This window comes from Elgaria multicarinata, chromosome 5 (assembly GCF_023053635.1).
Source record: "Elgaria multicarinata webbii isolate HBS135686 ecotype San Diego chromosome 5, rElgMul1.1.pri, whole genome shotgun sequence".
Lineage (NCBI taxonomy): Eukaryota > Metazoa > Chordata > Lepidosauria > Squamata > Anguidae > Elgaria > Elgaria multicarinata.
In genome coordinates this window covers 106,949,267-107,525,982 of record NC_086175.1, presented here as the reverse complement: position 1 = coordinate 107,525,982, position 576,716 = coordinate 106,949,267, and the positions used below count along the sequence as shown (strand labels likewise).

The 576,716-nt window shown below is 40.3% G+C and overlaps 2 protein-coding genes across 2 annotated transcripts; one reads left to right on the top strand and one right to left on the bottom strand.

Moving 5' to 3' along the window:
- Nucleotides 1–93,057: 93,057 nt before the first annotated feature.
- Nucleotides 93,058–552,482, top strand: NBEA (neurobeachin). Its single transcript, XM_063126967.1, has 58 exons — nt 93,058–93,221; nt 150,581–150,812; nt 153,416–153,516; nt 153,730–153,825; nt 154,298–154,419; nt 156,366–156,492; nt 160,562–160,681; nt 162,149–162,295; nt 165,193–165,390; nt 166,774–166,907; nt 181,243–181,351; nt 183,638–183,790; nt 187,594–187,762; nt 188,441–188,520; nt 190,229–190,291; nt 190,462–190,559; nt 194,360–194,452; nt 195,378–195,486; nt 198,589–198,670; nt 200,108–200,231; nt 201,601–201,793; nt 202,003–203,019; nt 213,497–213,714; nt 219,487–219,640; nt 226,526–226,706; nt 228,918–229,048; nt 229,943–230,050; nt 234,913–235,081; nt 237,925–238,020; nt 249,432–249,870; nt 259,361–259,515; nt 261,219–261,345; nt 269,310–269,437; nt 284,337–284,398; nt 307,160–307,224; nt 311,206–311,314; nt 315,493–315,659; nt 344,906–345,030; nt 362,684–362,827; nt 379,110–379,246; nt 443,816–443,933; nt 445,027–445,129; nt 451,876–451,991; nt 457,198–457,310; nt 469,632–469,772; nt 483,638–483,757; nt 490,485–490,637; nt 501,763–501,930; nt 526,885–526,947; nt 527,265–527,354; nt 530,528–530,720; nt 532,557–532,628; nt 535,335–535,496; nt 537,346–537,510; nt 547,395–547,496; nt 549,146–549,342; nt 550,917–551,068; nt 551,393–552,482. The coding sequence occupies exons 1-58, from the start codon at nt 93,105–93,107 to the stop codon at nt 551,481–551,483; spliced, it is 8,718 nt and encodes a 2,905-aa protein (XP_062983037.1). The 5' UTR covers nt 93,058–93,104; the 3' UTR covers nt 551,484–552,482.
- Nucleotides 380,918–383,130, bottom strand: MAB21L1 (mab-21 like 1). Its single transcript, XM_063126966.1, has one exon. It carries the CDS (start codon nt 382,864–382,866, stop codon nt 381,787–381,789), a length of 1,080 nt encoding a protein of 359 aa, XP_062983036.1. The 5' UTR covers nt 382,867–383,130; the 3' UTR covers nt 380,918–381,786.
- Nucleotides 552,483–576,716: the final 24,234 nt, after the last annotated feature.

Below are 576,716 nucleotides of genomic sequence, written 5' to 3'. Positions count from 1 at the left end.
TAGGAGGGAAGAGTGAAAAGCTGCTGCTTGTGCCTGCAGGCTGCATTATACAGCAGGCTAGCATGATAAGCAGGCATCCGGAGGACAGAGATGTAGCATCTCATAGTCACTGGCAAGAGATGTCAGGAATCGGTGGGTTTTTTGTTTTGTTCTTTTACGTTTCCTTTCAGTTTTACAAACGGATTTTACAGCCACTTCAAACTATTTCCTACTAGCACTAACCCTCCACTGTTTTAATTAATAGCATTTCCCTCTCCCCTTATGCTTGATATTGGCATTTCAAGAATGCTCAAAATGCAGAGAAAAATTGCACCTTCAGAAATGCAGGAGCAACACAAAGGCCACACAAAAAATATGCTAGGATGTTGCCTTTACTGAAAATTCAAGGGGGGGGGGCGCAGTGGCAAGGCCTTTAGTGCGCACCCCCAAGCCCTTCCTCACTGCTGCCAAAATTCTCCACTATCAATTCCCTCATACAGATCCCTGAATGCTAGCGGCAAGGAAAGAATAATCTGTGTCAACCCCAAGTTAGCATCACATGTGGCCCTCAAGGGCAAAATCTTTGTGCCCCCATCCTCAAAATAAATATCAAGACACAAGAAGGGTTTGGATGAACAATTACCCAGTTGCATAGCCCTGGCTTTTTCCGCCCCCTTTCCTTTCTTTTTTTTTTTTTTTTTTTTTAGCACATTTACCATGGAGAATGTCATACATACCAAAATCTGTGGGGTTTTCACATGGGGGGCGTACACCTGATGTCTGCCTCAGCCTGGATGATTTAATTTTATTCTTTTGAACTGCTTGTGTCTATTGTTAAATATTAAAACTGTCAAAAATATGAAACAATGCTAGAAAGAAGCAAAGTGTTAAGAGAAACTCAGATGCTGTCAACTTGACAGACTGGCTTGCTATGACACTATTTGAAAGAAAATAGTTACGAAACCATGCGTGTGTCTTTTGCTTTCTCCTTTCATATGCTTTCCTCTTCTTTCGGGTATTGACATGGGAATAATTACAAGGCTCAGACAGGGAATAGATTTTTTAAAAAAAGTTGGTTACATAATTTTTAAGATTTCGAGTTCTCTTTTGTTGCTTTGAATAGTTTCCATGGCTCATTGTGTACCAGGCCAAGGCTTCTGGGTTTTCTAGCTTCTTCTAAAAAAGTTGTGTTGGGTTTTTTTTTCCCTGACTCTGGGCCTCCCACTCATAACAAAGGGATCACATCCAAAATTCCCTTTCTCCAGAGGAAGCTCCTTCATCAGAGGAAAGGAACCTTTAGATGCAACTCTTAAATTCTTTTTTTAAAAAACCTGGTGTTGCAATGGAATAAGTAAGAAGAAAAACAATATAACACCATCATTATGTTTGTAGAGGAACAGAAGTCCCAAGGAGATTACTAGTTACTATCTAAGTTATTGCTTTCACTCAGTGGACGTGTTCTACCCAACATTCCGAGAACAGAGTGAAGGCACACAATGCCGTTGCAATTTTGGCTCTATCTGCTTCCGGGATTATCAGGGTTGCCAACTGGAAAGAAAAAGAAAATAACACTAGTCTGACTGGGTTTTTGATTTTACCTCTCTCTGGGCAAGTTGCCAACATGAGTGTGTATACAAGTCAGCATTTGAGCTCAGATTGTTTGAGCAAAAATTAGAGGCATCATTTTCACTTAGGGCTGGCCATCCCATTAGACAGGGTGGATTAACCATCTCAGGCAGCAGATGCTGGGGAGGGGTTACAGTCCCCAAGCCATGCTCCCTGGGGCCCCTGGCTGTGACCAGCCTGCTGAGCTGGTGCCCCAGCAACAGCTTGTTGCTGGCTGGCTGGCAAGGTGTCTCACTTAGTTGCCTGCTCACAATGTAACATAGGGCATGCCTACACCAGTCTTTTTCCCGGGGGTCATCCCTGGATCATCCCCAGGAGCAGGTAGGTATGATCCCTCCTTTTCCCCAGGATATCTGCAGACACTTCCCCCCCCCCAGTTTTTCCCACAGTCCTGGGACAACCCTGAGGACCGCAGGTGTTGTGGGCACCCATCCCGGCTTCTTCCCTCATCCCTGCGAATAGCGGGGGTCAGCAGAGGGAAGGAGCTGGGCCAGGGAGAGTCTAGGGACATTGGGGGAGAGCAGGGTTTAGGCTTCTTTTTTTCCCCACTTACTTTTTCACTGGAGTGCAAGTGTGCTCCAGCTCCTGTCTGTTTTTTTTTTAAAAAAAAACGGAGGCGTGATGTCCTTCTTCCCTTCTAGGATGTCATGCTTTGGTGTAGACATCCTGAGATAATCCTGGAAACAGTTAAGTCCGGGATCATCCCCCCTCTACCCCCTATGGTATAGACATGCCCTCAATGTATTTCCAAGTTGAAGAAAGCCCCTGACAAAATGAGCAGGCCGCATGCTGCAGTAGGCACAGTGGCCGAACAGCTGTTGATCAGGGACCAACAAGCAGAACATGGTGCAACAGCATCCTCCCATCCTCGTTCCCCAGCAACTGGTGCACACAGGCTTACTGCCTCGGATACTAGAGGTAGCACACAACCATCAGGGCTAGTAGCCATTGATAGCCTTCTCCTCCAGGAAATTATCCAAACTCCTTTAAAGCCATCCAAATTGGTGGCCATCATTATAGCTTGTGGTAGTGAATTCCATAATTTAACTATGTGCTGTGTCCTGAATCTCCCACCAATCAGCTTCATGGGATGACCCTGGGTTCTAGTGTGTGTGTTTTTAATCTGCTACTGTTTCATTTTTAAAATGTTTTTAATTTTATTGCAGGTTTAATTCTATTTTAACATATATATATATATATATATATATATATATATATATATGTTTTAATTGGACTCGATGGCCTTATAGGCCCCTTCCAACTCTACTATTCTATGATTCAATGATTCTATGTTTTAATCTTGTAAACCATCTTGAGTCCCAGTACTGGGGAAAAGGCAGGAAATTAATAATAATAATAATAATAATAATAATAATAATAATAATAATAATTTGAGAAAGGGAGAAAAATGTCTCCCTATCCACATTCTCCACACCATGCATTACTCTGATTACAGTGACATTGCAGTTTTTGCTTAAGTGGGTGTCAGGCAGAGCAGCGAGCAAGCAGCAGCTAGGTCCTGAGGAGAACGAAGCTGTGTGTGCGCGCCATGTGCCCCCTAAACTAGCTGGCTGCCCTGACGTGTAGTGGAAGATGGTGTTCTGAATGTGGACAGGAGGGCTGCTATGTTATTAGGGTGGCCACGTGGATGTTGCCAAAAAAGAGAGATTGCATCACCAAAAAAAGAGGACATCGATTTGCCAGTGGGGTCTGGTGGTTCCGATTTCGGTGAGGCTGTGGATCCATCCTGGGTTTAGTCAGAAGCAGCCTGAATTCTAAAAGAATTATCCAAGGTGCAGAATCTACCTTGGGATAGGGTTCAGCACCTTGGATAGCTCCTGTAGCATTCTGACTGGTTCTGACTAAAACCCAAAATGGATCTACAGTCATACCTAAATCGGAGCCACCTGGCACCACTACAATTTGCATCGTATTTGCATATACAAACTTTTTTATATAGGTGACCATTTATGGGTGCACTCATTAATATAAATTTACATATGCAAATGTCATGCAATTTGGTGTCCTCTTTCGTTCGTGTGGACACCTTAATATGACCATGGGGATTGCTCCTACCTATATGCCCTTCCCGCACAACTCTTTCAACCCACAGCAGTAGAATTCAGACATAGGCTCCGCCCATTGTCTATGTCAGCATGTGCCACAGGAGCAAACAGAAAGCTTTTGCTATTGGCTATGCTTCTTCTGCAGTCTACAAGTTTCCACCTGTCCCATGTCCCAGTCCCTATCCTGCCCAGGCACTAGAACCTTTGAAACCCAAAATCAGCAAGCTGAAAGAGGAACTGGGAAGCAGATAAAACTTGCGCTGAACTCCTTGGAGGAACAGCAGCATAAAATAAAATGTGCAGATAAATAAAACAACAACTGGCTAGTACAGATTGAACACCAACCTGGAGGTGTACAGATGGATGTTCTCTCAACCTCATAGGAAACAGCATGAGATGAGACAACTTAATTTCCATTAAAAGACAAGAAGCTTCAATTAAAGATTGTAGTAGCTGAGCATATGGTGCTCACCTGGAGAATCATATGTAGTTTGGGGACACTGTGGGTGAACTTGGTCATAACTCTAGGAAAGAACCATGTGCTTAACTTCCATAATGATCTTCACACTGAGAATATAATCACAAAGATCGTGGGAGAGTTGGCAACAAGTCTAAATAACAAAAAGTTTAACTGGTGTCTGCAAACAAATAAAGAGGGGGGCTAACTTGTATATGCAGTATGCAAAATCAAAGGGGATACTAACTAATGTCCATGTGCCATTTAGGACCTAGATCCTGGAAGGACCACTTCTGTCCATACTTCTTTAGAGAAGACCCTGCTACCTGCTCCACCAATATCTGAGTTGTTGTTGGAGTGCACAAAGAACAGGGCCTTCCTGGTAATGGTCACTGAGCTTATGGACCGCCTTACTATTTGAGATCCAGCAAAGCTCCTCTTTACATGCCAATTTAAAATGTTGTCATTTAGGCTTGGCTTTCAGCAATGTGTTTATGGTTTAATTCTGGTTATTTTGATGGCTGCTTAGTGTACATTTGTTTCATGTTTTTATTATGCTTGTTCCATTGATTGTTTTCATTGAAGCTGCAAGACACAATGTGGGCTCTATTATAATGCCAAAGGATGGAATAAAATATTTTACTGAATGAATGAAATGTAGGATTGTGAACTCTTCAGCCAAAACAGGAATTATCACAGGGTTGCCCTCCCCCACTCACCACACCTTTTAATTGAAGAGGGAAAGGGGGACAGCACCAAACACAAGTAAACACAAAAAGTGTGTGTGAGAGAGTGTGTGTTTGTGGGTGTGAAAAACCTCAAAATTGTACTAGAAAATAAAAATTCATAAAAGACTAAAATGCCTTTGTAAAATGGTCAATGTATTTCATTAAAACTTTACCTTTTCAAGAAAGGAAGGAAGAAATCAACACTAATGGAGATTTTAAAATACATAATACGGCTTGGGGCCAGGTTATCTGAAGGAACGCCTCCTCCCATATGTACCTGCCCGGACCCTAAGGTCATCTTCAGGGGTCCTTCTCCGTGAGCCCCTGCCAAAGGAAGTGAGGCAGGTGGCTACCAGGAGGAGGGCCTTCTCTACTGTGGCACCCCGGCTGTGGAATGAGCTCCCTAAGGAGGTTCGCTTGGCACCTACATTATATGCTTTTAGACACCAGGTGAAGACCTTTTTATTCTCCCAACATTTTAACAATCAATAAATTTTAAATAACATGGTTTTAAATTTGTAATTTTGCATTGCTGCTGTTTTTATCTGGTTGAGTTTTTATATTGTATTTTATATTATGGTTTTATACTGTTGTTTTATACTTTGAATGGTTTTAATTTTTGTGAACCGCCCAGAGAGCTCCGGCTATTGGGCTGTATAGAAATGTAATAAATAAATAAAATAATACGTGCAGTCTGTTACTAAAATGCATTGGGCATTTTATAGGAGCATTATGCTATTCTATAAAGTTTTCTAGTAATATTTTGAGGTTTTTTCCTCCCCTGTTTAGCAAACAATCCTGCCATTTATTATAACAGTGGGGCAAATCCAGAAGGGCACTGCAGAGGTTTACTGGGATCAAAATATACCACAGGTATTGTGACATATTGAACCTGTTCAGACGACACACTAAGCCACGGCGGTTAAGCATTTTGAACTAAACATTATGGCTTAGCGTGTTTTGTGAACCATGACTTATCATGTCATGTGAACCATTGCTAACCATAGTGGCTACATAACCACAGTTTAAACATGCTTACTAACCATTTTCTACAAAAGGATTACTGGCTTAAGCATGACTTAGTGTATTGTCTGAACAGGCCCATTGTTTTTATAGATTAAATGTGGAGTTGGAAAAATGTTAATTATGACTAATAGTTATTATAGGTCCTTTGTCTACAGAGCATTTCCCCCCTCCCCGATTGGGTACATGAACAGACTTATATTTGTAAAAACAACTTTTCCCATGTTAGTTATTTTTAATACAGATTTCCTGTTACCCTTTGCTGCTTCCAGAACCCATCCCCCCAACATGAGCATATTTTTTGAAACTGAAGGTAGGACTAATCGAGGTGTGTTTCTGCCTCCTTGACAAAAAAATATGGCCACTGTCCTGTTCATAATCTATTTTCTTCTTATTGTGAACAGAACTCCCAAAATATAAAATGGCTACTATCATACTGCCCTTATACAAATCAATGGTGCGACCACACTTAGAATACTGTATACAGTTCTGGTCACCACACCTTAAAAAAGGATACTATAGAGCTGGAAAAAGTGTAGAAAAGGGAACTGAAATGATTAAGGGCCTGGAGCATCTCCCCTATGAGGGAAGGTTACATCAACTGGGATTGTTTAGCTTGGAAAAAAGGAGGCTAAGCGGAGACATGATAGAGGTGAACAAAATTGTGCATGGTATGGAGAATGTGGACAGGGAGACATTTTTCTCCCTCTCTCAAAATACTAGAGCCCGGGGTCATCTCCCTGGTGGGAGATCCAGGACAGATAAAAGGAAGTACTTCTTCACACAGCACATAGTTAAATTACGGAACTCAATACCACAAGAAGTAGTGATGGCCATCAATCTGGATGGCTTCAAAAGGAGGTTGGATAAATTCCTGGAGGCAAAGACTGAATCGCATGTATTGCTGCACAGCTGAATCTGCTCTGAGAAAAGTGGTGGGTGTTTTTTCCCCTTTCTTTTTACTGTCTCTTCACATCTTCAGAAACCCACTGTTTTTCCTTCTGCAAAAACTGCTGACCACTAGAGCCAAGTCCTTATACTCCAAGTAGCCACTTCATTAAGTGATATTGAAAACAGTTTCAGTGGGAGCTTAATAAATCATTCCCCGAGCTGCGGCATTATAAGGAGAGAAGAAAGCACTTAAAGGCCTTGGTGGCTCATCTTGGCTAGATAAATAAACAAGCTATCAACGTTAGCTAATGTCTTTTTTTTTTACAGGAAGGATTGGGCCTCACTCAGAGGAGAATATGGAGGGGAGGGACAGCTTAGCAAGAAGGGTAAATTTAAGATGGAAAATGCAATCTGAAATGATAGTACTCAGGAGAGTTTGCTTGCTAACGAAAAGACTAAGTCTGAATTACTTTCAGCCAGAAAAGCAGAACACTTTCATAATATATAATTCATTGAAGACCCTAAAATCTGTGGAACTTCACATTTTTATTAATCCTGCTGCTCAGTATTTATTTCAAAGTGGAATAGTTATAGAAAAAAATAATTCAGGATGGCACCTATAAAATTGATATTTACATTCTTATTACACTCCAGTATGTCATAACTAGGTAGTAATGTCAGGAAAGTACATAATGAGAAAGTGATCTGAAAGTACACAATAAAAAAAAATCTTATTATACACTATGGGGAATGGAAATCACTCTGCAAATGAAACTGTCAAACCTTTGGATATGGGTGGGGGAAGTGTGGCAGCACAAAGGCAACAGAATATGCTAGCGGGTTCAATAATCTACTGAAGATTTGCATTCATAGTATCAGAAGTCCTTGACTATGGAACAAGGCTGTAAGTAATTTGCAGGGTGCTGCAACTTACATGACTCTTTTAACATACACTGGCTATGATAACAGGATGGAGAAATCCAAGTTGTGATGGAGGAAGAAATTATATATAAATAGAAAAATAGGTGAGTGTTGCTGTAGCTATTCTACAGGAGACTCCCACTGGAGGAAGGAGGGGAAATGATTTTGCCGATTGCTCCTTCCCACTCCAGCCCTTCTGCCCCCTGCAAATGTTCTCCAGAGTGCTAAAGGATGCTCTGCTAAGAACATGCCATGACAGGGTGGCAACTGGGAAAAATTGCTTCCTCCTTTCCTCCAGCAGTCGCCTCTGGTGGAGTGCAGTCCTTTCCAGGAATGGAGGGAGCACTTCCAGTCATGCATAGGGCAACTCAAGATTAGGGTTGTATACGAATTTTGTTAAATCTATTCCAATGGTGTTTCACAGATTGTCAGGCATTTTTCATTCCATCAGCCACCCATTGACACAATCAGATTCATTTTAACCAGATTTTTTTTTTAACCAATCCTGGGCCTGGATTGTTGAATCTGTTGGTTTCGTTTTCTTGCACGTTCAATTTTAAAAATCTCAAATTCTTACTATCCTAAAAACAAAGTTTTTTGCAAATTTTGGGAAATTCTTATTAAAAATGAACTAAAATGAAATTCTTGTCCTACTCTACTTGTATTGAGGTTTGGAAATCACCAAGCTATTTTCTGATTTTATAGGAAAATAAGTCAGTTATGGGTTTGTCCATCCCAACTTTTCAGGCATTGCCAATTTGCTAATTCCTCCTAACTCACCAGTATGCTTCTGAGAGCCAAACTAGATGTTATGCTAATCATGTAGCAGTGGGTTGTCTTACTTTTTACTCTCATGTAAGTGTATGTGGCCCTGATTCAGAGCAGGACTATGGTACTCCAGGACAGGAGGCATAAACCTTCCCTCACCTGTTTTTCCCCTGAAATCCCACCACCACCAATAGGAGACAAGTAAGGCATTAAAAAAATCCCTTCCAACTGTGAGGGATTTGGGGTTGGGGAAGTGCGGGGGAGTTTAACCCTCCCCTCTTGGAGTGCCTTGGTCCCAATCCAAATCAGGGCCATGTGCTCTTTCATGAGAGTAAAAAGTAAGGCAAACCTCAGCTACATGCTTCTTCATTAAAATAATGTGTGGTATGGCCCTGAGTTCCAGCTGCCAGGGAAAGGGGGGCCTCCCTCCCTTCATATCCTGTTGTGGGCTCCTTGGACACATCTGGCTAGCCTCTGTACAAAAGAGGATGCTAGAACACATGGGCCTTTGGACTGACCCACCAAGGCTTTCTTCTTATGCCTGTCATGACCTACTGAAGATGTCAGAAATGCTACATGAATTGAGTTCACTGAAGAAGCCCCCTAAAGTCAGGTTCATGGAGAATGTTGTGCCAGAGAAACCTGTGCAGAATTCAAACTATTCCAAGCCGGAAGCAAAGCCATTTTTTAAATACATGTAAACAAATAATACTTCAAAACTGTTATTAGGGTTGCCCAGCAACCATACTAATTGCCAATCTCTGCGCAAAGCCTTAATAAATCAGTCTTTTATTTAAGGAATAAAAAGGATTTCTTTGCAAGTAAAAAAACTCTCGAAAAAGCTGTCAGTCCATAACAAGGTATAAATGGCTTTCTAGATTAATTGCTGTTCTTTAATGCCCTTCACATTGGCATAAATAAAGGAAAGAAATGTCTGCATAAGGAAGACCCATTGCATCAATCCGCCTATCTACTTATAAAAGCAATGAACTTGAGTTTGCGTCAAACTATATTGGAAAAGGGGGCATTTAATACATTGGCTACTTGGTCAACTGTCTCTCTGCATTAATGTTAAAACTTCCATAGAATCAAGGAGTTGGAAGGCAACTTTGAGTTCCTCTACTCCAGCCACCTGAGCAGGACCTATACTACTGCTTTATAACGGTTTATAATGGTATTGACAACTGTTGGGGCCCTGGACACGTTCCATATACTGTTTTCAAACTGCTTTCAAAGTGTTATATCCTGCTGGTATAGAACTGGCCTTGCTCATTGCAGGATCTGTAATCCAGGATCCTGACTAATGGCTATCCAACCAGTGGAGGCTGGTGGCTCTGGTGTCAGTGGGGGAGTGAAACTGTTCCAGGCTTCAATCAGAACTCTTAAGAAGCTGTCCAAGGTACAGACATTCTGAATGGTTCTGATTGAAACCTCAAGCAGATTCACTGCAGCACTGACTTCGAAGCCACCAGCCTCCACTGTTTCTAGCACTTAAATGCCTCCAGTGAGGCATTTGCACATGCTGAGGAAGCCTGTTTTGCTGTTGAATTGTGCTTACCATTAAAAAGATTCTCTTGGTGTTCAGCCAAAATCTGCTGGCCTGCAATATCCATCCATTGGTTGTAGTCCTGCTCATCAAAGAACAAATCTCTCCCATCTTCTGCAGGACAGCTTCTCCTTCACTTTCTCTTTTCCAGGCTAAGCATACCTCATTCTTCCAGACATTTCTTATAGGACTTGATCTACACTACTGTGTACGGTGTTGAAGTGCACTGACAACTGTTGGGGCCCATGACCCTGCTGAAGAAGCTTCTCTGAGTCTGATCTGCTAATTGAAGCTTTACACAGATACTCAACGTTCAGGAGAGCATTGTCCCAAAGGCTTGGATTGGGCGGCTCTGCCAGGGATCCTGTCTTGCTCAGAGTAATCCAGAACAGACAGTGAACGCTGTGGGCGCACTGCTTCCCCTGGGCCAAGTGAGGACAGCCATTCCTAGAGCTTCAGGGGAGGAAGTATTTCCAGCCAATGCCCCTCTATTTGTCCAGTTCAAGGGAACATCTCCATCCTCTTCCCTCGTCTCTGTCTGCATGTGGCACAAGGAAAGGTACTTGGCATTGGGAGAGCCTGCAATGGGAGACAGAATGAAAAGGTCAAGAGACCCTTGGAAAGGCTACCTCACATCAAACTGTAAGCCCTCCCCCTTATTCAAAGGGGGTTTAGCCCCACATCTGCCAGAAGCTGTTAAGTATATGAAAAGAAATACTTGCTTAGTCATTAAAATTGTGTGTGTATGGCTATCTCAGGGTTAAACAGAGAAAGACTATCTGTGGGTAATTACCTTGAGATAGAGGCTGTTCTGGGAACCTTGCCAAGATTCTAAGTTAGCCTCATCACAGCTGTATGTAATGTAGATAAGAATTGTGTAGATCTGTATATAGTTTCTCACTTGTGTAAAATGGAACTGATCAATGCTTACTGATCACTGCTCTATGATCACTGCTCTCTGTGTATGCCTCAGTGTGCTGATCTGAACTGATCTGAATTGAACTGCACAGAAGCCTGAAGGAAATAAACCAGCTCTGCTGTGTAAGACCTGCGTGATGTGTGTTTGTTTCTGAGCACAAACAGAGTTCCAGAAGGAGAAAAGTTCTGGCAATAACCCAACAAAGGTTATGGGCCCAGTCCAGTCTAGCCTAGACCAGCCTACGCCAGCCTAACCCAGGCAGAAGAACCAGAACTTGGTGGGAACGGTGCAGTATCAGAACCAGAACCAGGAGTCTGCTAAAACAGAAAACTGTTGATGAAGGAAGACATCAAGCTAAAGCCAGTGCTGCAAAGCGAGGAAAAATCTCAGTCGGCTGACTCTGAGGAGGACTCTGAGCAGAAGGACGGTGAGATACCAATTCCTAAAGCAGAGGGAATGGCAGGAGCTAATATGTCTGGTTTGCATCAATTGTTGGAAAAGCTGAATGACTCTAACTATGCATTATGGTCTTACAAAATGCAAATGTATCTGATTCAGGCTGAACTGTGGTATGTAGTCACAGATGATCCACCAGATAGAGCAGATCCACAGAATGCTAAATGGTTTAAGGACGATGCAAAAGCAATGGCAGTTATTGCATTAGCTGTGGAAGACTCTCAAATTTCCTTCATTCAGTTTTTGAATACATCAAAAGAGTGCTGGAATGCGCTACAAGCTGTATATCAAAGAGAAACAGCGGGCAGTAAAATAATTCTAACCCGGAAGCTGTATGGAATGAAGCTGAAACCAGGGGAGTCTATGTCAAACCATTTGAAAAGCATGAGAGAAATCTTCAATCAACTCAGGGCACGAGGGATGGAGTTTACAACTATACACCAAGTCTATGTGATTTTGTCAAGTCTTGATTCATCGTACGACGCGGTTGTCACCATGATGGAAAGTCAAGAGGAGAAAAATTTAACCCTCGAGTATGTAGCTGGAAAACTACTGGAAACCTATGAAAGAAGACAAGCTTCAAAACAACAGAGCTTTAAACATCCTGTGGCTGAATTTCAACAAAGCCATAAATCTTCTGACGTGGTGGCTGCATTAAAGGCAAGGAAATGCTTTAACTGTGGTTCCACAGGACACTTAAGGCGGGATTGCAACAACAAGAAGAAAAAGCAGTCAACAGCAAAGTGGAGAGAAGAAAACAACATGAATGAAGCTGAATCAACAAAGAAGTGTCTTCTAGCAAGAGTCAAAGAAACAATGAATCCTTGGTTTTTGGACTCTGGGGCTTCAATAAGTATGGCAAAAGACAAACTTTCATTTGTAACATTGGAAACTTCTACTTCAAAGCAAAAGTGTGTTACCCTTGCAAATGGATCAAAAATCCAGATTTGTGGTGTGGGTAATGTATATTTTGATTGTCTGGGAGTTGAACTACAAAGTGTTTTATATGTACCAGAATTAGAAACAAACCTTCTAAGTGTGTTTCAGTTAACAGAAATGGGATATGAGGTTTGTTTTACTGAAGAAAATTGTACTATAAAACAGGGAAACAAGGTGTGTGTGCAGGGAATAATGAAATAATCTTTGTATGTGATTAATACTTGTACAGAAAATGAAGTTGTAGCCAGCAAAGTCACAACAAAAACAATAGCCAATTGCAAACCACACCAAGAGTGTATCCATTTAACTCATAAAAGGTTTGGTCATGCTAACTATAAAACAATTTCTAAGATTCCAGAATTGTGTGAAGGGGTGAAAATCAAACCATGTTCTAACTATCTAGAATGTAATGTATGCAGTGAAACCAAGTGTCATAAGTCAAACATTCCAAAACAAAGTGAGAGAACAACAAAAAGAATTTTTGAATTAATTCATGCAGATCTTGCAGGTCCTTTTGAGACAAGTCAAGGAGGAAACAGATTTTTCTTGTCTATTGTTGATGATTACAGTAGATTTGGATTTGTGTATGTGTTAAAACAGAAGAGTGAAACTTTTGGAAAGTTTAAAGCGTTTGTTAAGTGGAGTAAAAATAGATTTAAAGAACCTATAGCTAATCTAAGAACGGACCGGGGAGGTGAATTTCTTAGCAACCAATTTAAAAAATTCCTCAGTGATGAGGGTATACAACATGACCTTACTGCTCCATATTCACCATTTCAAAATGGAGTTGCAGAAAGGAAAAACAGAACCTTGCAGAACATGTTAAGAGCTCTATTGAAAGAGTCAGGATTGTCTAATCTGTTCTGGGCAGAAGCTTTGTCCACATCAAATTATTTGTTAAACAGGCTTTACCACTCTGTACATGAAAAAACCCCATATGAAATGTTTTACAAAAGAAAACCTAGAGTGTCACATATAAGGGTTTTTGGAAGTAAATGTTTTGCTCATATTCAGAAAGAAAACAGACCAGGAAAGCTAGCTCAAAGAGGTTTGGAATGTAAACTGTTGGGATATGATACACAAACAAAAGGCTACCGTTTGTGGTCTCCATATCACAAAAGTGTAATTGTAAGCAGAGATGTAGTTTTTCATGAACAAATGCAGGAAACAAAACAGTATGTAAGTTTGCCTGTGGAACAGAAAGCTGTAGAAATAGAAGAAATTCCTGAACAATCTCAGCAAGAGAGGGAGGGGGAAGAAACTGTGGAGGAGGAAACTATGCCTGTAACTATGCCAAGACGATCAGAAAGGGAACGCAAAGCTCCAATTCATTATTCAGATGAATACCAAAGCAAACAGGTTTCTCATAGAGCATTACTAATAGCCTATGAACCTACTTCATTTGAGGAAATTCAGGAAATGGAACCTACAGAAGCTCAGGGCTGGCATGAAGCAATGTCAGAGGAAATCAGAGCAATGGAAAAAAATGAAACGTGGGAGCTAGTACCTTTACCTGAAGGTCGTAAAGCCATTACCTGTAAATGGGTATTCAAAGTAAAACAAAATGAGAAAGGACAGGTGGAACGTGTCAATGGTAAAACACAAAGAGATGCTTTTAAAGCTGGGTCTCAGATTGTAACACAATTTAAACAACATGCGCAAGAGGAGTGTTAGACAAATATCTGGTTCTTTCTTCCTAAGGGCGGATCCCATAGAAATGCACAGATCAAGTTTGGAGGATATATATATATATTTATTCAGGCTGCAGCGCTGGGTGCGAAAAGCTCTAAAGCTATTCGGACCCTGAATACAAGAAATTACAATTATTTATACTGTTAACATCACATATGCTTCTTTTCCTGCCATTATTCTAAAAATGTATACGTGGTATAGTTAGCATTACATATGCCTCTCTCCCACCATTGTTCTAAAAATGTGTACATTGTACTGGTTCTGACTAAATGTCAGCAGGCATCCGGGTTTGGTTCAAACCGATTCCTCAGCTGCTGATTCTGAAAAACAACTTACATAGGACAGGGGGTTTGGGTGAAACAGAGTTCATTCCCAAGTCACACAGCAAGATTTTTCTAAAATGGAGTTACATTTGCTAACAGGAGGACTGTTAAGTATATGAAAAGAAATACTTGCTTAGTCATTAAAATTGTGTGTGTATGGCTATCTCAGGGTTAAACAGAGAAAGACTATCTGTGGGTAATTACCTTGAGATAGAGGCTGTTCTGGGAACCTTGCCAAGATTCTAAGTTAGCCTCATCACAGCTGTATGTAATGTAGATAAGAATTGTGTAGATCTGTATATAGTTTCTCACTTGTGTAAAATGGAACTGATCAATGCTTACTGATCACTGCTCTATGATCACTGCTCTCTGTGTATGCCTCAGTGTGCTGATCTGAACTGATCTGAATTGAACTGCACAGAAGCCTGAAGGAAATAAACCAGCTCTGCTGTGTAAGACCTGCGTGATGTGTGTTTGTTTCTGAGCACAAACAGAGTTCCAGAAGGAGAAAAGTTCTGGCAATAACCCAACAGAAGCCCCACCCCATCCATGGACATCCCAGATTGAGGCATCACCTGATGGGGGTCATGTCACTCCTCTATGAATTTGTCCATTAAGCCCCTGCCATACATGTGCGGCACTGGAAGCAGTTAGATACAGGGGTTAGGGATGTCTGTCGCAGAGAAATCCGGCCCTTTTTGGCTTGCTGGACTTACGCGGCACGCCTGACTTTGTGACCTGAGTTGCGCAGGTTTACAGATTTTTTGGGTTTGACTTAATTTGTGCAAATAGGGATTTGCATACATTTTGCCTGTAAATTATGCAGATTTGCGTAATTTGCAGCCAAATTTGGGCAAAAAATGTTTTTAACAGAGAATTCCACCAGCTGGCCTGACTCATTGTATACTGAGTGGGGCCAGTTGGTGGAAGACACAACGGAATCCATGGGGCTGAGCTGACAAAAGCTTGTGAAGCTCCACCTCCCAACATGGATTCCCCGACATCCCTAGCTGGGGTGCAGCCTTAAGCAGAAGGAGTCAACATAGCAGTCAGGGCACAAAACACAGTCAGGCACTCATATACGTTACACAGTCCAGAAGCAGAGTCACAGAGGAGTTAAATGGTGAGTAGAACAGAATATCTAGCACAGGGCAAAGTCTGGGGGGCAAGGTAGCAGACATGGGATCATTTCCAACCCCATCCCAAGAATTCCCAATTTCAAAAGGCCTGGCCTGGATGGAAAGTTTACTTGATAGGATTGTGTGACCCCTCTACAAACTCCTAAAGCTATGGTGGCTGGAGAGGACGAGGTGGCAGGATGAGTTTGTAGACAGGTTACATGACCTCATCAGATGATCCCTTCCTTCAGGGTAGGACTTCTGGGCATGGGGTTGAAAATGGCCCCTCTGGGGTCACTTCCAGCCCCCCGCATGTACAGCAGGGGTCTCCACCCCCATCCTATTGGTCCATGGAGGTATGATGACTTCATCTAAGAGTCATATGACCCCCATCCAGTGATCCCTCCTTCCAGGGCAGGACTCTGGAAATGGGACTTCCAGGGTTGGGTTCGGACTTCCAGCAGGGGCAGAGTTAACCACCTCTCCCATTAAAATAAGGCGCAAGGCTTCCAGTTTGATGTGACATAGCCTTTTTCACTCCTCTGGCACATGTTGTGCCCAGGACCTGTATCGGGTTAAGACCTCTGTCTGCCCCATTGCAGGCTCAATGAGCCACAGGGATGGTGTCCTGTTGAGGCACCTTATGGGCACTGTAGACCTGCACCAGTACCCAAGACCCAGTGGAGGGTGGCACTACTGGCATGCAGAATCCCATCTTGCTCTGAGAGGAGAAGAAACAGAATTAGCTTCTCCAAGACAAAGAGTTGTTCATCTTTTTGTTTTTGATTGCATAATTTTATTGATTTCATTGCTTTAAAAATGTCATGTAAACTGCTTTGTGAGGTCAGTCTATAAAGCAATATATAAAAATCTTTAATAAATCAATACCTAGTTGCTCATTGTGTGAATGGATTCATGGCTTTTTTGGCCCTCAGATTGACAGTTTCTGGAAGGTCACTGTATCTGCAATGACTGGTTTTTCTCCCCAATGTAATCCCACACTTCCTTACTACAACCCTGTGGGGTGGAAATCATGGGATCTTGGTTCATACAGTAGTGAAATGGGTGAGGGAGGCACTTGCTGAACCCAAACCAGACTGAACAGTCCTTGTAAGTGAGGGGATGGCAGTTTTAGTGTGTGATATACCATTATTTTTCTTTCAGAGATCTGAACATGTGGGATACAGCCCACCCACCTAGAAATATGCTTTGCCCCTTCTGTGCCCCCCCCCAGATTTTTTCTGGTGCCACCACTGCATTCCATACACCCACCTTGACTGACACCGCAATCTATACACATCTACTCAAAAGTAAGTCCTATTCAGTTCGATGGGGCTTACTCCCAGGTAATAGGATTGCAGCTTGATTTGATTATTCATTTGGAATCCCCAAGCTTTCTTATTAGTCGTGTAATCCTTTACAGGAGCTGATATCCACAGGATTTTGAATTTATTATCTGAAGCTGCACAAAAGGACAAGATAACCTCCTCTCCTGCCATTCTTTCATGGCAGATAGTAGCTTTGAACATTAGGTTAATGGAAAGGATGACAGCTCTGCTGAAAGGGAGTGTGTGTGTGTGTGTGTGTGTGTGTACGCATGCGTGTACATATAAAGACGTTACAGCAAGAAAAAGGGTGGATATGGGAATTGTCGGAAGTGAATAACTGTCTAGTGTGCTAAGATACTGAACTCCCCCAAAATTGAGAAAATATAAAACATAGAAAAAGTGAGCAAAAGAAAAAAATAAATAGTAAAAAAGAGTATTTCAGGAAACACAAAGTTTTGTAAGGGAGCAATCCTATGGGCCCTAAACATTGTCTGAAGGGCCATAGAATACCAGGTGTTCAACAGCACTCTGACCTCAGAAGGAGGCCTCAGAGACCCAGCCTTTGTCACCCATCCCCTTGCAGCAGGCCTGGAAAGAACTACATTAGCAAGCTGCTGAGGTGGGAAAATAAACTCAGAGGGGGGGGAGGGGTGTTCCTGTGTGCAGGGAAAAAACTGGAGAGGCCAGGATAGGACTTCTCCTTAGAAATGTTGTGGGTGCCCAACTGGGTCCAGGAGTCTGGTGGGCTACCCCACGCCCATCCCCGTGGACCCAGCTCGCTGAGCTGTGGCACATTTGCCAGTGTGAATGAAGTTGCCAGCCCAACGTCGTCCAGAGCTGCCACGTGCACAGCAATGGTGGCTCCAAAAATTGTGCATTTCCAAAATTGCTGAAATGGCAACCGTAAAAGCCACATTTATGCAACATTAAAGACTGCAAAGAAGCCATGGTGCCAGCTTGGTGGGCACCTGATGGAGCTGAATGCAGGTGACTCTATCCATTCCTAGTTCTCCTGAGCCTCTTCCACCCTCTTTCCTTCTCCTCTAGGGCAAAAAGGTCTGTTTAACAAAAACAAGCAACATTCGGAGGACAGGGAATCAAAGAGCGCCTCTTCCTACCAGCTTCAGCCCAGCTCCACCAGGGCATTTATTAAGGGCCACCTGCCCTGTGACATGCAGGTGGCCCTTAATAAATGAGCATCAATGTTCAAACCCATAAGGAGTTACATTATTATTTAATTAGCTTGATGGGAGAAGATACAACACACACACACACCCAAAAAAACTAAACCCTGATTAATCTAAGGTTACCAGGCAACAATCTGGAGATATTGAAAATGCTGTATGTCTCTTTAAGATCTCCACACCCACAAAGGATAATGGAGCTTCAGGTTTCCTGTCCCAGACTTCTCTCGGTCCCTTCAGAGTCACAACTGAGACAAGAGAACCCTTATTTGGGCTCCTAGCAGGTGTGGTAAGGAGAGTAGATTTCAAATCTTCATATCAATAAACATACAATCTCAGGAAATAAGATGTGTTCAATTTTGCATTTAGTATAATCAGTACAATTTTGCCATAGCAGTGTTATTTGTTCATACATTTCAATCCCTACAGAAAGAGACTACTTTAAAAACAGGACCTCATTCTCCATCAGATTATGCACAAGTCAATGGCCTTGTTTGGAAGACATCTTAAACCATGGTGGTTAAGGCTTTTTTTGTTCGCAAAAAAGCCTTAACCACCGTGGTTTAAAGTGTCTTCCGAACAGGGCCAATGAAAATCTTCTAGCAGTTTAGAATTAGATTAGCTCATCTCTTGAAATCAATGGGCTTAAAAATTCTTAGCTTTGGGCCTTTGTGTACTTTTTGGAGGATACTATTCCCATGGACTACTGTTATCACATCCTCCAAATGTTTGTTGTAAAACAGATGAGCTAAAATATATAGCACTAGTTTTCAGCATTTCTGTAGCTAAATTTATTGTCATTAATTTCCAAAGGAATGAACTCGAGCCTCCTCCTTATTTACACAAATGGCTTCATTTGAGGAAGCTAATACCTTTGTTTAATGCTCCGTTTCAATTACTAGTGCATGTGCCGTTGCTAATACTGTGGTGTCTGTCACCTGTATGATGCCAGAATTCCATCTTGTTGTTTTTGTCAAATCAGTCTTCCCTCACCACGCTTTGGCAGTTGTCATGCCTGAACTAAACATAAAGAATGGGAACAAATCTTCTTACAGCCAGGTACTACATTCAACTATTTCCCTAAAAATGAACAGGTGATCCTATCCCCAAGTTATCTCCGCTGACTGAGCAGAGGCAAGATTGCCACTAAATTCTCTTGCAGTGAGGGAACCCCAAAATATCCTGGCATACCAAATCTAAAGACACTATTGTGTTGGTGGTAGGCAACTGCCACAAGAATCCCAGTCTGGCAGGATATCACCACCAGTGCAAGCATGACTCTGTCCTGATTTAAGTGGGGCCCTCAGAAAAGTCATTCAGCCCCCTCATTCAGGAGTAGGCTTTTCTTTAGTTCAGGAGTGCACAATCTTTTCAGGCTTATGGGCCGGGACTTACTTCTGAGTAAACACACTTCAGAATTGTACTGTGGCCTTATCTATACCTACAGCCCTTTCACAAGGGAGGAGGGGTGGTTGCGAGTTTTCCTGCTTCTGGGATCGGCACTCACAGGGCACACATGAGAGAAGTTTCCCACATTTTCAGGAGTGCCATTGCGGGAGGACATGTGCCCTGTGAAGGTGCTTCTGTATGTGGATTGGGACAAGTGGGTGGGGATTAGCAGATTATGCGGCTACAGGGATGGGGTTTTTTATGACTCATCAGAGATGTGCACCAATGCAAATGCACAGCTATGCATCAGGCATAGGGAGTCCATTGAAAGTGCGATGCTGTGTGCATACGTTTGTGTTTAAAAAAAAAAGACGCTCAGCGGTGAAACATGCCAATATCCATGCACACGCCCCTCACAAGTCATTGGCTGTTTGCAGATCCCTGAACTCATGCAAAAAGCAACAACATCGCATAGGGGGTGGGCACACCAGCCGTGGACTTCAAGACTAGTGAAAGGGGTGAGGGAGTGTGACAAAACCAGTCAGCAAAATCCCAGAATAACTGAATGGTGGAGCCAAGATCACAGCAGGATCAGCTGTGTGTCATGTGGCCCGGTAGGGACGACTTTGATATTATTCTGTAATAATCAGCTGGTGTAGACACAGCCTATGACTCTCCAAAAGTGTTGCCGCATTTTATTAGCCAAGATGCTACGGTTTATGCACAGAACGTCTGTCATTAAATTCAGGCTGTGGAGAACTTCTCTGACAAGGATTGATTTCTGCTTCATTCTGTTGAGCTTAATTTAAGACAGAGAAGCCGCTTCAGAGTAACTGAACAGAAGGTATTTTATTTAAGCACAGTAATATCCATGCAATCAGGAAACACCAGTAGATGGGACTTTTGTTCTGATTAAGATGCATCCCTGATTAAAGGGCTCAGTCCAACTCCCACTGAAATCAATGGGAGACTTTTCATTGATTGAAATGAGCATTGGATTAAGCTCTCGGAGAGGTTGCCCTTTCCCACATAAAACAGCACTACAGTTCCTATATACTCAGATGCAGCCTGATAACTCACTTTTCAAAGCAATTTTCTAAGGTGGATCCTTGCTGTCTTGTGAGGGGTTATCGGTGGAAGATGGATTTATGAAGATTTTGGGAAGGAACTTAGAAAACACTGTTCTGGCCAACACAATTAGAAATATAGTATAAACATTTTGAAATAAAATTTACAAAATGAGGAAAAATCAAAATTGAAGCTGTACAGTAAAGATGAGCATTTTGCTTCTGTTCACAAATCATGCAAACATGCCCCATTCACAACTCTGAATGCAAGCTGGAGCACTTTTTTCTGAGAAATATTCCCAAATATCCTAATTTGCTATTGCGTTTGAAAAAAATGTATTTTTAAACGCACATTTTTTTAAAAAACCGCATTTCACACTTTAGTCAATGGGAAAAACTGCACATTTTCAGAAAATACTCACAAATGTACACTTTCGTTATTTGAAATGAACATTTTCTTGTTTGAATGAGCTGAAAAACAGGTTAAAAATGAAGAGGGGGCAAAATGAGCTTCAAAGTGATTTTCGTAGTATTTAGACAAGCTCAAAAAATGCTAATTCTTCCATTTCTACTATAGAGTTTAAGCAGTTTAATGTATATCGTCTTATTACTATTTCATCTGAAGCTTTGTTAATGTTTTTATCTCCACTTGTTTATTGAATTTTGTCTTTGAATTCAATCTCCTAATTAGTACTTTTTATTTATATAGTACCATCAGTATGCATGATGATCACCAAAGAGTTTGGTAATTTTAGCTGATTTTTTTTTAATTGTTTGATGGCTTCATCAGTATTTTTGTACTTTGCACCTTGTCTTGACTCATGAAAGGTGGTATATAAATGGTTTAAAATTAATGAACAAATTAATAAATCTTAACTACATCATTATGTTCTTTTCCCTGATAATGTCAGTGCCCACCACCAACTGTTTTACAAATTCAGCAAGATGCAACTGTACCAGGAAAGGATAAAGGCACAAGATTTTTGAGGAATCATTTGTTTGCACCAATTGGAAAAGAGTAATCTTAAAAAGGAATTGGAAATAACTTAATAGGGATAATAAACCAGCATTTCTCTTTAGGGAGCACATGCAACCATTTTATTCATAGGAGGAAATAGAAAAACACTGTCAGCTTTGAAGCAGTTTTGTGTGAGTGCTCCTTGCAGGTGGTCTAATTAGTTGGGATTGCCAAATCAATTAGGCTTTTGTAGAATATTACTGTGGCACTGGACTTAAATCCCTTCCCTAGAAAACACGCCAGTCAAGCAGCATTTCCTAGTTATGGGCCTGTTGAGTCAAGCTTTGACTCAGGATCGCAGCACTGATAGCACTGTCACTACTACTGCCTGCTTGCCTTTAGACAAAATAGTTCTGAAGGGAGCAAGAATGATGTGTCAGGTGCATTTCACCTGTTCTGTCCACTGCATGTATTGAAGTATGAGACTGGCATTTCAGGTATGACAAAGTGGCATGATGCAAACGAAGTCTGGGTTCTTGTATGTGTTTGCTTTTCTAATCCACAAGCCACTCCTGTCAAAATTCTGGCTTTTAACCAACAGGGTAAGAACTCCTCTGTCTTGTCTGTTATCTTCTCCCTAAAGAGCCAAATCTACTATAACCAGGAGTGAAGGGAATACAATAGGAATCGGAGAATCCTCCTATCTCCACATTCTCTTCGTCTGGGGTTAGAAGGCTATTGATCATTGAGACTGGAGAACGTTCTAGATCTGAAATGAACAACTATGCCCTCAGATGTTGTTAGACTCCAACACCCATCAGCCCCAGCCACCATGGCTAATGGTTGGGGATGATTGGAATTGCAGTCCAACAACATCTGGAAGGCACCAAGTTCCTCAGCCCTACATTAGACTCCAGCTGTCACTTTGCCCACTCATTGCATATGGTAAATACTATACAAATCCCATCTATTTGATTTTTAAAGAATTTTTATTCCTTGAGTCCCTATCTGACTTCATAGTGCAAAGGAGCCACTTATGGAGCCTTAGAGCTGATCAGAAGGGAGGTGCAGGAGACATCCTCCATTGCACTGGGAAAGAAGGTGGGTAGGAAAAATATTTCGAGGAAAGTCTCCCCCTCCTTTGCCCACCCCACTCTGGCAATCCAGACTGACTGGGAATTACAATATGGGTATATACTGCTCAAGCTCCTATGAGCTATGATGGGGTTTAATGTTGATAACTGGGGAGGAAGATATAGTGTAGGGAGAGGTTTGGAGCTGCAGAGACTTATCTTGAAAGAAAAGCAATATCAATTTTAAAAAATCGTTAACATTTGGGAAAGCACTTGAGCTCCAAACAGTGTTCTTCTATTTTGCCTTGACTAGGACATGTAGCTTTGTCAAGATACAGGAGGTCGCCACTTGATTTTTGACTGCCTGGGGTTAGTTGTAGTTAAGTAAGATCCCTACGCCCAGTGCTAAAAGCAAAGGTAAAGCTAATCTATCCTCTGCATCATTTCCATCCCACAGAAATAAAGCTTCTACCCACAGTCTGTCTTTTGTAAAAATCTGTAATCCAATGCTTGGGTGCAGGATCTTCCTCATTAAGAATGTGACACTTCTGTTGGTTCAGAACACAATGCTAAGGTTTTAGTGTTAGGCTAATAATGCATGCTTCCTCAGAAGCAATTCCTACCAATTTCAAAAGGCATGGAGTGTCTCTAAGTGTCTCCCTCCTTCTGATGGCTATAATGGGCTGTTTATTCCAACTGTAAAAGTCCCATTCTCTTCAATGGGGCTCACTTCCAAGTAAGTGTGCTGAGCTTACATCTACTCAGAAGTGCCATTGACTTCAATGGAATGTACTCCTAAATAAGTGTTCTGAGCATCTTATGTCTACTCAGAAGTAAGCCCCATTGTCTTCAATGGGGCTTACTCCCAAGTAAATGTGCTGAGGGTCTTATGTCTACCCGGAGTAAGTCCTGGCTTTCCTGGGGGCTGCAATGGAACAGTACAGCACATGTCCCCTCTCATCCTTTGCACACATTTCAGGGAAGAAGGGAGGCACTTAGAGGTCCTGTATGTCTTTTGAAATTGGTAGGACTTGCTTCTGAGGAAGCATGCATTATTAGCACAACACTAAAACCTTAGCATTGCAAACACTTCATTCTGAACCAACAGAAGTGTCCCATTCTTAATGAGGAGGATCCTGCACCCAAACTTGATCAAGCAGCAGCACTGATCAAATGAATAAAAGGACACACACACTGTCCTGCACTGGCTGTAGCATTCTAGATTATACAGCTGACCACCAGGCCAAGTAATACCCCAGACTAATGTTCCAGCAGACAAGCTTTAAGTTCAGGCAAACGCAAAAGTAGTGAAACAGTCAAGGGGTCAAACACAGTGAGGCAGTCCATTACATACATAATCTGGTAGCAGGGTCAAGCAGAGATCCAAGAGCATAGCACAGAGGTTCAGGAACAAGGCACAATCAGAAGGCACAAGACATTATTTCCAGCAACCAGCAAGCTCTCACTGCTGGCTTTTATTCACAAAGGCTGCCGAGCCCCATCCAGTCTCAGCTGCTGTCCATCAGAGCTCTCTGGCCAGAGACCTACTCCAAAGGAGTTGCTTTCTCCCAAGGAGACCATTTTTGCAACCGAGCAGTCACGATGGTGCTCCTGAGGGTCAGGGGTTTGCTCAGCCTCTGTCAGGGAAGGACCTGGAGCCATCTCTCCCAAAGGCCCTGCAGCCATCTCCCCTAAAGGCCCAGGCTCTTGATGTGTCACCCTGGTTTCTTGGGGCACTGCTTCCTCCTCTGAGGAGGATTCCTCTAGCAAGGGCATGACACACACATACACACACACAGTAAGCAAGTTGTTAATTGTAGGATTATTGTGCTGGAAAGGAGAAGATATTCTCAGTAACGTCTCTCACTCTCATCTTCCAAGGTTCCAGGCAGTTTTAAAAAGGCTACAATCCCCTACACACTTACCTGGGAGTAAGACCATTACATTCAATGGAGCTTACTTCTGAGAAGATGCTGATGATTCTACTAAGGAAATGTCTGTGTTTCAACATTCTAATCTATCTGAGGCAGGAGGGAGTGGGAAAGCGATGCTACTGAGCATGTATTGCACTATCCTTGAAGAAGGTATTTGTATACACTCTAATAGGATGAATGAATAGTAATTAATAATCAACTGAAGTGAACTTTTTAAAAAGAAAAGCCATTCCACCAACTACAATGAAGGAGGCAGAAGACACCACCATTGGATTAATGGGTAAGGGGCTGAACATCCCAAATTTCGTGGATAAAAAAATTTCCAGCCTAAATTATCAGAACCATTTTTATTCAGAGTTTTTCTTTTTTCTTTTGTACTTTAAACTCCCCTCCTTCCCTCAATCTTTCACCAATCTCCTTGAAATTTTCAGGGTATGTAAAACCAACTATTCTTTCTTGCACATGTAAATTTCAGAAGGATTGGTGAAACATTTTCATTTTATGAATGTTAGAATGACACCCCCCATTACCCCTTTATAATGGTAGAATGCTTTATCTGCTCTCCAACCTTAACTACAGGGACAATGCCATGTCCCTGTAAATATATACTGTATTCCTTCGATTCTAAGACGCCATCGATTGTAAGACGCACACTAATTTCAGTATCACCAACAGAAAAAAAAGTTTTGATTCTAAGAAACAATAAACGCATCCGCGATTCTAAGACGCACCCTGTTTTTAGAGATGTTTATATGGGGGGAAAAGTGCATCTTAGAATCGAAGAAATACAGTATAATCAGAAGGCACCAATTATAACCACTCTTATAGGAAATAACTCCTAATGAACTCACAGTAAGGAGTGCATGGTAAGGAGTAAACAACCATATATTTTGAGGGTTCTTTCATATCTATTGCTGCTTTGGTCCTAATAAAGATTTTGGAATGTCATCATCAATAGGAGATAAAGGCCTAATCTACACCAAGCAGGATATTGCACTATGAAAGCAGTATGAAAGCAGTATATAAAAGGCAGGAGCCACACTACTGCTTTATAGCAGTATTGAAGTGCACTGACAACTGTTGGGGCCCATTGACACATACCATATACCACTTGCATAACACTATATTCTGCTTGGTGTGGCTCCTGCCTTTTACATGCCACTTTCATACTGCTTTCATAGCGCAACATCCTGCTTGGTGTAGATTAGGCCAAAGAGGAAGTAAGCAGAGCTCAGACTATACAGTCAAGAACTGATGAATAAGCCCTGCTAGGGTCAAGGTGAACAGTGAACAAATGTGAATGATGCAGCCATTTTGTATCAGTCCAATTCCTCTGTTGTATTGTTTTAAAACAACACATCCCAGCCTTCAGCCTAGATTGGGTTCCAGAGAATTTAATCAGCCCTAGGAAACATATCCGTCGACTTCTGTCAGCCCTGCCTTTCCTGGTTTTCTCTGTGTGGCTAACATGCACTGTTTGTAACATGGGGAATGGCTGTTCCAGGGCTTCTTTCCACCTTATTGATTGATTACATTTCTGTACTGCCCAGTCGCCAAAGCTTTCTGGGCAGATCACAAAAGAAAACTTTAAAACCATAAAATACAATAGAATAAACCTTGTTTTGCACCATGAAGCACCTGATGAGGACTGGGTTCCTGATATGGGAAAAAAACCTGGTATAAACATTTCCATGTTATACAACAACAACAACAACAACAACAACCCACTACAGATGTGAGAGTGGAACATGAGCTCAGTTCAGGTGACTATGTTGGTGGCTTCGCCCACCTCAGTTCAGACCTTGCCATGTTGAATCAGCAAAATCTGAAAGGGAGTTCTAGGCCTTTGCTAGACCTACCTTAAAAAGCGTGACGGAGGAGGGGAGAGCACGCGATGCAACTGTCACAGGCTGTCGCGCTAGTCTATACGTCAGGCGTGACGAGCTCACAAAGAGAGCTGTTGCACCCACCATTATTATTTTTTGTTCTTAAAGGGCCAGATGCGCACGAACACTCGTACACCCAGGTAAGTTTTTTTTAAAAATCATTTTCCCTCTCCCCCCACCCTGCGCCCTGTAAGCGGCTCCCAGCTATGTGCGAGTAATCATGTGAAGCCAGGGTCAAGCCGCAAAAAAGGGCCACATGCCCCGCGGTCTCGGGCTCAGCCCGAGACCACGGAATATACCAGGCCCAAAGGGATTGGCTATATCCAAGGGCCAGGGAGGGTTGATCCCTCCCTGAGCCTGGGATCCCCTACTCATCTTTGCTTGAATGTGAATAGAGTTCTCCTAGGGTGACAATATGAAAAGGAGGACAGGGGTCCTGTATCTTTAACAGTTGTATAGAAAAGGGAATTTCAGCAGATGTCAATTGTATGCATGCAGCACCTGGTGAAATTCCCTCTTAATCACAACAGTAAAAGCTGTAGGAGCCCTGCCCTCTTTTGTATCTGGTCAAGAGGGTCACCCTAGCTCTCCATATGATCCGGGACCTGACAGGACAGGGTCTGTAATTTCATGAGTAGAACTCCCTTTTAGATTTTGCTGATCTGACATGACAAGTTCAGAACTGAGTGGGCGGAGCTGGCACACATGGAAACATAGGGGCGGGGCCAGCATGCACACCTGTGGCGTTACACCCCCACAAGTCAGTTCCCAAAGGTATGTCTGCAGTTTGTAAGTCTGTGGTTTTTAGAATGTTGGCCTGAGTGGGCGGAGTTAGAATGTCTTGGGAGGGGGGAGGAGTGATATATAAGGGAATGAATGAGGAGATTGAAAAAACTTTTTGGGGAGACTTGTTAGGTACTCTTAGAGTCTGTAGTGCTCTCTGTGTTTATGGTACGTAAGTTCTGGGAGATTTGAGGGTCAGTGTAGTGAGTGGTGTCTTTAGAGTGTGGTGTGCACGTAGTGGATGTATATTAATACTGAGAAAAAAGAAAGTTCAAGAGTGATTGTGTGAGAAAAAGGAAAGCGCGTATGTGAATGAGTGACAGGATTGTATGAAAAATTTCAAAAAGGTTTTTAAATGTTGTTATTTAAAACAAAGCTTGTGAACTTTTAAAAATAAATTTTGATTGTTTTGTTTTTAAACTACCACAAAAATCCCACGTGTCTGTTTGGCATTTATCATCTTAAGTTTACACATTTAACACCCACTCTGACAATCATTCACCTCAGCAGATATAACTCACAGCGCATTATTATATATATTAAAATCCTTCTCCATTTTAAACCCCTTTCTCCACATAGTTTGGAGGAAGGTGGATTTTATCCCTTGCCTCAGGCGTATCAAGCGGTGGTGCTTGGCTTGAGCAGGGAGTAGCTGCGGCCGGGTCTGTTGTTCAAAGCCTGTGTCGTGGCAACACCCCTCATCCATTCATCTGTGGAAGCCAAAGAACCTGCACAGAAAATGTAGCTGGAATTATCCACTGATGTCAGTGGATACCTCTGTTCCACTAATTGAAGACTATGCTTGAAAAGTATAGATACTCTTATCCATAGCAAATGGTCAAAAGTCCAATCAATTTATTATTATTATTATTATTATTATTATTATTATTATTATTAATAATAATAATAATAATAATAATAATAATTTATATAGCACCATTAATGTACATGGTGCTGTACAGAGTAAAACAATAAATAGCAATTGAAACAAATAGCTCTGGGAGATGAACTTTTCCATCCATAGGAGCTACCATTTGCCTTGGTATATTGTCCCTCTACTCAATGAGTGCTCAAGATAAATTACAATCTATATAAATAAAAATGAAAAAGACCGTTCGTTACTGTCGTTATATCTCCAAAAGTTCTTCACCGATTGCTTTGAAATTTTGACACAGCGTTGCGTCCGAATACACGAGCGTTGTTATGTAACTATGTTCTCTATGGGGTCAAAGGTTTGTCTTAAAATCGAAGAAATAGGCCTCCTCAAAACCAGTCCTGCTGATCATTGTGACATCACCAACCAGTAGGCCAATCCGCTGCCTCTGCCTCCTCTCCTATTTGCATGTACTCTCACAATTGGCTGAGTGAATATAGATGTCACACCTGTGACAGTTACACGTTCTGAAGAAAGGTAACTGCCAGGAGTTTCCAGTAACCTCCTCACCGTAAAAACATGCTTTTATATCTCCAAAAGTTCTTCACCGATTGCTTTGAAATTTTGACACAGCGTTGCGTTCGAATACACGAGCGTTGTTATGTAACTATGTTCTCTATGGGGTCAAAGGTTTGTCTTAAAATCGAAGAAATAGGCCTCCTCAAAACCAGTCCTGCTGATCATTGTGACATCGCCAACCAGTAGGCCAATCCGCTGCCTCTGCCTTCTCTCTTATTTGCATGTTCTCTCACAATTGGCTGAGTGAATATAGATGTCACACCTGTGACAGTTACATGTTCTGAAGAAAGGTAACTGCCATGAGTTTCCGCTAACCTCCTCACCGTAAAAACATCCTTTTTTAAAAACCAAACAATTTGCTTTACTTCATCCAAATAATGCCTCGCAGAAGATCACACTTAGGTTGTCGTACTCGTGGAGCGGAAGCACTGTGACGAGAAATTGCAAATCAGACTCAGGAAGAACGGGCATCAGCAAACGAGAAAAAAAGAAAAAGAATGCTTCAAATACGTGCCAAGGAACCAGCCAAGCAACGTTCAGCCAGACTTGAGGATGCACGGTTGCGAGCACGGCAATCGCGTTCTACAGCTTCAGATCTGCTTTGTTCTCAACAGAATGAACGCGACAGGCTGAGAGCGGCTGAAAGACATCAACGAGAAACAGCACATCAGCGTCAAACACGACTCTGTGGTAAACAATCACACGATTACAATCGCCTTGCATTCCGGTACAACCCAGCTGATGATTATAGTTTGAGGCGGCATGTTCTCATCGGCACTGTGTCTGAAGTGTGTCCTTATTGCAGGGCTCTTAAATTTAATGGAGAAACAAAAGGAATGTGTTGCGCTGCTGGAAAAATTAAACTGCCTCAACTTGGAGGACCACCAGAGCCATTACAAACTTTGCTTGCCGGATATACCGCAGAATCAAAGCATTTCCTATCTAACATCAGGAAATACAACTCATGCTTCCAAATGACGTCGTTCGGCGCAGAAATCATCACAGCTCCATTTATGCCAACTTTCAAAGTCAAAGGACAAATTTATCATAAAGCCGGCTCCTTCCTTCCGTTTCAAGATAGTCAACATAAATTCCTACAAATGTATTTCATTGGTGATGGCAATGATGAATTGAATGCACGCTGCGGAATTTATACCGGCATAAAAAGGTCCATCGTTTCAAAACTGCAACAGCTACTTCACGAAAAAAACAATTTAGTACATTTGTTCAAAACAGCAATTGACATGATGCCATCTGATACACACAAGATTGTTATTCATGCTGACAAAACGCCTGCTGGAGAACATGTGCGAAGATTCAATGCTCCAACTATAGACGAAGTGGCAATTGTTATAGTCAGAGATCAATCTTGATAGGACCTTTCAAAGGTGAAGATGTCCTCATTCCTCGCATTCCTATGATTCCAACAGATATGCCATTTCAATTTAAGAGATTGCAATTCCCAATTTGATTGGCGTTTGCAATCACCATCAACAAAGCTCAGGGCCAATCTTTAGAATTGTGCGGTTTAGATCTAGACACAGATTGCTTCTCACATGGACAATTATATGTTGCGTGTTCTAGAGTCGGCAAACCAGACAATCTCTATATCTACACAGACAATGGAACAACTAAAAATATTGTATATCCACAAGCATTGTGAAATTAAACATATTAGAAACATCCGCTTTGTCTTTTCTTTCTTTTCAATTTAACCAGAGTGAGCCACAGCAACGCGTGGCAGGGTACAGCTAGTAAAATCATAAAAACAACATACTTGATAAAGTAAGCCTCTATCGCGTAACAGTATTTAAGACTGTAGCAGTGTAGCATCCTTTCCCTAAATGCATAGGAACGTAGGAATTTATCTTACTCTGGGTCAGACCATGGTCCATCTATTCCAGTATTGTCGACACAGACTGGCAGCGGCTTTCTTGGGTTTTAGGCAGGAGTTTTTCCAGCTCTAGCTGCAGATGCAGGGCATTGAACCTGGGATCTTCTGCATGCAAAGAGGTGCTCTAACACTGAGCTACATTCTCTCTCCTCACATGATAAACTATACTGAAACTGTGAAAATACCTAACTAGTGGGAAGAAAAACTTGACTCCCTTTTTCTTTTCATTGTGGCCCTGGGCTGCTATTAATGTTGGTTGCCTGTCATGTTGAACATGAAGACTGGTGTCCTATAACACAGGGGTGCTGTGATTTTGTTTGTTTTATAGTCCCCCCCCCTCCACCGCCCAATAAGTATCATATGAATTAGCAACCCTAATTTTTTTCCTGGAATTTATTTACTGTTCTCACCATCTCCTGCTGTCACTTGTTTTATTTTCCATCTGTGACAGCCATCTGGCCATATCTAATAAAACTGAGAAGTATGGCAGACTGGGTGGGGGGGAAGGTGACACCCCTAAATAAGCCTTAGATTTTCCCTAAATATGAGGATACTTTTCAACAGCTATCTTCCCAGGCCTGTTCCATACATTGCCTCAAGCTGGACTTTGGCTAGATCCCTACATTGCCTTTGACTGGAGTATGTAGTCCAATCCCACTTTGGTAATGGTTGCCAACAGGGAAAAAATGTCCTAGTCTTCTTCTGTGCCTTTAACAACTACCTGATCTGCAGAAATCAGCATGTGAAGCTTTTCATGTCATGGAGATGGGTTACCATTTGCTAATGTCTGCAGATCAAGCTATTGTTAGAAGGTACAAAAGTAGTGCTTTAAAAATAACAGCAATACCACATTCCTAGCTAGGAATGAGAGACAATTTTGCTTGGAAAAGCTGCAACAAGTAACAAAGGTGGGCTACTAGTAACCTAGGTGGACTGGAGGCAGGGAGGGAATCAAGATGAATCCACAGGACATAGGGATAGGACACTCCATTGACTAGGTCATATGTCTTAATGATAATTATGCTTCAGGGCTATTTCCCACACTATGAAATTAAAGTTTAAAAAAATCTAATATACTGATATTGAATTCAGGTGCTGAGTTATTATGGCTACATAGCCAAAATGGGAGGGGTTACTCTCACCCAGCTTTGCCCTCCTGGGTACTCGGTGCAGCACCAGCACCGACTTGAGGGCCGGGGAGGGGGGGTTGCCGTGGTCTATAGAAATACAATCTCCCTCTCTAGGCTTCCTGTTCAGTCGAGTGCTGGTCTGGAGTGTTTGTATTTTGTGTTGGGTACTCGAGACAGATTAGGGATTCTGTTGGTGTACCGTCGACCCCGTTGCCCAACAGTCTCCCTGCCTGAGCTGACGGAGGTTGTCTCAGATCTGGTGTTGAGGACCCCCAGGATGATGGTTCTGGGGGATCTCAACTTCCATGCTGAGGCTCCTGTATCCGGGGTGGCTCAGGACTTCATGGCCACCATGACAACCATGCAGCTGTCTCAACATGTCATTGGCCCAACAAATGCAAAGGGACACACACTTGACTTGGTTTTCTCGACTGGGCAGGAGGATGGTGATCTGAAAGTGGGGGAATTAACATCTACCCCCTTGTCATGGTCAAATAACATCCTATTGAGGTTTAGACTCTCGGCGGCCTTTCTCCTCTGCAAGGGTGGGGGGCCTATTAAAATAGTCTGCCCCTGGAGGCTAATGGACTCCGAAGGATTCCAGAGGGCTCTGGGGGATATTCCTGGTGGTATGGCTGGTGCTCCTGTCAAAGCCCAGGTCGCTCTGTGGAATGCAGAGATGACTCGGGCGGTTGACACGATCGCGCCCAAGCAGAGCCCGGTCAGCTCCTTGGTATACACCTGAGCTGAGGGCAATGAAGCAAGAGGGGAGACGGCTAGAATGCAGGTGGAGGAAAACTCGTGCTGTGTCTGATCGAACACGGGTTAGAGCTCACTATCGAGCCTACTCTGTGGCGGTGAGGATGGCAAAGAGATAGTTCTTTTCCACCAGCATTACATCTTCTCAGTGTCATCCGGCAGAGCTTTTCCTGGTGGTTCGCGGCCTGTTACACTCTGGGCCAGGGCGTGAGATAGTTGAATCCTCGGTAGCACACTGTGACGAGTGTGCACAGCATTTTGAAGATAAAGTCGCTCAGATTCATCATGAATTGGACACCACACTTAATGCAGCTCCACTAGTAGAGGCGTTCAGAGCCGTCTGGTTCAGTTTTATTGGATGAGTTTCAGTTATTGAGGCCCGAGGATGTGGACAAGGTGCTTGGCCAAGTCCAGTCAACCACCTGTGTGCTTGCCCCTTGCCCCTCATGGCTCATTACATCAAATAAGGAGGGGATCGCCAGCTGGGTCCAGGAGGTTGTAAATGCCTCCTTGAGAGAGGAAGTGGTGCCGGCCTCTTTAAAAGAGGCGGTAATTAGACCACTCCTAAAGAAGCCTAACCTGGACCCAGAGGATGTTAACAACTACAGGCTGGTGGCTAATATCCCCTTCCTGGGCAAGGTGCTTGAGCGGGTGGTTGCAGGACAACTCCAGGCATTCTTGAATGAAACGGATTATCTAGATCCATTTCAATCGGGTTTCAGGCCTGGTTTTGGAACGGAAACTGCCTTGGTCGCCCTGTGGGATGACCTCTGTCAGGAGAGAGACAGGGGGAGTGCGACCCTGTTGGTTCTCCTGGACCTCTCAGCGGCCTTCGATACCATCAACCATGGTATCCTTCTGGATAGGTTGTCTGAGCTGGGAGTTGGAGGTACTGCGCTGCAGTGGTTCCGCTCCTACTTGGATGGCTGATTCCAGAAGGTGGTGCTGGGGGATTATTGCTCTGTGCCATGGCTCCTAAGCCATGGGGTTCTGCAGGGCTCTATCTTATCCCCTATACTGTTTAACATATACATGAAGCCGCTGCGGGAGGTTATCTGGAAGTGTGGACTGAGGTGTCATCAATATGCGGATGATACCCAGCTCTACCTTTCCTTTTCATCAAACCCAGGTGAGGCAGTGGCTGTTCTGAACCAGTGCCTGGGCATGGTCATGGACTGGATGAGGGCTAATAAACTGAAACTCAATCCAGACAAGACGGAGGTACTGTTAGCGGGTGGTTCATCTGTCCGGCGAGGTGATGTTTGCCCTGTCCTGGACGGGGTTGCACTCTCCCTAAAGGATCGGGTCCGTAGTTTGGGGGTGCTCTTTGGATCCAGAACTGTCACTTGACGCACAGGTGAACTATAGTGGCAAAGAGCACCTTTTATCAGCTTAGGCTGATATACCAGCTGCGCCCTTATCTGGACAGAGATAGCCTAGCTACAGTTATCCATGCTCTGATAACCTCTCGTTTGGATTACTGCAATGCTTTATACGTGGGGCTGCCTTTGAAAATGGTCCAGAAACTTCAGTTGGTACAAAACAGGGCAACACATTTACTAACAGGGACTGGCCAACGAGACCACATTACGCCAGTCCTTTTCCAGCTTCATTGGCTGCCAGTCCAGGCCTGGGCCCGATTCAAAGTGCTGGTATTAACATTTAAAGCCCTAAACAGCTTGAGGCCAGGTTATCTGAAGGAACGCCTTCTCCCATATGTACCTGCCCGGACCCTAAGGTCATCCTCAGGAAGTGAGGCAGGTGGCTACCAGGAGGAGGGCCTTCTCTGCTGTGGCAACCCGGCTGTGGAATGAGCTCCCTAAGGAAGTTCGCTTGACACCTACATAATATGCTTTTAGATGCCAGGTGAAGACCTTTTTATTCTCCCAGTATTTTAACTGTCTATAAATAAATTTTAACTTGGTGTTTTAAATTTGTAATTTTGCATTGCTGCTGTTTTTATCTGGTTGAGCTTTTATATTGTATTTTATATTACGGTTTTATACTGTTGTATAAAGCTTTGTGTGTGCATGTATATCAGCTCAGGTGGATGCCTTAGAGATATCAACTGTGATTAGTAATGATCTTGTGACATTTGTGTTTGCTTACAAACAAATTGTGCTCACTCACAGGCAACAATGGGTCAACAGGATGATTCCTCTAGCAATATGGTGAGGCTCAAATGCTTCAAAGGGCAAGACAGGATTAGTGAGGCATCCTTGCTGCTTCCACATACTCCAGCCAACCCAAAATGAGAAAACTGTTCCAAGTTCAGACATCCTGACAAGCTGCTCTGGAGCAACCTGTGGTGACAACCTATTATAGCTTATTGTGTTGTGAGAATCAGGTGAGAAACTCAGGACACCCTATTGAATAAGGTGAGCTGGGGTATCGCCAAAAACTCAGGAGAAGGAACCTTATGCAAGTAGTGTCATTCCTCTTGTAGAAGGGCCTTCCTTCTTTCAGAAGACACATCCTGGACCCAACCTCCTAAAACATAACATGTGGATGTGAAAAACACATCACAGACATGGAGAATGGCTGTGGCTCCCTAGTGAGTGTACTCTGTTTAGCAAACATGGATTAAATTTTAGCTGCTTAATATGTGAAATGGACCTTAGGGGCAAGAAACATGGAAATCAGTCCTGTCCGATGCTGTTGTTAAGATCTTAGCAACAAGAAAACTCTGTCCAAGAGAGATTGTAGATAGGCCATAAACCTGTTCTTGTAACACTGTCATATAGAATTTCTGTTTATGGCAGCCAAGTGGAAGAGCTTTATCAGCATTGAGCTGAAGCCACAAAATACAAAGTTCTATCATGGCAATTAAAGGCAGATATCTTCCAAAGACTCACACGCGCAATATTAAAATGATCCAATTACTACTAAGTGGCTTAAAAAAGTTATAGTATGTAAAAGGTATGAAGGGAATTGTTATCTGAATATTAACAACTTCCATTTCTAGCTCCATTCATTTTTAATGTGCTTTAAAGCATCTAATTGCCTCTCCATCGAGAAACACTTTTATTGCCATTTACTCTGTGCTAGCCTTTTCCCATAATGGTGGGTGCCAGTTCAATCTTTTACTAAATAGGAGAGTTGCTGGATCATTTATTTTATTTATTGCTGTTGTATTCCTTCCTCCTTCCAAGGAGCTCAAAGCAGTGTTATATGGTAGACACAAAGCAAGCATGTGGGATAGATTAGACCATAGGTGGCCAACTTGCAGACCTTGGCCTAATTTCAAAAGCCCCCTGCAAGACAACAATTCACCACTGGCAAGAGAGATCTATCTCTTATCTGGCAGCTCTCTGAGTGGAGAGGCTGAGGAGCGGGGAGAGAGAGAGAGAGAAAGAGAGAGAGCACAGGGTGGCAGAAAAAGGGTTGACCACTTTGGCCCCAGCAACTGAAGGAATGCAACCCAAGCCAGATTACCACCTGCTCTGGAAGGAAAACATCTCAGAACAGAAAAAGGGCTTCCCATCCCTGGATTAGATGAAGGATACTGAGCAAGCTTCATCACCGAGCAAGATTTGGACGTGTGGTTCCCACCTGCAAGACAAACATTCCAGCCACTCCACCAAGTGCTTTGATGAGATCATGGTCAGCAGCTTGATGGGCGAAATGGATAGTCTCCCATCCCCATTTTCCCACACCACTAGGGCTGCATTGTTGGGGTTTGATCTTGCCCTCCCTTTTTTCTGTTTGATTTAGAGTTGTTGCTTTTTACGTACTTTTCTTTTGTATTCTGAGATTGACTAACCATTTCTCTTTGGGGGAGGATGAGCTGTTTATAAAGAGCCACCACCACCGCCACTCAATCCTCATTGTTTGCTTAGTTCCTTTTGATGGATTTATTGCGTGTAGAAAAACTTCCATTTCAAAGCAAGGTACAGTCAATTAGCAGAGGAATAATATCCTTACATTTACCTAAAGCTTAAACTTCTCCTGCTCCAGTTTTTAAGAATCAGAATAGAAGACTCTGGTCTGTTGCCCAACACTGTGACTCCTACAACTGTAGAACAAGGGTTAGAGTCATCTCACTGAAAATGGCAGCAGTGGTACTTGTGAGCATTCCTGTCGATCTAAGACTGGCTTCTTCAGTCATCATAGAAAATGGATTCTGACAGAATCCAGGTCACCTAGAGGACCCTGGCAGGCCCCTCTGTTTTATGAAGATGAGTAGTTGCCAATGATGTGTATATATTGGAGATTGCTGATTTGCCAAATATTGAAGCTGAGCTGCAAAGAAAACAAAGCAAGCAAAAAACATGATAAGAAAACAGAAGGCAGGAAAAAAAAATCAAGACAGTCCAAACACAGGAAGGTACCAACTCTAGTGAGTTTTCTTAATGAAATATTTGGGAACGCAATGTGCTAAGTCTACACACTCTACAAAATAACTTGATTTTAAACAAAGCTTTTACATTCAGCTCTCAGGCTGAGAAGACCATGTGATAAACACAGGAAAGGAGGGGGAAGGCTGGAATTTAGCAGATTATATGTACATAAAGACAGAGTTCCGGTTGTTAGCAGGATGGATGACGACTCTGGAATTCTTCCAGAGCTTTCTACTCCTGTGAGTCATTTCTGATTTGTCTACCTAATGTCCATTTTAAAGTAGCTGCAAAATTGGAGCTTGGTTAGACTAGGAAATATGCTATTTGGACTATTTCAATGAATCTCTCTCCTTGAAAAGAAATAATTCACTCTGAACTGAGAAGTCAGAAACAGGGATGGCAGCAGCAGCACCGAAGATTGTGAAGGGAATAACAGCCAAAGGCGATGAAAGAAGTGGGATTTCTTTCTGGGGGAAAAAAAAGAAAATGGAGTTTGTCATTCTTGCGAGAGCTAAAAATTGAGATAGGAAGAGGTTTCCCCAATGTGATTAAATGCTGGCATTAACATTCCGCCAAAGGAATGAAAAGGCAGCATGGCAGGTAGCCAAGGGGAGGGATCAGGAGCATGTGATCCTTCTAACTAGACACAGTAGTAGCCTGGTATTTATTATAAAGTAGGATTTAAAGCTCAATATTCTGAACCCGCTATCAAAACAAGGTAGCAAAGGTGACTGGGACACGATGATGAACAGATTATGCTCCTATGTGCAGAAGGATGGATTTATAAGGCAATGGTTTTTCTTTAATCTTTTACTAGGCAGCAGATTCTTTGTTGTTTCCATATGATCCCAGACATACACATTTTGACTGAGAAAAACAGAACACGTTGGATGGAAGGCTAAGAGAGATTCATGAATGAGCTTAGGGATGCCGCTTTTTAATAGTTCTGCTCCTGTATATTTAACAGTAGTTTTTTGTAAACCGTCCAGAGAGCTTTGGCTATGGGGTGGTATATAAACGTAATAAATAAATAATAAATAATAAATACACAAATATGTAGCCATGAAGACCCCTCCTCCACCTCTTCCTCGTCACCTGCCTCCATGCCAGGAAAAGGTTCACAAGCAAAAAGGGAAAACGTAAGCAATCTCAGAGAATGTGAGGAAATCTTGTGCTTTAAGGAACTTAAGTGTTGTGTTATAAGTCAGTGTTTCTTTCCTTATTATCATTATTATGTCTCCAAGGCATTAGGATGCTCCAGGTCTAAATTCAGCTGGACTCTGCTGAAGTCACTGGCCCTTTCTACACCTAAGGATTATCCCAGGCAAATGGAGGGATCATCCCTGCCTGCTCCCGGGATCCCCTGTGTGGCATCTGCATGCACAGGGATGATCCCAGGACGATCCCTAGAAAAAAGGCAGGTGTGGAAATGGCCACTATCTGAGTTTTGTGATAGAAGAGCTTAGGGTTGTGAACGGTTTTTGTTGGCCTTAAGGTATTTTTTCTTTCTTTAATGAGCCAGCAACGGAATTACATTGGCTATAGAACAATAGATGAAGGAAAGCTATTTGGCCTCTAGCATATCACATTCTCACACATGTCATATTCTGTTCTGAAAATGACAGCAGCTTCTCAATATCTTTTACAATTTTGGATATGTTACCATAAAAAGAAACATGATTGGCTTTGGAAACTTAGCTCTAGACATTCAGATTCAAGAGATGGGGCCAGTACAAAAATCGGGGGATTAGTGACATTGAACGTCTCTCCTGACACAAACTTGACAAGATGCAAATTGTAATAACTATTTAATGCATGCCTTAGGGAAACAGGGAAAAGGCACTACAAAGAGGGCTTTTGAACAAACATGGTGCAATATTATTGAAACCATCCTACTTCCACTTTCCAAAAGAAGGAAGGAAGGAACCCATGTGGCTTATAAGTTTATTTTGCAAATAGTCTACCATGCCCTAACAGACAATTGGACAAATAAGCTATACAACATCATTTATTTCCTCCCTCATTCCTTCACCCCTGTTGTTCTCCTGCCCGGCTGGCTAGGTATCACAGCTTTCTTTGTGGATTTTCAAGCCTGTCCTAGGTCTCCTTTCTGCACCCATGCACAACAAAAAAGGGATCTCTTAATTGCTTGAAAATTTGCAGGAAGGGGACAAAATGTAATATATAGGGGAGCCAACAAATGGATAAATGCAGGACTTTGCATTTTCATGGGAAAGTGAGGATTTATTCACACATGAAACCATTTGGATACCACATGCAAGGGAGGAGATTTATTTGGATTTGGAGATACAGCTGAATTTGGCAGGAAAACAAGTTTGCTCAGAGAGCAGAGCAGTGGCATCATTTTTGGCCGCTATTACAAAGTGGCTCTATATTCAATCTCTGTAACCTACACTGGTACAACAGATGACACTTTAACCCACCATAGGTAAAATAACCCTTACTGCAGCCTGTGGTTTCCCAGGGTGGCTTATTTGGATCCACTCTGCATAGGCTGCCGCAAGCCCCTGTTGTTGGCCGCCACCTATCACAGCCGCCCCATCCTGCTTCCAGCCTTCCTTTCCCCAAGACAACTCCAATTCCCCAGGTAGAATGGGGCACCCCTTACCCCTTCCTGCCTCTCCTGCACAGTTTGCCCACTTGCCCTTCAGGCGCCCCAACCGCTCTCAACCACTTGCGCTCTGCGTGCCTTCTCAGCCATCCGCCCTGGTGCCGCACCACCCAGCAGGCCTCCCAGGCATCCATTCACATCTCCCCCTGTTCTTCCCCACTCCTCCTCTTCCCCAAGCCCAGCCAAATGCAAAGGAGCCAATGAGGTATGAGCAGCATTGTTTCCTGTTTGGCGATGGCAGCCACAATGGATTTTGGGCTGCAATGGATGCTGGAATAGCACAGGGAGGACTGAGGTAGAAGCGAGGGCGGGGGCTCTGTCAGTCAAGAGCCGCGTGACTATCAGTCCACTCAACGCGAAGCTCAACCGTTCCACGGGGGCGTGGCAACATGTTGTGTGGGAAGTACCCCCTCATTAGCCATCTGAAGAGTTGGCTATTCCCCCCTCCACTGACTAAAGTGTCATCTGAACACAACCACTAAGTCATCGTGAGTTAAATTAACCCATCATGAGTTAATGTGTCATCCGAACCCAGTCACAGTTTTGTTATCACTTTGTTGTGATTTACATTTGCTGTGCTAGTTTATGTACTATTTACAGACTACAGTGTATTTGTTAATGATGGCTAAGAATCAATAAGATGGACCAGATCCTCTGCCCACTCTAACAATGCCCATCTGTTACAGAAAAGGGTCTTTCTTAATCTTTGTATTTGTAATATTAAACCTTTGTCAGGAGCTGGATCTATTCCTGAGCAGTTGAGGGAAACAGCTACCCTATATTGCATTTCAGCTGCTCCTGGCTCATGACAAGCCAGCTGAGTGTGTTCATCACCACATGCTGAATTCAACTGTTTGCAGGCCACTGTGTAACCTACATTCAGGGACGTTTGCCTCTGGGTGCCAAATGTTGAATTTAGAAAGTGGAGGAGCTGAGTATGAACAACTGGTTTGACATGAACTGAGTGATGGCATAGCCTAAACCTTACCTGCAGGCAGCTACATGCATAAACTACACATTCAGTGAAAAGCCAACCCTGTGAACAATGGTCCCATCATACAGATGAAAAGCAGCTGTGGGAGGTGTAATTTGAAATGGAGAAGCAGCAGATGGGAGAGGGAATTCTTGACTGTTTTCCTGCCCACCACTTTTCCTCAGCAACTGCTTCCCTACAGAGCTACTGAATGTATTAGGAATGATGTCATGCATTCATGCTGTATTCAAAAGCTAGAAGCATAAGTGTGCTCCTGTTTGTTCTTTTAACTACACGCTGCTACTGTGAAAAGATGCATGGACTATAGATATATTCGGAGCACATGTCTCTCTTCCCAGGGAAGATGCTTACGTTTTCTTTTAGACTTAAGAACTTTTCAATGAATGTTGCAATTTCCAAAACCACCTTAAAATGAAAATGTTTAGAAGGTCATTCCAATGACTAGTGGTGCCTAAAACCTTTAAAGTAACAGAGCCGATAAGGTCCCCTAAATACAGACAATCCCACACCCGAAATCTCACAAAATCCATACCTAGAGGTGTTTCTCCTCCTCTGCTGGATTCCTTAAGATTCTTTTATATAACCACCTCATAAACTTCTTGAATGCCAAACTTCATTAGCTGATACCAAAGCTAATAACCAACAGTGTCATTTGCAAACTCAAAAAGCACTATTGGAGCTCTGCTGAATCTTTCCATTGTTCAAGCGGCTGCCCATTACACTTGTGCAACCACTTTAATCTTATATCAATTTTGCTGTGTGGTTTTGTCCTGGTTGTACTTTTTATACTGTATTTTGTATTTGTGTTTTTAACCTGTTGGTTGTTTTATTATGGTTTTAATTTTTGTGAACCGCCCAGAGAGCTTCAGCTATTGGGCGGTATAAAAACGTAATAAATAAATAAAATAAATAAATAAATTGTGGAACCAGTTGCACAATAAGTTGCACAAGCAGAATGTGCAATAGCTTGTACAAAGGGTTGCACAAGCATAATTCACAACCGCTTGTGTGACTGCGCTTGCACAAACGTAACTTTAGTTGGATTCTTCTCTTGCACATAGTTCAGAACCTAGTTTCTGGTTGTGCAACATCATTTGCACTAATGGAATGAGTTGGATACTGCCCCAAGTAAGTGAGATTCTAGAAGATTGTGGCTGGCTGGTGCTAATCACAGAATAGTGTCTGATCCAGCAAGGCGATTTCCCATATTCTTAACCTCCCCTCAGTGCATCTGCCTGCCTGGGGAAGCCTTCATTCAGGAAAGGTCAGGAAAAGATGCGAGTGGGCCAGAGTATCAGCATTTGTGACTCTTCTTCTTCTTCTTCTTCTTCTTCTTCTTCTTCTTCTTCTTCTAGGGTGACCTGTAAAAAGGAAGAAGCATAAGCATAGCCATCTCAAAATCTGCCGCCTTCTACTTAAAGTGCAGGTTATTTGAAGTGTTTTGAAGTTAACTCCAAACATTGTTTTGGATTTGTCCACAGATAGAATTTGCTTGCTTGTTAAGTACTGTTAATGATATCTCTTATACAGCAATCTGTAAAACACAGTAAAAAAACCACTTTATGGTTGCTTTCATTAAGCTGCACTTTAAATAAACATTTCTCATACCTTATATATAGTCTTTACTTCCAAGCTGCCAATAAACGCTCAGAAAAAGGTATAGAGAGAGCCATTAACTTTCTTTGCCTCTACCACCTATATCACAATACTATCATTGGCAGGGCTGGCCCTATCATGAGGTGGGATGAATCACCAGCCTCAGGCAGCAGAGTAGAGGGAGCAGCAAATTACATGCTCCTACCTACCTGCTGGCTGCTCTCCCTTGGCATTTGCCATAACAAAAGGGTGGAGTCGGCAGGGCTCTCTGGAGCAGCCACTCACCTTCTGGCTCACTTTGAGAACCTCAGAGTGAGTCCGAGGCTGAGTTCTCTGTTGAATTGCATTGGCCAGAGAAAACAGCTAGCATAGCTCTTCATGGAGCCACCCAGGTCCAAATACCTGCTTTTGAGGAAGTCCTTCCAGAGAGCCAGACACTATGGGAGAGGAAGTTCTAGGAGATCTTCTCTATGCTAGTTTGACCCTTTTGTGAACAACCCAGAGAGCTTCGGCTATTGGGCGGTATAAAAATGTAATAAATAAAATAAAATAAAATAAAAATAATTTTATTCAGCAGTGAAGAAATTCAGCAGATTGAAACACTCATTTCCAGAACAGAACAAGTTAGTGGAACTCTCAGAAGGAAGCTCTGCTGACCTTTCCTGTTCCAGAAATCTGTGTTCTGGCTCATTTCTGGGGTTGCTCTAGGCAGTAGGTCTTGCAGTGGCTCCCACTGATACAACACAAACAGCAGAGGCATAGTGGCAGCATTGGATACTGCCCTGTTTTACCTCAAATGCAATGCCTTTCAATAGAGTCAATTCATAATTCCTACATTCCATTCATATAAACTTTAAGTGTAGAGTCAACAATGAATGTTTATGCTCCTGTGAATCAACCCATAAGAATAAAAGAGCTGCTATATGATAAACACTGTAGCTTTCTGTATACACAAACCACAACATACTGAATATCCAAATCATTGTTCTCTCAATTGAAAACAAATGTTCTGCAACAAGAATGGAAGGATAACATATTTTGAAGTATAGAAAAAGTATTTCCCCCCATGATTAAATTGGCACTTCTTTAATATATCAAGAAATAAAATGTCACAAGTGCTTGTAGAAATAGCCCTCCTGTGAAGTTTGGATATTCATGTGGAAAATTAGCTTAGGTATGACTGAGTTGTCAGCATTTCAAAATCCCATTGGTGAACATGTTCAGTGAATTTATAACCGTGATGATACTGAATGCTCATAAAGACCTGATCCCAAAGCTTATTGAGAATGGAAATAATCTAGTCAGCAACAATGGATTTTATTCAGCCCCAATACACAGGCCTGTGCATAAATGTATGTAAAACAAAGTGAATGGAAGTGAATGAACCATGTGGATAAACTATAGTAGTAGTAATAGTAATCCCAATACTAATACTAATATTATTTGATTTCTGGACTGCCTGAATTCACCACAGTGAAGTTAAAAACAGTGAACATTAAGAAGTATACAAAATTTTAAACCATCAAAAATATATAAACAACAGTATAAAACAACAGTATGCATTTAAATAACAACAGTTCTGGGGTCCATTAAAAAACCAAACTTAGCATATGTATTTATTTATTGGCAGAACATAAGCGCCTTGTTGAATTCTGCCCTCTGTAATCAGAAAGCGATAATAAAAAAGTTTTTGTGACTATTTCAGTGTCTGAGCTACAGTTTTAGAATTTAGGGGATCTTGTCACCTTTCTCTTTTAGGACCATTTAAAATCATGCAGAAGGATATGGGGATTATATTTTATCCACCCACATAAGGAGACATATGCTGCACAAGAATGCAGTGCAGTGGCACTGCCAGGGGAAGGTTCAGTGAAAAATGGCATTAGGCGATTCAGGAAACACTGAAAAGCAAGCTATGCAGGCACATAAATACAATTGTACTGTCTGGAAAACTTGGTGGTGGCCCTGCAACATAGGCTGTGGCTTTATGCAAGTTCATCTAGGTGGACAAATAGTCCACCTAGATGGACTATAACCTCCCCTAGGGAGGTTGTGGGCTCTCCCACACTAGAGGCATTAGGGTGGATTCCTGCATTGAGCAGGGGGTTGGACTCGATGGCCTTGTAGGCCCCTTCCAACTCTGCTATTCTATGATTCTATGATTCTGGGTCAGCACTGTCTTCTCAGGCTGACAATAGTTATCCAGGGCTTCGGGCCAAAGTCTTTCCATCACCAGCTACCTGATGTTTTTTACTGGAGGTGCCATGGAGTAAACTTGGGGCCTTCTGCGTACAGAGTTGAACTATGGTCCTTCCCTGACAGTGAGGGGCCAGAACTACACCAAGCAGGATATGTCACTTTGAAAATGGTTTGAAAACTGTATATGGAGTGTGTCCTGAGCCCCAACAATTGTCAATACTGTTATACACCATTTTAAAGCAGAAGTGTAGATCCTGCCTCTTGTCATCAGAGACTCTATGGTTACAGAAGCCAAAACACTGTTTAAGCTTTCCTGAAAGGACTTAATTAAAGATGTGGATGGGGAGGCACACCATGTAACCCCACTCTCTGATGACACTCCCAAGACTTGGTTCCAAGCAACTGCATGTATAGCGCAATATGTGTACAGAGGCCCTCCATCCAGATGTTTGCACTACATGTGTGGGTGCCTAGGGGGCAAAGTCACATGCACAATGGCAGGAAGCAGGAGTATGTGGCACTGCACAGGCCCATAACCCGCTCACATGTTTAATTCATCCCTTCCAGGAATGCAGAACAGAATGAGCATTTACCAGTCCCATATGCACACAAGGCTTGCACAAGGCTAAAAAAGGAGATCACATCCTTCTTTAGAGAAGAAAAAGTAAAACTGCCTATTCATAATTTCTTGCATAAAAGTGCAGGTACAACATATAGGGCAGAAGTAACATCGGGGCCTGCTCCTCTTGGACTCTTCCCCCACCCCCACAGGGCAAACTGCCATCTTGGCCCTGTGGGGAAGAAGAAAGACCGAGGGGACAGGAGCAGGCAGAAGTAACATCGGGGCCTGCTCCTGTTGGACTCTCTCTCTCTCTCTCTCTCTCTCTCTCTCTCTCTCTTTCTCTCTCCTCCCTCCTGGACTCCTTTTCCTTGTGTGTCATGTCTTTATTAGACTGTAAGCCTGAGGGCAGGGACTGTCTTTTTTGCTAAGTGTAAGCCGCTCCGAGAGCCTTTTTTGGCTGAGGAGCGGGGTATAAGTATGATAAATAAATAAATAAATAAATAAATAAATAAAATTCAGTCCCTTTCTTTGTGTTCTATAACACTGACAGGAGAGAGAAAGAGAGAGAGCGCAAACAGCAATGGAGGAGGTCAGAAAGGGTGGGGAAGGGGAGGAGCTTGAAACCACAGTGTAGGCTATAGAGAGATCCTAGTACTAGCTATGCCCCAAAATTCCCTTGTATTAACTAGCTAACTTCAACTCTGCCCCCTTCCTGTAACCTGCAGATGAGGTTGCAATATTCCCATCAAGTTTTAGGTCTACCACATCCTGCCAAAAAGATACATAACATTCAGTTTCTGGCCTGCCGCTACTAATCCATCTTTAGGCTAGTTAATAGTAGTGTACCAAAGGCCAAATCCTTTGCATGCTGCTTCATATACATGACCACTTCACTAGAGACAAGCTTTTCTATGAGCGCCACACACCAAACTGCTCATGAGAACAGGCCCTGAGTTCCCATCCTTCCCTTTCCTATAAAGATATTCGACCTCTCTGAAAAAAAATAGGGCTTTGTTTGCCAGAGAGAACAGAAGTTCGCTATTGCAGAGCAGAGTTCTTTTGACCACTATAAGGACTTTAAATATGGAAACATGGTTTGAACAAAATAGGAAGGTGTTATTTATGGATTAAACAAAGTAAAGGAAATAGAATCCAGAAAATGCTAATAAAAACTTCCCACTGTGCCTTCTGCTTGAGTCAATTTTAAATAAGGGAGTGCAGAATTGCCAGTCAAAAAATACTGATCAAGAGCACCATTCAACATTAGCCAGAAAACGACCTGTTTGTCTCTTTCAATTGGTAAGTATGCTAGAAAATCCTCCCACACACATCTGTTTGTTTGAAACCCAAGCCACATACTGATAGGTGTCCCGTGGAACTGGCAGGTCTCTTTGAAGACAAAGGAAAAAGTGGTGTTACGCCCACAAGGAACTGCTTGGAATATATAGAGATGAATGAGATCCTCAGCACTTCATAGGAAATGCAAGAGGAAATAAGCATGTTTAATAGGTTCCTTTTTTTGGGTGAGACATCCCTAGCCCCCTTTTGAAGGCTGGGTTGGACAATCATTACAATATTTTAAAACCACATTTCGTCATTAAGGTTTTTGTAGGAGTTTATATTGTAAAATGAGGCAGCAATGAAAGCATTCCACTTGAGTTTTATGAGGCAGGTTGTATCAGCAGCTCCTACTTTTTGGAACATTTAGTTAGACTGGCGGTGCCAGGCAGGCGTCAGTGGGAAACTCATTCCATAGTCAGGGGGCCACCACTCAGAAGGCCTTCTCCTTTGTTGCCACCCTCTGAGCCTCCGTAGTGTCTGGGTATGTTGAGAACATAAGAAGTGTCACCCTGGATCAGACTAAGGGCGTTACTAGACGAGGCTGTAGCGCGCGTTACCTTCGGCAGTCGCGTCGAGGCTTCCAGATGACATTCACGACGATCCGTCGTTATCCTGGGGTGAAGCCTCTTTATCCCGACTTTAAAAAAGTGAGTTCAAGTGCGCCTTTTCCTACCGGGCCGCGGTAATTCGGAGTACGTGTGGGAGGATGTGAGGTCACTGCGGTCCGCACTGGTCAGGAAAAGGCGTGCTTAGGGGAGTGGCCAGCGGCTTCGGTCAAGCCGCCTCCGCCATTTGCGCCCAGCCCGCCAGCTGGGGCAGCGCGGCGGAGCAGCTTTTTTTTATTATTTCCACAGTGACAGTTAGCGCAGGACCGGAGGACCGGAAAAGTGGCTGGTGTGCTGCTGGGGCATGTGCGCCTGTTTTTTCTACTGCAACCTCTGCGTGGGTCAGTTTTCGGAAAGCCGGGCATCCCACAGTCCGCCTTCATGGGGAGTTGGTGACTCCTCGCGGTGGGCAGCCACCGTGGCCGCATAATGGCGGTGCTGTACGCTGCCTGTTGGTGTGGGTACCAGGCTGGCAGAGGGCAGAGCTGTTTGTGGGCTGCTGCCATGGCTACGGCCAGATGTGGGTTGGCTCCTTGGGATGGGGCAGAGGGCACAGAGGCGGTCATCGGCACCGACACCTCAGAGGCATGATGGGAGATGTAGGCACAGAGTGCCCATGCAGACGATTGACCTCGGGTCATATTACACCCGCCACGACCCCCATCAGGAAGTGACCGCATCAATGTTGATCCTCAACAGCACCAGCAGCACTTCAGCTGGCACTGGCACTGCCGGCTCCGCCGGGGCCGGCGGCAGCATCACTGACAGCTGCGCAAGTTTGCGGTCTTTCGGACTTGCGCAAACCGTGCGGCGAGCGAAAAAAAAAGCCGCAGCAATCAGGCCGGTGTGGCTGCGCAACCGTGCTCGTGGCGGCAGCAGCACAACCGGCGCAAACTTCCGCCACAAATCGAAGGCAGGTGTGGATGATGAGGCGTCACGGCTGAACGGGAAAATCCGCTTTCACCGCTCCTCAACGGCAGAACACCCGGTAGGTCTAGCAAAGCCCTAAGAGTTCATCTAGTCCTGGATTCTGATCACACAGTGGCCAACCAGCTGTTGATCAAGGAATCACAAGCAAGACATAGTGCAACACCACCCTCCCACTCATGTTCCCCAGCAACTGGTGCACTTAACCATCAGGGTTAGTAGCCATTGATAGCCTTCTCCTCCAAGACTTCAGGTTGAGAGAGGCGCTCTGTCAGGCATTGCAGTTCTGAGCCATGTTAGGTTCCTGCTCCTAGCAAGTTTCCACAGGGCCCAACCCTTCCTTGCAATGCCCACACAGGGGTTCATAAACTGCACATAAAATGTGAGAGCCAATGTGGGGTAGTGGTTAAAGTGTTGGACTGTGAGTTGGGAGATCCGGGTTCTAGTCCCCACTCGGCCATGGAAACCCACTGGGTGACTTTGGGCCAGTCCAAAGTCTAACCTACCTCACAAGGTTATTGTTGTGAGGATAAAAATGGAGAGGAGGAGGATTATGTACGCTGCCTTGGGTTCGTTGGAGGGAAAAAGGTGGGATATATATGTAATAATAAATAAATAATGAAGTGGCAGCTGTGGGGCTGGCAGTGCAGTGCAATTGCTTGTAGTGTCCATTTATTTATTTATTACATTTGTTACATTTATATCTATCCCACCTTTTTTCCTCCAAGGAACCCATGGTGGCGTACATAATCTTCCTCCTCTGCATTTCCTGTTTAGAGGAAAGATTGGGACTACATATCTTGGCATCCCCAATTTCCTCTGGGAGCCCCAGTGAAAAATGGAGATGAACGGTGCTGTTGTTTTGGGAAGGGGAGTGAGCAGAGGCTGCGGGGAGACAGCAGTGGAGGTGGGGGCTGGTGTTTCAAACACCCATAGAAGTTTGATACACACTCCCTTAGAGCACGTGCAAAACACAGTACATGCTCACTGAAATGCATGCAATGGATTGAGACTGTTTTAGAGTGTCTCTGCTTACTACATATTATCTCTTTACTCTCCCCCCCCCCCTTAGGTCATGCAGTCAGGACAATCTGTGTTGCATCAGCTACTCCCCTTGGGCCATGCCATCCTGCAGAGGGAGAGCATGAAATCATCTCAGTGTACAGATAAGCTGGGCAGATGAGATATTCTAAACCAGTGCTTTTCAATACTGCATCCTGAGAAGCCCCAGATTTCTCAGAAACTTATTAGATGTTGTTAGTCAGTGAGATGTTTAGCAATAGTGGATAAGGTTTCCTAAAATCTATCCTGATCACATCTGCCATTCTGGCCAACAATACTCAGCTGTTGTCAGGAACCATCCACTCCTGGATCCTGGATTTATTTATTTATATTTTTATTTATTTATTTATTTATTTAAGACGTTTCTTGGCAGCAGGCCTCACAAGGTAGCTTATAACACAGGGACAACCATGGAGAATAAGCTTACTGTAGCATTCAGTCCAGGTGATGGACAGGTGTCAGCACATCCTAGTGGGGTCACAAAGGACTCCCGTTTTGGAGTTACCAAACCCAGAAACTCTCCCTATACCACAGGATAACACACTCTGATGGCTTCCGGGACCCAAGAGTAATCTGGAGTAATTGCTCTATTACAAGACAGGCCCAGAAGAGAAAGCAACAGAACACCACTTGTTTCCAGCTAAGACCACTCAAACTTATCATCAGTGATCTACAACTAGAGATGGATGGACTCATTCATAACTATGCTCAGCGGGCACTTGAGGAGCCACCACTGCCACCCGCCCGAGGCCTCTAATTTGTGGAAATGGCAGTTTACAGCTGCTGCTGAATGCAACATTAGGTATACAAAACTATAATGCAAGCCCCCACCTTGCATTAAAATGACAGGAGTGAGCAATTGTGGGGCACTCCCAGATGGGTCTGGAAAGTCCTGGCCACTCATGCAGCTTGGCAGGTGGGAGCAGCGGCTCACTGATGGTCTCCAGGACTCAGTCAGGCACCTGCAACATCCCTATCTACAACTCATCCTGGTCAAGGACACTTGCCTGCCACAGGTTGGTAGATTCTCGCCATCACCAGCAGAACTCGCAATGGAAATAAACACAAAGGAAACAGACTCTGTGGCAGACCCAGGTGCCAACTCTGTCCTCATATCTACCCTGGCAACAGGACCTAATAATGCCATCCACAACATCAGGAGTTCACACACCAGCTTATCCTCTATTGTGATATATGCCACTATTTGCCACCAATGCCCCACTGCATTCTACATGAGACAAATATGCCAGTCTCTACACAAAAGAACAAATGGACACAAATCTGACATAATGGCAATGTCTTGGAACATTTTAACCTCCAAGGACACTTTGCAAAAGACCTTAAAGTGGCCCTTCTGGAATAAAGGAATTTCAAAGACAGACACCAACATGAAATTCCTGAAGTACATTTCATTAAGAAATTGAACTCTATTCCCTGTGGTTTCAATAAGGATAAAGAGTTTTCTTTATTACAGTATGTACGTTAATCTGCTTACCATTGCAATGATGCCATTTGTAAATAATCATTTTCTGTAGTTTTTACATTTCAATTTTGTATTTCAATATGTTAATCAGCTCAATATAGCAATGATGTCTGTGTGATTGCCCAACAAAGTTTCGTGAATGACAAGTGTTAAGCTAATTATCATTGTCTGTACTTTTTTTGCATTTCAGTCCCTTTTGCATTTCAGTCACCATTTACCTCTCCCCACCACCACCTCACCACATGTGTATATAGATCGGCCAAATTAAGCTTGACTCTTCATACATCTGATGAAGTGGACAGTGTCCATAAAAGCTTAGGCTGGAATAAATACATCTGTTAGAGCATCATCAGAGGAGCATTTTATAGCACGCTCATGACTGGCCACTCACAGATTTTTATACGTCCTTTTCCTTTTCATGATGCCATCCATCTTCCACTCCTTCTGGTTATTTTTCCATTAAAAAAAAAAAAAAAAAAGCTTGGAAAATCCCCCCTCTTTTTCCCCCCTGTAATGAAATTTGCCACCATTTCCTGCTATGTGCAGGAGAAGCAGTGTGATAAAAATGCCCACTGAATGGGCCATGTAGTCGTTGTTGGCTTCCTCTTTCTTCCCCTTGTGAAGAAAGAGGAAGCTGTTCATCCCTATTATGGGACAGAAGCAGGGGACAAAGCATGATTCTGCCCCCCCCCGGTCTGCTGATGCTCGTACCTGCTTCCCTCGGATTGTCCCTGTAGTGCTAAGCTTTCGCAGTTGTTGTTGTTTTTGCTACTGGGTGACAGCGATCCTATGCATACTGGGAAGTGAGTTTAAGGGGGGAAATGTAAAAAAATCATTAAAAAATCAACGGATGACCCAATTCAATTCAAATCTGGTATGCTTAAAGCTCTCCCTAATATTTATTGCTGTGCCAATTTTGGTGACTTTATCTTTAAAGCTTACGCAGATGTAAGCATTTATTTAAAATCCTGCTCCTGCGCCCCAGTGGCAGCAAGAAGATACGCTCAAAAAGTAGAGGCTAAATATGGTGAATCTTTTGGCTTTATAGCACAATTAAGGCAGGATGCATGGGAGTACTTCACAATCAAAGCAGATTATAAGGTGGAAAACTTCTGAGTCTATTATTATTATTATTATTTATATAGCACCATCAATGTACATGGTGCTGTACAGAGTAAAACAGTAAATAGCAAGACCCTGCCGCATAGGCTTACATTCTAATAAAATAATAATAAAACAATGAGTTGGGGAAGAGAATGCAAACAGGCACAGGGTAGGATAGGCACTGGGTAGGGTAAAACTAACAGTATAAAGTCAGAACAAAATCAAGTTTTAAAAGCTTTAGGAAAAAGAAAAGTTTTTAGCTGAGCTTTAAAAGCTGCAGTTGAACTTGTAGTTCTCAAATGTTCTGGAAGAGCGTTCCAGACGTAAGGGGCAGCAGAAGAAAATGGACGAAGCCGGGCAAGGGAAGTAGAGACCCTTGGGCAGGTGAGAAACATGGCATCAGAGGAGCGAAGAGCACGAGCGGGGCAATAGTGTGAGATGAGAGAGGAGAGATAGGAAGGAGCTAGACCGTGAAAAGCTTTGAAGGTCAACAGGAGAAGTTTATATTGGATTCTGAAGTGAATTGGAAGCCAGTGAAGAGATTTCAGAAGTGGAGTTACATGGTCAGAGCGGCGAGCCAAGAAGATGATCTTAGCAGCAGAGTGGTGAACAGAAACCAACGGACTGATGTGAGAAGAAGGAAGGCCAGTGAGAAGAAGGTTGCAGTAGTCCAACCGAGAAATAACCAATGCATGAACAAGAGTCTTGGCAGAAGAGACAGACAAAAATGATCGAATCCTGGCAATATTATACAGGAAAAAACGACAGGATTTAGCTACTGCCTCAATGTGAGGAATAAAGGAGAGCGAGGAATCTAATATAAAGCCAAGACTACGAGCTTCCTTGACTGGAGTAAGTGTAACATCATTGACAGTAAGAGAGAATGAGAGATGAGGAGAAGGTTTAGGAGGAAAAACAAGCAATTCAGTCTTTGCCATATTAAGTTTCAAACGACGATGAAGCAACCAAGCTGAGATATCTGAAAGACATGCGAGATACGATCGTGAACATCAGGAGAAAGATCCGGAGAAGATATAATTGTGTATCATCGGCGTACAGATGATATTGGAGGCCATGAGATTGAATAAGATTACCCAAGGGCAACATGTATAAAGAAAACAACAACGGACCAAGCACCGAGCCTTGCGGAACCCCTACTGAAAGGGGAAAAGAGGAAGACGAGCTGCCATTAGCCAACACGCTGAAAGAGCGACCCGCTAGATAGGAGGCAAACCAGTTATAGACAGAGCCACAAAATCCAAGGTCATGAAGGGAATCTAAAAGAAGATCATGATCAAACGTGTCAAAGGCTGCAGTTAGATCAAGGAGAATAAGAACAGAATAAAGGCCTTTAGACTTGGCAATAAGAAGATCATTGGTAATCTTAGTAAGGGCTGTTTCAGTGGAATGCAAAGGACGGAATCCAGATTGAAAAGGATCCAGAGCAGAGTTACTAGACAGAAAATCAAGACAACGAGAGCAGACCACACGCTCCAGGATCTTTGAAACAAACGGCAACAAAGAGACAGGTCGGTAGTAAGACAGAGAAAGCACATCAAGAGTAGATTTCTTGAGAATAGGAGAGACTGTAGCATGTTTAAAAGCAGAAGGAAATGAACCAGAGGACAGAGAAAAATTAATAATATGAAGCAAGGGAGGGAGGATAGCAGGGATAAGATTAATAAAGATGCGAGAAGGAATCGGATCACGAGAACAAGTGGAAGGCTTCGAAGAGCGCAGTATTGTAGACAGTTCATCAGCTGAGACCGAAGGAAACGCAGAGAAATTTGCAGGAGGAACTGACAGATGAGGAACAGGAACTGGAAGAGGAGCAGAGCTGGCCAGATCAGAGCGAATAGTTTGGATTTTAGCATTGAAAAAAGAGGCAAAGTTATTAGCAGACAGAGAGGCGGGGCGAGATGGTGGATTAGGCTTCAGAAGAGAATTGAAGGACGCAAAGAGCCACTGAGGATGCCTAGCATTTGACTGGATCAATGTTGAGTAATACTGCTGTTTGGCCAATGAAATGGCAGAAGAGAAAGAGGAGAGTACAAATTTGTAATGGACAAAGTCCGCCCAGTCCCTGGTCCTGCACCAAAGGCGTTCAGCTGCCCGGGAACAAGAGCGAAGGTAGCAGAGGAAAGAGGTGAGCCACGGTTGGGGTTGAGAAGGGCGAACTATCCGAGTTGTAGATGGAACAAGATTATCAAGAGTTGAAGATAAGGAGGAATTAAAGAAGGAGACAGCTGAGTCCAAGGAGACAGCCGAAAAGACAGAAGGAAAAGAGGAGGCTAGAGACTGAGAAAAAGCCTCATAATTGATAGATTGCAAGTCACGACAAGAGCGAGAAGCGGGACGTGAAGGAGGAGGATTATGAGTAATATTGAAAGAAACTAGGTGATGATCTGACAACGGAAAGTGAGCAGTAGAAAAGTCCAAAACAGAGCAATTCCGAGTGAGAACAAGATTCAGACAGTGTCCAAGGGAATGTGTGGGTACATCAGACCAAAGCTTAAGATCATAAGAGGAAGATAATGAGTGAAATCGTAGAGCTGCAGCGTCTTGAGGGTCATCCACATGAATATTGAAATCACCCAAAATAAGAGTAGGACAGTTATCAGAGAGGAAAAAGGACAGCCACGAATCAAAATCAGAGATAAATTTAGAGGACGAGCCTGGGGGGCGATACAGAACTGCAATCCGCAGTCGCAATGGAGCGAAAAGCCTCACCACATGTACCTCAAAGGAGGAAAAACAATGTGAAGGTGGAATGGAAAGAGGCTGGAACTGGCACAAACTAGATAATAAAAGACCCACACCACCACCATGACCCTCTGGGCGACTAGTGTGAGAGAAAGAGAGTCCTCCAAGAGAGAGGGCAGCAGAGATGGTGGTATCATGGGCAGGAAGCCAGGTTTCAGTAAGAGCAAGGAGGTGGAGAGACCTAGAGATAAACAAGTCCTGAATGACAGGGGCCTTAGAAGCAACAGAGCGACAGTTCCATAATGAACATGAAAAAGGCAGCTGAGAAGAGGGGAGACACCGAATAGGAACTAAGTTGGGAGAGACGAAATTGGAACGAGCCATAAGGAACAGATATGAGGAGAAAAGAATTGAGAGGAGAAAATGAGAAGATTGTGTCCTGAATCAGAAAGTAGCAGCGACCGGACCGCGGCTGAGGTTTTTCCTCCGGAGAAGAAGTTCCGCTTGACCGGCTTCGCGCCCACGGCAGAGAGCCTCAGGCCGAGAGCCCTTGTGCTCTCGCCCTTGTGCTCTCACCCTTCGGCTCGCGCCTCCAGCAAACTGGAGGCTGGAAAACCTAAAAGAGGCGGAGCAGATGCTGAAATTCAAACAGACCAATCAATGTTGCTCAACAGCTTCTCTGCTGAATTTGCATGCAATTTTGCATGCAATTCACTGTGATTGCACAGTATAACGCTGGTGTGATAAAGCTCGTAGTCTTTAAGGTACCCAATGACTCTTTTTTTGGTTTTGCTTCAACAAACACAGCTACCTCTCTGGAAATTATGATGATGCTATCATTACACAATGTTAAGAAACAGCTTGTTAGTAACCTCCAGCTTTCTCTGGCCAAATGAACCCCTGTGTATGTTATAGCAGCTAATCGCCTATGCCTCTTGGAGCAGTCAGGAAAGTTTTGCATCATGCTGTGAACATGATGGTGTCTGTAACTGGACCACACAACATCCTGGACTCAGAGCTGACCCCTTTCCAAGTCTCATTTAACTCAAAGGGGTTTATTTAGCTCTTTTTGCTATACAATAGAAGAAGCTGCAGGCCCTGGCATGCCAACAAAGCGGATGTTTGAATGAAAGTGAAAATCTGCTGTCTGAATGGCAGGATTTGAATGGTGTTTTGTGTGTGTGTGGGGAGGACAGTTGATTGTTCAAATGTATCATTTTGGGGGGTCGCAGTGTATGTGGACTGCTCTAATTCAAACTGCTCTTGCAGCATCACAGCCGAGTCAGATGTTGTGTTTAATGGAACATCTGAGAACCAGCAGCCCAGTCGGCTTCACCTTCTAATCTAGTGAATGTTAGAAAGACTCTCGCTGTGTTTTATACATGCTGATGATTTCCCCCCTACACTGTACCAAGAGCTTGCAGGTGCTCAAAGAAAGAACTGATGAAGTGACCTTGAAAGGCATAGGAGGGTAGCAGTGGGGAGAATCAGAGATATGATGTAGAAACAGACCTAGACTACTTGGAAAGGAGCCAGGTCTGAACACAGCGCCTCCAATGCCCACTAAAGTCAGAATACCCAGATGGGTTTAGCAACCCCCAAAAGAAATCAATTTCTTAAAAAGACAGACAGCAAAGATATGTTTTGAAGAGTAACCTTATTTTCTGGGCATTTTAAGCTGTCCTGCCAAATTATTTACACACACATGCACACCCAGCACTCAAAGGCATATCTTTGAAATTTCCTCCCTAAATGTTTTGTTCAAGGTCACTTAATTTGGCCATTTTTACCAATGCCCACTCCCGGCCTTAGCTTTCCCAAGGATCCATTTGTGCATCCATAATTGTTCATGTTATCTCTGCCAGACTAACAGAACTTCTGTTAAAAGCAAACACAGCATCAGCAGGTGTGCTGCTTAGAATTGCAGCCACTTCAAAATGCTATCAATAGGAGGGCAAAGTTGGGTGATCATGTGCTTTCAAAGACAGAACAAAAAAGTCACGGAAAACAAAACAGAAGAAAACAAAAGGCTCTCTCTAAAACGCAAACTAGGAGAATCGTGGAAATGGGAACATTCTTGTCAAAGTGATTGTTCAAATGAAATATAACTGATTTAGACTTTATTTTTAAAATCATGTTGTCTTTTTCCAAATGGATGGAAATACACATGCACATGCACACGCATGCACACACAAGTGTGTGTGTGTGCCTGTAAATGGGAGAGCATATAAAAAGCTATGACAATGAGTGTGCACACACATGGCTGAATGGTCTTCTGGGCCTTTTAAAGTTGGCAGTATGACCTCTAGACTTAAATATTTTCTCTACTCCAATTGAAATATAATTTGCATTGGAGAGAGCAATCCTATAGTCCTTGAGTGAGCATCCCATGGCTCAGAAAACACCTCCGAGGTTGGAGATGGCATTCCAACTTTGGAAGGGAGAATCAGAGATCTGACCCCAGAATCTTCCCTCTCACAGCCAGCACTAAGAGAACTGCACCAGGAGGAAGAAAGAAAGGAGGTGTTCCAGTGGATGGGAAGGGAAGGAAAACAGAGAGGCCAGGAGATGCGATATCCTGAGCCTCCTCAAGCTTTCTTCCACCCCCTTCCAAACAGCCCCTGTAGATGGTTTACAAAAATCCCATCTAGCAAAAATCACCCAAGACTTGAGGACAGGGACGTGAACTTGGAAGGCAAGAAGCCTCCAAGTTTGAAGGTTTCCAAATAGCGAGGGTGCAATCAATAGGCTTGCACCCTTAGGGAGCAATCCAAATCTCACCTGAAAAGCTTCACAAATCCCCCTGCCCTGGAAGAAACTATGGTACCCTGGCAGAATGAAAAGTCCCCAGCCCACCTATGGAAAACTCTGCTGGCATATCCGTTCTACCAGTGGACCAGAGGGAATGAAGCAGGCTGGTGCAGGGGCAGAGGCACCTTATCCCAAGCCCCATCATTTCCATGATATGTCACAGAAATCAGTGTCACTCAATGCCAGTTTTATTTCAGTCAATGGGAAGAGAAAAGGAAAGTCTGGATGCTCCCACGCCTCTCCCCCTGTTCATAGCGAAACAGCACAGCACAGCGTGTGGAAGCTGCTTCACCAGCAAACCTCCCCATATCTGCTTGCCCTCACTCTCAATGCAAGGTAGGATCGCTCTGCTAACCCCCTTAAATGTAGGGTCTCAATGTTCTGCAAAGATCACTAGCAGACCAATAACTAATTTTATTTTAAAATGCATGGATTAGTCCATTTAAATATTCACAGATGTTAATGAAAAAGGCACGTTTGACTTCCTCTTTGACAAGAGTGATAAGAATTAAAATAATTTCAATTACTTCATTGTCAAAAGCCTCCAGTTAAATGCACTTAATTCTATCACACACACACACACACACACACACACACATTTTTCTACAAGCAAATAGAAGTGGGCAAATATTATCCCAATAACCATAGAATTCCTACACAAAGAAGGAGGCAGGATTCTGTGACAGCTGAACTATGTTTTCAGGATGCATGTTTTCTCTCTCCTTTTTCTATACAAAATGCCCCCTAAGAAACATGATTCTACAACCTCCTTCAGCAACCTCTACCATTGCCAACTGCTATAATTGGCAAGCTTTGTTTAATAGAAGAACAGGAGGGAGCCATAGCTCAGTGCTAGAGTACATAGTTTGTATGCAAAACATCCCAAGTGTAATCTAGTTAAACAACCTGAAAAGCAGCAGTGCTGAGGAACACATCTGTGACAGATCCAGACTGAGATCTTTTCTGTTCTTAAAGTGCTTCAGTCAGCCACCTGACCTCAGCGCTGGTCTAAACATGACTTTTTATGACCAGGGACAACTCAAGACATTTTGGTGTATGTGGCAAAAAATCCAAATAGACCCTTCTCCCATGGCTGTAAAAATATGATAATCTGTAATACTAAATGAGGTTGTGTATCCATCCGTCTATCTATCAGCACCATAGTTTCAACACCATGAAACGTAGGCACCTGAAACTAGCCATGCATACTAAGAGGACCCTACAGGTGGGCATCTGAGGGTTATTTTTTAAAAAAAACATCACTTAATTTTAATTAATTAAATTGTGTCCATGTAGTTGAAGCCTGCAGCAATATCTCCTTCTTCAAACACTGTGGAAGACTTCCCTAAGCAGCACAGAGCTTTGCAGTTCATACAGTTTAAAGCCATGGGAGATTAGTAGGCTGAGGGACTGAGTGAGATACCATCCCCTTCAGGGAAATGGAGTGGGAAGACCTCTCTCTTTAGGGGCTATAGGGGTGCATAAGGGCAGGGGCCAGACCTAGCCGTGCCAGTGGCTATGGCGTCATTCAGGCAGAGTGGATAGAGTGTGTCCCGCTCTGACAGCTGGGTAAGTTTCATTGAAGGCTTTGCTGTATCCAACTACAGTCTACTCCAATTATGGATGTCAGGGAAATCTGCAATGGAATCAAATCAAATTTTTATGAATCCAAGTTGCAGATTCCATAGCGGACTGGCTTTTCCCAAGTGGCACAGATTCCCTGGAGTTGCAGACCAATCCCTACCCCACCCCATGCACGTGGGCTAAAGAGAGAGAGAAAACTATATGGATGCCAATTGAATTTCCCCCCTTTCTTTAACCCTCACATGGGATGTTGAATTTAGGGGGTGAAGCAGCTGGGTGGGTAAGGTTTAACCCACACCACCACCTGCACATGATGGTCCTGATCCAGGGTTAGCTACAGGCCACACATTTAATTGTAGTGTATAGTTTATCCCTGTGTTATACTGTATTTTGTTATCCATCTTTTTGTCACTTATCTTTGGAGGTTTTAACTAAAGTGTGGCATATAAGGTTTTTTTAACATATAAATAAGTCTAGGGATATCCCTATTTACAAACTGATAGATATTTTGTAGTTTTGCTGAATTAATGGAATATTAGGCTGACTCTTTGGGGTTTTATAGAACGGGGCCTGGCCCTACCATTAGGCAGTGTGAGGTGGTTGCCTCAGGCAGCAGATGCTGAGAGGCAGCAGCAAGGTATTGGAGGCAAGAATCAAGTGTCACGTGGCCTGCCGTGTGTTCCAGTGCTAGCTGGATGCATTCAGGTACAATGAAGAACACTCTCCCATCACCAGTGTTGAAGAAAGATTCAATTGCCAATAGACTTGGAGGAGGCGCCATCTTGCTTTTCGCCTCAGGCAGCAAAATAACTTGGGCCAGCCCTGTATAGAAGTATCCTTTCACCAGAAGATATTCTGATTATGGGTACTTATATCTACTTATGGGTATTTATCTAAGCCTATATTATTATTCTAGGTTAGTAGCTATCTATATTTTAGTAATAGTAGTATACTCATGATAACTTGTAGTAGGCTACTTCTGTGCCAGATCAGATAAGCAATAGTTATTATTATCACAATAGCTGTAACTTATATTAGTATTTTCATCTTTTACACCCCTCTCACATCAAATAATGGAAGTCTGGAATGTGGCTGTGTGGTGATATTATGAGGGATAAGTGTGAACTAGAAGAATTGCTGGAGGAAATGTAGTTCACACATGGATGTTGCAGCACTAATGTGCATGTGTAGAGATGTCACTATGCTTCATTCCAGGTATGAAAAGTTTAGTTCCAGGATATTTAGGCAGGCTTGATTTTTCCCCTCCATTGGTAACTCAGGTGGGCAAAGGAAAAACATCTCAGATGAAAACAAAGGATTGGATTCACACTTATTCATGGTTAGAGTAGACCCTCTGAAATCAGTTGGACTTAAGTAAATCATGACTAACTTAAAACCCATTTATTTCAATGGCTCTGCTTTAAGCGTGATGAACTGTGGATGTAACCCAATGTATTTTATTTTCATGAGTTTAAAAACTACCTTAAGATTTCACTCCCAAAATATGCATTGCGGGTTGTGGGGAACGACATGCGAAGTGGATATGTTATTTGGCAGTGAATAAGATGAAAGCCTTTGCCCACATCCTAAAACATGGATCTTGGGTTGTGAGGTGAAAAAAAGTTTACACCTCAAGCAGCCACTCTTTGTAATTCTGTAAGACTGTAAACCATATGAGTAGATACAGCCAGAGATATCATATCTGACTTCTTTTATTTTGAGAAATGCTTTGTTTGCTTTCTGAATGTTTCCCATATCCTTTATGTCATCATAAAAGGGTTACTCTCTTTTTGCATTGCACAAAACAACATCAAAACAGCACAGTAATGCACCGTACTTCTCCCCTCATAGTTGGTTTGTTGCAAAACTGGAATTCTATATCCATTCAGTCTCCATGGTAACTTTATTTCTTATTAAATGGAAAAGGAAATGACATAATTAACTTATGTGACCTCATACTTCGCCAAAGAGTTCAGCTGTATCTTTGGTGGCTGTGTGGCATGCTTGAAGACTATTCACTTTTGATTATTATTATTATTTTTCATTACTGAAGACTCTCCACCTTAAAAATAACAGCATCCCTCTGGAAATGGAGAAAAGGGATATCAAGAGAGAATGTCACGTAGTGTATACTTTGCCCTTTTCAAGCATCGTTTTGGAGCTCCTCTTAACATCCGCATATAAAAAAACTACTTTACCTTGTCTCTGCGGGAAATCCCATTATATTCATCACGTTTGGGTTATAGAGTTCTAAATGGTAGGCTTCCAGCAATGATATGTGATGTGAAACAGTTGCACTCCTTAAATGCGCTTACACAGAATTAGGGGAGTGTTTGCGTTCAACAGATAACACAAATGTCCATTTGTATCTATTGAAAACATAGAGCACGATCCATTATTTATTATTATTATTTATTTATATAGCACCATCAATGTACATAGTGCTGTACAGATTACACAGTAAATAGCAAGACCCTGCCACATAGGCTTACAATCCATGGGAAGGTGTTCCTGTATGAGCCCCACTGAAATGGATTGTGCCTGTAAAAGGCTATTTTACAAACAGTCCTACATGGATACAATATCTGGGATCTCACTCAAAGCATCACCCCCTCCTGATTTTAGAAGTAGGGCTTATATATTACTTGTACATGCTTATAGGACTTTGCGAATGTTAACTGTGGCCTCGTCTACACCAAGTAGATATTCCACTATGAAAGTGGTATGAAAGCAGTATATAAAAGGCGGGAGCCACACTACTGCTTTATAGCGGTATTGAAGTGCACTGAGAACTGTTGGGGCCCATTGACACAGACCATATACTGCTTTCATACCACTATATCCTGCTTGGTGTGGCTCCTGCTTTTTATATACCACTTTCATAGTGCAATATCCTGCTTGGTGTAGATGAAGCCTCTGTTGCTCTGCTTTCAGCATCTGCTGAAGACATTCTTATTTAAACAAGCCTTTCCAGAGTGAAAGGCCAGCCATGAGTTTATTGATAAAAATTTATCTTAAACGTTATTCTATTGTATTTTGATTTTTTTTATTACAATGCACTGCTCGCTCCCTGCCCCCCGCCCAGTTGTAGAGCAGTTTATAAATGCTGTAAATAAAGAAACATCAAAATGGGCACCCCCACCACACCAGCTCCAGTATCCATTGCATTGACTCGTTCAGTTTTTGGCAAATGAGCAAAGAGCCCTTATGTCAGGTGAAAAACCTCCTGTAACATAATAACATCTACTATTTTGCATCTGAACATAAAGGAAATGATTAAAGCAAACCAGCTTTATTGACTTAAGGAAATGCAAAGTTCAAACGGTATCTGTTTTGCAACTTCCATTTTTCATTGAAGAGAAACAAGAAGAAACAATCTCCTGATAGAGTTTATAAGGCCGGCCCTACCATTAGGCGAAATGAGGTGGCCGCTTCAGGCAGCTCAGTTTGAGTGCCACAAAAGGACCCTAAATGGTTAATTCTTTAACGTATTATTATTGTGGGGGTGTTACTCCCATGGAAAAGCACTTGTGGGATTTCCTGCCTCAGGAGCCAAAATAACCTGGCCAGTCTTGGGTACTGTGCACCTGGACTTAGCACAGGGGAGGGGGGTATGTGTGAGGAAGGCACCATTTGCTGTTCTGTCTCAAGCAAGCAAAATGCCTCCAGCGGGCTTGTCTTGCAGTCCAATGCTTTACATAATTTTTGCATATCCTCTATAAAGGCAGTTCCAGGTGGAGAAATTCATAGATGCCAGATGCTGTGCTTTAGTGCATCCAAGGCGCACAGGGAATGTGCTGACCACTGCTGGTTTAAATGGAGAACTGTGGGATTAGCAAAGTCCACACAGGAGGGGCACTGCAAAGAAGAGATTGTGGTGGGATTCCTGTATAAGAACATAAAATGAGCCATGTTGGATCAGACCAAGGGCCCATAAAGTCCCGCATTCTGTTCACAGCACCATCATTCCCCAGCAAATGGTGTACACAGGCATACTGCCTCTGATACTGGAAGTAGCATATAGCCATCAGGACTAGTAGCCTTATCTTCCATGAATTTGTATAAGATCTCCTTTTGCTTCCCTCCTATAAACTGACTCTTATTTTCCTTTCACTCTACCCCAAAATTCAGACCAATAGGCTAGCTGGGTCTGAACTGGCAGTGCTGTTCAGCTAAGCAGCAAATGTGCCAGTGCTAGGAGAAGCAGAGAGAGGTGGAAGGTCAGGTCCCATCAGAAACAACGTAGGAGAGTAGCAGTATTTGAGGTGATGAGATGGGTGTCCTATAACCACTGTCATGTATGGGATTAGGTTTTGCAACCCAGCCAATGCTCTAATGAAAAGCTGAACCTTGACAGCTGCGCACAATGAACCGACACATTCAAGAATGCCATGTGATTGTTATATTTGCCCAGCAGTCATATGACTTGTCCTGCAGAGTCACAGTAATGTGGAATGAGCAGTAAGATGTGATCATAGTGGAGCAATGGTGTAATGCACTTCAGCATGAGTGCATCTCAGGATGCCAAGAGCATTTAGTCCACATTATGTGTGAGCCAATTTGGTCATGGGAACTGGTGCTCCTGCAATCCTATGCAATGTGGAAGCCCCATTGAACAAAATCGGACTGAACCTCTGAATAAAAGCACATAGGATCAGGCTGCACAAGTGTACTACACAAGGATGTTCTTTTATGCATTCCCCTCAGTGACAGCGAACTGTCATGTCATCTGTTCATTCTGGGTGCAGAGAAAACTGTCAACTTGATCTTTTTAGAAAGACTAATATAGCCTGCAATTCTCTTGTTGTTTGATATAAGAGATGGTGGAAAAACTCGTATTCTGAGACACAGACACAAGTTTAGGGGGGTCTTGTAATAAGTACTGTAGTAAATTGTATCGTTTTAAATCATCATACTTCTCCTTGATGCCTTTTTAGCAGATAAGGCAATAAATAAATGCTAATAATAAATAAATAATACTGTAATGAAGTGAGTATTAGGAGACCCACATTCTTCTCTGCCTTGGATTAAATTCCAAGCTGGAAAAAAGTTCCCATCCAAACACACTTCCCCTGCCCACAGCCCTCGATCTCACACACACACACACACCTCCACCTCCACCTCACTTACCAGAAGGGCCCAGGTGATGGCAACAAGTAGCCACGTTCCTGGCATGCTGTGTTGCAGCAGACCAGGATGAAAAGCCCAAATTCCCCTGAGATATCTATATGACCAAAGTTGCCTCTAGTCGCTCATTAACAGTATAATCCTGTTCATGTTTATTCAGAAGTAGGTCCCACTTTATTTTAATGAGTTCTACTCTCAGATAAAAGTGCATAGTGGCAGAGTGTGAACCTGGGGAGTGACTAAGCACTTATTTATATCTCAGGGTTATGAAATGTTTTTTCACCTCTTTCAGGTTTCTCAGGTACATAGCAAAATTATCTAGGTACCATATCTGTACTGCACCCTTCCTCCAAAAACCTCAGGAAAGGATAACAGTGTCATCCCTCTCATTTTAGGTAAGCCAAGCTGAAAGATAACGGTGGCCCAAGGTCACACACTGAGCTTCACGACTGGATGGAAATTTGAACCTAGATCTTCCTAATCCAAATCTATCAATTAGATCCCACTCTCTCCAAAATATAGATGTCTAATTGTTTACCGTCATGGTGAAGTGATAGAACCTTGGTTTGTTTGTTTGTTTGGTTATGAATGATATTTAATCCTTTCAATAATAATGTACTATGGGAAGATTTTAAACAGTTAAAATAATAAAATTTAATACTAATAGTTAAAAATATAATACACTTCTCACGTCTATGAATTATACCAGATAAATTTAAAGAAACACATTTCAGCATAGTTTTGTGCTTGAAGACAAATATTTTCTCAGATTTTTTTAAAAACCAGTCTAATAACTTGTGTGACTCCTGAATCCCTTGCTGATTGTAAATGGGATGAACCAGCTTGAGCTATAGTAACAGTGGCACAATGTTTCATGATGCTACACATGAATAATTAGCATTCAATGAAGAAAAGGTTGCTTTGAGCCAAGACGATGACTCAGCAGGTTGTGGAACATGAAGCTTTGGAGTTTGACATCTGTGTGAAATCTGTTAGGTTGTACATTGCAATTACACTAATGGTGAGTTCCTAAGTGTTGATGTAGCATGCAAGACCAAAATAGCCTTGCTTTCTCTTGGGAATAACCAAAAATGAGAGAGCTCTTCCAATTAAATCTGGTCTAAAGTGATGGCCAGCTTGGTGGAGCAAGTACTACTTCTAACTGGGAAAGACAAAAAATGTTATTGAAGACAACTCTCCAAGGCTTTGTTTTATTTATTTGTGTAACAACAAAGATGCCATTCTTCAAGGCAGATGCTGAGAGCTGGAAGTCTAAGCAGATGAGTTATGAATTGAGAAATCTGCCTGCCTGAGACCTGAGATCTGTTGGAGGAGCCCTCCTCCATGCCCCACCAACGCAAGATACACGCTATGGTTCGGGTGACCATATGAAAAGGAAGACAGGGATCCTGTATCTTTAACAGTTGCACAGAAAAGGGAATTTCAGCAGGTGTCATTTGTATATATGGAGAACCTGGTGAAATTCCCTCTTCATCACAACAGTTAAAGCTGCAGGAGCTATACTAGAGTGACCAAGTTTAAAAGAGGGCAGGGCACCTGCAGCTTTAACTATTGTGATGAAGAGCAGGGGTCCCCAACCCCCGGGCCATGGACCGGTACCAGTCCATGGCCTGTTAGGAACCGGGCCGCGTTCTCATTGACAACAATGCAATTTCTGCACTGACAACAACCAAAATGAGATTATGGAGTAGACTGGACATAAGCAACATACTTCGGGTGTCACTGTCTCCCATCACCCCCAGATGGGACCGTCTAGTTGCAGGAAAACAAGCTCAGGGCTCCCACTGATTCTGCATTATGGTGAGTTGTATAATTATTTCATTATATATTACAACGTAATAATAATAGAAATAAAGTGCACAATAAATGTAATGTGCTTGAATCATCCCAAAACCATCCCCTCAACACCCCCCCACCCGGTCCGTGGAAAAATTGTCTTCCACGAAACCGGTCCCTGGTGCCAAAAAGGTTGGGGACTGCTGATGAAGAGGATATTTCACCAGGTTCCCCATATATACAAATGACACCTGCTGAAATTTCCTTTTCAATACAACTGTTAAAGATACAGGAGCCCTGTCCTCCTTTTCATATGGTCACCCTAGCTATGGTAGGACATGGGAGAGGGCTTTCTCTGTTGTGGCACCTCGGCTGTGGAATGACCTCCTCCTGGAGGCCCGACTGGCACCAGCACTGGCTTCATTTCAGTGCCAGGTTAAGACATGGCTTTTTAACAAAGCCCTTGATGGCTAAATCCACCAGCCTGCACACTGTCTTGTTTAAATTGGATTTTACTGTTTTAAAATTGTAATTGGGCATGAAAGAAGAGGTGAGATGATGTTTGGAGAATCCTGGTGATCTTGAACATCACTTCTTTACCCATCCCTAAGTGGATCATACATCTCCCAGCCACGAGAGGCAGATGTTGGCTAGCTGAGAATAGGAAATGGTTCATTTGCATTCCCTTGTGTATTGAAAATCAAAATTACACATGTCCTTCAAGTAGCTTGGTCCCAAACCATTTCAGTCTTTCAAGGTCAAAACCAGTACTTTGAACTGGGCTCAGAAATACACAGGTATTTTCGTAATTGTGTTTTAAAATGTTGGGTGTTTTACTGTGGTTTTAATTTTTGTGAACCGCCCAGAGAGCTTCGGCTATTGGGCGGTATAAAAATGTAATAAATAAATAAATAAATAAATAAATAAACAAACAGGTAACCAGTGCAACTGGTGCAGTGTAGGCATTATGTGATCAAGTAACCTTGTCCCCACCAGTACTCAGGTGGCCACATTCTGCACCAGCTGAAGTTTCCAAACTGACTTCAAAGGCAGCCCCACATACAGCACATTACAATAGTCCAGCCTGGGTGTGACTAGTGCGTGGATAACTGAGGCAAGGTCCTCTCCAGATAGGGCTGCAGTTGATGTGACAGTCTAAACTGGTAGAATGCACTCCAGGACATCACATCCACCCGAGCTTCCCCAGTTAGCTCAGAGGGGATCTGCACTAGTACATGAAACATTGTTTTTACAGTCATTGAACGTTTTGTTTTTTAAACATTTACTTAAAAACGTGGGAATGCATTCCTTTTGGCCACACTAAGAAAACAAATCCGTTTGTTCTCTCCCCATCCACCCCAGTCTGCCAATTTCCCCTCCCACTTCCTCTTCTCTCCATCGGCAAACAAACCAGGAAGCAGCCTCTCAAAACTGAAACTAAAAAATGTCTGCAAAAAAGAGGCTTGGGGGGAAAAAACAGCTCCAAATTTGGGCACGGAAATTACATAAACATGCCCCCAGGGATGCGATTGGCTAATTAAGAACTACAGGAAACCCATTTAATACGATGAAATCGGCCACATCATACCAAATAGAACGACTTATTTCAGAGAAGTTCAAAATAAAAACCGGAGAACAGACAACAATAAAACGTCTCAAACTGAATGTTATGTGGTGAAATACTACCAAATGCACACTTAAAAATGGTAAGACACATTCTAACTTGACTAGTGTAGATCCCTTCTCAGAGTCCAGCAGGACTCCCAGACTGTGCAACCCTTTCTAAGACTAAGCTGAATGCACTTTGTAAACCTCAATCCAAAATAGTTGATTTCCCAACCCACAATACCTTCATCTTATCTGGATTAAGCTTCACCTTGTTCAACCTCATTCATCCCCAAACAGCCTTCAGACACTGCGTCAAGAGTTCCATGGCCTCCATGGGATGTGAAGATGAAAATGAGAGATAGAGCTGAGTATCATCCGCATACTGATGACATTTCAGCCAAAAACCTCCTGATGATTTCCCCAGTTATATCATATTGTGTTTTATGGGGAAGAATAGAGTAAGGGCCTTTCTAGACGAGGCCTTAGCGCGCTTTGAGGGCCGGTTTCCCCGTTGTGCGTCCACATGACGCACAGGAGAATCCGGCCCCAGGCCGCACTAAAGCCTCCCTTAATGCGCCATAAGCGAAGTCGCTTATGGCACGCCTTTTCCGCAGCTCCGGCCTGAGGCCGGGGCTGCGGAACGTCTAGCGACTTCCGTGGTTCAGCACTGTGCCCATCGGGCCGGGGGGGATCCCGGGGGGCGACACAGGAGAGGGGGAGGGAGGGCTGGCACAGGGTGACGAGGGGGAGGGAGGGCTGGCACAGGACGACGAGGGGGAGGGAGGGCTGCCACAGGGCGACGAGGGGGAGGGAGGGCTGGCACAGGGTGACGAGGGGGGGAGGGCTGGCACAAAGCGACGAGGGGGAGGGAGGGCTGGCACAAGGCGACACGGTAGAGGGGGAGGGAGGGCTGGCACAGGGCAACACGGGAGAGGGGGAGGGAGGGAGGGGAAAGGGGGCTTAATTTTTAAAAAAAACCTTACCTTGTCCGCAGTCTTCGGGGCGCATGTGGCCCCTTTAACAAAACAAAAAATGGCCGATGCTGCAGGGCTTCCGTCGTCCCTGCGCGTCGGCCGTCTAGGAGGCAGGGCGGCGCGCGCTAAAGTTAACGCGCCGTCTCCCTGCCGGCTTATCCGGCAGGGTCTAGCAAGGCCCTAAGTGGACAAAGTAAGAAGCAGCAGGATATATTTAGAATATATGTAGGCATATATTTGTACAGGCAACATCTGCATCCATTTGTATATATCCATCATATTATACATTTGCAAAGTAGTTGGAGTAAAAAATCCTCTTAAGTAGACTTCTTTTGTAGCTCCATTAAACTAGGAAAGAAACATTTCAAGGATTAAATAAGCTTTAATATTGACTTTACACAGCAGCTGAATATTTGCTGATTGCAGCTGGCTAGATTCTACCTTATTTACAGTACTAAGTAATATCTTTGTTACTAAGAAACCATTATTGAATTACATAAAATATGGAATGCTCTGCAGCAAACATTTCTCTTATGAAAATCTGTTGTTTGGTTGCTTAAATCCTTGTGATACTGATCTTTTTAATTAAAAAAAATGGGAAAGGTACCAAAGAAATAACTCTAGGATGACCCAGTCCCTACTCTAGGCATGCAATGGGCAGAAGCTCTGTGTAAGAAAGAGCACAAGCGGAATCAGGAAGGAGCAACCAAGGATGTCTCTACAGCATGCATGGGGGGTCTCTGCCACAATGCCATGACCATGTGGGAATCTACACTGGTGTTATTATAACATTTTGAATGGGTTACTGTGACGCATAGCGTCACGTGACCCGGGTCTCCAACGTTGTAAATGAGTCGTACTTACAGGTTCTGTTTCTTAGTTCCAGCGTGGCTGCAGATTCAAGTGCCTCCTTATACCAGTAATTCTCTTGTCCCTGTCTCAGAGCTGCTGGGTTTGCTCTGCCCACTTCCTGTTCTCCTTCCTTCGCCCCGTTTGCTATCTTATCTGCTACAGCAGATAAATCACACCAGCCTTATACTGTGCAATCACTGACAATTGTATGCAAAGGACTCTGAAGTTTTCCACCTTAGAATCTGCTTTTATTGTGAAGTACTCCCATGCATCCTCCCTTAAAATTTGAATCAAATTGGGTCATCGGGTGATTTTTTTATGATTTTTAAAAAAACATTCCCTCCCCCTTTGCAAAGGAACTGTAGTTCCCTGTAGGAAAATGAACAAGGGTCCAAAGTCCAAAACTCATGACCAGCGGGGCTTAAATGCGGCTGCTGCTAAAACTTTTCAATTTGGTCTCCCATCTAAATCCTGACCTGACCCCACCCTGCTTAACTTCAGCAAAGTGCCTGGCTCCTGTGCGTTCAGGCAGTTCCCTGGGACTTGGGTTAAGATGTTTTGGGAGGGAGGCAGTTTGTGTGTGCTTATGACTTGCCCTTCTCTGCTGGCTAGGAATGAGGCAGGCAGTGGGCGGAGCAAACCCAGCAACGAAAGGATTGAACCATGTGCCCTGCAGTAACGTTACAGGTACAGAGAACCGATACAGAGAACCACGTTAGAAAGGGACACTAGCAACGTTTTATAACTAGTGTAGAACCGGCCCATGTCTTTGACCATGGGGAGGAGCACTGCTGTGCCCTATTTGCTGATTGGCAACAAAAGGGAGACTGGGAGAAGCTTTAACATTTACTGGAGGCAGCTGATGATAGAAGGGGTTGGGTGGAAAGTGGGCCAGCTTGCATTGACTCAGGGATCCATCACGGCCAGAAACGAAGAACACCAGTTGTACTGGATACTGGGACTGGACCATCCATCCCTGGCAGCGATCACTTGCCTGCCTCTTTCCCAGTTGCCATAAGCCAGGGGTGGGCGACTACTTCTGAGAGCTGAATTCAATTTCAAAGAAGCTCTTGGAGGCCAGCATTCCAGTGGCAGGTGAGGCCCAAGACAAATGGATGGAGCCCCAAAGTTTGGGTGAAATATTCTGCTTTTGCATGTGGCCTAAAAAGCTGAATATTTTTTGCTTATAGCCTCTCCGAAGCCCAAGGCTTGAGAGGCTTTTCAATCTTTTAGAATGGGAAAAACACTGCACAAAACCCAGGAAACCACCCAGCAATTTGGGGAAAGGGGAAATGGCAATCTGGGAAACCCAGAGGGCCAGATTAAGACCTAAGGAAGGCTGCCTGGTATCTCACCTCCACAAGCAATGAGGGCCTAGCCATGCCCCCTCTAATAACAATTGCATGACTTGCCTTGCCTGCATAGGTAGGACTTGTACAGTCTAGTAATGGATATAGCATAGAAAGGGCCCATGCTTGAACTACAGGGAGATCCTAGTCTTCTTCCCTCTGGAACCTCCTCTCCAGATGGTATACAGGATGGCCACTTGTGAATCCCCCCTGGAGAGGACATGCATTGCCAAATGAGAGGGATCTGATTTCCATAAGATCTGCATGTTCTAATATCTATGTATAGATGCAGATTTGGATGTGACTATTGTAATTAACATAGAAACACATCTAACCATAGTGACTGTGACCAGGTGACCTGTGTCCCTTGCTCAGACCACTGTCCAAGTGCTAACTGTGGATGGGCAACTTCAAGGCCGAGCTCTTCCTTCTGATGGTCCTTTAACTTAATTCCAGACTAGGGGGGCTTCCACACACAGTCTTCGGGGCGCCCCGAAAGCGCTTCAGTGCACCCCGAAAGTCCTAGTGTAGCTACCTGGTCAGAAGAGACGGAGGAAGAGGCGGCGGCGGCGGCGGCTTTCTTCCGCCGAGCTCTCCAACCCGGGTGGCTCTTTTGCTGGCAGCAGGAGGCAGGCAGGGAGTTGGGCTCGGCGGCAAGGAAGCCGCCGAGCCCTGGGAACTTTTCGCTGCCGCCGCCGCCGCCTCTTCCTCCGTCTCTTCTGACCAGGTAGCTACACTAGGACTTTCGGGGCGCCCTGAAGCGCTTTCGGGGCGCCCCGAAGACTGTGTGTGGAAGCCCCCTAGGACTGGACAGCCCTTCAAAACAGAGGACAGTCCTTTGGCAACTCTTCAAACAGAGGACTGTCCTCTGTAAAAGAAGTTATATGGTCACATCATAACACATGAAGCAGTCACATCAATGTGATGTGGTCAATTCTGACTTCTCTTAAAGCTATGTCACCCTATGGAGTCTTGCTAATTCACCATAGCCCAGTAGAAAATCACAGAGTTTTCATGCAGAACATCCCAATCCCTGGCATCTGTATCACATCACACACACACACACACACACACACACACGCAGAGAGAGAGAGAGAGAGAGAGAGAGAGAGAGAGAGAGAGAGAGAGAGAGAGAAATATGTTGTTTGCCTTGTAAAGTATCAGCCCTCATTAATGCCATTCCTTTAATGATTTGCTTGTTGTTCCTTACCGCTCAGATTATGTATTTGTAGGAGTAAATTGCACTTTCCTCCATAAATTGTTACCAGCATTCAAAACACTTTTCCTGCAATGATTACCCTCTGAGCAGGGAGGGATGGATGGAGAATACCACAGTACAGGGTGGTGCTTCTTGTAAAGAAAAAAAATAAAAATAAATCAAATTGAAGAGTTTAATAATCCATTATATAGAGGATAATGCAAAGTAAGGAATTATTAATCATTTGTCCATTTTCAAAAACTTAAACATTCACGGATGAGTGACTTCCACACCAAAGCAATATTTCACCCCTCCACCCCCATCTGAGACCTGTTAAAGCGAAACAAGGTCTTCAGTCCAGTGAATCTTATAGAAATGTGTGTACACATGCATCTAGGCATTCTGCCTTTTTAGTAAATACAGAATATTTATTTTTGGATTAAGCAGTGAGCTGCTATGAATATTACAACCTAGTATTTGCTTTTTTTGATGCACAGGTACATGAATGGAAAGCCAAATAGCTTCCTATTACCAGTATGGATTTGAAAAGAGCTCTCCTCTCTGCTTATTAAACAAAAATGTCACACTCATATCTCAACCCTGAGAAAAGATAGCTGTTAATGAAAGTGGGGGAACAATCTTGGCAGCAGATTGGTTATTCTCCCTGAGGTTTTGAGCTATACGTTCATCCTATGTCAGGTGTCTCACACTGACATTTACAACATTAGCTCTTGTAGACAGGTGAGGACTTATGATTTTAAACTCACTAGAGCTGATTCATATAACTACTTTGTGAATGATGGTTTTTCAATCCTTAGCCTGAAATTTGAGCCCATATCTAAAATAGGATTTCGGAGCTGCAGTCCAGGGATCACACCGTTACCTGTAGCAATACATATGCAGTGGGAGAAGATGCTGCACCTCCCACAGCTGTGTTCGTTTCCCAGGTCCCATCATTTCTCTTTAACCCCTGGCCCATCTGCTGTGAAGTCACACTTTCTTTAATAGGCAAGGGAGAAAGATGAGTGATGGGAACAGGACAGGAGGCATAGGACAGGAGGCACAGTGGTTGCAGCCACTCACACATGAGTTGTTTAAACTTGAAAGGTGTGGTCTCAGGGTTACAATTTCAACCATTCACATGATGAAGAAGTGTTGGATCATTTACCGCATGTGCATACTGCAAAAATCTAAGAAAGAATTCCTTTCCCTTCCCTTTTCCCTGCAGAGATCCAAAACCATACAGCTGCAAATACCATCCACAGTTTATTTTTTCTTTACACTATTATTAACATGAGACTGAAGCCTTAGCTAGACCTAAGGTTTATTCCGGGGTCGTCCCGGGGTCGTCCCTGTTCATGTAAATGACACATAGGGGATCCCGGGAGCAGGCAGGGACGATCCCCGGACGATCCCGGGATAAACCTTAAGTCTAGCTAAGGCCTGAGTGAGTAATCTTAGTCAGTACCTCAGTCAGATATGGAAATGGTGCCGAAAAGAGGCAACCAAAATGATCAAGGGGAAGGAGCAACTCCACTATGAGGAACGGTTACAACGTCGGAAACTGTTTAGCTTAGGGGAAAAAAGGCAAATAAGGGGAGACATGATAGAACGTGTTCAAAAGTATGCATGGTGTGGAGAAAGTGGATAGGGGGATATTTTTCTCCCTCTCTCATAATGCCAGAACCTGGGGTGGGAGATCTAGGACAGATAAAAGGAAGTGCTTCTTCACACAGCACACAGTTGAAGTGTGGAATTTTCTACCACAAGATGTATTGATGGCCACCAATTTAGATGGCTTTAAAAGACAATTAGACCAATTCTTGGATGAGAATGGCTACTAGTCATGATGTCTATATGCTATCTCCAGTATCAGAGGCAGTAGGCCTCTCTCTATGAGTTGCTGGGGAACATGGGCATTGGGCAAGAGGGTGCTGTTGCACTCATATCCCACTTGTGGATTCCTCCCAACCAGCTGGTTGGCCATTGTATGAACAGAATGCTCAAGATGGACCATTGGTCTGATCCAGCATGGCTCTTCATATGTTCTTACCTGAACATATGAAGGTTTGGTAAATACTGTCTACAAGTGAACTTCTTCCCTTTACTTGTGTTGCACTATCGTGTTGATTGTATTAATCCAGGGAGGTACTAGTGGCTGTATGGTCTTGCCCTTTGGATGGGGAAGATCATCAACCAAATCATGTTTGTTTGGCCTTTTCTTCCAATTGTATGGTTCTAAGTTTCTATATCCACTCTATGTTGACCAAGAAAGCTCACTTCATCTTAATGAAATTCATGTAAATCCATGCTTTGGTGTTGTGAAGGGGAGAAAGTTGATCTCACATATAATCCTATTGTTCATTGACTGACATTATTTAAAACTAATGTAATTTTACTGTTAGTTCCTGTCAATCAGTGTAAAAGCTTTTCTGTTTAGTTAGGGAAAATGGATTTCATTGAGATGAAGCTTTACAGGAAACATACAGAACTGGTTTATCTAGCGGTTTTCATGCAATTATGATTTGAAGAGAAGACTGCTATATTCAAAGTTTTCAATTCTGTACCCATTTACTTAATATAAAATAACTAGGATTTATCCACCTGTAGCTGACATCAGGACTGTATTTGAAATCTAGTGGAAATTAAAGTTATCCATGGCTACTAGCTCTGATGGCTAAGTGCTACCTCTAGTATCAGAGCCAATAAGCCTGTATACATCAGTTGCTGGGGAACATGGGTGGGAGGGTGCTGCTGCACTGTGTCCTGCTTGTGGGTCCTTGGTCAACAGTTGGTTGGCCAATGTATGAACAATATTCTGGACTAGATGGGCTCTTGGACTGATACAGCATGGCTGTTCTTATGTTCTTGTGCTCTTAAAGCTAGTCTAAACACATTAATAGTGCAATCCTAAGCATGTATATTCAGAAGTACTGTTCTTCTGAGTTCAATGGTGTGTTTAAGTTTGCAACCTAGTTTACCTATTTGCAGTCTATGGTGACGTATGTACCTGCCTGGACCCTAAGGTCATCCTCAGGGGTCCTTCTCCACAAGCCCCTGCCAAAGGAAGTGAGGCAGGTGGCTACCAGGAGGAGGGCCTTCTCTGCTGTGGCACCCCGGCTGTAGAATGAGCTCCCTAAGGAGGTTCGCTTGGCACCTACATTATATGCTTTTAGATGCCAGGTGAAGACCTTTTTATTTTCCCAGCATTTTAACAGTCTATAAATACATTTTAACTTGGTGTTTTAAATTTGTAATTTTGCATTGCTGCTATTTTTATCTGGTTGAGCTTTTATATTGTATTTTATATTGTGGATTTATACTGTTGTTTTACACGTTGAATGTTTTTAATTTTTGTGAACTGCCCAGAGAACTCCAGCTACTGGGTGGTATAGAAATGTAATAAATAAATAAATAAAAAATGCATCCTACTTGGTGTAATCTGGCCCCTGTGGGATTTAAGAAGCCCAGCTGTGTGCAGTTTTACCCAGTTGTGAATGTGGCATTCAGATACTTTTCTTAATGTTTTGTTCTCCAGCCACATTTATCAGCAGCTGATAAGGATGTGATTGCATTCACTACCATAAGATGTGGTGGTGGGCCCCAACAGTTTTCAGTGCACTTCATTATCGCTATAAAGCAGTAGTGTGGCTCCTGCCTCCATATACTGCTTTCATTCTGCTTTCTGGGTGCTATATCCTGTTTGGTGTAAATCTGCCCTCTGTCTACAATCTTTTGTTTGCTTAAAGTTCACTTTTCTTGATGTAAACATCCCCACTCAGAATGTTTGCAGCACAGATCAAATGGAATAGATTTCACAGGTTCATGTAGCAGGAAGTTCAAATCTCAGCACTTGTCAAAGAAAATGAATGTCCCAATTAGACTGGCAACGTTTTTAATACACATGGTGAACTTGTTTCCGCTGCAATCAAGAGCTTGTCCATCCAAGCACTGTTTCTGCTTTTCTCACACCCAGTAGGAAAAGCTTCCATATACAGCAAAACACTCAACTTGTTGTGTGTGTATATTCCATTAGTCTGTTTTCTATGATATCTACAACTATCGTCAGCTACAAGGTTAAGCAACTCAAGCCTTTCAAGTGTTGTATTCATTTCATGTCCAACTTTTATCGCTAGTTCTAATTTTAGCAGTGGTGTAGTGGAGCGAAGGTTCACACGGGCACAGTGCTGGCACACTTTGATCAGCTGGGATGCTGGCATCACCTGGCAGTGGCACAACTGGCAGTATTCTCCATTCCCTCTGACCTTAGCTGCAATCCTTGCACTAGCTGAGGGTGGAGACTTAATTTTCCCAGCAACAATATATTGTACCTGTTATAATGGAATATATTTTGGCGTGGCCTGGTCTTGAATGGGAAATTAAGGTCCATTCACTTTGCAAAAGACCTGCTTTGGGTGGTAATGGAAACTACTAGAATTGGTGTGTGTTGATATGGATCAACACAATTGCCTTCGTTTTCAGAGTCTCCTTGGGAGCGTGGTTATGGACACTGCCATTATGACTATTCACATTCGAAAATGTACCTCCACACCACTGAATTTTAATCTGATAATTCTGTGGCAAAGTCAGCAACATTCTTTGTTGTTCATGTTCTTCTTATGATGCAACATGGTGATGGGACTCAAGAAACCCTCTCTCCTGTAATTTCGCTGCAGAATGGTTTCATGCCTGGTCTACATATGTAGCAGTGGGAAAGAGGTGCTAGAAAGAACTGGGCTACTTCAGGCTGCAGACAGGAGACTACATTTTGAATGCTCCTTTGGGGTTTTCAAAAGACAAATGTCCTTTCAGATAGGAAAGTAGCACAGTAAGGAACACCCTGGCCTAGAACTTTTCACCTGATATACCAATTTTCCTACTTGCAGTGAGATGTTTATACGGTGGAACATTCAAAAATAGCACACACACATATACCTGCAGCATGAAGTTGTCTTGAGATGAAAAACTTATTCTTGCTCCATCTTGTTTCCTAAACTTGAACTGGTGCATCTGAGGCCTTAGCTAGACTTAAGGTTTATCCCGGGATCATCCCTGCCTGCTCCCGGGATATCCTGTGTGCCATTTACATGAACAGGGATGACCCCGGGACAATCCCGGGATAAACCTTAGGTCTAGCTAAGGCCTGAGATTCACCAGATCATGAGAGAATACAGCAGCTTTAAAGGACAGACCTCGCTCAGTGATAGATTTACAAATCTTTACCAAGGGGCTGTCTATACATGATGAAAGCCCCGGGGTGGGTGCGCGATGGCTCAGGGTCAATGCTATGACACAGAAGCCACTGCTCAGGCATCCCGGGACTTTCCTCCGAAGCGTTGAAGCAAAAAAGTGGGGATTTACCTCAACTTTTTTGTTTGGAGCACTGCAAGGATGGCGCAACGCTGTCTGTCACCACTCCAGGGTTGCGTCGGAGGTGCGGCCGGGCAGATGGTGATCCCAAATGGCCACTGGAACACCCCTGCACTGCCTCCATGGGGAGAAGATGGGGGATACTTGGCTCAGCAATACTACAAACGAGAAGTATCTTGGAATTGTTGTAGATTGCAAGCTGAATATGAGCCAACAGTGCGATATGGCTGTAAGAAAGGCAAATGCTATTTTGGGCTGCATTAATAGAAGTATAGCTTCCAAATCACGTGAGGTACTGGTTCCTCTCTATTCAGCCCTGGTTAGGCCTCATCTAGAGTATTGTGTCCAGTTCTGGGCTCCACAATTCAAGAAGGATGGAGCGTGTTCAGAGGAGGGCAACCAGGATGATCAGGGGTCTGGAAACAAAGCCCTATGAAGAGAGACTGAAAGAACTGGGCATGTTTAGCCTGGAGAAGAGAAGATTGAGGGGAGACATGATAGCACTCTTCAAATACTTAAAAGGTTGTCACACAGAGGAGGGCCAGGATCTCTTCTCGATCCTCCCAGAGTGCAGGACATGGAATAATGGGCTCAAGTTAAAGGAAGCCATATTCCAGCTGGACATCAGGAAAAACTTCCTGACTGTAGAGCAGTGCGACAATGGAATCAGTTACCTAGGCAGGTTGTGGGCTCTCCCACACTAGAGGCCTTCAAGAGGCAGCTGGACAAGCATCTTTCAGGGATGCTTTAGGGTGGATTCCTGCATTGAGCAGGGGGTTGGACTCGATGGCCTTGTAGGCCCCTTCCAGCTCTGCTATTCTATGATTCTATGATTCTAAGAGTCTCCCTTTAGCTGGGGAGAAGGTTCTCCCTTCCCCTGGCTACAATCCCTGGGAAAAAGCCAGGGAGGGATGGTAGCAGCGGTGGCGGCAGCAGTGACTCCCCCTCCCATGATCCATATAAGCCCAGCGCAGTCTCCTTTGCATGGGGTAACAGGGTGCAACCCTGCAGAAGTGAAAGCGTAGGGTTTGGGGGGAATACAGTGCCAACTCAGCACCGTGAAGACACTCCCTATGTGTTTTGGGCTTCAAAAGTTAATATATGGGTAGTAGTCCCTGAAACTTCTCTCAAACCAAACAACACAAATTTGGTATTAAAGAATATATGTTTATTGCTCAAACACTCTAAAAGAATTTAGCTCAAATGAGGCAGGTTACAAACATTCCTAAATACACACAAGTTATATTCACTAAAAGTATAATGAAAATAGTAGCAAGCAAATTATTAACATAGTAAAAAATTATTAACATAGTAGGTTCCTCTCGATCTAACAGTCAATATCAAAGTTTCATATTTCATATCAAAGTTTCGTATGGAAGGCATGGTGGGTGAAGCCAGCCCAAGCATGTAGACTGTGTTTCTTTTTCTCCCAGGATCTCTCTCCAAAACTAATAAAACCCTTGTCTTTTTTAACCTCCATGATATCAAAGATCTCATCCCTAGTTTCGAACTTGATCATACCACTGTTCCCATTTTTTTTTCTATGTAGCCTCATCTGCCACTGACACCACTAACACCCAGATGAAGGTATCCCAGCTAAGCTAAGCAACATGCTGCTTGACTGACCCATTCATGGCAGCCTCCCTCCATTTCCAAGAATACATTGCATTACTCATGGTTATCTCACAACACACACACACAGAACTAGTCATACCTACAAGATACAATAATTTTTTATCAGTTCTACACACTACAATGCATATTCTACTGCAGTCTAGTCCAATCTGCTGCTTCAGGATTCGGTCTAGTCCACCTCACTACCTTAGGATTCTACCACCTGCTGGGGAGCAGCTGTGGCTCAGTGGTAAGGTAGATGCTTTGTATGTAGAAGGTCCCAGTTTGATCCCCAGCATCTCTAAGTAGGACTAGGAATACTGCTGCCTTAAAGTGACTGGCAATCATTGTTGACAATACTGAGCAAGATGGCGCAATGGTCTGACTTACTATAAGTCAGCTTTCAATGTTCCTAAGTGTAGACTAGGGGTCTGTCTACACATCTTCTAAGCCCCACAATGGCTCCGCAGGGGGGCTGGGTCAGTTATATGAATGCAACCACCAACTTGCAGCCACCATGGGACTTTTTTTCGAAGCAGTGTGGTAAAAAAGTCAGGAACCTCAACTTTTTTCTTCAAAGTGAGGTCACCATGGCCCTTCCGCCATGTGACCTTGCTCCAGGGTCAAGCCAGGGATGGATGGCGACCCCAGATTGGTTGCTTGAACCCAGGCACAGGGCAGTGTTGTGTTCATTAACGTCTCTGATGCTGCATTAATTCGCCCCAATTTATATTTGAAACTGCACATTTGTGCAGGGAGCTTTTATCCTTTAGTTTGCTGATGCACAGCTGTGCATCTCAAGTTTATAAAAATAGAGATCTGCTGCGTTCCCTGACAGGTTGCTCTAATGTGGCAAAATTGGAGCAGGGATGCTCTCATAGGGAGAGTGTCCACCCCATTTCACCCTATTCCAGCAAACTGTGAGGGAACACAGCAGATCTCTATTTTTGTAAACTGGAGATGCACAGCTGTGCATCAGCAAAGTAAAGGATAAAAGCTCCCTCCACAAATGTGCACATTCTCCCTTGAGTTCCTGCCCTGGATAACTTGGGAGCTATACTAGAGTGACCAGATACAAAAGAGGGCAAGGCTCCTGCAGCTTTAACTGTTGTGATGAAGAGGGAATTTCTGGGCCAGATCTACACTAAGCAGGATATAACACTTTGAAAACATTTTGAAGACTGTATGGGGAGTGTATCCTGGGCCTCAACAGTTGTCACTACTGTTATAAACTGTTTTAAAGAAGTAGTGTAGATCCTGCCTAGGTGCTGCATGCATGCAAATGATAGCGGCTGAAATTCCCTTTTCTATACAACTGTTAAAGATACAGGAGATCCACCTAATATTTGCAAGGTCAGGAAAACTCTGTTCATGCCATATAATACATTTTAGCTTATTTGACATTAACAGGGGAAAGATGGGGAGGAAATGTAGGCCTTGCTGCTTTCAGTAGCAGCAGCCATATGATCTCCATGACATCTAGTTTCAGTCTCATTTTTAAGTTTTTACTATTATGAGCTAGTTTTGTTCTTTTTGTTTTGGAACTGAGCAATATTTTGCTATAGAAATGAAATGAAATACTGTACCTTTAACAACTTCATAATAAGCTATGGCCATTTCAGCAGGAAACTCTCCTGCATGCTTCCCATTCACTACAATGGGACATATCCATGGCAACTTCCTGCCGGATTTTGCCCTCTGTCGATCAGCAACATTATGCTGTAGAACAACAGAATCTTTCATCGTCTTGACTCTCCACTCTTCCTTAGCAAGCTGTACTCCTTTCCACCCCCTTAACAAACTGCACTAATTCAATATATAAACAGAAATTTTGGCAGGCTACCAAAAATAATAATTCTTAGGCATTATTAAACGGAGACATCCACTGGTTAGCAAACACAAACAGGTAATTTGGGACATTGCTCTTCTGTTCATTTTCAGACATACAATTCCAAGCATTTTCCAGAGGGATGGGCATGTTAGTCTGTTGCAGAAAAAACAACAGCGAGTCTTGGGGCACATTCAAGATACAGGATATAACATTTCCAGCACTAGAAATCAGAAGGCATTGTGGCAGCTGTATTGTGTGTGTTTTTTGTCTTTAACAGAAAAGAAAAAAAGATGGAAGAAGTGGTGGGAAAATGTGTGATGGTTATGAGTGAAAAACAACGTCGTCCAGAACACCACCCACCCACCCCACCATACAAATCTGTGAATGAGGCAAAGTGATGGTGCAAAACAACAACTGGTGGGGGGAGAACCTGGTCTGGAAACACCCTAACACATTTCCTATAGCGTAATAGTTGTTAGTCTCTAAGGTGCCACTAGACCCAAAAAATAAAGCCATTAATCTGAATTAAAAAACAACCCAAGGAATAGATCAGAGCCAAGACTTTGTTTCTCAGCCCAAACAGGAAGCCTTTTACAGCCCTTCCTGTTCAGGAGGGTCCAATAGCCATACTGAGTGGGTAGGAACAATTCAGAGCCTGACATCCTCCTTGCTCATCCTTGGGCTCATTTCATGGGGCAGCTGTACACAAAACTAGTTCAAATTTTCTAGTTTAAGCCCCAGGAGCTCCTGGTTTTATTTGTATACTAAAACAGTGGTGGGTCCAATTTTGGTTGGTCTATGAGTCCAATCTGGGTTTCAGTCAGAGCCAGACAGAACTCTAAAGGAGCTATCCAAGGTGCTGAATCTATTTGGATGATAGGGTTTAGCACCTTGGATAGATCTGGCTGGTTCTGGCTGAAACCCAGAATGGATTTACAGCCCCATCAAAATTGGAGCCAACACCCCACGCTGTACTAACGATATGTCTATTAATTATTGTGAACTAATATTGTAAATTATTACTTCTCTCAGGATAAGCTAAATATGTGAGAGTAATATCTCCTCCCATAATAAGGGAATGGGGAAATAAACTCCCTGGCTATTTCTTCATGTCAAAATGTATTATGTCAGGGCAAAGGGGCAATGGCACCAACGCAATAGGTTATTCAGAATTGAATAGTATGTATTAATTATTGGAAGAATGAGTTTCATACATCTTACAAATGTCTAATATCTTTAATTTACTGCAAAACATAGTTGCCACAAAGATACTAGATAATTTTTATACCCAATGTTATTTGCTTTCACTGTTATCATGACATATTTAACTCCCCCCACACCTTCCAATCAATATATACAGAGAGAGAGAGAGAGAGAGAGAGAGAGAGAGAGAGAGAGAGAGAGAGAGAGAGAAGGAAATTGTAGTACATTCTTTCAATGACAAAACACAACTTAGATTCAGGGTTACATTTCAGATTTCAGTAAGAAGGAACAAAGACATTGGTCAGGGGTGACTGAAATTTCCAGCATGGTTCAATTGCCTACTTTTGGATATATTCAAGATTAATTGCAAAAGAGCAATTTTATATGCATCATAATAACTATGGCAATGTTATTAACACATCAAGACATTTTTAAAGCAAAGGGATTTGTGACCTCTAACAGGTATATTAGTACATAGGCTTATTACACTGTTTATATTACCATAGTCAAAGTGCAGAAGCAGTGAGTTGCTGTGCAGCACTCTAGCAAGAGGGGTAAAACAGCCTTTCTCAAAGGCACTTTTTATGTGCAGAAGAACACCTTTGGTTCCAGCTTTGTCTATGATGCTTATTGTAAAAAGGATAATTACCCTGAGTGAACTTTCTAGGCCTTTTAGCAGCAATTCACATACATAACTGCAAAGTGTTGGTGGTATGCCTGCAGCTGAAGTGATCTGCCTTGTAGTGAAGTGCTTTCAGTTGATTTCGTGAATTCCTAATAGAGAGAAACTTCAGAAAACGGTGATGGCTGATGGTTTTCCTTCTGTTCAGGACATTTTCTCAGATTTCTAAAAAGCAGCATGAAGAAAGAATTGGAAAGAGCTCTGGGGACGTTTGGCCTCAGCCCAAAGGAAAGGGGTTGTTACTTCCTTTCTGTCTTTTTCAAACAAGATTTATTTATTTATTTATTTATTTATTTATTTATTTATTTATTTATTTATTTATGCTCCTTCTTTCTTAGCCTCCCCCTTCCTCTGCCTTGTGTATGCACTTCCCCAACCATGCCCATTTCTTGGCTCCCTTACCTTCCTCATGAGAAGGTATATGAGTAGCCTATTACTCATGAGGAGGCTTCTCTCAGGGTCAAAGAAATTTGCCAACAGAGGGAACCAAGTACTTACTGGTTCCACAGCAGGGCTGCTGCTTTTCCTATATCTGCCTTCTTTGCCCAGGCCTTCACCTTCAGTTCCTTCTCCTGCTGCATTAGAGATGCTCACTAGACATCCATGCAATATTTCAGGCTATGGGTTCTGTTGGTGTCTTGCACTATAGTCTGGGTTGCAGGGTTCTGCTGTGGTCCAAACTTGAACAGAAGTCAGAATAGGCAACTTTCGTAAGGAAGCCAGGCAGTAATAGATCAGCACCATGGAAAGCTCCAAGTAGTGATGGAGCTGGAAGCCAGACAGGATTGGCTCTAGGTTGCACCAACAAGAAGCAGAGTAAGACTGAGCCTTAAATAGGAGTTTCAATACTTTTAGGCTGGCTGTGCCACCATACTGTCTCTTAAAGAGCCCTGGCTAGGTTTAGCACTTTCAGGCTGCAACAAGCTGTGGTATTCTAGTTTCCTCATGCTCCATGTCCTCAGAGTCTGAGGATGGTGATGCAACCTCCTCTGGATGCAGGGAAATCAGTCCCTGGGGACCTTTTTGGAGAACTGGGTTCTGAGATGGTGAAAGCTTTATGATGTCTTTTGGTAGCTGAGTCCCTTGAACCATTAACTCTGGATCCTCTTCTGATGACAAGGGGTTTGAATACTCTGAAGATGAGGGTTTAGGGTTTTAGTCAAGACATTCCATAGATAGCTTTCTCTGAAATGCTACCAGTTCCATGTGCAGGGAAAGCTAGAAAGGCGCAGCTGAGAAGTCTCAATGTGTGGATGAGATGATGGTGCAGAGAGGACGGGTTCAGATTTGTTATGCACTAGGGAACATTTGTCCCGTATTCTCCCTTATGAGCCTGCCCATACCATGAGCTCTTCAGGGAAGGCCCTTCTCTCGGTCCCACCATCATAGGGTGACCATATTTGGAAAACCAAAAAAGAGGACACCCAGTGGGGTGGGGTGGGTGGAAAAGTGGCTTTCTGGGGCTTCTAGAAAGAACAACATCCCCCTTGCCACCTCAAAAGCCCCAATTGGAGTGGAGGAGGGGAAAGCATGTCATTTCCACCCCCGCCTCCACTGCTCCAATCAGGGTCTTTTCTATAATATTTGGGAATTACACGTTTTCCCCCTTAAGGCACCAATTGGCACAGTGGTGGGGAATGATGCGCCTCTAGAAAGTGTGTCATCCCCCCTACCATGCTAATGGTGGTTTTAAAGGGGAACGCATGTCATTCCAGGACATTATTGAAAATTACAGAAAATCCTCCCTGATACCAAGGATAGATAAAAAAAACCCAGGACAAATGCAGGGAAATCCTGACAGTTAGTCACCCTACACCATCATCACAGGCACGGCTGGTAGGAATGCAGGAGAGGGCCTTTTTGGTGTCTATTCCAAAGATTCTGGACTCCCTTCCCAGGGAGGCTAGATTCGCTCCCTCCTTGCACTGTTTCTGGAGGTAGGCAAAACATTTTGTTTCAGCAGGCTTTGGGAATAGTCTAGACCTGTTAATGCACTGGATATTTTAATTGTCATTTGTCTTTTACATTTTTAAATGTTTAATATTCCTGCTGGTTTAATTATATTTCTAACTTTTGTATATTTGTATTTATATGTTTTAATTGTATATGTTTCAATTTTGTAAAGCCACCTTGAATCCCAGCATTGGGGATAATAATAATAATAATAATAATAATAATAATAATAATACTGCTGTCCTGTGATCCTTTTTGGTGGATGCATTTAATTCCAAATTGTGACTTTTCAGCATTTTTTTCAACTGGTAATTGTAACATGTTATAATGGGGGGGGGGGGCCTTTGAGCCCCTTTATGTTAAAGTTTGTATTAAGATATGATTGAAGTTCTAAATTTTAGGACCTTGTTTGGTAAGGAACAACTACCCACAAACACTAGTCTGGGTGTTGTACTGGAGGCCAAAATGTGACACAACCGGCTATAAATTTGTCTGTGGAATGCTATTACATACTGTGAAAAAAGATGGAACAACAAGGCCCCAAATAGTGCATTATTGTTGTTATTACTGCAACTTGTCTTTTTCATTTTCCTTCCTGTACTGAACTTACAAAGAAGAACAAAATGTCCATTATGTCTCAATGAAATTGTAAAGCACGGCTGTTTACTTGCATATACATGCACCCATCTTTTATTAGAACTCTTTACAAGTAGAGCCTAGCACAAAACTAACTAAAAAGACACACACACACCCAAAAGGCTCTATTCTGGTATTGGAAGAAATAGTTTTTGGTTGTTTATTTTTTAACAACCAGGATAATATTCAGACAGTTAAAGACACTAGTTACATGTGTGCTTATAACAGAAGAGGACTATCGTTGTAGTAATTCAGCTTTTGCCCTTCCATTACATCACAGAGGCAGAGCAGTCTTATGATCCTTAGGACAGCTTCCCAGGGGTCATAGGATAGATAAGAAATCCCCCTGAGGTCAGAGACAGAACTCTGATCTTGGAGGAGGAGATGCAATATCAGGTTTCCCCCAGCCTCCCTGTGTCTGTGGAAAGATCGATGTTCCTCACCTTTATAGAAACGGGGAGGATGGGGTCATGGTGTGGGTGGATTCTAAAAATCCAAAGTCCTTCCAGTCCCCAACCATGGCTCCAACACTGGAAAGCATTTACACCAGCACTGGAGGTAGTCTAAATGATTTCTAAGCCATTGCAAACAATGGGACAGAATTATTATTTTTTTTAAAAAAAAAATTAAGCAACAGTAGCAAATGCTGCTCCTCCCTGATTTCCGCCCTGCTTGCAGGAGCCTGGGAGGGCTTTGGAAATATCAGAGCACTCCGACCTCCATTATGTTTTCTATTAACTGTTAACATAAGAAAAGAAAAGCATAAAATATTACATGTTCAAAACATTTAATAATCTTTTTTTTTTTTTTTACACTGCTTGGACGTTGAGGTGAAGAAGATGCTAATATAACAGTAGTAAGACTGTTTGTTCTTTTGGATTCTACCTGATAATTGTGTTGCTAAGTCTGCATCTTAACAAAAAATGAATTTCTGCACGTTGTGAGACTTTTTGATTATAGATAATAACTACTCCAGTAGTTACTTTACTTGATTTAAATGCTTTTTCTTCAGTGAATTATGTTGGCAATATAACATTAGATACCACAGAAATAGTAAAAGATTATAGTGAATTTCTAACATGACTATAATCTCACTTAAATGGTTGAAGTCTTTGAAATTTCACCAGCTATGCAGAAAACACTCGATCAGCATGAAAAAGCAGGAAACCAAACTTGTGGGGACAAATTAAAAAATATGCAACAGGAAAAAAATGACTCAGTTTTTCACAGTTGTACACTTTTTCATGGAATTGCCAAATTTACACCATTTGTGGTCTACAGTGGTATTTTTTTAAAAATATTAGGGCGTGTAATATTGCATATGTGTGTGCATGCACAGCCAATTGAAATAATGTTCTATTTGAGCATGGTATAACACACAGTGGCTCCCATATGCAATCTATTCCTTTTGTTGTTATGATTTTAATTGTGTTTTAATAGTTCCATTTTTGTTATGTTGTATGATTTTCTTTTTAATCTGTATTTTATTGTTTTTAGGCACCTTGAGTACCGGTTTTGGTGGAAAGGCAGGATATAAATAAATTAAATAACAAATAAACACACACCTTTTCATAAAAGTATAAAATTTACAATTTTATGGCACAGGTGGGCAACTTGTGACCCTCCAGACATTTTGGCCTTCCATCAGCCCTAGCCAGCATAGCTAATGGCGAGGAATCATGGGAGTTGTAGGCCAAGCATCTGGAAGGTCACAAGCTGCCCACCCCAATTTATGGTATAATACATGGATAATTTTTAGATATTGGATTTTAGATATTAGATTTTAGATATTGGTATGTGGTATTGTACATGCTTGCTGTGCAGCTGACATTATGAGTTACACAAAGGGATACATATTCAAATTGCATGTTTTACATACTAGCACAAAATTTGCACCATTTGGGAATAATACATACCTTTCATTTTCAGATATTGGAGCATGTGTGATACTGCATATGTGTGTGAATGTGCAGCCAGTTGAATGAATGTTTCTATTTTATCATGGTAGAACACAGTGACAAATAGGAAACAAGATATGATGAGTGTTTATTAAGTCATGAAAAACATTAGGATAGCTTTGACTAATACATTTGTATTTTAAAGATTATTATTTTTTACATAATACATATGTGCACATGCACAAACATTTGAAATTTTCCAATAGGTTTGCATTGTAAGCATATTTACTGGGATGTAAGTTTCATTAAATTCACTAAGACTTCTGATAAAACAAGTTTTGGACATTGTACATGCCAATGAGCATGTTAAATGACATTGGGGAGGAAAGATATTTAAAAATCTGAATAAGTCATTAATCTAATGTTGGCTCTGTTTGGAAAAGCCCATTCACCCTTCTCTCTAGGCTCACTTCCATTCTTGGCAGAATCAGTTGTAATAAAGCTTTAGGCAACTAATTTGCAGGTTGAGCAGCAGGCGATTCATTACTGAATCATCTATAAGGTCTACTCAAAATGAAGTTCATTGAATACAATGTGACTTACTCCCAGGTAAGTGTGTGTAGCAGGAGGAAGAACTCTACCAGGACCTAGGACTTCTTATACAGAAAATGGAAGTATGGTTATTGTTGCCAGAGACTGGATTTAATATAACTGCAGATAATGGATTTGACATAACCCCAATATGTTATTAGGCTGTAAGTGGAGGATGCTGATTATCCAGCCTCCAGCATAGTATATATCCTTAAGGCATTTCTGGACTTTTTATTCACAACCCTCTTGTTTCATTCATGAATGTATTCTGTCTTGTGTGTTCAAAATGCATGTAATTCTCAAGTAATTATCCCAGAGCTTTCAGAAAATGAATCGAACACATTTCTATGGATAGGAGAGAGAAAAGAGCATAACCAAAGGGCCACTTATTTCAAATTCTATTAAGGGCCATCGTACTGTCTACTGTCACCTCTTAGTCATCCTTTATGATTTTTGTACACTCAAAGGTCCCTAAAACTTTTTTTTCTCTTCCAACACAAGTAAGATGCGCTAACCCCTGATGATTGTGGGATCTCTTTGTGTGGAAGTGGCATCTTTTTTTCTTTCTTTCCCTCTATGGGTTTGTGGGCAGTGGATATATAAAAGCAGAATCCCTAATTGAAGCTTGAAAAGCAGTTTGGGGAATTGCTTTTTATACAAGTAGATCAATATCTGTCTCCTTTCCTACTGACATTTTTGAGTACTTGTTCAGAAAGGTATTATTATTATTATTATTATTATTATTATTATTATTATTATTTCAGAGCCATGTCTGCACAAAGTGACATACACAAAATAAAGATACAGTAGACACATCAAATTAGTTTACACTTCAGCACTGTACTTTTAAATTGGGGTGGACAGCTTTGAGGACTCTGGGGCCAATTTCAACCACCCCAGCATCCTCACTTTTGCTGCTGTGTACTGCTGAATTTCAGCAGCAGCAGCAGCAAAACAATTATCAATTCACCTTTAAACCAAGGCTTTAAAGCTAAATTTGGCCTTTTAAAGTTACCATTGTGGTTTGCTGCCGAAATTCAGGGGTAAACTGACATTTGCAACTGCCGCCAGAGCAGCAAATTCAGCAGTGGCAGGGAGTTACATGGGCCACACTTAAAGCCAGGGAGCTGGTCCCATGGGCCATATATTGCCCATCCCTGTTTGAAATAGTACCATAGATTCCAATAAATATAAGAAATAACTTAAAATCATGGGGCTTAGACAGTGTTACAGCAGGTGAATTAGGAGAGGTATCCAGAGCACACTCTTGGCCAGTTTTGTTGAATAACCTTCAGTTGGTACAGCTTGAGGACATTGACAAAGTTCTTGGACAGGTTTGTGTGACCACTTCTGTATTGGATTCCCGCCTCTCTTGGCTTAAACCGCCCCCCCCCCCAAAAAAAAAACAGCAGGGAGGGAATAGCCAGCTGGGCCAGGGAGGTGATTAATGCCTCCTTGTGAGAGGGAGAGGTCTTCAGCCACCTGAAAACAGTAGTATGAGGAAAGAAGAAATCCTCCCTGGACCTGGAAGATCTTAACAACTTTAGAATGGTGACAAATGTTCTTTTCCTGGACAAGGCCAACCAACTCCAGATGCTCATGGATGGGACTGATTATCTGAATCTATTTCAGTTAGGGATCAGGCCAGTCTTTGGCATGGAAACAACCTTAGTCACTCTGTATGATGACCTATATCAGGAGAGAAAAAGGGGGAGTGTGACCCTGTTGATTCTCCTTAATCTCTAGATGACTTTTGATACTATTGACCATGGTATCTTTCTAGGGTGATTGTCTGAACTGGGACTGTGGGTTACTGCATTGCAGTGGTTTCACTTCTATGTAGATGGTTGGCTGCAGAATGTGGCGGTTGGGGGATATTGCCCAGCCCTGTGGATTCTCCAGTATGGAGTTCTGGAGGGATTGGTTTTGTCCCCTGTGCCATTTAACATCTACATCAAATCTTTGAGTGGGGTCACCAAGAATTTTAGAGTGCATAACACACAGCTCTATTTCTCCTTTTCGTCTTCATCAAATGAGGGTGTGGATGTGCTATGCCTGGATGCAACAATAAACTGGATGAGGGATAAAAAAAAAATGAAGCTTAATCCAGAGAAGACTGAGATCGTGGTGGTGGGTGGTTCTTCTGACCAGAAGGAGAATGTTCAACCTGTTCTGGATGGTGTTGCACTCCCACTGAAGGAGTAAGTTCTTCTAGAGTCATTGCTGCCACTTGAGGCTCAGGTAGCCTCATTGGCACTAAGTACCTTTTATTGGCTTCAGTTATTGGCCCAGCTACACCCCTATCTGTACTGGGTTAATCTGGCTTCAGTACTCTCAGTTCTGGTCACCTCCAAGTTAGATTACTGCAATGCACTCTACATTGGGCTGTCTTTATCCTGCTTGTGAGTTCCTGGTTAAGAGCTGGTTGGTCATTATGTTAACAGGAAGAGGGAGTAGATGGCTCCTTGGTCTGATCTGCATGGCTCTTACATTCTTATGTAGAAGCTGCAATGGCCAGATTGACAGAAGAGACCAGGAGGTCTGAACTTATGCACAGGCTTCCTATTTGTTTCCAAGCCCAATTCAAGGTATTGGTTTTACCTATAAAGCATTACATGGCTCAGGACTGATGGAGTGCCTCTACCAGTATGAACCTACCCATACACTATGATCAACATCTGAGGCCCTCCTCCAGGTGCATCCTCTGAGGATGGGAACAAGGAGAGAGCTTTCTCTGTGGAGGCACCCCAATTGTGGAATACTCTCCCCATTGAGGTCTGCCTGGCACTAACATTGCCATCTTTTCTGTGTCAAGTTAGCACTGTCCTCTAGTCCCAGACATTTGCCAGCATATAATGAAGTTTTAATGTCAGTTAAATATGATGGGGTTTTAATATCAGTTCCTGGTATCTTATTGTCAATGGGATTTTTGTTTTTAGCTGTTTCAAATTGTTTTTATATTATGTATGTTGATCTTTTATATATGTGTTTGTTTTGTAATTTTTGTGAACTGCCCAGAGAGCTTTGGGTAATATAGAAAGCAGTTGCACAAGAAACACTCTCAGGGAAAAGCAGCCTGGACGAGATAGATTTTAAAGGATCATATAAAGGCTGTACTGTGCAGACCAAGTGTAATTCATTCAGAAAAGAGTTCCAGTGAGTGAGCCCTGTCTCTTAGGTGAACCTTGTTGATCCTACTGGTGAGCATACAAACAGGGAAAAGCAGAGAATCAGCTTTACTATATATTATTTGTAACATAATTTCATGTCAGATTGATAGAGGATTAGCAGTGTTCTCATGAAAAAAGTCATGAGGATCCATGCCTTAGATCCATGTTTTTGTGCCATGGAGGTGCAAGACAATGAGTCTGTAATCTATAGAGAAGGATTTGAACAGTGATTTGTTTGATTTGGAAGGATGCCATGTTAAAAGCATGGGGACCTATGCTCTGGATCAATTTTTGTTATCATGACAGTGCTACAAAGCACTGAATCCAATAATTTTACTATGTAGTTTAGGGAAATTGGTGCAAGTTGTGATTTCATATGATTTTTTTTACAGTGCAATCCCCCGAACAACAATCCAATCACAGAGCACACATAAACTGTGACTGGATTGTGTTTTGGGGTATTTTTCATGTAAAAATCATGAAGATCCCTGCCTCATGGAGGCACCCACAAGTGCCAGATCCATGATTTTTCTGGTTCAGTCTGTGGAGGCAGATGCACTCTTTGATTTCATGATGTTTTGGGGTATTTTGCTTGTAAAAGTCATGAGGATCCCTGTGGATCCCTGCTTCAGATCCATGTTTTTGCGCTGTGGCTGTGCCCACAAGTGGCAGACCTCAGTTTTTACTGGTGCAGTACATGAAGGCACATATGCTGTGTGATTGGATTTGGGAGATATTTTCCATGTAAAAATCGCGAAGATCCTCAGATCCATGTTTTTTCATTGTGGAGGCACATGAATGGTGGATATGCGATTTTTCTGGTTCAGTCCATGGAGGCATATGTGCTCTGTGACTGGATGGTGGTTTTGTGGGTGCCCTCTTTAATAATAATAATAATAATAATAATAATAATAATAATAATTGTATTTCTTACCCGCCTCTCCATTTTGATCGAGGCAGGGAACAACAGTAAGTATAAAATACATAAAATACTGATTAAAAACGTAGTATACATTGTTAAAACATCCCAAAAGGATCCTAAAATTAAACTGGATAGGCCTGCCGGAAGAGATCAGTCTTTATAGCTTTCTTAAATGCTAAAAGACTGTTAAGTTGTCGAATCTTCTCTGATAGGCCATTCCACAGCCTGGGAACAGCAGAAGAGAAGGTCCTCTGGGTAATCGTTGTCAGCCTAATTTTGGCTGCCTGAAGGAAATTCTTTCCAGAGGACCTGAGTGTGCGGGGCAGGTTGTACAGAAGGTGATCCCGCAGGTTGCCTAGACCCAAACTGTGTAGGGCTTTAAAGGTGATAACCAACACTTTATACTTCACCGGGAAACTAATTGGCAGCCAGTGAAGAGATTTTAAAACTGGTGTAATGTGGTCCCCCCTAGGTGTACCAGCCTGGCTGCCATATTTTGAACTAGTTTACTTATGTAAACTATGTAGAGCACATTGCAGAAGTCGAGCCTCGAAGTTACCATAAGAAACCTTTTTTATTTCATGGATCCTTGTTTTACTTTCTTTCCGGATCTGTTGTTTCTTATTATTTATTTATTATTAATTATTTTATCCTGCAGTCCATGGAGAGCAAGGTGAGGTATGATGTGATGGTGGTTTTGGAGGGATATCATGTATAAGGTGCCAAGCCACCGATCCATGCTTTTGCACCACAAACCGGGGTGTTGTTTTTTTTTTGCAGTGCAGCACATGAGCAGGAATGTAAACTGTGATTCGATTACAGATTTCGGAAGCCTCCACCTAAACAGAGAGGACTCCTGTAGATACTTTGAGTTTTCTCCCACCACGCAGAAGTCCGCGCTTTCGGCAGGCATCTGGATCCCCCTCATGCGGGTGATTCTCCCTCAGGCAAGCGGGGAGAGCGGACGCGCGCAGCAGACACCTGATCCTTCCGCCGCGGTCGGTGGGACCGTAGCAAAGTGAGACCAACACCCCCCCGCCCCACACACACACCCTTTGCCTCCCAGTCTTCTTATGCCACCGTTGCCGCGTCGGCGGGTAGAGGTTGGGACGACCGGCGCGCCGGCGCGGGAATCCAAAACAACACCCCACCCTAATCCCCCCACCCCCTCACAGCCGCAACAGCTCGGTCTAGTCTCCGCGGCCGCTGCGAAGCCAGAGCTGAAAGGCAAGGCAGCTAGGGAGGCCGCCCGGCCGGCAAACGAGCGGGCTCTCTTCTTCGCCCGTCTGTCTTTCTCGGCGAGTGTGAGGGACGCGACGAAGGGAAGGCGGGGGAAAGGGGCTGCTGAGGGAGCGCGGCCACTCCCCCCACGGGCTCCGCAGCGCAGGCGCCCTGGCGGCTACCGCAGGCAGGGGGCGGCAACATGGCGGAGTGAGCGGCGGCAGAAGCAGTAGCGGGCTCTGGTTCCATAACAACAGCGAGGCGAGCTTCCCGGTCTCCATCGCTGCCTTCCATCCTCTCCCTCGCCCGGCCGGCTGTGGGCCCCTGTGCTGCGGCGCTCGCCGCCGCTGCTCGAGGGGGCCGCGGGCGAGAAGCGGCTTCGGCTAACGGGGCAGCAGCGCCCATAATAACCGCTCATTATAGAGGCGAGCGCGGGAGCGGCTCCCGGGACGGCTCCTTTGGCGGCGGCGGCGGTGGCTCGGGACCGCTCTCTGCGGCCCCGCCGGGCGCTGCTGCTGCTGCGGCGGCGGCGGCAGCAGTTTGGGCGCTGCGGTGGATGCGCAGCTCCTCGGCCAGGGCGGAGCGCGGCGGCAGGTAGGGTTGGCAGCAGCCGGGGCTGAATGGCGAGCGAGAAGCCGGTGTCGGGGCCGGAGCCGCAGCCGGCGGGGCTCATTCCTGTCGGGGCCAGCAGCAGCGGCGGAGTTGGCGGTACTGGAGGAACAGCAGCAACAGCAGTAGCAGCACCGCCACCGACGACGACGACGACGGGAGGAGGAGGTAGTGGTGGTGGTGGTGGCGGCGGCGGCAGCGGATCGGCGGCCGTGATGGGGGAGCTGAGGGCGTCGAGCTCCGGGTCTGTGGTGCTGCCCGCGGGGATGATTAATCCGTCCGTTCCCATCCGCAACATCCGCATGAAATTCGCCGTCTTGATCGGACTCATTCAAGTCGGGGAGGTCAGCAACCGGGACATCGTGGAGACCGTGTTGAACCTGGTAAGGGCGCGCCGCCCAAACCTGCCGCAGCTCCAGCACAGAGGGCTCTGGGCATATGGGCAGCCTTTCCCCACCGCCGCCCCCTCCCCAAAAGAGAGGCAAAAAGGGTTCCCCCAGGCGCCCCCTCCCCAAGAGACCCTCTTTCTCATTGCACCTGCCCTCCCTGGCTGGCACACGCACTCGCCTAGCTCTGGAAGTCCCTAACTACTCTTGTGCCCTCTAACTGCTCCGTCATCCTCTATCCCCCCTCTTGCGCCCTCTCCCACTTCCTCATTTTGGTCCTGATGCCTGTTCTCTTCCTGAGTTCTTTTTTCATCCTTTTCCCCAGTACAAAAACTCAGGGGAGGGGCTTCCCCCCCCCAAGCTACTTTGTCATTTACCCGGGGGAGGGCTCCCTTCCACTGGTCCTTGAGACTTCCCTGTAGCCGTATGTGCTGGCTCTGCCTCCTCACCTATGGGTAGCATCCTTGGTGCCTCCTCCTGGCAGACTTCTCATATTCCCCCACTGATCCTTCCCAAGGCCTGAGGCAGACAAATCCCTCAGCTCCGGAAGTGTTACCTTTTTACTTTACTGTGAATTATTGGTGATCCTTCTTTTGTAACGATAGAGATTGACTCCCCACTTCCCCCCTCCCCTCAGTTTCTGTGACCAAACTCTCTTCAGATTCCAAATCCCCCCCTCCCCACTGCACATTCACTCAATCTCTGTCCAGCCTACTGGTTCTTTTCAGTTGAGTTTCTTGTTTTTCCCAAGACTAGAAGAGTATATAGAATACTGCTCTGTCACATAGGGCCACACAGTTCCATTCACTGATTTTTGAAATGCCACCTTCTGTAAAAGTGGATTTAATTTTATTCTCAACTTCAGGTGGTAGCTGTATAATCTAGTGACTATAGTCTGCTGCCAGGCAGAGGATTTGATAGTACATCTATTTTTAATTGTATAAGATTAAAGAACAGCCCCAGATGGCGTCTTTCCTCTGTAGCTGAAATGTGTGAATGATTTAACCCTATTACCTTGCAGCCAGTTGGGTTAGACGTGTTGAAGAGAGGTTTTGTCTCTTACAATCTGTTGATGGGGTGGGCTTGTATTACTTTGTTGCTCTGGGTAGTTTATTTGCCTTATGGTTTGGAATAGCTTTCTTGCCCACTCTCCATCTCTAAACCGTGCTGATTCCCTCCTCCCCCAATATAGAAAAAGCAACATTTCATATTAGTTAAATGTAGCTCTTAGTCACTTTGTGGTATGAGAGAGTTACTGCAGAGCTGTATGTTTTAGCTCTACCTACCTCAGAGGTTCGGTAATATATGGAAGCTAAAAAAGAGGGGGGGAGAAGGGGGCTAGAAATGAATCACTTCCAATTATGTGCGATTTGGTGCCTCTCCTGAATGCGAGATTTGCTGCGGCAAAGCCGATGGAATAGCTGAATGAATAGGAACATCCTATTCTGGGTGTAAAGTGAAAAGCAAAGCTACTGCATGGCAGATAACTTAAATTGCTTTTGTGACAAAGTTTTAACCAGCCTATACTAATCTGATGGCAAAAGCTAGAACTGTAATAGAGTTAAGCCGGTCACTTTGTGTTGTCTTGATGTTTGGTAAATATTTACATCTGACCTAGTCTGACAGAGTGGAAGAGCTGCTGCACACACTCAGAGATGGGTTGTTTAATATTGGTATCTTTATGAATATTTAATTTATGGATATTTAATATTGGTGTCTTTAAAGCTCTGCTAGCTTCATGATGGGCCTGAGTTAAAGATAATAAACTATTTACAGTTCCTCAATATTCACATATGTTTGTTGTTTGCAGAATTATTTAACGAAGTGTTTGTTATTTCAAATGCTGTAACTAGGTATTTGTGCTGAAATACTGTCCATGTCTTTCAACATGGCCGTGGAATAAAGTAATAAATAACAAGATTTCATTAGGCAGCTGCAGGTAGATCATGCCCTGGAGGCAAGGTGTTAAATCCATTTCCTGGAGTTTTCCTCCTCATTTATTGTTTTGGCAGTTGAGGAAGCTTAAACCTCTGGGAACCTGTTGATGTATCAGGAAACACTTCATCCATTCATAATCCTGTCATTGGTTTTGTTGAGGAGAGTCTTTTGCTACTCCTTATAAATATTGTAGAATACTACTACAAATGCACTTGTTGGGTTTTTGTTTTTTACAGTTTCTGTTATTGACATGTACATGCTTAACGTCTTCAGCAATATCCATAGGATATATTTCCAGTAAAGGTGGGGGTGGGTGAGTTGAGAAGCTGTTGCAGTAAAAATATACTTTGCATTGGAATTATTTACTTCAAATATGCAGTGGCATAGGAAAGAATATTATGAAAAGAGCACGTAGTTTTCTTTTAGTACAGTAAATTCCAGCTGAGAACAGCTGTCAGTCTGATATAATTTAAAAAGTGCGTACATTCCTTGCAAGAAAAACACATCCTAGTTTGAAAACCAGGAAGCAAAAATATAGTAGTCTATTTCCAGTTACCATAAAGGTCACTGCTGCTGCTTTATTGATTTAAGTTTTATGTAGTTAACATACAATTAATTTATTTGTGTATTTGTATAGGGGAAGCTGGCAAGTTAGGTGGAATGGTTTTCCTGCAGTTGTAATATAAGAATGATAGAATCACTGTCCTATGTGACTGGCTTTTTGGATTATTATACAATACTATTATGCATTCATTTGACAATCATATCGTCAGTGGTTGCATATCAGTAATGCCAAGTACTCTGTATGAAACATTTTGGTTGTAATTGATATTAGAAAAGCCCTCTAAGATGTTATTAGACGTTAACAACTGATAAATAGCAAAGGTAATCATGTTGGCCATAAGAAAAATTCCAAAATCCATGTTTGGGCAATACGGTTATTAGGCCAACTAAAGATCACAAAACAGTGTAGTCCAGAACTCTTGGTTTCCACTGACATTTTAAACTTAGTACACTATTTGAAATTATCAAATTACCTTTATTAATATAAAACTGTTGAGTCTTTCCCCCTTCCTTTTCTACCTACCAAAGTACCTGTGTGTTTCACCGGATGGAGCTGGTTCTGAGTAACAGTGGATTTTATATTTTCAGAATTAGGCCTCATCCAATATTTGAAGTGGCAGAAGTGGCACCAGCAGCACTACTCAGCAGTTATTTCTTGGGGGGGGGGGGCACAGATACCACTGGCAACCATAAATGTAATTCTAGCAAATGCCTACATCAAATTCTGAAAAACTGCCTGGACTAAGAGACTAGCTACTAAAAAGATTTTATTTACTAGAAAATCATTAGGTTAAGTATTGAAACATTTCTTAATCCAGTGTAGAGTGGCTGCTTGATTTGCACTATTAGCACTATAACAGGATAATCACAAAAGTCCCCTACTGCGAGGCTGAAGAGTTCTTAACTATCCTGAACTTCCATAACTCAGCTATGAAGACATGAAGATACTGGTTGACAAACCAAAAGTAGAGGTCAACAAGTTTTGGCTGGCTTGTAGCCATACATTATTTCCCACTACAAAATCATCATCATCATCATCCTTCTCCCAAGTCCTATGTCACATGTCAAGGAAGCCAGAAGCAGTGTCATCTCTTGTTACTTTCAACCTTCCTCAATCTTCGCCTGACTGCATTGGGGGAGATAGCTCAATCTTTCATCCCCATCCTCCACATCTCAAAGGGTGGCAGGACGCTTAGAAGATGATTACTTATGTGGGTAGGATCATACAGGAGGAGATGGTCTTTCAGGTATCTTGCTCCAAAACATGCTGACATGTGAGGTGCACAGAGAACTGGGTGGATGGGGGAGGTTTCTGGCCACGATGGGTATTTAAAGAAGAAGCTTTAGCAGTAGGTCTGGCCCTCTGTTTCTTCATAAAAGTGCAGTTTACAGTAAAGTTGGTGGGTGTCATTTTTCTTTGCTCGTGATTGTTTTACTCATTCAACCATGTGTACTTATGACTGATGGGATGCTAGGATAACGTCTCTTGACTCCTTCCTTGCTTTTTGTCAAAGTCTCTGTTGTGCTGTTCCTCCTTAGATGTAGAAAAATAGAGACTGGTGTATTTCTGTGTCTTCTGACACCTCACATCTCTGTCTTAGTTCATGTATTCATTCGTTTAATTCTGTAGCCAGATCTGTAGCCACTCCCGATGCCATTTAATGTTTTTAAATTATTTTTCTTTGTTTTTCTTTTTTGCTGCTGTAGTGGGGGTGGGTGGGTGGGTGGAGAGTGTGGCCTGCAGTGGAGTAAGGGTCTGGACCACGAAAATTGCCCCTGGACTTCCCAGGGTTGTCCATCCCTAGTTTAATTGCTAGATTTCTCACAACTTGATATTTCTACTTAGTGTGGTCTAAGTGCAAATAATGTACCAGACCCAGAAAATGCTGGTGGCAGCAAGCCAGTTATCATTACTTGGGGGATGTTAATTTATCTCAGCATGGATATGGCCCACCTTCTCGCATTGACAAAGCTCCATCTGTCTCTTCATATATATTGTAACCTCTTTTGTGTATCAGTCTTGCTTGATTGGTCTGGGCCCCCAAAGAAAAAAACAACAACCCACTTATGCAGAGTACTAAACCAACATCTAAAACAATCAAAAAAGTTTCTTAGGTTTTTTTGTTTAAGTGTGACATCTTGTATATAAACTAAAGCAGAGAAGCATCCAAGGACTTATATTAATTTTGTACTCTTTACTATGTTCTCCTTTTAAGCACTTCTTTCATAAACAGCCACTTAATATGCTATATTTAACTGAACCATAGAACACAAGTAAGAAGTGACAAAGCCTATATGACTTATTGTGAATGTATGTACAAGACATGTATTCCATTTGACAGTCCATTCAAAAATAGCTTTGAAATGTTCAGTTTCTTCTAAAAATGAGACAAAAAAATGTAGACTTGAAAATGGACAATTCATAGGAAATAAATATAATAAAATGTGTTTAAAAGTCAGCAAAGCAAATTTGATGTATCATACAATCTTTGTATAGTAGAGAAAGCTTGTTTATGACCTTATGGGAGCAAAAGCACCTTTCCACATTAGCATTTGTAATGAAAATGATATGTCATTTTTTAAAAAATAAAAGCTTTTTGGGGTAGTTCCTGATTAATTGTTGATATCTTACTATTTTGTCTTTGATAAGATGCCACTAAGCAACGTATGTCAATACTTGATAGTTAATGTTCACCGTAGAATGTATTATGTCTTGTCAAGTTACTATTTAATTTCAACAAGAGAATGGTGAAAGCAGAAACATTGGGAGATGTTGGTTGCGTTGGCATGTCACGATAAGCCATGGTGGCTTATAAGCTACTCACAGTAGTTTATAAGCCACTGTGCCTGTCACACGATTGGGCCAATAAGCTACTGTGTGTAGCTTATTTTCCTCCCCTCACTCCTCCCTCCCATCTCAGTCCTCCAGCCTGCATCCCAGGAGACCTGGTGGCAGTCCCGACTTACTGTATCTCTTCAATTCTAAGACACACTTTTTTCCCCATATAAACATCTCTAAAAATGGGGTGCGTCTTAGAATCGCAGGTGTGTCTTATGGGTTTTTTTTTTCTGTTGGTGGTACTGAAATTAGTGTGCGTCTTACAATCGATGGCATCTTACAGTCGAAGAAATACGGTATCTGCCTCTAAGGCCTTAGCTCGACCTAAGGTTTATTCCGGGATCGTCCCGGATTCATCCCTGCCTGCTCCCTGGATCCCCTGTGTGTCATTTACATGAACAGGGATAACTCTGGGACGATCCCGGGATAAACCTTAGGTCTATCTAAGGCCTAAGGCCTCCTTCTGTCAGGGATGCTTTAGGGTGGATTCCTGCATTGAGCAGGGGGTTGGACTCGATGGCCTTGTAGGTCCCTTCCAACTCTGCTATTCTATGATTCCTAGCCCTGGTCGTGATCCTCATGAAACTCAGGGATGGGGGGCAAAATCCACCCCCTTGCCCCCACAGTCTTTTTTGGGGGCGGGGGCTTGGATTTCACCTCCACCTTCGAGTTCTGGATTTTTATTTATTTATTTAAGTCCTGTTTTGCACAAAATGGGGCTGGGGAAATTTTTTTAAAAAGGGATTGTGAACTCCAATTGTGATTGGAGCCAAGAAGGGGGCATGAATAGTGGATTGGGCATGATCACAAATGGCCAAGCTGGCCAATGCCCTTTAACCACAGTGGAGCACCAGATGACACAATAAGCTGCAGTGGTTTAATTAAACCTTACTGCATCCTGTGGCTTATTTGGAAAACTGTTGCCAGATGACATGATAAACCACAGTGGTTTATAAGCTACAGTGAATAGCTTATACACCGTGGCTTACCGTGACGTGTGAATCCAGTCAGTGTGTCTGAAATTTATGGCCATTAAGGGAGATGATGAGCAAAAATCTCCATTGCAAAATGGGGGGAGAACTAGGATAGGTGTGAAGGTAAGTTAGGGAAAAAATAAACGTTGAGTAGTATTCACCAGTGTTCCAGTGCTATTGCTAATGATGTTGCGCCGGCATAAACCAACTAGCGCGATGGACATAAACGGCAATTTGCTGCTGAAATGTTGCAGTGCAGAAGCAAAAAGGGGGTCAATTTTGGGGTCAGCAAATTTCTGCTGCAAATCAGAGCTTTTTCCCATTGCACTTGCAAGTGCTTGTTACATTGAGTAAGCATTTGCTTACACTCGCACTAGGACACCGTTGGATACTCCCCTGGGCTGTTAAAAGTACTTTTGCTATGCAAATTATTGTTCGAAGTAACTACTTGTGTGAAAGTTTCTTTCAAAAATTGTATGGGAACTGCTTGAACAGAGTCTCTCTTAATAATTTCTAATAGCGGAGGCAGTGTCAGACTGGTGAAATACAGGTTCAAATTCCCACCCAGTACTGAAGCTCATTGGGTGACCTCTGGCCAGTCATGATCTCTCAGCCTAACTTCATAGGATTGTTATGAAAATATGTTGGAGGGGAAAGGACCATAAATACTACCTTAAGGTCCTAGGAAAGATGGAATCTAAATAAAATAAAGACACAGAGAGAGCAATCCTATCGCCCCTATACAGTGAGGGGCCCATAGGATAATAGGGATTCTTCCCTCTAAGGTTGGAGACCGTGGTCTGACCATGGAAGAGGGAGTTGGAGATCTGACCCTCTGTCCACCGCCCCTCACAGCTGGTGCAGAAAGAACCACACAGGCTACCCTCCAAGGTTGGAAAGGTACCCTGAGGCTCTTCCAGCTTCCAAAGCGCCATTGCTAAATGGGCAATAAAAGCACAACTAGTGAAAAAATCAGCAATCTGATGATGGGGAAGCAAAGATCGTTTCTGCCGTCCTCCTATGCTGACAGCTTCAGCCTGATAGGGCATTGGATGCACAGAAGCCTTTGCGTTTGGGGGCGTTTGCTTTTAGTGATGTTACAGAGCAATCCTATGGCCCCTGGGAGAGCATTCCAGGGACCATAGAATATGGATGATCCCTTCTCCTGAAACTTGTAGACACTGCTACAAGCTTGGGAAGGGGAATCTGAGATTGGACCTTTCACACACCTGTTCCCCCTCATAGCCACTGCAGAAAGCACTGTGGCAGCTGCTCTTCCAACAGTGATGTCAGAAAAGCTCAGAGAGAGGGGCAGGGGGGCAGGATGATGGACAGGGACAGGGTAGGAGAGGTGAGGATCCACTGGATCCTAAAGCTTCTCAGTTACCTGTCCTGCCCACAACAAAGTAAGTCAGCTAGATGAGCTGAGAGGAAAATGTTAAGAAAAGGAGGAATGGGAAGCATTTTTGCCTCTGTTTTCCTCTTGCCCTGCTTAGCTTCTGCTGACAGGTCATAGGGTACCTGGAGTCCTCTGTGAATAGTCTTAAATAAATTTTTCTTGTAAATACTTGGCCCAAGACTTTTTTTTAACTAGTCAACTTGTCAACACATAACTAGGTTTTTGGCATATTAATAATATTTCAGCTTAGTTTACCTTATTTATATGCTACTTTTCTGTTGTGGACCATGCCCAGAGCAACTCGGAATAAACATCAAATTTAAAAGTGTATATAGTTTAAAATACTTCAGTGCCTGGTCCCCAGGAGGCAATTGTTACTCATCAAAGATGGGCAGATGAGTGAGTATAAACAAGCTTGATTTCTAGACTGAATTGCATGTGTAATTAATAGGATAAGAATGTAAACCAACAATTAGTAGCAAAAGAGAGACTGCAGACTTAGGCCACAGCTAGACCTAAGGTTTATCCTGGGATCATCCAGGGTTCGCCCCTGCCTGAGCACTGGATCCCCTGTGTGTCACCTAGATGAACAGGTTTGACCCCTGGATGATCCAGGGATAAACCTTAGGTCTAGCTAAGGCCTAAGGCCTAATCTACACCAAGCAGAATATTACACTCTGAAAGCAGTATATAAAAGTCAGGAGCTACACCAAGCAGGATATAGCACTATGAAAGCGGTATATAGTATGTGTCAATGGGCCCCAACAGTTTTCAGTGCACTGCAATACTGCTATAAACCAGTAGTGTGACTCTTGCCTTTTATATATCGCTTTCATGCCGCTTTCATAGTGCAATATCCTGCTTGGTGTAGATTAGGCCTAAGATTTGACAGGGGAAGAGGTGGCTTTGATATGAATGTCTCAAGTCCTTCTAGGGAGAAGAAACTTGTATACCCAACAGTTAAGGGTTAGGGTTAGGGTTAGGATGTGGACAAGGTGCTTGGCCAAGTCCGGTCGACCACCTGTGTGCTTGACCCTTGACCCTCGTGGCTCATTACATCAAGTAAGGAGGGGATCGCCGGCTGGGTCCAGGAGGTTGTAAATGCCTCCTTGAGAGAGGGAGTAGTGCCGGCCTCTTTAAAAGAGGCGGTAATTAGACCACTCCTGAAGAAGCCTAACCTGGACCCGGAGGATGTTAACAACTACAGGCCGGTGGCTAATATCCCTTTCCTGGGCAAGGTGCTTGAGCGGGTGGTTGCAGGACAACTCCAGGCACTCTTGAATGAAACAGATTATCTAGATCCATTTCAATCGGGTTTCAGGCCTGGTTTTGGAACGGAAACTGCCTTGGTCGCCCTGTGGGATGACCTCTGTCGGGAGAGAGACAGGGGGAGTGCGACCCTGTTGGTTCTCCTGGACCTCTCAGCGGCCTTCGATACCATCGACCATGGTATCCTTCTGGATAGGTTGTCTGAGCTGGGAGTTGGAGGTACTGCGCTGCAGTGGTTCCGCTCCTACTTGGATGGCCGATTCCAGAAGGTGGTGCTGTGGGATTATTGCTCTGTGCCGTGGCTCCTAAGCCATGGGGTTCCGCAGGGCTCTATCTTATCCCCTATGCTGTTTAACATATACATGAAGCCACTGGGGGAGGTTATCCGGAGATGTGGACTGACGTGTCATCAATATGCGGATGATACCCAGCTCTACCTTTCCTTTTCATCAAATCCAGGTGAGGCAGTGACTGTTCTGAACCAGTGCCTGGGCATGGTAATGGACTGGATGAGGGCTAACAAACTGAGACTCAATCCAGACAAGACGGAGGTACTGTTAGCGGGTGGTTCATCTGTCCGGCAAGGTGATGTTTGCCCTGTCCTGGACGGGGTTGCACTCTCCCTAAAGGATTGGGTCCGTAGTTTGGGGGTGCTCTTTGGATCCAGAACTGTCACTTGAGGCACAGGTGAACTCAGTGGCAAAGAGCACCTTTTATCAGCTTAGGTTGATATACCAACTACGCCCTTATCTGGACAGAGATAGCCTAGCTACAGTTATCCATGCTCTGATAACCTCTTGTTTGGATTACTGCAATGCGTTATACGTGGGGCTGCCTTTGAAAACGGTCCGGAAGCTTCAGCTGGTACAAAACAGGGCAGCCCGTTTACTAACGGGGACTGGCCGGTGAGATCATATTACACCAGTCCTTTTACAACTTCATTGGCTGCCAGTCCAGGTCTGGTCCCGATTCAAAGTGCTGGTATTGACATTTAAAGCCCTAAACGGTTTGGGGCCAGGTTATTTGAAGGAACGCCTCCTCCCATATGTACCTGCCCGGACCTTAAGATCATCTTCAGGGGCCCTTCTCCGTGAGCCCCTGCCAAAGGAAGTGAGGCAGGTGGCTACTAGGAGGAGGGCTTTCTCCGCTGTGACACCCCGGTTGTGGAATGAGCTCCCCAGAGAGGTCCGCCTGGCGCCTACACTGTACTGCTTTTGTCGCCAGCTGAAGACCTTTTTATTCTCCCAGTATTTTAACACTTAATTTTAACTTAAATTTAAATTTTACTGTTTTAACTCTGTATTTTAATTTTATATCAATTTTGTTGCGTGGTTTTTATTCTGGTTGTGCTTTTTATATTGTATTGTGTATTTGTGCTTTTAACCTGTTGATTGTTTTACTATGATTTTAATTTTTGTGAACCGCCCAGAGAGCTTCGGCTATTGGGCGGTATAGAAATGTAATAAATAAATAAATAAATAAAATAAATAAGGACACCCCCAGAGTTGTGCTCCCATTACAACTTTCTTCTAGCCATCTTGTTATTTTAGGTTGTCTCATAACAAAGAGTTATTTGGATGTCTCACAGAATAAAAATAACTAGCTAAAAAAATAAAAATAAAACACAACACTAAAACAGGACTTGATAAGATCAAAAGCAGATCAAAGTAAACAGAGCTAAAACAAACATCAGACCATTAGTGGTGATGGTGGTGGTCCTTAGTTTTTTGGTCAAGACAGCCAGTGGGCTAAAATTAAGGCATTTATATGAGTATTTGAAATTAATCAAAAGTAGTATTACTGCTGTACACGCAACATAATAAGGTAATAGAGTAATTTTAATTAGTTATCTGTAAAGGTAGTTGGCATGTGGCTCAGAGGAACATCAACTTCTTCAAGGTTGTGCAGAACTTTCCACTATAAATAGATGCATATAGTCTCCTCAAAATATTAATGGAGAATTAAATAATATTGGTATGGGATTTCTTATTGATGTTGATTGCCTGAGGCATACCTGGGCAGAGCCTTGGACTTCTTAATAGTCTGGCGATATGTTGCCATGGGAACTATATATGTTCTACATAAGAAGAATTATCAGAGAAGCAAGGGAAACATCTGCTTCCAACCTAAGAGTGTTGAAATCCAGCTGTTTGTATAAAGGAGAACAAAAGGATGAGACTACAGTTTGGACTGAGACTGAAAAAATGAGTTGGATTTTGGGCTCCAAAAGCATCTTAAAGTTCTGGCTGCTTCCCTAGACATCTGATGTGGAAGAAGCAATCTTTGCCACCTGTTTATGCTGTCTATCTCCACCTATGCTCAATGTGTATATCTGTAAATAAACACAAATGTTATAAAATCTCAATAAGCTTCCTGTAGCATCCTTGTAAGTGCTGTACCACTTGGACATCTTGTTATGTGGACAATTGGGGCATATGCAACTATTTATATTATGGTAAACTGGGTTACCCAGGCACATTATGCCCAATCTTAAAAATTTATGAAGTAAAAGTGATACCTATGCTAATTTTTCGCACAGAAATTTTGGGCTTTGCAAATCTTACAAAAATTGATTTGCAAAGTAGCTTTTTGCGTTTGATTCTGTGGGGGTCTCTAAGTCTACCCCACCATACTTAACTAGAGCAGAATTGGGTATGGAAAAGATCTCTGGTTTGATATATGTAAGGATGGTGAATTATTGGTGTAGAATAAATAACTTAACTTAGGAAAGACTCCCAAAGATCTGTCTGGAGGAACAAAAGTCATTTGTGCAAGGGAACTTTTGGCTGCAGAAATTTTGTATACTCCTTCCAAACTTTGGATTTTCTGATCAGGCTCTCAATCTAACACTGACAGCTAGCAGAAACGTTTTCAAACAAAGAGTGTTTGATGTAGGAGCGCAAATCGATATAACTGCGGTCGCATCCTCAAGAACAGCAAAATGGTTAGCTAGCACAAAATATCTGCATCAATTTGAGAAATATTTATCTGTACCCATGAAAATGGAACATCAGAAAGCCCTTTACATGTCTAAGATTTGAACAAATGGATACTATGATGGAATGGGGGAGATTTCATGGCATACCAGCAGAAGACAGGTTGTGTGTTTGTGGAGATCCAGTTGTAGAGGACATGGCACATTACGTACTTGACTGTCCATTATATACAGATATAAGAAACAGTTATTTAGAGCCTCTTTTAAAGAAAGTGAAATACCGGGGTATTAAGGAGATACTGAGATATTTATTACTGTCAGCCAACCCATACATGATACAGAGAGTTGCACTAGTTGCAGTGAATGCTACTAGTAGAACAAAGTTTTTGGATACTACTGGTGCGAAGTGTTACAAAGATTCAGAGATTCGAATACAATTTGACTGACAGGTTATTAAAGTTTTTTGTATGTTTGTCGTTCACCTACCTTACCATCATTTCAGCTAAGAATTGTTACGTATTTCATAGTTCTGTTGTTTTAACCTTATGTGTAACTTTTGATATTGTATAACAGTATTGTACATTTTTAAGTTTGTATGTGTTGCAATTATCTGTGGATTGAGCAATAAACGTTTGGTTGGTGGCAAACTGGTAGAACTAGCTGAAGTTCTAGACAGCCTTTCCCAACCTCTGTCCCTTCAGATGTTTTGAACTACAACTTCTGTTAGCCTTTGCCAGCATAAACTTTCTGTTGCATGAAATAGCAGAGAGCTCAACATAATTATGCCTGAATGTCAGAGAGTAGGCAGGTTTTCTAGCGTAGCCCTATCTTAATAGCAGCAGGGAGGTAAACGGGACTTTTTAACCATGCTCCTATGCACATTTATTTGGTATTGAGTTCAACATGGCTTCCTTCCAAGTAAATGTGCATAGGTTTGCAGCCTTAATCTTTAGGCAGCCAGGAATTGTACAGTGTGTTCGGGTGTGACATTGGAAAAATATTTTTTTAATTTCCAGGAGCTTTATATAAAGGAAATTGGGATTTATAATCCAAGAGTTTATAAATATTTTAAAAAATTAATCCTGGCCTCTTTGGTACAGTACTCATTTAATCTAGAAATAGATAAATCAATATACTAATGAACTTGTTTTCTTGAATGGCAATGGGATCCTGTCACCAATAAACAAGAATCCTTAGGACCGTTGTAAGGAGGATCATCTAGTTAAATATAAGGGCCTAAATTGAAGAAAAATTCTCCCTCTCTCCTCCCCCTGCAGTGCTCTATGCTACCAGAAAGTCTGCTCCAACGGGTTTCCCAGCCCTCCAGTATAGATTTTGGAGGGTGAGAGGGGGCTGTGGCTGGGAGGGGGAGGGGTTCCACTGATGGAACTGCTTCCATCAGTGGAACACCACAGTTGGATTTAACCCAAGGAATAAAGAGAAGCAATCATTTCTTTTAATTCTTTATCTCTTGACGTTTGGGGTAAAAAATGTCTCATTTTTTTAATTTAGGCAATTGATACTCTTCAACACAAAATTCTCAGTTACTTCCAGTACAAATATATAAAACAATAAACATGAACCTACCCGTATACTATGTTCAACATTTGAGGTCCTTCTGCAGGTGTCTACTCTGAGGGAAACTCAGAGGACAACAACAAGGGAGATGGCCTTTTCTTTGGTGGCCCCCCAATTATGGAATAATCTCTCCAGTGAGGCCCACCTGGAGCCAACAATGATAACTTTTTGGCGTCAGGTTAAAACTTTTCTCTTTCCCCCAGGCATTTAGAAATATGTGATGAGATTTACTGATCCTAGATTTGTTTTTAAAACTTTATTGTTGTTTTAAATGTATGTTTCTGTGTATGTTGTATGTTTTTGTAGTTTCAAATGTTGTATATTGTTTTTAAGTGTTTTAAACTTATGTAAACCGCCCAGAGAGCTTCAGCTATGGGGTGGTATACAAATGTAATAAATAAATAAACAAATAAAAATAGTCACAACACTGTTTTTAAGCAAAAGGAACTTTAAGTGGTAGCAGTGGTGCAGTTAGATGATTTTAGATTTGGCCATAAGGAACTTGTAGAGGAACTCTTTAGCTGGTAATGTCGATTCACTTTGAAACGGGGTAATGCAGGCCTGCTCTGTCTAGGGGGCCCCTCATTCTGCTGCCCTATCGGCACCATTGACTGGATTAAAAAAATGCAACACAAACAAGTTCTCAAAAGTGCCAACTATAAAAAATATATTGTAGCACAACAGATTTCAGAACAGTAGAATCCTTCTTCAGGAACAATCTTATTCATTTGAATTTTGAGAACAGGCTAAAATCGCTTGCAGAAATATATTTCTTGCACCATCAGTGGAACAATACCTGGCTCAATACCTGAGTAGCTGCACACCTGGATTAGCTACTTCATTTACAGTCAAAAGTTGTGTTTTAATGAAGAGCTAAGGAACTATTTTGGCCTTGAGTTTTAAATGAATACACAGTCAAATACTGAAACAAAATATTTGTTGTGTTTATTTATTTATTACATTTCTGTATTGCTTAATAGCTAAAGCTTTCTGGGAGGTTCACAACAATTAAAACCATAATATACAGCATGCAATAAAACTGAATATAAAACCTTTAAAAGTTGAAAACTACAGTATAAAATCAAAGTAAAAACCAGCAGCACTACAATTTTTTTTTTAAAATACAATATCAGATTGAAAAACAACAGAAACAAGAAGACTAACGTGCCTGGGAAAATAAGAGGGTTTTTACCTGGTGCCAAAAAGACCATAACGTGGCAACCAGGGTGCCACAACAGAAAAGGCCTCATCCTTAATAGTCGTAGATCATTTGGCAGGGGCACCTGGAGAAGGGCCTCAGAAGACTGTCTTAGGGACTGGGTAGGTATAAAGGGGATGAGATTATCCTTCAGGTAACCTGGCCCCAATCCATTTAGAGCTTTGAAAGTTAATACCTGCACTTTAAGAACATTAGAAGAGCCATGTTGGATCAGACCAAGGGTCCATCTAGTCCAGCACTCTGTTCACACAGTGGCCAACCAGCTGTTGGCCAGGGAACAACAAAGCAGGACATGGTGCAACAGCACCCTCCCACCCATGTTCCCCAGCAACTGGTGCACGCAGGCTTATCGCCTCGAATACTTTGAATTGCACCTAGTAGAGGACTGGCAGCCAGTCCAAATTGCAAAGCATTGGCATAATAAATTCATATTGACTAGTCCCCGTTAACAAGCTCATTATTTTAACCAGCTAGTTCAAATAGCGAACCAGCAGAAGTTTCTGGACCATTTTCAAAGGCAATTCCACACATAATGGATTGCCATAATTCAGATGAGATATTATCTCTAGCTAGGCTATCTTTGTCCAGAAAAGGACATAGTTGGTATATCAGCTTAAGCTGATAAAAGGTGTTCCATGCCACCGAGTCCACCTGTGCCTCTAGTGACAATGCTGGATCCACGACCAAACCTGAGCAAACCCAAAACTGATACTTTAGTGGGAGTGCAATCCTCCTCAGAACAGGATGAAGATCACTTAGCCAGGCAGATGAACCTCGCACTAATAGTAGCTTTGTATTGTCTGGATTGACTCTCAGTTTATTGGGCTTCATCCATTCCATTACCATGTGCAGACACTGATTCAGAACACCCACTGCCTCACCTGGATTTGATGAAAAGACGAGGCAATTTTTCGTTTAAAGTAGATATGCTTGATTATAGACTGTTTTTGTGTTCTTCCCCCTTTTCTTTTTTACATACATGTTACCATAATTAGTGTTGTTATTGTGATATAGCTGTATTCATATAATGATCCTTGAACTGCTGCTAGTTTCTTCTGTTTTTACATATTCATTATATTTATTTAAAACATTTCTTAGCCACCTCTCAGGGCAGAAGCCCTCGCAAGGTGGCTTACAACCATACATTAAAAGCATATACAGTAAAAATTAAAAGCAATAAAAGCACAGACAGTAAAATATCAGTTAAAAACAATAAAAACTCACAGTAAAAATTCACAATAAAAACAACAAGGGTAGTAGCAGCAAAACAGTACTCATTTATGAGAAAGCCGTAGTAAAATAAAATGTTTTTAAGGCCTTCTTAAAAGCCCGTAAGGATGGCGCATGCCAGACTGCAGGTGGGAGTTTGTTCCACAGGTGTGGGGCCGCTGCTGAGAAGGCCCTCTCCTGTGTGGAGAGCCACCTAATTTCTCTCACTGGTGGGCAGGTGAGAAGGGTCTCTCTTTTGGTTCTTAAAGTGTGGGCAGGCTGATATGGGTGAAGGCAGTCCTTCAAATAGCTTGGTCCCAAACTGTTTAGGGCTTTAAAGGTCAGAACAAGCACTTTGAATTGGGCACAGAAATACAGAGGTAGCCAGTGCAGCTGGCACAGTATAGACATTATGTGGTCACATCTCCTCACCCCCACCAATACTCGGGCGGCCACATTCTGCACCAGCTGAAGTTTCTGAACCGTCTTCAAAGGCAGCTCCACATACAGCTCATTACAGTAGTCCAGCCTGGACGTGACTAGTGCGTGGATGACTGAGGCAAGGTCTGTCTTCTCCAGATAGTTCTAATACTTTGTTTCAATTAGGTTTTAATTATTCTTTTAAACTTCTGTGTTTTCTTAGCTGCCTTGAGTAGTTATTAGAGCATAAAAATGACACAAAATACTATGCTAGCCTTTTTTTGTTCAGGTATATGGATTTTTGTATATAGTTTAAAAAATAAAGTAGATAATTTAAGGTCAACTAAACACTCCTGTTTGTCAAAATCTGAACCTAAACAGAACAGATTATCTAGAGTTCTGCCAAAGGTTAGAGTACTTTCTATTGTGTATTGAATTTGCATGCTTAGAGTTAGGAAAGATTAGAATCTAAAAAGTTTAGATCCTGCATTATATTCATGCGTTACAGTTTTATAAAGCATATCTTTTAAGGTACTATCTCTGTCCTTCCTCTATATTCATTGCTTATACAGAATTATGATTTTCATATCACCATATTAAGAAAACTTTGATCGTTACCTTTTGTCAACATAAGCATAGTCCTCCTAAACCTGGAACACTCCAGAAGATTTGGAGTTTGACTTACAGCATTAGCTATGCTGGCCACGCTGATGGTACTTAAAGTCCAAAATATCTGGAGAGCACCAGGTTGGGGAAGGCTTGCATAGCCTGAATCCATTATTTCTTTTTCAGGCACTGCATGGAGAAAGAGTGCATATTTCATTCATTAGGAATTAAAAAAGGAGAAACCAATTTCTGTGGTTAGAGAACATACACAACATGATAAAAATCAACCGTGGTGTGGATTAGGATCAGTGTTGAGTTGACTGTTAGTCCACCCTGAGTTGATTCACTCATCCCCCACCCTCTGTCCCTCTCAGCCCTCCTGCTAGTATCCCATCGGCCATTGCAGCTGGATTAGAGTGGCAGTCACCACTTTGACCGCTCTTGCTTTGAGACTCTGGCTGAAGAAATAACCAAGGTGTCTGAGGAAATAACCAGTGGTGCCCTCCACACAACACTATAACCAGTGGTGGTTATCTTGGCCATATAACCAACTGTTAGTTAAAAAGCTCCCTCCACACAACAGGATAACCCATGGTGCGTTAAAGAACCAACTGTCGACTCTTTAAACCACCATTGCTTATTGTGTTGTCTGAACCCAGTCACAGTATTTTTAAAGTGTGATATGTTCTAATTTTCTAAATTGGTCTCTAATTGTCACTTACTCATTTACTTACAGACATATCCTTAAGTCCATTTATGTTAATTCAATGTGTGAAAATATCAGTTTCTTAGGCAGTAAGAAGCAAAACAACCATATCTCAACTACAGAATGTAAGCTTCTCCGTTGATCATAATTAAAAAAATAATCTCTCTGCATTAGTTTGCTTGGGGCTCCTGAAAATACCTTGAACACAGTTATGCTTCAACATTTGCAAATGATATATTGTAATATCAGTTCTTGTGAGGTATATAAGAATATGAGAACATAAAAGTGCCTTGCTGGATCAGACCAAGGGTCCATCTAGTCCAGCACTCCATTCACACAGTGGCCAACCAGCCATTGGCCAGGGACCAACAAGCAGGACATGGTGCAACAGCACCCTCCCACCCATGTTCCCCAGCAACTGGTGCACACAGGCTTAATGCCTTGAATACTGGACATAGCATACAACCATTAGGGCTAGTAGCCATTGATAGCCTTCGCCTCCAGGAATTTATCAAACCTCCTTTTAAAGACATCCAAATTGGTGGCCATCACTATATCTTATGGTAGTGAGTTCCATAATTTAACTATGTGCTATGTGAAGAAGTACTTCCTTTTATTTGTCCTGGATCTCCCACCAATCAGATTCATGGGATGACCCTGGGTTCTAGTATTTTGAGACAAAGAGAAAAATGTCTCCCTATCCACATTCTCCATACCATGCATAATTTTGTACACCTCTATCATGTCTCCCCTTAGCCTCCTTTTTTCCAAGATAAACAATCCCAGTTGATGTAACCTTCCCTCATAGGGGAGATGCTCAAGCCCCTTCATCATTTTAGTTGCCCTTTTCTGCCCTTTTTCTAGCTCTATAATATCTTTTTTAGGTGTGGTGACCAGAACTGTACACAGTATTCTAAATGTGGTCACACCATAGATTTGTATAAAGGCAGTATGATACTGGCCGTTTTATTCTCAATTCCTTTTCTTATAATGCCTAACATGGAGGCCTTCTTTACAGTGGCTGCACACTAGGTTGACATTTTCATCGAGCTGTCCACCACACTCTCAAGATCTCTTTCTTGTTTTGTCACTGCTAGCTCAGATACTATTAGGTTATACTTGAAGTTGTTGTTTTGCCCCAACGTGCATCACCTTACACTTGCTTACATTGAACCGCATCTGCCATTTGGATGCCCACTCTCCTAGCTTGGAGAGATCCCTTTGGAACTCTTCACAATCCCTTTGTGTTCCCTTTCTTATGCCTGTTAATTAGTAGGCTGATTTGTTCCACAGTTGCTTGATCATAGAAATGCAATGATGTTGTTATAAGATTCCTTTCTCCTTTGTACCAAAGACTTAAATCTGTCTAGAAACGATCTAGTTTCCAACATTCCGTCAAACTCTCCATTGCATGCTAGTGTGATCAAGGAACAGAACTAGCATTGGGCTACACTGATTGGAGAAGGTTTGATTCATACTTGATGTGATCACAAGGGACAAGGTGCTGGTTTAATTCCTATTTACTCTATCCCATTCACAATTGGTGGTTTGCCCTTGGAGCCCTTAAAATTGCCCACCCTGACCTAAGGGGATGCTATTCGAGTGCAAAATGGTGCATGTAGAGAATATAGAGATGCATCAGGCATGCAATTACACATGCAGAAATGGCCCTGTGCTTTACCTCAACCATCATATTGGTTGCTATTTTGCTAGTGTAAGAATGAGTTTCTGAATTTAATTTTTTCACATCCTGATATAATCAAGAATTGGAATTCCGTGCAACACTATGGAGATGAGAGTACACAGATTTGTAATGGCTATCATTGAATTCTATAGGTAAGGTGAATGGGCCCCAATTAACACAGCACTTGGAAAGGGCAAGATCCTGACCCCACTCCAATCAAGAAAATTGAGTTATCAGAGTCAACAGGAGGCTTATTTTTGTTTATATAACCTATATTGATTATTGGAGGACATGGAACCTACTTAGTTTTGCAACTAAGATTGTAGTGCCTGAATTTGCTTTCCTTTTCCCCCTCCTCCTCCTCCCTCCCAATCCCTTTTCCTTTTGTGTCATGTCTTTTAGATTGTAAGCCTGTGGGCAGGGACTGTCAAGAAATACTTTTGTAAGCCGCCGTGAGAGCCTTTTTTGGCTGAATGGCGGCATAAAAATCCTTAAATAAATAAAAATAAAAAATAGTAAAATAATATATCATGTATCTGCTCCTATGACTTCTCTTTCCCATCTTTACTATCATCCATATGGGTGAGTTGCTGTCATTTACTCCTATGAGAAAACATAAAAACAACTCCACTAATGATTCCCTGTCTCTCCTCCACCTCCACCTGCTTCCTGTTCCGCTCAAAAAACTCCCAGCTTTCTGTCTGATTCTGACACCCGTCAAACTGAAACACCATTTCTCTGATCTTCCTACTATCTGAAGGGAATTTTCTTCCAAAGTAGGGGGATTTCAGTTCAAGTCCTTAGTTGCTGTAAAGTCAGCTGGTAATTCCTAACTATCAGTAATCATTTGGTTTAACAAAGTTTGGTCAGTTTGTTTTGCTTTCTATAGTTGTATTTTTTTTAGTATGAGTTCATTCCATCCAGTTTTTGCTTCCGTTTGCTTCAGCTTTTTTTAAAAAGTCAGATGAAAATTCATATGCATTTCCCTGCACATTTTTGTTTGCATGAAAACTCAAACACATTTTTGTATGCATTTCCCCTGATATATCCCTTTTGTGTGTGTATTTTCTTTATGTATGCAATTTCTCCTAGCATACACACTTTTTGATTGGAGAACTGCATTCAGTGAAGTGCAAAAAATGAAGGATAATTGGATTCCAGTTCATGTATTAGTTTGTGAAGCGACAAATAGATAGATTCACATTTTAATGTGAACCAAACAAATTTCTCTCCCATCTGTATCCAGCAGTTATAATAGGGATATTCAGTTAAATTGCAGGTCACAAATTTCTAATCCTTGACACTAATCCAGATTTTTATTCTGTTAATGTAGACATTTCTTCCTCTTTTCAGGACCTCAGTAATCATACATTTAATGAAGATGCTTTAGAATCCCTCTATTTATTTGAAATCAGGATCTTGGCTAATGTTAATGAAATCTTATGGCTTTTAGTATGTACTGGTTTAACTTTTCCTTTCATCTTGTATTCCATCCCCAGTTTACCTTGTTCTTTCTTTCTGTGTGGCTGGGCATGCTACAAAACAAAGCAACGAACTGCAGCCATTCACAATTTTTATTTTCTAATAATGCCTCTGGGAGCTATGTGGGGTCCAAAGACATTCTTAGAAATAAAGATAGTGTTAAAGGCTGGCATTTCACTTTGCAGCATTCCAGCCTCCCAGTTGGATTTTAAAAAGGGATTATAATAAAAAGGAGTATGGTGTGTGCCAAGACAGGTCTTTGTGGTACCCATGGGCACCACATTGGAAACATCGGGCCGAAGGCTTCCATTGTGTTCTCCATGTGTTTAACATTTACATGAAATCTCTGTGAAAGATTCTGCTGTGGTTTGGAGTTGGGTGCCCTTTATATTCTGATAACATCCAACTCCCCCACCCACCCCATGACTGTGGAGGTTCTCTATTATTGTCTGGGCTGAATATGGTTTGTCTGTGGCTTTACAAGCTCAGAGTTAATCCAAACAAGACAAAGGTGTTGCTAGTCAGTAGAAAAACTAAGCCAAGATCAGGAAGGGGCACACAGTCTGTTCTGGATGGACTTGCACTCCCCCTGGTGGTTCACATTTGCAGCTTGGCAGTTTTCCTGGATCCAGCATTGTTCCTGGATGGGTAGGTGGTGGCTGTGACTAGGGGAGCTTTTATACAGCTTTGACTGATGTGCCAGATGTGCCCTTTCCTGGATAAAGTAGATCTTGCCATGGTAACACATGCTTTGATTACATACAGGGTGGATTATTGCAATATACTCTACGTCAGGCTGTCTTTGAAAACATTCAGAATCTACAGCTGGTGCAAAATGCAGCAGCCAGACTAATCTCTGTAGCCTGCTTTATGGAGCATATTAGTTCAGTTTTGTATATATGCACTAGTGTTGGATTCCAGTTACTTTCCCTATGCAATGTAAAGTGCTAGTTATTATTTACAAAACTCTAAACACTTTTGGGATCAGGATATTTGAAAAATCACCTCCTTCCCCATGAACCTGCTACCTTCCATGGCAATGTTAGTGAGGACACAAGAGTGGGCCTTTCATGTTGAGGCACCCAGACTGTGGAATACCCTCTTTAGAAAGGCATGGTAGGCCCTTCCCTCTCTTATGTTAGACTCATTGGGCCTTTCACACAACACGCTAACCATGGGTTGTTCATTGAACTATGGATTAGCATGTTGTTTGAACCCAGGATATTTTTTGTAGAGTGGCTTGTTAACCATGCATTGTGGCTTATTTTTCTTAAACAAGCCACCTTGAGAACCCATGGTTTGTTGTTGGGTTGTTCAGCACAGTTAACAAGCCACACTGCATGGTTAACAAGCCACCCTGTGGAAAATGTCCTGGTTTAGACAACATGCTAACACATGGTTCAACAAACAACCCCTGGTTGAACAACAACCCACACTCAATCACTGAGTATGGGTTAGTATGTTGCATGAACAGCCCCACTGAGCTGGTTTGCATGACACAACAACCCATGGTGGGTTGTCACCCTTGTTTGTTTCAGGGTGCCTTGTTGTGATGTCCAAACCCAGCACAGTTTCCTCAGCTTGGTTTGTTAACCATGCACAAGCCACCCTGAGCTGTGGCTTGTTTTTAGGCTGGTCAGGGTGGCTTTTTCGGTATGGCTTATCGTGACATGCAAACCTAGCAGAGTGGCTTATGTTGGGCTTGTTGTAAAGGTCTACAGAACTGCCTGACAAGAGCACCAAAAAACTGGTTGCTCCTTGCAATCTTGCTAGTGCCACCTCCTGCCTCTGTGTTCCCTCCTCTCTCTTTTCCCCACCACTTTTGGGGAGATTTGCACAAATGTAACTTTATTTTACTTATTAAAAAAAAAACTTTCAGAGATATTTATGCAAATTCACACTAACTACTGTGCTTTAGTGAATTTATGCAAAAGTAGAAACAAAACAAAAATTAAGTGAAATTTATGGAAATATCCCCGGTGAAAAAATAACATAAAATATGCACAAATCTCCCTAAAGGGGAAAAATAAAATTGTACAAAATAAACTCTACTCTGCTAATGAGTGGAGTAGGCTGCTGAGGTTGTGCCACGGGATACTTGCCAGGAGCAGGCATGAAGACTAAGGGGGAAACAAGCCACTGCAAGCTACAGAACACCTGATTGTTGGGCGTAACAGCCAACCCATCATGGCTTATTTTTTGAGGATGGATTATCATGATGTGCTAACTGTACCAAAATTAAACCCCCCTACCGCCACCCAGGAGACTATGAGGAGCAGCCAAAGAGGCTTTTTTTTTAAAGTTTTAGAGAAAGAAAATATATAAAACCTTCAACCACCTCGTCCTAAAAAGTAAAGTAAGCCCCCACCTCTTGAAGATTAATGCCATAGACATTCTGTGTTGTACCACAGTTATGCAGCATATTTATGTCAACCCAAGTGCTTTGCAGTGTAAGAAGGAGGGGAGAGAATCTCATCACAGTAGACTATAGACAAGTTGTACCACAAAGGCCCTTGGGATACATGCTGGGAGTTGGCAGGAGGGTGAAAGGGAAAACAAATCATGGCGAGCGCAAGATGGCAAGCACCTTATCGTCTGTTTTCAGCAGTGTGGCTTAGTGAGCAGTTAACCAACCCACCATGGCTTGTTTCCAGCGTGACATGTGATACTGTTTAATTGCACCAGATGTTTGATCTGTGCTATTTTTTTCCCCATCATGTATTTTTCCGTTAATGTGCTGGTTCCTGTTTTAACGGTTTTATTGGTCGTTTTATGTTCTTAGATTTTATTGTATTTGTTTAATTGTAAGTGTAAATCTCTTTGAGGGCTTTTACTAGAGGCTAAAAGGTGGGGTTGTAAATCTTTAAAATAAATAATAAAAGATGTTTGTGAAACATAGCATGGACAGCTGTTCAAAGAAAAAACAAAGCTCCATTGGATCTGGGCAAATCTTAAGGCACATAAAATAGCAGTTTTATTGTTCTTAGTTATTTTTTGTTTTTGTTTTTAAATCAAAATTAGTATTTGTAGATAAACCCTAGAATGAGGGTAGTGCTGTTATACCAGTTGGCACTCTGACATTCTAACAGTTGGTCATGAATGTTTCATCTAGGAACTGTCTTCGCATAGAGTGTAGACTGAGGGCATGATCTCCAACTGAAAACTAAAACAGCTGTCTGATCCAACCTTCTGCTTATATAGTTAAAAATTATGCCATAGCTAATCCAGCTTTGAGTTGGATTAAATTTCTGAAAATAATAATAATAATAATAATAATAATAATAATAATAATAATAATACATTAAGAATATTTTTTAATGTCTGGATGCAGTCAATCCACTTCCAACAAAAGCCAATAATTTTAAGAGCAATTTTTCTTAGCTTTTCCCATTGTGGGTACATTACTGCCCAGTGGGAAAATAAAGTGAGCCACCTGAAGAAAATTTTCTCTCCGGTTTGTACTAGTCAAAGAATACATTAAGGCAGCCTTTCTCAACCTGAGGCGCTCCAGATGTGTTGGACTACAACTCCCAGAATGCCCCAGCCGGGCATTCTGGGAGATGCAGTCCAACACATCTGGAGCGCCCCAGGTTGAGAAAGGCTGCATTAAGGGGACACCTGAGTAGGAAGAGATGGAGGGAGAAGAATGAGAGAAACACTTCAAAGACGCACGAGTAGAAACCCCAAACTGTTTGATTATCAGTGTGCCAAATAAAACAATTAGGAATTAAAGAGATGGGACATAGAACGGGATGTGGCATTTTATAATATGCTTTTTGGAGTGTTGATAATAATTGATATCATTTTTTAAGTTTAATGAATGATAAAGTTCTTTGTAGCTATAAATGCTTAACTGAAAATATTTATTCCATAATAAGGGGTGAGTGGGGTGGAAGTGGACCACAATTCAGCCAAAGACAAGTGCTTTAAGCTGGTGACCAGAAATATTGGTTTGGCTTACTAGCCAAGTTTCTCTTTATCAGTGCTATCAGGTCCTTCGGCATGTACCTCCGGCTTTGTTGAGAGGGAAGGATTTATTTCACTTACATTGTAGTATGGAGAAGGCAAGAAACAGTGGGAGGCTCTCTGACTATTTCTTCCCTTCTCCAACCCCCTGTGCAAGTGAGATAAGATTCAGCCCTAACAAGAGGCAAGTCTCTCATTTGTACTGAGATGCTGAAAAGATAACAGCAGAAGAGATACCCACTGTTCCTTATTTTATTAAAAACACTCCACAAGTGAGAAAAATCCCCACTTCTCTTCCAAGCCCTCTCCTTGTCAGAGGACTCATGGGAGACGTGGAATCTTCTTTAATTTGTTTTCTCTCATTATTTTTTATACCAATCTCCTATCAAGTGAGATGAGCCTGCCTCTCCCTTAAGCCCTCTAAACAAACACAGAGGAGAAAAATACAGCTCCCCCCACCCCCGCCTGCTGCTTCTGTTCAAAATGCAGGTTTGGCTTGGATATAATGTTAAACCATAGCTAGCTCCCTCTTCTGTTCTCCTCCTCTGTAGCATTATGGAGGATTTGGGATCTCCCAGAATTTTGGGGTGGGGGTGGGGAACCTCACTGGGGAGACATAGCTTACATGTTGCCTATTTCTGGTTTAAACAATGGTTTACCCAGCATCAGAAACAATGGTTTCATTTTTTTCAGACAAACTCATTTGTGGTTAGTTTAGTTTGTCCCAGTTCAGACAAAAAGACAAACTCTGGTTAGTTGAAAAAGGAAGCAGATGCTCCTACTCTCCCTACAGCTAGCTGCACCAGAGGAAATAGGAGGTAAGGAGAGGACATAAGCCCAAGGTTGGTTTGTTTATTTGTAATGCTTTTATACCACTTAATATACTAAAATACTTAAGTAATTAAAACTAAAATACAATATAACCATATAAGAACAATTACAAATTGTTCTTTCCTCTGAGTTCCCAGCTTTTATAATCCCCCCCACATTCTGAAAGGTTGAAATGCTGCTCCTAAGACTTAGGCCTTTGCTAGTCCTACCGTGAAATCCAGGCGTGAGGAGGGGTGATCTTGTGTTGTAAATAACACGAGATCCCACCCTCGTCTTGACGTCAGGCGAGGTGACTCTAGTAGACAGCCATCGCACCCGCCTTTTTTTTCTTTTTCCAAGGGGCAGCAGTGCAGGAGTGCTGCTGCGAAAAACGGTACGGTTTTTTTAAAAGAAAAACTTCCCCAATCCCCCCGGCCCCAATCTCTGTCCCCACCCTGGCCCCGATCTCTCTCCCCACTCTGGCCCCGATCTCGCTCCCCACCCTGGCCCCAATGGGCACAGCGCTTCTGGGGAGCGCTGTGCCCCTTGCGCAGCTTCTCCTGGCTCCTTGCGAGTAATCGCCAAAGCCGGGAGAAGCCACGGAACACGCTCGCGGTGGGGAAAACCATGCTACAAGTAGAGCCCATTACCCCGGGACAAGGGAAGGTTGACCCCTGCCTGAGCCCGGGATCCCCTGTGCATCATCTGGACGCACAGGGGCGATCCTGGGTATCAGCCTGAGCTAACCCGTCGTCTAGCTAAGGCCTTAGTTACTGTCAGTAAAAACTTTTAAGCTAGAACATGCTGATATTTTTGGAGTTTTGCCCCTTTTGCCTTCAGCCCTACCCATCACTGGAATGTGGCCCTTCAGAGGTTCTCTAAAATAGAATTCTGCCCTCAGAATGAAGGAGCTTCAGCACCCCTGCACGAAGTTACGGTTTAGTCTTATATCCATTCAGAGCCATTGAGAGTCTGTTTGCTAACCAGAACCTTAAATCAGAATAATTAACATTAAACTATAGTTGCTGACATATAGAGTCAGGATTGAACTATAGAGACCAGGATTGAAGTGCTGAAGCTAGATCCCAGCTTGATAAACTATGGTTTATTATGCCAGGAATATTATATCTGAACTGACCTTTATTGATGATAAATGTTATAACAAGCTTGAACTCTCCAATAGCATCTAAGGGCCTTCCTAGACGAGGGTTTAGCCCGGTGTGAGGCCCGGGCTCCCTGCTGTGCATGCAGATGACGCACAGGGGATTCCGGAGTCAGGCTGGGTTAAACCCTCCCTTGGCCTGGGATAACCGGCAGCACTTTTGGGGCGGTTTTTCTGCAGCCCCAGGTTGAGAACGGGGCTGCGGAAAGTCTAGCAGGTTCCGCGGCTTTTCCCAGCTGCTCGCTTACTTGCGAGTAGCCAGGAGAAGCCGTGCACTGGGCACAGCGCTCCACTTACCTTTTTGTTGGTGCGCTCCTGCGCACATGGCCCCTTTAATATTTTTTTAAAATGGGCAACACGACGGGGTTTCCTTTCCCCGTCGCGTCTGACGTCTGGATAGGTGCGACGGCCCGTGCTAATTGTAGCACGGGCTCGCCGCGCCTGAAGGCCGGATTCAAAGGTAGGTCTAACAAGGCCCTAAGTGATTAACCACGTGTAATACTGTTACTTAATTACACTGTAGGATTTTTTTTAATGCCGAGGTTCTCCTCTAAAATATATGTTGTATCTAAATGATAATGCTGAGACCAACAAACTGTTTTAGATTAAGATAATAAAACATTTCGTTTGCTTACTATAACACTGATGATATCTATTTTCAACATTTTTTTTCTTTTTCAACATATATTTAGTAAATGTAATACAGGCTAGATTTTGTCATTATCTATATAAATAAAAATGAAAAAGACCGTTCGTTACTGTCGTTATATCTCTGAAAGTTCTTCACCGATTGCTTTGAAATTTTGACACAGTGTTGCGTTCGAATACGCGAGCGTTGTTATGTAACTATGTTCTCTATGGGGTCAAAGGTTTGTCTTAAAATCGAAGAAATAGGCCTCCTCAAAACCAGTCCTGCTGATCATTGTGACATCACCAACCAATAGGCCAATCCGCTGCCTCTGCCTCCTCTCCTATTTGCATGTACTCTCGCAATTGGCTGAGTGAATATAGATGTCACACCTGTGACAGTTACACGTTCTGAAGAAAGGTAACTGCCAGGAGTTTCCAGTAACCTCCTCACCGTAAAAACATCCTTTTTTAAAAACCAAACAATTTGCTTTACTTCATCCAAATAATGCCTCGCAGAAGACCACACTTAGGTCGTCGTACTTGTGGAGCGGAAGCACTGCGACGAGAAATTGTAAATCAGACTGAGGAAGAACGGGCATCAGCAAACGAGAAAAAAAGAAAAAGAATGCCTCAAATACGTGCCAAGGAACCAGCCAAGCAACGTTCAGCCAGACTTGAGGATGCACGGTTGCGAGCACGGCAATCGCGTTCTACAGCTTCAGATCTGCTTTGTTCTCAACAGAATGAACGCGACAGTCTGAGAGCGGCTGAAAGACATCAACGAGAAACAGCACATCAGCGTCAAACACGACTCCGTGGTAAACAATCACACGATTACAATCGCCTTGCATTCCGGTACAACCTAGCTGATGATTATAGTTTGAGGCGGCATGTTCTCATCGGCACTGTGACTGAAGTGTGTCCTTATTGCAGGGCTCTTAAATTTAATGGAGAAACAAAAGGAATGTGTTGCGCTGCTGGAAAAATTAAACTGCCTCAACTTGGAGGACCACCAGAGCCATTACAAACTTTGCTTGCCGGATATACCGCAGAATCAAAGCATTTCCTATCTAACATCAGGAAATACAACTCATGCTTCCAAATGACGTCGTTCGGCGCAGAAATCATCACAGCTCCATTTATGCCAACTTTCAAAGTCAAAGGACAAATTTATCATAAAGCCGGCTCCTTCCTTCCGTTTCAAGATAGTCAACATAAATTCCTACAAATGTATTTCATTGGTGATGGCAATGATGAATTGAATGCACGCTGCGGAATTTATACCGGCATAAAAAGGTCCATCGTTTCAAAACTGCAACAGCTACTTCACAAAAAAACAATGTAGTACATTTGTTCAAAACAGCAATTGACATGATGCCATCTGATACACACAAGATTGTTATTCATGCTGACAAAATGCCTGCTGGAGAACATGTGCGAAGATTCAATGCTCCAACTATAGACGAAGTGGCAATTGTTATAGTCAGAGATCAATCTTGACAGGACCTTTCAAAGGTGAAGATGTCCTCATTCCTCGCATTCCTATGATTCCAACAGATATGCCATTTCAATTTAAGAGATTGCAATTCCCAATTCGATTGGTGTTTGCAATCACCATCAACAAAGCTCAGGGCCAATCTTTAGAATTGTGCGGTTTAGATCTAGACACAGATTGCTTCTCACATGGACAATTATATGTTGCGTGTTCTAGAGTCGGCAAACCAGACAATCTCTATATCTACACAGACAATGGAACAACTAAAAATATTGTATATCCACAAGCATTGTGAAATTAAACATATTAGAAACATCCGCTTTGTCTTTTCTTTCTTTTCAATTTAACCAGACTGAGCCACAGCAACGCGTGGCAGGGTACAGCTAGTGTTTGAATAAATTTAAGGCAGTGATACTGTTCAGTTTCACAAATGCACACAGTCCAGACAGCCTGGTATGAGAATGCACAAAAGACTGCTTTCTCCCATTTCAATCTGCGTAATATTTAAGATCTGATTCAGAGGCCCTCCTTATAGGAAGCTGACTTAATACTAGGTCAAACTACTTGTCTAGCTAGTCTAGTGTTGCCTACTCTAGCTGGTAACCCTTTTTCATAGTTTCAGGTAGAGGTCTCTCCCCATTACATGCTATGTTTAACTGGAGATGCTTGCATCTGTTTATTTTAATTTTATTTTGATTTTTCTGTCTTGCGAGCCACTCTGGATATTCAAAATATTCTCTGATTACTTATGTGTCGCAAGAATTCAGAGAACTGGTGCCTCAGTGGGGTTTACTCTGAGTAGTCATGCACTCTGTTGGAACATTTGTTAGTTTAGAAACATAGGAACATAAGATGAGTTATGATCACACAACCCAGTCTGTCATCACTGATTGGCAGCAGCTCTCCAAGTTTTCAAGCACAATTTTTTCTAGTTATACCTGGAGATGCCAGGGATTGAAACCTGGGACCTTCTCCAAGCAAAGCATGTGCTCAACCCCAGTACACTTCTACTAAAAATTGTACTTCCTTTCCAGGATGTTAATTTTGTACTTTTATGTTTTAAAAGACTAAAATAGATATGTGAAACTAATGAATTCCATGTTAGGATTTTAAAAAGTTACCTTCTGTTTTTTAGAGAGACTTTTATTTACATGGAACTCTAGGTATGGCCTGTAACTTAGGCCTTAGCTAGACCTAAGGTTTATCCTGGGATTGTCCCGGGGTCATCCCTGTTCATGTAAATGACACACAGGATATCCAGGGAGCAGGCAGGGACGATCCCGGGATAAACCTTAGGTCTAGCTAAGGCCTTAGTAAAAAGGGAACAAAATAGAAATAATAGAGTCTTGATAAAATCTTACTTATATATTACATGGAATCTGAGGCCATTTCTACACCTGCCTTTCCCCCCAGGATTGTCCCTAGATTGTTCCTGTGCAACCAAATGTCACACAGGGGACCCCGGGAGCAGCCAGGGATGATCCCTCCGTTTTCCTGGGATAGCCCTTAGGTGTAGAAAGGGCCTGAGTCTCTAGTCTGTCAAATATCTGTTATAGGTTTTAGGCCCTTCTAGGGGAGGCGTTCTCTTTTCCTTTTCCTCCTCCTCCTCCTCCTCCTTTTTTAAATAGTTCTGCTAATTAAATCTCAGGACACTTTCAAGCATCATTAATGGTTGCATGGGTGTCCTTGATAAATTCCCATTTGGGTAATTATATTGTCTACACAAACTCCCCCTCCAGTTTTTGGCTGATGTAGGAATCTTCCTTTATTCTCTTTTAAGGAAGTGTAAAGTGTTGCATATTGTTTAAAGTATTTGTTGAATTCCTGGTGCAATTGTGAAGTGTACTACTGAGTCTATGTAAGGTCTGAAAAGGGTTTGCCAGCCCCAAGTGATCAGACTCTTCAGAGAGACAAGGCATTATTATTAACATGTGACTACTGAGCTGGAGCATGTGGCTTATATGGAAAAGTAGGATCAGAAATAGCTCAGACATCTAAAATCCTGATTGAGATGTTTTAAAACTTGAAATATTTCATAAGTACTGAACACAATTCTAAGATTTCCACAATATTCTTGAACTCTGAAAATATGCATTTGGTTTTTAATAATTTTAGGAAATATGGTTAGTGTATTTTTAATCATTTAATGTCTTTTAGATATGGTGAACTGACAAAACAGCATTTGTTCATCACTTCAATTTGTTATGCATGAGAGGTTTTGACACAGTACAATCCATACTTGGAAATAAGTCCCATTGAGTTATTGCAGCCTTAGGCCCTTTCTACACCTAAGGATTATCCCAGGGAAATGGAGGGATCGTCCCTGCCTGGTCCTGGGAACCCCTGTTTGACATTTAGATGCACAGGGATGACCCCGAGACAATCCGGGGGGGAGGGAAGGCAGGTGTAGAAACGACCTTAGATTCCTACCCATGTATTAAGTCATACTGCTAAAAGAGTAGAAAGCCATGTGAAGCTGTTACGTTTAAAGTATAATATTGCCAGGATTCGACCATTTTTGTCTGTCTCTTCTGCCAAGACTCTTGTTCACGCACTGGTTATCTCTCGGTTGGACTACTGCAACCTTCTTCTCTCTGGCCTTCCTTCGTCTCACATCAGTCCGCTGGTCTCTGTCCACCACTCTGCTGCCAAGATCATCTTCTTGGCCCGCCGCTCTGACCATGTCACTCCACTTCTGAAATCTCTTCTTTGGCTTCCAATTCACTCCAGAATCCAATATAAACTTCTCCTGTTGACCTTCAAAGCTTTTCACGGTCTAGCTCCTGCCTATCTCTCCTCTCTCATCTCACACTATTGCCCCGCTCGTGCTCTCCGCTCCTCTGATGCCATGCTTCTCGCCTGCCCAAGGGCCTCTACTTCCCTTACTCGGCTTCGTCCTTTTTCTTCTGCTGCCCCTTACGCCTGGAAAGCTCTTCCAGAACACTTGAGAACTACAAACACAGCTTTTAAAACTCAGCTAAAAACTTTTCTTTTCCCTATAGCTTTTAAATATTGAGTTTGTTCTGACCCTATACTGTCAGCTTCACCCTACCCGGTGCCTGTTTACACTTCCCTGTGCCTGTTTGCATTCTCTTTCCCTCCTTATTGTTTACTACAACTTTATTAGATTGTAAGCTTATGCGGCAGGGTCTTGCTATTTACTGTGTAATCTGTACAGCACCATGTACATTGATGGTGCTATATAAATAAATAATAATAATAATAACAAAAGGAAGAGGGGCCGACCAAGGGCAAGATGGATGGATGATATTCTGGAGGTGACGGACTTGACCTTGGGGGAGCTAGGGGTGGCAACGGCCGGCCGACAGAAAGCTCTGGCGTGGGCTGGTCCATGAAGTCACGAAGAGTCAGAAGTGACTGAACGAATAAACAACAACAATTTAACAAATGCTTCATCTGATCAGCAGCCTCTGGTACCTTTCAGTACCTTTGCATGCCATATCTAAAGCTTCTTGAATGGCAGAAGAGTTTTAAGTGCAATTTAAGGCACCAGTACCAAGACTTACTTGGTAAAAGAGGATATTATCAGGCACTGTAAGATTTCTGTGCCATTTAAGCATTTTACACCTTTTATTATATGCTACTGATCTCATTGCTTTTTGACCCAAGTTTTAGGGTAGATAAAAAATAAATAATGTAAAAAAGAAATGAATACTTTAATTTTAAAAATATAAATCAGATAATTGATTTTAAAAAAATCAATTGTAAGTGTCTCCCCCTTTAAAAATAACCTGATTTAAAATGAAACATAAATTTAATATAACTAGGGCTCATCTACACCAAGCAGGATACTCCACTATGAAAGTGGTATATAAAAGTCAGGAGCCACACTACTGCTTTATCGCGGTATTGAAGTGCACTGACAATAGCTGAGGCCCATGACACATACCATAGACCGCTTTCATACCACTTTCATAATGTTATATCCTGCTTGGTGTAGATGGGTCATGGGCCCCAACAGTTGTCATTGCACTTCAGTACCACTATAAAGCAGTAGTGTAGATCCTACAGTGCACTTCAGTACCACTATAAAGCAGTAATGTGGCTCCTTCCTTTTATATACCTCTTTCATACCGCTTTCATAGTGGAATATCCTGCTTGGTGTAGATGAGCCCTAAGTCTACACTTGGTAATGGATTTATTGTTTTGATAAACTATTGTGACCATATGAAAAGGAGGACAGGGCTCCTGTATCTTTAACAGTTGCATAGAAAAGGGAACTTCAGCAGATGTCATTTGTATATATGGAGAACCTGGTGAAATTCCCTCTTCATCACAACAGTTAAAGCTGCAGGAGCTATGCTAGAGTGACCAGATTTAAAAGAGGGCAGGGCACTTGCAACTTTAAGTGTTATGATGAACTTTAAGTGTTGTGATGAACCAGGTTCCCCATATATACAAATGACATCTGCTGAAATTCCCTTTTCTATACAACTGTTAAAGATACTGTCCTCCTTTTCATATGGTCACCCTAGATAAACGTAGACTTTTTTTACCAGACTTCTAAGACTAAGGTTAACCGTTATGCATTACTAAAGTTATTTACATTCTGTAGTATTGTGCGTTTCTACTGGACCCAGCGATTAGCAAGTCATCACAGGTGCTGGGATACATATGATTATGTCCTCCAAGGCTTGAGATTTACAGTATGTCCTGTTCTCAAAACTTATTTATTTATTTATGAGTTGCCCTGTACCTGAAGCTTCCCGGGCAATATTTACGACTCCATTTCCAAATAAGTGTCCATAGGATTGCAGCCTTAGCCTTCAAGTAGTGATAATGCATTAGTATCCTTGGAACTGTGTGGAGAAAATAAAAAAGACATCTTTCTCTGGTCTATAAACAAATATAATTCTGCAGTTGTGGGAGCTAAACATCCAGAGGTTTTGAATTATGCTCCTAGGTCATATAAAGGCTCTATTTAAATGCTCTAGATTTATTTAAAAGAGCCCTGATTACCCCCCCCCCCCCCTAGCCAACTACTGAATTTCTAAGCACCAATTCCCTTTAGTGCAGGATGTAGTAATCCTTGGCTTGGAAAAACATCACTCTTTGTGAAAGAAAGGAATAAGGGAAGTAAGGAAGATGAGAAGGATATAGAGCTAGCATGGTGTAGTGGTTAGAGAGAACTAGGAAGATCCAAATGCAAGCCATGAAGCTCTCACTGCATGACCATAGACCAGTCACTATCTCTCAACTACAGGTGTGCACTGACCCCAAGATTCAACTATCCTCATTTGACATTTTGGCTTGGACTAATTTGGAGGTTGTCCGCTTTGTCTCTGCCCTTAGCTAGACCTACCTGAAAGTCCGGGGGGAGAGGAGGGGAGACCTCACGTTGGAATTAACGTCAGATGTCGCCCCCGTTTACACGTTTACCTCAGGAAGAGAGGCGTTAAGCCCGCCATTTTTTTTAAAGGGGATGGAGCGCATGAGCGCAGAGGTAAAAGTTTTTTTAAAAATTAAACTTATTTCCCTGCTCCCCCCACCCTACCTCCGATGGGCACAGCTCCCAGCTCCGCACAAGTAATCGCACGGAGCCAGGTCAAGCTGCGGCAATGGGCCACACCTTCCACAGTCCCAGGCTCAGCCCAGGACTGCGGAAAAATCGGGCCCAAAGTGTAGGGCTGTATCCCAGGGCAAGGGAGGGATGATCCCTCCCTGATCCCGGGATCTCCTGTGCGTCATTTGGACGCACAGGGACGATCCCGGGGTTCACCCCGGGATAAAGGCTGGTCTAGCTAAGGCCTCAGACACCAAATGCGAGTCAATATTCAGAAGTGTTAATATATTTATCTGCAAATTTAATCAGTTGTTTAATTCGTTGGAAATCTGATAATTTGGCAATTTCAAAATGTCTTTAACAATCCCTTAAATCAAATTTAAATGAAATTTAATAGGGATAAATGTCAAGTTCTACATTTAGGAAATAGAAACCAAATGCACAGTTACAAGATGGGGGATACTTGGCTCAGCAATACTACAAATGAGAAGGATCTTGGCATTGTTGTAGATCACAAGCTGAATATGAGCCAGCAGTGTGATATGGCTGCAAGAAAGGCAAATGCTATTTTGGGCTGCATTAATAGAAGTATAGCTTCCAGATCACGTGAGGTACTGGTTCCTCTCTATTCGGCCTTGGTTAGGCCTCATCTAGAGTATTGCGTCCAGTCCTGGGCTCCACAATTCAAGAAGGATGCAGACAAGCTGGAGCGTGTTCAGAGAAGGGCAACCAGGATGATCAGGGGTCTGGAAAAAAAAAGCCCTATGAAGAGAGACTGAAAGAACTGGGCATGATTTTCTCTGGAGAAGAGAAGATTGAGGGGAGACATGATAGCACTCTTCAAATACTTAAAAGGTTGTCACACAGAGGAGGGCCAGGATCTCTTCTCGATCCTCCCAGAGTGCAGAACATGGAACAACGGGCTCAAGTTAAAGGAAGCCAGATTCCGGCTGGACATCAGGAAAAACTTCCTGACTGTTAGAGCAGTGCGACAATGGAATCAGTTACCTAGGGAGGCTGTGCGCTCTCCCACACTAGAGGCCTTCAAGAGGCAGCTGGACAACCATCTGTCAGGGATGCTTTAGGGTGGATTCCTGCATTGAGCAGGGGGTTGGACGCGATGGCCTTGTAGGCCCCTTCCAACCCTGCTATTCTATGATTCTATGATGATTTAAGTAAATCTACCCTACTAAGTTTGCTGCCTGTTCCAAATCTTTCCTGAAGTTTGCCACACATTTACCCATCAATGCTCCTGATACCCAGGCACTTTTCATTAGCACAGTTGCAATTCATTAATTCTCTGAAGAACTCCTAGTGTTTAAACTGCCCCTGAATTCCTGCTTCAGTATTTCTGAAGCCAGATTTAAAGTTATGTTTACTGCTAAAGCAATAGCAAAGTAGACTTATATAGGATGTACCGCTTAAAAGGATAAAGTATGAGTCGCTGCTGTGTTTTCATTTAAACTGGAGACAGTGGTACTTCGGCAAACCATCTTTTCTAGATTTTTTTCTAGAAATCCCATCTTTCTATTGTAGAGCTTCAAAATTGTGTTTACACATGTGTATCCATTGATCATGAACCCAGCACAAGAAATACTTGAAATGGTTATAAACACTAAAATCTGTACTTCCTTGCAGCCATGAGTAAATAATGCCACAAGATAAAATTTATCCTGCAAATAGTGAAGAATGTGAAGTGTCAGAGACATTCTGGCGTCATTGGTGGGCATACCTAAATCAAGACTTGGGCCGTTGTAGACAAGGATTTAGCCCAGTGCGAGGCCTGGGCTCCCTGCTGTGCATGCAGATGACGCACAGGGGATCCCGGGGTCAGCCTGGGCTAAATCCTCCCTTGACCCGGGATAACCAGATCTGCTTGTGGCCCGGGTTTTCCGCAGCCCCGGGCTGAGCACGGGGCTGCGGAAGATCTAGCTACTTCTGTGGCTTTTCCTAGCTGCTCACTTATTCTCGAGTAGCTGGGAGAAGCCGTGCACTGGGCACAGCACTCCATAGGAGCACTGTGCCCATCAGGCCGGGGGGGGGGAAATCACGGGGGGGGAGATGGGGGCCGGGGGGGGGAAAGAGCAGACCTGGCAGGAGAGATGGGGGGAAGAGCGGAGCCAGGGTGGGGAGATCATGGACAGGGGGGCGAGGAGGGGGCATCGGACATGGCGGGTGGGTGATCGGGCGGGCATGGCGAGCGGGCTGGCGAGCGGGCAGGGGGGCAACAGACATGGCAGATGGGGGGAAAAAGAACAGGGCCAGGGCAAGGAGATGGGGGACAGACGAGTGAGCAGGGGACAGGGCAAGGAGATCGGGGACAGGTGAGCAAGCGGGGGGTGGACATGGTGAGCGGGCAGGGGGGCATCAGACATTGTGGGGGCAAAATCGGGGGCAGGGGGAGCGGGGAACCCTTAACTTTTTTTAAAAAAAGCCTTACCTTTCCGTTGGTGCGCTCCTGCGCACATGGCCCCTTTAATTAAAAAAAAATGGCTGACGTGACGGGGCTTTCCCTAAACCCGTTGCGTGTTATGTCTAGCTAGGGCTGACGGCCCGCGCTAGCTGCAGCGCGGCCTCGCCCCGACTCCCCACCCTGGCTCTTACCTGGATTATCAGGTAGGTCTAGCAAGGCCCTTGGTGGATGTGTTTTATCAGTATAGGGTTTTTAGAAGTATAGGGGGTTTTGAGCAAAGAGAAAAGGCTAGGCCCCTGATATCTGTGCCAGGCCTAGCTAAAGCCTCCAAATTGTAAGGGCGGATGTTTCATGCCCCTGTTCCTTTCTGTCCTTTTTGGGGAGGGCAAATTCTGTAGAGGGCAGTTCATGGTAGCTCACTAGGCTAGGTCTATGGTGTGATTGTTATTTTAATATTGTACTGGTTTTATATGCTCTTTTAACTAATTTTATGTATTATACTTTATTTAGTGTTGTTCCCCTCCTTGATCCAGAGGGAGAGGCGGGTAATTAATAAATATTTATTATTATTGTTGTTGTTGTTGTTGTCAAGCCCTGACACATAAGTATAATACAGAACAATACAAGATGAATTGACTTGTGGATGGGTGTGGGGAATTGCAACAGTGGCATCTTTGGTGAACAGTTCCTATAATGCCGGTTAAAATTTCATGAGCCTATGCAGACCCTGCAGCTTGGATGTTGCACCTCTTTCAGCCCAAATGCTTAACAAATGCGGCTGTGTTAAAGTTTAAATGCAAACTCAAGATGCAAATTCCCTGCACTAAAATAGGTTAATTACATTTGGGGTTAAGTTCAGCCCCTCTCAAACTAGGCCTACTCAAATATGGCTTCCATCCCACCTCTACTTCTTTCATTCCCTCCCTGATTGTAATCTATAGTTTCCCCATGAAAACACAGGAAACGCTCCTATTGGAAGACGGCACTTTCTCTGTTATCCCTATCATCTTCATCTTTGAGAGAAACAGGGCTGACATGATGGTCAGGGGAATGGTGATAAATTAAGCTTTTCAAGTGATAATTTTGAAAGTTCAAAAAAGGTCTTTTTAGTGTTCAACCGCCCCAAATCCCTCGATTAATTCCCCCCAGGGGGGACTTGCACATCTCTACTACCCTGTTTCCCCGAAAATAAGACAGTGTCTTATATTAATTTTTGCTCCCAAAGATGCGCTAGGTCTTATTTTCAGGGGATGTCTTATTTTTCCATGAAGAAGAATACGGTACACATTTATTGTTGAACAAAAAAAAGGTCTTATTTTCGGGGGGATGCCTTATATTACAGCGAGAGGCAAAACTGGAAGTAGGTCTTATTTTCGGGGGATGTCTTACTTTCGGGGAAACAGGGTATAACTACTACTCCCATGCCAAAAGTTTGAAATTCTAAATGTATCAGTTTTATACTTCTGCTCCAATGCAGCTATTGATTATTTTTTAGGTTACATAATTAATATATGCATGAAGCCATGTAAATTTTCTGTTATACTTATAGTGATAACTGGATTTATCTTTCAAATTATGTATAATGTGATATCCTAAAATCCTTCTGATATATGCAGTAATAGTTCCTATTAGTTCCTTAATATCATCTGATCTCAGTCATCTCAGGAGAGTTGCATCAGCATGCTCAGGGATTTCAAGCATTATTTGCTTAAACAATAGTGTGAACCCAGACAGCTTTTCAACTGTTCTTTCATATGCATGTTTCCATGTTTCTATTTATATAGCTGAGTATAATTTATATTAAATTTCTGCTTGCCAGGTTCTGTCAGGGACCAGAGAAAATATATTTGGAGCTTTTTTCCTATTTAGCCACGGTGCAACAAAATATGTTTACTGCACATTGGTTAATGTTTATCCACTATTCTGTGGTAATTTTGATAATTGATACCAACATTACAAAAGCAAAAAATCCCCTGTGTATACTCTGTATGAAATACCATAAATAAGAGTTCCAGAGTCACAGAGATTGTTATTCTGCAGTTTCACTTATTTTTGCTTTGAATTAAAAAGCTAACTCTGTCTTCTTTTGGTTTATTTTAGGGGTTTCTTTTAAACTGTGTATTAATTTCTGCTATAGACCTCTGAAATATTAATTTTCAGTGATTTAGTAATATTCATAGGTAGAGCTAATTTACCTCTCTTGACTCAAAAGTTAATCTTCATCTGTTCAGTAGGGAACTGTATTTGCGGATTTATATAATAGGTTTAATATGTACTTCTATTTATATAAAAACATTTATAGCCTGTCCTTCAGCGATGTACACTGACTCTGAGGGTGGTAAACTGTTAGTAAAACAATTAAGGGTGCAATCCGATATATGTATAGACAGGGTGGGGGGGAGTCCTACAACTGCCAGCATTCTCTAGCTAGCCATTTTGATTGGGGAATGCTGGGAATTGTAGTCCTTTCCCCCCCCCCCCTGTCTATATATGCATCGGATTGCCCTGAAACAATCGGATTGCCCTGAAACTTTAATTGTCCTGAAACAATTAAAGTAAAAAAGCAATGTATCAAACAACAGTAATACAAGTAGAACATCAGAACAAAACAATAAGAGAACGGGAGTTCAAGTGAATTGGACTGATGTTTTTAAAAGGCCCAGGAAAAAAATGCCTATCAACAAAGCAAAATATGAACAGGGAGCCCATTCCAAAGACAGTGCACCACAACTGTGGAAGCCTTCCCACAAGGCAAAACCTACCTAACTTCAGAAGGGTGTTATGGCCTGTAGTGAAATCTCAGTGAATGAGCTGCTACATATGGTTTAAGCACCTATACTTTCAGTTATGCTTAGAAATGGAATAGGTAGCCAGTGAATATATTCAAGGAACAGGCATGATGTGGTTCTCTAAGGTTCATCCCACTTGAAAGCATAGCTTCTGCGTTCCAAAATAGCTGAAATCTCCAAGACATCTTCAAAAGCATGCCTACATACAACACGTACTTTGTCTTATATGGAATTATACTGCTGCCCTTTCTGTTGGGTCATGTTTTTCTTGGTTGTCATTGCTTGTGTAGAGTACTTTCTTTTTTAAAGTGTTCTCCATCATCAGTTTCATATTTATTTATTTTTGCACTTAAGCTCTTATATAGTCAGTTCAAAAAGTGAGGAGCCCGTGATGGTAGAACTGCTCCATGCATCTTGTTGCTGTCTATGCTGCTATGCTATACCCCCTATAACCCTAGCGTGATTAACAATGCACTGTAAAAGGAAGCATTAAAATACAGTTGAATAACAACAGTGAATACAGCTCAGTAGAAACCTCTTGCAAACAGAGATAACCAGAGTACAGATAGGCCAAATAATACCTTTGTTTTTACTGTCTGGTGGATTAAACTGGATTTAGCGCTACCTAGGCCATCACTGCCTCTAAGCACTGGTTCAGGAGTTCCACCAAAGTGCCAGCATGCCCAAGCGGAGATAATCAGCAAACAGTATTGCTTAGCACATAATATCAGCTGTTCAGAATGTGATGTCATCTGTATTTTCACAGCCCTGACATAAATGAGGCCAACAGAGGAAGAGCTGTTGTCATCATGACTAAGTTGGACTACATAGAGGAGGCTGTTACATATTGAGAGGGGATATGAACTTTCCCTACAGCTGGACCCGTTCTTTACAAAGGTTCCTCCAAAATGAATTACTGGGCACAGTCCCGTCCCCCCCATACATGCATGTGGTCATACAGCACTCTGCCACCTAGTTCACCTGGGCTGAGATACTCCGTAAGAAGCCTCCTGGGTTGCTTATGGTATGAGGTCCTCTCACAGGCTCTCATCTTTTGTGTGTGTGTGTGTGTGTGTGTGTGTGTATAAATGGGAAGATGGAAGGGCAGAGTGGGGCCATTTCTGAAAGGATATGGATAGGCGAGGCCCCTTAGTATGCCAGGAGAACATGGGAAGCCTGGCCGGCTGGAAGTTCCCCACCACTGCTTTAAAGTAGTAGTCATGGAATGTTCACACAACAGGTAACGCTGCAATGTGTGTGGCTACCATTTTGAATAAGAAATCCCTGCTCAGGAGTTACTTTGTCATGTGAACCTAGTGAGCGTGGGTTATGCAAAGGTTGAACAACCCTTGCATAATCCATAGTTATTTAATCCTCACATAACTCATGCTCATCAGGTTTGCATGGAATATGCAACTTGGTGCCACTACTCAGCATGGGTTAAATAACCCATAACAAGCCACAGCATGTCATGTAATTCAAACCTAGGTTTTTATTTTTTGCATTTTATTTCCTTCTCATCTCACTCCCCTATGTATGTATATAGCTACAACTTAGGGTAACACTTCATGAATTGATTTTTGTACCATTGGGCTCCACTGATTGATGTGGTTGTTGGGTTTTAACTGTAAGGTTTGTTTCTTCTCCCTTTGTTAAATGATATCTGTTTTGAGAATTGTTTTGTTCCTTACTGTTGACTTTGAATTTTAGTGTTGACTTGGGGCCTTGCTAGACGAGACCTTAGCGCGCTTTGAGACCCGGTTTCCCTGCTGTGCGTCCACATGATGCACAGGGGAATCCGGGGTCAAGGCGCACTGAAGCCTCCCTTAGCGCGCCATAAGCGAAGTTGCTTATGGCGCGCCTTTTCCGCAGCCCCAGCCTGAGGCCGGGGCTGCGGAACGTCTAGCGACTTCCGTGGCTTTTTGCGGCTACTCGCTCTTGCGAGTAGCCGCAAAAAGCCACGGACTGGGCACAGCGCTCTTACGAGCACTGTGCCCATCAGGCCAGGGGCATCCTGGGGGGGGGGAGATGGGGGGCAAGGCCGGACCGGCAGGAGAGGGGGATGGCGGAGGGCGAAAGACACGACACACGGGAGGGCGAGGGGGGCGGAGGGCGAAAGACACGGCACACGGGAGAGCGAGGGGGGCGGAGGGCGAAAGACACGACACGGGAGGGCAAGGGGGGCGGAGGGCGAAAGACACGACACACGGGAGGGCGAGGGGGGCGGAGGGCGAAAGACACGACACACGGGAGGGCAGCACACGGGACGGGGACGGGGAGGGAGGGCGGATGGGGGGGCTTAAGTAAAAAAAAAAACCCTTACCTTGTCCGGAGTCTTTGGGGCGCACATGGCCCCTTTAACGGAAAAAAAATGGCCGACGCTGCAGGGCTTCCGCAGTCACTGTGCATCGGCCATCTAGGAGGCGGGGTGGCGCGCGCTAATGTTAGCGCGCCGTTGCCTCGCCTCCCTGCCAGCTTATCCCAGCAGGTCTAGCAAGGCCCTTGGTTGTATTATGGTTATGTCTTTTCCAATCCCCAGCAACTTGCCTGTGAGATCGATGTTTTTTTTGCTGCTGCTAGCAGTGGTGGAGAAACAGTGAACTTGCTGGAAGTCACTGGGAATGGTGCGAGGCTTTGGTCTCTCCCAACCTCCAGCAACTTGGCTTCTAAGATAGTTGTTTTTTCACTGCTAGTGGTGGCATGGAAACAGGTATCTCACTGGAAATCACTGCGGGCTGGAGCATGTGTCTATATGTGCATATGTACTTTACATAGCTGCTGAGTCTGCATCTGGATGTGGCCCTTGGGGGCAAAAAGGTTGTGCATCCTTGGCTTAAGGCTATGGAGTGGTCTCCCCGTATAACATTGTCCCATCATGACTTGAGATCTACTTTGCAAGAATGACAAGACTCATTCACGTTTGGTACCCTTCAGTCCCATTCTAGCGTTGCATCCCAGGAACCCAGGGGAGAAAGGGTCACCATTGAATAGAGTTGGTGTTCATTTGAGTTGTGCTGCTTTTTATTCTCTGTGTAGTACTGTGTGCTGGTGCAAAGAATAGTCTGCACTTAATGATGGAAAGGGTTCCAACTAATCTGTCCTCCTTTTTTCTCCCCAAGTTTTTATTTTTTTGCTCTTATTAACATTTACGTCCTATTCCTAGTGAGGTCACAATGGCATGCATGTAATATCCCTGTGAGGTTGAGTTAAACTGAGGTAACGGCTTGATTTACATGTTCCAGCCATACATGAGCAAGTGTTGGGCTTGCACATTCTCTCCTCCCCTTACTCGCCTTCCAAACAAAATTGCAGAAAGTTCAAGTCAAATCACAGTGTGCTATTTTGGAAATAACAACTATGGTTCGTGCTAAAACGGAAGTAACTAAATATGAGTACATGAAGGGAGAACGGAGCATGCGAGCCTGAGGCACATTCCTAATATTCTTGGGAACCTTATATTTGAACTGCCCATTGAGACTTGTTCAAGGTGATCCAGTGAATTTCACGACTTAGGATTCTGAACTAATGTTTTCCCAATCTGTCCAACATTTTGTCCACTGTATTATTTTATTTTTTATTTATTTATTTATTTTTTATTTTATTTAAGGATTTTTATGCCGCCATTCAGCCAAAAAAGGCTCTCATGGCTGCTTACAAAAGTATTTCTTGACAGTCCCTGCCCACAGGCTTACAATCTAAAAGACATAACACAAAAGGAAAGGGGATTGGGAGGGAGGAGGAGGAGGAGGGGGAAAAGGAAAGCAAATTCAGGCACTACAATCTTAGTTGGAAAGTTCAGCAGTTACAGGTGACAGCAGGAGGGAGGGGGCTCTCAGCTGGAGCTGGACCCAGGCACTGTGGAGAGGTGCCCGGCTGCTGCTTCCTCCCTCACTGGTGGTCTCTCCAGAGACAGTTGGTAGCAGGAGGGAGGGGGCTCTGAGCTGGAGCTGGACCCAGGCACGGAGGAGAGGTGCCTGGCTGCTGCTTCCTCTCTCACTGGTCTCTGCAGAGACAGTTGGTAGTAGGAGGGAGGGGGCTCTCAGCTGGGGTAGTGTCATGACAGCAGTGGTAATGTAACTAGGTACTATAAGTCGCCATGATTGCTTACCCGCGCAGTGTAACTTTCTGTTTGTTACATTGTCACTTGCTGCACCAGCCTATTACACTACTTACAGAGATATAGTAGTATCTGTGCTAGCCAGTTGATGTAACTGGAGACAGGTTTGTGCTTTTGGTCTGAATGTAAAGATATTTAACATAAGATATCTTTTTTAAAAAGATCAAGTGTACATTTTTAGTATTTAATTCGCTAAAAGCAATTAATATCCCGCCCTGAGTGGGATATAAATGTTTTAAATAAATAAATAAATAAGAAAGCTAATTGAATAAAGATCTTAAATTGTTAGCACTAATGATTACTCTTGTAAGTTGTGACATTTGACATGCAAATAGCTTTGCTAAGCTATGAAAGTTTTTCAAATTTCCATGTGCAATTTTTCATTATGTCATATCTTTGGTTCACAACTAGAGTTAAAAATAAGTTATTCAGGTTATGTGGAAGAGGTGTCTGTGCTGAAAGGAAATACTATTTGGAATTATTGTTGAACGCTGAAATGTAAATGCGTGTTATAGGACCAGAGATCCTTTTGTTTGGGCTTAGCATGTGTAATATGATGGCATCTGATACGAATCCTAATTGCAAGTAATGAATGGATTTGAAAGCTGTTATATTTTAGCAGTTGTTTGGATAGTATTTGAAATACTAAATAATAAGAAGATTGTGGTCTTGAAAGGCGGCAAAGAAGTCTATTAATAATAAATGAAATAAAGATGTAGGAATTAATTATGTTTCAAAGTAGAGCATGCAATAACTTATTATTATTATGTTACATAGCATGCATCCAATTCAGTGTTCACAATGGTAATGGCTGTTAAACCTATTCCATAAATGTAATTTGGGTTCGGGTGTTTCAGATATGTATATCAATGTATCTCATATACTGGATGTTAGTATGGTGAGTGTTCAGCATTGAGTAGACTCAAGTTTAAATCCACACTGAGCCATGAAGCTCACTTGGTAATGTTGGGACAATTACTTTCTCCATCCAACCAGCTCCATAAGGTTGTTTTCAGAATAATGCAGGGAGAGTGGAAAACATGTATGGTGCTATTCACTCCCTGGACTAAAGTCAGGATATAAAACTATTGATAGTGGTTTTATCTGAAACAAAAGTGGGGATTTTAATTAAACATTTTGTCTATGTATATGCCTAAATATAGGATGTGTGGCCTGGCTTGGTTGGGAGCTGTTGCTAAGGGTAGTTCAATTTTTTTAGTTGTATCTTTTCCCTTTTGCTGCGAGTTTAATTTAGGCTAGTAACGTGTTTCTCATTCCCTCCAGCATTCATATGTGCTGGCAAACTGACACAGGATACTCAATCAGTTAGACTTCTTTTATTGGAGGAAATCCCCTGGTAAAAAGCTCAATGGTTACACACTTCAAAAATACTTAAATCTGATTGGTGACCTGATGCTTTAGGCTCCAAGATAATGTATAGTTGAAATGCTACTCACTACAATAACAACTTGGTTTCCCAGTTGCCATCTCGATGGTTCAAAAAGCAGGTTCCAAACCCGACCAAGGGAGGGGAATGATTCCTGGCCTGTTCTATCAGGCAATCACAATGGAACATTCTTGAATGGCTTAACAAATCATCCTAAGGGAGCTGGTCCAAACACAGCCATAGGTTGGTAGCACAGGGAAACATGGCCGAAGCCTAAACAAGATCACAGGGTGGGTAAAAATCTCACGCACAAGAACTCCGGTGCTTGTACTTTAGCAACGGGAACTCACTGCCACCTGAGTCTGCATAGAAAAAGTTCAATAATAAAAATAAACCCCAGTCTACCCTTACACTGAGCGGTTGATAACAGACACAATCACAGGGAAGGTAAAACCTCAGGCACAAGGAGTCCCGTGCTTCTGCTTTATCGCCTGAGAAGGCCGAGGAAAAATCCAACAGTCATAATCAATCTCTGGCCTTAGCTAGACCTAAGGTTTATCCCGGGATCGTCCCGGGGTCATCCCTGTTCACGTAAATGACACACAGGATATCCCAGGAGCAGGCAGGGACGACCCCGGGATAAACCTTAGGTCTAGCTAAGGCCCCAGCCTGCCACTACAGTGAGCTGACCACAAACAAAAGCACACAATCCACCAGCACATGCAAGTTCAAGTCTATGCAAAGCCTCACACTACTTTTCATGGCACAGTCCTTTGTAATGCAAATCCAAATAGAAGAGAGTCCATGTGCAGATTACTTTCAAAGTCCCAAATGGTGATGGATCCAAACAGGGAGGGGTTTGGGGCCATGAGTTGAAAAATGATTCTCACAAAGGCATTTGCTTCAGCTTTTAAAGGGAGGTGTAGGCCTGTTCAAAACCACTTCACAAACAGGGGCTCTGGCCCATAAGTCATGCCCGTGTACAAACAGGGCGGCACTGCTCAGCCCACAAGCTGAGTGACTCATTCAACAAGGGCCTCCCACCTTTCTAAATACTCTAACAGCGTCAAGGTCGAGGCAGGGGAGTGAAACTACCCCTTCAATTCTTTCTTTGAGAACTCTGACGGAGATAAGTTTGCACAGATTCTGACATTCCAAAGTAGTTCTAATACAATCTAACTACAGCTTGCAAGGCCTCAACGGCCTTGCTGAAACCTGTACCTGACAGCTAGGTATCTTATTGTTCAGTCTCTTAATATGAACTGCTAAATGGATTGTTTGTTTGGGCATAATGTTGTTGTTATTGGCTTTAAATAAATAAATGAAACAAATGACTTATTAAGGCACAATCCTATGCATCCAGGGGATGCTGGGAGTTGTAGGACTTTTTCTGTTTAACCATCCATAGGATTGTGCCCTTAGTATATTTATGTTCATTTAAACTTCTGGTGTGTATTAAATATGTAGAAGATGTAGGGCAGATACCTGTGCCTGAACTGATATTTTCAGGAGTTTGAGGAATTCAGGCAAATAGTGGAAACTAGAGATGATGTTCTAGAACTTACAGACAAAAACAAAAAGATTGCATGGTCCAGATGGTAGCCATGTGAAAATTCATAAAGAAACCAAAAGTTAAATTTCTGTTGTTCTATCAAAAAATAATAATGTCACTAACATAATGTCTATATCAGAGGACTAGAGAGCGGCCAACATAACATCAATTTTTAAAAGGATCCAGGAAATTACAGGCCAGTTAGCTTAACATTTGCTCCAGTTAAATTGGAGGAAAGTGTTATTAAAGATAAAATTGTCAAGTTTATAAAGTCGGGATAGACAACTTGTGGCTCTCCAGATATTTTGGCCTGTAACCCCTCACTATTGGTTATGCTGGCTAGATCTGATGGGAATTGTAGGCCAAAACATCTGGAGGGCTACACATTCTTCACCCCTGATATAAAAAGCATCACCATGGCTTTTGCAAAGGTCATTCCTGTCTCATGAATCTTTTAGAATTACTTGATAATGTCAATAAACACATGGATAGGGGTTATCTGGAAGACATTGTTTATTTGAACTTCCAAAAAGCTTTTGACAAAGACCCTCACCAAAGAGTCTCTTGAGCAAACTTAGCAGTCATGGAATAAGCGATTCTTTCAGTAACTGGTTAAAGAATAGAAAGCAGAGAGTAGGAATAAATGGCTAGTTTTTGTGGTGGAGGAATGTAAACAATGGATTTTTCCACAGATGTCTATTGTGATGGGTACTTTTTAACTTGTTCATAAATAATATGAGATTAGTGAGCAGTGAGGTTGCCAGGTTTGCTTACACCTAATTATTTAGGGTGGCTAAAACAAAACAAATTGTGAAGAGCTCAAAGGGGATTGTTTCAAACTGGAGGAATGACCTTTAAAATGGCAAATGTAGTTCAATGTAAGAAAGCGTAAAGTGATGTACATTGGAGCAAAAATCTTAATTCCATGTATATGCTGAAGGGCTCTGAGCTGACAATGACTGACCAAGAAAGGGATTTGGGGGTTGTGGCGTATAGCTCAATGAAAATGTTGACCCAGTGTGCAGTTGCTTTGAAAAGGCGAATTCCATTTTGGGGATCATTAGGAAAAGAATTTAAAAATAAAATCGACAATACTATAACATCTTTATATAAATCTATGGTGTAACACACTTGGTATACTATGTACAGTTCTGGTTGTCTCACCTCAAAAAGGATATTGTATAGCTGGAAAAAGTGCAGAAAAGAGCAAGCAAAAGGAACAAGTGGCTGAACCAACTTCCTCATGAGGAAGTTGCAGCATTTGGGGCTCTTTATCTTAGAACGTATATAGCAAGTAAGGGGGACATGATCGAGATGTATAAATTATTCATGGTGTGGAGAAAATGAATATGGAGTTTTTCGTATTCTCTCATAACAGTAGTACCCAATGAAACTGAATTGTGGTTGATTCAGGACAAAAAAAAAGGAAGTACTTCTTCACACAGTGCATAGATAAACTATGGAATTCATCACTGCTTTTGTGAACCACCCAGAGGGTTTCGGCTGTGGGGCAGTTTATAAATGTAATAAATAAATAAATAAGATGTAGATTATTACTGCTAATCATGGCAGTATGTTTACTCCAGTATCACAAGCAGTGTGCCTCTGTGTACCACTTGCTGAGGATCTTGAGCAGTAATGTGCCATTGCACTTATATCCTACGTGTAGGCTTCACATAAACACATAGTTGGCCACTAAGTTAAAAGAATACAGAACTAGATCATATGAAGAGAATGCTGGACATATGTTTTTAAATGAGCTATTTGTATTGTCGGTGTTAACGCACTAAGGTATTGTACTGTTACTGTGCTTAAATTTTATTTTTTAAATTGTGGTTTTAAGCTTCCACATTTTATATTTTACACTGTACCTTATGGTTTTAATTTTTATGAACTGCCCAGAGAGCTTTGGCTATTGGGTAATATAGAAATGATATAAATAAATAAAAATACATAAAATAAAATGTATACTGTGAAATTCTTTTTGCGGAAGGTATTTGCGGAAAAGGTGGTATATAAGCCCAAACTAACTAACTGACTAATATTAAAAATTTGCTTATGTCATTGACAGCATTTAGGTTGAGAGGCATCGTAAGTTTACTCAATATGTAATACATAAAAATAATTCAAATGAGAATTATTGAGATCCTTAACACAAAAAGTAAAAAGTTGGTAGTGGTTTGTGCAGTTTTTGATTACTAGTATCAAAAATTTCAAATTTACACACGTTCAGTATAGGCTTGTCTAGTGGCCATGCAACACTCCTAAGCATATTTATTTCGCTGACTATAAGCATGCTTAATTCTGACTTAAAATGTTTGTGCATATTAATTTATTAAATTTATATACAAGGCTCAACAGATTGTGACTGGACTAACTAACCAAGTTTTATTGTCTAAAAGCCCGATAGTGAATTACAGTCCTATCACATTATCAGTGGGCCTTAGTTCTAAGGAATGTTAGAATTACACCTTAAATGAGGAGTGTGTAAAGTACAGCTCTTGGCCTAATTTATAAACCCTTTGCAAGCAATCTCTTCAGAGCTGTGTCAAGAACTATCTGTTCCTCCCTGGCACCCTGCTCGGCAAGGAGGAAGAGGAGAAAAACAGAGTGCAAAGAATGACCACATCCACTTTTTATTTATTTTTAATTTATTGCATTTATATACCACCCCATAGCCGAAGCTCCCTGGGCAGTTTACAGAGATTAAAATACGGAACATTAAAAACAGATATACAAAATTTTAAACCATAAAAAGCATAAAAACAGATTACATACAATATCTTACCTTGTTGTTGTTGTTTATTCGTTCAGTCATTTCTGACTCTTCGTGACTTCATGGACCAGCCCACGCAGAGCTTTCTGTCGGCCGTTGCCACCCCCAGCTCCCCCAAGGTCAAGTCTGTCACCTCCAGAATATCATCCATCCATCTTGCCCTTGGTCGGCCCCTCTTCCTTTTGCCTTCCACTTTCCCTAGCATCAGCCTCTTCTCCAGGGTATCCTGTCTTCTCATTATGTGGCCAAAGTACTTCAGTTTTGCCTTTAATACCATTCCTTCAAGTGAGCAGTCTGGCTTTATTTCCTGGAGTATGGACTGGTTTGATCTTCTTGCAGTCCAAGGCACTCTCAGAATTTTCCTCCAACACCACAGTTCAAAAGCATCTATCTTCCTTCGCTCAGCTTTCCTTATGGTCCAGCTCTCGCAGCCATAGGTTACTACGGGGAATACCATTGCTTTAACTATGCGGACCTTTGTTGTCAGTGTGGTGTCTCTGCTCTTAACTATTTTATCAAGATTTGTCATTGCTCTCCTCCCAAGAAGTAAACGTCTTCTGATTTCCTGGCTGCAGTCAGCGTCTGCAGTAATCTTTGCGCCCAGAAATACAAAGTCTGTCACTGCCTCCACGTTTTCTCCCTCTATTTGCCAGTTATCAATCAAGCTGGTTGCCATAATCTTGGTTTTTTTTGGGGTTTAACTGCAACCCAGCTTTTGCACTTTCTTCTTTCACCTTTGTCATAAGGCTCCTCAGCTCCTCCTCGCTTTCAGCCATCAAAGTGGTGTCATCTGCATATCTGAGATTGTTAATGTTTCTTCCTGCGATTTTAACTCCAGCCTTGGATTCGTCAAGCTCAGTACGTTGCATGATGTGTTCTGCATACAAGTTGAATAGGTAAGGTGAGGGTATACAACCCTGCCGTACTCCTTTCCCAATCTTAAACCAGTCCGTTGTTCCGTGGTCTGTTCTTACCGTTGCTACTTGTTCGTTATACAGATTCCTCAGGAGGCAGACAAGATGACTTGGTATCCCCATACCACCAAGAACTTGCCACAGTTTGTTATGATCCACACAGTCAAAGGCTTTAGAATAGTCAATAAAACAGAAATAGATGTTTTTCTGGAACTCCCTGGCTTTCTCCATTATCCAGCGGATATTGGCAATTTGGTCTCTAGTTCCTCTGCCTTTTCTAAACCCAGCTTGTACATCTGGCAATTCTCGCTCCATGAATTGCTGGAGTCTACCTTGCAGGATCTTGAGCATTACCTTGCTGGCATGTGAAATAAGTACCACTGTCCGATAGTTGGAACATTCTTTAGTGTTTCCCTTTTTGGTATGGGGATATAAGTTGATTTTTTCCAGTCTGATGGCCATTCTTGTGTTTTCCAAATTTGCTGGCATATGGCATGCATCACCTTGACAGCATCATCTTGCAATATTTTAAACAGTTCAGCTGGGATACCGTCGTCTCCTGCTGCCTTGTTATTAGCAATGCTTCTCAAGGCCCATTCAACCTCACTCTTCAGGATGTCTGGCTCTGAGCTATCCCCGATATTATTATCCTTCCTATACAGATCTTCCGTATATTCTTGTCACCTTTTCTTGACTGGGGATAGCTTGTGTCCCCACTTCCCCATTCCCCTCTCCACTCCACCCACAGAATCGCCCCCTTTCCTTCCTCTCCGAGGTCACTTTTGGGAGCTCAGAAAGACAGCTGGCGTGATTTTCCCTGCACCGGCTGCAAGTGGGGAGGGTGCAGGGAGCTTGGATTCCTGCGTCCAAGGTTGGGGCGTTGTCTTCAACCTTGGATCCAGGAATCTGAGCTATCCTGTAGCTCCCGCCCCTCTGATGCTGTCTAGGGGCCATAGGATTCCAGCCGAAGGGTCTAGCAAAAAAGCCATAGTTAATGACTAATTTACGCATTGCTTTCTACCTTCTCCAAGAGTCTGTCACAAAAGAAAACACATTTTTAAAGTCCACATAGCAAGTAAGCATGCACTCAGATTTTTTGCACAGCTGGTCTCTGTTTTAATGTCAGATTATAAGAAGGGGGATGGGGAGAATTGGACCTGACACCTTTTCTCTCTGTCAGTCCACCTTCTGGGCTTATCCTCCACGAAAACAATTGAAGATATTTAATAGTATAGTGTTCCTGAAAGGTATTATGTTGTTGTGCCCCTCATCTCATGCAAGCCTCAAAAAAAGCTCTCATGCATATGTGCCTGTCCTCCACCTGCTCTGCAGGGATCTTGTTTCTAGGCATTTACCTATAAAATGCCTAGAGAGTGCTTCTGAGCAGGTGCAGTTCATGAAGGGAGACACTTTCCTGCCCTCTCCTTTTCTAAATTCATGAAAAACCCAGATGGTGCAGAGAATTTGCTACTGTGGGAAAAGCCTTGGGGGATACAGGTAGCTCTAGAAAAAGTTGAGAAGAGGCTGCTCCCCGGCAGGACTATCAGGTTGTGAGTGATTTTGTGTCATATTTAAGAGCTGAATTTAGTATGGTAACAGTGTGGATGTTCTTGTTAGATAGGAATATACTTTTCCATGGAGAGGAAAGGACTTTGGTGCTAAACATGGGACTTAAATTAACACATATTACGGCTATTTATATATGCACAGAGCTATGTACAAATCTGTAATTGAAGCTTGGACTTCTAAAAACTTTTGGCAAATGAAAGTTAATTAAGCTAATGGCATGTGAGAAGCAATGGGATTAAAAAACAATTCTCAGATTTTTGAAGAGAAGTGAGAAAGAGCAAGTCAATTTCTTGCTGATTTAGTTTAATAGACGTTGCTGCAAAACTTTATGTTCAACATCTTTTAGATAAATAGGAGACTAAAGCTGCTGAGCATTCTGCCTTGTTGGAAGCAGAGTCTTATCAGAGTCCCTCTTACGTATTGAGCAGATGAAACTAGGACCTTGGATAGCTCCAAGTGAGCCCTGCTGACTGAAGCTATCTAGTTGGATACCTACAGGGTGATGTTGTTTCAGTAGAGAGCTAATGCCAAATGAAGCCTTATTAAGATCTGTAAGTGTGCTTAGCTCTTCCTTCCTCCCTCAGAGGAGCTGACGGGACTTCTGAAGTGCTCTCACCTGATTTTATAGTCTTACTCCTGTGTGGCTGGGGGGATGACAAGGACTCAAGGCAGCCCCTGAATAAAGTATTGACTCTCATTCCCCTGAGAAAGTGGCCTAAGCCTTGTATCCATCTCTGGCACCAGTTTGTCTCATCTTATGTGATTATAGGACAAAGAGTAGGGCTGCTGCAGTCAAACTTAAAGCTCAGGCAGACTTGTATAATTGCTGGTTGTTAAGGTAACTTGGTCTTAAGCCGTTAAAAGCATTAAAAGCTAGTACAAGGGCTTAAAATGGAGGCTAGAGACAAAAAGGAAGCTAATGTAGCTAGAACGGGATTAGAATGATATGTTTTGATCACTTTGTGTCAGCCAAAAATCTGGCAACTGCATTGTGAACCAATTACAGTTTTTGGAACCATTTTCAAAGGCAGCCCCACTTAGAAAGCATTGCTGTAGCCTAACCATGAGAACCTAGGGCAATTGGTCAGAAACCTGCTAAAGATCATGTTTTGAATATGCTCTTAAAACTGTTAATTAATATTTGCTCCTAGACCAAACTCAAGTCTTTGCAGTTGGCTTGGAGACTCCTGACTCTATTCATTTTTAAAAATTAATTGTATGGAAGAATCTGGCATCTGTTTAAGCTGAAAGAAATCTATGAGGCCAATCCTCTTTTTGGCATGCTGATAGTGAAAAGTTATAACTCTAATTGAATGACAACTAGTATAAATAGAAACTTATATCTGATAGCCGGATATAAATGTGGCCAGTCTGGAACCATGTTTTACATCTTTCATTTCATTATAAGAATTCCCTCTCAACAAAACCTTATTTTTCTGAATAAAACATTTACCAGCTCCTTGCCTGGAACCCGCTTATTTGGTTTGAACCTTCTTTTGGCCCAAAGGCCAGATTCCATTTCATAGAAACCCTTGGTGGCTGCATTCCAGTTGTGGTCAGAACCAACGGCAAAATGGAACAGGTCTGAAAAATCCACACACACCAATTCCATTGTTACCAATTCATAGTAGGGACTATGCCTACTTAGAAGTAAGCAGGAAAGAATCACAGAGGCCTTAGCTAGACCTAAGGTTTATCGCGGGATCGTCACGGGGTCATCCCTGCCTGCTCCCGGGATCCCCTGTGTGTCATTTACATGAACAATGATGACCCCGGGATGATCCCGGGATAAACCTTAGGTCTACCTAAGGCCTTAGAAGCACTTTCAAATAGCGCCCAAACCCCCACACCTATACATGTCTACTCAGAAGTAAGCAGGATGCACCTCTACTCAGACATAAGCAGGACAAGGCTTAGAAGGAAGCAGGACTGAATAACTTAGCCGCTCCTCTTCTGCCCTGTCAGGAAATGCCCTTATCTCTCATTAGCAGCTGGTCAGGGATAAGAGCTTTCCCCTCTGCGGCAGAGGGGGTGGGGCCAAGGGAAGAAGTGGCATAGCCTAATGGGGCACCTCTGTGGCTCCTATCAGGATGTGCCTCATTCCAGCTCTAGACCTAACATACATTCCTACATGTTGTATGCATATTTGGTTTATAGCATTTGATTAAGGTTGAGTTATAAATCCATTTTGTAAAATTAGGTCAGACTTCCCTAACCTGGTGCCCTCCAGATGTTTTGGTCTACAACTTCTGTCAGCTCCAGCCAGCATGGCCAATGATCACGGACTGTGGGAATTGTAGTGCAGCTTTTGAAGGGCACCAAATTGAGGGAAGGTGAATTAGGATCTTTGGGGATTTTGACCTATAGACTTGTTTGCCTGCCCTATGAGATTGTCATGTATCAATTTCTGTATTCTGTGATGCTTTTTGAATTCCTTTGAAGACAGATGTCAAAGCCATCCTGAAGAATTAGCCAGTTGCAAATAGATTGATTGTACTTGGGAATTAATTTCACCTAGGATGGCAAAGCAGTGTGTGTTTCTCTAGATACTAAAATCTGAGGGAGACCTAGATGGATCAGATTTCAAACTGGGAATTGTTCTTCTGTTTTGTTCACTGCTTTTAAACAATGTAAATTGAATTATTATTGAAGAAAATGTTATGACCTTAATCAAGCACAGGGTAGTGATTCAAAAGTCTTAATAACGACTCAGAAGTTGCAGCTAGTGCAAAATGCAGCAGCTAGACTGCTGGCAGGTACATCTTACAGAGACCACTTAAAGGAATTGCACTGGCTGTCTCTACGCTTCCGGTCGAAATTCAAGGTGTTGTTAATGACTGTGATGGGCTTGGGGGGTGAGGTTCCTTTAAGGCTACTGACAAAGTTGATCTCTGGGCAGATCTGTGACCGGGATGCCAAGAACCTTGAGTAATCATTGTGTTGAGTCATCCTACTCTGCACCTGGCCGATATTCCCCTGTTGTACATGCAACCGACCCAATAAAAGATCAAGGTTGAGGTGGTTGCGGGGCTTCCTTGCAGCAGTGTGGATCCTGGTAACATAGGCTGAAAGGGAATGCTTTTCTGTCTGTGAGGCTATGGCCCACAGAGGTAGAGTTCCTGTAAAAGTTAGTTTTAAGGGCTGGATGTCTTGGGAAAGGAGTGGCTGCTTGTTCAGCAGGATGGGAGGGTTGAGTGTGGGGAGGGTATTGTGTTTGTCCTTCCTGCCTTTCTTGTTTCTGTGCTGTGTCTTTTCCCCTATGTGTTGTCCCGGCCCTGGGACGTGGGAACCCTACCAGACCTTTTGTGTGCAACTAATAAACTGTTTTAGACCCTACTGTGGTGTGACTGTTATTTCTGGCATGTCAGACTCAACCTAGACCAGGAGTGCAGGCAACTGGCTCCTTGACAATGACGTTTAAAGCCCTAAACGGCTTGGGACCTCGATACTTGAGGGAGCACCTCTTCTTATATATGCCTGCCTGAGACTTGAGATCTGTTGGAGGAGCCCTTCTCTGCATCCCACCAGCACAACTTATACTCTATGGCGGGACATGGGAGAGGGCTTTCTCTGTTGTGGCACCCTGATTATAGAATGCCATCCCTTTGGAGGCCCAACTGGCGCCAACGCTGATTTTATTCCAGTGCCAAGTGAAAATATGGCTTTTTAACAAAGTCTTTAATAGTTAAATTCACCAAGTTTGCACAAGTTTTAGCTGTTTTTATTGCAATAGTTTTTATTGCTTTTAAATTATATACTGGTTTTAACTTGATTCATGGCTTAATTTGCTTTTAGCTGTGTATATTTATTGTTTTATATTGTATAAGTTTATTTGTATGCCGCCCAGAGATCCTAGTGATATAGGGCGGGATACAAATGTTTTAAATAAATAAACAGCAAAAATGGCATAAATCAATTGTTTAATATTCCATCAAGAATAAGCATAATATTTTAAGATTGACACTGAAGGAAGAATTCATTAGACTGTGATACAGAAAAGCAATGTTTTATTGTGGTAGCATTTGAGTGGCTATAGAAATTGCTAGTTCTTACCATTTACTGTCAGCCAAAAGATATTTAAGTTACTATAGTTATCTGATCTATATTAAAATGTAACCTAACAGAGCTTTTTCCAGTAACAGTCTTGTTGTGTCTCCCCACCCCCTACACTGTTCGTAGATTTCTTAAAGGCAGTAGGCATATAGAAGCACACTGTTTCCTCCTATATTATATGTAAAAATTAATGCTGAATACAATTAAACATTTTGTTTGTTGATGTGATTTTATGAGTGTAATGGACTATTTTTCTATAATGTTATAAGTTGTATACATAGCATAAATTCTATAATGCTAATCTAATGTCTGGGTTGAAGATGATGCCCTAATGTCATTAATTTTCTCTTTTCTTAAACTATGACCATTTTAATTCAAGGTGACAGGATAAAATCACATTAAAAAGTTATCTGTTCACCTTTGGCAATCTTTCTGTGATGATGTTGTAAATGTTGAGCGCTGAATGAATGAGGGTGATATTTGCAACAGCATATGCTGGTATTGCTGAGTAGGCGGCAGACGCTTTTCTAAATGTGAAGCAGGTACATGGCATCAGGCTATTTCATGCATAGAATAAGACAACGAGCTGGGAAAGCCAATAAAGAGCTAGGACTCTCTATGTATGAGTGTGTGTGTGTGTGTGTGTATGGTGTATGACTCACTTCACAACAGCCAAGAGAAATGTCATCCACCATAAACAAGCTATTGGAGCACATGTACATGCCTAACATTTAAATGTTTAACCTTTTTTATTTGGTTAAAAAGATAGGTAACATAATAGTACTCGCTTGTGAATGACTGGATTTTTTTCTTGCTCTGCTACAGAGCACTTTGTGTGTCTTAACAGATATGAGATCAGATTGCATAATGCATTGGAATTGGCATGTTTTCTCATGCAACAGACCATAGGTTATTTGAGGATTGTTTAATCCTCACACATCCCCTGAAGCCCCGGGGTCAGACAGCATGACAAACCATGGCAAACACTGGGAGTTGAATATTCAAAATGGCCACCAGCATAACCATAAGCCAGAGTGGGCTGTGGTGAATGTGTGAATTTGATCCTTATATGTCTGCATGCACGTATTATGATCTTAAAATGTGTTAACATGATACGAGGTGTTTTAATTCATATTAGACCACTGACACAACAAAGATACAAATATTTGTCATGTTCTGGCTGCATCTCTTCATGCATTTTTAGAATGCCAGTAGAGAAAGACGACTTCAGAAGATAAAGCCTTGATAAAAGTAATTTAATTTTCATAGGTCACCTAATGTTTAGTAAGCATCAATAGTTATTTAAGGTAGCCTGCATAAATTGTCAAAACCTACTAAATAAATTAACATTTTCTTTTTGTGTATGTTTGCTTTCAGCTGGTTGGTGGAGAATTCGATCTAGAGATGAACTTTATAATCCAGGATGCAGAAAGTATAACATGCATGTCAGAACTTTTAGAACACTGTGATGTAACATGTCAAGCAGAAATTTGGAGTATGTTCACCGCCATCCTTCGTAAAAGTGTCCGCAATTTACAGACCAGCACAGAAGTTGGTTTAATTGAACAAGTGCTACTGAAGATGAGTACTGTGGATGATATGATTGCAGGTATAAACAACCAAGTAGATGAGTATAATCTAAATATTTTCGAACACTGGAAATGCCTTGGTGAATTACAGTTTTATTTCCAGAATTTGTGGCAGCAGAGAAGGAATGGGACGCAGGAAAAGGCTCTTGTTAGCAATTAGCATCTTATTGGTTTTATCTGCTGTGACCTATAAGTGCTTTGCAATTAATGCTTTGCAATTAATGAAATTGTGAGTGCTTTGAAGAAATATGAAAAAACATAGCTAATTTTGAGATCAAATTAAATTAAATATAACTAATTCTGAGATTAAATTAAAAGAAGTATAAGTTTATTTGTATTTAGAGAGTAGTTTTCCAAATGTAAACCTTTGCAGGGGGTGAGAAAGAATGCTGGGGGGGGGTTTGTACCAAATTTTCAAACCTTTCAGAATGAACCCACATAACTAAAAATAAAATAAAATTTAAAAAAAACCTGAACCTCACCAAGTTAAATCATCATCATCATCATCATCATCATCATCCAATGGTAATATGTTCTTGAATAGGATATAGATAATATAGAGCCATAAAGGGCTTTTCTCATATTCCATTTTGAGTTCTTTTTTCTTTCTTTTCTTCTCTTTTAAAATATTAAAATATGTCAAAATACTTAGTACTTCACACATTTAAAGCACGATTGTACATACACTAACCTGTTATTTCACCCATACACATTAACAGCTTTTCTGTTAGATTCCTGATAGAATGCACTCATCTATATTCTCTGGCATGCATAATGCTTTTTATAGTTTACGGTACAGTAGTGTCCCTATCCCTCCCTGTTCCTTGTGCTGATAGCCCGTTCCAGCTCATTGTAACCAGTAACTGTCCAAGAGCACTCAGAAATCCCTCAGATTCCTGAGGTGGACCATCTTACTCGGAAGGGGGATGACCATTGACAATGTCAACTTAACCAGAAAGTCTTCTGGTCGTAATCGTAGGATCTCAGTTAATGTCACTAATATCAGACTTCCAGTCTCACAAGGTCAAGGGGAAGCCCTGCCTAATGTGTTGGGTGGGTATTGAAACAGCCCCATGGTTGTCAAAATGGCCACAGGCTGGAACCCCTAATACATCTTTGTGCAGAGTTAATAGCTTGATTGTTTGACTAAGACTCAGATTAGTCAAACAAACTTAGATATTTGGGTGACAGCACTAGTTTGTAGGGTAAACTATTAAAGAGGAGATTGGTTGGCACCTCTTACTTAAAGGCAGCAATGTATTTTGAGAACCAGTAATCTGGCAAATAGCAGCTTTCACAAACTACTTTTAATTCTGATCTTGTTAGCACAATAAATTGATTAAATTCAGTTGACCCTAAATCGCTTGGGCCAAGTACCTCAAGGAGCTCTTATTCCCATAGCATGTTGCCTGTGCGTGAAGATCTTATCCAGCCGTCTCCTTTATCAGAGTTATGTGGTTCTATCAGAAGACAGAGGGCTTTTTCAGTGGTGGTGCTCCAGTTATGCAATAACCCCCTCCCCCCCCCCCCCCAAGAGGCTTACTTGGCCCCATGTTACAATCTTTTCACTGCCAGGCAAAAATGTGTTGACATTTTTAACTCACTTTTAAATATTGTGTTTGCTGTTTTGTTATTGTATTTTATATTATGATAGAAATTTGATTATATACCTTCCTGAATTCCAAGAAGGATTAAGGGCAGTATATAAATGCTTTAAACAATACAACAGGGTATTCTTCAGCATAGGAGGGAAACTCTTTATGTGTTTTTTTTTTAAAAAAAATCATAAATAGATTTCCAAAATTGCTAGCAGGCTGCTGAGTGGCTGCTGTGGATGGGGGGGGGGGGGCAGATCCTTACCGACTAATGTTGAGATGTGTTATTGGAGGTGGCAGAAGGCTGGGTCATTGCTGCTGGCCATTGCACGACTGCTTATGGGCCAGCAGTCTCTTCTGTCATTGCTGAAAATTGCCACTTCATGTTGAGCTCCCCTATTCTCACACGATTATATCAAATAGATTTAACTTGTGTTGAAATATTGTTATGCTCCATGTTTTTCTCACCCCCCTCGCTCCACTTCCAACAAATTGCAACTAATGTTGTGAAGTGGGGGTAAAACAAATGCAGACTATGACATAATGATGTCCCAAGTAGATGTTAAGATAGGGCAGGGGAAAGTTCATAAATAGGGTTCGGGTTTTGGGCAGGGGAAAGAAGTTTTGAGGCATATAGCTCAGTTTCATATATCTTCTGCTGTTTCTCAATAGATGATGATGATGATGATGATGATGATGATGATGATGATGACCTATAAATAAACTGATTTTTTTACCCAAGGATCCCGAAGGCAGTGAACAACATACTAAAATGAAAATCAGATAAAATTCAGTAAAAAGCTAAGATAGATGTCTTGTTTTGTTGCCTTAGGCATTTAAAAGCATAATCACTTTAGCACTAGTATGCAGTGGTAGCTATGAGTTTTGCAGAAGAAGATGGTATTGAGAGATGGCAAAACTAGTATTCAGAAATTTTAGTTTTAATGGCCAATCCAGCTTGTACCTGTGAAGTGTTGCTTTGACAAAAATGTAAACAAGCAATAGAGTAATTTTATTTTTCTTTGAAGATCTTCTCGTTGATATGTTGGGGGTTCTTGCCAGCTACAGCATTACTGTCAAGGAGTTGAAGCTTTTGTTCAGCATGCTACGTGGTGAAAATGGAATCTGGGTAAGCTGTAACTAATGTGAAGTTACTTATGATTTAGTTGTGTGAAGTAATGAGTCTAGCTAACTGATTGCTTTATTTTAAAGGCTGCTTCTGACAACTTCTTCCAAACTAATTTCTAGTCTTATTGGAAAACCAATCAGTAGTTAATGCATTTGAAGGATTACCATGAAATGGTTATGTTTTACAGTTTCACAATTTTGTTGTTTTTGACAGCCTAAACATGCAGTCAAGTTGTTGTCAGTTCTTAATCAGATGCCACAGAGACATGGCCCTGACACTTTTTTCAACTTCCCAGGCTGCAGTGCCGCAGTAAGTTTTAAGCAACACCTCTCTTTCGTAGTAAAAATTAAATCTTTAACAACTGGATAAATTTACTTTGCAGACTTTGAGGAAATACTCTGTGTATATTTTCTTTCCCTATGGTACTGGAAGCAATATTTTCTGTACTTTTAATATCTGGGATATGGATTGATTTAATATACTTCTTCCAATGAAATAGTTCCAAGCCAGGATTTGCTGCAGGTTTAACTCCTTGGTAACATCATGTCACTAACACAAGTAAAATAAAAAGAAAGTCCAGCACTAAAATGTTCTGGGAGATTTTAAAGTCCTGTCTGCCTCCCCAACCCCACTCTCCTTGTGTGAATTATAATAACATGAAAAGGTTGGGTTTGCAAATTCGCTTGCAGTGAGATTGCAAAAAAGGAAAGAAAAACGTTTTCTACAAATTTAATTTAGCATTATAGAACAATTCATATTTCTTTTTTCTTTCATTTCATAGGCAATTGCATTGCCTCCTATTGCCAAGTGGCCTTATCAAAATGGGTTTACGCTTAACACCTGGTTTCGCATGGATCCATTGAACAATATTAATGTAGATAAGGATAAACCGTATCTCTATTGGTAAGTAAAAATGAACATAGTGCTAGCATAGTTCTATATTTTTTAAATGATGTTGTAATGAGCTCTAAAATGTAATATTTGCTTGCTTGCTTCTTTCAGTGTGAAAAACAACTGTATAAAAATAATAGAGCTTTTAAGAAATTGTTGTAAACTGATAAAAGAATTCTGCAAAATAGAAAATACCTTGTATAATTACTTTTATCTCCCATCCTAGACATATATAGAATTAATACAATTAGAACACAATTCTATGCATGTTTAGACAGAAAAAAAATCCTACTTCTCCCAGCATTCTCCAGATGGCCTTTTTTTTTTGTCTAGCCATGCATAGGTTCGCACCCTTCAAATACATTTAGTTTGGATTAGAATATTTCTCTTCCCCCTCCTCCCCAAATTAAAAATGTATTATTTAACTATAAAGCTTAGAAAATACTAATGAAGTGATATGAGTTTGAGTATATTATGGACACCCCCCACTTTTTCTGTGCTTTCTGCTATCCAGGCTTTGCTATTCCTTCATCTATGCTCCCATATTTTGCTCTTGTACTGAAAGCCTTCTGGGTAGAGTCTCTCTTGCTCCTGTCTTCTGAATAACACTCAGCATTTTGCTGCTAAGTTATTGTTTAAAAATAGTGATGATAGTGAAAATTCATTTTTAAACTATAAAAAACTTGAGCTTTTGGATGAGATACAGACTTTATCAAATGTCCTTGGTGTAAAGGACATTTCCTTATCCTTTGGATATAAGTTTATTTATCATCCCAGAAATCTAGATAGGTCTCAGGACTCCTTCACATGTGGCATTTTCTCTCTACATGGGTATAGGGAGAAAAGCATACATTTTTGAAAATTATTATAGCTTTCAAGCATGTAGCCCAAAACAACAGCAACAACCCAAAAAAATCACTAAAAACCCACCCACTTGTGCAATTTGCACATGACTGTGTGCAGAGAAAATCTTGCAAGAGAAGTAGCCCTTACTATTACTGCATTTTCTTTCACTTTGAGTGCTTCTTATTTTGACATGTAGTGATTCTTCACAAGTTGACAATTGATTTAATTAGAGATTTTGCTGCATATCCTGGAGAAAGATTGTTCCAATGTCTGAAAATAAATCAAAGCAGAATGTCAGTTTTCTGCAGCATCTTTTGAGGTGAAGAGAGGACATGTTTCTGCTTCCATTCAAAGGAGCAAAATCTAACATGAAGGAATATTCCCCAAAAGCTTAGTCAGTATTTGATCAGAGGTGGCAGAAGTTGATATTTTAAAATGTTAGGTGGAGTTGCAGCACGTGTGAATCTGTAAAATTGTTATTAAAGAGTTTAGTATATCCTGAGTAGAGAGAACAAATTAGCTTAGTTTGAATTTACAGGACAAATTGTAAGAAGGTAAGTTTCCACAAAAATGTAGTAATTTAAGAATAAATGCAATAACAAATTATCTCTCTCTTGTGAATAATCAGAAACCCTTTTCATTAAGCTTTAGCAACATGTTGGATGATGGTTGTATCCATTCAGATCCCTCCTCTGCCACGGACTTATGAAGTAGCAACAGACAAGTCACTTGGTTTCAATTCATGATATGTAAAAAGGGGACCGCAGTGATACACCTTAGATGTGGCTGCAAGGAAAAACATAACATAGTGCTACACAATGTTCATTAAAAGTTAGAAGCTGCATAAAGCATTAGAAAATGGCAAAAGGCTATTCAACTATTTCCCATTATTTTAACTTTCAGGATTTAGCGATCGCTATAAAATAAGGCAAATATCAACTAAATAAGGCAAATATCAATCATTTTACTATGTTTTTCAGTTGATTGTATGTATGGTTTTAATTCTATCCTGTTATCTAAAGTAGTGACAGCATTAAATAGTTCCTGGGTTTTGCTAGATCAAGGTAATTTTCTTGGAATGCTTTTTAAAAAATGCTCTTTTATTATTTCAGTTTTCGCACTAGCAAAGGTGTTGGGTATTCTGCTCATTTTGTTGGCAACTGCTTAATAGTCACGTCACTGAAATCAAAAGGCAAAGGTTTTCAACACTGTGTGAAGTATGATTTTCAGCCACGCAAGGTAAGCACAGAATGCTTATATAACAAATGACAAAGAGTAATCAGACACCCCTGCAGGCAGTCTAAATATAATGGTGGCTGAAATTGTAAAAGTAATAATCTTTAGAACAGTTAATTTGTTCTAATTATTAGCTTTATTCTTGATATTCAAAACAATTCTGGAGAGGAAATGCTATATCAAACTAATTATTTGAATAGTATATGTAATAGATTAATTGTCAGAACAATTAGTTTCACCTTTTCTACAAAAGCTTCCTCAGCTTTCAGGGAAGAAAAAAATTTGTAAAGAGGACATTTTAAATTGTACAGCAGGCAAAACAAAGCCTCCACTCCTTCCTCATTCAGGTTTAAATAGTTTTTGTAGATCCTTCAACAGTGGGAATGTATCTTTTAAAGAAGAAGTTGGTACAATCACATCTATGGCAAGAAGAGATAATCAGATTGCCTAGTTTATACTGTATGTAAGCACAAAGTCTTGCTAACATCTTAAAGAAATGCTGAAAAAGTTTTATTTCTGGAACTCCTTCAAAATATTTCTTTCAGGACTTAGTGTCTCCCCTCCCCTCCTTTGACCTTAAGCATTGTTGGGAGACATTTGACTTTAATCCTAGCATTTCTACAGGTAGGAAAACAGAAATTTTTGTGCCTGAAATTAATTGCCCTTATAAAGAGGAATAATCATCCCAGTAGAATTCATAATCGTAGCTGGGGTATCTTGTGTATGCTGGTATTTGCTGCTCAGTGACATTTCCAGTCTTCAAAGGAATGCAGGTAAAAAATAGTAAAGGCGACCTATAAATAGGATTACAAGAGCTCCATCACTATTAGGATTATGTTCTAAAATGCTTTAAAATGCCAGGGATAAGAAGAATATAAAGCATATACCGTATTTCTTCGATTCTAAGACGCCATCGATTCTAAGACGCACCCCATTTTAGAGATGTTCATATGGGGAAAAAGTATTCTGCCATGCATGGGGAGTGGATTGCAGGCAGGTAAGGGAAGAGATGTGGCCAATTCTGATTGAGCCAACGGTTTTGGCGCCACAGGGCTGGGACAGGTTACAAGTAAGCCAAAAATGAGGCACTTACCCCTAATGTCGCAGACCCATGTTGCCTGGTGGGGTGGGCCCTGCTGGGCGGAGGGTACCTGCCGGGGGTGGGGGCCAACCGGGGAGCACGTGCAAGGGCCTGGAGGCTTTACCAGCTGCCACCACTTCTTGCAGGGAGCGGGAGGGGGTCGTTCGCGAGGCGCCCACCTTTGGGCCAGCTCCAGCTGCCACTGCTGAGGGGCCTCTTCCAGGCATGGCTAGATGGGCTGTGGAAATTTCCTGAGGCGCGAAGGAGCCGGCCGCACGTACACTGCCGCCCCTGGCCCAGCGGCGCCCTGGGCTCCTCTCCCACACACGTTGCGTGAGAACGGCGCAGCTGCAAGTCCCGGAGCACGTCCCGGAGCGCGTCCCACCCCAGCCCAGCAACTCACCTCCCGGGCGTTGCCTCTGTCTTCCTGGCCGGCGCTGCTGCGCCTCCACCGCACAGAACCAGCAGCCGCAAGAAGCCGGCAGCGCCTGCCCGCCTCGCACTACCCTCCGCGAGCCCTGCGGTGCCCGCCCGTCCGCCCCGGCCCCATGCGCAAGGTGAGGCGCGCGCCAGGCCGGGCCCGGCTGGAGCCGCATAGCCATGCCCACTAGGCCCAACCCGTCCGGCTGTGCTCATGGTGCGGTGGGCAGGTCCCGCTTAGTGCTCGGAGCTCCGTTGGTGTGTGTGTGAGCCCGGTTAGCTCTGGGGAGCACAAATAGGCCCAGGGCAGCCGCGGATCGTCGCTGAGGCCCCCAATCAGGCCAAGCGCATTCCCCAGCCTACATGGTGAGTGCAGGGCCGCTTAGGTGCTCAATAAGCCCTTGAGACGCCTGGGCATCGTGAGCAGGGTGGAGGGATAACAACGCACTTTGCAGGCGATTCTAAGATGCCATCGATTCTAAGATGCAGCCCGTTTTTAGAGATGTTTATATTGGGGGAAAAGTGTGTCTTAGAATCGAAGAAATACGGTAATGAGGTTTAAATGAAATGCATTTTACCCTTACAAAGAACTAAATAGGGACAGGGAATGCTGGTAGTTCTGGACTATTTATGTCTAAACAATGCATAGGATTGTGCTCTTAGTTGTCTTTTACAAAATATCTCAATCCAGAAAACCAAGCACTATTCAGTTAACCACCTTTTCATAAAGAAAATAAAGTACAGTGACGTTTAACTTAAAATATGTACTATGAAATATAAATTGACAACTCAACGAATACAGCGAGTTGGCTAAATGCACAATGAAATAAAGTGCTGTGAATATTAAACATGCAAAGGCTACACTTTTTGTCTGGCTTTGGTAGCCAAAAATTATGATCATCACGCCCATTCAATAGCAGGAAAAAAATGGTGGGAGACTTGCCCACCTGGGCCTGGCTAGCTGGCTGGGATGCTTTGGATGCCTTGGTGGTGCAGTGGTGAAAGAAGCCCATTTTTCCCAACCTGTGAGCTGGAGAGAGACGCGGGATCACCATGCAGTTGCCAGGACAACCCTTGCTCATATCTGTAGTTCAAGGCTGGAAGGAAGCTTGTCATGCTTGTCAGAAGGTAGCAGCACACCAACCATTGTGAATGAAAATGTGGAAGCCTCTGAAAAGTAGATGCTAGTTCTTTTCCAATGCTGATGGGGTAACATATGGTATAAAAATCTCAGTATCTTCAAATTATATCCCAAAAGATACATCAGTCTTGCAAAATATCCATGAGTTTCTAGCTTGCCTGTCCATATGAAAAATACAGGCTACCTTTCATATTTAATTTCAATGCTGGCAGCTTGGGTTTTCCAACATTTTCTTCAAATGGACATCCCCCCCCACCCCCATGTCTAAGATTTATTTTTATTCAAATCTTCAAAACTCTGAAGTTGAATTTAATGACGCAGTTTAACTGATGTGCAGTCCAAAGCTTGTGCTCCTTTTCTTCATAGCTTCTGGCTTTGCATTTTGGTGTTGGAGTGGCATGGGCCCAACTTGTCTTTGGGAGCTCCTGTGAGGCCCCTTACCAATCAGGCTGATCAGGGAGACCATGCTCCAAGTGTTAGCCGGCTGTATAAGTAAATCATTTGGGATGGAGCATATATAAGAAGCAGCGGCCTCAGATAACATGTACACAAATAAAACATAGTCTGTGTTTAGCTCCTGCACTCTTTTATGTCCATTCCAGAATGCTTTCAGTTTGAAATTTACCAGTAGTAATACTTTTAGAAATGAAATCCATGCCTTGTCATCGTCCCAAAAGGGGGGGATTTTGTTCCCTATTCATTCATTCATCTTGCAAATTAAATTCTGGTGACAAGCATTTGAAATACTTTCCTGTGCAGGTATAGGAGATCATAAGTAGGACTGGTTTTTTGGGGATTATGACTTCAGCAAGATTGAAGCCTGAGAAATTAAGCACTGTAGCAAATACGTACAGTAAAATTATGTCCATAGTTGAATGGAAGGTTTGCATTGTTTCCTTCCTTTGCTTATTAGGTTCAGCAGAGGGAATCCTTGAGATGGGAGTCATATAAAAGCCATACACACTAGAAAGGTTCATCAGGTATAGGTAATTGAGACTAATTGTTGCAGTGGCTGGTGTCCAAACAACTATTTAAACACACTTATGTAGTCAGAGGACTATTTTTATTTCACTCAGCTGACAGTCAGGCAGTATCACAAACTGTTTTTTGTAACACTGCTCAACTTCACAATCTGTTTTCCATTTCTCATGAGGAACTGCTGGCCAAACGTGTAGTCTATGATCTGATGGCTGGGAATTCTCAGTTTCAATTGCACTGTGGGTTGCTTGGGTCTTACATAGTTCTCAATTTAAAATTTCTATAGTAAGTTGAGTTATAATTACAGATTTCAGTGTAATTGGTATCTTGTTTATTACAGGAGAATTTCATTGCTTTAATTTTCAAAGAAGCACTGTATTATAATTAGTCATGCAGTGATTTTTACAAATGTATTAATTCTTGTAAATAATATGTTTTCAATTTCTTTTTAGTGGTACATGATTAGCATTGTACACATCTACAATCGCTGGAGAAACAGTGAAATTCGTTGTTACGTAAACGGTCAGCTAGTATCCTATGGAGACATGGCTTGGCATGTGAACACAAATGATGTATGTCTTTTTTATTCAAATGTTCCTGTATAAGTAGTATTCAAAAATAAGTTCCTTTCCAGAATATGCTATGAGGGTATTAAGGGACAATGGCTGTCTCTGAGTCCAGGGAGCTATCATTCTTCAGACGTCTTGCTACAATTGGAAAAGGGCTGTTGAGAGGTCATTCCATTCCAAGGCCAAACTGCAAGATGTGGGAAATCCATATTTAGATATCCCCAACATGTCTATTTTGACTTCAAAACTAAAGCGTGCCTCCCAAGCAGTTTTTATCAGAGTAGCAGGACTTGGAAAGGGAGGTTAAACACTTTCTCTGACCATTTTGTGCACTTAAGCTGCCCTTTCAAAATTGCTGTTTGCCTCCTTGAGCAAACATACAGAGACCTCTGTGTTTTCCCCAGCAGGACCAATATCTGCATTTGAGGAAGGGAGGAGTTAGATCAGGAAAATAGTATGAGGGGAAAGGTTTCACTCTTCCTAATATAGAAAATGTTTCAGGGACAGAAAATTTCAACAGCCCTTTTCCCCGGTATTATTGCACTGGTACAGGGTGGGCCTGGAGCCACATATATAAAAATAAAGAAGTCGAGAACTCATCACAGATCTCCCACATAACTTGCAGTTTGATCCCAGTTAATCAAGGTTCAAATTGAGATGTAGATTTTTACACTTTTCCAGTATCCTAGAGTTTGTTCTCAGGCTTTTCTTTGTACTTCTTATTAATGTCAAAGGAGAAAGGATCTTAGTTTTATAATAAAGTTTCAGCTGGAGTTTAACTGGCAGTTCAGGCTAGATTTATTTGTACTTATTATGCCATGAAATGTTAATCATGTAATGTTCAAATATATGAAAAACATGTATGATTTACGTTATAAACAACATGGTTATATTTTTATTGATGTGTAAAGAATTAACTAACACCTTTAAAACTGAAAATGAAGCAAAAATGTGCAATTTATCTATTGAGGGCAGTATCCAACATTGTTATTTGGCAACTCCATAGTACTAGTGCAGCTCCACTGAATCTTTCTGTTATGCAAGTGGTTGCGCATTACGCTTGCAAAACCCATTGTGCAAATGGTTGCGTAAGCGTAGTGCACAACTAGTTGCACAAGTGTAATGCACAACCACTTGCGCGATGGGTTGAGCAGGCGAAATGTGCAACTACTTGCACAGTTGGTTGAGCAAGGTAAACACAACTGCACTTGCAGAAATGAAACTTTAGCTTGATTCTCCTCTTGAACATAGTTGGAACTTGATTTCTGCTAGTGCAACATCATTTGCGGAATGCCACAGTTGGATACTTTCCATCATTTATTTTTCACAAAAATAGTACAATGTGTTTATGTGGCCAAATTAAAAGGATTTGCATGACTGATTTAAACAGCTTGTATCTTTATTTCTCTGTATCTCTAACTGCATTTTTGTTGTACATGGCTCTAAATATTTTTATATATTTTAATATAGAGTTATGATAAATGTTTTCTGGGATCATCTGAAACTGCTGATGCAAATAGAGTGTTCTGTGGTCAGCTTGGAGCTGTCTATGTATTCACTGAAGCTCTCAACCCCGCACAGATATTTGCAATACATCAGCTAGGACCTGGATATAAGGTAGTAGTTTACTATAATTTCAATTCAGAAAAAAAACCCTGTTGAGTTAAATGTAAAACACAGTCAAACTCTCTTGATGTTTGGAGTCCTTTAAAAGCATTTCAAATTGTAACTATGATTTATGTAATCTTTATGCTTTTATATATCCACCCAATCTCCAACTTTTACACCAAGGTAAATCAAATAAATAGCCATATTAAAGAAAAATCAGCAGAATGTTGATGAAAAGCTACAACTTGTAGCAAGGGGAATTTCTAAATCTTGCTACAAGAGACAGATACACACTATAGTTCTGAATATGCTCATAAATGTAGATCAAAACATAGAGGACACTTCTTAGAGAAACATCAGAAGAGCAAATAGTTAGGTGAAGTTATGTATGCATCTGTATTGGTTTATTAAGGGCCTTGCTAGACGAGGCCTTAGCGCGCTTTGAGACCCGGTTTCCCTGCTGTGCATCCAGATGACTATCTGGGGATATTCAGGGGAATCCGGGCCCAGCCCGCACTGAAGTCTACCTTAACGCGCCATAAGCGAATTCGCTTATGGCGGGCCTGAGGCCGGGGCTGCGGAACGTCTAGCAAGGTCTGTGGCTTTTTGCAGCTACTCGCTTACTTGCTTACTCGGGCCGGGGGGATCCCAGGGGGGGGAGATAGGGGGGTGAAGGCCGGATCTGCAGGAGAGGGAGATGGCGGAGGATGACACGGGACAGTGAGGGAGAGGGAGGATGGGCGACATGGGACAGCGAGGACGGGCGACACGGGGGACGGGGACGGGGACGGGGAGGGAGGGTGGGGAAAGAGTGGGCAGGAGGCATGGGAAGGGATCAGGACCGGATGGGGGGGTTTAAGTAAAAAAAAGGCTCTTACCTTCTCCGGAGTCTTCGGGCACACGTGGCCCCTTTAACAAAACAAAAAAAATGGCTGACGCTGCAGGGCTTCCGGAGTCCCTGCGCGTCGGCCATCTAGGAGGCGGGGCGGCACGCGTTAAAGTTAGCGCGCCGTCGCCCCGCCTCCAGGCCGGCTGAGCCGGCCTGGTCTAGCAAGGCCCTAAGTGTTATATCCTGCCTTTCAGTTGGCATACTTGAGGTGAGTAACAAAAGCAGGAATACAGCAAACAATTACAGTACTTCAATAATGTCATAGCATAGATAAGAACTATTCTATTGGAAAAATAAAATTTTATGGGAAAAGGTAGAACTAAATTTTGCCTCTTCCTCTGTTCTGGCAGTTAACAATATATTGTAAAAATATTAATGGCATTCTTAATACTATATAAATCTATAGTAGACTTGCAGTGCAATCCTATACATGTTTTACTCAGAAGTAAGTCCCACTGTAATCAGTCAAGTGGCGCTTACTACCAAGTAAGTATATTTAGAATTGCAGTCCTAAACAATGTAATATATTAGCTATTCTAAAAGGTCTATGTTGAGATGACGAATTTGGTGACTTGCTTATAGTTGTCAGCAATGTCATTTTCGACATTGTTATAGTAGGAACTAAAGTGGATAGTTCATTGCAGGAGATAAATATTTTCTCTAGCAAACAGTCAATTGATCAGAAAACAAACTTATGAATTACTGTTCATTTTACTGTGGAAACTTTTGATCTTTAAAGGCCAGGATCCAATGAACTGTTCAATCCAGATTTGTTCTCTTCTAGCAGTTTAATAAATAGTTTGTCATCTGGCAGGGGGTGTCAGCTTAAGAAGCTGTAAATCCTACTGGGCACTTGCAAGGCCATACTCAGCCTTTGGATCTCAGCCAAAGATTTTTTAAAAAATATTTTTATAGTGTCTTCTCTTTCGAAGTTGAAACCATCCATAGCAAGTAAGAGCTGGGGATGCATGCTGTTTTTCTAATAATGCAGTACATTGATCAAAAGATACTTCTAGAATCTTAAAGGAAACATAATATTATAATCCTTAATTAAAGAAAAATAATAATGACATTTTATGTATTTTGGCACTTTCTAGCACTCTAGCACTTTCTAGTACTTTAATGGCAGGATTTCTCCCCTGCAGGGTTTATGTTATGTATCTGGTGCTGAGCAATCCCACACTTGACTTATGTTCGGGCAGTGGGGATATGCTACTGCTACACCAGTGCTATAGCCACTATATCCTATACAGTATACGCAGTCAGCCCAGGAGCGGAAGGGAAAATCCCAAATGGGAGCAAAATGGCAGCCTCCATGGGAACACTGCCAGCCCCCACAACTCAGGGGTGGTAGCAGCAACAACACCTGGACTTCACCTACACATGGACAGGGCCAATGAACTCAGGTTTATAGAAGCACTCCCCAGGACACCTCCTTGCACCACCACCGCACCCAACACACACCATGACTCCTCAACAAGAGCACTGCACCATTATCTTCTGTATCACAGACAGGAAGAACCCTGCTCCTATGAATCCCCACACATTTCTGCAGGCCTGTTTTTGCGGGCAATACACGAATGGAAGGAAAGAGAAGCCACACAGTACACAACCCACATAGCTCTCTTGGGAGAAGGCCTGCAGAAGAGAGTACACCTAGCTCTCCTTGGAAGCAGGTTTCAAGAGGAAAACACTGTTTTGCATAGCTGAGAAGGGACAACAACTAGGAGAGGTAAAAACCCTAAGTAAATATAAAGTATTTTTGACCATGGGCACAAAAATGTTTTAATTCTATATAAAGGAAAAATAAGATGTTACCAGTAATAAATATTTAACAGGTCATGTATGTTTTAATTTGCCTTAAAGCAGTTTAAATAAACAAATGATCCAGATTATCATTAGTGCTTCTCCTCCCATATAAATAAGAGCAAAGTTTTTGTAATTATTACAGTGATTTTCTGTCTTAAATACTCACTCTTTCTTTCTTTCTTTCTTTCTTTCTTTCTTTCTTTCTCAGAGTACATTCAAATTTAAATCTGAGAGTGATATTCATCTGGCTGAACACCATAAACAGGTTCTATATGATGGGAAACTTGCAAGTAGTATTGCCTTCACTTACAATGCTAAGGCTACGGATGCTCAGTTATGCCTTGAATCCTCACCAAAGGAAAATCCTTCAATTTTTGTACACTCCCCACATGCTCTTATGCTTCAGGTTTGTGTATATTGATTTTTTCATGTTTTATTAATGGCCCCAAAAGCCTTAAACCTAAGATTGCCACATTTTAAATAAGTTTTCACAACTGTTTCTGTAAGGGTGTAATCCTATGGAGATGGCCTTCAGGCTCCATACTCAGAGGCTTATGGCCATCCAGTGCAGAATGGGAAGAGTGGTGGAGAAAAACTTCGTCTCTGTACACCTCCTGCTCTGTATTTCAGCTAGATTAGCTGAGGCATTGGGGAGGCTGGAGGATTCCTCATGAGCTGGGCTCCCCAGTCCCCTGCTCTCCCTCTGAGGTTGGTTTTCGCTTTCTCTCCACGCCAGCTGCGAGGGGAGTGTAAGGGGAGTTCGGACTCCTGGGTCCAAGGTCGGAACACTGACTCCAGCATCAGATCCAGGAATCCAAACTATCCTTCATCCTCCCTGATGTTGCCTAGGTGCCACAGGATTGCGCTCCCTGCTATAAATTTGTGCAGCTTGGTTTCGTTTTCTGTGTCTATTAACCATCAGCATGTCCTTATCCTAAAATTTCTTTATCATAACCTGTAAATTAATTGTGTTGTTTTGGGAATCATTCTCTCAACACAGTATTTTCTGGGTGGAGGAAAGAGCCATAGCTCATCTTCAGCTAGGGCTAGGAAAGACCCTGGGGAATCCCTGGTCACCCAGTGTAGTAGACAGTACTGTGCAGACATTACTGTTGGTGGAACAATTGTCTGATTGATTTTACTATAATTCTTCATCTTTTTTGTGGCAGGGTGTATGTGTTTGAAATCATGAGTTAGATCAGTAGACACATTGAAAACAGTTGGACTTAACATTAGTCATGACTTCATTGATTGCTAAAGCTATGTAAGCTGTAGCCAGTAAAGGCTGTGGCAAATTTCAACTCACGATCTGACTATGTGTGGTTATTGCCCCCCTCTGCTTGCTCCCCAACCTGATCCCTTTGCTTTCAGTGGGAAAGAAACATGTTTAAATCACTCCCATTAAAATAAATGTGATTCAAAAGAGCTCGCCTTTGGATGGGTCATGCCCCCCACCTTTGGATGGATCAAGTCAGGCAATCGGTCCATCTAGCTCAGTTCTGTTTGCGCAGTACTGTCTACACTGTGGGACTAGTGGCTCTCTAGGGTCTTTCCTAGCCCTACCTGAAGATCCCAGGAACTGAACCTAAGAGTGTCTGCATGCAAAACATGTGCTCTAGCACTGAACTATGGCCCTTTCCTCCACCCAGAAAATACTGTGTTGAGAGAATGATTACCCCGCATTGGTAATGCATGCTTGAAAGTTGACATAAAAGTAATATTATTCATCCATGTAGTGATATGAAAGCCAGATACAATGGAACTGAGTTTTCTTTTTTTTAAAATGTAGGACGTGAAAGCAATCGTGACACATTCGATCCACAGTGCAATTCATTCAATAGGAGGAATCCAAGTTCTTTTCCCTCTCTTTGCTCAGTTAGACAATCGGCAACTACATGATAGTCAAGTGGAAACAACCGTCTGGTGAGTTTGTTTTGTCACAATATATCAGCAAAACCGATTGGCTGATCTGGTAATTTTGGATTAGATCTTATGAAAATATTGGGGTGTCTTTTCTCACTGTGTTGTGCACTGTGTTTTTCCTTCCCCCACTCCCTTTCCCCACGTCATTTACACTGTGATAAGGAAACAGTCTGAAGCTCTGAAATCTAAGGGTGACAACATAGGCTGCGGGTGCAGAGGAATGAAGGAGGAATAAAAGGAGGCTCAAGTTCATATTTGGGTTACAAAATACCTTTCAAGGAAACTGATCTTTCCATGTTATTAAATGCAATTGCAATGTGCATTAAAAAAAAAAAAGGAAGACTAATTCCTTCTGACATGTACAGAACTGAGAAAGAATTCATCTTTAGATATTTCCTAGCCTGTCCTGTAATGCCGAAAACTATTACTAGGTGGTGGAAATAAGTGGGGAAAGTGTACTTATTGTAATGACTTGGTATGTGTTTTGAGATTTACTGGTAACTGGCAAAAATTGTATCTCTGTGCTAGCTTTGAATATTTGACATAATGGCTAGTAAATTTTCTGTCAGTAAACTAGAATCAAATTTGTCCATCTATCAACTAGTTTTGAGAAATAATAAATGTTAATTTCTGTGGTAAACATCCACATTTTGCTAAGTGACGTTTTACCACAGTACATCCATTTTAACAAGTGTGCAGTACACACTCAAGAGAGAGTTGTTCAGTGCTCCTCAGAATAGTTTCTTACGTAGAACTGTAGCTGTTCTAAGTGTGTATAAAGATGGTCAGAGGCTAGCAAATGCCTATTGATAGTAGTGGAAAGAGAAGACTTCCAGTAATTACCTCCAATAATCTTCCCATTATATTAATGGAAAATTACTCTTTTGGATTGGAATGAGGTGCCGTGCATAGGTTTTTAAAAGGCACGGAAAGTTTAGCATCTAACTGTACAGGTACCAATGATGTTTGCTGCCACTGATGTTTGCTTTTCAGTTGTCTAGAACAGATGTAGGTAGGACTCATAGTAGGAAAATAGTCACAGATAATTTTGTAATGAGCTTCAGTTATTAGGTGGCATAGAAATCCAATGAATAAAGAAATGATAAAACCGTGCAAAACGTCTGTGGAGGAGGGAGTCACTGCTTTCACACCCATTCTCCATCATCCTTCACAGAAAAGGAAGGAAGAGATGGGAAATGTAGTTTAGTGTTTCATGCTTTCGTTGCTCTCTTTTTATAGCTTTATTAGGAAGAGAAAAAGTCTTTGGGTGCTTCTTCTTCTCCCCACCAATAGCTGAAGATTGATCGTCCTCTTGAAGGAAGGTGGCAATAAAGCCACTCTCCTTCCATGCCTGACGGATGATTACAGCTGTGACGATCCAAAGAAAGGAGAGTTAACTTCTGTTAGTGGCTTTCCTTTTTGGTCTTCACATTTATTGATCATTTAAGAGGCATTTTGGAGAGAGGGGGCCAATATTGGTTGATATATCACTGCAGTCAGACCTTTTCACTCAGTTCCCTTCATGTCCAATGCTTGTGAGACTTTGCCCCAGTCTGGTGGGCGCTATAGCCCGTGACATTGATTCTAAATGAGACGGGGAAGCTGTGGAATCATGCCCAGCCTTGGGAGGCCAGATGCCTGAGAACTCAGTTCTCCTAGACCTCTCACTGGCTTCTGAGCTGGGAGTGGGTGAGAGTAAGGATGCTAATATGTCCTATCTTACACAGCTGGAAGACCTAATATTGATGGAAGCCCCTGCTTCTCAACTAGGGACCTCTTCCATGAACAGGGCAGCAGCAGGAGGTCTCTGCAGGCGCAGGAGTTTCAGGGCTTTCTCTTTTAGTGTGTTGTCAACTAAAGAGGCTGGTTTGGAGGCGCCCAGAGAGGCACCGCAACCACCTGAAAGCCAGGATTGAATGGCGGATAAGTGATTGCTCATGGCCACTCCCCTGTATTCAAACCAGAGCAACCGGAAGCAACAAATGGGGAACCTGGAAAGCTTCCTGGTGTCAATGGAACTATGAAATTATTTGGATTTATTCTGTGTGCTGGGTTTTTTGTTGTGATGCACATGGACTGATTCTTGTCAAGAAACTAATCCGTTGCTTGTGAATCTTTATTGGGACTGTAAAGATTTATAGCTAATTATTAGAATTAGTGCAATAAAAGGTTTACTGAGCCTTGTGCCTCAGCTCTGGGAAGTCAGGTTGTGACAGCGGTGCTATCTCCATATCCATCTTGTGGGTGAGATTTGTGTCCATTACAAATTATCAGTCTCTTACTCAATGACAGGATGTGCTACTCTTTCGAGACTTACTTATTTCTGTATCCTTTGACAGGGGAATAACAAATAGCTCCATGTTGCCAGGCGTGAGACATGTGTAGATTCTTTTTCTACTTTGTTAGTGATCTTTCTCAACATCTCATTGCTAGACTTTAGAGAATATTACAAAAACCAAGTAGTTAATATCTCACATTTTGTGGCAGAATTAATTATGACTGATGTTATGCCTATGCGGACCTCTTTGGACCACTTTCAAGTGTTATTTTGGTTAAAATAAGGCAGGGATGGGCAACCTAGGTGCTCTCGAGATGTTTTGGATTTAAACTCCCATCAGCCACAGCCACAGCCACCATGTCTGATATGGGATTATGGGAGTTGTAGTCCAAAACATCAGGAGTTGTGTATCCCAGAGATAGTATACTTCTTTCCCTTGGGCTGGAGAGAGTGGAGTCCTGCCAGACAATGTAAAAGGAGGCTGTGGCTCCTTATCAAGTCTGCAGCTTCTGCCTTGGTTAGTTGAGTGAACGCACTACCAAGGTATGAAGAAGAAAGCATAGAAATCAGGGTGATTCACTGAAAAGGTTTGCTTTATAAGCAGACATTTGCCCACATTCTTTCCTGCAGCCCTCTTTTTAAATGGAAAGCTCCATGAAAACAGGAACTGTGTTGTTAGAGTACCTATATGAGGGACCATGTAGACTGATAGCACATGACGGAATAATGATAACAACAACACATAAATATTTGCAGAATAAGAAACTATTTTCATTCTGTGCTCAGTTTAAGAAAATAAGAACATAAGAAGAGCCATGCTGGATCTGACCAATGGTCCATCTAGTCCAACACTCTATTCTCACACTGGCCAACCAGCTGTCGACCAGGGACCCAGAAGCCGGACATAAGAGCAACATCATCCTCCCACCTGTGTTACCCAGCAACTGGTGTATACAGTCTCTGATACTGGAGGTAGCATCTAGCCATCAGGCCTAGCAGCCATTGATAGCCTTCTCCTTCAGGAATTTATCAATCCCCTTTTAAAGCCATCCAAATTGGTGGCCATCACCATATCTTGTGGTAGTGAATTCCATAGTTTAACTATGTGCTGTGTGAAGAAGTCCTTCCTTTTATCTGTCCTGAATCTCCCACCAATCCAAAACATTATTTTTAATTAAAGTTGAGTTAGTACTCTTCCAGTCATAGGATAGGGGATGGTTATAATATTGTTACCTGCTGAAGAGAGATTTCTAACCAAAATACATTCCTGAATTAGTAGAGCTTTTGAAATTGCTGAAGTATTTTCTCTGTAATAAAACTGCTTTTAAGAGAGTTTTACAATAACCAGAGAAAATAAACAGGATTATCCTCTCATATAAATTAAAGTAAATACCTGTTGGTCTTCACTTCCAAAATTAATAACATATATTAAGGGAATTGGTATGAATGATGTAGAAAAGCTGAGAAAAATGACAGACTGGAGAATTTATATGAGGCTGTCAGAAATAAAAAATAATTAACCTGTTATTAAGAAGTGTGCATCACAATACTATGTATGTTTAGTCAGAAGTATGTTCTGCTATGTTCAGTGGTATTTATTTATTAGTTATGTACTTAGGATTGGTAGCAAAATTTGGGGAAGTAAATGTTATTATTTCAGATTGGATTGGTAAGATCTTCAATATAACCTAGCAAGGAGAAAATTAGTTCAGTAGATGTCACCTCATGACCCTACATTCTTTCAATTACATCCTGGACCTCTAATCTCTTAATGATACTTTGCATCTTCTCATTCTTTCAGTCTCCGCCTGGACCTCTAATCTCTTGATACCTTTGACTGATCTACTAAATGCCTTGATGCCTTTGACTGATGTACGAAATGAACGGTCCTATGCGTGTTTAGACATAAAGAAGCTCTACATCTCCCAGAGTTTTATATCTTTTTTTTAATGTCCAAACATGCATAGGATTACATCCTAAGATGCCACATAGGCTTTATGTTGGCAGGGGTGACATAGCTCCTTTGATTGCCATAGTCTTAGCTTCCCTGATGTTGGAGGGGATGGGGAAATTAATGTGAATTAGATATTTTTGCATTAAAATAAAAAACAAATGAAATTCTGATCCATCCCTAATTGTTAATTTTGCTTGTTACTTTTGAATTAGTTAGCAACTTGCACTAACCCATTGAAACTTTGGAATGATTTTTTTAAAGAAACGTTTGAACAAGATGCTTGTGCTGGTGTCTCAATTGCATGGGTTTCCGGACCTTACTGACTGTTTAGATCCATTTCAATTAAGTTTCTGGACTGGTTTTGGAATAGCAAAGCCCTTGGTTGCCCTGCTAGGCAGTCTACACTGGAAATGAATGAGGGATGTGTCTCTGGCCATAGCTAGACAGGGTGAAATCCTGGGGTGATCCCCAGGATCATCCCTGTGCATCCACATGACACACAAGGAATCCCAGAATCAGGGAGGGATGAACCCTCCCTTGCCCCAGGATCTTGCCCTCCCCTTTAGTCCCGGTTTTTCCATGGTCTCAAGCTGAGCCTGAGACCGCGGAATGTGTGGCCAGGCGCTGCGGGTTGACCCGGCTCCTCGCGATCGTGCACTGCTGGCCCTTTAATAAAAAAATGGCGGGCGCAACGCCTCGCCTTCTGAGGTCGTCGTGTGTAAACTGAGGAGGGATATCGCGATAAACACATTGCGAGATCTTCCCTCCTCTGTCGTGTGGTAACAGGTAGGCCTAACTAAGGCTTCTCTTTAGTTCTGCTGAACAGTTCAGTAGCTTTCTATTCCATCAACCTCAGTGTCCTTCTTGACTGCCTGGCTGTGATGGCCTAGTCCTTAGAAGATTGGTTACAGAAGGTGGTACTGAGGGGGAGTGCTGCTTGACACCATGGCTTTTGGTTTATGGTGTCTTGCAGGATTTCATTCTTTCTCACATGTTCTTAATATCTACATCCAACTATTGAAACTAATCATCTGGAGATTTGGAGTCCATTGTGATCAATATACTGAGGATACTCAGATATCTCTCTCCTTTCCATCTCAGCCCAGGGAAGCCAGGGAAGTCATGAATTGGTTCATGAAATCAGTAAAGGACTGGATGTTCATTAAAACTTAATCTAGATAAGACAGATGTTTTTTGTTCTAATAGGACTACTGATGTAGAGTTGGGGGTAAAGCCTGCTCAGAGTAATTTGGGAATGCTTCTTTACCCAATGTTTCAGCTGTGTTCTGAAGTGCTTTTGCCCAGTTTAGTTTTGGTATGCAACCAACTGTGTCTCCTTCTGAAGAAGGTGGATCTGGCATCAAGATTGGATTATTGCAACATGGTTTCAAGAGCACCTGAAAACTTCAGCTGGTTCAAAATGCAGCTGTGAAGCTTCTGAGGTTATTTGGAACATGGGACTCAGTTTTTGTATCATCTTCACCTCTGGTTCATTTATGGTCTCAATTCAAGCCCTAAACATCTTAGGACAAGAATTTCTAAAAGACTTAACTCCTACCACTCTCTGAGTTAATCTGGAGCAAGTATAATAGGGCCTTTGTTGCTGCACCTAGACTGTGGAATTATTGGTCTGAGGAAATGAAGTTGGCCTGTCCCTAATAACATTGTGTACAAAACTAATAGCATTTTTTTGTTCCTGTAGGGTTTTATGTGCTGTTTCACTTAGTTTTGATTTTTGTCTGACTCTTTGCTATTATGTGGTTTTTGTACTACCTGATGTCTGTTCATTGAGCAGGGGGTTGAGGTGGATGGCCTTACAGGCCCTTCTAATTCAACTATTCTAGGATTCTGTTTGTTGTTTGATTTTTTTTTTTAATAGTATTTTTATTCGTGTATTGTCATACTCTGCCTTGGATACCTTAGATAGAAGCAGAAAGATGTGATATAAATGTTGTTGTTGTTGTTGTTGTTAAGGCCACACAGTAGACTTTGGACTGATGTCTTGTGGCTGAAGATAGTTTGTTTAACCTCAGAGACTTTTCAAGAAAATCATTGGTGACATCTGCAATTTTTAAGGGAGTGTAGCAAATTAACTGATGAATGTAATGCAGCAGTAGAAAATAAGGTTTGGTTCAAATAAAATTGGTGCTTTTAGTGTTTCTGTGTAGTTACATCATACAGCTTTAGGAAAGAATGAGAGCAATGTTTCATAGTTTAGGCCTGGTTTTAGCACAGGAATTGCCTTGGTCACCTTATGGGATGACCTTTGCTGGGAGAGAGGCAGGGGGAGTGCAACCTTGTGGATTCTCCCGGATCTCTCAACAACGTTTGATACTATCAACCATGGTATTCTTCTGGAGGTCTGTCTGAGTTGGGTGTGGGCTTTGCAGTGGTTCTGTTTCCAGAAGGTGGTGCTGGGGGACTTCTTCTCAACTCCATCTGGTCCCGCATACTATTTAACATTTGCATAAAACCGCTGAATGAAATCATTCAGAGATTTAGAGTACTGTGACATCAGTTTGCTGATGGCACAAAATTCTTTCTCTCTTTGCCATCAGACCACAGTGGAAGTGCTTAATCAGTGCCTGGCTGCTGTAATAGACTGGATGAGGGCTAATAAATTGAAGCTCAATCCAAGCAAGATGGTCGTACTGCTGATGGGTGATTTGACTGTCCAGATGTGTAGTGTTCAAACTGTTCTGGAAGGGGCTGCAGTCCCCCTGAAGGATCAAGTCTTTGTCACTACAGGCACAAGTGTCTTCACTGTCACTAGAGGCACAAGTGTCTTCAGTGGCTTGGAATGCCTTTTACCATCTTAGCTTGGTTTGTCAGCTGCAACCGTACCTGGATAGTGACAGTCTAACTTCAGTGATCCATACCCTGCTTCTCTCCTGGTTAGATTACTGCAATGCCTTATATATGTGGATGCCCTTAAAGACAGTCCAGAAATTTCTGTTAGTAAAAAATATGGCTAATGGAACTGGGCATTATGCTTATCATAGAATCACAGACTAGTAGAGTTGAAAGGGGCCTATAAGGCCATCGAGTCCAACCCCCTGCTCAATGCAGGAGTCCACCTTAAAGCATACCTGACAGATGGTTGTCAGGTATGCTTATGGTTATATTATATTATGCCAGTATTCACTGGCTCACTGTTAGTTTTCAGACCCAATTCATAGCTTGTATCTAAAGAGCCAACTCTTCCCATGTGTTCCTACCCATGCCCTGAGATCATCATCTGAGTGCCGCACACACTGAGATTTGGGAGTTGGCTGCTCATGAGCAGGCGTTTTCTGCAATAAGCTGCGGTTTATTTTGAACTTTGTTTCTTTTAAAATGTACTTTTAATGTGTTTTTATTCTGTTTTTATTCTATTTTATTTTGTCCACCGCTCTGAAATTCTGAATGGGGAGCTGTATATAAATATTGTGGCAGGGGGAAATTGTAGAATATCCTCCGCCTGGTGCCTACTTTGGTGTGTTCATGGCTTCAGGCAAAGACCTTTTTATTCTTCCAGTCCTGCTTGCTTTATTTTTACTTTTTTTATTTATTACATTTTTATGCTGCCTAGTAGCCGAGGGTCTGGGCAATTTACAATTAAAAGCGTAAAATGCAACAGATCAAAACATAATATAATGCTTTAAAAGTTTAAAAATACCATGTAAAACCAAAACAAACCCAGCAGTAGTTACAGCCCAGGGAAAGCCTGTGTGGTCAGATGTGTTTTCAGGCGATATTTAAAGGATGTTCCATTTTCCACCTCCTGAACTGCACAAGGGAGGGTTTTCTACAGAGAAGGCCCCACAATAAATATGTATAATGCTGCATTTTAAAATAATCTCTGTTTTTTGCTGCTCAATTATTTATCTTTTTTAAAAAAAATGCTGAATTTTTGATGATGATGATGATGATGATTAATTTCATTTCAATACCACCCAATGGCTGAAGCTCTCTGGGAAGTTTACAAAAATTCATAAAATAATATACAATATAAATCATAAAATTCAGCATAAAAATTTACATATACAAAATTTAAAATAATTTAGACAACTAAAAAAGTTTCAATAAAATCCTAGGCCTGTTTGGATGACTGGCATAAATGCCCCATCATATGCCAATAATGCCATTAAAACCTGGGAGTAGAGGGCGGTCCTGACCTGGTGCTGAAAAGACGACAGCATTGATGCCAGGTGAGCCTGAGTAGGGTGCTCATTTGGGGGGGGCACGACTGAGAAGCCTCTCTCTCTTGTTGCCATCCTCTGAGACACTCAGAGGGGCCCTCCAGATGTGGATCATAGCATTCAGGTATGTTCAGGTCAAGAGTACCCATGACATTCTTGCAAAATCCCAAATTTGCCTACTGACCCAAAAAGATTGGGGTCATTGGACAAAGTTATATGTGGCGCTGCCCTTGAACACATCTCAGAAACATCAATTAATTCAGAATTCAGGTACTACAAGTCTGACTGGTTCAGCTTGGTGGAGCTATATTATACCAAATTTTAAAGAATTACGTTTTCAAGAATTACGTTTTCAGCCCAATTTAAGGTCCTGGTGCTTACCTTTAGAACCCCATACTCAAATACCCGAAGGAGCGCCTCCTCCCATATCATCCAGCCTGTATACAAAGATCTCCACGTACCATCAGTTGGTGAAGTTTTTTGTGTTTGTACAAATGACATGCCCTTTCTGTAGTAATAGAGTGTCATGTCATCCATGGAAAACTGGCAATTTCCATGTTGAGATTTTATCCAGAAATCCTTACAACTACTAGGGAATACAATTTTGTACTTAGAGATGACTGAGACTAAGCGATTTGTCTTACTAATGATTAGCTATGTCACTGACTTTGGAATTAAAGAAACCCATCCAACATTTAGGCCTAACTCATAATATTTTAACTGCCATGCAGCTTTCCCTGCCAGTCCTCTGCTTTCCAAGCAAAATTACACTTATGGAGGGAATGGTGCAGCGGTGATGAGAAAGACTTCCTTTTAGTCCTCATCCTTGAGGCTTGGACAATATTGAGAATGTTCAGAAGTGTCCAGGTTTGGATGAGTGCTACAAGGCCTCTCCTGTTTTCAGAAGAAGTTTCTGCTACTGGACTAACAAGGAGGACCCCAAGTTTTTCTTGGTTCTTTGAGAGCTTGGAAAATTCTACAAATTACTAGACAAATTGCAGGCTGGGTGGTGGGACAGTTCGCCTATCACTGTTACAAATAAATTTGTGTACCGGCTACTGTATTGTTCGTATATTATCATTACTTTTCAGACATACAATTGTGTTCTAGATGGGACATGGTATAGAGGAGATATAGGAATGGGCTGAAGTATCCTTTATATTTGCCTTTGTATCTAGGGGAGTTGGAAATAGGCCACAATGGAGAGAGATTTTTATGGCAGTGCACAGAATTATGCGAGTTTAATGTGAACCCTGCAGCAGTCCGATGCAGTTTAGTTTCTGGTAAGTTTTTTTTTCCAAACAGAATTTAATGTTCATCTTGAGAGATGACTTTCTCACAAATGCTACTTCCCCTCTGTCCAACAGTGACTTATTTTAAAAGATTTCCATGGAATAAATTTGATATTTAAATTACGAAAGCCATTTTACTTGGAATGGCCAACATACTGGGGATGTTCACACAACATGCGTGTAGGTTGTAATGAACAATGGGTAGTTTGTTAAACCATGGGACACAGCACGTTCTCCTGCGGGGTGAGTTATTGTGTGGTTTGAATACAGCCTTGTTAACCATGCAGTGTGGCTTGTTAAAAACCCTGAACGACCTAACAACAAACCATGGGGTCACAAGGTGGCTTGTTCAAGAAAATAAGCCACATTGCATGGTTAACAAGCCACACTGGCTGCGTTCAGACAACCCCTTAACCCATGGTTCAACAAACAACCCATGGTTCAAAACAACTCAACCACTGGTTAGCATGTTCTGTGAACAGCCCCACTAAATAATAAGCTGCTCTGGGAGTTCTTTTAGAATCTCAGAGTTGGGATGAATACTGGTAAAAAAAATAGTAGAATTATATTTTTGTGTAGGATCAGCACTTTGATGTACAGATGTCCTAGAATTCTGGTCTGAGCCTGGTTGACTAGTGCTTTGGTACACTAGGGGGGAAAGTTCATACAAGTACATACAAATGGAGCATAGGATAAAAGAGCTATAGCTCAGTGATCGGATTTTTTTTTTTGTATCCAGTCCACTGATACTGGAATTATGCATTGGATGACGGCTAATGGGGTGGCAGCTTTCATGAGTACTAAGGGAGGGCGTCTTATTTACATGCACATGCCAAAAGGAATATATCTATTTCTGAGTTTGTAAGTGAAATATAAATGCAGCAAGGTTTTAGAAGAAAGTCAAGCGAGGGATGCAGTATATACATGCTACATGGTGCCACACAGCTGTCCTGAAAAGTCACATTTTGGGGAACACATTGTTTTAATCTACAAATGAAATGAAGTATGTATAACTGTATTTGCTCTCATTGTACTTAAAAACTCCCTTTCCTGTTGCTATTTCACTTTCTGACAGAATGTAGATTCTAAGGATTTCTTAAAGCAGGGTTGTCTCTCTCCCATACCCCCTTTTCTTGTTGCTTATGTTACTCTGAAAAGGGTCGTATAAATTGATGGTGCTATAGTAAGTCATTTTTTTTTATGTAATACTCATTCATAGATGATCGTACTTAGATGGTTTCAGGTGTTAACTGTATTTTAGCTTTTCATTTCTGTGCAGTAAAAACCTGTTTCCTGTTTATATACTTATCTGTTCTGTGTTTATTTCAAATTCATTAACACTTATAACTGAAATTGAATATACATGGATTTTACTTCATTTCATTGATTATTTTGATATTGCGAAAGTACTACAATTCCTTTCATTATGATATCTATCAGATTATACAGTTAGGCTTGGAGTACATTGCACTTTGAACTTGAGGTATTGAGATGTTAAGGTGTTTCAGATTTTGGCAGGGTAGAAAAAGTGTTGGAAAATAAAAAGTAAAAGTGATATGAAACTATTACATTATGAATACTCTGGAGGGTATATATAAAGACCTCTTTTCTCTATTTTTCTAAAACAACTGATGTTTCATATAATGCGTAATTAATGATGGAATTCATTGTGACTCATTAAAAAAAAAGGATGAGGCACGTTCACTATGGATATATTTACTGCTGTTGGCTATAACCACTAAATGCAATCCTATGCATGTCTACTGGGAAGTGAGTCCCACAGATTTAAATGGGAGTCCCAGGTAAATGTGCATATGATTGCAGCCTAAATGGTGTGATGAATGGTTAACAGGGTGCAAGTTTTTAATGGATGACAGTATATTAATTGACAAATAAATGTTGCAGTCCTGATAATTATTGGGTTGAATGCAGACTTATTTGTTATGCTTAGAGTAGACCCATTCAAGCCAAGGGGTCTTAAACTAGTTATGACTAACTGAAGTCCATTGTTTTCAATGGGTCTATTGTAAGTATGACTATATCTGGATCCAGTCCATTGATATTTGTTTTTATAATTCATTGCATTGTACACAGCTTTGGATTCCATATTTGTGATAATGTGGTAAATAAAGAAATGCTTTTATAACTTAATAAAGATTTCATCATTGACTGACAAAGGAACTTGGAATCCTGATTGCTGGTCCAACTCAGTTCATATCCTAGTTTTAAATTTTGCTTATAGTTTGCTTATGTTGATTTATGTGTTTCAAATATTGCATCAAATATGGTTGTAGCAAACACGACAGCTATAAATATGAATGTGATCTAGAGTTTTAATGTACTGGTATATATGTTGCGCTATTTGGGGTTTAAAGTATTATTTATTTAAACAAAAAACACTGAGTTGAATTAATTTCCTCCAGAAACATTTAAATTTCTGCTGTAACTCCTGGGTTGGGTCCAGAGAACCACAAACAATATTCTGTGCATGGAACAAGGCTGTGCAGTTCTCAGCACTCCTCGGACAGCTGATCTTGAAGTTCAGGCAGGGGACCCTTGAAAATTGTGTGGGATATGGTACAGCAAGCTTCTGATGGAGGGGATAAGTGGAAAAAAACATGTTTGTGTAACTAAAGCAGCTCTCTGCTTGTGCAAACAGAAAAAGATAATTTGTTAGTATAATGTAGTTACCTTTTAAGACTATACATTTTCTTCATAATATTTATAAAACGTAACCCACTCTGAATTGTTAGGATTACACAAAAAATGGGGAAATAGGGATGATAAGTCTGGCACTTCTTTAGCAGTATAATGATTATGATTTACATTGGGCAGTAAATATTTGTATCACATTTCAGTTTTAACTAACAGGATGGGGAAATCAGGTACAATATTGGCTTCCTCTTCATTTTTCCTTATCTTACTTAGTAAGGCCTCTGCATTGTTGACTATTGTTGACATTGGTATAGATCTTCCTAACACTGATAGAGAGCTTGGCGCTACATTGCTTTATCTACTTGTGTAACACAAGCAACCTTGCACACATGGTTTGCTAGTGCAGCTGTTCTTTCAGAATTGCACTGTTGGAATTTTCTATGAATTTTCTATATTCTATCAATACCTTTGTAGCATTTAAAGTGCATGTCAGTTCAGTGTATTATTTGGTGGTATTTTAATTGACCAGTTTTGCATTCTATATAGTTTTGTGGTATTGCTCTGAATATATAATACAGGGCAGACTATCCTGAGTAAATTACATAGAGTTAGACTGCCTAACCCCCTTTTTAGAAAAAAAATGTGTCCTGTAGCACACTGAGGCTTATTTCATATTAGTACAGACTGATGTCCATAAAAGTCTCTGTTTTTAGGAGGAAATGCTTTGGAAAACATTCTTAGAGTGTTTCTATTTTGTTCGTTTCTTCAATTTAAATATAGTTTCTCATCTTCTATTTGAATCAAAATATTTCTCCTTTTTTTTGTATCAGCCAAGATTAAGTGCTGTTAAATCTGTATTACAATAAACTTTTCTTGCAAGTTGTACTTTGAATTTCCCTAAATCAAGAACTTTTTAACTTTCAAGTTATTCAGGTTAGTTTTGTTACAAATCTAATGTATCCAAAAATTTGGAACATGTGTTTGCTTCCCAGATAATGGCCAAACTATATTTGACCATTCCTCATGTTGCCTGCTCCCTCTTCCCCCTTCTACCATAGGCCCTTTTTACACCTAAGGATTATTCCAGGAAAATGGAGGGATTGTCCTTGCCTGCTCCGGGGATCCCCTGTGTGTCATTTGCATGCACAGGGATGATCCTGGGATGATCCCTGGAAAAAAGGCAAGTGTAGAAACAGCCATAGTTTACTGTTACATCTGAATCACATAAACCATGGTTTGCACAAACTACACTTTGCATCCAGACTAGAATTGGAATCTCACTTCAAACTGTGGCTTGTGATTTAGGGCCCAGTTTGATTATGACAGAAAACTATGGTGTCCCCAAACCAAGAATTGGAGTGCATAGGAAGAGGAGGAAGCAAACCTTGATGTGGCCATAACATGTGAAGTATGCCAAAAAGTACTTGGATTATGCCAAATCCCATGGATTGTGACAGAGCCATTTTTGGGCAGACCATTGTCTTCAGTCTCTTGTCATTTTAAATTTGACAGAATTGACTTGTCAGATCTTCATTATTATGCTTGATTTCCATTCACTGTTAGGGGGATTACACAGTATTTTCTTGCATACATAAGCAGGACTGTTTTATCAATGAGATAACAGTGCTTATAAACAAGAAATGATTCACATTTTGGAGTTATATTTATAAATTTCTTCATTTGTACATCCTGCAACATGATGCACTCAAGTGCAGTCTTCTCAAGCCTGAAATGCCTCCCACTTAAATGTTGAGAAACTAATCCTGGACAAACGAGGTTATTGATAAGCAGTCAATTATGTGTTTTTAACATGATTGCACTGCAGCAACATTACAAAATAGAAGAATTCTACTTGGAGTGTTATTATTTTGTTTGTGCTTTAAAATAATAGTTCTGAAGTAGTTTCTGCTTTCATAACACTAAGAACCAAATCCAGAAACTTTCAGTCTAACCTGTGCCCATATTTTATATGCAGTGCTACCCTCTTGGCTTTCCTGGTGGAACTTCTTAAGAGTTCAGTAGCCATGCAGGAACAAATGTTGGGTGGAAAAGGATTCCTAGTTATTGGCTACCTCCTTGAAAAGGTAAGTGGTGTTAATATTGTTAATGCTATTAAGACGTAATTAAACATTTTGACATAATCAGCACTGTTTAAATATCAAAGTAGCTAGAATTAACGGTGTTCAAGCCAATCTTTGCTGGATTGGCTTGAACACTATGGGTGTGGAAAAGGAGTTTTGCAGCCCCAGACGCTATCTAGGGGGCATAGGATTGCTTTCTTAGTAACCTTTAATCAATAGGTTTGCTTACTTGTTTTTACATGCTTTTGTACTTATGTTTGTTCTTGCCTGACCTGAGTATTACCTGGAACATGTTAAAATCTGGTGGTGCACAGAATGGCAACCAAAAAGGCAGGTGTAGAAAGGGCCTTGGAGAATGGCAAATGTAACACTCTCTCTCTCTCTTTCTCTCTCTCTCTCTCTCTCTCTCACACACACACACGGGATCCTAAGGAGCTGTGGATAATTACAGATCAGTTAGCTTGATGTCTGTTCCAAGTAAATTGGTGGAATGTATTTTTAAAGATGAAATTAATAAGCATATAGAAGGACAAGTTGTGCTAAAAAGAATCAGACTGGTTTCAGCAAAAGCATGTCCTATCTCTTTAAACTTTTAGAGTTCTTTGAGAGTGTCAGTAAAGATGTGTACAGGGGTAATCCAGCAGGCACTATTTACTTAGGCTATGGCTAGACGAGGGGGTGACGATCTTGCGATTTTATGATCATGAGATCATCACCCTCGTTTACACGGGGCATGAGACATCACGCCCGCAATTTTGTTTTAAAAGAGGACGGAGCGCTCATGTGGAAAAGGTGAGGTGTTGTGTGTGTTTTTTTAAAAAAATTCCCCGCTCACCACACCCCACCCCCGATGCCTGGCTCCTCGTAACGGCAGGCCACACTTTATGCGAAAAATGGTAGGATGATATCCCGGGGAAAGGGAGGGATCATCCCTCCCTGCTCCTGGGATCCCCTGTGCATCATGTGGATGCACAGGGACGATCCCCGGAACATCACCCCGTCTAGCTATGGTCTTAGACTTCCAAAAGGCTTTTGACAAAATCCCTCATCAAAGACTCCAGAGCAAACTTAGCAGTGATGGGATAAGTGGAGAGGTTCTCTCATGGGTTGGTAACAGGTTAAAGAAGAGAATGCAGACAGTAGGAATAAATGGTAAATTCTCACAATGGATCTATATTTGGGACTAGTGCTTTTTAACTGGTTCATAAGTCATCTGAAATTTTGAGTGTTGTACACTCAAGTATGCACATTCTCTGTTGTATGAACCCTCTAGTCTTTTACTCCATTCATGCTAATTCATGTTCATTTTACAAGTGTTCATTTCAGTTGAGTTATAAGGTGCTAGTAAATGTTTGTTGTATAGGATTTGTCATCATTATTTTTGAGGTGAGAGTTATAAAGATAATCCTCCAATACCTTTTATGGGGGTTTCTCTTTTAGACTGATCTTGCAGATGAATACTATTTTATCAATTTGTTATGATTTCTTGGTCTTGGAAGCTGTGTTCTGTGTGGTTTAGTATTTGATTATTTTATTCTGTGACGTTAGGGATGTACAAGGATTTGTTTCCAGTTTGCAGATCATGCAGATATGTCCCATTTGCTTTCCCGAACATGAATGCTAGCAAGAATGCAATTCCCAGGAAAGTTTAGTAATTTTCTGAACTTGAGTTCAAAAGTGTGCAAATATGTGCTTACGCAACCACCAACCCCCATGTGTATTTTCATGCATTAGCCTATGTAAGGAACGTGCAATTTTGATTGGGGGAAAATGCACTTTTTTAAAAAACACAAAAAACATTTTCCAATTGTGAAAATTTGTGCTCTTTTATAAATGCACATTTTTCCCGATTGGGAAAAAAAACCACCCACCCACTCATGTTCAGGAAGAGAAACGGGATAAAACAAGTTTAAGGAAGATTTTGGAGAACCTCAACAAACTCAGACATTGCACGTTCCCCCATCCCTATAGTATTGTGTTTAAATAATGTTGCAGACCACCTTGTGAACAAACTGTGGTTGAATGGCCTGCAGAAATATGTTGTCAATAAATGAAATAAACAAGGAACCTAGACAGTAAATACCATTTGGAATAAAAGTGATGAAGTAGTAACTATTTCTTTATTAATCAATTACAAATAGTTTTAATTTCAGAAACGTATATATTTGTCTGCTGTTGGTGTCAATGTAGCTAAAATAGGTTACAGTCCTCCATTGTACGTATATCGTCAGCATAATATATAGAAATGAATATCTATTAAAATAACATGAATTATATTAATTTGTTTAGTCATCCAGAGTTCATATAACAAGAGCTGTGCTGGAACAGTTTTTGTCTTTTGCGAAGTATCTGGATGGGCTGTCACACGGAGCACCTTTACTAAAGCAATTATGTGATCATATCCTTTTCAACCCTGCTATTTGGATACATACTCCTGCAAAGGTCAGTAAACTGGACATTTTCCGGAAGTGTCATTTTACATTGTTAATTCATCGGCATCACCCAAATTGGTGTTAAAATAAGCAAAAATTGTTTTTACTATAATATAGCCTAACTAGCAAAATAAAAGTAACCTTTTTTAATGTTCTGTGCGGTGGTTGACCATTTTTGGCTTGGCTTACTAGGATTATGTAGGGTGACCATATTTTGGAAACCAAAAAGGAGGACAACATGGTCGCCCCCAAGGGGGCGTGCCCACCCGAACATAGCCTTGGTCACATGTCTGATTTTACAGCACACATTTAAGACAAATCTGTTCTACATAACATCTTAATGTTAAAATCACTGAAATAAAGAACAAGTGAGAGATTCAATATATCTGAAATTAACCACTCACTCCTACTTTTGTAGGTTTTGCTGTACTTTGAAGCTTTTGCTATACTCTGTGTGTTACATTCTCCCCTTCCCTCAAATATGTTTTCTGACTGTATCTTCACTCATTGCAAGCTGCTGTTGTTGTTAACAGGGTTTGCTACTGGCCCCAGATCTGCTTCAAATTGGTATGGCTAAAGCTCTACCTAAAAGCTATCATGGCGCCAACTTTCAGCTCTTTATCTTTAAAAATGACAGTTTAAAAATAATTTTAAAACCTCAATTTTTAAAAAATTCCTAAAAAATCAATGGATGAACGGATCTGTTTCAAATTTGGTATGACTAAAGCCCTTCCTAAGAGCTACCATTGTGCCAAGTTTCATGTCTTTATCTTAAAAAATGATGGAGTTATAAGCATTTTTGTTAATTCACATTAGAGCTGCTCTTTGAAAAAAATCTGGATTTCCCCTACCCCTCCCGGATTTGCCATCAAAAGCCCGGACAAATCTGGGCAAATCTGGTCATATGGTCACCCTAGATTATGTCGTCACTGACCTCCATCCTTCCCTGGATCCATGCCTCATGATGATTCTTGCAAACACCCTGCAAAAAGGGGAAGAAATAGAGGAAAGAAGAAAGAGTTTCCCTCTGAGTTTCCTCTTGCAGAAAGTGCCAGCATGCCTCGTTAATGCTTTTTGCAAACACCCAACTAGAAGGGAGAGGAACAAATAGAAACTCTGTCTTATGTCCCCTCTTTCTTTATAGCTGGTGCTTTCTTCCAAAGCCCTACTTGCAGGATGGAAACCTTTTCTCCTGGCCTTCCAATTTTCTGAGAGAGGAGTTCTCTACTGAAAGTTGCATTGTTGTTGTTTTTTAAGAAAGCTGCTGATTCTTAGGGGGAAACGGAGTCAAAGGAAAAGAGACTGTGGCTTGTTTCCTCTATGGGGATGAAAAGTGTATGGTTTCTGTCCCTTCCCATTGCCGCCCCCCCCCCCCACCAAAAAAAACAGCAGTGAGGCAGTGCTGGTTTGTGTGACCATGGCTAGACCAGGCCTATATCCTGGGATTGTCCCGAGATCATCCCTATGCATCCAAATGACACACGGGATCCCGAGAGCAGGCAGAGACGACCCCTCCATTTTCCTGGGATAATTCTTAGGTCTAGCTAAGGCCTATGTGTGTGTGTGATTGCAAAAGCCTAGCTTGCATAAGGTACAGCACTCCCCCCCCCACTCCCTTGAGAACAGAAGATTGAAGGAGAGTCAATTTGATAGAATTTGGGAGTAGATTTATTGAATCCTGGGAATGGTCTCACCAAGGAGGTTCAACTGGCACTTACATTGATATCTTTTTGGTGCTATGCAAAGACCTTTTTATTTTTGCAGGCTTTTTAAAAAAATCAATGACATTTTAACTCTGAATTTGATCTGTGTTTGTGCTCATTTATTTTTTTCTTGTAACATTGTTATGTTGATGTTTGTAAGTCATGATAATTTTTTTGAAGGCTGGAATGTAAATTTATTAATACATTTTATAGTATATGTTATTAAATAATCATAAAATTATTTAATAAGATACACTAGAAAATTTAGCAGCTTCTTTGTATATGTAAAGTTAGTTGGGACTATCAAATGTCTTGTTCTCGCATGGGAATATCAAAATGTCTAGGATACTTCTGCATAATACAGAAAGTTAAAAACCTGTGCGTTTGTAGTGCGAGACACCCAAATTAGGAGATTGTGGCATTCCCAGCTATTTCTCAGTTGAGAATACCTCTTCTATAAGGTCTTTCCCATGGCAAGCAACACCTTGCACCACACAGGCTCAGTACCTCTGCCACCAGATCTTTACCTCAGGTGCAAAACATTTAATCCCTGAGCTGTGCTTTATTCTGAACTTTGTTATTCACCTTAGTAGAGTTACCCTTATGTAGCCATGAGCCATAGGTATAGGATTTTATACAATAAAGAAGTATTTATTATTCTTAACAGAAATAAGTTGTTGAAAAAATAAATAACAGCTTTAATTTTATCCACTCAAATCCTAATTACCCTCTATCTTATCACAATCTGTCGCTTCACAAACGCTCTTTCTTCACACTCTCCACAGACCCTATCCCTGTCTCTATCTGCAACCATCTCCCTCACCACAAGTCCTGTCTTCCACACACATAGCACCCTGCTTATATATCACACACTTTACCCTCACTCATTCAGCCAATCATCTCACATATGCCTCCTGTCACTCATACCACACTCACCCTAGATATACTCACCATAAATACAGTGTCATAAGAGGAATACACGTTTATTACCACAAATTCATAATATATGCACATGTAACATCACAGAGACACTTATACATCTGCTTCTAAATGGGAAGCATAAAATATTCCTAAAAATAGTAAGATATTTTAATGCTACTGGGAATGGTGTGTTTTGGTACACACACGTTCCAACACATCCTTGTTGCAAAGAAAGACTAAAAAGGGAACTTCTATATCTAATGATCAAAGCACGAGATGTGAAATTTGTCTCATAATAAAAACTAACAATTCAGCAAACCAAGACATAGACAAAAATTTGGGCTATTTCCCCCTTTACATATTTGAATCCATTTGGTGGACTGGTTGGATATGAAGTTGCAGCCAGAAACATATTGATGTCCACATAAAGCATTTATGAGAGAGAGAGAGAATCAATCAAAACAGCCAATATTTTTCTTCCCTCTTCCAGTCTAAATTTCTTTTAACTCATGTTGTGAATTACTGACTTCCTTGGGTAATGCTGATTAATTTTGGTTGAAATTGCTCATTGATGGTTTAATGTATTGTACTTGCAGTTCTGTTATGGCCTATGGCCAATATGGGCCTTAGCTAGACCTACTGTTTAATCCAGGACGGAGGAGGGAAGATCTCGCGTTGTGTTTAACGCGAGATCCCTCCTACGTTTACACGTGAGGCGCGACGACCTCAGGAAGAGAGGTGTTGCAGCCGCCATTTTTTATTTTTAAAGAGGACAGAGCACACAAACGCTCATGCGTTGAAGGTAAGTTTTTTTAAAAAATTTAAGTACTTTCCCTGCTCCCCCCACCCTAACCCCGATGGGCGTGCACAGCTCCGCATGAATAATCATGCAGAACGCGGTCAAACTGCGGCAACGGGCCACACGTTCCGCGGTCTTGGGCTCAGCCCGGGACCACAGAAAGAGCGGGCCCAAAGTGGAGGGCTCTATCCCGGGGCAAGGGAAGGATCATGTGGACGCACGGGAACAATCCCAGGGTTCGCCCTGTGAAAAAGCCCGGTCTAGCTAAGGCCAGGAAAACAAAACTGAAATAGCATATATTTCTTTTGTTTATACTGTATTTATCACTGAGAATTAAAATTGGAAATTGGATTTATTAATCTCATGTGTTCTTTTTATCATGTTCTTCAGGTGCAGCTGTCACTGTATACCTACTTGTCTGCTGAATTCATTGGCACTGCTACAATCTACACTACAATTCGTAGAGTAGGAACAGTATTACAGCTAATGCACACATTGAAATACTACTACTGGGTTGTTAATCCTGCAGATAGCAGTGGCATTACTCCTAAAGGTTTGGGTAAGTATAATAAAAATACTGATGGTCTGCCAGTAATGGGCTCCTAGGGCAGTATCCAATTTATGCCCCTGCCAATTCTTTTCCACCTCACCAATTGCATTGCACAAGCAGTACCCACCATTTATGCAAGGCAGACTTAGCGTTTCTTAGGGGAACCTCTGAAATGAGCGGAAACACTAGTGTCTAGAAGGAGGCAGATCGGTGGAGCTCCCTTATGCGAGCTCTGCCAACCTGTCTCCTTCCAGAAATGAGTGTTTATACTCGTTTCAGATTGTCCCAGAAGTGCTATAATGCTTGAAGTGCTAAAACTGAATTTGGTTGAGCTTGCTTCTGCGTAGGCATGTATAGTATTGCACTGTAAATACAGAAAAGTTTTATTTTGTAACAGATGGTTCATAAAGTTAATTTAGGGTGGATTATAATGAAATAGCTCTAAAAGAAGTATGAGCAGAAACAAAAACAGCAGGGAAAGATGGAGGCTTTTAATACTGACATGGTGAATGGGTTGTTAGCTTGAAATACAAAGTGAAAAAAGAGATTCTGAATTTATTTGGATGCAGAATTTTCTTGCCCTTGCGAGACAAAATAAGTAGAATCTTAGGGATAAAGTAATCAACTGAAATGACTTAAAACTGTTGGGTATGTTACATTTGAGGCTCTCCTTTTTATTTATTTCAGAAGGCCCTCGGCCATCACAGAAGGAAATCATATCACTACGAGCATTCATGCTTCTATTTTTAAAACAACTTATTTTGAAGGTAACGCTTTAGAATATTAGTGTATATTGCCAGTGTTTAAACATGAAGATCAGACATGAGCAATAAATAATGTTGTATTGTGAAAATATATTTTCACAATATATTAAATTACCCCACACTGCTTACAAATATACATATTTTTCTATGATTCTTTCAGAACATTATAGAAGTTAAGATTATTAGGTGAAGTGGATTTTTATTTTTTCCTGAAAAAATATGTATTTGTTTTAGCTTTCGTTTCTCTTTAGCTAAAAGTAGAAAGTGCCTAAATTCATATTCTATGGCTTCAGACCATTTAGCCCAGTATTGTCTACTGCAACTGACAGCAGTTTTCCTGGGTTCCAAGGAAAGGGTTTCAGCAGTTTTCCAGAGTTCCAGCACCAGCTACCTGATCCTAAGGGAAAAAATGGAAATGCCAGGGACTGAACCTGGGACCATATGGCACATTGCCTCTCACTACTTCCCATAATCTAGACAGTATTATCAAAAATGCCTCTTCCCTTTATATAAAGTAAGTAAACTAGGGCCTTAGCTAGATGGGGCAAAATCCCGGGGCAATCCCTGGGATAGTCCCTGTGCATTCACATGACGCACAGGGGATCCTGGGATCAGGGAGGGATGATCCTTCCTTTGCCCCGGGATCTCACCCTACACTTTAGGCCTGCTTTTCCGCGGTCTCGGGCTGAACCTGAGACCACAGAATGTGTGTGCGGGCATCGCGGTTTGTCCTGGTTCCTCGCAAGGAGCTGGGACCCGTGTACGGGGTGCAGAGCTCCTCAGGAGCTCTGCGCCCATCGGAGGTGGGGAGAGCGGGGATTTTTTTTAAAAAAAGAAAACTTACCTTTTGCGCACGAACGCTCATGTGCATCTTCTGTTTCTTTAAAAGAAAACAAATTGGTGGGCACGACGTCCTCTCCTTCCAAGGCCATCACGTGCTATGTATAAACAGAGCAGGGATCTCACGATAAAAACATCGTGAGAACTTCACCCCTCCGTCACGCAATAACAGATAGGTCTAGCTGAGGCCTAAGAACAGATTTTACCCTTAAAAGCAATCTAAAAATAATTAAAATAAAAACACAAAGCATAAGAAAAGCAATGCTGGGTCAGACCAAAGTGTTATGTAATCCAGCATTCTGTTCACACAGTGGCCAATCAGCTGGCTGTAGAAAACTCATAGGTAAAACATGAATGCAAGAAGAATAGATCTGAATTAGTAAGGGCTAAATAAAAATAAATTGCAGTGGTGTTTACATTTTAATCAGCTTTATTTGATTCATTATAATTTACATGTTACACTATGAGGAGGAGACATAGCTCAAAGAGCTCGTGCTTTGCTTCGAGAACTTCCCAGGTTCAATCCTAGGATGGCAGGGCTGGGAAAGACCCATGTATGAAAACATGGATAGCTGCTGTCAGTTACATTAGACAAAAATGAACTAAGGGTGCAGTCCTATACATGTTTAGATGGGAAAAAAGTTCTGCAACTCCTGGCATTCCCCAGCTGGCTGGGGAATGCTGGGAATTGTAGGCTCCCCCCCCTCTATATATGCATAGTATTGTGCCCTACATGGACCAATGGTCTGACTTGGAATAAGGCAGCTTAATACGTTTATGTTTTAATAACCATTTTCTAATAAAACTTTACTTAGGATGAAAACTTAAGTTGGTCAAAATGTAACCAATATCAATTAATCAATTTGTGTAGGATCGAGGAGTGAAGGAGGATGAACTACAAAGTATATTGAATTACTTGCTAACAATGCACGAGGTAGGTTTGCAGTAATTATGAATACAGATCTTCTAACCCTGATCTATTGTGTTAAGTTGTAGACTGTGTGCCAGAAGACAGTGGCTGTCCTGATTTTATTCAACTGTAATCTTCGTGGAAAAGCATTTTTCTAAGATCAGTTATATGTTCTCTTGCCATGTGTCATGTAGGATGAAAACATTCATGATGTACTTCAGTTGCTTGTAGCTTTAATGTCTGAACATCCAGCATCTATGATACCTGCCTTTGATCAACGAAATGGGATACGGTAAGATTAACTGAAATTAATAAGCCTTATTTAAGAACACAGTCCTAAGGAACTGATGCTCAGTAGACAGAGGGCGCCTACCTCAGAGCCTTTGGTCTATTCAGCTAAACAGACTTCTCAGCCCACAAGGCCACTTCTCCCATGATTCACGCTGAAGCCTCAGCTTTAGGCAGCAGAGCAGGAGGAACGATGAATTGCACTACTTCCCCTGCTCTCCATTCCTGCAAGGGGGTACTGCCTCCGCCAGCGAGTGCTCTGGAGAACCCCGCCAGCCGCTCACCTGCCACCACATTTGCCACAGCGGGAAAGGGGAACCAGGAGGGCTCTCCAGAGCAGCTGGTCATTCTGTGATGGTAGAGAGTTCTTAAGAGAATCCTGGCAGCCCCCCTTTCCTGTTGTGGCAAATGGGGCAGTGAGAAAGAACCTGATGAGATTCTCCTGTACAGCCATCTGCTCCCTATTTCACTCTCAGGCACATGCCCTGTGGCTCACGTTGACAATGCTCTCAAAGTGAGAGAGGGGGTTGCTCTTTGTAGCGCCACATCAGCCAGAAAAAAGTGACAGGGTAGACACAACAGTGTGTGTGGGAAGATATGGTGGAGGGTGGTGGAGGAGATATTGTCGGGGCAGTGGAAGTGCATGTTTTTTCCCCACTTCAGGCAGTGGGAGTGCTTGGGCTGCCCCTGTCAAGCTTGTCTAGCTTACTTACTAGGTGGTGGACAGAGACAGGAACAGAGAGGTTCTCTGATGGAGTAGATCCTCCTCCTTCCCCTTCCTGCCCACTGGAATTCTTACTCCCAAGGGTGTAGCTGTGTCTATGGCTTTGCCAGTGGTGCGGGGAGTCTATACTGTCCTATAGCTCCTCAGGTGCCACCTGAGCAGTCCTAGTTTAGCTTTCCAGTTCTTCTTTTCCCTGTAAATAAAATGAGTAATCAGAAATAGCAGCATGTTTATGATTCCCCGCCCCCTAAAATGTTATATCTTCAAATGATAGTGCACTGTGAATATATAATTCAGAATCTAATAAATTGGAATAATTTAAAATAAAACAATATAGTACCATGTTTTCTTCTTGGAATTTTATCTCTGATATAATGTTCAGGTGGTCACATTTTTTCAGGTTGAAAATACTGGGTCATCAGAATATTTGATATCACTGCAGTAAAAACTAAATTGATATGTTTAGCAATAACAAACATGTCATTCCCATCTTCTCCCCATTTTCATTCTTTTATCCCAATGGGAAAACATACACTATTCTGAACAAATGTCATACGTAATGCACGAAACAGTGATTGTCTGGAAAGAGCTAAGTCTCTTTTTAGGAAGATATTACTTCATTTTCCGCTTACAATATTTATTAATGTCTGAGTTGTACGCCATGGATTACCATTTCCACCTTTTCCAGCCACTGTTGCTTCAACTTGCAGGAATTGGGAACCTCCTCCCCTCACAGATTCCACTAGAACCAATTGTCATGTGAGCAGGAGAGGAAGTAAATTGTCACCATAGCTTCCAACAGCATTTAATTTTTACAATTATAATTATATCACACACACACACACACACACACACACACACCTTATTTCTTGTGTGTCATGTCTTAAAACTAGATTGTAACCTGAGAAAAGGGAGTGTCATGCTGCCTATCTTGGTAAGCCACTCTGGGAGACCTTTTGGCTATAAATGCTGTAAATAAATAAATAAATAAATAAATAAAGTATTTACTTTCTCCCTGTGTTTAGTTTGTTTATTTCCCCCCTCTCCTTCTGTCAGTTTTAACTTTTAGGTGGCATTTTATAATAATTAAAACACTCTCCAACGTTTCTCAATAGAGCCCTCACCTCTCACATTTACTGAGGGTGTGGATTTAAGGAGGGTGTGGTAGGACGTTGCCAGGCTGATTGTTAAGGCATGGAGAGCTGGAGATTCCCACTGCTGGTATGTAACCACCAGAATAGGTTAAACACCATTTATCCAGACATAGTAATCATCTACTAACAGTGCCTCTGTCTTATCTGGATAGAGCTTCGTTTATCTTTATCCTGTCTAATACTGTGACCAGGCACTTGTCTGCCATTCTTACTGTATCACCTCACTGAAGTATGAAGAAAAGAAAAGCTGCATGTCATCTGCTTATTCATGCCAATGTCTTCCAAATCCCCAGACAACTGACATCACTCACCAGTTCTACATAGGCGTTCAATACCTTGAGGGAGACGATGGAACACTGCAGGACCCAGAAACAAAAATGTCAGGGAATTGAGTAGAAATCCCCCAACATCACCTTCTAGAAATGGGCATCCAGGTATAAGTGGAATACAGTACTGCCCACACCAACTCGGACAGCTGCTGGAGAAGAATTTTGATGATTCTTTTGATGAACAAAAGCTACTGAGAGATCAAGGAGAATTAATAGATTCCACTCCTCCTATCTCTTTCCTGACAGAGATCATCACCCAGGGTGACCAAGGCCATCTTGGTGGCAAAACAAGGCATAAGCCCTAATTGAAATGGATACATAAAAGCAGTCTCATCCAAGAGAGGATGATCAGCAAACACTTGCTTGAACAAATTGCCCAGGAAAGGGATGTTTGCAACAGACATAAGAACATAAGAAGAGCCATGCTGGATCAAACCAAAGGTCCATCTAGTTTGGATCATACATAGTTTGTTCATACAGTGACCAACCAGCTGTAGACCAGGAATCCACAAGCAGGACACAGTGCAACAGCACCCTCACACCCAGGTTCCCCAGCAACTGGTGTATATAGGCTTACTGCCTTGGATACTGGAAGTAGCACATAGCCATTACAACTAGTTACCATTGATAGCCTTCTCCTCCAGGAATTTATCCAACCCCCTTTTAAAATCATCCAAACTGGTGGCCATCACTACATCTTGTGGTAGTGAATTCCATAATTGAATTATGTGCTGTGTAAAGAAGTACTTATCTGTCCTGAATCTCCTACCCATCAGCTTCGTGGGATGACCCCAGGTTCTATTATTATGGGATAGGGAGAAAAATGTCTTTCTATCCACATTCTCCTCAGTATGCATAATTTTATACAGCTCTATCAGGTCTCCCCTTATCCTTCCTTTTTCCAAGTTAAACAATCCCAGATGTTGTAACCTTCCCTCATAGGGGAAATGATCCAGCCCCCTGATAATTTTAGTTGCCATTTTCTACACTTTTTCCAACTCTACAATATCTTTTTTTACATGTGGTGATAAAGTTGTTAAGATCAAAACAACTATCAGGATCAAGTTTCTTCAGGAGTGGTCACATTACTGCCTCCTTTAATGAGGCTGGTACCAGCTTTATACAAACTTTTCACTACATATTTTTAGACTGCAATCTTATACAGACTTACCTTGAAGAAAGTTCCATTCAAAACAATGAAATTTTCTCCTGAGGAGGCACATATAGGATTGCACTGTAAGAACATATACAATTTGTTATTCATTTTTAATTGTACAGTGTACAGTGAGATTGGGGGTTAGGTTAATGGAGGGAAGTAGAATCTCCACCTAGAAGCATCCGCCAAGAGGATCCCCCACCCCACAACCCGTAAAGGCTTCAGTATGAATCGGGAAGTGCCATCTCCAGACACTCTACACTCTTTTTATCTGTGTTCCAGCATGAAAAAGGAAAATAAAAAATGGTTTGATACAAATGTATAGGATGCTAAAAGTTTTGTCTTGATTTATTGTACTTTCAAAACTACCCAAAGTCCACGAGTGTTTTTCTGAGTAACTAATTTGAAAAAATTTCTTTCTTTACAAAAAATATCCTCCAGGGTAATTTATAAATTATTGGCCTCGAAAAGTGAGAGCATCTGGGTGCAGGCTCTGAAGGTGCTAGGATATTTTCTCAAACACCTTGGCCATAAGTAAGTGGACTTTTCCAGTTACTAATGTGTACTTCTACAGCTGTTTTTTGGTCAAATGAAACTAATTTTTTTCATGTATAATTGTCCCTTTATTTCTTCTACCTGTTACCTTTTTCAAAATAAAGTGCAGAAGGTTGGATCCAGACATTCATATTTTGAGTAAACTTACTGAAAACAGTGGAACTAACTTAGTCATAACTAATTTAAGTTCCATTGATTTTAGTGGGTCTACTCTAAGTATATCTGTGCCCAGATACAACCCTTAGAATATTTTTTTTCCATTTCTTTGGATTGTATCCAGTGTTAATAGCAGTTAGAACAGATCCATTGAAATCAATGGAACTTCTAGATCAATATTGATATAACCCTACATACTTAGTTATTAGTTTAGGTTATTTTTTAATGTTTCACTCCTCTACTAAAGTGATGAAGTTGTCGCACACTTGGAGAATAACTCATTTTATTCTTCCAACAATTCCACACTGTCAGTTAGATTGAAAGATCGTGACTGGCCTAAGGTCACATCATTGGTTCTCATTTACTCTTTTAGAAGGCTCTAGCGCATTCTTATTGACTTAACAAATGTCCTCTGGTAAAGTTTAAGGATCTCATCCAGCAAGCTTAAATGTACGTAGTTGTACCGTACAACCAATTTGCTTTAATTGTGGCTTGCAGAATTTGTTTTATGCAGCTTAGAAACAAGATGAAACTGGCAAGTCTCTTTTAAATGATGATAAATGCAATATATATTCCTTTAAATTAATCTCAATTCATAGGCCCTTGTTAGTTTTTAAATATGGATATAAATGATTTCATGTGTCCATTGCAAATTTGATCAAATTTCATAAATGATGCTAATTTCTGTCTACTGTTAAAATACATCTGCTTAATGTATAATAAATCCTATATTTATATTTTTCTCCAGGCGAAAAGTTGAAATCATGCATACACACAGTCTGTTCACCCTTCTTGGAGAAAGGTTGATGTTGCATACAAATACTGTAACCATTACAACTTACAACACACTTTATGAGGTACACATAACTAACATCTTTTTAGTATTGCAAATACTATCTTGTGTAAAGTACATGAATACTTAAACTATTTGCTAAATTATTTTGAATAGAATGTTTTCCCTCATGACAAGAATGTGAAGCTTTCTAATTAAAGTGTAGAGATGATTAGAACATTTGTAAATATCAAATCTGAAGGCAAATTCAACATTCAATTAATTTTCTTTAGCATTTGAAAACATTTCTAATGTCAAGAAGTGTGTGTCTTGCCTATTCTTGCTACAGGATTGCTCTGTCTTCCTTGAATTCACAGTTATTGACTGATGGGAATGTGCTGCAGATACTTGAGAAATGTGATATTTGTGAATTTCTTTTAGAGCTTACCTGATCTATACTTCTTGAACTAATGTGTGGATCGGAATATGCTAATCTTTAACATTTTTCATTTATTCAAAATTCATTTAAATTGCATATTTTGAGGGGGAAAATGTTCAGAAATACGTACTTAAATTAATATTTAAGTACAAACATTTTTGTGTGGATTAAAAAAGTGAGCGGATTAATGCGGAAATTAAATATACGTATGAATGAACACATGAACTGGAGCCATCCAACTGTAGATTGTGCCCAAGTTGGTTGGAAGTGAAAGAGAAGTCTCCAGTCCAAATCCCTTCAAGGAAAAACAGTCTCCTTTAACCCTCTGATAAATTAAGGGCCATAGCTTTTGTGGATGGATGGATGGATGGATGGATGAAGGATGGATGGATGGATGGATGAATGTGCAAAAAGAAGGTACAAAAATATGTAAAACTATTTACTTGAATCTGTTCTGTTTCACGTACTATTTTTTTTTACCATACCTCTTTAACTGAGCTGAATATAGCTTTAATGTGCATTCTACCAGCGCAATACATACACTATGATAGGACAAGGGTGAGGGCTTTCTCTGTTGTGGTACCCCGACAGTGGAATGCCTTCCCCTTTGAGGCCCAACTTGCGCCAATGCAAATTTTATTCCGGCGCCAAGTGAAAACATGGCTTTTTAAACAAAGCCTTTAATGGTTAAATTTACTAAGATGGCACATTGTTTTAACTATTTTAATTGTTTTTACTGCTTTTAAATTATATATTGTTTTAACTTGGTTCATGGTTTAATTTGTTTTTAGCTGTGTATACTGTATGTATTGTTATATGCTGTATCCTTTTATATAGAGATTTTAATGATATAGAGCGGGATACAAATGTTTTAATAAATAATAAATAAATAACCAAAGACCTTTGCAACCTGTCAATCCATGTTACATAAATAAACTATCAAGCTTTGTACTATGGGGATTTAACCCTAAAAAGGTGGCCTAGAAATCTTTTAATTTAGGGGTGCAATAGTATGCAGATAGACAACAGCCTCTGTAATTGGAGGCTGACAACTATCCTATGTAGGGTGGCTGCAGCATGGAGGGGAGCCTCTTCTGTGTGCTCTGTCTGTCTTGTAGTTTTCATTAGATGCTCAAATCTCGGTTCCCAGAAATCAAAGAATCCTTTGGCCGTCTAGACATAAGATTGTGCCCTAAAAAAGAAAGTAAGAAAAGATTAAATTAAAAAACAAATCAAATTTAAAAAATAAAAATTATTTTGAAATTAGATATGTTACAATATTCATAAAATTTATCACCGTTAAAATCAGGATTTAAATGTTGTTTAATTTGATTTAAATGTTTAAATATTCATATTGTTGCAGTTGCTGGTTTTTAATTTTTTTATGGCTGTTTTATTACTATTTTATTGTGTTTATGTTTTAATATGTTAATGTTATCACTATAAATATATGTTTTCTTTGTTAGTATAATTCTAGCCTTGTACTATGAAAACTAATATGTAATATTATACATTTTATGGTAAATCAGAATCATTGTCAAGTAAATCCTTTTTTGTTTATTAAATGCAATAATTCAGATTCTTTGACCTATTAGCAAGCTATCAAAGTACTTTTTCTAATGCATGGGAAGGTAACTTTGGATGGATTCATAGCATATAGCAGTTTAACTAAAATCTACTATAGGAGAGGCTCAAATAAAATGCGTACCATAGACTAGAGAAAAAGGCATAGACATGACCCAAAGGGTGCCTTTCTATACCCTTCAGAGTGATGGTTGTTATAAAGGACTTGAATGGGAAAGTGGAAGACTTGCCTAAATGTATAAAATGAAAAAGATGTCCATGTAGATGGATAATAAGGCAAGCCAAGAGGGAATTTGAGGAGCAAATAATGGCATAAAAATAATAAAAATATATTTCAAAAAAGAATATTAAATAGGTAATATTTCTCAAGATATTCAAATACTTTGAGGACCATTGCAGGGATGTAAAGTGCTTCTTCAGTGAGTAACATGCATTCCTACAACCAACCCAGAAGTAAAGCACTAATATACACATTCCAATAAAAAAATTATTGATTTATCATGTTTGTATCCCACTTTTTCTCCATACAGAAAATGCATGAAATTATCCCATTTTATGCTCACAATAATACATTTGTCTATTCGTTTCTGGTCCCAATTCAGAGGACCCTAAATGGCTTGGGAACTAAATATTTGAAGGAACACCTGTATCTCCTACTAAGGCTGTGCTCGAAGTATCTTCTTCCTCAGAAGTGGGCTATATAATTATAAAGGAGAGGGCTTTTTTTGTTGTTGCAGCTCAACTTTGAAATACCCTTTCTAAAAAAGTTTGCCTGGTACCTCACTTTACATGTTTTAGACACCAAGTTAATTATCCAAGTAATTTATATGGTATATAATGCTTCGATGTTATTGTTCTTTATTTTACTGTTGTCTTTTTATGATGAAGTTATTGTTTTATTATATTATAATTTGCATATGTTGTATATTACCCTGAAATCTTATTCTGGTATAGTTACGTATTGAATAAATTAATTTCCGTATGGTAGGTTAGACTGAGAATGGCTAATTCAAGGTCACCCAATGAGTTTAGTATGGTAGGGTGGTGGTGGTGGTGGATGAGTTCTCTAGTCACTACATAACTCTAGTGCTATCTAATTTATTCATAACTAATTGGAGAAAACTAATGGAGAGAGAAGGAAATGTAACCAATCGTGTATTGTAGATTTTGACGGAACAAGTGTGTACACAAGTTGTTCATAAGCCACACCCAGAACCAGATTCTACAGTGAAAATTCAGAATCCAAGTAAGAACATTTTCATTTTGAGACATTATTATAATGAATTTTTAAAGTCTGGCATATTTTACATGGCATTATTTTGGCAACTCCTCTGCATGCTTGTGTATTAGCAGTTCATAGAGTCATAGAATCATAGAATAGTAGAGTTGGAAGGGCCCTATAAAGCCATTGAATCCAACCCCCTGCTCATTGCAGGAATCTACCTTAAAGCATACTTGACAGATGGCTGTCCAGCTGCCTCTTGAAGGCCTCTCATGCGGGAGAGCCCACGACCTCCCTAGGCAATTGGTTCCATTGTTGTACTGCTCTCACAGTCAGGTTACCTGAGGAGATGCTGCTTGACTTCAGAGCTTTTATGCTCAGAACTGTGCATGGCTTCCTGTCTCCTGCTGTCCATGATCCCCAGAAAGCTGGTAGAAAAAAGAACTGAGGCAAGCCAGGGAAAGGAAGGCCGCTTCTCCCTGGGGTGCTTCAGTCTTTCCTTTCCCACTCTACCCTCTTTCAAAAAGAAACTCAGGTTTTAAATAGTTTAAATTCATTTTTAATATGGTTGTTAGAAATGGCTGTGGAACAGGGGGCTCGAATGTTAGTGAGTTCCCTGTTGATCTCTAATGCTCCCTTTCTGCCTATATCATCTATTGATCTGTTTACAGGGTCTTATGGAACAATTCTGAGTCCTTGACCCAGTTTGGGCAGTGGGGAAACTATAGCCTCTGACACTGATTCTGAGTCAGAGGGAGATGCTATAGCATCAAGCCTGAGAACTCAGTTCCACAAGGCCTCCTACTGGCTTGCCAGCAAGGAAGGGGTGAGACACAGGAGGGTGATATGGCCTATCTACCTCCACAGCCAGTAGATCTTACCTTAGATCTCAACCAGGGGAGCATTCCATGGGAACAGGGCAGCAGGAAGAGCTCTCTGCAGGAGAGGGTGTTTCGAGGTATCTCCTTTATTGCATCAGCAGTTAAAAAGGGTGCACAGAGGGTGTCACCTAAGAGGCAGGTTTTCTTGCCAGGATCAAATGTCTGATAGTGATCTTTATGGCCGTTCTCCTGTACTTAAACCAGAGCTTTTAGCAGTAGAATTGGCTAGAAACAACGCTTGGATAACCAGCAGTTTCCCCACTTTCTCTGAGATTCTCTAAACTCATTGGTATTTATTCTGCCAGCTTGATCCAGGGCTGTTTGGGGTTTTGTTCTGGTGCTCATGAACTGAATCTAGTCCAAGTCTTACATTGTGAACTCTTATCCATGGATCTTTATTGGGATTGTAAAGACATAAACCTATTTACTGAAATTACTGCAATAAATTGTTTTACTGTGATTTGGGCCTCACTTCTGGGAAGTCAGCTTTTGACAGCAACCACATTTGTGTAGTTTTACAGTAACTTTGTCTCCAAATTACTCATTCATAAATATAATGTATGCATTTGCTCTTTTAAAGTGATTCTCAAGGTGGTGGCAACTTTATTAAAGAATTCCACACCAAGTGCAGAACTAATGGAAGTTCGGCGTTTGTTTTTATCAGATATGATAAAACTTTTCAGTAATAGCCGTGAAAACAGGAGGTATGTAAAGACTAATGTTTTCTCTTAAAGAGTGCAATCTATTTCATTAGGGGAGTTTCACATGCTCCTCCTCATGCATTCAAATATGTATGAGGAGGGGAGGAGGGGTTTGCCTGCAGACTGTGCCCTCTACCCACCAACACATACTAGTTGACCATGTCAGCAGCATCTATATAGAAGGGCTACATAGATGTACATGCATAGACACATGGGGGAATCCTAAGACAACCAGAATCCCTCTTCATATGGAGGATCCATTGGCACATCTGTGTGTCGGTATGGCCCCTTCATAGCAAATATCTATAACTTCTTACGACTTCTAAGCATACTAAGGATATATCTTTATCATCTTATTTTTGCACAATTTGTCACTCAATCTAGTATAAGGAGCTGGTGGAGTCTTGTCTTTTCCCATTTCTTGCCTCATATTGTCTTTTATTGATATTTCTTCATTTCCTGGTTTCTTCATGTGAAGAAAAGTGGTCTTCCTGTTATTTTTGCCCCAATTAATTTTTGTGATGGCTCTTATCCCAGCCGTTTCTCTGTATCTTGTACTTCATTTCCAAATTGTTTAATTTTTCACACCTTTTCATCATAGGTACCATACTAATTTTCTCTTCTGGTTTCTTGATGGGTGGCAGATGTGGATTATTTCTCACCTTGCATAATGAGCTCCATATGAAGAGCGTTTTATTGCATGCTCATTACTGGGCACTCACAGATTTTTCGTAGGACCCTCACATGACGTCGTCTGCCTCCTGCGTGCCTTCCGCCCCTTCTGGCCTTCCTTGCCTCGCAAGAAAAACCAGAAAAAGTCTGAAACATTTTTAAAACCGGACGTTGCTGCTCTCTCCTGCTGTGTGTGGGAGAAGCAGCATGATTACAATGCCCGACTGAATGGGCCTCGTGCTTGTTGTTTACTTCCTGTTTTAAAACAGGAAGTAACTGAGCATTGAAACCAAAAGCGGAGAAGTGACGGTAGCCAGCATTTTTTCTCAGGTGTGATGGAGCTCAACTTGTCTACTTCATAATCTCAAAGCCATGTCTCACAGTTCTTTCTGCATCTCTTTTTTTTTTTGTTCACTGCATCAACATTTTTTGTGTGGATGGAGGGTGCACAGGAATAATTGTGTACATTTAGTATTGTTTGAAATTTAAAAATACAGAAAGGATTAATTACCTACGTATGGGAAATATGCAGAGATTTGTAATCAGATATTGAGAAAAATTACATTAAAAGAATACAAGTTGTAATAACTTCATTAGTATTTAGAAGGAAATATTGAGACCTCTCTAGTGATTTGTATTAATGCTTTTGTTACATTTATATCAAATGCCATGTGATCATATTGTAACTATTTTATTTTAGATGTTTACTGCAGTGTTCAGTGTGGCAGGACTGGATGTTTTCTCTAGGATATATCAATCCTAAGAACTCAGAAGAACAGAAAATTACTGAGATGGTGTACAACATCTTTCGTATTCTTTTATACCATGCAATAAAGTATGAATGGGGAGGATGGAGGGTCTGGGTTGATACTCTTTCCATAGCTCATTCCAAGGTAAGTGTCATTTTCTGAAGTTCAGTTTAGCTACTATTATATGCCTAACATAAAATGTAGTGCCATCTTGTGGTTAGTATGCAACATGACTTGTTATCTTTGCTCTTGGATTGCTTTCAGTGTTGCGCTTTCATCAGCTATATCTTTAATACCAGTTAAAACTATTGGTATTGACTTTTCTCATGAAATTATAATTTGCTTGTATTAAGGTCACCTATGAAGCTCACAAGGAGTACCTAGCAAAGATGTATGAGGAGTATCAAAGACAAGAAGAAGAGAATATAAAGAAGGGGAAAAAGGGGAATGTGAGCACTATCTCAGGCCTTTCAGCTCAGACAACTGGAGCAAAAGGTGCAATGGAGATTCGTGAAATAGAAGATCTTTCACAAAGCCAAAGCCCAGAAAGTGAAACTGATTACCCTGTCAGTACAGATACCAGGGATTTACTCATTGCAACAAAGGTATCTGATGATGTTCTTGGAAGTTCAGATAGACCAGGGGGTGGTGTGCATGTAGAAGTTCACGATCTGTTAGTTGATATAAAAGCAGAAAAAGTAGAAGCCACAGAAGTAAAGCTGGATGATATGGATCTATCGCCTGAAACTTTGGTAACCAGAGAAAATGGTGCCCTTGTGGAAGTAGAATCTTTATTGGACAATGTATATAGTGCTGCCGTTGAAAAACTTCAGAATAATGTCCATGGGAGTGTTGGCATAATTAAGAAAAGTGAAGAGAAGGACAATGGTCCCTTGATAACACTGGCTGATGAGAAAGATGAACCTTCTAACAATACCTCATTTCTTTTTGATAAAATACCCAACCAAGATGAGAAACTTCTCCCTGAACTATCCAGCAATCACATCACAATTGCAAATATACAAGAGACTCAAATGCACCTTGGTGTGAATGATGACCTTGGACTCCTTGCTCACATGACTGGTAGTGCTGACATAGCATGTAGTTCAAGCATAATAGAAGATAAGGAATTCAAGATTCATACCTCTGTGGATGCAATGGGCACCCTTTCTGAGAGAGAGCTGGCTTCATCATCCAAAGGGTTAGAATATGCTGAAATGGCTGCTACAACCCTTGAGACTGAGTCTTCTGGTGGTAAAACTGTACCAAATGTAGATGCAGGGAGTATCATATCAGATACAGAAAGGTCTGATGATGGGAAAGAAGTAGGGAAGGAAATAAGAAAAATCCAAACTACCACTACAACTCAAGTAAGTTTCTTTTTACACATTTTAGTTGTACCAATGTTAACTGTATTATAAAATTATTGATTGAATAGTATCTAAAATGTGTGTCTGTATTTTAAGGAAAACTTATCTAGGCAGCTTTTGTCAAATGATTTGGGGGGATGTCGTACTCTGCATAAATTGCTTGGCTGCTATTCCTAGCAGGTAAAGAAGTACAAACAGGAAAATGATATCTGTAAAAACCCTTGGGCCCTTTTTTACACCTAAGGATTATCCCAGGAAAATGGAGGGATCATCCCTCCCTGCTCCTGGGATCCCCTGTGTGTCATTTGCACGCACAGGGATGATCCTGGGACGATCCCTGGAAAAAAGGCAGGTGTAGAAACGGCCTAGAATACAGCAATTAAAGCAAAGCCTTTTCCTGACTTGAGATAGCTTCTTGAGTCTCAAATGTAATTGGTAATGTAACCCCACAGAATTTGTTTGTAAATTCATACACAAAAGTTAGGAAAGGTACGACTATATCCAATTTTCTTTCTTGATAAAATATGGAAAAGCTGTCTTGCTGTGCTCATTCTTGGTATTTATCATAAAACATGCTTTTTTTTTCTTAAGAGAGTTCTTCTGTGGAATTTGGCAACTAATTAGATGACCCATTTATGATTTTTTTAACCCTTTATTTAGTAAGAAAGGATAACAATTTCCATAGTTGGAGAGGGCTCATTTTCTACCACCCAATGTGCAATGCTCCTTCTCCAACTACCCAAATCCAGTTATGGAGGTGGGGAGGCAAGGGGACACAATGAAATTCACAAGCTCCATCCAATGTGAGCCGATAATGCCTTCTTTGTAGCCTCTTTGAATCATTTTATTGGGTGTTATAATGACACGGGGGTATGGCTTCTGTGGTTTCTGATGGCCAGTTGGCCAAGTGGATCACTCCCCACCGCCACCCTGTCAACTTTCTTCTGCTCATTCCCCAGCGGAGGTTCAAGAATATGCTTACCTCGGTTCTTCTGGATTCTAACATTGCCACAGATATAGGAAAGGTTTTTGCAGCAGTTAGGGAAGCTGTTCTACTTGGCTGGGAAGTTTCCACAAGTAGTGCACGCAGATTCACATCTGGGATCCTAGGTGTGTGGCATCAGATTCTGATTGACAGGAAGCAATATCTCACCAAACCATGTGTATGGAGAGAGTGTTTCAGGAAGCCAGGCAGCCAAATCACTAGAGAGCGATCCTGCATGGGACATAACATGGGTGAATCTGGACAGATAGCCTATGGCCTTAGCTAGACCTAAGGTTTATCCCAGGGCCGTCTTGAGGTCGTTCCTGCCTGTTCCCGGGATATCCTGTGTGTCATTTACAAACTAATGGAGAACTGGGAACCAGACTGCCCTCGTCAGTCAAGCACATAGCCCTCATCAGTCACGCACCGAAAGACATGGTGAAGAGACCCCAGCAGAAAGGGGTGTGCCCCCTCCCTTAAATTAAGCAGTGCCCAAACCTAATTTAAAAGACATGGAAGGTGATAACCAGCACTTTGAATTATGTTTGGACATTGTTGTTGTGCCTGGACACAAGAAAGTACTGGAAAAACATGTTCCAAATGTTTGATTTCAGTTAATAGCCTAGCTGCTGTATTTTGCACTCATATCAGTTTCTGAACAGTCTTTAGTCCATTTCAACAGCCTTCTGAGGCAGCCCCATATACACATCACATTTGTCTGTTCTGGATAGTACCAGTACATGGAGAACTATCCAGGAGAGGACACAGCTAATGTGCTCGCATAAACTCGTAAAAGACACTAATTGCAACTGAAGCCACTTGGGCCTCTGTTGACAAAGGTGGGTTTAAGAGCATATCTGTTATGATTCCAAGCCCTCCCATTGTGATGTGAAACAATAAAGAGGTCTGCTGCGTAATCCACAAAGCTTTATTCAGCAAATAAACGTCTCTTCACACCTGAAGTGAGTGAGAATGCTAAGAGCTTTCCTCTAAGCATAATTAAGCTAACTAAGCTAAGCAGTTGCCCTTTCAACTAAAAGGGAGAGTTTTCTCACATTCCAAGAGCTACTTTGGCTCAGGAAGGGTCTTTTTGGAGAAGTCTGGTGAATGGCTAACGTGGCAGACCACCTCTTACCTGCTCTCAACTCTGCCCAGTCGACCCTGTTGCGGACCCACAGAATCTCCTCCTTTTTCAGGATTAAGCTTAGCTTTACTGGTTCTCAACCAAACCATTAATGTTTCCAGACGTTGATTCAATACTTCCAAAGGATAAGTTAGATGTAAAAGAAAAATAGAGTGGTTTTACAGGGATACTTGTGATATCTCACTTCCAATCCACAGATGACCTCATTCCGGAGTGGATGGGGGAAAGAACCATGCAAGCACTCATAATGTAAATGCCATGGGGGTGAGCAGAAGTTGTCTGACTATCACTTTTCAGAAATGGCACTGCACATTCTCCACTAAAAATTTCTAGCAGGCCTTGCAGAATGTACCCATCATAACTACATTTTGAAGATTTTCCAGGCAATATTCACAGTTCGCAGAAGACCTTGGGGAATGTGCATTTCTTGATTGCATTGTGCACTTTCTCTGGTCAATATTGCAGTGACCAGAGACAAAGTCCTGGTACTCTTCCTTTAGGCAGATAGAGTTGGCCTATTTTTATCTGCTTGTTGTTTAAGGGTTAGTTCAAAAGCAGAGTAATTACTGTAGTACAAAAATCCATTTTCTGTGAATGAAACCTAGTCCATTGCCTTGAAACATGGAAAATGAGTGCCAGCTGTCTTGCCCTTGTTTGCAGTACTAGTTGTTACAACTACTGCTTTCAAAGAAATGGCTGCAAGTCATATCTCTGATTCTCAATTTACATTTGACTACATGAATGCACACCTAGAGACAACTGGGGTTGTTCATGTGGTGCAATATGTGAACTAGTCCATGTTAAAATGTTGCAAGAAACAAGAAAAAATAGGATATGTGGTCCATGCTGGTTTTTTACAGTAGGTGTGCTATATGCCCCTTCTTATTTTTGTACTCAAGCAGTTGCACTTCGTGTATTTCTGTAATAATGTACAGAATTGCCTACCTGAGATGTTCCTGCTACAGGTTACACTTCACATAGATGAAGCTTGTTTAGCAACTATTCCTTGTTTGGGACAAGATTATGGAGCAAAACATTAAGACTGATATCATTTACAATATATAATGAACTTTGTAGAGAGTGTGTCCCATTTAATTCAATGGGTTTACTTCTGAATATACTGTTAACGGTGTATGGATTCTTGCCCATTCAGAGCACATTTTTAAGCTACCCAAATCAGAATTGAGAGATTGACCACTAAAGGCTGAACATATATGTTAATGGGGAAATCGGTAACAAGATTTTGCAAGGTTTTTATTTTTACGTGAAAGCAGACATGAGAAGCTCCAAATGTGTTCACGGGCAGCAGCACAGGGGGAAAAAAAACCCTTTTCATTTTCATTATGTCAATTGACTTCCCAGCCTGTTTAGCATGGTTGGGGAAACCATATAGTTTATTGATATTTGTTTACAGCAGGACAAATGGCACCTTGAGGATGATTTATGTCAGCATGGTGTGGAAGAAACAAACACATCTTCCCCAGTATCACTGCTCCAAACAAATTCAACAGTCTTTGTGGCTGCTTTTAAGTACAAATTAAAATATTTGGAAATCTGATCATAGATCTCCTATACAATATGTAATTTGGCCTTAATATTAAATCTTTGAGAGGCCACCTTCAGAGTACATAATCAGATTTGGTAAGGTTTGTGAGTAAGTTCACATGATAAAACCCACTCTTGCCAGATAGAATAATCGTTTCCCTCTTTAAAGGATAAGTAAGGTTAGATGACAAAATGACATTATTAACAAAATGACATTTTAGAAACTTAGTGTTTTGTGACAGATCAATTTATGATCCCACTACAATAACTACCAAATGCAAAAGATCACTCCACTCCCTGTGGAAAATACTGCCATATAGACACCAATCCACTTAATTTATCCCTTTTTGTACGCTGCTACTGATTACTTCTGATACAATCCCTTATTCCTCTTAGAATACAGTAGTTGAATTGGGCTGCAGTCATGAGACTGGTAGACTAAGGTCGGGTAGACAATCTGGTGCCCTCTAGATGTTTTAGACTGCAACTCTCATCAGCCTGAACCACCATGGCCAATGGTAAGTGATTATGGGAGCTATAGTCCAAAACACCTGGCGAGTGCCAGATGTGAGATCTATTTTGAAGTTGACCCAAATATAACAATATTTATTTCAAACTTACTTACAATGTAATAATAATTTAGCAAGGTTGTAAATTAGCATATTAAAATTAGGTTTTATTCAGTGCTTGCTTAAATGTTGTTATATCTGTAACAAAGCATCTATCACCTAAACTAGTTTACTTTCCTGATCAATACTGTTAGCCAATTGTCTTAATCCTAATTTCCCCCCAGTTAGTACTCACAGTTTAGAGGCTTATGTCTGAAGTCATCTTATTGGTCAAAGTCTCTCTGCTAAGGATTCAGCACAAAAATGGTTTTTAAATTGCTATTGCCTGACATTTCACAGCTTCTTCAGCTCAACTACTTACAGCTGAAATCTGTCTTCAGCTCTCTTATAAAAAAAACACTATGAAAAACTTCCTCTCCTTACAGATCCTCTCAGATTTCAATCCTCTATTGTCTGTCTGCTGCATTCTCTTCCCCTGGACAGCCATTTGCTGCCACTCTGTTATCCCTCCTGACCTTTTATTATTTATTTATTACATATTTATACTACCCAACAGCCTAAGTTCTCTGGACAGTTAACAACTAAAACCATAAAATCCAGATTAAATCTTTAAAATCACATAAAACCAGAATAAATTACAGTCCAGGGAAGGCTTGTTTAAAATGATATGTTTTTAGGAGGTGTTTAAAAGTTATTTCATTTTCCGCCTCCTGACCACACAAGGGAGTGTTTTCCAGATGGTGGGTGCCGCTATAGAAAAGGCCTGCCATCAAGGACCTTTTGCAGCTCTAGATTCTTCCAGCTTTTATCTGACTTCTTATTTGGTCTTTAACTGACCTCAACAGACCTGTTCTTGAGCTTCTTTCCTTCCAGCCAGTCAAAAAATATTCTTCAACATACTGATAGTCCATTGGCTTATAAATAAGGACCAGTGAGTGTAGATAGAATATGCACTCTTGAGCCTATTAGTGCCTGACCTTTCCCCCCCTATTTCCCCCCCAGTATAGTAAAAAAGCAGAGGACTTCTAATGTTACAATGACGTAATAGGTGCTGGCCTTGGAAACGCTTGGAATTGTACTCAGTCACATCTGCAGGTCACCAGGTTGGGGAAGCCTGTAATAGGCCATGAGACAAACTGGAAAAAAGGTGCTTAGATAATGAATTCAGTGGCAACCCCCTGAGGAGTACATACTCTGCATTTTGTTTGAAGGCAATAAGCCCCTGAATGTTAGTGTAAATTTTCCCACAATTTTCCCAGCAGTTGCTATAATGGCACATAGCTATTTAATTATTTTGGCATAATTGCAAGATATATGCAGGCATGGTAGCCTGTTATAAGGGAATGAAGCTTGCTAAATTTAAGACAATTAGGTTCAGAGTTTTTTGTGCTAAGCTGAGCAGCAAGCAGAATGAGTCAGCATTGAGTGTGAGTAACAGATGTTACTCACAGGTGTTAGGTAGGGTAACCATATGAAAAGGAGGACAGGGCTCCTGTATCTTTAACAGTTGCATAGAAAAGGGAATTTCAGCAGGTGTCATTGGTATATATGGAGAACCTGGTGAAATTTTCTCTTCGTCACGACAGTTAAAACTGCAGGAGCTATATTAGAGTGACCAGATTTAAAAGAGGGCAGGTTACCTGCAGCTTTAACTGTTGTCACGAAGAGGGAATTTCACCAGGTTTTCCATATATACAAATGACACCTGCTGAAATACCCTTTTCAATACAACTGTTAAAGATACAGGAGCCCTGTCCTCCTTTTCATATGGTCACCCTATGTTAGGCCTGTGACTTGGCATGTCCAATGTGTCAGTCACCAAGTCCTGTTACACTACCCTGACATGAGGCAGGAGCAACAAACTAACTGAAACACTTTCATCTGATCAGCACTGATGCACTGTCCTGAAGCAGCAAAGTATTACAATGGTAAGAGTTTAGATGCTCTGCTGCAGAAACACAGATTTCAACTGAAAATAAAAACAAAACAATAGGAGGGAGATGAAGTGGCTTGGTGCACCAGCAGTGGGAGGGTGGCACATATTCATTTGGATCATCAGGATGGGCAACCCTAGCAGCAAAAGGTTGACTTTATGCGACACCAGTTACTCCATTGTCTCAGCTTCCAAAAAGGTGTAGTGGCATGTGACAATCTTGCCTGCCATAGAAAACACTTACTTGCTTGGAATGCTGGTTGATGGGCAAATCATGTTGGTAGAACATATAGGAGCAGTAGTTTCATGTCACAATTACCATTCAATTTATATTATTTTTTTCCATGGGGTTTTAACAAAGCCATAATGTAAAATGCAAATCAACTGTAGCTCTTGATCAGGGGTGGGACATCTCTTGCCTATGGGCTGCACGTGGCCTGCTCAGCCTCCCTATCCAGCCTGCCACTTCTCCAGCCAGTCAACTGTCTTTTTTTCTGCAGCGAACTGACAGTGGAAGAAGATAGTGGTTTCTTCATGCATTGCCAGATTGCTTGCATCTTTCTCTGTGCACTAAGACAGCCCCTTCCCCACTTATTCTATTCATGTTATGCACAGGGAGGGGAAGTCGATAGAAGGGGAGGGAGGGAAGAAGGAGAGAGAAAGAGAGAATGTTGCTTTGGATCCACCTACTTTTGGTTTTGACCATGGCCACTGTTGACTTTGGTCATGCCTACATCTGGCAGGAGGCCCACAGACGGTTACACAGAAGTGAATGGTTCCCTCAGGCTGAAAATGGGCCTCAGCACTCCTGCTCTAGAGCGTTTGCACTTCTCTTAATGGATTCCACACATTTACAGGTATGATTGAAAAAAGTACCTTCTATGGCAACTGCTGCGGCATGTGAGAATGAAGAGTTTCTTGATGCTTTCACTGATCTTGAGAAAGACTTCATGCTGCAGGAATCAACCTGTCTTTTGCTTTACATTTTATGTGTTATCTATATAGCCAACCCACAAAGATGCCAGTGTGACAAAAGGACAAACTATTAAGCTGCTATAATGCATTGTTCTCTGTTTCACATAATAAATGCTCCACCTGTTGGCTATGGTTGGTATTTACAACAGTAGTCTTTTTGAAATCCAAGAACCACCTTTAACACAAAGGTGCATTTGGGGACACTCTTTTTTTTTAACCATATATTATATGATGATGGTAATAATAACCCTCATGGTGTTCCATCTAGTCCAGAATTCTGTTCACACAGTGGCCAGCTGTCCACGGGAACCCACAAGCAAGGACATGTGAGTCCAACAGCACCTCTGCTCATGTTCACCAGCAAATGGTGTATGTAGGCATACTGCCTCTGATACTAGAGGTAGCTGATAGCCTTATCTTTGAGGAATTTACTATTGCAACCCACCTTAGGTCAGGCTGTGACCTGGTGGTAGGACCCAACCCACTGCTTAAGTTTAGAAGACAAGGTACTTGCCTTCACTGGAAGACAGGAAGCCCTGCACCAGATGAAATATTTTTCATACCTCCTAACTCCTATCCCTGTTTTGCAAAATCCTTCACCTCAGGAGGAGATATTATGTTTTTTAGTTTCATACTATTCTAGCAAATGTTAATAAGTGGGTTCTCCCTTTTAACAACACCCCCCTATAATTTGGAGACGACCTAGCACAAGAACCTCTGTATCTAATTGTATGATTCTTGGAAAGCTTCATCCCCTCAGAAGGGCTACTATGTCTACAGGTTTCATGCAAATATGCCAAACAATAAAAAAATATTATAGGTGGTTCCCCACCACCACCACTGGAGGAGTAATCTGCAGCCATGGAAAACCTGGTGTGATGATGATCTACCTCAGTTCTGAGTCAAACCATGATGCCAGTCTGATCCTTGAAGCTGAGGTGACCCACTGTCCGAAGCAATGAGGTGGCCTCGAAAGCTTTTGTTTGTTTTGGGCTTTTTGCAGAGCCCTCTCATATTGCAAGCAGTGCACTTTAGCTGCAAGCATAAGAAATTTTCGAAATCATGACATGTTCCTGCCGTACCTCTAGGCTACCTGATTGTTTCACACTTCTGAAACAAGAAGAACAAGAAAACGATTTGTAATCCTGCAATTGAAATTGAAGATAAATGTGATGAAAATGACTTTAAATATTATCTTGTGATTCTGAAGTAGAGAAATTATAACTGGTTTTCATTTAGAAAATATTTACTAAAACAAGCTAAACTGCGAACTGTTTAGCATGAAGTGAAAATGGAGCACATGTAACACAGTAAGGTACTGACAATGTTGCCACTGGTAGAAAAGCAGGGGGCAGGTGATGGTTTGCGCTAGCAATCATAATCCGATAGCGCATTTTCTGATTCCTGCATAGTTTCTGATAGGAGGCTAAATGGAGAAAAAATGGTTTATAATATGCTATTGAAAGACGGGGTTCTAGGAGCTATTTTTTCCTTATTTGAAATCTTAATAAGATTTATTCCATTTATATTAGGCACATTTTAGGCCATCTAGTCTGCATCTTTTCCATGAAGCTCTCACACATTGTTTCTATACATTGCTGATGTATTTGAACCTCTGGGGCCCAAATTAGGCAAAAAGTGTGGAAATTATTGCCTTAAACTCTTATACCTACTGCATACAAAATTTGATTTTAGGGCTGTTCCTTTAAATTTTGCAGAGAACATTTAACCTAAATCCCAGGGCCTTATTGCCTTCAGAGAAAAATGCAGAGTACATAGTCCACAGAGGGTACCTCAAAATGACACAAGAGCAGGCCTCATTTCTTAGCCTGTAACTGCAAACCCTTATGACAATTGCTACTTCCTTCTACTCAGCAACTGTGTCAGCCCAGCTGGTTCTTGGCACAGTTCCAGCTGAAGATTACACATACATTGTACCTATAACCCAAGAATATAGGTAACAACCAGTCTTTTTACCTCACATTTGAATCATTTACATACTAAATGATGTCACAACAGAACAATCATAATTATACATTTTCTTAACAACTTTTACCTCAGGGTTTACTTCCGTAAGCCTATGCGGCAGGGTCTTGCTATTTACTGTGTAATCTGTACAGCACCATGTACATTGATGGTGCTATATAAATAAATAATAATAATAATAATATGTGTATTTTTAAGTGCCTGGGGAGTTCCTAATTTCACTGTTTAATTTATTTTATTTAAATGGCAAAATCCTCACTTAAGTGTTTCATTGAATGTATATGCTCCCATTCTCTTGAATTGTGTCATGTGTAGAGTTTTTCCCCAAAGGATGGACATTTTTGTTTTTTAACAAAAAAATTGAACAGTTTTGGATTATGAAATATTTTCTTTTAGAATTTAAACCAAGGTGTTTATATATTGTTACCAAGCCTTTATTTCTCCCTACATAAATGATTCTAAATACTATGAAAAGACTTTTATAGAAAGATTAGAGATGTAAAATTTCTGGAAATAATGAAACCATGGGGGGAAATACATTTTATCTATATAAGATTCTCAACATAGTTATTTCTTCTATTTCTTATTAAAATTATTGATTCAATGTATCTTTTACAGATAAATATTTTTGGAATAGAGTCACCATATTATAATATCAAAGAAAAAGTACATTCTTGACAGTAAGGGTTTGGTTCTACAGAGTCCTGTGTTTCTGGACTTCCCTTCCTCTGCCTCCAGGTCTTCCTGCTTCTTTTGCTTTCTAGGATGCTTCAGATGCTTCAGATGTTTCAGGGACTACTTGCTGAAGTTCCCTCTCACAAAATTAGTCATGTGTGGTACATTAAGTTTTTAAAGTATAGTTTAATCAGATAGTAATTACAGATTTACTAACCGAGTTCTCTTTGTAAAGTTTTCAAATACAGTGATAATTTTATGAGCAAACCAATAATTTAACTTTAGGAGCATAAAGACTGCTTTATGTTCCTAAAGTTTCCTTCCTCAGCCTGGTGCCCTACAGATTTTTTGGACTACAGTGCCCAGTATTCCTGATCAGTGGCCATTCTACTTGAGGCTGATAGGAGCTGAAGTACAAAATATTTGGGGAGCACCGTCCTAAAAGAACGAGAGAGACTTTAGATCTGTAAAGACTTCTAATAAAAATATGTATTGCTTCCCCCCTTTTCCCCCTCTAAATTTTAGCTATTTTCCGGGGGGGGGGGAAGCTCCTGTTTCCCCCCCCTTGACTTCAAAATTTCTAGAAATTTTACATCACTAGTCGTGTGCCAGATTTTGCATTGCATGTATTAAAGAAATACAAATATTATTTACTACTTATTTAGGCTGTACAAGGTCGGTCTATTACGCAACAGGATAGAGACTTGCGTGTTGACTTGGGATTTCGAGGAATGCCAATGACAGAAGAACAGAGGCGCCAGTTCAGTCCAGGTCCACGAACAACAATGTTTCGTATCCCAGAGTTTAAATGGTCCCCAATGCACCAAAGGCTACTGACTGATCTACTCTTTGCTTTAGAAACTGATGTGCACGTTTGGAGAAGGTAAAAGGCTACAGATTCTTTTTTAACATGCTTTTGCTAGTACATTTAAACAGGGGTCCCCAAACTTTTAGACCCATGGGTACACCTGAGAATTTGAGAAACTGCTGTGGGCACCACCTCAAAATGGTGGAGGATGTGTCTACTCACATCATCGCTGTCATGGGGTCTGGGTATTCAAATGTGACCTAAGGGTGTGTGTGTTGGGGGTGGGGAGTAGAAATAGTAAGACTAGAGGCTGGGAGAGAGGGGGAAATAGCAAAGCGAAGGGGTAGAGGGGAGATAGAGCAAGGCTAGAGGCTAAGAGGGGGGAGAAACAGTGTGCTAAAGAGGTGAGGGTAAATAGCAAATAGGTGGGGGGGAAATAGAAAGGCTAACGGCTGGAAGGGAGGAGGAAAGAGCAAAGCAAAATAGTAGATGAGAGAGGAGGAGCAAGGCTAGAGGGTAGAAAGGAGGGAGAGAAAGAAGACTACCCTAACATATTACAAGTTTTCTATTATTATTTTTGAAGTGGTCAGGGAGTGGAGAGTTCTCTTGTGCATGTAAACAGCACTTCAGGTGGGTCTTAGGCGCCACCTAGTGGTCGAGGCAAAATTGCTGCTCCAATTAAAGTCTTTAACTGGCCTCCCCGCCTTTGTACCACAGTTTTGCAATTTTGCCTCACTGAAGTGGGCGTGTTTCCGCCTCTCTGCGTTCTTCTGACTCAGGCTTGGTTTTTTTTTCTATTTTCTCCCTCGCTTATGCTCATTCATGTATTATTATCTGTTCTCTTCTCCCAATTCCTTTTTCAGGGTGGGGGGAAGGGAAAAAAGGCCTTTTCCCGCTTGTCCGTGTCACCTCAGCTCCCACCATGGTGTTACTGCAGCTTCTCAGCCCTCATTCGGAACCAGTGCAGTGTAGTGGTTAGAGCATTGAACTGCGAGGGTGAAGACCTGGGTTCAGATCCCAGTTAGCTGATTTTAGGCCAGAAAAATATCTGCATTTGTTTTCATCTCTCCTCCCCCTGCTCCATTTTGTCCAGCCTTTTCCCCCTTGTGCCTTCAGCTCTGCCACTTGCTATGGGGAAAGCAAAAGAAAAGTCTGTGTCCACTCTCAAGTCTTCTCATAAGCTTTGCCCGGCAGTCTCCTCTGGCTCTTCACAAGCCGCCTCCACTGTGAACTCTGTGAGTGAAGGAAAGCCAATAATGGCGGCCATTACTGTCCCTCCTTCCATACTCTCTGAAGCAGCTGTTCCATCTTATGAAAATGCAAGCCTTTCCATAGCATCTGGAGCTCCCTTTTCCCAACTCTCCTGCTGGGAGAGTTTTCCTCAGCAGAAAAACGACACAGCCCTGGCTGGCCTGGATGTAGGCAGCTTGGGAGGAGGAGGGGGGAAATCTGGGTTTAAACAGGAGCCCAGCATTTGCTTTGTCATTGACTATGGGGCGGTATATAAATGTAATAAATCAAATCAAATCAAATCTCCCAGGCAGCTAGCCAGAAGGAACCTTAGGGCAGATGAAGAACTCTCTGATGAGAAAAGAGCAGACATGGCTGGGAATTTGAGGAGTCTGTTTTCAGCACAGTCTTTCCATGAGGAGTTCCAGGGTTTCACAGACCACCCATTGGGAATAGGGGCATCTTCCTCCAGGCACACTGCTTTTTCCCCACCAAAATCCTGTCAATCCCCAACAACCATGCAGTCATCTTCAGGATTCAGTTTCTCTGGAAATTCCACCTTTTCTGCTGCAGCCCTTGCAGAAGGCTTTATTAACTGAACTTGCTAAGAATGCCTCAGTTCATTTTCAGCCCTTAACCCTTTCTATGCCTACTCCATCTAGAAATACTACGTAGGCCTCTGGCTATCACTCCTCATCATAGCAGCCTGTACAGACTCCTTTAGTTCCCGCTCAGAACAGGATTCATCTCTCTCCAGATCCTCATTATCTGCCTAGAAAACATTAATCCAACCCAGATCTGGACTCTCCTAACACAGAGGAATATGATGCGGACTTCATTGTCTTAGAAGAAGATGAGTGGAGTGGTGAGTTTGACCTAGGGGAACCTGATTCCTACCACCTCTTTCAGGACTCCCATTATCTTCACCTGCTATCTTAATCTATGGCAGCCTTAGCTCTGAACCCTTCAAAGGAAGCTCCTAACCCTTCTACTTCTATCTGATGGCAGCTGTCTGTCCTGATCCTCAGCCCAACACCAAAGTAGTGAAGTTGCCTGCTCTTATCCCAAAACTAATTAAGGATGAGTTGGCTTCTCTTTTACAGCACAAGGAATCCACCAGTATTGCTAACAAACATTATGCTTTTAGAGCAGCCCATTATGGATCAGATTAAAGTATTGCTTATTGACTCACCCATGGTGGCTCTCATGAATGAAGCTCTTCACCTGAAACATACAGATGCACAGCTGAAGGAAACAGTTGAATGCAAACTGGATACTGGTTTGAAGAGAGCCCATGAAGCAGCCACCAGTTTCAGCATCAGTTTTTGCCAGAGGTTCCCTCCTGTGGTTGGAATATGTGTTGGAAGGAACACCCCAAGATCCAGCCAGATTATGTAAGACCCTTCTCAGGGTTTCTAGTGGGATAGCCTTCAAAGTTGACTTCTCTTTGGATGGGGCTCAGTTTTCTGCTAGATCCCTAGCAGCTGATGTGTTTGCCAGGAGACTCCTTGGTTGCACCATTGGGATGCTGATCATTCTTCTAAATCCAACCTGATAACAGGGGGCAAGCTCTCCGGGGAGGAAGCCTTAAAGGATGTCGTAGTCAAATTGAAAGATAAGAAAAAGTTATGCCCAAAGCAAAACAGAGGGAAGAAAGGTGTTTCTTCAGGAGTCCTTTTCACCCCTACCAAACCAACCTGCCATTTCGTTTCTCCAAACCCTCTGGCCAAGGGAGAGATGTTTGGTCCACCCATCCTACCTGGGTTCATTCATGAGGATGAAATAAAGGCTAACAGAACTTCTTTGCTATATATGTCTCATCCAGCCAGTCTAGGGGATACAAATACCAATTCTGATGTCAACCTTCAGCTGGTGGGAGATCATCTTGCCAGGTAAGCTGACAGATGGTAGCCATCACCTCAGATCCTTAGGGACTGTTTACTTGGGTCTGTTTCTGGAGCTAAATCTCAACCTCCCCATTGTTTTTTCCATCACCAGCCACAGCAAATCCAGCCAAGAGGGAAATGTTGACATTGGTTATCCAACATCTACTAGATTTTGTGGCAGTGGAACCAGTGCCTCTAGAAGAAAAGGGATTATGACTGTATTCTTGTTTCTTTATGGTTTCAAAGAAAGATGAGTCCGTGAGAGCTGTCTTGAACCTCAAGTCCCTCAACCACTTCATCTGTTACTGCAGGTTCCGGATGGAGACTCTTCAGTCCATCAAAGAATCTTATCACCTAGGAGACTTCATGACTTCAGTGGTCCTAAGAGAAACTTGTCTCCATGTTCTTACCTTCCCCAGCCACTGGCGCTACCTCAGCTTTGCCTTCAAGAGGTTCAAATTTCAATACAGAGCCATGCCTTTTGCATAGCAAGATGGTTACCCTGGTGGCATACTTTTGTATGCATGGGATCTCAATATATCCTTACCTTGATGAACTTCTCATCCATTCAACCTCTTGTCATCAGGCAATGGACAACCTGCAAGTCACCCTGGCATGCTTTACGGACTTCAGTTTTCTTGTCAGTAACCAAAAGACTCATCTGTTTCTCTCTCACAGAATACTCCACCTGGGGGCCAAAAGAGACAAACAAGCAGGGATCATTGCTCTCTCTCCAGAGAAAATCTCCAAAAATTCAAGCAGCAGTAGTCTCCAATTTCGGGATGATCCAGGTGGACCTGTTTGCCTCAGAAGCCAATTACTCGGTCAGCTGGTTCTTCACCCATTATGCATCTCCAGCAACATGTCCTTCCCAGACATTAAGCAGCTTTTGGATCCTACCCTACATGGGTCAAGCTTTGGTATATCCCACTTGATGTACTGTTTACATGCCCAAGAGAAAAGACCGTTGGTCACTTACCGAAAAAGGGATTTTGTGCATGTAAAACAGTACTTCAGGGCCACACCCTAATATTAAATTCCTTTAAAGCTGTTTTCATATAATAGTAGAGTTGGAAGGGGTCTACAAGGCCATCAAGGCCACCCCCTGCTCACTGCAGGAATCCACCTTAAAGCATATATGAGAGATGGCTGTCCAGCTGCATCTTGAATGCCTCTAGTGTGGGAGAGCTCACTACCTCCCTAGGTAATTGGTTCCATTGCTAGTAGGGCTTAGCTTTTCTATTGTTGACATACTTTGTTTCTTTCCGAGCCTTGTCTGCCGAGAGTGCGAGATGTCCTGTTTTTCTGGTTTGTATTTTCGCTGTTCTCACTGATCCTAGTATTTCTTGAGCTTGTCATCAGAAACTGAGGTACAAAGGTGGGAAGGACAGTTAAAAGCTTTAATTGGAGCAGTGATTTTGCCTCAACCACTAGGTGGCACCTAAGACTTACCTGGTGTCCTCAATAAAATTGGTCAAAGAAGTAGCATTCTTTTAATGTGATCTTCACCTAGCAAAATTGAAATACAGACAGGACAGACAGTGATAATTACCTTTGCAGTGGTTATCAATCAGTTAATCCATTAAATAAACAAACATGTATTTATTGGATTTATTTAAAACATTCCTCTTGAGAGCTCAAGACAGCTAACAAGTTAAATCAACATGGTAGTAGTTAAAACCACCCTTACAATATAACAAAACTTGCAAAAATCAGCAGAAAATAATGGAATACAATAGTAAAAATATTTGAAAACTAAAGAGAGTTAAAAACCATGTTTCATAGCTGAAATGCCTTCCTAAAAAGAAAGGCTTATACAAATTGTGGAAGGCCAGTAGGCTATCCTTCGGTAAGTTAGGGTAGTCAATAGGAGGACATTTGTATGCATGCAGCTCCTGATGAAATACCCTCTTCATCACCACAGGTAAAGCTGCAGGAGCCCTGCCCTCTTTTATATCTGGTCACTCTAGCTATACTGCTACAGCTTTAACTGTTGTGAATTTCACCAGGTGCTGCATGCCTACAAATGACACCTGCTGAATTCCCTTTTCAGTACAACAGTTAAAGATACAGGAGCCCTGTCCTCCTTTCCATATGGTCACCCTAGCAAGAAGCATCTCCAAGAGGTTCATCAGACGAGTGTTTTATTGCATGCTTGCTACTGCCCACTTAAAGATGTGCATGTGTCCTTTAGACGACAACATCCACCTCCTGCTCCTTTCACTCATTTTTCCATCACAAAATAGACACCTTTTAACTTGCCTTTTTTCAAAAAATGGAATGTGCCACAATCTCCTGCTGTGTGCAGGAAAACCCTAAATCGGCCCCTGAATGGGCCTGTGGTCTTTGTTTACTTCCTCTTTCCCCTCAATGCAGAAGAGGAAGTAATGAGGGACAAACGTGTGGGCAGAGAAGTGATGATAAAGAAACACGATTTCTTGCCTAGTGACTTGATGATGCTCCAAGTCACTAGGCAGGAAGGTTTCTACAAACTGAAAGAGAGTTGATTTTTTTCCTTTCCAGCAGAAGGTGTGTCACTTGGTTTGATATGTGTGGGTAGTTAGACTAGTAAACATTATAGTATATAAGCTTCTGTTAACTTATTTGCAAGGCTGCCTTAATAGTTTTCAATTTGATTACTTGCTGTTAACAAACCTTTCAGTTGTTTTTGATATTTGTGTCAACAATCTACATACAGTTTTCCTAACATACTTTTTCATTATTTTTGTAGCCATTCCACAAAGTCTGTGATGGACTTTGTCAATAGCAATGAAAATATTATTTTTGTACACAATACTATTCACCTCATTTCCCAAATGGTAGACAATATTATCATTGCTTGTGGAGGAATTCTACCATTGTTGTCTGCAGCAACATCCCCAACTGTAAGTACAATATTTCCATCTAGTGGGTAAATTGTAAATTGCATGTCAGGAACAATAATTTTTTGTTTTTAGTACAGCTTATCCTAGAACAAAATGTGCAGGTGTTGTTGTTTTTAAAAAATGTTCAAATGTGAATTTAATTCATTTGAAATAATTTCTATAGGTAATATTATATTGATTATATTTATTCATTTATTTAGTGAGAGTATAAGAGTAAACTGAGAAAGCTAATAGCCATGGTGACCAAAAAAATATGCTTCCTATCCCATTTTTCAGAAAACTATGATTCGAACACTATGGAATGCATTTTAATGGAGAATAGTAGACTCTAAATGCCACTACAAATGATATGAATTATGTGCCTTTATATGTTCCATATTTACCCCAATCCCTTTATGTAAAGGCAATGAATACCATGTTTTTCTAAATTCATAGATACATGCTTCGCTCCATGCATGGGGCTTCAAAAGACTGTCCTCCCCAAAACAGCCTTGTATTCTGTTCTCAAAAGTATTCTTGACATGTGAGGAAAGCTTTACAAGCTTTATCCAATATAGCATAGTATTTTGGGTTGGGGAGAGGAAAGATGATAAACATTACATGTGTGCAGGCCTTGTACACACCAAGTAGTGCTCTTTGGATCCTTGCTCATGTATGTCAGGTAAAGTATAATGAATAAGATTAGTCCTTCCATTAGTAACACATTATGTTATAATTATGTTATAATTATGATATAATTAAGTTGAAGTATTATTCAAAGCATTTTCCTGTAGCAAAAGTGTTTTAGTTGGAAAGAAAGAAAAAAAGTCGTAACTCTAACAGTAAATTATTAAAATAGCTTTCCTAACTGATCAATATTGCACAGTTAAGAGTACTTTCCTCTTCTGGGTTGGTACCTATATTTTGATAATTAGCACATACCTCTTGCTCTTATCACTAATCTTCCAGTCAGGCGTACTCTTCACATGCAGTGAAATGAAACAGAAATGAGGTGGTAGAATGGCCTGTAACTTTTTAGATTGCACATGGGGGTTCACGTGTTTGAATGTTGCCCTACCCTGAATCATTTCTAAGACAAATTAGCACATCAGAGAGAAGGCTGGCCCAGAACCTTTCTCCCTGATATCTGCTTCTTTCTTTATTTTACTTCTTTTTTTACTTACAGGGAGTTTCTTAAATGAACAAACATTAAAAAATGGCCATGTCTACACTATGCCTTATCCTGAGGATCATCCTTGTGCATCCACATGACGCACAATGGATCCCAGGGGCAGGGAGGGATGATCCTGCCATTTTCCTGGGATAACTGGGACGGCTTTTAGCCCAGTTTTTCCTGCAGTCTCAGGATTGTCCCGAGTCCACAGGAGGTGTGAGCGGCCGTCCCAGTTTCATCCCAGCTCCTTGCAAGTAAACATGAGGAGGCGAGAACCGGGCATGGAGCTCTTCTGGCGCTCCATGTCCATTGTGGGGGGGGGGGAGCGGTTTTTTAAAAAAACAACAACAACCTTACATTTGTGTTGGAGTGCACGTGTGCTCATTGTCTGTTAAAAAAAATGGAGGACACGACACCCCTCATTCCTCCTGGGATGTCACGTGCGCGTCTGTCCAAAGGAGAGGATCTTGCGAGCAGAATATTGTGAGAGCCTCCCCCCTCCCTCCCAGAATGCTGGGAGGTGTAGACATGACCAAAGATACACCTTACCTGCAGCCTGAAATGATACAGTCTACACTACTAGCTCATTTCACTACACAGTTAGACCAAGCCTTGCTAGCCTCTTGTCATCCCATGTACAGAGACATCACTTCTGGGCACATTGTTGGAGACATGTCATAAAAAGAACTATCTCATTCAAAATGTTTCCTTTTTTCTTAAGCACATTCTTCAGAAAAAGCAAGAACTGGTGGTATTCTAATATCTTGAAAAAAGGAATAAAGATTTTTACATTTGTTTTATGTTTCTGTAATGGCTAGAATTTCTTTTACAGTCTTGCAGGCAAGCAGTACTACCTCTGTTTAAGAAAAGGATCAAATGTTTCCGATACAACACAAGTTCTTTTATAGTCAATAGGAGGAAGAAAAATCCTCTTGACCTTTAAGCTGCCTTGTCAGTTAAGGGTATGATCAATATTTCTAGTAGTAGTAATAATAAACAGGATGTTTATTAGACCTGTGTACAGAACATTTGGGAATGGCATACATACTTATGCCATGTTTTGTAGTAAAAACAGGAAGAATAAGCATGTGGAAATGAAAGCTGGCTTTCTTCACCATTATTTGATATATCAAGTACCATAGTGAAATTCGAATGTGAAGTTTTAAGTGAAGGTATGGTGTAACATAGATTGCTTTTTAATTTCTGCAACCACAAAGCAGGCCTTACAACAGGAGGGGTTTGCTTAAGTTGAAATATGGAAGACACAATTACAATGAAACAAATATAAAATATATAATTACAATGAAAGAAATATGAAAGACACAGGCCATTTCTACACCTGCCTTTTCCCCCAGGATCGTCCCGGGATCATCCATGTGCATCCAAATGAAACACAGGGGATCCTGGGAGCAGGCAAGGATAATCCCTCCATTTTCCTGGGATAAGGTGTAGAAAAGGCCACAATTAGAATGTCTTGTCCTTAATGTGAAACAGCATGGAAAGAATGATCATTGATTTTTCTTTTGAAAATAGTGGCTGGAATTAAAAGTGTTAGGATTTAGGCACATTCAGTGAGCTTTTTCACTTTTCTTTGTTCAAACAGCAGCTATCCTTGACTAATGCCGTATCATAAACAGCTTTTGAAATACTCCCCTTAAGTTTCAAAAGCAGTTTGTCAAACATAGATCTGAATTCCCGTTGAAGATACAGAGTTACTTACACAGTTCTTTGAATACTGTTTATTGAGATTTGGTTTTAAATGTAGAAATATTCCATTGTAAACACAGCTGCTATTTTGGTAATGAATGTTGTTAAATAACCATATGGCTTTCTCGGCCAAATTACTGACAAAGGCACTGCCACTGATCTGTGAATGATCTGCTGTGGCACTGAAAGGCAGTGGTCTTTGGGAAAGGATTCTACAAAGGTAGTACAACAGTAGAGCTGTTGGGCAGCTCAAGGTGGCTACTTACTAGCAGATCACAGGATCCTTGAACCTTGGAAAATGTTTGTGTTTCAAAATGTCTGCTGCAGTGTGCCACTTATGTACACCGAGAGTATCATGTTACTCTGATTGGGGCAAGGGTGTTGAAGAACCCAAACCATTTTTGGTCATTCATGTGTTTTACTAAATGTTCACAAATAGAATGCTGAATCTAGTTTCTATTCCAGTTTTGGTAACTTAGCTTCTAGTTTATATTGTTTTATATGCCAAATAAATAATGTACTAATTAATGATATATTTATTCCTTCTGCATCTAAGTATATGTATGTTGAATTGCATAGGTCCACCAATGATGACATGTAAATTGAATTTTTAAGTATAGAGAGCTTATTTTCAAGAGATCACTTTTTAAAATTAAAATATTCAACTTGTTAATTGATTTTAGAATATTAGTTTCAATTTTGCATTGTATTTTCATTTGACTGTAACATTTCTTTTTCTTTTTGTTGTGATCTGTTGTCTGCTTTGTCTATTGCATGTCCAGGGTTCTAAGGTTAGTATTACTGCTGCAAGTTTCAGTTCTTAGCTTTTAGAATTTTACTTTTTGTGCATTTTTTCAGTTATTCAGCCCTTTTCTAGCATTAAGTAAATAAAGTTTGAAATGCATTACACAATCGTTCATTCATGATACTGTAGCCCAAATATATTGAGCTAAAGCTAGAGATATCCCCCTCAATTTAGACACATCATAATGTGGTAGGACAGTCTGTCCCCTTTGCATCACAATTGCACTTCTCTCGATGTTCTGTGTTTACTGGGATCCCATAAGGCATTTGCACATAATGTAACAGCTGTTCTGAGTATAATGTCTTTACCATATACAGAAGAAAATTTCTGGATCAACGTGCTGTTTTTCAAGGAAATTCACAGTAAAGTTTAGACTAACCATGGATCTAATTGTATTGGAGGAATGTCAGTGATAAAGTTAAACTAGCTCAGCTTTTCATAGGTAACTGAATTACAGATTATTGCTTGGATTGTTAGCTCTCTTACATGGCAAAAAACTATTTTTGTTTTTAGTGTTTACATTTCTTATGAAAAGCATGATTGGTATTAACACTAGAGTAAAGCTAAAGGAGCAGTGGAAGTTTATAAATATTTCTTTCCTCCCTAAAGCATCTGCCATTTTTGGATACAAAAATTATGTTGGGTGAATACAACATGTCTGCATTGCTAAGATATCCAGGCTGGATCTCTAGTTCGGCAGAATTAGATTGGGAACATATATAGTAATAGCAATTTCATTCTCTTAGTGCCTGTCTTTATGTACCCAAAACAGTAACACACACACACGTGCACACACACACACGAGGTATCAGCAGGTTGGGAGGAAACCTAAGACTTGCAAAACTACAAAAAACTTTAGGGAAGAAGCCTAATTCATAATCTCTTTATGAGAACTGAGTGTGTACATAGGGTGCTGACTGATAGTTTCGGGGTGGGGATAGAAAACTGGGAAGGGGTTGAACAGAATGGAGTAGTTGGAAACCTAAACAGAAACATTTTGTTGCAAGTCCCACCTGTGCACATCCAAATGTGCATTCTGTTGAAACTTTTCTAATGTGGAGGAGTCTGTTGCAGAAAAAAGAATGCTGTCTTGTGGCATCTTACAGACTTACAAATTTATTATGACATAAGTTTTTGTGGACTCCATCTGATGAAGTGAACTGTATTCGATGAAAGCATATGCCGTAATGAACTCATTAGTCTTTAAGGTGCCATAAGATAGGGTGACCATATGAAAGGAGAACAGGGCTCCTGTATCTTTAACAGTTGCATAGAAAAGGGAATTTCAGCAGGTGTCAGTTGTATATATGGAGAACCTGGTGAAATTTCTTCTTCATCACAACAGTTAAAGCTGCAGGAGCTATACTGCAGCTATACTGTGAACAGGTTTAAAAGAGGGCAGGGCTCCTGCAGCTTTAACTGTTGTGATGAAGAGGAAATTTCACCAGGTGCGACATGCATACAAATGACACCTGCTGAAATTCCCTTTTCAATATAACTGTTAAAGATACAGGAGCCCTGTCCTCCTTTTCATATGGTCAACCTACCATAAGACCCTGCTTTATCTGCATCTGGTGCATTGAGGACACTCCATATCTTACTGTGCTGTACTACAGCAAAATGCTGCATACTCTTGTGGCCAAGACAGTGCAGCTGATGTAGCGGTGGGAACATTTGCACCCCTCACCACACCACTGTAAACTAAATGTAAAAGAATGTGCTTATTTTTTAGTCAGTGATGATGTTATCATGTAGCCAAATCTTATTGGCTATGTGGTACTGTGTCAGTGAAAGAAAGCTTGACTAACATACACATGCACAATTGTGCAGGAGTAGTGAAAGAACAAGTAATTAATAGTAATGAAAAACATACTATTGTGACAGTTTCAAGGAGTTTTGTGTCCCTCAAAAGCCCTCCTTTTGCCTCAGAAAGTTTTAAGAGCAAAAACTGATACTATGAAATTCAGAGCAGCTCAGTTGACATGTGAATCCTGTCTGTTTGGTGAATTCGTTATTTAAATGAACAGAAATGGGAACTGTCCCTAAGAATGTACACTTTTTTCTCCTATCTTTTAATGGGAGCAAAAACATATTTCAAAGTATTAGTATGTTTTCCTATTAAAATGTATGTTTCAATTTAAGTTTTAATTTGTTAACTCTTTGTAACAAATGTAGGACACAATAGGTTGCATACAATTAGTACAAATTTATTCAGACATGTACAAATAAGGGTACTACATTATAGTTTTACGTTTATGAATCTGAGCATAAATGTTTATATAATCTTCAGTATGTCTATGGTAGGTGTATATTAAAATGTATTTTTGCTTGCCTGATTGCAATATAACTGTTGGCACTTGTGGCATGTCACTTTTGAAAGTGACGCTGTGGTATTTTGCCCATGTATTTTCTAGTTAAGATCATGTGAGCAGGATTTGCTCATAGGATTGCCCTTGGAAAATTACAGTGCTCAATAATTCTATTGCAACTTTACCTAAACATGTTCTTATTGGATTAGTTTAAAATATCATTGCTTAAATTCTATACATGAATTAAGAGTGTTGTGGCACCTTAAATACTAACAAATGTATTGTGGTATATGACTTCATGTGGTAGAGCTCACTTTGTCAGATTCTTAAGAATTGTCCTAGTACTAAACTATATAATCAGTTGTGGCTGTGCCAAGACACTGCCCTGAGGGACATGTTTCTCCTAATACCCTGGGAACAAAGTAAATTGTACTTTGCGTCCACATACTAAAGAAAATTATTTTACCAATGTACTTCAGAGATAGAACCAAGTCTCTGTTCTATGCCAACTATATGTTAGTGGTGTTCTGCTCTTAGTTCCCCAATGGTACAGAAAGATACAGCAGTTCTTTGACTGTTTCTTAATCTTCTTTGCCACTGTCTTTGATATGGGAAGTTTACATAAACACAAAAATGAGAATCATTTCTGCCTTGTCCCCCACACCCATATTACCATAGTCCATGGGCTCATAGATAACATTAGTTTACTTTCTGATATAGGAACTTCATATTATATTACCTAATATGGCATGCAAGTATGAATTCATCTCTCCTCATGTTCATTACTATATTGTTTGTTTTCAATTTCATCATAGACAACTTGAATAGAGAAAATGAAATATTTTTGTACGTTTTATGCATTCAAATGTGTGTTACATTTAGAAGTCTAATGTAGTGACTTTCTTTTCAAGACTGAACTCGAGAATATTGAAGTAACTCAGGGTATGTCAGCAGAGACAGCAGTGACTTTCCTCAGCCGCCTGATGGCTATGGTTGATGTACTAGTATTTGCCAGTTCACTAAATTTTAGTGAAATTGAAGCTGAAAAAAACATGTCTTCTGGAGGCTTAATGCGACAGTGCCTAAGGCTTGGTAAGTTTGCATGGAACAGCTCAGTGCATTAAATAATTACTTACAGATCAATGAAATGAGGTTACAGTGAAGAAAAAAACCTACATGTGGAAGCTGACCTGGTTTTGACTCTGATGGAGTAACTTCGGGGCATTTAAGGCTTGTTAACATGATAAAGTTGTTTCTTCAGAAACACACTTAAAGGATAGTGTGTGTGTATGTGTGTATGTGTTTCACACACACACACACACACACAATTGTGCACACACTTCAATTGTCTGTTTGCTTCTGTTAAGGATTTTTGCCAAACCATCTTTTCTTTTAGCGAAGCATTTTTTTCCTAGCCACTTGGGGTCCCCAAAATCTATGATCCAGTAATAGCTGAGAATATCTTCACATTCTCTTTCATACTATCATTCCCCCCCCCCCATGGCAATTAACAGTCATTTGTTGAACACATGTTCATCTGCACTGCAGAACCATTCATCCCATCTAACTTTGTGATCACTTTAAATTATGTTTTTGAAGAAAACATCTAGCTCAGATTAATAGGGATCATCAAATAGAGTAAGGGGAGTAAGCATCTCTCTTGGTAGCAGGACTGGGCAATATCAAGAACGCTTTATTCCTTTGCATGTAAAGTTTAAAAACTTGAACAATTTTAGCATATGTTGAGAATAGCTAGAATAATGGATGTAAAAGGAAAATGATGTGTTGAACACTATGAGAAATAAGGAAGATGAACTTGTTCTACCTTGATTATAGTTTAGACATCAGTGCATGTTATATTGGGAGTATAAATAGACAGTGTATTCTAGTAAATCATATGACCAAAGAAAAATGGTATCTAAAAATCGCAAAGTTCATCCAGTACAACCTATTGTATTCACTATAAACAATCAATCAATAACCCACATAATCCATTTTATGTAGTTTGCTGACAGCAATGAGTAAGAGCAAGACCCCCTGAAGGGACTGCAAGGTTAACTTAAATTTTGAATGAAATCAACTAAGAAATACTTCAGTAGAAAACTGATTCACAGTAGAAATAGTTTTGTATTAAAAAGAATATAGAAAGGTAATTTTCTCCTTCCTTCTTTTTTGGAGAGAGTTTACTCTTAATTTTTATGGTAAGATAGCCAAAAGGAACTGGTAACAGCTGAAGGACCTCTTGCAGTCGGCAAAAATTTCAGACTCCAAATCTGGTTTTTCTACACACCTAGTAGAGTTTTTGACAAAACTTGATATTGCTTTTAAATGTTACGATGGCTATTCTCATATCAACATTCTCCTTAGGAGTCCTTATTTGGACTCTTTCGCATATACTCTATTAAAATGACACTCTTCTTCTCCTAGCAAAGTCTCCCTTGTCTCTCTGCTCTGTCCATTTCTTGCATGCTTATATGAAACTGCATAATAGACCTTTGGTTTGCCTAGCCCAGCATTATGTACTCTAACCAGCAGCAACTGTCCGAAGTCCCAGGCAGAGGTCCTTCTCAGCCCTGTGGCTGTTCAGCTTCTAACTAATGTTGCCAGGCACTGAATCTCAGATCTTTTGCTTGAAAAATATATGCTACACCACTAAACACTTGCTCCTCTACAGTTAGTTATTATGTTTCCTTCTCCCTCCCATCTATATGCTTTCTGCCAAGCATCTTTTTGTCATCCCTCTCTATTTGTCAGATTTCCTTTTCCTTCATGCTCACTTTTTCGGAACCACCCTAGTTTCACCTTATCTGCTCATTGGAATCTCTTGTAGCCCCTCAATACAATTCACTCTTTCCCGTCTCTTCTATTGCAACTTGCAAACATGTGAGAGAATCCATTTAAATCTGTTCTCTACCATGCTGTATACTGTTCATACTGTTTCTGCTAAATAAGTATTCAAGAGTAATAATATGTCTGAATAAAAGTCAACATACATTATTAAGAGTTAAATGTAATTCTGACCTAATTTTTTGCCTAATTTTTAGGTGATGAAATGAAATCCAGCTCTTAAAGATATATTATTGTATATTATTATTATTATTATTATTATTATTATTATTTGTATCCCGCCTTTTGCCCAATACTGGGCCTCCAGGCAGCCTTACAAAAGTTAAAACATATACATTTTATACATTATTGCAGGACTCAGTCTCAGGCACTATGATATATTATTTCATTATGGCTTTCACAATTTGATTAATGTAAAAAAAGTGGAATTCTTTATAATTTCTTAAACTTTTTCAGTTTGTTGTGTTGCTGTGAGAAACTGTTTGGAGTGTCGGCAAAGGCAAAGAGAGAGGGTAAACAAATCTTCACTAATCGGCAGTAAAACTCAGGAGACCCTTCAGGGTATAAGTGCAACTACTACTGCTAAGGTAAAGCATCTTTAATATATAAGACACCAATGCATAAACTAAATGAATAGGAAATAATTACAACATGTCAACCAGCATTTTAAACTGTCAGTGATGATTGACACTTCTGTCAACTTTTCATGGGAAAAGTTATTCTCTTCTATGAATCCAGAGGGGCAGTCTTCCTGCTGGTCAGGAGACAGAATCAATCTTCTGACTCCATCAAGCGGCAGGCGGGGGGAGGGATCATTTAGTCCTGTATGTGAATAGCCTCTACTACAGTATTATATGAATCTAACTTCTTGTTGTAGACAGGATATCAGAAAAGATAATAAAATAACAGAGCAAGTTAAAAAAAACCGATATGCAATTTTCTTGTAAAGTAAACATGGTCGAGTAGATGCCACTGTTCTCCATGGTCTGTACTTGAATTGATAGAGCTACTGATATGTTTACGTTTCTTTAAGCAGATATAGAGACATTTCATTTGGATAACCTTATACAAAGTGGGTGAACCACTTGGGTTGTGACCTTTTATCAAGTGACTCTGGCATGTATAGCAGGCACTTTAAAGGTTTTTGACATTAGTAGCCCATTTCTGTGTTTCTGAGAACCTCTTAATCCTGTTGCATCCACAATCAATATAATTATATAAATTTTATTTTTAAAAAATTATTATTTTTTATTATAATGTAGGAGACAATTGAAACATAAACTGATTATATATTCCTGGTGTTGGCATAGGATATTTTATTACATTTCTAGTAATAATCAATTTACTTACAATGCCACATTTATGTATGAAACCAGCTTGTATAGTTCACTACATTAGAAACGACAGAGATATAAATTATTAGGTTCTTAAATCTCTTAAGTCTGGAGCTTTCTGAAACTGTATAACTATTGTGTGTTTAGACTCCACTGGAAAATGTTCCTGGTAACCTATCTCCTATTAAAGATCCTGATAGGCTTCTTCAAGATGTTGATATAAATCGTCTGCGAGCAGTTGTATTTCGTGATGTGGTGAGTACTATATATAGTATGGCAGCTTTTCTAAAATAACTTAATGTCCATGTTGTATGTGTTTATGTGTCCACTTAAAAGCCAGACTTATTTGTAAATCTATACTATCCATCTTTTCCCTCTTAAAATAGTTACAAATACAGGCATTTGTATATGTAGAACATCTTTCTTTCATAAATTAGTTTTAGATTAGCAATTGATATCCATTCCCCTAGCAAAGATGACTTCATCCACTATTTTGATATCCAGCATGTTCGGTGACTTGATCCAATTTAGTGAGTCAAGAATCTTACGCAGACAGATTATTTTTGCAATTCTTAAATGGTGCACTGTCTTACTATTTCATCTGAAAGTAGTACTTCATTGAGTAAAAGGTACTCTCTTGATTAGTTAAACTGCAAAGAACTTACTTCAAATTGAAAAATAAGTCTGAGTTGAAAGCTCTGCCTTGAGAACTTTTGGTTAAAAATTGTATCTGGGAGTAAGGTTGACATTAAGGGATAAAATTATTTGGAAGGCTTTTGGGAGGCTTACTCCTTGGTTGCAGTGGTAGTGGTTTCTTTCCCTCCCTCCCTCCTTCCCCTCCCCCACTCTCTCACACACACTGCTTCTGCCATAAGCAGCAAGGGGGGGGGGTTCTCTTGGTGGCCACTGTGACATGAAGGAGCACCTTGAGGGAGCACTCAAGATAGCATTGCTGGGATGAGGTGGTGGGGATGGATGGCAGGCAGCTTCCAAGATGAATCGATGGGAGGCTGTACCATGAGGAGGGCCTTCTCTGCTGTGGCACCCCGGCTGTGGAATGAGCTCCCTAAGGAGGTTCGCTTGGCACCTACATTATATGCTTTTAGACGCCAGGTGAAGACCTTTTTATTCTCCCAACATTTTAACAATCTATAAATACATTTTAACATGGTGTTTTAAATTTGTAATTTTGCATTGCTGCTGTTTTTATCTGGTTGAGCTTTTTTATTGTATTTTATATTATGGTTTTATACAGTTGTTCTATATTATGAATGGTTTTAATTTTTGTGAACCGCCCAGAGAGCTCCGGCTATTGGGCGGTATAGAAATGTAATGTAATAAATAAATAAATAAATAAATTGTGGTGCACATTGGCAGCAATGACATAGGAAAATGCGTTTGTGATATCTTGGAAGTTAAATTTAGGTTGCTATGTAGGATGTTGAAAGGCCATGGCATAAAATTTAACTTGTCAGAAACATTTGGCTAGGGATGTCTATAGGTGCATCTGTGCTTATCTGTGATTGTGGATGAGGGAGCCAATCTGGCATGTATCACCAAAACTTGTGAGCAAGCTGGGTGGGGTTGATCTGACCCAGCTCTGCCAACCTGGGTATTCAGTACAGCACCAGGTTAGAGAGCTGGGAGGTGTGGAGAGTCACTGTAGTCCATAAGAATACTATGTCTCTCACTAGGAAATCCCTCTGCATCAGGCTGGGGTATGAGAGCCTATAACTAGCCTTAGACCAGCAAGACAGATTGGGGATGGTCTTGGTACTACCCAACAGCTCCATGATCAAGCTGACAGAAGTAGTCTCGAGTGTGGTATCAGAACGCTGGTCTGCAGAGATTCCAACATTCATGCAGAGGCAGTCTTGACTGGGCTGGCTAGAAACTTCATGGCCTCCATGACAACCACAGGGCTGTCTCAGTTTCTCATCAGTCAATGCATAGGGCAAGGCATATTCTTGATTTAGTCTTTGCCTCTGGACATGAGGGGGCAGTCTGGATATGGGGGTGTTGAGCCTGCCCTATTATCACAGTCCACTATCATGGAGCATCATCTGATGAAGTTTGAGCTTAGAGCACCAGTCTCCCCCTGCAGCAGTGGGAGACCCATTAATGGTCTGCCCCAGCATCTGATGGAATCCCATGGATTCCTGAATGCCCTGGGGGAATTTCCAGTAGCCAGAGCCAGCTATCCTGTCGAGGCTCTAGATGCACTGTGGAATGGTGAGATATGATGGGCTGTTGACGTGATCGCTCTTGCACACTCTCTCCAGCTCTCCGGAGCCCAAGAGGCTCTCTAGTTCTTGGTGAGCTCCAGGCAATGAAACAGGCTGTGGGAGGTGGCCAAAGACTCATTGTAAGGCCAGCTCATCGTGTTTTGTCCCTATTCTATTTAAGACCTACATGAAACTGCTGGAAGAAGTCATTCAGGGTTTGGGGGTTGGCTATCTTCAATATGCAGATAATACTCAGATTGGTCTCTTTTTCTTCTGATGTTGAGGAAGCAGCATACATTTTAAACCAGTGTCTGGGTGCAGTAGTGATTATGAGTGAACACAATGACTTTTAATCCAGAAAAGACAGTGTTGGTGTTGGTCAGTAGAAGGACTAAGCTGTGATTGAGGATATATTCTGTTTTGGAGGGAGTTGTAGTCCCCTTGGAAGATTAGGTACATAGGGCAGAATCCAATGGGGTCCTTATGCTTCAGCTGATTCCCTTATGCCCTGCCAATTCCTGTCTTTAATGGAGGACTCAGTGCTTGTGAAAGGAAGATTTAGCATAAATGCTCATTTCCAGAACAGGGCAGATTGGTGGAGCTTGCATAAGGGAGATCTGCTGACCTGCCCCAATTGAGAAACAAGCATTTCTGCACATTTCAGGGAAGCACTAGGAAGCACTAAATCACTGTTGCACAAGCAGTGGGTCCAACTTGCCACCGCTTGCCCAACAGAATCAGTGGGGCACCAGAGATTTGGCAGAGGTATAAGTGCCCTACTGGATTCTGCCCATAAGTTGGAAATGCTTCTGGACCTGGACTTGCTCCTAGATGCTCAGGTGGTGGCCATGGTCAAGAGTGCTTTTACAAAGTTTAAGCTAGTTCATCAGCTACACCCCTTCCTGAATAAAGCAGATTTGGCACTTACACATGCCTTGGTTACATACAGATTGGATTACTGTAATGCGCTCAATGTGGGGCTGCCTCTGAAAAGCGTTTGGAACATTCAACTAGTGTAGAATGTAGAGTGACCAGAGGGCAGGGCTCCTGCAGCATTAACTGTTGTTGTTTAAAAAATATCGTTAGTATCAACAAACCAGAACAGAAAATACATTGTGAAAACAAAAGGAAAAACGCATACATTGCATATATAGGATTATCGTCATTTCCATCATTTGTGCCATTCAAAAAAAAACAACCAAAAAAAAAGGTGGAGTGTGGGGTGGGGAGAGAGTTATACAAAGGTTTCAAGAAAAGCAGACAAGATATCCGTGTATTTATCCACTTGCAAGCTGGGTGTATATAACACCCGTTGAAAAGTTGATAATGTTATATGATCCTTGATCCATTGCATTATGGGAGGTGTGAATTTGTCCTTCCAATGTGATAGAATAAGTCTTTTGGCTGTCGTAGGAGATCTGAAGATACATCTGCACTGACCATGTGTTAACTTCCAAGAAGCCAGTAGGTAATTTAGGAGGACATGCACATTGTTCCATATTATAGAATGTTTCAGGACAAAGTTCATCCTTATTATAACCTCCTCCCAAAAAGGGGCAACTACAGGGCATTGCCAAAACATGAGTTAAAGAAGCATTAGATGCATTATATCTCTAGCAATTGTGCAAGTTAGACGACCCCTTACTGAAAAGGCGTTGTGGAGTTCAATAAACCCGAAACAGAATTTTTTGCTGAATAAGATGTAACCTGAGATCCATAGAAGCTTCAGAAACAGATGCTAGGACAACCGTCCATTGGTTAGGCAAGCTAGGACACTCCAATTCTCTATTCCAATCCAGTCTTAAACTATGGGTATCATATTTACTTACTGCTACTAAATACTTATATATATGGGTCATGGATCGACATGTTAGTTCAGCTGTTATAAGTGTTTCTAACAGTGCTGGAGGCTCTGAAGCTGTAAAAGCAGCAGGACCAAACCTCGATTCCAGCAGGTGTTGCAATTGCGAGTATTGCCATTGAGCAGTAGCAGGTAAATTATATTTAACACACAAGTCTGAAAAGGACAAAAACGCATTGTCTGAGCCTATTAATTGATCCAAAGTAAAAATCATCTTCATAGAATCATAGAATCATAGAATAGCAGAGTTGGAAGGGGCCTACAAGGCCATCGAGTCCAACCCCCTGCTCAATGCAGGAATCCACCCTAAAGCATCCCTGACAGATGGTTGTCCATCTTATCTGTCCATGTCCTCCACAGAAATGGTTTCCTTCCAATTCTTAAATCTGGGTTTCCCCATATAGTTATTTTTGCATGAGAGAATGGATCAAACTGTAGTCGATGTGATATAATATGCCATGTCTCTCTAGCAGCCAAAATTATAAGAGGGGGATTACTTATTCTGATATGACGAGAACCAAGTGCTATCCATTTGGGAAGAGGTTCTAACCATAAGGCTTCCAGAATTGACCATGATGGCAGTTCTGAAGGAGCAGAAGAAGACCAAAACTTAGTACAAGCCAATAGATAAGCCTGATGATACAAAGCTAGGTCTGGAAAACCAAACCCACCTTCTTTAATTGGAAGCTGCATCCATTTCAAAGATATTTGAGGTGGGGAAGAACTGTACAAGAATTTACGAAACAAAGCTTTAAGTTGTTGGAAATATTTGCCAGGTATAAGTAAAAGAATCCCATGTATATCATAAAGAATTTGAGGTATAAGGTTCATCTGTTAACTGTTGTGATGGAGGGAATTTCACCAGGTGCTGCATGCATACAAATGATACCTGCTGAAATTCCCTTTTCTGTACAACTGTTAAAGATACCAGAGCCCTGTCCTCCTTTCCATATGGTCACCCTAGTGAAGTATGACAGAAATGTAACATACATTTTATACATTTTAATTATGTTCTGTTGTCTTTTCTACAGGATGACAGCAAACAGGCACAATTTTTAGCTTTGGCTGTGGTTTACTTCATTTCTGTGTTAATGGTCTCCAAGTATCGGGATATACTTGAACCACAAAGAGAAACTGCAAGGTCTGGAAGCCAGGCAGGTAGAAATATCAGGCAAGAAATAAATTCACCAACAAGTACAGGTACCTCTGTTTTTCAGTTTATGTTGCCTAATGTTTAGACTATTGATACTTGACTATAAAAAATAAAGTACGAATTAAATGTTAACCTTAGCAAGTTTTTTGTTTTGTTTTAAACAAATTGGTTCAAAAATATTTTTGTTTTCTCCACCCATTTTCATTTCTAACACAACTATTGTCTTTTTCTTAGACAATAGAAGGGTTGTTGTCAAAAATTTATTTGGCTGCAGATATGGCACTTCCTTCTACTGTAACCATTGTACCTTCCCATCTATTCTTTCTTTTTGCATACGAATTCAATTTTATTTTTAATTTAGCTCGTCATGTAATTTGAATCCACCTCACAAGTGATTTGATTTTCCTGAGTTCCTCTGCCACTTTGTGCCAGGGTAGTAGCTTAGAATTTGTGCACTAGAGGGACCAAAACTCAGTAGTAGACCACATGGTCTAAATGCAGAAGATCCAGGTTCAATTCCTAGCTTCACCACTTTAAAAAAAATGGATTGAGGGAAAGGATCATCTGATGAGGACACCCTCTTCCTGAGACTCTGGGGAATTGCTGACTGACAGAGTAGACGATACTGGGATAGATGAATAAATAATTTAAGCTGGTATAAGGTATCTTCTGTTCATTGACAGTTAATGCAACAGAGCAGAGCCCATTTCTTTTCACCAATGATGGTCACTTTTGTGTGCCAATGGAAAGTTCTCGGCATATTCAAGGCATTACCTGAGCAGGGGGAGGGGAAATCACCTATTCTCACCTTCATCCCTGTCTGGACTTAAACCATCAAACTTAGAAAATGTTCATGCACAAATATGGACATTCTCCTGAGTAGCCAGTATTTGGTTGGATAGGAAATATAAACCACATCCAGCATTCCTAGCACATAATTGCTATTAGAATGTACTGTAATAAGGCAGGATATCTAGGCAGCTGATGGATACATAAACAGCTTTCATGCCATATGTAATATCTAAATTTTCATCACAAAGGGAATAGTATAGCATGTTTTGGATATCAGGAAACCAGGAGATTTATAAAAGATCCTGTCTTAAATTTCAGTTACCATCTATGGACATGAAGGACTCCTCTCTTGCCTCCCTGGCAAAAAAACCCATCAAGGTTTGCACATTAGAGGTTGGCAAAATTATCTGGGATTACATTGTTGGAAAGTGTGAGGGATCTGCTAGTAAGGGTAGTGGCAGTTTGGGATTTCCAGTCTAAGACTATGTACAAGAATATATGCAGTCTATACTTGGCATCTATCCCACACCACAAACCATGGTTTATAGTAACGGTTGTGGAGTGGATTAGAAGACATCTCTGCCACAACCCGTGCTGGGTTTGGACAACATGCAACTCACAACACGGCACGGGTAATTAAGCAAATGGCACATTGGGGAAAACAACCCATACTGCATAGTTTCCCCTGCTGATTGTGCAAACCCAGACAAGGTGGACACACCAAATGGCATGTAGTTTCCCAGATGGCAATTTGGCCCCTGGATTGAAAAAAGATTCCCTACCCCTGTTATAGGAGAATTGGATTAAAACCTTTCTACCCTGAATCATCCTGCAAAGTCATAAAACTTCCCTTTCTAATATAAAAATATATCATTTTGATCATTTTGCTTTAATTAGGCATATATAACCAACCCTTATAAATGCAGATAAGTTTTCTACTAATTTCATGCATTCATTATTTGAAGTTTTGCATAAATTCAAAGGAGAAGCCTTTTCAGAGTGCAAATCTTGCAAATCTAATTTAATATGATCATTAGAAGCCCCCAAGTAATGAAAACAACTTTTATATGCCTAAATATGTTTTTTTTTAAATTTCCTATATTTAGGCAAATGCAGATGCTAGTTTCTCTGTGGGTTGAGAACATTTCTGAAAAGCTATTTATTGCAAGAGCTGCTTAAATCCTTTGGGATTTTCAGTCTTCCTTTTCTATGACTGAGTGGAAAGGCCTATCAAAATCGAATAAGTAGTAGTTGGCTTTTATACCTACTCACTTCTTTGTGTATTTTAAATTCCTTACTTGATAGTTTAATTATCACATGAAAATTACATAGAAAACATTTGTACATCAAAGTCTATCTGGTGCAGGAATGGATAGTGTGGTCATCGATTTGCCCAATTAAAATAAATGATCTAGCCTTTGGGTTGCTGTTAGTTGAAGAAGTTGTCAGCTGTTTTGTATTAAGACTATTTTCCCATTGTCTATCACATTATTTCTGAGAATCAGATTTTAAAGTTCTATTGGATTGGTTTATGGCTATGCCATGTGTGTCCATACGCGTTTTTCTTCCAAATGAAGGTTTAGAAATCAGTGCTCAAATTCATGCATATATGACATTGTTTATATGACTGAACTTCATGTTATTTCCTTTATTCAAATCATGACCATGTAATTCACTACACACATTATATATTTTCCTGCATTAAAGCATTTTTATATAAAAAAAACTTACCCAGCTAATTTCTAGGCAAATCAGGAAAATACATGATGCTAGGGACGGTGTGTTTATATTTAGTTTGTTTTCCCATTTGTTTATTATTCCATAATGATGGAGTAGGAAACTACTGGTTTCATTTAACTATTCCTGCCATGCCTGTCTTGTGTATGTATATCTGTCTTTCCCTATAAATGTTGTTTCTATGACACATTATTTGCAGGTATGTTGCTTTCCTATCTCTTGGTTTCTCTCTGAGAAATATGTTGTTAGTGTCGTGTTTGCATGTTTCAGTGAGATAGGACTTCTGTCATGGATCCACAGTGGAGCAAGCCACAGGCGATAAGTAGCTGGCTCACAATTGACTCCATGATTTTCTCCACAGTTGTGGTCATACCATCTATCCCACACCCAAGTTTGAACCATGGATTCCTTGCCAAGTTAATCCCTGAACAGAGCTTTACCCACTCATTTTACAAAGGTAATATTAACATAACCTCCTAATTTGTTTGGGTGTACTTATTTCATGTAATGTAAGCATCTTGATAAATAAGAATATGTTTTTGGGTTGTGCAGAGATTAGACCTATTGGGCAACAATAAAATGAAAATGTTCTGGCTAGCTGTGGTTATGTTTTGTTCGTTGAGAGAGTTACAGTAAATAATAAAGTTGTAGTGCATTACACTGAAATATAGAAGACCCTACAAAATGTTTTCATCAAAGTCATTTGTCCTGTTATAGCAGTATATTTTATACCTTTGAAAAATAATACTAAAAGATAAAGAAGATAGCACCATATTCCTGAAATTCTGTCTTTTCATCTGTAGCTCTGCATTTATTCCAGACTTTGATATAGAAGCATTTAGTTTGGATTATGGCATCCAGTTCCTTTTAATTTTGTTGCAATGGACCATCTGGCTGGAGATAACAGTGAGACCTAAAAGTTCTGATGTTACCAGGCGAGTAGTCTCACACATGCATACACACGCACAAACACACTTTACTCTATTACAGCAAGACAGGATACATAGCTTTCTTCTTTTTTCTTCAGTATAGCACAGCAGCATGCTATTTTTATCTTCATAAAAGACAATACAGGGAGTTGCAGATATCTAACTACACAATTCCTCTACTCTTCCTTCTCTCCTATGCACATGTCCAGTGCTAAGTGTCTTTTAGTTGTTTATTTAAAAATCCCCACCCTCAACATAAAAGGCTAACTTAAAGCCCACAAGTGGCTTGAGTTTAAAAAATAAAGCGATACTATTTTATAGTGGGAAAGAAGATGACCAACAAGTATAAGAGAAGAGATCCTGCAAATGCTTATCTTGACTTCTGTCAGACGTGATGCAGAAGGGTCAGTGCAAAACCTACCCATTGACTGGGGTCAGTAATAGTTTTCTGCCCCTCCTGGACAAAGAGTGCACAACAATCTTCACAAGAGGTGGAAATATAAGTTTATATAGGGGAATCAGGTAGCAAAGCTTAAAGTGTGGAAGGGACCTGAGATATATCTTGGTAAGAAGATGGGGACTGTCCAAGATACCAAAGTGATGCGGATTGCCTAGTTTGTCAAGATTTCTGATCAGTCTATATAAGAGCTCTTTCAGCCAATCAATGACCCAATCCAATCTTGGAGTAAAACATGACATGGTTCAAGGGAAGGTGTCCCTGTCACCAAGACAACATGCTATCTTAAAGGTTTGCAAGCTCTGCAAATGGTGTGGATTATATTAGCTCCAGTCATAGAAAATCATGTTCATTTATTTCAAAACAAATTCCATTCCAGGGACTTCTAGAATCTTGTTTTTAAAAAAGATTTTTAAACTCTTAATTTAAAAAGAATTTTCTATTTACATTTTCAATTCATTAACTACTTTCTGTGGTAGATAGACAAAATAATTAAGATGACACCTATATAAACTAGCAACAGATACCATATTGTTATAGATTATATGTGAACTGCTTTTCATTGAGAGGATATTACACAGATAACTATGTGGAACTATAGTTACTTGGGTCTGAGAGATGGTGTAGCTCAATGCTAGACCACACATGCTTGTATGCAGAAGGACCTAGCTTTAATTTTCACACTTCTAGATAAAAGGTGCTCAGATAGCAGAACTGGGGGAAAACATAGTCAGAGACTTTATAAAGTCATGGATGGTAAGAATCCACATTACTAGCCTAGTGAGACCAATGGTTTTATCTAATATAATGTAGCTTTATATGTTAATAAATTGTTCTCCTTTCCCACAGTCACAGCATTGCATCAGTGTTGGATATTGTCACTTAAGGTTTTCTAGCACAGACTTTACAAGGGGCAAAGAACCTGATCTGATGCAATTACTGTGAAAACATTTGCAAATTTCCAGGTTGTATGTGATTCGAGGATCTTAGAGGGAATCAGCACTGCTCCTGAGCTAGGTAGTGTAATTGATTATGAGGGTACTTTAAGCAAAGTAGACTCATAGCATGTCCTCTCCATGAAAAGAGAACTTTGCATGTCAAGATAATAATAATAATAATAATAATAATAATAATAATAATAATAATGATTTCTTACCCGCCTCTCCATTTTGATCAAGGCGGGGAACAACAGTAAGTATAAAATACATAACATAATGATTAAAAACGTAGTATATATTGTTAAAACATCCTAAAAACATCTTAAAAGCATACTAAAAGCATCCTAAAATTAGAGGTAGAAGCCCTCTAAAATTAGAGGTAGAAGCCTTCTAACCAAGGTGATGCTAACAGAATTGTTGGAAACACCACTAATACTGACCTTGCATCCACCTCTGGGATATATTACCCTCTTCATTACCCAAAGGTATTTAAGGTGACATGACAGCAGTTAAAATGCAGTATGACATATAAGGTCAAATTAAAAACAATAACATCACCCAAATTACCAGTCCCAGTCTTGATCACCAGCAGTGATTAAAATGGATCCTAGTGATGATGGAGAGGAAGCATCTGCTTAGCCAGGGTTATTCAACAACAGAGATGAACACTATGTTGGTGTGACACAGTGGCCAATCAGCTGAATTTATGAGGCAACTTTGAAACTATTTGTTAGGCAATGTTACAAGCAAAGCATTTTGTTAGAACAGCCTAAGTTATCAAAGTCCTCCATTTCCTCCAGGAACAGTTGGGATTTAAGGCTCAGCACCAATATTCAGGAATCTTCCAAAGGAGAGATTCCCTCACACTTGAAATCATTAGATGTTTGTTTTTCCATTTTGGGAGATTTCCATTTTCAATTCTCTGGGAATTGAGAACTTTTTACATCAAATTATTCCAGCTGATGCTTAGCCAAAAATTCTCCTAAACAAACAAGAGTTTCCCATCACACCTTCATAGTCTAATTCCAATACAGGTCTTATAACTATTTCACTAACATCAGCTTCCTATATCTTACATTTTAAGCTTCTGTTATCCTGCCAGAACCTTTTAGTTCATTTTGGGGCTTGCCCCCAGAAGTGCTCCATCACGGCCAATGCTGGCTGATTCCCATTGGATCCTGCCCAATGTTCCCAAATTGATGTCATCTAATTCAGCCTCACCCAACCTGGTGCCTCCAAATGTGTTGTATTCCCAACCCATCAGTCCCAGACATCTTGAATAATGACCATGTAGGTTGGGAATTATGAGACTTGCTGTCCAACACATCTAAAGGGCACCAGGTTGGGGAGGCCAATCTAGTTACAAAAGTACGCAACACCATAGTGATGATTAAGAATATTTTGGAGAACAAGGTTAGAATACATCTTTAAATATGAAGCTTTTTTGGTTCTGAATTACCTAATCCTAATAAATTGCCACTAATCATCAATGACTGATATTAGTTAATAAACTGAGTAACATATGGATTCTTGGATTGGATTACTGATTCGAGTTGCTCCTGGATGATCTAACCTGGTAGTCTCTGGGCTACCTCCTGCTGGGAATTATTCTTCCTTAAAGGGAGGGCAGCTTTTCATTTCCCTTAAAGAGAGCATGGTTAGGCCCTTTGAAAGGAACTGTCCATGGCATTAGATAAAAGTAGATTATTATTATATAATGTTAAAATATTTATAGCAATACATATCCAAGGGCATGTCTATACCTATGGGTGTAGAGGGGGGGAAGATCTCGTGATATGCTGATCACGAGATCTTCTCCCTGGATTCACACATGGCGGTGAGGAAGCAGACGTCGCAGGCACCATTTGGGGCCGGGGGGAAAGCAGCGGTCGTGCAAGAGTGAGGCCCAACTCCAACAAAACAGTAGGTTAAAAAAAGATCTTTCCCCCTGAAATTGCCCCCCAACCCAGGGGTGGCAAAATTGCTGACAACCCCTCCCCTGATGGGCACAGAGCCACGTGGCATGGCTCCATGCCCATTTCTGGTGCCGTGCTTACTCGTGAGTAAGCGGGCACCAGGTGGGATGGGTGCCCACACCTCCTGCGGTCTTGGGATGGATCATGGAAAAATTGGGATAACTAGGGAACGAGTTACCCTTAAAAAATGCAGCAGTCATCCCTGGTTGCTCCCGGCATCCCCTGTGCATCATGTGGATTCACAGGGACAATCCAGGGATGACCCTGGTAAAAAGGCATGGTGTAGGCATGCCCCAAGATGATGAATAAGAAACACTCTAGCAATAAAACATCAAATAATTAACTATATCATAAAATTAGCAATCAACTCAAAGCATAAAAAGCACAAAAGAGCAGCAAAATTCTCTATACCAATGAATAGCAGCAGATTGGCTACATATATAGTAGTAATTATTGACCATTGTCTTTCCCACGCAGTGATTTTACGACGTGGTTGTAATTACCTAAATGCAACGTACTGGTAGTGCAATAACTTGTTGTACTAGTGGAGCTTCGCTGCCTTTTCCCATTCCCAGTAGTTGCAAGTGTTATTGGACCACTTTATAAACCTGTGATTTGCAAGCACTTGTGCAAGCAGAAATTTTGTTGGATTCTCCCATTGTGCTTTGTGCTAGCAGAATGACATTGTTGGATACAACCCTTGAATAACTGTGGATGTTCTTGGATGACTAATCCTGTCTCACCAGTACCAGTCTCATTTTTTGTTTGCTTTTGGGACAGAAATTATTTTAGCAACCCTGATGGGTGATTATGCCTGGAATAATACTACAGAAACAGCCTTTATGATATAAGTTGCCTACCTCTGCCAGATCTGGTACAGAACTTGGTAGGAATATGAGGAATATTGCTTGTCAAAATATTTTTTATAGACCCTTACAGAATGGATTGCTAGTTTAATTGGCAGAAAAAATGGCAGAAAAAATGTTTCCTATCCGGTAGATTTTCTCAAAATCTACCTGGTAGATTTTCTTCTATACTTTGCTTATAAGAATGTGAAGCTGAGAGCAGTTGTCTCATTGGTGTGAGTCGAGAATTTACTGACAACAACCAGTTTCAACTTTCATCCTGAATTCAGTTATGTCTCTGTTATGAAACAGTGATTGGCATCCATAGTTGAAGAGATAAATTTTAACTAACAGAGATGAATCCAGACAAGATTAGGGTTCGGGTGATGGCTGGTGATCTTGTGTCTGGGAGAAAGAAGGGATGTGTTTTACAGCTTGCCAGGAAGTAGCAATGACCCCACAGTTCTTTCTATTATCTCTCTGGCTTTTTGACTGAACCCTTTCCAAGAGAGTGGTGGGGTTGCAGCAGTCATCTGCTTAATTGTAACTCTGAGGATTAATTACTGCAAAGTGATCTACATGAGGCTGGTCATTAAGCCAAATAAGAAATTACAAAGGGTGCAGAGTTCAGTAGATCACCTATTCAGTAGTCTGGTTGTGACTTATAGAGCTCCATGTCGGGTTCTTAGGAAGCACTTCTTTCCCCATGAACCCACCCTTTATTTCAAATTGGGGGAGAGTATTTGATTAGATCTCTGTTGAAGATACTGGGATCTCCTGTATCTGAGGCTTTGAAATCCACTTTGGATGCTTTGCTTCCGTTTCCATATCCAAGCGATCACTAAATCTTGCCACAGAATCTTCAAGAGCATAATTTCCCCCACTTTTTATTTCTAAAACTCATCTATGATCTAAAATACTTTTAACTTCATTTACTTTAACCTCACCATTTCTTCCCTATCTAATTCAGAAAGCCTCTACTATTCACACGTTTTCGTCATTAGAACTATATCTCTCATACATCCCTTAGATGCTTAATCCAGCTCCCTGTCATGTGGTGTCAATTTCAAGCATCTCTGTAAAACTCTCCACCTCTATCTCCTCTCTCCCTCCCCATTATGATACCTTCACCCGTCCATCTATTCTGTACTTCCTTCTGTTTTTGTGCCATTTGCTATTCCTTTTGCCTATATCTGACATTATATATCTTCTCACCTTCCCACCAAAAAATGGCTCTCAAGACTCTCAGTATTCATCATAACTTTTTTTGCAACTTGACTCTTCAATACCCACCTTACCCAATCATCTCTTGAACCACTTTCTTCACCACAACACTGTAATGACTACAGCTTCCTCAATGTCATCTGACTCTCCCTAGCTTATCTTCACTACTTATCATCAATCCATGGCTTTTTACCCTCTCTCTTTTCCAGCTTATGTAGATTGTTTGTCAGGAATCAAAGTTCTTTTCAGTGGCTGGCATACTGTTGGTGCTATATAGACATTATAATGGCTTGAGCTTAATTTTAATTTAGGGTAAACTGCTTATTTTTCACAGGAGCAGTATACTTATGTAGGGCAATTGTACACATTTGCCAGATTCAGGGAACTGTCTGTTCCTTGAGGCCCTTAAAGAGGCTGCAAAGGATTTTTTCTTTCTTTTTTTCTTTTTGGTAATGATTAAAAAAACACCCTTTTTGCAATTGATACATCTGTAATTACATTTTTTGTAATGATAATAACAATTGGTATAAAGCAGAACTCAACTAAAATAGAACTTGACAATTTGTTTAAATGTTATCAAAATGATAAAAAAAAATAGATGGCTTTAAAAAGCAAAACAGTCCCTGACCACCACCACTACTGCAGGAGCCAATTCAACTCAACTTTTAGTGTTACTTGGCATTATAGTGCTTTCTATCAACATCAACGATACAAGAACAATTTATATATACTAACTTAACATGAGTTAAGTTTACTCTAAACACACTTGCTTATTGTGTTTGTATCCTGCTGTAGTTCCAAGATCTACAGGAATCTAGAGTTCCTGATCCTCAGTCATTCGCAGCCACAAAGGCATAAATTAATTATTACTCTTGAATGATTAAATGTTAAGCTGTCAATTATTAGTCTTGCATCCCTAAGAATCTACTCCATGGAGCTCTTGTAGGTTCTATGACTGAAAGTTCAGCAATATGTGGTTTGGTTGATTAGAAAGTTTTATTTCTTCTAGAATGAGGCTCATGTATCTGTGCTATTTAATTTCATGCAACCTAAATGAATATAATTTTAATAGATACTGCCCTACCTACGACTACAATTCTATGTTTATTTGCCAGGAAGTTAGTTCTACTGGACACATTGGAACATGCTTCCAGGTGAATATGTCTAAATGGGGCTGCCAAAGTGCTAATTCTGGTCCTCCTGTGATGGTATGACCTTAACAGCAGAAGTTGAGTCAGGCTAATAGCCTGTTCTTCTACTAAAGCTAATACTAACACACTATCACAAACTCTGTTTAAATGTTTATCATTTACCATTGTCCTTCTATTGTTGTATTGTCCTTGTAAATTTGTTTATTGTTGAGCTTGCTACTCATGGGCCTTAGCTAGACCTACCTTTAAATCTGCGCCGGAGGAGGGGAGACCCCGCGATGCAAATATCGCGGGATGTCGCCCTCGTCTACACGTCAGGCGTGACGAGCTCACAAGGAGAGCCATCGCGTCCGCCTTTTTTTTTTTAAAGGGGCCAGATATGCACTAACGCTTGTGCGCTCAGGTAAGTGGATTTTTTTTAAAAAAAATTGTTTCCCTTTCTCCCCCCACCCTGCCCCCAATGGGTGCAACACTCGTGGGGAGCGCTGCGCCCCGTGCGCAGCTTCTCCCGGCTATGCGCAAGTAATTGCATGGAGCCAGGAAAAGTGGCGGAACGGGCTACATGCTCGCAGTCTTGGGCTCAGCCCGAGACCGCAGGAAATATCGGGCCAAAAGTGGTGCCCATTATCCCGGGGCAAGGGAGGGTTGATCCATGCCTGAGCCCATATCCCCTGTGCGTCATCTGGATGCACACGGGCGATCCCGGGTATCAGTCCGGGATAACCCCTCGTCTATCTAAGGCCATGGGCAATATAAAATGTAGTATATTGAAAACAATTTCCCCCTAAATGAGGGAAAGTTCTGATTGGGGATTTCTCATATTTTGCAAAACAGTTTGCATAAATCATTGTTTGTAATAAGATCAGAGCTGATGTAATGTAGTGGCTAAAAGATTGACTGGTGAAGTTCCTAGTCCATACCTCACCAGCTATACACTTGCTAGTTGGCCATGGGAAAACTGCTATTCCCTTGTCATCAGCCTCCTATCTGCCATATGGGAATTATAAAATTAGCTTACTTTACAAAGATATTGAAAGGATTACTGAGGCTATGGCTGCATTCACACAAAACGAAAAACCAGGATTCAGGCTTATCATGTATAAGCAGCATGCTTTGCTCCTTCCATTAGCACAACCATTAAATAAACCTCTGTAAACTTAATATTATCCAATAACTGCAGTTCATTTATAGCTGCCTGTACTATTGACAATTTGAATTTATAACTTAAGCTTGAAGTAACTTTAGGATGGAAGGTGTTCGGCTTCAAGTAAAAAGTGTGAAATATGATCATATAACTTAAGTGATATTGTTTGCACCTTTCATTCTACAATTACTGATTGATTAGTTTAGATGAATCTTGTAATAGTGCAGTTCCAGAGGTATAAGCTTTCATGTCCTGACGTTGAGATACATTGTAGAGAGCACTTTGCACAGAAACAATTTAAAAATAAAATATCTGCATTTGTTGCTCTTAGAGTGCATTTAAGAATGTAATTGAAGCTATTTGAGACTTATGTTTAAATTCTGGTGAAACTGTGTAGAACACAATACTATCTCTAGACTTGTTTTTTTAAAGTGTATTTAAATTAGATTGTCTCTAGATGTTCAGAAGTTGTTTGAAAAACATAGGTTGCGGTACAGCTGACTAAGGCCTAATCTACACCAAGCAGGATAGTGCACTATGAAAGTGGTATATAAAAGGCAGGAGCCACACCTAACATGATATAGCAGGATGAAAGAGGTATATGGTATTTGTCAATGGCCCCCAACAGTTGTCAGTGCACTTCAACAGTAGTTGAAGCAGTAGTGTGGCTCCTGCCTTTTATATACCACTTTCATAGTGCAATATCCTGCTTGGTGTAGATTAGGCCTAAGTTTTGAGATACTAAGGTATTAGATACTAGATGTTAGTACTAGGTGCTAATTTCATTGCTCTAGCATAAGGGATCTCTAGTACAACACAAATTGCATTAGGGTGTATTGAAAAGGAAATTTCAGCAGGTGGCATTTGTATATATAGGGAACCTGGTGAAATTTCCTCTTCATCACACCAGTTAAAGCTGCAGGTGCCCTGCCTTCTTTTAAATCTGGTCACTCAGTGTAGCTCCTGCACCTTTAACTGTTGTGATGAAGAGGGAACTTCAACAGGTTCTCCATATATACAAATGAACCTGCTGAAATTCCCTTTTCTATGCAACTGTTAAAGATACAGGACCCCTGTCCTCCTTTTCATATGGTCACCCTAGGTGTGATGGTTTTTCCTGGGAATCCTGTCACCAAAGCTGGTACTATTGCTGTTGCACTGGAGATCCCTTATGCTTACACAACATAATTTGCATTAGAGAAATAACATTGTTGGATACTGTCATGTGCCCATCTTTTGGCACAAACATTCTGGCAAGGAGACACAAAATGCCAGAAACATTGAGAACTTTTATTGGTAAAATCATGTTTCATAGATGAAGTTTCTCATTACCAGGTTTCTAATCTGGTAATTAACTATGTATTTATTTGCAACATTTATTTTCCACTTAATATCTAGACAGATAGGAGTGGTGAACAATAGGAGATTAAAATAATAAACACATTATTATTATTATTATTATTATTATTATTATTATTATTATTTTGTTTTTAAAACAAAGTACCAATAAAAATCATGGCTGGTCAATCAAGGACATTTTCTGAAATAGAGATGTTTTCAGGAGGCACTGAAAATAACACAATGTTGGTGCCTGGCTGACTTCCAGAGGCAGGCAGTTCCATAGAAAGGGGGCTAATGAAGTACAGGCTCATTACTTAGTTTAAAGAACAGTCAAAAGCTAATAACTATAACTGTGTTATACTGCTTGGTTGCCTTGTAATCTCTATGGTTCTAAATACAGGAGTTTGAATGAGTAGGGGTGTCTAGGAACTATGCTTGCATGATTAAACTAGATCATTTTCAGTCTGTGACTCCTGATGGACAAACTGGTTGGTTTGGTTAAAAAGATAAGTTGCCTTCTTGACCCTTGTCCATCCTGGCTTGTAGTCCATGGAGTGTGGGTGGGTAAAGCAATTTTTGCTGAACATTATTAATGCCTCCCTAAGGGAAGGCAATTTTCCATCTTCTCTGAAAAAAGCAGTTGTTAGACTACTTCTGAAGAAGCCCTCCCTTGACCACCTGGACTTTAATAATGATAGGCCAGTAAGTAATTTACCATTCTTGGGCAAGGTAATCGAGAAGGTGGTGGGCATTCAACTCCAAGCAGTCTTGGATGAAACTAATTACCTGGACCCATTTCAGACTGGCTTCAGAGCAGGATTCAGAGTCGAGACTGCCATGGTCACCCTAGTGGATGATCTTTCCCTGGGAATCGGTAGGCGGAGTGCATCCCTATTGGTTCTTCTGGACCTCTCAGTAGCATTCGATACCATCCTTCTAGACCACTTAGAAGGGGGAGTTGGGGGTTGGAGGTACTGCTCTGTAGTGCTTCCACTCCTTCCTCTCAGGACAGTTCCAGATGGTGTTGTTTGGTTATTGTTGCTCCTTGAAAAAGGAGGTGTGATGTGGAGTCCTTCGGGGCTCTGTCCTATCTACATGAAACTGCTTGAGGAGATCATCAGGAGATTTGGGGCCAGGTGTTATCATTATGTTGATAACAGCCAAATCTATTTTTCTGTAATATCTTCATGCAACGAAGGTATGACTCCTCTGAATGACTGCCTGAAGTCAGTAATGGTCTGGATGAGGGAGAACAAACTTAAGTTGAATTCAGGGAAGACAGAAGTGAAGGGTTCTAATTTAGATACTGAACTGTCAGTCAGTTCTGGATGGGACTATACCCCCCAGAAGGAGCAAGTTCAGAGCATGGGGGTGCTTCTTGACCCAACCCTGCTCCTGGTGCCCCAGGTGAAGGTGATGGTGAGAAGTGCCTGTTATCAGCCTCACCTGATATGCCAGCTATGCCCATTCTTGGAACTTGTGGACCTGGTAACGGTGGTGCACGTGCTGATAACCTCTAGGCTTGATTTCTGTAATATGCTATACTTCAGACTGCCTGTATATCTAGTTTGAAAACTCCACCTGGTGCAAAATATGGCAGCCAGGTTGGTCTCCAGGACATCCTGTGAGACCATGCTACATCAGATACTTGCAGAGAGAGTGGTGTCAGAAAATACATATGATCATGGCTGCCATGGGATTCTAGAAGACAAATGGATCACTGTGTTTGTGCCTCTCAAGTACTTGGAAAGAGACCTTTGTCTATGTTTACGCAAAATTTTGCATCTCCATCTCTATTAATAAAGTATCATGGATGAAATAGTAATCTCCAAGCTTAAATATTTCTACATTTTTCTATTGCAGAAACCCCTGCTGTATTTCCAGATAATATCAAAGAAAAAGAAACTCCAACACCGGTTGAAGATATTCAACTGGAAAGCTCCATTCCTCATACAGATTCTGGAATTGGAGAGGAACAAATGCCCAGTATATTGAATGGGACAGATTTAGAAACAAGCACAGGTCCTGATGCTATGAGTGAACTGTTATCTACTTTGTCTTCTGAGGTGAAGAAATCTCAAGAAAGTCTAACAGAAAGTCCCAGTGAAATTCTGAAACCTGCATCCTCAATATCAAGTATCAGCCAAAGCAAGGGCATCAACGTTAAGGAAATATTGAAAAGCCTGGTGGCAGCCCCTGTTGAAATTGCAGAATGTGGACCTGATCCTATTCCATACCCTGATCCTGCACTAAAGAGAGAAGCTCAACCTATTCTCCCAATGCAGTTTCACTCCTTTGACAGGTATATGGCACAATTGGTTCACTATGTTGTATTATATTAGTCTTGACATTTGAATGTATAGATTGTCTGTGAGATGTTGATAAAGACTGTTCAGAGAAAATACAGCTGCTTTACATCCATGTGCGCTATTTTACTATAAACAGTCCATATTGTTTATGAAAAAGGTATCTGGATTGAATTTTGTCTTCTAGCAGCAAATAAAAGTATAATTCCTATTCAGAAAACAGATCTACTTTATGAAGCTATAACTTTTCTCAATTTAAAACAATGCTTTTCATCCTGAAATACTTCAGTGACAGAAAACAGTCTAAAAATACTCAGCAAAATTACTCAGTCTTTCCAGCGTTTGCCTTTTAATTTGATTGTGTTTAACATCCTCTTACCCATCTTACAATGTGTGTTCTCATATTATGAGAAATATGAAGTCTAGGCTAAGGCCATCTTCATTTCCTCCCCATGTTTGTGTTTATTCATTATTCTTTATAGCATGTGTTTCCAACCTCTTTGGCCCATGGGTACATCTGGGAATTTGAGAAACTGCTGTGGGCACCAGCACAAAATGGCTCCCATGGAGGATGTGGCTAATCACATAATTGCTGCCATGGGGACCTGGCCAATCACAAAGGACAAGTAAGAAGTAGCGCACCCAAGAAACTGAGTATAAGTAGAGGTTGGGCATGAACTCTGAACCTAATCCACGTATTTGATCTGACAAAAGCATAACAAAACACTCATTTCACAAAAGATAAACTGGTTAGACTGAGAGACAATCCATCTCTTGTCAGAGACTTATTCACCCTCTCTCCTCTCTCACACACACACCAGTTCCTTCCCTCATCTATCCCACCCACTCTTCCTTTCTAAGATTGAAATCCTATTCATGCTTACATGGAACTCAGTGGGACTTACTTCTGGGTAGACCTACATGGGATTGTTTTGCTCATCCCATCCACATACAGTCTCTCCAGCCCCAGAAGAAAGAAAACATATTCCCTACCTCTCTCCTGGACTCCATCCCTCCGTTTCCCACCTGGTGCTGCCATCAGAGCCCTCACCCAGGAAGGTGCTGGTATGTGAAAAAGAAAGAGGGAAAGGGCTGGAACGGGAGAGAAAAAGAGAAAAAGCTAGGGGATGGGAGAGGAGATATATAGCAAGGTGAAGGGGTAGGAGGGGAGAGAAAGAGCTTGGGGCTGGGAAGGAGAGAGAAACAGCAAGGTTAGGGGTTGGGAGTGGCGGGGAGAGAGAGAGAGCAAACAGGAAAGGTGTCATGACAAGGCCTGTTCCCCTTGGTGTGGGGGAAGGAGTTTCAGGCTATCAATCAGAATCAGATTCTGAAGCTGAAGAAACAAGACTAGAAACGTCCCAGTTTACACAGGAAGTGGGGGAGGTGATTCTCCTAGGCTCTTCACCTGCCAGGGAAGAATCTTCTCCAGACCTTATCAGTCAAAATATTAACAACTCACAGTCTGTGGGAACTCAGGAATCCTCCACCAGCAAAGGGACTTTAGAGCTGGCCAATCCCAGGGTCTGCCGTAGGTTCAAATGGGCGGAGCTAAAGGTAGCCGAGAAGTGGTCAGCTTGACTAGCCTCTCGCCAAAGACTTCTTCCAAGAAATCCTCCTTGAATGGAAAGGACCTTTTTCCCTTTTCTTGAAAAAACAATTGTCTCGCTTAGTTTAGCCAAGTGTTAGTTTAGAGGAAAGTTCCTAGGTTTTAAACTCTCTTGAGGTGCAAAGAGATGTTTATTTGCTGAATAAAGTTTTGTGGATTACTTGGCAGAGTCTCACACTTTGGTGGGAGGGCAAGGAAACATGATAAAAGGGCTTTCTGGTTGGAAGAAGTCTGGGTGGGGCCTGGAAGCATCTCTTTCTTATTCTTGCCCTCAGAACAGCTGATTAGCAGCAGGTTCAGGAATAGGAAGATGAGCTTGGTGAACAGCGACCCTTTTCTAGATTTTTAAAAAATCAATCTTGGAAGGGTATTGGGGATCGGGAGTTTCACACACACATTTGGAGGTCTCCAAGAGCACTCTTGTGCATTGGTGCTGCAATGAAAATCTCAGCTTATAGTCTTCATGATTTGGATAAAATGGGTTCATTGGGAAAAGCTTCACCAGAAGCCAAAGAGTTTGAACAATTCAAGAACTATAACTGACAGAACTCAATTACTAACAAAAGTAAAGTTATGTCTTTTTTGAAAGCTTTACAAGCAGTTGACGTTGATACAATTGGATATTCTTTTCTGTGTTCATCATTCATTTCCACCCACCTATCCACCCAAGATATTAATATCACATGACAGGCTGATAGACAATTGCCTTTCTTTAACCAAATGCAGATCATAAATTTTAGAACATTGATTAGCCCTATATAAATATTGTTTCATTTATAAATTGCCATTTTAAAATATTGTATGGCACCCTGAATAGTGCTTTTGCACCAGAAAGTTGGGATAAAAATATTTTAATTAATAAACAACTAATTAGTTCATTAACTAAATATGAATTTGCTATGTTCAGCTCCAATAGCATAGTGAAAAAAAAAAAAAGTTAAAGGCCATATTCAAGGTTTCAAACCCTTAACAACTCGGGGCCAGGATATCTAGCTGTCTGCCTTCCTGTATGTACACCAAGTCACCTCTGAGATCTTCTGAGGAGGCTTTATTGGTCGTTCCATGACCAACAGTGTGTTGTCAGATAACATCATGTAAGCAGGCCTTCTTGGTAGTGGAACCCATCCTCTGGAACACTCTCCCATATGCAGTTCAAGAGGTGAAAACTCTGGACATGTCTTCACCAGCCCTCTATCCCAGGAATATAGGACTAGTGATCGTCCCTGTCTGTCTAAATGATGCACAGGGGATCCCGGGGGCAACCTGGGATGACCAGGGACTTCCCCCAGGATATAGGAAACAGCTGAAAAACCAACAGTCCCAGGACCATCATGAGGAGCATGGGCCATGCGGCTGCTGCTCCCAGGTCATCCCTTCTTGTGGAGCACTTAAAATGGGCACAAAGCTGCATGGGGTCAGTCTGTGCCCTTTGGGGGTGAGAAGTGGGTTCAGATTTTTTTTGTTACCTTTTGCAGTTGCGCTCCTTCTCCCTCTTCGGGGGAAAAATGGCGGCCACGATGTCCTTCTAGGATGTTGCGTGGCTGTCAAGACACTAGGAGAGGGTCGCGGAAGCCTTTAACTCCGCGATCATCTCCCCTCCCTCCCTCCCTGTACACCCTATGTTGTAGACATGCCCTCTGGCGAACTTCAAGCGCTTCCTGAAGACTCATTTGTTCTCTCAGGCTTTCCCTGACTTGTAAGGTATCATGACACTCTGTTTTACAGCTTTTGTTGTCATATTTTTAAGGTAGTTACTGTTTTATACTGTTTTTATATTGGTTTTTATACTGTAAACCACTTGGAGAGTCTGTGACATCAAAAAGTATAGAAGCAGTTTAAAATAAAATAAAGTATCTATAGAATACAAAAATATTAATGGGGATTCTTGTCGGCCCAAACCAGTCACTACCACCATTTCTAATAATTCATGTTTTGCGGAGTGAAGAACTCAAGCCACCAAGGGCACATGCAGCGAGGGAGAATAAGCCACCAGAACCCACGAGCTTTTGTATGGGTTCTGAGTGGATTGTTACCCACAGCAACAAGCCACTCTGGCCACAAAAAGCTGTGCTGCTGAGAGTAATTATTCAAATCCCCCTAGAGACAACCAGCACGCCCCATAGGTTATTTGCCCTCTGTGATCATGAAAACCGAGCCTGCGTCTGTGGATTTCACAAGAAATATGCTAAACTATTATTATTTTTTACACAACCTTTTTTATATATATACAACTGGATGTGGGCCAGGGTATGCTGGAGCAAAATCTCGTTAAACACTTGTTATTAGCATAGTAAAATGGTATTATTATGAACCATCAAAATGTTCCAATGAGTATTATTTTTAAACATACTGAAATATGTTAATGCAAGTTTATAATTAACTGTATATCTAAAAAAAATGTACTTTAATGCCCAAATTCACATAGAAAGTAAATGCTTATTATACACAAGTATTTCCAAAATGGGGTATTTCGAAGAAGTGGACAAGAGTTACAATCTCACAATACTGTCCTATAAAACATGCTAAAATTCATTTTAATGCACATAGAATTGTAAATGAAATGTAAAAAAACAAACATGTTTCAACGTATCTTATGAAATGGGTCTTCTGTGTAGCTTAATGTATTCAGCAGTTCAAGTACTATCGAATGTAAATGATGAGGTGATATTGATGAAAGGAGGGATTGAGGTCTCGGGGGGCGCTGATGACGGATTGAACAGAAGCGCCCTTGCACTGCACGTAACTCAAGTCTGTCGTCTTCACTACTCAAAGCCATAATGGAAGGTGGCAGTCTGAAATGAGTTGCCACGGCAAAGAGTATTATTTTTGAAATGCTTTCACACAAATCACTAGGCCCTGCATACAACTTAGTTTCATGCTTTAATGTCATCAGGAGGCACAAATTGGTGTGTCTAATTGTTTGCCACCTGCCAGCAAAATGAGCTGCCAGCTAGCCAGACGGGTTTGATTGTCCGTCAGCCGTTCAATAGATTGAGAGTGACAACATCAAAAATTTCACTTCAAACTCTGAAGCTTTGAGCAGCTTTTCAGAGACCTCTTCCCCACAAGTGCTTCTGGACAACTGCATTTTTCAATCAGTTTCAATATATTGCTGCCTTCTGCCTCATCTGTCTTAAGGTAGCTGTAATTACATTATGAGCTATATAAACAGATTTCTCTGGCCCTAGAGTCTGGACTCAAAGTTATGACTCATCGTAAGCTCAGATGAAAATAATGTGTAGGTGACATTTGCGGAAGCAGAAGGCAAGTTATTATTTGCTCTAGACACAACGATTCTAGAGTGAATATGACAAATTCTATTTTGTATTTCCTTCTACATTTGAACACCCCCTCAAAAACAAAACAGAAAATGCCAGAACATTCATACTTTAAAAAAATGATATCATTATTTCCTGGAAATACCACATTTCAAGCAGAGCTTATTCACAAGTCTATGTATACCACATATTTATTCATTAACACATCTACTATAACATTCTAAAACTTCATGAGATTGAAATCTTCCTGCTTTGTGCTTCATCACAGAATAGATGATGTTTGAAAGCATTCTGTTGTTAAAGTAATCCTTTAAAAAAGCAGCACTGCGCAGTCTACAAATATATATATAAAAAGACTAAGGTCATGATTTAAAGATACAAACACCATGTTTTGTTATTAAGATTTTTATTATTATTATTTACTCACACACACCCCAATCCCCGAACTACTTTGAAAACTTTACTGAATTTAATAAGTAGGTTGCTGGATTAGCCTAATAACTCTCCAAAAGAGAACACAGAAATATTTGGCATGTGCGCGCTAGAAGCAGTTTCTCTTTTACCAGTTTTTGCACTAACACCCCCCTCAAAATGCTACTTAAATTCCAGGTAGTGTTTAACAGAAATGAAGAAGGGGCAGAAGCGGTTCATTGTGTATATGCTAGTTTCTACATGCTGTAAACATTAGTTTATTTGAGAATTTAAGAGCTCCATGGTTGGTGTATGTTGTCTGATATGTGCGTTCACGTTTTTAAAAGGACCTTGATATGATGTAATTTTCACACTACTAATGTAAAAGTCAGTTTAAATTAACTGCATTGAGAATAGTCTAGTTAAAGGACACAGTAGTGACATAATTCTGAAAAGATTTACATTTATGCAAGATTTAAACTCTGAAGAAAAATATTAAATCCTTTGTACTAGGTATATTTGTGTCTTCCATAAACAAATTATATATTTGTCTTGGCTATATATAGCAAATATCATTTTACACTCAGAAGAATTTCAAAAGTAGTTTCCAATGAGTGGACAGTAGAAAAAATAACTATCATGCAGACGTCTGTCTATGCATCTTTAGATTGTGGCCATCGTATGTTCAGTTCCTTGCAAATATATGAATTGCTTTAAAATGTATATATTCCCTTGTATCATTAAGAATTTTTTTAAAGATTCTATTTAAATGGTTCAGATTTTATTGTTTATAGTCAATGGCCATTACAATATAAACATAAGAAAACATACTTGTAAAACATTAAACAATCAAAACAGAGGGGCACTGGTAAGGCCCTAAAATACCAGTAATAAAAAAATTTAAGCATTTGTTTAAATCTTAAATTTCTCATATGTGCCACATGTTACCCACCTCATTCCAAGATAATAGACATTGTAAATGACTGTGTTAAATCATCATCGCTTCTAAATACTACTTTACTACTGGCCATCATGTATATAAATTTCAGCTATATCTCAGTTTTATGCCAAATTGTCAATGTACAATTTTCTCCTACAAAGGCCTTCTTTTTTGGCCAGATCTACACCAAGAAGGATATTGCACCATGAAAGCGGTATGAAAGCAGTATATAAAAGGCAGAAGCTTCGGCTATGGTTCGGTATATAAATGTAATTAATAATAATAATAACTCTGTACAGCACCATGTACATTGATGGTGCTATATAAATAATAAAAATAATAATAATAATAATTTATAGCGGTATTGAAGTTCACTGACAACTGTTGGAGCCTATGACACATACCATATACTGCTTTCATACTATTTTCATAGTGCAATATCCTGCTTGGTATACATCTAGCCTTTGTTTCAACCAATTTAATATGTAAATGAGGTTGTTATAGTTCTTGCTATATTGTTCCTCAAGAAACAAAGAGTATTTTACTATAAACCTTTTGGTTGTAGCATGTAAGTTTGTGCATTTATAGTAGTGATTAGCTTTCAGGTTGCATTAGTTTTGTTGCTCATTTGGATATTTGGAGGGGCACATTCTGGAAATGGAAAGTCTTAATTGGGGAACCAGGAGTCAGGAAGTTGAACTTTCATTTGAGATAGGAAGCTCCCTACGTTGCTGCCTGGCCTAGGAAGCAAGGGAAGGCATGCCTGTCTGATCTTGCCATATCTGTCCTTTCTTATTAATTTCATTGTGTTATTGATTTCTCCTTTCTTCCCTTCATAATTGTTGCCTAGACAGTAGAGCCCTGAAATAATAATAATAATAATAATAATAATAATAATAATAATAATAATAATAATAAATTTATTTCTAACCCGCCTCTCCATCCTGATCGAGGCGGGGAACAACAAGTATAAAACACATAAAATATTAATCAAAACACAGTATACATTGTTAAAACTTCCTAAAAACATCTTAAAAGCATCCTAAAATTCCACTGGTGCATTCAAACACTTGGTGGAAAGTTTATCATCTTTCCTCCTGGGAGGCTGTGCTTATCAGACTAAACATTTTTGGCCAGTATCTTAGACTCTCTATGCGCCAGCAACATCTATGTGCCAGTTAAAAGGGCAACCAGGATTGTGCGGAAACACTCATTTCTGGAACGGGGCAGGTCGGCGGAACTTGGAGGAGGAAGCTTTACTGACCTGTCCCAGTCTGGAAACAGGTGTTTCTGCTTTTTACTGTATTTCTTCGATTCTAAGATGCCATCGATAGTAAGATGCACACTAATTTCAGTACAACCAACAGAAAAAAGGCTTTGATTCTAAGAAATAATAAACGCACCCGCGATTCTAAGACACACCCCGTTTTTAGAGATGTTTATATGGGGGGGAAAGTGCATCTTAGAATCAAAGAAATTCAGTTATTGGGGTTGCTTTTAGAATTACTAGCTTTCTGTTGCGCAAGCAGTGCAACAGAAAGTGAGCACAATAGAATGAGCAGGAACGCCATGGGAATATTGGATATTGCCCTAAGTTTATAATCCGGAGAACTACTTTTAGGAGTGTCTAAGCACTTCCACATTTTTATTGGAACTGTTGAACCCAAACTTCCCCTATAATTCAGAAGTGGATTGCCACTTTTGAAAGATGAAAACAAAATTCAAAAGCCCCACAAGTACATGGCAGAAGTTGTGTTTTTTAAAGTGTACTTAAATAAATTATTTTGATGTGACAGTTAACGTGTACAAACTGTTGAAGGTCTTCCACTCCCTTAAAGAACTCTGTCTATTCTCTCTTGCTTCCCTTTTATTCTTGACACTTGCACATTGCAATTATGTGGCACACCTTTTGTTTGTCTTCAGATACCTGCCTCCAACCCACCATTTCCATGTAGTATTTTAAGCATTTATTCCTTAAACTTGGTCTCGGTCTTTCCTCCATCCCCCCCCCCCCCCCGGTTATACTATTCTCTCTCAAAACTTATACTGTAATCTCCTTTGGGCAGAGACCTGGCTTTTCTTTTTCTTTTTTGCTTATGTTACCCTGTAAGGCACCATACTCCTCATTGGTAGTAAATTAATAACAATAATAACAACATCAATAGAAAGTTTTCCTTTTCATGCTGCAAGAATTAGCTACTTTAGTTAAGTATTTATTTATTGCATTTCCATACTGCCCATTGGTCGGGGCTCTCCAAGGTATCTTTAAAATATCTATTTAAATTATTACTATTCTGTTTATGTGCTAAAACTGAGCATACATTTGTACAAGCAACAATGAGTATTACCTATTGCCTGGGTAAGTTCATGGTTTAGGAATTTCAAAGTAACATTTTCAGGTCATCATCTTATTAGTAGGTATTCATCATTGTCATGTTCCAGTATTGAAATGTGTAATGTGTCCTTACAGCAGGGATGTACAAGTTGAAGCCCTCCAGATATTTTGACTTAGAACTCCCATCAGCCCTAGCCAGAAAAGCCAATTATGAGGGATGTCGGAGTTGTAGGCCAAAACATCTGGAGGGCTTTAAGTTGCCTTACAGGAAAAGAAACTGAGGCAGAAGTCAGAAATGCCAGAGATATTGGCCTTAGCTAAACCTACCGTTTAATCCAGGACAGAGGAGGGAAGATCTCACATTGTCTTTAATGTGAGTTCCCTCCTCCGTTTACATGTGAGGTGCAACAACCTCATGAAGAGAGGTGTCGCGCCCGCTATTTTTTATTTTTAAAGAGGATGGAGCACACGAACACTTGTGCCCAGAAGGTAGGTTTTTTAAAAAAATTTAACTTAATTTCCCTGCTCCCCCCACCCTACCCTGATGGGTACAGCTCCTGGCTCTGCGCAAGGAATTGTGCGGAGCTGTGTCAAACTGCAGCAACAGGCCACATGTTCTGGGGTCTCGGGCTCAGCCCGAGACTGTGGGAAAAGCGGACCCAAATTAGTGGGCTCTATCCCAGGGCAAGGGAGGGATGATCCCTCCCTGATCCCGGGATCCGCTGTGCGTCATGTGGATGCACAGCGACGATCCTGGGGTTCGCCTCGTGATAAAGCCCAGTCTAGCTAAGGCCATTGTATCATAAACATTAGCTAACTTTTGTCCTTGTGTGTATGTATGTGGTGGGATGAGGGAGACAAAGGTACTGTAGTCTCAGTTACCTTTCTGTTTTTCTGCGGATTTCTTCCTCTCCAGGAGTGTAGTAGTGCCAGTGAAGAAACCTCCTCCTGGAAGCCTAGCAGTGACCACAGTCGGAACTGCCACCACTGGAGGTGGAATCCCACCAAGTAGTACACCTAATATATTTGCTGCCACAGGAGCTACACCAAAAAGTATGATTAATACAACAGGTATTGTCTTTAGATATTTTTGTGAATCCTGTCCTTTTTCTTTCTGCTTGTCTGCTTAGTTTTTGGTATCTTTCTTTTGTTGGAAGTTGTTTTGTGGTAAATACGTGCAAGCATTCTTGTTCCCTAGCCATGTCCAGGCAGACAATTGGAGAGAAGATCATCCCCACCTGAACTATTTTAATAAAGAATTGCATTGCATTTTATATTAAATCCATTTGATCCCTCAAAAGTCACCAAATTATGTCAGTGATAGGAAAAAAGAGAAAAATGCTGAAAAAAACTGGAAACCTTTAATTGTTTCATGAGTTGCATCTACTGTCTACAAACACCTCTGAGGTGCCTCAGCTAACCTTGACTTTTTAAATTGGTTTTATATAAAGCTGGTTATGCTTGAATCTACTTGAGTAGATAGTCAATCTTTTTTTAAAAAAAATAGGCGAGAGAATTAAGATCTGCCATTTCTCTCATTTAACGTTTTAAATTTTATGGAACTAACTAGTCCAAAAGCAGTGCTACATGGACTTTTCAAATATTTAATAACTGAATTGCTAATCAGGGGATCTGTACACATATTTCACTATAACTGTGGGTGATTGCTTTCTCTATGCTGGCTGCATTGGTGTAAATTGTATCATTTTCTTTCATGTCTTTTCATTTTCCCCGTATGTATTGTATGTCAGTTGCAAGCGTATGCCAACAATAATGCCTACAGTAATTTTAGCCTGTTCTGGACAGCTTTTCTCAGTACATCCAGATGCTGTCCACCATATAATGTTTCCTTGGGGTTTTCAGTTAGGCCACTAAATAATATTGAGCAATTTACTACAGTGTGCAATTTACTATACTTTAGTCATTTAGAGACACTACATGTCTCCCACATTCTCTTTTCTATTTCTAGTAGTTTTACATGATTATGAAAATACTTTGTAGGCATATTAAAAAAAAGTCAAACAATTACTGAGTTTATGGTGGTGAATTATCATATGGGGATATATTTTAGTTTCGGACCTTTAATTTTAGGATTTAAAATCATGCAATCTGTTTAAAGTGCAGGAATGGGTTGGTAATACTGTTTAGAGTTAGGTGTGTGTGTGTGAAATATATTTTTGAACAATATTTATAACCCATTCCTATTCTTTAGATTATAAACTGTTGTTGGGTTGAGGGTTTTATTCCCTGCAAACCAGCCATGCTGCCTAGCTTCAAATAACATGACAAGCTGGGTGAATAATTAGGCTAATGGCACCTGGGACACGACACTGATTTAAACAAGCCACCTTATTTAAGCCATGGTAGCTTTTTTGGTGGTGCAAACTGGCCCATTGTGCCAAGGTTGTTGGTTTTTTCCTTTTATGGCAATCAGTAAATGGTCCTGATAGGAAGTTAAAATAAAAGCCCATATATGTATAGTAGAATATTAATCACATAGTTAGCTATACAAAAATTAAGGGATTTAATCTAGTGATTTTTTAAAGAACACTTTCTCTCTGAATACATTATTTTTATAATGTAGTTGCCAGCTCCTTATACTGTGAAAAGTTGTGTTTTAAGACACAGTCTGTTATTGGTAAATAGCACAGTGAGTTTTGTTATTGCTATTGTTAAAATAAAGCCAATTGTTCCAATTGTTTAGAAAATATAATTATTTACTATGAAGTTGATGCACTGTTTTTCAGACTGAATATACTCTATTTTGGGGATAGGTGCAGTGGACTCAGGATCTTCGTCGTCATCATCCTCATCTAGTTTTGTGAACGGTGCTACCAGTAAGAATCTCCCTGCCGTTCAAACAGTTGCACCAATGCCAGAGGATTCAGCAGAAAACATGAGGTATACTTCATAATTTAACTTAGAGGTTGGCAGAAGTGCCTGCTAGCTGCAAGGATTTCTGCAAAGTGTTTTGGGCTAGGTGGTTTTTAGTCTCATCCCACAAAATGTTCCATAGGTTTTTAAGTACAAATGCATATCCATGGTCACTTAAGACAAGTTACTTATGCTTTGTCTGGTAAGAGGTTTTGATTATGCTGCTTTGCTTTGGAAAATTAAAACACATTGAACTATATAGAAATTCTAGTTTAAAAAATACGTGACTGAAATATGTTTATCCCCACTTAAATCCTTTGTCATACAGCTTGATTTACAATTGTGCATTTTGATGGACAAGGATGTATAAATTTAGAGAAATAATGTTTCTTTGCTGCCTTCACTGTCCCTGAATACATTTGCCTCTGTTTGATTACATCAATCAGGAGTTTTCTTCCATCTGCACTCAAGCTATCTCCTATTGTGCTTCATAATTCTCAGCTCTGGGGTATTCCATGGAGCCATACAAGCTCTACTGTAGTGAAGGCATTCAGGAGCAATTGTGTCAAACGACTGGATCATCTAGTCATTCTTCAGAATAACCAGGGTTTTGACCAACCATATCAGCTAGAAAATCCCCCAGAGCCATCTGGAAGCCATCTGGATATATTAGCTTTCGGGGGTGGGCTGTCTTAATAGGCCCTCCCCCTTAGCAGAGGGGAAAGCTGCTGTAAGTCTGAATCTCAGCAGGGGATTTAGATCACCATCTCCATGACAGCTGAAAAAGCCAGGTCTAAAGTATGCCTGCTACATGTGTTGAGATGATGATATGTTGGGACAATGACATGTTGGGGCAGTCACATGGTTGTCCTGAGTTGCCCCAGAAAAGGCACCCTCGGCTTGAATGTTGATGTCCACCAGAACCAACAGTCTGGGGGATCTCAACAGCACACCCGAGACCACCTCCATCAGTTCAGGTAGGGAGATTGTTGGGCAGCAGGGTAGGCACTATACCAACAGGATCCCCAATCTGTCCTGGTGTAGAAACACAAAATGCAAACACTCTAGACTAGTAATCCAGATGGACAGGGAGCTGGAGAGATAGAGAAGTTAACAAAATGGAGATCCCCCTGATCTTTGCCTGTTTGGGAGGTTGTGTCTTAGAAACAAAAAATTAACTGTACTTCTTTAACTTTCTATTCAGAAGTAAGTTCTATTGACTTCAGTGTATCTTACTCCCACTTAAATGGGTACAGGATTGTAGCTTTAAGGAGGTTAATATCATCTTCAAATATGTACAAGGTTGTCATAAAGATCAATTGTTATTGAGGATAGGACAAGTGGCAATGGACGTGGGTCACAGGAAGGTTAAATATTTATGTTGATCTTCCTGACAACTGAACGATGTATCATGTTGCCTAGAAAAAATATAGAACCTTCTTCATTGAATAATGGTAACAGGAGACTGGATTCTCAAGAGTGGTTTCAGTATATTGTATTCTGCCTTAGTGAATAGGGGGATGGACTAAATGACCCTTTTTTAGGAACTCTGTAATTGCATGATGTGTTGCACATACCAAGAGACTAATCTTTTTTCCTCCCAAAAAAATCTTAACTGAAGCTAAGGTTTTAAAAGGAACTTTAATGGCCATGTTATAAAGAGCTACCACTCTCTTCTACACCTTTAGTTAGGCTCAAAGAATGTGGGAGAAGTGGACGTTGCAAGGCAGATAGTTGACTTCCCCTGAGATATAATGCTCCGTATAAAACTACATTTGCTACAAGCTGCTCTTATGAGTCTTGATAGCCGCCAGATTTCATAAAGCTTATCTACCCCAGCCTCATAGCTGTAAAAAATATATGAATGTATTATATGTCTAATTTTCTCATTGCTCAGTGCTCTATCTAGGTGGGGGGAGTCATTTTTAAATGGTTCAGAGTTGCATTAATGTGTTTTGTTTTGTTTTTGCCAGGCGTTTGGAGATTCTTTTTTTGTCTGCCACTTTTGGCTGTGCAAGCAGCTATTGCTTAGGGAAAACTCTATTGATTCCTGTTGAAATGTGTTTATTTAAACATTAATTGCAGAAGTGAAGATGTAATTGTGTACTTTCTCTGTGATAAACAGTGCAATCCTATGCATGTCTACTTAGAAGAAAGCCCCATTTATTCAATGGGACTTATTCCCAGGTATGTGTGTATAGGATTGCAGCTTTCGAAAGCTAATAAGCAGAAGGGTTGCATATGTTTTCTTCTGAAACATAAAACATTATTTTGCATAAAATATATTGAGACAACCTATCTTTTGAAAGATTTCCCTCTTCTAGTGGCTGCTTCCTATTTGCATATTTGCATTTAATTTCATCAGTAAAATAAGCAATTATTACATTTCAAATGCTTTTTTCATGTCTCCAGAAATTTATTAACTCTCTTGTACTATGGGCAGAAAAAGTCTCCTCTACAAGAGGAGTTGTAGGTAATCTTGATATTTTATTTTTTGTTAATGTCACTATTATGAGAATATATATCTATATCTATATCTATATCTATATCTATCTATATCTATATCTATATATCACATCACACATTTAAAGTGTGTGTTATTATATGTTCAAATCGGCATAATCCTTTAAGTTTTCCCTTCAGTGCTGTTTTGTGGCACTTCTGTTTAAAAATGACAGAACTGTTTTGTGAAAGCACTACTATGGACATAAATGCTGCAGCAGAAAAATCAAGTGCTAGTAATAGCCAGTTTGTATATATGTGATTTTAATCTGTTTGCACTAGAAGGCAATGGATGGTTTCAAATAATTATGAAGAATAGAATCTCTCTCTCTCTCTCCACTCAGTTGGGCACCTCATGTATTTCTCTGCATAGCTCATTATAGCATCTGAGCATTCTTGGAGGAGAATAACTTCATAGTAGCCTTTGACAGACTGTACACATGTCAGAATAAATGCTCAGTCCAACTATATTGAACAAATTGTAGTATTTTAGGGCACAATCCTATGCATGTGTAGACAGGAAAAAAAGCCTTTCAACTCCCAGCATTTTCCAGCCAACATGGGAAATGCAGCTGGGGAAAACGTGTAGGATTGTCTAAGCATGCATAATATTGCGCTTGTAGTGGTTTTAAGGAGTGTTCCTGTACGGTGCCCATGTTCATATATTTGGCCTGATGTGGCATTGTAACAGAATGACAGAGAAGCAGCTTGAGCCTTTCACTATGCAGACAGCCTGCATTACGGACTGAGCACATCAAATGAACATTAGCTTGCATTGAGGCCTGGGTTGGCAATGTGTTTAGCCCTGTATCTCACAGATAGAGCATCCCACTAACACAAGCAAATCAGCTATGGGCTATACTCATTGAGTTGTATTTTATTTGTATTTTATTTGTGAACCACCCAGAGAGCTCCGGCTATTGGGCGGTATAGAAATGTATAATAAATAAATAAATAAATAAATAAATAAATAAATAAATAAATATTTTCCTTTTCACCAGGGCTTTGTACCACAATATTCTTGATAGCAGTTGTTAGCCTTTCAGTTGTTCAAAAGAAGCTGGTATATGCCTGACATATTTCAGTCCCACAAATCAGAGTAGCACACCTTGCATGTTACAAAATTATGTGTGCCTATGTGGAGTCTTCACATCCAGATTGCACATTCTATAGTACCAACATGCTTCATTTGGGTGCTCTCTGATGGACTCAATGTTTTATGTCTACATCTGCAGAAATATGGAGCAGCGAAGAATGGATTTCCTTTCTGGCCATTGTCAACTGTCAGGAAACATAAAAATCCTTTCACTCATCCTGCTCTTCCTCCCCAGATTTTGTTATACTGTATATAGAAGCAATCCCTTTTGCCCCACTATGAATTCTCACTTTGTTTCAGCAGTACTGTGTTGTCACACCTTCCATGTTCTGGCTACATTTCTAGCCTTACAGTTTATGAACATAATGAGAAGAAGGTACAAACTTGCAGAAAACAAAATCCAACCTTTAAAATAATCAAACAGTGGAAACAAGGTGAGACTGAACATACAACCTTGGGCATGTCTAGACGGGGTGATATCACAGGTATCATCCCGGGATTGTTCCTGTGTGTCCACAAGACACACAGGGGATCCCGGGAACAGGAAGAGATGATCCCTGCATTTCCCCCGGATATCGCCCTACCCTTCTATCCTGACTTTTCCCCCGGTCCCAGGATGTTCCCAAGACCATGAGACGTGTGGCTGGGCATCCCGTTTTCATCTTGGTTCCTCGCGAGTAAACGTGAGGAGCCGGGCACAGAGCTCTGCAAATGCTCCATGCTCGTTCGGGATGTGGGAGGTGGGGTCGAGGCTTTATTATTATTATTATTATTATTATTAAAGAAAGACTAACCTTTGCGCTGGTGCACTTCAGCTCCTGTTTCTTTAAAAAAATGGCGGCCGGAACGTCCTCTTCCTCCTGGGATGCTGCGCACCACATGTGGACTGAGTGGGACGATCTCACGATCATAAAATCGCAAGATCATCCCCCTCCACCCCCCTCGTTTAGCCATGCCCCTTGTTTCTGATTCATGGCTTCAGCCAGTTTTACATGTACTGCTGAAAAATGTCCAACAACAAATACACAGAAACTGTTTTTAAGCAGTTGGAGAGGAAATATGCAGCCAGAGTTCATCAAATGCTATTTTGGGCTGCATTAATAGAAGTATAGCTTCCAAATCACTTGAGGTACTGGTTCCTCTCTATTCGGCCCTGGTTAGGCCTCATCTAGAGTATTACGTCCAGTTCTGGGCTCCACAATTCAAGAAGGACGCAGACAAGCTGGAGCATGTTCAGAGGAGGGCAACCAGGATGATCAGGGGTCTGGAAACAAAGCTCTATGAAGAGAGACTGAAAGAACTGGGCATGTTTAGCCTGGAGAAGAGAAGATTGAGGAGAGACATGATAGCACTCTTCAAATACTTAAAAGGTTGTCCCACAGAGGAGGGCCAGGATCTCTTCTCGATCCTCCCAGAGTGCAGGACACGAAATAACGGGCTCAAGTTAAAGGAAGCCAGATTCCAGCTGGACATCAGGAAAAACTTCCTGACTGTTAGAGCAGTGCGACAATGGAATCAGTTACCTAGGGAGGTTGTGGGCTCTCCCACACTAGAGGCCTTCAAGAGGCAGCTGGACAAGCATCTGTCGGGGATGCTTTAGGGTGGATTCCTGCATTGAGCAGGGGGTTGGACTCGATGGCCTTGTAGGCCCCGTCCAACTCTGCTATTCTATGATTCTATGATTCTATGAAATATATAACTTGGGAGAAGGCAAAAATATCAAAGCCATGCTGAAAAGATGAATCGTAGCATGTTAAATAATTCAACTAACAAAAAAACCCTTTTGCTTTAACATGTTATGTTAAGGGTTTTCCATGATCACTCAAGCTCCAGAATGCTGGGCCATGCCCTTAACAAAAGCATTATTTAGGCAATAATGGATATGGTATTCTATGCTGTGGCTAGTTCCAGCTTTACCTTTACCTTCGAGCTAGGTTACTGTCAGTGGCAGAGTGGTGGACTTATGTTCCAGATTTTTCTCTTCACTTGAATAGATATGTGGAGTCTATGGAACTGAAGTTATCATGCCACCAAAGCTACCATTCAAAGTTGTAACTACTGAACTGGCAACCAATACTATCCACATAGAAGGTCATCTAGTTCTTACTCAGTGCAGAATAGCCACACACATTCCTCCTTACTCCTCTTCTACATCTCCCATGCAAGGATTTGTTTGGGTTTATAATTTTGAAACAAAAACCCTGTACTGTATTTCCCCACAATGCAGAATGAGCAAAAGAGCTGAGGGAGAGAAAAAGAGTGTCTTAGTTAAAGTACTTTTTGAGTTTATGGCACAGTAAGAATTCAAGTTTGGATTTCAATCGCATCATAACTATATGCAAAGTTAGTGTAATGTAAGCCTTATGTAAAGACTGGAATTAGAACAAAGGGCTCTCATAAGAACATTAGAAGAGCTCCATTGGATCTGACCAAGGGTCCGTCTACACAGTGGCCAACCAGCTGTTGACCAGGGACTCAGGATACAGTGCAACAGTTCTCCATAATAGCTCTCCTAATATTGCAGTATTAGTTTATGGCATTGATCTCTTAAGTATTTTATTTTTATAATGTATTAGTTTTATATGTTTTAATCAGTTTTATGTATTTTATAATATTTTTGTATTCTTTGTTGTTTCCCGCCTCAATCCAGAGGGAGAGGCGGGTAAGAAATAAATATATTATTATTATCATTATCATCATTATCATCATCATCATCATCAGCTTGCCTTTTAAGTGTGGAGGATTATCTATACAAATGGAGTGAACATATGAATCTGGGAACAGTACAGGAACACTCTTTAAAATAATAGAGAGCTTTGGTTGTTGGGCAGCACAGTAGTATAATAAATAAATAAATAAACCCACTAAGGGCACAATCCTATGCATGTTTAGAGAGCAAAAAGTTGTGCAGTTCCCAGCATTCCCCAGGCAGCAATATAATTTGTTCAATATAATTTGAGCTTTTATTCTGACACATGCACAGTTTATGAAAAATTACTGTGAAGTTACTCTCATCCAAGAATATTCATTTGCTATATTTAAGTATGCAAAGAAATAGATAAGGTACCCAACTGTGTCAGCAATGGGAGAAACAATCTATTTGTTCTATGGTGGTAAAATAATCCTTGGCTGTGGTTTGTAGGGACATGGCCTAGAAAAACCATGAGAATGTTGTTGTTTTCCTGTGTACAAATGGAGATCCTGTACAAATGGACAAATTAACCTGTGCATTTTAACCCTGGCAAAGCCTATAAAAAGAAGACAATACATTTAAAACTGTTGGAATTCCCTCATTGAACTTTAAACTTCTTTAAATAAGCAGTTTCTTGCCCTTTCTACTTCAAAATTGGCACAGACCCACCTCAAACTAACCTCTCTTACACTGCCATTTCAGATCAGAGCCATTTTCCGAGAGTAAGCTGCAGAACCTACTGCCCCCTTAATTTCTTATTTATTTATTTATTGCATTTATATACCGCCCCGTAGCCGAAGCTCTCTGGGCAGTTGTAATGGCGGAATGTGATTTGTCTGATTCATTCTTAACATAAAGAATCAGATTCTTTGGGGGCTTGTTCAGACACCACGCTAAGCCATGGTTACACCACTAACCCCTTTGCACCAAATGGTTAGTGAGCCTGTTTAATCTGTGGTTATGTAACCACCATGTTTAAGAATGGTTTACACGACACATTAAGCCATAATGTTTAGCTCAAAATGCTTAACCACCGTGGCTTAGCATGTCATCAGATCAGGATCAGTGTCTCTTTGTTGTAGCTATTGTCCCTAGATATGGTGCTACACAGAAACCACTATTTGGGTAGTGCAGATGAGACCTACAGTAAATGACATTTTAAACACTGTGGCAATGCAATAGAACCAATCTTTTAATATCATTCACATTGTAAAGCAGCCAAATAGAGATGAAGTAAGTGAAGAAATCAAATATAACAACCAATCGTTTATCTACAGTGGTTAGCATAGGAATCCTACACACACACACACACACACACCCTGAGTGTAATACATTCCCAGCCCTTTCTGGTTCTTAAATGTACAGTAGTTGTTTTGTTTCTGTCACTTGTAGAGAATGCACAGCTATGTTAATTCATGCATTATGCTTTAAAAATAGTGGAGTTGTTTGGAATTTGAGTGAGAACTTTAGGTTGGTTTTAAATACTCCTGAGCATTGCAAATAATAATAATAATAATGGCTTGTGTCTGAAGTTGCACAGAGCCCCTGGGCGGATGTTCCTGTGGGTGGAAGGTGAGGAGACAGTTTTTGCCAATTCCTCTTGCCCCCCGTAGTCCTATACACTCCCAAAAATCTGCTCTGGAAGCTGTTTCTCCATGTACCATTTTCATCTCTTGACCCAATGTACTTTGTTTTCAACAGCATCACTGCAAAGCTTGAGAGAGCTTTGGAAAAAGTGGCCCCGCTCCTTCGGGAAATCTTTGTTGATTTTGCCCCTTTCCTGTCTCGCACCTTGTTGGGCAGTCATGGACAAGAGCTTCTAATAGAAGGTAATAATTACTTCATAATTCTTGCATTAAGATAATAATAAGTATGGTATCTTGATAATAATAATGACAAATGATGTTCATAAATAAATAAATAAATAAATAAATAAATAAATAAAAAACAGAGAGACAGGCGAAAGCCTCCTTTACATAAGACTGCTTGTTGATCCACATCCACAGTAGATGCTCTTTTTTTTAACCGGAGAATATTGCATATCCCCTAATAGTATATTTGACAGATTTGAAGCTAAGCAAGTAAATTCTTTTCAATTAAGCTTTGGTTTATATATCAGGCCATTAAATAACTGGTTTGTTTTTAATGGCAACTACTATACTCAGTAATCCCAAATCAATTACTTCAGTTAAGGTGTGGATGATAGTTGCCAGAGAGAGGGCCTTTTCAGTGGTAGCCCACAGCTTTGGAACACTGTGTCCAGAGAGTCTCACTTAGAACTCATTCTGATGTCTTTCTGCCACTAGATGAAGTTCTCCCCCTTTCACTCTGCCCCACACCCCAGCTTTTAAATTTTTGGTAATATATTTTTGTTAAATTATTTTTATATACTTTAAGATCTGCACAACAGTGGAACAGTCTACCTCCGGAGGTTGTTGGTTATCCATCTCTGGAGTTTTTTAAGAAGAGTATGGACAGCCATTTCTCATGGATGGTTTAACTGATTTTCCCGCATATTGCAGAGGGTTGGACTAGACGATCCTTGTGGTCCATAATTCTATAATATAGGTTTAATATATAATAATTCTATAATATAGGTTTAATATATATTTGAGAACTGATTGTGTGTATGTATATATAAAAATGATACAATAATAAAAAAGGCATGCAAATAAATAAAGTTAAGCATGCAGTGTTTTATCTTAAAAAGCACTATTCTGAAGAAATACTCCAGTTATTTGCACTGCTGTTGAAATCCAATAGAGAGTGGGCACTTGTAAAATTGTTCAATGGGTACCTAACAAATAATTGCCGGAATACTGGCTTTAAAGCAATTTATTATGTATTTAATAGGAGTTGAGTTTTTTCTTCTTTTCAAAATAAAGGAAAATTACTGGAAAGTCACAAAATGATTTCTAAATCCTCCTTGGCATTTTTTTTTTAATTTGAGAGCAAAACATGGAATTATAGATTTCAGTTAAAATATTCTCCAGCTCACAAGAAGCTTGCAAAAATCCAGTGGAAATGTGTGTTTTAACACCTGAGCCCCATGTCATATTGTATGCTTTTGAAATTCTCTTCAGTTTTAACAAGCAGATTGCCATTGTTGGGGAGGGGCTGTTGCACCTCAGGTTCATGAGATAAATGTTACTGCTCTTTGGAGCCTGGCCACTTTGATAGTCGGTGTTAAGAAATTGGAAAGATTGTAATTCAGTTTCTTGTGGAATATGTGAAAATTGGATTGTTGCAATTTTTTTAAAATAAGAAAATTAAAATAATAAAATGGAACAACTGCTTGGCAACTTTCACACTTTTTTGTTTTTGTTTTGTTTTCATTCCCAGAGATATTTAGAAACTATGGAAAATGCAAATTTATTATACACCAGGTAGAGAGTGTTCAATCAGACTGTGTGCACTCAGTGGCCAGATTCTAGAAACAATATTCCTTAGATACTTGGTGCTTATTTTCCAAAATATCAGAAACTGCCCAGCTGCCAGTGGCCTAGATATCTAGACATGAGTGGAGGTTTGGATATATCACCTCAAATGTTTGGATAATGCAATCTTTTACAATTCCCTTATAGTGTGTGTAATTGCTTGAGTGATCTAAAATAGAAACCGTTAAAGGGATGTGTCTAATACTGTTCTGTGTTATTTGAATTCATTGCCACCGGAGCAGTTAATGAAGTAACTTTACACATCTTCTAAGCTTTCTGATTACCTCAGTTTTCAAGGGGCTTTGTTTGTTGGTAATAGACATGAAAAGTAGTCCTTCTAGGCTGGAGCACTAGTAGCCATAATTAATAACATAACTCACTGACAGAAGGGGAGAACTTGCATAACCCCTTTTTGGGAACAATTTACTACTGGAAGCCACAGTCCCAAAACAGCTTCCTGTGTGTGATGTCAGAACAAGGGCACTTAAGTCTGATTCCATGATTTTTTTCCCTATTGGCTAGAACACCCCAATAGCAAAAATCATGGCTAAAAAAGAAAAGAAAAAAGCACTTTTACGTCCCAGACTTTTTTTGTTCTCTAGAAAGAAAACTATGAATGCACACTTAAATATGCTTCCCAGAATCAGTTTTGATTAGAATTTTTTTACCCCAATCTGTAAACATTGACTGGGACAAAAATAACCAGCCATGCAAACATAAGTGGATTTCATGGGATACTTTGGATAAGTTTGGAGGTCACTTTAATTCACAGTAGCTTAATAAACTATGGACAGTAGCTTATTTTTTTAAATAGGCCATGATGCCCCTTCACACGAATGGGCTAATAAGCTACTGTTTGTAGCTCATTAAACTATTGTGTGTGATTTGACTTATTCCCCACCCTTGTCCCACTGCAGTCCCATGCCCAAGCATTCTGGTATCCCATTTTCCCTTGCAGTGTTTAAGCCTCCCCATGAAGCATGCAGTATCCCATTTCAGCTGTTCCCAGTACCGCAGTAGCACTCCTTCACACATTCGCTAAAGTGTAGTTGCACATTTAACCCATAGAGGCTACTGCGCTAGTCAATTTCAGCTATACATAAAACCACAGTAGCAGTGTTCCTACTATACACAGAACAGCAAAAAAGAACAGAGTGGAAGCAATGATTTGGACCACTTTTGCTGTGCAACTCTATAGGCAAGCAAATTAACCCACGATGCCTGACAGATGACAAGATAAGCCATGATGGGTTAAATAACCCTTACTGCAGACTATGGGTTATTCAGGGCAAATAAACCATTGTGGATTAAAAAAATCCTGAAAGATATCATGATAAACCACTATGAGTTAAATAAACCATTGTGGTTTATTTAACCCATCATCGGTTAGCATGTCATCAATACCCAATCAGAATGTCCTGGATTCTTTTCTGCTTACAGAAAGAAAATGATAAATGGTAGGTAGCTAAAATTCGGGGACATTGTTTACTATTATGCAGATGACTAAATTATAAGTCTACTTTGCTATAAATTCTACAGTGAAAAAATGCACCTGAATAAAATTTTAATCCATACCTGTCAGTTGGGTTAAAGAAATCCACAAATTAAATCTGATGACAAATTTCACAGCAGAGATATATTTATCACTTGCATATGCTAATTCCTTCTTGAGCAGAAACAAGATGTGAATTCTACTTATCGTGTGTATTCTACATAGTTTAAAGGGTTTGTTTTGATTCATAACTTCTGCAGGGTTTTTCTTTGTCTTACTTGATACTGATATTAGAGATGTCTGCTGAAATGGCATACCTGAATGTGGCTGTTCAGCTTCTGTACCCTCTAGAATATGGAATACTTCCTATATGGAACATCTTGTTTAGTTAAATGTACCTGAAGAGGTGCCACATTACATTAAGTATGCCAACGGTCTGGTTCAGGGAATGATTGAATGTGAATGATGAAAGGTTAAAGAGATGTTCACAATAGACATTTACATGCTTGCGTTCCAGTGGAAGCAGTGCTCAGGGTCTTGACAATTTCCATGCTGTTTGGCAGAAGATACTGTTTGACAGGAGAGAGAGGGATATGTTACACAGGAGGAACTAAAGAGCAGTTGGTAAGGCAGGATTTTTTTTGTCATTTTGGCCACAGCACAATCTGCTTTGAGCATCTGCCCTGGTCCAGTTAGAGACAGAAAAGTTTCTGCCTGCAGTGCATGGTATCAAACCTCAATGATCTATTATAATGCATTAGCAGCTGGTTCTTGCATAATCAAAATTATATTAAATTTCAAAGGTAATGTGTATTCGTTAGATAATGTTTTTATTTCAAATCACTATGATATTTAAAATTAACCTCAAAACGTCGCTTTAGAAGTGTTATCCAATGCAGGTAGAAATAGTAGTCTCAAGCTGATATTAGGAAATGTGTTCAAACATCTTTGGAGGAAAAGAAAACCTTTGAAGAACCCCATTACCAGTGAACAAATGGGACACATTAATATGACATTTATTTTGTATCAGATGTTAATGGCTTGGATGATTTCTATTCTAGTCTGGGTCTGTCCAATTCATGACCAGGCTACATTTTTAATACAGATATGCTAACAAAGATGACAATTTTTAAAGATTGGAACATTTGTCAGGAATTAATAAATGGTGAAATTATAAGAACAGAAGAGCTTTGAAACAAGTCCTACCCTTTACAATTATGTGGAAATATGGTTGTAAAATTTTAAGAAAAGAACACTATATAGGGTAATAACACTGACTGAAATCTAAGTTTTGTGTAAATGTTATATGAGTATGGAATTAGAAAGTGAAATTCAACAATATCAATGAGTAGAAAATATTTCTAGATGTACTTCCTTTAGGGCTGAATTACTCCCCAGAAGAGCCCTTCATTGTGCTAGAACAGAGAAAGACTAAAGTCACAGTACAGAAAAGGAGAGTTATTATAAATATTCCCTTAGGTAATTATGGAATTAGTATGCAGGTCTTTTTATGACATGAGGTCTGTGAGACTTATACAGACCACTTTGACCCACTCTGAGTGAGAAGTGTGCAGAGATATCATTTATGGGCCATGGAATTTCTAGCTCAATTTTTTTTATCTCACTCCTAAAAAAGTCACATGCATTGTGGACTAATGGAATTGTGCTGCATGAAATTGTGCTTATTGAAAGGCAACTATCTCCTGGACATGGCTTTAGTGAAATAGTGGATAACATCACAGTACAAAGGACACATGAATAGCTAAATATGCTGACAAATATATTCTGCTTAACAATTGGAGAACTGTAGAGCTGAAGGAGATTCTAGGAAATCCAGATCATAGGAGATCTCCAACAGATGGGTGTCCATCCTCTGCTTGACAATCTCCAGCTAGAGAAAGCTACAACCCCATAAGATAATTAGTTCCATTATCAACCAGCTACTATTAAATGGTTTCTCCTAATGACAAACCAAAAACTACCCTCATGTAATTTAAGCCCATTATATCTGCTCCTGCTCTCTGGGGCAGCAATGAACAAGTCTTTGCTCTCTTCTATGTGACAGCTCTTGAAGTATTTGAAGACCCACCCCTCATTCTTCTCTTCTCCAGGCTAAATACTCTGACAAAAGACAAAGTCTGAAATGATGACATCATCCAAGGAGACAATCCCAATAATGCTATGAAGAGCTCCATCAGGACCTCTTCAAATTAAGACCCAAATGGGTTAAAACAATTCAAGAATAGTTCTTGGTGGTCACAGTAAGACGTTCACTGAATATATGAATTCAGTGTGGTATGGTCAGGAATGACTCTCAGGAGTAGCAAGGGATAATGGACACTCCACCAGTTTTTTCTTGCTCCCCCATAATATATTAAGTCCTATATGGCTTCAATTAAATATTTTATTCCCTAATAATAGTCTGTTAACCTATTGCTTACCAAGACTAGTTTTTCTGGCCCTGGGTTTGTATTAAAAAGGTGAACCCATTGCAGAAAATGATCAGAAAATAAAATGTACTAACATGATATATGTAAATCTGTGCCTTCTCCAGAACTGGGACACTCTGTGCAATTCTAACTATCTGATCTTCAATACTATAGAACTAGAAAAGTTATAGGGAAGGAGAACAATAATGATCAGAGATGTGGGCCTTAGCTAGACCTAAGGTTTATCCCGGGATTGTCCCGGGGTCATCCCTGTTCATGTAAATGACACACAGGGGATCCCAGGAGCAGGCAGGGACGATCCAGGGACGATCTCTGGATAAACCTTAGGTCTAGCTAAGGCCGTGGAGCAGATATAAGCTGCAATCCTATGCTCACTTATCCGGGAGAAAGGCCCACTGAACACAGCAGGGCTTACTTCTGCACTGACAGGTATATAGTTGTACTTAAAAGATTTGTAATTTTTATTTAAAGACCAAGGTGTGTGTGTGTGTGTGAGAGAGAGAGAGAGAGAGAGAGATTAACAAAACTATGGAGTTTCTCAATGAAAATGATTGGTGGTAGATAAGGAACAAACACAAATAATGTATTTACACAATACTTACTTGGTGCATGGAATTATCACAGACTTTTGTGATAGCCACTACAGCATGCATTGTTTATTTTTTAAGGATTCTACAAAATCATGGGCAATACCTACCCAACAGGATAAGGAAATAAAGGGCTCATCTACACCATGCAGGATATTCCACTATGAAAGCAGTATATAAAAGGCAGGAGCCACACTACTGCTTTATAGTGATATTGAAGTGCACTGACAAATGTTGGGGCGCATGACACTTACTATATACCACTTTCATACCACTTTCAGAGTGTTATATCCTGCTTGGTGTAGTTGTGTCATGGGCCCCAACAGTTGTTGGTGCACTTCAATACCACTATAAAGCAGTAGTGTGGCTCCTGCCTTTTATATTCCACTTCCATAGTGGAATGTCCTGATTGGTGTAGATGAGCCCAAGACTATCCTTTTTTCTTGCCAAAGGGAATTTCTGAAATGTTTGATGAAATTTCAGCTTTTTTTGCCAGGGATGGGAAGGGAGAGGATGAGGTACCAACCATTTTTCATCTTAAAATAGTCCCCTTTACTTTGCTTCTCTGCTCTTTGCTATTGGATGCTCCTGAATATGGAATCGAAACTGGTGAGCTCTACTGTCATTGTGCTAGTATAATAAAATGTTTAAAGGTAAAATTAAGTATGAGAATTATTCATATTAACAGAAAGGGTTGGAACAGTTATCCCCTTATGATACCTCAATCCTCATCATCATTTCTGCTCCTTTAGTGAACAAAGATGCATCCATCTCATCCTGAATGCTAATATGTACATTGTAGGCACAGGATATTGGAGAAAGAACCATGCCAATATACTGTATTACTTCAGTTTTTTAAACCAATCTTACAAACACTTTTTTCTATCTAAACATTTTTTTTTCAAATAAATCAGGAACCATTATAAGTCAGTAACAATTTGTAAAAAGGTTTGTACTAATTACTGTATTCTAAAATCAGCTATTATCACCAGTAATTATCCTATTGCACCAGTCAAATGGAATTATTTTTTCACTTCCACATATCAGCCCCCATGAGGTGGCACAAATGCTGCCAAGGTAATAAGAGTATACATGAAAATGTCAGCTCTTCTTGCTTCTCGGCATCCATTCTTATAAAAGCACCACCACCTTTTCTGGCCAAGGCTTTGCGTAAGGTCTATTTGTCAGAATATACCAATGATACAATAATAAGACAGCAAGGTCAAAAGTGTACATATGCATGCACATGCACGTGCACAACAGTAAAGTAAATTTCTAACCAATTCAGCTCCCTACCTTTTCAGTCTCTTTTACTTAGTCCTCTTTGATATGTGAAATGGGTGTGTGTGTGTGTGTGACCTGGGCAGTAGACATGATTGCTTCTTAGCAGCTTCTACTTGGATGCAGAGTGCAGACTCCTTTGTTTTCTGAGGACCTCAGGATAATGAAGTTCCTGAGAGAAAGACTCAGGATGAGTCTGACCAAAGACAAGTTAGAGCCCTTTTAAGGCCTAGTTCATGGTGGAACTAGGGAAGTGAAGATGCTGTTCTTCTCTGCCACCATTGTGTCAGCACACTATCATGCCATGGGATTATTTCAAGTTGTTAAGGGGCTATAGACCTCCAGGGGGGTGAGGGGAAGCCCCAGCAACCCACTGTGATGACTTTGCAAAACACTTTGCTGATACCACTCAAATGCTCTGATTTGGTCTCCACATTGAGAGCAGACTTTAGTGTGGTGACTGAGGCAGCCACTAGTGATGAGTTCCATGATATTCAGCTTGAGGATGTGGACAAATTGCTTGGAAGTGTGAGACCAACTGTTTGCTGGATGTGTGTCTATCCTTGCTAATAAGAGTTGCTGGAGGGCCACCTACTAATTGGATGGTGGAGATTCTAAACACTTCCTTGGAGGATTGTTGTGTTTCAGCTCTTCCAAAATAAGGAGCTTTTGTAAGACCATTATTAAGGGAACTGTCTTTGGAGTAAGATCTGAGAATGAGTGGTGTCAACAGAAGTCCAGACTTCCTTTGATGAAATTGATTGTTTGGATTCTTTCCAGTCTGGTTCAGGCCTGGTTTAGTCACCTACGCCAAGAACTGGACAAGGGGGAGTTTATACCTATTAGTTCTGTTGGATCTTTTGGTGGCATTAGAAAGCATCCACAATGACATTCTTCTGGGATAAGAACAGAAGAAGAGCCATGCTGGATCAGACAAGGATCCATCTAGTCCAACATGTTTCCAGAGGCAGGCAAAAACGTTTTTGTTCTGGCAGGCTTTTGGGGAATAGTCTGCATCTCTGTTTATGCGTTGGGTTTTTTATTGTCATTTGTTTTTTAAACGTTTTAGTATTACAGCAGGTTTAATTATATTTTTATTTTTTGTATATTTCTATTAATATGTTTTAATTGTATATATTTAATTTTTAAAAGCCACCTTGAGAACCAGTATTGGGGAAAAGGCAGGATACAATAATAATAATAATAATAATAATAATAATAATAATAATAATAATGATGATGATGATGATGATGATAATAATAATACAACTACTACAACAACAGCATTCTGTTCACACAGTGGCAACCAGCTGTCTGTGGGAAACCCACAAGTAGGACATGAGTTCAAGTGAATCCCCCAACTCCACTCATGTTTTCCAGAACCTGGTATACGTAGGCATACTGCCTCTGATACTGGAGGTAATACATGGGATCCATTTTACACTTGTTCCAGACCTTTTGGGTTGAATGTTCCCTGAAGGTGGTGCAACAGGTCTATTGCTAGGCTCAGTGGCCATTGGCTTTTGTGGTTCCTCAAAGCGCTATTTTGTCTCCTGAACTTTTAACATCTACATGAACCTGCTGGGGGAGGCTTTCTGTAGTTTTGGGATCTGGTCTTCCCACTGTGTTGAGGATATGAGGATACCCAGTTTTACCTCTCTTCTTCAACTGATGTCAAGGTGGCTGGTGAAGTCCTGCAGCACTGTCTTGACACAATGATGAAATGAATGTAGACTAACAAACTGAAGTTCAAAATGAGGACACTGTTGGACAATCCAATCTGGGATTGAAGGTTTTGCTTGTCCTGGAGGGGCTGCACTCCCTCTGAACAACCATTTTCATAGCATGGAGTTACCTCTGGAGGTAGCATTGCTTCTGGAGGCTCAAGTGGCTTGTGTGCCAGCTGGACTAATGCTAGGAGAACGTTGATCTGGTTACAATCTATACTTTAATCCCCAGTTGGTGGTGAAAATGCAGCGGTCTGCCATGTCCGTTATAGACCATATAAAACCAGTATTAAGCCAATTAAACTTGGACCAATTTAAGTTGCTGAACTAAACAGTTTGGGGTCAGGATAACTGAAGAATCGCCTCTTGCTGTTATGAGTCTGCCTGAAACTTGCAATCTTCATCGGAGGTGCTGTTATATGTCCTGCCCCAAAAAGAGCCTAGGTGTAGGGACTGGGTCCAGCACCTCTGCAGATGCACCCCAAGAAGAAATGGGAACCAATTCTGAGTCAGACAGGGAGGGGAACGGGGGACGCCTTTGTGAGGCACCAAAATTGCAGGAAAAGATGTGTAAGAATAGCAGTGACAGAGAGGAGGGTGCCCAGCTGCAGCCTAATCACCTGGATGACAGCCAGCCAGGGCCCTTTGAACTCATGGGAATGCAGAATCCTAATGAGAAGGAGGGGCTGGATGTAAGGGAACATAAGAAGAGCCATTCCGGATCAGACCAAGGGTCCATCTAGTCCAGCACCCTGTTCACACAGTGGTCAACCAGCTGTCGACCAGAGAGAAGGTAGAAGCAATGCAGGGTCCTGAGGCTTTCTGAGAGGCTTGGAGCTGGGGAGGCAACCCCCTGGGAAGATCCAGCTTGCGTGCGGGACTTAATAGCCCTCTCAGGCCTTTGCTAGACCACGGGTTAGCGCTCACCCCTGTGCGTCCAGATGACGTACAAGGGATCCCGGGCTCAGACAGGGGTCCCCCCCCTGGCCCCGGGATAACGGGCACCACTTTTGGCGTGTAGTCCATTCTGCCGCTTTTCCCGGCTACCGCAATTACTTGCGAGTAGCCTGGAAAAGCGGCGGATGGGGTGCAGCACTCCACAGGAGCACTGCGGCCATCAGGGCAGGGTGGGGAGATCGGGGCGGGGGGGAGTCATTAAAAAAAAAAAAAAACTAAGCGCACAAGTGTTCGTGCACATCCGGCCCTTTAATTGGAAAAAAAAATGGCACACATGACAGGGCTTTCCTTTAGCCCGTTGCGTCTGACGTGTGGATTGGAGCGACATCCCGTGGTAGCTGCACCGCGGGCTCGCCCATCCTCCCGCACAGATTACCAGGTAGGTCTAGCAAAGGCCTCAGCTTGCGAAGGGATGTTCACAGCAACTTGCAGCAGTTTTGTCACAACTCTTTCTCTCATAGTGTTGTATCCCGAGATAGTTACCTGTAGCTGATGTAGTGCTGTATTGTGCAAAACCAGTTAGTGAAGTCTGCTCCTAATTGCATGTGAATTTCATCTGTACGTATCCTGTGACATATATAAACCGCAAAATCATTGATGGAATATCATCATATCATTCTTCCTGCATTATTGGGTGCTGTTTTACTTTTTCCTACCACTCTACCTTGCCTTTACTCATGGGCACTACCAGATTTCAGGAAGCTCCAGGTGAGGGGATTTCCAAGGGGTGGCAACAATGGCTGCCCCAATGTTTTTACCTTTGTTGTGCAGAAGGTTAATTCTTGTTTCTCCTTCTCTGCCTTCCACACACCCCACCTGCTTTTTTCTTTCTTTCTACCTTACCTAGGCAGTGGTGGTGCCATTCTCCTTTCTCCCTGTCTGGCTGGCATGCATGCTGGCAGGTTGGCAGGATTACTACCGCCCATTGGAACATGCTGCAAACTGCTGTGCCAGCATATTCCAAGGCTGTAGCCGCACTCCCTTTTAATGTAAACAGTTTTCTGCAGAGCAAGAGTGGCATCAACCATAGCCAATCAAGCACAGATTTTTGGAGTGGGTGGTCAATGCAGACACTGGAATTTTGGCCCACCCCCTTGCTGTTCCAGGGCTCTCATCGGTTACACACCCCAAGGGTTCGCCAAGGCTGCTGCCATACTTATTCTGGAGAAAATTGTTTAAATTAAAAAGACACTCTGCTCTTGATACAGCACTTCTCTTGTTAGCACACTTTGGCTTGCCAGTGCTGCCTCTTCTCCAAGATATAGAGATCTTTGTACAGCAAGCTGACAAGTCTGTAGATTATCTATAATAATTCCCCTATTCTTTCTAAACTTGCTGGTGCAGCCAGGAGATGCCATCAGCAGTCTGAGGAGGATTTTGTTTGAGAGGCTGTGGCCTTTTCTCTGTGACCTTCTATGTTTTTATCTGCAAATGTCCCATCCCCCTAGGAAAAAAGCAGTAAGGAAAAGGTTCTCACAACGCAGAGTTAAGGGTCACCATGGCATTAGCAGGCAATGAGCCTCTGCTACCCACTATTTGTACAGAGCATCCTTCAGCTTTCACTATATTGCCTAGCAACCACAAATTCTGCAGGCTCCTTAGAACATGTTTATATGTGAAAATACCCTCCTAACACAAGCGGCCTGTTTACATGAACATGGGGCTTTGCACAAGGTGGCAGCGGGTTGGGAGAGATTGCATGGCAAGGAGGATGGAATGCAAAGTGTCCAAGATTGGAGAAGAGCTGGGTCTTGTAGTAGTAGATATGATCCTGCTAATTATGGGTGATTTTACTGTACTGCCTTCTGTTTAGCTCTGTATTTGTCAGATGTCTAATAGTTGATGTGGTTTGCAGGTGATAAGTGTCCCATTAATCTTTTTGAAACTCTAGCACTTGAGCATGAGAAAAGCTGATCAATTACAGCAATTGTCTCCTTAAATGAGATTTTTACATCTACCTCTTATTTCATTAATTAACTGTCTGCTTGTAAATCTGATAGAGTGGAATGCTAGTACCTTCTTACAGCTTGTCCTGTCTTATTGTACAATAAGATGGGGTTGTTAGCAAAATGGGCACAAAAGGGTATTTATCCATTACCTGCAATAAATATACGTATTATTGTGTAGGAGCACTTTTGTCTCCGATGGCTCTTTGTTCATGCCTATTTGAATCAGTTTGTTTCTTCAGCATACCTATTGAAACTAGCGCTACAAGCAAGGAATTTATTTCATTTCCAGAAAAATATACATGTATTTTTCATACCATCATTCTAAATAACATTCAGTTCAGTTCTAGCTTTGCAACTGATTCTGTTTTAAGTTTAAATTTAGCTTGCCCTTAAATACAGTGCTTGTAATAAGCAAGCCAAACATTATTTTAAATGCAACTGGGATATTAAAGTAGCACTGCTTTTCTCTCTCTAAGGAAACCTGCTGTTCAGAAATAGCAAATGCATTTTGGCATCTTTTTAAGGTTATCTATCATCCAATTAAATTGTACATTTAGAGATGTTGGTAAAGTTCTCCAGGCTCACATCCAGATACAAGCTTTGGGGACTTATTCTCCTCACGGAAGATACAAGCATTGTAAACCCTCAAATTCTTCTCCTGCTCAGAGTAAAATCTAAGCCAGAGGAGATTTCCTGATTTACTTGCTTTCCCTTTAATATTTAGTCTTCAGACAGAGTACATATCAGATCTTAAACTGATAAGTATCAGTATAAGTGCAGAGTGGGTTCTTATCTATTGGAGGACTATTACCCTCTGTTTCCCCACCCCATCTTAAAGCCACCAAATGACAGCTTTCAACAGCAAAAGTGTCGAAATCAGTCAGAGATTGGAGAGGATTGCAACTCCGGCTGACATTGACAGCTGCACCTGTGAAAACTGCTGTGGGGTGGGTGGAGAGAAGCGTTTTGCCCACCAAGAACTATCTTGCCTCAATTGTCCTCTAGCAGGAAGGGTCACTTACTCCCCTCCCTTCCCTTCCCACCCCCACCCACCAGCAGTATTAACATGTGCAACTTGTTTAGTTTGAATGCTTTGTGTGGCTCTCATATGACAGTCAAGAATCTGAGAGGTTTGTAAGAGATACCTGACTTTCAAATGAACTGGGAGGGTCAAATCTGTATTGATTCAGAAATGAGCTGAGCCATTTCCCGGTTGCTTTTCCAGGAGTGGGGTGTCTGAATGGCTCAGTTTATTTCTGAGACACTCTACAAGGCATCTCTAATTAGATTGATTTAAGAAATACATGTTAAATCTCACTGACTATTGGAAACATAACAGGGAAGTGCTGCCTTTTGCTTACTATAAATAGATATATGTTTTTTATTTGAGGAAGGGAAAATGTGAATGTAACTGTGGGCTCTGGGGGATTTTCCTGCTGATATGGCTGGTGCTCCTGTCGAAGCCCAGGTCGCTCTGTGGAATGCAGAGATGACTCGGGAGGTTGACATGATCGTGCCCAAGCGTCCTCTCCCTCTGAGCAGAGCCCGGTCAGCTCCTTGGTATACACCTGAGCTGAGCGCAATGAAGCAAGAGGGGAGACGGCTAGAACGCAGGTGGAGGAAAACTCCTGCTGGGTCTGATCGAACACGGGTTAGAGCTCACTATCGAGCCTACTCTGTGGCGGTGAGGGTGGCAAAGAGGCAGTTCTTTTCCACCAGCATTGCGTCTTCTCAGTGTCGTCCGGCGGAGCTTTTCCGGGTGGTTCGCGGCCTGTTACACTCTGGGCCAGGGCGAGAGATGGTGGAACCCTCGGTAGCACGCTGTGACGAGTTTGCACGGCACTTTGAAGATAAAGTTGCTCAGATTCGCCATGAATTGGACACCACACTTAATGCAGCACCATTAGTAGAGGCGTTCAGAGCGCTGTCCGGCTCAGTGTTATTGGATGAGTTTCAGTTATTGAGGCCCGAGGATGTGGACAAGGTGCTTGACCAAGTCTGGTCGACCACCTGTGTGCTTGACCCTTGCCCCTCGTGGCTCATTACATCAAGTAAGGAGGGGATCGCCGGCTGGGTCCAGGAGGTTGTAAATGCCTCCTTGAGAGAGGGAGTGGTGCCAGCCTCTTTAAAAGAGGTGGTAATTAGACCACTAATGAAGAAGCCTAATCTGGACCTAATCTGGATGTTAACAACTACAGGCCGGTGGCTAATATCCCTTTCCTGGGCAAGGTGCTTGAGCGGGTGGTTGCAGGACAATTCCAGGCACTCTTGAATGAAACGGATTATCTAGATCCATTTCAATCGGGTTTCAGGCCTGGTTTTGGAACGGAAACTGCCTTGGTCGCCCTGTGGGATGACCTCTGTCGGGAGAGAGACAGGGGGAGTGCGACCCTGTTGGTTCTCCTGGACCTCTCAGCGGCCTTCGATACCATTGACCATGATATCCTTCTGGATAGGTTGTCTGAGCTGGGAGTTGGAGGTACTGCGCTGCAGTGGTTCCACTCCTACAACAGTTGTATGGAAAAGGGAATTTCAGCAGGTGTCATTTGCATGCATGTAGCACCTGGTGAAATCCCCTCTTCATTTCAATAGTTAAAGCTGCAGGAGCCCTTCCTTCTTGACCAGATACAAAAGAGGGCAGGGTTCTTGCAGCTTTAAATGTTGTGATAAAGCAGGAATTTCACCAGGTGCTGCATGCATACAAATGACACCTGCTGAAATTCCCTTTTCTATGCAACTGTTAAAGATATAGGAGCCTTGTCCTCCTTTTCAGATGGTCACCCTGGGGGGAAATGAAGCTAAATAGTTCTGTGTTACAGAATTAACCTTTTTTTCATCTTTATCACAGGCCTAGTTTGCATGAAGTCCAGCACCTCAGTGGTTGAACTCGTTATGCTTCTTTGTTCCCAGGTAAGATGATTCCTTGGTTTAACAATAATGCTACTTGATTTATTTTAAGTGAAATGAAATGATTAAGCAAGGGCCTACAAACATTTACTGCTTGATACTGTGTCCTGTTGTATAGCTACAGAGCTGGCATAGCAAAATGCAGTATAATCTTTTGCATGCTAACATTTTTGAAGAGGGTGACCTTTTTTTCTCTTTACATAAAGATATTTATTTATTTATTATTGCATTTTTATACCGCCCAATAGCCGAAGCATACATACAGGTCCCCCTCCCATATTATGCTTATGACCTTTACATTATGTTCTATTATGCAATGATAAATTAAAACAGAAGTAGTAAGTGGATCAACTAAAAAGCTACTAATTCTGATCTTAAATGCATATGGTGCATCATTGTAAAATCTTGTTAGCAGGCTGTTGAATAATTTTGCTTGCTCTTGTATATTTCTCTTTGGCAGTATTGCTTGTACATAACATTTTGCAAGCCAGTAAGTGTTTGGTGTGACATCTGAAAATGCATGATATTGATAAATTAACTTAATATGAGATATGGTAGACAATTGGGAGCCATGTAATTAGGCTATAATGCAGGATACACAGAAAGGGTAGAGATGTTCAAGGTATATTCCTGTGGGATGGCTATAACACATGCCCAAGTTAAGGGACAATCTAAACAGAAATTGAGATGTGAGATTTAGTTTTAGTTTTAACTGATAATATATCTGAATCTAAGCATTTCTGTAAAATCTTTAGGATAAACTGTCCTGTGATCGCTCTCTAATCCAATAAGCATATAAATTTCTCCTGTAAATATTAATCAACAACTTGCCCTTCTGTGATATTGTTTTTCAAGAATACATATATTCTAAAGATCAAATTTGCCCATATAAAGTGGCGTTTAAGTAGATATACCTATGATCAGAATGAATTAACCTTAAGATGTATACTTGCTTTTAGGTTAGGTAAATTTAGCTGTGTCTGTTTTTTTGTCAGCTTTGAATAAATAAATTGTGCCATCAAATGGCTTAACCGTTTCAATTTTGACCATAGTTGAAAGTTAATACGAATAATTGTAGCTATTTTCCCTACTTACCTGCTATTTGCTGGTTCATAGGCTGCACTTCTTCAATTTGGATCCCACAAGGAAATAATTGGGCCTTATCAATATCTAGCAGACTAAATATTGGTGAGGTAAAGTCTAAAGAAAAGACATCCGTGGCTGGAATCTTCATTGTGGCTGAGCTTTAAAACATCTTCCGCAGAGAACTTAAAGTGTGTTATCTACTGGTTAAGTCCTTAGTTCATTAAAAATGGCAAAATATCCATTAAGTCCACTCAGTTCTCTAACAGGCTGTTCTCAGGCAGATTCATTGGAGAAGGAATAATTTGCAATACCTTCTTCTGTGCTCTTTGTTTTAACTGCAGTTCACAAGGATAAAGTGGAATGCAGCATTTAGGGTCTAGTGTGTTTTGATGGCCTCATCATCTAATCATAGGTTTAACATTACTCATTTGCTGGCTCCAGGAATTCCTGCCATTAAGGACTCTAGAGATGTAACTTGCCTCAAATATTGATTGTGAGGAAGAGTGCGAAATTTAAGCTCCTTTGCTATTTTTTCTTTTAAGCATCCCAGTGAAGCTATGCAACAAACACAGCTACATTGTATTATTAATTTAAAATGAATCTTATTTTTAGTTAAATTCTTTAAATAATTTTTTTGAATGGCAGTCTTAGGTGGAGTGATAACTAATTCGGTTTTCACTTCACTCCCTTTCCCCCAAATATCAAAACAGATTTTATTTATTTATTTTTTGCAATTTCACAAAGATACCATACTCACAAAAGTAACATACTCACAATGTTAACAATACTCAGAACAGCAGAATTTTAACTCCTTTGATTCTGGAGTTGATACTATATACTCCATAATGTTTCAGAAGATCCTTGGCCTCCTAATTCCTTTTTCTGTTTTGGAAATGCAATGTGAAAAACAAAAAATGTGCATGATATGTTTAGTGGGAAAATATGAATGTTCAGTTCTCATTAGTGGGTATCTCAATGATTTTCAACTCTGCCATAATTTATTCATTAATATCAGAGTGCACAATCTTTTTGGCTTTGAGGGCAGCACCAGGGAAAAGTGAAGGGCACATGTATGTACACATACACATTATTATTATTATTATTATTATTATTATTATTATTATTTATTTATATAGCACCATCAATGTACATGGTGCTGTACAGAGTAAAACAGTAAATAGCAAGACTCTGCCGCATAGGCTTACAATCTAATAAAATCCTAGTAAAACAATAAGGAGGGGAAGAGAATGCAAACAGGTACAGGGTAGGGCAAGCAGGCACAGGGTAGGGTAAAACTAATAGTATAAAGTCTGCACAACATCAAGTTTTAAAAGCTTTAGAAAAAAGAAAAGTTTTTAGTTGAGCTTTAAAAGCTGCGATTAAAGGTTTCCAGTTTTTTTCAGCATTTTTCTCTTTTTTCCTATCACTGACATAATTTGGTGACTTTTGAGGGATCAAATGGATTTAATATAAAATGCAATGCAATTCTTTATTAAAATAGTTCAGGTGGGGATGATCTTCTCTCCAATTGTCTGCCTGGACATGGCTAGGGAACAAGAATGCTTGCACGTATTTACCACAAAACAACTTCCAACAAAAGAAAGATACCAAAAACTAAGCAGACAAGCAGAAAGAAAAAGGACAGGATTCACAAAAATATCTAAAGACAATACCTGTTGTATTAATCATACTTTTTGGTGTAGCTCCTGTGGCAGCAAATATATTAGGTGTACTACTTGGTGGGATTCCACCTCCAGTGGTGGCAGTTCCGACTGTGGTCACTGCTAGGCTTCCAGGAGGAGGTTTCTTCACTGGCACTACTACACTCCTGGAGAGGAAGAAATCCGCATCTACATACATTGCTGAAGCGGTAGTGGGGAGGCTGCTTTTGGAGGCTCACCCCATTCCATCTCATTCCATTCCATCTGTGTAATTTTTTGTTATCCTATTGTGTTCATTTTATCTCACCCTTTTTTATAATGTACACTTTTTATAATGTATTACCACTCCAATATTATAATGAACAACCCAATCCCATCTATTTTTAAACTCCTATCCTTCTTATAATAATGAAAACCCCATTTTATATATTCAATTACATATTAAACATGCCTGTTTATTTTATTTTCTGTTTTCTCAGCCTATCCCTTTTTATAATGAAAACTCCTCCCATCACATCACACCTTATTTTTCCACTCAATTTTTATTTCTATTTCTTTTTACATAATTCCCCCTCCCCTTCCGTAGCTTTTGCTGAGCCCTGTTCTCAGAGCATTCTGGGATGTAAACAGGAACTAAGCATTCTTAGAGCCTCCCAAACACCCAAAATGTATGTTGTAAGGGATTATTGGCAGGGGAGGGTACTTGAGAAGCTGCCACGTAGGCTTTGAGAGGGGGACATTTATTTATTTATACTCTACTTTTCTACAATGGAAATGGCACTCAGAGAGCTTCAGCTAATGGGCAGTGTGGAAATTTACACACAAATACATTAAAAATACAACAATATCAGAATAAAGACACACCCAACACAACAGAACCGCTTACACACCAAAGGCCTGCTTGAATAAAATTTCTGTGCCTGCCGGTAGAAGGACAGCCACTGAGAAGGCCCTGTTTTGTGTCTCCACCAAACAAGCATATAAAGGTGGTGGTGCCGGGAAAAAAGGCATCTTCTGAAGTTCTTAAAACCTGAACTGGCTTTTTATAGGTGAAGAGGGTGTTCCACATAGCCTGGTCCCAACACATATCGGACTTTACAGGGCCATATAGAAGAATTTGGGGGCCTTGCTTTTGGAGGGGTACATGGGCCAACCCCCCCCCCCCAACAGGTCTGGGGCTTTATACATCATAACCAGCACTTTGATGTGCCCAGAAACAGACCGATAGCCAGTGAACCTCTTGTAAAAAGGGAGCCACGTGCTCCCTATAACCAGCTTCAGTCAACAGCCTGGCTTCATCATTTTGGACCAGCTGAAGTTTCCAATTTCTTTTCAAAGGCAGCCCCACACAGAACATGTCACAATAGTACAGTTGAGATGTTACTAATGCATGCATGACTGTGGCTAGATCAGACAACTCTTGGCACCCTATCTGGGCTATGGAAACACACTTTTGGTTCAACGCTGAATTTAGGAGCGTAATCCCTTCAACACAGACTGAGCCCATATTCCCTGATCTGCCTTTTGACTAACCAGGAGCACCTCTTTCTAGTCTGGATTAAGCACCAGTTTGCTTGCCCTCATCCAGTTGACTTTTTGCATTCCTGACTTATATGTTGCCATCGGCGTGTTTGGCACTTTACAAAGTATAAGAGGTCATGTACCTACCCCGAGAAGCTCACAATCCAGAAAACAATCTAAAAGTAGATTGTTGCTGTTTGCTTTATTAGTACTATTATCTTATTTGGATTTCACCCGATAATGAAGCAGTGAGGTACATTATAAAACTGAAATCTACGCAGCAGTGCAATATTTAAATTATAAATGGAATCCCCAACAGAGAATACACATTCGCAACTCAGTCTCTTCCCCCCACTCCTCCACAATCTAAAAGCTTCCCCAGTTTCCCAATACTTTGGAATCTGAATACTTTGCAATCAAAATTAGGGCAACTATTTTTTATGAAACATAGAACATGTCAGCTTGTCCAGATTATGATCATGTGGCTAATCCTGGAAAAAAGCTGGTCCATACATTTTCATATTCAAAATAGTGGATAAATCTGCATAGTTTGCAAAATATTGTGATTGGTTCACATAATACAAGCAGACCATCAGGGCTGCAAGCACAGAAATGCTTCAACTCATTATATGTTTGTTTGTTTGTTTTTAAAAAACCATTAAATATTAAAAAATAGTTGGACAAATTAAGCCCTTTGAAGTCAATTGGTTTCGTTAGGAAAGTTAAGAATGTGTTTAAATTTGTCATATTGGAATTAATAGGATTTAAAAGTACTTAGCTTTGTCTGAATCATGCCTTAGTTGAATGGTTAATTGATGAATCATATTGTTTTATTTATTTATTTATTTATTGCATTTGTATACCGCCCCATAGCCGAAGCTCTCTGGGTGGTTCACATAAGATAAAAATACTTTAAAACAATATACAAAAATTAAAAACCACAAAAACATGCAAAATACACATACATTTAAAACCACTATAACAACTTTACAAACCATGAGCCAAAAAACAGACCCAGGCTCATTACATATTGCTAAATGCCTGGGGAAAGAGAAAAGTCTTGACCTGGCACCAAAAAGATGACAATGTCGGCACCAGGTGGGCCTCGTCAGGGAGATTGTTCCACAGTTGGGGGGCCACCACAGAGAAGGGCCTCTCTCTTGTTGCCACCCTCCGAGCTTCCCTCAGAGTAGGCACCCAGAGTAGGACCTTAGATGTTGAACGTAGTATTTGGGTAGGTTCATGTGGGGAAAGACATTCTGTCAGGTATTCTGGTCCCAAGCCGTGTAAGTCTTTATAGGTTAAAACCAGCACCTTGAATTGGGCTCGGAAACATACAGGCAGCCAGTGCAAGTCTTATATGCTCAAACCTTCTGGATCCGGTTATCAATTTGGCCGCTGCATTTTGCATAAGCTGCAGCTTCCGAACCGTCTTCAAAGGCAGCCCCACGTAGAGAGCATTGCAGTAATCTAATTTGAAGGTTACCAGAGCATAGACAACTGAAGCCAGATAGGGGAGTAGCTGGGTCAACAACCGCAGCTGCTAAAAGGTACTCCATGCCACCGAGGCCACCTGGGCCTCAAGAGACAGAGATGATTTTAGGAGAACCCCCAAGCTATGAACCTGCTCCTTCAGGGGGAGTACAACCTCATCCAGAACAGGTTGAACACCCTCCATCCAGTCAGCAGAACTACCCACTGACAGCATCTCAGTCTTGTCTGGATTGAGTTTCAGTTAATTAGCTCTCATCCAGTCCATTTTTGCAGCCAAGCACTGGTTCAGCACATCTACAGCCTCACCTGATGAAGATGAGAAGTAGAAGTAGAGCTGTACTGATGACAACGCACTCCCAAACTCCGGATGACCACACCCAACGGTTTCATGTCAATATTAAACAGCATGGCGGACAAGACTGATTCCTGTGGAACCCCATACTAGAGAATCCACGGGGCCAAGCAATGTTCCCCAAGCACCACCTTCTGAAGCCAACCAGTCAAGTAGGAACGGAACCACTGCAATGCAGTCCTTCCAACTCCCAACTCAGCCAGTCGTTCCAGAAAGATACCGTGGTTGATGGTATTGAAAGCTGCTGAGAGATCAAGGAGAATCAACAGAGTCACACTCCCCTGACTTTCTCCCGACGTAGGTCATCATATAGGGCAACTAAGGCTGTTTCTGTACCAAAACCAGTTCTGAAACCCGACTGAAATGGATCCAGATAATCAGTTTCATCCAAGAGTGCCTGGAGCTGGCCCGCAACCACCCGCTCAAGGACCTTGCCCAGGAATGGAACATTTGCTACTGGCCTATAGTTATTAAAAATTTCAGGGTCCAGGGAAGATTTCTTCAGGAGTGGTCTCACTACCCCCTCTTTCAGGCGGCCCGGGACCACCCCCTCTCACAAAGAGGCATTAATCACTTCCCTGGCCCAGCCAGTTGTTCCATCCCTGCTAGCTTTTATTAACCAAGAGGTGCAAGGATCCAATACGGAGGTAGTTGCACGAACTTGTCCAAGCACTTTGTCAACGTCCTCGAGCTGCACCAACTGAAACCCATCCAGGAAAAATGGAGAAGACTGTGCTCTGGATACCTCATCTGATTCACCTGCTATAACTCTGGAGTCCAAGTCTTGGCGGATGCAGGAGATTTTAGTCTGGAAGTGCCTAGCAAATAGATTACAGCACACCTCGGAAGGTTCTACAGTGTTGTTGGTGCCAACATGCAATGGCCCCCGGACAACTCTGAAAAGCTCCGCTGGGTGGCAGATTGATGTTTCTATAGTGGCAGCAAAGTATTGGTTTTTTGCTGCCCTCACTGCCCCTGAATACAACTTACCATAGGCACTTACCAGTGTTATATCTTCATATATCAATTTCTATATGAGAGAAAAATAGTTCTGAAGAAAAAGTATACTTTGTTTTAAGTTGATGCATACATGTTGCAGCATGCCTACGCTTAGAAGAAGCATTTCACTTCTTTTCTCACGCATAGGATCATAGTAGTCATCTAGTTCAACCCTCACTGCACTGTGCAAGAACTGCAGTGAAGGATGCAACAACAGTATCCCAGACAGATGGCCATCTAGTGTATCCTTATATCTTTCCAGTAACATAGGGGTGGCTGGTTTTTATGTCATGACAACCCAGGTTTCTTAAATCTCTACATTGTCCATGTGTGAGTGTGCTAGTGGACACTGCCCAATCACTCCCACTCCCAGCGAGAGTTGTTGAACAACTGAGGGATACTCTGTTCTTGGTTGTTTAGCATTTTGTGAACTGGGTATTCTGGCTTGTCCGGAGAGAGACAACCCAGAGTTGGAATTCCATTAGTGGAATGGAAGGGGTGGAGGAGAGAGGCAGTTTTCACTGATTCCCCCAGTAGCCCCCCTGTGCCACCTCCCACACAGTTTCAGAGGACCTCCAGCCATCTGGAAGGTTCGGGCTGCAGGGGCATTTGATGGGGTAAGGAGTAAGGAGAAATTGGGGGAAATTGTCTCTGCCTCCATTCCACTGATGGGAGCCTTCCTTTACCGAAGAGCACCTATATACACAAGCCCCTGTATTACGTCTCTTCCCCCCCCCCCCCGGCTGCTTTTTGAGAATACAGTTTAGAAAGTGTTTGAGAACATGACCAGTTTTGATTTTATGTTCAAAATTAATTACATTTTGCAGTCTGTTCTAGGAGTTTGATGTATCTTCAAAAAGGTAGATGTCTGAGAAGGCTTTTGAAAAGATTTTGTTTGCATAAACCAGGGTAACAGTAGACACTGAAAAAGGAAAGGGAAATGCAAAGTTTGTTTTCCTTTCATTTGCTACAGCAAATTAGATGCTTTTATGCTCTTTATGTTGGAAATTCCATGTTAACGACTACAGATTAGCAAGGATGTCAGAATTTTTTTCTTATCTGAGCTCCTGAATAAACTTAACATTGCCAGGGGCTCATGTCCAAGGTATGGTCTAAATTTACATGAAATATCACATTACAAACGTCTGAAGGTACATGTCATGGATAATTCAGTTCATATGGGCAGGTTTTTAGACTCCGAAGGATATGCAATCAAGTCTGTTTCCCCAGAGGAATTCAGTCTTTGTGAAAAATTCACTTTAAGCTTTATGGGAACTCCTATAGGGATACTGCATTATTTGGCACTGAGAAATGGCTGTTGTTTCTTTGCATTTTGGTTGCTATTGTCCCTTTTAATAGCTTTCCTTCATGTGTGCTAGCACTCTGGATTGCACAAACAAGAACTTGAGGTTATAATTAGATTGATTTAGGTTATTGCATCTACAGTGCTCTTCTGGAAAATCCAAAATATATAATGACATGTTCAGTGCATTTGAATTAAGTTAATTTTCAGAGGTGGGTGGGATTAAGATGTTGTTTTTGACAAGATCTGTCCTTTATTAGCTAGTCTTTGTTCCTTATAGCTTAGTTTTATATGTCACAGCTGCGATACTGTTTTGTTGCAGATTTCTCAAATAAACCATGAAGCTTTTCTTAATGTTTGATTTTCCTTTTTAGTATAGTTCCTTCTTTGATACAGAGCAGATTTGGTTTTCAGTAATATTTCCTTTCTTTTCTCTTTAAGAAGTGCAATATATTCTAACTATTTCCAGATTGTTCTAAAAGTTCCCTGCTCAGAATACTAATGTACTCAAAAAAACTGAATTATGCTATCTCATGTGCTTCACGGTATAATAAATAAAGCATTAAAATATCACTTACATTTTTCTGTATCATATCTGTCAATGGCTTTTGTTTTCTTAAAATAGAAAATAAAGGTCTTAGGATTTAATACAAATTGTTACTTAATGTATTGGACAATATAAATTAGTTAATCAGGGAACAAAGTCAGTGAAACTATTTCTTGAACTGAAACTTAGCTATCAAGCTTAAATATTTATAACGTTTTCCCAAGAACATTTGACTTGCTCTTCTGATTAACCAAAAGGGACTTTCTCACTGTGGTGATGTAACTTTGGTGAAGCCCATAATCTTGAGATCTTGAATAAAAGCTTTTAAATAAAGAGCCAGCACTGAAGGGGGGAAAGGCCTGTCCTTATCGCTTTTCCTTAGGAACATGTTTACTTTCAGACATTATACATTGAATACATGATCACCCTAGAGACACTACTTGGGGATTGATGAAGAGGGATTTGACTTGTAACAAGCAAAAATGATTTCTTTATAGTTAACAGATATGAGTCCCTATGAGACTCTCATAGGGAGGAGAACAGAGCAGAACTCTATTCTTAAGTTAATATGTTTTGGAGCTGTGTCTTTTCAGGAGGTTGTGACTAATGGGTACCTGAAAAAGTACACAAGTAAAGAAAAATGGCTTTTGAATAATGGCTTAAAATGTTGATTGCTAAATAGTATTTTCCATTTTGAAATTAATTTCATTAACCTTTCAAAGTGGTAACTATAGATTACAATTACTTATGTATTTTAAATATATTAGAAATACAAAAGATGTCAGTTACTGATCAGTTGATGTCCTCATATTCAGTCCTTGGGTGATGCACAAAAGCAAGGGTAGTTTCTACCCAATGGAGCTTGTATTATCCATTCTGCATCTTGGATCCAGTGGTGTGCCTGAATGCCCAGGTAGTGGTAGTGGATAAGAGTGTTTACTACCATCTTAGGTTGAAACACCAGCTGCAATTTTTCCTGTATAAAGGATGACCAAGCCATTGTAATTTATGCCTTACAGATGTTGTAATTCACACCTTATACATAGGCTGCTTTTGAGGAATCCTTAAAAGTGGTACAGAAGGCTGCCACCAGGGTATTGACTGGGGAGGACTTTGGGGAGCAAACAATGCTGATCTTAAAACAAATTCAACCCAATTCTAAAAGTTGGTACCTGGACCAAATTCAGAGTGCTTGTTTTCAGCTTGTACAGTGCAATCCTAAGACCCATTAAGTTGAATTGGACTTACTTAAAAGCCTTTTGAAATAAAAAGATTTCTGCCTGGTACCCAAAGGACATTAGAGTGGGCTCCATGCAAGCCTCCTTGGGGAAAGTTAGAGTGGGCACCATGCAGGTTTCTCACCCAGCCCAAGAGATGGGGCACCACAAAAGGCCCTCTTCCTGTTAACCAGTCACCTTACATTGGATGATGGTGCACCAGAAGAGGGACTTTGAAGATAACCTCAGTACACACAGGCAGGTTGATGTGGACGCTTCCATTCTTCTATGTACCCAGGTCCCAAGCTATTTAGGGCTTTAAAGGTAAGAAGGCAAACAGGTAAGAGAGAAAAGTAACATGACCCAAAATAAGTACAAAGCCGAGGTGGAGTCTGAGTTCCAAAACACAAACCTGCTCTCTTGAAACCACAGAGTTCTGCTCATTTAGAAGAAGGAAAACTGATGAGGCTGAGGGACAAGTAATTTGGCCAAGAAACTGAGTACAAGGCAAGGTGATATCTGAACCCCAAATGGGTACTGCAGGGCACCATGTTGTCTCCAGTGTTGTTTAATATCTATATCAAGCCTTTGGGGGCGGTCATTAAGGGATTTGGAGCAAAATGCCCTCAGTATGCTGATAACACACAGCTCTATCTCCCTGTGACATCTGAATCAGGAGAGGCTGTGCAAGTTCTAGATCAGTGACTAAACTTAGTAATGGGCTGAACGAGGGCCAATAAACTGAAGCTGAATCCTGTGGGTGAGTAGTTCCTGAGTCTGAGAAATAGGCTTACTGCCTGTTTTGGATGGGGTTGCACTGCCTCTGAAAGATGAGGTTTGTAGTTTGGGGGTACTCCTAGGTCCATCATTGCCGCTGGAGGCCCAAGTGGCTTTGACTGGCTCACCAGCTATGGCTTCTTCTGGACAGGGATAGCTTGGCCACAGTGGTACATGCATTAGTAACCTCAAGACTGGATTACTGCAATGTGCTCTATGTAGAGCTGCCCTTAAGACTGCTCCAGAAGCTGGAGCTAGTGCAGGACGCAGCAGCTCGGTTGTTGTTAGGAGCTGTCTCTTTTCAGCATATAACTGCAGTGGCTACCTATTGGCTACCGGGCCAGGTTTAAGGTTTTGGTACTAGTGTACAAAGCCCTAAACAACTTGAAACCAGGATACCTAAGAGAGTGCCTTCTCCCTTACTAACCTGCCCAATCACTGAGGTTGTCGGAGGGCATTCTCCTGGTGGTTCCATGTGGCCTGATTGGAATCCACCAGGAGAAGAGCCTTTAGTGTAGTGGCCCCTTCTCTGTGGAACTCTCTGCCCCTGGAGTTCAGGCAGGCACCAACACTAAGCTGCTTCCAGTACCTCCTGAAAACAGCTCTGTTTCGAGAAGCCTTCCCCAACTGACTGGCCACTGTTTTTCTGGCTCCTTTGTTTTTAAATTGAATAATTTTAAGTTGCCTTTGAAATGTTCTTTCTTTTACTGTTTATATCTATGTTCACTACTCTGGAATCTGTGTAGGATAATTGAGTGGTATATAAATGTTGTAAATAAATATTAAATCACATATTTGCCTCCACAAATCACAACAAAATACCCATTTCACAGAGTAGAGAGCAAAGTGGTGATACTCAGAGAAACACACACATACACATAGGCAAAACACCCATCTATACCAAAAGAATGAAAAAGCAGGAGACACCCCAGCCCAAACAAAGTGCCCAGGCAAAGCACGCATACACACATATACCACAGAAAACTCAGGCAACGCATAAACACATGTACACTCCGCCCCAGCCAAAACAAACACACACATATATATTTCATGGGAGGAAAACTGGTAATGGAAAGAAACACATGTGTACACACACACACACGCACAGCAAAACACACACACATGCGCACACACATACCTGGTTAAAAAACAATCAGGCAAAACACACACAAAGCAGGCAAAAGGCCCCTCTCCTTCCCTGCCCCTAGCTTACCTTTTTTTCTCTGGGCAGTTGGACACTCTCCAGAACAAAGCTGAAGCACCCCTATTTTTATTTTCTAAGAATGCCTCTTGGTGCCCATGAAGATAAAGATGACATTGTAGCCTGATAACTTGCTTTGCACCAAGCAAGCCTTCCAGTTATTTTTTATTATATTAAAAATATTTTAAAATGTTTAAAAATCGGAAGGGACAGGGCACAAGTGGAGGTGTCTGTGGGCACAGTAGAGACCCAAAGACTACAGCAACACACGCACACACACACCACTTAAGCCTGTGTTTATGCTGCACCAGAAGCCAGGCAGACAGAGCTGTGAGAAGTAGCTCTTCCTGGGTCTTGGCAATGCAAGCCGTTAGTTCCCTTATCCATGATCAACTCATGAATGGTGGCACCTTTATTATGAACTAACCTGGCATAAAATAGAAACATCTCCAGAATTCCCTTCTTCTCATCTGACTAGTCCAATCCCCATTGCCATAACTCTCCCTGTCCATAATTAGAATAATAATAATTTTGAAATCCATAGCTGGCCAATATCTTTATTAGGACAAACCAAAATGCCACAAGTGGTTGTGCAAGCTTTTGAGTTCCCTAGCAGGTAAGTTGAAAAAACAAAACAAAACAACAATGCAAAAACAGGCGATGGGGAAGAACAGAAGAACCTAAAACTTTAGACCAGATGTTGTGGCTATTAGGTCTGCAGTTTAGAACCAGTCTCAAAATGGAGACTGCAGACTGAATGAATTGGTCGCTTTTGGATGTTTCAGGTATCATATTATGCCTAGCATTCTGAAACAAAAAACAATAGATGACTACAATTTCTTAAAACATAAAGGCTGGTTTTTCTCAGATTTTCTTCTTGTTCTGGGTAAAACACACAGGGTAGGCAGAAGGCAGAAGTACAGAGAAACATGATAGCCTTTATATTATATTAGGAACACTAGATATTGATTTTATATAGCGTACTAGGTTAAAAAGTCAGTTGAAGCCAAAGTCTGTAGTATTACCTAATGGTGGAAGGGGGTGGAACCCTGAGACTGCAAAATCCTTCTTCAGATGGTATAAAATCATCTAGTGCTAGATTCCATCTTGAATGACTTAAATAGTATTTTCCAAAGCACATAAAAAATAAAGAGAGCTGTGCTGGTCCGTGAGCAAAACCTAAAATGTACATTTGGGCAATTAGGATCAATGAAAATGTCAAAAAAATGTATAAGTTTGATTAATTGTATTTTTGTTATATTGTTTATTGTTTGTAGGATGTTAAGTTCCCTTTGGATGAGAAAATGGGATAGAAATAGTTGTGTGTTTTTTGGTTTGTTTTTTTAAGAAATGGTTTTATCTTGTATTTAGCCCCAGCTAGCTGGATCCTTAACTAACACAAGCAGGAGAAGTTGGACTGCTGTGTTGGTCATGTGCAATTAATTACCTAGTGAATATAATCTAAGCATAGTCTAAGTGGCAGGAGATTTATGTGACTTTAGGCAAGAGCTTCTGAATCCCAAAGGCAAGTCTCAAGAATATTCTTAAATCTTTTCTCATGGAAAAACATAAAACCTACATCCAGCAGATTACAGGGTATGTGATAACCATCAAATCAAGAGGTGCGTTTGCTTCAAAAGGTCAAAGTTTTATCCTAGCCAAGGAAGCTGTTATTTGCTCCTAGCCCAGAAGTTTGTGATCTAAGCATATTCTTTCAGTCCTGCACTTGCTGGATAAGTCTCTTAGGCCTTAGCTAGACCTAAGGTTTATCCCGGGATCATCTCTGTGCATCTAAATGATACACAGGGGATCCCTGGAGCAGGCAGGGACGACCCTGGGATGATCTCGGGATAAACCTTAGGCTAGCTAAGGCCTTAGATATGCATTGACTCACCAAAATATGATGGCACAAAAACAGGCTAAAATGGGGAATTTCTTAGAAGTGTGGTTCTGTTCAGGAGAATTCAGACCAAAAAACTTCCCTTCTGATTCACTTATTCTGATAGGGCTAAAGATAACCTATGGGAGCAGACATTCTGAAAAATTGAAATTTCTCACAACCAGCTTTTTGGTTAAAAAGTGTCTAACGTCGACTTTTGTAATAATGAAAAAAATCTACATAGCTCGGTGGTAGAGCACATGATTTACAAGGGGCAGTTTTTTGAGATGGGTTTACTGTTGGAAATACTGTTGGCAATTTCACAGTGAGATGAGCTTACCATTGGCAGTGGTAAAATTTTCTTTCTTTTTTAAAAGCTTTAAATTTTGATGCTCCCTCTGGCCATGGCAGCAGTAGAGATCACCCACCAGCTCACAGCAACCTTCCCCTCATCCCTGAATGCAGCATCATTGTGGTAGGAAAAGTGATGCCACAGAAGCTGATGTATTTCTCCCAGTATGATTTGGGATGATGCTACATCTGGGGCAGTCTTAAGGGGTGGACGCAGCCACTGAGGAACTCCATTGCTAGTTGCTCTTGCTGCTGCAAGCATCAAAGTAAAAGAGAGAAAACCCACCCATGCCCACTGCTAACTGTAAGCCACATGCACACACCCTTTTTGGGGGTGGGGGAAATACCCTTTTTGAAATTCTCCCTAGTTTCAGAGCTCCCTTTTCACTCTGCCTTCTCCTCCCCTTAATTCAAGCTGGAAGTTCTCTGCAGAAATTAAAAATCAGTTACAAACAATTCCAACAAGGAGAAAAGATAGAAGACAACAGAGGAAACCAATGTGGCTCCACAAAAAGCTTAGAGATGACCTGAAAACAAAAAAGGATACATATAGGAAGTGGAAGGAAGGCCAGGCTACAAAAGAAGAGTACTGACAGGTGACGCAGAAGTGCTGAAATGGCGTCAGGAAGGCTAAAGCTCAGAATGAGCTGAGATTAGCGAGGGATGCTAAAAGCAATAAAAAGGCTTTCTTCAGATATGTGAGTAGTAAAAGACAGAGGAAAGAAATGGTGGTTCAACTGCTTAATGAGGATGGCAAATTGATAACAGATGACAAAGAAAAGGCTGAAGTGCTCAATTCCTACTTTGCCTAAGTCTTCTCCCAAAAGCGGGTCTATGACCCCCCTGGAAAAAGTGAAGCAGAAGTTGAGGGGGCAGGATTACAGTTTGAGATTGATAAACAAATGATCAAAGAACACCTAATTTCTTTGAATGAGTTCAGATCTCCAGGTGATTCAGATCTCCTGATGAACTGCATCCTAGAGTAATGAAGGAGCTAGCGGAAGAACTCTCAGAACCTTTGTCTATTATCTTTGCAAAATCATGGAAGACGGGTGAGGTGCCGGACGATTGGAGGAGGGCTAATGTTGTCCCTATCTTCAAAAAGGGCAAAAAGGAGGAACCTGGGAACTACAGACCAGTCAGTCTGACATCCATCCCTGAAAAAATTCTAGAGCAGATTATAAAGAAGTCAATCTGTAAACACCTTGAAATCAATGCGGTGATCACTAGAAGCCAACATGGATTTGTCAAGAACAAGTCCTGTCAGACTAATTTGATCTCATTTTTTGATTGGGTAACCTCCCTTGTGGACTGTGGGAATGCTGTGGACATCATATACCTTGACTTCAGCAAAGCTTTTGACAAAGTACCACATGACATTCTGATTAACAAACTAGCTAAAAGTGGGCTAGATGGAACAACTATTCGGTGGATTCACAGTTGGCTACAGAATCGGACTCAAAGAGTACTTATCAATGGAACCTTCTCAAACTGGGGAGAGGCAACGAGTGGGGTACCGCAGGGCTCAGTCCTGGGCCCAGTGCTCTTCAACATTTTTATTAATGATTTGGATGACGAGGTGCAGGGAACGCTTATCAAATTTGCAGATGACACAAAATTGGGTGGGATAGCTAATACCCTGGAAGACAGAAACAAACTTCAAAGTGATCTTGATAGGCTGGAGTGCTGGGCTGAAAACAACAGGATGAAATTTAATAGGGATAAATGCCAAGTTCTACATTTAGGAAATAGAAACCAAAGGCACAGTTACAAGATGGGGGATACTTGGCTCAGCAGTACTACAAATGAGAAGGATCTTGGAATTGTAGATTGCAAGCTGAATATGAGCCAACAGTGCGATATGGCTGCAAGAAAGGCCAATGCTATTTTGGGCTGCATTAATAGAAGTATAGCTTCCAAATCACGTGAGGTACTGGTTCCTCTCTATTCGGCCCTGGTTAGGCCTCATCTAGAGTATTGCGTCCAGTTCTGGGCTCCACAATTCAAGAAAGATGCAGACAAGCTGGAGCGTGTTCAGAGGAGGGCAACCAGGATGATCAGGGGTCTGGAAACAAAGCCCTATGAAGAGAGGCTGAAAGAACTGGGCATGTTTAGCCTGGAGAAGAGAAGATTGAGGGGAGACATGATAGCAGTCTTCAAATACTTAAAAGGTTTGTCCCACAGAGGAGGGCAAGGATCTCTTCTCGATCCTCCCAGAGTGCAGGACACGGAATAACGGGCTCAAGTTAAAGGAAGCCAGATTCCAGCTGGACATCAGGAAAAACTTCCCGACTGTTAGAGCAGTACGACAATGGAATCAGTTACCTAGGGAGGTTGTGGGCTCTCCCACACTAGAGGCATTCAAGAGGCAGCTGGACAACCATCTGTCAGGGATGCTTTAGGGTGGATTCCTGCATTGAGCAGGGGGTTGGATTCAATGGCTTTGTAGGCCCCTTCCAACTCTGCTATTCTATGATTCTATGATTCTGTGTCTTGTTTTAAATGATCTAAAATCCCTTACTAAATCTAGAGCTGCTCTTTAGTTTAATATATTTAAATATAAATAAGGGCTAAATGAATAAGTGCTTAAGAATGCAATCCTAAGGGATTGTTGCTCTATAGATGGAGGTCTCCAAGATTGGACCCTCCATCTATCCTAAGCTCTGGTCAGTAGGAATGACAGAGGGTTATATTGAATAACTCCAAACTCCAGTCTACCTTAATAAAATAGATTTCGTTGTTGTTGTTGTTACTATATTTGTTTGTATCCCGCCATTTTCCCACTACGAGGCCTCAAAATTAAAGCATATACAATTAAAACATGTAAATAGAAATATAAAAAAATGAAAATATATATAATTAAATGTGTTTCAATATTAAAATATTTAAAATACAAATAACAATTTTTAAAAAGTTCAATGCATCAACAGAGGTCCAGACTATTCACCAAAGCCCTGTCGGAACAAAAAAGTTTTTGTCTGCCTCCAGAAACTCACCAAGGAGGGAGCCAGTCTAGCTTCCCTGGGAAGGGAGTTCCAGAGCCCTGGAGCAGCCACCGAGAAGGCCGTTAACCATAAATTTGAGATAATTCATAAGGTTGCTTTATTTGGTGTGTCTTTAGTGAAATTTTGAGGTCTGTTATAAACTAGGGACTATTATGTTATAAATTATGCTGCAGAAATCTGAATGGCTTCTAGTTTATGTAAGTTTGATATTAAAATTAGATACTGAATTGAACCACTAAGACATCATTCTTGTTTCGAAGTGGCTGCAACACCTCCACAATCTTTGGCCTTTGTTCTTTATGACTTGTTATTTCTGCACAGCCAGTCCATTAAAGCTGTTCTTAGAGTGATCAAAAAGAAAACCACATTAGTAGTTTTAAAATTGACCAAGATACTCTTTCCTAGACAAATTAAAGAAGCCAAAATGATAAAAGTAATTGTGGTGAATTGTTATGAAAATAAGATGATTAAAATTATAAGAATTACAAAATTACGTTATTAACCTGGATTATTTTAACTATCCTAATTTAGAATTACATTAATATTCAGTATAGTATTTAGTTTGGTTCTTCCACTTTATACTTATGTTAAAGGGATTTCAATTCTACTTCACAGTGAAAAGAGAATTAAATTGTTGGAACTAATAATTGTTCTATTAATTGGATTTTAAAAATTGTTGAGGAAGTAGTGAAAGAATATCCATTTTATATATGGTTCCTCAGATCTGGTGTCGCTTTGTAAGATGTTAGGTCTGCTTTACACATGGGATTTCCCCTTCATAGCTTTGTACCCCATTGTGCAAAAATACAAAATTTGGATCTGCACTGATTTGCTGGTTTGCATATTCGATGGATATGTGTGCCACATGTCATACATTTTTCCACTGCAACCCCCTTCCCTCCCCACCACTTTACCCCACTGAATAGAAAACCATGGGCTCATCTACACCAAGCAGGATATTGCACTATGAAAGCAGTATGAAAGCGGTATATAAAAGGCAGGAGCCACACTACTGCTTTATAGAGGTATTGAAGTGCACTGCAGGATCTTCACTACTGTTTTATAGTGGTATTGAAGTGCACTGACAACTGTTGTGGCCCATGACCCATCTACACCAAGCAGGATATAACACTATGAAAGTGGTAAGAAAGCAGCATATGGTATGTGTCATGGGCCCCAACAGTTGTCAGTGCACTTCAATACTGCTATAAAGCAGTAGTGTGCTCCTGCATTTTACATTTCATAGTGGAATATCCTGCTTAATGTAGATGAGCCCTTTGTCTCAAAGTCAGGTTTAGGGTTGACGGGATTTCAAGAAAACCCTCTGACCTATAAATGGCTCCTCCCACTTTCATGAACATAGGATTGGAAATCTTGTGTTTACCATGAAATGAACTATTGATCTTTGCTACTGCATTGTTTTATGCAACTTCTGTTTAATGCCAATGATGCACAAGCTGATGTGCATATTGTGGAGGTAGTGCACTTTCTGTCTAGAGGGCTTGAACTCTACAATCAATGGTAGGGGGAGTTTTCAGAGACTGTCAAATGAGTAGGATGATGAAATGAGGGGGGTTATTTAGTGGGGGAAGAGCATCTTAAGACCAGTCTTGGGTGGTTCAGAAAATAACATTTTTCATTTCATAGATACAAGTTGATTGAGTAGCTGAGCAGTTCAGGATATTTTTATTTTTAATAGTAGAAGAAGCAGCTCTTCCTATAGTGTTCACATTTGTGTGCCTAGCTTCTTTTCTAGAATCTCAGAAGGAGAGGGTTAATAACCATGGTTTGTCACCATATGGCTTTGAGGCTGTCCCCACCCCCCCATGTTTCTTAACTCATAGGAGCAGAAGGGCATCTGATCAGAATATGCTGCATGCAGGTTTGTGTGGAAAGGGGCCCCTAAAGTATCCTGGCCCTCACCTATTTGGGGCTTTTATTATTAGAAACCAACATCTTGAATTGGGCTTGAAAAAATACCTTTTATTACAACTCTTACAACACTATAGATTGGCAAGTCATTGCTGTATGTTCCGTGTTACTAAATCAAAATGTTGCCTAGCAACTGATTGGTACTTTTCTTGGGCAAAGCTAATTACATGTGAGTTGGTTATTGGATAGTTTTTCATGTAACAGTACTGACACTTTGAGGTTGTATATCAAAAACAAATGATAATGACAAGAAATTATCGTTAGTCAGCATAATAGAAGGTCAGGGAGAAGTGAATAAGGAGGCAACTACCCACATTTGGGAAACTTGGATAAAGGAAAATTATGCTGTAGAAATGTGGCCATACATGTATGAGCAACATTTGCCACAGCTATTGCGTGGAGACAACATTTAGTGACATTAAAGGATTGAAGAACTTGAAGAGCAAAGGACACATTCTTCAGTCATTTGTTCAAACAATGAAAAAGCAAAAAACCTTACATTGTTACATGTGATTGAATTATAGTATATTCTGTATATGCAGGATATACCAGTACATAATGTAATGGGAGAAAGTTGTCAAATTCTAGTAGTGTGTGTGTATGTGTGTGCAATATTCTAGTCCAAGCATAGTGATACTGCTTACTGAATGTTGCTCTCTAGGCACAAGAAAGAAGCATTAATTATTGGTTTAAAATTTGAGTTAATTTACCAAATGGTTGAAATTTATGTGTGCTTGGATGCAGGTAAACATTCAGTCCAAAATTTTGAGTAGGTGAATAAAATAAAATTGTATCTTTCTGCAAATAGTTTTAGAAAGATCAAAGAAGGTGACCAAATACCTACAGGTGGACAGAAGATGGAAATAAATCAAAAGTTTATGGTCAGCACAGAGAATGTCAGTTGTAAAGGAGTCACATACTCCATGGAATGTTGCTAACATGTGTTAAATTCAGGAAATCAATTGCTTGTTTACATTTATATCAGAAGATATAAATGTAAATAAGATGTTGCTGCAATTGTCAACTGATGTAGTACTGCTTCAAAATAGAAAATGACCATGTGTGCTGAAGGAGAGAAAATTATTTATTTATTTTATTACATTTCTGTAATGCCCAATAGCTGAAGCTCTCTGGGTGGTTCAGAAAACAGAAATGTCCCTTAAGCTGAGAAAAACTGAATTGTCTATTAGTCAAGCAATTAAGTGGGGTCATCAAAAAAGAATTATGATTGCTAACCAACAATTAACCATTTGCGTTAGATTCAGTTGGCATTCTGAGTGGATGAGAGAGAGGGAATTATATTTATAAATCTGGCTGTTATTCTTGACTGATTATCAAATACCGCATCATGTCCAGGAATTTGATAAAAACTTGTGCTTGTATATTTGGTGTCACTATTTTTGCCTTAGCTGAAAGCTGTGAAAAACAACGAGCATGTATCAGAAGCTGAAATTTGCAAACCATTTAAGTAATTAAGGTTGATCCAATTTCGCTTGGGTGTGTGAAGGCTCAAAATGCTGGAATGAGATCACATGATTTAACACTGCCCAAAACTCTAGATTCTAGAATTTGTGTTGGATTTTGACATGGCTGCTACACCCTGGACAGTGTGTCCAAACACCCTTTGATGTGTTGCCAACCGTTGCAATATGCTGAAATTCTCTGTGCAGGCTCATCAGACCCAGAATAGTCTGAGGGCATTCTCAGGCTTTTCTAGCTCTTAAACAAAGATATTAGCATATGAATTGTATTAAAATTTGCTATCAGAATGTAAATATCTTTGGCAACGGAGGTTTGAGAAACAGGATCTTTTTGAAATATAGTTTTTGAAAATTTAAAAATATGATCAGAAGAACCCAATTTATGTCTAGCTTTCCAAAGTCATGTCTTACGAATATTGCAAAGACTACAATGGAAAATTTATTTTAGAAGCTACACTAGACTAGAAGACTAGGTGAACAACAGAATAGTTCTTTGTCACCAGCCTTTCTAGAGACCCTGGCCTTAGCTAAACCTAAGGTTTATCCCGGGTCGTCCCAGGGTCGTGCCTGCCTGTTCCCGGGATCCCCTGTGTATCATTTAGATGCACAGGGATGATCCTGGGATAAACCTCAGGTCTAGCTATGGCCCTGTTTAAAACCAGCTGGAGAGGATTCCTATAACCATGAAAGATTTTAGAGTATTTGTTTTATTGTTGAGGAAATTGACATAACACTGACACTGGCCCGGTTCAGACAACACCCTAAACCATGCTGCTTAACCACAAAATGGTTAACAGAATGTATTGACATTAATGCATTCCATTAACCATTTTGTGGTTAAGCAACATGGTTTAGCATGTTGTCTGAACCAGGCCACTGTGAGCTCATTTGCATGTAATTCTAAACTGTGGTTTAACATAGCAAGTATGAGTTGCAGTGAGCCTCTGTTTATGCACTCTACCTGCCCTCTGTTCTGGCAATGTGTCCACAAGGAAGAGATCAGAAAGTTCCACTTCTGTTTTAAGTTAATTACAGTTTGACCCTGTTCAGAAGACATGCTAAGCCACAGTGATTAAGCCTTTTTGAACTAAACATTATGGCTTAGCATGTCGTGTGAACCATGGCTTAGTGGGTCATGTGAACCATTCCTCACCACAGTGGCTACATAACCAAGGTTTACCTCTCACTAATTATTTGCTGCAAAAGGGTTAGCGGCCTAACCATGGCTTAGCGTGTTGAACCCTAAGCTATGGTTACTTTTAACTGTGGTTAGTGGAGACATGCCAGCTTTGTAAATGACATTTTGAAGTTGGTTTATTTTCAATAACTGAAGTTAAGATTAACCACAGTTTGTTGGATTCCATTGACACAGAAAACCGCTGTTAATCAAAGACTGAAGTGAAAGCTTTTGAACTCTACACGGCCACCCTGGAGGAAAAGAGGGAGTACACAATCCTAAGTGTCACCTAGGCTTTTTCTTAAAATGCTAAACAGTGATTTCCATTGTGTCCATACCAGTCCTATATGTTGGGACTCTCCTATCAAAGAGAGTAGTTTCATCTGTTTTAGAATTTACCCCATATCAGATTCATTAACTCTTTGTTTTCTGAAGTATCTGTAAATGGTATAATTTAGGAATGGATTCAGAACCATCTGCAAGTTAAATGTCTTACTTATAATAATAATTAGTCAAAGCCAATTTTTTATCTGATAAATCTTAAACTGGTAGATAGTTCTGATAGTTTGGTTTATACATGTAATGTGCATGTACAATGCTGCAGATGTCATAATAATACAATAGAAGAATGAATGTTTCCTAAAGACTAAGCATATGGTAACCAGAGAAATGCATGTAAAACACTGATGAAATCATCATTTTTTTATCAATATTAAATACAGGCATACTTCTAAAAATAATTGCTACATTTTTAAAAATGTGTTTTATTTTCTCCCTTTAGGAATGGCAGAATTCTATTCAGAAGAATGCAGGACTTGCTTTTATAGAGCTCATCAATGAAGGAAGGTAATTAATTTTAAAGCTTTTGGACAAGTAGTCATATTGTGTCTAATTCCATTGGGCAATAATACTTTCACCATCTGCTGCAGGAAGACTAGAGGAAGAACTATTTTAATTAAATTGTTTTACAGCAGAGATGCTTTGCATGAAAAATGTGGAACTAGTTAATACATAAAATATATTAACTCAACCTTTATTATCTGAAGAACACCTATGCAGTATTTTAAGGTTTATATGAGATTCAAGCCACCATCTTATTTGACCAGCAAAGGTTTTTTTACAGATAAAATCTAAGAAACCCAATCTGCAAATCCATCTGTCACTCCATCTGCTTTGGAGCACCCTGTTCATAGTACAATAAAGTGTATTTATGCAGTTAATGAAGGAGCACTATTTTTTATCATATTTCCCAAACCTAGCTAGAGGTACTTTAATACCTCAAAATAGTCACTTTATGTATGGTAGCTAGTTGTGAAAACAGTTAGGACTTGGGTTGCTTGCAGGACAGTATCCATTATTTTTGATGTTGTATTCTGTGGAATGTGGTTGTTGAGTTCTGTCATAAAGATTACAGTAAATCCAGATAGGGCAATATGCAAAGGTGTCATTCCACAAATTCAAACAGCACTAGTTGGCTGTTTGTAAGAGTGGCATCCTTTTGTTGGTATTAAGCTTACAGAAGACTATTTAAATCAGAGGTAGCCATTATCTACAGTTACTATGTAGGTTGATCTGTTTTTATTTATTTTATTTATTTTATTATTACATTTATATACCGCCCCCCAGCCGAAGCTCTCTGGGCGGTTTACAACAATTAAAAATAGTAAACATTAAAAGTACACAATTTTTTTTAAAAAAAAAACAGTATAAAAACAACAACAGTATCCATTTATACTGTTGAAGTAATCTGTTGAAGTAATACATTATTTCAAATACATTATTTCAATACATTATTTCAAATCTGAATAATGAAGGCTGTATGCAGAATTGAAGAAAAATTCTAGTACATTTTTAAAAGTTTCTGATAATATAAGTTTGTAACAATAAGATTAACAATGATGGAATATAAAATCTGAAATTGATCATCCTTACTGTGCTCAGAAAACATTGATATACCACTGCAATCATTATTTTGTAGTTGTAGTTTGTGGTGTGCTGTTCTAAGCAAAAGATTCCTGGCACTATTTTGTGTGTAGCATTAGTACATCCTAGATAAATTGCTACGGGCAGTATCCAATGGTGTCCTTCCACTAATGCAAATGATGCACTAGCAGAAACTAGGTTTTGAACTATGTGGAGGGGAAGAATCCAACTAAAGTTGCACTTGTGCCAGGAGTGGAGTGTGTGCTCTGTTAGCATAAGGTCCGCAAGCACTTCGACAACGGAGCTCTGCTAGTGCTGTTTGAATTTGTGGAATGACACCATTGCATATTACCCTATGTGGATTTACTGTTGTCTTTATGAAAGAACTCAACAACCACACTGAGGTTCTAACATTGTTAAGAATATTTGGGCATAAGAGTAGAATATGCATTATCTAAGCAAACAAACGAAGAGGTCTCTCTCCCTTTATGGCTTAAAATGTAGCTAAGACATCTAACATTTGAACACTGAAAGTTTCTTCCTCACAATTTTCAATTTGCAATAGTCTTGTTTGATTATAAGATGTATCTCTTAGTACATTTGGTACTGTGCTGTAATCACTGAATGAATAACAGTGTTTATGTTCCTTATTATGTGTGCTAATAGTGCCCTATCTCTAATCAATAAGTTTTCAAGAAAAATGTTTCTGCTTTTGATTTTGTGTACATAAATTAATGAACATAAAATCCTTGTAATCATATTTATTTTAAATGTGTATTTTTTAACCAATACACTTATCAAATCATGTGCAAGGACACTAGTTTTTCTGGCCTGAGCTTTTGATTTTGCCCTTCTGATGGCAAAGAGGAAATTGTTATAAATATTTATTCTTCTTAATAGCTAACGTTTGAATACAGTTCATCAATCATAGCTAGAGAATGCAATTGTGCCGTTGTCAACAATTAACAGGACATAAACAGTTGATGAATGTGCAGTAGAATTAAAGTGCTCCCTTGAACAGCCTGAAATTATAAACTGGATCATTTAAAGGAATCTAACAAAGGAGCTTTATAATTAAAACAAAACAAGGTTAATGGAATGTAAAATTGCATATAATTACTATGCAATTATGATTGAATTTTAAATTGTTAATTGAAGAACAGTGCAAAAGAATTTCAGAATTGGATTTGGACTCCAATTCCAGTTGTTTTTAAACTGGTATAAGGTTGTATAATCAATATTATGAATTAATTTTTAAGTTTTAACCTGATTTTGTACAGGCTCATTTAATATTTTTTCCCATTTGTTTTGCTTTTCACTTACGTCTTAATTGATTTCTGCCTTTGTGAAGGTAGTCTATTTTTAATTTAAAATATTTGAAAATGGCCACTTTAAAATTAAAACTTTCAGAAAAAATGTGCTTGAGAAGGAATAATTGGTTAGGTCATCATTGCACCTGCAAATTACTAGTTACGATGGCATGTTACAATGGCATGTGATGTTTTGTACATCACAAAACATAGCCTTATGCCAGGTCATTTGCTTGCTGCTATATTAGATCTGCATTGTAGGTAAATATGCCAACAGAGGTTTTTAACATCAAGATGCAAATTATTAATAGCTAGTAAGTAGACAACTTACTGATCAATAATGGTCTACAGTGTAATTAATCTAAGGCACCAGTCGCTGCACAAACTGTGTGGATGAAAGCAAATGTTGTGAATTAATAACAATCTGTAATAATTAGGCTTTCACCAGAGTTGTCGTTCAGCGTCATGTTAATGGCATTAGGATGTAGGAAATGATGATTTTTGAGTACCTTTAGCAAAATGTATATGGACAGGAAGAGCTTGGATACAGTGCACCTTGGTTAGCTCCTTTAGAGTTTTAACTGGTTCTGACTGAAGCCCAGCATGGATTCACCACCCCACTGACATTGGAGCCACCAGCCACCACTGAGCGTCAGCCAGTCTACATAAGCTACCCCACATGATCATTTGGACAGCAGTATTTGTAGGAGACTTTGTAGAATCTGACAGTTTCATGCCTGCATTCTTTGCAACATTGTAAGGGATTCTGGAACACACCTTACAGATTGTGCAATGCAACCACTTTGATGGCAAAATATTTGAAGCCGTCCCTCGTGAAAGGACAAGCAACTGGAGGGACAATACTTAAAATTTCCATTTTATTTTTTTATTTTATTTTAGTGGCAGTGCATCTGCGGCCAACATGGTTCATTATGGTAGCAGAATGCACATTATAACGAAGGAATTTTCTGGTAGAGAACACTTTCCCCACAGCTGAGAAAATTTCCAGAAATGTTTGCCTTTGAAGAACAAATATACAAAAGCAGGATTTTCAAAGTACTCATCACTGACTTAAATCTGCTCCTGCTGAAGTTGGTGATAACACATTTATTGTGTTCGGTTGGATCAGACTTTTAAGCCAATATTAAACACTTACATTTCATCCAAGGGATAGAGTAGGTTTTACTTAAAGAAAAATGAAGGGGAAGAAGAAGATATGATTTCAATCCTTTTTGATTATGTATAATGTTATTTTAAAAGAAAGTCTGTATATTTCAAATTGTCATTAGTAAGTACTGATGGATAGAAACTAGGCAATTATAAAAGGTGCATATTATGCATAATACATATCTGGCTGGTTTCTCAGAACAAAAAGGTGCCAAAAAGAATTGTGTATAAACAAATGTTGCTTATCTAGGACAATAAGCTGAATATATAATTTCTCTTTATTTGATTTTTACAGAGTAATTTATTCTCACATTACTATTTTTGCCTATTAATGTAAATAAATCCAGTTTAAAGTACATTAAATTTGATGTTTGATTTTTTTTAATGAAAACGCATTAGAACTGAGTTGAGTTACCTTTTTCACCAGATTGTTGTGCCATGCAATGAAAGACCACATTGTACGTGTTGCAAATGAGGCAGAGTTTATTTTGAACAGGCAAAGAGCTGAAGATGTACATAAACATGCAGAATTTGAGGTAAGCCTGGCAGCTGATGAATCCGTGATTTTCTGTTTTCAACTATCACCTTCACTACAATATGTAGGTTTCACACATTTGTTGATCCCTTCACTGATTCTCATTAAACTATTTGTAGAACCCCATTTTTCAGCAGGACTACACCCTTGAGATAGTAGTGGGTTTTTTAAAAAAATATCATAATGTTCTGGCATTGGCAATGCAAGTTACCAGTACAATTACATTTGCTCTGAAAAAAGATGGCAAAGTAGTTGGGCCATTGTAAAAGTTGTCCTTGAGTTTTCTGGATCCATGACCTCTTCAATTGTCAGATGGATCCTAGTATTGGGCCTGGAGTTGGCAGAACAAAATTTCCCCCTGCTAGAACCAATGGTCAGGAAATTTAAAGTAACAAAATAGCTGCACAATAAGGAAGGAAGCCACCACCACCACTACCACTTTTTGCCTTGGCCAGCACAAGTGGTAGGACTTTGGAAGTTGCAGAGGAAGCTCTACTTAGGATTGCTCTGCCCATCACATTTGGTCACATTTTTATCCCTTTGGGTGCAATCCTATGCATATTTAGACAGGAAAAAAAGTCTACCTGGCTAGGGAATTACTGGATTTATTTATTTATTTATTTATTGCATTTCTATACTGCCCAATAGCCGAAGCTCTCTGGGCAGTTCACAAAAAGGTGTTGCCATTTTTTCTGTTTAAACATAGGATTGTCTCCTTAGTCATTTACACAAAATGTCATACAGGACTTAGGATAGAGAAGAGGAACAATGTGTAGGATAGGGTTTTGTGGCATCATTGGGCTGGCTTTCTAAACCACATATTTTTGTTCTTTTTGGCATAGTTTGAAAACAGATCTTTGTCTTATATTTTCTTTCTCAATACATATAACCTTCACTTTATTCTGTCATCCAAGACATCAGTCACTTGTCATACAAGATTGCAACAAATTTATTATCAAGCTTATTCTGGATATTTGAGTTTAGTGTGTGTTTTTTGGTTTGGGTTTTTAAATCACATTTACAATTAAGTGTATGTCACACTGAAATTTCATATTGGTTCAACAGTAAATAACATTTGATATTTATCAGAGCATCATGCAGTAAACTAAGATGACAGTTGAAGATTGAGTTATCTGCCCTTTGAAGAATTTGTTGCGGTATAAGATCTGTCAGAACCCTAGACAAAATGAGAATATTCAATTAGTTTCCAGCTTCAGTTAGCAAATACAATTTAGAATATTAACCAAATTCCCTTAAGAGGAAATCTTAAGTCAATTTTCTAGTAAGCAAACCATGACCTTTCTCAAACATAAGATCCTGCACGATTTTTGTTATCTGAATATTTAAAAAATATGCTTTGGATATACTATATAAAATGTATAATGTTAAAGAAGACAATATAAAGAGTGTGATTTTAAACAAATATTAAGGACATAATCTAAATATCCACAGGTGGAAATTTCATGTGTGCCCTTGGCACATCCTTTCCACAGTAACCCCTGTGACCACAAAAAGGCTGTTCTAGAAAGATAGGAGGAGCTGCAGTTGGAACCTGGGCACATACACATGGTTCTTGGAATCCCTGCCTCAATGGAAAGGCATACAATTGGCATATTTGTAGAAAGCAAAGAGTTTAGATGCTTTTGATCTTCATATGTGTATGCACTTTCCAGATTCCTTTCCGTACGATCTTTGTGTGGAAAATGTGCTAGACACATAAAGATATTCCATATTAATTTATTATAATTTGTTTCTCTTAAAATTCTACTTCATGAAAAAGTTTTAACTAATCAAATATTTTTTTGTTTTACCATTTTGCCTAACCTTCCTTCGTAACGCTGTGTTATATCCTGCATTAAGCAGGGGGTTGGACTTGATGGCCTTGTAGGCCCCTTCCAACTCTGCTATTCTATGATTCTATGTAAAGGTACAGAATCTGTGTGGTTGTGTGACATAAAGCTAGCTTTAGGAACTCTAATTTCAGGAATGTTATTGAGTATTTATATTTTATAATTTTGTTACTGTCCAAGTAGTCTTCATTCAGAATACATTCATTCTGTTAGCTTCTACAATCACTCAGGATGAGAAATGAAAATTTGATTTAACTGTCCAATGAGCTGATGAAATATTATCCTCATTACTGAAGAAGATCATTGTGCTAATTGGTGCTTCTTGGTTCAAGAAGATAAATTGAAAAATTAATTAACCCCATAACGTCTGTTTTCTTAAAACACATTTAACTAAAATTGTGTATTTCATAGTGGGAAGAATGTGCAACATTTGTGCATAAAATCCAAGCGAAAAACCACACTTGTCATTAACAGAAAACACTAAATGACTACAACAGAGTTAAGGAAAACAACATAAATGGCACCAGCAGTTACAGCTTGATTATCATGTCGACAAATTTGTATACAGAAATATTTAATACATTAAAAGAATTAAAAAACAAATCCACAGCTATTTTGGAATAATATATTTTTAAAAAAGGTCAGCCTGAAAATTGCAAATTTAATTATAACATAATAGATTTTTTTTTTAAAGATGTTTTTTCTTTGCTAGTGAATGACCAAGCAAAAAATTACAGTACCCACCCTCCATTTAAATCAAGGCTTAAACAAAAAGGGTAAGTTTTAATTTGGTCAAAACAGCTATGATAACATAACAAAAGATACATAGATATTGTGTCACTATTTGTATTTATTTTTTCTTTATCATTTCATGTAGGCCACTAAGGAAGACAAAATTGTCGAAACACATTTGGCCTCCTTGTGATTTGTTTTTTAATCCTTTTAATGTAATAAATATTTTTGTACACATATTTTATGCTTTTCCATGAAAAGGCATTTTGCATAAATAGGCTTCAAATTATTAAGGATTATTATTAAAACATGTTATTTCTATTTATATATTATAAAACAGAGGTGGATAACCATTTTTTCTGATGAGGGGCTCATTACCTCAGGGGTAATCTGCCAGGCATCACATGCTGCTGGTAAACTAGGCCAGAGCCAAAAGTAACTAGAGCCTCACCCTTTTCTCTCTCGCTTTCTGTCAATTCTTCCTCTCTCTGTTTCTTTTCTCTTACTCTTCCTTGCAAGCCTTTTATTCTCCCAAGCCTTTTAATTTAAGATTTAGCTGCTGCTGCTTTTACTTCCAGTTATATGTTTAAGTAACAGTGGTTATGTTACTCATTTTATTGTGTTGGTATTTATTATATATGTTGTTCTGATAGCTTCAACTGTAGGGCAACTCATTGATTGATTATTATTATTATTATTATTATTATTATTATTATTATTATCATCATTATCATCCTATAAACTTTAACATGAACACATAATAACCTGATACACGTTTGTAAACTTAAAAATCATATTAGCCTATTATATCCAAATGTCCCTCTAAATGTGCTCCATAGTATTGGGGGACTCTCTAGAACAGAGGTGGGAGGTGCAGGAGAGTGTAGAGGGAAGAGGGAATGGTCATATTCTTTGTGCAAGTCTGCTTGAGCAACGTTGGATGAGCCCGTGGTAACGGTGCTGTGCTAGTGACCAAGGATACAAAATAAAAATCCATATTTTTTTCTACACAAATCTGCCTGCCCAATTCTTTCAAGATTTGAGAGCCTGCTCAGAGATGAGGTTGTTAGGAACATGAGTATGGATGACCCAGTGGGCTGCTATCGTGTCATCTGAACCAGGTCACTGACAAAAGTGGTTAATTAGTGCAAAAAAGCCAGGATCAACTAGAAACCATGGTTTTCTGTTATGTTTTCTGTGCATAAAGACAAGGGTGGATCCTAACAATTTTAAGTGAAGTTCACTCACAGAACGGAATGCCTCCCTCCTTCCTGCAGCCCCTTGTATTTTCCGAAAAGCAGCACCTGATGCAGAGGGTTGCAGCTAGCACAGATATTAGCAGATATTATGGACCCCTCTTGTGTAAGCTGCAGTGTCTTCTACAACACTTGGATTCCTTCTGGATCCAGCCTACAGTGTTTCATCACATAGAATGGTAAACTAAATTAATCAAAGATTAGTGTACTTAATTTATGCACCGATAATAATGAAAGCTAAACAAATTAGCAATTGCAAAAATTTCAGGTAAGCAAAAATGAGTCGTAAGCTACTTTTCAAATCTGTTTACTGAAACAATAAGAGCGGTTTCCCTTTCTAGTCACAGTGTGCCCAATATGCTGCTGACAGAAGAGAGGAGGAGAAGATGTGTGACCATCTTATCAGCGCAGCCAAGCATCGAGATCATGTTACAGCGAATCAGCTGAAACAGAAAATACTGAATATCCTAACAAATAAGCATGGTGCTTGGGGAGCTGTCTCACATAGGTATGTTGTTAATCATCCTAGCATAATTATATGCTTCTGATCTGGTATTTTAAATGGATCTGTCATGTCTTTATAGTGAGCATTCAAGACTGTAATGTGATTTACCAAAATCCATTCCTGATCATACAGCTCATCATGTGTCATAAGCATAGTCTAGTAGTCGATGAAATCTTATATTAAAGTTGTCTGTTGTCAACTGAAGAGTAGGTTGTCAGGTTCTGGTTCTACACTTAGAATTCCAAGATTACTTTTTTAGGGAAACTTTTATTTCAGCCTTTCTTGACCTAGGTGGCCTCCAGATGTGTTGGACTACAAGACCTAATGGCTATGCTGGCTTGAGAGGATGGGGGTTGTAGTCCAACATATCTGGAGGGTGCCAGGTGGGGGAAGGCTATTCTAGCTAGTCTTTATGGCTGTGTCTGACAAGCCAAAACGGTCAAGTTTGCACAATTCTTTGCCTCTGCTTCCATGGCAAATATTCCCTGGTATTATAATCTCCAGTTGACATACCCTTTCTTTCAGATCTTGTCCAATAATTCAGTAAAAAAACTGAACCACAGAAGCAGAATAAGTTATGCAAAATACATCGTGTGTGTGTGTGTGTGTGTTACAACTTTAATCACATAGTTTGGGCTTCAGAATCAAGCAACTCTGCATTGCATTAGTAGATAGGCAGCACATTAGTATTGACAGTATACATTTTTAACACATTAATTCCCCCCTTTGTAAATTAAATATGTTTTTCATCATTTTTGATGCACTGATTCCCTCTTGTTTCTCTTCTCATTTTTCTTGTTATGCCTTTTTTATATATTGCAATACATTGGACAGGGTTTATTTGTGTTTACATTTTTGTACAATGCTGAACATATCTTAAGTGCTATAAATATAAGAGATGAACCTAATGCAGAATACACATTTCTCAGAATTTGTCATCTGGGAACTAGAAGCAACTGTCATTCATCTGGGAAATATGGCATGTGAAATGAGTTCTGCCTTGTTCAACTTCTACTCCTTACTAGTCAGTGTCAGAAATCCTGTTAAGGGTTCCCTCTACTGTCTGAAATATAGGGCAGACTACAGTAGTAGGTCTGTCTGCTTTCAGTATGGTGGTGTCATTTTGTAACTAAGAACTAGTGCCTGGGTTTGATTTTTTCTTCCTCTCTCCCAATCCCTTTTTCTTTTATGATGTGTCTTTTAGGTTGTAAGTCTGAGAGCAGGGAACATCCTTTTTAGTGATCATTGTTAACTGCTTTGAGAGCTTTTTCTTGGTTGAACAGCAGGGTAAAAATATTTGCAATAAATAAATAAATTGGAGGTGGAGAGGCTTTCTTGACTGCAACACCTACCTTGTGGAATGTCCTCTCCAAAGAACTTCATCTGCCCATCTCTCCAAGTGTGTGTTTTTTTGGGAGGGGGTGGGAAGCATTTGGGCTCATTTAAAGTGGATGTGGAATTGTTTTTATCCAGCTGTGGTTTATTTTTTGTTTGCTTTGTTTTGTCTTGTTTTTAATGATTGACTGATAGATTCTGTTAAATTTTCACACAACAAACCAATTTGAGTATTTCGCATAGAAAGGCAGGGTATGTATACATCAGGGGAGGGCAATCTGCCTACAGGCCTAATGCAGCCCACATAGTTTCCAATCTGACCTTTGGAGGCTTGTGCTCCTCCGTGTGCCCCACGCCCTCACCAATTCTGCCTCCTTACCTGGAAGCTACTGGGGCAAAGAGATGAATGCCATTGTTATCTCCAATCTGTGATTGGAGACAACAAAGGTATTTCCCTGCATGCTCTTCCTCGTCCTAGTGGTAGAAGACATGGGGCAGGTGAAACCAGTTCCCAGCGCCCACATCAGGAGGATGAGCCTCTCAATGTGGCTTCACCTGCCCCATATTTTCTCTGCCGAGGGAGAAGCTGTGGGGCAGTTGAGGCCAGTTCCCAGCAGAATGATCCTTCTGATGGGGCATGGCCGTGCCTTTTTGATGTCAGAGGGTGGAAGCCCCTGATATCATATGGCCTGCAGAGGGCTGGGTGGGGAATTATCGGACTATTCCTGCAGTTTTAACAGAAACACTTCATCTATCAAGCGTCAGTCCTGCAGGAATGCACTCTAAGAGATGTATATAAGGGACACTGCTAAACTCCCCTTTCCTTTTGTGTCATGTCTTTTAGTAAGCCTGTGGGCAGGGACTGTCAAGAAATACTTTTGTAAGCCGCCGTGAGAGCCTTTTTTGGCTGAATGGCGGCATAAAAATCCTTAAATAAATAAAATAAAAAATAAATAAACAGAGCAACTGCTGAAAAGGCTATGAAAACAAACATGTTATCTAAGAAAGCCTAATATAATCATGTGCTAAGAAAGGATTGAAATACTGTTTTCAGGTGGTGGTTGTAGGAGTTAATGCCTTACTATTGCTAAGTTTTGCCGAAGTTTCAGTCGTACTGTATTAGGTCTGTAAACATATCTCTTACCGGAACTCCTGGTTTACTGTGAAGTGTCCTACTTCTTGTGGATCCCATGTGGCTCCTAGGAATTTAACAGAAGGGTTTTATTAGAGCTGCCACTGAGCATACTGCCTGCCCTAAATCAGCTTCTTGTGGTCTACACTGTAATTTAAAGAATTTACAAGTATCAACAGCTCAATTCTAAAATATTAATGAATTGTGCATTATACTCACAGGAAAGAAAGCTTCTTATTTATGGATTTAGGATATAGGTAGGGCTGAATATAACCTACTCACAAAATATTCAGTTTTTCACCTATGGTTAATACAGAGATCATTTTGTGGCTCTAGAGATTATCACCTTCTCTCAGTTGCAGGTGTCACCACACTTATCTATGCTTTAATAACCTCCTGTTTGAACTACTGTGATATATTTCACTTGAGGCTATCCTTGAAGAATATTTGAACATGTTATCTACATTAAGATGTAGTTACCTCAAAAATAACCTGTTTTTCTGGGGGCCTTCACAAGAATTAAAATAACCTGAGACTTTCCCCTTGGAGCAGGACGGAAGCTATGGTATTTTTGGATATTTGCAATACAATTCTTGATTTATCAGAAAACCTCACAATAGGAGTTCTTTTTCTGGTCATTCTAACTTTTTGAAATGGTGTGTGCGAGCATATGTGCATGCACATGTATGTGATGCTGGGGTATTTAATTTTTACAGATATATTTTAATCTTCCCCTTTTTTAACAAAGAAATTTATTGGGGCAACTTTACAAATGCACACAAACAAAATTCAAATAAAAAGAAATAGCAACATTTTCTTAAAGCCCCGTAACACTAATCCCATCAAGGAACAATTAAAAAGCCTCAGTAAATGAAATGTTCTTTTTCCTGACACCAAAAAGATAATCAAGTAAGTGCCAGGCAAACCCTGTGGGGAGGGCATTCCACAACCACTGAGAAGACACTCTTAATGTACAGATAGATGGATGTGTAGGTAAGTAGTCCTTTAGATACTCTGGTTCTAAGCTGTGCAGTGCGTTAAAAGTAAACACTAGCATTTTGAATTGTGCCTGGAAACAGACTTGGAATTACTGCTGCAATTTAAGTATTGGTGAGATATGTTTGTTCATTAATTCTTATTGTCTTCTTGGTCTTTCTACACTATTAGTTTATGTTTTTATTTGTTATAGGTGCTTGTATAGTTAATCTTTTGTGGTGGCCTCTTTGGGCCTGTGCTCTGAAACCACCCCTTTTCTCCTAGTACTGTTCTTGAGAACCCAGTTATTGACCTTGGACATTTGTAATCTTTGTATCCTTTGTTTGGGAGAAAGTCAACTAGTTGAATCCTGTAGGTATTGTCTCATCTTGAGTAGGCAAACCAGATGGAACAGGCTTTATATTTTCTTGTGGAAGAAAGCAGTTGAGGTAAAGTTGCTAAACTACTGTGATCCTCGCTGGCTCAATCAGGTCACATCCTGATGGAACAGTGGGCCACCACACCTTCGAGCTTGACAATCTCTTAACTCATGGGAGAATGGGCAGCTGCTCATTAGAGGTTGCCCAACAGCTCCTGTGATGACAGGACAATTCAGGATCAGTCTCAATACTGACTGATACCCACCTACACAGCCATCCAACAGGGTGGATGGTGAAATTATCAATCATTAAGGAGAGTGGATAAAGAGAGGAGACTTGGGAGGAAAGATGAGAAGTTTAGTCTTAGACATACTGAGCTTGAGAGGATAATGAAGCATCGAAGCAGAAATATCAACGAGGCACTTGGAGATGTGGGTCTAAATGAGTGTAGAGTAGGATATGATAGCCTGGTAACTCCAGATCTTATATATGGCATAATACCACTCCCATGACCAAAATATTTGCAGTTTATTAATACAAGCTCAGCTAGAATGTATACTAGAAATTGGGGAAGACATTATCAAGTCCAAGAAGATGGTCACTTGCTTATTGAGCAGAGTCAAGAAAGCAATAGAAGGCAAGAAGTTTTCCTTCAGAAATTGAGAGCTTTTCCAAATGAAGGGAACAAAAAGGAATACAAACAATGGCAAAAAGAATTGTAATCTGAGGAAAAATGAGGACTAGAAGGACTAGAAATTATATCAAGTTCATTTTTCAAAAGTAGTACCAGTAAGAGTACCTATTTGGTGATAATTCTGTTAACAGTGAAACATCTATCTCTGCTAAGATACAAAGATTTATAGTAGCTCAAATAGGTCAGTTAGAACAGTATCCATTTACTGATAAGAGTGAATGTGAATCTGGATATATGGAGTGAAAGGAGAATGATTAAAAAGAAGTGATTAGAGGCAACCCAGCTGCAAGGAAAAGAAATACAGATCAAGAAAAGCCTAAATGAACAGCCATCAGAAAGACACAAAGAAATAAAAACAGTAGTCAAAGCCATCCTAAGCAGGACAAGATACTAAATGGAGAAAAAGCTGTCAAATGAAATGTCAGATGAAACGTATGCTGCCAGATGAAAAGAGAAAATAAAATCTGAAGCAAGAGAAAGCTAGTGCAAATGATGAGGTTAAGTAAGTCCTAGCTAAAAGTGAAACTGATGATTGAATGGAAGACCAGGGATATAAGACTATAGAAAACTAGTAGTAGAGGCAAAAAGAGGGGCAGGGAATAAGAAAAGACCTATAAAATAATGAAATGAACTAACCTTTGAAGGAAAGAGACCCAAACAGCACTTCTAGCAACTCATATCAGAGAAGCACTTTCAGGAGATATATATTTCAACATCAAGGAAATGAAAGCGGATTATTAACTCTTGGTCAGTATGGTATGGGAATATTTAAATTAAATTAATACGAACCTGCATTGTCACGCTCAACACTTCACCCCCTGCATGATCCCACCCCATCCCTGAGCCCACTGCACAGATATCACCTCTTGAGACTCCAACCTGCAGCCCCAAGGATCAATGTCCCTTGCCTCCACCCAGCCTGGACCCCCCCCCACACACACAGCATGAGCCCCCCCCCACTCTGCACCTCCTGCACTTTCTATTGCAGACTTTTTTAAAAACACACACACTTATTTTGGTAAACAAAAATATGAATCAACTACCCCTTCTGCAGGGGCGGGGGGCTAAGCCCCTTTAATTCCCTCTCCCTGCATTAAACCTTGGTTGATTGACCTGGCCCAAGTTGCTGTGCCGTGGGGTTCATTGAACTGTGGCATCATGTTTTCCATCCATATTTTGCATGCCGGGCAGTTGATAACCCCTTTTCACACTTTTTTAAAAAAAAATTCACACTCATAAAAAATAAAAATAAATCTACCATGGCCTATGTATTAGAAGAACTCCCCATGGACCTAGATCTCAAAGGGCAATGCTAATTTCCATCGATGAGGCACTGCATTGGGGGTAAATCCTCCAGTGAACAGGGAGATCCTGAGGAGCACTCTCCAAACTGCTCCTCGCTTCTCCAATCCCCCTCACTGAGTTTCTGTAGTTCTGTGACTACTGAAATGGCTACTGTCCACGAACAAACAGATATAGTACTTGAGGGAGACAAGCTTCCAGAAAGACTCTCCTGGTCTGGTTATAAAATGCTATCAGTTACTCCAGGTCACTGCTGGGGTAACTTCGCTATGCTCTTGCTGCAGAATTGCTCTCCAAGGTCCTGAAATCAAACCAAAAGTCCCTGACTGGGATTACAGCATTGGCTGTGGTCCTGAATCTGCTCTGTCCTGAGTCTGCTCCCATCAGCTACCTCCCATCATGTTGCCTTGCTTGAGCTGCAGCCTAAAGCAAACAATGGACTGCCCAGTGGAGCAGGACAGCAGGGCATGAAATCAATATAGTACTTTGTATCTATGGAAACTTCTTAAGCACACCCATAAGGAAATGTGTTTCTACACTATTGCTGACCATGTGCAGGTCTGAACAGGATCCTTAATCTTAGTGGGAGATTTCTTGATAATGAAAACTAATGCTAAAATATCTGAGAAAGATAAAAAGTAATCAATGTGTTTTAGTACCCTTATTAGGTTGTGTCAGAATTGCAGGTGAGTATTTTATATGCTGACTTGTCTGCAGGTTCAGATTAATAGAGCTCACAGGTTTTGTTTAAATTCCAGAAAGAACAGCTCAGATGTCTCCTACTATCTTTTAACAGTTTTTTTCCCCTTAAAAGTTGAAGAAAATTGGTAACGTACACATGAAAAATTGTGTAGTTATGAAATGGCTGGATTCCTCCTCCATACTTTCTGATCCCTAAGTATATTGATATTTTCAGCAATAATAGAGGCTTTTGGTTAGGTTGTAAACTCCATTGCCCAGGGGTGTTGTATTTTGAAGTAGTTTGATATGGATCTATTGTAGCAATAGTAGACTATTTATGTTTATGGCACTTTAAGTAAGTAAAACGCTTTCAAATATGCAGAAAATGGTTGTTTACTGTCATTACTGCTCACTTAATCCTGTGACCCTGGCATGTTAGTCGTCCCATAAAGATTTGTGTGGATAGATCAATAAAATGGATCATCTTCAGATTACAGTGATTGCAATAATTGTTTCAGCTACATAAGCTGCTGGTGGAGGTCTGTGGCTGGAACAGCCTTGGTCCTCATTTCTGTGCAACCCAGCTCCTTGATCTTGCTTTTTTCTCCCCTCTGCTACTGGCCCCTTGGGTCCTAGCTAATCCCTCACTCCTGGAACCCCATCTGCTGTTGAATTGCTCCTACTGTGTTTGACTTAAGCTTCACCTAATGATTCTGCCATTGGACTACACATACTTTCAGACTGTTTCATCATGTTTGACCTCAACTTCTCCTTGACCCTGAACTCTATTTCTGGATTATTCTGATAGCGAGTGGACAATGTTATTCTTTGGGCCTGAGTGGTTATTCTTTGGGCCTGAGTGGTTGTCAAGCTATACACCAAGAACTGTATGCACTTACAAGAACTGTAATATGCTCCTTCAATGTAGTTAGCCACTATATCTGTCATATAGTACAGAGGACAAGTCTGAACAGATACAATTGTGATGCAGGCATCCCTGTGCATTTAATATCATAATAAAAGATAAAAATGTTGCCACCCTCTCTGAGAAAACATCAAAATTTGCACACAACGCACTACTAGACATTGTGATTCCCTTACCTTCGAGTCAATGGCCTGGTTCAGACAACACGCTAAACCATGCTGCTTAACCACAAAATGGTTAATGGAATGCATTAAGGTCAATGCATTATATTAACCATTTTGTGGTTAAGCAGTATGGTTTAGTGTGTTGTCTGAACCAGGCCAATGTAAAACATGTGCTATACTCTGGGTCTACAAGAAGTTTTTTTTTTATCAATGGCTGGCTGTGTATAGATAAAGTGGTACTATATAAGGTGCCAGGAGGCACACAACTACTCCAAACACCAATAAAAAGTTATAATTATCAGATAACCCATTTATTTACAATTTGTAAAGATATGTAAAACAAACTGATGTGTCTCAGGGTGGTTAACAATCACAATGTTGGGTACTATAATAACCAATAATATATACCATACATGAAAGAGTACAATTAAGTTATAGAGAAAGTGGACACACTTCCAGATTTTACACTTGTTCTCACCAACTGCCATATGTGCAACAACTATGCTGGACCATGGCCAATGTGTGTGCCTTATCAGTGGCAACATGGTTGTAGACTAGACATTAGAAGTGGCAGGGATTTGTTGAATGAAACTCAAACAGTATCTCAAAAGCCTTGAGAGCTGTTCCATATTGAACTTCTGAGCTAAAAATCCATCAAAATAGATTGACTGAGCCCTGTCAGAAAAAAAAAGCAGTCATGAACATGGTGGTGTGTGTCAATCAAGAGCAAAATTGAATCTGCTTTCTTTACAGATTTGGGCCAAGATGACTCCCATGGAGATGGGTGGGGGAAACTGGTGGTTCTGTAATACTACATGGATAGTTGGACTGACTGTGGAAGACTTTGTGTAACAAAAAAAATAATGTCTTTCAACATAACCTTTCAAATTGATGCAACGCAGAAGTCTCTTATTCATTGACAAATGGCAATTTCAGGTTGGATGGAATATAACCTATTAACCCATTAATTTTTTAAAGTGAAATCCTGCTTTGGATTTCATTCAATTGTAAATGGGCATAGTATAGTATCATCTTAATTCTACCAACCACGTTTGCAATTCTTTCCTTGGGGAAGCCTGCCTAGACCTGCTTCTACAGTAAGAAGGCAAAGTCTTTCCTGTTTCAACAGGCTTTTATGGAGCAGTTGGCTGGAATTGGTGAGCCTTTTATAATTAATACAGTTGATCTCCAGAATTATTTTATGTTATTATTTGTTAAGCCATTTTTGGCTATACAAACAGAGAAAGAATTAGGTCATCATTCGTGTACCTTGCTGTTGGCTGATTGGCTAGCTGCCCTCATTGATGCTAGTAGTCCATATGGGGACAGGGAGGAACTACAGCAACTGTGTGCTTACATGATGCTGACTGACACACAGTCTGTCTCTACCATAGTTCTACTTTATAGTTTGGTAAGGGCAGAAATTGGCCTTTGGTTGACAGACGTTCTCTCCATCCCTCATTCATTGCGCTGTAGCAATAATTGCATAATTGCATAAAAGAAATCACATTTTCTAGTAGCTTAAGAGAGCCTCGTTAATTTTAGCTCCTCCTCAAAATTGCTTAGATGTTTTGCACGTGCATTTTTATTTCTGTCTTTTTAGTAGAAGACCATGCTATTTATAACATGTACTCCTGCCTCCCCATTTTTTTTCTTTTTGAAAACTATGTAATATAGAAAAGTTTTTAAACTTAGTAAGAATAAGAATAGGCAAAAAAACCAAAAGTGATGCATTATTTCCATGATCTAAGTGCTGTGTGGCAGCAGCTGAGCTGTACACTGTTTTCAATGCTACATTAACTTTTCCATTAATGCTGGTGCTGTAAAATATTAAGCCCTTAAGCAATATAAATCTGCTGTCTGGTTTGTGTTGCTTGATACATTTGCTATAGTTTCTTGTTATGCTTTCTACTAGAAGGTAGCTTTCCTTTTTGTTTTGATCCTAGGTTGGCTTAATAAGGTACCTGGAGAAAAGGTGCCATATTAACTCAGTATTTGCTGATTTAGGATCATGTTTCCCCAAAGAATATGGTCCATAAACCCGTAGTGGCCACTGTTAAACTATTCTCCTCTGGGAAGTATAAGATACCTCATAGGCTGGTCACAGGCATCCTGGACTCATCCTCAGCACTGGAAATGTACAGCCGCAAGTACCATTGACACTGAAATACAAGACTATTGCCATCCCATTTCTTTACCACTATCAAGGAAGGTTGGGGAACCTCCTTTTATAGTCATTCTCCCTTTCCACCTAATCCTCCAATACAGTTGAAAGAACTTTCATTGCCTTCATGTGTCCATGCAGACAAAAAAAAAAGCTGCCTCTTTCTAGACTTACTAGTTTGTTTTAAAAATGTAATTGTATATGTGAAAATATGATTTCTATATTGTGTTTCAGTCAATTGCATGCCCTTTGGCCAGGCATTAAAATTGCATCGCCCTAGATGATGTTTTATTTCTAGAGCAATGTTTTTGAAGCAGCAGTAGTACATGTGCAACCAGAATATGGGAGATACTTTATTTTCCCACTGCTGCCTTGATGCATGTGCTGCTGCTACTTAGGAGCAGTAGGGGGCAGTGGAAGGACAATGCTGGGATGCTATAATATGCCATAAAACTTCCAGACAGTAAAGGACCCCAGTGGCAGCAAGAGTGAACAACCCAAAATACATACTAGGGCCAGAGATATGGTTTAGATTAGTAAGTGCACATAGCTGTTCAAACCAAATGAGTTGAGGGCCAAACTAGACCATATGAAAAATATGTGACTACATTTCAGATGTGTTGCTTTTTAAAAGAAATAGCAGGTGAAGGGCAGGGTCCAGTGACCATGAAGGGCAGGGCCGAAGCTCTCTGGGCGATTCACAAAAATTAAAACTATAATAAAACAACCAACAGTCTAAAAACGTAAATACGAAATACAGTATAAAAAGCACAACCAGGATAAAACCACACAGCAGAAATTGATATAAGATTAAAATACAGAATTAGAACAGTAAAATTTAAATTTAAGTTAAAATTAAGTGTTAAAATAAAAGTCTTCAGCTGGTGACGAAAGGAGTACATTGTAGGCACCAGGCGGACCTCTCTGTTGAGCTCATTCCACAGCCGGGGTGCCACAGCAGAGAAAGCGCTCCTCCTAGCAATTGTGGTTATGGTTAGTTATAATATTTATAAACTCTAATCCAGATATCATTTCTTGTAACAGTAAAGTGGGTATCTACAGTATTTGGACAAGTAGCAAAACTTCCCACCAGTGGAAGAGGCAACTTTCATCAATCCCCCCTTTTGGCCTCAGAAAATCTGCTCTGGAAGCTTGGGGGACTCTCCAGAGCAGTGTGAGGGACCTGCAGGAGAGGGGGAAATTTGTGAAAATCGCCCCTCCCCTTCTGCCAGTGCTGGATTGTAATCCACCTGTGAACAGAATTCTTGTATACATGCTGGACAACTTCAGAAAATTCTAAAAGGTTGGTGAGACAAGACCTTTCCTTTGCAAAAGCTGATCCTTTCTCTGTGTGGCTTGTCTTTTGTGCACATTGAACATCTCTTGCCTTAATGCTTTCCACCAGTTTTTGTAAACCGCCTAGAGAGCTTCGGCTATGGAGCGGTATATAAATGTAACAAATAAATAAATAAATAAATAAAAATAAATCAGGGGAAGAGAAGACAACTGAGTCCCTACAGTTGGGTGAGTCCCTCGAAGCATGCATGGAAACCCTGCTTTTTATTTTATTTTATTTTGGGGAGGGGAAAGCCTTGGACTCCCCAAAATTGCTAACCTCTTACATGCCATTGAACAATGGCAGCAGAAAGATAACATGCACGTGTGGATCCTTAGTCAACCAAGGCTAAGCAGATCAACATTTCCATCCCTAGCTATACCAGGGCCATGGATACATCAATGTGTGGATACTCTCTGCACTCCATTGTTCCATCCAGGTGCATTCCATTAAAAGCAAGGCAGTATGGAAAGACTGCATCCAAACCTGGATGCACATACAATTTATGTCCACAGTTCCTGATCCAGCAACTGATATGTGCATGAGAGTCTGTTTCCATTTGCAAATCTCTTGAGTTGGATTGGAGTGAGGAAGTGTGAGTGGGGTAGGGAGCAAGGGGGGGGAGTAAAAACTGGTGTCCTGCATTGCATTACTCTAGTTCTCTCTCATCCACTTTGTTTTTGTTTGTTCTGGTCTCACGTGTTAGTAACATTCTTTCTTGTCTTAATTGTGTAATGATGGAATTATGTGAATAGATGAAATCTTAAGTTTTGTAAGGTCATTAAGAGAATAAAAATGTAGTGTATGCCCGAGTCTTAAATATTAAAGCTGACAGAGCTTTAGTTTATAATGGAATAATGTGAAGTTTATTAGATCTTTATGGATCCTGCATAACATCAGTATGTATATTCAGTATTTAAAATGAAGCACTCCTGTTCCATTGGAAACTGTTTGGACAGTGATTATTTTCTCTGTCATCTAAACTATATTTTGCTAGACCTTTCAGTACCTTTTGTTGAATGAAACAAAGTTTATGAAATAAATTTCAAGATTATTTTCAGTAAAGCTGATGATATATGTTCTCTTGCTGAGGTTATATCAGAAAATCAATATTTGTAAAATTGAAACAGTATAGGTTTGTATTGATCTATGTGGCTAAATCAAAACTAAAGGCTTTGTAACAGCTTTCTTAGACAGCCAGCTACCTACTAGTGGCAAACTATCAATTTTAGCTTTCTACTGATAAATCAGCTTGAAAATTGGATGTCAAATTTTTTCAGTGAAGTAGTGATTTTTTTCTTGCCCTTTAACCTTTCTTTATATATTAGATTGGTTTATAAGGTTAAGCTTACCTTCTGTAGCCCAGTTGTCCAAAAAAAAAAAAAAGGGGGGGACATTTAGATTGAATTGTTTTGGGGAGAACCTAAGTTCTTAAAACTACATTTTATTACCCTCTTTATGTTTGCTTGTGGACTTGTGGATAAATATTTCCCCAAAAATGAATTTAACGTTCAAATGAATCTGGTTTTGAACACTGTTGTTTCAAATAGGTATCATCTTAAGACTGATTATTTCAATCTTAAGATTTCAGGAAGCATTTTGTTTCCTAAAGGAGGATGTCTAAAATTTTGCATTAAAGTGTTGATTTCTTGTCCTGGTGTTAAGATTTTTAGCCACTGCTCTAATTAGCAGTTACAACTGTGTAGTAAAAGGTTAGTTCATCAGTATGTATGTATTTTCCCCCTCTTTCTTTTTTTTGTTTGTCAATAGGTATGTGTTGCAATCTTTTTTACAATAGGGCAGATAGTAAATGTCATCTTATAAAATATCCCAATATATGTTGTAAAACAGGCTATTCGACCCATTGACTAAGGAATACAGACTTCTTCTGCATGTAATAGTATAATCCTTGGTGACATTTGACTGTACTGTTCCTCCAGACCATAAGTTAACTTAAGAGAACGTATTGATTGTGAAGTTTCTGTTGGATAATTACTTCTTGCTGGAGAAAAATGTGGTGTGTATTGATCTAGATGGAAGCATTTCAGTAGCAGTTTCCCTTGGTTAACAGTGAGTGCCATCCTTCAGCCATGATAAATGATAACATTGTGGCTCAGTATAATTACTTTGTGGTGAAATGAACCACTTGTACACTTCTCCTAACCCCATTCCCCCATATCAAGGGGCTACCACAATCTTGTTCTGAAGGCCATGATTTACTGAACTAATCATCCTCTTAATAGAACAAAGTCTTCTCCATTACATTCTTGGTGTAGGTTTAAGTGCAGTATTATTATTTTTAAAGTGAATTGCTTTATTTTGAGTCTGTGTCTTTTTCTTTTTTCTTTTTGCTACCTCTTCTCAATCAATCTTGACCCAAACCAAGCTATCCCCTTAATTTCAATTATTGCTGTTTTAAATAGAGAAGAGAGATTTGGGTGTACGGCATTTTATCACTCTTTCATTAGTGCAGAAATAGTACTTATACCCCACTTTTTAAATTCAGTAGCTTCTGAGCCAACAAGGACAGGATGAGCTAAAACTTAACTTACAGCTACAGTATTTCAAGTTACATATGTGCAAACAATGCTGCATTGTGAAAAGAGTTTCAACTAATGACTCTGGCTGCATCCTTTATATTTTGTAGGACTACTTACTATGTTAACTACCTCATTAAACTTACTCAAGAATGGGCTTATTATTGTTTCCAAAAGCCAGACTTATTGTCTAATTCTAAATCAATGACTCTACTCACACACAAGTCCAGAATTCATACCAGAGACAGCATCTATTCTACCGCCAATTAGTCCACTGTTAATTTTTCTGGATGTCTAACTTTAACTTAGCTTGAGGCTAAAGCTCTTTCCTCTATTATTAGCTGACTGAATAATTTGGTTCTCATATTGTTACTAAGATATTTATAGACTGTATTGTGACCCCATGTCTTGCTGCTTATAGTCTGTCTAAATTTAGCCAATTTACTCATTTTCATAAATCACCATTCTATGTTTGGTTGCCATAGGCACATTCTCCATGTTTCTAAATTCTTCTTAGACTGTTTGATACACTGTTGTAAGAAGCCCCTCATTCATAGCTTAGATTTTAAAATCTAATTCTGTTTGTACATTTTAAACTATGTGGAGTTTTGTGGCTGGGAGCAAAGAGGTTTTGTTACATTTCAACTGTACTGCCTCACAAAATGAGTTCAGTTTCATCCATATGTAAAGCAACAAAACCAAACTCATTTCTGCTAGAGCTTTCATAGGTTAGGAGCGATGGCAGAGAATTTTTTTTCAGGTGGTGCTTTGCTTCTGAGAGCCTGGCAGTACCCATCAAAAGAAGCAAAAAAAATTTACAGAAAAGTTTGGGTTGTGATTAGTTAATATAAAGCCTTAGACAATGTTGGTAAGACAATATAACCATAAAGATACAGTTACTGAGCTTAAGTATTATTGGCCAAAGGCTAGGGGGTCATTTTTCTGTGGATATTGATATCCAAAGAAGTTTAGTTTAGCTGATTCAAACACTGCATTTCATTCAGGCTTATAATGATATAAATAAACCTTTAAAATTATAGCCTTGGAGCCGAACTTTTGTTCTGTTCATGGAACAGGACTTTCCTGCCTTCCACTTTTCTTTGCAGTCCCCTGCATCAGCCAAAACTCTATCTCAAGGGTTGGGAAACCCTCTAGAACAGGTTGACTCAGGGGTGTTGGCAAAAATCCCCTCCCCAGTGCATACTAGTAGTCTGTTGCAAGAGTCCTTTAGGAGTCTTGCAACAGACTACTAGTTGGAATTTTGATAACAAAGTTAGAAAAGAACATTAATGGTGTGTGTGTGTGTTTTAAGCAGAAAAAAGGAGGAACCAATCCATGGGTAAAGCAAAAATAAATTTATTGAACTTTTAAAAAGTCCTTTTTTTTACCTATACTGTTTTTGAGATATGCAAAATTGAAACATGTGTTTCTAGCAATAGGTAAAGATGCCATCTTCTCAGCTTCTCTGCCACTGGCTTTATTAAGCAGATATAAGCTGCCTTCACATGTTGACCAAGGGAAGCTTATATAAGTAGACTTCCTTTGCTGAGGCATTCATGACATCTACGCCCCACAGCACGGGAAGCTGCATGACCTCAGAAGTGGGACAAGTGATATGTTCCCAGTTCCGCCTTTCAACACTTGGACCCGCTTTACACAAGTTATGCATAAATGAAACTATAATCAACAGACCAACTTAGAAAGAGCATGTAGAATTACTTCATGTTTACTTACTAAAGCTACTACCTAATTATTTCTTACAATATGGAATCAAACAACTTAAGGAGAGTGTACACAATTTCATAGTTCTGCCAATGTTAATCAAAGTCCTCCAGAAAATGTAGGGTGTTTTTTGAAGTTTGGGGTAGGATAGGATGCTCCCTTTTATTGCTCATTTTTTTTGAAAAACATTTCACATATTTTTTAATTTCTATCCTGCTTTACAGCCCATAAAAGGAAAATTTGCTGTACTTACAATCGGTATTACATTTGATGGAATTGTGCTGTGGGTAATTAGCTAGATATTATAATAACCATTGTCCTAATTTTAAACCATATAACAATGTAATTTAATTTCGTGTTAACTGTGAGACATAGAAGAAAACAAAATTAGTTGAAATTAAATAAAATAAGAATAGCATATTTAGCAAGCAGCTGATCTATTTGTAAAGGGAACCACTTTATCTGTTCTCTTTTCCTTTACGAAATCCAATAAACTGCTATTATATTCCTTTTAAATGGTTCCATTACTAGGGTTCTATAACAGACTAATCTCTTGATAATTATAATAAATGCCTATAATCAAAGCAGGAACCATTTAAAATAGGAGGAAAGACTGTTTTCCATCAAACACATTGTTGTTCTCTGACCTTTGGAGCATTAAGCTACATCATACACCGCTACCTATAACTACAATGTAGCTTTTCGAACTTAGCTTGTTCAAATAAAAATAAGTGGTTGAGATCAATGAAAATGTGGATTGACATATTAAGAGTTTTCTTTTCAACCTTTCTACAAAGTATGAAGAATTAAATGGATAATGACACTAAGTTCTAACGGGGGACAAAATCTATGGGATTTAGTTAGAATGTAAAGATTGCTTTGAAAAGAAGATATATATTGGAAAACTCAACCTAAATGAGGTGCACATACCGCTGCTGAGTTTTATGAAAGTATTGTTTTCCTTAACACAAAAACTGGTATTGTATTCACATGAACAAACAATCATTTCCAGAGATCATTTAAGTAACTGAAGGCTGATAAAATTACGGGAAATGACTATATGTGATCAGAATGGCTTTCATCTGCATTTTGTTAGACCAAGCATTGATTTCACTTTTCAGCTGTGAACAGCAAGAGGCCAGCTGTGGCCAAAGGAGAGAGCAAGCAGTGAACTAGGGTCACGATAGAGACAGAGCTGTCAGAAAATGCAACACTTTAATGATTAGAGCTTACCCCCTCCCCCCCCCCGCCCTGCAAAAAAAATATCTTCATGTTACAACAGTTTGAAAATTATATCCAATGGATCCACAGACTGTCAGAAATAGTGGGTTTAAGTTATGGCAAATTAAACCTTTGAAATGTAGTTAAGAAAGTAAACAGAATTACAAGACAAAAACAAACAAAGCCAGTCAAATATTACTTCAAGGCAGAAACAACTCCATTTTACTTAGTATTCCCAGATGTGTTAAAGGAACTTTTTATAAAAGTATTCTGAAAATCAAGCTCCCATTTTAAATCCGTTTGAAATCAATGAAATTAACCTTTATTCAAACTCTTCACAGCTGTCCTAAAATGTTCTAAAACTATTGCCAGTTATGTTTTTTAAATAGTTTGCATTACTTAACACACAGTCATTACTCAGGGGCCATATTATACTACTGGCAAGCAAACATGAGTCCATTGTCAATAATGTAATACAAAATACTGAAATAAGGATAAAACATTAACCATAGCATTTGAAGGGGTGCAATTATTTATGAAATGAAAAGATATTCTTAGCATTTTTAAAAAATGTAAAAATAAATCTTTGGACATAATTAACATCTTGATGAAATTGAGACCATGGCTAGATGAGGGGGATGGAGGAGGATCTCGCGATATGATGATCGCGAGATCCTCCCCCTCAGTCTACCCGTGGCGTGCGACTTCCTGGGAGGACACAGGACGTTGTGGCTGCCATTTTTTTAAAAATTCAAGACGAGTGCAGGAGCTCTCCTTTACAAAGGTAATTTTTAAAAAAATTTGCTCTCCCCCGGTCCCGGCTCCTCACAGTTCCTCGTGAGGAGCCGAGACAAAACCGCAATGGCGGGCCACACCTCCCGCGGTCTCGGGATCATTCCGAGACTGCGGGGAAAATATCACAATTAAAGGGTAGGGCGATATCCCAGGGAAAGGGAGGGATCATCCCTGCCTGCTCCCGGGATCCCCTGTGCGTCATATGGACACACAGGGACGATCCCCGGGTTATCGCCCCTTGTAGACCTGTCCCTAGATTCCTGTTGCTTTTTAATGGAAAATGCACTGCATCCTAAGGCTGATATCTACATAAGATACCTACATAAGGCTGATATCAAAGAACTGATATCTACACAATGTGTGAGGGCACCTCTATTTCGACTGAGTGGCAGTAGCTTTTCAGCACTAGAAACTGCAGCAGTATAAACACCAAGTGAAACTTTGTATGTATGTGAAGTTATCTGCTGAGCCCACACATGACTTTTTAGGATAGCGCTCTCAAAGAAAATCACATCATTCCCTCTAATAGTAAACCTGGGTGATTGAATGCCTATAAAAGCCACTGAAAAATAAGCCAATGGCCCCCTATACTTAAAGGATTTGCTGGGTACATAAATATATACACATTCATTTTTTGAAAACAAACAAACATAACACACCTGTGTGCTGGCAGGACCTTTGGAATAAGGGCACAGATATAAGAAAATCCTAGATTAACATCTTGTTATCTGGAGAGTGAATTTCTGGGTTCACAATGAATGCCAAAGAGAGCACCTCCTGATTTTGCTGCTACCTTTTCTTTTTGTTTTTTCTTTGTGTGGTGGGGAGGGTTGTGTGTGAGGATGGGGAAGGAATGGCGCTACCCAATCTCAATAATGCGAAAATCCTGGATTTTCAATTGTTTTGTGTAGGCAGCTCTCAATTTCACTCCAGGGGAGTGGGCAGGGTGGGGAGAGATCTAAAAGAGCCAGAAAGTAAGCAGACTGTGAGCTCCATCAGATGAGTGTTTTATTGCACGCTCATTGCTGGGTATTCATGGGTTTTTTGCGGGTCCCTCTCACGATGTCATCTGCCTCCTGCATGCCTCCCTCCCTTTCTGGCCTTCTTCCCGCCACAAAAAAAAAATACCCAGAAAGTCTGATATATTTTTAAAAACAGAAGTTGCTGCTATCTCCTGCTGTGTGCAGGAGAAGCAGCTCAATCAGAACAGCCCACAGAATGGGCCACGCACATATTGTTTACTTCCTCTTTTGAAAGAGGAAGAATCAGACAACAAAAGCAGGGGCAGTGAAGCAGCGGTAGGGAAGTGTGATCCCCCCCCCCGCCTGACTGAGCTCTAACAATTAAATAAATGGTCGCAGGTCATTAGCCATGAAATGTTGAAAGTGTCATTGTGTGTGTGTAGGCAGGGAAGGAAATGGAAGAGGGGAAGGCAGGGAATGGATGTGCTTAAGTTCCCAATAGTATTATGAAGGTGAGCTATAAGGTTTAAAAATTCTCCTGCCCATGTTATGCCTCATGGTTATAACATCAGCAGGACGTCTGATGTTAAGGGCTGGGAATCTACTGCAACATTTTGTTGTGAGGCCCTACTTGAACCTCTCTGTTGTTAACCTTCTCTTTCAAAAATTTGTTCCTTTAGCTTTGAATTCAGGAATTTATCCTGGTCAGTGGACATTATCTTAGTAAAGTAGTAAATCTCAAAGTAGAAAAAAGAGCATACATTGATAATAAATAAATAAATATCAAATTCACCAATAATAATGTTTTAACTTCATAAATACAATGCATCTTGATCTCAGTGTACGTGAATGCTTCTTTTTTAAAATCTATTGGGTGGCAATTATAAATTGGCTGTGTCTTGTTGGGTTCTTTTGAACAAACTAAATGATAGAGAATCTCTTTATTATAGGGCAGTGCAGTAAAAGGCAGCAATAGATTTTGTATTGTGTACAGAAGCTTAATCAATTTCATAGCTCTCATGAAAAGAAAGGTATTCTCTGTATTTCTACCAATAACATAGGGAAATGGATAGAAAATCAAAGGGTCATAGTTCAAAATTCCTTGATTCAGAATTTAGTAGCTTGACCTTGAACAGAAATTCTCTTAAATCTTCGTATAAATAATGAGCATAAAACATTATACACTTACTGACAAATTCTGCCCTTTAAGTTCCTGGAAATGAGTTTAAGACACCAGACAAACAAGCCTAAATTGGTAGCTTGAAAACCAATAGATAAAAAGTTATGTGGTGTGTTTAATGGGCCAAATTGTGTGTCTACTTTGATCTTTTATGTACAGAGAACGCTTGTTGTTGTTGTTGTTGTTTGTAACGGACCAAACAAATCTAACTAGGACCAAACTAGACGTGACATTTGCCCTTGTGTAGCTGTTTTGTTTTTTCAGTAAAAAGCTAGCACCCGCAGGAAGGGTTGAGGTGCTGAGCAGGATAGAGACTGTGGCATTGGGGAAGAGTGGATTTTGCCTCTGCTGTGGCCCCTTTTGGAATCACTCACACACACATTGGGAGGAAAGTGGAAAGCTCCCATTGCTGTCAATGGGAGCTTTCTTCCCATTGCAAATAGTGTAAGTGGGGGGGAGAGGATTCCAACCATGAGGCTTAAAGCCCCCACCAAATGCATTCTTTTATAAGATGTTATCACTAGTAGTGGCTTCTATATGTACTGGGAATCTTTTTAGGTTCTCAATTCATGGTCCATAGTCATTAGTTTGTCTGTACTGTCTCTCTGTCTACTTTTCCTGATCTATTCTGTATGTTCAACAACAGAAAGATCGCCATGAGGGGACAGAAAGGTAGGAAGCTATATTTAGAAGCTCCTTACCTTTTTCTTGGGAGAAAGCCCTTCCACAAATACTCCACCCTAGGCTGAAATCCTAGGAACTACAGAAGAGGGAAGGGCAACAAGACTGTGATAGCAGGTTCTGCTCTTGCTTGGATGGCTGATTTCAGAAGGTGGCACTGGGGATTATTGGTCTGCCTATGGCAGTTGAGTTATGGGTTCCTCAGTGCTCTTCAACATCTATGTGAAGCCACTGGGAGAGGTGTATAGGAATATGATCCGAGGTATCACTAATATACAGATGACACTGATCTCCACCTCTTGTTTTCATCTTATATAGGCAAGGCAGTAAATGTCCTGAACCAGTGTTTCAGCATCATAATGGACTTGATGAGAGACAATAAACTGAGATATATCCTATACAAGACAGAAATACTGCTTATCTTCCTGGTTCACCCTGTTCTGCAGGGGTTGCTCTCTCCCTAAAGCAGGGGTGCACAACCTGTGCCCCACATGGCCCAGACACATGTTGTGCAGCCCTCATGCTCCCCCTTGCTGATTGGCAGTGCTGTATTTGCACTGCTAATGGCAGCATGGAAGCAGTGGTGTTGCTGGAGGGCACCGTGAGAAGGAAAAGCCTAAAGAGCTAGCCTTGCAAAAGTTGTTCATGCTCTAGTAACCACATGTTTGGATTATTGCAATGTGTTTTGTATAGGGCTACCTTTGAAAACAGTCTGAAAACTGCTATTAGTCCAAAACATGCCAGCTAAATGGTTAACTGGGACTGACCAATACTCTGTCATCTACACTGGTTTTCAGTCTATTTTTGGCTCAATTCATAGTGTTGGTTTTAACCTTTAAAGCAATAAACAGCTTAGGATAAGGTTATCTGGTTACCTAAAGGGGTTATCTCCAATCATATCTACCTCCATGGACCCTGGTCATCTTCTGAGGCTCTCCTCCAGGTGTTTCTGTCAAAGGAGGCAAGACAGATGTACAAGAAAGAGGATTTTTTCAATGGTGCCATCTCTTCTATGGAATGCTCTCCCCATAAAGGTTTGCCTAACAGGTGCCTACGTTATGATCTTTTCAGTGCCAGATAAATATCTTTTTATTCTCCCAACCATTTCAAGAGCCTTTTTTCTACTTATGGATCTTTGCACACTTTTATTTTGCTTATAGTTTTACAACCAACAATGTATATGCGACGTTTTTACCCCTTTCTGCTGGTTGTATCTTGGTTTATTATGTGCTGGTTTGATCATTGTTTATTGTTTGTATTTTCTGTTATTAAGTACATCATCCAGCAAACTCCTTCTATTCAGTGGTGTAAAAGTACAATAAATAATTAAAGGGGGAAAATGGCAGAGATTGCAGCACAGAGAAAAGCAAGGAAGAGAGCAGCAAATGGATGAAGGAATTAGGAATGGTGGTGTGGAGGAAGGGAGACTGGGGCAAAAATGTATTCAGATGGTTTGTGATGGGGCAGTACTGCCATTTTTATAGGATAAGGTAGCTGAATAATGAAGAAGCCTCTGAGGAGGAGAGAAAATACTTGACTCCTACTATAAACAGGGAGGCTGTTCCTTTGACAGAAATAAGCTAGGGAAAAGCAACCATCACAAGATGTAAAGTTGATATTGACTGGATGACACTACTTTCAGAAGGCTGTCTACCTTCTCTTATGATAATAGGCCGTGGGCTTTCCTAGATGAGGGTTTCCTAGATGAGGCCCGGGCTCCCTGCTGTGCATACAGATGACGCACAGGGGATCCTGGGGTCAGGCTGGGTTAAACCCTCCCTTGACCCGGGATAACCGGATCCACTTGTGGCCCAGTTTTTCCGCAGCCCCGGGTTGAGCCCGGGGCTGCAGAAAGTCTAGCTGGTTCTGCGGCTTTTCCCGGCTGCTCGCTTGCTCGCGAGTAGCCAGGAGAAGCCGAGCGCTGTGCCCATTGGGCCGGGTGGGGGTGAGGGAATCGTGTGGGGGAGAGATGGGGGCCAGGGGGGAAGAGCAGACCCGGCAGGAGAGATGGGGGGGAGCGGAGCCAGGGTGGGGAGATCATGGCCGGGGTGGTGGTAGAGGGGGCATCGGACATGGCGAACGGGGGCGGCGGGCGGGGGGGGCGAGCGGGGGGCATCAGACATTGTGGGGGGGTAATCGGGGGCAGGGGGAGCGGGGAACCCTTTATTTTTTTTAAAAAAAACAACTTACCTTTTTGTTGGTGCGCTCCTGCGCACATGGCCCCTTTAACTTTTTTTAAAAAATGGACGCGACGGGGCTTTCCTTTCCCCGTGGCGTCTGACGTGTGGAAAGGAGGACAGCCCATGCTACTTCTAGCACGGGCTGGCTGCTCCTCCCACACGGATTCTGAGGTAGGTCTAGCAAGGCCCCATGACTCTAGTTATGATTGGGAAGGTAGAGCAGATTGTATGGAAAACAGAATCCAATGTGCCTTTAAAATATTTAATAGTACCGGTCCAATGAAAGGCTTTCTTAATAATGTTGAACTCTCTGTCAAGCTTGAAAGGCTGTATACACCTATTAGTAAAGGTGGCCATTCTGCAATTGCAGAACAGTCTCCCTGTCCTGCCACCATCATACTTTTTCCATTTCCCCCTAATACATTCAAAATGAATATTATCTTTGTATGTTGTCTGTTTTTATGTTTTTAAATTTCGTATATTGATTTTTAATGTTTAATGTTTTAAGCTTTTGTTAACTGCCCAGAGAGCTTCGGCTATGGGGCAGTATAGAAATGTAAATAATAACAACAACAACAACAACAACAACAACTTATTATGGGGAAACAGAACTTGCTTAATTACCAAATCAATGTTTTAACAACATTTTTAATCTGAAACTTTACAATAGAAAGCACATTTTTCCTCACATTTTCATTCCTTTTACTGTCTGTATTGAGCTATTTATAGAATATTTTTTCATAGAGAAAATTGTAGCATTATAATGCTGAAGATTATCCTTCGTGTAAAGTTTCTAGTGATGGAAAAAGTCCAGACTGTTTCAGTAGATTTTTATTTAGGCACAGGTCATCAAACCCCTTATCCAGTATTAATACAGACTATCTTCAAGCAACGGACAGTTCTTTAACAACATGATTTCCCTGTACATCTGTTAGCAATATCTCCTTTCCGATGCTTCCTATCCATACTTTAAGAGAAGATTTATCTGTGTTCAGGTCTTTTTCTTGTGGCAAAGTTCAGTGTTCATCTTTTGAACAGTGGCAGGTTGAACAGTCCTGCCTCTTTAAATTTCCTTCAAGTTTAGGTAACTTTAACAGCTTTCAGTCTTTACAGTCCTTTGAGGATAAACTGTTAAAAAAATAGCTCAGAATAGCACTTTTTATGAACATTATTATTAACTTAGTAATACTAATTTCTAAATGATTTTTTGTCATATTATGTAATTAAATACTATGAGCAGAATCCAATGGGGCACTTATGGCCCTACAAAATTCTCTTCTCCTTCAATGCTGTTGCACAAGCGGCCCTGACCACTTGCACAACAGTTGATTTAGCACTTCCAGGGAAACCTGAAATGACCAGAAATGCTCATTTCTAGAACAAGGCAGCTCCATGGAGCTCACATAAGGGAGCTTTGCCGACCTGCTTCTTGAGTTTCAACTCATTTTGCAGTTTCTTCTAGGAAGTCCTAATTCTCCCTTGTAAGTGGGTCCCCCTTAAGCAATGGAATTAGCAGGATCCACTGCTTGCAAAAGGGAATTGGCGGGCTGGAAAGGACTTGGTGGGGGCAGAAGCGCCCCATTGGATTCTATTCTATGGTAAAGAAAAGCTTAGTACACAAGCTGCCGTCTTTTTTTGCCTGGTATTAATAGCGTGTGTCAGCCATTGATTTTTCCTCATCATTTTTTCCCCATAGTGCCTTATAAAGCATCTACTACTTCTAACGTATGCTAACCTAATCAAATCCTTTGCTAATCTGACTAAATACTTCAAAGAATATCTTTTAATTCTGAGTTGAATGTGTTTAACTCTACACTAGCTATTTCTTCAGTTACAGAACAATATAGTTGTTAGTCTGTTAAGGCCATCTGCCATGTAAAATTTTCAATTTCTGGATTTAGGATGTTTGCAAACATGTATGGTGGTAGGCTGCTGGATGTTCCTGCTTGTGCTGTAATGGACATCATCATCATCATCATCATCATCTATATGTTGCCTCCAACCATAAAAAGCAGTCTAAAAGTGACTTACACACAGAGATAAAAAATCCATTATTGCTATAACATAAACCCCCAAAATCAATCTAAACTATAATCAGCACAATAATACAAATAAAAATAAGCACCATAAAAACAAACTAAAAGCATTGTAATACAAAAAGTGTTCATCCACAATACACAGAAATAAGTATGTCTTTGCCAGGCGCTGAAAAGATAATAGTTTTGGCATCAGGTGAGAGTGAACATGGGGCTTTCACAGAAAAGGTTATCTGATTGGAGTCCACCAAGAGAAGAATCCCCCTCCCTATGGAATTGCCTGCCTTTGGAGGTCAGGCAGGCGCCAACGTTGTATTGCTTCTGGTGCCTCCTGAAAACATTGCTCTTTCAGGAAGTTTTCCATGAATGACCAGTAATGGGGTTTTATCAGAACTTTCTTCTTTTAAAAAATTATTTTTAATATGGTGTTTTTATTCTTTTATTCTATTTGTTGTTCACAGCTCTGAAATCTTTTGGATGCATGCAGAGTGGTATATAAATATAGTAAATAAATAAGTAAATAAATGGTGATATAAAATATAAAATAATGTTGCATAAAGTGTGTGAAGACTGGTATACTTTCATCAAGAATTTGTGTTATTCGAGTCACATGCAGTATAGCAAAAGTTAAAATGTGTACAATGAATCTAAAGATTATTAGAGACTTAGAGAATCTTGAGATTTTCTGGGTAAAGTTGCATACAAAATGAATGTTTGTCTTCATTAACAATGTCTTGTGTTTGAAGAAAATTAGTATAAATGGAAAGCATCAAATTTAAAGACTTCCATGGTGCATAATTAACCTGTTGAGATTAATTATCACCATAACGATAATGTCTCACCATAATGTTGAAATAAAGAATGGTAAGAATTAAAGGTTTATATGAATGATTTGCCTCGATAAGACTGGATACTTTTTCTGAAGGAATATTAAACCCTCATGCTTCAGTGCATAAGACAACTGCTAACTGATGGAGGTTAAGTGCAGCCTATCCCTGGTGTGACATTTATTCCATATATGTCAACTACAAAGTTTCTTGCACCTTCCTTGAAAACATCTGGGTCTTGCCTGTTTTCAGACTGACCTAGCTGAACCATTTGTCTGGTCAAATATCTCACTTGCTTTGGGAAAATAGCTGCTTTCTAAGATACCAATTCCATGTATCTATCTAAGTACTTCATTATCGGCAACAGATTTAGCTTTTTACAATGTGTATTTCAGTAAAATGCAATGGTGATATAATTCATTTTCACATGGGAAACAATCGAGACAGACATTTTCTTAAAGGGACTTCCCATTTTCCCACTTGCATGTCAACACCTGTAAACTTCTGCCAGCATCAGTTTTTCTGATCTGATTGCTTACAGGTAACTATATACACTATTGTCATGAACAATGAAGGATGAAGGCATGTTTCAAATTACTAATTTGGTTCTCTTAAAAAGGATACTTTTAGGCTTGCTAGATCCTTGTTTCAGTTTTAAAAAACAAACAAAAAACTTTACATTTGTGAAAATATTTTGACTTGTATTTTGTATGTGATTACATTTTTCTTAGTGTATGGAAATACATAACTTTTATTGCAAGTCTGAGCATAGGAATTGCAGGTTCAATGATTTAAGCGTTCCAAAGTAGTCAGCACAAACAGGGATCAGGCAAATGCCAAATTCTCACCAGTCCAGGTCACAGGCAACAGGGTTCCAAGGCAACATGGCAGACAAGGGGGAGGGTCAGACACCAGTCCCGGTAACAGGTAACAAGATCCCAAGGCAACACAGCAGACAAGGAGCAGGTAAAACAAGAGTCAGAGTTCAGTCCAGACGTACTCATGGCAGTAATGAGTCAAGGGAGCAGTCCAGAAGGTCGTGATTCAGGAAGGTCTGGTCTATGTTGTTTCTAGCAACTCTGTCAGTCTTACACTAATATTTTTATGCAGAGGCTGTCAGAGCTACACCCAAGTTGCAGCTTTAAGTTGTTAGTGACAGCAGCTGAAAAGGTCTTCCTTGTGAGCAACACCCTATGTCCAGAGACAAGGAGGTCTCTGGCTTGGTCTAACATTTCTTCTAAGTTCCTATCTTTTCAGGCATCTCCTAAGGTCTCGGGTGGTTCTCTGCCTCCACCTCTGAGGCAGAGTGCTTGTCTTCCACAGGTGATGGTATCATGTTAGTCACTCCTGAGGGCACAGGCTCCTCCTCCTGTACTGATAGATCCTGGGTATTGCTGATGGTGGGAGGTTCCTGGTCTTCCAGATCTTCCTCCTCTGACAAGTCTTCCAATGTGGGCATGACAACTTGCAGTAAAAAAACAGCAGCAGTAATGTTTCCATCCCTGCTGGGGATCAAATTGCATTGGTTAATATATAAAAATATAGTTCTAGAATACTACTGCAGGACAAAAGAAGCACACATGGGTGGGGGTGGGGAGAGAAGAGAAGTATTCAGCTCACTCCACCATCCATGTCATTAACAAAGCTTTTGAGCTCGATCTGGGTATATAGGGTATATACATGGTGGTCACATAGGAATGGACACTGGAGACTACTCACTTCCGTTACACATATCACATTTGATATGAATTGGTGTCCATACTCCAAAATGCTTACACAAAAAACTGTGTTGACAGATCTTGTGAGCGCATCCTACTCCTGTAGGCAGTTATGCCCGTGGGTCCCAGCTCACTTTAAAGTTAACATATGTAGGGGTGGGGTGGGGGAGATGTGCAAACCGGATGTTGGTTTCTATACGCACTGAATATATAACTTATACACCAAACCACATGTGAAAAAGCCCAGTTGTGACCCTTTCCCTACACCCAGCTCTTGCAATCACTGACAGACAGGTCAGTGCTGGAGTGAGAGAACATACTTTGATAAGAACTTCAGGATTAGGATAAGTGTATCTGGTAATAGAAAGTGGGAAAAGGTGGGAGGTGCTGGTAGCTTAGAATATAGCTTTAACCTTTGTGGGGTATATTTTCAGTATCTCTCCCCCACCAATTCCTGTTGGGAGTATAAAGGCTGTAATACTATATATATTTATTTTAAAATGTATATTCTCCTTTTCCTTAAGAAATAAACTCAAAGCAGCTTGCAAATAAAGTCCATAAAACACAATAAAAACAGTTCAAATTACTAAAATCAAATTTATACAATAAAACAAAGAGCAAGGGGTGTTGAACCTTTGGCCTACCTGCTGATTCTCTGCACAAAAATACCCCCAGATTGTTTTTAAATTTCTTCTTGGGAGAAGGAGCATTTGCAAAGGAGAATTAATGGGCGCTGGTGAAATTAAGTGCCCTTCCCTCTCTCACACCAAAAATCCCTTGCAAATGCCTTCCCACTCTCATATTCCCATTATCTCAGCAAATTCAGTTTGCCATTATGATGTGTAGTTCTGCCTGAGGAAAAAGGGTATTGCCTGTTCAGAGATGGACAATGCCTGAAGCCTCTTCTCCAGTGCTCCAGCCCTATAATTAGGCAGATGCTAAGAGGCAACGGTGGTCCCCACCCATTCTGATCTCTTAAGACATCAAAGTTAAGTGTGCCTCACAGCCTGTCCTACATCCCCTAAACTAGTCTGCTTCCCTCAGGAGTGATGGAGAACTCTATCCTGTTGCCAGTGTTAAAGTAAGGTTCAAGTGCCAGTCTAGTTTGTTTCTGTACCTGGAATGGAAGTGGGTGCCATCTTGTCCTTTACCTCAGGCAGCAAAATGTCTTGGGTCAGGCTTTGCTTCCTGCCCGTCCATTTACCTGTGTATGATTTTGTTCTTAAATATTTTTATTTGTGAGAGCCTAATACTTCAGTGCTGATCAATCCTTACTCCATCAGCAAGTGTATCGTGTAACATGCTAAATACTAGAGCACTTTGTCTCTTTTTTTTCTTTCTGGTGCATTGGCATAGTAGGGCATGGATGTAAAACACAATCTTGTCCAGATGACCCATCACAATAATATTGAACCTGTAGATAACATATAATTCTTCACATTTTTTTGGTTAGCGTCATATTGTTAATTTCTAGATTCTTGACGACCCCTGTATTTAGTAACGAAATTTAATTTACTGCTGAATTAATGCATTTGCATTTTCAGTAGGATATGGATTAACAATGGTTTCTGAATCATTATGTGAAACTTTAATATTGGTTCTGAATGCAAAACAGGCAATGTAACACAAAGATGGCCATGGTTGTTAATGGCTTGTTTTAGCTGGAAGCTATAAAATCATCCAAGGACTCTGTTGGTGTTGGAATAATAATTTACCTAGACAATTACCACATGGTGGAATTTTTTGCAGCTCTAATTCAGTGTTATTAATAATGAATAAAATTGCAATTTTCTCAGGTTGCTGGGGGCAATGGGGAATTATTTCAATGAATATTTCAGCACATTATTTTAATCATAGTTCCACAAAATTCAAGTGGTGATATTTTATACTTTTAAGTTTAGTCTGCTAAGGGACCATAGTCATTAAATTGCGAAATATTTGCTCTTAGGTCCATTCTATGATTTACAATCCTTCTTAAAAACACTGTAAAAGAAAGAAAGCTGTGTCATTAATACTTGTAATTTGATGCTGCATTTGTTAATGGGTTTGCTCTGATTAATGTTTTTTGCAGTAGGCAGAGCATTTTGAGGAGGGAGGCAGAATCTTTGAATGCTTAAAAGCAAGTAGAGAAACACTAGAATATTACACGTTGTAATCATTTGTAATTTTGTTGTAACTTTCTTTGTGATAACTGAAATAAGTAGGTAAATGTTTTATAGAGGTCCTCCATCTCCAATAAAATGTACAGTGAGAATGTGTATGCCAGTCCAGTAGATGCTGATCCTTGCTTTTGTTTCCCTAGCCAACTGCATGACTTCTGGCGCTTAGATTATTGGGAAGATGATCTGCGCCGGCGGAGACGGTTTGTTCGCAACGCCTTTGGCTCCACACATTCTGATGCCTTGCTCAAAGCTGCTGTGGAATATGGTCAGTACTCATTATAATGCACCCACTGTCTAGAAAGCTCTCTTTTTATGATAAATATATTGTTTTTCTGTCTCTTGCATTCAGTATCTTCTTTGCTTTGCATGAAACACACATGTAGTTACACACATAGTAGTTTTCAAGCTCTCCCAGAGCTTGCTAATCCATGGGAAGGAGTTGATACTTTATATAGCTAACAATAGGGCTATGAACATGGCGACATTGCATTCAGGCAAGGAGAGGCTGGTTGGGTCCAGATTTAATGCTAAGCTACCCTGGGTATGGTTTGAGAACAAGTCATGGTAGCTTAGTGTGTTGTGTGTGGGTTGAAATCCCCTCCCACAATCAGTACTCACCCCAGGTATCCACCCTCTGCAGTGGGGTAAGGCCCTCCGAGGTGGCTTACCATGTCGTGTCACGGAGGTTCCATAAGTAAATAAATATGCTCCATGAGAAAATAGGGCCAACCATAGAGATGGCCGCCTAGAGCATCTGCAGTGTCTGGCGACACTCTAGCCAGCACAGGCGATCTCTATGGTCGCTGTCGCATTGGGATGGATGGAGCAGCTGGTGCAATGTGATTCCCACTGCATCAGCTGCTAGGATAAGCGGTGGGAGGACAGGAATTTACCCATGTTGCGGAGAGAGTAAGTAAACCATGGCAGTTGCTAGTCATGTGAGGGGCACACATGCTGTGGTTTACCTACCCTTCCTCACTTCGTAGTTCCCCAACACACCCTCCCTCCATAATAATGTGTATAAGGGTACTATGAATGAAGTAACAATCCATTTGGCTATGGGAAAGGTTGAAAGCACTTTACTGTGTACGGTATCCTGATGGAAATTATCTGTGAAGGTTAATATAAAGGGAGTTTCCTGTCTGGCATATGTTAAGAAAACATATGGAGAAGTGGAAGGGCTCATTCCCAGAGGTTGGAAAATGATAAAGAAATAAAAATATATCGCTAGGCAGCATGTTACAAATACTTCTTATTTGGTTGCATGTGTCATTATATGTGTGTGTGCCGGGGAGGAGGGGACTAATGCCAATAACCACCACACTGTGTCAGTCTGGAGGGGCGGGGGGATGCATGAGCAGGTGAGACTGTTGTACAGTTTAAGGAGGAGGATGTGTGTGCGTATTATTTTTCAGAAATGTGGGGAGCCACTATTTTTGCAAGAACTTGAAATCCTGCCCCCCTCCCAGACTGCAATGCAGCCAAATTTAATTTTAAACATTTTAAGTCAAATTGATTTTACTGGGAGTGTTAATCAGGCCTGTACAGTTTATAATGCAGCATCCCAAACTCTGCTGTTTGATTAAGTTATGCACTTCAGCAGCTTTGTGCAATTTTCTTGGTTAAACCATTTTTTGGGATGGTTGGGATTGCATCGTTTTTTTAAAAAAAATGAGCAAAGAAAGGGAAAATGTGGAAGAGAGAGAATGTGTCTACAACATGAAATAATAACCTAGTAAACGTTTGATACCTTTGTGCTCAATAAAAGAAATCTCAACTCACAATCGCTGGCCATTACATTTTAATGCTTTTTGCTTGGGGTTTTTATTTTGCTTTTAATTAACACTAAGATTCTTAGTGTTCTTGTGAAGCTTCTGTATTGAACTTCAAAGACGTACTCCTGACTCCATGATATGGTTGGTGCTGTGTAGATTTTTCAGAGCCTTTCGTTGTAACTCCACTGATGTGGTTTTTCTTTCTGGAAGAATATATACACAGAAGCAGTGAATACCGCTAGTGGTTTTGCTTTAACCCTTGTTGAGATTAGTAAAGTATGCCACCTTGGCAGTTTTGTGTATTAGGTTTTACATTATTACTTTCCTATGAACATTGGAAGGTGCCTTATAGTAAGTCAGATCATTGATTCATCTATTTCAATAATCTACGCTGAATGGCAGCAGCTCTCCAGGGTTTCAGACAGGAATCCTTTTCATCTCTACCTAGAGATACTAGGGATTGAATTTAGGACCATTGGCATCCAGAGCACATGTTCTACTACTGAGCTATGCTTCTTCCCTAATCTAGAACATTGGTCTTCAACTGAGAGCTCAGAATCTAAAACTGGATTGCAGGTCAATCTAAGATGGGTTATACAGTACCTAGAAGCACAACTATGAAGGGAAAGGGACAGCAAAAACAAAAGAAGGAGGCATACTGAGAGATAAGGAAAAAGTAGGGGGAAACAGAAAGCAGCAGGAAGATGTGCAATATATGATTTAAAAAAACAAAAACAAATATAAGTGGGTCCTGATCTAAACAGATTAAAGACTATTGATCTAGTCTAGATTCTTGGCGTAGTGCTAGCATCAGACTGGATCCTGTTCCTAGAAGCAAAGAGTCTGAAACCAAGCAACAGGAGCAGGAGCAGCAAAACATGAGGGAGGGTGGCATATTTATGCGTTTATGCAGCCGGGCATGTTTACCGAGTGCCAAGCACCCTAAATCGGAGAAGAGCGCAGGGCCGGCCCTAGGAATCCGTAGGATTAAATAGAACAGAAAACTCAAAAATGCCTTTATTTATTTAACATAATTAAGAAAACCTCATATAGTTTGCCTCTGATTTTATTTCGCTGCCAAGGGAAATAAAAGTAGCATGCATGAGGAGAAATGTTGGTTGTGTTATCATTGTTTATATTTCAAATCACAGTAGAAGGAAGTTACCTTTTATGCAGTCCTAAAGTAAATGTTTCTGAAGCGTTCAGTATCTAAATTAACGACAGCCTTCTAGAGGAATTTAAAACAGCTTGCACTGAGATTAAATCCCATCGATTTTTTTTTACCTTGATGTGCGTTTTTGAGGCTTGTGCTTATGGATTTTAATATTAAAACTTTTAGTTGACCTTACTCTATAAGAAAACATCCTTAACACTGATGTTATTTTTATGCCTCTTGGTGATACTAATGAGTTGAATAATTTATGAGGTTGTCATGTGAAAAGGATTTGGTGCAGTTTGATGTATTTTCAGCCTCTGGTGCTGGAATGTGATTAATAAAGAGCTCGAGGCACGGCATTTTTCCCCCATGGTTTTTAACTTTCATTAGGGATGTTTCATCGGTGTTATTTTGATAATTTTTATATCTCTCTTGTATAATAGCAAAATCACTCTTAATTTTAAGAATGAAGATTACTTCATACAAACCTCATTACTTTTGGCCAAAAAAGGGTTTTGTTTTGTTTTTTTCTCAAATTATAGGAGGTAATTCACTGGACTTAAATATCCTCTTAGTAGAAAATAAAAGAGAGAAGAACAGGTTAGGTTTTGTTGTTGTTTGGAGGTTTTGGGGGGGTTTTTGTCTTAAATCTTACCTTCAATTTTAGATTGTAAATGTTACTTTGGGTATCCATATAATAGTGGGAAACATTTTACTAGTTTTTTGTTATCTACATTGACTGTCAGTTATCATTTAGGGGGTTTGCGCATAAATATTGCAGCAAAGGAATGTTTAGTCAAAGCCTAAGTCAGCAAGCTACTCTGTGTCTACGATCAAAGGCATCAGCTTAAATGGGTCTGATCAGGCATTGCAGACGAGGGCAGGCAGCTTCAACCGAGCAAAAAACACAGAGCAAAGATGACAAAATTAATCAGTCATTTCTTTGGCAATAAATAACAAGATATGCTGAGGTCTGCAGATGAGAGAATTTCTAGGTTCCTTGGAGATGTGCCTACTTAATACCTGATTTATCTAAGCTTGCAGAGCCATGAAGATATGACCTTGATGAATAAAAGAGTGCTCTCTAACTAATCTAGACTTAAATCAGTATTGATAGTGAATGCATAGATACAGTAACAATATGATGCTCACAGTCATCAAGAAGTGGGGAAGACTTGAGAATGGCAAATCTGTCTGTAGTTTTTGAACCTGTTCCAGGGGAGGTGTATCAAATGGCACATAGTGACCTAAAACACAAAAATGCAGTGAAAGTTATTTCAATGAATTGAGGGCCTGTAAACTAAATGAAGTAGGGTTTATTTCTATTCATTCAGGCTTTGGAATCTTGTATTCTTTGTCAAATGTGTCTAATTAAATATTAGCACAACAAATATTGTAGGGGAAAAAATCTTTTATGGCAGTTTAGCTTAGAGAGAATTTTTTTCCATATTAAATTTCTAATTTTTATTATATAGTGTTACATATTATGACACAGTCTCCAGAGATTAGTGGTTTTGTTAACTCTACAATTTTGTTATTGTTATAGGCAGCTTACAAAATCATCCTGAACCATGTGGGGAGTCGCTTACGTAAATGGTTTGTCACATTTATGGCATGAGAGTTCCATCAAGCATGACTTGAAACCAAGTCCAAACCAGATACAACCCTTCCAATCCCTGAATTTCCTTTCCCAAGCACTCAAAATCTGAGGATTTGGGAAAGGAAGTCCTGCAGTTCCCCCACCCCCAGCACCAATGCAAGTTAATGAAATTACTATATGCATGGGAATTGCATGGGGATGGGGGGGGGGAATCCAACTCGGTGCAGGGGGAGGCAAAATAAGAGAATAGGTGAGGGTCCCTTAAAATGCCTCCCTCCCCACCTCTTAATTTTGCCCCTGCATATTTTTGCCATTATAGTTCCATGAAAGCTAATGAAGCAGTGCATCAGTATGAGGGTTGTGGGGGAAAAAACCTTCAGTGGGGTTATGCATGGAAGGAATACCCTGCCCTGCAGTATTTTCATTCCATAGCATTTCCCCCCTAACCTCTTGAAAACTAATGGTTGCATTAATTCCTTTGAGAGCAAGGAAAAGGCTCCTGAGATCTCAGGTTGACTAGATCAACTACTCAGGCTCTTACGATTTTTTATTATTATTTATTTATTTATTTATTTATTTATTTGAGCAAGCTTGGGTAAATTCTGGATTAATTTCAGGAGTTCTTCCAGCAGTTTCCCCATCTCTACTTTCCATGTGGATATCAACTCTCATTATTCTCAGCAGTTATATATATGCTTGTGTTGTGAATTGTGGATGACTGCATATGAAGACTCGTTGTGGTAGGAGAGGGTGTTTTGTAGTTGTGGGGCCACCAAGAACATCTCTGTACTTGTTACCAGGATAGTATAATGGAGAAGGTGGTCTCTAAAATATGTGTGGCCTAAGCCTTTTATGCTGTAGTGTCATACACAAAAAGTCCTATTCATGAATTCCAACAGTAATGGCATGTAAAGCAGGGCTTCCCATGATGTCTAAGAGAGAGGAGATTTGTGTGTATGGTAGCAGAGAATCAAATGGGAATTCAAAAATTTTTGTTTGTAGTTTGGATTCTGTTATATACATCAGTATGGGGGGATAAGGATGACCAACTTCATGATAAATGAATATCCATTTGGCTATAGAATTTAATGTATCAAGTTTAAATGGATTAAAGGGGAGGAGGATCATGTAAGTTGCCTTAGGTTCATTGCAAGGGGGGGAAGGTGGGATGTAAATGTAATAAATAAATAAATGAGTATAAACCCGTACATCCATATTCCTTTTTGTAAAGACAAATCATTTGTGGGCACATGGATTCCCATTGCAAACAACCAGAATGTTGCAGTCTCCTCAATTTCAGCTTATCTGTTGCTCATGCCTTTTTAGTCTTGTGACTTATAATTTGAATTAGGAATGTTTATACAAGAATGGAACAAGATAAAGGGGGGTCATTAACTGCTTTGATAATCAGTCCTCTTAAAATGACTAAACATTCCCATCTGTATACATGTACCAAAGAGTTTCTTCCTAGTGAATAAGGTATTTTTCTTGAAGAAAAAGTTACTCTCAAATTCTATTTTTTATTTTTTTAATTTCAAATGCAACACATGTACAAAGAGGGGCAAGATCATGACTAACATAACTTTCTTTGTTCATTTTATGTTGAGCTTTTACTTCTATATAAGTACAAGATGACAATGTATTTCTGGAACTTTCAAGAAGCAGCATCCGCTTCATGGACAGAGATTGTGTAGATACTAATCTAGATATTACAGTGACGAGCTCTTTTAAAATGTGTATTCAGTGGTAAAGGGCTTCCAGATGTCATCAAATAACTCTCCTCTGTTCTTCAGTCTGAATGTGATGATCTCAGAGGAAGCAATGTAAAACAGGCGTGTAAATGATTCTGCTTCACTTAAAGAGCATTGTCTTCCCAGTTTTTCATTTTTGCTGCTTTTGGTCGAATTATCAACAAATCTTCATTTTAATCCTAAATCTGTGTTGTCATTTAACTCATGCATGGTCATCTTTTTTGTGAAATGAATATACAGTTGTTATTAATTTCCTGTGCCCAAACAGCATATCTTCCTTTGAGGTTGTGATTCTCCTGTAAGGATATCACACTTTCCAAACACAATACTGTGGATGTGGGAAAATACAATATGTGTCCCAAAATGTCCATTCATTTAGGTAAAATGCTGTTGTGCAAGTGTCACAAACACCTAATCGATGTTTCCCATGTTGGCATTATTTTCTGATTTTTAAATAATATTTTATTGCTTTGGAGGCTGTTTATCCGATTCCCTTGCTGGACATTTTATTATTTTCAGTCTTTTAGTGCATCTGGTTTCCTTAACAAAGAGAATAAATCCATCCCAGTTTTAAGGAAGGGAGAAAGGAAAAATAGTGGAATCTATTAAGGGTGCAATTGTCCTTGGGGATTGGAAGCCCCCAAACTTGGAGGCATCCAATGCAGGGCGGGAAAAGTGATGGAGGTGAACTTTGCCTCTACGTCTTCTCACCCTGCAGATTTCGCTTGATGGGCTTTTTAGCCCATCTAGCGAGGACATTTTGATGGGGGAAGGAAAGAAGCTGGAAGAAGCTCAGGATAACTCATGTCCTGGCCTTTCTGGACTCCTCCCCTCTCTGCCCACTGGAACACTCCCTCTCCTTCTCGGTTGCTTTTCCAACTTTGGAGAGCAACCAGTGCAATTCTTTCCATGCCAGTTGTGAGGGAGCAAGAAGTCAGATCTCCAACTCCCCCTTCAAGATCAGAGCATTATGTGTGACCTTGGAAGGGGGAAGCTGGTTGCCTTCATGATTTTTTGGTAAAGGATGGAAAGAGCAATCCTATAGTCTCTGGAACGTTCACCCAGGAACCATAGGCTTGCTCTTTCCATCCTTTATCAAAAAAATAATGAAGGCAACCAGCTTCCAGCTCAAGAAAAAGTTTCTGCTGCCATCATGTCTATAAAATACAATCCAATGGAGTTTTTCTATGTGGTGAATGACCTGGTGAAGCCAGGTAAATGGTCTAACACTGAGGCGTAGACCGAAGTATATTTTGTCCACTGGGATGGGTTTGCCATTGATTTTGTAGGCAAAAACACCTATATTCATTTCAGCATGGGGTTCTCAGTTTAAATACAGAATCAAAATGGGTTTTTTCTTCTCCTAAGCTGCAATCCTACACATCAGCGTTCCCCAACCTGGCACCTTTCAGATGTTTTGGACGGTAACTCCCATAATTCCCAACCAGCATAGCAATTGACTGTAATGCTTGGGATTATGGGAGCTGCAGTCCAAAACATCTGGAAGGCGACATGTTGGGGAATGTTATTCTATACACTTATCTGGGAGTTAGTGTGATTGAGTGAGACAAGTAGATATGCACAGGATTGCACAGTTAGAGGCTCAGGCTAAAATCCTGCAGGAAAGTGCCTTACTTCCCTGGATTTATCAGCAGCCCCCAGGTTCCTTCTACTATTTCTGTATTTTCAAAGGAGCTGAACAGGAACCAAAAATTCTTTTAAACTTCAAATGTCACCAAGAATGCAAGTAATGGTTAGAAAAAACAATATTTGGTAAGGCCTTTCACAATCTGGTGTTGGCAAGAGCTGAACTGTTATATTTTAATTAAAAAATGTCTACAAAGATTCTATATGTAAGATTTATGTGTGACCTTAAAGCAAGTTTTATCATATTCTATGTTTTAACATATTCAAAAGAATTTTCTACACTCCATTAATAGGATTATTATATTATCAGACACTTACATAGTATTCAATCACATTGTAAGTGCTAAGGTCATATTGCAAATTCAATTGCATATTTTAGCCTTTTAAAGGCATTTCCCCCCTATTATGTATCTTGTAAATAACGTGATAAAAATAAATGTGATTCCTTTAAAAAATATATTTTAAACAAGTATTTGGAAATGGGAAGGGAGTGCTATAAAAATCAAATTGTGAAAACACATTGCATGGCTTTGAAAGTCAGTACACTCTATTAGCAAACCTGTCAATATAAAAAGTGCATTCCATTTCCACCTCTTGCTCTAATAACCTTTTCTGTGTTACTCACAGGCAGTTCACATAATCAGAGTATATTGTCAGCTTACTGGAGTTGGGGAAGCATGAAATGAAAATCACGTTAATATTGATCCAATTCTTTCTTGCAAGTGTCCTTGATGTCCTTTTCTACTGAACACTAGCTATTTGTTTTATTTAGGGAAATAACTTGGTTATGACTATACTTTGTAAACTGTTTTCAAGCATAATTATTATTAATATAGTTCTTGCTGTTTCTCATTATTTTCTTTCTCAGTATTTGTAATTTAAGGGCATTAAATCACAAATGAACTGATTGCCTCCTTATTTACTAGCCTATGCTATAAAATTACTGTCTGCAACTTTAGACATGATGTTAACTAATGAAAGATATGTACAATGTGGGTCAAATTATCTGGATACACTACTCATGAGATTTTCACTGACAAATGCAGCTTATGAGGTCAGAAGTCATTGCTCTGTTTGACCATTACTGTAAGTACCTCACCACTGAGAATGAAGATAATAATCAGGATTTGTCATAAATATTAAATTATCCTTAAAATAAGTGGAATAAATTATCTATTGTTGGATTTAGAACACAACAAACAATGTTATTTCTCAGTAAGGCAAGATAGGAATGCTCATATTATTCTTATTTTAAAAATGGACAATGTGTAGCAATTTTAAGTGCAGAATAATAAATCCTTCTATTTAAGTACATTTCAAATATAAAATACTACCTATTTCTCCCTTTGTTACTCCCTTGTTTTCTTTAGAGTTCTTTTACAAACTTGAAAATATCAAAGTCTTTTTGACAATTCGGAGGGCTGCAGTCCTTATCAGCCTCCAGAATAATGACTCCTGTATGAAAATCTTCAATTTTTAGAGCCCATTTAAGCAAGTGTGCCGTATCAGAATTCAGTTAGGAAATAAGATTTGCAGAAAAGTTCAAAGGCATGTTCTTGATTATATTCAATATTAAATAACAAAGTTGATATGGAGAGCAAGGAGATAACGATCCTTGCCCAAGCTTAGTATGTAGTTAAACTGTAGATTACACTACCACAAGATGTGCTGATGGCCGCCAACTTGGATGGCTATAAAAGGGCGTTAGAAAAATTAATGGAGGATAACTCTATCAGTGGCTACTTGTCATGATGGCTCGACATTACCTCCAGTATCAGAAGCCATATGCCTCTCAATACCAGTTGCTGGGGAATAGAAGCCCTGTTTGTGGGCTTCTCATGGGCATCTTTAACTTTTATAAACTGCCCAGAGAGCTTCGGCTATGGGGCGGTATATAAATGTAAATCATCATCATCATCATCATCATCATCATCATCATCTGCTCGGCCACTGTGGGAATAGAATACTGAACTAGCTAGGCTAAATAAATAAAATACAACATTTGTATACTGCTCCACATATAAACAGATTATGTAGCAGTAAACAATAAAAAAAATAAGTTTATAAAAACAATAACAATAAAGGAAGGCTTCTTGAAATAGATATGTTCAGCGGGTAGTGAATACAACACAGTGTTAGTGCCCGATTCTCCTTCAGGGGCAGGGAGTTCCACAGAAATGGAGCCCTCTACACTGAAGGCTGTATTCCGGGTGGGCTCCAACAGGCCATAGGTCCATGTGGAACTACTAGAGCATCTTGTCGGATGACCCCAGTGTCTGAGCAGGTTAATAAGGGAGAAGGTGCTCTCGCAAGTATCCTGGTCCCAATATTTTTTAGGGCTTTTGTTCTTGTGTTCATAAGCTTAAAAGTCCCATGGTATTATTTCCTCTAAAAGCATAATTTCTTCTCGGGTGGTTGAGTGCCCATCAGTTTGTAAATGAAACAGATCCATCCAAAAATAAATACGTTATTTCCACTTACTGGGGGTACTCCATAGCTTTGGAGAAGTATATGTGTTTCCAAACTGAAATGAAAATAATGTTTTAAGAAATGGCCTGACAAGTTTCTTGGAGGTACAGAATGTTGAGGTGTCAGTGGAGGGGTGGGGTGGGATGGCGAAGGCAGGAGAGGAAGAAGAGCGTAGCCTGCTCAAGCTCCTAACAGCTTAAATATCCTTGAGGGCGAATTAGGATTGGAGTAATGTGTACCATAATTTCTGTCTGTGCACTATTTAGGTATGTTTCAGGAAGCAGGAAAGGAAGGATACTTCTCCCCCCCTTTCCCCATCATCCAGAAATCTTGCTATATAGCTATACAATGTTCAGATTCAATCTAAACTTATATACTCTTACTAGCAACAGCTCTCCAGGGTCTAAGGCAGTTTTCATGAATTTGTAAAGCAACTGCTGTGGTTGACAGCTGCTCAAACTGTGAGCCAAGCCTGAGACAGCAGTTATATAAGGCAAACAGGGCCCCTATTGGATTCTCAGATCATGTGACCCAGCTGGGCTGACATGCTGCAGTACACCGTTGGCCATGATCAGTATGATATTGTAGAACTGAGCAACAAGAATGAGTCCATCAGCTCCTCTGCCTCTGCCATGCCGTGGTTGTGGTATGAGTGAGGTTCATGGGCCCAGCTGCCAGACACCCTGGTTTCAGCCTGCTGGCACTTTGCAATCACATGATTGCATCCTTTTAATTGCTCCCAGTTGAATTCATTTTGCATTTACCTTACAATATTAAATATTAATAATTTGCCAAAAGTGCAATAATTCTGCTTAGGAAAAGGGAAAATGCTTTTCAGGTAATGAAATACATTATCTCTTAAGTGTTACGTCATTAGTACCATTAAATAAAATAATGGGCCTTAAAAAATTAGGCTAAAATGTAATACAGGCTTAGGTACCTTCAGAAAGACAAAACGTCATATAAGTGTCCAGGAGAGTCAAACTTCACAAAAACATCTTTATTCTTTAAAGTACTTTTTAAAATTAAATGCAGCGTTTTATTGTGAAGCAGACAGACTTTAGTTATGTCAAAACACTCTTTTAGGAGCCACATAAAGCTGTAAAAGACGGTATATGAAAAGGCATTCTTTAAAAAAAGAAATCACCATCCCATGAAGCTGATTTCCAGATGTTTGGAAACATTAGAATTTCCTGTCAGTACATTTAGGTAACACTAAAATGAGTTAACTTTCCATTCTGCCAGCCCTCTTCAAAGATGAAAGAGAACTCTCTGCATAAATTGCCTTATCTATAATTCACTGAAGTAAGCTGTGGAATGAACTCTGAAAGAAGCAGAACTCTCCCTTGGCTTGTATCACAGCTTCTAAGCAAACTTTACTTTTATTTCCCCTCTATCTTTAAAATGAAATTAGTGACCTTAAAAGTTGAATGGATGTTAATGAGTGATGATGTTGAGTGGTTTGTTTGAACTGAGTTATATGTTTGGTTTGGATTTGAGTTTTTTTGTTTTTGTTTTTTGCTTTTACTCTTCAAAAGTCTACCCATGTCTGAAATAAGCCACATTATGAGTACACATTTATTCAAGTAGCCTTGAACTGACTTCTTGTAAGCATGGACACAGCAGGTTATCTTTGAAGCTTAGCTTGCATACCTAGTACCAGCTGTGACCTGAAGAATCCAAATGAGAATTTACAAGTTTAAATGAAATTTGAGAGGAAAATATGGCTATTACCAAAATATATGTTGGCATGCTATATTCAAAAATCTCTGTATCTTTATATTTTATGGTTCTTGCTTGTTTTGTGTGTGTTTTTGTAGAGAGAGAGAGAGAGAGAGAGAGAGAGAGAGAGAGAGGGAGAGATTATTCTTTTTAATGAGAGCACTCCTTATTCCACGGGAAAAAATGGTCTAGTTCTCTGATTTAACTGAGTTTGAATTAATGCACATATCTATTACTTTCAGGTCATTCATTTGAGGTGTGTGTGTGTTTCATTGAGGAGAAAGAAACTCTTAAGGTGCAAAGGCCTACAGTTCCCGAGCTGAGGCATGCTGGGAGTTGTAGGCCTTTTTTTGTCTAACCGGCAAAGGACTGCACCTTAAGAGTTTCTTTCTGGGAGTTTCTTTATGGAAGTTGTAGGCCTTCATGTCTTCTTATTTTAAATTATAATGGTTATGGTATGGCATCATTCCTCCATTATATCACATGCAAATACCTTAGAAAATCATTTTAACAATTTAGATTATTCACTGATAAATAAAAAAATACAGTTGTTGAGAGGATAAAGGGGCTGCTTGTATAAACAATTGCTTTTCTAACAATTCTTTTTTTTATGGGGTCATGTTAGTCTTAGGACAGACTTCAGTGTACAACCACTTTATTCTAAAGAAAGCTTTGCAGTAGACCAATAGACGACCTTGTCACTCCACCAGAGAAAGTGATTTGTGAATTTCCATCCAGTTCAAGTTTCAAACAGGGAACTTCAGTGTCCTTACATGTTCCTAAATATAGGTATGTAGGTCAAATTTTTAAGGCCAGAATAAAATATGAGGAACTTGCATCAGCAATTATTTAGCTGTATCAAAAATAGAGTAAAAGCAATCTTTGTGAATTGTTTTTATCCTCTTTTTCTTATGACTATCAGAAGGTGTAACTTCCAAAAGCTTCTAGGCCATTGAAAAAAATTCATATCCCTATTTGATTAATCGCTTGGCTTGTGACCTGAAATAAACATCTAACAAAAAATGCCATCACCATTGTAATTTAGCCAGGAGCATACTGAGTCATATACATATAGGAAATTATGCACATTTAAAGAATATGTTTAAATACTTTGCTGAATATGGATCAAAGTGGCACTTGCATCCTAAACACATTATATAGAAGTTCTAATTAACTACAATGGCATTTCTGTGTATTACAAGTTGTAGAACTTTCAAAAGAATTGTAAGGCATCAATCCCAAAGCTTGTTCCTCTTTTAATACTAATGCTGTATATTTTAGAATAAGTCAAATTCATTACCACTTGGCTCATTTGTATTACAACTTCATACTTAAAAGAAGAGTCATTAAATTTATTTATTTATTTATTTCATTATTCATTCATTTATTTCAAATAAATAATAAAGAGTGGTTTTATTTATTATGTTAGTGATTGTGAGTAGGAGTTCTAAATTACAGAGGAATAGCTATATTATCTTGTTGCAACAAAAACCATAAAATCTTGTGCCATGTTAAAGACTAACAAATATATTGTGACATAATATAGTTTATGCATCAGATGCATTATTTATTATCCTCAGTTGGCAGACACACCACACACTGTATTTAATTCTGGTGTGATTAGTTAGGCTTTGTGTACCACCCTTTGTGTACCACCCTGGCATCTGTAAGGATGAAGGGCAGTTTAAAAATATTTTAAAAAATTTAATAGCTACATAATATACAGATGGGAGAAAAACTTATAATCATTGCTAAAAGACCATGAAGTGCAAAGGTTGTAGAAATTTGGGGCTGACAGAGAAAAAATGTGCCTGGGTTCAGACAACACAATAGTCAACGGTTGGTTATTTAACCCACTCTGGGATATCGTGTTGGGTGGAGGGCATCGTTGTTTATTTCTATTATTATTTATTATTATTTATTTATATAGCACCATCAATGTACATGGTGCTGTACAGAGTAAAACAATAAATAACAAGACCCTGCCGCATAGGCTTACATTCTAATAAAATCATAATAAAACAATAAGGGGGGGAAGAGAATGCACCAAACAGGCAGTATAAAAGTCAGAACAAAATCAAGTTTTAAAAGCTTTAGGAAAAAGAAAAGTTTTTAGCTGAGCTTTAAAAGCTGCGATTGAACTTGTAGTTCTCAAATGTTCTGGAAGAGCGTTCCAGGCGTAAGGGGCAGCCGAAGAAAATGGACGAAGCCGAGCAAGGGAAGTAGAGACCATTGGGCAGGTGAGAGACATGGCATTAGAGGAGCGAAGAGCACGAGCGGGGCAATAGTGTGAGATGAGAGAGGAAAGATAGGAAGGAGCTAGACAGTGAAAAGCTTTGTAGGTCAACAGGAGAAGTTTATATTGGATTCTGAAGTGAATTGGAAGCCAATGAAGAGATTTCAGAAGTGGAGTAACATGGTCAGAGCGGTGAGCCAAGAAGATGATCTTAGCAGCAGAGTGGTGAACAGAAACCAATGGACTGATGTGAGAAGAAGGAAGGCCAGTGAGAAGAAGGTTGCAGTAGTCCAACCGAGAAATAACGAATGCATGAACAAGAGTCTTGGCAGAAGAGACAGACAAAAATGATCGAATCCTGGCAATATTATACAGGAAAAAACGACAGGATTTAGCTACTGTCTCAATATGAGGAATAAAGGAGAGCGAGGAATCAAATATAAAGCCAAGACTACGAGCTTCCTTGACTGGAGTAAGTGTAACATTATTGACAGTAAGAGAGAAAAAGAGATGAGGAGAAGGTTTAGGAGGAAAAACAAGCAATTCAGTCTTTGCCATATTAAGTTTCAAACGACGATGAAGCAACCAAGCTGAGATATCTGAAAAATTTCCTCATCCACAGAGTCACAAGGCAAAAGTGGTCAAAGCGGTCTCTTTTCAGTAGCTGCCACTCTAGACCAGCCAGCAGGATAGATTTTTGGCAGCAATGGTTGATAGGATACTAGCAGAAGGATTGAGGTGGGGGAGAGAGGGCAGGGGATCCTAATTCGCACCACAGTTGATTTTTATCATGTTGTATAGGGAGTACCCCCTGGATAACCAACTGTCGAGTTGATTATTACCCACCATTGACTATCATTTTGTCCAAACACAGCCTGTGTGTACACTCTACAATATCTATTTTAATGGTGCTGAATTCTCCAGGCTATGCAGAAGTATTCATCCAGGTTTTCAGCTTTGAAAATGGTGTCCATTATTGCACATACTGTTATTTTTCCTATTAAATTTAGATCCTTTTTTCACTTAAAAAAGGTATATCATCTCATAGAAATAAATAGCTTAATCCATAGAAGGCTGTTTGTGGATGATGATGATGATGATGATGATGATGATGATGATGTCCTGTCATCCATAAAGTCGCTTTTTCAGGTCCACAACCCATTTTCCCCCAGAGTCTCTTATTTATTTATATGTTTAAAGAATTTTTATGCCGGTCCTCAGTGCCCTGCAACAAGGATCCTGGATTAGTTTACAATCTATTAGTAAAAGAACTTCCTTTCCCACATGCTTACAGTTAAAAAGACATGACATACAAGGAAAGTGGATGGGGACAGAAAAAGGAAAACAGTACTTTTCAGCAGGGCTGGGGAATGGCTCTGCTTTGCCTCTGATATCTCCTGGTGGGGGAGGTTCAGGTGGAATTGGCCCTGGTTTTCCCTCAGCCTATGAGCCTCGTGTGGCGCAGAGCAGTAAAGCAGCAGTTTCTGCAGCTGAAACTCTCCCCACGGCCTGAGTTCGATCCCAGCGGAAGCTGGTTTCAGGCAGCAGGCTCGAGTCAACTCAGCCTTCCATCCTCCCGAGGTCGGTAAAATGAGTACCCAGTTAGCTGGGGGAAAGGTAATAATGGCCGGGGAAGGCAACGGCAAACCACCCCGCTATAAGGCCTGCCAAGAAAATGTCAGTGAAAGCTGGCATCCCTCCAAGAGTCAGCAATGACTCAGTGCTTGCACGAGAGGTTCCTTTCCTTTCCTTTCCTTTCCCTCAGCCTATTCCTATCTCCCTTACTTCTTCTTATCCATTTGCAAATGCTGTTCCTCTGCACAATCCCCAAATAACTTTTTATATAATCTACTTAGTCGAAAATCAGTTTTTTTATTGATTGATTGATTGATTGATTGATTGCATTTCTATACCGCCCAATAGCCGGAGGTTTGAGGGTTCAGAAGACAAAGAAACTGAACCAAATTCTATCGCTTCTGCATTCTGTTACTTTTGGGCCCATAGGGTATCTAGCTGGAATCCGAAGAACCATACAACTAGTTCCACATGTCCAAGGGGTATTAATGCTTGTGTTCTTCAAACAACAGTTTACATGCCTTCATGGCAACTGGCTTTTGAAGTGAAGAGCACTTTCAAAAGCAGCTTGTTATGTGGCATGTGGGGGGTCAGGTTTGATGTGCAAAGGTCAAAGATCCCACTGAACACATTGTCAAGTGGGTACTACTTTGGATCCCAGCCCATGTTTTACAAAACATAGTGAAGGGTAAAAAGCCTTACAGAACTGTTGGAATCCATGATAACTAGAAGAAAATATTATTATCTATATTATTTCATAAGAGACTAACACTAAAATATTTTCTCCCGGCTTTCTAATGATTCAGAGATCGTCTTTGTCAAAATTGGCACCTGAGAATAGTTATAAACAAGAGATTATGTAATTATATTTATTTTGTTTACTCTTAATAGTAAGATACAAATATGTTAATTAAATTAACTTATGATGCTTTCTCTTGTAGTTTTATTCTGTTAGAATTGCTAACACGAAGTATAGCTTAAAGCCAAATATATCTTTAAAGTGTGCCTAGGTGATTCTATAGCAAAACTGGAGATCATGAGCTTCTATCTTTTATTTTGAGATCTTTTCTAAAACTATTCAGGAATACGCAATTACAACATCTGTGACAGATCTGTTTTTAACGTATTTCGTATTTCGAACTCCGAGGAGATCTGGTGGTCTGTAGAACTTGCTTGTTAATTTCCTGATGAATGGGTAGTGAGGCCAAGAAGTGCACTCAGTACGACATGTCTTCTGAAGATAGATGATCTCAAATAAATTCTATTCCCAATCAATTTTTGATTTGTTAGGTGTTAAACCACTTCTTTGTAAGGACAGTGTTTATAAGCCTTGTAATGAGACAGCCCTCTGAGACATTACCTCTTCTTTCTGTAATTTTGATAAATGGAACTCTAATTCATAAAGGATACAATGATTGAAGGGCAACTTTCGGTCTCCTACGTTTTCATTTAGATAAATGCTCAAGATATTGTAGCAAACTGAGGTATATCCAACTGAATGACAAATTTAAAGAAAAGCCCAGCCAAAGAGCTTCAATCAAACAAAGCATCCCAGTTCTATATTTCTTTCAGATAAATGTATGTTAAATATTGTAAAACAAAATTGATTTCAGAAAGATTGATATAAATTGTTAATCTGCACATTTGCCAGATTCACCCAACTGTCTACTACAGTATATTACTTCTACAGATACATTGTCAGATTGCCATAAACAGGATAAATGCCAGCAATGTGACAAGGTAGTAAAACAGGTTAGAACCTTCTAGTCTGAAGTTTACATCTGTGTTTTCATAATATCTGCTAGAACACCTTTTGTTCTCCAAAAACACACTATATCGTGCATGAAAAGTTTTTGAAAGCCTGTTTTGAGGTATATTTTTGTCAATTGATTAATTCTATTCATGTCCTATTAGAAAACATGCACTGAGTGTTTAGAGTGATCCAAAGCTCAAATAAAATTTTATAATATTTTTAACCTTTTCATAGGCACTGAAGAAGATGTAGTGAAGTCAAAGAAAACCTTCCGAAGTCAAGCTGTAGTCAATCAGAATGCTGAAACTGAGCTCATGCTAGAAGGGGATGATGATGCTGTCAGCCTGCTCCAAGAGAAGGAGATTGACAACCTTGCAGGTAAAAACCCATTTTTTTATTATTAACAAAGTAAATAAATGATATAAAAACTGAGCTGTTTTTCTAAAATTTACCCTCTGTCTCTTATATTAGCATTCATTTAGGATAGGGACTTGTGTCATTTTGGGAAATGTTTATGCTGTACAAAGTTGTATACAGTTGTGATCTAACTTATCTTCAATACAACTTTATAAAAGATTGGATAGTTTGAGATCACCTGACGAACTGGGATGACTTATATCCAAACACATCATAAAATCTATTGCATTACACTGACATCTGGCACAAAAAAGCTCACTCCATATTGCAGAAAAATAATATGATTGGAAAAAATTAGACATATCAAATGAATTTACTGTAAAAAAAATGGGGAAGAGAGGAACCAGATGTACCAGTTACATTTAAAAATATCCAAGTAAAAACCCCGATGTGAATACTTCATTTTAGGGATGTTTACAAAACATTGCCCATTTGAATAAGAAGAGTACCTTTTGGGAGTGTTTACATTGAATTCACTCAAAAAGAACCATTTTATGCAATCCCAATAAATGGAATAAATGCATTGCATGAAGTCTCATCTGTGTTAGTATTGTAATAAAGAACTATTAAAATCTGTGTTCTGTTTCAATGCCTGGAGAAGAGGAAAGTATTTCTCACTAGGTCCATTGTAGAACACACCTGGCTGACCAAGCATCTCTAGCTGGCTGCCCCGTTCTCTACCTCTTTCTCCTCCTTGTATCATCAGATGCCCTTATCTGTCTATGCTGCTTCTGTGGGCAATCAGAACTACAGCCTTGGCTTTCCTATTAATAATACTTTGCATATTACAGTTGCCACATGTAGATAAACCGCCCAGAGAGCCCTGGCTATGGGAGCAATATATAAGTGTAATAAATAAATAAATACAATGCCTAGATATTGGGTCTAAGAGCCAGGTCATAGGAAGTGTGATTGGCCCATGCAGCCATTTGAATAAAACTGTTTTAAAGCTTCATTGTTTTAGAGTGATTGCTTACCATATGCACGCTGTCATCAGAAAACCAAAAGTGGAAGCTATTGCACCCCAGCCTTCCTCAGCCTGCTGCCCTCCAGCTGTTTTGGACTTCAACTCCCATTAGCCCCAGCCAGCATGGCCATTGGTCAGGGATCCTGGGAGAGTTGTAGTCTAAAATATCTTGAGAGTACCAGATATTTAAGCTGATTTCACCGACAAGCTGAACTCTTTAAGCTGATTTCACTTACAAGCATACCATGTTATTATTAACTTTTTTGTTTTCCCATGTGAACTTGTGTTAGGATACTTGCACAATAAATAGACTAGCCTTCTTTAAAAAGAAACAGAAATAGAAACAGTTATATTAAGAATTGATCCCTTGTATTCCATTTAAATAAAACATACTAAAATCATGGTAATTGATGAAGGAATAAATTTATTAATTGACTGATTTGATTTTTTTATCTGGCCTTTCTACCAAGAAAAATAATACTCAGGGTGGTTAATCCTATTATGATCCCCTAACATAAAAAGAGTTAATTCTGGGGCATTGACAAAGCCTTCAACACAAAAAATAAGGGTGATTGTAAATCTCTTTTATGAGAACAGAATGGTTGAATAGATATCCCATTTTTTCCAACCATCTCTCTTTCATTCAGTAGCCTACTGTATAGTTACTGTCTGCCAATTAATCTAGAAAACATTTAGGGCGACTCAGACTTTCTTCTAGATTTCAACAGGCTGAAGGAAACTGAAGGTGCTTGACAGTTGTTAGAGATCAAAAGAAAATTTCTGCTAAACTGAAAATTCAAAGGGAAATTATTAGAGTACGTGAAATGTTAAATATCTACTTCATCATCATTTATTTGTACCCTGCTTTTCCCTTCAGAAGGAGGTCCAAAGCGGTAAACAATATGGTCATACAGAAACAAATACAATGGTATCAAATAAACTATCAAAAGATAACAATATGAAAAAATTATCTAAGAATAAAAATGTTACAATAAACCAATAAACAAACTTTCCATTCAAGATGACAATAAGGCACTGAATAAATCCAAAATTAATTAATAAAACAAACAATGTGATAATGCAAACCACAGTTTAACCAAAAATATCAATTTAATTTATTTATTTAATTACATTTATATCCCGCTGTTTTTCCAACAAGGAACCCAAGGCAGTGTACATAATCCTCATCGTCCTCTGCATTTTATCCTAACAACAACCCTGTGAGGTAGGTTGGGCTGAGTGTCTGTGACAGGCCCAAAGTCACCCATTGGGCTTCCATGGCCATTTGGTGACTAGAACCCAGATCTCCTGACTCCCAGCTCAACACTCTAACCACTATACCACTCTGGCAAATATGCACTGGTAAATATAAACTTATATGCCATTCCAGCAATTAATACTTGAAACTTCTGGACATGCAATTAAGAGACAAATTTACCCTAGAGCCAGCAGAAGCTAAGGCAAAAATTAGGCACAACCAACTACTTATTTCATCATACTTATTTAAAATATAGGAGCCATGTTTAAGTAATTGGAATACTAGAACAGTTATTCAAGATGTACTAATTAATGATTTATAAAAGTACACAAACCAATTTATACTAGCAATATGCAGTACTTTGTTAGTTCAGAAAAAATGTGTAATATTACATTTTTTATCACTTTTGAAGTTTGTAGTAGAGTCAAATGTAGATTGGGATTAATCAATGCAGTATATCCATGGGCAATATATATAATGCATGTTTGTTCTTATTTCAATAAAAAAATGATGTTATACAGCAATAAACAATAAGATAGCATTTATTGCTAATACATTTTGTATATATTAGTTAGACCATTTCTTAGTTATAGGTACCAGAACTGCCTCGATCTAAAGTTCAGGTCATAAACGCTATAACATGTTAAAACCTCAGTCCTATTTCAATTAATACAGTAGTGGTATAACTCATTACATTATATAAAAGAGATAACCGAGTTCCTATGAGCTCCATGCAAACATCCTCATTTTGCTAAGAGCCTCAAAACACACAGCCCGTACTGCTACTCAACTTCTTATCTACCTCCTGCACAGCCTTCATTCCCTAGCATTTTCTCCACAGTCGTACTAGGAATCCCCATCTCACTTCTACCCATTTCCCCAAGCCCCAATGACCATACTTTCTCTTACCCAGAGCCATTCGATCTACCACTTCTTCTTATGCCCCAGCAAGTTTTGATCAGGTGAATCCTTGTCCCTGTAACAGTGGCTCCTACATTGCTACTTTGCATCTGGCACAGGAAATGGGAAAGACCAAATCTCTAGGGCAAATAAACACTGTAGGCTTTCGGGTCACTTTCAGGAATCATAGCTTGGCTACTTTTTAAGTACAACTAAAGTATATAGGAATGTTTGCATTTACTTGAAAGGGTTAGGATTTCAGCCACACATAATCCTATTACAGTTAAATGGACTTTAAAATCTGATAAATAATCTTAAGATGTTAAGAGCAGCAACAGTGTAGCTAGCTAATGAAGTATGCTCAGTTTTAAAAGAAAACTCTGTATTTCGTTGTCTCATTGCATAATTATAAATGTTTCGCAATTTTCTGTTTCAATTTTAGCTCCTAAATTTCTTCCCAGACTGTTCATTTCAAGAGGCAAGTTGTTTATTGATAAATCACTGAGAGAGATCAATAACTTATAGCACTTTTTGATAACTAAAACTGTAAATCAGCAGCATCTCAGTTCGCACAATTGTAGTAATAGATAGTTATTAATTCTTTTATATTACTTGTTTATTTTCTAAGTCGTAAGTTTTACACATGATTTCATTAATTTTTCTAAAGAATAATTGTACTAACTTTTAAGTGCTGAAGATGTGTTTCCCATTATAAAATTGTGTTCCTAGTGTGCAATAGTTATTTACTGTTAGGTAGTATATTAAGATAATAAGAGTGAAGCCTTTCTTTTCTCTTTTAACATCTGTAATAATAATGACCTGGCCTTTATGGGAGATTCAGCAATATTGACCAAAGTAACCTGCAGAGCATATGGGAATGTATGAAGCTGTCTTGCAGTGTACTTAGTCAGATCATTGGCATATTTAACTCAGTGCTGCCTTCTCAAACTGGCAATGGTCCTTCAAGGACTCCGGTAGAGGGCCTTCTCAGTCCTGTTACCTGAAATCCTTTGAAGTGGAGGAGTAGCTGGTTGTCTCTTAAAAATGAGAGTGCTGCAAATCCCACCCTCCCAAGCCATTTCTACCACTTGTCTCCTTGGCTCCACCTACCCAAAGCTCTTCATGCATCTTCCAGCTCACCTCTGTCCATGATATGAAAATGAAAATATTCTTGTCCTGAGGCAATATTCCTCTGACTGCTAGATGCTGAGGGCAGGCAGAATTTCTTCACACTCATAAATTAACTTTTGGAATTCACTGGTGCAAGGTGTGGTGATCGCTGCTAGCTTATAATGCTTTTAAAAAGGATTAGATCAATTTGTGGAACATGAGCTATCAACAGCTATTGCTCATGATAGCTAAATGGAGGCTTCATGGTCAGAAGCAATATATCGCTGAATATCAGGTGCTAAAGACAAACAGAGGAGGCTATAATCTTTACAGTGCCTTTGAACTTTCAGGGGAATCTGGCTGACGCATATTCTTCCAAGCTATGTCCAAAAATTCACTTCCCCAGATGCCATCCCTTGATGCCCAGTTCATTTTCTAATTCATTTCTCCTTCTGCTGCTTCTCCCCAAAAAGAAAAAAGAAAACAAGTTTGTCTAACCATTAACTCTGTCTCCCCTGGTCATGTTCTTTAACGCAGAAACCCTGGTCCCTATTTTTCTCATTTTGTTCAAAATCAAATGTGAGGAGGATTTCTCCCCCTCAGTCTTTTCCCAAGTAAGCAGACCAATCGTAACACCTCTGTTTAGTGGTGGTGGTGGTGGTGGTGGTGGTGGTAGCAGTAGTAATAGTAGTATTTTTAGCTGCTTTTCAGGACTATGGCAGTAAGATACAAGACATAACTGCCAGAGTAGTAAGCATACAGAAAATGTTGCAAAACTGCACTGAACACAAATTCAATTGAAGGCATCTTTTTTTTAAGTCTTTACTGCTCACTTAATCATCTGTACAGAAGGGACTACTGGGAACATGAAGCCATTTGGGGCTTTAAAGTTAAGACCAGCACTTTGAATTGTGACTGGAAACTTACTGGCAACCAGTGCAGTTGACACAAAACAGGAATTCTGTTTATTGACTTCCTAGTCCAGCCCCAGCACCTGGATGACTTCTCCCAGTGTCTTCATATAGCTGCTGAAGAGCAATAAGGATAGAATGGACCCTTGTGGCACTCCATAAGCCAAATGTGGTGGTATGCTACCTTCTAATACTGACCATCGATGAAGGACTGGAACCATCACATTATCTCCTAATCTGAGGCCCAAAAGAGCAATTCAAAGGTGTCAAATACTGCTGATAGATTCAGAATAATCACGTGGTTTGTGCTCCCACCATCTAGTCCACAATGCAAGTCACCTGTTAGGCAAGAAAAGCAGTTTCCATCCCAAACCCAGGCCAGAATATGGACTGGGATGGATCTAAAAAATCAGTTTCCTCCAAAACCGCCTGGAGTTAAGAAGTTTTCAGATGAGAGAATAAAAGTGCGTAATAGTAAAATGGCCAGTTGCTGTCCACCACTGCAACAAGTAGCAAGCATGTGTCTATTACTCATACCTTTATCATCATGCCAGAGCACTTAACAATAGTCTATCAGACCTTGCAGAAAATAAATCTTTTTGGTCTCACTCCTATAGTATAATAGTTCCAGCACTAGCACACACTCTGAGTTTTAAAAAATTCCAACTAATTTAACATTGTGCAAGTTGCACATATATGTGCTGGTTGTTAAAGATCCCCTTTCTATGATGGCACATGATATGCAGGGGGTGGAGGGGAAAGCTGCCAGTGTCTCTGTGGCTGAGCTAAGGGCCTATTCCAAGTAAATCTAAAATGGATCCATAACACAAGGAAACCACACTTCTTTAAAGGATCCATCAGTTGGCTGTGAACATGATAGTTGATTTACTGGAAATAATGTCATGGTAAAGACATTAAAAGATTTAGGAATTATATATTTGCATACCTGCTGTACAAAGCTAGTTTGTGCATATAGACCCTCTAAACACACTGCTTTCTTGCTTCCCTGGTACTAAGCAAAGTATAGAACTATGACATGTTAGCTTTCTCTCAAGATCACCTTAGTACCAATGGTGATGGCATTGTGTGACATGAGTTCTTCCCAGCTTGCAGTGGCATTGCTAAAGCTGACAGGGAGTCAGCATTTTCCTGCCATTGTCTGTTCCATCCCAGTGTCACGGCAGATCTCTGCCTTCTACCATCTCTCTCCAATGTATGTGCAGGGGTGGGGGCGGGGAGAGGAAAGTAAGTGCTCCATAGTTCTCTCATTTTGTCTCAACCCTGCTCTTCATGACAGCCCTTGGATTATGATTGGCAGTTGTGTACAGAGCTTGTCATCCCCACCCTGTTGCCTATTATCCAGATAGCTAGCAATGCTGGTCTGATGTGTTCTATCCCATCTCTGGGAAACAAAGCAGAGCTCTATGTCTGCTCATCAACACCTGCCCCTTTCTCATAGTTGGTACAGAACATTTGAACTGGAAAAGCTATAATGCATTGTTGTGTTGCCAGAAAGAGAGAAACATGGAATCATAGAATTGTGGAGTTGGAAGGGACCACAAGGATCATCTAGTCTAACCCTGTGCAATGTATGGGAAAACCATCCATGAGAGATGGATGTCCAGCCTCTTCTTAAAAACCTCCAGAGATGGAGATCCCAAATCCTCCATAGGTAGACTCTTCCACTGTTGTACAGATCTTACTGTCAGGAAGTTTTTCCTTGCAGCAGGTTATATATGAGGCCTCTGTCTTCTTCCTTAACAGAAAGAGGGGAGTGAGAGATGGAGAGCATGGGCAGCCTGTCTAATTCCAGCTCCCACCTTTTTTCTGGTTTCCAGCTGGAAGATAGAATGAAACTGGAGTTTGGTTATCCATCCTGGAAGCAGATGAGAAAGAGTAAGCAGAGCAGGAAGTGTGCGACTGTTCTCTATCTAATTATTTAATTACTTAAAAAGCTAGCTAGTTTATACAATTTAAATATTCATCAGTACTATTCTTCAGTGTGAGAATATAAGAGCAGTCATACTGGATTAGACCAAAAACATGTCATGCATCCTGTTCTCATATCGCTTGTATTCCCCAGTAACTGGTATCAAGAGGTATACTGTCTCTGATACTGGTGGTAATATATAGCCATCATGAAGTCATGAATTTGTCTAAGTCTCTTTTAAAGCCAATCAAGTTGGCAGCCATTGCTACATCTTGTAAAATTCCATAGTTAAACTCTGCACTGTATGAAGCAATACTTCCTTTTGTCTATCCTTCCCACCATTTTGCTTTATTGGATGACTCCTAGGAAGCCAGGAAGCCATGTATAGGATTGCAGCCTTGGTATCATATTGCATGTAAAATCAGCTTTCAAGTATACTAGTTTGTTTTTGACTGATTCAAGTGACAACATAACCTACTGCTTCTGCAGTCCACATAAAATGTCATGAATGTAAATTGTATGACAAGGATGAAAACTTGATTGACAAGCAAAGTGCTGTTTTCTGACCAAGACTTAACTCATCTATTTTTACTTACCAAATGTTTTTATGAGTATACTGTAACATCCAGTGGCTTTGTGAAGAACATAGTCATAGTAAAATGTTGAGAGGAAAAAAGAACAAATATAAAATCTTGTAGTAAATTCTGTATCTGAAATGGTCACAATCTCTGTGCCAGATGCAGATGATTAAAAGTATTCTCGGCCATTGTTGATACATGATCACCTGGCATCAGATGAGAGGAGCTTTTAACTTTGTTCACAGACATGTTAAATCCATGTGAACTGTTAGTTTTTAGCACAGTTCAAAAGCATTGTTTCAACTTTATCTACACTAGAAAGCAAGAACTCACATTTTTCACAGTGTCATGGTGCAAAATCATAGTTTAGGTTGGATCTGCAGAGTGGTTTCAGTTGTTTTAATAGCCAAATCATTGCATAAGTTTCCTGTAAGGGAGGGAATCCAAAGTTAACTAAAATAAGCACAACTCAGTAGATGCCTTCCAGTACATAAACCCAAAATATTTTTTAAAATTTTCAGAAAGATAAATATATACACAGAGGAAATGCTTTCTCTGTAAACATGTAGAAATTATGTAAGTGTTTAGAAATAACATACTCCTGAATTTATATGTAAGTTTTGCTTGAAATCAGGGCTATGCTATAATGCCATATGGTAGACTTTGCTATATAATATTAAACTATCTTTCCTGTACTTTTAAAAAGATTATTTTATTGCGTACCTCGGTAATCATATCAGTCTTGAAACCTTTTATTCACCAATTTGTCATAAAAAGGCATTATTTTTTGAGATATAGTCCTACTGGCAAGAACTGAGCTGTTGGAATGGTTTAGTGTTTGTTTGTTTTTTGGCAAAGGTGATCAGGAAAACAGTTCTTGAAAATTTAAATTTAAATGGTTATGCAAAAAGCCAAATTTCACTGCCTCTTATGTATCAGGGGTGAGGTGGGAAGAGAATCTGAGAATTTGAGGTATATGGTATGTTCTTAGACTATCTGTAAGAGCCAAGAGTTTGCTATAAATGTTCTTACTTTACAGCGTACAGGTTAGCTAATTCACGTTACTTCATTTCTTTGGTCATTTTTCTTTAAATAATATTATGAGTCTATATAGCAAGGAGATACTCCAAGATCACTAACTGGTTTATGGATTGCAGCTGTATGATGCATTCTTTCTTTGGTTTGTAAACTAGCCATAACTTTATAAGCTGTATTGGGAGATAATTATCTGCCTTTTTTTCTTTTGATATAAATATGACATAATTCCAAGGAATTCTCCCAAGTTTGCTTTAAGATTAGGTATAATAGTAAAAATAGAAACAAAGAGCCTGATACGGTCCACTGGGGACATAGGGCCATCATTCATAGAGCAATCCCATAGGCTCAAGAGAGCCCCATATCTGTGCTCCCTCCCCACCTACATGTGCACAGGTAATGCAAAGATATGAGGAACTGGAGGTCTGAACATATGTCCTTTATCCAATCCAGCCATCCCTTTTGTCCCAATATGATATGCTTCAGAGTATGAGTAATTTGCTCTGAGCAGGGGAGAGTTGGATGAGGATATGGGAGACACTACTTCTGTTCACCATTGTGTGCATACAGGTGAGAAGTGGGGGTAGGACTCCGAAGCTACAAGACTTCTCTGTGTGAGTGCTACACTTGCAGTGGACTGATTATGTTCCATGTATCTACAACTTGTAGAATATACTATATGGCTCTTGTACATGGTCACTGACACTGACTTTACATTCCCATGCCTTTCTAATTATTGCCACTTTGCAATACTCTAAGTAAGTAATCTTCCCGATGATGTAGATACATTTAAAAAATGACTTAGAAGTTATTTCTGAACCAAGCAGCACCATGATCTTACAGATATTTATTTAAAACCAAATCCTATTGCTTCAAGTTAAGTTTACTTGGAGTGGATGGCAATATATCTTCAGTAGCCATCCTATCTGAAAATGGGCCATAACTTCTATAATACATTGTTGTTTGGGAAGAATTCCCTTCCATTATGTTAAAGAATAAACAGTTATTTTGAATATTTATTTTAATTTAGTAATGGGGGAGAATGATTTCGGATTAGTTGTGTTTTAGAATGGATGGATGAATGGATATTTGTTTAATCACATTTCTGAATTTTATGAATACTTTGGAAAGCATTATTCTTTTGAAAACATCTCCATTATGTATCACAACTTATTTTTGTTGCATTAAAGCAGATACTACATTCTTAGGTTTAAATTATTATGATTTTATAATGAAAATCTAGTTACATATTTATTCTCTGATTTGGTACTGCAGTAGGGTACAACACACCTTGTCAAATTTTAAAAACTGACAAAACCTTACTGGTGGATTAAAATATGTAAATCACTGAAAGCTATCTGAAGAGTTTAATTGTAATAGCACCGAGAGGTCCCATATTTCAATTGAATTGTTTTATGAGCTATTTTATGTTCCAAATACTTCCACTGAAATTAGTAGCACTATTCTAGAAGCTACATAAATCTGTGTTAATAATCTCCAGGAAAAGGAAGCAACCTAAGGAGCACTACCTCTGTGCAATCTCCATACCCATTTGGTTCTGGTGGGGCTCAAGCAATTGTACCTCAAATCCACATCCTGTTGGATTTAGTAGAAAATCCTACTAATAGTAGAATTCACCCAGATGCAGATTCTTGCTCTGCTTAAAGCAGTGACTTCGGTAACTTTGCAAAAATAAGGAAAAATAATGTTTTTTCCTTATTTATTCCAATTCTCTCTCTCCCCCTCTCCCCCTCTCTCTCTCTATAAAAATCAGGCGAGGAGAGCTTAAATGTTAATACCATTCAGATGTTACAAGTGCGATTTTTTTTTATTTTATGTATTTATGTATTTATTTATTTATTTTTGAAAGGCCAGCCACTAGAGCTAAAACGCCAGCGGGTGTTTCTGTAGCATACCTGCTGCTCAATCTTATGCTATACCTGTTTTCTGAAAAGTAATTCCCAACGAGTTCACTGGGACTTCTACCCCAATTAGCCTTAGGTTGCAATCCACCTCGAAATGCTGGTGGAGAATTCAGGGGTCGGCTTGCCTGGGAGCGTTGCTTCCTGGATTCTGCCCTTAACTTCTCTGGGCTCGTAAAACTTCAATTGCATCGACCGGCCTTCATTATACCTCCACCAATCAACCCAACCAAAGACAACATTTGTCGTCGTCCCCCGTCTCCCCCGGTGATCCGCACCCTGCTTCTTTCCTCTAACATCACGGCCGTTTTATTTTATTTTATTGTAGTGCGAAGCGTTCCTCTTTCCCTTCCGTTTCGCAATGCAGCGCGCGTGCTCCACATTGCCCATCGGAGCCTTTTGTTGCGGTTTCATCCTGGCTTCCAAGTGAGCCCAGGGCGTGGAGAAGTCTGTCTCGTTTCCACCGCCCGCTCTGCTTCGGGACTCCGAAGAGGAAGCCCTGCTCGGAAGCCAAAGTGCGGCAAGCCGCTGCCTCTTTCCTCTTTGTTCTGCAGGCAGCAGCCGAGGGACAACAAAGCGCACTGTCCTCCGGACGAGTTGAGGCCATGAGAGAGGCGTGGGCGCAGGTGGGGCTGGGGGCGTCTTGAGCGCCCCTTGAGCTTAAGAGGTTTCGCGGGGCCCCGATCTAAACGTCACCTGGCTCTGGGTTCCCCACGCTTAGGCGTTTCTATTTTTTTAGAGAAACGTTTGTTGCCCTGTTCCGTTCGGTGCCCTGGGCAGCGCCTGCCCGGCTCCCCAGGTCTCTGCCGCGCGCGCCTTTGGAGATGGAGAGTCAGGTGCGCTGCGCTTTTGTTTTGGTGGCCACCGACAAGCGGAGCTAAGGCTGCCCGCCTCTCCCGGGGCATATGGAAAAGCTGCACTATTTTGATTATGCCTTGTGTAAACATTTTAACGTCGGATCCTTAAAATCCAGAGCCTATCCCAAAGGGGATTAAACTATAATCCTCTCGCTCTATAGCTGTAGTGGATTAATTTCGTATTCTCTCAGTGGCTGGTTTGCTCCCTGAAGGCTATAACAAAAAGACTCAGCGCTCCTTAAATGTGCCGTGGTATTGGGAGTTGTAATTGGAGATTTCCAAAGGACAAGTATAGAAATGACATACTATTAAGACTGAATGTTTCATTCTGTGCCTTTGCAAAGATACTGGGAGTGAGGCGGGGTGAGGGGATGAGGGAGTTCAGAGACTCTGACAGAGAGTGAGAGGAGAGAGAGAGAGATGAAGGCTCAAGGCTAGGCTCAGGTTAAGGGCATCTTGCCTTTCCACCATACTGCCTAGTGAGAGAATGTGGCACCTGCCACCATCTCACCTGCAGCCTGGTGGGGGGAATTGGGCTCAGTGGGCACAGTCTTTCCCCGTGTTGCCCAGAGAGAGGGGGGCTAATGAGCAGAGGTGGAGGCAGCAGCAGCAGCTGCTCAGGCCAATTGCAGCCCTCCTGGAGCAACCTTCACACTAGGTGATGCTACTGGGGTCAGTTCTCCCCTGCACACCATGGAAGGAAGGAAGAGAGCCAGGCAGGCATCTGCTGCTGCCTCCTGCTCCTTCTCTTGCTCACCCTCTGGGTAGTTCAGCTGGGCCCAGTCCTCCGGGCTGAACTGCCCAGAGAGAAAAGGCGAGTGAACAGGAAGGGGAGGTGGCTTCCCTTGCAAAGAGCAGCGACACCCTCTGGGAAGCAGACTGCCTGGGCCCAGCAGGCCCAAACGCCCTTGTTGCAGGGCCCAGACTTACATACAGCTGCGCCTGCAAGGGGAAGCCACTTTGTCTCACTCCCGCATGTGCTGTCACTAGGCACACCTCCCCATCACATCACAAAAAAGAGCGAGAGAGCAGGGGGCCTTTCTTCCTCAGCACACCACCCAAAGCAGAAAGGAGGCAGAGAGTCAGACAAGCGGGGCACAGATGCATTGTTCCTGCAAGGGGGAACTGACTGCCCCTTTGGGCCCCATTTTCTTTTCCATGCCACCCAGACAGGGAACGAAGGAGTACAACTGCTCCTGGAAAGAGTAGCCACCACCTTTTCTTGCTCAAGCTTGTGCTTTCTTTAGGCCTAACCTTCCTCTCCTGCTCATCCCAGAGTGAGAGGGCAGGTGAGCAATGGGGGCAGCTGCAACCACCACACACTTCTGCGGGGGAGCAGGAGGCAGCTGCCCTTTGCCACCTGCCCTGGGAGTTCCTGCAGTTCCTGCCTCAGGCAAGAGCACACAGCCCAAGTCTCCGTCTAGGCCTCTGTGGGAGAGGGGAGTGTATCCTGCACCTATGAGTCACCTCTGGGCACAGGGGCTCAGCAGCTTCCACCCTGATAGCGCTGACCCTGCTTTCAGTCTCTGAAAGATTGCTGGATAACATCAAGACTTAACAACATGGATCTCCGCTGTAAAATAATCAGGAATATTGGTGCTCCTTAGCAATACAGACACCTCCTTTCTCCTCCACTCCCCAAATGTTAATGGAAACATCATGCGATTCTTTAACACTGTTTTTAGTAGTAGCTGTTTTTGCCTATTTCAGACCTGTATTAGGTTTCACAAGGTCATTTGCTCAAATCGCTTGGAAGTGTGGGGGTGTCTTGCAAGCCCTTTGCCTAGAAATCTCTAAGATGTACTTATTTCCGGGAGCAGGGTTTTTTTGTTTTTTTTAATTAAACCCTCCACTAACCAGTGCCATTCATTGTTTATTCTCTTTGGCGCCCCAGGCCTCACAAGCACCCAAGATTTAGGCATTCTCTTGGGTTGTGTGTGTGTGGGTGTTTCCTTGTTATAGTCTTTGGCCTTCTGACCATGAACTACCAGCTGCTTCATTTTTATTTTGTCCATATAACAAGCGGAGAACTGGGAGGTAATTGGGTTAACTACCTGATCTTCCTTCTGGGAACGAGCGAGGCCCACTAAACGCCTTCTTATAATGATAGACTATCAAGCAGCTCCCGAACTGCATCATCTTTAACGCCCTTTTATTTTAGCATGGAGGCCTGTAAAGCCGGGGCCCTGGGAGAAACGGGCGGCGAGGAAGGGTTAAAGAGAAGGGGGAGAGGGACAGGGGTGGCTGCGGGAGAGGGGCGGAGAGAAGCAGCGGTAGAGTCGGCCAGGGACCTGCTGTCTGGAGAGATCCGCTTGCCATTAAACACAAAGGCGAGGAGCCTAGGGAATCGAAACCCAAATCCACTTGTAATCGCACGAGAGAATCGCGCATAATTACTTGAGCAACCTAGATTAAGATTGATGAGCCTTTAAAGCGCCGTTTCGGATCGATCCCCTGCCCTTAGCAGGAGCCCGGCCAATACGGCGGACGGCCTGCCTGCCTGCCTGCCTAGAGGCGCGCCACTACACGGCCCTGCCAAGGGAGGAGGAGGCGGCGGCGGCGGCGGCAATGGGGAAGATGGGGAAGATGGAGATCGCGCGGGGAAAGAGCGAGGCGAGCCCAGCGCATGTGATCCAGATCAGCTGACTGGGGTCAAGAGGCCAGGCTGGCCTATTAGGCGAGGGAAAAACAAGAAAATGAAAGAAAATAGAGTTTGTATCAATATTATCCAGCCCCTGGTGGGCTTGCTTGAAAGCTGTCAAAGGCGGCAAGCCGAGCGTTGCTTGGGGCTGTACAAAGAGGAGAGGCGATGCCTGCTGCTGCTGCGGCTGCTGGGAGGGAAGTTAGCGCTGAAATCATGGCTGAGCCACGCGCGTCAGCCAGATCGACGGGCTCATACGGGTTAAGTGGGTGGTAAGGAGTGGAGCCTCCAGCGTCCCCCTGCTGCATGTGGGGGTGGGAAACGGCGCTTGACGGTCCAAGTGTTGCTCGGACCTAGCTCCGGCAACCAACCAGCCAGCCGCACGAAAGCCCCAGCCAGCATCCTTTCCCCACGGAAATGGAAGCCGAGGAAGCGGCTGGAAATTCACCAATCGAAGCACAGCCTGGCGGCCACCTGCACAGGAAACCCAGTTTTGAACAGAACATGTTACAGATTTGAAATAAGGTTTTCCCCCACCTCCCCATCCTAAGGAATTAACAGTCTCCGGGTGTGTGGTTTCAAACTGGACAATAAGATGTCTCACTCGCCTCGTTACTAGGGTATGGCGCCCATGTATTGTATTCCAATTTTCTCGGATATATCTCGCCTTTATTTATTTCCCCATCTTGGGTATACATCCCTATTTATTTAATACCTCAGATCTTGGCTTTGAATCCCACTATTTTTCAGTTTACTTATTTTTATGTGTTCTGTGTAGAGGTCGAGATGGAATTTCCAGTAAATTCATTTACGATGAAGGAGGGAAGTATGGATATAATGCTAGTTCATCCCGATCCTAATCAACCCCATATTTGGCTGTAATGTTGCAATCCTAAAGACACTTACTAGGTAGTTAGCTCCATTAAACTCAATGAGACTTACTTCAGCGTATACATGCAGAAGATTGCACATCCCATTATTAGAAATGCCGCCATTCATTTGAGGATTTGTTTGAAAGTATGATTGCATGATTATAATTCTGTATAGTAAGCCTCAGTGAATTCTGTGGAATATACCTCTAAATAAAAATGTTCGAGAATCGTTCTGTAAACTTTATTGTTCTAAAATACACATTAAGATGTCAACACTACAATCTACATGTTTACCCAGTGAGTTCAGTGGCTGTAACGTTGCAATCCTAAAGACAAGGAAAGTGAAAAAAAAGGTTGCTGCTAATTCGGGTTAGAGATCGGATGCAGATGGGAAGAGAATATTTCTGGTACCAATATAGAGAGATAAATTGGTTTATTTAAAAATCAGACTCTTCACGTTGCACAATAAAGGCTGTTTTCTTACAAATATAGATATAGGCACAATACTCACACTGAAAGCCTCGCAGATAAAAGCCTCGCAGATTTTTTTTTATGTTGTGGAAAATGCAGCATTAAGTAATAAAAAATAAAATAATAAAAATGAAATAAAATATAATCGTTATCTGTGATGTATAATTTGTATTGTAATTTGGCCATTTGATGCAGTAGGACTAAACTCAAACTCAAATACTTCGTTTTCTTTCATTCATTGGGAGCGATTTCCGAAACAAAAGTACTTGCAACCCGCCTTGGAAGGCTCTTCAAGTCCACTTGGATGGGAAATATAAGCGCTGTTGCAGCTAATCGGTGCCCAGCTGCAATCATACAGATTATTTACTGAATTCAGTGGGACTTAATCCTAAATAAACATCCACAGGATTCAACTCCACGATTAGTAAATGGGGATATTTTCAAGGGTGCTTTGATTCCCCCCCCCCTCGCCCATGAGCGAACAAATTTCCAAACAAATATCCCCGTCTGTAAGTGAAAGTGGAACCTTATGGGGTACACTCAAATCACGGATTTTGTTGTATTTGAAAGAAAGACAAAAATGCCTGCTCCTCCTGTGCCGATCACCCGTTTGGATTCAGGCAGTAAAACGGCCCTTTAGTGCGAGGAGAGAACCGGCTGTGCGGCCTTGCAGCGCCGGCCGGGCCCTTGGCGGCCTCTCCCCAGAAGTCCCGAGCTTTGGTTTAGTTCTCCGAGGCGCCGAAGGGCAGCTCTGTCTCCCGCGTCCTGATGCCGCCGCTCTTGTCTTGCAGGCCCCGTGGTCCTCAGCACGCCGGCTCAGCTCATCGCCCCGGTGGTGGTGGCCAAGGGGACGCTCTCCATCACCACCACCGAGATCTACTTCGAGGTGGACGAGGATGATCCAGCCTTCAAGAAGATCGACCCTAAAGTGAGTGCAGGGCCCGTGGCGGGAGGGAGAGGGCTGCCTCTGAACAGTCGATGGAGGAATGCAAAAAAGTGTCTGCAACCACCGCCCCCCCTCCCAGTAGCTCCCCTCCCCTTCCTCTGACTCCGTTGCTGTTTTATTAAAAAGCCCGGCGCGTTAATGATGTAAAATCCTCTATTACTCCAGCGCGCTCCCTTTTTAACCATCTTTTTTTCCTCTCCTGAAGGCTTTTGTATGAACGTGGGCAGATTTAGCAGTTAAGCCAATTGCTTTGAAATCCCCCGAGGTAACGGCGGGCCCACACTTCAGCCTCGTTCCTTGGGCACGCAGAGCAGAGACAGGAGGCTTTCCTCTTGATCTGAGTTAAATGAAATCGCTCGATTTCAAGGACTTCAGTTTCTACCCGTCTGTGTCTTGGGGTGGGGGTGGGGGTGCGGGCGATGATATTGCACCATTTGAAACTGTAGCAAGAGACACGTTCGATTTTAGGGGTGGGAAAAGGAAGACAGCTGTCACCTAGGCCTGTGCAGCAGAGATGGGGCGTTAAAAATATGCCTTGTTTCTATATAAACAGAAAGATCTCTCTCATTTGGATGCACACACTCCCACACAGGCTGAGTAAGGCATATATAATTTAGATTCTGTTGTTGAGTTGGCAGCCAAGGGAAAGCGAAAGAGGGAATGATATATTTGAAAGTCACATTACCTTAATGCGATCTCAATTGATTGGGATTTTTAAACTTTTTTTTAAAGTAACTCTGTGTAAATATATGATTGTGCCTGCCATTCTTGACTGGAAGATCGGAATTAAAAGTCTCCTCCCAGATTGAAAGTTACATTACCTTAATGCGATATCAATTGATTGGGATTTTTTAAACTTTATTTTTTTTTTAGTAACTCTGTGTAAATATATGTTTGTGCCTGCCATTCTTGACTGGAAGATTGGAATTAAAAGTGTCCTCCCAGATTAGGAGGAGGAGGATGCAGAGTTGGCAACGTGGCGATTCTAACAGTGTTGCTACAGGGTGCTGGGATATTACTTGGGCAATCTGAACCCGCATATTTGCCCTTTGATTTAATAATGGTTTGCATCCGGAATTGGAAGTGCAGGACTGGACTCGCCCCCCATTTGTTCCTGCTGGGCGTCCTGAGAGGTCCAGACTTGCTTTCCCAAGTGCAACTGGCTGGCAGTAACCTTATCGCAAGGCCAGTCATGTTTAGGGCAAAGGTAACATTATTCTTCACCTTAGGATTGTTAACTTGATCCCTGCGATCTATAAATTTCACAAAGCCCCTTCCCTTCCCCTGAAGTGTTAATTTTGTTGCAAACTAGCCTTACTCCACAGAGGTAGCTGCAACCAGCGTCTTTCGAAACGGACAGCCCGGTTAACCCAGTCCAGTAAATCTTTGAAAAGTAGATTTATTTTCTAGTGGTTGTAAAAATGTTACTGGGTTAATTACCACACACCCCTTGTGGCAGATGTTGGTGACCTCCAGGACCCAATTTTCAGGATAAGTTACCCTGATATTTTTTTTAAAAAAAGAGATTATCTTAAAGAAACTACTTTAATAGGTAGCAGCAGATTTCTCTCCACCCCCAATCCAGTTGACTCCTAATGCAAAACACAGCAGCACTAACCCAAATTGAATCCAGAACCGAAATGCTTGACCATATTCATTTTACTTTTATTTATTAGCTTGTAATTAAATAAAATCAGCAACAGAAATTTAAATCACAAAAAGTAATTATCCAGTGTATTTCAAGTGCATTTTTCCAATATATAATTCCAATATTCACAATTATATAAGCAAAATCCAAATTTCTTCTGAATATATTTAAATAACATTTCAAGTATATTTATGGAATGTTAGAAATAGAACAAGCAATATATTCGAAACAAAAAATGTAAACTTTTAAGTTTAGACACTTCAAAAGACAATTAACAAAAGTACCATGATAAAATCTACCTTTTTAAATGGTATCTTCTTGAGCAGAAAATGTCCTGAAGTATCCAAAATGGCAATTTAACTTCTTTTCACCAATTCACAAAACACTAACATCCACAATTTCAAAGACAATGTGAGACCACAATATTCCATACAAATTTAAAAAAAAAAATCTACATGGGGAGTGGGGAGGACGGGACATTGTGGACTTGTTTGTTTTGTTGTTGTTTTGTCAGATGGCATTTCCAGATCAGGTTTTACTCACACGTGCACACACACACAAAAACCCGTCCTTGTTGTTATAATCCATTGGTCTGGTTTCTAGGCAGAGTGGTCACAATCAGGCTAAATGACAGCCGATATTGCATTTCCCCAGATGATCATCATTCACGTTTTCTTTTTCAGAGATTTTAACGTTGTGTTACTGACAAGTCATAATACTTGGTGTTGGCTTTGTATATGTGTGTGTGGACGACCTCTTCCTTTAACGCAGGGTGATGTTTGCATTATTGGATGGCAACACCTGCCCGTTTCCAGCAGAATCCTCGCCCTCTAGAAAGCCATGTGAATAGTTTAAGGCCGCCTTCCGTCGCCCTCTAAAGTTTCTCCAAACTTTTGGGGTTGGTGAGTATTTCCCTCGCCAGCCGCCACGTTTGTTTGGCTGCGTTTTCGAGGGCGGAGTGGGGCTTGCCCTGGAAGAGGTCTAAATTGGGCAAGAAGTAATGCGGGCATCGCCTGCACTGGAGGCAAGAGATGAGCTGCAGTAAAATCCCGTTGAGGCGATCGCCCAGGCAAGACTCGTCCCAGTCCGACTCCCGGGGATGCTTTTCGCACTCGTAGGAAACCAGAGTCTTCATGTGGTAGTTGTTGAGCGGCTGCCCGGGCAGCTCCAGGTGCCGGTCGCGCAACGTCTTGAGGACCGAGAGGCATTTCTTCCGGCAGCCGCCCATCTGCAGCCTGTTCTCGGCCTCGGCGAACTGCAAGACCCAGGCGTCGCTCTCGGCCGAGCTCTGCTTGCCCGCCAGCGAGTGGCACTCCTTGGACAGGAGGTTGAAGCCCTCGGCCTTGACCTCGGCCACGCGGTTGGGCCCCGGCCAGGGGATGTGGGGCAGGGGCCAGTGGGCAGCGCTGCGGGGCCAGATGCCGGTGCACTTAAAGGCCGGCGTGATCTGCACCACGTATCTGTCCCGGATGCGCAGCTTCACCTCGCTGGTGTCCGCCACCATTTTCACCACGTCCCTGTAGCTGCATTTGTCCACGGCTTGGGCCACCAGCGTCTGGAAGCGCGAGCGGATCTTGCGGGCCGAGAGGTAGCCGGAGGCCGTGATGAACTCCACCCAGAGCGACATGCTCCGCTTGCGCCCGTCGCTCAGCTTGAGCACCGCGCAGCCGGGCAGGGAGCCGTCGTCCACGAAGTTGAAGACGCCCATCTGGTTCAGATAAAGGACCACCTCGAACTCGGTGGGCGAGATGACCTCCAGGCCCTCGTAGCGGTTGTCCATCTCGTTCAGCGAGCTGATGAAGCGAGGCTCCTGCACTTCCACTTCCTTCAGCACGTCCGAGACCACTTTGCAGACTTCGCGGATAGTTTTCGCGATGGCCGCTTTCCGTGCTTGGCATTTCTCGTTGTAGTACTTGTTGAGATGGTACACCAGCTTAGCCTGGGCCGCGATCATGTTGGGGCAGAGATCCGGGTTGTAGACCGGAGTCTCGCAGTAGGCTGTGGGATCCAATGCGGCTGCTAAGGCTGGAGCCAACTTCAGAGGAGAATCGGGCTGCCCGACGCTCGGAAACGTAACCAGAGGCTTGCGAAAGGCGCGAGGCGGAGGCTGCCGCCGCCGCCGCCGCCGCCGCCGCTTCTTCTCTTAGCTCAGTTGCTTTTTCTTCTTGCTGGCTGGAGGTGGGTAGTTCAGCCCTGGACAGATCTGTGAACCGTCACCAAAAACACACACACCCCAAAAAGCAAAAGGGTAGGAAAAGGCACCCCCACAAAACAAAAACAACAGCCCGTCTTGTTTTGTGTTTAGAGGATCCTTGAGTGAGCAGCGGAAAGCATGGGGATCTGCAGTTAAAATATAAAAATAAATTCTCCAAAGTTTGAACCCAGATCCGGCAAGGCTCCCAGGAATCAGAGCAGTCACACCTTGGGTGGGGAGGACTTGTATTTATTTGTGTTTCTCCTGGAGGAGCCACTGTGCAGTGTGCAGGGTTGTTAGATGGTGGGGAAAGTGCTGGGTGTCTATCTGTCTCTCGCTTGCTCGCTCAGTATATGTGTGTGTGTGTGTGTGTGTGCATGTCAGAAGAAGCTGACTGTTGGTTTGTATAAGAGCCCAGATGCACTGGTGTGGAAATTATAAAGGCAGGGCCAGGCAGGCGGGCGGCCAATCGCCACTGGGCTCGTCACGGCAGCCTCTTTCAGCTCCAGCCCGGTTAATTAATCCCTCTCTCGGAGATAGAGAGAGAGAAACACACAACCTAAAGGTAGGGGGGCTGATGGCAGAAAACACCAGCCAGGCCACCTACCCGTCTGGGAATCGAGGAGGAGCTCTCGACTTAGGTGCGGGGCTCTTAAGCGCGCTGCCGTGGCGAAAGGGACTTCACCAAACTCGGCTCTTCAGGCGTATGGTGCAAATGGGACCGCCAGTGACATTAGCCCGGCACCCTTCGACTTTAGCGAGCTGGAGAGAGGCGCTTCGCTCTTGGGGAAAGGAAGCGGAGACCCTAAATGCTTCCAAACTTGGCTTCAACTGGCGCTGGCTGCCAGACCTTGGAAGCAGCCCGGCAGAAGTTTTCCTCTCGTCAGCCGGCTAGTCTAGTGTTAGGAAGCCACCGGTCTTGTGACAGAAAATATCACGCGAAGCCTTGCTTCTGCCTCCTCCCTAATTAAATAACATGAAGGGCGATCTGACGGGTCTTAATCGATTGGATGCAAATGCTGTCGTATTTCTACCTGGCTTCTGAGATTGGTAGCAGATGAATGAGGTATCCAGTTGGTGACCGGGTTTGGCAGTTTTCCGGATTGAGTCTCCGAAGCCATGCAGCTGGTGGTGGTCAGCCTCAGTGGTGTGTTTGCTAGTAATTAGTTGCGTTGTTGCCTCCTTTAAGTCACACACGTGTTACGCAGGTAGCTCTCTGCGGAGGCTGTCATTCTCAGCATTCTTGTGAAATAAATGTCTGTTATTGGTCCGGAGTGGGCAGTGTTTTTTTTTTTTTTTTTGCGTGTGAACTGTATTTGCAACCTGGAAGGGTTTTAATAAATGGGCAGGCGGGCAGAGCAGAGGCGGGCAGGCAGTGTGCCTGCCAATACGGCCCTTCCAGGTTAAGGGCGGCACCAGCGGACCAAGATCACCTTCGGTGCCTCTCAGCAGAACTGAAGCTTGTAACAAGGATTCATTAGGCTTTGCTCGCTCATCTCTTACTCTGAGGACAAAGCAGAGTCGTAAGGGGGCGGGGACCTGGAGGTGGTGGTCTTCTTCTTTTCTTCTTCGAGTAACCTCGAAAAGCACATACGAGCATCTGACTTTTAAAATTAATTGGCTGCCATCCAGCGAAAGCTAAACGCGCCGTAGTTCATTCAGTATCAATGGGATTTAACCCTCAATCCTAAAGAGGACGCTCGAAATCAGTGGGACGTTCTTCCAAAATCTAAGCTTAAAAGTAGAGGGTATTGAACACTTGCTTGCAGCTCAGTCCTATACACGTCTACCCTGAACTTGAAGTAAATCCCACTGAGTTCAATGGGACTTACTTCCAGGTATATGGGGTATAAGCTTGCAGTAGTAAGGTTTTATTTAAACACTATTGATTTCAGCAGAATACAGATGTGCTTAGTTTGCTCTGAATTAAGGCCATGGTCTCTCTTAACATATATTCAGCCTGGTATACCTTTCACAGATCACATTTTGCTGCTACCTAAGTTGTTTAGGATGCCAGTGCCAAAATTAACGTTTTAGGTGCTTTGATCAATAGTGCAATCCTCTACATTGCACTGGCTTACTCCCAGGTAAGTGGGTATCTAGGATTGCAACCCCAAAGCCCTTCTATCGATAGCTTGATTATTCTTCGTCTAATTCGAAGCCAGCCCGGTTGATTCCGTAGACGGAAACAGTGTTGTGTCAGGTTCGAACAGCTCGGTATTTATCGATGTTTTGGCTGGCTTAACTGCATTCGTAGACGCGTGCTCTGCTGTGCTGCTGGGCTCTTAATCCGATAGCGGCGAAAGCACTGAGAACTGCCGCCGCCCAGGGCGCTGGAGGCTGTGGAGCCCATGCGCAGAGCCGTGCGCGCCTCGACGGCTGCAGATGGGGCTTTGCCGGTCGCCAGGCGTGACCTGATAGCGGACGGGTCTCCCCTGCGTCCATGCCACGAAGACGGCGCGTTTCTCAGCGCCTTCCGCTATCTCACGAAGTCCGGCCGAGCGAGGCTGGTGAAAGGCGGCATCGAGCCTCTTCGAGAGGGCGGGCAGCAATCCGAACTCCCTAGGTGGTTTTGTTCCGGCCCTCTCCCGGCAGCCCTTTTGAATAGCGAGGCCTTGTCCGTGCTGGGCTGCCCGCGAAACCAAACAAAAGCTCGGGATTCGGGGAGGAAGGCGGTGGCGCAGCACGCTCGCGTGGCCCCTCCAGGGGAGCCCTCGCCTTGCCGCCTGCGCTGGAGGTCAGGACTCCGCTCCGGGGCGCGCACGCGCGCTGGCACCGCGGCCCCAGCCCCGCCAACAGGTGGTGGCGGCGCGCGTTAGGGAGAGGCCGCTTCCCGCCCCAAGGCCGAGAACAGGCCGCTCGCCTCCCGCCCGGTTCCGGGAGCCGCTGGAGAGGAGGAGGAGGAGAGCGAGCCCTCTTCTCTCAGGCCGCGCGTTCCCCTCCGTCTTGCCGCCGCTCATCTAGGCGCTGAGCTGGCAGGCGGGAAGGGGCTGACCTGGTGGACGCGCCTTTCGCCTCCGTCGTGCGCTGGCTGTGGGAGGGTTGAGCGCCAGAGTTCTGCTGAGGCTACAGCCCCGCTGGGTCGGTAGCAGCCGGGGTGGGAATGGGGGTGGGGGTGGGAATGGGGGAAGGACCAGACCTGCGGAACTGAAGTTGGCGACCCGGTTTTGCTTCGCCCTCGGCCCCCTCGAAGACCGTGCTCGTCGTTACAGCAACTCCGGCCCTTATCACTAGTTTCACAGTTTCTGCCCCAGTATATAAATTTAACTGGAAACTGGACAATGAATTATGAACTGCCGAGTGCCTGGCAACCCACCCGGATAAATCGGAATGGTCTTTGTAGCGGAGATGCAACGAAACACGCCCGTAATAACGGAAAGTCTTCAGACAAAGGAGTCTAGTAACTCTGCCGTCCTTGGTTGGTTAACGCTTTAGATGGCACATACAGGGCAGCCCTTAGAGGAAGGTTCAGCTTGTATCCATGATGAGAAAGTGCGATCCTAATCAAAGGAGTAACATTAAGCCCCGTTAAAATCAGTGGGACTTCTGAGTAAATATGGTTAGGATCTGTGATGACTCATTGATACAATGTTTAGAGTTACGTACGCTATTATAATGCAGAAGAAAATAATTTCAGTGAGTTATAGGCCTGGCCATTTAAACTGGATTGCTGAGTTTCGGGCATGCCTTAGGCTGCAGTCTTTACATGATTGGGAATAAGCTCCAATATACTCTCTGGGTTTTACTTCTGAGTAAATATGCATAGGATCTGGTGGCATATCCCATTGATTTTATTGAGATTTTGCCAAATTCAATCTTTATTGGTTTGTAGATCAGGTTGCTTTCAACACAGTGTTTAACTTCTTAATTTGTTAAGAAATAATTCAGTAACTAGAACAACTGGTTCAGATGACTCTGAAACATTTGAATTGAAACTTATGAACCATAAAATTATTCATAACATTAATACGAAGAGACATTATTTAGGAAATATTTAATTATTTTAAGTGTAGGGTAATAAATGTATAAGATCTAATTTAGCATATTAGATTTAAAATTAATTTCAAGTTTCAACATTTTTTAAAAGTATTAACATTTTTGTTAGTTTTTGGAAGCTTTTAACATCCACTTGTTGTGATAATATTTAAAACTGATCTGTCTACAAAGTTGAATCTCAACATAGTAATTTATTTTGTAAAAATCTCCCTGGCTGTCCAGCCTGGCTTTCTTGGATTGAATACAAATGGAACTAAACTGACATGAATCCCAATGCTCCTTAATTAGGTGGTGGATTAGTCTGAATGGTAACAATGCTTTCCCGACATCATTGTGAAAAAATAGTCTCACATTAGCTAAAAATATATAAACTGAGATGCTTCCTTGAAGGTGATTATCACACTCTTATCTATGCTCCTGTATTTAAAACGCTAAATGTTCCATTATTATTACATTATAATACCAGCTAAATGCTGTTTTCTGTTTTGGTGTTAAAGGTATGAAGTTTTATTGGTAGATTAAGATTAAAATAATCTAAACAAATTCATGGTTCATCATTCATTGTGTAAGGAATCAAAGGTGTTGGAGAGGCTGAGATGTGATTTACTTTTCTTTCTTTTTTTTAATCCTCCTGTTGTTAAGCCCTGCCCACCTTTACAACTTCTACTTGTGCTACAGTTCCCAGACTTTCATATAAGGCTATTTTGTGCAAAATCATTCCATTATTACTCCAGAAGGCTATTTGTCCATACAAAGATTTTGTGTTTCAATAAACATAAATTATGAACTGGTAACATTGATTTTAAAATTTCACTAAAATTGTCCTTATAGCTAGAAAAAAGATATATTGATTTATTAGAATGAATGTATGTGTTTAATTGCTTATATTGATATCATATTTTATTTTATTAATATAGTACTGATTCTGAACACTATGAGTTGGAAGTTTTATTTTTAATATCTGCCTATAGCACTGGGGAGACAGAATATGAAGTGGATATTATTAAATTATTTATCCCTGTTGCTGGAGTGGGTTTGAAGGCTCATTGAATGTATCTGATATTCTAACAATTTATTTCTCCTTTTCATAACACATCATCCTGCCAGGCAAAGTAAATTTATTTTTTGCGCTAGAGAATATATATATATATATATATATATATATATCTGTGGAGGGTTCACTTTTATTGTCTTTCAAAAATAAAATAAATATTTTTCCAGTGTAATTGATGGTGACTGATTTTTTTTAATCATTTAATTGTAATAGCTTTTACGAACTGTGGATTGAATAAAAGGAGAGAAAGTAATTGTAAAGGCTAATTTGAGTAGTTTCCTCAGCATTTCTTATGTTCATAATTTTGAAAGAACAGTACACTTTGTCTGCATTTAATATACATTATTATATTACAGATGACTCATACATTTGTATGTTTCGTGTTTGTAAGCAGTTCAGAGTTGCTTGGAAAGAAACAACTGAAGGGAAGATCCATAATGCTACTGTCCTGAATAAATTAAGACTGTCCACACCTTTAGAGCTGTACACAGTTACAATCATCATTCTAACTCACGGCTTTTACGCACATAAACTCTAGAAAGAGCTCTGTTCACTCACAGCTTGCCTCTTCCCAAAAGCATTAAAGTATTTCAAAACTTTCAGTGATGCCATTCAGCTTTGAAAATGAGGTCTCTTCACAGTGAGGTCTTCTAGTCCTGTGCCTGCTACCCTGTATGCTGGCTGAGAAGTACCCCAAAGCCCAAATACTGTATAGATGCTTAGGGCTGCCTGCCTTTCCCTCTACTTCCACTACTCTAGGTTTTGTAGGCCATTATAGCCTGGCTGAGAAGAAGAAAAAAAACAATTACTTGCGGTGCTATTCTATAGATGTCTACTCAGAAATAAGCCCCACTGAATTCAGTGGAACTTACTCCTAGGTAAGTGCGATGTAAGAGCCATTGAAAGCAATGGTATTTACTTCTGAGTATATATGTGCTGTTAACCTATATTTCTGCAGCAGCTCTTTAGGGTCAGGGTAGCACCAGCTGCTTGTTCTGTATCTTTGAAATGGACTTTTTATTTCCTGAAATCACTAGTTCTAACTGCTTTGTCCAGATATATAATCTAATGCTATGATCCTTGGAAAGTAATCATTAAATGGTGACCAATTTTTTTTAAAAAAAAATACCTGGATAGTATAACTTTAAGAACCTCATGTCACCTAATTTAGGTATGTGTTGATCATGGGTAGTGTCCAAAGAATCATGGTGCTTCCATTCTCACCTGTTAACTGTATTTTAAAGACACTTTATACTATATCCTATTGCTTGGGACACTTGAAAACAACTAAGATGTCTCAGTTATACATATATTTTATTCTTGATTTAAATAAAACAGCCCATGTTGTTTGAAGAGTTAATTTTTAAAAAGAAACACACCTTTTTTCTTTTCTGTTTTTGCACAATAACAAATAAATGGCGGGGACAAACAGTGTAATGCACTGCCTTATTTGGCTGGTTTCTTTCTATACCAACTGTATCAAAAGCAGACATTCTCAGCATGCCAGATTTTAGTTAAGCAGTCCAACAGTGACATTTTAAGAATCCTACTTCGAGAATGCTCTTTTCTCCCTCTCTCTCCCCCCCCCCCCCCAAACCGAGAATGGTCTATGGAATCAGAAGGGATTAGCTCTGTTTAATCTACTGCATCTGTAGTGGGTCATCCAACAGAACTCTCATTACTGTTTCATGTTGTATATAGTTAAGCAACTAAAATATTCAATACTGACCTTGAAAATAAAGCAGCATGTGTTGGATAAACAGCTTTGAAAGCTTAAAGTAATCTCTCCTATAAACAAGATTTCTAAAATGTATTGTTTAACAGAAGCAACAGAATTACCAGAGATACATAGTTTGATATACGAAACAATTACTAGAAGTTGGTCTAATTAAAAGTTCAACAAAATATTAAAATATAAATTTACTTACTATCAGATGTAATTCAGATTGTTAACCTGATACACAGTTTACAGTAGTTGTTGCTGTTTAAATCGGTTTTGACCTCATTGTAAACACATTTACTTGTATGTAAGTCCCATCAATTACAGTTTAGTTTGCCTCTAAGTAAGGACAGTTCTGACATACATATTTCACATCCAAAGCATGCATGCTACTGAGTACTCTGTACAGCACCATGTACATTGATGGTGCTATATAAATAAATAAATAAATAAATAAATAATAATAATAATAGAACCCCAGGAGTGCAGAAGCACACTGACTTTTCTTACAATGGCATGTAATGTTCAGGGTACTGCCACAAATATTCAGATGCACAAGTTGTGGACCAATCTTTGTAAGTATAATGCTAAGTATTTTTATGCAATTCTAATCCTGAAACTCTGGTTTCTGCATATTCAAAACCACAACCCTGAGCATAATTATTTGAAAATAAGTCAAGTGCTACTGAAATCAGCTAGTCTCTGAGAACAATCCAGAGAAAATAATGTGTGAATCAAGTCCCATTGAAATCCCATAGTTTTCAATAGGTATAAATGTACATAGTTTTCTCTGGATTTTAGCCTTTGTGGATTTAAATTCAAGTACGTCAGTTTAACTGTGGTGTGGCTTGGACTTCTATGATACTTGCTGGTACAGAGAGAATATGTCAGCTTGTCTGGACTCAACTTTTGGCAGAAAAAAAATACAAGTCTGATATGACTTCCTTTTATTTATTTATTTATTAAAACATCTGTATCCCGCCCTATTATCACTGGGATCTCAGGGTGGTGTACAGATAAAATCTGAACAATATAACAAATAATTTACACAGCTAAAAATGCATTAAAGCATTAACAAATTAAAACTGGTAGATTTTTTTAAAAAGCAATAAAACAATTAAAAACAATTAAAACTATGTGTAACCATGGAGAATTTAGCCCTTGAAGGCTTTGATAAAAATCCATGTTTTAACTTGGCACCGAAATGAAGCCACTGCCAGTACCAGTCAGGCCTCCAAGGGGAGCAGGGTGCCCCAACAGAGGAAGTCCTCTCCTACATCCCACCATAATGTATATCTCATGTTGGTGGGACGAAGAGGAGGGCTCCTCCAACAGATCTCAAAACTTGGGCAGGCATATATAGGGAGAGGCACTCCCTTGAGTACTGAGGTCCCAAGCTGTTTAGGGCTTTAAATTTCATTGCCAACACCTTGAATTCTGACCAGAAACATATAGGCAGCCAATGCAATTCTATTAAGATTGGTGTTATGCGGTCTTTATAAGATGTTCTGGTGAGAAGTCTAGCTGCTGCATTTTGCACCAGCTGCAACTTCTGAGTCATCTTCAAGGGCAGCTCCACATTGAGTGCATTGCAGTAGCCTAATCAGGAAGCTACTGATTACTAATCAGGAAGCGCATGGACTACTGTGGCTAGGTCATCCCTGTCAAGAAAAGGCCATAGCTGGTGGATTAGCCAAAGCTGACCCCAAGTATTCTGGGTCACGGAATCCACCTGAGCCTCCAGTGACAAGGAATCTAGAAGTACTCCCAAGCTACGCACCTGCTCTCTCAGAGGGAGTGCAACCCCATCCAGAACAGGTTGCTTACCCAATTCCCAGACTCAGGAACTACCAATCCACAGAGCTTCCATCTTACCAGGATTCAGCTTCAGTTTATTAGCCTTCATCCAGCCCATTACAGCCTCCAGGCATTGGTCCAGCACCTTCAGTGCCCCAGCTGACTCCGATGACAAGGTGAAATAGAGCTGAGTATCATCAGCATACTGATGGCACCCAACCCCCTAATGACCTCTTCCAGTGGCTTCATATAAATGTTGAACAACATGGGAGATAGAATTGAGCCCTGTGGCACCCCACAGTTTAATAGCCATGGTGTGGAACAGGAATCCCTGAATACCTCTCTCTGGTATCAGCCCTGTAAGTAGTAACGGAACACCGTAACACAGTGCTTCCTACTCCCATCTTGCAGAGCCGATCCAGTAAGATACCATGATCAATGGTATCAAAAGCCACCAAGAAATGCAGAAAGATCAACAGGGTAGCACTCCCCCTGTCTTTCACCAGGAGAAACCAAGGTTGTTTCAGTGCCGTGCCCTGGCCTGAAACCAGACTGAAATGGGTCCAGATAATCAGTTTCCTCCAAGAATGCCTGAAACTGCCCAGCCACCAAACGCTCTAGCACCTTGTTCAAAAAGGGGATCATAGAATCATAGAATAGCAGAGTTGGAAGGGGCCTACAAGGCCATCGAGTCCAACCCCCTGCTCAATGCAGGAATCCACCCTAAAGCATCCCTGACAGATGGTTGTCCAGCTGCCTCTTGAAGGCCTTTAGAGTGGGAGAGGCCACAACCTCACCAGGCAACTGATTCCATTGTCGTACTGCTCTAACAGTCAGGAAGTTTTTCCTGATGTCCAGCTGGAATCTGGCTTCCTTTAACTTGAGCCCGTTATTTCGTGTCCTGCGAGGATCAAGAAGAGATCCTGGCCCTCCTCTGTGTGACAACCTTTTAAGTATTTGAAGAGTGCTATCATGTCTCCCCTCAATCTTCTCTTCTCCAGGCTAAACATGCCCAGTTCTTTCAGTCTCTCTTCCTAGGGCTTTGTTTCCAGACCCCTGATCATCCTAGTTGCCCTCCTCTGAACATGCTTCAGAGGAGCAATAGGGCAGTAGTTCTCACATACCTCTGGGTCCAGGGAAGTCCTCTTCAGGAGAGGGTGCACTTCCAATTCAAGGTGCTAGTGTTGCCATGATCAACTTGGAACTGGTGTCCCTGAGGGAATATCCCTCCTTTTATGAGAGCTTTGTTTGTTCTTCACACTAACAAGGGGTTGAGAAGAGGTCCTTTTAGCATATCCTCAGATTTATGGAAGTCCCTCTCCAAAGTAGCTTATCAGTATCACACTATTGTGCCTTCTACACTCAAGTGTGGAAGGTAACTTTGTTCTAGGTTTATTGGTGCTATTATTGTGACTCTTATGACTATTTTTTATTAAATTTTATTTGTTGTAAGCCACTTTGATTTTATTGTGTCTAAGCAAGAAACGTCAAGCAAGAAAGCAGTGATCTGACATTTTTTAGGGTGAAACTGCAGCTTGTTCAGTGAGCCCAAGAGGGCTTTACACTTTAACAGCAATCCTTCCTCCAGTCCCCAGTGCTGCATAACAAACTGGTTTTGAAAGATATGGAAGTTTCAAGTGTAGTTTGTGAGGTGGCAAGAGGGTCAGTTATAAAAAGTGAAAAGTAAAACATTACACAGGGCTAGCATAAACTGCTTGTGTATGTGCCTAGCCGACTCTTTAGATTCCAGCCCAGATAGTTCACACTGATGAGCAAAGATCCCTGGTTTGCATGACACAACAGCCCACTGTGGTTTAATTTACCTATGGGGGCTGTTGCATTGTTCTTGCTGCTAGCGGGCACCATTTATGCATAGCGCTCACTTGTGCCCAATTCACTGTGGCTTGTCATACCATGTGAACCCAGGTGGCAGGTGTTTGAGGGTTAGACAACAGGGCTTGATTTAGGGCTATTTGAGGATTGTCTAACCCTCAAACAACCCCTGCTGACTGTGTTCGCATGACACTGCAAGACATGGCACCATACAAAAATGTCATGTGTGGGTGCCTGGCATGACACTAAAACTTCTCTGGGTAAATTAAGCCACAGTGGGCTGTTGTGTCATGTGAAACAGAGGGCTTTGCTAGACGTGCCGGCTTATGCTGGCAGGGAGGCAGGGCCGAGGCGCGCTAACGTTAGCACGCCTCGCCCAGGGTTCCAGACGTCGGATGCGCAGGGACGTCGGGTTCCTGCAGCGTCCGCCATTTTTTTTTGTTTTGTTTTAAAGGGGCCGCGTGCGCCCTGAAGCCGGAGAAGGTAAGTGGGTTTTTTTTTAAGGGGGGGGGGGGGAAGGATGGCAAGGGGGGGTGGCAAGGGGGGGCGGGTGACAGAGGGAGCGCCGCGCGCCGCCGCCGCCCGAGCAAGCAGGCGAGCGGAGCTTGCCCGGGCAATGCCTGGCATGGGGCGGCATTGCCCGGGCAAGCGCCGCTCGCCTGCTTGCTCGAGCGGCGGCGGCGCGCGGTGCTCCCTCTGTCACCTGCCCTCCCCCCTTGCCACCCCCCCTGCCATCCTTCCCCCTCCCCTCTCTTCCCCCCCACGGGCCGATGGGCACAGCGCTCGTATGAGCGCTGTGCCAGGTCCGCGGCTTTTCGCGGCTACTCGCGAGTAAGCGAGTAGCCGCAGAAAGCCGTGGAAGTCACTAGACTTCCCCCAGCCCCGGCCTGAGGCCGGAGCTGGGGAAAAGGCGCGCCATAAGCGAATTCGCTTATGGCGCATTAGACCAGGCCTCAGCGCGGCCTGCCGCCGGATTCCCCTGTGCGTCATGTGGACGCACAGCAGGGAAACCGGCCCACAAAGCGCGCTAAGGCCTCGTCTAGGAAAGCCCAGAGTATGCTTTTCATTAACACTGAAACAAAAACCTCAAGAATTAGCCTAAATATTTCTTATCTGAGATCATCTAATTCTAATTCAAAAGTATGCAAATGGTTATTTATTATCACACAGCATCTGGGTTTCACATGCAAAGCCATTTTTGACTTATGTTGAAATATCTGAATTGTAGAATTCAGGCAACAACCCTATATCTTGCAGCATGAAACCTACAAACGTTCTCAAACTTCTATGTTTTTGTTTGGAACTTTTAAAAATTACGTTCTTTTTGGCTGCAATAGACTTATCTGGGAATAAGTTCCCATTGAACTTGATAGGATTTACTTCTGAGTATTTGTGTGTGGGATTATGCTTTCAAGCAGTAAAATTAATATGTACTGAAAACTTGCAAGGAAGTAAATAGTAGTATAACTGATTTTAGAAGTGTCATGGATTTAGTGTTCAGTTCAAAGCAAATTCAAAGCACTCCATCACTAGTCACCTCCATGTTGCTACTCCTCATGGATGTTAAGCTAAGCTAAGGCCCAGAGGCAGTAGAAAAGCTGTGACTGATGGGTCATGTGTCAACTGTACATGCCAAGGTACTGTAAGCCCTAGCACTCCCTTTTGTTGAAACTTTTCTAAGTTGTTGCAATAGCAGTGGCAGTTGTATGACCTCTGGACACTATGGTATCCAAGAGCTGGAATGCTTAGAGAATGAGGAGTATTGGTTGTTTGAATTGGCATTACAAGGGGAAGTGTCACTGCAGCACAGCTCTTTATGGACCACAATGTATGCTGATACTATAGTGTTTGTTTTAGTAGGAACTAATATTAAAACTGCAGCTTTATTTTAGTGACTTCCATGTACTACAAACTAGTATTTCTTTAGATGAAATCTGGAGAACGGAGGGACTGAGAGTATTTTACAATACTCTCTCTTTCTTTCTTTCTTTCTTTCTTTCTTTCTTTCTTTCTTTCGCCAGATTTGAAACTTAAGTGCAGCCAGCCATGTCAAATCCTCTTTAATATACAGAGTTTCAATAAGAATATCCAGTCTTCATGAGGAAAAACACTGTTTTCCATTGCTCTGTGTATTCTTCAAAAGAAAGTGTTCAGTGCCTGCTGTGTGCATAGTTGCCTGTGAATAAGCTTCATTGTACTTAATGGGGATTACTTCTGGGTATTTATGCATAGGATTGCACTATTAAGCTCTATTTTTAAATGTTGTGGATCCTTTGATTATTCCTGGACTTAGATGACGTACACAGCAGCATTTCCACCTCTACTAATTTGATGAAGAATATAAGAAATGTCTATTATACGTCACCCAAATTGTATGTTTAAATGTATTTCTCCCCATAATGGCTGTTATAGAAATTATTTGGAGGAATGATCTTTAGAACATATTCTTTAATGCTGTTATCAAATGCCTATCTTCTAGAATTAAAAACACAAGCAAACCAGATGCATACTTTCAACTGGAATAAGAGATTTTGGATCATCCATATAACTAATATTCAACAAGCACTCTCTTCGAACTGCATTTTAATTCAGGTTAAGATATGATCACAAATGTGGAATGTCATCTCCCACCACCACCCTGACTGAATAAAGTAGCTGTCCACATTAAACTTCAATGTGTCAGGGTAATATACAAAGAGGCCTGGAGGCTACAGGTCAGGGGCATCAAAATGTTGGTACTAGTTGTAGGAATCTGAAACATTTGCTTAGGATGGCACCTAAAGGACTGATACTGCCTTATAAAAATCTGAAGCTGGTATCCAGGGTTTTATCCTCCCCCCCCCCCCGCGCCAGCCCTATTTATTAACATTTTACAGAATATGGAATCCATTCCTAAACGTCATTGCTACTTGAATTAGCAACTTAATGCTAATATAATCGCTATGTTGTTGATATATTAGCTATATCATGCGTCCATTTTTAGTTCCTTTTTTGCTGCTTTGTGCTGGTAAAATCTGCTCTACTTTTTCTCTGGTCTATAACTTCCAGAGCTATATCCGTTAGTTTCTTGCAGCAAAAATAACAAAGAATCCCCTGGCACTTATAGATTTATTATGGCATACATTTTCATGGACTGCACTGTCCACTTTCACTTTTCATTTACTCTCATAAGTAATCTGTTTCACACTCTTCCCTTTCTTTCTTCTTTCTCTCCATCCCCCCCATACCCCAATAGTGTAGGTAAATCTTGAAAATTACTGTAGCTCTTAGAACTTTCTATAAAAGCTGTAAGAAAGGGTTACCCTTGACTGAACCATTATGTACATCTGAAAAACCATGTCATGTAGAGGTTACCAAGAATTCAGTTTGAAAGTAACAGACAGACTAAAGGCTGAATAGTATATACCCCTAAATTATCAAAGAACTTAGATATGAAATCTGAACTTTTGTAGTAATATGCCACTAAAAACTTCCTCCTCACCAAACCCCCCCCCCCCGGAACATGACCAGTATAATACCTCCCCTGCCCCAGGGAGCTACAGGCCTGGTAACCTAACCTTACCTTCAAGGCAAATTGGCAGAATTTCTTTATTTATAAATTTATTACATGCCTTTAGGCCCAAATATGCCCCCCAAAGTGGCTTACAATTAAAACTTAAAACAACTTTAAAATGGTAAAAGCAAATTTAAATCTTTAAAATGTCACCTATATCAAAATTAAGAACCATGTACTATGAAAACAAGAATGATTAAACTTATAGCAAACCTCTTTGAAAAAGAATCAGCAGGGCTTGTGCAAAGGGAAGTTTTGTGTTATTAACCTTTTAGGGTTCATTCAGCTGCTTTTCTTTTGAGATGTGTCCTTGGGAGCAGTTAATGTACTTCATCAGTAGGAGTATTAAGGGATGTCCAGATTTTATGAAAGCCATCCCGCATGTGTTTTCTGGATTGTGCACTGTTGTTTGTTCCAGCATCCATTCATAGGCAGATTCATTTGTTTCCTGTTGTGTGGAAAATATGCAAATAATTCCATAAGAAAGTTCACAACAATTTACATAATTCATATGACTATGTAACATTTAGCGTATTGTCCCCCATTCCATTTGCCTTTTCCCCACGTATATTTTCCAGCATGGCAAACATCTCAGCAGAAACATCCATATTTTCGTGCAAATGAATTTTCGTAAATTTCAGGAAAGTAATTTTTTAAAAACAACAACAACTGGAAGTCTGCAGTCCCTGTGCAGGCTTGGGAGGCCGGTCCTCAGTGGATTCTGCATGTCGAATTCTTAGGGTTCATCTACACCAAGCAGAATACTCTAGTCTGAAAGTGGCATATAAAAGGCAGGAGCCACACTCCTGCTTTATAGCGGTATTGAAGTGCACTGACAACTGTTGGGGACCATTGACACATACCATATGCCGCTTTCATACCACTTTCATAGTGCTATATCCTGCTTGGTGTAGATGTGTCATGGGCCCCAACAGTTGTCAGTGCACTTCAGTACCACTATAAAGCAGTAGTGTAGATTCTACGTTGCACCTCAGTACCGCTATAAAGCAGCAGTGTGGCTCCTGCTTTTTATATACCGCTTTCATAGTGGAATATCCTGCTTGGTGTAGATGAGCCCTCAGAAATCTAAACACATTTTAGTCTGTTGAGAATTTCTCCAGCACCACTAGCAGTATCCAGTGGAGGCTTGTGGCTCTGGAGCTGTGATTCCAGCCTGGGTTTCAGTCAGAACTAGTCAGAATTCTAAAGGATCTATCTAAGGTGCTGAATGCATTTTGGGAATAGGGATCAGCATCTTGTATAGCTCCTTTAGAGTTCTCGCTGGTTCTGACTAAAACCCAGACTGGAATCACAGCCCCATCAAAATTGGAGCCAGCAGCCTCTACTGGTAGTATCCTCACTCTGCTTTGATTTGGGAGAATGAGGGTATTCCTGGGAAAGTTTACCTGCAGTGTTTCTTAGGAAGCCTATCATCAGCTGGTGAGAGAACACACACACAAACCCATAAATCTGCTAGCAATGAAAGGTTCCTCCAGCTTTCATTTAATGCAGCAGGATGCAGTTCTTCACCCCCAGGTAAGATACAAGGGATCTCAATCAGATCTGGTAAAAGGTGTGCAGTTTGCAAATAATAGCACAGGGCTTTACCTGGCCAAGGAGAGACAACATGAGAGAGCTTGTCTTTCATTGCCCCAGAAACAAATAGTGTGGTGAAGACACAACGTCTAAGAATTCTTTATTTATTTATTTAGAATATTTATATACCACTCCCCATTGAAAAATTTCGGAGTGGTGTACAAGGTAAAATAAAAACAAAAACAGAATAAAACAGTTAAAACAAAATTTAAAAGAAGCAAAAACAGAAATCCAAGGCTGCATGTTAAAGAAAGGCTTCTTGGAATAAAGATGTTTTCAGGAGGCGCCGAAAGGAGTACAAGGTTGGCGCCTGCCTGACCTCCAGAGGCAGGGAATTCCACAGGAGGGGCGCCACCACGCTGAAGGCTCTTCCTCTGGTGGATGGATCTATGTGGAACCACCAGGAGCAGGCCCTCAGATGACCTCAGTGATTTTTTTAAGGGATGAGGGTAACCCAGTGGAGGTTGGTGGCTCGGATTTTGGTGGGCCTATGAATCCACTCTGGATTTCAGTCAGAACCAGCCAGAACTCTAAAGGAGCTACCCAAGGGGATGAACTTATTTTGGGGATAGGGTTCAGCACTTTACATAGCTTGTTTAGAGTTCTGGCTGGTTCTGATTGAAACCCAGAATTGATTCCCAGACCACCGAAATTGGAGCCACCAGCCTCTACTGGTATAACCACTGATCTATACAGAAAAGATCCAGCCAGCACCATAACCTAGGATTTTTAAAGGCCTTAAAGCCTCTTGAAGGAATATTTTGCAGTTTTCATTGCCTCATGGATGATTTTTAAAAGTATATAGTTGAACTGTAGTAAATTCTAGAAAAGGCAAGTGAAACTACTGGTGTGTGTGTGTGTGTGTTTGGAGAAACTTGCTCATTAAGAAAAAGTTAAAATCTGGGTTTGTGTTTTACTTTTTTGTTTTGTTTAGGTTAAAGCTGCAACTGAAATGTGTTTTTACATGTATATATGACTGAATGTGTCTATGATGAATAGTGTGGAGAGAAGAATTATCTCTTTTTCAATACATTGCAACAAGGAGTCATCCAATCAAATTGAGCATTAGACGGTACAGGACAAACAGTAGTACATAATAACGAGTTTAAAAAATTGCCGTAGAATGTTGTGGTAACCACTAGCATGGAGGGTAGGCCTATTAGCACTATAACTATGAATGGAGCCTCTGTGTTTAAGGCTGTATATTACCAGGTGCTGGGGACAAGCAGTGGACAAGCAATTGCTCATAAGCTGACCTCTGTTGGAGATTCTGCTGGTCTAGCTAGAGTTTTGGCATGACTGTCCTTATGTTCATTCCTGTCTTGTGCACCTAAGCTTTCTGCATAGGAGTTCTGTTACTTTCATGTTCTGAAGAGTATCTAGCATGATTTAAGTGTTAAATAATTTTAGTAGTAAGTTTGAGTAATAGATAATGTCCTCCCATCCCTGAATGTAACTCTTTGCATCCTAGGAAAAATAGAATTTGGAGCAATGGAATCAGTATTCCTGATGTATGATTGGTGATTTTCAATTGATAACCCACACACATACACAGGTTCCCATAACCCTGTTTTAAGTGTATTAAAACATCTTTTAAAAATAAATTATTACTATGGGAGTGGGGTAGCAAGAGGAGGAATTGACCAGCCACTACACTTTTCTCTCCTCAGGAAGTTCTCTCTCATTGCCACTGATAGTTAATGAGGTATTTTGTCTAAGATAGAACTAGGACTGATTTGCCTAGCTTTGTACTTTCCCACCAGATTTGCATTCTTGATGTATACTAAATTCTATGTATTGAATACGTCACGTTGCAGCACAATAATGAAAGAAAGTAACTCTTCCAAACAATAGAAGGGATTAAGTCTTAGTGATGTCCATAGACTTAGGTTGGCACATGCTGCCATAAGTGCTGCCATTATTTTCTGCTAGCATGGGGTGATCTTTGAAATCATCTTATGGTACCTTGTGGTAGATACCTAAATTAGTCTTTGTCTAGTGAAAATAGTCCAAGGTGTGTGGAGATCACAACTTGATACAAGCCGTAAAGGAAACATATGTTGAGCATTCACCTTGGACAAAAACCAAATGACTTCAATTCTTTATTCATTAAATTTACTTAGTTTAATTTCAAGACTTTCAATAAGAGTTGGATTATCTGTTCTATTAAGAGGGTAAAAATAACTGTAGGAATTAACAGTTAAACTAAGAATCTCTTTTAGAAAATGGTAACAATACATATAACATGTCTCTATGAACAAGCAGGGAGTAGCAATATCAGAACCAGATCTATGAAGACACAGGAGGCAATGATTTGTATCATAAATTAAGAATGCATCATAAATTAAGAATGCATATTAAAATAAGAAAAGATATAGATAAATGTTACCAATTCTGAAAAACTTACTGTTAGGTATCCACTATTGGCATACCTTTTCGGAATACACTTCATGATCATAATTCCTATAATGCAGGTGATGATATCTTGTGTTCCGTGAGAAAAATTCTCAGCACATGCAAAGGGAAATGCTTATGTGAGTGTAGAGAATTACGCTGCTGAAAATCATAGGAAGCCTAATGTGAAATTTTAAGCAAATTTTGGGGTGTTATTGTTCTGGCAAAGGATCAGATGAATTTCAATGGAAGCCACAAACGTTCTGATAAGACTATCAAATTTTCACAGAAATATTTTGCAGATCCCCAATTAGGAAGCCCCGTGTGCCTGGTTTCATTGCAGGGATGTGATTTTTCAAAAGCATTCATGTTTGAAATATAAAACAAATCAGTTACATTTTTATAAGTAATATGAGTATGTTTGAACAGAGTTACAAACTCTGTAGTTATTAAAGGAAAAACTAATTTAGATGATGTGATATCATGAATTGATAAATTCCATTAAAAAGTCTTACTCAAGGAATAGTTTTGTTCATTTCTTATCAATGTTTTCTTTTCCTTTGTTTCTACTTCTTCATAATGATGGTACTTCTGGTTTGGGATGGTGTTTCTGCTTTGACTGTATAAACTAATTATTTATGGTCAGTTTTAAAAAGAAACATATATTGATTACAACAAACAGAAAAGGAAGAATTCCTCACATTATGTTGTGATAAATGCTTTCTTTGTAGAATTGACCATAAATAAGTAACTTATAAAGTTAATGCAGAAATACTTAGGCATTTTGAAAGTATAACATGATGTCAATTAAAAAAATTGAAGACATTTTACTTGTGTAAAGCACTTGGGAAATTCCTGCATTCTTTTCTCAGCAGTGTAGAAAACGGCAAATTGAATATCTACTTTATTTTATACTTTCCATAGTAATTGAAAAAGTAATTTCAAGTCAATTTTGTGCATGTTTACAGGCTTATTAGCAGAAAAGTTATTGCTAGATAAATAACACTAACCATTTCTAGTAAATATTCTACCCTACACACATTTTCTCCCCTGCAAATCATTTCTCAAATATATCAAAGGGTAAGTTAGGCCGCTACATGTTTTTCTAATAACCTTGTAAAACAAAACAGTTAATAAATACAGACTTCTCATTGGCAGTAGGAAGTATATGTAAGTAATATCACATTTGCTAGATTGTGCCTTAATGTTTGCAATTTTCAGCTGCACCTTGAGCGATTGCCTCTTACCAAGGTAAAATAACAGAACTTACATAGGACACAGTTGCCTCTTTGTACTCATTAAACATATTCATTATTTGTGCTATTAGTGTTTAACAGTGAGAATAAAACTGTATAAGTAATTTATTTTGGCAAAGCGGTTCCATCACCCCTACAGCTGGTGTTTGCATCTCCACCTTTAATTTTTTTTATACAAGATTTCTTAAATTTAGTTTGATAAGAGTAGCTGTAGAGTGTTTATCATAAGAAATTTATTATTGACCTAATTTACACTTTATAAGCAAATGGCATATCTCAGTGGTGGAAAGATCTCTCCCCCACCCCACCCCACCCCCACCCGCCCCTCCACAACAAATTCAGTTCTTCATTTGTTTTGCTCACCATACTGCATTAGCACAGTTTTCCCCTGTGTCCATCTGCCAGTGTGCAATTTAGCCATGGGCATCTGCAGACCTCGTGGTGATCAGTATTGCAGGCAAAAGCCATATGTGTTTAAATTTTTTTAAAAACCCTCTTTATTTCATTTGCTGTTTTTACTGGATGGATAACTTTTGTGCCTTAAGTCAGAGGAAAAGAAAATACAGAAATAATTAATTGCTTCTATTCTTTAGGCAGTTTCATTTTCCCTTTCCAATATGGAATGCTTGTCAGCTTTCCTGATAAATGACTGCATGTATTTGCATAGATTTTACATTAACAGAAAAATTAGTTTATTTGTGAAAAAGTGGTTTACATAATAATGAAAAGTGTAGTATGAATTATGTTTGTTAACCTACAGGAAGAAATTGTAGAAGACTCTGTATTAAAGAAAATCTTGTGAAGATTTTTTTTTTAGGTCAAGTCCTATTACCCCTTATTTTTTTAATCTTATGGTGTGTGTTTTTCTTTTTAAAGGCAAATGTGTTTGAGATCTTTATAGTCCACGGATCCCAGGCTTTTCTAGCAAGCAACATTTTTATGGAATAAATTTGGCTTCTATTTCTTAAACCTATTTAAATCCATTTTGGGGAAAAACTCAGTTAATTTTATTTCTCTTTTTTACTTTATTTATATGTTTTAATAGAACACTGCAAGTGAGTTCACTGATGCTTGTAAAATACACATTGAGAACACATTTTAAGTTTCTAATAACACTACTGATGTGATGTTATCTGAAGCTTTTCTTGAAAGCTTTCAGTTACTGCATTATCACCAAACAGAAACATAAAAATAAATTGGTGGACCTTTTTTTTTAACCCTCACAGCTTAGAACATGTCTCCTTAAATGTGATCATAATTGGTTTTCAACCCGCATTTAAAAAATTGAAATTTAGTCACAACTTCTCTTTTAAACTGTTAAAGCATTCTTCATGGCAAAGTGCACTGCCTTTCTTGTGAAATAAGGTCCAGTCATTTTTCAGGGCCAAGTGTTGGTTGTTCAGTTTGCATCTTGCAGGCTAGAGGCAAATAATGTTTATGCAATATCAGGATGTTTTTATGCTATAGAACATGCAGATGTATTCAGGGCTGTTGTCTTATGGTGTGTTGCAAAATATCTTGTTGCTTATGAAACATGCTATACCTAATGGCAAGTTAAAGAAAGAGAGTGCCTTTGCCACTTCTTGAATCTGGGACACCCTGGGTACCAGCTGTCACAGCTCAACTAATGATGACAAATACCCCTCTCTATGCAGATTGCCGAGTTTGCAGGCGGCTCTAAAAGGCAGCCAGATTACCTTTCCTCAGATAGTAACTTAACCTTTTAAACTCAAGTGTCAGAATGAAATTATTAGTTAGGTTATTATCAATAACTATTCCTTTTTCTTTTAAGCTAATACAGGAATATATTCACAATTAGATCACATTCCTGTTGTGCTGAAAGTATAGGAAATTGACATAATAATGCCTATAAGCAGGAAATGCGCTTTGCCAGCATGAATTCTTAAAGTGACCTTGGATAGAGCCTATCTGTACTATTTGATATAAACACGGAGGAGTACATTTATGCCCCCACTGGTATCAGAGCTCCTCACAGCATTCTTACATTCACAGATGTGACTGGTGGCGAATTTTGCCTGAAGTTTTAAAATAATCTTCTGGGGGTTTTGTATGTTAATACTGTGACCATGTCTGGGAACATTCAGTTGTCTAATCCAGATTTCATTCATACATTCATTTGAAGCAGGCCCTAGGCCTCAGTTCAACAAGGTATCTAAAAAAATTCCTGAGTGTTATATGTATGAATGTCTGCATTTCATTCAGTGGGGAGTTGAATGAGTGAGGTTTAAAATTTCAGTTTCAATCTTCGTTCATATTTTGTTCTTAATAGAAGCTTTCAAAGGCAAAATGTTTTGCCAAATTGTTTTGCATATTTTGAAGATATATATATATATATATATATATATATATATATATACACCCCTATTTCTACGATTCTAAGATGCCATCGATTGTAAGATGCACACTAATTTCAGTACCACCAACAGAAAAAAAGCTTTGATACTAAGAAATAATAAACGCACCCACGATTCTAAGATGCACCCCATTTTTAGAGATGTTTATATGGGGGGAAAAGTGTGTCTTAGAATCGAAGAAACACGGTATATGTATATATATGGCATATGTTGCTATAAAATGCTATCCTATATGCCAGCCTTCCTCAACAATGAGTCCGACGGATGTTTTGGACTACAGCTCTCATCAGCCTTGGCTAGCTTGGACAATGGTCAGGGATTATACATGTTGTCCAAAATATCTGGTTGGGAAACCCATTTGGGGTTTCTTTGAGTGTGTATCTTTATTTAGCCAAAACAGCACTATCCATGCAGAAGTGGGAGGAATGAACATGGCTCAGTGGCCACAGAATGCTGACTGTATGTTATGTGTGGGGGTGGGGGTGGGGGGAGAATGAAAAACCAAGGAAGAGGGGGAATGGAATGGAGAATCTTGGGAAAGGAAATGACTGAGTAGCTGGAACCCTGAACAGAAGCTTTCCACACCACACATTATGTTGCAGGGTCCATTTTTCGTATTATAAATCACAACAAGTGTTCACATAAAAAAGAAATTAAAAATATAAGAAAGAGATTCAAATTGGAACTATGAGACTAGAGCATAGCTGAAGAGTGAAAGTGCCTTTTCAATGATGATGGAAGGATTTTCTGCAAGGAAAGAGTGCTGTAATGCATTTACATACTCAAAGTTGACTTACCTGGCTACTTAATGTTGTGGGGTCAGGTTCCACCCCCCTACTTTTTCCCAGAATGCCATTCTTCATCACCTCAGGGGATCTTTAGCTTTAACAGGTCTTGACTTCATTCCAGATGGAAATAAAATTTTCCAAGACCAGAAAGACTTCACTGATGATCTGCCTAGAAGTGATTCTGTCAGGCTGAACATTCTGGCTGTGCCCTGAATTGATCACACCGAAAGAAGGGCAGGCTCAAATGGTTTGTGTTTGACTCTTTTTTACCAAACTATTTGTCAAAACCACAAACTCTAACAATATGTGGTCACTTCTACTCAAAGTTCCCACCACTTTAATATCTTCAATCAACTCCTCCCTGTTAGTAAGAACCAAATCCAAGGTAGCAGATCCCCTAGTGCCCACCACAACCTTTTGAAAGAGAAAATTATCAATAATACAAGTCAAGAACTTTTTTGACATCTTGTGTTATTTATTTATTTATTTATTTATTACCTGCCTCTCCCTCTGGATCGAGGTGGGGAACAACATTAAATACAATATAATAATATAATATTTCAAGGGTGCTGCAACCAAGCTTGTCTGCTAGGCTTTCCTTACCCTTTACAAAATATCCCAGTTGGTTACACCTTCTCTATTTGGGTTTTCCAGGGAGAACTTACTGATAGTCATTGTCAAAGTGACATACAGGGGAGAGTAAACCCTCCCTACTTCGCAGGAGTTGTCCTATTTGCAGCTTAGCTGCTCTTGCTTAGGAATGGAAGATTTGGCAAAGTGCTACACCTAAGAAATCCAAATAGAACCATTACCAAAACTATGATACTTCCAATGCATGGTTTTAAGAACTCTGAACTATTTTAACTGTTTTAAGTAGTTTTACTGCTTTTAAATTATATATCGTTTTAACTTGGTTTATGGTTTAATTTGTTTTTAGCTGTGTATATTTACTGTTTTATACTGTATGCTTTTATCTGTAAACAGCCCTGAGATCTTATTGATATAGGGCGGGATAAAAACAACAACAACTGTGAATGGCCTTTGCTGGATTAAATTCACTATGTGAATGATGGGAAGACAGAAAGCCATAACAGAATGAGTGAACCTGGGGATTAAAAAAGAAAATCATACTCAAGTTCAAGAATCTAGTCATAAGGCAAAAGTATGTTAAAGCCAGTAAATATATTAATGAATGGGAGGAGTGCCTTGAAATTTGCTACAATCATCATCAACATCATCATCATCATCACAACCACCACCACCACCACCAGAGCAATGCTGGGAAAAAGGGATCTACATGACAAGGATAATGTTTTAACTACCGGACAATCTGTGTAGCAGATAGGAAACAGTTAGGAGAGGTATCTTCACATTCTATTAGACCATTAAGCACAAAAAGGATGTTAAAACTGTGACATGAGAGCATTGTGATACAAAAGCTGCACTTCCATAGTTTGACCAGAATAACTGAAGCAATAGTGATGGCCACCAATTTGGAAGGCTTTAAAAGGGGGATGGATAAATTCCTGGAGGAAAAGGCTATCAATGGCTACTAGCCCTAATGGCTCTATACTACCTCTAATATCAGTGGCAGTAAGCTTGTGTGGACCAGTTGCTGTGGAACATGAGTAGGAGGGTGCTGTTGCACCATGTCCTGCTTTGTTGGTCCCTGGTCAACAGCTAGTTGGCCACTGTGTGAACAGAACCCTGGATTAGATGGACCCTCGATCTGATCCAGTATGGCACTTCTTAACGTTCTTAAAATACCTAATGTTCCATCATCCAGAGAGGCAGAACTTGGCTTAAATCCTAATATTGGCCTTTGATCTTCGCCTTTAAATTAGATGAAAACTATTTGAGTAATTAAAATTAAGCACATGCTGTTGGGTAAGGCAGGAGGGGTTTTAATTTTTTAGTTCAGCTGGAACACATGATAGAATAAAATAAAGTTAAGGAAGCTTACATCCATTTTTCTGTGTTTCATAATATGTACAAATGTATTGTTTTCATGAGCTTCATTGCATTCTAATCTAATGCTCTCTTTTTATAGTAAGATTTTAAAGCATGCAATTAGCCATTAATGTTTGTTTAAACACCTCACAAGCCGCAGGTGTATTATGACATATTATTTTATGCAACAGTTACACTGTCTGGGGTGTAAAAAGAGCAAAGATCGTAGTGCTTTGTCCACAGCTTTCTGCCGTTTGTTGCTTGAATAGATATCAATGCCAAAACAAAAGAAGCAGTTTCATGTTTGGATTTGCCCCATCTGTGTGATCTGGTGGTTTATGCGGGAGGAGGTGTTATCACATGAATCCAAATGCACAAAGTCAGTTGTTTTATGGACTCCTTTCTGTGCTTGAAGGAGTTTATAAGTTGCCTGCTCTATTGTGTGTCACTTCCAGCTGACATGTGTGCATTGTGCTGAGCATATTTGGGGTGTAATTACAACTAATGAAGCCTGGAACACAGCTTGTTCACTGAGTAATTTATTCGTCTCTTGTCTGATCCTTGAAAGTTGTTGTAAGATTGCAATATGATGCACAATATTTTGGACATGCCTGGGGGTGCCTGACACCATTCCGTTTCCTTAGGCACATAGAAGTCAACTTAATTTTTAGAAACTAAAGAACTAATTATGAGATTCAATCTGCTCGACATGCATTAGGAAAAAAAAATACAGAGAGGTTGAGGTGCAACATTACTTTCTTATGCAACATAAAATCTTCAGATTATAATAAAATAATAAGAGTGTGTAAAAGCTCTATTTATAGAAATGCCCTTGTGTTTATTATGAAATTATAGCTAGGAAAGAATAAACGTGTCTTTAATTCAGGAGGCAGAAATTCTGTATAAACTAAAATTCCAAAAGAATAACATTAGTTTAGAGTAGCAAAAAGTAGAGTTTTTGTAGAGTGATTGACAAAGTTAGAGTATTGCTTACAAAAGCTTGTGGCACAATAATTAGTTGGTCTGAAACGGAACTGAAAGCAAATTATGATGACAACCAGTAAATCAGTAGAATTTTTCAATAACATTTTGAAGTGTAAAGTTTTGAATGGTTCCTGGGTTTTATTAAATATTTTAATATTATATTGAATGTAATTGAAATGAATCAAGGAATGATTCATTGAACGTAATTGAAATGAATGTAATTAAAATGAATCAAATACTTTTATATAAGTATTTTATACTTTTCTTTTTTGATCTGAAATGGTTTGAAATCTATATTAGTTTTGGTTCACATTGACCAAACAGTTGTGATAGCTTTTCATTTTGGGGGATAAGACTCAAGTTACCTACTTAAACAGGTGTCTAGAACAGGGAAGTGTTCAAAAGGTGAAGAAGGTTGTATTACAAGGTGGTTCAGCAAATCAGTATTACATAAAATCATTGAAAGTTCAGTTCAACAAGCACTAAGATACCTGACCATCTCACTTTACAGGCAAAAATCATACTTTATCATTTTCCATAAGCCTATAGAGATTTTTGACATTTGAGTGCTTCTCTGTTTAAAAGCATTATGAATTATAATGTCACTGGTGAATATTAAACTATATTCTCATTAAAGGGACATTAAATCTTTAGTAGTTCAAAATAATGTTAGTACTCCTCGGGAGCTGTAATAACATACAGCAATTGTTTCCTATAGTATTGTATTCTTTAGATTTTTTTGTTCAGTTTGTGAATATATGGAGCTGAGCATTCTAATAAAGTCTATGGAATTAGATATTTCATATTAGAAATCTCCTGATAAATGGGCTTCAGAAGTTGTGCATGGTACTGGTTTGTTATTTTTTGTTTATTTGTTTTTAAAAAGATTTTGTAGGTTTTATATATAGGTCTGAGGCATTCATTTATGCAAGGATAGTTGGATTGCCCCTGTTAGAACAGTGTAAGAGTTCTGTATTCACATACTTGTAACAACCTTTAAAAAGACCACATTGGCTTCTTTCGGACATCATGATAAACCATGGTTTGTTATGACAGGAATGACCTTAGTCTCCTACTGAACTTGTATGTTTCCCCCCCCCCCCATCTTCTCCTCCAGCATGGCTTCAAGAAGATCAGAACCTTCTGCATGGTTTAGTTCACATATGCAGGTCCGGTGCTACCATAGAGGCCACTCAGGCAGCTGCCTAGAGCGCCAAGCTAAGAGGGGTGCCGTGCAGTGCAGCACTCACGTGCGTTGTTGGCTCTGGGCCTGGGCGGGAGAAATGGAGCCCTGCGCCCGCCCAGCCGAAGTGAAGCCAGGAATGCTGGGGTGGGTGGGTGGCTCCACATTTGGACTTCCACCCGGAAGCTGCCCTCCCAGAGCAGAGAGGCCGCCACCAGAAGAAGAAGAAAAAGCACGTGGCGAGCTCGACCCTGGCTCAAGCCAGCCTCTGCCTTACTCCCGAAGAAAGGGCACTGGGTCAACTCGCCACTCTCCTCAAATAGGCCACGATGTCCAGGCAGGCGGGCAAGTGGGACTCCCTTTCCCTTCCCCAAGGAAAGCTAGGGACTTGTGGACTCCTTGTAAGGCAAACTCTCCTGCATCCCGATCCTGTGCGCATGGATCAACGGGACTTGCATCCGAGAAAGCGTTGCACCGGGAGGCACCAGTGTGGCCCGATCCACCTATGCCTCCTTACTCGGAAGCCTTATTCCCCCAAGTAAATGTGCAGAGGGGATTGGGACGCCAGGATGCATAGCGGGTTGCATTTGCACGGAAGTAAGTCCCTGTGAATTCCAGATGGCTCAATCCCAATTCGAAGTGAGCCAGTCCCAGCTCTCCACTCGGTGCACGCGTTCGGACTTCCACGCAATTTGGGGGAGGGGTGCAAGTAGCTTGCCTTGCCTAGGGCGCAAAATAGTCTGGCACCGGCCCTGCACATATGTGTGGCCCACAAGCTGCAGGGGAAACCCTGAATGTGCCCTAGCACCTCCTTAAAGTTCCCACTGATTTGCACCCCCTCCAAATTTTATGATCGCTGCTGCTAGAATCCTCTCTGAAACCTTCCTGGTATAGTGGTAATGCAACCACACCCTTTATGGTTAGCCCTCTGAGCATGGCTGTTAGAGTGTTGGCTAAATAATGTGGATGAGGGGGGAAACATGGGTGTCTCTCCTGTGTGTGTGAGAGAGAGGGGGGAGGGAGAGTCATGGGGGGAGAGAGATGAGGGGAAGGATATGTAACTGTGTTTGGGGGGATTTTTGTGTGTAGCTGGTGAACTAGAAGAAGCTGGACAAAGGCTCTCCTTGTTACTGCTATCACCTGAGCTTCCAGGAGCAGCACTAGATTCAAGAGCAGCCTCAAGCTTCGTATCTGATCTTTCAATGGGATCGCTGCCCCCCAATCCCAGGTTACGTTGTCTACTGATCAACAAGACCTCAGTCTTGTCTGAGCTGAGCATCAGTTTGTCTGATTCAATCTTTCACTGCATCCAGGCAAGGGTTTAGGACTCTCTTAGCTTCCTTGGCGTTAGTTGAAAAGGAGAAATACAGCTCACCAATAACTTCCAATAGAGAACTAGAACAACACCAAATGACCTCTCCCAATAGCATCATGTAAATCTCAAGGAGCAAAGAGGACAAAATAAACCATGAAGAACCCTATAGACCAAGGGGACAAGCTACAGTCCCACAGCACTACTTTCTGAAAATGCTCAGCCAAATAGGAACAGAATCTCCATAAAATGGTCCCATATCAGCCAGATGTCCCAGGGGAATACCATAGTCAATGGAATCAAATGACTCCAAGAGGCCAGCAGAACCAGCAGGGATGCTCTCCTGGTTTAGGACATCCATCAAGACCATGAAGGTTGTTTCTGTTCCAACACCAGGCCCGAACCCAGATTTAATAGGATCTAGATAATCAGCTCCACCAAAGAAAATGAGGAGTTGTGCTCTAGGACTTTAGTCAAAAGAGACACATTTTAGACTGGCCACTAATTATCTAGGGTGGTGGAAGACAATGCTGACTTCTTTAATAAAGGTCCTACCACCACCTCCTTTAGAGGAAATAAAACATGTCCCTCTCTCAAGGAGGCATCTACAACTTCTACAACATTCTTGGCCAGCCCTCCACTAGCAACTTTTATAAGCAAAGATGGACATGAGTCTGAAGAGGTTGGCCTTATTTTCCAATCAATGTGTTTACATCTGCAGATAATACAAAATGGAGAAGTGGTTACCTCCATCAACTCAATGTTTTCATTGTGGAGTATAAATCAGAGCTGATGCTGTTGTTTTAAGCTATTATATTTTATATTGTCTTTTATGCAGTATTTTATGGTTTAATTTTTGTGAACTACCCAGAGAGCTTTGGCTATTGGATGGTATAGAAATTATTGTGAGTGACTATCAGCAAAATTAATTGTGTTTAGAAACAAATCACAAATTAGTGGTCATGGAATAGGAACAGAGGTCCTCCTATGGATCAGTAACTGATTAAAGAAGAGAAAGCAGAGAGTAGGAATAAATGGTAAATTCTCGCAAGAGAGGGAAGTAAATAGTGGGGTTCCACAGGGATCTGTATTGGGACCCATTCTTTTCAACTCGTTCATAATAATCTGGAATTAGGAGTGAGCAGTGAAGTGGCCAAGTTTGCCAATGACACCAAACTAAGGTGGTTAAAACAAAAATAACTTGTGAAAAGCTCCAAAGGGAGAGTGGGCATCCAAATGGCAGATGCAGTTCAATCAAGTGTAAAGTGATGCACATTGGGACAAAAAAATTCCCAACTTCAAGTATAACCTGATGGGATCTGAGCTAGCGGTGACCGAACAAGAATGTGCTCTTGTAGTTGTGGTGGATAGCTTGATGAAAATATCAACCCAGTGTGTAGCCACTGTAAAGAAGGCAAACTCCCATGTTAGGCATTATTAGAAAAGAATTGAGAATAAAACTGCCAGTCCAGTATCATACTGCCTTTATACAATTCTATGGTGTGACCACACTTAGAATACTGTGTGCAGTTTTTGTCATCATATCTAAAAAAAAAGAAGATATTGTAGAGCTGGAACAAGTGCAGAAAAGGGAAACTAAAATGATCAAGAGACTGGAGCATCTCCCCTATGAGAGAAAGTTACAACAGCTGGGATTGTTTAGCTTGGAAAAAAGGAGTCTAATAGGAGACATGATAGAGGTGTACAATATTATGCATGGTATGGAGAATGTGGATAGGGAGTCATTTTTCTCCCTCTCTCATAATGTTAGTACCCAAGGTCATCTCATGAAGCTGATTAGTGGGAGATTCAGCACAGATAAAAGGAAGTACTTCTTAACAGAGCATAAAGTATGGAATTCACTACCACAAGATGTGGTGAGGGCCACCAATTTGGATGGCTTTAAAAGGGGGGTGGACAAATCCATGGAGAAGGCTATCAATGACTACTGGTCCCGATGGCTATGTGCTACCTCCAGTATTAGAGGCAGTAAGCCTATATACACCAATTGCTTCGGAACATGGGTGGGAGGGTGCTGTTGCACCAAGTCCTGCTTGTGGGTCCCTGTTTGACAGCTGGTTGGCCACTGTGTGAACAGAGTGCTGGACAATATGGACCCATGGTCTGATCCAGCATGGCTCTTCTTATGTTCAAGTTACTATAAGTGATTGAAAACCTGTGATATATTTCCCATGTGCCCTGCCCCATTAATAAACATGTTGCTGTATTTGGCACAAATGATAGTTTCCAACAGTCCTAATAGGTGCATTGCAATCTTAAGTGAGACATTACCAGAACATGAGTAATTTTGTCCAAGCTATATCTGTCCCGAAAGGTTGCAGCTGGCAGATCAGCTTAAACTGGTGAAAGGTGTTTTTCACTACAAAGACCGCTTTGGGCTGCAAAGATAGGCATGGAATTAACAGCACCCCCAGGCTGTGGACTTTATCTTCAGGGGGAGTGCAACCCCATCTATAACAGGCTGAACACCATCCCCTGGTCCAGAACAGCTCCCACCTCATTCTTGTCTGGACTGAACTTCAGTTTATTGGCATATATCTTTATTATTATTATTATTATTATTATTATTATTATTATTATTATTATTTATATAGCACCATCAATGTACATGGTGCTGTACAGAGTAAAACAGTAAATAGCAAGACCCTGCCGCATAGGCTTACATTCTAATATCTAGACCATTATCAGAAGAATATCCATCAGAGGTCTGGGGATTTGTCACATCTAAACCTGGACATATTCCAAATACAGAAGAAGACCATTTTTAATTAAGAAGGCATTATAATTGAAGATACTTGAATTTATATAATTTCTGAGCAGAGAATCATGAGCAGCATTCTGCTTATGCCACAGGGATTTCCTGCTTTCTTCTTCCCACTGCATCCTGTATCCACACAAAAAATGATGTTGCTTTCCATTCAGAAAGCCACTACAAAGGATTAGCAAGGCCATGTAGAACAGCATAGGGTGTGGTGCAGGTGATTTTATCTGGAATGGGAAAACAACAGAAATACAAGACAATAGAAATACCTTCTGTTCATGCAAGGAGTTCTCTGAATCCCATCCATTATGTGCTGTATAACTACAGCAGTCATTTCAGGATTGTTACCATCTTGGCCTGATGGAAAGGGTGGATTAGAAATGGAATCAATATGATCTGATAAAATAAGAATAAAACAAATGCTCAATAATTTATTCCCATGAATTATATATGTCATATAGAAGTTAGCTTTTGAATAAGTGGGTTTCACTCCCCACCCCCACCCCCACCCCCATAGAATTTTCTTTCTATTTATATACTCAGTGGAAATGTATTGAACAGGTCAGTTATTATTCCTGACCTTAGATCTGGTTGATTAAATCATATTAATTAGCTGATTGTCGTTATGGCATCCAAGAGAATTGTGCTGAGAAAAATAGGTTTACTGTAGTCTCACGTCAGAGTCATGTAGCTTTGTCTTGAATAAGAGAAAATAGATGTAATGCTCTACACTCAGCTTTCCCCCCGCTTTTTTCTTCTTCTTTCCTTTTTTTTTTTTTTTTTTAAAGAAAGCCTAGTATTTACCTGGTTGAAATTCAAATTGTTTTATTATGGTGTCAATTCCTTGGTTTTGGCAGCACTTCTAAAGTGTCTATACACAAAAGGACTACCACAAGGAATGAATGCAAGTGTTGACACCACCTAACAAGCAGGGATTATATGTTTACAGAAGAAGTAATATGATAGGTCAAGTATAAGAGGCACTTCTCAAGAGCACTTCACCACATAATGAGTGACTGACTAGAAAGTGGGGAGCTGCCAGTCTTTGGCTTCGTTTCGGTGTTGATGCCTGCCTCTCTCCTCCAAAGCCCTCTTGATCATGTTCAGCTGCTCTGTTCTCATGTGGGGAATAATAGTAGAGTAAAGCTGCTTTTCTGTCTCATTTTTCTTGCTAATTTACACATTCAAGCCATTTTTTGTTTGCTATCCTTATTTGCTATTCCCTTTTGTCAAGGCACTGTTCTCTTTTTTGCCTCAGGCCTAGGAACTAATTTGAGCTTCTATAATTACTTCATGTTTTACACCTGTCTGCATATCATGCACCCCTTGTCTCTGTGCTTAAGGTGTATATTTCCTCGCAAATACAAAAAGGGGGGTAGTTTTCATAGAGGAGGAATCCTCAAGAACCCCCCCCCCTTTTCTTCTCCTTCAGAAGAAACACAATTAAACTGCTGAGATGTTTTCAGCAATGCAGCTGACCTTTTTGGTTCATGAAGGACAAATGAAAGCTGCCTGTTCAGACAGTTTGTGTTAAGACATTGTTCGGCAAAGAGCTCTAAGCTTTATGCCTCTTGAATGAAGCAGTGGTTGTAATCATTTTAAAATAATTAAGACGCTGAACGCACCAGTATCATTCCACAGGGTTTGCTGTACAGCTGCTCTTCTGCTTTAATAACAGCTTATTAAATTTGGGTCAAACACACTCCAAAGAGTTGCACAATGAAGAAGCTGTTCAAAAAGTTACCTTTCTTTTCTTTTCTTTTCAAAAGCAGCTGATTAGATTTTTAACTTAAGTGACAGCTGCAGTTCATTGCTTGTTCTTTGGTGTCCTGCAGCCAAAGTGGGAAGCCTTTTGTAAATTGGTCTTCCTTTGGCAAAAGCATTCTTAAATAATCCGGGGTTGCCTTCCACTCAGAGCCTGCCTCAATCCAATTAGGAGTTTAACAAGGGTCAAATTAAGGAGACTTTGCACTTCATGTTTGCATCATTAGCCATAAGACTGTTTTCTGTGTGCATGGCTGTCAAGGGGCTCGGGGGAGGGAAGGCTACGAGATGGGACAGACACAAAGCTGTCATCCACCATGTGGTGCATCCTTTAACTGAATGGAGGCACAGCAGGCTAGGAACAACATTTCCAGTTGTCTTTTGGGCCTGTTGTCTTGTAGGTTTCAGCTGGTACATAGTTGTTCGGAGGTTACAGGTGCGAGCAGGAGCTGATGAAGAAGTGTGTGTTCTACGCCTACTCATTTCTCTCCTGGTAGCCTATTGTTATTGGACAAATGACTGGGAAGACTCGAAGTTAGAAATCTCTTGAGAATTCATTATTTTTGACGAGATGACAACCACCCAGCTTCCTTGTTCTCAGTGCTCATGCTGTTTCCTGGCTTTTTTTAAAAAAATCTGCACATTAAAGGCATCATACGATCCAAACTTTTAAAATAATGGTACCTTGAGATCTTGGGGTGATAGGATCCAGACTGGTCCAGATTATATATTTAATTGGGCCAACCGTGTTGGTAGGATGGGGAAGACGTATACAGTCAGAACACACATCTCATACTTTTATCTGGTTACATTTTTGTCTCAGAATAAGTAGTTACATTGCCTCAGCTTATTCATGTTTTGCCCAAGAGTGCAAGTAAAACTCCTAAAATTGTTATTGGTGGAAAAAGGGGGTGAATGGATAAGACCCCGTTTTCACAGAAGATTATTCTTAACAACAACAAAAAGCCCCCTGCTAATCGGTGTTCAGATGTGTGGGATATTGCGAGAGAACTGTTGCTGTATCTCCTTAGCAAATGCTTTGTGCTGCTACATACAAAGTAACGATTTATCTAAAAATAACACTTTCATTGTTCCTCACCCCCACTCTAAACCCATTAATAGATACTTTAGTATCATGTGAGTTTTCATAGTTTAATCCCTTTTCAAAAAGCTTTTCAGAATAAAAGCTCTAAATGGTCCTCAGTATTAATTTGATGTGACTTCTGTACAATATGGTTTGAAATTCTCAGAAGCACGTTTTTGCAGCTTACTCTTTTCCACTGGAGCTGTGTGTAGACAACACCAGCTAAATGTTTAATGGAGTCACTGTTGCAAACTTTTATTCACAGTCAGATGCTGCTGTTTTTTGCTGATAATTTTATATAATTTACTGGTACGAGTTTATAATGGATTAAACATGTATTATTCACTAATTTCTCAATTGCTACTTAGAGCTTTGTTTTTGATAGAAGTTTAGTATCCATGGGTTTTTTTGAAAAGTGAATTCATCGAGTTCATGCAGATCTTTACATATATTTATTATATTTGAAGTAATGTGAATCTAGCTGTGAGTACCTTTAAATTATATTAGTTTTATCATTTCTCTTGGTAAGGTTCTGAAATGATAAAAATAATTTCAAACTTGACGTTAACATTTTCATGGAAAAGGTAGCTGTTTTCTATCTTCTTAAACATTAAAATGCTTCACCTCTTACATTTGTTTGTTTTGTTGATAGTTGAAAGCAGTGGACATATCATTAATGGCGTCTACAAGAGAAGCAGCAGTTCCTGATTAATGTGTCTCAACACTTTTAGTCCAGTTAGTTAACATGTCTAGAGAATTTAGTCAGATTGAGTAAATGAGTGGTATTTAGTGACAGCTTCAGAAGACAAAGTGCTATGATTGTTATTCACCCAAAGTGAACCTTTAGGTAATATGCAAGACTACAGGAAATTCTTGATATTTTTTTTAAAAAAAATACTCAGTTTGACTATGGATATTTTAATGCTATTTATGATCTGTGGATGTGGTGGGTATAGAACTTAGGTGAATAAAAAAACTTTAGGTTATGGGAAACCTAATAATACCGTATTTCTTCAATTCTAAGATGCCATTGATTGTAAGACGCACACTAATTTCTGTACCACCAACAGAAAAAAAGCTTTGATTCTAAGAAATAATAAATGCGCCCGCGATTCTAAGATGCACCCCGTTTTTAGAGATGTTTATATGGGGAAAAAAGTGTGTCTTAGAATCAAAGAAATATGGTAATAATAATAATAATAATAATAATAATAATAATATGTTTACTTATTTATTACCCACCTCTCCCTCTGGATTGAGGCGGGGAACAACACTAAATAAAATATAATACATTAATTAGTTAAAAGAGCATATAAAACCAATACAATGTTAAAATAACAATCACAGCATCTTAAATTTTTTAGGTTTAATGAAGACCAAAATTATTTTCCCGGATAAAGAGAGCACATTTCTACCTTAAAGATTATCACAGCTTTCAAATCTGAGCATACATTTTACACAAGTTTGCCTTTTCTTTATTTTCCTGAGCACAGTTATGTCACTCCAGTGTCAAAAATAGTGTAAGCTAGAAGTGGTCCTTACTAACTAAAAACAACACTTTATTTCAAGCTTTCACTATAACAGTCTTGATAAGGGCCATAGCTAGATGGGGCAAAATCTCGGGTTAATCCCCGGGATCATCCCTGAACGTCCACATGACGCACAGGGGATCCCGGGATCAGGGAGGGATGATCCCTCCTTTGCCCTGGGATCTTGCCCTTCCCTTTAGCCCCAATTTTTCCATGGTCTTGGGCTGAGCCCGAGACCGTGGAACATGTGGCCAGGCGCCGCGGGTTGACTCAGGTCCTCGCGATGAGCTAGGAGTGCTGCACCCATTGGGGGTAGGGTGGGGGGATCAGGGAAAATAATTTAAATTTAAAAAATTACTTACCTTTGCACACGAGCGTTCGTGCGCTGCTGGCCCTGTAATAAAAAAAATGGCGGGTGCGACGCCTGTCCTTCTGAGGTCATCGCATGTAAACAGAGGAGGGATCTTGCAATGAACACATCATGAGATCTTCCCTCCTCCGTCGCGTGGTAACTTTAAAATTCATTTGTTTGTTAACTGATTCCAACTACAGGCACAGAGAGATCAGCATCATGATCCTATATATGATTATAGGAGTAGACTCATTGTGTTTAATGGGCCTTTTCCCAAGTAAGTATAGGATCAAACTACATATGACATTAAATGCATTGTTAGGAACTGTGTTTGATTATTTGAAATAAGAGGCATGGGGTGGGGCGAACAATTTCTATCAAGACTGTACCATGTGGGGAGGTCAGGCTTAATTCTTTCCACCCCCATCAAAGAACTCAGCAAACCCAATGTGGCTATGAAGCTCACGGCCCCATTGCACCTTTATTTTCATCAGGATTGCAGCTGGAGAAGAAAGGTTTATATTTCCCTTCCCTGCATGCTTCTGTCCTGATGGAAATTGGAGTGGGGAAGGCATACCTTTTATTAAATTAAGATCTAATATAGTTCCATATGATGCATTTATAGCACAATCCTATGCATGTTTAGACAGAAAAAAGTCTTAAAAGGTCCTACATAATTCTGGGGAATGTTGGAAGTTGTAAGACTTTTTTCTGTCTAAACATGCATAGGATTGCACCCTTCATATGGCATGTAGTTTGGCTCTGAATCCAAGCATTTGCCTTCATACACAGCATTAGTCATATGACTAGTGAGTTGGTTCAAGGACCCACCCATTTATTTCTTGGTTTGGCCTGCACATATAATGTACAGGAATGTTTTCTTGCAATGCATAGAAACATGAGTAAAGGAAAACAGCTGATTGCACTCTTTGGCAAATGTTTGCATAAGATAAGCATTCTGGTGGGAAACTTTGCACATTATGTAGCAGTTCTCAAGCTTCCACTTGAAGGAAGAGTACCTTTAAATGGCTTTCATTTTTTGTGCACATTGTCCTAATGTAAAATGTTGCATAGCCCTTCTGGGGAAAAGGATATCATGGTGGCTGGGGAATGCTGAGAGTTGTTGGACTTTTTTTTCTGTCCAAACCTACATAGAATAGCGCCCTAAGTGACTGAGCGATAATAATACTGACCAGCCTTAAAGGGTTGCTGTTAGGCTTACAACTAGATCATGCATGTTTAGCGCTTTGAACAGTTGAAAGCGCAAGACAGATGTTAAGTTTTACCATTAAAAGATATGTTAGGAATTTTACTTATTCATGTTTAGCAAGAATGAACTAAACTCAGAAATAACATCACAAGATTGTTCTTATTACTGAATAAAGTGTTTAGAACACCATGCAAATGGCGGGTAGAGCCTTTGGTCTCTTGGCAGTTTGCCAACACTGGCCCTGCTTGCTACTTTTGAAAATAATATTATTTCCAGCCAGACTGTCTATACCATCACAAGATGAAAGATGGCAATTTTAAAATATGTCATTTTCAGTCAGGAATATTCCCTTTTGATCTGGGGCTAGTGTCATAGAATTCCAAATATATATAAATAACGATTATGGCCTATACATGTCATCACCTATATTTAATAATGAAAGCTAGTGCAATCATTGCATAATTCTCTCATCTAGAAACTTTGTAGAAATGAGATGAACATTAAGTTGTGAAAATATTAATGGCTTAGGCAACCTTTGCTACTGATAACATCACCACATTTGTTGCTACCATTTATAATCTTGCAAATGAAGAACTAGGGTTACCCAACCATTTAAAACATTTTAGGGCTGTGTGTATGTGTGTGTGTGAGAGAGAGAGACAGAGAGGGGTGGGGAGGGAGAAACAGACAGACAGAAAAGAATTTAGATCTGGATTGACAGCCCTGAAAACGAAAGGGCTTTTATTTATGCATGAGCACTAGCAAGGCAGGCTTTCTCACCCTGCCCTGTTGATATGCCTCACCCTTCCCTGACCTGGAGGACCCCATAGTCTACTCTAGGGATGAAAGCCTAGTAGACAATCCATGCCCATTTAAACTGCAATCCTGAACCCAATTATACAAGCTTAAGACCCACTGTGGTTTAATGGAATTTAAGGGTTAAGGGTGTATCTAGACGAGAAGTCTTACCTTATTTCATTTCTATTTACTGTTACCCCTTCACTCTCTTGAACAAATATATGCATGTTTCACCTGAAATTCAGGATTTCAGCTGAGTTCAGAATTTCATCCCAGTTTTGCTCAATTGTACCCACATTTATCCTGATGAATTTGACCAATTGGCCGAAAGGGGACGGAAATATTGAGATTCTAAGTATTCATAGTTTAAAAGACACCAATTTACTTTTAAAAATGGATAGTTAATTCATAGCTCTAATTGTAGTTCTGTGGGCAGGGAATCTCTTATCTATTAATTTCTGTGCAGCACTTAGGAAATTGTAGGTGCTTTAGAAAACAATAAATGTATCTTATTTATGGATGAAGAAAGTGACAAACAGTTTTTGATGGGGGTGATTTCAATAATGTTTTGAATATTTACAGTTGCAAAGTTTGCTTTTCTGTTATATGGTTTGAAGAGCCCCTTGTTTCAGTAAAATGTTTCTCAGTAATAATAACATTAATCAACTCTTAATTCAGAATATGTTTGCATCTGATCCCCACTCTGCAATTCCAGGATTCATGCCCTATCTCCCCACCTCATTGTTCCCCCCAAGAGCTCTTGCTTCAATCTGCAGAAGTTCCTGCCAACCTAATTTGTACTCCTACGAGGAGTACCTGTCTTGATTTCCAGATTATCCTCACTGTTCTTCCTCTTTTGTTGGATTTGGTCAGACTGGGCAGGACTAGATTAGGGAATATGGTGGAAGGACTGAGAGTGTGCTGAAAGGAGAGAGAAGGACTAACAGGGCTGAGTTTTAACATGACTTCACTGTGAGGAGATAATGCCCACTTACCTCCACTTATCCTGTCTCTTAGGACTCATCTACATCAATCAGGATATTCCACTATGAAAGTGTTATATAAAAGGCAGGAGCCACACTACCGCTTTACCACAGTATTGAAGTGCACTGACAACTGTTGGGGCCCATGACACATACCATATACTGCTTTCATACTACTTTCATAGTGTTATATCATGCTTGGTGTAGATGTGTCATGGGCCCCAACAGTTGTCAGTGCACTTCAATACCACTATAAAACAGTAGTGAAGATCCTGCAGTGCACTTCAATACCTCTATAAAGCAGTTGTGTGGCTCCTGCCTTTTATATAGTGCTTTTTGTAAACCGCCCAGAGAGCTTCAGCTGTGGGGCGGTATATAAATTTAATAAATAAAATAAATAAATTCATACTGCTTTCATAGTGGAATATCGATATCCTGCTTGGTGTAGATGAGCCCTTTGCCTCATTGCCTGTGACTTGGTTTCTGTTAGCCACATGACTATCACTGGGGAAGGCCTCCATGAGCTAATCAGCCTCTGGTTCTAACAGATGCTACAACAGGATATAAAGTAAATAATGGCTCAGTATGTTTCCCTCAATATGTTTCCTCACTTGCACCTTCTAGTCTGACTCTCTTTCCTAAACAAGGATATCTTATACTTCAACAGATGTCTGCCCATCCTTTCTGAAACCCTTCTAGAGAAATAGAAGGCACAGCTTCCTTGGGCAGCATATTTCATTGAAGAACAGACCTCAGAGCCATCCTATTGTACCATCAGACACACATAAATCCCATTGTTTTCAATGGTGTGTATATAGTGAGAACATTATAAGAACATAGGAAGCTGCCTTATACCAAGGCAGACTATTTATTCATATAGTCTAGTATTGTCTACCCAACTGGAAGAAGCTCTCTGGAGCCTCAGAGGTTTTCCCCATCACCTGCTACCTGGTCTTCTTAACAGTTGCTAGCAATTGGATCTTCTGCATAGAAAGCATGTGCTCTACAGCCAAGCTATGTGTTATCCCAAAGCATCATAGTTTTAAGTGTTTTCTCACATTTCTAAACTAGATCTAATTTCCTGTGGTTTAAATGTTCATTGCTTTTATCTTGCCCTTACTGATAGAGAAAACAATTACTCTGGGTCTCGTCGCCCCCCCCCCCCCCGTGAAGCTTCCGAATTATTATTTAGAAATATTCCTTTCTCCTGCCACTCAGCATTTGCTCATATGATTTGCCTTTGAGCTACATAGTCCTTTCCAGCCTTTTAGGCTCATGATTTTTAAGTCTTTATAGAACAAGACCAGAACATTAAATCAGGCCTGGAAAGTAACAGGAAACCAATGAGGACTGTAGAGTAATGGTGTAATTTCTGTGAGTTCTGCCCACTCATGGAATGATTCACGCTTGCATATAATCCCCATTCAAATTTTGCACATGCAGAATGCAACACCTCACATTTTGGGTGAGCAGATCTCTAGTGCATTAGTCTCTCAACTTTACAACCTTCTCTTCAGAAGACATTATTGCAAAGACATTATTGTCTTTGCAACCTTCTCTTCAGAAGACATTATTGATAATGCCCTAACCTCTCCCTCTCCTAGCAGTCTAAACCAGCCTGCCCTACAGATATTTATTTATTTATTTATTTATCTATCATATTTATACCCCGCTCCTTAGCCAAAAAAGGCTTTCAGAGTGGCTTACACTTAGCAACAAAGACAGTCCCTGCCCTCAGGTTTACAGTCTAATAAAGACATGACACACAAGGAAAAGGAGTCCAGGAGGGAAGAGGGAAAGAGAGAGAGTGAGAGAAATTAAGTGGACCGGGAACAGGGCTGATGGGATTGTCCTGCTCCCAAAGGAGGGGAGTCCAACAGGAGCAGGCCCCGAAGTTTCCTCCACCTGCTCCTGTCCAGTTGCTCTTTCTTCTTCCCCACAGGACCAAGATGACAGTTTGCCCTGAGGGGGCAGGGGTAGAGTCCAACTGGAGCAGGCCCCAATGTTTCCTCTGCCTGCTCCTGTCCCTTTGCTCTTTCTTCTTACTTTAGTGGCCATCTTGTGGTAGAAATTTCCAAGAGAGCGGTTGTATGAAGAAACATTTCCTCCTGCTTGTCTCATTCCTGCCTGCCATGTTGTGAAAAGCAGCTATGGGATCAGGTCGCAGATTTCAAGGCGTTCGTCTTTCTTTGTTCAGTAACGCACTATTTGGACTCCTGTCAGCCCCAGCCAGTATGGCCATTGATCAAGAATTCTGGGTGTTGTAGTCCAAAACATTTGGATGGCATGGTGTTGGATGGCATGATGGTTTCGCAATGGGCTCAGAAGGAGCTTAAGGGTAATCCACTGAAATTGCATCAGTGAGACTGTTTCTTTGCTCCCATCATTATTTTCATTTTCCTTCTTTAGCCCTTCCCCATCCCGCAGTAGAAGGAAGAAGAGAAACACTTTCCAAGTTCCTTTTGAGAAATATGGGCAATAAAGATAATCTCTTTCCCTTTCTATGCTCTTTTCCTCTCTTACTGCAGTGATTAATGAGTCCCCATTAGAATAAATGTGTGCTTAGGCCTTTTATGTAGGACCTATTAAAGCAGGCAATAAATAAACCAAATGTACAAATGCTGAACATCCAATATGAATGTAATATTTATTTATTGTACACTTTGTCACTCAACCCAATAATTTATAAACATGCATTTCTGTCTATCCTTGGGGGGGAAACTAATTCTGGGGTGAGTAACTTATGGTATATGAGCTACATGTAGCCCCTGCTGCCCCCCCCCCCCCATTTTTTATTTTTGCAAACTAAGTTTGACCCTTTTGGTGCTCCATAGCCACTAAGCCATTTATTTTTTATCTTTTGCTTTATTTTTCAGCATCTGGGGGAGCTGGTCTATAGGGAGTCCATGTGTGTGTGAAAGTGGCCCTTGGACCTCCTGAAATTGCCCACTGATCCCTTAATTGCATACACACTAGTTAATTCCCTCTCCCAGGTTACTTATTTCCTTTGAGAAATAAAAATCTATTTTATTTTATTTTTTAAATGTTTTATTCCTGATATTTTATGAATTTGAATATGGAGTACTGGTAAAGTGGGATGGAGGAAAAAAATGCAGTCAGACCATTTCCTGATAAGGTTTGGACTCTCTGTGAGCCTCCTCCTTCTTTGCAATGGTGTGAGATGGTGGTCCGCCCCTGGAGTCTAATAGAATCTGAGGGCTTTCTGAATACCCTCGGGGAGTTCTGACTGACATGACCGGTGCTCCTGTCAAGGCCCTGCTCTCACTGTGAGATGAAGAGGGCTATCAGTATGGTCGCTTACTTCTGCTGTTGTTGCAGATCCAGTGACTGGTAGCAAGTCAGTCTGATGAAGTGGACAAGGCCCTTGGAAAGGTCTGGCTGGCCGTGTGTATACTCAATCCTTGCCCAACATGTCTTGTGACATGGGGAGTGCAATGCCTCTTCAAGGGAGGAAGTTGTACCCATAACCTTGAAAGAGGATGTGGTGCATCTACTTCTAAGAAAGCCCTTCCTGGACCTGGAGGCTTGTGGCCAACTGCAAAAAAAAAAACCTTGTTGAGCAAGTTTCTCAAGAAGGTGGTGGCTGGACAGTTCCAGGAGCTCTTGGGGGAAGCAGATTAATTCTCCCCATTTCAATCTCACTTCTGGCACATGTTTGGCACTGAAATTACCTGGATAACCATAATGGGTTACTTTTACTGGGAGAGAGGCAGAAGCAGCGGGTCTCTGTTGATTTTCCTATATCTATCAGTGGCTTTTGATGCCATCAACCATGATAACTTGCTGGATTGACTCTGTGGGCTGGGGATTGGGGGGCATGGTGAAACTGGTTCTGCTCCTACTTGCAGGATCACTTCCAGAAAGAGCCATTGGAAGACTTTTGCTTGACCCTGTGGCAGTTGTGCTGTGCTGTGGTATCAAACAGGGATTCATTCTGTCCCCCTGTGGGTTTTTTTCATTTATATGAAGCCACAGGGAGAGGTCATCAGAGGATTTGAGGCAAGGTACCAGCAATATGCTGTTGTCACCCAGCTCTATTTCTCAGACATCTGAGTCAGGAAAGGCAATGCAGGTACTGAATTGGTGCCTGGAAGCAGTAATGGGTTGGCTGAAGGCCAATAAACGTAGACTGGATCCCTGTTCTGGATGGGGTTGCAGTCTCCTTGAAGGAGCAGGTGTATAGCCTGGGGTACTCTTTGATGCAGCTTTGTCTCTGGCGGCACAGGACATCTCAGTAGCACAGAGTACCTTTGCCCAGCTTCAACTGGTGCACCATCTATAGCCATTCATAGATAAAGATAACATAGTCACAATGACCCATACTTTGATAACCTGTTGCTTGGATTATTGTAGTGCATTTTACATAGGACTGTCCTTGAAAACAGCCTGGAAATGACAAAATGTAGCTGCCAGTATGCTGCCTGGGAGCATATAACAAGAACCTAAAAGAGCTGCATTAGTTGCTTATCTGTTTCTGGGCCAAACACCTTGCTGTGGACAGCCTGCTCATACTCTTTGACTTAGAGGAAATGCCTGTCTCATCCCACCAATAAGGGGAATACATCAGGTGATGACACCAGACAGAGCCTTGTCCATGGTGGTGCCCAATGTCGAAATACCACCCAGCAAGAGGTATACCAGTTTTATTGACATTTTGGCAACAGGCTAAGATGTATCTGTTTACCCAGGCATTTATGAGAAAATAGTTGCCACTAGAATAAATCCCACTATGGATTATTTTATTGATTTCATTATATGTGTGTTTACTATCTTTTATTGCTGTTGTGTTGTTAATGTTGTAATGTTGAGGTTTTTTAATGAAGGGCAGGATATAAATAGAATTTAAAAAATTCACCTTCTGCCAACAGCAAGCTAGAACAAAATGTATGAGTGGCAAGCAAGTAGATTGTGTTTTGCTTATATTAAGCTTAAGATTTATTTACACCTTTTCAAACTCAGTATTCCATCTTTTAACAAACGAAAGCCTGTGCAACTTGTGAGCCACAATGCTGTACAAAGCTCACAAGCTACGTATTGTGGCCTTCTAGGTGTTTGACTGCTCCCCCACTCACCCACCCAAGACAATCTGTCAGGCAGGCAGCAAAAGGAGGCTTAGTAAAACATGGTGGCTGGCTGCCATCCATGGCTGGTGAGCTGCGTTCAACTTTGTGTTTGTCAAGTTGTATGTGCCTGCCCAATCGCAATATGACCACCACATATATGGGTCAGAATGCCTGTTCCCGAACATGGCCATTTTTGACAATGCTGACCACCTGTCTTGATTAATTGAATCCAAGCTTACCTCTTCCCCACAGGTGATAAACATTCTTAAAGCTAGCTGTGCCACCCATCTGTTTTGTGGGTACATATGTGCATATCTTCATGCTTTCAGAGGCTATTTTGATCAGGCATGCATTCCCAAGTTTTGAAAAATCTTGAAACTAAATTTATAAAATGTGTGTGTGACGGGGGACCAAAGTCAGCTTCATTTTAAAATATAAAAAATTATATTTTAAAATGAAGCTGACTTTGAAAAGTGGTTCATAATGATTATTTGGTGATTTAAATATCTCTGTTAGCACTAAGGTTACTTTTAATTTTATTTATTTATTAAATTTTATTTATATTTTAAATTTCATTTTTATCATTTTAAAATGTTACCTTTCCTTAACTTGTGGAGATAGATTTGGTTAAAAATCTAAATTAATCAATAAACATGTTAATATGACAACATCTTTTATTCTTGGCATTATGCGATCTGAATATGGTAACTGCCAACAATTTACAAACAATTCAACTCTTACGAAAGAAAAAGCCCAAGGAAAATCACAGCCACAAATAATATTTTCCCAAAAAACGAAACATCGTAACTGATAAGCAACTAAAATAGAAGGTACCATAATTGAAAAAAAGCCATTTCCTTGTTAGTTGATCTATCAGAATAATAGATTGATATAATTTTTTTAAAAAAATAATTTTAACTGTGTGAAAGAAAGATGTGGACAATTACCCAGATACACTTATATGGATTCTACTTATTTTTCTCTCTGTATATTTAACATCCTTCTCTGTTCCTTTAACTGGAAAAAAAAACTAGAAAGCAATTTCTTCCTCTGTTTCTGGACAGTGTAAAGCAGATTTTTAATTTTATATCAAAGAAACCCTTGAGGTGGAAAGTTAGGGGAGGATACATGGGTTTGTAGCAGACAAAATGTCGCTTGAATTTTGCTGCTCAGTAGTTTGATATACTCATTTGCTGATGTGAAATGACGAGGGCTTAGAAAGCAAGGTTTTGTTTTTTAGCTGTCTGTAGACCTAGTGGGGCCTTACAGAACCCAGTCAGCAGGTCATTAACTCTGGAGAAAACAGCTTGCATTAATATGCTCTAATCCAGTATAATTAGTCAAATTACTGCACGCCGACCAGCTTGTCATGTGTTGTCAGATTTGGCATGCACGCTGGATAGCCTTGGTCCCTCTGGAATGCCACCCTGGATCAAGGCAAACTGCTCGCTTGTAGTATTGCTGATCCCTTGATGAGGAAAGCAAACTGAATCAGCAACTATAGAGAGGGTTTGGGGTTGTTGCTGTTTGTTTTAATCCTGTGCTTCTTTTGGGTAGAGAAACAGAAGTCGTGCAACAACAATCATTTTTTGTGATAATTTTAGCCACGGGAAAAGAACTGGTTGTTCTCACCACTTCCCCATCTCTAATGGAACTAGCAATCTGCTGTAACACTAGGAGATTAGCATTCATAAAAAGATTTGCAATAAATAGTTACAAGAGGATCATCTACAAATTACCTACCATGCTATGACATAGATTATCAAACTACCAGTGTGTGTGTGTGTGTGTGTGCGCGCGTGCGTGCATACACACGCACGCTTGAATACTTATTTTCCAGTAGGGGAGGAGGTTATTAAACTATAAAAGGGCCATATTAGCATAAATTCACAAGAGCTCTTGTTCTGGCGGCATGATAAAAACCTGTGTTACCTTTGCATTAACACTGAATTGCTTGTTGTGCTTTTGGCAATGACAGATAAGTCAGTGTAATTCCCCATCGCAACGGAAATGATGCTCCAGATTCCAAACGCATCCTCAAGATGTCACTGACAATAATCTTCAAAGAACGGCCAGTGAAAGTGGGCTGTATGTTTGCAGGATGATATACTGCAAATGACAGGAAGAATTATGTGAGTGAAGACGAATCTGTAACATATTATTAAGCAATTTCACGAGAATAACAGGGATAAAAGGATAATGGATGAGGGTGTCATTATTACCTTCATGTAGAGGGAAAGCAAAAGCAAAGGTAGAAAGACAAGATTAATTGAGGAAGGGTGAAGCATTCATTGCTCATCAGCTCTTTTGTACTCTGTGCTCCTGAAATTCCAGACAAAAAAATTGCCCAGAGCCGCATTTTAATGCAGCTGGCAAGAGGGAGCAGAAAACTGACAGGGCACTTTTTAGACACCACTCAGTTTCTATAAACCTACTCCTGCAGCACTCTCATAAAGCTATTTGTAGGCTTTTTCTTTGTTGTAATCTCGTTCCTTAAATAGTCTTTCATACAAAACTCTTCTGTATGTGTTGTGGTGGTGGGGAGTATTTCATCTTAGGGTATATACCTTTATAAATGTAACTCCCAGGTTTGGGTCTGTTACTCTTGACTGCCCATTTCTGACCTAGAAGTACTTTGGGCTCCATAATACTAATGCTAATGGCATTTGAAAGGTATAATAGTCAACCTATTTGTGAACCGCCCAGAGAGCTTCGGCTACTGGGCGGTACAAAAATGTAATAAATAAATAAATAAATAAATAAAAACCTTACGTATTTTCAGACCTAAGAATGACTCAGTATGGATGATAACATGATGCAGCCACTGAAGAATGATATGGAATATGGGTGTAAATATGATGTCTCCATCTCACTAACATTATTAGTTTACAAATTATTATATTTGATCAGTTGTAATGCAAGATTAGGCAGAAAGTGCAAAGCTAGGAAGTTACTACTACTGTTTTATTCTGGGAATCTAAGCAAGCTTGTCTGTGAAACTCTAACCCAACGTAGGCTGCAAGAGTAAGTCTAAATTAAATCAGTGGGGCTTATTTTTATTAGACATGTTTGGGATTGGGCTGTTAGAAGTTTTATTTCCAGTGAACTTGAATTGAGCTCAAATGTAGTATCTCTTAGTTGGCTTGAACCTTAATCATAACTCAACTCCCAAAATAAAAAATTCTGGAAGCCATTTCAAGGTAAGTGACTCATTAGTGTGGTACTATCAAGTTGTTTGGTTGGAGCAGTAGGAAAAGGTCTCTCTGCCTGTAGTACTGGAGCAAAGACACTGTATTTCCAAGGAAGCTTCTGGAGAACAAAAGAGGGAGGAACAAGACAGAGAATTCTGGAACTGATATTCTCTGTCTTCTGCATTTACCTTTACATAGGTACATAATGCTTCTCTTAGAGGAGAACAAGTTAAGATAAATCTAAGGGCGTTGCTAGACGAGGCCTTTGAGCGCTTTGAGAGCCGGTTTCCCTGCTGTGCATCCACATGACGTACAGGGGAATCTGGCCCCAGGCCGCACTGAAGCCTTCTCTAACGCGCCACAAGCGAAGTCGCTTATGGCGCGCCTTTTCCGTAGCTCCGGCCTGAGGCCGTGGCTGCAGAACGTCTAGAGACTTCCGTGGCTTTTTGCGGCTACTCGCTGAGCACTGTGCCCATCAGGCCGGGGGGCGACACGGGAGAGGGAGAGCTGGCACAAGGCAACGAGGGGGAGGGGGAGGGGGAGGGAGGGCGGGGAAAGAGGGGGCAGGGGGCTTAATTTTTTAAAAAAAACGCTTACCTTGTCTGCAGTCTTCAGGGCGCACGTGGCCCCTTTAAAACAAAAAAAATGGCCGACGCTGCAGGGCTTCCATCGTCCCTACGTGTCGGCTGTCTAGGAGGCTGGGCAGCGCGCGTTAAAGTTAGCGCGCCGTCGCCCCGCTTCCATGCCGGCTCAGCCGGCCTGGTCTAGCAAGGCCCTAAGTCAGCTGTGGTCTCCAAATCTAATAAATAAAAAAAAGAAATGTTGGCTAATCTGTAATTTCTAGCATTTTATATTCCACATTAAAATTGTGCTGATTTATTTTTAGTCACGAAAGTGTGGCTAGAGCGGTGATGAGGAATCAGAGAGACAATTGTTCATATCTAGAAAGTCCCTTTCTGGGCCTTTTAATTAATTAACCTTATTGCAATAAAAGCAAAAATATTCTTCATCATTCGAAGAGGAAAAAAAGAAAGAAACCTTGAAACCATGCATTGATCCTGGTTTTCAATCCTGTTTTTCAGAGTTCACCAGTTCAGAAGTAACAGCTAACTATGGTTTTCCACAAATCAGGAAGTATCTCAATTGCTCTGGGTCTGAGAACCAGAGAATCATTCCAGGTTGGTCTTGTAGCACCAAAAACCATGGTTTGATGGCTGAATCAATGTTGTGGCATTAGTGTGTGCCAATGACATCTGGAATTCACAGATCCTCTAAGAAACCCCATGCAATATCAGAGCTTGCAGATTTCCTTTTGCAATTGCAGTTCCTCATGATACATCAGATGCTACTCTGGAACATCTCTTTACTTTCAGGAGCAGCTTTAGGGGATTCATGAAGGCTGTGGTAGGAAGGAGAGCTGCTACGATGTTCGAACTTATGTGGAATTTTCCTGCATTGGCTTCCAACCAACATATTTTGAAAATATATACTCTTTCTCATTTTAACGATATATTCCTTTTATACCACAAGTACAAGAGTTTGACATTAGTCTACACAGAATGCATCAGAACTGTTGGTTAGAACTGGTTACATCCTCACTCACCTTAAGTTAGCACCTACTGGATAGAGTTAGAAATCTAATATAATTTAGCATAGTAATCCACACCTAATTATTTCCCTATTTTTACCCTTTTGTTACAAAGTAATTCTCATTCCATAACCATTTTTAAACATTTTTGCCCTGAGGAACTCCCCCCCCCCCTCAAAAATAAAAGACTCTCTTTTGCCTCCCACCCTCAAGCTCCAAACTGGAACTAATTTCAATGGCAGAAAGTGGTGGATATAGGCAGGAAAACACATTACTTCTATCATCCCCTTCCGAAAACAACCATCTGTTTAGAAACTGCTTTATGTTTCTTAGACTTATGTTTCTTAGGCAGAATCTTCATGTACTTCTTTTCATTCCTTTTAGCAGGACTCTGCATCCTCTAGCTGATTTATTTTTAGCATACAGAATATGAAAAATGCAATACAATTCAAATTTATAATTTCACGATGAGAAGTATCTAATGTAGGCTAGACTGATGAAATATTTCTCAGCTGTTAAGGTATATGTACATATTTGCACTGTGTTGGCAGTAGCTAGGTAAAATGAAGGTAACGTTCCCAACAGATTATAAAGTAGAGATTAATGTTAAATTTGGATAGCAGAAATCTGATTGCTTACTATAATGGAAAAAAGGTTAATATTTTAAAGCAAGGCTAAAGGTTGACAGGAGAAAAATTGAATTTGTTTGCAAAAAGAAATTTGTTTCTTTAAGTGAAAATTGGGGTCAGGAGGTCAGAGCTTTCTTTGCTTCTAGATGAATAAAATGAATTGAATAATGCCACTGTAAGCCAGCAATATGTAAGCTAATGACAAAACAGTGCAATAGAAGTTTGAGTACAGATACGGTATATGACAAAAATATATGGTACATATAAACATTTTAACCACTTACTTTGTATGTCAGATTCATCTTTCAAACAGATGATAAAATAACTTCCATTCATTTGTGGTTACTAATATTCCTTTGTTTCCATTTTATTTTTTCCTAATGGGTTTTATTATCCATTACAGGAAAAGCATCCCACTGAGGGATACTTCCAATGGTCAAATCCATCACAACTCAAATAAAAGGTTGTGCAGTCCCTACAATCCAAAAGCAAGATAGGTATCAAACTAACATCTAATGGCCACAATCCAGGAGTGAGCTAAATATGCTTAAACCGTTTGGTTTTAGTGGGGTTAAGTAGGCTTAACTCTGTGTTGGATTGTAACCAAACAGAAGGCAATTGCCACCTTAATCCAACACAGTGATGTCAGCAGGGCGGAAAACCTTTCTAAATTTGTCAGTACCCTGCAACAAATGCTTTCATATGCACAATCTGTTTCAAAATTGTTTGAACAAAACAGGAAATGTAAATTCTCTCACATTTCTTAAGATAGTATACATGGGGTTCCCAGACAATCCACAATCCCAGCATTGACCAGACCAAGACTTGCTTAGGTTCAGCAAGGTTGCTTCATCTTGTGCAACACTTTGATCTCATGTTCATACAAGAGCTTGGTCTCTCATACAGTTTTTTTCTACCCCACTTCTTGATTGCTCCTGTGGTTGACAAAGCAGAGATTGCCTGAGGGAGCACCATTGGGGCAGTGTGGTTAGTGCATGCGCTATCTGCCCAATCGATGTAGTCATAGGAAAATACATTCTCACACTGCATGGTATATGTTATGGTATATGCACTTTTCCCTATGTCGATGCTAATTTTTGTAGGAAAATTTTTACATATGAAGTAGCCATCAGTAATGTCAGATAGTGATCATGAAAATGAATAGAGTGATCCATTATCTTTGATAAAATATAAAGCAATTTCTTTGGTTACAAACATTGATTTTACTTGAACAGTATTGTGGATGATTTTGTACTATAAAAAGTAAGTTGTATGTATACATTATTTCTGCAATACTTCATGCTCCTGTAACCAGAGTCAACTTTATATTCCTTTTATTTCCTCTATTCTTACTGTTTTAATTCTCACTTGTTAACTTGGTGTATGTATACCATGGATCTATGGCCTCCAATTCATGCATTTCATTAAGTAGCCCATTACCTGTGAAAATTAATGTCATAATAACCTATTTAGTAAGGTGCAGCAGTACATTTTCTGCCACAAACTAACACTGATAATCTTCTTGGATTTTTCCTGGATTTGTTTTCACAGAGTTATAAAATTGGAATGGATATTCCAAAACAAGCCTTTCTAACTTTGTTGTTGTTTCATTGGTTATAAACCCTCTGCAAGCAGCAGGAATCCCTCCAAAGCTAACCTTGTTATGCATCTCTATCTCACTGATGAATTCTCTTGGCTATATGGTGGGGAGTGACTTCAAATCAATCGTTTATCCTTAAGGGCTGAATCCACCTAAGCTAATCCAACTAACTACCTAATTTTCTGGATTCATTGACCCTGTTCAGAGGACATGCTAAGGCACAGTGGTTAAGCTTTTTGAGTGAAACATTATGGCTTAGCGTGTCATGTGAACCATGTCTTAGCATGTTGTGTGAACCATTCCTAGCCATGGTGGCTACATAACCACGGTTTAAACACACTCACAAACTATTTCCTGCAAAAGGATTTTTGGCCTAACCATGGCATACTGTGTTGTCTGAACAGGCCCAGTGATAGAGGGCATGTCTACATCTTAGGGTGTAGAGGGCGGCAGGGGGAGGGGAGGATCATGGACTTAACTGCTTCCGCGATCCTCCCCCAGTATATTGACAGCCACGCGACATCCCAGAAAAAAAGAGGGACATTGCGGCTACCTTTTTTTAATTATTATTATTAACGGGAGACAGAGCGCAATTGTGCTCCACCAAAAAGTGAGCTTAAAAAACAAACAAATCCGAACCTGCTCCACCGTGTCAACAGAATGCTTGACTAGATGGACCCTTAGTCTGATCCAGCTTGGCTCTTCTTACGTTCTTAACCTGGTGGAAAGGGAGAAAAAGTTCTCTATCCACTTCCTCCACATCCATGCATAACTTATAAATGTCTGTCACAGCTCCTGTTAGTCATTTTTTAAAAATTAAAAATTCCCAAATACTTTAGCCTTTCCTTTTAAGTAAGATGTTTTTATCTCCTCAGTCAGTTTGGTTGCCTTTTCTGCACCTTTCTGATATCCTTTTTCAGATGGTACAACCAGAACTGGGCACAATATTCCAAAAGTAACTACATCATCGATTTTATGTAATGGCATTATAATACTAGCTGTCTTGGGTTTTCACAAGGCTGCCATCCATAAATGGGTCCACTTCATCTTCTGAAAAGGTTCTTGGAAGTACAAGTTTAGAGACTTGTCCAGACTTAGTCTCATTGATTTCAGTGGGTCAATTCTAACTATGACTAATTCTGGCTCAAACCCAAAATGTCTGTCCACATGTTTGTTGACCTTCTCAACTCCAAAAGGTCCATGAGGCAGGACTCCCCCACCCCTTAGCTTCTCTTGTTTTATTTGAGCTGTTTCTTGAGGGGTCCAAGTTTTTGAAGGCTGGCAGGACAATCAATCCTGCATTAGAGATAAGCTCTCTGTTCTTGTGGCAAAAATGTAAATCTGGCAAAAATGTAAATCTGGCTGAATTATAAAGTGCAAAATCCCAATGGCTTTGATCCTTACTAGGCATCAGCGAACAGAAGGAGCCCTTCATTCATAGATAGGTATGGAAGAGCCCTCTGGCAGAAAAGTGGGGGCACAAGCAGCTGCAGGGGAAAGAGGAATCGGTGAAAGTCAGTGTGCCTCCTTGTGGGAGAAGCATCCATGAATGGAGCTCCACTCAGGAGATACTTCTCCAAATGGAAAAGAATTCAGTATCTCAGCTAATATTCTGATTTTAATCTGGACAGTTTGGTTACATTTATTCTGCAAAGTATCTGTCCCTGTTGGAGAGCCTGCATCTATCATTAGGCACATACCACTACATATTAATTAACCTATATACTGACCAGTATAACTGACCATCTGAGAAGTATAAAATACTGATACGAAAAAGTAAAATAAAGTTGCTTGGAGGAGAAGTATAAAAATAGTTGGAGTGGTATAGGCAAAGTGTATCAGAAAGGGAAAGAAGAGAGAGAATCAGACCAAGTACAGTATGCTTTCCTCCTGACTCTAAAAAGGAAACTAGAACATTTTAATGAATTGTATTCTTTTGCTGACAGAAGACAGTAATGAAACCCACTGATAAGGCATGTTTCACCGTCACCACCCTCTTTTAGTAACTGGGTCTCAGAGGATAATTATGTGTAATGAATGATGTAAGGATTCTGTTAGGAAAAAAACATTTTATTGTTCAAGATGTATATGATAGAATTTATTCATGTTAATATTCCTTGTCCTAGGGTATGAAGCTATATGAGATCTTAAAGGAAGCATAAAACAACTTAAAATTCAATAAATAAAAGCTATATTACTGTGGAAAAAAGAGCCTTTTTAATGTTTCATTCTCTATTACAGTAACACACTAAAATGAAAACAGCTTGAAAATAAAACACCCCTCCCACAAAACTGCTATTATCTCCATTTGGGGGGAAAGACATATACTAATATCATACCTGTATTCCACCCTTCTCAGCTTCCAAGCAAGGCTAACAACAGCATGGGAAGGGAGCGATTTCAAATGGGGCAAATGGTGTAAAGGAAAAGATTAAACTTCAAGCACGAATGCTCCAATCAAACCCTCTCTCTTCCCAGCAGCTTTGAAAGAAAGCAAATTTGGGAGATCCAATCACAGAATGCATCTGTTTGGGCCCTGATTAAACCAATTAAAGCTTATATGCCTAAATACTGTACATATGCACTGGAGGCCAAATTAGGGTGGTATGGTGAATGTTGATCTGGTAGTATTTAGTGCCTGTGTATTTGATAGGCCAGGCTCAAAATTCTTGCAACATAATTTCTTAATTACATTGGAAGAGTTTGCATGGCTGTTGCTTGCTAGCAGTTGTTTGGTATACCCCTAATTAACTTCATGCAGCATTTAGAATCTTGTCCTAGGAAGTATTTTTGGTTTTGTACTTAGAGGCAATACATTTTCTTTGAAATGTACTTCCATTGCATTGTTCGTGATACTTGTTCTTGTTTTCAAATGGTTACTAACTTACTATTTACTACTGATTTTTAGATATGTTGCCTTGCAGTTTATATGAACTAATGAAGGCTCAGGGAAGAGAAAGATTTTACAGTTCTTCTTAGCCAAAATGTTCATTTCCATAGGGAAATTTCCTTGAACTGTAGTAGAGGCAATATGCTCCAATGTAATTAGTTAATAGATCTATAAGTGTAATGCACTCAAAAGCGAGTTAGTGTAAAACAATGTATGACTTTACAATTTATTATTCTGTGAGACAAATAATTTTCAAATATTTTACAGTGGTACTTCCATTTTCATTACCTTAGAATCAGTAGCCATTTATTTGTGTAGACCAGAGAGGTGGATATGGTCTCTTACGTTGGTCCACCTTTGCGGCTGTCTTAGAAAAGATTATTCAAGGCCCTGTTAATATGACTTAGCATGAAATATATTTACTGATAACTTCTTTTAAAATGTCTGTCTGGAGAACAATGTGTAATTGAACCAAATAGCATTATTTCAGTCTCTCTCTCTCTCTCTCTCTCTCTCTCTCTCTTTTCTTGAACCCATCTTTTCAGACTGAAAGCATGAAAAGTTATTTTCTGGTGGTGTGATTAGATTGGGGCTGAACTCTCCAGCTGGCAGGCCTGTCTATGACTGGCGGCGGCCCTGTCCCCAGTGCTTGTCATTTCCTGACATGCCTGACAGGATGGGGACAGCAGCCCTAGACAGGTTCATTAGATGGTGTTTTCTACAGCTGGGCTTAAAATAAAAATAAAATAAATAAATAAAAGGCCATGGTTTGTCAAGGCCCAAGCTGTAGGGGCCTTTCTTGTTGGTTTAAACCTAGTCCTTGTTTTGACAAATTTTGATCCGTGCACTTTTTAGATTTTCTGACACATTTTTGTTTCCCTCCCCTTTGGCCTGCACTTTGTGCTCTCTGCCTTGTTGCTGCTTCAAAATCCTAGCACAGCCTCCCCCAAGAGAGCATGGAGCATGCTTACCCAGGGCTTTAAAGAAAAATAGAGCCATACAGTAAACTAACAATAATTGTTCATTTCCATGGTGATCAGCACAATGACAAGGGGAAGAAAACCTTGGGACTCTCAGGAAGCCAATTACAAGAAAAGTCGAGAGTTTTTATGGTGCCAGAAACATGCCATTTACATGAGTACATGATATCATTACTAGCAATCTACGCTGTCAAATGTATTGCTCTGTGGTGCTGCCAGAAATAAAAGCTGTCTTCATAAAAACATTTTGCTTTCTTGAAAAGTGCCAGAGCTGAGTCTTTTTCTTAAAATGACAATATTTGAGACAATATAATAAAATTACACAAGATTATTATTTAATAGTTAGTTGGGACTGGTCATGGTACCCATTTAAATGGGTTATTTAAAATGTATGATTTCTTAATCAGATTTATAGCCCAGTCTATTCCATGGATGATTGTTGCATGTCATGGACATGATTTTATGTTGAATAACATGGTAGCCTGACCTGATCCTATAGAATAGAGCAGGACATAATTTCAGATAAATAAAATAAATACATGGTAAACGCCCCTGTTTTCTTGGCGGACATTTTTCTAATACAATTATATAAATGGATCTAATCCCTCTTATATCACAATTCCCATGCAATTGTGTAAAGGCATTCTTATTTCTATATTTATTATATAACTGAATAATCCCTTATTGAAATACTGTGCCCAGTAATTATTCCAATCATGTTAAACTGGTAATTAGAAAGTAATTATTGACTTGTTCAATTTACTAAATGCTGGCTATTATCTGTATACTACCTTCTATACCGATCCTTAGAGAGAGCCTATTAATTTTGGATATTTTAAGTAGTGAAAGAAGAGCCACATGCAAAATGCTTGTCTAATTACAAGGTTGCTATCAAGACACAAATGAAATTCTTTACTGGAATCATTTAGTTTGCTTCTTTGCGCCAAGCTGCTTGGCATATTACAGCCTTTTATGTTTGCTGCATTTAACGGCTTGTGGTATATCCAATGCAGCTGAAAGCCAACCCCTTCATTCATAGAAATCTGAGCACTTACCTTTCCTTTGTATTGTTAGTTACCGCTGCTTTAGTTTGTGGTCTCTATGACAACTGTTTAAATTGGGATGGGCAACTGTCATCTGGAGTATTACCGAAAGAAAAGTGTTAGTGAGCGCACAGTCCCATAGATAGAGCATTTCAATATAATCCAATTTTAATTGAGCTCCAGAGACTTTGATGTGCTGCAGAAGGTTGGGAGAGAGCTATTCCAGAGAGAAATTAAAGCAGCCCAGCAAGGCTTCACTACTCCAGACTGTCACCATTTTAAATAAGCATTAGCATCAGACTTAACCTTCCCCTATGGAACATCTCTTTCAGCCTTTTCCCGGCTTTTTTTTTTTTTTTTTTTTTTGCCATATGTTACAAAGGCAAAGGCACTTTCATCTTTCTATATACATTTTTACACCCTCTTGATTAGGTTTGAAAGGCATGTACTGGACTTGAGATGCATCAGAGGCTGTCTCTTGGACCTTGCTTTGCAGTTCATAAAAAGAAATAGAAAGCTGGAAAGGGATTAGTTAGCAATTGTCATCTGGCATGTGTTGGATTTTCTCTGCCCGATTTCTATGAAAGCAACTTAGCCTGATTCTAAAAAGTTAAAGATTAGACATAATTTTTAGCTTGGACTTATGCATTTCCCCCCTTGTAAGCGTGCAGATACTAGTTTATTTGAAGATGTGTGTACGAGATAAGAAAATCATCTTTAGCCATATGCACACAATATCCTTGTTTGCCAACAGGGTAGAGGCAAGAAAATAGCCACCAGGGAGTGGCAATCAACTATGAGACTGATATTGACTAATAGCAGTTGGAGATGATGGAATGTACGCTCTTTAAGAGATTGCAAACATTGAAAGAAGTCCCTCTTCATTTTAATAATAGTTCTTATTTCATTGCCTTGGGCGAAATGATTGCATTACTAGTATTAATTATGGCCATATGCAGAAAATACATTTATTCATTTTTATAAGGCATGCTATCCCCTGAAAAGACTTACAATAGAGAAGAATTGTAATATTGTAATGTATTATTTGATGACAATAGATATCATAAGTGAAACCTGAAACTATGTTGCAGTGTGGATTGTAACTGTTCGGTGGGCCAGGCACTTTCTTTCATGATACTCCATTATACTTCACCGTTGGTTTTCTGTCAGCATTCTGACAGAGCATTCAGCATTCTGTATCCACTGACTGTGCATGTGCATGTGTGCACCCTCTCCGTCAGTTGCTGATATTTGAGGTTTGCTGCCCTCTTGTGGAAGCATTCAGAGAAATAAAGCATTATTCCAGTAGCTATCCCCTTTGATGGAATTCTCCTCCTCCAAGAGCTCCCAGAGATGAGGGGCAGCCCATGCCAGAAGACCAGGAGGAGACTGGGCCCTTGCAGGAGATGGCTGTAGATCCATCTTCACGAGAGGTGGGGAACTATGCCTCTGAGACGGAGGCTCAGCCACCACCTAGCCCCTGAGAGGGTGGTGGCTTAAGAGGCAAGCAGAAGAAGCCCTGAGAGAAGGAGTACTCATTTGCAAAGGAAGGATCCTCATGACGATTTCTTTCAGAAGCCTCTAACCTGCTGCAGCTAAGTCCAGGGTGAGGCTCTGGAAGCTCCAGCTCCAGTTGAGACTTCCTAGCTGCTGGAACAACATCCTTATTCAGTTCTCAGTATCTTGTAACTTAACTTTCCTTGTTTCTTGTTTGGACTTATCTCTTGTGTTGCTGACCTGAGAACTCCTGCTAAGACCCTGCTCCTTGGACTATATTTCTTTTGGACTGTGGTTGTTTTAGACTGCTCACCTGTGCCTGACCTTTACTTTACCTTACATCCTGCTTTGGTCAGCTTCTCTTCCTGCCCATAACACTGGGTTTCTGACCTCAGCCTGCTCCTTAGACTGTCCCAGGATTGAGCATGTCCTGGCCTAAGCAGGACAGTGGCAAAAGTAATATAATAATGTTGCAAAATGAAGGTGCTCTTTCCCGTTAAGTTAAGTGGGAGTACGGGAACAGTAGGTCCTTCTGTTAACCATCTCCATGGGTATGGCTTGCAAAGTTACAGTCCAAGTACTGTTGAGGTGCTGTTTCTCTCTGTGAGTCGCTTCCATGCAGAGAGAGACCTACCTTAAGAAGGAGTAAAAGGAAAGCAAGGGATGAAGAGTCTCCCTCTTCTGTCTAGTCATCCGAATGCTCCCTGTGATTTATTGTGGGTCCTAAATGCAGCTGAATTTCAGATTCATCTGTAGTTCATCAATAATATTTCGTATACAGTAGTATCTTTCACATTCTGTATACTTTAGGGATCTCTTCTCATATTACCTCAGTGTTATAGGAATTTCCTTTCCCAAGCTGTATAAAGTAATTTTGAGATCCTGAGTTAAGAAGAGCCCTACTTAAAATGAATGACCGTTAAGGTCAGTGTCAATGTCTTTCTTAACTGCTATTAAGGTAAGAAGGAAGAATTCAGTCAAAAGAGGGAGTGTGCATTCTTGGGATGTTCCAATTTCTTTACTATGTTTAAGAGGAAACCAATGTTATATCTGTACCAGCTCATGTTGTTTGAAGTAACTAAATATCATATAATTTAAATCCTTGTCCAGAAAGCAGAGCCATTTATTCACATGTCTCCTACAAATGAATAGGCAGTATCTTATACTGCCGCTACACGTCCAGCTAGCAACCAATTATTTCCAAATAAATGTCTAAGGGTATTTTGCTGCTGGAACCCCCAAATTATTATACACCCTTAGATCCATCTTTACATTTAACATCCATTGAAGTGTGTCTTTCTTCCAAAATACCTTATACACAAACTAGTATAACTGCAAGAGTGATTGCTTTTGATTAACAAGTTTTGCATAGGCATGTGGTTTTAAGTTATCATATATCAAAGGAAATGCTAAAAGGCTATCAAAGAATATAGTGAGGTGACTTAATCAGTGTGCAATTAAATACACAGGAGACGACATCTGATGCTAGAAAGCTCCTTAATCTGGCAGACAAAGCCTTGCAAGATCTAGTAACTAGCAGTTCTGTCAGGAAAGTTCATTCTGGAAGAAGTTCCACTGAACAAATAACAGTGAAGAATATATTGGAATCTTCCAATCACTGGAATATATCTAGTAAATCCTTTATTACCTGGAAGTTTTAGTACAATATATGTTTACATAATGTGCAGATAGCTAAACTATATAAGGAACCACTATGTGATGGGGTCATGCACATGTTCAATCTCAAATAGAAGTGGTCCTTGAAGTCCCTTTGGGCCTTATACTTACATATCCAAGCTCTGCATCACTTTCACGGTTGTTAGCCAATTAGGGTTATTAATGCTGTAGGTTGAGTGTAGGGATGAATGACTAGCTTCCATGTTTTTCCCTTATTCTGGAATATCCACAATATAAATCTGAGGATATTTGGTCAAGCTAACTGCAACAGTAGACTCTATTAGCTGCCTAGTGGTGCTAGGCAATATACATGTACATAAAAATAAGATTTGCCAAATAAAAATGGTAGTTCTTACTTCTGGGTTGGGCCTTCTGGTTCAGGGGAGAGAGCATAGAGTTGATCAGGAGATAGAGATTCATCAGGGCAGATGTCAGCACAAAAGTTGTATATTTATATTTTCAAAACAACCAACTGAAGGACAGATTGCTCCTTGCTTTCTGACAACTGGCTTGAAAGCATTCAGGACAATTGAAGTAGGGGTTGTGCTGTTTTCCATCTGAGTAATGAAAAAGAAGAGAGGGGGAGCTGGTCCATCTTCAAATGCTTTAAAACATTACTCTAAAAATGGATCAGCATCAAGTGCCATTGAACTAGAAAAATGAAGTTATTCGCTGATGACTGCAACTGTTTCCTGTTCACCTTAAACTCAATTCACTTCTCTACAAAAATGGAAAGTTACAATAATTCCCCATGTTTTTCTATACAGCCACCTTCTAGGGGTCAACAGAGAATACCCGCCATATGAAATCCTGGAATCTAATTCATCGTAGTTTCCTTTCTGAATCATACTTCAGACTATAAATAACAACATGACTATGTTTTTTTTAAGTATTAATTTGATGTGGACAACTTTGCATCCCCTTTAAAGCATTAGGAAATTGTACAGACAAAATTTGTGAGGTTTGCGTGGGGATGTTAGCCTCCCCTCCCTACAAATTGCTATTTCTATTACCCTCTACTTGTGGATGTTGACTTTAAGAACCATGGTGGATTAGACCAAAGGTCCATCTAGTCCAGCATTCTGTTCACACAGTGGCCTACCAGCTGTTGACCAGGGACCCACAAGCAGGTTGACTTTCTGAAGGGGAGAGCCTCCTGTATCTGCAGAATATCTTCACACAATTTTGAATGCTAATTCCAGCATTCAAAATCATGTGTAGAGCCTCCATGGATACAGGACGCTCTCTCCTCAATAAAGTCACCCTCCATTTATAAGGGGCACAGACATGCTCCCTATTGGATTCCAGAGTTTCCTAATGCCAAAAGAAGGCTTGCATTTAAGCCAAAGGTGTAGCATACTCATGATTAAGTTCCATAGAATTTAATGATCCTTACTCTAGGAAATATACTTAGGATTGCAGCCTTAGATATTAACTCATATCATTAATTCCTAAAAAGTAGAAACTAAAAAACCTCAGAATTGGGATTTAATAATATTTTAGGGGTTTTTGATAATAACAATACATTTCGCTTTTAAATACCTAGATATTCTAGTTTCTTAAAAGCCAATATGTTGCTACAATAACAATTTCCTGCCATTGCAGTTGTCACAGTCAAAATATACTCTACTTGGTACATTTTTACATTTTACATTTTCCCACTTGTTTGTCCGTTCAAATCTGTGAAAGAGCTTCAGCTATTGGGCGGCATCAAAATGTAGGGCCAATCTGCATTAAGGTCAAATCCTGGCATTGTAATGTCTGGCTCACATGAGGCACTCATTGTTCTGACGCTATTTCTTCCTCACTATTCTTTTTTTGTTTTCATACTATGTTTTGAGTTCTTGCAATCTTTGTGTGCTTCAAAGTGATATGTGTTGCAATCTAGTGGTATTATAACTTCTACCAATGGGAGTGGTTTTAAAGCTGCAGCCACATTGCTCCACCTCTTCTCCTTGTCCTTCTTCTATTCCGTTTTTTTCCTTGAAAGGATATTGATGGGATTTGTGTGCAGTAAATCCATGATTTGAGTATACATGTCTATTTTTCACTGTGTAGCTTAGCTACACAGCTGTACAGCTGTGATCAACTACACATTGCTCAGTACATGAGGTGGGGTGGTAATATTCCACAGCATGCAAATTCTTCAGAATATAAGAAAATACATCCTAAGTTAAATTGGCTTTTGTTAGCAGCCCCAAAACCAGCTTTCAATAAGTGTTCTTTTTCTTTTGTAGGTTCTTGCTTATACCGAAGGCCTTCATGGAAAATGGATGTTCAGTGAAATTCGAGCTGTTTTCTCCAGACGTTATCTTCTTCAGAATACAGCCTTGGAGGTGTTTATGGCAAACAGAAGTATGTTTACTATGTTTGTTTGTTTTTAGTAAATGTTGGCCCAGGATTTGATATGATGCATTTTTAAAATTGTAGCATAATGCTTTAAAATCATTTGGATAAGAAATATATTGCATCTTCGAGAGGTGCAGTTTTATGCACACTTATTTGAAAGTCAGCCTCACTGAACACCGTGGGACTTACTTCTGTTTAAAAGTGGGTAGGTTTGTATTGTAAGGCTATCCTAATTCTATCTTGGGATGATTTGAGGTACCTAATGGACCTCTCAATTTATAAGGAAACTGTTGCTGCTATCATGAAGTAGACCAAATGTTTCCACCAAGCAAAGTAGAATAACTGATTCCATTTCTGCCCCCTGCCCCCAGATGAATGTAGCTCTGCCATATTCTAGTGAATATAGAGCATCCATCAATCACACATCAAAAAAAGAGAAATTTATCTACTGCATTATTGAACCAATGCTGTGTACAACAAGGAAGTAATACTTCAACAAATCATGGTTATGCCTAAATAAGCAGTTCTCTAAAACAAGTAAATGCTACCTTTAAATTGATCCAGAGAATATATATTTAACATAAAAATAGCATTACTAATCAACATACAGAACATTCCTCTTTTTAATACCAATTTTGGGAAATTTTAAAGCAGCTTTTAAGAGTTCCATTCAGTATGCTGCAGGACTGAATGGCTAATTTTGTACCATTCTTCCAGAACATGGTTTCTCCTGCAAGGTATCCAGTATTTACATGTGTGCATGGGATTAAAGTGCATATATGAACTCCACATCAGCAAGGCTTTCCCATTCTCTTCAGCGTGACATTTCCCAACCCTCCTTGTATCAGATCCTTACAGCATTTTGTATTAGGACTTTGAGGGTGGATTATTATTTTTTTTTGGCAAGACTACTATATACCCCTCTCTGTATAAAATCTTAGAAGCACCCTTTGAAAAGTCTTGGTTCTTCAGGCGGATAATCTTGTCACCATATTACCTCTTAAAATACATTGTTAGTATTATTTTTGAAGGAATATTCTAAGGTGTCACACACAAAAATACCCTGTTCTGTAACTTCTCAATTCTATTTGTTCTACAGCCTCCGTAATGTTCAATTTTCCTGACCAAGCAACAGTAAAAAAAGTTGTGTACAGCTTACCTCGTGTTGGAGTGGGAACCAGCTATGGCTTGCCACAAGCAAGGTATCGTAATATACTTTATTTTCTGTTTTGTTTCTTCTATAGCTTCATGCAAGGTTATCACGGGATGATAATGCATGAAGGCCTAACTGCATTGAACAGCTATCATGTGTCAGTTATCATGGATGCAGAATCACTGGATTATTCTAAAGTAAAACTATTTAAATGGAGTTTCTGAATGTCATGTGATGTCACTCTCAGATGGCTTCCAATTCAGAAATATGTCATTTAATTGTGAGTGGTAAATAGGACTATTGCCAGGTGTTTTGGAATTGTCATCAGCTTGAAATTAATTGAGGCCTTAGCTAGACCTAAAGTTTATCCCGGGGTCATCCCTGCCTTCTCCCGGGATATCCTGTGTGTCGTTTACATGAACAGGGATGACCCCAGGATGATCCCAGGATAAACCTTAGGTCTAGCTAAGGCCTCAGTAGATTTTTAACAGTGCAATCCTATACAGAAGTAAATTCCATAGATTCCAATGGGGCTTATTCCCAGATAAGTATGTACAAGAGGAGTGCACAACCTTTTCAGCACCAAGATCCATATCCAGCGTTGCGGGCGGTGGTAGTGGTGAGTGGGGTCCGCAGTTGTGTGTGCATACATGTGTGTGGCCACACAGACACTACACATTTATAAATATACACACACACGGTGGGAGGCTTTAATCTTGCCCTATTCCAGTGATCCTGTACAAGATTACTGAGGTCATGTGGAGGCAGCTTCAGGGTCACTGAAGAGAGGGAGGCTAGACCCTCCTCCCCTCCCAAAACCCCGACAGGCATTACTGATTCCATGCCACAGTTAGTGGCATGAAAGCAGTGATACCAGCTGCTTTGGGGTCACTGGGGGCTGGAGGATGCTTTACCTCCTTCCCCTCCCAATGACCTAGAGGAGCTTGAGAGCCACACAACAGGTGTCAGGGTGGGGTACAGACTGTGCAACTGCAGTGTACAGGATTACAGCCTGAATTTCTTATAATATGCACTCTCCTTTTCAAAGTTTAATTAGAAAACTCCAAACCATGAATTCCTGCCATGTATGGTAGCATGTTCCACTGACAGGAGAAAAAAATGTTTCATTTGCTTGCTAATACCTTGCACATTTTGGATCTTGTACTGTTTTGTTTAGGAAAACAAATCACCTACTTTACTGCTAGAAGTTAGAGAATTTCCATGTAGGAGGTACAGAGTTCACACAGGGACTGTATGTAGGAGGAGTACACAAATCTTCTTTATATTTTAATTGTGAATATGAAAAAAGCTCATAAACATAGATAATAAACAAGTTCACCATGACAGAGAGCTTTGTTAGTTGGGAAGTTTTATTAACTCCCTAGCTTCATAGGACACAGTTTACCAGCCAATGCTAGTTATAGTGGCACATAAGTGCTTGGGGGAATTGTTTCCTTAGACTGCTAAGATGTCACCATTCTCTAATAAACAAAAGTAAGATCTTCATATGCACATTTGTGGTAGTGCATCCAAAAGATATGACTCGCTCAAAGCTGGGCAGATATAGCAAAACACCATAGTAGTGTGCCCTTCCTATATTATCTGAAACCTACGGACATGGAACCAATTTACTGTGGATAATTTATTTGACTCTGCCAAAGCAATTCACACTCTGTGAATCTCTTCAGCTATCTCACCAGTAGGAAGCTTTCTGAAGAAATTTGCTTTGCAATTTGTTCCATCAAATCAGAAGTTGAATATACCAAAAAAAAAAAAAACTTGCTTAAAGGATTCAAATTATGTCTAAAAATAAGTGGTTTGCCCTAATACTTTTATGTTGTGAGTCGAGCAACATTTATTATTTTCTATTGGGGCAATATATATTTTCTCTATTCTATAGCTATGAAGTCTACATACCTTTGTAATTAAAGGTGCAAACTTATGCATGTTTATACAGGAAAAAGCCCTACAATTCCTAGCATGCTCCAGCCAGCATGGCTGGCTGGGGGAAAGTTGGGAGTTGTAGAACTTTTTTTATTTCTCAACATGCATGCAATTTTGGATGGTGTTCTTTTGTACATTAGAATGGCTTAATTTAATTAATTTAGATTTTTAGCATGCCACATCTAAGATGTAATGGATAATGATAGTTTGCACGCCAAACCTGATAAAATAAAAATATTGTGGTAATATTTTAGTTATCTTGTTATTTTATATCCCACCCTACTTCATAGGCTCACAATGAGTAATGGTTCTGTTCAGATGTCACAGTGGCTTTCAGTGGCAATTCATAGATTAATTAATTAACCCAAGAATTCTGGGGATGCACCCTGTGCATGAGCCATTTCCTGTTTCCATTGACAACCCTTGAATGCCAGATTCAAGGATTGTTTCTGTGACATCTGAACCTGGGCACTTGGGGTTGTTCATGGATTAAACAACTCCAGATTTACCCATGGATTGTTCTTGAGTAAATTAACCCAAGAATTGCTGCTGAAAGCCACTGTGATGTCCGAACAGCCTCAGCCTCTAAAATCATTTAAATAAAATATGTAGTGGTGGTGACAATATTGATGATAATAGTAGTAACTACCTGATAGTGCTTTCAAATGTTCAAAGTACTTCATATGCATTATCTAGTTGCAATCTTTAAACAGTCTTAAAATGTAAGCCAGTATTATTGCTTCCATATTGCATATGGGGGGGGGGGGCTGAGAGTGAGTGACTTGCCTAAGGCCACCTAGTATATTTATATCAGAGGTGAGATCTGAACTAGGGACTTCCTGATTCATGGCTCAGTCTCTTAGCTGCAAGGCTATACCAGCTCACGAATAATGCTTCCCTCTGTTCTTTTGATGTGCAAACTTTGAATGTGGATTGTATCATGAGGGCACTTACAGAAAAATCTTGGAAGTATATGGAGGAGGTGTTCTTTATCATGTAGTTTGTGCTATACTCAAAAGAAAATGTGGTTATGCCTGGGAAAGTATAACAAGGTTTATATACTTCCCTTCCTATAGGAAGGCAGATGATGATGATGATGATGATGATGATGATGATGATTTACATTTATATACCGCCCCATAGCCAAATATGTAGTTAAGACCAGTAAGCATGAGCATCAGGTGTCCATTAGTCTCCAATTAGTCTCCATCAAGAGATGGACTATTGTCTCCTTCCCGTGTCGCTCTCAGAACAGTCTTGTGGAACTGCCACAAAGGCATTGGGTTAACCAATGTGTGCTGTACAGTATTCCGATATTTGTAATAAAGTATATATGGAGTTATCAGTTTTTCTTTCATACAAAGACAGATGTTTGTTTGTTTGTTTTCACTGGTTCAAATGGAAAATCTGCATGCAAGTGTGCAAACCAGACGTACAGATTAAACATTTTATATTCCTGAAACTGCCCATAGTTGTCGATTTACAACCCTATTCTCTCAATCTACATAAAGATGGATAATGTTTTAGAAACAACTACAACAAAATGAGCTAGTGAGGTCAATACAAGCTATGGCCTTTTCTAGAATGTCCCATCTCTCTCCCCCTTTTCCTATACCCTCATAGTTAACCAGCATTCCTCTGAGCATGCGTAGCCCTCATTGGCCCGTTTTGTGGGGTTCTCCCTCCCCCTGTACTTAGGGAGGTTTATAATGGGTTTTTATTGTGTGTGTGGGGAGGGAGGGTGTATTTCTGGAAACCTTGGGATTTGGGCAAGCTTACTGATACCTGCTTCCTGGATGCCGATGATGCTATTTTGGCTAAATGAGGATCCACAGTCAGAGCATGTGTTTGCTATGAGTATATAGGATACCCTTTAAGTTGGCCACCTTGATGCTTTTTGGATGGGCACTAGTTTAAACATGCACAATAGTTTTAGTACTTAATTGTAGTCTTTCCACATGAAACAATATAGCGTCTTCACCACTGTCCTTTGAACTCCCAGGGTAGTCAGCTTTTTATTTGAAAGCTGTCTTCCAAATCTGAACAGAAAATTTATTGAGATTTGCCAGTGCCATGCAAAGTGGAACAATCTACTTTATTTGTATTGGGTGGGAGGAAAATTCCTCTACTAAAACCAGAAATGCCATTTTTGTTTTCTGCAAGGCATTTTTGACTGAAATCCAGCTTGTACTTGGCTTGAGGAAGTAGTGCAATATTTCCATCAGTAAAATTAATCTCATGGCCTCTGTAGCGTACTTAGGGTAGCCATAAGATTATTTCCAGCTGACAGGGAACCAGAGGTTGTTCTACTGTGGTAGATTTACTTCTTTTTTCACTTATAAAGAAGCATAATTGATTTTTTTATGATTGCAAATTAGGTCAGTGGAATTATTTTTCTGAAATTGTGATTTATGCAGTACTTCCAAGAATTCCACATGTTTTTGGTCATGCTATTGTAAGATATTTTGGAATGTTGTCCACTTATGAGTTCACATTAACCAAGCAATGATTTTGCAAGTAAACTGAGAACAGAGGATTCAAATTTTTAAAGCTTGAAACTGCAATAATTCGAGCATGTGCAGAAAAGATTCCCTACTTTATCATGCCTATTATTTGCTTCACTTCTTCCCAATAAATAAATAAATAAATAAATCTATCTTGTGAATAAAATATAATAAAAAAGAGCAATACAAGAGTAGGCCATTTGGGCTGAGGAGATTGAGACTCAATTTTCTTGTTGAATATCTGCCTTTACATGTTTTTGTAACATAGCATACTTTAGACTGTTTTGCTAGAACTCTCTGTAATCCAGCAAAAGTTAGTGCTTCTCATAGATACAGTCGAGGGGGGATCTGCACGTCGCTCCCAGAGCGCTTCTATGCGATCCCAGTGCACCCCAAAAACGATAGTCTGACTTCCCTGTAAAAGAAAAAAGGAAGAGCCGTCCATGCCGCCGCCGCCGCCACTGCTACCGCCGGCGAGGAGAGCTCTCCCCCGGCGAGGAGAGCTCGGCAAAAGAAGGAGGGGTGAAGAGCGGAAGAAGCTCTCCACCCCTCCTTCTTTTGCCGAGCTCTCCTCGCTGGGGGAGAGCTCTCCTCGCCGCCGCCGGCAGCATGGACGGCTCTTCCTTGTTTCTTTTACAGGGAAGTCAGACTATCGTTTTTGGGGTGCACTGGGATCGCATAGAAGCGCTCTGGGAGTGACGTGCGGATCCCCCCCTAGTCTCATGATCAGTTGTAATGTTGAAGGAGCTTCTGTGAGCAAAGACTTGTAGTTTAATTTGTTTATTATATTATTTCATTTAAGGCGTTTTTACCCAACTTTTGCCTTCCCAAAAAGGAGTCACTTAGATTTCCTTCCCAAAAAGGAATTGCTGAAAGCAGCTTATAATATAAAAACATTTAAAATATGACTAATCATTAAAACACAATAACAAGTGAAATGGAGCAGAACCCACCCCCCAAAACGTAGTAATTAATAAGTAAAATTTAACAACAATAAAGTCAAATATTTCCTTAAGAGAAATTACTTCACTTCCCAACATATGGAAGATAAGAAGTAGATGACCTAAGGCAGTTCCATGTTTTAGAGCCTCCCCACACTTCCCACCTTTATGGCACTCTGTTCATGCCAGAGCAGGGCCAACACTAAGAGTGATGCCTTCTCTTCCCAACTTCTGCCACCCACACTTTGCTGCCTGGCTGGCTAGAAAGAGTCTGTGGTGGCAGAATTATAAAGAGGTTGGTAAGGCCTCTCTTCAAAAGTGGGGACCACTCTAAAGAAACCTTATCAGTTTTCCTATCACTTTCCTATCGCTTATCACTTCCCAAGCTATCCTGATAGCAGTTTCTCATGTGATCACTTCCTTATGCCACCTTACGCATACGCCACTGGTCGAAAGAACCCTTACCAGCATGCTGTCATCAGGGTCTCTAGCCAGGTAGGCAGTGGATCAAGAGTGAGGGGGAGATCAAGCACAACGGAACAAGTAAATGTAAAGTGGGGTGGGGGGAGGAAGGGTGGTGAGAGCAAGCAAGTCAGCTCTAGTGAAGCTACTGGATCGATCGTTGAGGTAAATGGAAGAATCATTTCAGACGGACAAAGAAAGAGGGAAAGAGACAGAAACACAGATTTGAGGTCTGAATTCTGGAGCAATTTTAGCCCTGATAAACGCCTTCTCTGGCTAATTACAAAATGCCATAATTACAAAGTGCTATGTATCTTGGACATGCCCCATTGCATATTCACAATTGCTGTTGCTGGAAAGAATCCCCAGTCCATTGTGTTGATTTTTAATTCAGAATTTCTGTGACTTTTTGTGAAAATATGATGGGAAACTTCACTAGGAATGGAGGTGGAATGAAACTGGAATATTCTGCTGCTGGCAGTGAGCTGTCTTGAGCTGACCCTAGTTCATATGAGTAGACCACTTTTATGAAGTTAAATTCACATGAGAACCGGAGTCAGGCTAATCATGAGAGTGAAACCCTTTACCTTGGGCAGTAAATCCCATTGAATGAGCTTTAATTTTACTGGACTGCATGCCCAGATCACAATTCTGCACAGCTGTGTACATGTAAAGTATATTTTTTTAAAAAGGTAATTCTACTTTGTATTGTATTGCAGTTTGGGTGTTCCTATAATCATGTATTTTATATGTTCACATAATAAATTTAATTTTATAATTACATTTCTAATAACCATTTTCTAATAATAGTGTTTTTCTATTTTGAATGCTAGTAGTTTTCAGCACTAGTGTGAACAAACAGCAGATAATTTAAGTGTGAAAATGTTAATAAGTCTCAATAGAGAAGAAAATCTTAGGATAAATTCTTGACATTAAAATCCTAGGCGAATTTCTCTGGCCACTCCCCGTCAACTTTATAAATCTTCCAACATGACTCAGCGGTGGCAGCGAAGGGAGATTTCAAACTTTGAATACTTGATGTTTCTGAATACTATAGCAGGTAAGTCTTCTATCTCTTTAATCCTTCATAATATGTTTATGTTTGTCAAAATCTTGAGTACCATGACTTGATAGAATACACTTATCCCTCTGGAATTTAGCTGCAGCTCTCTGAAGGATTCTGAAAAACTCGCATTAAATTTTATCGGAAAATGCACAACCTATCACCCAGGCTTCAGATTTATTTATTGTGGTGGTGGTTGTTCTTTGCTCTCCTCCTGCCATTTCCTCTGCTGACAGCTTTGTCTGAAGCTTTATTAGAGTCAACAAACCATTGCCAGTGTGTGTCTGGAAATAATAATGGGAAAATGTAATTTTGCTACTTCGTCATTCTTAGCTACAGCAACTAGACAGCAAAATAATAGTAGTATTCTGCCTAGTACAGATGTCACCTGGGTGGTGTTATGATTAAATTGCAGCATTTCCCCCTTTTTCTAGTACTTTGAACTGGAATGCATGAAATCACATGATTACAATTAGGCATACAATTCAAAATGTTCTATGTGCATTCATAAGAAAGGTCAATTTGATTGGTGCTTTTCACTAATTCATGCATGATATTGTAACTTCCTCATACTGAATGGCCTGACGTATGAAAGGCTTCAACCTTTTTATTCAAGGACTTTTGTACTGTTAGTGTATCATCATAGCATATGAAAAAAAAAAACCAAGCATCACCTTAGGTAAATTTTCAGGTGGAATGAAACTCCACTAAATGTCCTCTGAGCTTTAAGTAGGATCTGAATGAAAAAGAAGCCAGTGTAAACACGTTGGTATTTGTTTTGTATCATATTCAATAAAAGCATGGTCGGTAAGACATGTGTACGCTTGGGCCAGGCAAACAATGAAAACGAGATACATTTCAGCTTGAAAATAAATCAGTGTGATTAATAGCCTGTTCTGTAATGCGAGATTTCTTACTCCATGGAGGAAGGTATGCCACAATCAGGGCACCACAACAGAGTAGCTGCCCCCGTCCAAGCACTTTGCCCACAACCTCAGACTGAATTAATCAAAATTGACCCTCCTAAATCATCAATCGATCCTCCTTTGTACAATTTGTTTGCCTTTGGCTGAGATAATGTACTTGAAATGTCGTTACACAGAGGAGGGCCAGGATCTCTTCTCAATCATCCCAGAGTGCAGGACATGGAATGATGGGCTCAAGTTACGGGAAGCCAGATTCTGGCTGGACATCAGAAAAAGCTTCCTGACTGTTAGAGCAGTATAACAATGGAACCAATGGCCTAGGGAGGTAGTGAGCTCTCCCACACTAGAGGCACTCAAGATGCAGTTGGACAACCATCTGCCAGGAATGCTTTAGGGTGGATTCCTGCATTGAGCAGGGGGTTGGACTCGATGGCTTTATAGGTCCCTTCCAACTCTTCTATTCTATGATTCTATGTAGTATCTTGACCTTCCATTTCCATCATGGAGACAGAGCTGCCCAGAGCAGGGGAGAACTGGGGCAATTTACTTGAGGCTCCCACAAAGCAAGTGCAGAATCCAAACAGGCACTTCCACCCGTGCAAGGTTGTTGGAGCTCGCATATGGGAGTTCCACTAACCTGCCTGTTAGATTAGATAGCAGTTCTATCTTATCAGGGGACTAAGAGACTGGAAGCTGAACTCCAGTACAGAGGTAATGAGGGAGGACCCAGCAGATCTTGTCTCATTCTCAATAAAGCTTTAATCACAGCATGTAAGCCTCTGTCTTCTGTGGGCTCAGGAAGCACTACTAAAACATTATGTCAGAAGAAATTGGCATTTCTACTTGTTTTTGGGGCTTTCTCTAGGAAGCACTAAATCTCTCTTGTGTAAGCGGTGGGTCCCACTTGCGCAACACAATTAGTGGGACCCAGTACTCACGCAATGGAATTGGTGGGGCAGAAAAGAATCGGCAGGGGCGTAAGCACCCTGTTGGATACGGCCCCAGCAGCCCTCTCCCACCACCAAAGCTCCTGAAAGATACCGTTGGCCCTGGCCACATTACTCACAAGAGGATGGGTCATTCTAGAGTACAGTGGTAGGGCTTCTAACACCACATCTGTCCCAAGCTCCTTAAAGTCTCTGGGCAGCTCTGCATGCATGGTCATAATGGTTAGGGAGAGAATCTAAATCTGCACTTGTTGAGCTCAATGAAATGATTGATTTGTAAATGGGATTCATTGCATTAGTCTCTTCTGGTCTATTCACACAGTAAGATGGGAATGCAATATCACATTTACAGATGATACAGAGGAGATTAATTAATGTACGGTATCTCCTTGCTCCAAAACCCATTGTGTGGTAGTGTTACGAGTCTAATTATCTCTGTTCTCCCTTGTCTTTTCCAAGTTTGACAATGAGAGAATTAGGTGCAGCCTTACCTCTGAAAAATTATGCATGAATCTTATCCACTTCAAAATAGATCTATACATGTCTACTCAAAAGTAAGCCCAATTGAGATCAACGAGGTTTAGTCTCAGGTAAATGAGTGCAGGATTGCAACCTCGGTCAGTCAAAGAACTGCCAAAGTCTATTCACTAATAAAATAATAATTAGTAACCAATGAGGGCTCCTCTAATGCAAAAAAGTCTTATCACTTCCCTAACTGTATCTGCAGTTTATGTCCTTCTGAGTTTGAGAACGCTCATCTTGACAAGCATACCCAGTTGCTTTCTCACCACTTCGTTCTGCTCCTAAGGTCTTCACCTCTTCCCTGCCCCTCTTGTCATTGGACATATTTCATCATGTTTACAGCTCTGTGTGGTTTTTTTTTTCCGAAGGTAAACATGGCACTCTGCTACTTATCAGTCAGGCTAAGTTTCATACTCTGCCAGCCCCTGGTTTTTGTCTTCATTTTGTAGACGTAAGACTTCCTGACTGGACCGTTACATAAATTATGCTTTCTATACTCAATTCACTGGGATTCCTTGATTTATAGGGAGGAGAAGGAGAGATCATTATGTTAATTGATGCAGTGTCACCTTTCTTACTAGGTAGTGAAAGATAATAAATACAAACAGAAACTCTCCTGTTCAGAACAGCAAGCAATATATGATCACTTTAAAGTTTAGACATTATAAACATTGATAAATGACAAGAATCAGAAAAAGGGGGAAGAGAGAGGTGGTTCAGGTTAGTACCCACAATTATGTCTCTTTGCAATACTTAAATCTGTTCGTTAGCAGGCTAATCATACTCCGTACCAATATATATTTAAAATAAAAATGCATTTAAAAAGTAATACACCTGGTCTGTCATAATGGAAAAATATGAAGTAGGGAGAACACTATAGAGACTTTGTTTGAAAGTGTATCCTATAAAAGACAGAAAGTATAACTTCTAATGCGTCAAAGCTCTAATTAGTAAAAGAGAACATTTGCACATATAGTTAGCTGGAAATCATACACTATAAAGGATGAGGACTATTCCTTCTTTATTTAGGATGGAAAGTAGTTTTACATGTTAGTGGAAAATTGACATATCCAGGTAATGAATTCAGCCCCACTTCCCCCCCCCCACTTCTGTTTAGCATTTTCCACATTTTTACTCTGTGATGTACAAGCCCTCACTGGTTAATTATGTATATATTTAGCTACTGCATGTGTTGGGCTTATTATTGTCATCTAATTAGATGTAACTCGAACTGCTTGCTTCTAGAAAAACCATTAAAAATTCTTTCCTAATGACCTAGAGATGACAAAATGTCTGTAAAGTGTGAAGAAGCAGACAAGCACAGGAACATCGCTTTTAAAGAGTGTTAATCCAGATGCTGCAATCATCTAATTAAACAATATTTTGCTGTCATTAACATTTTCACCAAGGAATTGCAGTTATAATTTCTTTGTCAGCTGTCTCTACATCACTTTACCTTCAAAACTAAAGTGCCATATAAAAACATTAAATTGGATGGTTTAATTAAAAAGTTATTTTTAATGAAGAAACATATTCAGTATTTCTGAGATTTCATTTTCTGTGCCTCAGTTTTTATTGTTCAAGTAGATTAGTGTCATAGGCTTGCAATATTTAATATTCAGCCTTAAACATTAATCTCTGTAAGCCTACTTGGAAGAAAATCTGCTTCTTCAGTAAAGGTGAAACATATGCCAATAACAGCATATATATTTATTCAGTTCATTATTTAGCTAAGAAATAATGGTGTGCAAATTCTTGTGTACAAGCAACCAGGGACTGTGTGACAAAAGCAGTGTGTGTGTGTGTGTTAGGCCTCAACCAGGCAATGGTTTTCTGGACTCTTTTCTGGCTCTGTACTGCAGCTTGCAACTGGAAGTACAAGATGTCTCCTAGGGGAAGGCCGGTTCCTTTTACACACACACACACACACACACACACGAATGTGAGAAGTAAGCAATGCAGAGTTCATTGTGTATATTCCAATCCCGCACCTCTGCCTTTCAGATGTTTCTTCCAATGGCAAAGACTATTGGAAGCTTAAGCAGCTTGCACATCTAACCTGCAGGTTATCAAGAGTGCTAAAATATTTACCACATTGCCTAAATGTGTGAGGTGTTGCTTAAAGGTAGGAAAAGACTGCGTAAGGCAGAGCTGTATATGTTGTGGCCATCAAGATGGACACAGTCATGTCTGGTGGCTGACCAAGTGGGAAATTTCTGTTTTTGATGCCTGGATTGCAGAATTGTGTGTGAGGGGGCAGTTCTGGCAGGCTGAATGCCGGGCTTTCCTGAGCTTGACTTCATGAATGAATTCGCAAATTTAAGTTATGCAATAAGCTGTATGTCTTGAGATTCCCATTCAAGTCCCTTGCTGGTGACTGAATGGGATTGAGTAAATGAGTGTTGTGAGGCAAGTAGAATCAGGATGCACCTTGATTTCCATGTGTTCATTGGCTCTTCTGCAGAACTAGGTATCCCAGGGTTCCTGATAGAACAGGGAGAAATGGCTTTCCACAGAAGAGTGTACAAACATGTTGAAGTGGTAGGTTGGGACTGCCACTACGATCCCACTTCCCCTACTTTCTTGGTCACACAAAAAGGGACAGGGAATGCATGTACTTGGCAACCTGCTTATGTCTATTATTTTGGATAGCTGTTTTGATCCAACAGGTAAAACTCAAAATATGATAGCATACTATTGTAAAGAAAAGCCATTCCTTCATTGATGTTCAGCTGTTTTTTAATCAGTTGTAAAATTGCCATGTTTAATAACCATTCCAATTATTCCACAATATTTTATCTTCATCAGGACGTACATATAATGATCTAAACCAATATCCTGTATTTCCATGGGTGTTAACAAATTATGAATCAGAGGAGTTGGATCTCACCTTGCCAGGAAACTTCAGAGATCTTTCAAAGGTATGTTTCAACTACTTGATGGTTAACATTGTTAATATTATAAGAGGAAAAAGTTTATACTTCTTAAGGGAAAAGGCAACATTACTTATGACTAAATAAATATAATGTATGGTAGGATCTGTATTATTTAGGACTATATGGAAAGCACAGATGTTTGGCATGATTCAAGATGGTGCTACAGAACCCAAGGCATCTGTTTTGGCATCTGTTTCACATTTAACTTTTGTGAACCGCCCAGAGAGCTTCGGCTATTGGGCGGTATAAAAATGTAATAAATAAATAAATAAATTTTGTAGGTGCTTAAGAAGCTCCTACTCAAGATTTCCAAAGATAAAGGAAGGGTTCAGAGGGTACATCTGGACTTTGCAAAATGGCAGCTTTTTATTCAGTACTTTAGGAACCTGAACCAGTACAAGTTGCATTGCATTGGCTCAGGTTGATATAGTTATGTCAAGTGCACTTAATTCAATGTCCACTTCTTATAATTCTAAACAATACATGATACAGATATTGAATAAAAATCTATACATTCCAATTTTGAAAAGGTTTACTTGTCAGAAGTTGCATCAGCTAAAGTGAAACCTATAACCAAGTTTTAAAAGTATTTATTATTTTTATTTCAGAAAAAATATATGCTGCTTTTAATGTTTGTTTTAATTCCGAAACCATTCACAAAATAAAATTGTAAAATAATACAATAAAACCAATCAATTAAAATAGTAGAATGCCTCATTAAAATAACCAGGTAGCTGGTTTTGCTTGCTATCAGGGAAACTTCCGAACAAACAAATATGTCTTTAGCTGACGGCAGAGACACTACACACTAGGAGTCAATCTGACCTCGATGGGGAGATCATTCCACATGGTAGATGCCACATGTAAAAAGGTCCCCTTCCACACCACAACCAAATGACCATTAGTAGGCCCTGGTATGGTAAGCAAATCCTTCTCCACTGATTGTACAGACCAGGGCTGCCTATATGGGATAAGATGGTTGGTCAAATGAACTTGAGTATTCATATTCACATAAACAGAATACAGCTAAGGGGCATGATCCCACACACGCTGAGATTTTTCATTCTCTTCTATGAAGAGAAGTGTTCCATGTGTGCTTAGGGATTCAACACAATGTGAAAGGAGTCCTAGAGCCAATGATGACAACCATTGAGTTGTGAGTAATGTGACCATATGGCTCTCCTTATTACATGTTCATTTCATGGTCTTCTGATTTTCAAAATATCTTTAATGTCTCCAAGTATTTTAACTAGAAGATGTAGTGTAGGTCAAGGGGCTAGTTTTCTCTATGCCCAGCATTTTCTTTCTATGTTTCATTTTGAACATATGTGAAGCTGCCTTATTCTCAGTCAGATCACTGGACTAGCCCAGCATTATCTACTCTGACTGACCGCTGCTTGCAGAAATCTTTCACAGTGCTGTTCCCTGAGATCCTTTTAACTGGAGGAGGTAGGGATTGAACATCTGCATGCACAACATCTGCTCTGAGGCATAGCACTCACTCACTAGCTGGCTCCATTGAGCAAGCCAAAAAAAAGTAGACACAAACACAAGGATCTCATCTGATGTGAAATGGCCTGCATGGAGCTCTGATCCACCATTTTTACTTCATTAGCGCCACCAACTGAGCATAGCCACTTCTCTGTATTGGGTGTAATGTGGATCGTTTAGCCACTTCCACTATAGAGTAAACACAAGACTATCTACCCTCAGAGAAGGTTGCCTATCTGTCTCAACCTCTATTCTGCGCATGCATAAGCTTAGTTGTCCAGATTCATATGGTGTGTGTGCATGTGTGTAATTTTTGTAGGTAAGATATTTTAATAGATTATCACACTAAACATTATTGAGTTGGTGTTGTAAGTTGGTTTATTTATTTATACCCAATTTTCAGTCCCAGTGAGCTTCCAGGCAATATATAATAAAAATCCACAAAAGAGTATACTTTATCAGGGATATGTAGAACTGTTTGTGGCAGCATCTTCTATTCCCCAGTAGTTGATGTCATAATCCTGGTTTCAAATTCTTGCATCAATGAGGAACAGGCAGAAAGAGCTGCAAATGCATTCTGGGGCTGGTTGATGATACATTTGATTCCACCACCACCCCACCTCCATCCCAATCCCTTTTCCTTTAGTGTGATTTTTTTTAGATTGTAGCCTGTGAGCAGGGACTTTGAATTACTTTTGTAACCCATCTTGAGAGCCTTTTTTGGCTAACGGGCGGGATAAAAGTATTGTTGCCCGAATCAGCTCCCTGTGAGTAGCCATACGTGTTGACAAAAGAAACACTTCAGTTGTGGTTTAAGAGAAAGCTTTACTTCAGGGACAGGTAACTTTCCATCCTAGAGTAGGATGGCTGAGGTCAGATGTGAGGTCAGCAATCCATGCAGGCAGGGAACAAGAAGAAGGAAGTAGAGGCAGGAGACAGGAAAGGGTCAAGCCAGCATCCCAGTAATCCCCTCCCACCTTTTTCAGGTACACATTAACCCTTTAGCTTCAGGTTCAGTGACCTGTAGCCCGAGTACTGCTAACAAAATGTGCTGTACATCATCATCATCATCATCATCCCACCGATAGAGCCCTTCCACTGACATATAGAATTTCATTGATATATAGATCATAAATTCCTAGTAAACTGAGTGCCTTGGTAGAAAGGCAGGGTAGAAATCGAATAAGTAAATAAATAATAATTTTTTTTTTGTTTAAGTAGTCAGTGTAAAGAAACTAGTTTAAACATGCTATCAATAATGATACTTTTCACTAGAACGAATGGTGTAGAGAAGCTCAATTTGAGAGGCACAAAAACAAATAAGAATTCTTTTTATCCATCACCAATATATGTGTAGGGGGGGGGGGCGGTATAAGATCCTTTTTATCAAAATAGATCAGTTACTGTAGTGCCTTAACTGTATTCCTCAATACTGTCTCATAACTTTCCATAAGCTAATGACTAACTTAAAACTGGGTGGGAAATCAACTAAAAGAATAATAGGTGTAACAGGAAATAAATAATTTAGTAATGTATGAGTCAGCTTTGATTCATTGAATTGGCATCTGTGCAGGTGTGCTAAAGTACTTGCTATGTATAGTGCTGTTCCTTTGAAGGATGGTGTCAAGCCGAAGCATTTAACCGTTGTAGTTTCTAAAGTGTTCCTGCTATTCATAAGACATTGAGTCCACTGGAAAGTCCCACACAATTTCCACTTTTAGTAGTTGTATCCTATAAATTGATTAGTTTAAAGTGAGGTCCTTTCACTCTTAATCACTGTGATTTTATGAAACCAAAATCTAAAATATTTTGTTATGAAAGTACTTAGTATTGCTACATATGTGGCACATCTGCCACACAGACAAGTAGCCTGGCATATGGAACGTAACCAGGGCCAGCCTTAGGGTTGGGTGAAGCTGGATGGTCACTCAGAGTGTGAGATGAGGGTGTGTTTGTGGCAAGTTGAGCAGAGGGGGTGCTAAAGCTACCCATGCCCAGAGTGCAATTCAAGGCTGGCCCTGAATGTAATGGTAACATTTCTCATTAGTTTAATGATTTGTGAATGACATTTTATATATTCCCCCCATCCCCAACCTCGACAAGGCCATCTGGAGAAATGCTTATATATGTGCTTCTGGGGATAGAGCCTTTTCCATGACAAAACTTTAGCTCTGAGGTTACCTCTTCCTCCCTGAGATCCAACAGCCTACTCTACCGATTCTACAGTTATTGAAAACATTTGTTTTCTTCAAGTCCTTTGCAGCTTCGGAATTTGCTGATTTGAGTGTGTTGTTGCTAGGTTTAGGCTGCAGGCTTATGTATTATTTATTTATTTATTTTATTTATTTATTGCACTTATATACTGCTTCCATAGCCAGGGCTCTCTGGGCGGTTTACAGAAATTCTAAAATTAAGATAAAAATGAGTATACAAAATTTAAAATTCTAAAACACAGAACATACACACATACAGCATTAAAAACCGTTAAAAAAACCTGAACATGTGGGTGATTAAGATGTGCAATTGCTAGGAAGAAGTGTCATTGAAATAAGTGAGTCTTGTTTCTGAACAACCTTTGAGGGAAACATGAGTCCTTAGGGTGATTGAATGGAGTAGAGCTGGAGAAACAAAGGTTATGGACAAAGATGTTTCAGGATATAAGAACAGAGAAATGAGGGGCAAGGCTATGAAAGGCTTTGGAGGTCAAAACAAGGTGTGGAATCCAGCAGCAGACAGAATGCCAATGTAGGGATTTTAGGAAGTGTGTCACATGAACAGAGTGACAGGAAAGGTGAATGGATCCAGAGAGACTTGAGAGAAACAAGGTGAGAGATCAGAAGACTAGAGAGGAGAGGATTGCAGTATTTATTTATATTTATTTATTTATTAAATTTATATACTGCCACATAGCTGAAGCACTCTGGGCGGTTTACAAAAGTTAAAAACAGTGAACATTAAAAAAAAAAGTATACACAATTTTAAACCATCAAAAATATAAAAACAACAGTATAAAACAGTATCCAGATTGACAACTGTCAGCCAAGTGCCACAATATCTGGGTGCAAGTCTTGGCAAGAAATGACCAGAGGATGGATCAAAGTTTTTGCTGATGGGGCAGAGAGGAACATCTATATTGGACTGCATTCAATATATTACAATAGAGCCAATCTATATGTAGTTCTAAGCTCATGAGCTATGGATAAAAAAATCCCTGATTCAGTTCTTACATCAGCCATTAACTCATCAGTTACTCTTACACTGGCCTAATCTACACCAAGCAGGATATAGCACTATGAAAGCAGTATATAAAAAGCAGGAGAAACACTAAGTAGGTAATAACACTATGAAAGCGGTATATGGTATGTGTCATTGGGCCCAACAGTTGTCAGTGCACTTCAATACTGCTATAAAGCAGTAGTGTGGCTCCTGCCTTTTAAATACTGCTTTCATAGTGCTACATCCTGCCTGGTGTAGATCAGGCCCAAATTTATTATTTCTCAGCCTTGTTCCTCCATCTATATATACCAATACTCGGCTACCCTACAGTATTAATTGGTGGGTTAATATAAGTGAAGCACTTTTAAGACTTAAATAAGACTATATGAATGCAGAAATTATTATTATATTATTGGCTAGACTAAAAACCCCACTTGAAGCACATCCGAAAGTCTGCATGTGTCACTGGAATGGTTTTTGCTATTTTTCTCTGAACATCAGAGCTTGACCCCCACTGCACTATATCAGACTACTTTTGAAACTCCTCTAAGGGCACAATCCTATGCATGTTAGGACAGAAAAAAAGTCCTACAGTTTCCAGCATGCCCCAGCCAGCAGATCTAGACATGCATGGGATGTATTTATTTATTTTTGTCTAAACTTTCTTTCTCTCTAAACATGAATAGGAATTGATCAGGCCAATTTTCCCATTTGCAATGCAGATTACTAAATATTAGTTGCATTTTAAAACAGGACCATTGTTGATAATGAATTAATTGCTAATTAGTTGCCAAAAGGCAGCAGCTTAATTTAAATTGTACTTTAGATTGTATTTTAAAGCAGGGTCTTCAGTACAGCTCCTGCCTCAGATTAAGAGGAGTATGCATGTTAGCTGCTAGTTGTCAATATTATTTCTTTATTTCAGGTAATAACTGCAACGAATGAATGAAATCTTTATTGCTAAGAGCGATAAGCCGTCACAATTCGACATAATAAAAACAAGTAAAAAGATAAACTAAAATAAATAAGTTAAGTAAGTTAAAAATGGATAATATAGAAAAATCACATTAACATACATCAAGAACTCACGAGTGGGGAACTAGATCAGTACATATACCAGAATGAAATCTCCAGCTCTCCATTATGAAACTTGGGAGTCTTGGTGCCTAGTTCTCAACTTACTTGCAGCATACAGTCAAGTTGAAATAACTGCAACAATAAATCAGACCTCTGTCAAATATTTGAAATAGCCTTGGCAATTTTAGAAATTAAGTTTAAAGGGTTAATTCATTGGTTAAACCTAATAGCTAATTTCAGAATGCAACAAATATTTAATAATCTGACATGTAAATGGAAAAATTGGCCTGATCCAGTTATCTAAAGTATAATAAAGTACAGTCAGTAATTCAAATTTTCACACATACACACACACACACACACACACACACACATTTTCTGTTTATACACTTTTGCCCCAAAATAAGGAATTTCCTTCCCTTTCTTTTCTAGGAAGTGACCTATAAAAGTACTTTTAAAGTAGAAAATTATTTCTGTAATTAGTCGAAATAGCCCCATGAACAAATCTTTGGAACGCTGGACTTAGAAATCAGGACAATATACAAGGCATTCCACTGTCATTCTAAATATAAAGCTTTGTTTCTGTGGTTTTTTCCTCCAAACTGTCCACTGTAACTAGAAATGTTATTAGTAATCTATCATTTCACTGTATTTTCTTTCTAATGCAGCAGTTCCCTCCTTCATATTTAGTTATGTATTTTAATTAAACCTTAAAAAAGAGGTAAGAGCAAAGTATCCATCGTGTTCTATCAGTAAGACATTTCAGGCCTCTCAAGTTTTATTCAAGACATACAGAAGGTCAAAGGTTGTATTTATTGTTTGACAAGTTGAAAAGCTAATGAAAGAGACTGTCATAGATACACAGATTATTTCTGCACTAACAGACCATCAGGTGATCTGTGTATTTTCACCTTGATTGCATCTTCCTGTACAAAATACCACAAACCATTCATACAAGGAATATTTTGCAACCTTTATTGCATGCTAGATTTCCTTTAATGTGGTACTTTAATGTGGTTTTCCTGTGTAAAATTGTATAATGCTTCTTACTAAGATGCAGAGTACATGACTTTGACATGTGGAATTGTCCCTGCTCATTAAAGTGTAAATGGTATTTTCTCCCCTTTACTTCCAGTCATGCACCCTGCTAAATAAAGTAGTTCCATCAACAACTGAGGAGTCCTACTAATATTGACATATATGAAATGCATCACACACGCCCATCCGCCAAGGGGGAAATTATATTTTGTTAATGCACAAGGTGTTTGACTGGCAGAAGATGATAAGCATAACCACTTTCTTAAATTACTGTGCCACTTTAAAGAAAAGGAAGTGATAATGCCTTAAGGTTTATAAATGTAATAACACAGATGAATGCATGGAAGTGTGATTTTTTTCCCAAGCAAGCAGTTCTTTATATAACAAAATGTTTTTCGTTAAACAACAGTCTGTTACTGCATTGTTGGATCCTTTTCCAATTATTTTAAAGGCGTTTTTGTTCTTAATAGAACAATCTTAATAAAATCTTAATAAAATTTATGTCTAAGCCACCCCCACCCATTTCAAATGAGCTAGTTGTGCTGAAATAACACATGTTAACTTACTTGCTTTAAAGTGAGTGGAAGTCTGGCAACCATATTTGATTGTTACCTGGATTCCATGCTGAAAGAATTACTGTTTCTTTCAACATGACATCTAGATAACAAGCAAATATGGTTGCAAGGGACTTCTACTCAAGTGTGTAGTCTCCAAACCCAATAAACATTTGGGCCAATAAACAAATAGGGATATTTGGCATATCTGTAAGAGGGAATTATGGATGAATAGAGGCAGTATGTGTTGAATAACAGATGCTGAGAACAAACAGCAAGTAAAGCCTTGCTTATAAGTACTTAGGGGCATCTGGTTTGCTACTGTTGGTAACAGAATACTGGATTAGATGGCCACGGTCTGATCCTACCATAAATCAACCAGTGAAATTGTAAATAAGTTAATAAAGTACATTGCTGTGATGTTGTCTATATTTCTCAGCAGGAAACTAGGGAGTCTGGTCAAGTGAAATGTCTGGGAGAAAATAACAATAATCTCCAAATATCATATCAACTTTGATGGGTTCTCAGGGGGGAAAAGCAGCTGATTTTTCTACTTTCAACAGTCATCTGCAACTTGGTGTATACATATAAAATTATTCTATGGTGCACAGAACCTGTAATTTGGGGGAAGAAGAAACAATGACTGAGTTCACACAACATGGTAACCCAAGATGATTTATTTGCCAGAACAACCCATGATGGATTACCATTTGTCTGTGGGATGTTTCCCCCTCCCATAGTGGGTTATTTCCCTCAAATAAGCCATCCTGAGGACCCCTTACACTCTGGAGTAAGAGTTACTGATGGTGGGTTAGTGTGTTGTCTGTTGTACCAGCACAGGTTAACCTCCCCAGAGAGGTCCGCCTGGCGCCTACACTGTACTGCTTTCGTCGCCAGCTGAAGACCTTTTTATTCACTCAGTATTTTAACACTTAATTTTAACTTAAATTTAAATTTTACTGTTTTAACTCTGTATTTTAATCTTATAATCAACTTTGCTGTGTGGTTTTATCCTGGTTGCGCTTTTTATACTGTATTTCAAAATTGTGTTTTTAACCTGTTGGATGTTTTTTGTGGTTTTAATTTTTGTGAACCGCCCAGAGAGCTTCGGCTACTGGGCGGTATAAAAATGTAATAAATAAATAAATAAATAAATTAAGGAGATGACCTACGAAGCTGCTCAGCAGGAGCAGCCAAAAATGCTGCTGCCACTTTGCTCCTCTGCAGCAATGTCTGTTCCCACCAGAAAGGAAGCAGAGATACCTGCCCAGCAGGTATTTGTTTTGTTGGAATTAATACATATCTCAGACCTTTTCTGGACATGATGCTCATCCGTTGAGGTGTATACATCCCTATATAAATATACTCACTCTCTTTTGCAGCCCACTTCATCTGCCCCTTGTCTACAAAGGCTCATATAACAATAAATTAATAAACATTTTCTCAAATGTGACACAGGCTTCTGTGAATTTTGAGAACAGATCATCCATGAAATGAATCACATATTCCTTTGAATCCAACTTCAGCTCATTGGATCATCTATTTTAGTTATTCATTATTACTTATTATGAGTGTATATATTTATTTAGAATATTTATAGCCTGCTTTTGACTACAAGACCCCACCCCCAAGGCAGCTTACAATAAAAATTGTAATGTTTCAATTAAATATAAAAGTAATAGGAGTTTAAAAACAAGAGCAACGTTAAAACATTTGTAACAGCAGGGTGCAAAATTATTGCAATGTGAAAGCCTAGCCAAATAAGAATGTCTTTACCATTTGCCAAAGGCTAGAAATCATACTAGGAGACATTAAGTGGGTGTCAAATATTAAATAGAGGTCTTGAACATAGTTCTAAATCTTACATCTAAGTGCAATCTTATACATATGTACTCAGAAGTCATTTCCATTGAGATCAATAGGTCTTAATCAGACATAAATGGGTATAGGATTACAGCCTCACTCCCAGGTAAATGTATATAAGATTACAGAGCTAGAGGTGCTTTAATGCAATGGATTAGGCTACCTCTTCACTCCCTACATTTTTGGCCTGACGTAGCCCCACTAAGATTTCAACACATTTTTAAATCGTTATTTAAAGCTAACATTATTTTCCATGTGGTTTTTTTTTCACCTAATTTGGAATGGCTCTACACTGCTTCTCATCCAAAATGGTTCCCAAGGCAGTTTTCAAACAAAATATGAAAACAGTAAAGGCTGTCCAATAAAACAGACTAAGACATATCACAATAAAGCTAGTAATTAAAAGCTGCAATTAAAACAAACCCATATCAGGAACTCATATCTATTTTAGAGGCTGTGAAACTAAGAGGGAAACATGCTACTCTTTTTGTGCAAGGCTATGTGCCATCAAAGACAGGAGTAAAACTCACGTCTCATAATTCTGATTCCTGCTGTGATCACTAGACAACATTCCTTTCCTGTCAAGACTAATCACAAACATATTTAAAATAAAACCTTAGTTTGTTCTTCCAAACTCTATTATTTTAACCTCAACAGCTATTCTGGCAACTATTTGCAATATGAAAGCTACAAAATCTTATTGTCCCCACTCATGTCTCTGCTGAACCTTGTCAAATCTATACTCTAGGTATGATTTAGAATAATCTATTTAAACGTAGATTATTACTAAAGGTATTTCATACACTCAGAGAATTAAGGGCTACTTTTGTCATATACAGTGCTGAACTATCGAAGATGAAAAGATTGAGTGGCTTTGAAACCTGAATAAAATGAAAATGTAAATATTTATTTTATTGTTGTTCCAGTAGTTGGGAAGATGCCTGGAAAAGATTAAGAAATGGGTCATGCTTTCTTTTCAAGAATGTTTTGTGAGGTCTTGCAGTGCAATCTGCATCAGATAAGCTTGATCCTGAGGGATTACTAAAATATTTTACACACATGAGAAATCTATTAGCATAGCCTTGACACAGCAAACTATTAAACAATCCGAATGCTTAGGGAAACCAAAATCCTGGTGTAACATTGACTTAAGTTATAATTATCCACAAGGTAGAATGTCTATAAAATAGGAGCCATTTGTTTTTCTTAATTGTGAAATGAAAGATACCTTGCGTCATATTTAACAACCATTCACCTTTTCAGAATTTGGAATTTGTGAAACAAATCTATTATTCAATCTCATTGTCCTTGTGAATATATTTTTATGGATCTATTTTTGCGTAATTTGGTGGTATACAAACATTATTAGGAAATTACAGCAGATAAAAAATAATAATGACGTACCCCAGTGGCTATAGTTTCAATTTTGAACTATTGAATAAATAAGTAGCATTATAGCTTCTATGAAATGTTTAAAATGTTTTAACTTTTATTAATTTGACTGCTAAATAGCACTAATAGAAATACACACATTTCAGTATGTGGCACGGCTTCATTACACTGCTGCTTCATACAGCCACATTTTGCATTGGGAATAAATGGGAAAAGATGCATTTAAAGTTGATATTAGGGTTGCTTTGATATTGCTATATAATAACAAAATGGACATTAGTGTGCAAGATTAAACCTCCCAGAGAGCTTCGGCTATGGGGTGGTACATAAATTTAATAAATAAATAAAAATAAACACAGGGAATGAACTGGGCCATTCTAATATAGAATTCCAGGAAAGCAGACCTATGCAGGGAGGAGGGGAACAGCAGGAGGGAATTCTATATGCTGAAGGGAGTCGGAAGGATGTGATGAAGAACTTTATTATCCCCTATAGGTTTTCCAGTATTGTGATCAATTAAGATTTTTTGCATGTTTTCTTTTACTGATGAATATCCTCCAATATTTTAGTTATCCTTTAATAATCTGGAAATATCCCCATAATATAGACAAGTAACCCTAACAAGTATACGTATTACATGGAATTAAAGGTATAATGAACACATCTATAAACAGGTTATACCTGTTTATTGAGAGATTGATTCTATGCCACTCAAAGGGGTAATGTGGTGTATGAGTAGAAGTGCCAGTAATTTTCATAGCAAATCTGGAGAATCCTTTTCGTAGCAAATTTGGAGTAATTATGATGGAAGCAAAAAAGAGTTTCAAAAGACTAGTGTAACTTCTTAGGGGTAGTGCTCTTCCCCAACCAAATACCCTCTAGATTTTTGGACTTCAGCCCCAGCCAGCATAGCAAATGATCAGGAATTCTGTGTGTTGAAGTCCCAAACCTATGCAGGACACCAAGTTGAGGAAAACAGCCTTATATAACACAGTAGCACACTCCAATAGATATACTAAGTGCTAAAATTGTCTTCCAAATTGCCCCCCCCCGATTTTCTAGTCTTCTCCCCACTCTTAAGAATGTTTCTTTCTGTAAAAACTGAATGTGTTTGGAAGTAGTTGCTGCCTTGTCCAACTGTGCATATATTCAAGAATTTCTGCTTAAGATCACCAAACACCACCAGGCCTCCTCTGTAAAATCTTTTCATCGTGAAATGTGCATTACAAAGTACCCTGCCTGAACAGAAGTCACATTTCATTAGCTGTGTCATTATGCTGAATGACAAGAGCAATGTTACTTTGGTTTGAAAGCTTTTGAAATGTAGGTTTAGATGGATACTTCCAGAAGAATATTGCTGAATTAACCCGGAAACTGGGATTTTGTGTTTTTGTTTTTGATTTAAGATAATCATGAAGTCTGCAAGTGTATACTGTATACATTTTTCAGCTTTTAAAGGAAGTCATATGTTTAGTCATTCAAGCCTCTGAAATAAAATTCCCAAACAGTATAAACAGATTACATTAACACAGAGTGATTTGTCAATATTTGGCTGCAGAATGTCAAATAATGTGCATCTTTATTGAAGGATGCAGGCTAAAATTGTGATATAGATTTCCAAAACATTTTTTTCTTTTCCTGTTTATAAAGTTATATGTATTTATTCTCTTTACAGCCCATTGGTGCTTTGAACCCAAAGAGAGCAGTGTTTTATGCAGAGCGATATGAGACGTGGGAAGATGATCAGACTCCGCCTTATCATTATAACACTCATTATTCAACATCTACTTGTACGTTATCGTGGCTTGTTCGCATTGTAAGTATTTTTGCCTCCTCCTTTTCGTTTAGTAACTTCACCTATAATGCCATATTGAATTGTTACTTTTATAAAATGGGGTCATTATGCATCCGAAAGAATACAGAAGCTTATAAAATCTTTATGCATGGTGTATTTGCTATTGTAATTGCTTGGATGGGTCACTCTGCTTTTGGGTAATGCAAGAACTGAGATTACAGTGAAGCAAGTAGATCAAGCCACTAATTTGGCAAGTTGGTCTGAAGATCATCCAGTTAAATCCTAGTGTTCCAATGCAACTATCGTCTCATCTCTCAAACCAAAGCAGTGAAATTACAAACAATTGACAGAATTTGAAGGAATTTAAAGGACAACAGGAAAACAACATATTTAAACAATGGTATCAGTATTTGATTTGAGTCATTAAAAAAGTTGTTCTTGAATGTAAAGGACAGCGAAGATGACTTTGCTGAAAAGGTATCATTCAGGCCTTAGCTAGACCTAAGGTTTATCCCGGGATCATCCCAGGGTCATCCCTGCCTGCTCCCAGGATCCCCTATGTGTCATTTACATGAACAGGGATGACCCCAGGACGATCCCGGGATAAACCTTAGGTCTAGCTAAGGCCAGAGTGTCATCACATGGGGGGAATTCGCGTTTCCTTTCCATCGCTTCTCCACTCATGTGTTTGTCTCTCATTACTTCCTCTTTCGAAAGAGGAAGTAAACAACCTGCATGTGGCCCCTCAGTGGGCCGTTTTGATTGTGCTGCTTCTCCTGCACACAGCAAGAGATAGCAGCAAGTTCTGTCTCAAAAATAATTCACACTTACTGGGGTCTTTTTTACTGTGGGAAGAAGGCTAGAAGGGGCAAGAGACACACGAGAGGCGAATGATGTTGTAAATAGAACCCGCAAAAATCTGTGAGTACCCATTAACGAGGTGCAATAAAACGCTCGTCTGATGACACTCTCAATCAATATAGTGACTAGAGTGCTGGGCTTGAATGAGAGAAAAAGCAAATTCAAAGTCCCACACAGCTATGAAACCCAGAGTGCAAATAGATGGGACATGAATGATCTGTGACCACAATCTCCCACATTTTAAGAAGCTGGGTGAAATAGCTTGAGGACAAAGTGCTGAGGAAGAGGGGTATGTATACCTTCCCCTCCTACCCTATTTTCCTGATATGAATCCTCTCAGCTGGTATTTGCCTTGTAGTGGCGGCACCAGGAGAAAATAACAATGGGGGAGGGGCACAGAAAGGGAAAATTATATTTCTAGGTGGATGGGCTGAAGCCCACATGTTAAGATCTCTGAAAGAAAAATAACAGTCTATTTCACATTAAAACTGCCATCGTAACTGTATATTCTGAAATAAGTCATATATTGATAAATTTAGGTGTTTTTTTTATGTATAGCATGTATTATCCAAATTCAAATTACTATAAGGAAAAAGGCTTTCAAAAAATGGTACAGTCGTTACACAAGCATTTACTTGATGTACAGATTAGACAGACAGAACACTACCTTTAGAAAACAGTTACTTTTGAACTAGTGAAGGCAGAACCAGGAAGGTAGACACTTAGGCCTTTCCTATACCTAAGGATTATCCCAGGAAAACGGAGGGATCGTCCCTGCCTGCTCCTGGGATCCCCTCTGTGTCATTTGCATGCACAGGGATGATCCCGGGGCGATCCTGGGGAAAAGGCAGTTGTAGAAACGGCCTTAGTGTAAGGAAAGAGCAAACTGAGACACCTGGGCCCTGTACACCTAGGAAACCCAGTGCGTGTGAAGTACTAGTCTAACAATTTAAAAGATGAAGTTTTTGAAGATGAAGCTCCTGATGAAGCTGGTGGTTTTTTTATGGCAATCCATTGCCTTTGTAATATGGAATAAAAGAAATAAGAGGCATTGAATATGGTGCAGATTAATTGATGAGTAAACATTCATGAGCATGTACTGTGAGTAAATTCTCCCCACCCACCCATTCCTGTCCTAATTCTCTGAGAAGAAAAAAAGGAAGACGTGGAGAAGGTACAGATTAATTCTTTCCTCCCCCTCTCATTTTTCCTGGCCTACTGTCCTGAGAAAAAAAGGAAGAGATCCATGGGATAAACAGATTAATTCTTCCGAGGGTATTCTTGCTGCTCTGGCTGCTGGTGCCAGAGTATAGTTTGGAGAACTGCCAAGAATAAGTTTAGGCTTCAGGGTTTTTAAGTGTGATGCAGTTATGAGTGCCCTCATCCCAAACTTCAGTTACCAAACCTAATTGGTGGGGCAGAAAATGGTTTCACTGGAGGCAGAGCCAAGGGGATCACCCCCCTCCCAGAAAACTCTCTCGAAAAACGCAGAGAAAGCAGTTTGTGGCAGAGCCCACTTATTGAAAGCAATGGGAGGTGCAAAAGGAAGAAGCCCATTTTACACACAGGCAAACTGAGGCAGCAGGCAAACCTTTGTAAACCACCCAGAGAGCTCCGGCTATGGGGTGGTATATAACTGCAATAAATAAATAAAAGTCAATGACTGCAAGGGAGTGTGTGTTTGGGTTACATAATTGCAGAATACTAAATTCCCAGAACCAATACAGATCAGGCTTCTTCTTTTTTAAGTGTCTTAAAAAAAAACAATTTATCCAGGATATGACACAACATAGAGAAAGGAATTTATAGCCAAGTCCCCTTCTCCAAGTTCTAAATTACAGGGAGATAGGAGACCACGAAACCTATTTCACACATAGGCAAACTGAGGCAGCAGGAAAATAAGAATCAATGGCTGTGAGTGAGTTTGGGTTACTTAATCACAAGTTTAAGAAGAAGAAGAAGAAGAAGAAGAAGAAGAAGAAGAAGAAGAAGAAGAAGAAGAAGAAAAGTATGCCTCATAAAACAGAAGGAATTTAGCCAGGAATATGTGATAACTTGCACCATGAAAAGGAAAGAAAGGGTTTTTTAAAACCACATGTTCACAATGTGACTCAGATTCATTATACAGCAAGACAAAATGAATTCTAGGCCATATTTACAAATAGTTGAATCCAGCAACTGTTGGGGGAACTGAAAGCAAAGAGGGGACGGAAAACACCAATTAACTTTTTCCTTGCCCAGAAGGGCTCCTAATACCCATTGGCAGTAACTTACTACTGAGTAAACATAGAATCATAGAATAGCAGAGTTGGAAGGGTCCTACAAGGCCATCGAGTCAAACCCCCTGCTCAATGCAGGAATCCACCCTAAAGCATCCCTGACAGATGGTTGTCCAGCTGCCTCTTGAATGCCTCTAGTGTGGGAGAGCCCACAACCTCCCTAGGTAACTGATTCCATTGTCGCACTGCTCTAACAGTCAGGACGTTTTTCCTGATGTCCAGCTGGAATCTGGCTTCCTTTAACTTGAGCCCGTTATTCCGTGTCCTGCACTCTGGGAGGATCGAGAAGAGATCCTGGCCCTCCTCTGTGTGACAACCTTTTAAGTATTTGAAGAGTGCTATCATGTGCATAATCCTTCTCCTCCCCATGTTATCCTCACAACAACAACCCTGTGAGGTAGGTTGGGCTGAGAGTATGTGACTGGCCCAGAGACACCCAGTGGGTTTCCTTGGCCAAGTGGGGACTAGAACCCGGATCTCCCAACTCCCAGTCTAACACCTTAGCCACTACACCACATTGCCAGCTATTCTTCCTCTAAACCAGTCTTCCCCAATCTGGTGCTCTCCAGAGGTTTTGAACTCAAACTCCCATCAGCCCCAGACAGCATGGGCAATAGTCAGGAATACTGGGAGTTGAGGTCCAAATCATCTAGACAGTGCCAGGTTGGGCAAGGCTGCTTTTAAAGTTATTCTCTAGAAACTACCCCCAACCAACCCACCAAATGCACAGGGGGGCTGGAGATAAACTACTCCACTCTGTATTTTCCCCAGTGAGGGCAAACAGCAGGGTTTGGGGCAAGGGTGGTGTGTGGGTGTAGGGGTGAGGGCAGCAATGACTGGAAAGCTTTAAACATCCCCTTCCCCCCACAAATTCTTCCCCACTCCTAATTTCAGCCTGGGATCTTACAGGGATTTAGTAACAACATTAAAAAAAGTTTGTATACAGCTTGTAAGTGGAAAGTGCTAATAGCCCCAACAAGTCATGATGGAATATAAAAAACCCCACTATTACCAGTACCTGGAAAGTGTAGGTGATTGTCAGCTAACTCTCATTCCTGAGTGAGGGGAACGGGCTCTAAGAGGCTAAAGAGGAGAGGCTGCACAGGAGCCCCAATCCTCTAAAACAGCTGAACTTTGCCTTTCAGAAGGCAGCTGCAAGCTCAGCCCACCTGGCTCCTTCTTGCTCCTTCTGAAACCGGAGTTGGAGAACAGCGCAGGCGCCCGGCTTCCGCAAGGCTAACTGTTAACGCTTGTCGTGCCTTGCCGAGGCTGCCTTTTCTGGGTGAGCCCTCCTGGTAAAGGCAGCTGTGCCAGCAACTGGGGTGTCAAGCTCCTTGTTTGGGGGGCCCGTTACCCACCACCACCACCACCCCACCCCATAGGGGAAAATATTCAGGTTTACTCCTGCTGGGCAAAGATTAGCTTTGAGGGGTGATTTAGGTCAGGGAAAATACCACTCCATGCTCCTTGGTGGAAAGGGAGAATACAAATGTAGCAAATAAATAACTAATATAATACATTGTCCTTCTCATCGAAGGGGATTTAGAAGAAACCCAGAGAGTAAAATAGATATTAATAGCTGCTCATATAGAATACCATTTGTGTGACTAAATGCACTTTTGACTTATAAACTGATCTGAGATGGCAGAAGAGTTTTTCTTCTTGTTATTTATTTATGGCCAAATCATGTGTCGTTTGTAGTTAAATAAAATCAGCTAACATCACATTGATTTCACAGGCATTTGAACAACAGAGTAACAACAACAACAACCCTATGGTAGATCTATATCTGTGTCAACAAGTTGATGAAACCCCTAATCAGGTTGCTCATTGTCTTTATAAGAAAAGGAGTACTCACGTGCTGAAAATCTAATCATATCTATTACACTGACAAACACTGCAGAAACATTAAATTGTTAAAGCAAAACATTTTGGCTTCCGCTTTCTTCAGCTGCTCTAATGTGAATCAAGCACAAATCACATCAGAGCAACTGAGGAATGTGGAGGCTGGAACATTTTGCTTAAGACTTCAATATTCCAAGCTGAACAATCCCAGCTGTTTTAACCTTCCCTCATAGGGGAGATGCTGCAGCCCCTTGATCATTTTAGTTGTCCTTTTCTGCACTTTTTCCAGCTCTATAATGCCTTTTTTTTAGGTGAGGTGACCAGAACTGTACACAGTATTCTAAGTGTGGCCGTACCATAAATTGAAAGCTAATCAACCTGATTTTCACTTCCAGGATTGATTTGTGGATAGGAATGCAGTTAACCTTCTGGCTGAACACTTTTCCAAATTTTGCAGTGCAGTTCTTAGATTGCAAAATGAATGCAAAATGTGTATATAATTGAAATGCAAAATTTGTACCTCATAAACACATTTGCAGAAAATGGAATGAAATGGACATGTGATTGAACACGTACAAAACTGTCATGGAGGGAAAAGGACTGATCCATCCCTAGTTATGATCCATCAATGATAAATTTTAATCTCCTTCATGGTGACTAAGGGCTCATCTACACCAAGCAGGATATTCCACTATGAAAGTGGTATGAAAGTGGTCTATAAAAGGCAGGTGCCACACCACTGCTTTATAGCACTGACAACTGCTGGGGCTCATTGGCACATGCCATATACCACTTTCATACCACTATATCCTGTTTGGTGTGGCTCCTGCCTTTTATATACCGCTTTCATAGTAGAATATCCTGCTTGGTGTAGATGAGCCCATTGAAACACATTTAACAAAATTAAAGGGAGGTGGAAGCAGGCATCTCACAAAATGCATCCATTACTGTACCTATGGCCTCCAAACACCTTTATCTGAACATCATTATATAGCATATAGAGTAAACTTTTTGAAATTAAAGGAAATTAGATGAAAGCACTGAGTGCTTGTTGATATGTTCATAAAATTCTTTTTGAAGGTAAGGAATGCTTTTTAATAATGCAGAGACTATGTGGTAAATGTAGAAGAGCCTAGGCATTGCTGTTAAGGATTAAAAACCCAAAAGATAGACACCATACATTGGTATAATGGGGCACCCTGTAGTGTTCAACTATGAAAGGCTTAATCCTTCACTATGAATCTTCTTGCTTTTTGTGTTTGTCTCAGACACGTAAAGAATGTTGTCATGGAATTTAGGATTATGCTTTAACATAATTTACTATAATTACATTTTCCTACTGCTTTTTATAATCCCCAGTTGCTTCTGGTTTAGCTTCCACCAATAAGCAGTTTCAAAACAGTTTTCAAATTGAAGGTGTAAAGGGGGGTTGTTGTGTTTTTCATATTACAATGTATGTCTCAAAAACACAAGGTATTTTTATTTACATTAATAAAAAGTTCATCTTACACTATCACTACTATGAATTGTATATTTAAACCTTACAATATGTTGTATATACAGCATGTCTTAATTGAAGACATGCTGTATATACAACAAATAATTAAAACATTGAGCATCACTAACTTCCATATTTGGCAACATACCCCTCTGTCTAGTTACCTGTAGCGTTGTTCAGCGGCTTAGCAGTGACAGTCTTTCCCACACTGGAGAAATAAGGCATATATCTTTTCCCATCACTATATGGTTTCAATAGCTGAAGCCTCTTTATGGAATGTCGGGTTGAACAACTGAGATATTGAAGATTCCACTTGACATTTTTGTCCATCATTAGTCATTGTGTATGTATACTTTACACATTATACAGAGGAAAAGACATATTTTCAAACATGATTGTGCAGTGTACACCTGTTATTAAATACACGCCTGTCACATGTACACCTCCTCCTCTCTAATAGTGACTTCAGGTGATGAGCGCCAAGGACTTTGTAGCCAAACAAGGGCAACTGAGAATTAGGAAGGAGATATCAGCATGATCAGGGAAACTCTGGGTCGTGTCCCCCCCCACCGCCAGAAGTACAAAATAGTTTTTGTTGTTGTTAATGTAATGGGATGGGTGGTGGAGTGGGGGGGGGAACCTCACAAAATACAACCCAATGAGGTCCAAGCTGTGGAACATTAAGTGTCAGTTGAAAAAAAATTTAAAAAGGAGAACTGGTATGTGGGGAAATGGAATGGAGTAGCCTGGAGGAGAGCATGGCTGGCTGGCTGGAAGGAAGGATATAGAAGGAAAAGGAGCACACCTGCTAGGAGGTAATTTTGTTGTGAGTCACACATTATTATACTGTTCATATAGTATAGACAGAGAGATTTTCAGGACTATATGTGTAGCAATATCATAATATATTATAATAATTATGATGTATTGATTACACAAATACTCCATGACAATCCCCTATAACAGAATAATTATGTATTATTTATTCATGTACTATATCTCAGGGATGATCAGGAGTACATGTATAATATAATACTACAATTATTCCAATATAGTATTCATATAACTTAGGTGAAAAGATTGTCAAGGGAGGATCTGTAGTAATATATAATACTCTTATAGGTATAATGTTTTATAAGGTATTAGTATAATATTTGTAGAGGATTAACAGGAGTCGTTCAGTATTATACACATATTAAACAGTAGTAAAGAGTCCTGTCAGTCTCCCACACATGTTATGGCAGTGCTATATTACAATAATAATAGTATTAAATATTATACCTTGAAGAGAGCACAGTATGAAGGTTGATAGCAGTACATGTGTAATAACCATAATTCCTACATATTATAATGGTATTCATGTAATATAGGTAGAGGAATGTTAGGAAAATGTGGGTAGCAATATATCTTAATGTGACACTAGTAGAACCCCAAAGTTTGCAGAAGTACATACCATCGTGGGTTGACTTAGGGGAAAATCCCCACTCCCAAACAGTCCAATGAAGACAGAATGCATGGTGGCCATCAAATTTCTCCCTCTCTCATAATACTAGAACCTGGGGTCATCCCTTGAAGCTGATTGGTGGGAGATTCAGGACCGATAAAAGGAAGTGTCCAGCTGGACATCAGGAAAAACTTCCTGACTGTTAGAGCAGTGCGACGATGGAATCAGTTACCTAGGGAGGTTGTGGGCTCTCCCACACTAGAGGTATTCAAGAGGCAGCTGGACAACCATCTGTCAGGGATGCTTTAGGGTGGATTCCTGCATTGAGCAGGGGGTTGGACTCGATGGCCTTGTAGGCCCCTTCCAACTCTGCTATTCTATGATTCTATGATTCTAAGTACGTCATCACACAGCACATAGTTAAACTATGGAATTCACTGCCACAAGATGTAGTGATGGCCACCAGTCTAGATGGCTTTAATGCTATCAAAGGCTACTAGTCCTGACGGCTAGGTACTCCCTCCAGTAGCAGAGGGAGTAAGGTAGGTACACCAGTTTCTGGGAAACATGCGCCAGAGGGTGTTTTGCAGTGATGTCCTGATTTTGGGTCTCCTGTCGACAGCTAGTTGACCACTATGTGAACAGAGTGCTGGACTAGATGGTCTGATCCAGTGTGGCTCTTATGTTCTTTTGAATGTTTACTGCCTCTTGGTGGGGAGGAAGACTGAGGAATGGAAGAGGGGGAATGGAATGAAATATCCTGGAAGATGATCTGTCTGGAAGGCTCAACAGGAGCACTCCCCACTGCAACATTTTGTTGCAGTTTCCACTTGTATATGCTGATATGAAATTCAAGTGTTGAATTATGACAGTTATGTAGCCATATTAGACTACTGAGAAACCAGAAGGCTGTATTAGGGTATTTGGAAAAACACTAAGGCTTGCAGACATAGGAAAAAAAACTTTGGGGGTGGGGGGGCGGGGTAAAAATTAACGGGCAAAAAGCCCCCAGAACAACTCAATAAAGACTGAGTATGCTCAGTGGCCACAGAATGTTGAGTGTCTGGTAGCTGGGAGTGGGGTGGAAGCAATGGAAAACCAGGGGAAAGGGAAGTAGAATGGAATGGAGTACCTTGGGGAAAGGCCTGGAACGCTGAACAGAAGAACTCTGCATTTCAGCATTTTATTGCAGGTCCAACTTTTTATTTATGATTTATTTTAAAAAAATATTTTTATGCTGACTTGCCATTGATAGAAAACACTCAAGTAGTTGTACGTGTTTTAACATGTACATGTAGGAGCTATACTAGAGTGACCAGATTTAAAAGAGGGCAGAGCACCTGCAGCTTTAACTGTTGTGATGAAGAGGGAATTTCACCAGTTTCTCCATATATACAAATGACACCTGCTGAAATTCCCCTTTCAATACAACTGTTAAAAATACAGGAGCCCTGTCCTCCTTTTCATATGGTCACCCTAGTTTATACAGACGTAAATACATCAGATGAGGTGGTAATACATTCTGCCAATATATATTGAAATAATAGTTTTGGGCAATTTCTCATCCTTGATTTAGCCTTCATGGTATCATGAAGCAAGACCAATGAATCCTACCGGGCAAGTTGCTAAACTTGCCTTGGTGTGAATTGACCTATAATCAAGGTCTGGAATTCTTCAGAGCTTGGAAGCTCCATATTCAAGAACTATTTTGCTAATAAGGCAATAGAGATGGTAAATTGGATTGCTTTTTGTAGCTCAGGAGACAATTAGCAAAGGCTGTTGTTCCCTCTATCAACCTCTTTAATCACCTGCTCCCTTAAACAGTCATGGAAGACAGACACTTATTTCTGTTCTGCTTGGACAAGCAGACAAAGAAGGGAAAGATGAAGGTGAAAGTTCCTCCCTCCATCCAAAATATCTTTCAGCCATCCAAGATTAAATATCCTTTTGGCATGGTCAGCTCATACCACGGTTACAGCACCCACACATGGAGAAACCTGATAAGAGTTCTGTAGAGCTCTTCACCCCACAACGCCTACATGAGCACACAGACACACAGGCAGTGCAATCAGATGTTAAACAGAATGGAAATTCTGGATGTATCTCCCGTATTTCCTTCCTAACTTTCCCTTTCCCCAGTGCAAGGTACACATGCTCAGAGCAGATGCCACTTGCAAGATGGATGACACAATAAGAATAAAGGAGTTGTTTACAGACTCCACGTTTCTCTTAAAGTCCCACCAAGCTGTTGGAGAAGCAGGAACATGGGGGTAGGGGGAAACCCTACCAATATTATTTGTCCACGGTGTAAGTAGATCATGTCTTTTGTTTTTCTACTAAGATAGGAAAGTGAGGATTTTGCTTCTCTAAACAATCGAAGTTTCAGAATACACTGCTTATATGCTGAGGGATCCTCTACCATTTTGGATTGAGGGGCACTATGGGAATTTTGGGCACTTTCACAAAATGACTACCATCAGACCAGCTTGGCCATTCATAAAATGATTGCCAGTACTATGGTAGGCACAACCAGTCCCCAAACACTCATTTTCTAGAAGGCAATCTGGTGAGACTAAAAGAAAAGTAACTTGCCCAAGAACCTAATACAAGGCAAAGATGAGCTCTGAAACATGAAACCATTCCTTTGGAGCTGGAGGGTAACATCTCACTTGGCAGCATTGCCAGCCTCCCAGTTAAACAAAAGTGTAATTTTAAGAAAAATTAAGAAATGAAATAAAAGTCATGAGGGGCAGGGAGCCTGGTGGGGGCCAAGAGAGGTGTCTGCAGGCACATTGTTACCCATGGCCACCACATTGGAGACTCCAGTGCTAAATGAATCTATGAGTAGTTGTGGTCCTTTAATACATTCAGTAACATTTTGAAACATGCTTACAACCTTAGCCATTAAGGTTGGTTGAAAACCTATGTTTACCACCCTTCGCTGAAAATGCCTAACAATAAAATCTTGCATTTGGGTACGGGAAGTGTGAGCCTACTCACACTTATCAGACACAATCATGTTCCATGTTACTTTCTATTTGGCATTATGTTTCACATTCATTATAAAACTTACCTTCCAGGCTTTACAGTTTTTCTACTGTAGCTGCAAAATTTTGGGATTTAGGAAACACATTTTCTTTTCCTTTCTTTTTTTAGGTCTGCGGCTGTTATTAATAGAACTTAATAGCTTCCATAGCATTTAATCTAATGATGCAAAGAACTGCAATTACCAGTTTCCTTCACCCAAGAACTTTTGATATTAAAAATGTTGTAGAACACATAACCAAACAAATGAAAGGCACAATCCTAGACAGAAAAAAGGTCTACAACTAAGAATATCCTAGTTGTCCTGTTGGGGCTTGAGGTTTGGTTATTTCTTACTGGCTCACCCCCACCCACCCCGGACTATAGTCTGCAGACCCCCACTGGTTTGCTGAGCTGAAAAATGTTGGCTCGGCCTTATTTGTAAAGAGCCATTTTGCACAAATGGTGGCTGTAAAGAGGCCCATTTAAGCAAAATTACAGATGTAAATGGTCTAAATAGTAAATGATGTAATGATGTAAATGGTCTAATAGCCCTCATTTGAGCAAAATGGCTCTTTATGGAAAAGGCTGAGCCAACATTTTGTGGCTCGGTGGAGAAGCAGGATGCTGCGCACCGCTCACTGGGCCCCTGCAGATCACCTGGCAGCTGGCCACAACCAGCAAACAGGGTTTGGCGGCCAGAGGGGGTCCTGCGAGTGGTGTGTGCTGTGGGCAGGGGTGAGTTCAGCCATCCCAACCTACAACTCCCAGCATGCCCCAGACAGTATGGGTAGCTGGGGCATGCTGGGAGTTGTAGGCCTTTTTTTCCTGTTTTATATGCATAGGATTGCACCCTATGTGTGTGTAGCAATTCTACACACACTTATCTGAAAGTAAGACCCATTGAAGTCAGCAGGACTTACTTCTGGGTATATATAGAACATAGGAAGCTGCCTGGTACTGACTCACATCCTTGGTCCGGCTAGCCAGTACTGTCAACATTTACTTGCAACAGTTCTCCAGAGTTTCAGGCAGGATCCTCTCCTAGCCCTACCTGTAGATGATGGGGATTGAACCTGGGACCTTCTGCATACCAAGCATGTGTTCTGGTACTGAGCTATGGCCCTATGTATATAGGATTGTTTTGGAAATCATTTTATTCTAATGGTGTGACTCTGTAGATTTTACAGTGTTTTCGGCTCATAACATGGAAGTTATTTCAGTTTAAGATTAATTCTGAATTCAATTAAGTCATCCTCATCTGGTGGATCTGAAAGCAAGGAAAGCATAGCTTGCTGGGAGCATGAGAATTTAGAGAATATGAAGTTAAAGCATATTTTTGGCATGGACATTCATAATAGAAGCTACGTATGTTCTTTTAGTGGATGTTAAGAAGGGTTGTAGGCTGAAACCATCATTTATATCGACGCTTTCCTCTCCTTGTTGAGAAAAAAAATATCCATCAAACTATTGCTGCATTTGAGATCAGAGTTGAGACATCTGCTCCATTTAAAGCACAGGCAGGGCCAGCCCTACCATTAGGCAGAATAAGGCAGCAGATGCAGTCACAGCCATCCCATTTATTTCTCCTGAGACACCTATCCATTTCCGTTCATTGGAGTACATAGCAATGTGTACCACATGGACTGCCCTGCACTCCCTCAGTTTTCCTACTGCCCTCTGCTGTAGTGGAGGATACTATCCCATTGTTAGTGTTGAAGTAAGATACAATTACCAGCCTACTTGCCTTCTGTACATGGAATGGGGGGCAGGGGAGAATGCAACCTTGCCCTTCAACCCAGGTAGCAAATTGTCTTGGGCCGGCCTGAGCATAGGCAAATACTTTAATTTACAACGTCCAACAATTAGTAGGTAGCTTAAAATATCAGTCCTAGTCCTTCATTGAAGACTTTACCATCTCATTCTACATAGTGACAAGATAAAGGCATCATCTAGTCACGCTTTGCATCCTCCCTGCCCTCCTCTCTGCCCTGATCCTTACATAGGATGTTTTGTGCCATCAAACCCTTCTCTCTATTGGCAGCTCTTGCAAGTGGATGTTTGCGCTCGTGGGAGATAACTGAATCTGCCCTTTACAGGTTTTGATTGAGGGGAGTTCCATATATAAAGTTGTATGGTAATTTAGATTCTGTGTGCAGCTCTTGTAAATAATTTATTAATAGAACAAAGCTTTCATTTCTTATTGAACATCTAAAAAAAAAGTTTTTTGTATTACCGTAGCATGCTAATATTTTAAAATGCATTTAACAACATATGTAATTTGGGGCAGGATCCTGCCAAAATTAAGCATTTTCAAGTTTTGTTCTGTGGGACAGTTAAGTGTATGCTTAAACCTCTCTCACTGAAATCAAGGAGACTTAAAAGTACTTGCTTTTTGCTGTTTCATATCTTTGTCAGAGGCTTGATAGATTCAGACATGTGGTAATTCACTCTTTTCCATCTCCCTCTCTCTCTCTCTCTCTCTCTCTGTGTATATATATATATGTATGTATGTATGTATGTATGTATGTGTGTGTGTGTATCAATAAAATAAATGGGAAGTCTCCAAAGAGCAGCCTTACCAAAATTATTATGCAATCTAACCAATAAAATAAATAGAAATATCACTTGGCTATTTTGAATGTTTACGTATGTAAAATAAATTGAAGATAGTACAGTATTCTTAGCACATCATTTTATTGTAATCCTTCCATTGTAGGATTCAGATGCTTTTGGTCTGTAGTATAATATATTAGTAGCGATAGCTGCATAAAGAGATTAAGCATAAGCAATGTATTAGTGTAACATGCTGATTAATTCTTTATTCATTCTTTCCTTAATTAATTTTAAATATTAAGCTTAGGAAGTCAAATTAGTAAGTTGTTGTGTGATCCCTTTGCTCATTATATGTATATTCATTTTTGGGGGGTCGCAGGAGCCTTTTACAACATTTTTCCTCAATGCAAATGATGGAAAATTTGATCATCCGGATCGAACCTTCTCTTCAGTGGCAAGATCTTGGAGAAATAGCCAAAGAGACACTTCAGATGTGAAGGTAGGAATAATGTCTTGCACACATGCATGCCAAATAATTGAGTAACTGTTCCTATTATTATATGCTCTAAATATGCCATTGACTCATGTGTACTTTTGATGTTTGTTTCACATAAGAGCAAAAAGTGCAAATGCACTGAGGATCATTATTTGAAAAAGCCATGTTTTACATACAATGAGGAAAAAAAGACTCTTCCAATATTTGAGTGCTTAAAAGGTCCTTTGTTCCTGCAAAAAAAAAAAAAAACCCTGTCCTAATTTAAATCAAATAATCACAAGACAGAAAAAGCCCAATAAATTGTTCTTTCCTGCTGTTTGCTCAGTATTTGGCCCATCCCATAAACACAGCAAGATTGGATTTGACCTTAAAGTGTCATATTGTTATAGCTTGCCGAGCTCTGGCTTTGCATTGCCTGGGGCAATTAATAAAGCATTAATGACAAGACACATTTAAAATGTATGCTTTTCTGTAAGCCTTAGCTTTTACTTGACTATGCCTGGGGATATTATGCAACAGTACACATTAGATTAAACCAATATCTACACAATATGTGGAAACAGCCGGAGAACAGGATAATTTTGTATGGTTACTATGCACCACTGCTATATATAAAGGTTTTTCTATGTTTACACAGGAGTATCAAAGTGAACACTGTGTTCTTGCTTTAATTTTTTTAAAAAATAAGATCCTTTCCTGATTATCAATTAGCATAATATTTCCAAACTGCATGGAAAATGCTAGTAGTACATTGTTGCTTGATTTTAAATCATTCATGATTTTGTCTCATTGTTAAATATATATATATATATATATATATATATATATGTATGTATATTTTAAAAATAAAGTTACATAGTCATCAGATACTTGCTTGGATTTAAACCAGAGAAAGTATTTAAAGTTACTCCTCTGTATTTATAACGGACCTCTATTTGACTTTTTAAAATGCACATTGCTAGAGTCTTTTTTATAGGCACTTATGATCTTTAAATCCATTTATACTGATGTTACTAGGAGTTACATTATTTATGTATTGAATTTCTGCTCTGACTTAGGAGAGAGAAATAATTGGTTGGACAAAGAAACAGTAAACTCATAAACTGGTACTAGGTCCTTGTATGATTTGGATTCCATTGGAAATCAATGTCTTTTGATATATAATCAGCATTACAAAGAAAGCAATGCCTTTTGGCCAGGAAGCACCAATGTCCGGTTACGTATTAAATAATTCACTAGTTTTTCCAAGTGAAAAATAGCCAACATCTTTTACAGTTCTGTCTTTTATTTTAAAGCAGATGTATAGACTGAGTTCATTCATCACAATAAGCCAGGGTTCCTCTAGAACCATGACTAATCGTGTAAAAGCCGTGTGTAGGAGTGGCTAAACAAATCACAGATCTGTGGTTTGTTGCTGGGTTATTTCTCTGTCTTGTCAGAGGAGAGACAAGCCAGAAGTCCAGCTTCACATATCGTTCTAAATAAACCATGGATCAAAGGTCTGTGGTTTATTGTGATCAGGCAGTATTTATGAGCGAGCTGCTTGTAAATGATAAGTGTAAATGTGTCATTTTCATAGGTACCATGTCATTGGCTGTTGGTTTTCATGGTTTGGGATGCTTCTTGCATTATATTCGACTGCATGATTGGACTCCCAGTCTTCTGGCAGCATATGATATGGTGTTTAATTGGAACCTTGGATTTCTTATTTATATGCATGGTTAACCCAGTTAAACGTAATGACAAATCATTATTTGTTGTTACTAAAAAGAGCAGAACAAAAATATCTATTCTAGCCTTACGCTTATGCACTCCTTCCTCTTGTCCCCTCTTCTCCCTCCTTCATGCACAAATGAGAAAGATACAAAAGACATAGGCAGCCATGTTGGTCTATTAGGAAAAAAATAAAGTCACATCAGTGCAGTACCTTCATTAAAACCAGCTAAAATATCATGACCAAGCTTTTGAGTTCTCCAGATCTCTTCTTCAGGCTTGATGCCTTAATTTGATTAGTTTCTACTAGCTGCAAAACAGATTTCAGGCTACACAAAGGGTTATCGGGACAAAGACCTTAGCTAGACCTAAGGTTTATCCCGGGGTCGTCCCTGCCTGCTCCCGGGATATCCTGTGTGTCATTTACATGAACAGGGATGACCCTGGGACGATCCCGGGATAAACCTTAGGTTTAGCTAAGGCCAAAGAAACAATAATAGTTGCTTTCCCGTATTTTTAAAGGTGTCTCCAGCAGTCAGCAGAACATTCAGGACAGTACAGAAATGCAACAAATGAATAAAAAAATAGTTGGAAGGCATGTAACTTCCCCATCCCACCCCCAAAAAGTATCATCTTCAAGTAGTCTTCCTTTAGTCTTTTGTTTTCAACAGATGAATTCCTAATTTAGAAAATTAAACAGCGCAGACACACTTGCCCTTTTCAGACATAATGACAAATCATGTTACAAACAGGCAGGCATGAGCACCAGCCTTATACTCTTTCTCCTTCCTTATCACACAAGGATAGAAGATAAAAAGTTTCCCATTGTGGTTTCCAAATATGGGTGTCCATGTGTCTCCTTACTTCATAGTGGACAGTCCTCAGTTTGAAGCACTGTCGTCTGGTTTAAAGAGCAAAAACCACAAGAAGGGAGAGCAGGGGCGTTGAAATCGTCAATCAACAGCCCTTGGAAAGCAGACTGAGCAGGGAGGCTCACAAGTCTTCTTTGTCCAGGCATAAGTGGCCACCATATTCACAAGGAATTACAATTTGTCATTTTGTCCAAAACAATAGTTTGTTCTCCAACCAGGATGGTTTGATATCCTGGTTTGAAAACAAACCATGGTGTGTACAAACCACAGTCCACCTATGCAAACAGAATATTCTCATCTCCTCCCTTTACATGGGAAGTAAGGAGGTTGCATGCAAGATTGCAGCTCGCACTTGCTCATTCTCATAACAAACCATTTCATCTGAACTGGGCCAGTGTGTTTGCTCTGTTTAATTTTCAAATGCAGGAATTCCCTACTATGCACCAAAGACATGTAATGCCATATTTGACAAATTATCATAGTAGCGCACAAAGGAGAGCCCTGGATTAAAGAATTTATTTTTTGTCTCTCCTTTTAAACATTGACCTTTTCCTGTAGTAATCAGTACAAAGTGAAAAATGAATACTAGTGGAATGATCCATTAGCAAACACTCCACTTGAAAATGACGATAACTTGGTCCTTTCATTTTTCACTTTTCCTAGCACCTCCTTTTTCCTCCCCTTTCAATTTGTGTAAATTTGGCATCCAAAGAGTACAGTGTTCAAAAACTAATCTTCTTGAATGCCTCTCAAACATGTTATATTGCTCTTGGACAAGCGTGTGTAGATGTCAGGAAAGGTAGCTATGACAAAATGTCGTTAAGGTGACATATTGTAAATTAATACAGTTAATGGAGGTTCTTATAACTGAATGACCGTCTATACACACACACACACACACACACACACACACACACACACACACAATATAAGGTGATAGTTGAATTAATGGATATCTGGGGACCTGCTTTTTGGAAAAAAGAGACAGGCAGGAGTAGGGGAAATAGAAGCTTTAAAACCTTGCACTGAATTATATTAGAAAACTGAAAACGTCTGTATTGGATTTGATTTCAGAGGGAGGCCATAAAATGGTGTACTACTGCCAAAATATATTACACTGAAATGTCAGATTTGAGGCTTATGGTACACAATTATGATAGTGTTAATAGTGGTCTTCTATAACACCAAGTCATACTTTTAGAGTTTAATTTTTCAGCAGCTTGAATTTGTCCCAAGCTTGTAAATTAGAAAATGTATTCTGGCATTTTCCTCCTCATACAAAGATATAACATATGTAATACTATTAACAATACCTTTGGGTTTTAGCATAGCTATTAAAATAAACTAGAGATCACATTTAAAGGCATAAAATGTCTGTTATAATGTTCTTTTTTGTCTTTTTAAAAACTCACTGAGAGCTTTATTACATTGTTCATTATTATTATTATTATTTTTAAAAGCCTACAGCTGCAATCCTATGCCCAATTACTTGAGAGTAGGTCCCAATGAACGCAGTGGACTTAGTTCTGAGTAGTCATGTATAGGATTGCAATGTAAGCTACTTAGACTACATTAAAAGTAGCTGCTAATTAAGATATAGAAATCTTAACCATCTAAGCATGTTGAGAATACAGGGACTAAAAGAGATACGAACTTGTGAACGCTCACATAATATTTTGTTTGTTTTTACTTCTTTTAAAAACTTACATTCTCCTCCTCCTCCTCCTCCTCCTCCTCCTCCTCCTCCTCTTCCAAAAAATGAGTTCAAGATGGATTACGAAATAAAACACCATACAATGTATGCAACATATATAGCAAATAACAACTCCTAGAACAATAATAATAAGAATATAATATGAACATAACAGGCTAATAGAAGAAATCACTTTAGGAACAAATCCCAAAAACAGTAACTTTGGCTCTATCTTGACACGATGCACATTCCTAATTCTACATATTGCAGGGACCTTCTACAGGTGAAGAACATCTCTGTGCACAGATATCTGTATATGAAGCTACTTTGTGTGGATTCATACTATTGATCTATTTAGCCTTACTAGCATTGCCTCCACCAGAGGTGCAGAATGTCTTTAAGCCCGAGGACCAAATTCCATTTCAGAGTCGACTCCCGACTCTCCCTTCCCAAATAACCTCTCCAGAAGTTCTGTGCAAGGGCATTTTAGGTAAGGTCTAGGACATGGCATAGAGAGCTACAGCAAGAAAGAGAAATCTGAGAAAATTGACCAGAGTCAGATCGCCTGAGCAAGAACATAACCTGTAACACAGTTGAGAGGGACCCAAACCTGTCCCTCAGTATGGACATTGATGTCAAACTGGAAATTCTTCAATCCCAGTCACCCTTTTACTTTTCCTCATATAATGAATGGCATCCACTTAAAATGAGATATAGCATTTGGAACACCACTTTGGGGAGAGTAGACCTGTCCTATCACCACTTGCACTAGTGCTTGAATGATCAGGGCGAAAGATGGGGGGGGTAGTTGATACCATGAGCCTCTACCTCTTCTCCCAATTTTAGTTAAATGCTGCTTCCCTATAAAGACAGTGGGCTCATCTACACCAGGCAAGATATTCCACTATGAAAGTGGTATGAAAGCAGTATATAAAAGGCAGGAGCCACACTACTGCTCTATTACACTGCAGGATTTACACTACTGCTTTATAGTGGTACTAAAGTGCACTGACAACTGTCGAGGCCCATGACACATCTACACCAAGCAGGATATAACACTATGAAAGTAGTATATGGCATGTGTCATGGGCCCTAACAGTTGTCAGTGCACTTCAATACCACTATAAAGCAGTAGTGTGGCTTCTGCCTTTTATATACCGGTTTCATACCATTTCATATCCTGTTTGGTGTAGATAATCTCCAGTGGCTAAAGAGATAATCACAGCCTGAAATCCGAGCACTGTTTTATACTGGGTGGTGCAGATCTACTGACAAGGATATTGTGGTGTGTATGTGGTTTTCTGTGAGGGGGCATAGCTCAGTGGTAGAGCACATACATTGTATGCTTGAGATCTTGGAAATCTGCCCTGACAGTAGACAACTTGTTCTGATAAGAGTTCAGCTTGGAACCTAACACTCCACAGCCTCTCCAAGATGCTATCTACTGTCCTATTTTCTCAGGTATCTACACAAATTTAGAGGATTTATTTATTACATTTATTACATTTCTATACTGCCCAATAGCCAACGTTCTCTGTGTGATTCACAACACTTCTGCTGGACAGAAGGTGGAGGAGGTTGAGATGGCCGCTGCCTTTCTCTCCACTCTTCTCAAAGGCTTGCAGTATGAAAAAAAACAAGGAATAGAAGAGGAGTTGGAATGGCAAGCTGGATATGGGAAACTGGGAGTTGGATTGGGACAGAGAAATGCAGAGAGAAAAAAGGAGGAGACTAAATTGAAAATGTGTAAAGCACTAAGTAATTACTTGGTGGGAGAAAGCGGGAAGAAAATGAAAAGTAACACAATGGCAGAATATGTGGTTCAGAATGACACAACCCTCATTGGAGGAGACACAAAGCTTCACCAATACAAACCAGTTTTATTGTGGTGGAAGCAACTGACATTGGTAGAACAGTAACATGTTTTGTGATAAAGTAGTATTCCTTTCAGACTGATTAAAGTTAAAAGGTGGTACACTGATGATGATAACGGACAGCATGCTCATGTGTCACTTAAAGAGCTTGCTTCTTCAAGTTTGAAACATCTAGCTCCCTGCTGGTTTCCACAGAAGGCTAGGACTCCCAGTCATACTTCCAGTTGAGTATAATGCAAGAAACATCCCAAACCATGAAAACCAACCGCCAATGACATGGTACCTATGAAAATGGCACATTTCTGGATATTGCTTATTTATTTTAATGAAGGTTTGTTGGAATTGATATGGTTGCTATATTGATAAGTATCTCAGTGATTAGATTAAAAATGTAACATATGCCAGCTTAAACAATGTAATAGCACTTTTTTACATTGAAAATTCAGTCACAAAAGGACAAGGTTACAGAAGTTCTTGAACAATTTCTGTCTACCCAATGATACAGAAATGACTTTGAAAAGTAATACCACGCAAAGCAATTAATTATCTAGCAATAACATGTGTTTCTTCTACTACAGGAGTTAATTCCAGAATTTTACTACCTACCAGAAATGTTTGTCAACAGTAATGGATATAACCTCGGAGTCAGGGAAGATGAAGTTGTTGTGAATGATGTTGAGCTACCCCCTTGGGCAAAGAAGCCGGAAGACTTTGTCCGTATCAATAGGATGGTAAGAAGGATATTAGTCAAACTTTCAAACTAGTTCAGTGATTTAACATACTAACACATCACTCACTCTTCATCTCTATGGAGGAATAGTTGAAAATGTAATTGGGGAAGCGAGGAAGCAGAGGATGGAGATGGGTGATAGCATTCATTCTATAATTGTCAGTACGGTCCATCCAGTCGAGCGTTGTTGTTGTTGTTGTTGTTGTTGTTGTTGTTGTTGTTGTTGTTATATTTATTTTTATCCTGCCTTTTCCCCAATACTGGGCCTCAAGTGGCTTTACAAAATTAAAACATATACAATTAAAACATATAAATAGAAATATACAAAAGTTAAAAAATAATTAAATATGGTTTAATATTAAAACACTTAAAACATTTAAAATACAAATAACATTTTTTTAAAAAGTCCAATGCATAAACAGAGGTCCAGACTATTCCCCAAGGGCCTGCCAGAACAAAAAAGTTTTTGCCTGCCTCTAGAAGCATACCAATGAGGGAGCCAGACAAGCTTCTCTGGGAAGGGAATTCCAGAGCCCTAGAGCAGCCATCGAGAAGGCCCTCTCCCGCACTCCCACCAAGCATGCCTGTGATGGTGGTGGGACCAAGAGAAGGGCCTCCCCTGAAGATATCAAAGCACGGGCAGGCTTATAAGGAAGAATAAGGTCTTTCCGATAACATGGACCCAAGCCGTATAGGGCTTTATAGGTTATAACCAGCACTTTGAATTGTGCCCAGAAACAGACCAGAAGCCAGTGGAGCTGTTTTAACAGGGGAGTTGTGTGCTCCCTATAACCAGCACCAGTCAGCAATCTGGCTGCAGCTCTTTGAACCAGCTGAAGTTTCTGAACGCTCTTCAAAGGCAGCCCTGCATAAAGTGCACTACAGTAATCCAGTCATGTAACTAAGGCATGTGTCACCAAGGCCAGGTCAGACATCTCTAGGAATCGGCGCAGCTGGCGCACTAGCTTTAACTGTGCAAATACACTCCTGACACCTGGGCATCCAGGCTCAGGGCTGGATCCAGAAGAACACCCAAGCTGCAGACCTGTGTCTTCAGGGGGAGTGTAACCCCATCCAGCACAAGCTGAATCCCTATTCCCTGATCTGCCCTTTGACTGACCAGGAGCACCTCTGTCTTGTCTGGATTAAGTTTCAATTTGTTTGCCCTTATCCAGTCCATTCTGTACACACAGTGGCCAACCAGCTATGAACCCACAAAGAGGACATGGTGCAACAGCAACTTCCTACCCATGTTTCCCAGCAACTGGTGTATATAGGCTTACTGCTTCTGATACTGTAGGTAGCATATAGCTAGTAGCCATTGACAGCCTTCTTCTCCAGGAATTTATCCACCCCCCTTTTAAAGCCATTCAAATTGGTGGCCATCAGTACATCTTGTGGTAGTGAATTCCATAGTTTAACTATGTGCTGTGTGAAGAAGTCCTTCCTTTTATCTGTCCTGAATCTCCCACCAATCAGCTTCATGGGATGACCTGAGTTCTAGTATTATGGAAGAGTGAGAAAAATGTCTATGTATCTACATTGTCCACACCATGCATAATTTTGTACTCATATTTCTGCTAGTGCTGTGTTTGTATCTTTATATGTGCTTGTACCAAATGCCTTTATCATTTGGAAGCTACTTTGTGAAGGTATCTCTGTAAAAAGTGGGACAGAGATGTATTTAATGTATGAATAATGAAATAGTGATCAGTGCCCGGATGGGAGACCATTGGGTGACCCATGTATGTCAATCTGAGCTTTCTAAGGAAAGAACAATATATTAGCATTCATTATTTTTATAATCTAAATTAGAATTTGTGGGCACTACCATTTAATAAGAATATTTAGAAGTGCTCATTAAGGTGCACTTTGACAACTCAGATTTGCTTTCTCTCTGCATAAATCAACACATCTGAGAGGCTCTTCACAATGTATCCAGCAGAGTAACCCTTAACACACATTTCTTTCTATAAAAGGAAGTGCTTTCTTAAGTACCTTTATGTCAATACTAGATTTTCATATAAATATTACATGTTAATGGACAATATTCATCTTGCAAGGATGTCACTAAGCAGCACAGTCATTTTGTGAAATTCGGGTAATACGTTTATGATGGACTGAAACAGCTGTCATGACATCCTATGGAAAACTGTGTTCGCAAGTAGAATGCGATGCTGTTTGTCATTGGAAGCTGTTCCTGATGCTCACGCTGCCCTATTCCAACCCCCAAATGTTCCTTACAAGGTGATTGTGTGCTTGACACCAGAACTAAGGGAGTGACTGATGCTTGGTAGGAGAGAGGGACTGCATGCTTTGCATGCAGCAAGTGCCAGGTTTAATCCTGGGTATCTCCATGTTGTTTGTCTGGTTTTTGTTTTAAGTAGCAGGTGATGTGAAGGTCCTCTTTCTGCCTGAAATCCCGGAGAGCTCCTGCCAGTGGAAGAACACAGTCCTTGGGCTAGATGGTCCAGTGGTCTGACCTGGTAGAAGGCAGCTTCCTATGTACCCAAACTGGAAGCACTCAGGATTCTATATTCTCTTTTCTCTGAAGAACTGAATAATGCCTTTCCTGAAACCACTAGAGGTGCAATCCTGTGCATATATAGGCAGAAAAAGTCCTATTAACTCCCAGCATCCCCCAGCCAGCATGGTTGCCTTGGACATGCTGGGAGCAGTAGGACTTTTTTCTGACTAAGCAAGCATAGGATTGTTTCGTATCCAATGGTTTCCACCCTTTATGATAATAAGCCTCTGAACTCTGAGGCTTAGAATCATCCAGTGCAGAATTAAAGGTGTGACAGAGGCGATCTTCATCTCTCCATTGACTCACTCTGCCTTTTTGCCTAGCTGGGGCGTTTCAGAATAGGGAGGGAAGGAAGTTGAGAGGCCTCAGGATAGCTGATATCCTGGCCTCTCCAGTCTCCTCCACTCCCCATCCACCAAAACACCCCCTTTCCTCGTATTACTAGCCTTCGGGAGCAGCTGGCATGGTTCTTTCTGCACTATCTGAAAGAGGGACTGGGGGTTGGAGAATGGATTTCCCCTCTCCGAGGTCAGAGCCCTATCTCCCACCTCAGATCTGGGAATCTGAATTATCCTATGCCCCCCCCCTCGCTCCCGGACTTTCTAAGGGTCATAGAATTGCTCCCTAAGTGTGGTTCATGCCTGAATAATTATTTAAACCTGAGACTCAAGTGCAGAAATTTTATATTCTGGCCATTGCACCACAATACCTGCCTAATATATCCATAAGTAGTTAATACCTATCTTTTGCAAATATAACAGATTTAATACATTATTGAGAATAGATTATTTATAATGCAATTATCTGTACCCTATTCCTTGATAAACTTACAATGTCATTATCAAACAGGTAATAGTACTGTATGTGCAAAAGATACAGGTCAGTTCATCTTTCCCACTACACACAGTGCTAGACATGTGCTAAGCTTCATAATCCTTAATATGAACCATAGCAAGTTCTAATGAGGTGAATTATGCGAACTATGAGATTTTCGTGGCTAGGGTTTTCATAGGTGGATGTCTGGAGTGTTCAGTATTCACCAAAAAGTGCTGTGCTCCGCATTCATAAATGCCTGTTGGTAGTTTTGTAGCTAAACCGAGCCCCCTTATTCCAAACTGCATACTTACTTTGTGGGGAACACTTCTACCAGCTGTTGAGTAAGGGATAGTTGTTAAGCCTATATACAGTTTAGTGCTGAGGATAAACTGGGGAAGACACCATGGCCATGGATGTTTTAGTGTTCTGCATACCCTTCCTTCCCTCTTCTTAAGTTGCCTGGGGCAAATGGATGGAGGAGGTTCAGGAATACTCCTTTAAGGTATAGTCTACCCTCCCTGGTGAGCCCCCTGTCCTTTGCTTAGTTGTGTAGGGTGGTCTTCCAGTTCCAGTTGCAATGGTAGAGTTTGGATTCCTGGTGGGTGTTAGCATCTGAAATTGTGAGGTCAGGTACATCTAAGGTTCTTGTATTATTTATTTATCTGCCCTTTCCAATTTACCCTGGCTGTTGGATATTTGTGCAAAGTGCTCGACTTTTGTTAGATGTCCCATCATTCAAGGCCCCCAACACCAGTTTCCTTTGCATTGATATATGTGTTCTACATGTCATTGGTGGGACTCCTATACCTTTGGTGCTGTGCTGTGATTATTTTCAGGCTTAAATGGAATCCTGCATCCTAATGGGGCTAGAGGAAGCAGAATTGGGTAGGGGCTGTCATCATAGACTTTCTATTGACTCCAGTGGGTGTTTGTTGGCTGCTAAGACAAAGTCCTTGTGAAAAATAGGATCTGGGTTCAGTGGCCACTCCTCCGCCATTCCAACTACCATGTTCCCAACACATCACATTTCCCCTCTTTGCAGAGTTATCATCATGATGACTTTATTTTCCAGTAGTGTAACTATATCACTACATTGATACTTCACCATGCCAGTATAACTTGGAGTTACAGTAACACAAGGGATTTTTTGTAGTACCCTCATCTACTTCCTTAGGTGGTATAGATTATACCCTATATTTGTAAACATCACAGTTCAATTTGAATTTGTACCTCCCACATTTTGAATACTTGCTAGACACATAAGACACAAGAACATCTGCTTAGTTTGTTTGTCCCCTGGATATCTTTGGGGATAATCTAGCATTTCAAGTTGCTTAAAATACCCTTGACACCAAAAGGCATTTCCAGCAGCAGGCTAATAATAATAATAATAATAATAATAATAATAATAATAATAATGGTAACAATGATAATAATGATAATAGTTGATATTACAAATAACAGTAGTTACTATTGTTGTATAATCTATCCAATGTTCCTCAGGGTGCTTTACACAAAAATAATGCTATAATGACACATTAAAGCCATTTTAATTGAGCGGAAAACACAAGTATTGAATGAACTTAACTGGAGGGTTACCTACCACTTCAGTTATCATGCTATAATTTCTAAAAGTTATCACATTTTTATCAAGAGCTGAAATGTGGATAACAGACCTAGGAGGAAAATATAGAACACTTTAAAAAGGGCTATTGTGCATTTAATCTATTGTTTACCCACACCATTTGAAATCTTCATTTGGTTCCTTTGCGATGTTGCAGACTGTCTCATGTGAGAAATAGCACATGTTGATGATTACTGACTCACTACCTCCTCTCATAAGTTAATGGTGTGTGTGTGTGTGTGTGTGTGTGTTCAACCTGTTTATACATTCATAGAAGCTTTATATAACAGAAACACTGTAGTATTGCATGATAAATGACTCCCACCTAATTTAGAATTAAACAAGCATTTGACATATTACTGCCAAGTAAATGGGAGGATGTTTTGTGTTTTATAAATATATGCTGTGAGAGAGAAATAGCCTCTCATTGAAAGAAATTCCTGTGAAAATTGGTCTCATTAGAAAGGCTGGAGAAGTGATTAAGTCAGGTAACTTTTAGGAGATGTTTCAGTAGATTTTAAGAGCATTCAATTTATACATCAGTGATTGTTGGCCCAGTTTAATTTATCCATAGCAAGCTAGACTGATTACTACTGACATAGCCATGAAACATTAATAAAGCATTGTGTTCAATGCTAACATGATTATGGTCTGACCTCAGTGATGTCACAGAGGACAGAAGCAGTAAGTGTCCCCGCTAACATTACCCTAATGCTGGGTTCATCAATCATAATCTACTGGTTTACAAAAAAAAAAAAAAGTGGGGGGAGAGAGCCTTCCACAGATGTGACTTCATAGTCTTGCTGAGCTTTTTGATCCCAGCAGACTTGTGGTTGCCCTGAGAGCCAGAAATAGAAAGCATTCAGCCAACAAGCCAAGCATGTTAAATCGAGGCAAGAAGTGTAGTGTGAAAAGCAACTGCACAGTCTGTATAATAAACATTCTGCAATTTGAAGATGCACTCTGCCATAATCCAAGATTAACTATGATAATATTTTAATTATTAAGCACACACACAATGTAATGCATTACAATTCATAGTGCTGTGCGAAATGAGTAACCTAAATAATACGTTCGGATTCAGAAGCTGTCTTCTACCACATGTACCACATTTCTGTTTTGTTTGAAAATACAGAGTTCACAGATTTACAGATACATTACATCAGCACAAAAGCTGGTGTTTATATTCAATAAATCTCTCCCTGCTTTGCCTCGTGTACAGCTGCTTGTTTATGAAATCAAAGGGGATAGGAATGCCCATTTAGCTAAGGTGAGTAGCAAAGAAAGAAAGAAAGATTGAACATGCATTGCCAGCACTTGCTGACATAGGCCTTAATAACTTTTGAAGCGCTGCTCAGAATGTCATAAACTAAATGAAGGATTACCTTCCTAAACAAGACTGAATAAAGTACACCAAATTGTGAAAGAAATATATGATATAACTGTTTAAAAATTGGAGTATATGAGTAAATTTGTCAATTTTAGCACTTTTAAAATTGCTGTATGTGTGGCAATTTTTATCAGGCTGGTTTGAAATTCAGCAGAATTATAGAACTCATCAAGTAGGCCACGGATGCCAAGCTTCAAATTATTAGATCAACGTATGTCATTTTTATTAGCAATAGAAATTTGAGACTCTCTGTTGCAGAGTGAATCTTAATGATTCTATATGCATTATATTCCTTTAGTTATGGAATGTGACCTCTTGGGGTTAAACAAGATATTACTATAAAGAATAGGACCCTAATGTGGAGGGATAGAGAGCTTTAACCCTTAGTCTCCTGCTGTAGTCCCAATCTGGATTGGGGAACTGACATCTGTAAATTACATTGCCAAAAGTGATCCAATTGTTATATACATTGCAAACTTGAGTGGCCCGATCCAGACAAGGACCACAGGAGACAGGCAAAGCATTTTTCATGTGGCAGAAATAAATTGTGTAAGCAAGCACAATTTGTGATATTGCATGACATCATTACTGATCACGGGACATGACTACTAAGGCATCAGCTAATTTCCTGACTTTGTGTTGCTTGAGCAAAGTTGAGATAACCTTAACTCTGTTCTTTGGGACAATTTGTATGAGAATACCACACTTCATAGAGGTTTTTCCAGGCAAGAAACCTGCAATGTTTCAGACAGATAGGTGCAGGGTTGTAGATAATTGAGTGGTATATAAATATTATAAATAAATAAATAAATAAATAAATAAATAAATAAATAAATAATAAAGGGAACAAGTTGCAGGAAGCCAGATGCCGGCTGGACATCAGGAAAAGCTTCCTGACTGTTAGAGCAGTATGGCAATTGAAGCAATGACCTAGGGAGGTAGTGGGCTCTCCCACACTAGAGGCATTCAAGATGCAGCTGTACAGCCATCTGTCAGGTATGCTTAAAGTGGATTCCTGCATTGAACATGGGATTGGATTTTATGACCTTATAGCCCCCTTCCAACTCTACTGTTTTACTCTGTACAGCACCATGTACATTGATGGTGCTATATAAATAATAATAATAATAATAATAATAATAATACTGTTCTATGATCCTATGATTCTATGCTACTCTCTGCCTTTCCTAAAGCGAAATAAAGCTTCACGCGTGGTTTAGCTACATTTCTGGTCACTTTGAAGGTAATCTCACTTCTTCTCAGGAAGCACCAGAAACGGTCTGCTGGGCCCCATGTTGATCGGGCATCAGTCAAATCCAATGCACATCCCAGCTAGACAGGGAGAACATGTGCTCGTTTTTTCTGCTGGATGTCCTAGCAGTGTTTGATCCATCAACCATAATATTTTGACTACTGTGGGATTGGGGGAGGTGGCACTGTTTTATGGTGATTCTAGTCCTGTTTACCTGAACACTTCCAGAATGTGGGGGATTACTGCTCAGCCCCTTGATCACTGACCTATAAAGTTTCTCGGGGCTCTATGATATCCCCTATGATTTTCAATATTTACATAAAACCAATGAAAGAGGACATCCAGAATTCTGTGGTGCAGTACCATAAATATGCTGATGACACACAGCTCTGTCTCTTTTTCAACTTATGCCTAGGAGGCCATGGAATGTCTGGATGCATTGAGGGGTTAGATGAAGGCAAACTGAAGCTTAGTCCAGACAAGTTGATCTAGGATTGGGAGTATAACTGTTCTGCTCTTAAGGATCAGGTTCATGGTTTGCGGTAGCTTCTGGTTTCAGCATTGCTCCTGGATGCTCAATTGGCTGTTGTGCTCAAGAATGCCCTTGCTCAGGTTTAGCTGGTGCACCAATTGTGCCTTTTCCTAAAGAAGCGAACTTTAGCCATAGTGGCAAATGCCTTGGTCATATGCAGATTAGATTACTGACATGTGCTCTACATGGGGGTGCCTTTGAAGAGTTTTTGGGAACTGAAGGTGTTTTTGGAAACTCCAGTGGCTGGAAAGGTTTCTGGTGTTTGTTTCTTACATTGCACATGTCCTATATCAATTGGGCTGGCTTCCAAGCCATTTCAAGGACTTAGTTTAAGGTGTTGTTTGAGTAGCCCTAAATAGTTTAGGGCCAGGATATCAAAAAATCTGCCTTCTTCCCATATGAATCACTGTCCTTTGAGGCTGTACTCCATATTCAACTACTAAAGGAGGTTCAAATGGTGAGAATGTGGGATAGGGCCTTTTCTATGGCAGCACCTAGACTGCAAAGCTCCATCCCAAAAGAAGTTAGACTGATTCCCAAACCTTGCTTGTTTTTAGCTAGACAGCAAAAATATCTTTATTTTTCCTGGCTTTTAAATTGTTTTTAATTATGAGAATGAACACTTAAGTTCTCTCTCCTTCTAGTCTCAACTTCGTTTGCTTATATTGTTTTCAGGATTTTTACTGGTTTTAATGGTGTTGTTAAACCATCTTGAGACCCTTTCTTATGGCTGAAAGGTGGTCTAGAAATAAAGAAAATATCTTTAGGATAGAAGCCATGCGACACAATTTTATATATATTTACTCGGTAGTAAGTCCCACTGTGCTCAATTGGGCTTACTCCCACTTAAGAGTGCATAGGATCACAGTTTAACAGTCCAGTCTATACATGTCTACTCAGAAGAAAATCCCATTTATTTTAGTGCTCAGATTTTAGTGGTGGGTATAGAATTTTGCTGTTAATGTTTCAAGAATGTAATTTTTTTGGCTTTTTGGAGTTATATAGTAGCATTATTTCACAATAATTTGTAGGATAATTGGCAGATAAATAACATACAGAAAGCTATTTTTGCCGAAGATAAGCTGGACAGTGTTGATGTTCTAAATAATTTCCATCTGATGCCTCAGTATGTTCATGTTCTCTGTATAGAATAGTTAATAACAGTTTGGAAATATGAAAAAAAATGGCTGAGGCAGGAATAAAACATTAGAGTTCAAATTTTGCTGTCCACTACTCACCTAAGTTCTCTGTTGTGATATTCATAACTGTATATATTGAAACTGTTTAAAATTCCATATAAAAGTTTAAAGATTGTCTGTATAATAAAACATTGCATGGTTTACATACACAACTATTTTTGACACACACACCCTTTAAGAGTAGAAAGACTGTACATTGCCAGTATGGAACAACAATTCCATAATCTGCTATGGGAACAAAAGAATAACAGTTTTATAGCTTGATCTAGAGCTTAGTTAATCTGACATACTAGGTTTTAAGCTGATTTAGACCCATTGATGCAAGTGGCTGGTTTGACAAATATTCTAATGTGTTAATGTAGATTAAATGGGTAGTTAGGACATAGTGTTTGCTGCTTTTGAGGGATTACATGGGAAAGCAAGAAGCCACATCCCTCAACAGTATGTTTAGCCTTGTAAGCTGCCTTTGTTTTAAAGATAGACAGGATAGAAATCTCTTAAATAAATAGGTGTAGAAAATATTTGTTCTTTGTATATACAGGGGTATTTCAGAGCTATATTATAAGTCTGTTTTTCCATTTTCTTTTATTTAACGTGCATCTTGTAGAATAGCTTGGGGATAATATTTTGCTCCTTCCATTAAAAAAGCTAACAAAAATCTTGTGACCCAAAATTATTTAATCATATTTGGATTGTTAATTGGTTTACTTCAAGAAAAAATTGAATAAACTTTTCGCAAGTAAATTTGGTAAGTTGTATAAACCTCTTCATAATTTGTTTATAAGGCTCAGGAAGAGCTTTATAATAATAATGTTATTTATAATGTTATCTCACCTTTCTTGCACAAAGGAGATCCAAGGTGCCGAACAATAATGAATAAGACCAGTATAAAACATTAACAATATTTTTAAGTATCAGACCAAAAATCAAAGACACCTTTATGAAACTATGCAGGTAACTGTAGCAACAGAACATATAAACATATGTTGCCTGCAGTTTTTATTTTGTTCCAATTATACTGCTTTATTGTTTTGTTTTACTATTTGCTAGCTGAAAACATTGGCGAAAACGTAGAATCTTGAAATAAATAATATAAAATAAACATATATTTTGAATTCATTTATTTATTTTCAGTATTTACATTCTGCCTTCTTGTTAAGACAGATAACAATAAAAGGAATACAAAAGTACTTTAAAAAGCAATAAAAATAATCCATTTAAACTGCTAACCATGCAGAGTTAGAATGCCTACATTGGGAATTCTATTGATGTTAGATTCAATTACCAAGTTCTTGAAAGGTTGATCATCCCAGAGTGCAGGACACAGAATAATGGGATCAAATTACAGGAAGCCAGGTTCCAGCTGGACATCAGGAAAAACTTCCTGACTGTTAGAGCAGTATGACAATAGAACCAATGACCTAGGGAGGCAGTGGGCTCTCCCCCACTAGAGGCATTCAAGAGGCAGCTGGACAGCCATCTGCCAAGTATGCTTAAAGTAGATTCTTGCATTCAGGAAGGGGTTGGACCCGATGGCCTTATAGGCCCCTTCCAACTCTACTATTCTATGATGTTATGACCAGTTCAGTCATTTCTGTACATGAAACTGGATGAAGAGCAATCTTTTCCTTCACCTTAGGCAGCAATACGTTTTGGACTGGCCCTACCTCTGAGAAAGGCTCTCATTTTCTTGAAAAAAAGTAAAATGAAAGAAAGTGATGCAGCACCAAATGAATATGGAATGCGAGAAACACAATGTCTTTCATCCTCTCAATTTCATCTGTAGGCTCTGGAAAGCGAGTTTGTCTCCTGTCAACTTCACCAGTGGATTGATCTTATATTTGGCTACAAGCAACGAGGACCAGAAGCTGTGCGGGCACTTAATGTTTTCCACTACCTGACATATGAAGGATCTGTTAACCTTGACAGCATCACGGATCCTGTCCTCAGGGAGGTAGGTGTTTCTGACTACTACTAATTTAAATGTAAAAGATCTCCATTTATTATGTTATTCACTCAAAACATGGGGTACTTTGTTATTCTTCAAAAGGGAACAGCTATGCCAAATACAGACACTACAGAAATCAGATACCTTAAATTAAATTAAAAGAATAATTATTTTTTTAAAAATTAATTGAAGTTTAAATTATTCTTCAAATTACTATGTACAATCAACTAATGCCTAAGCTCCAAAGAATCATGGGAATAGTTTCGAAGGCCCAGTGGGTGCCTTGGACTAGTCTAAGAGCAGACCTTGCTTCATAGCATGTTTATAATATGGGATAGAGAACTGTACTAATCGGGTTCAGACAACCGCCACGGTTTGTCATGGGTTATTTAACCCATAATGAGCCACAGTGCCCGTGGGTGCCAGGTTACATATGCAACCTTTGCTTGGAAGTTGTTCTGTCATGTGAACCTAGCAAGCATGGGTTATATGAAGTTTATACAACCCTTGCATTACTCATGCTCACCGAATTTACATGACACGACAACCCCTGAATGGGGGTTGCATATTCAAAATGGTGCCCCCACCCCCCACACACAGCATGCTCCACAGCCTTACCTTGGGTTAAATAATCCAGAGTGGGTTGTCGTGTTGTGCAAACTCAAAAGTCCTTGGACATGCCTAAATTCACTTCCTGGGGTATAGGGGACTAGTGGGAAGGGCATTTTGAAATGGGGGAATGGAGGGAGAAGCCAAGGTCCAACTTTGATTTTGATCTCAGGTGGAGATGAAGGGAATGGGACTTAAAATCTTACCTCTCCTTTGAAGCAATCTGAACCCCCCACCACCACCAAAGTAGTTTCCAACCTGGCATTAGAAGGAGTTCTTTGGATATCTCCGAGTGTGTTTTATCAATCAGCAAGTGAGATTAACAACACAATCCTATGCATATCTACTCAGAAGTAAACATTATGTTTAATGTGCCTTACTCCCAGGTAATTGTGTATAGGATTGCTAGCTAAAATGTATAGCAATCACAACAAAATCACAATTTATATAGATTGACTGACTTATTAGAATAGTTAGACTTCTAAAAAAAAATATCGTTAAGTAAACGTATTATATTTATATTGTTTATAAAATGGATTTGGGATTTTGTTGATAATAAGTCAAATTACAAGGCACTCTAAGGAACAAAACATTTACTAAACAATAGCTAAAACTGAAATTGGTTTTGTGTGTGCCAGCTTTTGAGTGTTTCCTCTTATAATATTTTTTAAAAATATTTGGTATATACAGGATGCACTTCATTCTTCAATGTATTGTCCCAATCTCGTCAGCCTATTGTAGTAATATAATTATTAAAAGATGACTGCTGTAAGTATTAAAGCAGTCTGTAAAATTATTCAATTTGGTTGAAAAGTGTGAAGATGCAACAGCTGCAAGATGAGTGTTGCTGTGGTGAAGCTACATACATAAGCTTCCATGCCCCATGATATCTGCCATCTGTTGTATGCAAAACAAGTAATAATTTATACATTGCCAGCCAGTGAAATACTTGTGGCATTTTTTTTTTGGCTTAGATCTTCAAATCAGAAAACATATAGCTCATTATAGCCGCATCCAGAAATATATTCTTAAATTTTAAAAAATATGTTCTTAAAGTTTTTATAACATTTGCACAGTTTTTATGTGTTTTGTGTGGTGTGATATTAGAATCCTCTTTCATAATAACACCAGAATTTCATGAAAACTTTGGAAAAATGTAGGGAGACATTTTTGTTCTTTCACTTCCATGTTGTATTTAAAATAGGTTTGGTCCACACTTACAGTACATCCTCTGAAATCAGTGGAACTTAAGTCAGTCATTGATTTCAGTGGTTTTATGTGAAGTATGGCTAAGTCTGGATCCAACCCATTGTATTTAGGATTTGTTTGTTTTGTCATGGCAGCCACTGGCTGCAAAGAGAAGCACCAGAGCCACAAAACAGGCAGCAATGGAAAAAAGTGAGCTATGGTTGTGGGGAAAAAATCCTTTGCTCCCCTCCCCAACCTCAGTGTGGTGTAGTGGCTAAGGTGCTGGACTGGGAGTTGGGAGATCCGGGTTCTAGTCCTTGCTCGGCCATGGAAACCCACTGGGTGACTTTGGGCCAGTCAGACTCTCAGCCCAACCTACCTCACAGGGTTGTTGTTGTGAGGGTAACGCGGAGAGGAGGAGGATTATGTACGCCACCTTGGGTTCCTTGGAGGAAAAAAGGCGGAATACAAATGTAATAAATAAATAAATAAAATAAAATTTGAGAAAAAAGTTTTCTGGAGACTCAGCTTTACCCTTTTTTTTTCTTGTGCAACTAAGCTTTATCTATGATGATACAGACTTTTTTCCATTTGCCCATTTCAGGCAAAATATTGCTCACTGAAAAACAAAATTCTGCACATCTCCTTTAGTTCTATAAAGAGGGATAATAAAACACCTGCACATTAGAGCTAGTTTTAAAAAACCCACAATTGTTTACTACATAAAGTATAGAAAGTTTAATTGTAGTTTTACTACTGATAGTACCATAAAAATGAAACATGCTCAACACTTTGGATACATTTGGAGGGCATGATAAACCATGGTGTACTGTGTTGGGAATGAGCTGCAACAAATCTTGGGCTCATATGGTTCTCCCTGCCTTCACCTTTTCCAGTATAGCTGTGAGGAGATCAGATTAATGTCTATGTTTGTTCACATTAGGAGAGGCACCATACTCCAAATATAACACTCAGTACAAACAGAATCACTTCGTAATCAAATGGCATCAATTTAATTATTCCACATATGTCAAAACGTTGTTCATAGTGTAATGCAACCATTCATACAAGAAAACCCCAACTATTGTTCATATGTGAAAGCATATTGGAAATGTTGCAAGCTGTGGTTTCAGCACATCATGTTTGCAAGCTTGCCTATATAGTATTGGTTCATTTCCCCTCCCCCGCAAAACTAAGAAATTTAGTAAAGTGAAAGCTAAAATTTAATGAACAACTCAAGGATATTGATTCATTCTTCCTTGACAGGTGGAATCATGGTTGCACCACTAACCATAGCAATTATTGCATTAAAATGTCAAGAAATTAGAGGTCAGAATAAGAGATAATTTTCTTCCTTGTGTCAGATTAAAAATTGACATTCTCTGACAGCACAGGATCTCTAGCTGAGAAAATTATGACAGCTTAACTCATCTTGCACTTGTAAAGCAGTAATTGATAATGAACTTTACCATGACAGCCTTCTCCTGTGGAGAAACATGACAGAACATCCCTGGTACAAAGCCTGTATCTCTTTTTAATATGTAAACAGCAGTTATATTGGACAATAGATGTTGTTTGGAATTGTCTTTACTGTTGGTGTACATCATAATCCAAACCAATTCTTCTAAACTGGTTCATCTGTCTTCAGAGGGCTTGTGTTAAGAATGCTAATTCATAAAACAAAGGCATGTAAAAATTATTTCCCCATTATTTTATTTGATTATAGATCCCTTGCAACTGGTCATCTTCTATTTTTTACAGGATAGCTTTTGTAATACTTTTCTTTTCCTTCATGAGCTTTGTATAGCCCCACATATATAAATGTGCTTGTACAAAGCTGCTGGATTGTCTGTAGCTATTTTAACACATTTCGTTTAAAGGTTAAATTTCTAAGTATGTTCACATGATTTGAAGTGTCTTGTAGAATGTAAAATACATGAGACACACTAAAGGAGGCTTAGATTTGCTGGTTTATTTGATTGTAGTCCTATAAAATTCCGTTTTTACAAAATGGGCTCCAGGAAATTGGATCCCATTTGCAAAGGTTATACCTATTCCTACAGTACATAAATGGGGATGTTACATTTTTTCTTTCTGGAAAAAGATGACATGACGTTTGTTTACACAACACTAATTTAACACAGTGATGTCAGAATATCAGTAATGGTTTAATACTCCAGCTCAAATTAAAATTTAAGTGGCTTAATGGCAATAGTTGGTTTGATGCCCCAGATATAATTATATTTGTCAGATGCACCATTAAAAACAGATCTTTTGTGTATGCTTACAAGAAGTTAGTATTTCAAGCACTCTGTTTATTTTATTTACTTATTCTTGTTTCAAATATTTGCCAATCTATCATCTGTGTTTGTTAGATGCAGTCTGTTTATCCTTAGTAATGTTTTTAAAAGCTAGTGAAGGATTATATTGGACAATTGCTCTTTGTATAGCCCTTGTAGGCTGTCTTGATATTCAGCTCTATATAGTAAAGCTTTGTGCTGTACTATTTTAAATTATGATCTGTTGCAGATTCAGTAAAAAAAAATAGCTCTTCGGATTTTTATTTATTTCATTTCTATACCGCCCAATAAGTGAATCTCTCTGGGTGGTTCACAAAAATTTAAACCACAAAGTATAGCATAAAATATAAATATATGGAAGCTGAAAACCATAATATAAAAATATAACTAGAACAAAACTCACACCTTTGGCTTTTTTAAATCACATGTCTGATTTCACAGCACACAATTAAGACAAACCTGTTCTACATAACATCGTAATGTTAAAATCACTGAAATAAAGAACAAGCGAAACATTCAATGTATCTGAAATTAACTTCACTCACTTCTACTTTTGTAGCTTTTGCTGTACTTTGAAGCTTTTGTGATTCAGTCTCCCCTTTCCTCAAATATCTTTTCTGACTGCAAACCCTTCACTGGATGATTATAGTCTCACATTTCCTAACATTTAATACTCTTTCCCCATCACCTTTCTCATATCCATACTCACAGATTCAGCATACTGCTACCACTGGACAAATGAAGCAGTTGACAAGTGCAGAAAAAAATAGTACAACTGTGGCAAGGCAGTTAAAGTCCACCCTTCCTTCAAAGACTCTGGAGTGATGTTGTGCAGCCCAGGCCATGTATATTTACTTGGAATTAAGTCCCACAGAGTTCATTAAAATTTACTCCAAGGGTTCTAACTATGTGTACATAGGAACATTGCCACTTATTGTTATCACCACTCACCCTCAGTTTCCATTTCCAAAAGAATATTAATGACTCCCATTCCAGACAGAAGATTCCTGACATGTGAGGCTAAAAATGCAAAAGGATGAGTTGGAAGAGTATAACATTTCAATAGGATGGTTGGGCAGCAATCCAATTAGTAAGTAGTAGTAAATAGTTTATTTGTGTAGCAAAAGCCATTACAATAAACAAAACACATTAAAAACAAGAAGATATACATCAGTTTAAAACAATAATAAAACCTAACAGTAAAAGTTTACTCTTCAAGACAGTTCAACTTGTCACAGAATTTCCTCCTTACAATTGCTGCTCTGAAAGCAAAGAGGCCCACCAATTATACTTTCCTGGGAGTAAGCCTCATTGAACTCAGCCCAGGTCTCTTTCAGCCCAGGTTGGCCCCTCCCTCAGCCCAGGTCTCCTTCCTACCATTTTTCTTGCTCCTTTGCTCCTTCTCTTTTTGCTAAGCATAGTCAGTCAGGCCAGCCCAGTCTAAAAATGCATCGGGAGTCAGCCTCCTCTTCCTCCTGCTTTCCTCCCCCAGAACCCATTCACTCACCCCCTGCCCTTAAAGCCTTTATGACGAGGTGGGGGGTCTTTAAGTGTGCGTGCATGAAGTCACAAGCAGCAGCAGCCCTTTTCCCTCAGGCCTATGAAACTATTATTAGTATTAGTACTATTTACAAGATTTATATACCACTCAATTATCTAACACAGATTCCAGAGCAATGAACATAAGTATAATCAGTAAAAGAAAGAAGATTAGAAAAGCAAATTAAAATAGTCCAATTTAAAAACAAAGGAACCAGAAAAACAGGGACTAGTCTGTTGAGGCTTCTTGAAACAAAGGAACCAGAAAAACAGGGACTAGTCTGTTGAGGCTTCTTGAAACAAAGTTGTTTTCAGGAGGTGCCGGAAGCAGCCCAGTGTTGGCGCCTGCCTGACCTTCAGGGGCAGAGAGTTCCATGGAGAAGGGGCCACTACACTAAAGGCTCTTATCCTCGTGGATTCCAGTCGAGCCATAAGTCCACATGGAACCACCACGAGCATGCCCTCTGACGACCTCAGTGATCGGGTAGGATGGTAAGGGAGAAGGCACTCGCACAGGTATCCTGGTCCCAAGTTGTTTAGGGCTTTGCATACTAGTACCAAAACCTTAAACCTGGCCCGGTAGCCAATAGGTAGCCAGTGCAGTTCCCTCAGCAAATGAGTAATATGCTGAAAAGGCAACTCCAGACAACAGCCGAGCTGCTATGTTCTGTGCTCGCTCCAGCTTCCAGAGCAGTCTTAAGGGCAGCTCCACATAGAGCGCATTGCAGTAATCCATTCTTAAGGTTACTAATGCCTGTACCGCTGTGGCCAAGCTGTCCCTGTCCAGAAGAGGCCATAGCTAGTGAGCCAGTCCAGCGGCAATAATGGATCTAGGAGTACCCCCAAACTATCAACCTGATCTTTCAAAGGGAGTGCAACCCCATCCAGAACAGGCAATGAGCCTATTTCCCAGACTCAGGAACTACTCACCCACAGGGATTCCATCTTGCCAGGATTCAGCTTCAGATTATTGGCCCTCATCCAGCCCATTACTGAGTTTAGTCACTGATCTAGGACTTGCACAGCCTCTCTTGATTCAGATGTCACAGGGAGATAGAACTGTGTGTCATCAGTGTACTGATGACATTTTGCTCCAAATCCCCTAATAACCGCCCTCAAATGCTTCATATAGATGTTAAACAACATTGGGGACAAGATGGTGCCCTGTGGCACCCCAGAGCTTAATTGCCAAGAGGCCAAGAAATTATCACCAAACGTTATTCGCTGAAATCAACCCTGCAGGTAGGACCAGATTCACTCTAAAAAAGTGCCTCCAATGCTCATCCCACAGAGGAGGATGTCATGGTTGATGATATGAAAAGCCGGTGAGAGATCAAGCAGAATTAACAGGGTTGCTCTCCCCCATCTCTCTCAATAAAGGTCGTCCATCAATGCTACCAAGGCTGATTCAGTCCCGTAAACAGGTCAAAACCCAGATTGACATGGGTCTAGATAATCAGTGTCCTCCGAGAGTGCCTGCAGTTGTTCCACCATAACCGTCTCCAATACCTTCCCTAAGAAAGGGGTACTTGCAACTGAGTGATAGTTGTCTAATACCATTGTGTCCACAGTGAGTGTCTTCAGGAGTGGTTGCATTACCGCCTCTTTAAGGATTGCAGGAAACGCCCCTTCTCATAGAGAAGCATTCACAACACTCTGGACCCACCCAGTCAACCCCCCTTGGCTAGCTTTTATTAGCCAGGAGGGGCAAGGATCAAGAGGGCACGTGGTCTATCGCATTGCTGCAAGTACCTTATCAACATCATCAGGCCATAGCAGCTGAAACTGATCCCACAAATTTGGCAGATGGTGGTATTAGATGCCTTGACTGGAACTGTGCTAATAAGAGCATCATGTTTGCTGGGGAGACAAGTGATTTTGTCCTCAAAGTCAGATGCAAAAAGGTCACAGCAGGTCCTTGAGGGAACCAGGGCTCCATTCACTGTGGAGAGTGTTAACAACCCCCAGACCACTCAAAAAAGCTCCGCTGGACAGCTACTTGAGGATGTAATATAGGCAGCAAAGTAAGCCTTCTTTGCTGCTTGCACCGCCGCACAAGTTAAGGTCATGGCATCTCTATTTTTGCTATAACTATGACTGTATATGGCCCTTTATAACAACTGTAAAGGTCCGTTCCTCTTTATGGCGACTGTAGGCCAATGTAGTTTGCTGCCCTATATATAGGAAAAATTGAGAGCTGCCATGACCTTAACTTCATAGGCTCTTTGGGTGAGGAGGACAGGAAAAAACTGGATTTTTCACAAATCCCCCTTCCCGGATTTGTTAGCAAAATTCCTAAAAAAACTGGATTTTTCCAATCATTTGGTCACTCTACACTTACTTGTTTCAGTCATTTGCCTGCTGAAAGATCTGATGATATTGGCAAAATGGCCAATTGAGGGGAAAATCTGTAAATTGAATAGCAGTTTAATGGTTGTTTTCAGTGATCACCTCCTAAACCTTAAAAGCTGGTTTTGCTGTTAGCTAGCAGAACATATGGCCTATGCAATATTAATTTATTTTGAAGATGTTTGATATCCAGCATATTTAAATTATTTTAAGTGGCATCATAATGTTTTTGCCTTAATGTTTTTTTCAGTTGCCCTCATTTCTGGATTTTAGTTTTCATCTTTTATTTTCTTCTGTTATCTCTTTCTTTCATCTGACAGGAATAACAAATCATCCCTCAGGATCTGCAATAGTGAAATATGCCCACAGGAAGCATAGTTTTTACTTTTTCTTCCCCTTGCTGAAAAACTCTAGGCTGCTACAGAGGGTTGACATGATAGGGCTGTCAAGACCCAACAAGACAGATATATCTTTAACAAAATAGATGGAATGCTAGCCTTTTGTAGTGGCTAGCAGGGCCTAGAAAATATACGAGGAAAAACTGTCAATCATTCATAGAAAAAATCAATACAAGTATTCATGAAGAAAACCCATCCACCGCATTTATTAATTGTTAAGAATGTTATGCACTTTTTGTATACACTTATTGGATTTTGCTTTCTTTTATGATCACTTTCACCTGAAAGGAATATTGAAATTCATTTCCCACCACCACCACCCGATCTCTTTCCATTGAAATGCATCCGTAGAACAGATCACTTAAATGTTAACTGTTGCTTTGATCCTGCTGTACTCAGAGACTGCCCTCCTCTCAAAGAGTAGTTGTTCCATGTATGGATAGCTGTAAAAATAATTAAATGGAAGAGTAGAAGTTCTCTCTTCAAGTGGAGGAGATCAGTTGTTTTAGAGACAGGCCTTTCTCCTTTTGACTGACAAGAGCTCTGTGGAGTTGGTCCCCCTCTTCACCATTGCAACGTGGAGCCTGCATTCCACACACCCGTTTCATGCTCTCTTCTACAGTGTAGATAAGATTGAGTCAAATAGTGCCAGGGAAGAGTTGCCATCTTGGACCAGGTGAAGTGTAATAACATCATATATATTCTGACTACTAGTGGAGATAAACAATTCCCTTACACCACCCTAACCTTAGAATGGTTAGGAGATATTGGGGCTGTTCACATGTAATGCTAAGCCATCATAGGTTATTTCTCCACGGGGCTTAGCAGAGTGTGCCAGCCACCATATGTAAGCAGTGGCAGCAGCATGCTTGTAACTTGCTGTGTCATGTGAACCCAGCAGCATGGATTGTTTGAGAGGGTAGAAAACCCACAAATAACTCCCGATGCTATGTTCGCATGATATGGCAAGCAGGGGCACCCTCAGGCACCATGTGAGTAGGGTAGCCGTGGATGCCCAGCACAGCATGACAACCCCCACAGATAAATTAAGCCACAGTGAGTTGTCATGCCATGCGAATTGGCTCAATCGCTGCTTCTGATAGGTAAAACAGGTTGTGACAGCTTGGTTCAAGCCAAGCAGGCAAGTTAAGACTGGTGCCATCAGTTGGATAAGTATTAATCTAGACCCAGATGCAAGTGGTGCACAAGAGTCAATTAAAGCAACAAGACAAGGGATGTTCTGCCCCACTGAAGTCAGAAGATTGTGAACCTTGTTTTTTCTCTCCTTCCTCATAATATCAGAACAGTCAGCAACTGAAATTGATTAGCAGGAAGATCAGAGCACAGATCTTAATTATGATTGCTCAAAATTAATTTATGGAATTCACTGCCACGAGATGAGGTGATGATGTTTTAAAAGATGGATTAAGGCAGGTGCATGGAGGCCAGGTGTCTCAACAGTAAGGACAACTAAGTGGAGCTCCATATACCAAGATAGTTTATCTGTGAAGTCCAAATGGTTGGAGCAAACTACATCATCTTCATGCCCTGCTTGTAAGCTTCCAGAGTTTTCTGGCCACTTTCTCTTGAAAACAGCATGCTAGATTTGATGGACTTGCAGTGATCCACTGTGTTCTTATATATAGTCTTCCAGTATAAAAATCTATATCAAAACTCTCTTTTTTTCATAGTGCAGGATTCTGAGTAATAGTAATTCAAGATTGCCTTGTGATTATGAGTGCTAAGAAACATCTGTCTGGTAGCCATCTAAAGTTTTAGTGACCATCATTATGAGCAATAGGAAATACCTTGTCTTCTGTGTGCCATGATCCTCTTGCCAAACAATTGCATTTGCTGACCTTGTTCTAGTATTTGTGCATTGCACCTATAATGTATATAGATTCATCACTTCAAAATATGGCTTCAATTTTAACTCCATATGTTCACCAGGACCCACAAAAGAATATTGTTGAAAATTATTGCAGTCATTCAGGCCTATAGATACTACTGGTAGCTATTGCAATGCCTCTTCTCCATATGCTACTTTAAAAATAGGGAGAATATGGGTCTTGTTTGCAAAAGCTTCTCCTATATTTTACTTGTTATTGCATTCCATTTACAGGTAGTAATTTTTGATTTCCAGAAATTAGTAGCAAACATTTTAGCATTCATTTTAAAGTAATATTTTGCTCTAGGGAAGAAAGATGAAAATTACTTGTCTGCTGTTTATAGCAGAAATAGCTGGAAGCCCTTTTTTTTACTCTATTAACACAGATTTCAGTTATATTGCAGTCATTACCTCAGAATAAATTACCTATTATTCTACAATGTTTTGCATTCATCAACTTCTTGCAATGAAGATTGCTGAGCAATTTACGTATTTCTCTTAGAAAATAGTAAAGCTGATCATTTTAACCATTTTCAGCATATTGATAATATGCCTCTTTAATGGCCATTAAAGCCGGTATACACAAGATGTTCACGATGTTTCATTTTGCTATAATATAAAACAGTGTGTTCTAATATTTAAATTTCCTGAAATAACTTTGATTTTGTTTTTAAGATACAAAATATCTGAATGGTTTTTATTAACCCTTTATCATACAAGACTGGCTTGTCCTTTGTTAGCATTGCATATATGTTTGTTTTTGGAACTTCAACAATAGCCCGAAGTATCCCTGCAGAAGTATAGAGGGGATGTCACATTCCTAACCACAGTTCCCAAACTGGGAACCAGCTTCAGGCACATGCACTCCTACCCCTACTCTAAGCCAGTGGCTGCTTTCTTCCTTAACTGTGTATAACGTGTATAAGGCAACAATATTGAACATGACTGAGAATAACCAGGATTTGGCATTGTAGTTTCAAGTGGGTTTCAGATCATGAATTGGGGGGTCTTCAGAAGTGCTTTACTTAACTTACTTTGTGAAATTGGTTAGTATAAAGGCAGCATTATGACTGCCCGGTATGATTGGAGTGAACAATAACTATTGCCAAATATATTACTTTTTCTTCTAATGGATCACTCATAAACAACAAAGGTGATACTCTTTAGTATCTGGCTATATGTTAGCTTTAGTTAGCCCTATCCAACCTTAAACTAATTTCCTTACTACGCTCTGCCCCAGTTAACTGATAGGCTGTACAGAGAGCTTAGGATGCAGTCTTCCCTCTAGTAGGGGTTCTGTGCACTCAGGTTCACAGCTGCTTCAGGACTTCATCTGCAGTTTTCAATGTGGTCGAGGAACTACTGTTATCTCAGATTTGCTGCACCCCACTATCACTTGGTTTCAGCTCCCATTCACAGGACTTTTCCAGCTCTTGCCTCAAGTAATTTCAGCCTCAAGGCTTTTCTTCTTTCGGCTCTTAGCTGCTATTGCCAGCTACTGCCAGCATAACATTCAAGCTTTGTATCACTCTCTGGCCCTAGCCAAAATAACAGGCACATCATTCCCTGTCCCAAATATCACACATGAGCAGATGTAACTTATGCTTGAGGTAAATATGGTGCTTCACATTTACACAGATACTCTTTTCTAAGTATGTACATTCTCAAAATTAATAGAACAACAGCTGTTCCAAAACATTTTATTTTTTAAAAAAAAATATGTTTTATTTTTTGCAAATCTGTACCAGTCTCACTCTGGTAGGATCTATCATTTCTGCGTAATCAAAACTGAGAAAAATATTTAGTAGGGGAAACTGCAGTGGATTTAATAGAACAATATAGAATATCTGGGAGCGGGGGCTGGGAAGCTTTCCTATATAGCTAAGTTAAATGTTTTTCTAACATGCTCCATGAACTGAGTGAACATAAAACCGCATTTAAATTTTTAATATAGTTTTATGTATATAAACTAAGAAATATGGATATTAGATACTTTGATTTACTGAGTGTGTCTGTTTCTGTATTCCAGGCATTAAAAATAATGCTTTGCATGTTCATACTTTATTTCTATAATAAACCAGAACAACAAAAAAGCCACCATTAAAATACATTCCTTCATGATCAAGTGTCTCTCCAGGGTTTGTTTGGTTTATTTCCTTCCTTCCCCTGCCCCAGTTTCCTCTATGATTTGTCCCATAGAACATATTCCTAGCTGCTTTAAAGCAAAGGGAACAAAATACCAAATTGTGTTTATCTGCTGTGATACTATTCCTAAATGTGTAGGTCAAGTTAATTTATACAGGAAAAGAAAATTAGAGCATATGTTACCAATTTGTTTCCACTTCGTGAGAAATTTCCCTTGTTAGTGGCAAATGTCCATTTATCTCGTATTCAGTGTTATTAGTGCAAAAGAAGATGGCCCTGGTTTTCATACTTATTGTGGTGGGGAGTGGGGATTATGACATGGTAGCAATACATGTTTTACATCTAATTGTTAGCCTGTTTATTTTCAACTGATTTCTAAATGTTAACTTTTAATTAATTTTGATCTTTGTAGGGACAAGATAATGAGAGGAAGAGGCAGCAAATTAATTATTATTATTATTATTATTATTATTATTATTATTATTTCAGTTTATATCCCGCCTATATATAAAATACCCTAGGCAACAATTGAACAAAATGGTAGTAGTAAATAGACATTAGGGTGTTCTTTTTCTAATGTTGTATTAATTCTGTTGATGAAAGAAATTGAAGTTTTGTGCCCTAAATATCAAATAATTCAGAGGATTTCTTTTAATGGGGAAATCATCATTCATTGTCTGCCTGACAAATATACATGCAAACTCAAATTTCAGCCATGACACTAGACTGGTAAGGTTGTGTGTTTGTTTTCTGATGCATACCTATTTTATAGGTCAGCCAGCACAAACTGCTGGAGGCTGTGGGTTGGATCCAGACTTAGTCATTTCTAGAGTAGATCCACTGCAATCAATGGGTCTGCTCTGAAGTATAACGAAGTCTGGATCCAATCGTGTGAGTTGTTGTCCATGGCTATGTACGTAAATGTGATATTGCAATGTAATCTATATTCCAACTAACAGCTGAAATGATGTACTGCATACCTCTCTGTCTGTTATACCTTTAAAAAAAATTGAGGGTTGCATTACAGCCCCTTCACCATGATCCAAAATTATATAATTATATAATTATCTAAATATAACATATTATATATAAAGGATATAAAAGTTAGTCAAATAAAAGCAACCTAAACATTGACTGAATGTATTCCTAAAAAGTTAAATCCTCAGAAATAAACTTTGCATACATCAGTCTATTTTAGGACGATAATTTTTTTTAACCCACTATTGAGCTCTTTAAATAAAAATTTAACTAGGCAGCTGTAAGCAATTGCTGTCAAATTTCATGAGCACCAAAAGCATTTTTATCAGGAGAGAAGGGGCAGTTTCAAATTCAAGTTAAAGTGTTTCTACTTTCAAGTTATTCAACATTGCATTTTGCAATTTAGTATTGAAGGGGATAAATTCTGTTTGGCCAATGGCCTCTAGGCTCCTTAAAATATAATTAAATTCAATGCTGTTCCTTATACAAATAAAAAGTAAGACATGGTGGGTGGGCAAAAGGAAATACATGAGACCCTTTCATGAAAAGGAAAAAGTAGTTCCATTCGTAACTCCTGAAAAGCATGGTGGGGTTTTTGTGTGTGTGACTTGCCCTAAGGCATAACTTCTGTGAAGTACACATTTAAAAAAATAGTTTTCTGGCACCTCTGAAGGCAAATAAAATGAAAGCGAAAGAACCAGTCATTTCATAGTTTAACAAATGTAATGAAATGACAGCTCCACCCACCTTTCAAAGGGATGCCCTTTAATTAGTTTAGATGTACTGCTGTGGTACAGGTTAGGTGCAATACAAACCAAAGTTATCCTAGCAGTTTTGGTGTGTTCCTCCTTCCTTCCTCCTCACCATCTCATTCCAGTTATGCTCTGAGATTATATTTGACTTGGCTTTCCCCAAAATGGATTTTGATACCCTTTTCCCTTTTAAATTATTTTACCATCCTTGATCTACTTTTAACTGCTCTTATCTTAGAGGGGTGCATGCTACTTGTTGGCTGTGCCAAACAGTTTCATTTCAGTTAAGGAGTGAAGCAGACAATTTGTATAATGTCATACTCACCATATCCACTGAGTAAAGGTTAATAGGTAGAGTGCCAGGAAAGGTTTCTGCCTTATACCCTAGGTAGCTGGCTAGATGTTAGGATCAGGCTTGGTCTCCATGGTGCGTACTCTGAATTGGACTTGGACCTTGAAGAAGAAATAGACAAAGGAGCATGGGAGGAAGTTCTCCAAGACTCTCCAGAAGACAAGGAGGAATCTTCCTAGGATCTTATCAGACAGAAACCTAAGGGTGGGGGATCATCCTCCCTGCCCCTGGGAATTCAGTCTTGTTGGAGGGGGAGGGAACATCTGAATTGACAGATCATAGAGACCACCACAGGGTCAAGTGGGTGCAGTTGAAAGGAGGTGGGAGGCGTTCTGCTAAGTTAGCTACTCGTTAGGGGTTACAACTTGAAGACCCACTTTGAGGGAGGGATTCTGAGTACTATGGGAAATTGTCCATTTAGTTGATAAGCAACTGCCTTGCTTTGTTAGGCCAATTAACCTTGGAGGATAGCTCCTAGCATTCACACTTCCTTCATGTGTGAAGAGATGTATTTACTGAATAAAGCTTTGTGGGTTGCAAAGCAGATCTGTTTATTGTCTCACATCTAGACTGGAGGGCTTCGAATCATGACACTAGAAGATCTACTGCAAGTTAAGGTCAACAGCATTTTGATAAATAAACAATTGGGTCTGACACAGACAGCTCCTTACACCTGCAGATGTTGTCATCAGGCACCATCATAGATGGCTAAGAGCCATCAAGTGCTTCAGAAGAGTATGGCCCTGTCTACACAAGGATTATCCCAGGCAAGTGGAGAGATCATCCCTGCCTGCTCCCAGGATCCCCTGTGTGTCATTTGCATGCACAAGGATGATCCCGGAGTCGGGGCGGGGGGGGGAAGGTAGGTGTAGAAATGGTCTATGTGTCACAGCTAAAGAGGATAAAGTGGGAGTAAGTGGGAAGAGTTGGGGTGCATATCTAATGCTGCTCTTAGTCATAGCTCTTGACAAGTACTTGGATAAATAGTCATATGAATACCCCCAATTAAACACTATTGAATTCCATTGGTGCCCCCAAACTATGGGACAAAAATACATATTTTCTTGAATGTTTACATCTCCTACAATCATGGAGCAAAATAATTCAAAAAGGCCTAGAAATGGGTATTTATGCTTTAAAATTATCTCTACTGATATTGTAAAATTGGTGTGATATTTGAAAAGGATATATATATATATATATATATATATATATATATATATATTACATTACAGAGACACACACACACACACACACACACACACACACACAGAGAGAGAGAGAGAGAGAGAGAGCACTTGTATCAAATAGCCTTATAAAACAGAAAAGGAGTTTCAGCTTCTTTTTTATCATTCCATCTCCATATCCGAATATATCCCATATCTTAACAACCAACTGAAGACTTCTGACTAGCTGTGACTATTGCAGCTCTATGAAATCTCTTCCAAGGTTTTAAACATGCAAACGTCAAACAGAAATCAATATTCTTCAACCAACGTATCTCAAGTCCTGAAGATATTGATGCTATTTAACAGCTGTAAACACAAATAAAAAAGCAATATCTCACACCATTAGTATGAAACAATAACATTTTCAAACTGCATATGCTTTATACCAAGAGGGCTGTCAGTCATGTCTGTTCTAAAGAACAGAGTACTTAAGGGCTATTAATCATGCGGGCTTTGTATGCGAAACAGCATTAAGAATTATACTGCCACTTCTTGTTAAGAAAAAAAGGGGGGGGAACTTCCTTGAAAATAAAACAAATAGAGGTTAATATCTCATTGCTGACACATTTGTCTTAATATTGGTTTTTAGAACCTAGATTTCAATTCACAATCATGCATACTTAATAATACCCAAGATAAGTTCTTCCATCTCCAGCCATACTTTAGTTTATAGGATTAATGCAAGATTATACTTAGTTTTGTACCCTAGTCTTCTTTATTTGGAGCAAAGAAGTATGCGCCACTTAATTCTTGAAACTGAAAAGATATGTAGCTTCTAATACACTGCGTGAGATTAAATTCTGTTTTTGTATTTTTGCGTACTGTATGGGATGGTGTGGATTTTCTGTGAATTGGGTATATCTGGAGCAGGAAGTAGGAAGGAGTTTGTCATACCCTAAGATGATCATATATATATATCGAAGTTGGGAGTTAGTTGGTCATCCCTTTTTGGCTGCCTTCCCATTGACCAGTTCTCATGAAATACACTTAATTGGAAAGCTCTTGACAGGCACATTCCACGAATAACAACATTTTTCGCTATAGTTCAAAGTTGGGGTTTATTTATGTCCATTCTACAACAATGTACTGTAACATTTTATTTTTAAAATCAAAAAAGTCATGTATAATTAAACAAACATGATTAATTGCAAATTGGAGCAAAGTGAAATATGAACACACAAAAAAGTCTCCGTACACCTTTGTAAACACAGGTAGAAGGCCAAAGTACAGTGATGTGCTAGTAACATTCAGCCTGTAAAGAAATCATGAAGTGATTAAGAGATACTTACAGTTAAAAGTAACCCAGTTGAAGTGTCGTCATTGCTCATAAAGGAAGTCTCTAGCTGTTAAATTGAACAGAATAACACTTAAAAGTCTCGGTTCATCTTTATAAACACAGGTATGTTTGCTAAATGTTGAACACTGATTGTAACCTAACAAGCCCTGGATGCACATCCCCCACCCCCTACACACATGGCGTTGCATAGTGGTGGAGAAATAGCGAAGAAAATGTCTTCCTCTGCATTGCCAGCAGCACTTATTTATTTATTTCATTTATTTATTTCATTTATATACTGCCCAATAGCTGAAGCTCTGTGGGTAGTTCACAAAAATTAAAACCACTTGGCTGTATTAAGGTTCAGCCCCTGCTGAACCGGGAACTAATCAGCTGAGCCAGGTGGCTTCAGGGTATGGGAATTTTGGAAGAAGACCTGATATGGAACCTTTTGCCTCTGGTTTGCTCCTATGCTGGGAATAGAAGCCCTAGCACAAGTTTTTGGCATTCCATATGAAAAAAATTAGCATTGTTTCCATCCGAATCCAGACTGAAAGTAATGGTGAATGTACATTATAGTTAAAGAGTCTTTGGGTCCAGCTATGCAAGAACTTCCTCCTCTATGGATTGTAGTCAATTGGCTTCTCTTGAGGTGCAATGGACACACACTTAGGCCTTAGCTAGACCTAAGGTTTATCCCGGGATCGTCCCGGAGTCATCCCTGTTCATGTAAATGACACACAGGATATCCCGGGAGCAGGCAGGGACGATCCCGGGATAAACCTTTGGTCTAGCTAAGGCCTTAGTTCTTGAAAATGCTGTCTTCTGTAACTACAATGTCAATAAAATGAGCTAGTCGGTGTGGTGCTCTTAGGGTAATAGAAAAAAGAATAACTGTTCATATGGTTCTCTCTAATGTCACAGAGACTTGTGAGCTTAACTTTGGATCCTATGGTGTCATTTCGCAAGTGCAACGCTTCTGCTTGTGGAAACTACATTTTTATCCTTGCTTCAGTGTCAGATCCAGTGGTGTAGTAGTACATTTTGAAGTGAAGATGCTCATCATTATGAACACAAAAGATGCTCATAATTATAAAAATGTATCCAGGGATTTCTACAACAGATTGTCTTGTGCTGGGAACACTGGCCTAACAATAAAGAAAGAGGCCGAAATGCATCGGGCTTTTCATCAATAAAACCGTTTACAGCATCCCAAGACCATTCTCTCCATTTGTGTTTACTCTGGATTCTCACCCACTTTGGTCATCATAATGGCATAAATAGCCACAGCCCCAAGGAGAGTCCAAAAGTGAAGAGAGCTGTGTTGATACATATCTGCACACATACACACACACACACACATACAAGCAGCAGTACATCACATGATACTGCCCAGAGAGCTCCGGCTATTGGGTGGTATAGAAATGTAATAAATAAATAAATACCCAATTTATTAGGATGAGCCAACAGTCATAGAATAGTGAGTGGCAAAGGGCAGTATAGTGGTTAGCACATTGTTTTAACTGTTTTACTGCTTTTAAATTATATATTGTTTAACTTGGTTCATGGTTTAATTTGTTTTTAGCTGTGTATATTTATTGTTTTATACTGTGTGCTTTTATCTGTACGCAGCCCTGAGATCTTAATGATATAGGGCGGGATTTATTTATTTATTTATTACATTTATATACTGCCCCGTAGCCGAAGCTCTCTGGGTGGTTTACAAAAGTTAAAAATAGTGAACTTTAAAAAGTATACAAAATGTATACAAATGTTTTAAATAAATAAATAAATAAAATTGGACTTTGGCTAACGAGCCCTGAGTTTATATGATTAAGGGAAAGAGAGACACAAAGTGTGTCCCCAAACAGTGAAAGACCACCAGTTCAAGCATTTTCAAAAGTTTTTTTTTTCCAGGACCAAGGGAAAATATTTCATCTCAAAGTTAACAAACCAGCTCTAGTCATTTTCATCTCTATCAGGAGCAAGTCTTCTGTAAAACTAACAAGCCTTAATTGCCCATTCAAGAACAGGCCACCCCAGAATACTTTGCATTACAACAGGTGTAGCTCATAACAATATATTGCTGCTGGGAAAATCCATTCCCGCCCCCCTCAGCTACTATGAGGATTGCAGTCAAGCTCAGAGGGATCAGGGAAGTCTAAGGTGGGTGACCAATGATGTCATCATCCCTGAGCTTGGACACTTCAACCCTATGAGCCCTGGTTCTACTACATCACTGGTCACATCCAATACTATGATTCTGCTAATACAAGGCATTGTGCAAGGTGATGCATAAGCTACTTCAGAAGGCATTGCACAAGGCATTACAACCTCATTTGGCTAGGTGTTTCTTGCACTAGCTGCGCTAGTTGTTCTGATGGCGGTTCTGCAACTGCTAGCAGAAGAACACCAAATCGTCAGTGTTTTCATTGGCATAATATTGGATACAACCCTTAGTATTTCTTTCTGTTGTTACCTAGCTGTGAATATAACCTAAGGGAGAGTGTTCCATAATTTTTGAAAGGCTGTATTGTACCCATTTCAGTAAAATCCTAATTAAAATGAGCTTTCAAATAGTGTAGGCAGAAAGATGGAAAACAGGATGAGTGGAGGACAGCAGGAAGCTAAGGACAGGAGGACTGACGAATATAGAGGGTAAGAGAGATAGATGGACTTCTTTTTCCTTGGGGTAAAGCAGATTATTTCCTGAAGTGCTTGAAGTACAGATGTTGTCTTAGGTGTGGTTTATCCATGAAACATCTGGAGTTCTGTTTGCTAGATAGATTTTCTGCTATTCCTTATTAAGTAACACTAAGAGTTCAATTTATATGTGAATTTTTTGATATAATATCAAGGCCAGATGGAACTCCCGAGGGCTTTGTATATGGTTGCCAACTTCTATTGCTTACAATGAAGGCATGTTCCCTTGGAGTTCATAGGTGGTGTTTTGCCTCAACTGTTCACTAGGCAAGACAACTGGAAGGAAATAAAAAGGAGGGGGGAATAGCTGCTTGAAAGAAAGAAAGAAATGATCTGAATATTTATTTCAAGTGCTTCACATGCTGCATGTTTAAGGTGTACCTGTAGAAGATTTTACACAAATATCTAAAGACATTGATTGGAGCCACTTACTTTCCATTGAAACCAGTGGAGCTGAAGTATCAACTAGCATGTCCCAGTGGGATGTAGGAGCAACTAACTTGGTCTAGATCCAATCTATAATGCATTCATGTGATATGTGTGTTTTCAGCTGCATGTGCCACACCGGTACCGGATTGGCTCAGTCTCCATTCTTCATGTACATTTGCAAGTAGGCATTTGCCCCCACATAATATGTGGAGTTTTCCTAAGCCAGTCCTTGGAGGTAATGAATCTGTAAAGCCAAATGAAAGGCATTGTTTTTCTTCTTTTATTGTTGTGTTTTTAATGTATTGCACTTATTATTATTATTATTATTATTATTATTATTATTATTATTATTTTAGCTGATTATTAGGCTCTTGTTGTTGGCTGTCTTGAGCGTCATTTCCTGGTAGAAAGGCAGTGTATAAATAAAATAAAATAGGCCATTAACTTATTGTCATGTGTAAAAATAGCATAAAGCCATTACAGTGCAAGCTCCAAGTAAGTGATTATTGTTTTTTATATGTAATTTTTTTTAAAAGGATGTGTTTAGGAGCAGCTTTGTAGATATTTACTCAGATTAAGTGCAGTTTTGAATTATCAATGATAACTGCACAAAATTTGTATATTAATTTTACTAAGAAACCCCTAGCTACAGAAACATAGTATTTAATTAATTAGTTTATCTTTACATTGAACAATATATTTCTTCAGTATTCCCATACAAATATGTTTTGAAGTGCTAATGAATTTGGATGTATTATTATTATTATTATTTATTTATATAGCACCATCAATGTACATGGTGCTGTACAGAGTAAGACAGTAAATCGCAAGACCCTGCCGCCTAGCCCATATAAAAACTTGAAGAATGATCATATTTGTCTAAGATCACATCTCCCTGTCATTTTACCTTATGAATGGTAACTCAAATGCATTTTGAGAATTCTTTATAGCTAATAAGAGCCAAACAACCACAAATAATAATTTCTTGTGGTAACTTTTGGTAACATAAAGATATTGCATGCTTTTTAAAAGAATGCTTTTGTGCATTATTTAATTTTCTTTTATGTTCACTAATATTTTAAACTGTTGCTTTTACAGAGAAGGATGGACCTATATGGAAATTTAGGGAGGAGAAATATTACCTTACTTTATTTTGAAAGGAGTGCACCTAATAGTTTTACAAGTAAATGTTGATAGTTATGACCAATTAAATTTGCTGTCTGTGTAGGTATTGAAAATTCAGAGAATTGCAGTGCGTGGGATATCAGGTGGTAAAACAGCCACTGAGTGTGTACTAAATAAGATGTATTTAGCTTAAAATAATGGTTTCCTTTGACAGAAGAAATTTAAGTGCCCATTCCTTATCATCTAAACAAACCATCTTATTTAGAAGTTAGTGTTGTTTTCAACTTCCCTCTTTGTTAACATAAAACTCCTTGAAGTGGGAGGTAAAATCAATAGCACTGGTATAAACTGAATTTGTAGCTGTATAATCAGAATTTGCCAGAGACTGGTCAACTTGAAAGCAAATGTGTAAATTAAACCCCAGCAGCACTATACAAGACTTAATTCATTTCTCTGCAGCATCCGCAAAAGAAAGAAACCTCACTTAAGCCATTGCTGTAAAAAGTGGCAGATGAATGTCTATGATTAATATAGCTACTAAATATAACATTTTAATGTCAAAATGATGCTTTAAAAGCACAAGAAAATTGCATTAACGTTGTCAGAAATACTGAAAAATAAGGGTTATTTGCTTGAATTCTTTATCAAAAGAGCTTTTTCTGGAAACCTCCGCATCCTCAATAGATATTGTTTGACATTAAACATTTGTATTATTCCTCACACATTCTTACGATTAAATATTTAACACAGAAAAAAAGCAGGCCAGTTGCACAGGAATGAGTATGATAAAATGCCATTGTCTAAAAAAAGATGATTCTGGAAAATATCTTTTTAATTTCCATTTTTTTCCTGTTATTTGAATTCTGGAGAAGATATTACTATACATTCAAAAATCCATACTGGTATACTATCTTTATTAGGCCAACTCAAAGGTCAGAAAAAAATGGTATTACACAAATACAGATTTTGGATGTCTACCTTTTCCTTATTGTTATACATATTTTTGTTTTACATTCCTCATAGAAGGATATCTGATAGAAATTATTTATATGTGAGGTAAATTTTACTCCAGGTGCACTTTTCATTGCAGAATTTACCCTGGCCCTCTTCAAAAGACACCTTAAGCCATGGCTTTAACCACAGAGAATAAGGCAAAAAGCCTTATTCACCATTAAGCTGTGGTTTAAGGTGTCTCCTGAACAGGGCCACTTCAAGGAGATTGGTTGTGGCCAGGAGTGCATTTTACCAGCTTAGGCCAATTCGTCAGTTCCACGCATGCCTGGAGAAAAAAGATCTTCCCAGAGTAATTTGTGCTAAAGTGTTGTCCTGATCAGACTATTATAATGTGTTCTATGTGGGACTGGAGAAAAATGAAAACTGATTCAGAATGCAGCTGCCAGGATATGAACTATTAATGTTTGGAATATGTAAAACCAATTGTCCAAAAACTGTACTGCAGTCCAGTTGGTTTCCAGGAATTATTCAATGTGCTGGGTTTAACCCTTCATGCCCTAAATCAGAGATAGAGAATTTGTAGTCCTCCTGATATTGGTGGAGTGCAAATCCTATCAGCCCTAGCCAGTATAGCCAGTGGTGACAGATAATGGAGCAACTCCAACAACATATAGAGGGCTACATATCCCCCATCCTTGCCCTGAATGGTTTGGGACCAGGATACTTTATATGTCTTCCCCATTTTTGGCGGGTGGGACAACTTGTGACCTTCCAGATGTTTTGGCCTACAACTCCCATCAGCCCAAGCCAACATAGGCAATGGCGAAGCCCCATATTAATCCTCCCTGCACATAAGAGCTTCACTAGAAGTCCTGTTCTGAGTGCCCTCATCATCACTGGATTCACACAACATGCTATCCCACCTTGGGTTATTGTGTTGTCTGAACACAGTGTATTTTCCTCAGGGTGGCTTAGTAACCAATGTCAAAGCAAGACGCATGGACAAAATTTCATGGGAACACTTGGTTTATTGAAATACCGTATTTCTTTGATTGTAAGACGCCATCGATTGTAAGACACACACTAATTTCAATACCACCAACAGGAAAAAAAACCTAAGACACACCCGCGATTCTAAGATGCACTCCATTTTTAGAGATGTTTATATGGGGAAAAAAGCGCATCTTAGAATTGAAGAAATAGGGTAGCACGCTGGAGAGATTCTGCAGGAAGTGTGTCTCCCACACAAAGGACAGGCAAGGCTACTTGTACAGACGCTATTGCATAAGAAACTGATTGGTTACAACTTGCAATATTCAAACTGGGCATATCTGAGCATGTCCCCACACACATCCACATTCAGGCTGGGCTTATCGCAGCACATACGCTTTGCCTTAGTCACATATACATTGCCTCTGTGTAGATTACTCTTAGGGTCACACAGAGTTCATTTTACTTTTATGCTTAATTTCTTGTGCAGAGAAAATGGCTGAACTCTGGTACTTACTTCATCACTTGGCAGTATGGCTTATTTTTCTCAAACAAACCTGCTTGAGAAGCCAGTGCTTATTGTAGGGTTGTTCAGGATGGTTAACAAGCCACACTTCATGGTTAACGAGCACCCCGTGGAAAAAGTGCTGTGTTCAGACAACACAATAACCCATGTCCGTGTTGTGTGAACTTTTCTTAACAGTGGAAATACAATTGTGGAACTTCATTCTAGAGAAGTTTGCCTTCCTCTTTTCTTGTTAACGTTAAGGTGGTTAGCAAAAGTGGTATTGTTCCAGGTGGCATTTGATGCTGCGTGAGTGTTTTAGTACTCTTCATTTTCTGTAGTGGTTGTAGTTAAACAGATTTGGGTTTTAAAAAAATATTATTTCTATGGTAGTGTTTTGTTTTTTGATGAAGTTGTTTAGTTGCCTTGAGGATTCAATTATTTAAGAAGCTTTAAATATTTTAAGAAATAAACAAACTTTGATGCGTTACCATTAAGCCTAGTATTAAAAAAATTTATGATTAGTTTTGAGGATTTTATTCTAAAATAATTTTAACTATTTTTGATAGGATTGTTGAGAGATTTCATTCTGAAGGCCTAGTTCTCCTCTTAGCTTAAGACCCCAATCCTATTAAGCCTCATTGAGTTCAATGGAGTTAATACCAGTATAATATTGGGATGTACCCATTTACTTGGGAACAAACCCCACTGAACTCAACAGGACTTTCTTTTGAGTAGTCACGCATAGAATTGTATGGTAAATGGTAGCAATTTAAATTAGCAAAGAACGTGGACCAAATCTAAGGAACATAGGAAGCTGTCTTATACTGAGTCAGACCAGTGGTTCATCCTGCCCATTAATGTCAACAATGACTGGCAGCAGCTCTTCAGGGTTTCAGACAGGCATTTTTCCAGCCCTACCTATAGATGCCGGGGATTGTGAACGTGGGACCTTTTGCATGCAAAGCACATGCTCTACAACCAAGTTACAACCCCTTTTTCTTATCATAGGCACAAATAAATACTCTTAGAAAATCTTGCATTAAAGCAAATTATGGGAGTATATAAGAATATTATGGAATCTACAAAGGAAGTTAGATCATTTTAGTAGCATACATTAGCTCTTACATGTATGCGTTGATACCGATGAATTAATCATTTATAATTGTTCATCTGATGTAAACTGTGGTATTTTCTTTAAGATTTGCATTCTCTGTGAATTGTTTTTCTTTCTTTCTTTTCCCATTCAAGATCCCAGAGGCTTATTTTATTAGAGATCCTGATACTTTCCTCCTTACAAAGGACTTTATTAAGGTATACATGCTTAGTCCAGGGAAATCTCGCAAGACCTTAGCTGCATGTCTTCACAGGTTAACATTTTCACATGCATTTCCAACTACTTGAAATAGGAATGGTTAGTTGGTTAACTGAAGCATGCTTGAAAGGAGAAGCAAAGCTTGTCTACAAAATACTAACACTTGGATGAGTCTGCAGCCTGGGAGAAGAGCACCCGGTGAATTTTCTGGACTTTTTTCATGGCTGACTTGGGATATGCTTGCATTGTCAAGGAGTGTGTTGACCTATCTCTTTGATGCATATTGATTATGACAATCACTCTCCTTTCCCTGCAGGCCATGGAGGCACAGATACAGAACTTTGGACAGACGCCATCTCAGTTGCTTATTGAGCCACATCCGCCTCGGAGCTCTGCCATGCACCTGGTGAGATATAACTGCTTGTTGGGAATTTATTTTCCTCTGAATCCGAGAATCCTTTTATAGGTCATGAAATACCAATTTAAGTAACACTTTCTCTTTATATGCCCTCAGTTCCACACAAACACTTGTGTGTTTCCTCTACGCAGAACAATTGCACGCTAGAGCATATATAGGTGTATATACACTGTCGCTAACTTTGTTTTGCTCGCTTCTTCATTTTATTTTATTTTTTAACGAGTTCCTATCATCATAAATATGTATTTGATGAATACCATTGTGTAAAATAAAAAGCCTGGAAGTTTTTCTTATGGCGGAGATCATATTGCAAGAGGAGAAGGGAGCATTAGGAAATGATTTATGTGATTTATGAACATTGGCTACTTGTCAGAAGTGAAGAATTGTAGTTCAAATCCTGTGGGGAAACCTCCTGCCCACTCTCCAGAGAGGACAGTGTGCACTTTAACTTTAGTTTGAACTCCCAAATAATTCCTGATCCATTGTGTTGTGTATTTATTCCAGGGGAAGAAAAAAAGATTCAGCTAAATTGGAAACAATGAGATCTGTTTCCATTTTTGTTCTTGATTTGAAACACCTAACTATGAATTTTCTATACATTCCAAAGTATAGTATTTTTGGATGTTTTCATCTTAGTTCCCACAAAAACTAGATGCAAGATAATATAAGTAATAATTTCTATTGCAATTGAACTTTATTTCTTCTTTGAACATAAAAAATACTGGTCAAAACTGTCTGAAACTGTCAAAATATGAACTCATTTAAAAGTATTTTACAGTGCTAAAAGGTTACTAAAATCCTAGAAATCATCTTATCTAGTGATCCTTTACTCACTTTCCTGGTAATAAGCCCCATTGACCTTAACGGGACTTACTTCTCAATAGACACATATAGGACTGTACTATTCAATATCATCATAAAGTAGTATCCAATTGGATTCTTGCATGTGCTGGTCCACGTGCAGCCATGATGTAGCTCATTTCTCAAACGTTGCTCCCCTTCCAGAAACAACCACTTGCACTTGTTTTGGGGCTTGCCCCTGGAAGCAGTGCATCGCAGCTGCCCACACTAGCAGCCGCATATAGACTGGGGCCTGGCGGGACTAGCCATGCATGCAAGTCCCCAATTAGATACTGACAATTAACACACACACTCCCAAAAAAGTTTCATGTGCAGGCCTAATCTACACCAAGCAGGATATTGCACTATGAAACAAGTATGAAAGTGGTATATAAAAGGCAGGAGCCACACCAAGCAGGATATAGCACTATGAAAGCGGTATGTGGTATGTGTCAATGGGACCCAACAGTTGTCTCTGCACTTCAATACCACTATAAAGCAGTAGTGTGGCTCCTGCCTTTTATATACTGCTTTCATACCTCTTCCATAGTGCAATATCCTGCTTGGTGTAGATTAGTCCACAGTGTCCTCCTCCTTCTTAACTTGGCATTATTTTTAGAACATATTATAATATTGTATAGGATATTGCAAAAGTAAAAAAGAATGACTGATACAATTATCCACTCATGTGACTCCAACACAAAGAACTCCTTAATGGAGGTGAATGGGCTAGGAGGACATGCTGGGAGTTTCCTCCCCTTTTATTTCCAAAACAGCATCTGCAAAGGCCACATCCCACATGAGTTGCTATTTAAATTCACAGGATTGCAAGCTGAATATGAGCCAACAGTGCGATATGGCTGCAAGAAAGGCAAAAGCTATTTGGGTCTGCATTAATAGAAGTATAGCTTCCAAATCACGTGAGGTACTGGTTCTTCTCTATTAGGCCCTGGTTAGGCCTCATCTAGAGTATTGCGTCCAGTTCTGGGCTCCACAATTCAAGAAGGACGCAGACAAGCTGGAGCGTGTTCAGAGGAGGGCGACCAGGATGATCAGGGGTCTGGAAACAAAGCCCTATGAAGAGAGACTGAAAGAACTGGGCATGTTTAGCCTGGAGAAGAGGGGAGACATGATAGCACTCTTCAAATACTTAAAAGGTTGTCACACAGAGAAGGGCCAGGATCTCTTCTCGATCTTCCCAGAGTGCAGGACACGGAATAACGGGCTCAAGTTAAAGGAAACCAGATACCAGCTGGACATCAGGAAAAACTTCCTGACTGTTAGAGCAGTGCGACAATGGAATCAGTTACCTAGGGAGGTTGTGGGCTCTCCCACACTAGAGGCCTTCAAGAGGCCGCTGGACAAGCATCTGTCGGGGATGTTTTAGGGTGGATTCCTGCATTGAGCAGGGGTTGGACTCGATGGCCTTGTAGGCCCCTTCCAACTCTGCTGTTCTATGATTCTGGGATTCTGGGATTCTATGACTTTACGCAACAACTTGGTATGCACTTGGCATGCAGTAAGTCCTATTAGAGAAAGAAATGTAAATGCTTACTGTGCTTGTGAACTGTCCCATACGTGCCTCTGGATTAGGGGCTGTGATACATCCTGACTCCCCCCTCTCCTGCAATATGTAGTACTGTTTACTTCATGTCTGGACGCTATTAGACTGTGTTTCCCCCCCACTCCATTCCACATCATTATCTGTGGCTAGCAGGGCAGGGACATGGCCAGCACAATGATGTTAAGTAAGCTGTACTACAATTTGTTGCAGGGGAGAGTTTTTCATGGGGCTGACATTTTCAGCAGCAGCCCAGTGTTCTTATCGTATGTCATTTCCCACCCACCCTTCTTCTTCTGTCAGTACCATTACTTTAGGTTTTGCTATTGTCTTCTATGGAACTGTTAATTAAGTCCCTCCAAGTTAACTTTTCCAACCATAGCAATGGAGATAATATAAACGTTATGGATGACTTAAGTGGGGTTTGTGTTTGACTAACATCATTACTGTGAAGTACTATAACCATTTTAATAAGATTTCCTTTCTGTTAATGCTGACTTTATCATGTCACCCCCTGTAATGATAACCTAATGGATCTTAACCACACCTCTTCTCTATTTGCCCTTGTGTAATGCTCCAGCAATAGCTTTTCTAATTTTGCTGCCCTGTATTTGTAGTGTTAAATGTGCAGATAGCATTGTTTCCCCTGTATGTGCAAATGCTTCCTGACTCTCTTAACCTTATTTTCCCCTTAGACCTCCTCACTAATTGTGTTATCCCTTCTGTTTCCTTCTGCTCTCTTCTCCTTTCTACTCAACAGTGTTTCCTTCCACAGAGTCCACTTATGTTTAAAGATCAGATGCAGCAAGATGTTATAATGGTTCTCAAATTTCCATCAAATTCTCCCGTCACACATGTGGCAGCCAATACGCTTCCCCACCTTACCATTCCTGCCGTGGTAACTGTGACTTGCAGCCGGCTTTTTGCAGTGAATAGATGGCACAACACAGTAGGTATGTGTTCTTATGGAGGTTTTGTGTTGAATTTCTACCAAGAGTGAGTTGTTTTCATTTCAAAGAGATTTGGTTTCAGCTAGACTTATACATCATTAAAGAAAATCTTTTAAATAATAGATACCAGCAGAGAGGTTTTTAAAAAACCACTTGATTCCTAAATGTATCACTAATACAGTTAGCTGCTAATTCAGGATATTATAATTTCTTAACATGGTGCTTAGTTTTGAATGTCACCTTATAGTCCCAATCATTGGGCTGTAGAATATATACCTTTCCAGTGGCTTCCCTTTGGATAACAATGGTGTACTCCTAGTGTACACAACAGGGGCCGCTATCTTTGTTTATTAATGTGTCTGCTATGTACAGGTAGAGAGTGATAGTGGAGCAGAAGCATCTGATTTTAACATCAAGAGAGGAGGGTAGATGAAAGAAGCCAGAATCCTCCCAGCCTTATTTCCCTCTGCTTTATCTCTACTCGACCTGGCTCACTTCCAGTATCAGAATTAGGCTAGGCTTAAAGACCTTGAAGTTGATGGAATGTGGGGAGAGTTCAGCAACCATCCCCTTCATGCCTCTCTTGATTTACACATTAGATACTCACCCCCACCCCCAATTTATGTGTGAGCAGGGCATGCATGTGAACAAGAAACATGGTGGTCCTCATCTTGTCTAGCTTGACCATGGGAGAAGAAATGTATGAAGCAAGCAATAATAGAGAGAGGACATAAAACAGAGGAGAGAGAAGAAGAATGGACAGTCAATTGTGTAGTGGGAGAAGGAGCTGGAAAGAGAAGGCAGGAATCTAGTTTGGTAGAGTGAAAGGACATGCTTGCCTCCCCTCCCCCTCCCTGTAGCTAGCGTACCCCATCCCCATGTCTCTCAAAGACACCCTCATACAGGGCTATCCTCATGCTTGTCATTCACCCCTTTTCTAGCTGATTGTAAAGATGCATTTGGAATGTAACCCATATATGTGCAAACTACAATCTTGGCAAGAAAAGCATCAAACCCATTACTAGCACTCTGTCCAGTGCAGAGGTGAGTGGGCAGCAACACCAGCCCACCTTTGCTCTACGGCCTGCCAGTGAAAGGGACTTTGCATGGGCTGATGGTTGTTTCCCATCAGTCCATGCAGAGACCTGGTGGAACATGACCTCTCTTTCAAAGTCCAGTAAAAGGTGGAAGATGGGAAAGTGCATACTACTTGGTTGCTCCATCTAGCAGTGTATACTCCCCCCACTCCTCTTCCTCCCATCCCATCCTCAGTTCAGATCAGAACTCCAAAGTAAGTGCAGACCAAAATAAGAGGCCAGATTGGACTCAGGGCAGCAAGGTAGGAAGGCTTCATTCTCCAAGTCCTCTGTGCAAAATGGTCTGCATTTTGCTAATTTGATACACTTTCCTTGGTTTCTTGCTTCTGTGCCGTTAAACACCAATGTTTTTCTTAATGGCATCTTATGTTCATGTCAGTGAACACATTTGGAACTTGAAATGAGGAATTCTGCAGAAATACGCATCAGAATCAGGTACTCAGATATAGCAAAACCTTTTATGTGGGATGCAGGGGTTTGTATGTATGCAGTAAAGCTTTTACTTTGCCAAACCAGAGTTCCCACTGCACACCCAGATGTTCCTGTACTGCTCTTTGCACACAGGATCATTTTGTGTTGATGTTGGATAAAGTTTAAACAGAGGAATAACTATTTTACCATGTGGAAAACTTGAAGGAGTAAAAATTAGGAATATCAGAATTCCACAATACAGTTCACACGTTAGTGAAATAAAATAATACCTGTATAGTCCTTATTGGCATTATTTTTAATTATTATTTAGGCCTCAGGGGAGCCCCAGGATATTCTTTGGATCAAGCTCATCATCTTCCCATTGAAATGGATCCATTGATCGGTATGTCAGAGCATTAAAAAAAAGCTATTTGTTTGAAAACAATGTGTTCAGCGGTGTTTGAATATCCTGCATTTTAATGAAGTGCTACATGACATTTTAGAATTCAGAGTGAAGAACAGTAATTACTGTCTATCCCTAGTTTCACAGAGTGGAAAGCTGCAATTATTAATAGCAGAGAACTCAAAACAGAACAACGTAAGAAGGCACCTGCTGGAGCAGATCCAAGGGTCCATCCATTTCTGCAAGATCACATAGTCATCAGCTCTCCCCTGTTGTTGGTCTCTAGAATCTGGGATCAGAACTGTCCAGCTCCAAATGTGAAAGTTCCATATAACTCACATGCCTAATGGCTATTGATAGACACACTCTCCACGAATTTGTCAACCCGCCTCCCTTTCAAAGCTATTAAAGGCAGTGGCCATTGCCACGTCTTGTGGCAGTGCATTTCATAAGTTTAAATATGCATTGTCCTGAATCAACTGGGTTGGTATTTTCAGTAAGACTGCAGTCATGACCCCAAGATAAATTTCCTGGCTGACCCATCCAGTTGAGGTCTCAGAGGGAGGTTGTGGGCTCTCCCACACTAGAGGCATTCAAGAGGCAGCTGGACATCCATCTGTCAAGTATGCTTTACGGTGGATTCCTGCATTGAGTAGGAGGTTGGACTTGATGGCCTCATAGACCCCTTCCAACTCTACTTTTCTATGCATATGTGAAGTTAGGATTTATTCACTTTTTTGTTTGCACCAATATACACCACTTTGCACTTTCTTACAGTAAATCTCATTTGTTGCTTGTGCACCCAGTTTGAGAGATATTTCCAGAGCTCCTCACAGACTGTTTGGGATTTTATTATCCTAAATAATTGGTAACATCTGCAAACCTGCATATTTTTGTTAGAACACCAACAATTTCATATTAGTGAAATTGATGAAACATTTCTAGGATTGAGCACAATTATTACTGCACTAATGCATCACCTCATTTTGGGGGGTTATACTAGCTTAGCGACCTGATTATGATTTTACACTGGCCCAGTTGCATGTACTTGTGCTGTTACCCAAATAGCAGTCACTCTGGCCATAGGTGGGGATAACTTTTTATTTGAAACCAAAGTGAATTAAAATAGGGTGTATTGGAGGTGAGAGAGGAAACTACTTTCTCATGTGGCTATGATGCATGAGAAACATCCATATCCAAAGATAAGTTCAGACCTACTTCACAATAGAATTTCATAATGTGCCTTCCGACCGTTCTCTGGCCGAGAATAGACATTTTCTTCCACAGAATGCCTCTGTTATGTTGGCCAACACTGTTAGTTATGTTGGCAACACATTTCTTGCTACAGCTGCATGAATCTTGAGTATTGGGATAGCAGGACATACTTAACATAGTTGCTGAGTTTTATTAAAGGTAATACATGTCAAGAAGTACAGTTAATATGGGGGAGGGGGGAATAGGCCATACAACAAATAAACTAAAAATAAAATGCAAACAGCACAAGTGGATAACCGAAGGTACTGGTACAATGGAGAAAGATACAATGTGTAAACAGTTCAATAAATCTTTATCCCCCCCCCACAATCAGCAACCCCTGCCATCCATCTTCCTCAACTAATTAACCTAGTTTCACAAACCTCACCCATCAATAAAGAATTTTGCATTTATATTGCGTTGGTTATTTTCTTTTCCTTTAGGAGACTTCACATGGGAGGAAATGAGGAACAAAGTATCATAGTCATAAAAGGATTGTTGACTCTAAGTAATCTGAGTTATTTAAATATGGAGAGCATATTGCAGTATGTGTTGGAAATAATAAAAAAGTTGCCTTCTGTAAAATCCACATTGATGCCTCCATTGGGCAAATGAAGGGTCCTTCCCTGCTGCATCCCACTTTATCTGGAAGATCAAAACCTTCCACAATTGGGATGGAGTCACACAACTTTTTACCTTATAGTGGACATATCAAAAGTACTCATGTGCTGGTTCTAATCCCAAGGAGGGACCATCACCCCCACCCCCACCCCCACCCCCACCCCACCCCTGGCCATGCAGTGAGCCAAGTATTACCATCCCCTCCACTTCCAGGTTACCACTTGGCTGGAGACAACAGATGGCCAGATCTCTATATGGTTAGAGTTACCATGCAGAATGTTTTTAATCAGCAACTATAAAGTGGTCATATGATTCCATCCCTGAACATCAGAGATTGGGTAGCATAGAAATTTTCTATGAGATAACTCAGGGAGTGAGTTTTGAGATAGGAAAGCCATTTCCTCTGAGACAGATTGATCATTGGCCATTACAGTTGTTTTATTTATTTATTTTTGCCTTCCTTTGAGTTTGTAGGATGGTCTGAAAATTGCTGTAGATTGTGAGGCTGAATGGTCCTGTCTTCTGGACTGGATGGCCATTTGGTCCATCCCATCTCTGTGAAGTTGCTTTCACATTCAACAGGAATCCTAAAAATGTGCAATGCTTTTATATTTCTGAAAGTTGAACCGCCCAGAGAGCTCCGGCTATTGGGCGGTATAGAAATGTAATAAATAAAATAAATAAATAAACCATATTAGCACTAAAAACCAATCTTACTGAAATTCACAATTCATTGCAAGTTAAATTTTCAATTTCCTCATGATACTGCATGATAAAAAAAAAACTGCTGAAACACCTTTCTTGTACAAACTCCCCACCCCTTTTTTGCAGCCAATAACTCTGGTGTGAACAAACGGCAGATCACAGACCTTGTGGATCAAAGCATTCAGATCAATGCTCATTGTTTTGTGGTCACAGCAGATAATCGCTATATTCTTATCTGTGGTTTCTGGGACAAGAGCTTTCGAGTTTATTCTACAGAAACAGGTAAACCTGGCACTTACAATTTTAATGTCCATATTATTATGTCATGTGAATTATAATATAGAATCCTTTCTCTAATTAGTTTTGTTTAAAAATAGCCTAGAAAATACTGTTCTATGCAGTTATGAAGAATTAGTTTGCTAACTTGCATGTGAAGAAAATAAAGGGCATTTTGTTTATTTACGTATGTATGTATGTATGTATGTATGTATGAGGATTTATAGACTGCATACATCTACAGTTTTCAAAATGGTGTTCACAAATCATGAAAATATCTACTTAACAACACACACACACACACACACGTCTACTTTAATGATGTATGTGAATCTTTTAATTGGGTATGCTTTTTAAACACTCCTGACGTTTAAAGTAGTATGGGGATTGAATCCAGATGGAATATGTTCACGTGATTTGCAAATGGGAACAAAATCCTTGTCCATCTCTAATAAGTGATGGGCAAGAACTCTGCTTGAGACCCTGGACAGCCGCTCCCAGTCAGAGTAGACAATACCAGGCTATATGGTCAAACATGGGCCTGGCATAAACAGCTTCCTATAAAAGGAGAGTCTGTAGCTCAGAGGTAGAAAATGACAGCAGATGCTTTGTCTGCAGACAGTCCCAGATTCCATCTATGCCACCTGGAATTAGAAGGATCAGGTAGCAGATGATGGGAAAACCTCTGCGTGAGGCCTTGAAGAACTGCTGCTAGTCAAGAGCAGGCGGTGCTGGGCCAGATGACCTGGTGTAAGTAAGGATGCTGCGAGCACCTGACTGGGCCAAGTAGTCGGGCGCTCTCGGCCCAAGTGCAGAGCCAAGCCCTCGCAAGATCCTGGCAAGTGCTTGGCTGCCTCCTGCCCACATGCTGAAATCATACACCTCCCATTCCTGCGTCAGGGGTGGCTATAAGAAGGCTATAGAGACTGTCCCTTTCAGCAGGCCTACCCAGATGAAATTTAAGATGTTCGACTGTTATTTTAATATTGTATCAGTTTTATATGTTTTTAATCAGTTTTATGTATTTTATGGTATTCATATCTAATGTTGTTCCCTGCCTCGATCCAGAGGGTGAGGTGGGTAAGAAATAAATATATTATTATTATTATTATTATTATTATTATTATTATTATTATTATTGTTATTATTATTTGCACAATTTCAGTACACGAGCAGGCAGCCACCATGCACTGGCCAAGCGAAGCTGAGCCTCAGAAGAGGCTCATGCACAGGCTAGCAAGCAGGGGCGGGCAGGGGTGGGGCAAGTGCCTGCCGAGGCAAGCACAAGTGAGTTTGCCCACCCCTAGGTATAAGGTACCTTCCTGTGTTTCTATGAAAAAACAAGTCAAGTGGTGATGCTGTCTCAGTATGATACCCAGGGGATGTGGAAGCCAATTCACGGAGGGTTATTGAGTAACTTTTAGGGCACAAGGAAAGATTTTTGATGGAGGAACAGTTTTCCATTACATTCATACATGGTATGAAAGCAGGCCCTTGAGTGCAAATTATATGCCATCTATTATCTGAATCTCAAGTGCCATTATAAGTTAAGTAAAAAGAGGTGATATAAAACTGTACAGTATTCACACCCAATCAGTGAAAATGTGAGTTATTTTAGGGTTGCCTTTGTCCTTTCTAATATTTGGCACAAAACCATCCTGCAGGAAGTGAATTAATACAGCTGTATGCCTGGCCCTTTGTATGCTGCCGGAAGACAGGCACTGACTTTGCTTTTCTAGTCCAAATCTTTAAAAGTCTTTTTATTGGTGTTTTGTCTTTACATTTACTTGCTTCCATTTGTATTCACAATGTTCTGAAACACAAAAATCAGTAACAAAACATCTCTTTGTTGTAGGTAAACTCACTCAGATTGTGTTTGGCCATTGGGATGTGGTGACGTGCCTTGCCAGATCAGAATCTTATATCGGTGGAGATTGCTACATAGTCTCTGGCTCTCGTGATGCTACATTACTGCTATGGTATTGGAGTGGCCGGCATCATATAATTGGTGACAATCCAAATAGCAGTAAGTTTATAAACTTCTCTATACGTGTCTCTTATTTGTTTTTGTAGCGTTTATTGTCAAGGAAAATTCTCTCTGTAGTCTGTAAGTAGAATTTTATATTACAAATCATTGTAGACTGCAAGTTTGTTTATAGCATTTAATTCATTATAAAGCAATCAGGAAATGCAAGTTAGAAGCAATTGTGTTGGAAATAATACGTGAAATATCAGGTAGCTTGTTGCTTTGGGAAAGACAAAATAGGCAGCAAAACAACTTGAGTGAAAGCTTATATCAGTTTCCCAAATTGTGCCCAGGCATACTTCATAAAGGCACAATTCTTAGATCGCTAATTCACACATCTGGTGTCACTGATCACTATTAGAGTTGAAGTCTTTTGGGCATTACAGTATCGGATTCTGTTTCAGTATTGACTTATTGGCACTCCTTTTTCCCCTACAGTCACTCTGATATCAGGTCACTTTTAGGACCTGGGATAAGAGCTATTCATTCACATTATTCATGTAACTACCTCAACAAGCCCCCCTCTGATTAGCTCAATATGGTTCACAAGTATCAACACCTCCATGTTTATAGCATGTTCTTAGTGCTGAAAGCTCACTGAGAGAAGCCCTAAAATATGATGTAACAATAATGCTTGCTTCCCAGTGAACCATCAACATTAAGTACATCTAAATCTCATAAGCTTCAACAGGAAAGTTAAGTGCATGCTTAATTTTATAAGTGCTTAACTTTGGCTGAATTGTACCTAATGGTGTCCCCACCCCCATCATGGAGATTGCAATTACCTCTGTTTCTATTCAGGCATTAGCAGAATCGACAGATTATTCTCATAAGATCTGTGTGTTTCCTAAGAAGATGGGTGTGCAACATTCCTCTGGGTAAAAGCAATGATGAAGTATCCTCTCCAAAGTCCAAAGTAAAAGCCTGAGCAATAATATGTGGAATCAAACGTCTGAGTCACCATCTTGACCTTACAGGCAAAATTCAGGATAGGGACACAGATTAAGGCATTTTCTTCCTGATGAGGCCTCACTCCATTATTATTTTTTAGAAAGGGGCTGTGGCTCAGAGCCAGAGCACCTTCAAGAAGGATGCAGACAAGCTGGAGTGTGTTCAGAGGAGGGCAACGAGGATAATCAGGGGACTGGAAACAATGAGGAGAACTGAAAGAACTGGGCATGTTTAGCCTGCAGAAGGGAAGACTGAGGGAAGCCATGATAGAACTCTTCAAATGCTTAAAAGGTTGTCACACAGAGGAGGGCCAGGATCTTTTATCGGTCATTCCAGAGTGCAGGACACGGACTAATGGGCTCAAGTTACAGGAAGCCAGATTCCAGCTGGACATCAGAAAAAACTTCATGTTAGAGCAGTACGACAATGGAATCAGTTACCTAGGGAGGTTGTGGGCTCTCCCACACTAGAGGCCTTCAAGAGGCCGCTTGACAACCATCTGTCAGGGATGTTTTAAGGTGGATTCCTGCATTGAACAGGGGGTTGGACTTATAGGCCCCTTCCAACTCTACTATTCTGTGATTCACATGCAGAAGGTCCCAAGTTCAATCCCTGGCATCTCCAGGTAGGGCTGGAATAATTCCTGCCTGAAACCCTGAAGAGTCACTGCCAATCAGTTTCAACAATACTGGACTAGACGGACCAATGGTCTGTTTCAGTATAAGTATCACCTCATTCTTGTGTTTCTCAAGATGTATTGTCTTAGCTATCATCCCTCCAGGAATTAACCCACAAGGCCAGGAACTGTGTGAATAATGGCATTTGCCGGCCATGTCACAAAGCCAGCAAGATCCTACTACTTCATGAAAATAGTGGTGCCACTCAACTGATTTCACTATACCATTCTTGGACTGTTACTTTTGACGGTATGCCTATATCTAGCAGTTGCTAGGGTTTGTGAGTGGGAGGGTGCTATCGCACTCATGTCACACTTGTGTGTTTCCCGCAAGCTGCTGCTTGGCCACTGTGTGAACAAAATGCTGGATGAGATGGATCCTTGGACTGATCTAGCCTGGCTTTTCTTATGTTCTTATAACTCATGGCTGCTTATTCACTGGATTTCTCCATTTACTTTGCCACTCGAGACTGTTCCACAATCCACCAATCTGGCAGCATGCTTATTTCCCAAATCTTACATTTTTTAACTGGGCAGCACAGCGTTAAGTCAACTGAAAAGTTATATTAAAAAATATTTTTATGTAGCATCTACAGTTCCTGTACCTTTACTGCCAGGAGATTAGGGCTTATCGTGTAAGAGAAATGAAAGTGAGATGTACAGTGTAGGTTAAATCCAATTAGTTAACATCTTTAAAATGAATCTCTAGGAAGATGCAGATGATATTTTCAGAAAAGGATTAGTTTCTCAAAAGCTGTCATCTGGAGACACAGATAAGATATTTTATATCACAGAGCATAAGGAGATAAGGAATTCAAAAGAAAAAATGTCAGGTTATAGTAATTATGTGGGCTAGGTGCTTGACTTTCTAATGATCCTTTAAGCTGAAAGACAGTTAATTATCAATTTCAGCTTCAGTGCATCCAATTACCAAAAGGAACTTCGGTTGTTTCAGAAAATTATATAAAGGAGGACCTCTCCTTCCCTTATTTTTAATCAACACTTGCTAATCATATATTTTGAAACTTCATATTCATGTGCATATACACATGCTCTCATACACTTCACTTTAATGTTTTTGGGTTTGAGAATTACTAAAAGAATAACTAAATTAGCTGAAAATATGTTGTTGAGATGCCCACTTGTTAGTTTTGCTGCTGTTCATGAGATTGAGGCATGCTCTCTCTCTCACTGTCTCTCACACACAAAGTCTAATATTTTAAATTAGCTACTCTAGTCTATAGATATCAATTAGCTACTCTATAGATACCCTAAATTCTGATCTGTGGCAAATCTTCTGCCTGACATTGTCCCTGAGAGGTGCCAGAGCACTAATATACCAGGAAACTACCTGAAACCTCATCTTCTGGAATGGTACAAGCTAGCAGAACTCCCTTCTATGAGTTCCCTTCCACAACTTCTCCCATTCTGGAAGTGGTAGTTTGGGCTAGTTTCCAGTTCTACTAGCCAGACTAGTTCCCATTGCACTAGCAGTTGTTCCTGTGAAAGCAGCACCAGCATTGAATACTGCCCATAGGTACAGAAAGTAGATTTTTAATTATGCAATTTACTAAATTGCTCTTTTCTCCCTCTGTATCTTGGTGAATCCCATTTCAGTTGACCATGAATTGCATAGTTTCCTCGACACCTCTACCCCTATAACATAGTCTACTTGCTTTTTTCCTATTTATAATAAATATATGTTTTAGTTTCTCTTTCAAACAAGGATTGGGGTGAAAACTGAATCTTTAGCAAATACCTAAATAGCTAAAATTGGGGGGGGGGGTGAGAGACAGATGTTTTCTTCTGAAACGGACACAAATTCAGAAACTAATTTGGAAGTGATAAAAATTAATTTGCACACTTTAATTGGAACCATCTCCCTGCATGAAAAGAGGGAGAATAGAGCCAGCAGCTTGTGCTAAGAGCTGATTGAATTTTTTGTCATGTAGGTATGCTGGACTTGGTCGCTTATCCTCTTGAGCCTATCTGTGCAATATATTGCACTCAGCCTTTGACTGGTTTCTTTAAAAGGATCAATGCTATTCCTGTTGTGTCCCCAGAGCCTGAAATTCCATTGATCTTGGGACTTGACATTTCTCATTACATACCAGATAGTCACCAGAGGTGTGAGTTAACATTGCTTTTCCTGGCAGTGTTTGCGTTGAGCACTATGAGCATATTGTGTTGACCAGCCCAAAGCTCCGTTTGTGGACCAATTACAGCAAATATCCCTTAAAGGCACTAAAGTGCATTTTGTCGCTCTTGAGATATTTTACATATGAATGTTCAGTATTTCAGTACATGAGTGTTGTAAACTGCCCTATGCATTGAAAATACTAAAGGTGTCTGCAAAGAATTCCTGAGAGTTGCATTGATTTTATAAATAACACTTCTGAAGGCATTTTCAGTCAGTTCTGGGTAAATATTTCAAAATTAAAAGACTCTCTAAATTAATTGGAAGAGATCATTAGTTTAGAACATCCATCACCTTTGTACATTTTAGACTGTACATTATTTGGACAATGAAATGCACTGTGTGTAATTTCATTCAAATCACATTGAAACTATATTGAATCGAACAAGGTTGGTGATTAGTTTAAATGCTATTGAAACGGGCATGTAAAATTGTATTTGCCAAAATCTGTAGCTCTCCTGATAAAAAAAGATCCACACTGTTACAAACTTGCACATCTCTGTGTGTGTGTGTGTGTTTGTCATCAGACTTCATATTTATTTCCACGTAGAATATACATGAAACCATAGGGCAGGAACTATAGAACCCATTCCTAGTGTTCTTTCCCGCCTAAAAGATACTAGGAAACAGCTGGCATGTCTCACTTAAAGCAGAAATCAAACAGTAAATCAGCTATCGGATTGGGATGGCTAGGATGGGGAGCATATTGTAGCCTCTTCTCCCACTCAGTAACACCTCTCCCTCTCTCTCCCTCTCTGCATGTGTGTGTGTGTGTGTGTGTGTGTGTGTGTGTGTCAGGTGTGAGTGTGAAGTGTATGAATATGTGCCCGTGCAGCCCTTGGACACACCCACCCCAGCAGACACCTGATGTGGTCCTCAGGGCTAAAAAGGTTGTGCATCCCTGATATAGGTACAGATATTAAAGTCTTTATGCCATTTGTGTTCCACTCCTCCTTCCCACAACAGCATAGCCAGGGGGGCATTATTGACCCTTTCCCAATATTAAATCTTTACACCTGATCCACCCCGCCAGCTGTTTGAGTATATAATATATGGTAGATAATAATAATATAATATCCAGTAGACAATCTCTTGAGAATAGTATGCGAAAGAATCCTTTAAGGATTAGTTATTCTGACACTATTTCGCGGAGCATATGCAGTTCCATGTTTTGTGGGAACCCTGTAGATTCTTATTAATCACAGGCATACAGAAATATCATAAAATAACCCTCTCAGAGGCCTATTAGAGTCCATGAAATGGTCACATGGCAGCTATGCACCCATTGCTTGTAACAAGGAAGAAAGTATTGTTTCCAGCATTAATTGCTGGGTTTCATTTCAGATGAGTTTTCCTCTTCTAGTCTAAATGGTCACAATGAAAATAGGAAAGAAGCTCCAAGAAGAGAGGTGGGGGTAGCAGCTAATCCTACAATGGCTTTGGCCTACCTCCCCCCCCCCCACACAGAGGAAACTTGAGTGGGTATCTACCCTTCCTGCATGTCTGGGTAGCATGGGAGTTAAACATGGAGGAAACCTAATGGGGAAGAGAATGGGAAGAGCAGAGAATACAACCCTGTTTTCCAATATTCCTGGTTCTCTTCAGATAAGAATGCAATTCTACCAGAATGAGATGCTCTGATGTTTCTTGCTTTTTTAAATAACTGCCCACATTGTACTACTCACAATGTATAACAATGCCGTCTGAAACTGGGGAAAAAAGATGTTTTCATTTCACATGAAATATTAGTTTGCAGAGAAGCCAAGAGGCATCAGAATAAACAATTAGATTATTAATATTTCTACTTTGTTTAAAATCAGAAGACATGCTGCCTTCCACAGCAATCCATCACAAATTGGCTCTGTTGTGGAGAACAAAAGCTAGCTTCTTATTTTAAACCACAGTGCAGGAGTGGAGTTGGTAGCTCTATCGTGTATATTTTATCTTTTTGCCCTGAAGTGATTCTGCTGCAGATACAGAGGTGCCACGTTGGGGAAATTACTATGAGTTCAAAGTGACGGTGTTGCAATTCGCAGTGGTCAAGTTTCACCTGCAGCTCCCTTGGTGCCACAGCCTTTAACCTCTCACTGCATCTATCAGTGGTGATGTGATGGTGACAGAATATTTTGCTAGATTTTGAATGATTGCTAAGGTCCATGACATTCTGTCTTTTGCAGTGAAATGTAATGTGGGGTGAGATTCTCTCCCCGTACGGCAGCTTTGCCGGAAGAATATATCACTGATTAAAACTGTATTTTCTTTCATTTGTCCCTAAAGGGCGAAATGATACTCACTGTTATTGCAAAGCTGTGATTGATCCTAAAGGCTTTTGGAAGTACAGTGTAGCTAGGATTTCTTTAAAAATCTGCTTTCAGGGTCAGCATTGGTCCTCGTAGGCTTTTGCCTTGGCAAATGAAGTGGATCACAGTACAGATTCAATTTAATTATAGATAACCTGCAGTTTCAGTGAATATTGTGTGTTTGGTATTCCAGAATCATGTGTAATAGAGATAATAGGCTTCTTTGCCTTCCTTTGCTTTCTTTTCATCTGTCATGAAACACTCTCAAGGTTTTTCAAGGGCTAACTCAGTTAATTCGCATTTGAGAATAGCAATTTCAAAATAAGAATATTGTAGAGTAAGTTCAAGCCCTCTGCCAGCTATAGTTTAGCATCTTCCAGAAATATGCAATTTAGCTGAGACCCTTCGTTTCCTGATGCATTTTCGATATGGCTCTTTGTGCTAAAAAAAAAAAGTTTCCCATCTCTAATGTAATGCTTCATGTAGCATATGAAGTCCTTTTAAAATTGCAGTCATTCATTGCCTCACTGCAACAGACTGTTGTGTCTAGAATGGTGAAAAGATGCAGAAGTCTTTCAAAAGATGGGACCCCTTTAGATAATTTTTATTATCCACCTCCATCTCCTCATCTCCCAGCAATACTAACAGAATCAAAATGTGCGCTAAACCAGAGAAAGAGCCCCTTAATATTCAAACCTTGCACAGCCTGCTCAGAGACATAGAACAGGAGTATCACACAGTCTTTTGCAGTTTCCTTCTCTGTGTGTCTACCTCTGACAACACAGACAATGCTACTGTGATTAGTGCAGCCCCTTTCTCTCCCACCGTTCTTCATCCCCTCCGTATCCAGCCAAACAGGGACACCCCAGATTCTGGATTGTATCTGTTCTGCTGGTGGTGTGCTTCTATTTGCAGCACAGACACCACTGACGGATCAAGTTCGTTCCTCCTCCCCTGTCCCCTAAATCTGCTCTGGAGAGTTGTGGGACACTCTGTCGAAGATTTGTGGGAAAGGCAATGGGATACAGTAGGGATGTGCGAATCAACAAAACCCAACCTCAGTGAAGTTCTCCAAATTACATCTTGAAGCTCGTTCTGCCCCAAGTCCTTATCAGGTAGTGAGCTTCCCCCCCCCTCCCCACTCACACACACACTGTTTTTGCACAGAAATCCATGTGTATTTTCATCCATATTTTTCCAAATGTATGCATCCGTTGTGCACATCTTTGAAATATATGCATTCCTCTCCCATTGATTAAAGGGTATTTGTGCGTATTTTTCAAACATACACATTTTTTCATGTGTATTTTTCAAATTTATGCATGCTGCTGTGTGCATTTTGGTGGGGCCGGGGTGTCCATGAATCACATTGCAAGTACAGAAATGTACGGACTTCAGCTGCAGATTGCATCCGAGTCCATGTTCAATCTGGAAAGTGCAAACTGGGTAAATCGTCAACAAAAATGACTGAAACAAATTTCTGAGGCATCCTTACTACAGAGGGGAGGAAGGGAAGGGGAACTCCCATTGCATGAACGGAAATCCACTAGTGTAATATTGGATTTAGTTCCAAGTAATAACCTTGACCTTTTCTGGCTCTTTCTTACATACATATGGCTCTTTGTTCTCCACAGCAAAAATGCATCTGTTTATTTTAAAATAAAGGTTTTCTAAAATAGAGCTTGATTTATTTCCAGTGGCGGATAATCTGGGATTTATAACTAATACTAAAACCTGTCGTTTTTCTTTTTTTGTATTGGAAAATGATACATAACTTGTTCCAAGGTAGCTGTTTTATACCTTGCAGTATTCAAGCTTATATAGCTAATTCTTTAGCTCAATTTAACTTTGGCATTCCCATATGGATTTCTAGTTTTAAGTCTCAAATGGAAACGGCTGGATCTAGGTCACTTAGAAAGACTTTGGATTTACCATGTTATATATTTAGAAGTGGGTCTATGATTAGTTGACTATAAAGTTGGGATAAATGCCCTGAAATGCTGGTTATATTAGCATTTTCTACTGCTCACTCTAGTTTAGGGGTGGGAAACTTGTGGCTCTCCAGATATTTTGGTGTACAACTCCCATCAGTGCTAGCCAGCATAGCGAATCATGAGACATCATGGGAGTTATAAGCCAAAACATCTGGAGAGCTATAAATTGGTCACCTGCTCTAGTTACATTAACTCTCTGATTCCTCTGTTACTTAGTGAAAACAGGTTATGAAAATGAAGTTTCTCAGGCTGAGTTTTTCTCCTAAGGTTTTGGATAATTATCAGCTTCCTGTTATGCAAAGGTTAACAATCCTAGACTTACAACGTTTGAGAACTGCAGCCAATAAGTCTTGCTCTCCACTATGCTTAAGTAATCTTTGAAATAATGGAATTGCAAAGCTTTATACTTGGACACATTCATTGTATGCTTGCTCACTTTAATGTAGCGCACTCTGCTTTGCTAACTGGCCAATACAACAAGATTCCACTTAATTGTTTGCCCTTGTGAAAGAAGAGAAACAGAGTTTGCTGGCCGCATTCTCTTATACTTCAATTTGTATAGGAAACTCAGAAAGAGGTTGGTTCTCCCTTTACTAAGAACTCTACTTGGAAAATGCACGGAAACTCTGATAGCTTTCTTTTTAAGGTATGACTCTATTCACAATTATGTGAGGAAAGCTACATTCTTTTTCTCCTCAATACAAATCAGGAAGAGCTCCTTTTTGGCTCCTCTGTGATTTTATTTGTGTCTTTGTTTTGTATTAACGTCTTATATTAACTTTTATCGGTATAGTTAATGCACAAACAGAAATGAAGGAGGTTGCAGTATGAAGTACACCTAAGTGTGAACAGAATTTCATATGACTAAATAATAGTAATGAATAGCTGTACTTCTTGTAAAACCTGTTGCGGTGAACCAAGGTTGGCATTACCCATAATCATGCTTGCAAAACAGCAGATATAACTCAAGCAGGCAGCTGTCAATATTGTGAGCAACCTAACAGGTGTGTCCCAGGAGTGCTGGGATGGTTAATTTTGATCTCAGATTTGCATTTCAGAATCCTGCAGACCATTGCAGGTACTTGGAGTGCCCATGTTTCTTGGACCAACCCTGCCCATATATGCAATATATGTGGTGCAAATTAGGGTAGCCAAAATTTGATGATGATGATTTTAACTGATGTTTTCCTAAAAAAAAAATCTGAGCCTGGTAAGGAGTTTGTTAGACATTTAAAAGATGTGGGGCCCATTTGCATTTACTTATTAATATCTATATATGCAGGTTTAGAAATAAACATTAACCTTTATTTAAGTTGCACAAGGGCAAGGCCAGCCATGCAATTTCACATCCAAATAATCTCAAATAAAATAAATACTTCAGTTAATTTTCACCCTGCCCTAGATCGTCCCAAACCAGTGGAAAATGTCCCCCCCCTAAGCTTAATTAACAGGCAGGGGAAAATGTTTGGGTGGGAATGTTGCAGCATGTTCTGCCTAGTTCTGACTGAAACTCAGAGCAGACTCACTGCCCCACTGACATCAGAACCACTGGCCTCCACTGGAGGAGATAGAAAAGGACATTAAAAACTCTTACACTCAAGTAAAACCAAAATTGAAGCAAGCAGTGCAGAAACAGGGGTTCAAACAAATATGAAAGTACAAAGACTCCCACAATGAAAAGGTCAAGCAAATAGGAATGTAATTTCATGTTACTGAAATATATTTCATTTTGGATTTAGTGCTTTCTCCCGTTTGCTTTGTTTTAGGTGATTATCCTGCTCCCAGAGCTGTTCTAACAGGTCATGATCATGAAGTTGTCTGTGTATCAGTTTGTGCTGAGCTGGGACTTGTCATAAGTGGTGCTAAAGGTCAGTTGTCATTTTTTGTCTTACAAATTTGAACCTCCTCATCAGTGAGAGTTGCCTCAAGATAAGTATAATTGCATTATCTTGTCATTACCCTAAAGGCTCTATATTTTAATTTCTGTATCCTCCAGAGAGCTTGATCTGTCACCAACTTGTCTGTCTGTGAACTTCAACCCCTGCCCTCAGCTGCCCTTTGGCTGCTACGATGTAGTGGATGTTTACAAACATTCCAACTGCTGAAGTATAAATTCAGTAATTCAGTGTTTTTTAATATTTCACCATATGTGAGAAAAGTAGAAAGTTGGATTGGTTTTCAAAAATCATATTACAGCAAGATGTTTTGAGGGATGGGAAGCTGAGTAGAAATACCTCTGAGGGAAGGAAGGGCCAGATCACCTAGAGGTCACCTTTGATAAGTATAGGAAAAATGAAATGACTATCACATCTCATAACCAACATACTAAGATCTCTGACCTATTGGGCAAATAGATCATTTTAAACATTTGGATAATGGTAGCTCTGAAATAGACCCACACCCACATCCCAATACTTGAAAGCTGTTTAGATGGGTTTTTCATTTTGTTGTGGTGGCACTTTAAATCAAAGAGGTTGTTTTCCCACGCATGTCTTTTCACTCCTTATATACTATTTATATGCTATTCCTAAACGCATTGGGTTGGATCCAGACTAAGTTGGTTGCACCTATAGGGTGATCCTAATTGGGAAGTGGGTGTGTGTGAAGTGGCTCTCTCCAACCAAGGCAGGAGTTGTTGGAGGGCGCATGTATGCCCGGCGCATGTATTTAGACAGCTGAATCTATTTTTTTCTAGAAGCGGTCCCCCCGCCCCACCCACCCCGTTGTAGTCATGAGGAGAGAGGAAATAGCCATGCTGGCTTCAGGCTGGTGCTGACAAGTAGCCCAATCCTGAGGCCTCTTGGGGGAATGGAGGGACTTTAGATCCAGCAGATCCAAAGAGGCTCCTGTCCTGCCCTGTTTTGAGGACTACTGCTGGCGGGAATTTGACCAAGGATAAATGTATATAGGAATGAGAGAACCAACAAGGCTCAAGTTTGTCAAGGTTCTCCAAGTTCCATCGTGAAGTTTGGCCTCATTCCCATTCCCCCACTTCATTCCCAATTGTAAGCTTCCCCACCCCCATCCCATTGGAATGGGGAAAGTCTACATTTGGGTGCTTAATTTATAAACTTTGTACCCAAATGCGTACTCTCCACCCCCCACCCACTGACTAAAGTATGAAAAATGTGCATTTTTCAAGTGCACTTTTTGCAAATGAACAGTGCAAGCTCAGGAATGTGTGAGCTTTGCCCACAGAAAAGCACTCATGTTCAGGGGTGTGAACAAGGCAAGTCCTGTTCTTAAATGAACAGAAACAATATTCTCACACATCCTTAGACGTATGCACACAGAGCTCTATGGGGGTGTACCAGGGGCCACTGGAGCCGCATATCAAACAGCAGAGTGTCTCTCTATTATCCAAGGGGGTTAGGATTGCACAGTTTGTTCCTATTGAAATTAAATGGAACAAGTCATGATTAACTTGTATCTGAAATTTCAAGGGGACCTAAGTTTCAATACAATCCATTTTGCCTCTGATTTTCTGTAATATACTGTCTTATTTTGCAATATACAGAAGGACCTTGCCTGGTGCATACAATCACTGGAGATTTGCTGCGAGCACTTGAAGGAACAGAAAACTGTTTGTATCCTCGCTTAATTTCAGTGTCTAGTGAAGGCCACTGTATCATCTACTATGAACGAGGCAGGTTCAGCAATTTCAGCATTAATGGCAAACTCTTGGCTCAGATGGAGATCAACGATTCAACTAGGGTGAATCTTTCCTCTTACATTTTTATAGGATGTATTAGGGATTTTAAAAAATCGCACAAAATTAGTGCCTCCTGGAAGTCACATTATCAAGGAAAAGGTCTAAGGTCCAATTAAAATTAGAAATGAACTCTCAGCTTTTAGAAAGTACACTAACAAATTGCTTAATCCACAATGATTCCTGGGTATCTGTTTTAGACATAAAGATTTTTTTAAGTGCCTGTGCTTTAAAAACTTACATGGCTTGGCATCTGTCCTCCTTTGACTAAGATCCAAGTCACAAATACAGGGCCCTCAGGAGTCAAATCCATCACCAGCACCTCAAGGAGAGTAAAGCACTGTTAGTGATGGCACCTACTATTGCAGAAATGATACGCGCTGACTTTAGCAAAAACTTCCTTGCTCCTGCTTGTAACAAAATTGACATTTTATTATTCATAATTTTTGGATTTTTCAGTTAGGTTTTATTGCTTTAAGAAAAACCCTGTTAAATAAGGACACACTCCATGCATAAAAACTGAATTACTCACATAATTTCTACATTATTTACCATTGCTTCTGCCTTTGGCTCTTCCGTAGGCTGTCCTCCTTTTTTTTTTTTTTTAATTTTTTATTTACCAGAAATTAAAACATCATACAAAAAAAGAAACAACAACACAACATACTACATACATTTTAAATAAATGTTGAATACATATATAAGATAAATATTAGCTATAACCTATCCTATCATAACAAATATAGTCAATCTTAACATGTAAGTGCACCCTCCACCTCGGGATCTATTCCTGCTTCCAAAATCTCATACTTTCTTCCGCTGGCGGTTTCCCACTTCCCTTAGAAAACACAAATATTAGGAACTGTTTCCAAATTCCTTCAAACTCATTTATTTTCGTTATACCTTTCCTCCACCTTATATTACAAGTCAATTTATCATTAATAGCTATATCCCAAACTTCTTTATACCGTTCTTCAATAGAATATTCCCCCTGAATCTTCCAGTTCCTAGCTACCATCAATCGTGCTGCAGTCAGCAAACTCAATATCAACTCTTTAATTTCTTTTCCACATTTTAAGTCTTCAAATAGTGACAGTAATGCCATTTTTGGTGTTTGTTCTATTTTCATTCCCACTATTTCTTCAGTTTCAAGAAACACCATCTTCCATAATCTTTGTACATATTTGCATTCCCACCACATATGTAAATACGTTCCTTTTTCCCCACAACCTCTCCAACAATTTGCTGAGTGCTGATTATTTATCTTATTCAATCTAATCGGGGTTAGGTACCACCTCCACAAAATTTTAAAGTAATTCTCTTTTATTCTCACTGACATACTTCTCAACACTCTTTGTTTCCACAGTCCCTCCCAGCTCTGTCGCCCTATTTGTACCTTCAAATCTGTCTCCCATACCATTTTTCCTGAACTATCCATTAGCCCTTTTTCTAGCAATATTTTATATATTTCGCTCATTAACCCTTTTAATACTAAACTTCCTCCTTTACATTTTTCCTTTTTAATTATTAACTCCTCAAACTTCGTCATTTCTCTACAAACTCTGTTTTCTTTACGTAGGCTGTCCTCCTGAGCAGTGATGGGCAGAACCTGGTTACAGGTGGTGATAATGGAGTAGTGGAAGTATGGCAGGCTTGTGACTTCAAGCAGCTCTACATTTACCCTGGCTGTGATGCTGGCATTAGGGCAATGGACCTCTCCCACGATCAGAGGTAAGTTGCCATCTGCGAAGTAATGAACCTTTGTGACCTTGAACATTTTACTTCCCCACCTCCACGCCGCCCAGTAATTCATCCCTTCTCCAAGATTTTTGTGTTAATCTGTATACTTTCTAACGTTGCCCAATGAAAGTCTATTGGGGGATATGTCTGTGACATTATGCACTGTGTTAGATGCCTCAGAAGAATATCCCATTTCTCCCAGTGTTTTCATATGTCTACTATTCCTGGAATAGTTTGTGGTACTGAAAGCCTGACTAAGATGATTTAAAAAATAATAAACCACATGAACAGTCCATGTCTCTGTCTCTTTTTCAGGACTCTAATTACTGGCATGGCTTCTGGTAGCATTGTAGCTTTTAACATAGATTTTAATCGGTGGCATTATGAGCATCAGAATAGATATTGAAGCGGATTGAAGAACTGAAAGCAAAGGTGAAACTGAGAGCACAATTGCTACTGAAAGGCATAATCTCTGGTGGAAAAACGAATCTGCATTGACCTCTGTTGTACATTCCATTACACCCAGCAATAGCTGTACATTGTAGTCAGCAACCATTTTACTTTGTGTGTTTATTCACAACTGAACACCAGCTGCTGCAGAAGCGAGCTTGTATCATGTAAATTATAATGACTTAGGAGATGTTTTGGTAATTATTTCATATACCTTTGTTTACTGAGAAAAGGTAGAAGAACACATCACAAGAGACTTTTGAATATTCTGAGGAACCTTGTGTCTGGTTGTTAAATTGTTTGGGCCATGAACCTAGCATACATTTCCCATTTCCAGCCTCTTTTCAAGCTGAAAAATAATTTAAAAAAAAACTACGTTTGATACTTTGTACATCAGATGCACATCTTAACTTTAAAGGGATACTTTTGTAAAAGTAAAACCTTGTATAAAGAACAAAAAAACGTTTCTTAATTTTATTGTGGAGTTACAACTTGCATGTACTTTAAACCTGATGTCTTGATGAAAGAGCCACATTCACAGGTTAAACTGAAAAGCTGCCTAAGGGCCCAGCTTGTATTCAAGGGTTGAAATGGGGTGCAAACTGAAATTTTGTTATTGCCACTGAAACATGGTTTGCATTTTTCAATCTCAAGCCACCCCTTCTAAGTGGAGTTTTGCTCACGACATGAAGCATTTGGATATGAAGCCATTGTTTGCCATATTTATGCATTATAAAAAAGAAAAGAAAAATTCTTCCCTTAATAATTTAATAATACGATAGACCGGTGGGAGCACAGAAGAGTTGCCATGCTACAGTGCTTAATGACTCCCACCAAAGCAAGCGTGCTAGACTTCTAGATTCATCACATTTGGCATACTGTACATTGCAGGGAGAGAGCGATTAAGGTGTTCTCTTTATTTCCTTGGAAATAAAGCTTGGTTAAAAGCAACCATGGCCGGATCTACACTACTGCTTTAAAGCGCTTTATAACAGTTATAAAGCGCTTTAACTGCTTTAAAGCGCTATAAAACTGTTATAAAGCGCTTTAAAGCAATAGTGTAGATCCGGCCCTTAGCTTCATTGGGGTCGTTCTTTTACATTCTTTTGAAAGTCACATGTTAAAGTCACATTCTCCATTGAACACACTTCCTGTTTGACAATACTGTATTGACGACTATCAGGATAATTTGCCACACATTCTACAAATCAAGTAACATACCCTGGGGTATATACACTTTACTTCATGTTTCTTCTTTGTATATTTGGTGACTGTATTGTCATAGATGTACATATTGTGTCGGTAGGGCTATGAGGCATGTAACAGGAATGTAATTTTCTCAGACTTTACACTCACTTGCAGTCATTTATTTAAAAAAGATTAAAAAAAAACCAAGGTAATGGATTCTTTGTACTGGCACTTTGCACCAGAAACATATCATTATTTATTGATGTGATTCTTATTTGTTACCCACCTTGTATTAGTAAGTTTTAGCACTAAATACCTTCTTCATTGTTGTTTGTATTTATAAGATTCTGAAATCATGGGGAATCAATGTAATGATTAAGTTATTCATCATCAGTCTGTAAGCAATATCTTGAGTTTGTAGCTTAGAATTGGGAGAATATTGAACATCTGGAAGATACGTTCATTTCATCTCAAGATCATGGTGAAATATTTTGGATATATAAATTCCTTAAGCTATTGTAACCATGTTTTATTGCAAAGATGTAAAATATGCCAGATGTGTGTGAGTTGGAAATCAAAATGAAAAATAAAATATGCAAAGAATTCATGGATTGTTTCTCATTTTATTGAAATTTGACCCAAAAGTCATATTGTTGATAGAAAAGGAAACACAAATTTCAGTCACGTGCAGCGCCTGTAAAATTGAGTCAGAAGGATGCAACCCATCCACAGCCCAGATGTGGATCACATGCTTTGCATGCAGAAGGTCCCTGGTTCAAGCCCACTCAGGAGACACCGGATCAGGAAGAAGGAGATAGGACTCTGCCTCAGGCCCTGAAGAACCACTCACTGCCAGTCAGATTGGGCTGAAATGGACAAAGTCTAGCCTAGTAAAAGTCAGCTTTCTTTGCTCCTAACTTACCATTCAGAAGCACTACATTAATTTAAGAATTTGATGGGAAGGAAAATTTAACCTTTCCACAGTTATGATTCCCAAAAGAACACATGCTCTACATGCAGCCCTATCTCCTCTCCATTGAGTACAAGCACAGTATACTCCACCATGCCTTTGATATGTTAGTCTAAAGAGAATAGAAATAACAATGAGAGATCATGCCTTGTCTTCAAATTTTGTCTTAAAGTGTCAGGATCAGCAAAGAAGCATATCCAGAAAAGGGGGAGGGTGGGGATATACTCACTTTTCTCTTTCACCAATATTGGAGGAAGACACATGAACTCTACGCTTTTATGTCTAAAATAAAGGTTTTGTTTTTTTTTAAATCAAGTTTAAAAATGCAGGTCACCTATTCTATTCTTTCTCTTACTCCCATGCATAGTCCTGCTTTCCTGTTCCTGCCTTCCTCAAAACACCCCTCCATACAGGAGAAAAAGAAGAGACAGAAAAAAAGAGACACTCAGACTGTGGGGGATAAAGTCTAATTAGGCCCAGTTTACTGGAACAGCTATTGCAGAAGCATCATAATGCTGGCAAGGATTCTTTGCAGGCTGCACATGTAAAGCTACAAACACTGCCTGTGAACAGTTGTTATGGAAGATGCTTGTTATAATATACTGTATCAGCCCTGCTGACAGCAAAGCAGAATGCTTGAAGGCAGCCCTTATGCTGCGGGGATAATAGCATCTGTAACAGACTCACGGAGATAAAGGGAACTTTTGATAGCTTCAATAGCTTCAAGAGACATTCTTCTTCCTGCAAGAAAACTAGTGCATAAAAATAAATACACTTATCCTATATATGTAGCTATATTTTCCAATACATTTTTGTTACAAAACAGACGTTGATATTCACAAAATTAGATATGGCTGTTAAAATGTTTTAAATGATGCTCTAGTCAAGCATTTTAAACTCCCAGTCATTTCAGCAGGATATATATCAGCATGTTCTTTAACTCTCTCCCATTGAATTCAACAATACTTAGAAGTGCTTAATTTTGGCCAGGTTGTGCCTATCCTCCTGACTTCACCTGTCAATGTTGCCAAACTGGCCTCAGAGGTGATGGTGAGAATCACTAAAAGGAATAATGTAGGGAATCTCAATACATGTGTCAGGGTGGCATTTCACCAGTTTGTCTTTTTGGGAAATGTAAATTTGGAAAGTTCACATCCTTGCCCACCCATGTGAACTTTTAGCATGTAGCTTCTCCAGAGCACATGGTAAAAACAGTGTGTTGAGTGTTTCAGATTATAGGCAGATCACTCCCCCCATATCCCCACTGCTTCTTTTCTAGATATTGCAGTATGAAGCAGGGGCAGTGATACTAGGCTTATTGGTGAAATGATAAAATATGTAAGCAAAGAATGTGGCGGGGGGAGTGAGAGAGAGAAAGAGGGAGCAGTGGTCATAGAGCTTCTCAAATCAGCTAGCTTTGAATTGATTGATTGATTGCATTTGTATACCGCCCCATAGCCAAAGCTCTCTGGGTGGTTCACATAAGATAAAACATTTTAAAACAATATACAAAAATTTAAAACCACAAAAACATGCAAAATGTGCATACAATTAAAACTACAGTAACAACTTTAGAAACGAAGAGCCCCCCCCCCCCAAAAATAGACCCAGGCTCATTACATATTGCTAAATGCCTGGCAGAAGAGAAACATCTTGATTTGGTGCCAAAAAGATGACAATGTTGACGCCAGGCAGGCCTCGTCAGGGAGATTGTTCCACAGTTGGGGGACCACCACAGAAAAGGCCCCCTCTCTTGTTGCCATCCTCCAAGCTTCCCTTGGCGTAGGCACCCAGAGGAGGACCTTAGATGGTGAATGTAGTGTTCGGGTATATTCATGTCAGGAAAGGTGTTCTGTCAGTTATTGTGGTCCCAAGCCATGTAATTATAGTATCATGCCACCTGGGAATGCAAGTCATTTATGCCTCTTTCACAAAAAAGGAAACCTCAAAGTATTGTGGAAGAGCTGTTACTCAGCAGTGGAGCCAGCGCTTTGCATGCAGAAGTTCCTACTTTCAATCCCCAGCATCTCCTCCTAGGACTGGGAAAGACTCGAGTCTGAAACCCTGGACAGGGCCTGCTAGTCACTGTATACAATTCTGTGCTACCTGGACCTGCTGTCTGCTTTTAAGCAGCTTCCTAAAACCAGCTAAGGGATAATGTAATAATGGTTTATTTATTATTTCAAATATTTAAACCACATTGACGATAACAGAGGCAGCTAGTTGTTTTGGAAAAACATGGGGCTTCTTGCCTTCTATTATCAACGGCTTACTATTGCCTGTCTGTTTCATTTTTAATTACCTAACAAATTCAGCAATTCATGTAAGTGGAAAGTTTCCCAGAAAGTCCAAGACGGTCACATTTAATTTCATAAGAGGAGAGCATTGGAGAAGCAGGACTTGGAGGGCCAAATTTCTTCAGGGCACTTGGAAGTTATTTAAAACCAGAACAATAGAAGCTCAGCTAGAATGCATACCACAGATTAGGAAAGTACGAAGTCCAAGAGCAGCAAGTTCAGAGTGGTTAACAAGCAGAATAAAAGGTCTCTCTTTAAAACTGGGCATGTTGCTAACTGAGAATAAAAATGAGCACATACTCAAGAAAAACAAATGTCACTTGACAATAAGGAGGACATTGTTTTGTTACAAACAATAACTATATTTAAATACATCAGAAACAGGAAACTAGTCAGGATAGGAGCTGAAGGTGTTCCATTGGTGGATTACTGAAGGTTGCAGACAAGATAAATGAAACAGTCTTCAATGCAGAAGATAGCAGACAGATACGCAGACTCAAACCACTGGTGGAAGCAGGTCTCCAGAGAAGTAAGTCAAACAGATGTGACAAGACTTGGATTTAAAAGTTAGTTTACAAATTAAAAATTAACAAGTAACCAGGAGCAGGTGGCTTACATCCAAGAATTCTTAATTGAAACGTGTAATTGTTGATCGTCTTACAGTGGTATGCAATTTGTTACTAAAATTATACTCCTTAGTTGAAGGTAACTAATTAGAATGCTAGTTTGGGTGGGAGGATGCTGCTGAACTCATGTCCTGCTTGTGGGTTTCCCATGGGCAGCTGGTTGGCCACTGTGTGAACACAGCAGGCTGGAATAGATGGACTCTTGAGCCAGCATGGCTCTTTTTCTGTTTTTCTCTACCATAATATCCAAAAGGATCCCAGGAGGAGACAGGATATTAGAGGCTTGTTATTTATTTTATTTATATTTATTTATTACATTTATATACCGCCCCACAGCCGAAACTCTCTGGGTGGTTTACAACAATTAAAAATAGTAAACATTAAAAGTATACAAAAATTTAAAAAACATAAAAACAGTATAAAAACATTTTAGCCCAAAATGTGCCCCCATTTAACTTAATGGAAAGCATTGTTAACCAATAAACATATAAAGAAATAAATCTGTCTTCTGCAAACGTAAGTCCTCCCTAACCAACCTTATGGAATTATTTGATTGTGTCAACAAGCATGTGGTTGTGAACTTCCAAAATTTTGTGGCAAAAGGCTCCTGAACAAACTTAGCAGTCACAAGATGGCTCCTCTTGGGGATTGGTAACTGGTTAAATAAGAGGAAGTACTTCTTCACACAGCACGTATTTAAGTTATGGAACTCACTACCACAGGATGTAGTGATGGGCATCAATTTGGATGGCTTTAAAGGGGGTTGGGTAAATTCCTGGAGGCGAAGGCCATCAATGGCTACTAGCCCTGATTGTTGTGTGCCATCTCCAGTATTCGAGGAAGTACGCCTGTGTGCACCAGTTGCTGGGGAACATGGGTGGGACGGTGCTGTTGCACCATGTCCTGTTTGTTGGTCCCTGGTTGGCCACTGTGTGAACAGAGTGCTGGACTAGATGGACCTTTGGTCTGATCCAGCATGGCACTTCTTATATTCTTATGTTCTTAAAGAACTGAAAGCAGAGAGCGTCAGAGTCCAACAATGTCTGAAGGTCCACAGCATCTTGTTCCCTGCTCTAAACCAGAAAGGTGGTTCTCACTCATCATATTCCCACAAAAGCAGCAAATTAAAATATGATCTAAGATCAATCCTCTCTCTCCTATAGATCAATTCAGTGTAGTAGCACTGCATTTAGTCTGCCAGAATATACTGCAAGCAAAACATGGCTTTTGTGCAAAAAAATAAATAGGAATGTTCACTGGCGCAGCTCTAATTAGTGCTTGGAGCAATGAACCAGCTACACAAATATTCTAATCAACGCTCATCATAGTTTCAGCACTAGCTGTTGTATTTCCTAGGAGCCGACGTGATATTTATGAAGTGATCCAGCCATTAATCCTTAACAACAGACCCACAGAATTCCTCATTCCATGGAAACATACACACTGGAAATGTAAAAAGCTCTGTTATACACTATTTATTATGTGTAGACAAAAAGGAATGCTCTTGTATAACAGTCATGCAGTCCGCGTGGTTGATGATAAAATAGTTACAGGCAATTGCAGATCACACAGCATGTCTTTTTTTTCAACTTAATGGAAAAGACAGTTCTTCTCCAAAGCATATAATTAGTACAGGAAGACCTTTTCGTCTTTTCTTTTTGAAACCAACAACCTCAAATCCTTGGTTCTAGATTTAAAAACTGTCGGAATGCACAGGTTCAACTTAAGTTAGTTTGTGGATCTTACTCGTTCCACAGAATATGAGGTGACAAATTCCAGACAAGTGGCTTGTAGTTAGGGAGAGATTTCATGAACTCATGCATTTAAGGCAGCAGGTCCCAGCAGGTTGTGCCCCTCTATTCGTTCATATGTAGCACACATGGTTATTTATCTTCCAGCTTACCATATTGCATATATGTACATATGCCTCCCTCTTTCTCTACTTCATGTATCTGTTGCCGCCTATGAAAATTAATGTCAAAAACAGACGACAGAAGATCCCAAACTGGAGCAAGCCTTGAGGGAAGGAAGTCGTTTCAAATCAAAAATAATTTCTGCTAGTCCCCTTCAGCTTTTAAGAAGGCTCTGAAAACTTACTGTTTTACTCTGGCCTTACTCAGATTATGTATGAACTGACTGGGCTGTAGCTCCAGTGGCCTGTTATAAGTTTTATTTTACGCTGGTGTAAGCACCAGCACAAAATAGCTGCCAAGGGACACGTGGCTAGTTACAAAAAAAAAAACTGCTCAGAAGTGCCCATGAGCCCCAAAAGATTGCTTATCCCTGATCTAGGCCATATTGCACACACTTGATTATATTTTATGATACTACAAAGAGAAGAACAGTCACTGATAGCTACAAAGCAAACTCTTCAAATCCTTACACAAAGTATATAGGCTATAAATTAGATGATCGTCCCAAAACTCTCCCCAATTATTAAACCTTTCTCTTTAATATTTAAATTAAAACTGGATATACTCTTCAGGCTTTAACATTCAGAATGTGGGAAATACACTCATTAGCACAATTCATGGAATTAACGGAGCCCATTCATAAAAATTTTGACAAGCAAGCATTTCGCTTGCTAATTGTGGGGTTTGTTATGATTATAAATGAGCTTCAAGTGTAATCTTTCAATAAGATCTTGGGGAAAGGGAAACAGAATAACCCTCATCTTTCAACCACTGTGTTTGGCAAATATTTAAAGTAACTCTTTCATGGGTTTGCAGGCTGCATAGGAAATAAAAAGCTGCATAAGAAATATATTTGAGGATTGGTTTGAAATGAGATAGCTTGGGAGAAAATACTGAAGTTATAAAAGGCAGTCTCAAAAATGTGAATCAGATATGAACACTACATTATTATGTTCTGAATATATATCAACCCCCAAAGTGGCTACTTTCTAGTCTAATACAACTTTCCTAAGTGGCTAAGGCTGCAAACATATACCCATTTATTTGGGATTAAGCTCCATTGAACTCAATGGGCCTTACATCTGAGTACATATAGAAGATTGCACTTTAAGAAGTTCTATGCAGACAGGAGATTTTATGAAGAAAACATAAGAGTACTAGCATTGAGTGCTAATGTGTGCTTATTTGTTGTCATGTAGTTGTTAATAATAATCATAATAATAACAATAATGATTTGTTACATTTATATCCCGCCTTTTCCATCAAGGACCCCAAGGCAGCATAGGAACATAGGAAGCTGCCTTATAATCAGTCAGACCATTGGTCCATCTTAGCCCAGTATTGTTGTAGCTTTACAGGGTTTAAGAGCCAGGATTTCCTGTTGAACACTCTAACCACTATACCGCATTTTACTACATTTTTAAAATCCTTTCTCCAAAGAGCTCACTTTCCATTTTGTCCTCACAACAACTCTGTGAAGAGATTTAAGCTGAGGTTCACAGCTGCACCTACTGTGCCACTAACCATACAACACATGTCTTGGGTATTACACACAAACACGCTAGATCTGGTCTCATAGTAATCTCTATATGTTTGGATTGTTTTATAGACGATTTCTCCTAGTATTAATATTACATTAATATCAGGGAAAGGGCAATGTCCAAGGTCCATTGCTTGCATGTTTTGTCAACACGCCAAGAAGCCAACACATATGGGCAGAAGTCCTTACATATACCCAGAGCAACATTGGAGCCACCAGCAACCAAACCAGGGAAGTTATGTATAGAATGGTGGAAAGGAGCATTATGTTGCGAAGCAGTACTTATGGGAGAAGTTGACCAAAAATATGTGTGTGGCTGCTGGGATTTTTACCTTAATTAATTTTTAGTTGTTGGGGTTTTTTTTTTTTTTTAAAAAAAAAAGGGGGGGTGAGAACAGAGCAATTGGTTATTTTAAGGTTCTTTTCCTCTTCACACTTCTGAGGTACTCTGAATTTGTTTACGCAGTAGAGAAGCAAGTTAAGGGGATTGTTACCTCAAAACAGGCAATCAAATAAACGGATCAGAAATGTCTGTATCATCATTGTAATAGCGCCTGTCACATAGTTAGCCTTGACAGATTATAATTTCACAGAAATATTACAACTGTGATACCCTCATCAATCTCACACACTTGTGTTGGACTCTTGAGGCTATTTACCCTCTCCTAATGCAACTAAATTCACTGAATCTTATCCAGTGTAGAATTGTGGTTTTAATATGTCATCAACAAAGGATAATCCATCAACATTACTGAATGTGGTCAGAGTTGCACAACTTACATGTTATTAAATGAACCCAGCTGGTAAACACTTGGTAGACAAGAAGCCAGGATGAGGTCCTTTTATTAGTTATAGCTCAGGAAGAACAATTTGGCTCTTCCATCTGAGAATTACCTCAGGCGCTCACTAAAGGAAATTCTTTGTATGACAGCAAAGCCACATAATGCAGTCTCCTTCTAACTCCAAATTTATATGAGCACAGGTCACTACTCCCATCACCAGAGGCGCTCATAAACCTTCCTCCCTAGCATAACAAACCATCAATATTTGCCCAGTCATGAGCGCCTCTGCGGAAGCCACAGTTTCGCCATTCCCTCTGGCTTTCAAGCCTCCATGCCAGCCTTGCTAGATTTTGCTGGGGAAAGAGTGGCAATAGATATGGAGGTCAGACAGATTTCAGAGGCAATTTTACTCTGTTGACATATAATGTTATAAAGTCTTTAATTCATGAGCTTGACTAAAAAGGTAAACCTCCCCACAGCTTCTCCTTCTCACCTGCCCCCTCTCCCTCCCCCTATATCTAGAGAACTGAAACGAGAAAGAACTAAAGACAAAAGGGAATTCACAGTTCATATACTGAAGACTAACAATGGAATACCTTTCATATAGATCAATTCAAGCTGTTATTTATATGAGTTGTATTGTTGTAATCATAATTGTGTTATGTTTATGTTGTGAAGCGCTTTAAGCAGGTTGTAAAGCAGAATATAACTTCTGCAAATAAAACAAGTAATGGGGGGAATGGGCCCATTTTAGGGCATGATACGGTGAGGCAAAATTTAGTGCGACATATTGACTCTGTGGGACTGAGTAACATGGTAGTGTTGACAATGATGCTTGAGGTGCTTTTTCAATCATACAGTTGAATTGCATAGTTCAACCATGATGTGCTGCAGGATGACCTTAGTAACCATGTTGGTAATTCGGAAGCTTTAACTGTTATGTGGCTAATCCAGACATAAGTTACAATGCATCCTGAACTGAGGCAAGCAGCTATGCTGCTGTTCTAGACCAACGATAGCCATAAAATTGTTCTGTTCAGCATACATTGTGGGCCTTTCATCTCCTCTGAAATAACAGCACAGTGACACACTGTTCTTAATGTTTCCAGTGATGGATCATTTCCCAGAAATGCCCAGCTCTGGGCATTTCCTCAGGCCTTCAGGTAAACAGTGACCATGTCTTTCAGTATGCCCTCCTACTTTTCCGAAACCACTCTGAAGATCTATGAACAGCCTCATGAGCTTTTTGAAACCACAACTATACTGGACACACAGGCCAGTTCTAAACCAAGCAGGATATTGCACTATGAAAGCAGTATATGGTATGTGTCATTGCCCCAACAGTTGTCAGTGCAGTTCAATATCGCTATAAAGCAGTAGTGTGGCTCCTGTCTCTTACTGCTTTCATACTACTTTCATAGTGCCATATCCTGCTTGGTGTAGATCTGGCTACAGCAACTCCAGTGTGCATGTGAATTGCTTCACATGGCAATTGCTGCAAGGCCAGACAGCCCTCATGCTTGCCCTTATGCCAAAATGTGGAAGTCATATGAAAACCAAGTTACCCATCAACCGTCCTATTGTAGTTGCCAGAAGAGAATAAATGTCAAATCCTCTGACTTATTACTAAAGTATAACACTGTTCCTAGAACAAAATGGTTGCAAATAGCTTTAATTTCTATAGTCTCTCATGAAAGAGGAGGCCATTCTATAAGGGAGCTTCCAGAAAAGGCTTTTTATCATACAATCACCCTGCCTCAGTCATGGGATTTTACAGGTGTATATGTGTTCAGACAACATCATCTTCCACTTGGAACTTTCTCATGTTTTCCCACTGCTTCTTCCAGCTTTTTTCTTTCCACAAAACATCTGTTCAGGAGGAAAAGGCAAGAATAGCTGTGCATAATGCATTTTGATTGGTAGAGCAAAAAGCCAAAATCTGACTACAGAAATGGCAATATTCAGAAACCAGTAGGAGAACATTTCAAGTTCCCAGGACACTTTACTAACCTTCAGGAGACCAACCTTACAACAAGATGACCAACCTTGAACTTCAAAGAAAAACTCAAATATGAACTTGCTGATTTACAACCTATCAAGAAGTTTATTTCTATTCATTTGGTCTGAATAGAGACAATGGTATCCTCTTCCACCGCAGGTGATAATTTATTCTGCAATGCTAAGATTATTGTGTTATCGGCAATTACTATTGTTGTGAAGGGTCGCTGTGCTTATTTTCTATACATTCAGGACACAAACCTATGCATATATAGACAGAAAAAAGTTATGAGATTGCCAGCATTCCCCAGCAAGCATGGCTGGGCGGGGACTACTGGCAGTTGTAGGATTCTTTTCTGTCTAAATATGGCAACTACATAATCCATGCTAAATTATTTTTTAAGGTGCACATGGGATTGAAAAAGTCCAGACCTGGGGTACTTTGATTTGAGACATTTTCAGTATCATGAGTTTTAAATTAGCCTTTAAAAACATAAGTGGCTGGATTCTCTTTCTCTTCTCCCAGGCATTTTAACAGCATTTAACAACGTTAAGTTTATTTTTAATGGACCCCAGAATTGTTGTTTTTAAATGGATACTGTTGTTTTATACTGTTTTTATGTTTTTTTTAATTTTTGTATACTTTTAATGTTTACTATTTTTAATTGTTGTAAATCACCCAGAGAGCTTCGGCTGTGGGGCGGTATATAAATGTAATAAAATAAATAAATAAATTCAGTTTTAGGCACATCAAACTGGGCTGTCAGAAGTGGACTTTGTCCTCACGCTGGCCCCACCAGACCCCTGAAAATGGGGTGAGCTGTGGTGCAGGGGGAATCCCCCAAAATTGGTCAAGGGAAGCTTTCATGAGAAGTGTGCTCCCATCAACAGAAGGCAGACCCTTGATCCAGCTAGAGATCTAAACTGCTGTATTCTGAATGTCATCTGCATCCTTTGGCATGCCTTGTGATTCTCTCTAACATGAAGCTAATGCCAGGTGTAGCTAGCAAAGGATTACCAGTCAGTTATCCCGGTTTAAAGGAGTATATCCAAAGATAAAAGTGGAATTCTTTTAATCAGTTAATCAGGCTTCTAACATTCAAATGTCCTATCTGAGTTTTTTCAAACTGACATTGTGTTGAATGATAGAGCTAATGTCACTTGACAGTTTGCCAGAAGCCATTAATTTAAACTCTTGGTTTTGTTTCAGGGCCTGTTAATTTTGTTGTGCCCTTAGAAGGAAGGAGAAGCTTCCAAGTGAAAAACAACCCTGTTTCAGATTTTATGTTTTTCCCCTCCCCTACCCATCATAAAAATAGTCATTTGTAACTTTTTGCCTATTCTACCCTTCCCACTTCCCTGACGTACATGAATTCTTTAAAAAAAGAACAAGAAAAAAGAAGTCGAAATGAAATCAGACCTGTGTTTATACAATCTTTTGCGCTGGTCCAGGACTTATTTTTGAAAGTTAGTAAACTCTCCTTCCAATTTAAATTGAATAAGTAGGTGCAGCTGAATAAATGCACAGGGGGCTGTGCTGCAGTCATATGTTTTCACTTTAAAATTACATGAAGGAAAACATGGAGGAAGGAAGAAGCAGAACAGAGACATAGGGGAAGAGGCAGCCATTTCTAAAGGCACAAAACGAGTTTTCTGTTCAAAGGTTAATAGAGTCAATATCCACGATGGTACTTGTATGGCAAACTGAATGGTCAGCAGGGGACAACCCCGTTAGTATCCTCAGGCATTAATGTTTATGCCCCAGATAAATTGGTTGAACATTATGCTAGTATTTTAAGGCAGTCTATGCAGTTGCAAAGGCCATTAGCAAAAACGAATACACCAAGAGAGTGAGTACTATGCAGCCATTATATATTTAATGAAGGGCTCTTGTGATGATTCAATTTCAGTTTTAAGAAATATTTCCAGTCCCACTAGCACATGGCATCTGCAACTTCTCAGACATGGGAATTCTACTTAATTACACTAAATTCTTATTGCAAGCACATAGATAGCCAAACATAAATTCCTTTGTGTACATGAGATAATTAACTTAATGCATAAATCAAAATTACTCCAATACACACACACACATCAAAACTTCAATATTACAAACACTACAATCCAGGTTTTTTATTTTTAAAGTTTAGGGACAGCGGAAAATAAAAGCGAGTGTGAAAGAGAATCTCGTAATGTTACAATGATACTTTTTTCTTTCTTTCTAGCAAGTTATTAGTTGCCATTATCCATTATTTGCTTGTTATAGCAGAACATGATGACATTAAGTAAGTTAAGGCAAAACACCTATGGCTGCGATCCTATATTCACTGATTGGGAAGTAAGCTCCATTTAACTCAATGGGGCTTTCTTCTGAGTAGGCATGTATGGGTTGCACTGTAAGAGCACAATTCTATGCATGTTTGGACAGAAAAAAAGTCATACGACTGCCAGCATTCCCCAACCAGCATTATTGTAGGGCCTTTTTCTGTCTAAACATACATTTTTCTTTTTTCTAAATATACATTGTACTCTAAGAGCCTTGTGGCACCTTAAAGACTAACAAATTTGGTGCTTGGATTTAAATTAATCTATAGTTTGCCTTGATGCTAAACAAATCACATAATAAGAAATCCCATTAAAATTAATAAAACATACGATGAACATTGGTTACTATTTACCAAGTGGGAACTTATCACACTTTCCATACAACCATGTAGGGATGTGCTGTGCCAGTCACTTATAGCATTCATACACAATGTCATCTCACTATCTAATAGTAGGGCTAGTCCTGTGGAGTGAGGAGAATTTTACAGTATCCTGAATTCCCTACTTTTCCAACCAGTAGGGAGGGTGTTACTTGAATTCTGTGTTACTTGCACAGTATCTTCTCAAGCCCCCATCAAGGTAGAGGCAGGCCTCAAGCTGCTCATTGAAAATAGCAGTTTATTATATGAAGATTGCTCAATATATTTGGAACAGTGATGCTCCTCAGGGACAAAGGGTTTTACACTAGCACATCAGTTACAACAACTCACTCAAAGTCTATATTTTCCAATGCTGTAGTATAATAAATATATGTCTGCCCCTTGTTCTTACTGAATTGTCCACAACATGTGGCAGTATGTTTCATTACATTAGCTTCCCACATGATTGCATCATTTGATAACATGTTCATCTGTATGACCAGAAGTGGGCAACTTGTAGCTTTCTAGATGTTTTGACCTACAACTCCCAGCATCCCACACCAATGGCTATGCTGGCTAGGGCTGATGGGAATTGTAGTCCAACACAATGGAGGCACCAAGTTAGATGGGGGGAACTGCTCCAGAGGATGTAGAAGGGGAAACACTTCATAAAAGTCCTACTAGGGCATGGCCTGACGGCACTTGAGGCAGCTACCTTGCTGAAGCTAAGCAGCATAGTTGGTGCATGGAGTGGGGTGGTTACTTGGAAACTTCATATAGACACCTTGGGCCTGTTTAGTTAACACACTAAGCCATGGTTATGCTGCTAAGCCTTTTGCAGCAAATGGTTAGTGAGCTTATTTAAACCATGGTTATGTAGCCACCAGGGTTAGGAATGGTTCACACGACATGCTAAGTCAGATTCACACGACACACAAAGCCATAATGTTTTGATCAAAATGTTTAACCAACGTGGCTTAGCATGTCATCTGAACAGGGTCTCTTAGTTCTATGAAAGAGAAAGGTGAGATATAAGTGTAATAATAAATAAATAAAATCTTTTTAGATTATAGCTCATTGAAAATTTATAGTGTTTTTGTAATATCTGGCTTACCTACAAATATACGTATAGAGCATAAGTGGAGGCAAGTAGTATTTGCATTTTTAGCAGGCAGAAGATCCACTGCTCCACCTCAGAACCATAGAAAGAGGTCTCTTTTATTCTTATTTATTAAAATATTGATAGATCACCTTTCTGCCCAAAAGGGTCCCCAAAGTGATATACCACAAAATAATCGAATTTAGAATAGAGCAAGCCATCTTTGAAATATCCAGAGAGCAGAATAAAACTTTAAAACCCATCAAGCATCACTTAAATATAACTGTCTTCATGGCCTGCCTAAAGTAAGGCAACGATGGGGCCAATCTGACCACCTTAGGCAGGAAATTCCATAATCGGGTGCTGCCACAGAAAAGTCCCTGTCCCATCTCCCCACCAACCTAACCTCTCTCTCTGAAGAAGATTGCACAATACAGGCAAATTATAGTGGAAGAAGCAGACTTTCAGAAATCCTGGTCCCAAACCATTAAGGTTAAAGATGTATAAATATGAACTGACACACTAAATTGAACTTGGAAACTAATTAGGAGTCAGCATAGTTGGTCTAAGACTGATGTTATATAGTCTACAAAGCACATACCAGAAAACAATCTAGATGCCACATTTCCCCCTAGTTGCAGTTTCTGAACCCTTTTCAAGGACAGCCCCACATACAGCACATTGCAGTAATCTACATAAGAGGTGATTCAGGCATGCATCATTGTGGCTATATCTACCTTCTGCAGATGCATTCAGATTATAGTGAACTCTTTGACTTTGTCATTGACTCAAAGGCTGTTTCTATTTACTTCACAAACAATGGTGGGAGTGGAGAAAGGTGTCCTGCCTCTTTATGGGGATAAATCTCTTGATAGCAGATTTCTCCAACCTGGTGCAATCCAGAAGTGTTGGACTACAACTCCCATTTTTCCAAGCCAACATGGCCAATGGCATCTAGAGGGCACCCGGCTGGGAAAGTCTGCTTTGTGGTGTGTAATATCTCTTCCAAATATTCTAGACTGATCCCGGACTATTTCCTAGCCATTAGCTCCCCTTGAGGAAACATCTAGCAGAAATTCTGAGCCATTTGTCTGATAATAGGTATGGCAGAAATGGTTGGCCAGCATCCATAATATCTATGTACTATTGCAAAGTGGAAGATATGAAGCTGATGGTGATCTCAGGCCACCTGCTACCCGAGGTCAAAATGGATGAAATTGCTAAGATATTAACAATACACTGTTAGCCTCAAGGGAACTGTTATATTTTTTTCATTCCCAATGAGAGGGCCTGTAATATAATGGCAGTGATACTTCCATCAGCAGTGGTCAGGAGAGTGTAGCAAGTTAACACTAGTGGCTACCAGAAAAAATAGTGGGAGGGTTGGAGGGCACAGAGAGATGGAGAGATTAGCAATAATGCAGTGTTAACAAGGCTGCTATAACTGAACCCTGCAATGCACAGAAGTGGACTTCAAATTCAGACAATTATCAGAGTCCTTCTCAAACAATTTTTGTGTAGTTCACACAGCTCCTTCTGTCTCCAATGGCATCTAAACAGGTCTTTAGCTTTTATCCAGAGAACATAAAGCCTTTTAAGAAAGTCCATCCATCTCTTATTTCTTGTGACACCAGCACATTAGGTCTGCCTGTGTCCAAGAGAACTATATTAAAATGGTTGTCTTCCTGCATTTCTCACTGCTGTTCCCTGTAGAATTGTCACTTGAGGGTCAAATTGGAACTCATTCAACCAGAGCTGCAGCAGTGACAGCCTCCAGCCTCAGGTCAGTTCTTACTCCAGAGGTTTACAAGGCAGCTATTTAGAGTTCAAGGTACAATCTTACTACTCTGCATTGCTTACACTGTGCATTACTGTGTATAATTCAGCGTTGCTCTAATGCAACTCTTGTCTTTTATGTTCTCTGTAGCAACAGTTAAAACATCTTTCTGAAGCAGTGACATGCTGAAACATTTACAGTGCAACCCTATACATGTGTACTCAGAAGTAAATCCCATTAAATTCAATGGACTTATCCCTGTGTAAGTGGGTCTAGGATTGCAGCCTGGGTTTATTTATTGCTGCTAGGTATTCTAACAAAAATTAATTTAAGGTTGAATGAAATGGTTGGAAAATTTCGCAGACTTTACTAAATTCATAGTTTAAATCACACTGTGTTGATCAATAAGGGGACCATGAATAGAACAGTGTTTTCCATGTCTTCTGATACTCTTTTCTGAAAGAAAACTGGAAGTACGCTTCACTTATACACCTAAAAAGTGTTTACCTTTAGAGTGCAAAAATGGTAATAATTGCCTACACCCAGAGGCACTTGTTTGTTGTGTTTCTCCTTCTTCCAATCAGAATAATGACTCTTGGCAGGGGAGGGGGGCCAGAAAGAGGCCTTGAACTATGTCATAGGTTGGGGCAGAATCTGGTGGGGCCATTTGTGAAACCAGGACGTTGGGACAGATTTATGAGCACAGCTTGTTAAAATCTGGACTTCATTGGTTTTTCAGAACCAAATACAAGTTACCTGATATAAGGAAGTGTTTTACTGGTCAGATGAGTTAGCACCAGGACAGCAGACTAAAACAGGCACATAGTCCAGTGAGTTACTGCTGGGGTGGGAAATATCAAGACTCAGGGGCAAATCATTGATTCCTGCACTGCTACTTCCCCATTTCCCATATTCTCCTTTTCCATTTAGTCTCTCATTTTTGCCAAATTACTTACTCATAATCTATCCGTTTGAATAGAATTTCCATATAATTTAAAATACGTAAATATTTTTGATTTCTATTAATTTCACTTAATTCTCTGAAATATTGTTGTGGACTTCCTCGCCCTGCAGTCACCACTCAGGCATATCAACACTACAAACCTATATTGGTTTTATGCCAGTTTAAAAGTAATTCCTTCCCCCAAATGAATCCTGCTAATATAGCAATTTTGGTGCTTCTCAATAGTAGTACATATACATTAACAAAATAATAATAATATCATACTCACTTTGTGTGGTTAATTGATGGAATAGCACCAGGGCCGACCCTACCATTAGGCAGATTGAGACAATTTCTTCAGGTAGCAGCCAGGTAATGGAGGAGAGAGCGGTGTTCCATGCAGCCTGCCCTGCCCTCTTAAGCAATTCTGCTGCCTTCAGGTGCAGTGCAGGGCTCTGTCTCCTCCCTAGTATTGAAATATGATTTGACTTCCCATTGGCTTTTGCAAGTGGGATCGGGGTGGGCACTAGGCAGAAACACAAAACACATACAAAGAAAAGTCTTAAGGCTGGAGTCTTGCTTCCACAGGTGCTGTGTTGTCTGTTGACCACAGTAACAGGAACAACTGCTTTATTAATTGGGTTCTTTATGGACGCCTGCAACAGGCCTTCTCGTAGTCCCAGGGAAGAGGTGAAGGCTGGGTTATGCTTTACATGGCAGGGCCCAGTTAATTTACAGTGCTGTGATATAATGCAGGTGCTGAAAATGCTCTTTTGAAGAGCCTAATGTCCCCCACAGAACTACATTTCCCAGGGTCTCCTGGGAAGAAGAAATAACGGTTAAGCAAACTGTTGTTATTGTTTTAAATGTTTGGTTGTTGTTAAGACACATAAGAATTTCCATGGGGACATCTATCACCTGTAAATATTATTTCTATTAAGGCAGGAAAGCTACCCTTTTAAATGTTAAAGCTAAAATCCTTTTCTCTGAATACCCTTTACTGATCATCAAGGCCTATATAGTGGCAAGTTGTAGTAGCAGTGGAATTTACATGCAACACAAAAAGGACGCTCTTGTGTTAACCTCAGATGTGATGTTATGAGCCCTGTATCTTTAGAACTCAGGTCCCAACTACCTCTCATATACCTAGAATATATGTTTTGGTATTCAGCATTTTTAATGTGCACTGCCTTTTCACTTGTCACCTCTTAAAAGACAAGAGTTAGTACATACAAATGCACACATTGTAAAGCACTTTTAAAAATATTTTGAATAAGAGGAGTTTTCAAAGAGAGTGAAAAGTGAGGGAAGGAGGAATCAAGAGTTGGCAATTCTCCACCATGTGACCACATGTTGTCAGGGAAACCTGCAAAAGACTGTTCCTGCTATTTTCTCTCAATAGTGTAAATCTTCCCTCACCTATAGCTTGCCCGCATGATAGTTGAGGTTCACAATAAAATGATTATTTCTGACTTGGCTGAGATCACTATATGCACTCTAGGTTTTGCATTGAAATCATTCCTGCTGGAAATAGGATTTTTCTGCAGAACAAGAGATTTCCCTTTGCCACAGCTCCCTTTATTAGTCTGTGAGATATGCACATACATTGTACAAGATGTATGTAACAGTCATTAAAATGTCTGGCTAAGGGAAGGCCTCAAAGATTTGAGTCAAACGTGGATATGCTCTAAAAAACACACCTTCAAAGACAAACTAGAAAATAACATTTTTGTGACTTTGCAGTACAATATAGCCATATTTCATATTTAAAATAGACCCATTATTATAATATTTATTTATGTTTCTATCCTCACCTCTATCTGCAGTTCTTGTGGCAGATAACAGTGATGTAAAAATAAGGCTTGACCCAAAATTTTCTAGTTTTCAGAACTGTTTTCTACATTTCTTGAAATGTTTACGTTTTGATTAATTTTTTTTATCAAGGAGAAAAGTGTGTGTGTGTGTGTGTGTGTGTGTGTGTGTGTGTGTGTGTGTATCAAGGATAATTCTGCCAGAAACAGAGTAATGATTTGCAGGACAATTCCATCATCGAAGCAGGCAGCGCCAGTGTGGCGTGGTGGCTAAGGTGTTGGACTGGGAGTCGGGAGTTCCGGGTTCTAGTCCCCACTTGGCCATGGAAACCCACTGGGTGACTTTGGGCCAGTCACAGACTCTCAGCCCAACCTACCTCACAGGGTTGTTGTTGTGAGAATAACATGGAGAGCAGAAGGATTATGTACACCACCTTGGGTTTCTTGGAGGAAAAAAGGCAAGATATAAATGTAATAAATAAATAAAATAAACAAAATATCTGCTGGTACAAACTCAGGCCAAAATCGAAATGGGGTGGATGGAGTGCTTGCGACTAGCAAAAATGCCCCATGTTGTCATGGTCCTATTTTGCTTTATGAAGCATCTGAACTTTAGTGTATTGCTCGAGGAATTCTACTGTGAATTGAGCCAAGACAGTTTGTTGCTTACATCAGTAGCTGGCAGGATGAGTTCAACGGTGAAAAGGGACATTCTTCAACCAGTAAGGCTAGATGCTTCATAAGGCAATACAGGACTAGAACAACATGCTTGCTGACCAAGGGGTCCCTTATAGCCCAGTGGCCCTGATTGTAAAAGGATTTAGGTAGTATTTCCTTCTACCCTTCCACACACCAACGAATGTGATGAGGCCAACTTGGACATATCGGAGAGTTTATTTATTTATTTATTAATTACATTTTTATACCGCCCAATAGCCGAAGCTCTCTGGGCGGTTCACAAAAATTAAAACCATAATAAAACAACCAACAGGTTAAAAGCACAAATTACCTGACTTACTCATCCTTTTGTCCTACTAGGCCAAGGGGAGGGGGCTAGCCTATCCTGTTGTTTATGCAATTAGTGCACGAATTTGGTCTTAAAAGGAAAGGAGGGTAGTCTTGGGTCTCTGCAGGAAATCGCATGTTGTTTTGGGATCCCCTGGAAAAGTGATGAGGAACATGAAAATGTTGGAGTGTTAAAATTTTGTGAACCCCCTATATGCTCAGCCTGTGTGTATGTGAAAATCAGCATTTCCTTGCCCCACAGAAACACCATCAGGATGCAGTCCTATCAATTGCACCTTTGATGATTGGAAGCCCCCCAGCATGGAGGCTTCTGATCATCCAACGCAGGCTGAAAAGAGTGGTGGAGGTGATCTTTGCCTCCCCATCCTCCGGCCCTGTAACATTTGCTAGATGGGCTTTCTTGCCTATCTGGCGATGGCACTTCATCTGGCGATGCCCCTCTCTTCGCCCGTCTAGCGATGGCCTTCTCCAAAGTCAACTTCCCGACCTTGGAGGCCAGACAGTGCAGTTCTTTCTGCACTGCTTGCGAGGGGTCAGGGGTCAGATATCTGACTCTCCTTCTGAGGTCAGAGTGCTGTCTCCGAGAGGAATCCCAGTATCCTATATTCCTTCAGACAATGTCTAGAGGCCATAGGATTGCTCCATAAGATTCTTTTGACTTATTTCCATAGAAATGAAATCCTGGGTGAATGCTGGAAATCCTGAAATGCCTCACAACTCTGAAGTGGGGTGCACAAGCATAACACCAGGTTCCCTAATGATAGTGAAAATCATAATGATGATGATGAATTCCTCCCACCCCCGGGTTTAGAAAGCATTCGCTGTCAGAATTTCAAATTATTCAAAATATCAAGTTGCAGCAGAGCCTCTCCAGGTATCTCCTTTGATTCTTGGAAGATAGACATCACTTTAGTGATGACATATACTGTACAGGCTCATTGGTATCCCAGGTCTCTTTCACACTTTATTTCCTTCAGTCCTCAGATGAATACCATATGCTCCTGGCAATTTACTGCTCTTTACTTTCTCAAGTTAATTCCTCCTCAGAGACTTCGGTCTCTCTCTCTCTCAAGGCCGTTCACTGATTTCTCACAGAGTGTGCCCTTGGAACAAGACTCTCTAGAAACGTCTGCAATCAACATAGATGCAGGAAATGAATTTTACTTACTTCCTATCGGAATGTACTCTTCCATTGATTTCTGATTGCCTGCTGAGCTATCAGAAGGAGACCATCAATTCTCTTGGTTTTAGTACAAGAAACTTACTTTACTCTTATTGATTTTTAAAGCTTTGGGGAGGGTTTTTTTTAATGGAAGCTCTTAACTTTTTTTTTAACTTTTTTTTTTAACACTGATGGTGCAATCCTATACATGCCAAGTTAGAAATAAGCCTCTCTGAATTCAGTGGGACGTACTTCCAGGTTAATGTGTAATAGGGCTGTAGCCTGAATTTTACACAAAAAACCTAGTGCATTTCAACTGTTTGTTTCATTTCCACTTCATTAACCATACAAATCTATAATATAATGAACAGAATCCACTTAGCCAAATTTTTTCCTATTTCTTGTTTTTCACAGATCTCCAAAGATTTTTCTTTCTTTAACAGACCAGTCCTATGGTCTCTGGGCAGGCATCTCAGGAACTATAAGATGATGCAAATTACACACACACACACACACACACACACCCTTGAGGCTATAGACACAACTATGACCTTAGGGAGTGGGGGAGAGGGAGTTCTGAGAAGTACGCTCCATGGTGGCTTCTCTTCTGAGGTCAGAACAGCAACCTTGGAAGAGGATTTGGGAGCGGGGGGGAGGGAGTGGGATGGAATGAGAGGAGGGGAGAAGATAGACATGGCTCTGCAGGATCCACAAGCCTGTCCATCACCCACTCCTCCCCACAGCAAAGTAAGTGGGGGACCTGCTTTAAGGTGGATTCCTGCATTGAGCAGGGGGTTGGACTCGATGGCCTTGTAGGCCCCTTCCAACTCTTCTATTCTATGATTGTATAAGTCTGCTAGACTGGCTGAGAGGCCTGCCCAGCTGAAAATGCTTTTAACATGGAATGGAAGGAGGAAACAACTCTGTTGTTCCACCACCACCCCTGCCTGACTCTTGCCGGCAGGTCTTCGGATGGGCAGAGAGCTCTAATCTAAGAGGACTCCATCTAAAGTGTGCCAGTAGATTTTTCAGCGCACAATCATATATGTATCTGCTCAAAAGTATGCCCCATTGAGTTTAATGGGGCTTACTCCCAAGTGACGGGTATTCATGGAATACTGAGGAATACTTTCTGGGTGTGAGGGGGTGGGGATGGGGAGGTTTGCCCTATTTTCCATGATGTGATTGCCAACATGAACTGGCATTGATTAAAAACAGATCAAATGTTGCCTTGTATTTAAAGAAATGCCTCCTTTGCCTTAGCTCCAAAATTAGTTGCTTCCTATCAGCTAATTAGTTTATTTGTTTGATTTGTACCCTGTCTTTTCACCAAGAATATGGCGCTCAAGGCGGTTAATCGTTCATGTTTTTGTCAAGCTGCTTCTCCAACTTGTACTGCTGGATTTCCCAATCATTTAGTACTGCTTCCTTCAAGTTAGCTGCTCATTTTACTGCCAACATTTTCTTCAAGCTAACATGGGTGTGACACATATTGTGAATTTCTCTGCTGTCTTATGGGGAATGTCCCATGCACAGAGCTACTTGCATGCATGGAACAGAGTGATGAAACACAGTGCTGTGTTTAATAAGCCAAGTTTATCTTCTCAATTCTTCTTCTGAGGAAATCTATATTGTTATTATATTTTGTCAGCCAGGGATGAGATTGTAGGCCAAAACATCTGGAGAGCCACAACTCCCATTAGCCATAGCCAGCATAGCCAATGTTGATGAATGACGGGAGCTATAGGCCAAAATATATGGATGGCCACAAGTTGCCCATCCTTGCCTTTAAGAAGATGTATACACAATGCAAGAGCACTTTTCTGTACTTCAGATTAATCACTGTGTCTTATTTCAACATTCATAATCCATCTTTCATCTCATCTGGGCTCTCAATGTAGCTACCAGTAAAACCACATTAAACTTTCCATACCATGAAATGGTGAAGCTGTAGGTCAAAACATCTGGAGGGCCACAAGTTGCCCACTGCTTCACATTTGCATTTGAAAGAACTACTTTAACAATCTTGGCCAAAGCATTACACAATAAAGCACATGGCACATCTTCTCAATAAGCTACATCAGCCTTTTCCAACATGGCGCTGTCCAGATGTTTTGGACTTCTAGTCCCATCAGCCCCACCCAGCAAACTTCTGGAGAAGCAACTACAATGAATCCAAAGCCATCGAGTCCAACCCCCTGCTCAATGCAGGAATTGATACACATGGTGTCATTGATACGCATGGAGCACCTGGTGAAATTTCCTCTTCATCACCACAGTTAAAGCTGCAGGAGCACTGCCCTCTTTTGTATCTGGTCTCTCTAATATAGCTCCTGCAGCTTTAACTCTTGTGATGAAGAGGGAATTTCACCAGGTTCTGCCTGCATACAAATGACAACTGCTGAAATTCGCTCTTCATCACAACTGTTATTGATACAGGAGCTCTGTCCTCCTTTCCATGTGGTCACCCTAGCACATGCACTCTGCTTCCAAGCATTGAGCCATTTCAAAGGTTCCAGCACTTATACAGGGCCCAGTTTCCTTAGAAAGCTGTCACTGGAATCTTATGGTGTTTCTGCAATATGAAGTTGATTTACACATCTCTATAGGTTGAGCATAAGATGTGGCTCCACAGCATTGACACTCCACCAGTTTCCTCTTCCCTATCAGATATCTAGAGATCCACTTTCTCCACATCATGCATATTTTTATGTAGCCTCTCACATTCCCCCATTCTTGCCTTTTTCCGAAGCTAAAGAGCTCCTTTCCTCATAGCAGAATTGCTTCAGCCCTTTAGTCAACTTGGTTGCCCTTTTCTGCACCTCTTCCAGCAATTCAATATCCTTTTTGAGGTGTATTTTACATGCCAGGTGACCAGAACTGTACACAGTACCATAGATTTGTATAAGGGCATTATGAAATTGGAGATTTTGTTTTCAATTCCTTTTCTAACGATGTGCTACATGGAATTTGCTGTTTTCACAGCAGCTGCGCACTGGGTCAACATTTTCCTTGAGCTGTCCACCACCAGCACCCCAAGGTCTCTTTCTTGGTCAGCCACTGCCAGCTCAGATCCCATCAGTATATAGAAATTAAGGAACAACATACTCCCAGTTATTCATTATCAGCTTTTGGCAGTCAGAAACCAAGAAGAAACATTCTGAATGAAAGATTGTGTCTCACGACCAGCTGTCATCAGTAGCTATTGATGATCCTGCCCTTCATGTAACAAAACATTGCTCTGAAATTAAATGGGCTAAAAAGTTATAAATAGAAAAGCAGCATTCACTGTCAAATGCTTCCTCAGCATCAGCCTAGATAAATACGGAAAAGAGATTAACTTTACGGCAGAACTGAAGTATATTAATTAACT

Coding starts and splice junctions, on each gene's coding strand:
- NBEA (XM_063126967.1), top strand. CDS start 93,105: ATGATTAATCCGTCCGTTCCCATCCGCAACATCCGCATGAAATTCGCC. Junction 195,487..198,588: donor CTTACAACACACTTTATGAG/GTACACATAACT, acceptor CGTGTATTGTAG/ATTTTGACGGAACAAGTGTG. Junction 547,497..549,145: donor TGTCATAAGTGGTGCTAAAG/GTCAGTTGTCAT, acceptor TGCAATATACAG/AAGGACCTTGCCTGGTGCAT.
- MAB21L1 (XM_063126966.1), bottom strand. CDS start 382,866: ATGATCGCGGCCCAGGCTAAGCTGGTGTACCATCTCAACAAGTACTAC.